Genomic DNA, 576716 nt, shown 5'->3' with positions numbered 1-576716 from the left:
CATTAAATCATAAAAGGCCAAGTCTACATATTGGAAGAGATGTGTCTAGACAGGTGCACTTCCCATGGAATTTGTAGCTGAGAATATGGACTATGATATTGAGTAATCATACTTTGTTTGTTATGTTTCATAAACATTGACGTCACGGCCCCCATTCCACCTCCACGCCAGCAGGGGGGGTGGATGCAACCTCACACAGTTGTTTAAGGATGAAGAGTTCTTCCACTGTGCCAGGACAAAATATTAATTGTTCCTCTTGATTCTGAGATTTGACAATTCTCCTCTGAAGAGCCCTTGCATAGGGATTACCAGAGAGGCTGAGAAGCAGGGACATCACGTACTTACTGGACACATACTGGACTAAAACACTTGCGTCTTGCATTTTGACTTTGACTCTTAGACATATCCAGAGTTGGAGTCCTCCACAGGTGACATGCCAAGACATGAAGTCATAAGACCCACATTCATGAAGGAAGAGCTTCATAAAATCAAAAGTATATGTGGATGACAGTCAGTAATGTGTATTATTCATGTTGATACATTATTGGTGATTTTATTGACAGCACTACAAAAGGGAAAACATACAGTGGTTCATTTAAATCCACATCAAAAAGGTATTTTTTTTTGTATTATAAAAGTATTCTGAATACACAAAAGAACAAGCACTATTTTAGAACTGCTGCTCGTGCTGAGCGTCAGGGAGGCTGTCTGTATGGGACTTTATTTTCAATATTGTAAAACCAGGAGAACCTTAGCTTTTTCAGATAAATTCCAAGCATTTTTTTATGCATCTTGAAGAGATGGGAGGATCCTGATGACTGACTGCTCTCACTTGAGCGTAGTGGCCTATCGGCTAAGGATGCGCCTCCATAATCTGAAGGTTGCCGGTTCGAATCCCAATCCACCATGGTGCCACTGAGGTGCCACTGAGCAAAGCACCGTCCCCACACACTGCTCCCCGGGCACCTGTCATGGCTGCCAACTGCTCACCATGGGTGATGGTTAAGAGCAGAGGACACATTTTGTTGAGCTGCAGTGTATCACAATGACAATCACTTTCTTTTTTTTCAATTTTTTTCATTTCATTCCTCATTCTGGATTTAAACCAATGCCTGTCATTAAGTAAAATGTGCAAAGATCTATTTATTTAAATACATCCTAAGAACGTCTTTATACTTACACTACCAAACAAGCCCCACATTTATTGTAGTGGCCAATTTTGCATTCAGGGTTGAATCTTCACTACCTTTTGTAGCATGTTGCCCAACCCTGCATACAGACAGATAAAGCACACCCTACTGCAGGTAATAAATATACCCGAGGTAAACACAGAAAGGAATTTTCTAAAACTGCTTATGCCACTGCTTCAGGCATGTTTGATTCATTGGAATGGTACAATTCTGGGCAATATTTCTAGTATCATATTTGCAGATCTGCAAGTTGAATCATTTTAGATGGAGTGAAACTTCTGCAGCGTGCGGGAACAAACGCCAGAGAACTGGGTCCCCCATGATGAAGAGCCGCTCTCGTCCCTGGTGGCGTTCCCCCAAGAGACGCATCATCCCGCTGATAGCATCCCTACTACTCACCTCAGACAAATGACAGGAGGCAACCAAAGGTCCATCTGAAGGCCGTCACAATGCTTTCACTCATCTTCAGCATGTGTTTATTTTAAAACGGCCTCCTCCCAGTTCAGTCGAAGTCTACCTTCTCGTCTATTCTCCGTGCCGCATGGTCCTCATGACTCACCCGTCTTCATTTCAGATTCATCTGCTGCGTTCTGCACTTTACCTTCCTGGCTAATTGTATACCTCCCCGCCGAGCATGTGAAGGGCGTTTTTACGGTGGGCTTTTGCGGCAGAAAAATTAAGTTGTTTTCTATCAGAGGAGCCACCTGCGCATTGTTTCATAATTAATAAGCTAATAAAGTTTCTGAAAGAAAAGGAGACAACAGCATCCCCCTAACCGAATGTGTACGATTCCACATAACCGCACTACATCACAGGCTTTCAAAAATAATTGTTGCTCGCACCCAGAGGACTTTCTCCTCTTCTGCAGTTTCTGAAGCAAAGTCGGCAAACAAGTCAGGTATGAAACGGCGAAAGGAGATTTGTTGAAACGTGCGACTGCCGCTTCACATCCAGCAAAGCATGAAATGAAACACAAATCACGCTGGCCCCTAAACCTGGTCTCCCTGGCTCCTGTTGTCCCAATAATAGCCTTGGATTGGAGCATATACATATGTGTGTGTGTTTGAGGGGAGGAAAATTGCTAACCAGGGTGAGAGGTTCCAAATCAACAATTATACAACGACTTTTGTGCTCGACGCCATATTTGGAACTGAAATTGAATCAGAATGGGAGAAGCTCAATGCTCCCATTGAGACACCCTGCCTTCCTGATGAATGTCTGCCTTGGTCTGTGCATTATCCTTTTTGCAGTGTTCCATACAAATAAAACAAAGCCGCCCCCATTGTTCCATATAGATTCTGTCACGGTACGCGTCTGAGACTCGGAAGGCTTCTGAAAATGTGATTTTGTAATCTGTCTGGGGACATTTGTCCGAATGAAAAAGCTTAATGTAAAATAGATGCATCTCCCGTGATTTGTTAAAGCAAAGAGCTTCGCAAAGGCCTCAAGCCAAGATCACTGCAGCTACCGAGTTTCCATTCAGCCAATCTGGCTTGTGGAATAAACATAGGTTGCATGAGAGAGGCCTATGTAAATGCAGACAGACAAATCTAGTCCAAAAATGTGTGTGCCGGGTGATCCGAAGGCAATTTCACGTGGACAAATGAAATATCGATTCGAGTCACAGAGGCTCAGGCTGTTCTTACTCTTTACTCAATACCAGCGGCAGGTCTTTTCTTGCCCCAGATAAACCAGCTTATGCATTAACATGTGTCACGAACTTCAGATGTCTCAACAGTTAAGAAATGTGTGGTGATTAGTTGTGCCAGTGAAAAAAACAGCACATCAGCATATATATATATATATATATATATATATGTGTGTGTGTGTGTGTGTGTGTGTGTATGTGTGTGTATATATATATATATATGTATATACACACACACACACACACACACACACACACACACACACACACACACACACACACACACACACATATATATATATATATATATATATATATATATATATATATATATATATATATATATATATATGAGAGATGAGAGAGAGACACAGAGACACAGACTACCAGTCCAAATTTTTGAACTACATGGCAGTTATGATTTTTTTTTTTTTTGCAGGAGAAAGCGAAGTATGTTTGATGAATCTGCTTTTTCATGGTCATCCCTTTTTACCTTTTCTTTCTTCACTACTGTCCTCATCAAAAGCCGCTTCATATAAGATGTTCATTGACATGAGGTAATGATAAGAAAGTGCTCAGCATAAACCTTCAGGACTGTTGGAAGCCATCCCTGTTTTCTGGTAGAGGTGGTGGAGAGAAGCCAGTAAGCCTTTGTTACCTTTCTTTTGGTGTTTATTACTTACAGTTTAACATTTTATGGTCATGTTGGTGCATTCTAAAATAATGGCAACAACACAATTTTCTAAAGATATTTAATTGTTATTATTTTTATATTGAGAGTCTGGCTCTGAATACACATAAATATAAATGTCATGGACACCGCCCAACCTCCCGGTTGACTTCCCAATATTATCTTTTCCTGCATCTGACTCTCTCCGCCCAAATCTAAGCCTGAACCATCATGGTGTCATGAATGCACTCCTTTTTGCTGCAGCGCTCAGAGCATCCACCTTGCACGGCTTCCCCCACTGCCGACAAATCATCTCATCCCCCACAGCCACACACCCTGCTCTCCCCTGTACGTCCTACCTGCAATGAACCCAGACCCAGCTCTGCATGCCTGTCTCTGACTGTGCACTCCCACTCTCCTGATCATTTTTATTTTTCTGCGCTAGAAAATAGCACCTAAAAAATGTATTACAATGTCTCATTACTACAATGACATTAAAGTTAAAAAAAGAATGTGATTAATTAAAGTTAAAGAAAAAAGAAAATGTCTTTACTGAATTTATTACTGAATGTTATGCTCAACAATGTGATTAATCGTGATTATTCAGTCACTTATGTGATTAAAAAATTGCCCAACCCTATTTATTATATAACCTCAGGTATGTTATTTCATAGCCCTGTGTCTTTTGTGTTTTTCTATAATATTTAAAAAATGCAAATTCATTAGCACTTTAAAAGCTGTGACTAAGACCTTGTGGTGCTGTTGGTTGTAGGTTGATAAATTAGTCCAGGGCATGGCTACAAATCAGTAGGTGAGTAAGATCGGGCGAACAAGGCCAGAGGTGAGGCGTTTTGACAGAATACTCCACAGACGTGGGAATAGTGTGGGAAGAGTGTGGGAATAGTGACAGCAGAATAAATGCATTGTCACGACTTACATCAAGTTGCATCACCACTTATCGACTGGCTTAAGTGACATTTCAGGTAAACCGGATCCAAGCCTTATTTAGAGACTGGAAGTAGATATTATCATTCATGTTCTCCTCTTGTAAAATAGCTGAAATATCGCCTATGCTGCTATGGCCTGCCCTGTCAATATGGTGCTAATACTTTTTGTTCCAGTGTGAAATACCCCCTCCCCCAAAAGGAGGAAACAATGTATCTGTTACATCAATATTGAAAAAGGAATAAAAATAATCAAAGGATTTACTGAATTTATTGTCCAGTCTATCTACAAGCTGTATATCTCAAACTATACTGTCCTTTCGTACAATAAAGTAATGGTGGTCACATCACAGGAATCAATATCTGAACAAGTAGAAATCACCAGTACCCTAACAGGCCAACTGGGAAGCTAAACTCATAAAAAAAATGACTGATCAATACACACCTAACAGTGATCAATATTCTGTTTAAGCATCCATGAGGAAACATAGTTTTGAACCCCTTGCAAATATTAAGGCCTGGACAGCAAACAATATCTATGTGCTGGATCAAAGATGCCTCTATTGCTTAAGTTCATTCTTCTAAAGTCTCCTGGAGCAGATGTTTCATATGCTCTATGTGTGCAGTATGTGGCAGTGAGTCATTAGCATAAAAAATAATAAAACATGTTATAGCACTATGTAGTTATTAAAGTTCAGATCGTGCAAAACAAATGACAGGTTCAGTTGCCTGATTTTGTTTGGAATGATAGACAGCAATTAGACAGCAACTTTTCCCGGTGCCAAAAAGAGTGATGCAATGTTTTTTATGCAATGAGCCAAATTAGGCACAAATGAGCTACCTGGAAAAGAGTAACCTCGATATCTCCAACACAATTTATTAGGCAGCTCAGTATTTGTTAATAGCAGAAAATGAAAAATGTCTCATCATAGGAATCAGGCCAGGCTGGTCACCATTATACTTTTTTCACCAGTGTCCTTCTTACACTACAAGGAACCTGTTAACTTGTTTTTTTTTAGCTTTTCAAGTTCAACATTTAGGAATCGGCTTTGGGAAAGAGGGAGTGGAGACTGGAAAGGGAAGGTTCACACACTTGGGGAACACTCCGCACACGACCACATCTGTAAAGACACCTCGACTGTTAACACATAACTGTGACCCTGAGTCACACTGACTCAGGCCATGACACATGACTGGGACCAAACTTGCTGGCCAGACCGTACCACACGGCAGGAATTCAGCACCCAGACAAGACAGAGTCACACTGACTCGCACCAATGCTCCTAACCTGCTGGTGAGGATCACACCAGCACTCCCCAAGGCCACACGGAGGGAATTCCTGAGGAAGCCCACGGCCGGCCCAGCAGACAGCCACGGTCAACCTCAAAAAAAGAGAGACCACAAGTTGTACACGTGTACTGTAAATTGAGCCCAAATGTGTGGTTGTGAATCAATTTGTGAATTGACTCATAATGACATGGTTTTTAGTAAATTTCTAATTATTTTAATAATAATTTTCTTATAGAAATGCATGGACAAAAAGAGCATCCCCAAAGGTTGTCAAATTAGAGCAAGTCTGATCGTTATCAGTGTAGGTTCTCTAGATTTTAATGCAGCTATTCAACATACTCAGGAGAAATGCTTTTTGGGAATTTTATTGTATACAAGTTCTAAGACTATTACAAATTACATGAAAGACCTTAATCAGATCATGAGGTACAATCTTAAGGAGCAGGTTATGATGTTAATAATACAGTTCGGCCTGACAAGTACCACGGGGGCAGTTTTATGCAACAAACAGTCAAAGCAAATATACTATGCACGATCCATCACGTGTTCTCTGTCTGATGGACGATTACATCCCGGCTAATGCAGCTTTGCGGGGTAGTGGTGGCCTAGTGGTTAAGGAATCAGCCCTGTAATCAGAAGGTTCGAATCCCGATCCGCCAAGGTGCCACTGAGGTGCCACTGAGCAAAGCACCGTCCCCACACACTGCTCCCTGGGCACCTGTCATGGGTGACCACTGCTCACTCAGGGTGATGGGTTAAATGCAGAGGGCAAATTTCACTGTGTGCACCGTGTGCTGTGCTGCTGTGTATCACAAGTGACAATCACTTCACTTCACTTACTTACACATTAAGACATAGAAGGCTTCTACTTTATTGATGATAAGGCTTGCTTTTGTTGATCAGCTGTGCTGCTGGTCTCTGAAGGTTGAAGTTGTACCCTTGGTTCTGGTTTTGCTGCTTGATTACATTTACATTTACAGCATTTAATAGACTCCCTTATCCAGAGTGACTTACAATCAGTATTTACAGGAGCAACTTAGGGTTAAGTGTCTTGCTACAATGGTAGTAAGTGGGATTTTAACCTGGGTGTTCTGGTTCAAAGGCGAGTGTGTTAACAACTAGGCCTGTTTCTTCTTCTTTTGCCTTTCGTCTAGCTGTTCTTCTGTTCTGCCGTGCTCTGTTGTGTAAAATCTTTTTTGATTCCTTGAAGTTGGTAATGGGATGCCAACTCTATCTCCAGAGGGACCACACCGCAGGTTGAGGCCTTAGCCAATGGCTGTAGTAGGGTGTCAGGCTGCAGGGAGGACCGACATTGCTTCTCCCCTCCTGACCATTTGACCGGAGATGAGTTCATTTTGATCCTTATAATAGGAAATTGATATAAGACTTATCCACTACACTCTAACTATTCACTCAGGTTATAAATTGGTGGTTAAAGAGACACCAACAAGTATATGCATATTCATCCATACCATGGGGTACCACATTCCTGTAAATAACTAGGAAACCTGAAATTAACTAGGTATGTCCTTTGAACATGGTACATGGGAAATTAAAGTCTATTGTCCCACCAAGTGATATGAGTCCAGAGATTTTAGATGCCCCAGGTAGAATTAAATAAAAAAAAATTCTGTGTTCTGCAGAAGTTTTGGCAGGAAGCCTGCGTAACCTCTGCCCCAGTCTTCTGGTTAAAGCGGTGTCTTGGACTTTATGGCCCGATTGTCCTCAACTTAGATCAACAGCGATTGCTCTCCAAGTTTTGTGATGCTCTATGTTTTTTCTTTCCTTTGATCTGAAAGGGGCTCTGTAATCCTTAGAGTGGCCCTGGTCTGGTATTTGTTTAATGGAATCTGCCATCTTCATCTCTGTTTCCCCTGCACACACACATACACACACTGTGATAGTGACCATATATCAAGACCGAAACGGAACACTGGTCGCACTTATCCAGAGCAACTTACAATCAGTTGTTACAGGGACAGTCCCCCCCTGGAGCAACTTAGGGTTAAGTGTCTTGCTCAGGGACACAATGTAAGCGGGATTTGAACCTGGGTCTTCTGGTTCATAGGCGAGTGTGTTACCCACTAGGCTACTACCACCCCATAACTGACGTATTTAATACAACACAAAGCCACATTGTGGTCGATGGAGGAAATACAGGTGTTTGGTATCCTGGAACAAACGCTTCTGAATACTGTTGTTGCTTAAAAATTATTTGAAGAGACCAATTAACTGTAAATGATGTATAACCTGCCAGGCCAGTTTTTCTTCTTTTTTTTTTTAAGATTCACTATCCTCCATTGTTCCCTTCTGAATGTCGGTTTGAAGATGACTTGGAGAGAGTAAAGTGGTGGAAAACTACGTGCCAGGTACCAAAAGAATGTAGAGTAGTTACCTCATATTGACTCCCCAGCAACAGTCTCTAGATCTTCTTGAGGTGCAAACACATTATCCAGGAGATAAAATGTCTGTCAGTAGGACAAGCCTAGAATACAACTGCTGTAGTTGTATCTTGATGATGGGCCTTAACCAGCCCATTCTCCACTTCCTTCTAAAGTTCAAGTTCAAGATTCAAGATGATCAGCAAAAAATCTTATATCTTCTCATAAAAAACAGTTTGAGAAACCTTGCTGAGGACCTTCATCTCAGCCACTAGCATATATAAAGATCGGGTTATTTGATTACTATCCAGTGTTCTTGACCATGTGTAAGAACGGGCAAGTAAACAGAACAATCTTCTCTGCCCTTTGTCCATTTACAATTCCACTGCAATTTGCAATGTTGCTTACTTGTAAAAATGGCCCTTTTCATGCTGTGCTCTACACAGTGACAAGTGCAGATTGGAACAACACTCCTTTAACCACTGTGATCCCAAGAAGAACCTGAGATACTTGACTTCCTTCACTTAATTTCTCCTCAATTGAAGAGAGTATTTATTTGTATAGCTGAGGCACTAATTCAGAATAAATGACATGAACTTACATGACACAAGTGGAATTTGAACATGTCATTTTGTACACAAGACAAAAAACTTTTTTAACTATAGTTTTAAACTTGGAGCTGTAATCTTCACAAAACAAGACAGATTTGTCAAATTCACTCCTGAGGTCATGATATATTGTCTCCAGCTCCCCATTATAGACACTCATCTCCTTGGCTGTGCCATGGAAATCGTACAAAGGAGAGTCGACACTGAACAGAGTGAATACCAACCGGAACCAAGTACACAGGCCTAATGAATTCAAGCATATGGGCCGAGCCACAACCATGGACTGCAGAGTGGATTAGCATAAAGCCAAGCACTCCCACTCGACAGTGCCACGGATAAGAACTGGTCCAATATTCCACAGCACGGAAAAAATCTGTGTTGAGGGTCAGCTATTGAAATTTAATTTGAGCTGCCAAGGTCTATAACATTTGTTATGATAAAAAAAATGTATCCATCTTACAATGGAAACAAAATATTTAAATGCATGAAAATAAATTCAAAAACAACAATCAGTTAATTTTTGCCAATGTTAACGAGACTAGCTGTCTCTTCTCTCTGCACTGAGGGTGGCTGCATAGAAAGACAACACACACATCTGATGTGTCTCTAGAAAAAGAACCGAAATGGTGTAATACAGAAATAATCAATCATCTCTGCAGTGTTGATTTTCTGTAAAGGCATATACACAAATGGCATATGACTCCTCACTCGTTTGGGGTCCAGAAGAGTAATACCACCAAATTATGCATTTAATTTGTAAAAACACATTTAATTTCAATTTCGAAACTTCCCATTGTCCTCTAATCAACGATTTCCTGTTTCATGGTAAAATGTTTCTTTTTCAATTTAGAAATTGTAAGGCTATGAAACTGTGTATAGCGCTTTAAATATTTTCTTCTATGTCCTACATGTCTGTCCCTGAAAAGAACACATTAAACATACATATGTAATACACACTGAGCGCAGTACCCATGTACCAGTATCATAAAGTACACACTCTCATGACAAGGTGAGAAGTGTGTGGCTAGATTTTGAAAAGAAAAAAGGAAAAACATAAAATACAAAACAAAGAATACATCATGGTGGATTTTGCCAGGTGAAATTGTTCTGGCATGTGTCAATGTTTGGTTGAAGGCCGGCATCTGATGGCAGCAGACAGAAAACGTCCCCAGCAGCTCTTTGCAGCACCATGTTGAATTGAGCTGTTTGCTAAAAGTGCACCAAGAGAGCAGAATGGAAAGTGGGTGGACAGTATTGTTCATGATGTTCTTCATCATCCTCTTCTCTCTTGTTGCCTCCAGGGTGTCTGGAGTCCTGTGATGAATTGGCCTTCCCATTGAGTTTTGCAGCATTCCTCCGAACTATTTTTCAGCTACATTTTATAAAACGTATTACTAAATGGTAGTCACTACTTTTGTTAATATTCTTTTTTAAAAGGTCATAAACACTAATATTGTTACAGTGTGTAATCTAAAATATATATTAGACAACATTAAAATTACAGTAGCCTAGTGGGTACCACACTCACAGAAAACCCCAATGACACAGATTCAAATCTCACTTACTACCATTGTGTCCCTGAGCAAGACACTTAACCCTGAGTGTCTCCAGGGGGGACTGTCCCGGTAACTACTGATTGTAAGTCACTCTGGATAAGGCCGTCTGGTAAATTAGACAAATACTGAGCTATATAAAAAAGCTGATATAATATTGACCCAATAGACTAGCATGCCTTTTACTCTGTAAATGTCAATGTTTTATGCTGTTTTATTTATTACTGGATTTATTTTGTGACTTTAAAAAATATATATTTAGAAGATCCTTAAACATAAAAAAAACAGTGTCGCTATCATGCATACCATGCATAACATCATGCATAAATGTGTTTCAAGCTTTGACCACACATACAGTGGCTTCCTGTGCCCTGCTGCATTCTTTCTTATTTTCATTCTTAATAAAAAAAGATCCCTCATGAAGAGCACCCCCAACAAGACATGTTTGCATTATAAATTTTGTCCATATTTAGCATGCATTTGACATATCATTGTCCATTTAAACTTAGTTTTTGTCAGTCGACCAACCACTGTCCATTCAATATTTTTTTCTGACAACAGTTTTTTTCTGCTCAGATGATGGTACATCATTCCAGGTTTTAATATTGTAAATAATTTAACAGAGTTTCAGTCATTTCAGCAATCAATTTCAAGAGCTTATTGCAGAACAATAACGTTCTGAAAAGCAGTGAAATTTTTTCAATGGTTATATACTGTATCTTCCTATATGGCTGTTTAAGAAATGAGAAAGGTACATAATTCACTGCCAGATTTTACCTATAAATCAGCACAGCAATTACTCATTACATGTTTTTAGCAGGGCAATGTACTTTGCTTGAAAGATTTATTGAAGATTATTGGCAACATTGGCAACATATGTAAATATTTCATATGAGCATAATATGTCATTCAATGTTAGTGGCGTGTTAGTGGATCAGTGTTAGTTTTACCGTTTAACTGGTTTGTTATTTATTATTAAATAATTCTGAACAACTACAAATGTCAACATAACCTTTTTGATATCCATTTACTATTCAATTCACCTCAAGAGGCAAGTCAGCATATCATCTGTCCTGCCCTCAGACTCACCAGAAAGGTGAAGTAAACTACCTATCAGTCATTTTGAATGTACCCTGCCTTGGTTAGTAACCGGTAGTCAGTGAATGCAGTGATTGCTCTCCATCATGCTCCGCTGAGGTCTCCTCCTTTACTCCGGTCACCACTTCATCTTCCCTGTTTCTGACTAGGTTGAGTTGAACAAAATAGCCCAAAAATGCCTACCAGTTCCGCAAGACTGTGTGGAAAACACAGACACAAATGCAGTTAAATTAAAAGCTGCCAGAAGTACCAGTTATGCACCGGTTTTATATACTATTTGGTCTTTTACTGATGCCTAAAGGCGATATGTTTCTTTAATAAATGTAATCAATTGCTTAGAAGGACTGAGATTTTTATTGGAAGTCTGGAGGCAAAAGAAGTGTTAAGATGGGTTTCTACATTTCATTTTTTTCAATATACCAGGCTATTTTGGACAGACTATAAATTTGTGCCTTTTAAATTTTGATTAATAGCATGCTAGAATATTCAGACAGGAAATATGGCAGTCCTATTCGAAGCCTTGTTCTTTCACCATATTTTTGCTCAGTGTGCTTACTATTACATGAAATAGCCAAGGTCAATGAGCAATGTGACCTAAAATCACCTCAGGGTGGCACCCCAGTTTTCATTATGCAGTTGTGAGACTGAATTTCTATAGAGGTCATTTGTCACGATGGCAAATAACCTGCAATTTTTTCAAGTCCGTCGAGGTACCATGCATCACCAAGCGTGAGCGGTCATCGTGAGACCTCTCACTATGAGACCAGTCCCCTGTGAGGCAACTGCAACCACAAGTTTGACCTTTTACATCCTGCTTTCTGAGGCGAGGAGGTAATATGGGCAAACCAGAGTCCATCTGTCTTAGAGGATGAATCTGGGCCTGCTCTTTGGAGGTTCAGCTCATCATGGAGCACATCTGTGACAAAGTTTTTTTGAACTCATTCTGTCGATGCACAAATGTACCTGAGTTTACCCTGCATTTAACTCTATAGATTGCAGCCTTGTCAGTATTATTACCAGTTAATATTTGTTTGATAATGTCTTGTAAAATTACTAAGATTACTACATTAGTCTTCTCAAAGTTGGACTAACATGCCCAGATAATGGAATTGGCACTCAAGCTACTAGTGAAAATGTGTCCAATTCACTGTTATTCCATATAAAAATTTCTGCTGCTGTGCTGTCAATTATCTGCTTAGAATAAACTAGAGCAATTAAATATGCTAGGGGAGGTCCCCAATGCTTTTTTTCATACTATCTCCTCCTCCCCGGTTCTTACTGTACGGTTCTCCAACATCTGCCATACATCACCTTCAGATGTGTCTTAAGTGGGTCAGCCTCCACCTCCCTGTTTGCCACAAAGGTGGTTGGATCGACACATTCATCATTGTGTTCAACTCCCAGTCTCCACACACAATTACCTTCCCTACAACGGCATGGCCACAAACATTTTCTCTCTGCCCTTCCATATCTTGCAGAAAAAAAATCACAATTGAGAAGTCTTCCCTGGCACAGTTTCACGGCCAATATAAATATTCTGTGCAGATGAATAGCTGAGTCTGAAACCTATCCTGCAAAATACCCTTGCTTGATGGCAAGAAACCTAGATCCTTTGAGATGGGGAATGGTGATAAAAGCAATGGGAGTGGATATTGCAATTTTGTGAGAGATTCTTCTCTGAACGAGATTAAAGCATTAACGTTAAAGTAAATTCTAATGAAAGAGTCACCGCAGAGCTGGTTCATCTGTCTGGCCAATTTAGTGTGGAAAGAAAAATCAATAAGGAATGAATGGAGACAAGTTCCACACAGTTCCTTTGAGAGGTTTTGAGGAAAAGCCTCTGCTTGGGGACTGGGACTGTAGAATGCACAGAGGGAGTTCAGTAGTCTTGCTTCCATCACAGAGTGACTCTGAACATGTAAGGAATTTGATGACATGCTGTAGCCGCAATAAAACATTACTGCAGTTTTTATACTACCCCTCAGTGACCATGATTGTCCTGAAAGTCTTACAATAATAAATAGCTTTAAAAAGTTAATTTCTGAAACCAAATGTCATGGAGTGTGTTCATTTTATGTCAAGTCGAAATGTGATTTTGAAATTACTGAAAGGTTTAAATTTGAGATGTTTAATTGTTTCATTGTGCTTAGGGTGACCAGACGACCCACTTTGCACTGCAATGTAATGCAACCCACTTTGGCTCACATACCTGTTTTGCATTTTCATTAGTCATTTGTTTTATGAAGTATGAAGGAGGTTGTGTTGTGTTCAGATGTATGGCACTTACAGAGACCTTGCAGAGAGTGCTTGAGTAACTGAACTGATCTGAAATGAAATGTACTAAGAAAAACAGGCTCTATGCCTCCGGGGACCTGTGGTGTTATTTCTCAAACACTGAGTGAGTGCATTTTGACCTCATAATAAAATCGCTCAGTTGTGACCTTTGCGTAAGACCTCTAGCAAATGACCTTAAGTCAATGTTAACATTTCTCAATCTAGACACAACTTTCTTTTTTATTTTTTCCCCCTCTCCCATCTTGAATTATGCGTGGGACATTGACAGCAGGGCCGGACACATTTTTTCAAATCTGACACTTTCTGCCAGGCTCCATCAACTGGTTGACAGATTATCACAACGTGTCTCAGATGATTTAATCCCTGAGAGCATGTTGAAATGTCTGTCAGCAGGCCTGTTTCCCCAACCGACAAGTAGGTAAAGCACCATCCAAACAATATCAATATAAAAAACTTTATTTGGTGTCAGCTTGATGTAGTGCTGGAAAAATACAGGTAAAAAACTGTATTTTGGCCATGTTGAGAAGGATGGGACATGGTCGTCCCAACCATGTACACTAAGCAGGGAATAATCAAAGATCCCAAACAGAAAGTTGACCCATGAAACCAACTATGTCTATTGTATTGCATATTTTAACTGATAAAAGGTTAAGATAGAATGCAATGTTTGTGCCTTTATTTGTGCTACCAATGAAACGCCTGTCCACAAACTACTGCAAGCACGTAGAAAGTTAGCAATACATACCGATTCATATTGAAATATCTTTTTTTTTTTTTAGATGCATGGGTTCAGGTTTTGTCAAAGTAATTTTGATATACATAAATTAATGTGAACACTAAATAGCAATAACTAGAGCCAGGCCTGGTTCAGGTTTGGTTCAGTGTGGGTCCCTTTTTTCCCAGTTCAATTTTTTTTTTCTGTTTAAATGTGAGTACAAACCTGCCCAAGTGGTTAGAATTACAAATGCTAATACGATTAGGGAGCTTATTTCTTTAACATATCTGATGTAATTATATCTGATGCAGTGAAGGGAAAATGGCTCTTTGGTTTGTAATTGGCTTTAAAAATAAAGAATACTAATTAGCTTTAGTCCCTTATAATACAACAAAACAGTTCAGTAGGGGCTGAGACAGTTTGGCTAAATCTACTCATCCTGTGTTCCTTCAGGTGATGGCTGCACGGCAGGGGGTCCCTGGCAATGCTTTTTAAACAGACCACTGCCAGGCTCTGACAGTAGGCGCACTCACACAGAGGCAGGCACTCAAACAGTATTTTCAGAGGTAAATCTCCTTAAAAAGGTAGTAAAAGGAATGCCCTGCTGGGAGAAGAAGAGGTTATCAAGTCTGGCCTTTGTTTTAAATTTGTCCACGTTTTCAGCAAACACAACCCTCACAGAGAATTGTCTTCATCAAAAATCTCTTGCTGTGAATGCCTAGGAAGAGAAATCTAACATTTAATCCCAGTGTCTCAATTGGATGGCTGCAATTAGTACCACAGAGTTTAAATGATTAATCGAAAGTTAATAATTCAAACAGTTCTTTTATTAACATTATTCTAGTTTATTTGAAGATGGTACACTTGGGAATGTGGTGATTAATAGCCCTGGCTGGAAGAGATGAGGTGTACTTGATATGGAGACTCGCCTCCAAATTCAACAACATGGTGGAATGTCCTCAACAGAATGGAGGGTTGGTGGATGAAAAAGGGAAAGTGTTTTTTTTTTGTCATTGTGATAATCAAAATGTGTCCTCTGCATTTAACCGATCACAACACTTGGTGAACAGTGGGCAGCGATGCAAGGCGCCAAGGGAGCAGCTCCTTGCTCAAGTGGACCTCAGTGGAATCTTGGCAGTTTGGGATTTGAACTTGCAAATCTTCGGTAACAAAATCCACTTCTTTAGTCATCACTGCCCCCTAAGTGCTCCTAATTCCTTGAACTCTCCTGTACACAATGAAAATGGTCATGGAGTATCAGGCATTGCCTTCAGTTAGAACATTACTTGTCCACTTTAATTATATACAGAAGAGATAGGGAACCAACCAAACACATTCATTTTATATAAGGCTCACATAAAGGTTGACATTGAGATTCATTGTTCCTCTGATATCAAACTGATGAGATTCAATGGACCTGAACTGATTTTCAACCTTCCCAAATTCTCCCACACCACCCCTCTGCTACGTTCCCCCCACTGGCTCCCAATAGCTGCACACATCAGATTCAAAATACTGATGCTGGCCTACAAAGCCAAACATGGAGTAGCACCATCCTACCTCACAGCCCTTATTACACCTCACACTGCACCTCGTATACTCCGAGCCTCCAGAACTGCTCGCCTGGTCCCTCCATCTCTGAAGGTAAAAGGAAGACACTCATTTACACTCTTCTCTGTCTTGGCCCCTCGGTGGTGGAATGAACTACCCCTTGAGGTCAGAACAGACCTTCCTCTTTAGAGAATATTTAGATCAACTTGTAACCTGTTTATTGTCTGTCTTATGTGTAGAAACTACAACATAGTGAATGTTGTATTCATAGTTGGGGGTCCTAGTGAACTTCATTGATGGTAACATGGAAGCACGTTGTAAGTCGCTCTGGATAATGGCGTCTGCCAAATGCCTTAAATGTAAAGTGTAAATTTAGTCCTTCTCCTCTCTTATTCATTTCTGGAAATCTAGAAGACATAAATTCTGTGACATGGTCAAACATGAACATTTACTTAGACTTTTTGCTCAGGATGCCAAAGTGGACTTGTCCACCTTCTCATTTTACATTTTCATTGATAAATTATCCAAATATGTGTATTCAAAAACATTCATTTCTGATTTAGCCCAAAATCACCCCCTTTCTGAACACAAGGTAAGGCCACGGGTCGTAGTAGCCTAGTGGGTAACACACTCGCCTGTGAACCAGAAGCCCCGGGTTCAAATCTCACTTACTACCATTGTGTCCCTGAGCAAGACACTTAACCCTAAATTGCTCCAGGGGGACTGTCCCTGTAAATACTGATTGTAAGTCACTCTGATAAATGCTCTAAATGTAAATGTAAATGTAAGACAGAAAAGCTCCAATGTAGAAAAATGGAAGAAACCTTTGGAAAGTCTGTGTCAGAAAAGGACCCCCTTCTAGGACAGAGTAACCATGCAATAGGTGTCCAGCAGGATTGGTATTAAATAGTCCAATATGTGTCTGAGTATCATTGGTGTTAAACAGTCCAACCATGGTTTTGACCATGTTTGTCCATGTTTAATGCACTGGAATAAGAATCTTTTCCTCCAAGTATCTCTAGATGTGGTTGGCTTCTATGTCTAACAGTCTGATTTAGCATTTAACTAATTTTTACTATTTCTAGTTCTAGCTTCCAAGTGTCTGAAATCACAACCACATCAGAAGGAATGTGTCATGATGTGTCATGGTCCTGTCACGCCAACATACTACCACCAGCCCACCAGAGGGAGCAAGATCAGCCAAGGAGACAGTGACAGTCCCCCCTGGAGCAACTTAGGGTTAAGTGTCTTGCTCAGGGACACAATGGTAGTAAGCGGGATTTGAACCTGGGTCTTCCGATTCACTGGCGAGTGTGCTACCCACTAGGCTACTACCACCCTACCAACCTTTTGCAACGATGCCCCACCTTCCTCCCAGCCGTCTTCCTGTTCTCCTCTGCCCTAGTCCATCCCAGCCTCATCACCTCGCCTCCTTCCCCGCTGCTTCCCACAGAGCCAGAGTTCCCCTCCCGCGTGCTGCGGTGCGTCCTCTGCCCCACTCCCGTTACCACTCACCTTCTGCCTCCCCCCCCTCAGGCCAAGCGCCTCCGGCATCCTCCCCAGCTCCTCCAGAGACCACTCCCTGTGCGACAACTTGTTCCGCCGTTCCAAGCATGTCTGTGAGTGCGTCCCCGAACTCGCACACATGACAGGTTGAGTTTCTGATGGTGGAAATGGACCTCATGTCTGCTTCATCTTAAGGCTGACCTTGGTCTAGACAGCAAAATCTGTGCTAAGACATCTAGGCTAAGGTAATCTGACAATGGTGATGATTATTGGCAGAGCGAGGTGAGATCAGCAAAAAAACGGAGGGTTTTATTTATTCTGCTACAAACAGTGAGCAATGAGGAACAGTGGTTGCACTAGCAAGTAAGGAAACAACCCCGTAATCGGAAGGTTGCCAGTTCGAACCCCAACCTGCCACTGAGCACTGTAGTGTCCCCACACACTGCTCCCTGATTGCCTTTCATGTCTGTCCACTGCTCCCTCAGGGGATGGGTTAAATGCAGAGACCACATTTCACTGTGTCCGCTGAGTGCTGTGCTGTGTGTCACATGTGACAATTAATCACGTTCCTTTTCAATAAAGAATTGGCCACTGCATTTTGATTGACCAATTGTTAATCCTATTTAAAGATTAATAAAAGCATGATTACTAGCATTTCATATTACAAAGTCCTAGATTTCCCTCCCAGTAACACCCAAAAAGGATATAAATGATTTGCACATAAAATAATGAATAATTTTGTTCCTGAATCCCTTAATTTTCATGCAAAGTTTATGAAATACCACTCTCTAATGTTCATTCCCCATAAAAATGCAGAAAGACATGTGTAAAGAACATTTTGTATAACACAGACCTCAGCTCCATGATTAATCAAAATCATTTTTAGCTACATGCATCAAACAGCCTATTAAACTGGCAATGATATTAAAGCATAGGTCAATGGAGATTCATGCAATGGAGACAGCCTTAATAAATATGTGCCGTGGTGTTAAAATAAGCTACATATTATTTTAGTAGGCCAGTTAGTAGTATTTCCCACCAAAGTGTGTACAGTAGTTAATTCAATAGACCATAATTCATAAAAACAGTTTGTGAGAAACTGTCAAGCATTCACATCATCTATACTGGGGGTTGGCATCCTTCAACCCTCAAAAAGCCAAAAAAGAAAGCACTGGTAGCCGCAAATACTTTTGCCATGTTAAATGAAGATGACACTGCATGTATATTTTTTTCTTTTATGCTATGTATAAAAGAACTAGGTTAGCGTGTTGCTTGAGAAATTTTATTTATCCAAAGAAAATAGTTGCGGGTAGGGAGGACGGGCGTTCACAAAGACTGCACGTTTGTAGATGGGTTGCGTTCTTTTATGCCGTAATTTTACTAGCACGAATACTTGTGTAGAAGCCGATGATGTCACGAATGTTTAATTACCCAGATGAGATTAAAAACCCAGCTGGACATGTTCAGTGAAAAGAAGTGATCTGGTCACCCTAACTGGCAGTTGTTGGCCTAGCAGGCAAGGAAGCTGACCCATGATTGGAAGGTTGTTGGTTCGAATCCCAAACTGCCAACTGTCACTGAGGTGCCACTGACCAAAGTACCGTCCCCACACACTGCTCCCCGGGCACCGTGTGCTGTGCTGTGTTTCACAATGAGAATCACTTTACTTTCACTCTGCAAACTCTACACAACTTATTATCAACTTAAAGTCAACACGTGCAAATCATTAAACACCAAATATTGCAAAGAGCTGTCTCTTTACCCTAAAAGGAGTCAAATTTTGAACTGTAATTGAACAAACATATTAAAAGCTCTGGTTGCATCCAACCCGCTCATTTCCTTTTCTTTCTAAGTTTAGCAAGGCTTTCTCCGAAGTGAAGGCTGATAAGCAACACAGCCCTCTCTAAAAGTGAACGCAAATATTAACACTGTAATGTCTGATATGTCTGCATCTGGTGCTGGCCCGGTCTTGTCTGATCATTTTAAAAGTCAATGTGGCCCCCTGAGCTTAAAAGTTTGCCCATTTATCTTATATTATACAGTCGACATAGTCTGTGATTATTTTTTTATTTTTTTGCAGCTCTTATCTTGTACTGTCCACTTCCTGCCGTGACAATGTACATTTCTGTCATGTCCACGAGCTGACAGGGGGAAGGAAGAGCAAAGACGGGATATTCTGGGAATGGGATTTTATTAATCACAAAACAAAATAGACACGAGGGCCGAAGACACAGGAAAAAAAAAAAATCCCGCAGGCATGTGGTTTGGCATGATTGCCAGAACTAAAAACATCTCCTGATCTAAATTCTAAATTTCTTTTGAATGTCTGCAGCTCTAGGACAGAGTAACCATCAGGATTGGTATTAAATAGTCCAATATGTGTCTGAGTATCGTTAGTGTTAAACAGTCCAACCATGGTTTTGATAACAGTCAAATCCATTAATAAATGTAGATTTTTTTGATATTCAAGAATATAATATTACCGTTGATGTGAAAACTGCATCAACCCCAATCCTAGAAAAAAGTGAACGTATATCAATCTTTACGTCATGTGCGGTGTGGTCTGGAGTTGACGGGGTGTACTCTCCTGTCTCCAGGAGGTTCGATAGAGTTTCTCTGGCATGGTGAATTGTGTTTTCTCAGCCGTATTAATTTTGATTCATTCCTTGGGTTTGCTGTCTCTTCCCTCTACCCTCTACTCAGGAGTTCCCAAAAAGGCAGCTAAGCTCTGGCATAATGACCCCCCTAGGGAGATGGGGATCTGTCCATAATGCCTGGGTGTTTGCTGTAATAAGGGTGCGCCATTTCACGGACAACAGTGAAAACTCTTGACACTTTGCTGTGCCGCTGTCGTCTCCCTACGAAGCCCCAGTGGCAGTGCAGCACTGGTGGCTGGATTCAGATGAAGAGACATCATTATGTGCAATCTTGCTCCATCAGGGCACCTCCATAGTGGATTTCTAACGTAGAACAGCCTAGCAGTCTGCACCATCACCATTCTTCACCTCAAACAGCATAGCAGAGTCTGAATACCGAGAACAGTTTAGACAATGCTCCATTTTTAATATAAGTAAACCCATCCATTTTCATACATGACAAATAGCCCAATGGCTTTATAGTTATCCATTACATTCACCAATAAGAACAGCCCACTTGCCCTTTACAAGTATTAAAAATGATATTATGTATAAAATATGTAGAGCCTTGCTGAGACCTTTTGTCCATTTGCTGGCTGTTTTCATTATTGCAAAATAGCTGCAGTTGTCCAATTTCAATCGAGCTCTTTTCCAGATTTACAAAATCTGTGTGCATTTTGGTAATGCTAAAAATACAGAAAAAATTCAGTCATGATCAGGAATAAATCTGCTGAAATAAACACACACAAATAATAAAACACATTGTTAGCTGTCATGTGACAGCTGAGAACGTGGAACTGAGTGATTCTAACTGCTGATAGTCAGCATTGACACCGTATTCAGTGCTGAGTCATTGGAGCTCAATGCTGAAACGACAAGGCAGCTCTCAAACCATTTAGACTCACAGTAGGATTTCTCCTCCTCTGGCCCTGCCTTACTTGTCCCCTGACCTTCTTAAATGAACGTCAACACCAGTGGCATGCCTGTATATTTCACACACTGCTGATAATCTGACGATGAGCAGTTTAGACCAGTCAAAGACAGGGAAGACAGGAAACTGTACTAGAGCAGTCTGCAGAGGTCAAAAGCATTTACTGTTAGTCTCTAAGGTGGGACTGAGAACAAAACTGATGATACAGTAAGTATTTAATATTCTTTACGTTTCTGATTAGCAGGCAAAATTAATCTCTGTAACAAAATCCATAGACATGACATCCAAACTGTTCTAGCTGCATGTCTTAGCTGAACCAATTAATACCTCTATCACATAAATCTATTAGAGTCAGCCTTGATAAGTCTGTAATTCTAGTGCACCGCTGGTCTCTGTGCACTTCTGTCTTGATTAAAAATAAACCTCACAAAGTCATTAGAATTATGTTCCCCTGTCATCTATTTTTCAAATCCAAGTGACATCCTGGCAGATTGGTATACGTTTTTCTGAGTTCTGTTAATAGAATCTTGTAGGGATAAGGTTATTACTGTAGAACAACATTGAGATCGACTGTTGGCTCATCATGATCTGAATTACAGCTTAATTTCTTTATGAAATTGAAGATGACAGGACTTAAATTAACTTTTTTTTTCTTTTTTTACACATCGGCACACCAGAATACCAATCCTTGACTAGTCTTGATTTTGATATGTGAAATAATGGTGTCAGTGTACAATTACAGTGGCTCTGAAATGATGCATAACTAATGTGTAGTACAAGCTAGAACAATACAGGAACTCAAAATCCCGTAATAAATTGTAGAACGCAGGAATATTAATTTCGTGTAAACAAAATACTTACTCTCCTCTAACATGTCATATTGAAAGCCTGCCAATTTCCAAGCCGATACTAATTATAAATCTGGTTCATGTGAACTCTGACAATGTGACACCCTGTTCACAATCAGAGGTCTTATCCCCTTGTCAAAAAAAAGAGATACAGGAACTTTGAATGCTTTAATTAAATCCATCGTTTTGTCTGTGCTTGCCTGACGGACACATGAGATTTAATGAGGTCAGGAACACGGCCCTTCATTTGTGCGGTTTGCTCCGTATCTCAATAGAAAATCTCACAGACTTCCAATTATTTCAAATTCCATCTTATTTCTGCTTTGTGGTGATGCCTTTGGCCCGGTTCTAACTTCTTAATTGTTTTGTGAATTCTACAATTCTATGGAAAAAATCTGACCAATCTTTCATTAAAGCGCTAATTAAGCGGTTCCTGTGAATGTGGGTAACCATTGGGTACAAGGAACCTGCACAGAGCATCAGTGCATGATGCCAATGTTGTATATTGTTAATGTAGTAAGCTTTCGGTGTGCATGGGGACCAACTTTTCATTTTCACCCACAAATCACAGTTAAATTTTTCTTTTAGTAGTTTAGATAAATGAAGATAAGTGTACACCAATGAAGGGACATTTTTTTGCACCACACGTATAACCCAGAGGCCTATTTTCAGAGTGCTTTATAATAGCACGTAACACAAGACTGGAGTGCTTCTTGTAGACGAAATATCTACCCACCCAGCCCTTTTAGTTTGAGTCATTTTTTTCAGTGACCCAGAAGAAAAAATAATATTTGTCATTATAAAGTACAATGGGACGAGCCTTATACAATCGTTGGCAGCTCTCCTTCACCCTGCTTAACACATTCTAGTGTATTTAAACATGCTCTCATTAGTATGGGGCAGTGATGGCCAAGCTTCAACTCGTAACCGAAGAGTTGCACGCTAAAATCCCAAAACACCAAGGTGCCACTGAGGTCGCCTTGAGCAAAGCACCGTCCCCACACACTGCTCCCCAGGTGCCTTTCATGGCTTGGGTGATTGGTAAAATGCAGAGGACACATTTTGATGTGTGCATAACTATGTCAATCACTTCACTTTCAGTATATATTTGAAAAAAATTTCCAACAGTTATCCAAAAATATAAATAATGAAACACAAATCTACTGTATAAGTATTCAACAGACTTAACATAATTCCATATGAATGGAGTTCCTCAAGCAATATTATGTGAAAACTTCAAGACCAATCTGGCAACCCTGAGTGCAAAGTCCTGTTTTATCCCTTCCTGCTCCATTTTTTTTTTGCAAATAATTCGACTTATTCACAGTGCAGTCAGATTTTGGGACGATTAACAAAACGAAACATGAAACTAAAACAGACAATTAATTTTTATTTTGTAATGTAAAATTGTCCAGTCACAGCTTTTTTATTGTTATCAACGTAGCATTTGACATTTTGCAGCCTAATATCATCTAATGTAATCTAAAATTACGTGTGTAGTGATAAAAATCCACCTGAACCCATAATCATATAATTGCATTCCATGTGCAAAAGTCTAACCGCAGGCATGCAGTACTCTAACGTTCCCCTGGAAACTGGAGCACATGGATAAAAACCACACAGCCACGAGGGGAACATCGGCACTTCACTCTGTGAGAACCCTGGCCAGGACTGTTTATTTGTTGACCTATTGTCTAATACATTGCAAACTGCTGATATCCTTAAAGCTGAAACTTGTATTGTTCGACAGATCCCTGCTCCCAGAGTGTCTGCCCTGGTGTTCTCCTCTTGGTCCGCACAATAAAAGAGAACAGGATCATGAATATGCACGAGCAAGGGGAGAGCAGACACCCCAGGCCTAATAAAAGGAATCATTAAGCCGCACTAATTAAATTCTCCTATCTTCGTCCCTATTGTGAGGAAGCTGCTGGAGTCCTGATCAAGGCTCCTGGCCACAAGGCTCAGCAACAGCCATCTATTTAGAAAGCATTACATTTGAAAAATATCTCACCTTAAAAAATACTGAGTCTAAAATTCTTTCTGTAGTGTGAGCCTCGTTTGTGGGACTGAATGACTTGATTTAAATGCATTGAATATTGAAGTACGCCCCTGTTTATGCCGGGTGTGAAGGTAATCCTTAATCCTCCATAATGGCCCCGGGAAATCCAGCATCCTGCCTACACTGATTAATTGATAAATTAGACCAACAGCCTCCACGTTGGGAAAAGGAGTGTGTGTGTGTGTGTGTGTGTGTGTCGACAGCGACTACGTAAACAGTTTTATGGTCGGCGGTGGCAATGTAAACACTGTGTAGAGTGGAATTTTACCTATCATCACTCAAGAACAACGTACGGCCTGAGCCATGAACATAGGTTTTAGCTGGAAATCAACAGTTTTTTTTTCTTTCTTTTGCCGAGCATGCATAATGTTGGAAAATATATGTAAGTTATCATGCAATTACCTTTTATTTCCTTTTTGACATTTATATCTCACATGTATTAAACTGTATTATTCTTTTTAATATGCGCACTATATTTAATCATTAGTCTCTTGGATGAGAAACTGGTGGGCTAAAGGTTGTTTGCAGAACAGAATGACCGCGACTTGATAAGAGGAGGCCTGCAGCCGCAGCGAAGCAAGAAAACAAGAAGACCTGGCGATGGAGCGTCTACCAAGAGACAACCCTACATGCAAATTATAAGCTTATATGGTGTGATCCTGTGATGAATGTACCGCCCTTTATTAAATAAAAAGAGAGGAAGCGGAAGAGACGGCAGAGCTTTTGGAGGCATGGTCGTCTCTGATCGCTCTCCTTGCAAGTAAAAAGAGCTCAACTGCTTCGTGTCATATCTCTCTGGTTTATAAGTGTTGGATAAGACGGATAACTTTAACACATAATTATTAAACCCTCTACATTCATACCTACGATTTAATGAGCCCATAACTATGGTTTATGACATGGATACACAGACAAATGTTGTGATGCAATATACACTACCAGTCAAAAGTTTGGACACACTTCTCATTTATTGGTCCTGCATTTTTACATCATAGAACAAAAATGAAGACACACGAGAGGTTCTGTAATAAACAATAAAAAAGCAAGCAAGACAAACGGTTGAACATTGTGGTCTCTCCAAAGCACACTTCATCTTCACCGGCTAAAAAATATTAAATATGTTTCTTTAGTTGGATTCTTCAAAATCTTAGTCTCCATAACAACCACCGAGTTGGTGTGTCCAAACTGGTTGTGTTGGTGCTGCGAGCACCTAGGCATCACAAATATGTTTCTCTCTATTTGATTTTGTTATGTAATTGTGTAATTATATTGAAAACCACACATTGGGTGTGTCATTATATCTAAATTTGGTGATCTTTTGTTAAACCTAAAGAGGCCTCTTTAAAAAAAAATCCTCTTAATGCCGGAATGCTGAGCAGACTTCATGGCACATAAAAAAGATTCACCAGGTCTCAGAGGATTTTGAACAGGGAACAGCCAGGAACAACTTATTAAAAAAACTACACCTAAAATCAAAACAAAAAAAACAAAGATCTTTCAACACTCGCATCACATCACTAGTTCTTTATAACCAACTTTAAAGTCCTGCTTCTGATCTATAAAGCAATAAATTGTTTAGCTCAGGAACAAAATTCTGGTATGCAGATACTATGCTACCCAGTGCTGTATACATAAACCTTTATAAACACTCCATACGCAAGCCTTTGTTAAAAACTATTTCAAATTACATTGCCTTTGACATTTTACTTTTTGCGTTACCTAAACTTTAATACAAAATAAATAAATTAAATAAAATCATATTTACCTGCAATGCTTTCACATGGGCAGTTGAAGGTATGGCGTATGGCCACGTGCTCAGTACATTACAAAACGAACCTCCCATTACGCACTACATTCCTCTTCTGTGAGCCGGTCTTAGAGAACTAGATTTTGAGTAATACCCGCACAGGCTGTACCAGATCCATCAGTGTAATTGGTCGTTACGGGGGGAAGGGTGGGCATTATTGCTCTCTCTGCTGTAAAGGTAACTCAAAGACCACTCAGTAAAATTTTGGCATCTATGACTCCTGCTTCAGCTTCACGGTTTAAAGAGATGTGGAGAAAAATGTCTGTGGGTGGAGAATTTCACTCCCGCACACATACCCCGGTTTTAGCCGGAGGGAAGCAGACAAACTGGAGCTGTTTATACCCCACTTTTGCCAGTTTGTCATCATAGTTTCCAGTATCCTTGCTTGGGTGGGTATGAGTCTGTCATCACTGTATCTCACATTTTACAGATATTATAACTGCTTTTATTATAAAACTTCTATGGAAGCTACTCTGAGTTTAGAGTTGATGCTGTTCATGTTTTCATGAAATCTTTTTTTTTTCATTAAAAGCATTTATTTTAATAATATATCTTGTTCAAGATATGTTATAAAGCTTTTTGCCAAATATTTTGCTCTTTACCATTCAATGCAGAGAACTGTTCATGCTTCTCATCATAGAGAAATAGAGATTCTCTGTATTGTGCTTAGATAAACTAATTGTACAGTTGTAATTATGTATAGATAAAGATAACACTCAACAAAGTACACCTGTGGCATCCCAGAAGTACCAAATTCTCATGTCGCTTGTCAGATGCCCTTCTGCCTGCTGATGTCTCCATCTCCATTAATGAGAGCCTGCCAGAGAATGTGCACCTACGTAACCGGGCACAATCAATCCGGAGCACAGCGACGAGATGGGGGGGGTTTCCGGCACCGCGGACAGAAACTCGTTTATCAGCAGCAGATTACAGATGGCGTCCATCGAAGCAAAAATCCTGCCGACTTGGTCGGCCGGCTGTCACAATGCTAATCACGATCAGCATGTGTTTTCTGTGCCACAAAATGGATTTTCGATCCTTCACGGCCCAAGGAGCTGATCAAACTCATATGACACACAACATTACACACATTACGGAGGACACACAACATCACACACGTTAAACACATTCCTTTAAGGATAAACTGTCCATAGCTTGTGCACTTGAGACTACACCACTGCTTAGTCCTGCCTTTCAACCTTTTCAGAGTCCTTTAAAGTGGATGGTGACAAAGGCTGGCAATACCTCTGGCTTTTAACCATGAAGGCTTTCTCTTCAGGTGGTGGAGATGAAAGGGAATGGCTGTTGTGTGGATGAGGTATGGGAAAAAAATTAGACGAGTGAGTGAGAAACTCCTGGCCTCCCATCAAAATTCTGTGGCAGTTCTGTCTGAGCCATAGCTGCCATCTTTAGGTCTCATCCCACGTATTAGCCTGGCTGTCATGGCAATCACTTTACTGTTTGGTCAGGCCTCTCCATCAGCACCTCATTACCTGCCGTCAATGTTTGTACGGCCCTGACGGCCTTGGCAGGTAATGAAAGAATGCACAGTCCTTTTTTCCCCCCCTCCTTTTCACTGAAAGACCAGGAATTTCTAATGAGGAACTGAGACAAGAGTAATGAGATGAAAATCAGGTTCATTTTGGCCCTGGTCTATATTTTCTGTCATTTTGAACCATTTCTAGCTTCTGATTGTCTGAGTTGGATCTCTATGCACAACACTAAAGAGCAGGACATTTTTAAACATTTTTTATATAACCGAAGTGGAGTGTTAAAATTGATTCTGGACCAAGATGTAGATTACTGTCTTGCTAATGACCCTTCCTCCCCAACATCACCATGTGTCATGGACTGACATTTTGGGGTGCTACTGTGGACTGTGTTACCTTAATTCCAATACAAGTGAGTGCACCTGCTGTTATCTGTGTAAAACTAACCTGTATGTATCCTATCTTTGTTTATTTTGAATTATGAATAACTTATGAGCATTGTTTTACAAAAATAAAGGTAGCGTTGATCCATTGCTGATCATTACCTGCACAGCAAATACTAATAATAGCAGTCTAGTTGGTGCCATACTTCAGTGCAAATTAGGGCATGCTAATTACCATCACCATAATTGTGTGGGTTCATTGTGAACTACAGATTTGGAAAGGTATTGCATCTGTTGAGTTAAAGCTCATTAGCATTTAAGAGGCAGATAATGAGGCAAGAACACTGATTGGAATCTATAGCATAAGCACTGGTCCTTGCAGGTCCATTCTGGTCATTTTGACTGCTTGGCCCCAGTTGGTTCAACACACCTTTGTAAAAATGGTTGAGGCATAACATTAAAAAAACTTACAGGTGATATACATACATAAGGATTTCAGGGACTTTCGCAATGGTCAAATTGTAATGACTAGGTGGGTGGTAATAGCATCTCCAAAACTGTAGCACTTGTGGGATGTATCAGGTCTGCAGTGGTCAGGACCTACCAAAAGTTGTCCAGTAAAGGAAATCAAGTCAAAACAATGATAGGGTCATGGGCATCCAAGGCAAATTGATGTCACGAGTTGTGCCCTGGGGAAAACACAGCTAGAAGATACACATCAGTGAAAGGCACACATCAGCAGAGAAAGTGCACTGCATTGGGTAATGTTCTGCATTCAGATATGTCACTTTGACTCATATCACCTACCTTTACATTGTTGCTGATCAAACTCACCATTTCACAAAAACTGCATTCTATTATGCCAACATTCTTCAGTCTGATCCATGAAAACACCCTCTTACAACTTACAGGATCGCTTAGTCCAACTAATGCTGTAAAATGTAAATGTAACTCAGTGTAGTGGCTGCTGGAGAAATATAAAAGGTCTGATGACATGATCATTCATCCTCCTAGCCTGTCTATGGTCCTAGAGATGGAATTTGGAATATGACGTTGTGCAGCAAAAAGAAACCTACCCTTCCTCATGCTTTGCCCAGAAAACTGTCACGATCCGGTCCGAAATGGGGTTACTCCGGTTACAGTTTCATTGTAGTCATGTGAAATGTTCCCTAATCGTTCTCACCTGTGTTAATTGTATAAAGCTGCCCTGTTCGTTTCTGTTCGCTGTCAGGTCTTTAATGTTATGTTCTGTGTTCACTAATGTCAATGTCTCGGATGTCTCCCCTGTCCTGTGATTCACCATTAAACCCCTGTTTCGTGATGTCAGGTGATAGCGTCCTTCCTTCTCGTCACTCTTCGTCCTGCTCTCCGTGCACCCGCCGCGTCATGCCCGCATGGACGTGACAAAAACTTCACCAAACTTGGCAAGCTAGCCCCACTCTCACCCTCCACCTCGCCCCGCCTCTCTCCTCCGCATTACCATTTTAAAGCTACAGAAAGCGAAATGGTGCGTCCTGGGGAAACCTCATTGCGAGACTGGCTCAGAGTGGCTGTAATTCTGCACCAAGGCTGAATTTTAGAAAGAGACTTCGGATACAGTATTAGGGGACCACTAAGACCTATATAAAAGCTTGCAAAATCAGACCCTTTAAAGATCGTTTTACTTTCTATAATTTTTAATATGCTGGCAGAGAATAGCACAATGGCTAAATTCCATTTACTTACAATCAGGTCCATAAACATTGACATAAATCAACATTTTTAGGCTCTGCTCTGCCAGACCTGACAGAGGTGTGAAAATTAGCCCTGAAAGTCAAAACCCTATAGTTTTTGTATGTAATTGGAATCTTACTGATGATTACATCAGGTTTTTGTGAAGAGGAAAAACAAAACAGGTTAATGGTCAAGTTGAACTGCTACTACTGAAATAAATGGCACCATAGAGAAGCACAAAAAAATTAAATGTTCGACTTGATATGTATGTAAGTGAATGCAAAGAGAAAGAATGGATAACAGTTGCCGGTCATGAACATGGAACTCCCTGCGGAAATTCTTGGAATTTTTGTAGAAAATTCATTTAGTGGACGGCACGATGGACCACTGCGGTCTGTCACGATGCACTCCCCAAAGACCAAGATCCTCTCCACTCCACCGCCACAACATTATTCTCTTATCTGCAGAGCCCGTTCCCATTTTCAAGCTGCATGGCTCTCCATCAATTCTCACTGACAGGGAGCAAGAATAGGAACAATGGAGAAAAAAAAGACTTTCGGATTTATTGGAACTCAGACTCATATTCATTTTCATTTTTGATCGCTCAACAATGGCCATTAAGGCCACAGTGTGACCTGGGTACATCTTTCAACTGGGCTCATACAGAAGTTTGGACAACTTGAAGCCTCTTCATCATTGTTGGAGGCACTGAACAAAGACATATACACATTTCCATTCTCAGAAAATGCAATGAAAAGAAATGTCAGTGAATAGTTTATAATATCACATCTATGCTGCAGTTATATTCATAATTTACATTTACATTTATGGCATTTGGCAGACGTCCTTATCCAGAGCGACTTACCAGGTGCTTTTAAGTTACCAAGTCACCAGTCATCAGTTCCGGTTCATTAGGACCCCCCACTAGGAATCCAATCTTTTTATTCACTCATTTACATTTACATAATTTATGGCATTTGGCAGACGCCCTTATCCAGAGCGACTTACAACATGCTTTCAAGTTACCATCGATGTAGATGATCATATTGCCTTAAAGCAAAGGACAAACAACCCAGACAGGGTTTACAAAGTCATCCCATTGGTCCAAAGGGTATCTAAGGCAGAAGCACAATAATGAGTCCCTGAGATGTCTTTATCCAGACTGTCGGCACTTACGAACCCAAACTTTGGGGCAGCAGAACTGGAGCAGAGACACTGAGATGGGGGGGAAATCCACCGTGCCTTATTAGTGTGTCTCTTTAGTGGGCCAAGAATCGATTACTGATCCTCATCGTAGCTCCTACAGACACAAACCATCGCTCAGGGGTTTCACCGCGGGTATTTTAAAAGCATAGCCTCATCCCTTCTCACAAGCTCTCGAAGAATCATGAGGCTGCTTAGTGAGAAACTTTCAATGCCAGAGGTGGACGCAGTGTAGTAAACCTCCCAACGTTGCATAGGAGAAGACTCTCACCCGATAAGACCTGGTCACTTCAGACACTCTCTTCAAATTGGCACTAAGAACAGTGGTGTTTAGTCAAAGGCATTCTCAGGATTTACATTAAGAAATGGATTAAACAAGAAAGAACACAATCTTTAATCATGTTTGTGCATGTGTGACATTAACTATTTTCATCAGGATAACAATGTAAGTACAAAAGATTTTTGTTCATCTGATGCCTTAGACCCACCTCTAGTGAACAAGCGCCACACTTCGACAGCAGATCTATTTTTAGAGCTTTGAAATTTGGGGAATTTTATCCCAAAAGGCTTTGTGTCTTATTACCTTATTTTCACTGCATCTGTCCTAGTTCAACAATTGTACAAAATATAAATATATTTTATATCATCAGCAAATATGCTTTTTGCTTTTTCCATGCCTGTAATTTGCATTTTTTTTGGATCAAATGTATCCAAAGTCACACACAAACCTTTGATCAACACAAAGTGAAAGTTTCATCCAGAAACTTTTCATCCATTTCAGAATCCCTCTTTTACATTTCACCAACCCATTTTCAAGATACAACAATAATAACACAACATCATACATACAGTAATAAAACCCATAATCCAATTTCCAATCTTTTGAACAACTGGGCCCAGGTGTCACCAATAAACTTATGGACGGTCCTTTAGACCAACAGATGTAGGATGTTTGTGTGCATCACATGGGTCTGTGTGTCTGGCCATGTTTAAATTCATTTATTAAAAACATGATGTTGAGCTCTCATCCTTCACTCAGCATGTGCACCTACGTAACCGGGCACAATCAATCCGGAGCACAGCGACCATAATCTATACTCTATAATCTATGTAAGTGACAATGTATTTTTAAAGTGCCATGCTGAGATACAAAAAGCTTTGCAAAAATGCCCCCTCCAACAAAACACAAAAGTGTCAAGAGAAAGTAACAACAACAACAGAATAATAAAAAAAGGTCAATGACATGAAGCTGTAATAGGTTTGCTGTATGTGCCAATAACTGGACTGAAATTGTTTGAGTCTTTTTTTGATTCCAGTAAATGTGACCAAATCCAACTGTACCTTTCCAGTTAACTTCAGTAACACACCCACACACACATAAAAGCAAAGCTAATGCTCTACACTTTGGCAAAATTGACAATGAAAGTGTGGTGGGTGCAAGTGCATGTTGTCTTTTGATCCCAACGCTGCTGAAAATGTAAAAAACTGAGATTTGTTCAAAGCGTTTCCTTTGAACTTCGAACCAAACTGCCAAAAGTAAAAACATTGAAGTTAAAAGTACAGTTTAATGCATTATTCACATGAACATATTCTTCAAGTCACTGGGGAATCTGCCTAAAAGAATATAGTCCTTAATCAAGTAAAGGTACATCTCCATTAACCTTTGATGGAAACACAGTTCTCCCAAAAGAAAGAAGTTGTTAGCACGACTGGGAGAGTTCACTTGGATAGATTTTTGCCTGTGCATACATGCATTTCTTATTTTCCTGTGTTATACTTCATGAATTTATTGTACATATCATAAAAGGAACACCTTTTTAAAAAAGAATTTGCACAAATATAAAAAACAAGAAAGAAACGTGATCTTTAATGATTTTTGCGACTGTGATGTATTGATCCAACCAGATTGATAGTCTGCTTGAAAGCTGTCAATTATCAGGCTCCTCCCACTTTAAACATTATTAAGATTGTGTTCTGGATGAAAAATAATTACAAAAAGAGTAGTAAGTAATTAGGACACCAATAACTACCAAGCGGTTCTTTCTTGTGGATCTATTTATGTAAATGTTGCCAACATCTTACTCTAGCAAACAAGTCCCACCCCCAGCAAAGTGTGTTTTTTTCCCAGGTGTATTTCTTCTGTGAGATCATTCCACCTACTTGAGCTTCTCAGAAACAACATGCTGCTGTGTATTTGTAACTGGATTCAATTTCCTCTTCTTTTTACTAAGTCATAGGAACTGTGTTAGCACATAAGTAATGGGTAGATGGGGAACGATGGTCTCTGGTCTCTTAAGGCCAAAGGATAATGAGATTATGATGAGGAATCGGGGAATCAGATGGACGTCCTGACGCTTTAATTCTCTTTCCTTATTTCCCATGAGTCTTGAATGAGTTACTCCGCTACCTAAACTTCAGTGTTGCCGCTTAATGTGTTTTAGTTCAAGCCTGCAGTCGGGCATAAAATGAATGATGTCACAGGAGGTAAATCTGGGATGGCGGCCAGTAAAACCAGGCCAGTGGAGCTTCTGCCTGATAAACCTGTCAGATGAATGTTGAAATTCAGCTGCTGGTTTATTAAGACGGGCCAAGTCCTCTTCTGGAGCCATGGCAGCTTGATGAGGGATTTAAAACCATGAGGCTGTTACTGCATATGACATCCGTGGAATCAAAACATCAAGGTAGGTAAGGAGTGTGTGTGTGTGTGTGTGTGTGTGTGTGCAAGACCCCAATTTCACTGTTTAACTGTTTACAAGGCACTCTATGATCATGAACATGTATTTGTATTTTTCGGATCACCTGTACATTTCTTACATTTGCAGCTTTACATATGGATGCCTGCATTGGGATCCATCACACGTTCTGTGCTGCAGCCTGATTTACATATAAAGGAATTTCCTATCAAAGCCGAGTGCCGAGATGTGGAGGGCAGTGAGTGATTGGTGAGCTCTGTAGATGTTCCCTCTTTAATGTAGAGCTCTGTGTGCTTGTTTAATGCAGAGCACTCTCTATTTCACTCTTGGTCTCTCTCACAGAAATGTTGGGGGCGTTCTGGAGACTCGATTGCACCTGAAACCAGTCTGGCATGGCCAGATAGTGCATCATCACTACCATGGAAAAAAAAAAGAAATCTTAAAAACACAGGACCCTGTTTCAGTGATGCATGATGTAAATTGGAAAGTGCAAATAACATTTATGGTCACGTCCAAGTCCATTTTTGCAATGTTGATAGTGAAAAAACAGGCAAATAGGGAAATGGTTATCCTGACTCTCTAAACTCTTTTATACAGGTGATTTTTGGGTGTAACATCAGAAGGCACATCACATCCTTTTTAAAAGGCAGCCGCATTGCTATGAAATTAGGTAGGTTTCCAGAGGAAGAAATGGATCTGTTCCGTGAATACCACTGTTCCACCTAAATAAATTAACCATTCAGGGATTTTTGATTAATAATTAAAGAAATATTAACATAACTATGCTCTGGTAGTCACAAGAGAGGACTAGTGAGATCAATCAATTATCAATTAGAAAATAATCAAACCTAGAATGAGTGTGGTGGATCTGTGAAACAAGGAGTACCCTCTTCCATTAGGATGTAGAGAACTCCATACATCAGAGATACCATAATTCGATAAAAAGGAATGAATAAATGAAGCAGATTTACTAATTGTCATAGGGTTAGTAGAAGATCGGTCTAGCACAGGATCCAGCCAACAGTTAAGATCTCCGCCAAGTATGAGAGAGTATGAACTCATATCAGGTAGTGAAGAGAAAACACGCTAAAAAAACTCTGCTTTTAAACAATTAAGCCTAGTTTACTTGACTCCATGTGCACAGGGGAAGGACGTGTAGAAGCATGACATTTTCAGAATAAATTATGTTTAACAAATACAAGGAAATAAGCCTGTAGGTGTGTTCTGTTCTGTCAGGAAAACAATGAACGTCCATGTTAATGTTGCAGCGTCTAGGTGCTGTATGCTTGCTTTTAATGACTCCTGATCACTCGTGCTTAAATGTTCACCGCTGGGAGTGATCTGGACTCATTCATCAGGTGCTTCCACAACCGCTGAGTAAGCCCAGTGGCCCCTGGGTGTCACACTAGTCCTCAAAATGGGAACATTCACCACAAACCAAATGCTTATTGGTTTTATTTATTCTTAATTTCTGTGCGCTTAATCTTTCTTACATTTAAATCTAAGGATGTTAGTGAAAGAGCTACACAACAAGCACACAACATAATGTGTCCTCTGCTTTAAACCCCTCAGCAGTGAGCAGCCATGAAAGACTCCCGGGGAGCAGCATGTGGGGACGGTACCTTGCTCAAAGGTACATCAGTGGGTAACAAATCAGCTTCCTTAACCGCTAGGCCACCATTCATAATTTAGCAGACAAATATAAAAACTGTGGCTCAGAGTTTGTTGGCAGGTCATTGCAAACTTTCTCAGTCATTAGGCCTTATAACAATAGCACAAGCACATTTCTTTTGTGTAGCGTGGTATAACGATACCATGCTAGACTTTATATTTTGTGACATTTTCTGAAGCAGTCACTCCTCAACCATCAGGACCTATTCAAACAATGCCAAGTTTTTGCCCTGTAATTTGGGGGTTATAATAATTTTCTTTCAAATTGATCTATTAAACACTTGAAAAGGGCTTTTTTATTTCTTGCTTTTGGAAGTAAACTTACTACTTCACAGCATTTTTTTAGATTAGATTAAGCATTATTGTCATTACACGTCACAGGTATAATGCAGTAAAATGCAGTTATTTCAAAAGATAAAATAAATGTATACATATTGCTATTCTTATCCTTTTGTTCATATCCAATTAATATTATTAAAAGTTTTAAACATGATGATGTACTAGACACAGAAATGTGTTTGTGGAGAATTTTTTTTCCCCAAAACCCCTGCCTTCATTTCTTAGACCCCCAGATGTCCCCAAATGCCATATTGAGAAGAACTGCTATTTCTCATAATCTGATAACTAATACATTTCTCATATTACCGTAAATCTTTTAGTTAATTTAGCTTCATTTTGTTCTTATTAAAGTAAATTTTTTTACTCATGCTGTTTAGTCATGCTGCAACAACATGGGGTTTTTCACTCATGTTGGACTTGACCAGATTTTAGTTTATTGATGTTACATATTTGCATATAATTTTGTCATTTAGTCCCTATGTTTGAATTTTATTTCAGTATGCTAAATCTTTGGGTAAGAAGGACATTGCACCACAACAATAAAACACACATTATGCACAGGGAATAATTTAGGGATACAAGGCACAATCCAGCAGGCCACCTGGAAAATGGCCAAACTGCTTAAAGGACCTACCTGGCTCACTGCACAGAAGGCCAAACACACATTACTCTCCTCATTGAGGGAGCACTCACCTATGAAAACAATGTGTCGTCTCATGATTGCCTCCAATATCCATGACCTTCAGAAGCGAGGAGTATTGTACTCTTCTAAAAAAGATGAAGAAATTATTCACTAACCTCTGCATAACGAGCGATTCTTGTGTGGAAAGTCTGATTGGATTATGAATGGAAAAGTCAAGGAATGGACAAAGAAAATCTTTTCTGTTCTACATGCAAAGGCCCCTATATGATAAGGAACATAAAGAATCAGGAAAGAAAGGAATCCGAAAGACCATTTTCATGGAAATCCAACTATTTTTCTCGTGAGAACAAATAAAAAATGAAAACAAAAAATCTGGCCAAATTTTTACTTTCTTTAGATCGACATCGGAATATATTACATAAATTGTTTGTTTTTATTTGAAGCATAGAAAATTCTGTTTCCTGTGAAATTGTTCCCAGGCTTGTGCAAGCGTTCATGCCAAAATGGTGCTGTTCAGACAGGAATTTTGCAGTCATGAGGTGCACATGTGACACATCAGTTGAACATGAGACATGCATGACAGCCATGATGCATACACATATGCATCGTAAACAGCAAGTGCGTTCCAGGCTTACAGCTCTTTCCAAACAAAGCTAGGAAACACAAAGAGCAATTGAAGCATGTGGAGCACAATAGTATTTGCAAATAAAGGCACATATTATTATGTGCACCTAAGTCAGTTGCTCATCTGCACACACAAACATACACAAATGCCCCCACACATTACTGTGTAGCCTCTTTTTCTCCTTGAGAATGAGAGGCTCAGTTCCTGGATTCACCCTGCAGTATAGAGATTAGGCAGAGAACAGGCATCAAAGCCATCAATGACTCCAAAGTGGGGGGTCTGTTATTGCTACCAGTCTTTAGTGGTGGGGTTATGGCATTCTGCCTCTGTGTCCTCTGCTGTTGGCCACCCGCTGAATCTGTCATGTCCTGAAGGGGATTATGTTCTGTCAAGTTCAGATCCTAGAGAGCCCCTGTTGCTGGAAGCCACCATAAACAGTCTTTTTGGACATGTGTTTGGCTTCAAAATAGGTTTTCATCTAGGTTTTAGTGACAGTTATCTTTACAACAATAACATTATTATTATTATTGGTTAAATTCTCCTAATCTTGTCAAATTTTCACGAGTTTGAAAACCAGACACACTAGGATGTCATAATTAGCATTTGATTGGAAATGAACAGACAGATGGAGGGTTTTGAACTTTTTCCAGAGGCAATTTCAAAGATGAAAGACATCTGACGATATCCTCAACAGATGTTGAGGCATGTCTTTTCTTTTGAAATGGCTATACACCGTTTGGACTGACCAGTGGAAAGAGACTATTATATTAATAATAGTGTCATGCCATGGTCTGGATCAATGCTGAGTTTCAATTGGACAGAATGGAATTCACAGGTAGTACCAGTCAGGTTTAATCAATGTATTGAATTAATATTCTGCCATAAGACAGCGAGCTAATCTATGTATGTAACCGTAGCAACAGGTTTCTTTTCCCTCATGGAATATGTGTGATTTATAGACCAAATGTAAAAATGAAAAATATGCAGCTATGATTAGTTAAAATGATGATTGAAATATGTCTAGATATTTATTGAATCATCTCTTCTTTATTCTAATATACATTTAATACAGTGCAGTTGATAATGCTTTATGGTTAGTTACAAACAGATAAAGCTTGATTGCTTAATGATTTAGCACTACTATAACAGTTTGTAGTTCTAGTTAAACACTGATTCAATTTTGATGGTGAGATGGCCATAATGCATTATGTATAAGTTTCAAGTCGCACAAGATGAAAAATTGTATGTTTAGTATGTATTATAATGTATCACACAAAGGTAAAATTATGAGAAAAAGATACAAAAATAGTCAGTGGGCTGGTAGTAGCCTAGTGGGTAACAGAAGACCCAGGTTCGAATCCCACTTACTACCATTGTGTCCCAGAGCAAGACACTTAACCCTAAGTTGCTCCAGGGGGGACTGTCCCTGTAACTACTGATTGTAAGTCGCTCTGGACTGATAAATGCTGTAAATGTAAATGTCAGTACATTTTTGTGATAGATGCAAATATAATGGGTTTACAGATATACACCAAACAGTAAATTGAAATGAATTGAGCATACCTTTCAGCTCCTGTGAGAATCTGAAACAGTGTGAGCAAAGTTAACTCTTCTTCAGATTAATCAAAAATATTATGAAAGTGAAGTGATTGATATTGTAAAGAACAGCAAAAACAGCACATGGTGCACACCAGGAAATGTGTCCTCAGCTTTTAACCATCACCCTTGGTGAGCAGTGGGCAGCCATGACAGGCGCCCGGGGAGCAGTGTGTGGGGACCACGCTCACTGGCACCTCAGTGGCACCTTGGCGGCTAAGAATTCTGATTACATATGAGCTACTTTACCCGCTAGACCACCACTGCCCCAATTATGGTGTTACTTTCATAATAATGTAACTTTAGCATCTTAACTGTGCACCCTTTATTTCCATCTAAATGCCATTGTAATATGCATTAAAAATACAGAAAAAGTGAGGACACAGGCAAGAAAAGTAAAGTCAAATAATTGTTATTGACTCAAACCCTCAAACTCAAATGTTTTATGTCATGCTGAATTACAGACAGAACTGATAAACCTTCTGTTTAGAAATATACAGCAAAAGCTGAGGCATCAAAATAATTTAACCCAGCATAACTCCCATTAGCAACTGGTTCATTGGGGAACAAATATGATTCATTCAATAAATAAAAACATTGCTCAGCAGAGCCTTCTGGGCCAGTTTTATATTTTGCACTACAGAGTGTATTACCTGAATAAGATACAACCAAGCAAAGCAAAATCAGATACTGCAGCACACTGGGATGCCAGTGAGGTTAAATAAAAATAAATTACCACTTGGATGTCGCTGCAGCAGGATATAACTATGATCATATATGTAATTTTAGGGTGGTAATGAGTTTTCAAAAAATATCCAAGAGCCACTCCAATGCCATTTAGTAGTCACTTGAAGAACCGCAATGGATAAAAAAAAAAATAAAATAAAATAATGCTTGGAATCACGCATTCTCAATTTCCCTGTAGCCAGTTCTTCCTTTTATTTTAATTACACCAGCAAAATTTGTGCCGGAGCCTCCCTGAGCTACTGTATATGTAAATCAAAAATAAAACATGCTTCTTCTGCTTGTGGTAACTTTCACACATTAGGGTGTTATCTGTAGTTGCTCATTCAGTTCCGTTGGTCTTACACTGCTGTCCATTCTGAAGCTTCAAGCTCACTTCTATGGCTCTGTAAAAAAAATAATAATTTACACCCACCATTAATTTGCAATGATTTCCAATTCAAATGATCCTCTATCTAATGGGAATGCATGGATGTAATCCTCCATGCACCACATGTGCACCATTAAAGCAGTTGTTTAATATTTCTCAAATCACTCAGCTTCATACCAATTGGCGACATGTTGTAGGAAAATTGATAAAAAGGAATTTATGGTTTGGCTCCCATTTGTCCCATTAATACTAATGGGTCACTGAGAATCTATATAGATCTACAGAGTGATCACCTTTTGTCAGTGCTGATTGTGCATGAAGTGGTGTCTTCCAGGATGAAGGGTTTGTAAATGTATACACTTGGGGCTTCATGATAATGTTTAAAGCGGTTTGTGGCCAAGTGGTGTCCATATCACCAGTATAGGGCATAAACTGAAGAGGACTGGTGGCTTGTAGTGACTCAATACCATAGTAAGGCATAGCTCATGCTTATAACATCCCTGCACGTCCATAGAAGGTCCAGCGTGCCAGGTGCATCCAAAGAGGTCGCTTTGATCCTGCTCTCCACCTCCATTGATAGTTTCAGCAGCTCCACACCCATTCTCATCATTAGAGGAAATGGACATCATTAAAACGCTCCCAGAGGCCACTACCATTAACTGGGAGCAACGGTCCATCTGCTTTGATTTGTAAGTCCACGTCCATTTTGACAGCTGTTAACAATGATATTTGCCATTCATAACAGACACAGCCCCGCAAACACAGGTCATTTGTTTATGAGAAGAGCAACATTCCTGTGATTAAATTTTTTTTCAGGTACAGTTCAATTTTAATGCAATAATTAATGCAAATTACATTATTCTTATTTCTTTATGTAAATTGAAGGCTTTCTGTGATACCACATGCAAGCCTTTTCCCTGGCAATTTATATTCCAAGCTTTAGAATGCCTTAAATGTATATAAATATTGTCGTTACTGAAAGTAAAAAAAAAAATAAAGAGAAACGAGAAATTTGAGGGACACAAATTTTTACATTAATGAGGGACAAAAAGCTTTTTGTTAATTTTCAAATGTAAATGCCAGATCAAATCCCCGCTGATCGTGGATGTGCCTGTTACGCTGAGGTAAATGGAGTTAAATCCCCTTCCAAAATCCAACTTAATTCCGCTGCATAATCAATACACAGCAAAGGGCTTCTGCACAAATTCTCGGCTCTGTTCTGTTAATCTCCTAAAGCGCATTTAAGCATTGCACGTGCAAATGCTCCTCATTTCCGTCATCTAGACGGAATAAGTAACAAACTTGCAGATCGGAATGATTTAGTTGCAATTATTGTGGTTATTTGTAAAATCCCGAAGATCAGATGGGTGGCAAAACCAAATCCCCCTGACAGTGGATGTCGGGAACAAAGCTGGCTGAAGATAATGACACTGTAATTTCAGTTAGCAGAGTTTCCAATATATAAATATGAAGAATTCTTCTCTTTCACTCAGTGCTGACCTTGATCTCAGTTTTGGACCCTCTCCTCCTCCATTTTGAGCTATTTAGAGGTGTGCCTTCCTTTCCATTAGTCAGATTTGCGGCAACATTTCTTAATATCTAACTAAAATAAGACGTTGAAATGTAAAATAAGAGGCTGGAATTTTGATAACATACAGTTTTGCTTACATGTCACTCTTTTTTCATTTTGGATTGTGAAACTTTCAGTTTTGCGCCTCGCTTTTTTACTACTGGCCTTTCAGTCACTCTGCCCAACTAATAAAGGACTCTCATGAACATGCAACATATGTATTCATGTTTAGTGTCCTTTTAACTAGTATTGTCATTGGGCAGTGGTGGACTAGCAGCTAAGGAAGCAGCCCTGTAGTCAGAAGGTTGCAGGTTCGAATCCCGATCCGCCAAGGTGCCACTAAGGTGCACCGTCCCCACACACTGCTCTGTCATGGCGCCTGTCATGGCTGTCATGATGATTAAATGCAGAGGTCACATTTAGTCGTGTCACCATGTGCTGTTCTGCAGTGTTTCACAATGACAATCACTTCACTTTAGCCTCCCCGAGCCACCAGAGCGCACCTCCACAACTCAGCTCGGCTGAAACTCACGAAAAAGACAGCAGTCGGAACAAAATGTCGATTCAACAAAGTAAACATTACGATCTGATTCGTTGATTTAGTATCATGTCTGCAGCCAGCTACTCTTCAACCTTGACCAAGCCTTAAGCCAACCACCTTTATTTATTGACTACTCTTTTGGATTTGCCACTCTGCCTTCATTTACCTCTGATCTTACAGGCTTCTTCTTCCGGCCCCGACCAAGATTCCTGCACACTCTCTGATGTTCTATCCATTTTACATTTACATTTAAGGCATTTGGCAGACATCCTTATCCAGAGTGACTTACATTTACATTTACAGCATTTATCAGATGCCCTTATCCAGAGCGACTTACAATCAGAAGTTCCAGCCATTCCCCCTGGAGTTACAGGGACAGTCCCTCTGGAGCAATGGTTGTAAGCGGGACTTGAACCTGGGTCTTCTGGTTCATAGGCAAGTGTGTTACCCCTAGGCTGCTACCACCTCCACCCCTGAGTGGACCCACGCCCTCCAACTTTTACAGACGATTCATCCGGGGTTTCAGACAAGTGGCCCAACCCCTCACATCCCTGGTGTGGGGTAAGCCCACTCGTCTGCTGTAATCTGTCCTCACCGAAGCGCATTCAATGAACTTACATGATACTTCAACTCAGCTCTTTTCCTGCTGTACCCTAATCCAGAGCTCCCTTTCGTGGTGGACGTCGATGCCTCTGTCCGGGGGGCTGCATACCTCTGCCGATAATAAGATACACCCCTGTACACTCCAGATGACTGGATAAGGCGGAAAGGATTATGAAGTTGGCAACCGTGAACTGCTAGCAATTTAACTCACTGGCAATTGCTGCCCACAGAAAAGTCCTTTACTGGGGACGCCCTTGCCGGCCATCCCAGTCACCAGCGGACCAAGGAGCTCATACAACGCGTCTTCTGGCAACCAGGCCTTCCAAGAGATGTCACCAAGTACGTGGCTGTAGGGAGCTCGGTTAGGGTGATGAACCGGTCCACAAGTACGAGTATCGTGGTCTTGCCTTCAGAGGGGAGGTAGTTCGGTGACTAAATTGAGGGAGACGTGAAACCATGACATGAAACCGGCGCAGTTGGGGTAGAGGGAGCTGGAAACTTTGTGGAACCTTGAGGTCGCTGCCTGTCTGCCTTATTGGGACTGAAATTTGCCTTCCATCACTCATACCCCGGGCACCCAAAATGGCACTGGAAGTGATTTCTTTGAATCTCCTAGAAGTCAATAGAACTTAAGTACTTGCAAGGACAACGTAGAATCTAGTGTGCATGCCTTTGAATAGTCAGACAAAACTGTAGATCCAAGAGGAAACGACATTGTGCGGTCCCTCTTTCATGACATTTTTTTTTAATATTACATTCAGTCCAGTATGATAATAGACATTCTACCTGGACTGAATGTATTTAGTTGATACACTCATAGGGGTGAGGATGAGGACAATCAGGCAGGTTTCTCCAGGTTAGAGTGCTCTCTACAGGGTGCTAGAGGAGTTTAACTCAATTTCCTCCATGCACTGAGAATATTAGCATACCTGTATAAAATGACTGCTTCATGGGTAAATGCCTCTGCAAACCAATTCAATTTAATGCAACCATCCCCCCACACTAACGATAAGTGACCTTGACCATTGACCAGCAAAATCAGTGAAATTTGAAGAAATACCGTAAAACGTGTTCATAATATGAAGTGGACTGTTTCCAATCTGACACTAGCTGTTACGAAAATTATGAAATATCCATTGACTTGTTGAGGAAGCCTTTATTCTTGTATAAGGAGACAGGATTGGTTAAAGAGGAACAGGCGGTCTGTCCATTTTATACAGTGGATATTAGAAGGCAGTATTAGTACAGAGAGAGTTTCAGCATTTCTTTAAGGTATTAGCGTTTGTCGATAAATAGTATCTGCAAAAGACCTTCAGCGTCGCCAGTCTAATGATACAGTGCTGAAATCTTTTTTTAAGTTCAGACTGAGCCAGATACGATTAATTTGACACTCATATATGAAAAGACGGTTAAACATCATTATATGCTGGTTAGTTGGATATGGAATATAATGAGTAAAGGACAACAGTAAATTGGAAAAAAAAAAAACAGTAAATGGATATAAATAAATAAAGGAAAATATAAAATGAAAATGGTGTGTAATTATTTAAGGTTTCAACCTTTTGAAACGTGAGGATCCTGGTCACACCATCCTTCCCTTTGTACACAAGGAGGGGCCTTATGTCCCACAGCAGACTATCAGACAAGTTCCAAGCTTTGCATGCAGCAGTGCTCTTAGCTCCAAAAAAGGCACCAAGTTTCAGTATACTTAAAAATGTTCTGTTTGCTTTTGATTATTCATGTGTACGTTTTGTTCTAAATTTAAAGAAATTCCCTCAAGGTGTCCTCAAGAACAATATTTTGCTGGAAACGCAACATTGGCTGAAAGTAGCGCTAGTGTAATATCCTGCTGATCGATACAGCCTGCACCAGTTTTCTTTCAGTGTTTTAGAAAGTGGTGTGGTGAACATGAGACCTTGTTTCTTGTTTTGCCCCGCTGCTCTTGTACCAATCTCACTCAGCTCCTCCACAGCCTGTATCTGGTATTGTGCAAGGGCCCTCATCCAACTCCCCGGGCTTTTTAAAGATGCTGAGGTGAGCATGTGATTGAGAAGGTGAGATTCACAGTTTCGCCTCCACTCCGCTGCCCTTTGGCCACTTCAGTGCCTGTTGACCTCAGGGGCATGAATAACATGCAGGCCACTGGAGCACCATGTGTAAATGCACATTGAACCATATCTCACATGCATGACAGTGAGTTTTTATTCCTTAAAACATCTCCAGCTTCGCTGTGCTTTTTACTCTTACAACTTTCATAAAAAAGATTTTAGGGTTTTTAGGGAGTACAGTTACAAACTCCACTTTCCACCGGAGGGACACTACTTACTGCAGCAGGCTGCAAGTTGGCTTTCTGTATTCTTGTGTACTGGAGATTTGCCAGGACTCTCCAAAAAAATTGGGCACTCTCTTTTGGAGTCTCTAAACTCAAATCCCTGCTTGTGGACACATCAAAATACTTCTCTTTAAGAAAAAGAGAGGAATTCAGCCTGATTACTTTTATTCTGAGTCTTTTCAGCCTGGCAGTCGTGTGACCCGAGAAAACTGCAGCCTTACAAAAAAAGTGCAAATCCCTGAGTGTGCCACCATCACCATCTTTATCACAAAGAAAATATTTTTTTCCCCTGTGTGTCAGGATGTCTCTTTGCTGTGTGTGGACGATTGAAAAGTGTTTATATTATGGGCCCTCGGCACTTTACCTCATATGACCTTTCTAAAAATCACACTCGAAGAGTCTTTGGAGCGCTTTATTAGTTTATATTGAAGAAAGAAGGAAAAGGTGTGTTTTGGCGTGACGGGGGAGAAAGTCAGTGTCTTCTTTCCCCCATCAGGAGAAGGACGTGAGACACCTGTGTAACCTCCCTCTAAACACTGGTGTAATCCATAATTAGTTACCTCCAGGCCCAGTCCTGCCCGTTCACTTAGATTCCGAGGCACTGCGGATCTGCTCCTGCAAACTATTCACGGTGCCTCAGTGTCCATCTCTATCTCCCCTAGAGACAAACCAAAGGCACTATATCACATTCGAGAAGCCTTTACAGCGGCACGCATTGAATTTGGCCTACGGTTCCAAACCAGCTTTCTATTCTACTGCCGTTGACTGTTTCTCAAGTTAGGTCTGGGAGCATGAGATCTGGTCTGAGAAGGAGGAGGTCGGAATGTTGACGTTCAAAATCCAGAACTGCCATGGTGCCACTGAGGCGCCACTGAGCAAAGCACCGTCCCCACACACTGCTCCCCGGGCGCCTGTCATGGCTGACCCACTGCTCACCAAAGGTGGATGGGTCAAATCTAGACGATTTGTCACATTGAAATTAAAGTGTTTCTAAAAATACTGTAAATGTAATTTGCAACAATTTTGTTTAACAGTATGCCACTGACACTTTTTTTTTGAGACTTGAAAGATGACAAGATGAAAGATGAAAGATTGATACTTTAGAGTCCTCCGTCGTTATAGAGCTAAAGGGACAACAAGATTGAACTTACTATATCCAGATAAAACAATTTTTTTTTAACAATTTATTCATTTTTTTTTAGATTTATACATATCCACAGATCTATTACAAGAAATGGGGGCTGGTCTCTCCCAACAAATAGATTTCCTACAAGCAAATGTCTACACATGGGAAAATATTTTCAATAGGAGAACAATAGGATAGAAGTATTTTTTTTAATACACATAAATGTCATTGTTTCATGAAAAAGGGATTCTACATTCTACAGTAAACAGTTTTGGTAAATCAATAATTGATCACTGTTTGGCCTGTGGCTTTTTGTTACATTAACAAAACTGCTTAGAAAAACAGTGGTTCTGTTTTACCAGGTTAGTACTAGTGCACAGTACTGTATATGTAATTTAACAACTGATTTATTAATTTATGTAGTTGTAGATTGTTTAGTAGATTGTTTTTTAGTAAATTGTTCTTCTGATCATCACAATTCAAGATGGAATGGTGACCCAGCCTTCACCAGGAGACCTGGGTCAGGTGTCTTCCTGCAGCATAGTTCTTGGCCTGTGCCATGTTCTCTGCACTGCCTGTCTTCTTTAATGTCTTGCAGCACATGCAGGGCAGAGGCCACATCAAAATTTTAACCCATAACCTCATGTGGGGGGATCTAGATCACCAGTGGGATTGAACTCTTTCTTCTGGTGAGTCCTGCCGAATCTCTGCTGTGAAGGACATGACAGAAGAGTGCGTCCTGTTCTGCCCACATTACAGAATGAACCTGCCGAGGCCACAGTTGGTGTGGCTGGCAGAATATCTGTGTGGTTTGTTACTGAGGGATGGGCTGTCACCTCCTGCATTCAGGCGGTCAGTGATGTTTTTTGTTCAGTTGTGTGTTTGCTGCATGCCCTTCTGTATTATTGAACATTTCTTCCCACTCGGATATTAACTCAATGACAATACATTGAAATGAGCAATGTATTTCAACATATTTTATGTAATGTAGTGTGAGGGACTGGTTCTCTCTCTCCACAATTCAGGCCGGAGTTTCCCCTTTTTTCCCATAATCATCTTGATTGTGTGCAGTTGTTCTGGCATGTGTAAATGTTTGCATTTTGTGCTTTGTCCTTGTCATGTCCTTAACTTGTATAGCTTAACTGGTATAATTCTGATGCATACTTGTGTCCTTTGTGATAAGCCCCTGTTTGTGAAAGGGGACAAAATCAGCAAGAGCTATTAAGATGTCTAGATGAATCTGGTTACAAGATGATCCTGCTGTAAGGTGACAGATGATGCAGCAGTATAAAACAAACATTGCATTTGGCATACACTTTTACACAAAGTGACTTACAAAAGGAACAACAATCAATATAAGGGCTATGACACGAACATAAGAGTTAATCATAAAGAGTTTATCGTGTCAGATTACTGTTAGAGGAGGTGCTCTCTGAACAGATGGCTGTTCATCTATTTCCATTACTGATGTTGTTCCAGGACCAACATCAACACAATGATATCTGATATGGCAACTTCCTCATCTAAAAGTAAGTTGCAACAGAATCGTGATTCAGAATTGATGTTCCTTCACTGAATCAAGGTCCAGTTCCAGGCATGACATTACAATACAAAAGAAGATTCAGTTCAACTGCTTTGTCTATATTGTCTATAACTTCACAGCCTCACTCTATGTTAAAGTCACTCTATGTTAAAGACATAATAGTCTTTTACCTTTCATGGAAGATAATTAAAAATTGGGTAAATATTCCTGCACTCACAATAAAAGAGATTCATGGGTGAAGACTAAAAATTAGTAGAAGTAAATGGAAGTGCATGTTTAATGGTAGATGATAATGGTAAAGTGTTCTTCAATGTCAAAGTGAACTTTATTTTCATCTCAGCATATAAAAAAATAAAGTGTGATACAATGGTGAAAGCTCTGGATACATACAAATGACCAGAAAAGATTTAATTTTGATGATAATTATAAGAAAGTCACATAAGACTTATGCACTACACTCTCGCTATTAATTCATTCCACATTTACTCAGATTACAAATTAGTGGTTACAGAGACACCAAACAGTACATGCATATTCTGTATCATGGCATACCACATTCCTGTAAATAACAAGAAAACCTGTAACTAACTAGATATGTCCTTTGAACATGGTTCATGGTAAAAAATTAAGTCTATTGTCCCACAAGTGATATTACTTCAGGAGTTTCAGATACTCCAGGAGAATGAAAAAAAAGATTTTTTATAACGCACAAGAGTGCATTATAATCCTTAGAGTGGTGATTTACATTTACATTTACAGCATTTATCAGACGCCCTTATCCAGAGCGACTTACAATCAGTAGTTCAGTAGATACAGTCTCCCTGGAGCAACTCAGGGTTAAGTGTCTTGCTCAGGGACACAATGGTAGTAAGTGGGATTCGAACCCGGGTCTTCTGGTTCATAGGCGAGTGTGTTACCCACTAGGCTACTACCACATCTTGCCAAGGTTTGGTGTGGCACTATCTTTAGAGAGATGTTAGTGTAATGAATAATAATAATAACTAGAAGCCAAAATTCCAGGGGAAATTTTGATGGGTCTGTCCGGGCATTGGTCACAGCTGCGGGCATGGAATTTGTAAAATGGGAATTCTTTAATGTGGTACTGCCTTCGGACTGACCACTCCGTTGTTTCTTTACGTTTGACGGTCTTCGCGTGGCGGTCTTTAACGTAAGACATGTTCTTTTTTATGGGTCTGTCCAGGCATTGGTCACAGCTGCGGGCATGGGATTTGTAAAATGGGGCTTCTTTACTGTGGTACTGCAGTATCACTTCAAAGAAGTTTTATTTTACAAATCCGTTGTTTCTTTACGTTTGACGGTCTTCGCATGGCGGTCTTTAACGTAAGACATGTTCTTTTTTATGGGTCTGTCCAGGCATTGGTCACAGCTGCGGGCATGGGATTTGTAAAATGGGGCTTCTTTACTGTGGTACTGCAGTATCACTTCAAAGAAGTTTTATTTTACAAATCCGTTGTTTCTTTACGTTTGACGGTCTTCGCGTGGCGGTCTTTAACGTAAGACATGTTCTTTTTTATGGGTCTGTCCAGGCATTGGTCACAGCTGCGGGCATGGGATTTGTAAAATGGGGCTTCTTTACTGTGGTACTGCAGTATCACTTCAAAGAAGTTTTATTTTACAAATCCGTTGTTTCTTTACGTTTGACGGTCTTCGCGTGGCGGTCTTTAACGTAAGACATGTTCTTTTTTGCCATTCATAGCACAATAATAAATGGTCTGTCTTCCTGACAGACCCAATAAATGAATAGTAATAATTAACAAGAAAACCAAAATTTTGAAATGCCTGTGCGGTCGCAGCAGTGGGCGTGGCCTCTAGAGCTGGTGTCAGCTGTAAAAGCAGGCAGTTTAACTAAAGAAGCCGATGGAACAGGAGGTCATGCTAACGCTAGCATGCTAACATCAAAAATGCTAACAGGGCATGGCCAAGACGCATCACGTGAAATTTGGTGAAGTTTGGAGCATGTCAAAAAAATTGCATCTTAGCATGCTAACGTCAAAAATACTAACAGGGCGTGGCCAATATGTGATTACGTAAAATTTGATGATGTTTAGAGCATGTTGAAATATTAGCATTTTAGCATGTTAATGCTAGCATGATAACATCAAAAATGTTAACAGGGCATGGCCAAGACGCGTCACATTAAATTTGATGTTAATAAAAAAGCATGTTAGCTAAAGTGTAATAGGACCAGGTGTTCCTTTTAAAGTGGCCGTTCCTAATAAAGTGGCCGAAAGACCGGAAGTTCTTAATAAAGTGGCTGAACTCGAGTGGTGTTTTGTTATTGGACTAATGTGTATTGTGAGGAGTTAGTTGGGAGATAACTGCATGCATCTACGGTTACCCTAAAGATGGATTTGTTCCAGTTGGGTGAGCACTCCGTCTACTCCTTCTACATTTACAGCATTTATCAGACGCCCTTATCCAGAGCGACTTACAATCAGTAGTTACAGGGACAGTCTCCCTGGAGCAATTTAGGGTTAAGTGTCTTGCTCAGGGACACAATGGTAGTAAGTGGGATTCGAACCCGGGTCTTCTGGTTCATAGACGAGTGTGTTACCCACTAGGCTACTACCACCCTTCTGACACCCAACGCTACTTTTATGTATCTGGTAAAAGACAATTTATACTTGACTAATTAGTCACAAGTTATGTTAAATAATGTTGTTGTACAGGAATGGAATTGTCAAAACTCCAGGGAGACTGTCCCTGTAACTACTGATTGTAAGTTGCTCTGGATAAGGGCGTCTGATAAATGCTGTAAATGTAAATGTGAATGCAAGTGCTGTTAATCTTCAGAGAGGACGAAGACACAAAAGTAAATGGAAATGGTTAAAGAATCGGGAATCAAGAATCGAGAACCGGGTAATTTCTGACCAGTCATGAAATAGTGGGCGGGGCTGGACATAAGCAGGACTGGCCATGGGCGAGGCTAGCCATCTTGCATCCTGCAAAGTTGGGAGTTTACCATTAGTAGGCAAATGTAATGGGTGGGTCGGACAGTGGGTGTGGTTGGCCATCTGGTAACCAGTAGAGAGAATCTTCTTGACCATGAAGCCACTGAAAGAGCATTGATGTTCTTAAAATTCTTACATCTGTCAAGGAATTCTTTAGTAATAAAAGAATCTTTGACACGGTATATTTATACAGAATATTTCTCTTAACTGTATATCAACTGTTTGATGAATTCAACAGTGAAGAAGTTTTCTAAAGGCTCATCCAAAGCAAACAGAGGTGAATGGATGGATGATAGAAATACTAATGACAACCAAAGAGTCCAGATAATGAGAGACCACCACATGGATGAAAGGAGTTGGAGATATTCAGGAAATGCCAAGCTGTGGAGAGACCTTCTATATCCCAAGCGAGCGGAAGAGAGCAGACACTTCTCAGAAATGCATTCAAGGCTGGGGAACTGTAGTCTCCCATATGATAGATACAGGGAGCGCAGAGAATTTCGGTTCAGTCGTTATAGGGATAACTGGAGAATAGGGCCCTCCTGGACTGGAAAGAGAAGACACTGGCAAGACCTGCATTCCTGGAAGGAAAGAAGTAGTGTCCCTCATAACAGATACAGGGAGAGCAGTGAAAAATGTCACAGTTGTCATTTGTATAACCATAGAATAGGACCATATCAGACTGAAGAGAGAAGTCAATTATCACGCCAAGATCTGCAAACACACACGGACAGAAGAAGTCTCGTACATGAAGAATGCATGGGATTAGACAAAAAAGGCAATAACGACTCACGCACCAATGACAACACTGTCGATTTTAACAACGATTGGGAAAGTCAAGATTATGATGTCAGACTTTTAGAACCCGTACCTCAAGAAGATAACAACATTGGAGATAATCTCAGTGATAGCGTTCTGGATCCTGATTCTACAGAACAAGTGCTCTGAACATCACCAAACTTCTTGAGACGCATTGTATTAAAAAAATTAAACATTCAAATTAAACAAATCTTGAATTTTGACCAATTTCGCAGATTTCAGCCTCTCATCTAGGCCACGCCGAGACTTACGAGCTGACATATGGGACAAGTGGATGCCGCCAACAAGGATTTGGAAAACCGGAAAAAATGGGAAAAAGGCAAAAAACGGACATGTGTTACATTCAAGGTTGCCACGCTAAGACCCTGAAACACACAGAAACAACAATGCCCGGTCCTTCGGCCACTTTTTTAGGAACACCTGGTCATATTAAATTTTAGCTAACATGCTAATTTTTGAACACGGTCCAAACGTCACCAAATTTAATGTGACGTGTCTTGGCCACGCCCTTGTAGCATTGTTAATGTTAGCATGCTAGCATTAGAATTTTAACATGCAAATTTATCAACATGCTCCAAACATCACCAAATTTAATGTGACGTGTCTTCGCCACGCCCTGTTATCATTTTTGATGTTAGCATGCTAACATTAGCATGTTAACATGCTAATTTTTCAACTTGCTTCAAACGTCACCAAATTTAAAGTGACACATCCTGACCATGCCCTGTTAACATTGTTGATGTTAGCATGCTAGCATTAACATGTTAACATGCAAATTTTTCAACATAATCCAAATGTCACCAAATTTAATGTGATGGGTCTTGACCACGCCCAGTTAGCAGTGTTGATGTTAGCATGCTAAAAACATTAGCATTTTAACATGCTCCAAACGTCACTAAATTTATATTAACTTGTAAACTTCTTACTGTCTACAGAATCTACAACAAGAGTGAACAAAAAGATTGTATTCATAGTTGAAGGTCCTAATGAACTAGAACTGATCACTTAATCGATTGTAACTTCCGCTTCCTGTTTCCGGTGCTGCACTGTTTGGCGCGAGCCTGTATTACGTCCAAGGACTTCCTGAACCACCTCAGAATTAATCGCCAAAAAACGTAAGTTATGGCTCCTTCGCTAATTCCGTGTGCAGTGTGTGAGATGTACAGCTTGACGAACTCTGTAAGTAGTGAGGATTTCACCTGTGGGAAGTGTAGGAGACTAGTGGAAATGACGGAGAGAATAGCCGAGCTAGAGGAGCGCATCCGAAATTTGTATTTAATTAGGGAAACAGAAGTCTTAATTGACTCTTTTCTAGTCCCGGACGCGCACCAGCCCAGTCAGCCGGTGAGTGTGTCTACCCCGGCGCCGGTACCAGTAGCGCCCTCCGGACAGCAGGGCAGTTGGGTGACGGCTTGGCGTAAATCACGCAAGCGACCTTCCGTGGCGACCCGCCAAGCTCCCCCACCACCTGGGCACCACACACCGGTTCGCGTTCAGAACCGCTTCTCCCCCCTCAGCGAGGCATCCGCTGGGTCCTACAGTCCACCGGCTCTAGTCATTGGCGACTCTATAGTTGGAAACGTGAGGATACCGGCACCAGCGAATAAAACCCTGTGCTTTCCTGGAGCCAGAGCGCCCGACATCCGCGCAAATTTAAAATCGCTGGCAAAAAATAACCGCAGGTACTCCAGTATAGCGATTCACGTCGGCGCTAACGACGTCCGGCTACGCCAGTCGGAAATAACTAAAGATAATTTAATAGAGATGCTTGAACTGGCTAAAACGATGTCGGATACAGTAATCTGCTCTGGCCCATTACCGCAGTTTCGGCGTAGCGACGAGACCTGTAGCTGCTCCTCGACATAAATCGCTGGTTGTCGGAGTGGTGTCCAAAAAATAAAGTGGGCTTTATTAATAACTGGCCAACATTTAGGGGGAAGCCTGGTCTTTTTGGGCGAGACGGCATCCACCCCAACTGGGCGGGTGCCACTCAGTTGTCTAAAAAATTGGCTCATAGTCTTAGAACCAAAAAACAAAACTGACTCGCCAGAGCCGAGACCAGGCAGCAGACAGACCGGCTAAACCGAGTGTCTGCCATTTGCGTAGAGTCGCCACCCAGAGTGTACAATATTGACACTGTGTCTGTACCTCGCTCTATTAAAACAAGAGATTCTACAAGAAACATTAATAAAACTCATAAATATGCTGACACTGTGTCTGTTCCACGGGCTGGGCGGGGTGTCTGTTTCGGGAACTTACTACTCGTTACTATCACTCCTTCTGAACCTACCACCAGCACCCCCAACATAAGAATAGGATTATTAAATGTTAGATCCCTTACACCTAAAACGCTCATTGTCAATGAAATGATTACAGATCAGGGGTTCGATGTACTGTGCCTGACCGAAACTTGGTTTAATCAAAATGAATTTGTAGCATTGAACGAGTCTAGTCCTCCTGGATACAGCTATGTACACCAACCTCGCTTAACTGGAAGAGGAGGTGGCGTCGCAGTAATTTATAAGGATAACCTCGGTATTACTCATAAACCCGGACAAGGATTTAACTCTTTTGAGATTCTACATACCAATATAACTCATGTAGTCTCACAAAATAAAAATCCTAAATTCATTCCATTGATTATTATTTATAGACCCCCTGGATCTTATTCTGAGTTTCTTAGTGAATTTACAGATTTTGTCTCCAACTTAGTTGTATCTGTGGATAAAGCCCTAATTGTCGGCAACTTTAACATCCACTGTGATAAATTAGAAGACTCACTAAGAACCGCATTCCTGTCTTTATTAGACTCAGTTGGAGTTAACCAACATGTAACAGGACCTACTCACGAAGGTGGTCACACACTCGATCTTGTGTTGACCTTCGGTTTAAATATAGAAGATATAGTTACTCTTCCGCAATCTGAAATGGTCTCAGATCATTTCCTCATCGCTTTTAAAATATGTCTCAGACACAACAAACTCAATCCCCCTCGTTATATAGACAAACGGACAATTACATCAAGTACGGCACAGAGGTTTATTAATACCTTACCAGATTTATCAACGCTGATAAACTCACCGTCAGACCCCGCTGAACTTGACCAAGCGACCAAATTTCTAGAATTAACACTGCGTAGTACGTTAGATATAGTCGCTCCCCTCAAAAGGAAGATAGTAAGAGATAGAAACTTAATTCCTTGGTATAATGATCACACGCGTTCGCTTAAGAAGACAGCCCGGAAATTAGAACGCAAATGGCGTCAAAGTAAATTAAACATATTCCGAATAGCTTGGAAGGAGAGCCTACTTAACTATAAGAAGGCTCTTAGCGCGGCTCGATCAACGTATCTGTCCTCGTTAATAGACAAAAACAAAAATAATCCCGGATTCCTGTTTAAAACTATAGCCAAACTAACCAGGAATAAGACAGAAATGGATGCGACCACTCAATATAATCATAGTAGCGATGATTTTATGAATTTCTTTAATACGAAAATTGTCGCAAATAGAGAGAAGATTAAAAGCACAACAAATAGCTCCGCCGATATTTCCATGGAAAATAATCTTCTAGTAGACCACCGATTAGAACGATTCAACCCTATTAAAGAGCATGAATTAATCAAATTAATCTCATCATCAAATCAATGTACTTGCGCTTTGGATCCGATTCCAACAAGGCTCCTTAAGCAAATAGCACCCAATGTTATAAATTCTATTCTCAAAATTGTTAACTCGTCGCTTAGCACCGGCCACGTACCAAGTTCGTTCAAGGTAGCAGTCATTAGACCCCTGACTAAAAAGCCGGATCTTGATCGCAGTCAGCTTTCAAATTATAGGCCGATATCCAACCTTCCGTTCATATCAAAAATCTTAGAAAAAGTTGTAGCCCAGCAGCTGAGCACATACCTAGACTGTAACAATATCCACGAAGTATATCAATCAGGATTTAGACCTCATCATAGCACTGAGACAGCGCTGGTTAAAGTGGTTAATGACCTGCTGTTGGCATCTCGCTGCTTGTCCTGCTTGATCTGAGTGCAGCGTTTGACACTATTGATCACACTTGCCAGGTTAGAGAATGTTATCGGGATTAAGGGAACAGCCCTTGAATGGTTCAGATCATATTTGACCAACCGATATCAGTTTGTGGACATCAATGGTGTTTCGTCTTCACATAGTAAAGTACAGTTTGGTGTTCCACAAGGTTCTGTCCTAGGTCCGTTACTTTTTTCTCTATACATGTTACCTTTAGGCGACGTCATCCGTAAACACGGTATTAGCTTTCATTGCTACGCTGACGACACACAGCTGTATCTGTCAGCAATGCCAGACCAGAGGCAGCAGCTCATTAGCCCATTAGCACGCTAACAATAGCATATTGAAAATGTCCCAAAAGGCAACAAATTTGACGTGACACATCAGTGGCCCTGCCCCGTTATCATTGTTCACATCACCGTTAGAGTGTTAAAATGCAAATATTTGAACATGTCCCAAAAGTTGCCAAATTTGACGTGACGCATTGGGGCCCCCGGCCCCGTTATGACTGTTGATTTTAACATAAGTAGGCTAACATGTACATTTTTCAACATTTAAAAATTTTTCATAAGGGCCTCGTCCCATTAGCATTGTTGAAGTTAGCATTTGCATTGAACCTTTTTCTTTGCTTTGAAGAATGTCTTCAAGAAAGGGCAGACTCAGCTTTTCCATCTCAGGTTGTTCAGTGTGTGTAGGAAAATGTTGACCATGTTCTACCATCTGTAGTAGAGAGTGTGGTGTTCTTTGCAGTCGTGTTTTTGGGCAGTTCTGACAAAGGCTCTCAGATATCTGACATAGGTGTCTGAGAGGAGAATGCTAAAATGCTTCTCAGTGTCATGGACAACCCTTTATCACCCCGTGCGTTCCTGATTGACCATCAGAGTACAAAAGACTCATCGCCTCTAAATGTAGAACTGAGCGCCACAAGAAGTCTTTCTTACCCGTGGCAATGAGACTATACAACTCTTCCCCATTCTGTAGATGATCTTCTTGGCACATCACAATGTAACTTTATCCAATCAATTATCTAATTAATGTCACTTTATGATACCTGTCACAGTTGTTTATTTTGTAGTATTACTACTGTTCTGTATATTATCTTATATATTCACGTCATTTGCAAGTGTGTCACCATTATGAAAATTGCAGAACCATGAGTCCTGTGTGTGCATGAGAAATCCAGAAGTTGCTGCCGTAGGTTTATAAAGATCTCTTAACTGAGGACAAAGTAAATTGCAACAACAAAGGGAAAATGACATTACTTTACCAAGCAGCCAAGTGTGATTGGATGACCTTCAGCTGTAGAATAGCATGACTGTCAGGATTGACTGCAGCTGGGCTCAACACCGGTGGCCAATCCTGACGCCGCATAAATGCCGAAGATTTCCGCCCCTTCGGAATCTCCGGCATTTTTGTGAACTCGGTCATGAACTTGACCTCAGTGAGTGACTGTGTTTATGTTTTGAGTTCTGGCAATCGCCACACGCCTGCGGGTTTGTTCGTGTTCTTTACTTAAGTTAAACTGTTTTCGGCCACCAAGCCATTGTTTATTTGTTTATTTATTGTTTATTTTATAATAAAAACCCGTTCCCAGCATGTCACACCTCTGCGCTTCCTTCCCCCTTCAGTCCGTAGTCGTGACAATGACATATTTTCCATGCACTCATTTAGACATAGGGTATGTTTGGGAATATCACATTCACTAGTTTCTCAGTCCAAAGGCTTGAATTAAATTATGCAACAATTATGCTGACACCCCCATATATACATGTTAACATGAGCATGAAAAAACTCACAACTATAGCTAATTCAGAGTCACATGGTGAGCACGCCTTTGGGCAGTGAGAGGAATCTGAGAAAAAAAAACTCTTGTTGGCCTTGTTTATAATAATGCTTATAATTTATAGTTTCCAAGTCATTACCTGGACCTCTTCCTGCCACCGCCATGAATGTTTGACCTTGATTGTGTTCAGTGTTCATCTCCCTTGTTTTGCCTTCACTGATAACCCTAACTGTCTTAATCTTTGTTTACATGTATATGAGCCTTGCCTTGTGTGTTTCTGTATTAGCATCATTAATGAATAAATCTGTTGTCTGTTGATCATTCCCTCTGATGGGCTGTACCGAACAAAATGCATGCCATTATGGGGACTCTAACTCTAAGGGGATCGTGCAATGTGTGTGGAAACTACATTGCTCTAATTACAAATCGATAGCGCTTCTCCTATTGATACGCATGTACTGCAAAAGAATCAAAATGACATTAATCAATGAAGTATTATTAGAATGTCATGCATTTGGGTGGGGAAGCTGGACGCTCATGGAGGTGACCATGACAGTTGTGGTCATATACTGTTTTTGTGGAAAAATGTGGTCCCACATGCAGCATTATACACAATAAAAATTAATCAAATGAATTTCTTCCTTCCTCACAATATTCATTGAAGGACTTTTTTTAATCAGCTGCAGGTATTTGTTTACAAGCCTGCTGGAAGGATCACAGAGCAGGCCAACTAGTTTCAGCAAGCTCTAAAGAGCTGTGAATGCAGGGTGCATGCACAATGTCGCCCGTCTGAAGACCAGCCAAGGCGTGTGATTGCTTTGTGCGTTAATCATGTGCAACAGGAGAATCGCAGCGTAATTGTCCTGCTGTCAGCGCACATGAAGTTCAACGTTTTGTACATGGACAAAGTCATTTCAAAGCAATGTTTCAGCTTCAGAATGGAAGAAAACAAAAAATGCTTCATCTGTTTACACTATTTATTGATTCACCATCAGGATATCTAAATGTTCTTATTAAAAAAATTGCATCATATACAAAACCAATTCACCCACACTTACTGGACATCCCCACTCTGCATTATACTGTTGTGCCCTTGGTTTGTGGAAGTGTGGGGGAGTCGTTGTCATGCACTTGGAGGCTAATTCAAATTATTTTCAGTATGTGAGTTGCTGTCTGTTTCTAACTATGATTATTGAGCTCAGTTTCTTCATTCAATCATTCATTTACTCATTTATGCATTAAATGCTGCATTCAGCTTATAGTTTCTTTGATCTGTACCCAGACATACAGTAGCATATTGTATTTTTGTTTTCATTTTTGTTAAATGCTTCTTTTGTCAAATAAAGTAGCCTTGGTTATTGTTATGTTTGGGAGGGAAAATGTAATGAAACCTGGAATGTGTTATTAGGACTCCATTTTTTTTTCTTACAGAAGAGAATGCATGATTTCACATCACTATGGAGTCAGGTCTCTGTGGTGTCATGCTCTCTAATGAAAAACTGCACCTCATTAGTCTCAAGGGCTTCTCGGGCCTTTTGTTGTGAGAAGGCACAGCATAAAAAAAGGCTCTCTCTGCAATGAAAGGTCATCCTGGCCAGCACCAGAGAGAACAAAAAAAACAAGCTTCCATTCAAACCATTCAGGGTTGTTGTTTTTGCTTGTTTTTCTGTTCTCTGACATGCTGTCAGTGTCTCTGGATGTTCTCTGTTTTGCCCACTATATCTACATGGTTGCCACCTATGTTTAGAAACCCATTATGACATTATGATAGCCTTTCCCTGACTGCTCGGCATTCACAGATTTTAAAAGCTGATGTTGCCTCCTTATCGGGAAAACATGATGTCTTGTTAGTCCATTAGAACAACAATGAAGATGGAGAAGCCACCCGTAATTACCATCACAGGGCACTCAGCCTTCCGAAAAGAAGTGGTCTTCCTTCCAGTGTCCTCTACCCTCGGTATTGACAGGCATTGAACATTGGCCATTGAAGTCAAATGATGTTCTAGGTTTCAGGGACCAGTAAAATATACCAAAACTTGATACATTTTTATTCTGGTAGAATATGGTGTTGCTAAGTTATAGACTATAAAGTGAAAGTGAAATGATTGTCACACGTGATACACAGTGCACACAGTGAAATTTGTCCTCTGCATTTAACCCATCACCCTGAGTGAGCAGGGCAGCCATGACAGGCGCCCGGGGAGCAGTGTGTGGGGACGGTGCTTTGCTCAGTGGCACCTCAGTGGTACCTTGGCAGATCTGGATTCGAACCAGCAACCTTCTGATTACGGGGCCGCTTCCTTAACCACTAGGCCACCACTGCCAGTGGTCAGATAAATGGTATCTGACCAATTTCATGCTTGCAGAAAACATTATGATGGTTACACCCAATAACCTACATGGTAAATGTTACAGTTGTCCTGTTTTTCTGCAACATTTTTTGCATTTAATCAAACAAACACTTAATACATTTGGATTGTCCGTTTTTACATATTTGTAGTTTTTTCAGCAATCAGGGTGAACATTTAAACCAGCAAACTTTTATTTTGTAGGTGCGCAACATGCTGACAACATATTTGACCAGGTCTAGCAACGAGGTCCACAAGACCTCTGTAGGTCTGGCATTTGGAACCAAGTCATTTAAGGTGGTAGACTGGGTCTCCATGGATGTGAACTAGATTTTTCTCAAGAACTGACTGACGTTTCTACAAGAAGTGACTTCATTTGCTGCTGAAATATCCACCCCTTGACAGATACTATTCTAAGAATGTTCTTCACTTCATCTGTCAGTGCTTTTCATGTTGTGGCTGATCAGCTTATATTCATGCACATTTTCAACTAAAAGACATGCATTATTTGTGGAGAACATTGAAAGAGCTTCCTGGCCACCATTATTCAATGTTTAGCATTATTTTGCCATATATTCACATCATTATCATTATCCTTTTTGGATAAAAAAAAAACACATTTAATTAAGTCCTCAAGTCAGTCTCCTCACATGTATTGGCACTTTGGACTTGATTGTCAGCAAAGTCCACAGATGTTCAATGAGACCTGCAACACATTAAACACATTGTTATATGGCCACTGCAAGAATTACAGTGTTCTGTGCACGGTTAGCAGACAGACTTGCACCTTAATCCCACACACAGTGGATTGTTATGCATGAGATTAATGCTGGTTAACCAGCTGTCCTTTCTTAGAAGTAGGGCAGTGGTGGCCTAGTGGTTAAGGAAGCGACCCCATAATCAGAAGGTTGCTGGTTCGAATCCAGATCTGCCAAGGTACCACTGAGGTGCCACTGAGCAAAGCACCGTCCCCACACACTGCTCCCCGGGCGCCTGTCATGGCTGCCCACTGCTCACTCAGGGTGATGGGTTAAATGCAGAGGACAAATTTCACTGTGTGCACTGTGTGCTGTGCTGCTGTGTATCACTTCACTTTCACTTTACCAGTAACACCCATCAAGACAGATTTTGGAAATGTGCTTATCCAGTGGTGGTCTAGCTTCACAATTTAACATTTTTGACTGTTTTTCAATTCATCTGTCAAGGATTTTCGTGTTGTGGCTGATCATATAATGTTCATGCACATTTTCAACTAAATGGCATTTTTATCATATGAAAAAACATAATTTGCAATGTTTAGCCAAGGGTTGTATGTATGTATGTATGTATACATACGTGTGTGTGTGTGTGTGTGTGTGTGTGTGTGTATATATATATAAAATTATAATTATTATTATTTTGATTTTTTTTCAACCTTATGTTGATTCAAAGCAATCAACAAGACCAGTGCCATCACATTTCACTATTGCTTAGACCTGCTGGTATCTTCTCCTTTTATTGCACTCTTACTGTCTGACAATCAACTGGTGGAAATGAAAACTGTCTCACCTTTTGCAAGAACCACCATCCTAGAGTCTCAGCTCTGTGAGTCACTGTTCTTTCCAGCAGTAACTCTCAACCTGCGGTGCTAGATGGAAATGCATAAATCAAACAGGAAAGCTCATTTAACCTTGACTAGTGAGAAGTGTGGCTCACTCTAAGCCACACTAATCCTCAGCCTCAGCGGCTGTTTTGCGGAGAGGTGCAGACATCCTCTAACTGGGTTTAGTCGGACCCTCCAGAGGCCAGCAAAAACCTTGGCCTGCTGCCTGCTAATCAGAGGAAGGACCACCCTCCCGATTGACCACCATGTAAAGAGCCCTGCATGCTTAACAGTCATTAACAGCAGTGGGTCAGACTCTTGTCATTGTCGTCACGGTCAGATGCTGCATTAATAAGCTATAGAACGTGTCTGCCATGTCTTCTATTCAGCTTTAATGACAAAAGCAGTATTGATGTGTTTTTTTTTGTTTGTCCACTGAAGAGAGGACATCTTTTAGAAAACACACTGAGCAGGGTGCAAAAGGGATTTTCTCTCCTTCTTAGAAATTGGAGGCTCTGGGTGGAGCCATTGAGAGGTGGTGCAAAATCTAAGCTGAAAGAAAAGCAACAGTTTTCCATTTAAATGTTTTAAGACCTCACACAGTCAGTCCAAACTATACCTTAATAGTATTCCACACTGAACCGGTCTTAGAACTCTCCTGAGAAGAGTTCTTCTGTGAGAGGGGCATATGGTGCGATGAAAGAGTCAGTGTGGAGGAAGGTGAATGTTTTACTGAATGCGTTCGACTTGGAGCATGCGTTCGAGCGCGTGGGTATATAGGGATTCTTGGCAAGACCGCAGTGAATCTCTGCCAAGGATCCCTGCCCTTTTCTGCGAGGCTTTAGCAGTGCATTTGATGGACTAATAAATTGGTTTAATTGGCACCATTAAAGCAGAGATAAGACCACCGCAGTATTTAAAATGCAAGGATCACCAAAAATACACGTAATACCTGCATCTTGCTGTCAGGTTCTCCGCAAAAACACTGACAGGAGGTCAAAGGAGAAGGTTATAATTTAAGCACCTGATGAACTCACTGGGAAGTGGTCAACTAGTCAAAGTATAGCCTTATAGAGATCTATATCCAGTCATACCAAGTCATAATGCCTTTTATAAAAGTACCCCGAAGTATTGACACAAAGAAGTCAATAGTGTAAGTCACCTCTCCAAAATCTTTGCGGGTTATTGCAAAAATGTATGGAGAGAGGCATTTACTTCACTGGATGTGAAAAGGCCTTTGACCAAGTAGATTGGTGTAAGAAGAATGCCAGGGAAACAGACTTGGGTTGGAGAGAAACACTTTGAAGGCCATAGATGACATTAATTCATTTTGTTTGAGTGAAGAAAACATAAAATTACCTTTGTTTGACTACTTCTTATTAAAGAGTTGCGGGTAAGGAAACAGATCGGTAATGTCCTCACACACTGCTCCCAGGGCGCCTGTCATGGCTGCCCACTGCTCACTAAGGGTGAAGGTTAAAAGCAGAGGACACATTTCGCTGTGTCACCATGTGCTGTGCTGCAGTGTTTCACAATGACACTTCACATTATGGGATTGATGGGTGGGCATGAGTCAGAAGTAAGAAGTTTAACTAGACTGTAAGAAAGTAGAACACTAATCATGTTTCACTTAACCCTCAAAGGGGTAAGAACATTTTTTGACAGAACACCACTGAATAATCTTATTTATAATTGTTTTCTCTGGATTTTGAAAACATTGCTTTTACAATTTTGAAGCATATAAAGCTACCTTCATTAATTGAACATATAGGGAACAGTGGTGCCAGTGGTGGCCTAGTTGCTAAAGAAGCAGACTTGTAACTGGAGGGTTGCGGTTCAAATCCTGAAGTGCACCTGAGCGAGGTACTGTCCCCACACACTGCTCCCCGGGCACCTTTCATGGCTGCCCACTTCTCACAAGAGGATGGGTTAAATGCAGAGGACACATTTCCTTCTGTGCACTGTGTGCTGTGATTCACAATGACAATCACTTCACTTTATTAAAAAAAATATATATATATATATTTTTGATACATCATTGATAGACTGGAATGAATTTTATGGCCAATATTTCTTACATGACAGATATATTTCAGATGTGTACAGTACATTTTACTTGATTGAAACATTCTGTGATTCTCTGAAAATGTAGCTTTTTAAACTTAAAGTGACTTTGCTTCTTCAGTTCTTCACACAAATCATGACCGTATTGCAATAAACAGAATCAACGGTACTGTTACAACCAGTAGTCGAAATAAAGAAAATAAATTAATGTTGCCCTGTTCTTTTTTATATTAAGACCCATTTATACAAATATGTGCGTAATGTGCGTCTCTGATTGCTCTCCTTGCAAGTAAAACGGACTCAAATGCTTCGTGTCTTTCTTCTCCAGTTACTTAATAAGTGTTAGAACGACGTATAACTCTGACACTAGTTTTAAGAAATCCTTGTTCGTGGTGCCACCTGGATGGATGGCAAATGCTAAGGCGTTTTTTTTTTCCCATTTTAATTGTTCTGAATTCCATGTTTACCTTTTAAACACATTCAAACACATTTTTCCAAAAACAAATGCAATATGAAAAATCAGATTTAATCACTGTTCAACAAAATGCTTGGGCATTAACTTTTGTAATTTACATTGCATGTAAATAATTTGTGCACTTCATGCAAAGAACTGTTTCACAATTTTATACATTCTTCCTTTTGTAAAATAAAAGTAACAATTTTAAATAAAAAAAAAAGGATTCCGTTTCAGAATGGCTGATAACGATTAGTTCAATCAACGCGAGTTTCTTTAACCCCAAGTTAAGTGCGCAGCAGAATACATAAAGCCCTGATTAGTGGAGCACAGATTACGCGAGTCACCATGGAGACGGAGGGAAAGAAGGCGCGGTCAGTGTATTTCACATCACTTGAGGTAGAAATTATAATGGCAGCATATGCCAATTACAAACACATTTTGCCAAAAAAAAAAAAATAAATAGCTGACAGTCAATGCATGAGTATCAATTTAAGAATTTCTACCAATTCAACATTGATATTATATAATATATATAATATAAAATGAATAATATAATATCTGTGCTGGACACGTATTCAGCATCATTAATATTATATAGAAAGCTCCCATTTGTGCTACGCAAAAAAACTGTACAGAATTGAGAGCATGTCTGCGATGCGTCACATGAGCAACTTATGTGCTGAGTATGAACCGATCGGGCAAGTGGTCCAGATTCGACGCTGACAGCCTCTTCGCCATTGCTGACTACGAGTTTACATGGCATTGAGGTGCGAATGCCAATTGTATGCAATTTATTAAAAGATTATTTGCGATTCCCACTCCTAAACTAAACTAACAAATTAGGCATGAATACAAAATGAAACATCTGGAATTGCTTTCTAACATGATGACTGCACTGCGAAGGAAATAAAGGCTGTAGGTGTTCCACCGCACATCTCCTTGATTGCTCACTATATAATCAATAATGCCGATTGTCTTGTCAGATCTGTGGATGTCTGTACAACAAGGACAGGATGAAGAAGCGCTGGAGAACAAACTGTGCTATACAGACATCTATTTTTATCTCACCCCCCATTATAACACCATGCATCATTAATGTGTGGTCATTATGAACAGTGAAAGTGAAGTGATTGCCCTTGTGAAAACACTGCAGCACAGCACACAACAAAATGTGTCCTTTGCATTTAACCATCACCCATAGAGAGCAGTGGGCAGCCATGAAAGGCACCCGGTGAGCAGTGTGAACAGTGCTTTGCTCAGTGGCATCTTCATGGCCTGGGATTCGAACCGGCAACCTTTCAATTACATGTCCGCTGCCTTACCTGCTAGGCCACCACCGCCCCAAGCAGTGGGCAGCCATGACAGGCGCCCCGTGAGCAGTGTGTGGGGACGGTGCTTTGCTCAGTGGCTCCTCAGTGGTACCTTGGCGATTCGGGATTCGTACCAGCAACCTTCTGATTACGGGGCCACTTCCTTAACCGCTAGGCCACCACCATAATGTAAGCATAATTAAATAGCCTTGAACAACACACATTCCGGTTTTCACAATAATGCAGGAATACGGATAATACTGGTTTGCTCATTTCAAGCTAGCAAGAATATTTCATTATGACCTTCACAGTGTCTATGCAGTGTGAGTGTGTGTGTGCATGGGTGTGTTTACCGCCTGTCTTCCTTGTTTCTGGGAATGAAAAAAAGAAGAAGAAATTGCTGCTTGGTAATTAGCACCCACTTGCCTTTTGAATTCATTTCCACAAACCCAAGCTGTTCGTGTGAAATGCTACCGAGCATGGTGGCGTGGTGCTTTAACAGAAACACGAAACAAAGCTATTTCTCCATTCTGCTCTTTTACTTTCGTTCGGCCTAAAGTATATTTTCATTTGCCAGCTTTGTCAATGAAACCAAAGGCAATTTTAATAATATTTGTATTCCAGCATACCTGTGTTAACAGCAGCATGGAGGAAGGACAAAATATGTTTCCAAAAGGCAGAGCAAGCGCCCGTACATTTTTTATTTAGCGCTGTTCCTGTTTAATAGGACCATATTTCTCATGCCTACAATACTAGAGTACAGATGCACAGCATACTTAAAGCTGACAGCAAAGGACAGGCAGAAGTAGCTCGGTGAAATGTACACCATGCTGCATTCGTTCCATGTGCTCTGGACCGCTTTGGGTTCATGGGCCAGTGTGGCATTCATAAAAGTTTGGGAACAAAATTTAATTCACAAAACAGAGCATTTGACTTGAGTGCCAGAATGCTCCAGGGACAAAGGGCTAGACCAAAAATACATTTTTGTTCATATTTAATAGCGCCTGGCTCTGGCACAAACATGGACTTTGCTGAAACGGGAGTGCCCTTGAGAAAAGTCACCGAGGGCATACTGGTATAAATACACACATATAAAAAAAAAATGTAGAGATACATGGAGCTGCACACAGAAATGCTTCTGCAGTGCAGCTGAAAAGGGTTATAAGTGCAATGGACGCTCTAATCGTCGCAATTAAAATAAATGTATGCCGTTAACACCGCTGCATTTGGTTTACTTGCTGTATGCAGTCTAACCTATGACAAGGACGTGCAATTCGACCCAGCCAGAGACTTAACTGTGAACATGCGACTGTTGAGGCTCGAACACGTGTGCGGGGTTTGCATGGTGCAACTACGGCTGGACTTTTTTTTTTTTTTTTTTTTTTTTTCAGGTGCGACCCAATGCACACCAAGTGACCATGCGGTTTAAAATATGCACTAAAGCAAGCTGTACTCTTAATTAATGATTCTTAATGGTACGTTTTTGCTAATATTATTGCATACACATGACCAATGTTGCAGCAGCTAAAATACATGTGAGAAGATATGAAATCAATAAATATTAGCTATCGAGCCACATTTTTTTGGAAAAAGAGCTCAGGGAGATGCAGCCACATCCATCTGCTGTCATGGTTTAGACATATTGTTCACCAAGATCGTTTCCTGTTAACGTGTTGTTTTTATTCAGCACGCCTTCAACAACCTAGATGTTTAATTGAGGAGATAGGATGGAGGGCACATTACAGTGTGGACTCAGTGCAGCTTTAGAAGGACATGGGCACCTCCATGTGGCCAAACGTGCACACTCCTCCATGCGTTCATTACACCCCGGTTCGATGGAACACAGTAGTGATTTTCCATTAGATTCTGCCCTGAAGCAGTGCAAGGGGAAACGAAAAAGAAAGGGGGTCAGGGCAGCAGATCAGTTCATGTGTTCAGCAGTATAGTTAGCATTCCCCACCTCAGGGGGTAAATTTCAAGCGGTTCTGACTTTCAGAATGAAACATATTTTATTAGTCTGATCTGCAGGGCTATTTGGTTCCTTTGTTTCCCTCCCCATTGAACGGCCCCAATACAGTCCATCATGCCTTGTAGAAGGTACAAACCCACTGCAATAAAACTGCTCAACACGCCCTAAATCGCATGGTGCATTGAACATTTAGCCATCGGTTAGTTAGTTAATAAGTTTGTTAGTTAGTTCTGTCCATATGACAATAAAGCTTTGAACTTTAAACTTTAAACTTAATTTGTTTTTTTTGTTTTTTTTAATTGAGGAAATCTGCACGTCCATGTGCAAAGCAAAAGCCAGCAGCTTTTCTTGTTGCCGTTGTGTCTACACTAATCTTGCTTTATGATTTTATTATGTCTCCGAACCCTGAATAGGAAAGAGCTGTGAAGTATCACCATTACTCATGTACAAGTGCCTGTGGCCTAATTGAAGTCAGCGAGCAATTAGCAGCCCGATATTAGTCAGCGATGTGTTTCTTCCATATTTGGTTCATTGGACAGGTCTTACTAATCATAATAACATTAGAGATGCTGTGATCCGTGCAGATAGAGAGTGGACAGACACTGTCTGCACATCTTGCTGTTGTAAAGATGGAAATGAAGAGGGGTTGGTTGTGTGAAATTTCATTTCATTCCATTGATTGGAGGGTGTGTAAGTCCCGTGAGCAGTGTAAGGCTCTGTACCGTTGTGTACTGCGGTGCTATTGAAGGGGAGCCACAAGCTCTCGGCCAATAGACTGGGCCAATTAAAACATATTGACAACATAAATGATTTACTAACCCTCTGCACTGTGCCATTCAGAATGCTCTTTTGCCCGCAGCTATTGTTCACATTTCCAGGTAATTATGCCCAAATACGCATCAAAGACGTATCAAGTAATTGTTATGTTTTAAATTGTATTCATTTGGCAAAAAAATAAATGAATGTATGTAATTGTGATAAATATTTGATGTCTTTTTTTGTACCTCCCTTATGTTGTCAACTTTGGGTTTGTGCTAAAACATTATTAATTCATGGAGCTAAAACAGGCTTAAGCATGGGGAAAAAAGTGATCTCATTGAATGGGACACAGTTCTTTTCATGATCGTCTTTCTCACAGCAATTACAGGAGCCCTTAGTGGCTCATGTACAACTTACTACATCATTATTATGCTTTTTCCTTCACAGATAACAGCTTTTCCAGCTATTCTTCTATATTTATTTCATGTCAGGGTTTCCTTTGGAATATATATTTGAATAGAAAACTTCAGATTTTCTGCTTAGCTTTGCACTTGCTGCAAGTGTCTGTGAAAAAACTTCTTAGAATGTTTGTGTAAAGTGTTGAGGCAGTAATGGTTCACCCATACCAAATTATCAAAAAGTTATCATTAAGGACCATGACTCACTGCATTATAAAAAATGCATGAAATGTGAAGAAAAAGACGTATAATAACAAGCTCCATGTGAGCCCTAATTGGTGTTCCATATGTCTCCAATTACCTCAATATATAAGTCCATTTATTTCCTCCCATGCTTGTTGCTCATCTATGGTTCATGTAACTACTGATTGTAAGTCGCTCTGGCTAAAGGGCATCTGATAAATGATAAATGCTGTAAATGTTCTGTGTGCTGTTCCACTTTACGTTCAGACTCGCCTGAGAGAGCTACTTTAGTTGTTTTTTGTTGGCTATCGTGCCTAAAAATCACAAATTCCACAATGCCATTCCACAAATGCTAAAAAGGTTTGCGCCCATATGTAATTTTTAAATTGATCATGGATTAACCACTGTGATGTGAGGGTAATTTTATGTTGCTGGTATTCTGCTTTAACCATTTTAGATTTGTGAGTGAAAGTTGCATGTGTGAATATGCATCCTCTTGTCTTTTATCCAAGAGACTAATTAAAAATTTTAAAAGCATATTGTAAACTAAGGAATGTTCATATCAAAATATTCTCCCATTAAAGTAGAGCCTCGTTCTCAGCCCACCACTGGTCAAGGTTAAAGCTACAATGGCACATTATCCACATCACAAATGGCTGAAGCAAAGAGCTGTAAAAAAAAGTTTGTTATAAATTACTCTTCGTCATTAAAACACCAGCCAAGCCTCTCTGTTTCAAAAGGCAATTTACAATGGTTTTGCTAATGTAACAGCCAGAGCACTTAATACTGTCACTCATGGAGTAGGTCAAGGATGGATCAGTGGCCAGCCTATGTTGCTGGAAAGTGTCCTAATAATTATGTTCACAACAGGTCAAGATGGCCATCTGATTGATCATACAGGGGATTTATTCTCAGAAACATTAATATTCCAGAATATTAATACATTGCTCAAAAAATGTTAATACACTGCTCAAAATTCCAGATATTAATTAATTAAATATTCGTATTAAATACTTTGTTCTTTATGTAGCTGAATGTGCTGACGAAAAACAAATCTCACAAAAATCAACCCACGTAGGTCTGGATTTGGAGTCATAGTCAAAATTAAAGTGGAAAAACACTCTACAGACTGATCCAACTTTAATGTAATGTCCTTAAAACAAGCCAAAATGAGGCTCAGTAGTGTGTGTGGCCTCAACGTGGCTGTTTGACCTCTACAACGCCTGGGCATGCTCCTGATGAGGTGGCCTCTAGGAGGGATCTCCTGCCAGACCTGGACTCCTAGAGTCCTGGACAGTCTGTGGTGCAACGTGGTGTTGGTGGATGGAGCGAGACATGATGTCCCAGATGTGCTCAACTGAATTCAGGTCTGGGGAACGGGCAGGCCGGTCCATAACATCAATGCCTTCGTCTCGCAGGAACTGCTGACTCGCTCCAGCCATATGAGGTCCAGCATTGTCTTGCATTAGGAGAAAGTGGAGTTTGGAGTGTGACTGTTTGAGGTTGTGGACAGGTGTCTTTTATACTGATAATGAGTTCAAACAGGTTCCATTAATACATGTAATGAGTGCAAGACAGAGGAGCCTTTTACAGAACAAGTTATAGGTCTGTGAGAGTCAGACATCTTGGTTGTTTGTTAGTGACCAAATACTAATTTTCCACCATAATTTGCAAATAAATTCTTAAAAAATTAGAGGATGTGATTTTCTGGATTTTTTTTTCTCATTTTGTCTCTCATAGTTGAGGTATACCTATGATGAAAATAACAGGCCTCTCTCATCTTTTTAAGTGGGAGAACATGCACAATTGGTGGCTTTTTTTTTTTACTTTTTTGTCCCACTGTATGTATGTATCTATGTATGTATGTATGTATGTATGTATGTAAACTACAAAATATATATATATATATATTTGCTGTGTTCTTTTAATATGTATTAATGTTATTCACTCTTGACCTGATATACTTAAATTATTATTTTTTTGGTTCTGCATTCATACTAATTACATGGAGAGGTTTTGACTACGCTACTGAACTCCTTCTCTACATCCACTAGATGGAGAGCTATGCCATTGAAGGGCGGAAGACAACAAGTTCAGACAGCGAGAGCTTTCTGTTCCTTCCTGAGGCAAGGCGATATTGAGATATCAGCCATGGATCTGATGACTGCTTTCGCTATAGTTCTTTTCTCTACATTATCCCAGCCGCTACTTTCAGGTGAGGTGAATTCACTTAAAATGTGTCTTCTTTGTAAAGCAACATGTATTCTGACAGGAAGTTGAGTTTAGGAAATTGTGTTCAAGCTTTGAGGAAGTACAACAGCTTGCAACGGCTTCTTGTTTAATGGATGTGGGAGAGAAATAAGAATAAGAGGGAAGTAAATATTTCAACCGGTTTGCATTATCCGCACGGACGTGTATTAATTACCTCCATTTCAGACATATTACCTGTGTACGGCTTACGAGGTGGTACCATCACATTCACTGCAAAGGCACCAAATTCAAGAGTTACTTCAGTCGTATGGAAATGGAACAAGGACAAAGTGGCTGAATGTGAAATACCAGAGGATGAGACAACGTTCTTTAGCAAATTTAAGAACAGAACAAGTCTGGACAAGACAACATGGTCTCTGACGATGTCAGACCTGGAGCCCACCCTGGAGGGAAAATACTCAGTTGAAATTAACTCCAAGGACGCAACAGAGTATTTTATGCTCAACGTTCTTGGTGAGTTGGTTTTACTGATTTGGATGTGTCTCTGTGTGTGTTTAGAATCTGCTTGTACATACAAACAAACTGGCATGATCTAACATCCTGTTACTGTTTGCGGAATAACCAGACTTACCCTTGAAAGTACCGTGGTTATTTAAGGGTGAACAGTGACACATTTTTTGTTCTGTTTTTTTTTTTTTTTTTTTTTTTTCTTACTTTTGTATTGTTTTTTTTTTTTTATGGAAGCATAATGTATAAAGAACACCAATTTTGCTCAGTTATTTTTTATTAACAAGATATCACAATCCTGCTACATATAACCAACATGTTATACTGCTACATATAATCTAATCTTATCTCTACTGATTGTACGTCGCTCTGGATAAGGGAATCTGATAAATGCCGTAAATGTAAATTAGTCTGGTGAAAGCATGGTCATGTGAACAAGTGTAATGATTTTGATGACCTTGAAAAGGACCCAAATGTGATGATTAAACAGCTGGGTAATGGCATCTCTGAAAAATACAGGTCTTAGGAGAGGTACCTGATCTACAGTGGTCTGGCCTCTATTGTCTCACCCAATAGAAAAGTTACTGTAATTAAAATGACTACTTTTACTACAGTAAAGTTGTAAATACTATGTGTTAAAGTTCAGGAAATGTTCTATTATGACAAAAAAGTAATGCTACTAATAATTGTCTGTTCATTTGATGAGATTTAAACAAACTGCAAAAAATTGTTTAAAAGGTGCAATGTGTAAGTATACATTTACAACAATAATAACAAATATAATTAGAATGAGAATCTGATAAGTGTCAGAATGCACATAGTGTGTGGGGCTGCATAGATGTAGACCAGTCAGAGTGTCGTATGTGTGACATGAACATGCATCGTGTCCTATTTAATTCAAATTCGATTCAGATCTGTTTCATTTATCCATGTGGCAGCCGTACAGTACAAGCCATATTCATTGACTGCTCTTTTGGCCTGTATGGAACAACACATAACAGATTACGTAGTAAACATAATCTCATGAAGTTACTTATGATAATGATTATAGTGTGCTTTGCAGTCAGGAAGATACAGAGAGTAAATTATGAAGGTTAGGATTCATGAAACATGCTGATTGAAGTGAAGTGTGAAGTAATTGTCATTGTGATACACAGCAGCACAGCACACTGTGCACACAGTGAAACTTGTCCTCTGCATTTAACCCATCACCCTGAGGGAGCAGTGAGTAGCCATGACAGTGTGTGGGGACGGTGCAGTGTGTGGGGATGGTGCTTTTCTCAGTGGCACCTCAGTGGCACCTTGGCAGATCGGGATTCGAACCGGCAACCTTCTGATTACAGGGCTGCTTCCTTAACCGCTAGGCCACCACTGCCCTTGCTATATTAAATTCTTTAAAGAAGCCTTCGTCATAGTCTTCATTGCTTCCATAGGGACTGTCTATAGACAATGATATTCATAAAGTATTTGGATATGTATACAAATTATGAGGAAGCCCAGTAATCCAAAATCTTCTTTTCTGCAGATCCTGTTTCTCAGCCCCAAATTACCTCCGAATGTAACTCTACTAGCTGCACCTTGACCTGTACGGGTGAGAAAAGTGAGACCACTAAGAGTTTGTGGATGGATAACAAAGGAAACCAGAGTGACAATGCTGTCTGGAGGGTAGAGAAGAGCGCAGCTCTGGACGTGATCTACACGTGTAACTTCAGCAATCCAGCCAGCTGGAAAAGCCACTCCATCGCGGAGAGAGAGCTGTTCACAAGGCCATTAGGTAAGTTCCAGGCCTAGGAATGCTCTTTTTTCAGGACAGAGGATGACACACACGTTAAAAGTCTGTACATTTCATATATACGTGTCCTTTTTTTCATTAAACACTGTCTGCAAAACAATCATCTGCTTTAAAGTAATAATTATTTTTCAAATGATGCATTAGTAGATATGGATTAAGTAGTTTATTAGCACATTCAATTTAAATGACCTAAATAAATGTCATAACTGACTGTTAACATAATTTAATTGTCTTTGAAGAGATAAACTTCAGTCAATATATATATATGTATAGTGTATAATACATATGTATAATGTATAAAGTGTGTGTGTGTGTGTGTGTGTGTGTGTGTGTGTGTGTGTGTGTGTGTGTGTGTGTGTGTGTGTGTGTGTGTGTGTGTGTATATATATATATATATATATATATATATATATATATATATATATTCTTCTGTGCCCTGATATAAGTTCACTTTCATTGCAGCATTTATTATAGCTTCTATTGTTGCAGTAATTGCACTTCTTTTTGTTGGAGTTGGACTGATGTGCTACTTTAAGAAGAAAAAAAGTAAGTCTCAATTATGTTATTTAAATATATTTTAATTAACTGGTACATATAAAAATGTAATGTGTGATAACACAGCATATAGCATTTAAACCCCTGCATGACTTGGCCATTGATAAACAACTGGAGCTGGTGTCGGTGGTCAAACACCTTATGCATGTTAAGAAATATTTGTTTGCCTGTTGTAGAAGGAACCTGGGCTCCAAAGACAGATAATGAAACAGAGAACCCAGGCAGCAGAGGTAGGAACAGCTACTAAATATATAAAAAGTTTTATATGTGGTAAATAAATTACAGTGCTGCTTATGACTATTTGAACAGGTATCATGTACATTCAAGCTAGCACAGAGGACACGACAAAGGTTGCAAATGTACTGAAAGACATTAACGGTATGACATGCAACATTCATATATATATATTTTTTTAATTATTTAAAATGCTGTAAATGTAATGTAAATGTTGCTATGAAACGGAAGACCCTTGACTCCTTAGATCTCTCAATGATTATCTCTGGGATGTGCTGGAAAAGCAAGTTTGATTCATTGAGACCCTGCCTCATCAACTGCTGACATAAAAGATCAGTCTTAGTACACAATATTATGTAGGTGGTTTTAATGTTGTGGCTTATTAGTGTATATGCAGCAAGTAACAGGAAACTGTTAAACATTTAACACAAGCATTGTAAATATTCTTGGGGTTTATGTATTTCATGCATCATGTGACTCATGACTGTGTTTGTGTGTGTAGGTTCACAAGTGAATGAACCATTGCACAAACCTTCTTTGGATTCTGCAAATGGCTAACTGTCTACAGGGCACTGAACACACAGACTTGATGGTGGGATTTCTTGGTATTTCATGTCTTGTATTGCATGGAACATCTGGAACCAAATTGTGTGTCTTTCAGAAGTTGGATGTAATGTAATGTAATGTTTTTTTTTTTAAAGAACAGAACGAAAAAGAAGAGCCCTTTTGTGTATATGACAACTGGCCTTGCACTCTGTACATTTATTATTTGGGTAAATTGTTAAAATAATTCTTGTACAACAGTGAAGGGCACTCCCTCATCCCCCCAAATAATTATAACAATTCATTTTATTAATTTTATGAATATTATGAATTGTAATCATTGTACAGCTTTCAGTGTTTATTTAAAATTCACTCAGGTTTGCTAACGTAAGGCCCACCAGGTGGCGCCAAATGTTTAAGTCTTCTTGACTGCATGTATGTCACTTTGTTTTGGCCATAGTGCATAATTTATTTGATTTATTATTAAACTTCTCCACATCACATTTACCCTCAGTTATGACAGCTAATAAAAAACGAACAGTAGTTCAGAAAGAATCACAATGAATAGCATGAAAGATTCAAAATAAAACTTGTAGGCAGATGGATGATAATATTTGAACAGATTCAAAATAAAGTGCCAAGTGCTGTATAGACATCAGAAAGTGTAACAAATTGTCATGAACCTGACTTTGTGGGACTTTTGTGTTTGTCTAATGCTACCCTGATTACCTGATTATCTGGGTTTATGTATATAAATGTACCCTTGTGTGTCATGTCCGCATCTGTTAATTTAAGTTTTACACCACGCTGACTCTGTTTCTGTATGTTGATTTATTTGAGTTAAATAAATCCCCTGTTTGTTAGTCGTGCGTTTCCATCCTTACGTGCCCTGCACCAATTCCTGACACAAATATATTTGTTTTTTAAGTGTTAGAACCAATTAACAGTAATTTAATTTAATGTTTTACATTTGGATTTAAAGTGATTTACAGGGAGAATCAGTCTAAACAATCCCTTATTTGGACTGTCCATCACTCTCCTTGTGTAACTGTCCTGCTGAAGGGGGAAGAGGTGCTCATTGTGGCCACTGTGGTCACAGGCAGTACAGTTCCCACATTAGGAGGTCCTGCTGCCCATTAGGATGCTCACCACGGCTGAGGAATAAAAGGTCCTCCACCAGATGGTGGATTTGAGTGTGTGCTGTGTAGGTAGGGTCCATGTGAGGCCATCATTGAAAGTGAAGTGATTGTCAATGTGAAGTACAGCAAGCACAGTACATAGGCTGGTAGTAGCCTAGTGGGTAAAACACTCGCCTATTAACCAGAAGACCCAGGTTCAAACCCCACTTACTACAATTGTGTCCCTGAGCAAGACACTTAACCCTAAGTTGCTCCAGTAACATCTGATTGTAAGTACTGATAGTAAATACCATAAGTAACTACTGATTGTAAGTCGCTCTGGACGCTCTAGCATATGATAAATGCTGCAAATATAAATGTAAATGGTGCACACAACAAATGCAAATGGGTTAATGGAAGTCCTCTACATTTAACCCATCACCCTTGGTGAGCAGTGGGCAGCCATGAAAGGCACCCAGGGAGCAGTGTGTGGGGACGGTGTTTTGCTCACTGGCACCTTGGCGGATCAAAACCGGCAACCTCCCAATTGTGGGTCTGTTTTTTTATGCGTTAGGCCACCACTGCCCCCATCAGAGATATTGATGGCAAGGTAATTGATCCCCAGCAGGATGCAGCCACCGTTCTTTTTTACACAGCCATCTCCATAGTTTTGCAGAATTTTGTCTTAGGTCACTTGTGCCCCACCTGTCATGACTATGCCATGAAGTGAAAGTGAAAGTGAAGTGATGGTGATACACAATACAGCACACGATGACTCAACAAAATGTGTCCTCTGCTTTTAACCATCACCCAGGCGCCCAGGGAGCAGTGTGTGGGGACGGTGCTTTGCTCAGTGGCACCTCTGTGGCACCTTGGCGGATCAGGATTCGAACCGGCAACCTTCTGATTATGAGGCCGCTACCTTTTCCAGAGGAGTGAAGAGTGGGATCCACTAGCCTGACTGCTGCTGCTTCTAAACATGTCTTGTATTATTAGTACTGTGAAATAACATTTCATATTTATTATTTACTGTGACACTATATACAGATATAGTTTCTTTTTCTTTATGTTTAAGCAGGTACAGTGTTTGTTTTCTATCATCGTTTCATTGTCACTTTCAAACAATGTGAGAGAATCTAGTATATCATAGTATTCAATAATCAAGTGAAATGTACTTGACTAAATTATATTCACAAAAGAAACAAATATTAATTGTAGCGCAGAACGGAATAATTGCGCAATTTATTACAATTAATTGTAATTGTAATACAGAACGGACATTAGATCTCTTAACCAGGGTGGAGGCTTTTGGTCTTTCCAATGTAACACGTGCATTTGCAAGGAATTGAAGAGACAAAAAGCAGTATTAAAAAAAGAGGAGTGATAAATTGGAAATTAAGAGGCTAATGGTTTATCAAGGGCTTTAGAGAGAGTGTTATACAAGGAGGACCCAAAAGAGCAAAGTTTTGGGCAAGAAAAAAACTGATGAAATCAGATGAGTAAGGCAGAAATAAGTGATTGTTGCAGATTGTTATCAGTGACAGAGGAACTGTCACAACCATGCTGGTATGACGAGGCAGGTGAACAGACGTGATGACTAGGAGGTTACGAGAAGATGAAGAAGAAGGATGCAATCGCATTACATCACGAAACCGGGGTTTAATTTGTGAAGCACAGGACAGGCGAGACATCCGAGACGCTGGTGAACATGGAACATAACATCAAAGACCTGATGGCGAACAGAAACGAACAGGGCAGCTTTATACATTTGACACAGGGGAAAAAGAATAGGGAACATTACACATGACAAACGTAAAACTCTCTTTTGGACCAGATCATGACAGAAACCAATTTAAAGTGGTATCTAAATTGCTTTCAGATCACAAGGGTAGAAAGGACTAGAAGACTTCAGGTAGGTTGAGAAAGGTAATAGTTTAAGGTGGTACATGCCAAGTGTGGGTTTCTTTTAATATAATCATACCAGCAGTAAAATAGGGAATTGGGAATTGCAAGGTTTCAGCTTTCCTTTGTTCTTTGTAGGATAAATAGTTTAATTTGTGGGATCCTCCCCTCCCAAATACATTGGGAGATAACCTTGTCCATTAAAAAAAAATGTATTGGAAGAAGTATAAGTAAACGTTAAAAGTTATTAGGATTCATTATGTATGAATATTTCAAAGGAGGGAAACGAGTATAACAGACCATCTCTGTAAATCTGATTTAATCTCCCTGGGGAGCTTTAGCATATTATCTTTGAACAGATTAGAAAGGCTATATGATAAATGTACCAAATAACTGGGTTAGAAATATAAAGTAAAAGGACATCAGCATGAAGTGAAACTATGTTTAGAGTATTTTTCTTTAAATGATGGTGAATTCTTAAAGGCCATAGAAAGTGGTTCTATTGCAAGAACTCCAGCCTTCCCAGCATATAGAAAGAACACAGATATGCAGCATCTGCAGCATATCTTTGGTCATTGTATGTGAGGCATAAAGTGCTTCATTTGTTCGTTCCTCTCCACATCTGAGATAAACATCTCAGGAAGCTTTGCAGGAGCTATTGTGCACAACAATGACAGTATTCCTGTAGTGGAATTCCTTGGCTTGGCTTTGGTTTCAACAAGGTTGAAGACCCTTCTCCATCATCAACAGGTGCTTCAGGTTCATTAGCATCCCGACTTATCACCACATTGCTTGTATGATGAAGTTTTCTCCTTTCCCCAATTGGTTGGTAATAGATGAGCCCCAGGATGCAGGAAAAGATCATCTTGTCTTGGTCATTGCTCCAGGGCTTTTTCTAGGACAGCGGTCACTAAAGCCTCAGTCTTTTAGGTGAAAAGACTCTTTGGACGCTAGCTTTGTAAGTGCCTGCTCTTTCCTCCGGGTTATATCCCTCTGTCATCCTGGGATGAAGAAAAGTCCATTACTTTTACCTGACTGTCTCCTTCTGCTGTCTCTGGAGTTGTCAAAACTTCTTTTTGAATTAAGTGTTATAATTTCTCTGGCCCAGATGACCTTGACATTAATGTTTCCAATATGCAATAACTTGCCCCATCTGTTGGCATGTTGGGCTGCTGCACAGCCTCTCCAGGTCTTTCACGTCTGACATAGGAAGGTCCAACTGCAGGAATGAGCATTGCAGCCTTTGTTCCACAGTGTGCTTACTTAAACACGCTATTCACACTATGTAGGAAATGGTTGAGGACATGTTAAACCACGTCCAAGGTTGTGAACATTGGTCTGTTTTTGACAAGAGACACTGCTGAGGATAAACCTGGTGGTGATGAACCTACAGGGACGGCTTATGAAGATCAGATTACAGCTTCATTAGAACACCGGTTTATTTTCACTGTGGGTTTTTATGTAGTGTGTTGCTCATATAGGGTGTTAGTTCCTTTTACTTTTTTTACTTTTTATTTTGAGTTCTGTTTTGTTTGTCTGTGCTCATCTGGTCCCTGTATACTTAAGTGCAGTTTATTTGCCTACAGTTCCCCAATTATTGCATTATTGTATATTGTTTTTTGGCTTAGTCTTTCATAGTAGATTTAAAATGTTAATAATTGGGATGCACCTTTTGGTATGATATTGAATTCAGGATGAGAAAGCAATTCAGAACTACTAGAATTTTTTAATACATTAACAGAAAATAGAAAGATTACGATACTTACGATACTAATGGACTTGTTACATAGATATAATTTTTGCACTTTGTATGTCACATCCGTGCAAGCAAGGTCTGGAAGGTCTGGTTTGTCCATTGTATTTTTTGTGAACCTTCATACAGGCTCGAGCTCTTCGCTTGGTGTTGTCGAGACACACCCAGTACCAAGCCAGATCTGGGTATTTGCCTATATTTTTCCCATATTTATTGAAATAATGCTACAGCGAACTGCAAGGCCATTTTTTGGAGCAGTGTACATTAGTGGAATTTACTGCCATTCGATCATTTAACAGTTTATGTTAAATAATGCATTTAACATAAATTGCATTTTTGTGCGAGCTACAGCTTGTGAGATTGCTTTTCTCTTGAGACCAGTTTACAAGTGGTTTGTTTCCATTCAGGATGACCTTTAACCCTCAGCTGTTCTGCAGGGACACTCATGCTGGGATGTGCACTTTCATCTTTCACTGGCCCCAAGTGTGAGAAATGTAGGATGTAGGACATGTTTCAGGGCATTTTTCAATTTTATCATTGTATCATCAAGAATGCACGAGTCCCACAAAAACAGTCTGTCTGGTCTGACTGGTGTCGCATACCTAGAGCCACTCTATGGTTCTTCACTGGGGCTCAGCAGGATGTTCAGAAAAACCAGGCAGTAATCACAACGGCATCAGAAAGCATATACCGGTGAGCTGGCAGAGTCAAGTTTGCCCGTTTGTATGTTGCTGAGTAAATATTTGTGTGATTGACATTTTCTGCGCTCATCTGGGATCGACAAACTCTTTCCTTGCTGTCTACGCAATAACGTAAAGGTAATGAAATTGCATTCTGCATATTCTGTTATAGAATATATACTTAATATATATCAGGTTTCATCCACGCCATGTCTACCATCCTACGGTTTTAAGGTCTGGCCAAACAAGCTTCACAAATGAAACAAAGCAAGAAAAAGCTAAAGAACTTTTAGTAACATGTGGTTTCAATTGACCTTTAACTTTCCCCTCTTCAAATCTGCCAACAAGCCAGGAACCTCTGAGGAACCTTTCCCTCTATGCACATCCAGAACATATATATATATATATATTTTAATGCCGTGAACAAGATTGATGGCCACTAGAGGGCTGTCCATGAATACACATGCATGCAGTTCCAATGATGTTTTTGTTATTATGACCATTTGCATTTGCAAGGTCATTTCTAAGGAATCGCTATTTCACCATAAATGTCACATAAATGTGAGCTGTCTAACATCTAAGTATCTCCCCTCCTTGTTTTATTACCTTAAGCTGAACTTGCACAGCAAAGAAGTGCTTAGTTTAGTGACTTGTAAACACTCAGCTGATCCCCTAAAACTACACAATCTACATTTCGAAAACCACTGTGAGGACATGTCCTCTTTACTAATGAGGTTTAATAAACAAATGATTATATGCAATTGATTTAAGATGGAAAGATTGGCCTAGCAATACAAAAAACTGTAAGTACAGTAACAATATTCACTCCACCTTGCTGTCTATGAAAACTATGCATTCTACAAATTGTGTGTGCACAGTGGACCTGTGTGAAGTATATCAGGATATACAGTATAGTCTATACAGTACATCAACTGCAGCTGCAGTTTGCAGATGCATGTTTTGCAGCCAGGAAAAGGAAAGTGAATCTCATTTATGATGCGGCTGAAGGCACAAGCTCTCAGTTGTCAGCTGCTGTTCACAGCGTATTGTATGACATTATACATTTTGGACGCAGTGAAAATGCAGATCAAGAGTCCCCCTGCAAGAAATCAGCCTGCGGTTAGAAAATATCATACGCTAGATACCAACCACAGAACATTTCAAACCCTTAAAAGCATGAAAAAATATATATATATATATTATACTGTAATGTTATGCCTGTGCAAACAGCATCAGTGACATCAGATGCATTTTGTTGCTGTGGGTGACAGGTACTGAGAAATCCTCTCCAGTTACAATCATACGTCATTGGCTGTCACACTTGTGGGTGTGTTTATTTTCCTCATTCTTGACATGAGACGGAAGCTCTCTGTCGAATCTTGGATCAATAAGCTGCTGTCCAGAATGTATGTGAAGAGCTCAGCCCTTCTCTTTCTGTTAATATCTTCATCTTTCCCGGGTGAGAGTTTTTTGATTTTCTTTTACCGTGACATCCTTGATTTGTTTCGCATGTGGTTCATTTCCTCAAACAAATAAACTGTTTGAGGCGCTCCAGTCTGCGAACAGGTTTTAAGGATCAGTGATGCAGTCTGGGTAGAGTCTCTTTAGAACAGAGGTGTGTCCCCGCACAGGTGGCGTACTTCTCCATTATAAAGGGTTGTTAGTGGTATTAGGTTAGCAAACTGTGTGCAAATACTGCAGCTTTTGTGAATTTTAATGTTTGTGTGGATATATTTTACCTATTAATCTTATTGCAATTGCGAAAATTGGCTTGATTTCTGTGAAAAACATTTGAACACAAAACATTTTCAGTGACTTGTGAAATTGGAAGTGAAGTAATTGTGATACACTGCAGCACAGCACACGGTGACACAACGAAAGGAGTCCTCTGCTTTTAACCATCACCCTTGGTGAGCAGTGGGCAGCCATGACAGGCGCCCGGGGAGCAGTGTGTGGGGACGGTGCTTTGCTCAGTGGCGCCTTGGCGGCAACCTTCCAGTCACTGGTCTGGTTCCTTACCCGCTAGGCCACCACTGCCCCGCTGTTAAGCTAGCAAACCAATGATCCGAAGGTTTGTTGTTTATTAACAAATATATTTCGATGCATTGTTTTTACTTGTGGCATGACTAAAAAACACAAAAGGGAAATAAAAGAGCGCAAAGTGTGTCAACTGACCACATTTTCCTCAAATGTAAATGTTAATGTTCCTCATCTCCAGATTATGAAAGTTGTTCTGTGACTTTAGTATTCTGTGATATTAGTATGCGTTAACACTTTTTGCTTGACTACACATTCATGCAATAGTGAAAAGTGAAAGTGAAGTGATTCACAGGCGCCCGGGGAGCAGTGTGTGGGGATGGTGCTTTGCTCAGTGGAACCTCAGTGGTACCTTGGCGGATTGGGAATCGAACCGGCAACCTTCTGATTAAGGAGATCTTTAACTGCTCGGCCACCACTGCCCCCGCTAGGCCACCACGGCACTGTAGAAGGCATTATAATGAGCAATTAAAATATCACATAAACTGTATTATGTCACTTAATACAAATTATTCTGTATTTTAGCTGAAATAGTAAAAAATGTCCTGAAAGGCGAATCCGTCACATTTACTGGAGTGTCTTATGTGGGAAATATCACATCCATGTTATGGAAATGGGAAACAAGCAAGGTTGCAGAGTGGGAAAAAGAAGACACAGAACCAACTTACTATCGGAAATTTACGAATCGTTCAAGCCTGGACATGAAAACATGGACCCTGACCCTCCAAAACCTGGAATCAGAATTTAATGGTCTTTATTCACTTGAAATAGACCAGGAAACAAGGAAGACTTTTCAACTGACTGTATATGGTTAGTATTTTTCCCCTCTTTTTAAAGACAATCATTTTAGATAAATACAGTAACATACGGTTTAATCATTACAGGATCACACATTAAACCACATCTAAGCACAATTCAAAAGACATAAATATTTATATAAATGTAATATAACTAAACTATATACAAAATACCAACAACCACATAACTGACAAAACTGTATGATAATGTGTAATATTGTGAACAAATAGCAGATATAATAGCAATAGTGTGTGATAGTTATAATTGTATGATTCAATTACATTACAGAATAATTCATTGTCACTTTCTGTATCCAGAATCTGTTTCCAAACCAAACATTGACAAAAAGTGTGACTCGGTCAACTGCACCTTGACTTGTAAGGGTGTGCAAAGTGACAACATTTCGTATTCGTGGAAGGACAATAAAGGGAATCGTTTGTCTGGGAATGTCTGGAGAGTAACTAAGAGCACAGATTTGGATGTGGTCTACACCTGCAATGTCAGCAATCCAGTAAGCTGGAACAACAGCTCCATCACAGAGAGAGAGATGTTCCCATCAGATTCACATTCAGGTTAGAGAGCAAAAAAAAAGTAGAAACATTCTGAATCTGAATTCTGTGTAAACCTGTCATAACATTGAATGCATATTGACAATAAATCAGTATAATGCAGCTTTAATATAACTAATATAAGTGTTGCACTTTTTGCACTTGTTGCAGTAGCAGTTGTAGTTGGAGCTACAAGTGCAGTATTTGTAGTTGCAGTTGCAGTTGCAGTTGCAGTCATCTATTTCCGGAACAGACAACATGGTATGTTTTGACTCTTCTTTCACTTTCACAAAGAAATCTGGAATTTCAATGGGACGTACTAACAAAAAACTTCCTAATTTCCTAACTATGCTGATGGTCAGAGCAGTATTTCAACCCTGATCTTATTATTCCTTAAAAGTACATTGGATCCGACCAGTTCCTCCAGCACTTCCCACATAATTATATCTCTGTTTATGTGTAAACGTTTGTACATCCAATTGAAATGTATGATTTTTTAAATAATTCACATTTACCTGCTTTGTTACAAAATAGATTTGTGCAACTGGTTTGAAATCCCCCTCAGCATTTCACATTTCTTTCTTCCATTCTTTTTTTTAAGTCATACATTCCTGTATCTGCTCATGTGCTTAGGAGTTTTATCATGATGGGGCAGTGGTGGCATAGCCGGTAAGGTAGCGGACCCCTTATTGGGAAGGTTGCTAATCCCCAAACCACCAAGTTGCCACTGAGCAAAGCACCGTCCCCACACACTGCTCCCGGGCACCTGTCATGGCTGCTCACCAAGGGTGATGGTTAAAAGCAGAGGACACGTTTCATTGTGTCACCATGTGCTGTGCTGTGTATCACAATGACAATCACTTTCACTGATGAGAGGTCCATCTTGAATTCAACTGCAACATTCAAACACATCCTCATATTGTCATTTGAAAACATTCATTCAGTTAATGAAAATAATAACAATCATTCATATCATCATTAGTTAAACCCACCGTGGTGGAGTGCAATCCAGTAGTGACTGTTTTTGAAATTATATTTGTTTTCTTAATTTTTTTTTCTTATATTAAAATGTGTGATGTTATGTTGCCAGGGTCATGTCGGAATCAGCAGCAGCAAAACCAATCAGATGCAGCAGCAAATCAGCAACAAGGCATTCAACTACTCAATACCCAGCCTGGTAAATTAATTACAGATCATCCGTATCATCATCATTAGTTAAACCACAACCGCGATGGAGTGCAATCCAGTAGTGACTGTTTTTGAAATTATATTTGTTTTCTTAATTTTTTTTTTATATTAAAATGTGTGATGTTATGTTGCCAGGGTCATGTCAGAATCAACAGCAGCAAAACCAATCAGATGCAGCAGCAAATCAGCAACCAGTATTTCCACTACTCGATCCCCAGCCTGGTAAATTAATTACAGATATGAATTCTTTGTTAAAACATAATCACACATAATTCTGCAGAACATCCTTAATGAAACGACCAAGTTAGCACTGAAACTACAAAAAACGATTTATATCATGTTTGTCTACATTCTCTAATGATTGCTGGCAGCAGCACAGTGGGTAACAGGTTTCTGAAGCAGAAAACCACAAAGTTACGGGTTTAAATCCCACTTACTACCATTCTGCCCATGAGCAAGACACTTAACCAGGGGGACTGTTCTACTGACAGTAAGTTGCTATGGAAACGCCTGGCATCTGATAAATGCCGTAAATTTAAATGTTATGCCATGCAATCATTTACTGAAGTTTGTTTCATGCTATTGTGGATAAATTCCACTGAATATATGATTTTACTAAGTCCACTGGATTTTTACAAACTGTTCAATTGGTGAGCTTATGTGCGTGTGAACATGGAAGTATTTGACTGCGTGCATAGGTGTTTTATGACTAACGCCAGCCCCCATACTGCTCCAGATTTCTCTAAGAGTGGTCACTCTGCTACCACACCACACAACAATCCAGAAGGGAATGAAGGTCATTACAGTTGTAGAACGTTGGCAGCATCCAGAACTCTGACCCTTTTTCTAGAGTTCCTCATTATTATTTTGTTACCAGTTTACCACCCAGATATAACAATCCCAGTAAAATATTTGTTTTGTTTTTGTGTAACCATGATGAACCATATAAAAACCTGTAGACACTGGACTGTGCATTGACAGGAAATGCTGCTGACTGAAAACCTGGTGATGAAGGCGTTGGGAATTCTGAGGATGAGCAAATGTGATGCAGCAATCATTCTGCAGGTGCTTCAAGGTGCTTTCATGACATTTGTCCTTGTACAGACATTAATAACTCATAATGAAGTCTTTTGTTACAGAGCTAATCTCCTATTGATTTCTGAAAATGTTTAACTATATAGAGAAATAGTTCCATATTATTTAAAGGTGCAGTATGTGCAGTATGTTATGTCCAGTGGTGAGTTTGCCGGGTGCTACCAGCGTCTTCACCCGATAAAACATAATGCGTAATACATACCTTATAGTTCAAGTCTACAATGAGGTGCTGTTTTGTGTTGTGCCTTTATTCTCAACGTCTCCTTTTTTCCGGTTTCTGCGAACCCCCTATTCAGCATGAGACATATTCAACACAATCTTATCATGCTCTAATGAAAACATTCTTATCAATTCAATACTCTGCTCATAGATTTATATAGCAATATTAGACGTATCACAAATTGGGGGTTACAACACATGGTGCTTTCAACAAATATCTTTAGAATGTATTATTGCACAGTTTAGGCTGTTTACGTCTGCAGATAGATGTGATGTGATATGTTCATCAGATGTGTTCATCAGATTTTTGCATAAAATGAAGTTGTGTCTATACCACAGAGGAACTGAAATATGAAGTAACATGAAGGATTTTAGTACATCTTATGTTCTGCTCCACACATAAGAAGTCTAACCATGGTAGGACACCCACCCACAGATCACTTGGGGGAGCTGTTGGTGTGTTAATGACTACAGGAACATAAAGGGTATCTGGGCAATATAAAAACATGGGAGTGAAATGAAAGTGAAAAATAATGTTATTAACACAGTAGTATTTTGGGTGTACTATGACATATATGAACTTGTCAATTGCATTCCACATGGTTATTTTCCATAGTCCCATGGCCATATTTTGGGGGACTCAAAGTTCTCATTTAGTCCAAAACGGACTATGTTATAGAAATACGATTTTTGCACCTTGTACAGTAACTGTTTGTCATTTGATTTACTGTTTTGAGAGCTCCTTAATATATGAAGTGCAAATATTTGAAATAAACTATAATTGTGTGAGTTATGCAAATCTGTCTATCTAACCTGGCCATTATGACAGAATAGCTTCTTAACACAGGATTAAATGCAATATTTTTAACAAATTATAACAAATTAGAAATATTTTTCCATTTATGTAATTTTCCTTTTTAAAATCCACTACCCATAATAAAAAATTATAACAACATATCAGGCCAAGAACTAAATACACATTTTTAAGCCTAGCAGTTAAGGAAGCAGACAAATTACCTTGAGCATGGAACCTTCCTCACACGCTGCTATCCAGGTACCTTTTATGGCTGCCCACTCCTCACTATGTTCTTGGATAGGCTGCTGCATTCTGTCATGACTACAGGATGATTTATTATAAAATGAAACAAAACAGGCACGATGGTCAAAAAGGAAACGCAACAAAGAACAGGCTGTGGCCCCATCTGCACCAAGCCGTGACAACTGCTATTTTCTGATTGGCTGTTGTCTATGCCCTTTTTTTGTGTGCAGAATTTCTGTGCGGTAAATGCTAATAATTAAATAATAAAAACGTTAATAAGCATTTGAACTTGTTGAAATGTGTGTGTCTCACACTCAATGCGTGAGACTTGAGAGCCCTGCATTTGCATGCTCTCCCCATGTTGGCTTGGGTCGTTAGCCAACCAAGGGGGGGGCGCACACACACAAACACACCATCCACTCACAAACTCCTGCACAGGAGGAAACACTCCTGTGTTTCCTGCGATGGTCTCTGGCAGCCATAACCCTGAGTAAAACTAAACAGAAAGTAAGTGAATGTGTAAGAGTTAGTGTGATCTACGTTTCATACAGTCGACATTCCAACATTTGGACAGATCTGCCCAAGTGCAATGGCCAAGCCACCTTTTTGTCATGGTAAATCCCCTGCTGGGTAAGTATTACGATCAAAGTATAAACTGTGTTGGCAATGTGACCATAGATTCAGATACTCACTGAAGAAACAGCATCCACCGAGTGCAAGCATGCAGTCTAAGCATCCTGTACATTTGCCTTGCATGAGTTTCATACGATGGAAGTGGATTCTCCCATCACTAGTTTGCATGGGCTAAAACAGTCATTTGCATTGTTATTGTAATTATGATGGAATAGTATGCCTCCAACTACTGATTGTAAGTCACCCTGGATAAAACGTCTGACAAATGCCACAAATGTAAATGTTTTTTAGACCAACTCTGGAAGAAAACATTTTATACATTGTGTGTAATACTTGCAATACTGACCATTGGTTAATGTGGGGTGTATTGCAGGCCCTGTATAGTAAGTAATTAAGTAAGCCAGCAAACAAGTATATGATCGTATACCACATTTCACAGATAAATAGTCAGAAAATGCCAAATGGCCTGCTCGTCATGTAATAATGAGGATTTGAAGACTGGGAGCCAGTAAACACAAGCGTCTAGCACACTGGATGAGTGATCGTGCAGCAACATCTTGGATTTAGTGCAGAGAGGACAAACTATTTTGAGTGGTTGCCTTTCAGTAATCCTTGTAACATTAAATAAAAATGTCTCCTGTTCGGTGCATTAATTGAGGAAACAGATTATGCTACATCAAGCACAATTAGCATTATAACATGGGTCAGTGGCAATTTCAAATTGAAATCTGATCCCGTGTGGTAGTCACAACGCAATGCAAGCCAACCAGCATAACCAGCTCAGGCAAGGCCAAGGTGCAGCTTGAAAGTTTGATTTGAATGTGTCTCGGAGCAGAATGACCTCCAAACAAATGAAACAGTTCCAATGGAACTTAAAGAGCAGTTGTATTCGCATCAGAAGAAACCATTATGTTTTACAGTATATATATGCAGATATGTATTAAAATTAGATTTCAAGGTTCTCACCATTTTGTCTTTGCGAACCTTTGACAAACTTCATACAGAACAAAGTCATTCTGTATTGGGAACATATAGACACAGACACTGGCTTTGGTTTTCAAATTTGTCGTCATAGATGAGTCGACTCTTGCCAGAGGTCTGCACTCTCAGAGTGCTCTTCAAATACTATTCATTACCCTGACAACCCCTCCTCCTCTTCTTTTGATAAATTATTCCCCAATTACAGACCGTCCACCCCCTTGCTCAGACTGTGTTCTCTGTACGGTATTTGTTGATGGAGCTCTTCGTTAATTGCTGCATTTCCACTTTCTAATTCGGATCTGTCAATTATTCATGGAAATCAGCCTCTGTCTGCCTGGCGGCCGGGTTTAATATCCACGATGCTGGAGCGCACGGGGTGTTCACCTTATGATGTGAGTGTGTGTGCGTGGCTGCATGTACTGGGAGCAGGTGTGTGTGTGTGTGTGTGTGTGTTTGTATGCATTTGACTGAGGAAAGGGGAAGAGGAAGAAATGAGGAAAATGTCACCTCTGCATAGGATCTGGCTGAACAGAGTTTAGGCTCCAGGGCGTTTTCTCTAAATATAACCTGCCCTGATCTGTGCACCATCAGAGAGCCTGAAACAGAACAGCTTCGGCGACACACACATCCCTCCATTCTGCTTTTATTCTAACCTACATTGACTAGTAATATTTCCATCTGAGAACGCTCCCTTGCATCTCCACACCTGACATCTTCCCTATTTCCGAGCTCTGGGTTCCAGTATTGGGTTCCGGGGTTTTGTGTTACAATAGAAGCTATATAAGGTCTGAATTACTCTGATCCAGATGCAATGTTTTGCATGAAAAGATCTGTCATGACGGGTTTTCTGATCCTTCATCCAAGATCATCAGAATCTTTTTTTTTTTTATATTATTTAATTAGTTTATAAGCATTTTACAGCTTATAAACCTTATTTTTTACTAAAAACTATTGATCACCTAGAAAAGACCTAGAAAACTAAATATGAACATACATATGAACATAATTATTTATCTATCTATTTATTAAACAGTACAGATATTGAACAGCTCATTAACATAGTGGTTTTAATCAGCTTCAAATTATCAAAGATGTTTAATAGGACGTGCTGTACAAGATGCATGTAGGCAGAAGAGCACTTCAATTTTCAGAGAATTAATTGCCTTCAGTATGTGTGGAGTACAGGGATATTGCATAAACATAAAGCTTGTACTTGAAAGTCAATCCAAATCTGCACAGTTGTTTTGTTCAATTCCTTTTCATCTCAAAAAGGTTCTCAATGATCCTTTAGTCTCTTCACTGGATTAGTGTTTACCATCTGTCACGCTGGCTGGACAGGGCGAGGAAGAAGGACGCATGCACACAACATCACCAAACAACGACCCAATGGCGAACAGACACAAACAGGGCATCTTTATACAGGCAGACACAGGTGAAAACAATCAGGAAGCATAACACAGGACAAACATGAAACTCCAGTCTGAGTAGCCCTTTCCAGACTGGATCCTGACACCATCCTATTACCCCTGTGTCCAGGTATAAATATCATATCAAGCATAAAACATTAAACAACCAGCAGGTTTATTAGCATGAGAAGAAACCATAACATTTTAGAGTATACATACGTACAGGGAGTGCAGAATTATTAGGCAAATGTGTATTTTGTCCACATCATCCTCTTCATGCATGTTGTCTTACTCCAAGCTGTATAGGCTCGAAAGCCTACTACCAATTAAGCATATTAGGTGATGTGCATCTCTGTAATGAGAAGGGGTGTGGTCCAATGACATCAACACCCTATATCAGGTGTGCATAATTATTAGGCAACTTCCTTTCCTTTGGCAAAATGGGTCAAAAGAAGGACTTGACAGGCTCAGAAAAGTCAAAAATAGTGAGATATCTTGCAGAGGGATGCAGCACTCTTAAAATTGCAAAGCTTCTGAAGCGTGATCATCGAACAATCAAGCATTTCATTCAAAATAGTCAACAGGGTCGCATGAAGCGTGTGGAAAAACCAAGGCGCAAAATAACTGCCCATGAACTGAGAAAAGTCAAGCGTGCAGCTGCCAAGATGCCACTTGCCACCAGTTTGGCCATATTTCAGAGCTGCAACATCACTGGAGTGCCCAAAAGCACAAGGTGTGCAATACTCAGAGACATGGCCAAGGTAAGAAAGGCTGAAAGACGACCACCACTGAACAAGACACACAAGCTGAAACGTCAAGACTGGGCCAAGAAATATCTCAAGACTGATTTTTCTAAGGTTTTATGGACTGATGAAATGAGAGTGAGTCTTGATGGGCCAGATGGATGGGCCTGTGGCAGGATTGGTAAAGGGCAGAGAGCTCCAGTCCGACTCAGACGCCAGCAAGGTGGAGGTGGAGTACTGGTTTGGGCTGGTATCATCAAAGATGAGCTTGTGGGGCTTTTTCAGGTTGAGGATGGAGTCAAGCTCAACTCCCAGTCCTGCTGCCAGTTTCTGGAAGACACCTTCTTCAAGCAGTGGTACAGGAAGTCTGCATCCTTCAAGAAAAACATGATTTTCATGCAGGACAATGCTCCATCACACGCGTCCAAGTACTCCACAGCGTGGCTGGCAAGAAAGGGTATAAAAGAAGAAAAACTAATGACATGGCCTCCTTGTTCACCTTTTTAAGTTGCCTAATAATTATGCACAGTAATAGTCACCTGCACACACAGATATCCCCCTAAAATAGCTAAAAATAAAAACAAACTAAAAACTACTTCCAAAAACATTCAGCTTTGATATTAATGAGTTTTTGGGTTCATTGAGAACATGGTTGTTGTTCAATAATAAAAATATTCCTCAAAAATACAACTTGCCTTATAATTCTGCACTCCCTGTATTACATGTGTATACATATGTATTATCTGTCAACCCAGGCCACCCAACTACTGGTTCAGTCCTTAGTAATCTCAAGACTGGATTACTGCAACTTCCTTCTAGGTGGTCTACCACTATGTACCATCCGACCGCTACAACTAATACAAAATGCAGCAGCACGACTGATCTTCAACCTTCCCAAATTCTCCCACACCACCCCTCTGCTACGCTCCCTCCACTGGCTCCCAGTAGCTGCACGCATCAGGTTCAAAATACTGATGCTGGCCTACAAAGCCAAACATGGAGTAGCACCATCCTACCTCACAGCCCTTATTACACCTCGCACTGCACCTCGTATACTCCGAGCCTCCAGTACTGCTCGCCTGGTCCCACCATCGCTAAAGGTAAAAGGAAAACATTCATCTAGACTCTTCTCCATCTTGGCCCCTCGGTGGTGGAATCACCAGCTCTGTCACTGAGCACCTTCAAACGACAGCTCAAGACCTTCCTCTTTAAAGAATATTTAGATTAAATTGTAACTTTCTTATTGTCGAACTTGTGTACAGAATCTACAACAGAGTGAATAAAAAGATTGTATTCATAGTTGGGGTCCTAGTGAACCAGAATTGATCTCTTCATCGATGGTAACTTGAAAGCACGTTGTAAGTCGCTCTGGATAAGGGCGTCTGCCAAATGCCGTAAATGTAAATGTAAATGTATTAAGATTACATTTATAGGTTCTCACCATTATGTCTTAGCAAACCTTTGACAAACTTCATTCAGAATAAAGAATATTGATTTGAGAACAGGCAAAAGATTTATTTATTGTACTTAGTTTCAAATCACACTATTGCACATGTATGTCTTGCATAAACTGACCAAACCTAATAGGAATCTGGAACCTAATAGGAACCTAATAAGTTTCACCTCTCCCATGCACTTCCCACCTTACTTCTGGAAAAAAGGTTTCAGATTAATCAGAAACAACACTGCCAGACAACCTACAGAAGTAAAGCCAGAATCTCTTCACCACCACCAGCCTGACCTCAGCATGAATGGATTGTGAGTGTGTGAGCATTATAAAAACATACAAAATACATTGCAGACAGCAGATATGGCATGGAATTGTGTCTGTAAACTGCATAATCTCTGTCTGTGTGTGGCTGAGTAAAATACATGTTGCCTGCCCCTCTGTTTATGGTGGAAGTGCACTTTACCACCTCCTCTGATTTTCATTCTCAGAGACTCCACAGGCTTGGGGTGAGTCTGTAATAAACGTTGGCACTCTGTGTGTGGCCCACCACATCTGGAGAAGATCCCAGCTTCTTCTGTTTTAAAAGAAAAATGTTTTTACCCCAAAGCCCGTAAATATGTTTCTAAACATAATAGAAAATATATTCTGGTAAATCCCATTCAGAGGTGTAATTTTTGTTGTTTGCAATATGTAAATCTGTGTTTTTTTTATATGGTAATATTCATATTCATTATTAACATTATTTTAATGTCTGTAGAGTCAATGGAGTAACTGGGCTAAAATGCATTGTACCCAGCCAGAAACATACGAATGCAGGACAATGCTGCCCCAATTAGGAATATTGTTTGGAAATGTGTATTTTGGGTAATACGCTTCTCAAGTTACAGAGGAACCCACTTACAAATTCAAAACGCCAGAATGAACAATTGTTTGATGGTTCACGCTTATTACATTTCAAGGGTTTTATTTTTTTTATTTGCATTTTGGACAATTTGGCAACACAACCCTGTAAAGGAAAACAATAGTTTTGCTTTATTGCAACTTTTACTCCCTCCAGGTAATACACGACACCGCGGTTCATGACACCACCGTCAAACTGTCATTACATAAATGTACAGAATGATCAATGTAAATATAACAAATAAACATTTAAACTAAAATTGACAAATGCACAATAAAACAGAAACACAGTTAAACGTACCTCGCTGGCTGCGCGTAACCGTGAGGGAATAAATTTGCTTTAGAAACAAAACTTAACACGAAACACTTCCAACTTCTTCTTTCTCTTCTTTACAGCTTACTTTCACCTTTAAACAACTTATTTATGCCTTCTTTAATTTACGGCATCTTCTAGCTTCTTAACCCTTTTTTTGCGTCACTTAAATGTGACTGTGTGCAACACGGAATGTAACTTGGTTCCTACCCATAAACGAAACAATGTTTATAAAATGAAGAAAATAAGTAAACACAATAAATTAAACAACTTGACATAATTTACATTTATGGCAGTTAAAGCAACTGCTGAATTACAAGTGCTGTGTCTGTATTCCACCACTACTGGCAGGGATTTAGAGTGAACTGAACTGAGACCACCTCCCAGCTCATTTTAAAGGGCTCGAGTTTGCGTGGCGTATAAACTACTGAATTCTCTTTAAACGATGGAATGGGGTGAAAACACCCTTGTGTGAACCACGCATATTTGCAATGTAAACACAAATGTACAGTAGTGCAGAGCTACGTATAAATAAATCTGAATAGAGTTGGAAAATGTATATATTTTTTCCAGTTTAATAAGCATTTGGAGAGAGAAGGTCAGGTTTGCTCAACAACCCCTTCCTTGAACATTTTATTTGTCCCGAGCTGTGCTTCATTCCTGTCACGAAGGAAGTCCCGACTCTGAGCTTCTCTCTGCATCTAACAAGGAGCCCATTCTCTCACAGATGGATGCTGCTTTGGCCAAGTCACATTTAGCCATGAACAATGCGAGCACCTTGGAAAAAGGACATGGCACTTTCGGCTGCTTTAATAATGGGCTTTTCTACATTGGGACTCTGAAGATCCCTGAAGCACAATGATAATTATAATAATAATAATAATATCAATAAAATTAATAATGCATCGTGGCTGATAATTTAAACTAAATTATTAGCAGGAAGGTTTTCATTTCACTTTAAATGTGCTTCAAAAGGAAGTTTGGCAGCACATGCTTCCACGATCTAACCCCACACTTGAGGACCCTTTTCCCATCCCCTGAATAAAGTAATGAATCTTGCAGTACACAATGCTGCCTGCCATGAATGGGCTCCTGGCATGAATGAATGAGTAACAAGTGAAAAGAAAGAGAGAGAAAAAAACTCAGCAAAATATGCTTCAGACTACCTCAAGTTCACACAAAGTATTTCCTCAATGGAAATTTGAAATAGTTCCAGAGAGCCCGGCTGTATCCATGCCTACATGCTTTTTCCCAGGCCTCTGCCCTTTGCTTTCTTTTTCCCTTCGTCCTGTGTGTTCTCGATGTCCTGACGCCACTGTGACATCGCTGAATTACCACACTGCACACTTTTCACTGGAAATGTGTAGCAGGAAAAAGTGCTAACAAAATCTAGCCCAATTCAGTCAATGAAACTGTTCAACCCATTCTCACATGGGGGTTATTTCGGAGGTGCTGGTTAAGATGTAGAAGGTTAATCCATCTGCATGTTTAGTATAGTAGCAGACATGGTGTCAGGATTGGCCACAGCTGATGTTGCCAGGTGTAGCCAATCAGGACTGCTTTTAAATAGCCAGTGATTTCCGCACCTCCGCAGCGCCGACATTTTGGTGAACTCTTTCGTGAAGTTGATGTGAACTGAACCTGGCAACTTTGTGTAGTCTTTGAGTTCTGGCAAAAATAAATCCCTTTCCCAGAATGTCCCGACAGCTCCCCCGTCGTGACACATGGTCCCAATATGACATAGGCATGTGACAGGAAGCGGATGCAGAACTGTCACGTGCCTGTCACGGTTCCCTTCCATTTTAAATTTAATAAAAACATCTTCATAGGCTAGAAATGCTGGCAAGCCACCAAAAAGTGCTATGTGGCAAATTGGTTCCTCCTCTCCAAGACACAGATAATTAGCAGGTAGACACTTTTCTATTTGAGCACTTCTGTAAACCTTAGACATGCTTTAAAAACACAAAAGGAAAAACGGCCCAGACATGTCATTCCTGTAGACACGCCTGATCTTGTCCCATGTGATTTACCATGTACATTTATGAGAATGTTTTTCAGAGCTGTATGTGGTTTAAGCTGATAGAATTGCTTAGCTTTTCTAGCCATCTATATGGTTCACCGAAACATATTAAAGAGACAGTTTATGCAATATGCATTACTTGTGTGTATGTTTTTATGATTTTGTACGTAATCTTTACATTATAGTAGCATAACACCGTAACAACACAGAACAGCAGTCATCTTAAGGGGTCTGAGCTGAACGTTTATTTAAAGAACACTGTTAAAAAATACTTATATAAAATCTGCCCATGAACAAACACTTCCAAAATCTCAGGTGTGTGTTTCAAGCATTCTCTACATAATTCTTTTTTACAGAGGTTAAAGGTCAGAGCATGAGCACTACAACACAAGCAAAGAAAAACATCTGAAGTGTTTGAGAAGATGTCCTAGTAATACGTCTCCCTCTCCACCCAACCTGAAGGAAAGGAAGTAAAAACATTTTACAAAACTCATAGGATACTCATAGGATCATATGCACAATGATTTCTGGTCTTTCTATTATCTGGGGTTAGGGATAAAAAAATGCATGGTAAGTACACAGTGGCACATAGTAAAACATCTGATTTTACCTCCTGGGTTACGCCTGAGGATAAGTTTTCTAATTTCATCATAGACAAAGATGAGGAGAGAGTACGGGAAAGCACAGAACCACCAGGTAGGTCTATTGAAACAAGAAGAACACCAGTTAAAATGTCAGATGATCAGAGTTTTCTATCATTTTCTACTTACTTAAGTGGGTACATCCTCAGAGCAATGTCCATCCCCGGACAGTAAGAAAGGAAGGCAGCGAGAGCTGTTTCTTCAAACAGCCCAAAGATTAGGATCTTATTCCTGAAACAAATACACAAACAATTATTTGTCGCCCAACATTTGAAAAGTATATATTTTTTTTTTACCAAAATGTTTCTACTCACTTCATTCCCTGCTGGAACACAGAGTTCCTCCTGGTCTTGCAGATAATCAAGTCAGCCCACTGTACAACCACAATGCTGGTGAAGAAGGCTGTGTGGCAGGTGAATTCAACAATCTTCCTCTGCTCATACGTCTAGGAATGAAACACAGAATCAATCAAAAGAATCGATCAATTTTTCATTTTTTTTCTTGTACCCTAGATTTTCTGGTGGTAAAACCCACCCACTGCTGTCCATAACTGTCTTCAAGATCATTCACGTGTTTATCATCCCATAAAACACGTATGCCAAGTAGTGTTGCGGGGAGAAAGCCGTTCTCTGCCAAGATGACGAAGTACGCGAAGAATCCTGCCAGAGCCTGAATCATACCTGGTGAAAGATGCACGGGCAGGAAAAGAAACTCAAAATCATTCATAAGCGGATACAAATGGTAAAACAAGAGAAAAGCTCAGTATATTCCACAATGCCCAACCAAATGAATTCTGCATAGTTCCTGCATGAAGTTTCTACAAACATGTACAGATGGTCATTCTGTATTGGGGATCAAAATGTACTTTATTCTGCACCACTCACCAATCTGGCCGTAGGCTATGCTGATAAGCCTTTCATTCACCAATTTATCTGTCTTAGGGTTTCTGGGCTGTCGCTTCATGATGTCACTCTCAGCAGCTTCATAGGCTAGAGAGATGGCAGGAACCTTCAGAAGAAAGGCAGAAGCATTTATTGCTACCAGTATATCTCGCATATGAAGTGATACTTATAGAATGACGCCTCACCATATCAGTGCCCAGATCAATGCAGAGGATGGTAACAGTTCCCAAGGGCAGAGGAATATTAGCAATGATGAAGAGAAGGAAGGGTGTGATCTCTGGAATGTTACTGGTCAGGGTATAGGCAATGGACTTCTTCAGGTTGTCAAAGATCAGTCGACCTGGTTCAGGCAAGTACAGAAGATACAATGCATACCATCCAAAAATTCTCACACCTTAACAATTTGGCCATTTCCTTACCTTCTTCCACTCCGGTCACAATGGAAGCGAAGTTGTCGTCCAGCAGGATCATATCAGCGGCCTGCTTGGAAACGTCAGATCCTGCTATGCCCATAGCAACCCCAATATCAGCCTTCTTCAGAGCTGGAGAATCATTTACACCATCTCCAGTCACCGCAACAATGGCACCCTGTAGGCCAGAACACGAGAAAATCCATTGTATAAACATACCCATTCAGAGTAAGGTTACCTCCAGGCACCAGCGGAAACAACCCCTGCCCAAGGATTCGGTCCACACCCACACACCAGGGCTAGTTTAGCTACAATATTTCACCTAACCTGTATGGCTTGAATGAAAGGTTCTTGCTGAAAGAATGTGAAGAATTTGCCTGAAAATCCAGAGAATTTCCAACTGTGATGTGGTACCTGTCGTTGGCAACCTTCCACAATGATGAGTTTCTGCTGGGGAGATGTCCTGGCAAACACAATCTCAGTGTGGTACTTAAGGATGTCATCTAGTTGCTCTGGGTTCAGGTCCTTCAGATCTCCACCATGGACAACACAGGCCTTGGCATCTCTGGGGGTTGCATGAGTCAGCCTTTTAATTTTCTGTTTCAGATAGCCATTTGAATTAATATTTAATGCCTTCATCCAAGATACCTAGGGTTGACTTCATTAATAGGAATGTTGAGGCGAGCAGCAATATCTTCCACAGTTTCATTCCCTTCAGAAATGATGCCCACACCCTTGGCAATGGCCTTTGCCGTGATGGGATGATCACCAGTGACCATGATAACCTAAGCAATGAAACAGAATGTTTACATAAATCTCCAGGCTAACAATTTTCAAAGAATATAGACCTTGATCCCTACCTTGATCCCAGCACTCCTACATTTTCCAACAGCATCGGGCACAGCAGCACGTGGTGGGTCAATCATAGACATAAGCCCAACAAAGCACAGCTCCTCAGTGGGAAAGTTAACATCATCAGTGTCAAACTGGAAACCATCAGGGAACTGTTCACTCGGCAGGTTGTAATGGCAGAAACCTGGAAAATGAATGAAATGTTGAAGCGTTTAGGCTAATGACACATTACGTTTGGGGTCAGTTCTAAACTGCTTCCAGCCACAGTCCTGTCTTGTACTTGATAGTTTGAAATCAACGTCAGTTACTCATCAGTTCATGAGTATTACCCAATACTCGTTCTCCAAGGCCTCCCAACTCCAGGTAGGCATTCTGGAAGGCATCTCTCAGGTCATCATCTAGTGGCTGCTCTTTGCCATGCATCAAAATAGTGGAGCAGCGGTCCAGGATCCTCTCTGGGGCTCCTTTCATCACCAGAAGGTATGCCGACTCTGAACCACCATTCAAGTTCTTATGGACAGAAACCTAGAACATAGCAGTTGCATCATTATTTGTAGCTTTTCACTAGATACTGACATGGAAACTTGCAAGTTTTCAAGTTTCAAATATACAAAAAAATGTTGCAATGAACTTTAATTAAAGTGGTTGTACCTGATACTTGTTAGTAGAGTTGAAAGGGATTTCTGCAGCTTTGTTATACTTCTCTCTCATTTCTTTTACAGATCCACAGCAGAGCTCGATGCATTTCAGCAGGGCGGATTCAGAAGCATCGCCAGCAACATCCCTCTGGGAAAAAATAAACCGGTGTCTATTGTCACTCTTTTCGCAAGATTACGAATGTACACATGACACATGGGACGGCTTCAGAGAACAAACTAACTTTGAGGATGGGGATGTCTGATTGTTCTGCAAGGAAGACTGCTCTGTTGCAGAGGCCGGCGACGCGAGCCAGGGAGGCCCATGTAGCTGAGCTACGGTCAAAGCTAGTTCCACTCTGGTTCTCGGTAGTGTCAGCCTCATGAATCTGGTTGTCAAACCACATGTGGGCCACAGTCATGCGGTTCTGGGTTAAAGTGCCGGTCTTATCGGAGCAGATGGTAGAGGTGGAACCAAGAGTCTCCACAGCTTCCAAATTCTTCACCAGGCAGTTCTTCTTAGCCATGCGCTTAGCAGTCAGAGTAAGACACACCTAAAAGTGGTAAAGCAAATGAGAATAGTCAATAGAATTTAGAAGAATTTAATAGAACCTATAGATTTGCCCATATTTATCAATTTACCACTCACAGTGACAGTAGCAAGCAGACCCTCAGGCACATTTGCAACAATAATGCCAATTAGGAAGATGACAGCCTCGAGCCAACTGTAGCCCAAGATGAGGGAGAGGATGAAGAAGGAGAGTCCAAGGAAGACGGCCACACCAGTGATGATGTGGATAAAGTGCTCAATTTCAATGGATATCGGGGTGCGGCCAACCTCCAGGCCAGAAGCCAAGGTAGCAATGCGGCCCATTACAGTGCGGTCTCCAGTGCTGATGACGATACCCCTGGCAGTTCCTGTGGAGGACAAGGCAAAGATTTTGAAGAAGAACTGACCATCCTTGATCTTTGTGATACTAGAAATTTTGGATTTGAATATGTGGTGTAGTTGGATTTGATGATGTACCTTCAACACAGTTAGTTGAGAAAAAGGCAATGTTCCTTGTTTCCAGAGGATTGTCATTGGAATAGTCTGGGGAGCGTGTCTGGGGCTCAGATTCACCAGTCAGAGATGAGTTATCAACCTGAAATTGCATCAATTTTTAGAGCAAGATGTACGCCCTACAAAAAGGATTAGCTGGTTGTTTTTTTTTGCGAGAACCCACTTTGCAGCTGTGAGCAGAAATAATGCGAACATCAGCAGGGATCCGGTCTCCTCCTTTCACCTCCACTAGATCTCCAACCACTACATCTTCAGCATTTATGTGCTTCTTCTCTCCATCACGTACAACCAAAGCTTGCTGGAAAACAAGAGTTTTATAAAGCCTTATATAAGTGGAATGACTTGTAGAAACATTACAAGTTGAGGTTAAAGTTGAAGTTGATTTTTATTGTAATTTCAGCTATATACGTGTTAGACGGTACATAGTGACATGAAATAACGTTTCTCCGGAACCTGGTGCTACATGTAACATTTGAACGATTAGACAAAGTAACATACTGACACAAAGTGGAAATGTGCGAAACCGACAAACTGGGCTGCATAAGCTGCAAACAGGGGACACAGGCAGTGCAAGAGTAACATTTAGCAAAAAAACATGCAGACAATGAGACAGACAGCGCGAAACGGGTGAAATGAATAATAAATAAATAACCCACCTGAGGTACTAAATTCTTGAATGAGTCCATGATTTTGGAGCTCTTGGACTCTTGATAGTACGAGAAGCAGCCAGTAATGATGACTACAGCCGATAGCACAACTCCCAGGTACAGCTGCAAAGCACAGAAAACCAAATACATTATAAGGAACGTAAATGGCAAATAACGAATAAAACATCCTTTTTCAGGACACTGACATTATCGTTAGCAGGTTCATCCTCCATAGCGGCCTGAATGCCGTACGCCAGAAAGCAGAGCACGGCACCAGTCCACAGCAGCATGGAAAAGCCTCCAAACATCTGCTTACAGAACTTTACCCACTCGGGAGTGGTAGGGGGAGGGGTCAGGGCATTGGGACCATCACGGGCAAGGATCTCTTGGGCACGGCAGCTTGTCAATCCCTTGAGAAATGCAGAGAGGCAGAGAGCGATGTTATTAATAAGAAATGAGCATGGGAAGCTGCCTAGTATGGGCACAACATGTTTTGATGGTTTTATTGCTTTATGAATTTTTCTGTTTACTTTGCTTAGGTCTGTGCCATATTTACGGTGAAGCTCATCCAGGGACAGCTTGTGGTCATCCTACAAGAAAATACCCCCAAACTTTGGTTAAACAAAGACCTCCACAATTTTGCTTCTATTCACAGCAATAAAACAGATAAGGATTAAGAACAAATACAGTGGCATGCAACGTTTGCCTGTAACTATGAATAGTTATGTAAGCAGAAGATGAACTGATCACCAAAAAAACAGAAAATTGTATGCAGAATGAATGACTGACTGCAGACATACCAAATCCACTTCCTTTTTCAGTTCATCCATGTCCTTCTCCTTCTTTTTGTTCTTCTTCTTTTTCCCACCTTGCTCTGACGTCGCCGCCAGCTCATACTGGTCACGTGCATCCTACAAAACAGAGGTGAACCTTATTGCTTTTTTGTGTGGAAAAGATGCAATTACAGGAAACTGACACTAACTAGCAATTGTAATATGCAAATATACTAAAAAAAACCTTTAGAAAAAGTGTTTGAAATCCTGGTTTTCTGTTTTATTCCATTTCACCTCTGATACAGGTTATACAACAACTGAATATCAGAATACAGGTTTACATGTATAATGTAGCTCACATGTCTAGCATTAATTAAATTCAATAATTACAGTAAATTAGCAATTTACATTTGACACCATGTTGATGCCAGGATTTGCATGAAATGATTTTGTTATTCACACCAATAAACACAATAAACCTGTAATTACATCTGAAATCAGATACGAAAGGGTGGATACAGTGTCTTATACAGTGTCATGCCCTCATAATGACAAAAGATCCCAATCGGAATAGGCATTGTCACCAGGTGACACCGTATATGTCTCCAAATTGTGTATGTGCCGAATCAATGTTATTCCCTCCCACTGTTCCAGCCACAGAATGATACACGTGCCTCATCCAGAACACACTGTCCCCCACATTAACACATCACTCATGCTGTCACTTCTGTACAACAAAGAGATGCAACAGAATACATTAAAGCCTGAACCCCGCCAGTGGTCTTTAAACACCTGTGCCTGGAGCATTTGTGCCAAAGCCTCGAAAACAAGCAGAAAGATGATGTGGGCCAGCAGCTAGAGAGCCAATAAAGGAGACTGTGTTCATCTTTTATTCATCTGATTGGCTGCTTCAGGCCATTGGACTTACTAGGGAAAAGGCCTGTATTTCTTTTTCTCAGTTTCATGTGTGCTTGTAAAAAGGAGATCGGAGAGTATGGCTGGTCCAACGTGTAAGAAAAGGTCTGGCATTTCATGGCAGCAAAAACCATATGTTTCAATAGTCAAATGATTAAAATGTAACTAGTGAAGGAATCTAAAATATATAGGAAACAGCACACAAAAATTGAAGTAGTGTGTAACCTTTACAGTTATAGCATTTAGCAGATAGCTAGACTTAAATTGGTAACTGCTGAGACTACCATACCATCACAAGCCCTATTAAAGTGCAAAGAACCATACAACAGAAGTACAGTAAGGTCAGTATACTATTGTGTGCAAATTTATCAATGACACATCATAAATAATTGTTTATCAGTTATTAGGTTAACTTAAGCTTTACACTGATAATCCAATCAGAACTTTAAAAGAGTGTGTGTAAAACCTCCTGGACGTGTGAAAGTGAATCTCGGTGTGTTCTAAAAAAGAAACCGACTGAATTTGCTCACTCAAGCACATTATGTGTCTCGAGAACACTGCGCTGTTGCCATGGGTGATGAAAACGTGCCTAGAGACATGTTCCTCCCACTTTCCTTCTGTTTAAAGAAAAAAAAAACTTGCAGATTTCTATGCATGTCACATCATGAGCTGGGAGGTGCCTAGATCTAATCACTAGTAATAACTTTGCAGAAGCCATGCATCTGGCATGAAGAAAAGACTTATCCCAGGGTCAAAGGTCATTTGTTTCAACAAAATACTTTTTTTTTTCTTTTCAAGGTTGGGTAGTACACATACCCTCATCACCTGGGCTAGGCAGCTAGTGTAGTTTGCTAGAGATTGGAACTATGCAGATGGGTAAGTGACTAATGCACAATGAGTGAGTGGAAAGAATGTTAAGTCTGTGAAAAGAAAAAAAGGAGGCCTCTGCCTTGAATATCCCCCCTGGGGCCTGAGTTGCATGTGTGTGTGTGTGTGTTTGTGTGTGTTTCAGTGTGAGTGAGTGAGTCCAAAAAAGAGCTGTACATAACAGAAATATTAAAATATTACATTGCATTCATTGCATTGCATCTTTTAAAACACAAACCTTTTAATTAACCTTTAATACATAATCTGGCTGGCTGACTCGTAATATTGAATGTTTATTTTTTCACAGAGTAAAATCAAACTGAATTGCTCAACAAGCTTCGCTTCAGAACTTTACACATAATGAAGGAAATAATAATTATGTCAGTTTTGGTTACAGGTCTTCAAAATAGAGAAACTTATGGTCAACAGTGAGCTACACTAGTTTCAGTGTTTAGGTTTGTTCCATTATATAAAAAAAAAAAAAGCAAAGACGATGTTAACACGGAGGAAATAATAAAAAAAAGAACTATTTTTCCTAAATGGACTTACTCCGACCCCCATGCTGCGCTGAGTTGCCGAGGTTCCGTGTCCGTCCCCGACCACCGAACACCCCGCTCAGCCGGTGGGAAACTCTTCTTATTTATTCTAAGCGGCGGGCCCGGTGACGTCACGCCCGGTGGGCGTGGCCTGCAGAGCTACTAATCACCTCGGCGCGATTGACCAGCGAACTTTGACGACGTTTTAGCGGTAATCCATTCACTTCAAAGTGTTTTTAATCAACATGTTTGCTAGACTAGTGCAGATAGCTGAGGGGCGGAGTTGACATCTTCATTCCTTTATAGATTAATCTATGCAAGGAGTGGAGTTGCTATAGGCGTACAAATGTTCTCACTCACGCAAAAAAAAAAAAAAAACATCTCAAATGAGCTTTATTTTATTTATTACACCCGAGCACCTGAGCGCAGCGTGGCGCCACCTGGTGGAAAGAAATTACGACCAGGAATGAACTCCACTACTAACAGATACCTGTAAACACACATTTTATTTTGTTAAGTTCAAGGTCTCATTTTGCAATGAACAGGTGAGACGGTCCACTGTATAACTCAATTGTTGATTTCAGTGGAAGTGGACTATTACCAGAAAAAGAATGTGGATATTTTAATATTATTGATGTTCCACTGATAATGTAGCTTTTATGTCTTTTGGAATGAAAAGCCTGGATGTGGTTATTAAAATAGCCAAATCAATTGCTAAGTTAGTTGCTAAGATTTTGGGTGGAATGGACAAGTAAAGTAACCATCTGTAATTGGTCTCAAACATGCTGCCCGGACTCTTCAAGTGTATGGTGCTCCCCAAAGGCGAACCACGTGAAAAAAGGTGTCAGAGATCAGCGTGAGACAAATGAGACTGATTCAAGGTTCAAGATTCAATTCGTCGTGTACGTAGTTCTACCAGAATAACACAATGCATGTCACGATGCATTTGCATGTGACAAATAAAATCTTGAATGCCCTTCTACACAAGCATATATTCATCATTACACTGCAGTTGTGTGCATCATCATAAAATGCCTCAGATATGATTGTGCCCATATTAAGAAAGTTCTTCATTGGCTAAATTCCAGCCTATATCTAGGGGGAAAAAGCTACAGAAGTTGATCTCATCGTGACTCAGTTTCCCTTTCTCCACATCCCCAGACGTCCAGGCCTGGTCGATTTCTTGCAGCCTTTCATTGTGAAACCGAGAGACCTCCGGCATGCTGTTGCCAGCTGCCTCAGATAACACTGCGTCTTTACACAAACAAAGCCAGGGTTGGATCGCAGGTCAGGGACCATTATCTTTACGAGTGTTCTTGACGGACAGACCATTTCATTCTGAGTGTGTTAGAAAGGCCATCATGCAGTGACCATCTATAGCCTTTGTTTCCTGACACAGAAAAGTAATTCCGTGTCTGCTGGATCTTCAAGTAAGAGGGCAACACAAAGCACTGGGATTGGATGGTCCTGGAACCACGAAAGCCAAAAGTGAACAAAACAGGAAAATCAATTGTTCTCATACTGTGCTTCTACTAGCAATTTATTTGGAAAATGTATTTCTGTTTTCTTGATTAAAATGTTAATTCAATCAAAGTGATTGAGATGTTTGACCTTTCTTCGTAAAACTCAAAGTAATATTATACCACAGTTTTTTTCTACCTGTGTTCAACCTAGTGAATTTCATTTAATCTCTCTGTATATATACTAATTGAATCCCTTTGAGTGATAAACCGACCCTTCTTGAAATCCAATTATGGTCAAATTTAATGCACAGCTTGATATACATGTACAAATATAATACACAGACATATGGGTCTGATTTATTGTTTCATTTTTTACAAAAGCAAAGGTGTTGGAAGAGTCCACAATGAAACTTTTTGATGAATTTTAGTGAATATGTCAGATGATATTGTGAAAGAGAAATATATCTTTAATGTTTAATATATTATAGATGTTACTCGATATTACCTCTCCAACACACTCTGTAATCATCTTTAGTGTTTTATCCACTCTGAGATCATTTCTGACACCCAAAGAGGCACAAGACCTAATTTATTTTGCCACTTTACATTTTTACACACATTATGCACATTTTAGACCCTACATAGGAGTCTTCTGCTCCATGACTAAAGTCATGTACATTTGACAGTAATTATCATTCGATACTGACTGAAATCCATATGGCAATCCACATCTTTTCATGATTGTTTGGGTTTCATCTCTTCATTCTTCCTTAGAGGAGGTCTTTCATACAGGAGCTGCCTCCAACTAAGTGAAAAGGCGCAGGCTTTCTCACATTGACACAATTATAGTCTCAGCAGGATGTGGCACAAAAGTGTTTCCTTTCATGGCCAAAAGAGAGAGTTGCAGCTGAGTAAAGGCATCAATGCTGAATGCTGTCAGTCATTAAGGTTTATACCTTTTGTTTTTCTCATTTTTTCCCTGCAATACATCTTTAATCTATGTTGAGCCATTCAAATCTTAAAGGGACAGACGAGACAGGAGCCTGGCCCTCCTTACCGATAAATATCATTGCCAGTCCCTCGGCTTGCGTAAGCTGGGATCTGGCACCCACTACAAAGAGCCACTGTTTCTGTCGGCTCGGTGAAAGTGAATGTGGCAGCTCCAAGCTTTATTCATGCAGACATGCACTGAATATTGATGCATATGCTTAAATATGTTAGTGTGTTTCTGTGTGTTACTGTCATTGTGCCATTTGAATGTTTGGGAAGCCAAGGTATTCTGCATCTTTAACAACCATAAATAATGTCACAAAGTACAGTAAAGACAATAAAGACAGAATTAGTGCATACCTGCAAGAGTTATATGAAGCATATCATGCATATTTCATCATTGTTATACTTGCCAAATCTGAGAGAGATCACAAAACACACACATGCTCCTCCCACCACACACTAGACCCTGAGGTTGTCTCTTTCCGACACGGAAAATAAAAGCAAAATGGGGAATAGCAGCGTACATCCCCATGGGAAAGCGTTGACTGAGCGCAAGGATGAGGCCCTCAGGGTCAGTCGAGACCTCAGGGATCAGCGCACCAGCGCAACGCAGACGAACCTCGGCTTGATGTCTCTGAGCTTGGCTTAAAGCATTTCATTGAGACAGAGGGATAAAGACTAGGAGATTTAAGCAGGGCATAAAATGTATATTAAAATAGTGTTACATAACATAAAGAAATGTGTTATTAGCCATTAAGCCAAATTAAAAATTTATTTGTAAAATGTATGAAAAGAAGGTGTATTCGCAACTCTTTGGGAACACTGTGGGAGTGTGAACTGAAGCCACACCCCTTTCCCCACTGTCAATTATAAGAATAAGATGAGAAATTAAGATTGCTAGGGCTGATATAGATATACATGTTTGAACTTCCAGAGCCAGAATTTGATTAAGAACCATAGGACTATTACCTACCTGCTGAAGAAATATATTATTTCCTTACCTTTTCAATGATGGATTGATGCAGAAGAAACACATAGAGTGCAAGGTGTGTGTCTAACGTACAGCCGATGACCCTGAGAACGTTGATGGATGTATGCAATGCTATCATGGCCGTTGTTCCACCTCCAGGCCCACAGGAGGCAGCGTGGATGCCCACGGGGACAGTCAACCGGAAGCAGACGAGACCGGATCGGCATCAAGAATAAACATCTGGAGACCACCTTGCTTGGCACACACTCATCGTTGTTTATCCTCGTTGCTGCCAACCCTTTGAACCTTGACTGATCCTGCTTCATACCTCACCTGTTTCTTCTCCTGGATTTGCCCCTGATCCGGCATCGGTGGATCTGCCAACCCATGTCGTCTGATACTAACACGCCATGAACTAATGCCATGGCAATCATGAACTCGGCTGCTTAAGTCTGCAGTGTTTTCTCACCGAGCGGTCTCATGAAGTGTGCCACGCCCTCGCTGCCTACCTGCGCCACGTCCTGCTGCTCCTGCTGCCTCACATCCACGTTCCGTTATGTTTGCATGTGCGCCCTCTGGTCCTGGCCATGCCAAGTGCTAGTGGAAAGATATTTTAAATAAAATTACAAGACTACAACAGCACTAGCTAGAGGGCTACAGAGAAGGCCCGGTCACTCCAGGTTCGGTGCTTTGTCCTGACAGATGGATGTAGAAGGCTGGCATTGTCAGATCAGAGGTTGAGAAAGATAGGAGGGGGCCTGGTAATGGAGGTGAGGAGGAATTTTGAACTGTGTGAACTTGTGTGAAACACGCATTTTGATCACAAATATAAAAAAATCTATTCACAATATTAAACGTTTAGGTTCTGCATGTAAATAATAATGATTTTGGAAACCAGATTAATATCAGTTTCTCAATTTTTGAGGGGTTCAGTGTACGTTATCACTCTGAAAAAATACGGTTTTGACAACCATTGAAGAGACGAAAAGTGTTTCCTCTTTCTACCTTGAGCCATTACTAAATCTCGAGGAAATAAAAATGGCACACAAATTGTACTTCTCACTTCTGGACTGTTGAAATTATCTAGTGAAGAGTCATTACAGCTTTGATTTTATAACATTTTAGGTCGAGTAAAAACACGGTGGTTTTTGAATTTTTTTTGCATGGTAAAATATGTTCTAGCTTTTATCCTCTATGGTCATATAATAATATATTTTCAATACACATTTGTTTCAACATTTTAAAGTACCATTATTATAGGTACCCATAGAATTACATGGACAATTACACTCCAGGTAACAAATTGTAATACCATGTAATATCATTGTAATATCAAGTATTGTGCTTATCATGTATACATATACAAGGCCTTGTGAAATAAAGCCTGGTCTCACTATCAAATAATGAATTATTAATATAAAGATCCAATATTCTTCATCTAAAATATTTACGATGTGATGTATTTTAAAGACTCGACTACTTTCATTACATTTATGAGCCTGTTTACTGGGGACCATTGCATTCCTAAAACAAAGACAAAATGCTGCTGCACGGTTCTCATTCATACAATCACATTTCTGCAATTTTAGCATTTCTTTTCATTGATTCAGAACCGGTTACCTGTTGAATACATTCACTGTGAGAATTTCACTATTCACTGTTTTGAGAATTATAACTCTAACCATGTGGCCCAAGAATGAATCCGGAAAATTTGAAGAACTTGTGCTAGAGAGAAATGTGTAATCCTGTTGATCTAGACAGGCAGGCTCTTTTCCCACTCAACTGAAAGTCTAAGAGCACCATCTGGTGTAATCAAGGATCACTCACTCACTTTCTACTTCATTCTAAGCAGGGTTGAAGTTATCAGAGCTCATCCTGGGACACTGGACACAGAGTGGGATCAACGGGCCACCTAGTGGCAAATCAAAGTACATTTATTATGATCAAACAATCAACCACTATATAGTATTATGTCTGTGATTTGATAAGATTTGATAATACATTATGACTACTAATTGTTTTCTGTCTGTCTGTCTGTCTGTCTGTCTGTCTGTCTGTCTATCTATCTATCTATCTATCTATCTGTGCACTGTGTGCTGTGCTGTGTATCACTTCACTTCACTTTAAAAAGATAGATATCTAGATAGAGTGGGTGAGTGAGTGTGTGAATTTTCTCATAATCATTGTCAATAATTCACACCATATCATTTTCAACATTTCATGCAGATTTATTTGAAGTCTATATAGCTGCTCGTTCGATAAATTAACAGTAGATAAAAGTTGCATACTACTAGCAAACCAATATCCTCTAAGCTTCATTCTATAATGTAGGAAATACATAAAGGGGAAAACAGATCAAGAATAATTTGGTATAATATTGTATGGAAATACGTATGAAACCAAAAACAAATACAACAAATGAGCAAATTCTTTTGTCTTGATACTGTTACTTCAACAGTGAAACCACATTCACATATAATAATGTCCAAGTTTATTTTATATATGTGAGTGCATATGTGTGTCAATTTGTGAGTATGTGTGTGTCTGGTTCCATGTGGTCACATACACATAAGGTATAGTATAGAAGAGCAAATTCTAGTGAATGTATGTTCCTGGGTTGTCCAGGAACTCTGAGATCTTTTTGGCTAGGTCGTCTAGCTCGTTGGTGTTGGCGTACTTAAGCAGGTTGTAGGAACGAACAAAGTAGTGGCGCAGGTAGCGTTGGCTGGCACATTTATGGAGCTTCCTGACCAGACGCAGCACACTGTCCCTCAGACTCCTCCAGTCGCTGATGCTGGGATACTTCTCACATATCCAGAACAGCAGTGTCTGCAACAAGGAAAGTGTATTATCATCATCTGTCATAACAATTCAATTCTGTAATTTCTGAATATTTATTGAAAATTGACTTGAAAATGAAAAAATTTGACAGAAATAAAGTGAAGTGATTGTCACATGATTGGCACAGAAATGTACATATATTTGGCAGGGCATTGTGCAACGGACGTTCAGATGAATCGTAGATCAAACCTATTTATGTTGAAAATTACGACACAGTTCCTATCCTGTGGCAGGTACCTGTAAATGAAAGGCGGTGATGACAGGTTTGCTACCAGGGCACCACAAATCTTCCTTCAGCTGCCGCACGATTCTGTAACACTTCCTGCGACAGCCACCATCTTCATCTATGCTTCCTAGCAGTACCTGCTCTGCACGCGAAAATGACAGCAGCCAGTGGTAGTTGGATGTAGCCATGAGGTTAAACCCAAATGACTGCTGGGACAGGGCACATAAAGACAGCGAGATTTATGGCCATCAAGTGCAAAACAAATTAACATTTCACAAACTAAAAATAACATTTCATATAGCAAATTTACAACGTGCGAAACAAATTTACAAAAACGAGAATCACTTTTACCAGTCAGTGCAACACTTTTACAAACAGCCAGCGCAAGGGTAGTTACTGTAGACTGGAACTGCGGGTTTCGCATGGTGAAGCATGACCAGATGATTTAATAAAATCACTTAAACACCCTGACCTTGACACAGCGACCACGTTCAGCAGAAGGCCATTTTTGGAGGAGGCGGGGCCAGCGAGCTTTCTTGGTCCAGCAGTTCATCAGCTCCACTGTTGGCACCAGCTCCACCTGAACCTGCGTTTCCGATGTCTCTACAGCAACACGAACTACGGACCCCACTGAATCCTGAATGGTGACTTTGTCTGGTATGTGTGTAGAAAAGACATGAATTAAAAAATAAGGGGAAGGGGAAATAAAAATGAATGCCTCTAGTGGCACATTGAAAAATAAAACACCAAATTGACATAAACTGACAGATTGGCTTGGTCATGCTTGGTCATGTAATTCATCAAAGCAGAACCCATACATGGGATTTAACAGTGATGTGCTGTGGATCGATGATGTGGATCATGTAATCACAATGATGGGTAACAACCAAGCTGAGTCAAATAGGTTTTTTAATTTTTATTAAATTGTTCCCACCCATTATATAGATCTTAAATTGCCACTGATCTCCGTAATTAATGATGTAACAGCCGGAAGTCCTATTGTTCTATTCACACTTTTCCATTCATGCATTTTGTGTTTCCTTATGACACGAATATATGTTCACTGGGCCAGGGTTCACAGAGAATGAGACATGGATTTTCACCGGATTACCAGTCCAGGTTTTTATTTGTCAATACTGGAACGTTTTTTTGCAGGATGGGATGGCTGACTTCATGCCAAACCCCCCAACCTGGTTGCTGTCTTTTGTCTGCCCTCCACTCTAGAAACCTGACCATCATGGTTGAACCTACTGAGGGTACGAACCCTCACCAATATTCCCATCAGAGTCACAGGGCAACACAAGCAAACCCACCAAGACAAGGTTGCAGCAAGGTAGGTAGCAGCTGTATTGGATGCAAAGCACGGAGAACCTCAAAACACAAAATGCACAGGTTGCAAACATTCATCAACACCTGGCTAAGAAGGATACTAAACATCTTATGGAAAGACAAAGTGAACAATGTGGACCTGTGGAAAAAACAAATCAAGACCCATATTTGGATTGGCCACACCCTCATCTCAGGAACATGCAGAAATGTCAGAGATTGAGCAAACTGGGCAGATCTCGAGCAAAAAGCCATAGACAGAGAGAAGTAGAGGATATTCACCAACAGCCTATGCACCCAAGAGGATCAAAGGGCTTGATTCAATGAATGAATGAGTCTCAATGTTGACCGCTTTGAGAATCTTTGGGGTGTGCTGGAGATTTGAACAGCATGTGCCCTGACTGCCATCCAAAAGAGCCTGGTTTTTCAGCCACCACACCATTCCCGGATTGGCTTTATTGACAAGAGTGTTTCTTTGGATCATGTTTGAAATGAGCATTTTGCATAAGAGGAGAGGTTAATGGATACTGCTTATATATATATTTATTTTTTCATTGTATAACTTGAACTCTCACCAGACAGCCTGCAGGTCTTAATAGCAGCTTCCAGCTGTTCCTTGAAGACGTTCACCACCTTTGCAGGTACGATGTCCCCCTCCATTGCCACACAGTTGTCGTGCCACTCCTGCGCAGGGCTCAGGAAACTCTCCAGCTCCAGCCACTGGTGCAACTTCTCCGGGTCCCGGACTGGAGACAGCAGTCGGGAGCCAGTGATGGTGTAGTACCGCCATTGCCTAGTGTGAAGCTCCTTGTATCCCATCAACCCCCGCAATGGCACAGCGATCAGAATCAGCGTGGGTGTCAAGACCTGTCAGCCAGAGGATAGTCAGAGAACCAGTCAGTGGCTTTTATCAATATTCTGTTCATATATGCTTCATGAAGTCATGACGCCCAACTCAATACGCTCATTAAACATATCAGCATAAAAGGCAGTGCCGCATCTACCTGGATTGCAGGGTTGAACGTAGACCTTCCCTTCAGTAGAGCCGACCATTTAGACAGTAAAGCTGGCTGATCCTGAATAAAGAATCATCTCATTTTCAGCATTCTCAGCGCTGGCAACGCTTTGTTAGAAAATATGATTTCAGGGGGTTTTCTTTACTTTCAAGTGTTCGTTGTTAACACCGGAATGGGCAATGGACTGAAAATGGGCATCCTTGGTGCTGACCTCAGTAGTCAGGTCTTTAACAATCTTCTGCACCTCTTCAACAGTTTTAGACACCTTTCTATGTCTAAGATCCACCTAGTCAGTCAACAAGTTAGGATAACTTTTTCAATCAGTCACAGAGCTGAATGAAGCATGCAGCATACAGGACAAAGACAAAAAACAAAGCAACATTCTAACATTAACAATGATAATACGCAATGAAAACTATACATAAATGTATACAACAATGTTTTTGCCTCGCTAAACCATCTACACTGCCTGTGAAATCTCTATTACCTGATTCAGCAAAAAGTTCTCCAGCTCCTCGTCGGTAAAGTCTGTCATCTCACCGCTCATTATGCCGTCAAGAAATCCAACTAGAACCGAGCTTTTGCGCCCAATGCTCTTTTGTGCTCTTCCATGTGACACAGATTGAACTGAGGAAAAAGCCTTTCCCCACCAGACCATTGATTCGGCAGCATTGATTTTAGATGATGAAAAGCTCCCATGATCCTCTGGGAATAAAATGTTTACTTGTAAAGCTAAAAAGCCAGAATGGTCCCAGCACTACAAATTCAACTTTCTTTTCAATGAAATGAAAAGATTATTTAACAGACATTTATTATACTATATTATCAGGGACAAAAGGGGTTTAAGTTCAAAACAGAAAATTAAACTATAACTTTATGTAACATTATCATAAAAATGTTGATTACAGGTGGGACAACACATATTCCAAATGAACATCTTGAGAAAATAGTTAATTTTGTTCATCTGTCTAAAACGGCATTAAGAGGAGCAGTGTGACCTCATTACAATTGACAATGCTCCAGTCACCTCCCATGACAGGATGCAAAGCATGTGGTATTGATACAGAGGAAAAAAATCTCCATTAACACACATTAACATGCTGCTGTCAATAACGAGTGGTTTTGTACAAATTTAAACTCATTACATCAAGTGTCAAGACGATAATCAATAATAATTTATCTATTTGGTTAAAGACTCTGTTTAAATAACTCTTAAATATATACTTTTTAAAACAATTAACAAGTTGCAACATTAATTACATGCTTAATTTGGGTTGTGAGACCAGCTCCAGTCTAATAGCTCAAAAAAGCTGAATTCTGCCACCCGTCAAATACACAGCTGCATTTAAGTCAAAATAATATTAAAATATTGACATTTCAGATATGAATGAGCTTTGACCATTTGAACGACGTTATACGCATGTTTAAGCGAAACAGTAATAAAACTACATATCCCAGCGTGCACTGCGGTCCATCCGAAATAATAACAATGGCCGCGGCTGTAGGACGAATGCAAACCATGCTCGCAAGAATATTTGGCAGACACTTTTGGCAATGGAATAACTTATAATTTTTTTATAAGGTTTGTTTGGCGCCTTTGACTATGCTTAAAAAAAGAAAAATAAAGCTGTCACGATCTTTAGTCACATAACTTTAGCTAATGCTACCCCAGTTAGCTAGCACTGCAGTTAGATAATGTGAGTGACCTTTTCACTCTGTGAGTGACCAAATGGTAAAGATGCTGCTAAATCTATTTACGATATAATTATATATTAAAAATGACCAAATGTAATTTTTCAATGTTTATAATTTTTCATGTATATATCAATGTCAGTGCCTAGTAATATTTCTTTAGTGAAGCTTGAAGCTCTAGATCAAATGTTCTTGCTATGATATAACATGCTGTGTGAAATGTGCATGTGCATTTGTGTCGGGCAGGTTTTTGGCAGCGGTGATGGGGACAAGCATGTTGGTCTCCCCTGGGACACCATGGCTACTCAGGGTGCATCTCCGCCGAGCCGTTCTGCCGCTGCACTGCTCAGCCGCCCTCCGTGCTCTCAGCCACGGCCCCCGCATGAGCCACGGCCTTAAGGAGAGCTACCGCCTGCTACAGCTTCCCGGCGATGGAGAGAGTAGCCAGGCTGAGGTGCGAGAGGCCTACCTGCGCATGGCGAAGTTGTACCACCCTGACTCCGGAGCGCCCACCGCAGACGCCGTGTTCTTCTCGCGTGTTGAGGAGGCGTACAGGGCAGTGTTGGCCCATCTGGCCAGGCAGAAATCAGCTTCAAGGTACACTGGCACAACCGAAGAAGAGGAGGATGACAAGTCAAAAGGCCTCGCCCCACAGCACAGGCACTACCTCAGCTTCGAGGGGGTGGGCTCCGGTACACCTAGCCAGCGTGAACGACAGTACCGGCAGATCCGCATAGACCGGGCCACGGACCAGGTTCTGGAGTACCGGCGTAAGGGAATGGAGCAGGCCGCGGCTGAGGAACAGGCGATGGTGGAGCGGGATACGCGGCGGCGCAGTCAGAGGATCAAGATCACCCAGGCGGTGGAGCGGCTGGTGGAGGACCTCATCCAAGAATCCATGGCCAAAGGTGACTTCCGCAATCTCAGCGGCTCCGGCAAACCCCTCAACAAGTTCGACCACAACCCTTACGCCGACCCCATGACCCACAACCTCAACCGCATCCTCATCGACAACGGTTACCAGCCCGAGTGGATTGTGGCTCAGAAGGACATCCGCGAGAAGCTTGTCAAACTGCGGAGCAGCCTTCTGGAGGCTCGGTGGAGGTTGGGAGACACCATGAGGCCGAGGGAGCAGGCGAAGTGGCAGGAACACTGTGAGGCCTTTGCTGTCGAACTGGCCAAACTGAATAAGAAAGTGGACACGTTCAACCTGATCGTGCCTCTGCTCAGCAGACAGATGGTTCATTTCAGCCCGCAGAGGGAGGTGGAGCGAGCTTTAAAGGCGGATAAAGAGCGGAGGGAGGAGAGGAGAAGAGAGATGGAGCAGATGGATATGGGAAAGGAGAAACAGGTACCTACCAGACAAGGGCTGTTTGCGTGGATGCAGAACCTACTAAAGTTGACGTAGACTCTCAGCCATTTTGCACTGATTCTGATTTCTAAGTTGGATTCTGGTATGTTTGCTCTGCGACTACATTTGCAGGCACATCTTACTGAAACAAACAAAAAAACTAAATTATATCTGTAATATAATTGTAACATTGTCATAAAAATGTTGATTACAGGTGGGACAGAACATATTCAAAATTAACGTCTTGAGAAAATACTTCATCTGTCTAAAACGGCATTAAGAGGAGCAGTGTGACCTCATTACAATTGACAATGCTCCAGTCACCTCCCATGACAGGATGCAAAGCATGAAGTATTGATAAAAAAAATTCTCCATTAACACATTAACATGCTGCTGTCAATAATGAGTGGTTTTGTACAAATTTAAACTCATTACATCAAAAAGTGTCAAGACGAAAATCAATAATAATTTATTTATTCGGTTAAAGACTCTTATATATACTTTCTAAAAAAATAAACGAGTTGCAACATGCTTAATTACATGCTTAATTTGGGTTCTGAGACCAGCTCCGGTCTCAGGAGAGAAAAAAGAAGGAGGTGACACAGGTACCTACCAGACAAGGGCTGTTTGCGTGGATGCAGAACCTACTAAAGTTGATGTAGACTCTCAGCCATTTTGCACAAAACCAAAAAAAATTAAGTTGGATTCTGGTTTGTTTGCCTGCAGATTGTTATTTAGTTGAAATCACAGCGTAAACTGAATGGACATGAGGAGTGAATGATGGGTGCATTTTTGAGCCTTGAGATTTGTGTGCTCTGCGACTACATTTGCAGACACTTCTTAGTGAAACAAACAAAAATCCCCTCTCTTTCAAAGTAATATATTTCAACAGCACTTTAGAAGTATCTAAAACAAATGTAACTGGCTGGTTTCGTAAGGTCAGTGTAATTGAATGGATATGAAAGTCAATTTCATAAAAAATAAAATAATAAATAAATAACCAAATGTATTCACTTTATCGGTTGCAGCAATTTTTGGAAATAAATGGGGCCCAAACCCTAATGGTTTGAGCCTCTAATGCTAAATAATGCGTTACTACAGTCTGTACAACCTGTTTTTTGTAAAAACATTTTGAAAACTGTGTTTTGCAGTGCTTTCTAACTCCTGCCAGTCGTGTATACTATGTGTATTACTGAAGGACTCCACTAGGGGACACATGAGGTCAACTCAAGTGTAACGGTCACTCTTTTCCTTATTTTTGGTACTGCCCGTGTTCTAATCTGCCAAAATTGCACTGGTCTCTTGCCAGATGTTTGGTTGCACGATTGTGACATTGTTTCGCGTCACAATCCTATACTGTCCCTGTCATCCTTTTACCACACATGGGTGTATTGTGTGTATCTCTCGGTATCTCCAGAATGTAATTAAATGAATTACTCAGAAGTCTTATTTTTGTCCATATTAGTTGTAACCAGTACTTACATGGTTATATCAATTATAGACATGGTCTTTTATTAAGTGAATACATTTTCCATTGATTGACCACCACACATGTGCACACACAATGTACTGAATTAAATGTGAACGAGACTAACCAATACAAGTATTTATGTTTTTACATTTTGGTTTTATGCTTTATAGCTTTAATTTGCTATAACTTGCATTTGGCTAATTCAGCAAAACAATCTTTTGGTCTTGTAGTCCTGATTCAGCCTCATTCTGGGAGACAAACCGTAGGGTTGCTGATGACCAGTGGGTCCTTTCTGGCCAGACCCTGATTTTGGCCCGTTGTGATGACCACTGATCGAGGTGTCAATATGCTGTCCCAGTCCTGTGCGATGTACTGGTGGTACGGGTCCTGGGAGTTCTCCAGCTTCTTGGAACGAATGTAGCTCATCATGATTCCAAAGGTGAAGAAGCTGAAAAGCCCGACCACCAGGAAGATGTAGATCATGCCCTGACCCTCACCCTTGACCTGGTTCTGAACCAGAGGTAGGGTTAGGGCAGCGTGGCTGGTGGTGTGCGTCAGCTGCACTGCCGGTCCAGCCGGTGCCAGTGTCCCATTCAGGTACTGCTGGAGCCAGGAGACAAGCAGAGAGTGCAAGTCTGTGCTGTTGTGAAGGAGCATTGCACTGCATCCACCTCGGGCTAATGTCAAAATGTCAAAAGATTATGGTCATTTAGATATTTTCTTGTTTTGTCCATCAAATTGATCATTTATGGCACTTTTCAGGCGACCTTATCCAGAGCCATTTACAATCAGTAGTTACAAGGACAGTCCCCCTGGAGACACTCAAGATTAATTGTCTTGCTCAGGGACACAATGATAGTAAGTGGGGGTGTGATCCTGTGAATTTGTGGTCTTCTGGCTCTTAGGTTAGTCCTTTACCCAATGGACTACTACCACCCACCAGGCCAGACATTATTCATGGCTTTGGTAGCTGGAAATTGCTGTTAATGATGGAAGATTTGCGTAGAGCGGACCATTATCAGCAACTATCAGTTGTGGGTTCTACTGGAATGATACTGTGTTCACTAATGATACTGTGTCATTTTAAAAGATCCATTGAATATTGAAAAACATTTTTTCATTGATCTTAGTAGAGCTGAAAACTGTTGCACTGATTAAAGAAGCAATCAAACTGGCTTTTCTACATATGGGTTTAACTATGAGAAATCATTATTGCTCATTTTTCCAATCAATATTTTCTTTTATGGAAAAATAGGTTAGGGTAAAAATTACCCTAGATTTTAAAAGTAGCAAATCACTGGAACGATCCTCAGTCCACACAGAAGAGCAGTTTTTCTGGTCTAGCTGGAAGGAAGCAGATAGGAAATATTGATTACCTTTAAATGGTGGGATTAAGTAACGGCGACCAACGTGGAGCAACGACTGTTTCTCACCACTGTTCTGTGGCCTCTTCCACAGATTATTACTCTTTATAAAGAGGGCGTATACTGTAGATCCAACCCCTGTATGCCGATATCTACATATCATGAACATGAGGGTCTACTGCTCAGATCCAATCACTCCCACTCCTCGAGTTCTCCTGGATGTCAACAGCTTTAATTAGTTTAGGAGGAGTCAAGGTCGTGTCCATGAAAAAACTGAGGATTGCTTTTCATGGATGGGGTAACGAGAGGCTCTAGCAATATATTGAACATGCAAATGTTATCATCAGGAAATGTTGTCTTCATCATGCAATTGTATTACTTGAAAAATAATAAAGGTGTTTTAGTTTTTTTTTTTTTTTTTGTTTGCGGATCAAATTAGACATGTGCTGAAAGACGAATGGACTACCAGGCTATCGTACCAAGGAATCAGCGTGCGGCGGTTAATTTTGATCCAACAGCATACCTGTATGACCTTGTATCTACACAGTGAACAATGAGGCTCATTGAAAAAAAGCAACTTGCCCTGGATTCAATTTCAAGGCAGCATCACAAATCACCTTGAAACGTCCTTGGATATGAATCACTCTTCCATTTCTCCTTTTGGGGAGTGAGCGCTTAGTCATGCTTTGAAATGACTGCAGACATGGACAAGTATGTGTGATTAGCCTGAGACGTCACCAAGGAGTGCGCAAGGGAACAAAGGACTTTCCTGTCATTTAAACAGTTTATTTTTATATGCTTCATGAATGAGTTGCCGTACATACAAACTCATGAGTGGGTCTTTAATAAAAAAAAAACAAAAAAAAAAGTTGAGCCTTTGAACAAAGACAAAAGACCAACATTAAAGACAGTACAAAAGTACAAACATGCAATATACCGCAGATTCGAATTTGGGCAAAGCCTCCGGTACCCATGTAACAGCACAAAGTGGCTTTACTAAGAGCACAGGGACAATGACATGATGCTTTCGACAGGAATGCTCATGAGGAATGTCTGGCATAATAACAATAATAAAAGCCAAATTATGAAAGCTTACAGGCCCACCGAACCTGACGCTTGATAAACCAACACAGGACTGATCGGTGTGGTTAACCCTGACACAGTGATGGGCCTTAACCAAATGTCTATGACTAATAAGGCTGAACAGTCTGTAAGCACTATTTGGTGCAAAATTATAATTAAAAATAACGCTAATAATATTAAAAATAGTAATTATTATTATGAACGAGCAAACCAAAAGAATTCTTAACATACACACAGCTCTGGAAAAAAAAGAGACCACAGAAACTTCATCAATAAATGAATATCTGTCTGTATAAAATATACATGTTGATATTCTACTAATCACACTTGAATCAAAATTCCATATAGAAGATGACAGCTGTTAAAACAGAACATAAGAATACACTACTGTTGCCATAACGCAAAAAGACTACCTAAAAATGATTAACTTATTAAATTAATAACAAAAATCTTAAATTTCCCATCAAGCAGATGGGATCATCCAGATCAGTTCATCCTTTTGATGGTGTGTCATGGTTTGAATCTAACTAGAGCAATACAGCATCATTTTTTATTTGACCAACTTTCAATAAACTCAATAAAAAAAAACAAACAAAAAAATGGAGCAATGTAAAGTAACTATAGATACCACACCCATTAGTTGGGACAACATGCTCCCATCTGAGAAAGAAAAATACTACTTCTTAAAAAAAAAAAAAAAAAAAAAACTAAATAAATGAAATATGAATCCACAACAGTATGTATATTCTCCACACTCACTGAAGATAAACGCTTCGGAACTCATGTATTCCATTACTGTGGAGAAAATGACCCCCCTCTACCAACAGGTACATGCAATGAATCCCCTCCCCCCTCCCGACTGTGAGATGGTGGAGATGTGTGCCTCTCTCACCACACAGGGCTGGGCTCTAACCCAAGGCTCTCCCTTTGTGGTGTGGAGGACCAACTGCACGCCATGGCAGCCCTGTGGCCCCGTGGTGGTAAAGCAGAGAGATCAGTGCGATGGGACTGGTCGCCACGCTCACTGCATGACAGTGGAGGTGTACTCTGGCCGGCGAGTCTGGATTATTTTCGGACGAGGGCGCCTGGCCCCCTCCACTTCCTCCTCAGGTCCAGAGCTGTCCTGATCGCTTTCACAAACGTGCACGACCACACTAGGGGTAGTGGGTGTTCCTGTATGAAGCTCATATTTCTCTCCTAGGACATAAGTACAAAAATATATATCAAAAAACAAAATGAATTTACAAAAATGATTCTGCATTGTTTTCCATTGAGTATCTATAGCTCTATGTAGCTTTATACTGTGTGCGTTAAGAACATTCCAGCCCTGAGTACAGGACTACTGGATATTTATGGGCGGTTGACCCTTTGTACCCAGCAGGGCCCCGACCCTGCAAAATACCATCAACACTTCTGTGAGAGTGGATGAGCTACGGTCTGTCTGGGATGGCAGCGTAGGTTCATTGTGGGTGTTTCTAATAAACTGGCCAGTAAGTGATGGATCGCTCTAATTGCTATTTTTAAATGAGACGCAGGGTGCATGGCTGAGCGTCACACACCTGGGCCAAGTTTGGCGATGGCACACAGCAGGTCGTAGTTGATGACCGGCGTCGCATCCTGGCGCTGCTCCCACCCGACGGGTGGTGAGGGTGGAGGGGAGAGGAGGAACTGCTTATCAGGCTTGGGAGGCTCCAGTCGAGGGCTGCCTATGTGAACAGACTAGAGGTGTAGAGTAGAAAAAGGAGGAGGAAAAATGGATGTTAATATCAGAAAATATCAGTCATTAAACACAAAAAAACAAAACCAAAAAAACAGATAATTCTATTCTAAGCTGTTGTGTAATGGAGGTTATGTGACCTGCAGAGTCATCCTTCTCCTCAGTATCAGCCCCGTTCTTGCATCAAATCCATACCTGGGCAAAGTACAGGCGCAGCTCCTTGCCATTGAATTCGCTCTTATGGAGTCTCGCTCTGGCTTCGGCTGCAGCCAGTGCATCGCTGAAGTTGATTCTGACGCGTCGGAAGCTTTTGAAGAACTGGAACGTCGCCTCTCTGTCATACGAACGAAAGAGCTCCTCGAAGCTCGCCTAGAGAATCCACAAGACAAAAGAAAATCGATCAAAGAGCAAAGGGGATCAATAAATAGTGGGTGGGTTGTGTTACACAAGACGTCTCGAGGGATGTTTTTAGCCTATGACAAATTGACAGCCTGTGGATGGTGCTGTCTTAGAGAGCACTGACGCACACAATGCTAATCTAGTGCCAAGAATAAAAATGACTGTGTCTGATCGTACTCTCCAGCAGACACCAGTTTCCAAGGCAACAGGGTGGCTCAGCAAGAAGAGGCAAGGGGAACCACACATGGATACAGACGGCTCTGTACAAAAGACAAAGGTGTGTGTGTGTGTGTGTTGGCTGGTTGCAGCATGGCTTTTTGATGTGTGTAAGCGTATATGGAGTCGTACGTCAGCACCCACGTCACCATTACGCTGGGTGACAAAGGCAGAGCCCAAAATGTGATGAGGGTGTTGCGCTCATTGGATACGTCTTTTTTTTTTTTATCCCCAAAAAACGTCACCTCTGAATCAGAATCAGAGCCACGGTGTAATCGTCCCAGATCCAGTCAGCCAAACTGAACCAAGCAAAGCTTAAAAAAAAAAAAAAAAAAGAGCAGTCCCCGTCTGACTGGCTGCACTACGCAAAGCCAAATACCTTCCCGTTTCTGAACAAATCTTTTTGTCGGAAATGCAACCGAGGGGAAAACCCGCGCAATTAGCATGCATCACCCATTCAAGCCCCGGACCTGACCTAATGACTCCCACATCACAGCCGGCCGCCCTTACCCGAGCCTCGGGCCTGTTAAACATGTCCGGGTCCTCCACGGAGGCGATCAGACAGAAGCGGTTGCACTTCATCGTTTTCAGGTGCATGATGGCAGAGTTGCCGTAGCGCAGGCCAGTTCTCTTCAGGACTTGGGAGGAGAGAGAAGACAAAGGGCAGGTGGGACGGTAGACGGGTGTGCGTGTTGCCTTCCCCAGGGTGAGCGCCAATGGAGCACGTCTCTTCAAGGAAAAACGAAATGGACTCGACCCTCCGCTTCCTGTGGTTCGTGTTTCTTGGGTTCCTCTTCAGTTCTCAGAACACGGCTCGTCGATCAAATCCTGACGTTTGTCGGGAAAAAAAATAAAAACGAAACGATGCGAGGATCCCTGTTAAGTCTCAAGCAGGTGCATCTGCCTCACTGCCTGCAGGAACGTTCTGGAAGGCGGCGGTATTTCTCCGCTGCAGCAGAGCGGACGTCTTCAAGTCTCTCTGGCGGCTGGTGAGCCAGCCTCCCCGCTTTATACAAGACCCTCCCACGGCTCCACGGCAACAGGCTTGGCCCAATTAGGAGGGGCCCTGGGCCGGCACACACAACACAGACCACGCCTCCTTTTTTCCTCCAAGACCGGAGTCCATGCTGACTAATCATACACACATTCTCTGACAAACGCACGCCCAGAGAGAGAGAGAGAGAGAGAGAGAAGTGGAAAATGTGACACGTATGGCTCTGGTCTACGGCTTGTTCCAGTTCTGCCAGTCGTGCTCCACGCTGACACATTATTTCTCTACCTGTGCAGTCATACAACTCTGATCCGTCAGCCCTTTTACATTAGTTGCTCCCTCTCTCTCTCTCTCTCTCTCTCTCTCCTCCCTCCCCCTGGCCTGGATGGAAAATCTAAATCAGCTGAACTGAGCTGGAAGCCAGCTGTGTTATCAAGAGCTCCCTGCAGCATACTTTCCATGAGTGTTAATTCCCTCCTTCATCTCTGTCCCTCTATCGTTCACAGCTTTTATCTCTCGCTCTCTCTCTCTCGCTCTCTCTCTCTTTCTCTGTCTGTCTCTCTCTCGACCAGTTTCAGCTGCAGAGTGTGTGCGCCTCTCATGCCCAAGCGAGGCTTTTCTCTATTCAGGTACCAGACGTCAGTCTTATTTTTACTCGGCGTGACGTCTCTCGCGCCCGGCTCCTCTCTCCCTCAGTCTATCTTCCCTCGCTCGCCCCTGCACTGCGGTCAGAGCAGACACTTCATTTATCAGCAGAGTGAGCCCAATCATGTCATGGCCCTTGAGAAGCTCTTTCTGTACATGGATGGGTGTGTGTGTGTGTGTGGCAAACACTGAGAGAGCTGGAAGCAGGTGTTTCATGAGGGAGTGGAAAAACTGAAATATGAAACCAAAATAAAGCCAGGGGAAAGAATGCTGTATGGAAAGTGCATCATGAAAAGTTGGATGTCACTTAAGATCAAAACACAAGTACGACACACACAGATCCTGCAAACATGACGAATGCTCGCCCACTCACCTGCTGATTTTTATATATATATATATATATAGAGCTACTGGCTCAAAAACAAGGAAAGAATGAGAAAGCTAAGTTTTGTCCTAGTCATATCACGGGGTTCAAAGCAACTATAAGCATTTAGAAATGACTGGAATTTGTCGTTGTCAATTTCAACTTGCACATTGTTCATTTTCCCATTAATTTGGATGCCAAAGGACTTTCAAGAATGCTTTTTGGGTGTAGTAAAGTGAGACATGCTTCACTTATCATTTAGTCAAAGGTCTAACCATGGTCAAGACTACAGAGTAGTGAGGTGAAGGCCTTAAATTACTCCTTGTCATCAGTCACTATACTCCTTTCAGACTCCACAACTCAATCCCCCAACTGTCCAAAAGTAAGCAACATCCCATACATCAGTTACTATAAGTTGCTAAAGGACCACAGTAAACGTGGCGTATGAAACGCCACAACAGTTTGCACAAGCATGGACTGAGGATATGGAAGATTAGTTTTCCAAAGAAAACCTTGACAAATGATCCTGCCACATTTATTCGGCAAGAGAAGAAACCATCCTTAAACACAAAAAACGCCAGCCCAACCATCAAGCATATGTATGTAAATCTCTATATTCTTTTTTAATGCTTGGAAACAAAAAAAAAAATGCTTGTTGAGCACGATGATCAAGAGAGCCATTTCGAATCACAGTTCCTGCTAAATGAAGTAAAGTTTTGTTCTGTCCACGCCTCAACCCCATTGAGAGAAGTTGGCCAAGATGAGAGTTCAAATTACACAGCTCACAAGTGTCTGAGAGAATTCTGCCACAGATTAGTGTTCCAGACTCCCAGAAGAGAGTTACAGGAACCTGACAGGCTATGTGAATAACATTGAGTGTCCTGTTACAGTGGCACCTGTCAAGGGCTGATATGAGCCGAATCAGGTGTGGTGGAACAGGGGCAAAAAAAAGTGACTCCGGCACTCCAGGTCAGGAGTGATTTGCTGAGAGCACCATTGTTACGGACGGGGTATTTGTTCAGAAATTAGTTTACACCAATGTCAGAACAATACCTATTTTTCTGGACCAATCATGTAGTTGAAATCTATTTGAAAGACAACAATACAAAGCTCCAATCTCAATGTTCAAAACACGTAATAAAGCTGTAATACTGGATACTGCGCTGACCAACTCTACTCTGTTAATTACAGCGTGGCTTAGTGCATCTTATGATGCAGATCAAATTTTCATTATGAAAATGTGATCAATACTGCCCAACGTGCACTTGCACCGACATAGATCGGCACAGATCTTAGTACAACTGAGCATCTGAGGGGTGGTGTGCTCAAAATACATGACTTGGTGCCAAGATACCAGTAGTGCAGCCCATGGCTCAATGTGGCAGGCCTGGTTTAACGGCAAACAAAGCCCTACTCCATACTGATCTCTATTGATCATAATGGTATGGGTAACTGATGTGATGTTGATCCAGAAGACCTCAAAGTCAAAGGTTCAAACCGCACTTTGTTCCATTGTGTCCCTGAGCAAGACACTTAAGCCCTAGTTGCTCATGGAGGACTGTCCCTGTAAATATTGATTGTACTCTGGATAAGACAGTCTGATAAGTGCCATATATGTAAATGTAACAGAGTCATACACACGGCACAGTCCAACTTGTAACTTTCTGTTTTGGGCAACATTCATCTCAGTTCTGACGTCTGAACTGCATAGAACGCATCACTGCTTTGTAAAAATGCACTGCTATTAAAATGCTCATAATAGCCACCGTGTGTTTTATATTGTTTTTATTCCGATATCAATATTTTATCAGTACAGTTCTATTCCAGTACCTAAACAAAGTAGTCAGACACATAACTTGGGGGGGGGGGGGGAGTAGAGCTCTGAATGGAGAGCACACATCACAGGACTTTTAAGCCACTGGAACAGGTGACTGGAAATCTGACACCCAGCTTTGTCACTTTGTCTCATAAAAAATACCATTACAGCCTTGGGAGGTGACTGAACTATGAGCCGTCACACTTGCACTTCATCATCCTCCTGCAAGATAACCAAGCTTTGGATGCCAAGTAACAAGAGTGGATGGTGCAGAAGGGAAAAAAATAGCCATCATTAAAAATAACCTTCTTTTAAAGCAGGGGATGTTCAGATGCTTTTTATAGAGGAACACTTAGTCTAAATGCCAATTCGCACCGGCAGTCATGCACTTACTATTAATGTGTTAATTTTGTTATTATTATTATATTAAAAGGGACAAATCAAACGCAGACAATGCAGTCCCTCGGGACTGTGGTCCGAGGATAACCGGCTATTACTGGCTGGTATTAAGCATGTCGACTGTATTGACGAACCGATTCCACGGCCACACAGGTCAAGGGCATATCCAGCATTAGCAGCAGAAAAAAAAGCAGCACTCGCCAACGGAATAAGCAGCTGCAGCACAGGTACCAGCTTGCCTGGTTCAATCCAACATGAGAGAAACACAAAGTGAACGTCAAAAGTGATAACGGGCTCTTTCACTGCACAACAGGCCAGTTCCTCTTGCCGATTCGCTTTCCTGTTTAGCACCCCCGCCCCAAAACATCCAGCGGTGCATGATATTAATCCGTCCTATATGACTTGGATATCTGATAAGTAATAAAGTCGTTACACTTTCCGTCCTAATGATCTTTTTTTTTTTTTCCTCTATGAAAAAGCAAACCACCACACGCTCTCTATTTAGAAAAAAAAAAATCCCCTCAGTTTCCACCTCACATGACCCTAATCTCAAACAGAGCGATTTTGGCCAATTCGTCCTCATAATCAGATGCCTGTGATTAAGATCATCTGCATCACGTTGGGCCGGCAGCTCACTGTGACACAAAACTGTGGCAGCGGTGGAAATATTGGCTTGTGGAAAGAATGGGCCCTTCCCGGTTCCAATGGGAGATGTGCACGGGTCTATTCCAGCGGAGCGCTGGCGGGCCGGGCTGCACGGGCCGATCACAGCTGAAAGGCCGGCGTTTTTTTTTTTTTTTTTTTTAAATCAGGTCAGAGCTTCAGAGAGAGAGAGACAAACAAATCCAAACAGAAAAAAAAATTCTTACCCAACAGGCCCTGCTTTGGTGCTGTTCTGTACTCTACTTTTGCCTTTGTCCCATGGCAAGGCTGTATATTAAATGCACGGACCAGTCAAATAAAACATGAACAAATGCATCCGCCAAAGCAGGGAAAAAACCTTTCATGGAGTTATGATTAGACATAAGCCTGCTAATGATATAATAATCTGAGCATAACATTGGCCAATTACACAAACTAAATAATTATTTAAATAAGTATGTGTATGAACAGAAATGTGTCTGTTTAAAATACATTTGCTCATATTCTTTAATACATCCCTGTTCATATAACAAAATTGAAAGTAAACAACCACATGCGGATTTTGTGAAAATATGGAGTGGACATCTTGCATAAACATCTGAGGGGGGGCTCCCTGCTCCCAGTAGCTGCACGCATCAGATTCAAAATACTGATGCTGGCCTACAAAGCCAAACATGGAGTAGCACCATCCTACCTCACAGCCCTTATTACACCTCGCACTGCACCTCGTATTCTCCGAGCCTCCAGTACTGCTCGCCTGGTCGCCTCCATCGCTAAAGGTAAAAGGAAAACATTCATCTAGACTCTTCTCCGTCTTGGCCCCTCAGTGGTGGAATGAACGTGTAACTTTCTTATTGTCGAACTTGTGTACAGAATCTACAACAGAGTGAATAAAAAGATTGTATTCATAGTTGGGGTCCTAGTGAACAGGAATTGATCTCTTCATCGGTGGTAACTTGAAAGCACGTTGTAAGTCGCTCTGGATAAGGGCATCTGCCAAATGCCGTAAATGTAAATGGGCGTGGCTGCCGTGCAGGGAGCACTCACATGGCAACCAATTGCTCCTCGCTCGCACCAACATAGCAACGCATTTGCATTTGGAAAAGATGCATAAATAGATATAATTGGATGGTGCTTGCACAGCGCTTGAAAAGTTTAACATTTAAAAATGATGGGCCCAAAATTCAGTTTTCAACACAAGAAATAATCACAATAACTTACAAAATGAATGTGTTATATAATCGACTGAAAGCAGTATAGCAAGACAGTTCCCATACTTGCCCCACCCTAGTAAGGACACTCAAGCTTTTTGAGCATTATTATAGATATGTGTGCGTGTGAGACAGCAACGGTCACCAGCTTGTTCCCACAAACTATGAAATACTAGCCTCCATTATGAGTGAAAAGATAAAAAGAGTAAAACAATCCGTCACCCAAAAGACTCATTGTTCCCTTCACTAGTCAGACTTCCTGGGTATTCTGAGCCCATACACCACACCCCATTCACTATTGTACAAAATTCCATGAGCGCCTGAAATTACAGCACATCACACAATCACTTCACTTAATCTAATGGGAAAAGTGTTAAGGAACAGCTGAGAAAACCACACCCACTGTGCAGTTCATGATGAATGACCAGGCAAAGAAATTAGGAGCAAAAAAAAATAATTTTTTTAAAAATGACAAAAGGAGCAAAGACACTGGTCAGAGACACCATTGCAACAACAAAAAGACATAGTCACACAGCTGTGTTGTGAAAGCGAGTGGAAAATGCTGCCTCACACAGGTGTCTGTCCACCAACAGCGGGTGGATCGGGATGAACATCCCCAGAGCCAAAGATCGCTTTTAATTACAGTCAACTGGGCTTCCATTTCTACATAGTGTATAGAAATATTACACACTAAACACACACACACACATATTAAAAGAGCATTTTCTCATTTTTCTGACAATTTCAGTCCCCCAGAGCAACGTAGGGTCAGGTTTATTGATCAGGGCTGTGATGGTTTAGTAAAGATTTGGATGACAGCTGAGTTTGTTGACCTCTGGGCCACAACCAGAACAAAGGGATATTTTAGTAGTGCATAACGCGGACAGCCATTCCAACCCCTATGACTTCTGTGGCTGTCTGGGCAGAGGTGAGATGACAAATGGAAATAGTTTTAAATTCCTGTAGTCACGTGCAAACATGCTGGTCAAGAACTTTCCACTTTCCTTTTCTCACTGGAAAGAGAGTGAACACGGCGCCAGATATTAGTCATCGCCACAGCGCCATTCAAACTTTTAGACCTGTACAGCCTTTCAGTGTTGTTAATGTCAGCACACATGTTCACAACAGCATGCCCGCAGGCAGTGTCGTGCAGGAGCCGTGTTCACCGAACACGTTCATATTTGTCATGCAAATGATCAATGCGGACGGAGTCGCATACTCCCGCTCAGGTATTTACACATTTTTCCACATGCCGTGTCTCCATAGATACAACCCAGTGTGCCAGTGCCAGTCCCGGGTCCTGATAATTTGCCCGTTCTGTTCTGCAATATCCAGAACGGGCCAGACATTAAGATCAAACAAGAATGGATTTAGTTAAATGCTTTGACTATTTTATGAACGAATAAAGTGTACACGCATACTAACGGAACAAATGAATGAGAATTTTTTTTTTTATTATACATTTCAATTGCAAAGAATATTGTGCACTATCATGCCATAAGGCATTCTCATTAGCGCATACGGTATTGTGCTAGCAGCAGTGACATTGAAAATATTGTATATAAAAAAAGAGGTTGTAAATACGACAGTTGACCCTTCAATGTTTGACTGGTGCTGCTAACTGTGCAAGAAGAGAATCATGAGTCATTTAGTAGCAAAGGAAGCGATCTGTCCAATCTGAGGAAGAAAGTAGCCGGTCGAAAAAGTGCTAATACAAGAAGATTCGAATAAACCGCTTCCGAATAAAATCACCCCACCTAATGCAACAAAACCTGAAAGTGGCTAATGCTGAAGCTTTCGGCTGACAGACTAAATAAGAGGAGCATGGCTGGCTGTAGTCCCGCAGACATCCCACCTTTCCTGGGAGTTTCAGATGCCTCCCACTTATACACAATTTCCCAAAAATGCATCCTCAGGAGATGTCGTTGTCGTGCAACCAAACACATTTTTGTTAACACAGCACAAGGGTAAGTGTAAAATAATGGCAAATTGATCAGGAAGAAAATAATATTGAAGAACATTAATTTATTAATTGCAGTACATGCAATGCAATTAATGTATTGTTTATAAAATTACACAGTGTAGACATGCTATCTATCCTCTACTTACAAAAAAAAAAAAAAAAAACATGCATCACATTTTCACAACAGTTTTTGGTGGCTGTGGAAAATTCCAATCTGTGCTTGCGTTTCTGATCTGGAAATGCTGGTAGCTGAATTGTGCCATAGACATTTTCATAGATATGCCATAGCAAACACAGTGCATCTGGAAAGTATTCACAGTATTCCACATTTTGTTATGTTACAGCCTTATTCCAAAACTCTACACACAACATGAAAAAAAAAAAGATTACTTGTCAGATGTATTAAAAATAAAAATAATTTTTACAGCCACAAGTCTTGAGTGCCACAAGCTTGGCGCACGTTTCCTTGGCCAGTTTGGACCATTCCTCCTTGCAGCACCTCTCAAGCTCAATCAGGTTGGATGGGAAGCATTGGTGCACAGACATTTTAAGATCTCTCCAGAGATGTTCAATCAGAATAAAGCCTGGGTTCTAGCTGGGCCACTCAAGGACATTGACAAAGTTGTCCTGAATCTACTCCTTTGATATCTTGGCTATGTGCTTATTAGCCTAATTTGTGTGGAGATGGTTGTCCTTCTAAAAGGTTCTCCTCTGTCCACAAAGGAACTCTGACAGAGTATCCATCAGGTTCTTGGTCCCCTACCTCACTAAGGTCCTTCTCCCCTGATCGCTTAGCTTAGGAGGCCGGCCAGCTCTGGGAAGAGTCCTGGTGGTTTTGAAATTCTTCCACTTATGGATGTTGGAGGCCACTGTGCTCATCGGGACCTTCAAAGCAGCAAAGTTTTTTTTTCTGTAACCTTCTCCAGATTTGTGGTTGGATTCATGCTTGGTTTGTGTTCTAACATGAACTGTCAACTGTGGGACCTTTTATAGACAGGTGTGTGCCTTTCATGTGCAATGAACTGTTGTTTTCAACAGATGGACTCCAATTAAGCTGCAGAAACATCACAAGGATGATCAGAGGAAACAGGATGCACCTGAGATTTTTTTTATATAAATTTTACAAAACCTCAAGAAAGGCTTTTTTTTTTTTTTTTTTTTTAAACGTTGTCATTATGGGGTGTGGAGTGTAAAATTCTGTGGAAAAAAAACGTATTAATTACATTTTGGAATATGACTAACATAACCTAATGTGGAAAAAGTTACGTGCAGTGAATACTTTCCAGATGCACTGTAGCATATAAAAATGTTGGTGAAATTTAGTTATGCATAAATGTTTGTTTTGAGGAATATTTATCAATTATACCTGTGAATATTATGAAAAATTCACTTTGTGAGATTATTTAACATTAATACGAGTTCCCCTGGCCTGTCTATGGTCCTGCTGTGGCTAGAAATGGCGATATGTATAAAGCGTGCTTTGGCGTTTCTGATTAGCTGTTCAGAGAGCGGCAGCCATCTCCACGTTAGTATAGTGGTGAGTATCCCGCCTTTCACGCGGGAGGCCGGGGTTCTGCCCTGATGGGAAGGCGATGCTCTGGTGTTTTTCTTGGGGCAGTGGTGGCCTAGCGGTTAAGGAAGCGGCCCTGTAATCAGAAGGTTGCCGGTTCGAATCCCGATCCGCCAAGGTGCCACTGAGCAAAGCACCGTCCCCACACACTGCTCCCCGGGCGCCAGTCATGGCTGCCCACAGCTCACCAAGGGTGATGGTTAAAAGCAGAGGAGACATTTTGTTGTGTCACCGTGTGCTGTGCTGTGTATCACAATGACAATCACTTCACTTTCAACTCAGACATTCGGATCTGGAATTTCAGCTCAGACATTCTGGATCTGAAAGAAACTTCATATACAGTATCAGGGGACCTTTAATATATATGAGATCCTTTCAGCGGCCTATAATGAATACATCTCAGTTCTCTCGGGCCCACTGGAAGTCACCTGTCCTGTCATTTTGCGGCACAACAAATCCCTCTACTTTACTTTAAGATCCAGGAATGTTCCAGATGCTTGTAAAATGTCTCTCGCATTTTTTTCGAGTTCCTCTTTTTCTTTTTTTCCTCCCCTAACTGAAGGAAAAAGTAATCTGCCCTGCTGACTTAGCAGGTCCAGCCACCATGTAGCACTTTCCACATGACCTCTCTTAAGATTTTTTCCATAATGGGTAACCAAAGATATGCATCTCTGACCTCAGGAAAGAGGTTAGAACAGATGACAAGTGGATCTTGCTGCAAACGACATCAAAACAAACCTTATTTTATTAAACAGTGAAAGGCAAAAATCTCAGTTAAACAGTCTTCACAACAACAGCCTGTGAAAAGCCTGTGATCTGTCAAAAGACAGGTGACAAAAATTCCCTCCACTGTTTTCCTTTAGCCAAGCAAGAGTCATCACCATCCTACCTCAGAGCTCTCCTCACCCCTCGCTCTGCACCTCGATCTCTCCAATCCTCCAACACTGCTCCACTGGTACCACCATCTAGAGTCACTAAAGATCTTAAAACGCAAGATAAAACCCCTCCTTTTCAGAAAATACTTAGATCAAGATGGACTGGGTGGTAGTAGCCTAGTGGGTAACACACTCGCCTGTGAACCAGAAGACCCAGGTTCAAATCCCATGTACTACCATTGTGTCCCTGAGCAAGACACTTAACCTAAGTTGCTCCAGGGGGGGACTGTCCCTGTAACTACTGATTGTAAGTCTCTCTGGAAAAGGGCGTCTGGTAAATGCTGTAAATGTAAATGGACTCTCACGTATACAATCCACTTTTTAATTTTCATTTCACTTTGCATAAACAATATTGAATATTATTATTTTGACTAAAATGATTATGAGGTATCTATTTTTTTTCATGATCATGAAAGGAAAAAGTTTTGCCAGATTGTTGAATAAGAAAATGTGTCAGAAAAGTGATAAAATAGTGATCACTGGTGGTTTATTTTTTGTAATTGAGGATTTAACCAGCAACAAGGGATTTCAGCTCAAAATGCAATTTCTCATTAGTTCAACCTCGGCTACAGATGCTCCTTTCAAAACTCAAATAACCTCAAACCCGGAGTTGAAAAAGGTTAAGAGGACACTAGATGAAGAAAATCTACACCTAAACTAATGATTCAGTCTGTGTCATGATTAAAATTCCTAAAAATACCACAACCCTTCAAACACTGAGCTGTCATCCATGTACAGATATTTTCAGCGTCTCCGATGTATTATTGATGCATTTCTCAGTTTTCCACAGCCTAACGCGTCAAACAAAGCTGAACAAGTGGTCCTTTCCATCCAATTTTTTTTTGGTGACATTTTACTGATGATATCACCATGACAACTGACACCTTACTGTCCCTACCAATGGGCATCTAGGCTTTTTATCATTGCATATACAGCATTTATCAGACGCCCTTATTCAGAGCAACTTACAAATCAGTAGTTACAGGGACAGTCCCCCACCCAGAGCAATTTAGGATTAAGTGTCTTTCTCAGGGACACAATGGTAGTAAGTGGGATTTGAACTCGGGTTGGTTTTATAGAAAAATATATCACGTTAAAGAAGAAAGCATAAGTACAGTTTTCCTGTCACAGCCGTCCAGCTAGTTTACAATGGGCCTGCATTTGATCTGAATAAACCATTATACTTTCAATTAGTTATTTCAGCAGTGTCAATTTCTAAGAAAGCACGGAAGTGGATTCAACAGTTTGGCAGCATGAAGAGACGTTTTTCGTTACTGGTGTGATGCTTAATCTCCTTCGCGACGTGACGGTCCCCGCTCGACATTAATACACGGTTATATACCTAGGGGGCCGCGTTCTGGTGTAAACTCACTTTGATGCTCCGACAGACGAAGACCTCCCCGGCCACCCTGCATGCGACCACCGCGTCGGGCAGGTCTGTGAAGCGCACGCCCACCGCGGCCTCTCCTCCGCCGCCCTCCGGCTGCTGCATCGCGGACGGTTTAAGCTGAAGCGAAAGTCGGATCTGAAGACGCGAAAGGTGCTGCTGTTCGGTGTCAGGAAGCCAAACACATTTCACGTTCCGTCAGCCTACAGAACACCCACGCAGATAACCACAAGACGCCGGTCGAGATGGGCACCCGCTACAGATGGTCGTCCGCATGTTGTGGACGCATATTTGTATATTTTGCTCGGCTGTTCCATAAATATCATCAAATGGCAGACCAGAAAACGCAACTGTTACAGAGTTACTTCTTCTCTGCTAGTAGGAGTCTCAGTAGAAATTCATACCTGCGCCACCTGGCGGTCAGGAGTTAGTACGCCAGGAAACGCTTAACATTGACTCTGTTAATTTTACGAGGGGCTGTTTCATTATTAATTTTTGGCGCGGCTGCTTTTTAATTTCAGAACTACATCCCACAGTCTGGTGACATCGTCACGTTTCAATTATTCACGCAACTTTCATTGAATGCTGTGTGTGCAGACGCGGCCATGCTGCCCTCTCCTGGTAGATTCTGATAACGCACTGCCGGAGCAGGTATCAGGTATCTGGCAGCAAATTCACATTTTGTCCTTAAAGTTGATGTGTTCGAAGGAGGAAGAAATGTGCAAGTCTATGGAATCCTGGTGGCTACATATCAGCATCACAGCATCTCCACACAGGCATTGCAAACAAATAGTCTTTGGTAAAGCTCATGGAGGCTCTGGTGTGAAGAGCACATGCCGACCTATGGACCCCGGGGCATTGGACGAGTGTGATGGTGAATCTTTTTTTTTTTCTTTTATATCACGCCTGGCCAGGTGTGTGAGTCTCTGAAGAGCTATGAAAAGAAGGCGAGAAACTCTCGACATTCATGTGGGTGTTACCTTGACTCATAATAGGATAATGGGTTGTGGAACATTCTGAAGTGTCGACTTGGCCTCTTAATTTCCCCAGATCTCAATCCACTCGAGCATCTGTGGAATGCGGGAATCTGGGGAAAAAAACAAGTCTAGTGATCGCTTCACAACTTACAGTAAGCACTTGCTGCTGATAACTTTGGTGCCGGAAACCACAATGCACCTTCAGAGTCTGTGTAAAGCCCAAGCCTCAATGGGCCAAGGACCTGTCTCTTTAAGGTTGACTTTGTGGGAGGAGTTGAAGCCTACCAGCTCCACCTACCATCTGCCTATTGGTCAGCTCCACCTATATAAAGAGACTTCGGATGGTGTTCTGGAGGTCCCCAGGGTCTGCTAGGCCCTTACTCTTTTGGAAGGTCCCCAGGCTCCACAGAGCTCTGCATTCGTGTGTCTTGTTGCTATGTGTGATAGACCCTTTGTTGTTAGCCTGTGTTAGCCAGTTAGCTTTATGTGAGCTTTTTGTAAACTTTTGTGCGTGTTTGAGTTATCCCCGCTGGTTAGCTGTGCTGAGTCCGCTGTTATATTGTACCTGTTAGCTCACTGTAATTAAATGAACTGTTTGTATGCTTTGTTTGGTTGTGTGTGTAACAGGGGACGTCCTCCTCTCCACACCCGTTTCTTAGACCCCTAGACCTAGGAATGTGACACTGCTGAGTACATTTATAGTGGCCTTAATGAAAAAAAGTGTCTAAAAAGAATTGTGCAGATGATTCACCAAAACCAAAATAAATGTAAAAGGTTTCTGTGAAACTAATTAAAGGTTTATCATCTTCCCAACAGTAACTCTGACTGTTCAGGGGAAAAAAAAAGTGTAAAACGTACAAATAATAAAATACACACAATTTATAACGTGGCAGTGGTGGCCTAGCGGGCAAGGAAGCAGACACGTAGTCAGAAGGTCGTCGGCAAGATGCACCGTCCCCACACACTGGTCCCTGGGGCGCCTGTCGCGGCTGCCCACTGAACACCAAATGTGACTGGTTGAAAGCAGAGGACACATTTCCTTGTGTCACCGTGTGCTGTTCTGCAGTGACTCACTTCACTTTCACTTTTTAGACTTTAATAATGTTATTTCATGTTGGTATCTAGAGATGCTAGATACCAACAAGAATTGGGAGTTGGTCTCTCCCAACTCTGCAGACTAATGAATGATCTACAAAGAAAAAGTAAAGGTTTTTGCCAGTGTGCTACACAGCAGAGCGTACAGTGACAAGACGAAATGTGTCGTCTGCATTTAATCCATCACCCTTGGTCCACGCTCTTACCCGCTAGGCCACCACTGCCCCCAGGAAAAAAAGAATATAGATAAGAGTAACTTTCTATATACACACAATGTCGTTGTTTAATAAAAATATTAATGTTCTGCAATAAATGGTTAAGGTTTGAGTTGAGATCTGCAAACCATTTAGTGTTTTTTTTTTTTTTTTTTTTGTGTCCTGTGGGTCACTGAGGTCATTCCAATCAGGAGGTTTACTCACTTGTAGTAACCTTTACCTCCATCTGTTCCTCCAGCTATACATACCCCACCTACATACGTGTATTTATACTTCATTATATTATTACTGCATAGATCCTTTAGCACAAGTGATACACGTTCGAATACTATAAACTGGCTTATATCCTCAAGCTCAGATGCAAAATCAGAGCATGCAAGGATCTCCTCCCCAGTAAAAGCCCATCTCCACATGCCTCCATTGGTTGTCCCAGGAAACCTCCTGGTACTGCAGGCATGGCAACCAGCATCACCTGGCAGCTGCGTTGCACAGGTAGGGGAGCTTGTTGTTACGCGGGCGAACACAGGCAGTGTGACGCCGCTCTTCTCGGCTGTGTGTGCGTGTGGAACTTTTTAATCACGGACAAATCATTTCGTATTGTGAATTTTACCATTAAACCTGTGAGATGAGCCGCTGGGCGCAGCTGCTGAGGTGGCACCGCACACAGAAAGAGGACGAGAGCAGAGAGGCGAAGACAGAAGCAGCAGAAGAAAAGAAGGCAAAAGAGCAAAAGCCAAAAATTAAGTAAGTGGTCAATGTTTAATGTAGTTTGAGGACACAAAGCAAGTTATTTAAGCCAAAATGTCTCAATTATCCGGTACGAATGCAGAGTTTTTCATGCTTTGTGGAATATGGAAGTAAATGTGGCCAAAAACTTTACAATGTGTGTTATAATAAGCTCAGTAACTTATTCCTCTGATGAATTTGCATTTTATTCTCTCTCTCTCGCTCTCAGCTGGAGAGAATGGGTGATAGACCCATCTGGGGACTTTTATTATGGGTGGCTGCAGTTTATGACGCTCCCAATCTCCTACAACTGGGTCATTATCATCTGCAGGTGGGTGAGCCGGGCAGCCGGGCAGTGACGTCACAACCATGACAGATTTTCTGATTTATCCAAGCGATATTAAAATATAATATTGTCTCACCTCAACCTTTTCTTGTAGAACGTCCTTATATTAATTATAATGCCTGTAGAAAGTGACAAACAGGTCTCTACAGCTCTGTTATTCCCTTGTTCTATCATCTATCCCTTGTTAATCATTATTATTTGTGTTTTTCACGTTTTGTCCTTTCCTGAATAATTTCAGTCACTGTTGGTAAAGAAAAAAAAAACAGTTTTTGCATAGTACTATAATTTTATGAAAGCTTGGCTTGATTCGCTTTTTGCTGGCAGGTCATGTTTCTATGACATTGAGGAAAATTTCCTAGCAGTGTGGCTCACTCTGGATTACATCTCGGATCTGGTGTACGTGGCTGACACCGTGGTCAGGTTTCGCACAGGTTGGTGAGCATACAACCATCAGTATTATCTTAAGGATTAACTAATTGATCATTTTTCACTAGTAAATCCATTTTCCAGTTCGGGCCTCCACACCTGCGAAAGGTTTCAACACTCATACAGAATGTTCGGCCAATTTTTAAAAAAATTTTCATACTGAATACAACCGATTCATAATCAAGGGCAAATCATAAATGCTGAAACAGACCCATAATCTGAAGGTTGTCGATTTGAATCCTAAAATGCCAAGGTACCACTGAGCAAAGTATCGTCCCCACACACTGCTCCCCAGGCGCTTGTCATGGCTGCCCACTGCTCACCAAGAGTGATGGGTTAAATGCAGAGGACACATTCCTTTGTGTTACCATGTGCTGTGCTGCAGTGTTTCACAATGTCAATCATTTCACTTTCACAGAAGAATTCTAATGTTCTGAAATATTTTATGGACTGCCATTTTTGACAATGTGTCATTGCTCATGAAGACATACAGTACAGGCCAAAAGTTTGGACACACCTTCTCATTCAATGTGTTTTCTTTATTTTCATGACCATTTACTTTGGTAGATTCTCACTGAAGGCTTCAAAACTATGAATGAACACATGTGGAGTTATGTACTTAACAAAAAGTGGAGACCTGACCTCCACAGTCACCAGACCTGAACCCAATCGAGATGGTTTGGGGTGAGCTGGACCACAGAGTGAAGGCAAAGGGGCCAACAAGTGCTAAACACCTCTGGGAACTCCTTCAAGACTGTTGGAGAACCATTTCAGGTGACGACCTCTTGAAGCTCATCGAGAGAATGTCAAGAGTGTGCAAAGCAGGAATCAGAGCAAAGGGCGGCTATTTTGAAGAAACTAGAATATAAAACATGTTTTCAGTTATTTCACCTTTTTTTTGTTAAGTACATAACTCCACATAGTTATGTACTTAACAAAAAATTCAAAGTTTTGATGCCTTCAGTGAGAATCTACCAATGTAAATGGTCATGAAAATAAAGAAAACACATTGAATGAGAAGGTGTCAATAAATAATTCATTTTAGCATGTTATTGTTTTTAAATGAACAACTTACAAGACCTATTATTTTGTGAATCCAAAAAGCAAAAATATACGCTGTTCAAAACAAGGGTATAAAACAAAGTGTTCAAAACAAAAAAAAGACATCCTAGATCTGAATGAATGAAATATTCTTATTATTATTATGTGTGTCCAAACGTTTGGCCTGTACTGTATATATATATAAAAAAAACAAAGTTGTTCAAATGTCTAAATAACGTGAAGCACATGACATCAACCCTCCACGTATAATCAGATGTTCTTTAATCCAGCCCAGTGTATAGTGTGTGTGCACATGTGTTGGACTGCAGGGTTCCTGGAGCAGGGCATCCTGGTGTGCGACCTGGCCCGCCTGAAGAAGCGCTACCTGCGCTCCTCTCGTTTCCCGTGGGATGTGGCCTCCCTGCTGCCCACCGACCTGCTGTACCTGCACCTGGGCGTCCACAGCCCGCTGGTCCGGATCAACCGGCTGCTGCGCACCCCGCGCCTGTCCGAGGCCCTGGAGCGCACGGAGACGCGGACGTCCTACCCCAACGTCTTCCGCATCGCCAAGCTCATGCTCTACATCTTCCTGCTCATCCACTGGAACGGCTGCATCTACTTCGCCCTGTCCAACTACCTCGGCTTCGGCATCGACGCCTGGGTCTACCCCAACGTGTCGGACCCCGACTTCGGCTCCACGCGCCGCCAGTACTTCTACTGCTTCTGGTTCTCGTCGCTGATCCTGACCACGATCGGCGACACGCCGGAGCCGGCGCTGGTGGAGGAGTACCTGTTCATGGTCGCAGACATGCTCATCGCCGTGCTGGTCTTCGCCTCCGTGGTGGGGAACGTGGGCAACGTCATCACCAACCTGCAGAGCCGCGACGACGTCTTCTTCCCCAACCACGAGCTGGTGAAGAGCTACCTGCGCAGCCGGCGCATCAGCAAAGACCTCCGCAAGCGAGTGGACAGCTGGTACCAGCATCTGCACATCAACAAGTGCGTCTTTTCCACAGCTGCATGTTGAAGTGTGGTACCAGCAACGTGGCGTTGCTCAGAAAATGTGCTTCAATAACACATCATATCATATACTGTGCATTTTTATCGTGTGTTGTTTAACTTGTAACTACTGAACGGAATTGCGGTCGACAAGGCTACTGAAGCACTGCATTATGGGATCTGTAGTTTGTGTCTCATCAAGGCTTCCTATTGCCGGGCCATAATATTAGATTATTAATATATTATGTTAAATTATCATGGCCCGCGCCCATGAACTAGAGCCATAGATATAGAATTACTAGAGGCCACATTCGCTTTGTTCGCAACGTTGCCAAATAGCTCGACAATTATTATTTGGTCATTATTTCATCACAATGATTTAATGAGCCTGAAATTCTTGAATACTTGAAATTCTTGAATACTTGAAGTTAAATTGATCATCTGAGATAATCTAGTTACTTCAATAAATAATTCATTTTAGCATGTTATTGTTTTGTTTTTTAAATGAACAACTTACAAGACCTATAATTTTTTTAATCTAAAAAGCAAAAATATACACTGTTCAAAAAAATAAACAAAAAAAGACATCCTAGATCTATATCTTATTCTTATTAAATACTTAGTTTTTTACATAGTTGAATGTGCTGACAACAAAACCACACAAAAATGATAAATGTAAATCAAATGTATCAACCCGTGGAGGTCTGGATTTGGAGTCTCCCTCAAAATTAAAGTGGAAAAACACACTACATGCTGATCCAACTTTGATGTAATGTCCTTAAAACAAGTCAAAATGAGGCTCAGTAGTGTGTATGACCTCTCTTCAACGCCTGGGCATGCTCCTGATGAGGTGGTGGATGGTCTCCAACCAGCTCCTGGACAGTCTGTTGTGCAACATGGGGTTGGTGGATGGAGCAAGACATGATGCCCCAGATTTGCTCAATTGGATTCGTGTCTGAAGAACGGGCAGGCCAGTCCATAGCTTCAATGCCTCATCTTGTAGGAACTGCTGACACACTCCAGCAACATGAGGTCTAGTATTGTCATTAGAAGGAACCCAGGGCCAACCGCACCAGCATATGGTCTCACAAGGGGTCTGAGGATCTCATTTCGGTACCTAATAGCAGTCAGCGTACCTCTGAGGAGCAGTGGTTAGGGTTGAATCCCGAACTGCCAAGGTTCCACTGAGCAAAGTACCATCCCCACACACTTCACCCACCAAGAGCTCACCAAGAGTTAAAAGCAGTGGACACATTTTGTTGTGTTCACCATGTGCTGTGCTGTGTTTCACAATGACAGCCACTTCACTTTTCACTTTACATGGCTGTGCGGCCCCCTAAAGAAATGCCACCCCACACCATTACACACCCACTGCCAAACCGTTCATGCTGGAGAATGTTGCAGGCAGCAGAACGTTCTCCATGGCATCTCCAGATTCTGTCACATCTGTCACATGTGTTCAGTGTGAATCTGCTTTCATCTGAGAAAGAAGACCAAATTCCAAAATGGTGTTGAATGGTGTTGGGCTGTAAACACAACCCCGGCCTGTGGACGTTGGTGCCACCTGCATGGAGTCTGTTTCTGAGCATTTGAGCAGACAAATGCACATGCTGGAGGTCATTTTGCAGGGCTCTGGCAGTGCTCCTCCTGTTCCTCCTTGTACAAAGGCGAAGGTAGTGGTCCTGCGGCTGGGTTGTCGCCCTCCTACGACCTTCTCCACGTCTTCTGATGTACTGGCCAGAGCCTCCATGCTCTAGATACTACGCTGGCAGACACAACAAACGTTCTTGCCACAGCTCACATTGATGTGCGTCCTTTATTTCTTTGAGCAGTGTATATATTGGGTATTGGTTTCATTAACACGTAGATGAGAGTATACATAGTGACAATGTTTTATATTTTATAAAAAAATGTTTTTGATATAGTCACAGGCATTTTGGACCCAGTGAATTTGATTTTTGTTTAATAATTCTAAAATCATCAATAATTTGTTCAGAGCTTTCATTTGACATGTATATCTCCCCAATTTATGCCCAAAATGTCACGTACACCATAAATTTGATATGATTATAAAACTTTATCTTAATTATAATTTTGAGTGTTGAGGTATCTGAAGTACGTCAGTATTCTTTTAAAAGACTGTAAAATTGGCTGCATTTCACACCAAATTAAGAATAAAAGCCTCAACTTAATTGATAGCTGCGATATTTTACAGGAGTTGCTCTCTTTGTTTTTACAGGAAGATCACACGTGAAAATGAGATCCTGCAACTTCTGCCTGACACTCTGCGTACCGAGATCGCCGTGAGCGTGCACCTCCCCATCCTGTCAAAGGTCACCATCTTCCAGAACTGTGAGACTAGCCTGCTGGAGGAGCTGGTGGTAAAACTCACGCCGCAGGTAGCAGTCCGGTGTGTTACAGAATGCTCTCGTATCACCTCATGATGGCGAATGCCTTTTTATTCACAGATTTGTCAAAGAGTGACTCTTAGTTGACGGGTTATTTAAACCAAAGTGCATTTTAAAGTGAAAGTGATACACAGCACAGCACACGGTGCACTGGACAAAATGTGTCCTCTACATTTTACCGTCACCATTAGTGAGCAGGAGGCGGTCATGAAAGGTGCCCGGTGAGCAGTGTGTGGGGATGGTGCTTTGGCAGTTTGGGATTTGTACCTGCACCAGGCCACCACTGCCCCTTTTGAGTTACAGCATAGGTTTTCATTGCTCCTGCTTCCTCAGTTCTGCTCATTTTACTGTTACAAATGAGTTCTAAAGTCACATATGTGGCAGCTTTTAATATAGCGCTCTCTGCAGCAACACACCCAAAATTGTTGCATTTATTTGCCATGGCAATAACTGTCATAGCTTTAAAAGATTCCTGGGGTTAAATGCCGGCTGTTTTTTTTTTTCCGCTCAAGTGATCCAGTGGACGAGTCTGGGTTTGGTGGATGAAGGGTACTTACCTGACTGCATTGCGCCAAATGTAAAGTTTAATTTTATGCTCCCAACTTTGTGGGTTGAGTTTGGGAACGACGCTTTCCTGTTCCAACATGACTGCACACCAGAGCACCAACCAAGGTCTATGAAGACCTGGACAAGCACAAAGCCCTGACCTCAACTAGAGGTCTGAACCTTCTCTGGTCTCACGATTCGATTAAATTACGATTATCAATGAATCACAATGCATTCTTTAAAATTTTCTACATTACTTCACTTGATGTTTTGATTTTGCCACAATAAGCACCTGATAAATGCCTGGCTCAGATGTCCATTGTGTCAGGTGAGCGCAGACAGAACGGCGACCTTTTTTTCTGCTTATTGGAGCAAATCTAAACCTGCTTTCAGAACAGTGGAGAGTTGATACGTCCCTTGATATGCGTGGTTTTTAAATTCCCCGGTAAGATGACAATGTCATGTTGCGGCTCTGTTGCGGCTCTCTTAGCTCACCGCTAAATGCCAATACTTAAGGCACGTTTTATTTTGTTATCACTTCATTTAAATCTTCATATCTTTGTTAGCCAGTATTGAAATAATAATTCTAGTGAAGTAATAGCTCAAAGGGATTAGTTTACATTTAGTCTCCTCGATTTCAATTTCACACACACATTTCAGTGTAAGAGACACAGGTTCCCACAGGCTCTGCGGTCACCTGTGCCTCCATTCCCTGTGCTCCTTCAGGTGTACAGTCCCGGCGAGTACGTGTGCAGGAAGGGGGACGTGGGGCACGAGATGTACATCATTAAGGATGGGAAGTTGGCCGTGGTGGCCGATGACGGGGTCACGCAGTTTGCGGTACTGGGGGAGGGCACCTTTTTCGGCGAGATCAGCATCCTCAATATCAAAGGTAACGGATTTGCAGCTGCTATCAGCTAGCAGATGCCATTTTGGGGACATGTTGCCATGTTAATGTACAGTATAATGTCACCTGGGCTTCCAGCTTGAAACACATGTAGGACTCCTGAGTCTCTCTTCCTTGTAGAAGGAAGTCTAAAAAATCCCTTTTATTACAGGGAACAAATCTGGCAATCGCAGAACGGCCAACATCCGCAGCATAGGTCACTCTGACCTCTTCAGTCTCTCCAAAGAGGACCTGATGCACACCCTGTCAGAGTTCCCCGCTGCCAAGCAGCTTCTGGAGGAGAAGGGCCGTCAGATTCTGACCAAGATGGGCATGCTGGAGGAGAATCTCGGCGAGGGGGAGAATGAGGTGAAGGTGGAAGTTCGGATGCAGCAGCTGGAGGAAAACCTGGAGGCTCAGCAGACCAAGCTGGCCCGGCTGATCGCCGAGCTCGAGTCCACCGCCCGCAAGATGGAGGCCAGGGTGGATCAGCTGGAGCTGCAGACTGAGGGCTGGGAGGGCATCGTGGCGGAGGGGGGGGAGGAGGAGGAGGCGGTTGAGCGGGGTGGAGGTGTGGGAAGAAGGGGGGAGAGGGAAGGAGGGGATGGGGAGGGCGAGGTGGAGGGGGAGAGAGGAGAGGGAGACGGGGCTGATGGCGTGGAGAGCAAGAAAGAGAGAGAGGTGAAGCACGGATTGAAACAAGTGACAGAGGTGGATGAATCAGACAGAGAGGAGAGCAAAATAGGACAAGAGGAGGATGTAGATGAAGATGGAGCTGAAAGAGAAGAACAGTAATCAGGGTTCAAAATGTACAGAGAAGGTTCTGTAGTGAAATTAAAACTAAAATATTAATTTTCAAAGATTTACTTAGCACGGATAAACACTTGCTTTAACATGATCTACTACGTGAGGATCTGTATCAATTTATTTTCAAAATGATGTACTTAAAATGTGAAACAAATAATCAAATCATGTATTATTTATTATAATTTAACCATATTTTATTTCCACATTTCAGCATTGTTTATTTGTGTAATTTATTCTAAAATATTATAAATTAAGATATCATCAACATAATAATACGCTATTCCAATTTTCAATATTTTTATATATTGTATTAATAACATTTCTTTTTCTTTTTTGTAACCAGGAAGACCTGCACTAACACGGCCTGACCACTAGGTGGTAGCAAATATTAATTTATATCGCCGCTTCAATCTTCTGGTGATTTTATTCCTCTAAACATTATTCCTCTAAAACTGCAGCAATGGACTTTAAATGTACGAGACATGTTTCATCGCTCTTGTGATATTTGACGTTCCTTGAGAAATGTAAGTGAGAAATGTGAGTGGCACAGATGGTGACCCGTGAATGGCTGCCAGGAGGGACACAGTGACTCGGTGGAACAGGGGCCACTGGAAGACAAAGCCTGAACAGATTTCACTGATTTTTAATCAGTCTTGTGGCCTTCCTCTTTCTGTGTTAACCCTCTGCTTCTGTGAGCATGTCTCCGCTGGGACGCTAACACCTGTTTAGTGTGTGGGATTATTTAATTATGATGAATATGGATGAATAAAGATTATTTATACATAAAAACATTGCATTTATGTGATTCAAAGATTATAATGAACGTTACTTGCTGGATGTAAGTGGGTGCTACAGAGACCTAATTACTGAATAGTATCTTTTGGATTTTTTTTTTTTTTTTTTTAATTTTAGGGATATTTTTTAAAACTGATCATATTCTCTATTTTAATTGAAGATTTGTAATTTATTGTAAGTGGATTTAGCTGATAAGTAAAGTACTTGCTAAATGTAATTATTTCTATTTTTTCTTTTAATGTAGACATGGTATGCCAGGAAAAAACACATGAGTGCTAAATTTGATGATGCAGAGTCATGTAAAACATCTTAAAACAGAAGTGAATGAAACTGAAGTGATTGTCATTGTGAAACACTGTGGGGACGGTGCTTCGCTCAGTGGCACCTCAGTAGTACCTTGGCAGATGGGGATTCGAACCGTCAACCTTCTGATTACGGGGCCGCTTCCTTAACCGCAAGGCCACCACTTGCTGTCAACGCTCAAGTTTGTACTGCTATTTACGTGTCCCTGTAACCTACAGCGTCTGTTTACCATAGTCGGTAACTTGCACAATTTGTCATGATATTGTAACAAATTGTTGTATTAAAAATTTTTCAGTCAGAAGATTCTCTACAGATTCTCGGCCTGTATGAAACACAAATGTTCATGGCAGAAAAGTGCAGAACAGCTTGCCATGTGACCGGTCAGAGTGGCCAAGCTGACCCGAAAAGGCTAAGGCTCCTGCCACTTACCCAAATACTGCTGCTTACCACGTACTCCACTTTGTGGTCACTTCATGCGTTCCTTCATGGCTGTGACCTCTTCCAGCAAAATATTTATTATGGGGGCAAAACCGTGCAGCACACAGGATTGTGTTGTGACATCAGCACTACCGACCCCTTCTGAGACCTTTTCCAGATCACCATCGCCAGCCTACTGAGTCAAGCCACGCCCCCTCGTCTTCTGTTTCACTTGAGCACGGCAACATAAAAGGACTTCCTGTTTGTCACCTTGTCATTTGTTCTTGACCCTGTTTAGTCTCTGCTCCCGAGATTTGCCAAAGAGAGCAAACAGCCTGTTCTGTCTGAATCACAATCTAGTCAGAGTCTTGTGTCCAGTTAGAAATCCCGTTCTCTGTCTACGTCTGTTTGACCAGCAGTACTCATCTCTCCGTGGCTGGCGAGCGTAGGGTTACCTGATCGTCTCCAATGACGTTCCTTGCTTGTCTTTCCCCGTCCCCTTCTCCAACGCACCCTACTACAAAGTACTACCCCTTACGTGTTGTGAGTCCTTTTGCTTTACGTGTGTCCAGTTTCGGGTTTTCAGTTTTGATTGTCTCTTGTTCTGTGCCGCGATATGAGCCACGTGCTGCCAGACTGAGTGGAGCTTTGTATTTCATGTTTTGTCAAAAATGTGAGATATGTTTTTTTTTTTTTTTTTTACATTTACAGCATTTGGCAGTTGCTATTTATTTATCTATTTTTAAAATCGAATATTGAAAATGTACTTAAGAACTCCTTAGTCCAAATATTTTCTAAACAGGAAGGTCTTTAGTTTGCTTTTGAGGATCTTTAGTGACTCAGCTGTTCGGACATCTAGTGGAAGTTCATTTCACCACCTAGGAGCCAGTGCCTTCCTCATTGTAGAATCAGATGCACTTTTTCTGTTCCAAAGTATGGAAGGTAAAATCTATTTGATCAAACTAAATGGGAACTAAGTTGCAGGTCACGAATGACCATGGTGCCCCTTTCCTTCAAACCAGAGATGCTGATCTTTATTTTATTTGATTCTCAGTTCTTGCTAAATTCTTTACACAGATGCACCTCCACTGTCAAGTATTTTGTTTTCTACCTCACTGATTCTAACCAGAAATATATTACGTATATTAAATGCCAATAAAGACATTAAATATTAACTCGCAAACAGCAGTGCAACTTTTTGGAAAATACTCATTTTTTATTTGACCTTCAGTTCACAAAATATTAATTTTGAACAGTTGACCCCTCAGCCCTTTCAGACTGGCTTTTCATGTATTTTTACCATGAATAATTAAGAGGCAATGGCTGAGGTGCTGATTCCTGCAGTGTTTAAAGATTTTAAAGTGAGGAGCATCAAGTACATCTAGTCAGTCTCAGAGGATGAGACATTTTCAAACATAGTGTATTGGCAAAACAGGACTTTGCTTAGGAATTAGTTAGATTGAACACCAACAATTATTAAGTAAATAAAAACAGAAGCCTAATCTGATACTAAATTGACTCCTGAATGGGACTAATTTAATGAAATTAAATTAAAGGCATCTTGTTAACATATGTAATGCAACCAGTGATCAGGTTCATATGGGTGTGTGAGTAGACACATCTGAAAGCACATCTGAAAGCTCTTCTTCATTATTCAGTAAAATATTATTATGTAGTAACTGCAAAGGGGCAGAAACAGGTAATAATAACATTTCCTTCAAGAATGACTATGTACTGTAATTACAGGCCCTCAAACTTGCAAAATTTAGCCATGAATGTGAATTTATTTTATGGTTTTGGGTTTAGGTGAATAAACACATCAAAACACTTTCACAATCCTAGAGAAATGTAACTGCAGCATGGACGTTAAGCATGTGTAACACCAGAAGAAAAAAGATTGGAAGAGAACTTCGTCCATTCCGAAAAAAAATCTGTATTATGACCCTATACAACACGTTAACACTCCTAGAGCTCTGTTGGTAGAACCGGATTCCCATTCCTTGCATATCTATTAACCACACTGAATGAAAAAAGGCATCAATAGTGATGCTTCCTGAAGTGTTTAGGGGTTAACCGGTCTTAAAGCCTGGAATAAAGTTTGCTTGATCTTATCCTGTATAGGACTGTTTGACCAGAAGACATTTATGTCTCGGTGGTACTTTATCCACATCGAATAACTCCTAAGGCAGATATGAACTAAAGCAGCCACTGGCCAGCTGACCCTTCACAGTTGACCCTGTGCTGAAGCTGTTTTATTAAGATCTTTCGGAATATAGAACATTATCCATTGCACGAGGCAGCAGCTCCTGATGAATGCATCCCAGATGCATCCCAAATAACCCTGTCAGTAGATGTTTGTGCAGTTACATAAATTATATAGATCTTGCTTGTAATTGGAACATATTCCTGCTTTATTGTTTCGGGTGTTTCAGCACCTAGATCCAGATGTTCCGTGCTCCCAGCAAGCAGCTTGGAATTAAATCAGCAAATCAAGGTCTGAGGGAGAATAATGACGGCAATAGCGTCAGGCACACAATTGCATAATCGTCATGGCATTGCGCTTCACTTAAGATCAGAGACATGAGGCAACTTTACACAATTGCAACATTTACCCAGTTTCATTTACCAATCCACCGCGCTAAAATATGCAGTATAGTCTGGCGCTTCAGGTGGGGCTGCAGATTTTCAGACAGCTTTATGCAAATGCAATGCTCAAGGTGGAATGAAGCAGAACTGTGCAATTGCTGATGAACTTTTTCTAACAAGGAAAATGTGTGTGAAATGTGTGTGTGTGTGTTCAATATTCTAGGTCCACACAAGGGAAAAAAATGTGTATAATTTGAGGAGTCCACAATGAAAGTGAAGGGATTATCACTGTAATGGGATGTGAACCCATCACCCTTAGTGAGCAGTGGGCAGCCATGAAAGGCATCTGGGGAGCAGTGTGTGGGGACAGTGCTTTGCTCTGGTTCAGGATTTGAACCTGCAACTTTCCAATTACGGGCACTTACCTGCTAGGCCAACCACTTCCCTGAAACGATTCTAAAATTTGAAGCTACAGAATGTTGCTTTGAAAGACATGTAAAGTTTAAAAGTAAGGTTAGGTATTACAAAGAGACATTTACATTTATAGAACTTGCTTTACATTACTAGAATTTTTTTTGATGGGCCACCTCAAAGCTGTGTTTGCGCATGTGTGTGTGAATAGACCTGCAATAGACCTGGAAACTCTTATTACATTGAAATAGATACACACATAAAATACATATGCTCAGTATTGATTCTAATATTGATAATCATAGGTCCACACAAAATCATGTGTGCAGAGTGTGTGTGTGTGTGTGTGTGTGTGTGTGTGTTTGTTATGTTTTCATAAATATGGAAATAGTTGAGGTAGATTACTGTCCTCCCCAAAGGCAGTGGATGGTGCTGAGCTCCTTATTGATTCATTCCCGGTCTGTCAGTCATTCTCCGTCTTCACAAACATCAATTTCTAGCATATAATTTTACAGCAACAATCAGGGATCCAAAATGAGTTGGAACGGCACAAAGGAGAACAGATGGCACCTAATTGCCACGCGTCGGGAACAAGGGGGTCCGTTTTTACCGGCCCCACAGGACAGGGAGCTTCGGAAATGCAGGTGTGGTTTGTTTGATGAGAATATGGCCCAAGAAACAGGCCTGAGGCGCCGGCAAATGCATCCCTGGGCCCAGAACACTGGAGAGGGCTCCTCCAAACCATGATAACCGTAACCTCATTACCAAAAATGGGAGGCACTTTGAACATTTTAATCACGTCAAACGGCTACTCTCAAAATCCCCGCGTCCCCCCCAATCCACGCCCATCCCACCTGGGAACGTGGAGCCCTGCTCATCTGCCACGTGATTGATGAACGAAATATTCATCCGTGCTCAACTGGAAATTTTCTGGAAATGTTGTGAATTAAATAACAAGAATTCGGCTCAAATGGAGCAGGTGCCTTGAATCACCGAAATGAATTTATCCTTCCCTCCTTCCACACAGAAATGTGCAATATGTGGTGTAACATCATTTATAAACATGCAATATAACCTGTACCCAAACAGATGGGCTTTCACACCACAGGAGCCACACAAGGGGAAACAGAGAAACATTCCAACTTGGGAATATTGGTCTGAACTTCCAACACTGATAAGATAACGCTGCTGTTGGAGGTGTGATTAAGAAAAAGAATGTAATTAGAAAAAGTTAAATGATGAAAATATACAAATGTTATAAAATGCTGTCATCACAGCAGACACCGAAGAGGTTTTTTTATTTTTAGGTACCCAAATGTTTGTTCTGTTCTCATTCCATAGTTTTGAGTCCTCAGTCTTGAAGGCTAAGTGTGAAAAAACTCAATTGGTAGAATACAAATGTGTATTTATATGGTTGCTGTTGATACATTGTCATTTAAGGTGGAATTTTTACCACATTTTTCCTTGTTGTGTGATTAAGAAATAGCATTTTAAATGGTCCACACAATTTTATCTGATGGAAAACACTTCACTAATCCATCATCGCACTGTGATGTGCATCGAATCGATACTTGTAAAAATGAAAGAGCGATGTGTTGGGAACCCAATTTTGGAAACCGGAAAGCCTTAACCTGAACTGATGCTAATTATGTGATCCTGCACTTTAAAATAATCAATATATTTTATGAGGAAAATACTCATCAATACTCAAAAATCCAATACCGCTACAATTTTGCAATGTGGTGAACTACACAGGTCTGACATGGCTTGAGAACAGCATCCACAGTAGTTTAGCCTTGAGGAGGCTCTGTGTGTCCTGGTTATTGGATGTGAGATGCACTTCACTTTTGCACTTTTCGTTGCAACTCAAGGTCGTAGCTCCATGTACAGTTTTACTTTGCATTTTGGCAGTGATAAACGAAGCACAATGTGCATGATTTAAAGTCCAAAAAATTGATATATAGGTCTCTCACTATAAATTCAGATTCCCAAAAAAGATTCCAAAATTTTCAAAACTTGTTGGTAATTTTGGGCTGCCTTTGGAAACCAAGGTTCAGTAAGATGAAGAGCTCGAGAAAAATGGGTCTGCTACAGGCTGAAGTTTATCAAAGTATATATGAGAATAAGATGCAGCGCTGCAGATAATTGGCCAATAAGAGACCTTAACATCCTCCTCCTACGTTGCATCCAGTGTGGTCATCAAACTTCCTGGCCGGCGGTAGATGATGAGCAATCTATCCTGTACGTTGCTGAGAGGAATATGCAGATCTCTTGCTCAGGTGGGTCTCATTTGGAGCTTAAGATTGGCAATTTAAAATGGAATGTTGTGGAAATGCCGTGAGGAATGCGCCGGAAATAGGATATGGCGTGAATTCTAAACGAGCCTTGCCGAAAGCCGAGGCGCTGTGTAATACTGCTCGCTCTTGTATCAAACTAATAAATTACTGCCCATCTCTCCGATAACCGGGAAAGAAAGAGTATGATTTAGCCAGCAGCTGTGACCCAGGGTTACCTAGCAACAGGTCGTGCCCAGGAAAAAAATGGAAAAGAAAAGAAACAGGTATGGAGCACCTCATGGCGGTCTCAGGGAAAGATGGAAGTTTAGATTTGTCATATACACACACGCACACACACACACACACACACACAATATCTCTCTCTCTCTCTCTCTCTCTCTCTCTCTCTACATATATATATATATATATATATATATATATAGAGAGAGAGAGAGAGAGAGAGAAATAAAAAAACAAATCCATTTATATTTATGTTATCATATGTAATAAAACTTAACATTAAAAATATTGAAATAATGGCAAAATAATGAACTGTTTTCCACTGTGTGTGAGTGTATCAGGGATACATTTGTCTTCATATGAACAACATATATGATGGTTTTTTTTGTGTGTGTGTGTGTGTGTGTGTGTGTGTGTGTGCCCGCGCGCGTTGCTGAGAGATTAAATGAAAGAAAGGGAGTGGGATAGAGATGGTCTCAGATGGATATGTCAGAGAACGGCTAGCGCTGATATTACCATCGTTAAATTGATTCAGTGCCCCTCTAGAGGGCCAGATTTACAGGGCCCGGCACTCAGGCCCGGCTCTGAGCTTCAGACAGCCCAGTAAAAGAGCTCCTTCAGTGGGGAAGGTCAGGCAGCAGCCCGGGGCATTACAGAAAACAAGCTTTTCAACCATCCAGAAGGAGCTATGCATGATACGCTTCTGATCATAAAATACTATATTTAAAAAAAATGAAGTTTGCTGTTTATTCAGTAAATTTATCAGTTCAGTCAACTAAATTGGATGCATTAAATCAAGTCCATATAGTTGATGGATTACAAAACAGCTCTCCCCACAGCATGTATACATTGCAAAACTCACAAAATGAAAAGTGTGTTGAACCTTGAGTCCAAAAAAAAAATGTGTGTTAATCTACATAAGGGCCTCACAAATCATGGTTTGTGTGTGTGTGTGTGTGTGTGTGTGTGTGTACTGTATGTGCATGTGAGCAATTTCAATTTACAGATTCATACACAAGTATCCTTGTGACGACAAGGCCACACATCCACGTGCCCCCCCCCCCTCTCTATGTCCCCACCTTCCCTCTCTTAGAAGCAGGCCTGCTATTGGATGAAGTGATGTCCACTCAAACGGATATGGTGGAGATACAGCGTGCTTGTGTTTTGTTCTGAAATGCATGCAGTGTGTGCCTCTGGGCATTCCACACACTGCATGCCTTTCTGTACATACATTTGGACATAGGCTCACACACACACACACACACACACACACAGACACACACGCACACACACACACACACACACACACACATACAGCAATATATGTTCATGTGCAATACTTAACTAATTGTATTTAGTTATTCTTTTATAAACACTCTGTTAGACACTCTATGCATGAGCTTAGCAGTGTTTATGTGTGTGTGTTTGTGTGTGAGTGTGCGCGCGCATGTGATCGTGTCTGTGTGTGTAGGTTTCTCTACTCAACCCACATGAATCATTTGTGAACTTGCTCCTTTGGTTAATTAATCTCAAAGGGGAGCCAATTAAGATCAGGGAGATTCAGAGCTTTCGTGCCCAGACATGCAGGGCCTGAGCCTACTCCCTCACAGACACACACACACTCACAGTTTTCTGTGCTGTCACTTGGTGTGTTTGTACAGTGTGGGACTGCGTATGTCTGTCCCATGCGGTTCTAAGGGCGTGTCTCCCCTACCAACCACCCTGCAATTTCTCCCATCAAGACATCACCCCTAACGCCCCCCACCTCGTGCCCCCCATGCTTGAGTAATCTTTTATTAATACCAACAAGTCTCTCTGTGCTTGCATCTGTGTGTGTGTGTGTCGATGCGTACATGTGTGTTCACGCGCGTGAGTGCGTTAGCCTCCATCAGTGATGCTAACGGGCAGATTAAAAAGGCATTTACCCCAACAAGCCTCCTGACAGTTTTTGCGCTTGATCCAGCTGTAATTACGCTTGAGGAAAATCGTCAGACAGAATCCACACCTGGTCTCTGTTCTCCACATTACACACCCAATCACATCGTTCGCATATTTAATGTTGTATTAACGCTCGTATAATTACTGCTGATTTGCATTACTTCATGCTATGTAGGTGTATACATTTGTTCTTTTTGGGAAGATCGGTGTGAGAGTGTGTGTGTGCATGTTCTGTGTGTGTACATGTCTTTATATTTTGTCCAAATATATATGTCCAAAACATTTGATTAGATTATTGCTGTACATAGTTCAGGGACCAACAGTGTAGTTTGCATGTAGGCAGAAATAGTAGGAAATACTAAAATACTAGGTAAAGAGGCAATAGTGTGTGTGTATCATACACACACAAATATATAGTACATTACTGTATTTACTTTTACACTGGATATACACTAATAAGGGGTTAATGTCACAGGTGAAAGAGTTAATTAATAGCCATGATTAATTTATAGATGAGTGAGAAGGACATTAATAGAAGTGAGAAGTGCTAGAAGTGCTAAATGATAAGAATCGTAAGCAGATGGGGGTGGGGGAACAGAATATGTGGCAGGTACTGGCAAGAGTGTAATAATTTTAATAGATATGGGAAATGAATGGGTGCTAACTGCATGCCTTCAGGTCTTGAAAAATCTTGTTAGATAGAGGTGCATAGACCTTTATAATGAAGACGTTGCATATAGATATACTAGAAGAAAACAAAGGCAGTAAAGGCAAAACCCAGGCATGAGGCTTTAAACCAGCCAGAGCAGGGTAGCAGGGTGATTGACAAAATGTCTACAAGTTCATCCTCTGGGTGTCAGAAATAATTACACAGAAATACTGACATGGGAGCAGCAGGTTCCTCATCTCCAAGACACAGATAACTACTAAGCCAAAAAAAGTGCTTTTTTATCCATTCATTTCTACAAATCCAAAGTTCATTTTGCAACTGGATGAGCCAGATTTGCTTTTGACCAGTGACGTTGAGTTTAGATCCTTGTGATTGATACCTTAATTGGTTGTGTGTGTGTGTGTGTAATGAATGTCTTTCATTTTCTTTGATTTTACAAATCTCTTGTAGGGTCTAAATATATTGTTTGCACATCTTGACTTTTAATATTAGAATGTTGACTTAACTCTAAATGTGAGATTTAACTTATCAGGATCTCCCTGGGCTGTAAGTCTCTCTCTCTCTCTCTCTCTCTCTCTCTTGCGCTCTCTCCTTCTCTCTCTGTCTTAACAGTGCCATTCCACCCATGACTTTGCACCCAGTTATTTCCCAATTTACACCTTACTTCTGCAGGACACACACACACAGACACACACACAGACACTGCAGGTGCGGCCTTGCATTCTCAAATCCTCACAGGAAGATGCACACACACACACACACACGCAAAACAAACTCACCCATACTGTTAGCAGACTCACGTATTATTTACGATCACACAAGCACACTGAAAGCGTTCAGGAGGTGTGAAGCCCACCCCTTGTGCACCCTCCCTTCTCCTTGGGAGGAGTAAGCGGAGGTTGCTCATGGTGCCGTGCCTGTTTGAAATGCTGTGCGAGGTGAGTTAATTGAAGCGGATGGACTTTTTAATAAAGTGTGCCGAAGAGGCAGCTGATAAACAGTCACACTGAAATCACGGGGGAAATCCTGTCCTTTCACTTTTCCACCCTCTCTTTCTCTCTACGGCTTGCGCCTCTCTCTCTCTCTCGGTTTTAATTACAGAACACAGGGTGTTCTAATTCCAACATCCATGCTTGGCGATATGCACGAGTCATTTGTCCATGTAGGTTGGACTAGATGGACATTTGGATGATACGTTTAGTTCTCAGACACCCATCCTCTCAGTACAAAAACAGCCTACAGACACAATGTCACTGGAGCACATATGGAATAAAAATGCTAATTGCAAATCCTACCCACAAGTAATATAACGCACAGGTTCCCTGTCAGTTGCCCTCCGTCAGGCAGAGGAGACGCTCCGTGGATGAAGATCAACAGTGAGACGTCATTTTCTAACTGATTGATCTGATGATAGGCCATATGCCCGTGTAAGTTCTCATTAATCTTTTACAAGCGTGTGTGTGTGTGTGTGTGTGAGAGAGAGAGAGAGAGAGAGAGAGAGAGAGAGAAAGAAGGGTAATACAGTGGTGCATGGTAAGCCGTAAAGAACATAGGGCAGAGCAAAAAACTGATTCGCAGGACAGAGAGATTGAGAGGCAGAAAGGGGGAACATAAACTCATTTCAGACACGATCTGTCACCACAAGGCTTGTCACTCTTCATTAGGGGCTGGTCACGGTGTTGTGGGGGGGTGTTACCCTCAGGGGAAAGGGGGGGGGGGGGGCAAGGAGCCCAGAGATGTTTGGGGTGGATGAGAAAAGAGAGGCAGGGAAAGAAAGAGAGAGGAGAAGGACGGAGCGAGAGAAGAGGGATGGGATGGTGAGGTTAAGCGTGGCAGCTGTGGAAGTCCCCAGGCCAAACACCAGCTCCCTATCACACTCACAATGTCTGTCCACTCCAGTCCTGTCACAATGAGACACACACACTATATGACACCTCCCACACACAAACACACACGCTTACACACAAAATGCAAAAATAAACGCCTTAAAGCAGACAGCCTTACACTCTCAGTACACATAAGAAATAAGACTGAAGATCTCATACACACACCCATGCATGTTGGGGGGATGAATATCACGGGGGTGACTCTTTGTCCGTGCATGTCTGTGTACTCTGGTGCGGGTTATGAGTATGATTTCTGACAGCAGAGTCCAGCACTGACAGTTCGGCGCCATGTGTTTCCATCCTCAGGAGCGGCCCAGACCAGCGCCTCCATAAATGCGAGCGGCAGGATGAATAAATCAGCAGGATCCACTGTTAAAACAGCTGAAATGGATCAACAGCGCAAAAACTTAGAATAATTCGGCATCGCATTTATTTTTATTATTATTCTTACTTTTCAATCCAGTCTCTTCGGCTCCTGGCCTGTGGTGTGGTACCTCGTCAAGGGCAGAGCCAACTCATCATCCCAATCATTTCACAACAAACACTCAAGCATGAAGCAGAATACTGACAGCGCCAAAAGAAATGGAACCTGTGCTGCTGGCGCTTTCTGTATCACAGATGTTCTGATGATTTTTTTCTTTCTTACACAATCAATATATTTAGTGCTCCATTGACATTTTGCAGGAAAAATATATTAGACATGCATTGGGAAATTGTTTTTTTGCATTGGCTCACACATCCACTAGACCAGGGAACTGTAGATATTGAACACATCCTATCGTATGTCAGACCTTTGCCCAGTATGCCTGGGATTGTTTCATGCATCAATTATTCAGAGACATATAGTTCAGTGGTTGTTGGAATACTGTAAATTAACAGTCTTCCACATAACAAACAAGTGCAATTGTTTGACAAGCATACTTTACATTTGTGGTATGTGCTGTTCTGGTGTCATCTTGTTAAACCTGCCTACAGGTCTACAAGTCTATTGTGAAGGAGAAAATTAGGAAAAATTGAAATATCAACAATTTGCATTTGATTAAAGTTATGACTGAAACCAATGTTATGAAAATGTTAGTTATCAGTAGGGTATGAGTGAGATGGTAATACTGATTAGTGACAGCAGGCTGCCATATGATGTCGCCAACTGGAACAACAACTGGTACTGACGATGCTTGTAACAAGTTCTTGTTTTGAACCAGATGTAAACACTTTAGGAACATCCAGTTTGGTGATTTAAAAATGGGATTAAAACATTCAATTTTGTCCCTCAATAACATGGTAAGGTTTTGTCCCACAGTAACCTCTGGTAAGGTTAATATAGCACTCCAAAACAATAGGTCTTAAGTAATGAGTGATTTCTTCTCCTACCAAACCCATAACAAAGCACAAAAAATGTTGTCAAAAGCACATTTAACATTATTTTATTTGTATTATTATTATTTGCAGAAGTATTGGTAAATGGGATTTCTACCATTCACCCAACGTCCTGCAATAACATTCCCCAGATGTTCCCGCAATGTACCTGCAATGTCTGCGGAACATTCAAGACATCCCAAACCATGGTGTGAAATTATTACAATTGCTAATTTTGGGTGGCATTGAATGGTTCAGAATGGTTCAATAGTTCAGTTCAAAAGTGCTTACTGGAATGACTTCAAATTTAACTTTGACAAAGTACAATTTATCCGCATATTATACAGTTTGTCCTGTATAGGTCAGTGTGAGTATTATGCTACAACAGGTACCTGAAACTGTCTTTCACATCCCCAGATATCAAATCTGTCCAGGACCAACAGAATAGACATATATCAGCCAGATGTTTCATTTGTGGTAAGTACATCATTTCAACATTATTTCAAACACAGAATTTGGTGATAAAGGGCAGTTTAGTGGCAGCCATTTTAGATCAACAGTTTGCTTTTGCTAGCAACATTAGCAGGTCGCATTGCTATCAGTGTGTAATAATCTTGGTAATTAATAATCTTAATTCTTAATTTTGGTCTCTTTGGTTGTGTATGATTTTTGTACAACCGATGCTGATATGGGTTTGTTCATGTGTTACATTTGTGTAAATGTGAGTGTGTATGATGGAGGTGTGCTGTGTTCAAGCTGTGCAGTTCGAAGTTTATGAAAAACAGCAATACAATTTTTTGCTACTGCCTCCCCCTTAAAAAGGGAATGGAATACATAAATCTTGTCTTAGTTAAATAGTGAGCCCCATCTGGAATTTAAAGCTGCATTATTATACTCCTGGGTATGAACAGCTCGCTGCTTTTGACTTTGCTAGAGTTGGTGGTGGAGGCTGAGAGACTTGGGACTTCCAGGTCCAGCACCTTTAGCATCTGCGTGCACCAAAGCCTGCATGAACTCATCAGGATACTGAGGGAGGTGGCATGCTGGGTGGAAGAGAATGAAACATTTTTGCTTCTTTTTTTTCCCTTAACCTCACTCCTCCTCATCCACTCCTCTGTCAAGTCCATCCCTCCTCTCTCTCCTCCACCCTGTTATTGGTCTGGTTACTATGACAACAGGGTTGATCGATTCAATGCCATCTGATTCCAAAACCGCAGAAAAAAAAATCATGACAGCAGATGGTTTCCAGGCTGCAAGGTCTTTTTCTGTGGAGAGAAAGAAAGAAAAAAGGAACAGAGAAAGAAGGAACCTGGTTCAATTAGACAGTACCAGTTGAGGTATGCATTGAGCTTAGGTGCATTCAAATCTTTTCAGACACTGTGATCTCATTTGAAGGTTAAAAACTTTAAACTTTGGTTTGTATAGAAGTTTTCTTTTCCATACAACTTTCTTTACAAATAGTTCCAGAGCAGTATGTAAGCCTGTATAGTCTTTTGTGCATCATTTTCTACACACACACACATACACACATGTCATTGTGTCTCTTCCCATTGGAGTGCCTGCATCAGCAAGTGAGAATTGGCTCAGCCAATTGGGGTGCATTTCCTGTTTTCTACAGCCATTTTAAATGTGAAATGAAAAATGGAGAATGGAGCTTTTGAAATCCAATTTTGAGTTGGTTCATTCATATCATAACAGTTTTTAGTGTATTTAGAGTATAAGACTATAACTTAATTCATGTGGTCTCTGCAGGTGCTACTTTGGGGTATTATTTAGATTTTTGAGCATTGATATTTCAGCATTGGATACACATTAAGGTCAGAGTTCGAGTTAAGAGTACAGTTGCCATAAGTGTGAACCAATGCATTGATCAAACAACCAAATGTCACCTGATTCCACACATAAATTAGTTCACATATCCTTGTGCTCACAGAAAGAGCATAAACAGTTTTATAATATCTACAAATATTAGAGTAAACAATAACATTGTGTGCAGTGTTTACAACCAGAAAAACATTTTGATGCTGATTGTATACATGAAACACATCTGAATAAAATGTTTGACATATATAATGTTGCTAACATCCTAAGACACATGAATGCATAATTTCATTGCAGCAGATTTTGGGGTATTATGAACAACTATCAAATCACTTGGCTGTGATTGTTTTTGATATTTAAACATCTAATAACTGCATGAAGCAAAATTTTGACTATGCTTACTGGTATAAATACAGGTGGTATAAATAATACAAAGACCTAGCAGACTTGCCCTGGCTGCTAGATTGGTGTGTGTGCAATGTGATTTAATGTGGCTGTGTACACTTTGTGTATTTAATGAGTAAGTTGTTCCGTGTCACGTTATGTTGTATGTGTGTTCCTTTGGAAGTGTTCATATGAACTGTGTTTGTACAGATTTGTGTTTGTGTGATTTTTCAGATCAAATTTAGAAACTCTATAGTATCTAACCTCTTGGTTTGTGCGCTTTCACTCCATACAGGTAAATGTTCCCAACATTTGTATTATTTTCTCCTATAAAGGATCAGTTGTGTGCATCTTCTGTAAGAAACACAGGGGCAGACAGAGGGAGTTAATGAGTGTGAGAGGGGAAGAAAGGATTGAGACAGGCCAGAAGTTGGATGAGTGAAAATGAAAGGAGGCGAGTGAATGAAGAGAGATGGAGGAAAGGGCCGAGGGGAAGCTTGTTAGAGGGGAAAACAGATGGCCTTAAACCACACAGGAGCACCCATGGGAGAGTGAGAGGCCAGAGACCACATCTATACCTAAAGAGAATGGGGGCAGGGAGTACATTAAATTTGTGTACGCGTGCGGCCGCGAGTGTGTGTCTGCGCATGTGTGTGTAGCATTATTTCTCCTTCTTTTTTTTAACATGCCTTATGGTGACCAGTGTCTCGGGATGAATGGCCAACGCTCGGCGCATTCACTGCAAAGCGCTGTCACAGTCTCTCAGTCTGGCTCGTGCACTGTGGCACGCGCTAACGAAACACACACAGATGACAAAGGGGAGGTGGAAATGAAAAATTTGGGGTTCCATCCCGTTACATTATGCAGCAGATGGTGTCCAGGCAAAGCCAGACTGGGGCAATCCCTGGAGAGAGAGAGGGAGCGAGAGAGAGGGAGAGAGAGATTGGATTCATTATAAATAAAATTGCAGCATGAATAAAACTAAGGAAACATCAAATGCAGAAAAGTGTTCTTTTTCTTTTTTTTTTGTCTAATGCATTTGGATGCTGAAAAATAATTGAATCTGAGCTGTTTAAATTTACTTTCTGACCCATCTATTGGGGATCAGCACAGCTAAACTGTTACCAAAATGTAATTAAATTCCATTAGCATGTTCATCAAGCAGCTGAGATTAAAAAAAAAAAGAATGTTAATTATTAATATGTTTTAAAGTGATCTTGCTAAGGCCATCATGAATAAGCCAACAGGCTGGGTGAAGATGTAAAAATAAGCATCTAAACATCATCTGAATATTTGCTAAATGTAGTAACATCTTGGTGACTGCGGGTTATTGTTTCCCATCACACAGAAACATAAAGAGGTTTAAACCCTTCGCCCCCATTTTCTCGCTGAGTTATTTACACATCAGCCTCTGTTTATGAAATGGTGCACTTCCATATACACGCACACACACACCCACCCACACCACACACACAGAAACAGAAAATGTGCCCACACACACACATGCACACTCACCCTCCAGTCCAACTATGGCCCCTGGAGTCCCACCCAGGTGCAGCGCTGGCCTCAGGCCTGCCTGGCACCCCTTCCTCTGCCGCCACCCCCCCCCCCCCACACACACACACTCTTCATCACCCCCCCCCCGCTCCAGCCGGCCCCTGGCCCCCGGCCCCTTGCTCAGCTGGGGCCCACCTGAGCACCGCAATGAGCAGAAGGATGTGTGTGTGTGTGTGTGTGTGTGTGTGTGTGTGTGGGGGGGGGGGGGGTATGACCCTGGCCAACCCTGGAAACGAGACACACACGGATACACCCTCGCCCCAATCATATTCACATACACACGTGCACACACATCGCTGGGAGTCCTAGCTATCTCTTATCCACTGTGTGTCACATCTGTTTCAGTCAGTCAATCCGTCTGTCTCCCCTGCTTTGCTCTCCGTCACATCTCTTCATCGTCCCTCCTCGCAGTTCCCGTGTGAGGCTCTGCAATGCTCCGCCGCCCCGTAATCACACTTACAGTACTCTGGTTTGCAGTTACACCGAGGATGTGTGATGCTAACGATGATGGTTATGTTTTCCAGTCCTGATTACTGAACTGTCCATTAACCCTGTGAATATTCGTGCGTGTGTGTGTGTGTGTGTGTAAGTGTGTGTGTATGAATGCCTTTGTCAATGTGTCACGGGTATGTCTCAATCATGAGAAACTGACTAAAATCTGTGGGTGGGAACCCATAGGCAGGGCTGCGGCGTCTTTTCTTGACAGTCATGTCTGGATGACGACCCATCTCCAGCAGGACCTACCCTCAGGCTCGAGTTGCACCCGGCCCGGGGCCCCGTAGTCGGTGAGAGTCCTCCCAACACCAGCCTCGAAACTAGTGTCCCCGTGGCAGGCTGTCCCACCCTCAACACCAGGGACCCTGAAGGGCTTGTCCACCCCCTGCCTGTCAGCCGCGCAGCCCGGACAAAGACCCCAGAGGACTGTCCAACCCCCTGCCTGACTGCGGTGCCACGCAGACAAAGGGAACAGATGCCTGCTAACATCCAATCCCCAGAGAGGCAGAGGGAGAAAGCGGCGAGTCAACAATCAACTCGCCGCCTCATTTTCTCTCCTCCTTTTAATGTCATTAACTTGGCACGGACAAATTAAGCGGTGATGATCCAAATTGCACCAAAAGAACAGTTTAGATACATATTTAAGAATGGAGTTCAAAGCAAGGCTCTCCATTAGCTGACCAGTAAAAAAAAAAAAAGACATATTACATGTGTAATGATTACAGTATTAATAATGATACTACAACAATACTACAGCAGTAATAATTGCTTAAAGATATAATCTTATATAATCTAATATGTAATAAAAGAAACTTGTACATTCATCCATGGGAACATGGGCATGTGCACTGGGACATGTTAACCCCCCTCAGGGCACAGGACCATCCTTTGTGTGTTTTAGTTTTCTAGTCCAGGCACACTACACTCACACACACACTACTCTTTTTCTGCATGCTTTCACTTATCCCCTTTTTTTTTTAGACACGTGGGATGAATGCACTTTGATAAAGGGCATCGTATCTGCCATATGTGTTGTTTTTCCCAATAGTGACCTTAAGGAATACTGAGTACAGGAATATGTGTGTGTAAGAGCAGGGCTTCCTGCTGGTCCTAAAATAAATCGGATCAAACAATGAGTTTTACAGTTGTCGCCAGCATGCGTCTCGAGGCATCTTGATAATGTGATGAGGGGAAGGAGGATATTAAAGAAAAGTCATGCCTGATATCATCATTAGCATTTCAGCCAACAGATTATAGTATGTTGCCAGACGTCACTGTATTCTACTGCCGGTAAACACAAAGCAGGTATACATGTCAACAGCATTGATCTGGGCTAATTGTTGAATGGGGGTCACGTTGAGAGCCGTTTTCTTAGTTTCTGGCCTTTCGAGCAGATTGCCAGCCTCTCATTGATTCTGTAGGACAAGAGCATTAACTCAGCGGAAAGGACCCCCGATTTCGCCCGCCTGGTACAATCAATAGAGGCGATCTTTTCAGTCACATGTACACCCCCTATACACACACTGACCACAGACCACATGCATCCACACACACCTTTGCTGAGCAGCATTAGAGTGGTTTATGATCATTCGATCAATGTTTTTTACTGTGACAGTTCAGTTTGATCTAAAATAAAATAAAAGTGTGTCTGGACAATTGTGGAAGTGTGTGTGTGTGTGTGTGTGCCCATGTACTACAACCAGCTGTCCACAGTAATTGCAGGCAGGCACACAGAGGACTTCTGGACCCTTGGTCTCTTGTCGGGGGGGTGGTGGTGATGGTGGTGTGATGGGGGGGCTTATCACTTTCCCTCTCTGCTCTTTAGAGCAATTAGTGTGTCCCTCTGTCACCCTCAGTCACACGTGTCACAAAACAAAGAGCTCCTTCACGGACACACACAGTCCATACACACACATATGAAACACACACACGGCGATCACACAGAAATAAACTACCTGACTGGTGTAGAAATGTGAAAGAAAGCACATCCATACACACACACACACACACACACACTGCCCTTCACACACCATGCTGCGTGGTTGGATGGCTGCTAGCTGTGGCTAGTCACCCACTGTGCCCTTCATCACTTTTACCAGCTCATTAGGACCCGAGGATATGAAAGCTTGCCACCCTGGCCTCGCCGTGCCCACTCTGTTCCCCTCTGCCAGGCCCCAGAGCCTCCGCGGTGCCACTGGCAGGAGTCTGGGTGGGTGATGCAGGCAGGGAGCGAGTGGACCGCACACTGCAGATTGTCCCCCTAAGATCTGCAAAGAGCAGCGGCGGTGGCACCAGCGTACTTTACTGACTCTCTCACCAGAATTCCTGGTGGTTTCTCAACACAAAGCAAGCAGCCTGCAAACGGATGCACAACCTCTCATTTCCGTACACAACACCCACATTCAATTACAAATCATCATGGAATCATACGTTTCCACATTTACCTGGATTTGTGTAGGTCATACAAAGAGGTTAAAGTGGCCTTTTTTTCATTAAGTCATCATCTGATACTTCTTGCTTGATTGTTTTTGTTTATTTACTTTTTTGCAAATGTATTTGTTTGTTTTCTTATGCACGGCAATTCCCAGGCGGCTCCGCTCCCACGCCTTGGCTCTGGCTGAGAGGAATTCCCTTTAGTCTGAGCCTTGCCTCCACCCGTCTGTCCGTCCACCCATCCGTCCTTCCATTCATTGCTCCATCTTGGCTGACCAGCTGGAGATCCCTTCACAGCTCCCCTCTCTCTCTCTCTCTCTCTCTCTCTCTCAGCATCACTCCAGGGGCTTAATTCCATCAGTATGGCCTCTTCTCCCACCATTCTCCCATTCTCCAGGCCACAGTATTCCCAGAGCAATGCCAAAATGTGAACAAGTGCACTGAAAGAGGGATGGGGGGTGGGGGGCTACATCTGTGCCATATGCTACATTCTCACTTATGGCTGCGTGCATGTCTGTGTCTGAGTCTGTGTGTGTGTGTGTGTGTGTGTGTGTGTGTGTGTGTGTCAGATGTTTTGGATGGTTCTTTTGGTTCATTTTTACAACACACATTCATTTTGGTACACGCTTTCAGACCCAGATACTCTCTCCTCTCTTCACTGTCTAGAAATAGAAAATCCGTATTTTATATTTTTTCAAATGATGTCAAGCTGCTTTATGTTTCGGTTGAATGAGAAAAAGGACGCACGAATAGTCTTATCTTTTGATATACAATGTTCACGTGACACAGGCTTTGGGGTTGGGGTCGACCGGGTTTATGCCCTATTCACATTTGAAAAGAAAAAGTTAGCATTTTTAACAATCTTTCTGAACGTTCCAACAAACGTTTCAGTTGTAACAATGAATTTAGTAAAAGAGGCAAAAAAACAGGGGACAGGTATGACGGTGGTCTTTGGGCAGCTTAACTGTCGCACATCTCTCTTAAAAAAGCTGCTGTTCCAGACTGGGAGGGACGGGAAGTGTGTGCCACGTTCCGTGATAAAGGACACTTGTCTCATCAGCCTCTTTGGTCACAGCATGAGCCAAAAAAGTTTCCCCTTCAGGACCTCAATCACCGCGAGCGTGCATATGGAGAAGTGTTACCTCACGCTCTCCTCGGAGCTCGTCTGATTTATTCAGATGATGCCGGGCTCCAGTGAAACTGCTGGACACACGAGTTTGTTGCAGCGACTTGGTAATATCTCACCTTACAGAAACCACGACGACGCGGTGTCTCGTTTCCCAAATTAATGCTCCTTCTGAATCCGTCTTTTTTCTATCTCTCTCACTCTCTCTCTCTCTCTTTCTCTCTTTCTCACACACACACACACACACACACACACACACATACACTGTTAGCAGGCATGCTGTCCATTAAAGTGAAAGTGATGGTAGGCACCCTGGTTTAACAGGAGGTGTGGGGATGGAGCTGACATTTTCTCTTGTTTTACTGCAACACACACTCTCCTTCCTTATGGGGGATGGAGGCAAGAGTGTGTCTTCCTGTCTATTGAGACACCTGTAAATCACTTCTGTCAAATTTCTCAAATCTCTCTCTCTCTCTCTCTCTCTCTCTCTCTCTCTCTATGTGTATACACACACACACACACACACACACACACACACACATATATATATATATATATATATAGAGAGAGAGAGAGAGAGAGTTTATTTTATTTCTCCTCCCTGAAAAAGACATGTCTTCCTTTATTTTCTTTTAGACGGTGATGCCCAGGTGAGTCTTTCCATCCATCCATCCATCCATCCATCCCTCCATTCATTGGTCCATCTTTCCTCTGGCGGCTCTGGCTGGTCGGAGTCTTGGGTCGAACACACCCGCCCGTCTGTCGATATGTCTGTCCACTCTGTCAAAGACTCATTCCTGAGTCCCAAAGCTGTCAAAGGGTTAATGATGTGAACTATGTGAAGTCGTGCACTACAACAGTTCTGGCTCTACGTAGACATTAGTGTAGAAATACTGTAATCATTAATACGCAGAAGGCAGAAATGACTAGTTGTCACGATGGCTGGACATGGTGAGGAAAAAGGACGCATACGCGCGACGTCACGAAACGGGGGTTCAATACATTGTGGACAAGGGAAACATCACCAAACAATGACCTGACTGCGAACAGACACGAACAGGGCAGCTTTATACAAACATACAGCGGTGAAAACAATCATCCAACATAACACAGGACCAACACGAAACTCTGGACCCGGAGCGGCCCCTGCCGGACCGGATCATGACACTAGTCTTGTTACATATGACTTTATTTTACTGACTACAAGTCTATGAAACTGTTTTCTACAACAGGTGCAAATGAACGGGATGAGCAGTCGTAAGAGACGACTTATTCACCGCTGCAGTTCGGCCTCCTCAGCTAGCAGCTGATGACTGTGTTATGCCAGGTCAAAAGGGCATTAAATAGATAAGTCCATAACTGAGTCAAAACTCTGCAGAGCAGTGTTCTGCTTTTGATCCCCAGCATCTGATCGACAGATTTCCTCGAAGCAGAATTATTTCGCGTTCCGCCAGTTCACCGGGGCGCGTTTATTGACAGAATCTCTGTATTGATCGAGATCCTGATCTTCTTTTCACAGCTCCATGTAACTGACACATGTTGGACTGAACTCAACGCTTGTAGAAAACTATAAAAAGGGAAATATGCCATTTTGCTGCAAACCGCACGAGTAATGGACTGGGTCAGGCCATCACATTTGAACTGACAACGAATAGTGTACAGCTTACACGGCATTTACACGGCAACATTCATTTTTCCAAAATTAAGGCAACCACTTATAAATGAAAAAGAAATCTTATGAACTTTCATTCTACCATCTAATTTGTAACCGCAAGTCAAGCATTCTGCTAAAATAACAGCTGCAATGTGTGTAGTCGTAGGTCGTTCATCTACCATCGTACCCCGCTAGTCTGTCGGGAATTAAGACGTGGGGCTGGTCTAGTGATAGATATCTGGGACCCGCCTCAGAGTAATCGTAGAAGAATCGGCGTGCGTGGCCGGTTCCAGGAGTGGACTGGGCATCAGAGGCGAGGAGGTCAAAGCGAAAGGTGTTCGGCGCGACACGGGACCAATCAGAGTACGGCTTGCAGCAAACGAGAGTGGATCCTGCGTATGAGTTCGCGTCTGCGCTTTTGTTTGTGCCACCATTGCATACCCCCCCCCTTGTCCGTGGCGTGGAGCTTTTCCAGGACGGTCCTCTTCAGCCTTTTCTGTGGCCGTGTGGCTCAATGCGCTATCCAGGCTAAAATCGTATTTTGGGTTGGGTGAACGTCGTGCTTTACGCAGCTGAAAGGTCCAACCATGGCCCGGCTGAGACTTTAGCAGACCTGCGCTTTATCAATGCATGGGCCGGACACCTACTGAAGGGGTCCTAGGATTTTGATGCAGTTCATGACATATTGCATTTTAAGAGGATATCTAGAGTTTCTCGAAGGAAACAGCACAACAGTTCACGTTTCTTCAGTCTGAGCCAAACTCACCTTTGATATTTGTTGCCAAACGGGAGAAAAACAACTCATCTAACCATATAATCCAGTCCCACAGAGAGCACCAACAGTAGACGCTTCAGCAAGGCCTGAGCTGATGCCGAGCCTCTGAGGTTCTCCAGCTGTGTTCTTCCAGGCTGATGCCGTCACTTTTTAAACCTCTATATTTGCCACCTTGATCGTAGACAAACTCTTTTTTTAACCACTTTACAGATTCTCTACCACATCTCTTACGAATTTGACCGCTCTGCGCACTTGGAAACGTCACGGCTGACCCCTGAACCGGTGAACAAAGGAGGAGTATAGAGATAATTCATCTTCTCGAAGTGCCAATGATCATGTCAGATTTTCTTTTTTTATTATTATTCTGGGAGTCTCCTTCAATATTCTAGAGAAATTGAACATTAGAATGGAATGAAAGGAAAAGAACATGTGCAAGGATTAACGTCAAAAAACATCCTGCTTTACTGTAGTAGCAATGTGTTTTATTACATCATAACAACAACAATAACAGTAATAATTATGCTAATAATATTTCAGAATAGCCCGAGTCTGGCCCGTGGTGCCCAGTGTCCGACTGATCGTCACCTCTCCACTCCACTGACTGGACAGCAGCATGCACCACAACCTGGGAGACGCGGAAAGTGGGAAGGAGGGAGGGATGGATGGAGGGAGGGAGGGAGGGAGGGAGGGAGGGGAAAGGGAGGGGAGGGACGGAGGTGGGCAGGGTTGGGAGGAAAAGACAGACAATGCCCGCCGTCCTCTCCGTCACACCGGGAAGGCTTTATTAGGGGCTCGCGGAAGTCTCGTCCGTCCAAACCTCGGCGGGAGCGGACGGGAACGCGTGATGTCGACGTGATGATCGGCGCATCGGTTCGACGCGCAGCGGCTCTGTTCGGACGGCGGGTCTCCGGGGCGCACGCGTGATACCGGCAGACCGGAGAAGGAAGGAGGGAATCCGCGCACTTTCCCCTCTAGCCGATCTGTCCATTGTTTCCGAGGTGGGGGGGTCAAGAGGCGTCACTTCAGACAAGATCTTTATCTTTTTCATCCCCCCTCTCCTCGCGGATGGGTCATCTAGGGACGGATGCGTAACGGTCCACGTTGACCACGTTGCGTCCCGCTGCGAGAAGAGAAATCCGAAATCGGGGCCTGTAGAGTAAAGCGTGCGAAGATGAGGATGAGGATGAGGATGGTGATGCTCTAGTGACAGAAATCAGAGGCGCTGCGTTCGCTGAAAGAGTTGGCGGCGAAGAGGAACTCCTCCACTTACCGCGGTGAGTTTCTTCACACCCCGACATTTCCACTCGATACTCGCGTCACAACGCGTTCTGAAATGAATATCGGAGTGCTAATCCTAAGTGAAATCTCGATTGATGTCACGTGGAGAGTGCGCTTCGGTCTTGCGCGACAGATGGTGGACTGGAACCCCCCAAAAAATACCAAAAAAATGTCCAAAAAAAAAAAAAAAGCCACTAATTTGCTCCGTGTGAAAGTTTTCGTTGTAAAAAGGGGGACGGGCTCTGGGTTTTAATAGAACTTTACAGGCGTTAATAAAGTTGTGAATCTGAAATGAGCTGCACTTGTCCTTTACGCCCAAACGCCCATTCATAATTAATATTCTCCTCTAAATAATTCACAGTTCACATTTTGACGGATTGATTTGTTGGGCAAGAATTGTCACAGGACGCGGAGGCTTCTGGCGATGTCGCGTAATTAAAGTCTTAATTGGGGACGATTGTTCGATGATGCCTATTTTGATGAGCAGTTTGGTGCTGGGATGGAAGACGAGAAGAAATATTGCCGTGTTATGTTTTTTACGCACAGTGAAAGGGTGCAATATATATATATATATATATTTTTTTTTTTTTTGCTCTCGGGCGAGATTCTATTTTTTTTAGTGTGTGTGTTCAAATGAATGAAATTTAACACTAAATAGAATGGATTTTAAATACGTATCTTTTTTTTCTCTAGATCCCCCACATCCCGTCTCCGGTCCAGATCCCCGAAACAGGACCGAAAATGATGCTGAGCCCAGACCAAGCTGACCCGGACCTGCCCTGGGGACAGCCCGACCCCGAAACCGTCCTCAACGTCATCAAGGTAGAGTGCGCGGCCGACGCGCCGCTGGGCGGCGACGCCAAGACGCGCTCCGCCGCCCCGCCCGCCCTGACGCGCGAGGAGAAGCGGAGGAGGCGGCGCGCCACCGCCAAGTACCGGTCCGCGCACGCCACCCGGGAGCGCATCCGGGTCGAGGCGTTCAACGTGGCGTTCGCCGAGCTGCGCAAGCTCCTGCCCACCCTCCCGCCCGACAAGAAGCTGTCCAAGATCGAGATCCTGCGCCTGGCAATCTGCTACATCTCCTACCTGAACCACGTTCTGGACGTGTAGGTCCGTCTCAGCAGACAGGGGGACCGAGAAGAAACCTGGTCTGCTAGTGTGAATAATAATAAGACTGACGATGATCATTAATACGACAACAACTACGACAAAAACAGCGGATCTGCGAGGAAGAGTGGGATGCAATAACGCCAGCGTCACGTGCCTGAAGATGAAGATGTTCTCCAGCAGCCCTCACAGAACCAGAAAAAAAAAAAAAAAGTCCATTCAAGTGCCACCTCTTACTGAATGATGACCTTAATAGCGCTTTTCATTTATCTGGACGACGAATAGAAATATCATTTAAAAAAAAAAAGGAATAATTTACGTTCATGTTTTAGTGACGTGTCATTTGAATCTGTCAAGTGTTTACACGTAGCCTACGAACATTTCTATTTATTAATGTATTCCTCTTATTTATATTTTAGACTGTGGTGTGGAACAAAAGGAAGTGGTGTCGCTCTTCAATTGCACTTTTCTGTCATGATTTTTTACTGATTTATTTATTTACTTATTTATTTTTTCCCTCAAACGCAGGCTTAACTATTGAAGTTGTGAAGGCGAACAGTTTTGTTCTTGTGAATATTTTATGTTGCTATCCATGAAGAGAAAAAAAAAAAAAAAAAAAAACGAGAAGCACTTCTGCTGTCTGTGGGCCACTTTTGTCTCCTGTGTGTTGAGAAATGGTACCTTGACGAATCCGTGGCCTGCGATTGAAATTGAACGTGGAATATGATCACATGTGGACGCGTTGTTGGTTTTATTAATTCATCGTTTTTTAATTTTCTGTCATTTTGAACGGAACGCAATAAATTACAAAAAAAAAAAAAAAAAAAAAAAAAAAAAACATCTACCAGTTCAGAAAGGCTCTAGGGTTCCAAGAGACACCAACTCTGCTGCGACCAAAAATAATTTCCAAGTAGTAAATTATTTTTTATTGCCATGTGAATACTAGAAATGGTTTATTTATTTACGTGTCTGCTGTGAAGTAATTTTATATAGAGACGGAACAAAAAAAAAAAAAGGTAAAACGTCACATCTGCTATCCAAAGATCTCCTGTTATTTCAGGGTTTTTGTTGTGTCCTTTTGTAGTGTATTAGTTACTACAAACGTGGTTTGTAACAAACGCAGTTTTTTTTCATATCCTACTGGTCCATTGTACAAAAAAGGAATAATAAATATATAAAAATGAACACGAGCCTTGTGGTGTATTCAGTAATGATCGATGCTATTTAGTGAATGAACGGGGTGACTGTCGGTGACCGGTCCGGTCCGGTCCGGTCCGGTCCGGTCCGCTCCGTGCATTAAGGCGCCCTTCTCCCCGGTGGCGTGGCAGGTGCTCCTCCGGACGAGCCAAGACATCCAAATTACGGCCAGTCTGGTCCGTCCCGTGGGAGAGAGAGACAGAGAGAGAGAGAAAGAGAGAGAGAGAGGCTACAAGTGATGGCGTCGGTTTTCTTGTAGATGTCGTGAGTAATAATAATACGTTTGAAAAAGGCCAGTCGTTGCTTGCTGACCGTTAAAATAATAATTTCCTTATAATCAATAATGATCTAATAATGATCAGAGGATCTTAATGCCATGTAACGCGAGTGTCCAGCTATTCGTCTGCATTCACATATGATACGACTCGGAGCAACAAGTTAGTGGCATGTACTGCAATATTCATGCCTGCATATGTGTGTGCGTGTCTCTCTCTCTCTCTCTCTCTCTCTCTCTCTCTATATATATATATATATATATACACACACACACACACACACACACACACACACACACACACACACACACACACACAGGCATTAATATTGCAATTCAGAGAAGAGCATACAGGGCAGAGAATCAGATATGTTAATACAAGGAGACTGATATATATACCATCCTGGTGCCAGTCAAAAGTAAAAAACATATAAAATTCGATTACCCCCCCCCCACACACACACAAAAAAAAAGGAAAACAAACGCATAATACACAACATTATGTGACAGAATATTTGGTTTTATGCTTGTAATACAATGTTTATTTTACAAATTTATGTTTTTTAAATTTTTTTGCAAACCAATTTTAAATTGTGCTTTGTGTATTAATTGCAAACATTTATTACTTTATATATATCTCTCTCATCGTCTCTGATTGAGAGCTACATGCACTGGCCTGCGCGGCCTGTTGAGCCTGCACCCATCAAACCCCTGAGCAAAATGACGATAACCATATCAGCACTCCAGTCCAGCACATGACAGAAGGCCAGTGATGATGCTCTGAGCTCTGCTCCTTCCCGGTTCCACCTTCCTCAGGCCCTTCCGTACTGAAATCTACACTGAACATCACTGATCCGCCCCATTAATGGATTTTGCAAATCAATGCATTTCTATTTCAATGATTAAAAACATATCAGAAAATATTGTGTTGCAAATGCAACAAAACCGTGGTTCAGCTATAAGATGCAAGCAATTTCTTAAATGTCGCAAGCCCACCTATGTCCAACATTGATCAAATATTGATTTGCCTAAACCCTTTGTTTCAAAGTTTTCTCATTTTGATGAAACAGTGAGCGACTCTGTTCTTCTATCTGCAGACTTTTTTCCTGGTAGGAGTTCATTCATTCGTTTACAGAGTTCCTACATATCAACACTTTTATTAATCATTATTATTTGCGTGTTTTGTAGTCCCTTGCTGGGAAAAAAAAAACAAAAAACTTTAATTAGCTTCACTGGAACTTCTTCCCAGTATTTACAGAAATAATTGGCAACAGCAAGCTTGGACGCGACGATTCAGTGGTGACTGAAAAAAAAAAAAAAGTGAACAGATTCATCACGAATCCAGAAAAAAAAAAAGCCAGAAGCTGAGGTTGCGGTGGCGATGAAGACGATCTTCGCTGCTGAACAGAAGGCTTATGTGTGTCAGTGTGTGAGAAAGGGCCATATTGCCCGTGTGTGTTGTCAGGATTATGTAATGGCGCAGGGCCCTTGTGAGAGACCATATGTCAGCCTGTCTGTCGGGCAGCCAGGCATATTCTATTAGCGGCTCAGGTATCGACTTCAGGTCGTAATCCTTCTTTCGGTTTCTGTTATTCTTTTTCTCCTATTGTTTCATTCGCCAGACCAAACACACGGCAAAAAACGCAGCCATATGTTCTTTTTTTTCTTTCTTTCTTTCTTTCTTTTTTTTCGTCCCTCTTTCCTTTCTTCATTATTGGAATTAAAGCGCTTTTTAAAGTGCCCCCATCCACTTCCCCTCTCTGTTCCTCCTCCTGCGGGCTCCTGCCTCCGCCCTTTCAGCCCCGGTGAAGTGGCCGCTATTCGCGGCGAGCCTCGGCGCGACACAATAGGCGGGGATCCATGTGTTGAAATGCCGCCGCAGGAGCGGGGCGCATTATTCCCGCCCACTTCACCAGCAGGGTCCCCGGGCCCGAGCCGGCCTTGCGGCCCCTTTGTCCGCGGACAGATGGGAGCGGGCCGAGGAGGGACGGCGGACAGGAGGAGGAGGACGGCGGCCTGTTCTAATTAACCGGCGCACAGAGAGCGACACGCTCCGCACAATGCGGCCCGCGCGCGCCGCCGCCGCTCCGGACATCTGCGCGCGCGCGCGCGCGTGCCACGCGACGCGACGCGACGCGTCCGGACGGCGCGGCTGGTCACGCGACGCAACAATCAATACCCACCGGAGCATTTGAAACGCGTATTTGAGGGAAAAGAAAATAACTATTTAAAAACTGAAACACCATACAAGATTAAGCCGTTCTGTTGGTTGGGAAATGCAAGATTGACCTGCCTTACTTGCCCCCACGCGTGTAATTTGTGCACGTCTTACATCTACGCGGTTTAATGAGGTTTAACAGTAGTTATTTATGCCCGGTCCGGTCTGCGCATGCGCACTGAAAACTCCACAGCGGGCAGAGAGCTGAAGTGTGGCGGCCATCAAGCATTTCGTCACAGTACACTGAACGGCCACACTCATCTCAGGTGCAACAAAGCCGGCAAAGACGACAGTGTTTTTGGCGCTAGTGCACGCATGAGCAGAATGGATCCTGCAATGGATCCTCAGTTCACGCAGACGGTGCGCATCGGGTACTGACACCTCGGACCTCGGGAAGAGACACGTATTTCCTGAGGGTCAGGAAGCGCATTCCATCCAAAAGGAGCCTGCGGGAACATTCGAGTTTCCTCATTTCCTGGTTAATTTGATTCCATAAATACTATCACTTGGCAGACGATGTCTGTTGCATCTTCTTTTATTTCTAGGGGCTTAAGAGGTACCAATAAGAAAATGTGACTATTTTTATTTTGTAAGAGTGAGAAAGCTGATTTTATTTTAACAATTTTGTTAAACTAATTCAGTGCTAGGCCATGGAAAATTCTGGGTTAACCAATAGGGGCATACATTGATCGTTTTTTTTCATGTTTCATCTGGATCATGCTTGGGGACTTTCAATTCTGTGACATGTGACATCTAGACGGGGCGAGGCTGGTCATGGTCTGATGTGCATGGCGAAGATCATTACAGTGTTTTTTTGTCAGCATTTATGGCTTTAATCACCTACTTATTTACACATTAAGAATCTTGCACTTTACTTTATGCAGCAGCTGACGTAATGATGAGGCGGTTTATGACGAAGTGCTGGATAAATGTCCTGCTAGAACCCAGCAAAGCTCTTAGAACCTTTTCTGTGGCTCCTGCGACCTGCTAGACCCTTACCAACACTGTTGGTTTAGATTTCTGGTGAGTTTCTTTCTCCTGTGATGTACCTAATTTCTGATTCCTGTATATTAGCCGGCCCTCTCAAATAGATTTTTTACCTTCTGGGACTATCCTCTGTAACCAAAGACAGCGACGTTCATTGGATGATGGTATTAAATCTATAGTTGAACATGTCATGTTGGATAGATTCAATAGGAGTTTTTTCACATTTAAAATCACAAAAATTGTGATTTATTTTTGGGAAGGCATTCAACAAAAACAACAATTAATTAATTAAAACTATCAATTAATTTTGTTAAAGTGAAAGTGTTTGTCAAAGCACCCGTCCTCTGCATTGAACCCGCCACTCAAGCAGCCATGGACAGCACCTGGGGAGCGGTGTGTGGGGATGGTACCTTGCTCATGGGCACTTCAGTGGACCGATTCAAACCCGCGACCTTCTGGCTGCCACTGCAGCCACGGAGAGTTAATATGTACTGCAACAAGGCCTCTCCTGCTGACAGTGCCAAGGTCGATGACGTGTCATTTAGAGACTGACGGGGGTTCGGAAATGGATGGAAGGGGGACTTACATTTACATCTAAGGCATTTGGCAGACACCCTTATCCAGAGAGACTTACAATCAGTAGTTACAGGGACAGTCCCCCTGGAGCAACTCAGGGTTAAGTGTCTTGCTCAGGGACACAATGGTAGTAAGTGGGATTCGAACCCGGGTCTTCTGGTTCACGAGTGTGTTACCCACTAGGCTACTACCACCCAGCCACTGCCGCTTCAGCCACTGCCACTTCCACCAAGAAGCCAGGCGATGTATGCAATGTAGGAGACAGGATTTTGTTTTGCATTCTGATTTGCATTCGTACTTCTTATCAGTAGTTACAGGAACCTGCCACCCACGAAACATACATTGATTGTCATCAGGATGCACAGCACAGCACACGGTGACACAGCAAAATTAGTCCCCTGTTTTAACCATCACCCTTGGTGAGCAGTGTGTGGGGACGGCGCTGTGCTCAGTGGCACCTTGGCGGATCGGGATTCGAACCGGCAACCTTCTGATTACGGGGCCGCTTCCTTGACCGCTAGGCCACCACCGACCAAAATATAGTCGAATCCACCAAAAAACGAGACGCAGTTACGCCGCATTAGAGGCCGAAAAGGGCGCGCATATGGGAGGGGGCGGTGGCCCGGCGCTGTTTCCCCTCGGGTCCGCGCCCCGCGCGCTCAATGGGGACCATCTGCGCGCGGATCCGATTAAACAAACACAAGACGTCGCCGCGTCGGCGACAAGAGCGCGACGCACGCTTGGCCTCTGTAGTAAAACCTTATACATGACCAATTATGAATAATAGGTTTATTATGACACAGACCGACTGTCCACAAGACCCGCCACTTTCCTCAGTCCAGCAAAAAAAAAAAAAAAAAAAACTTTATTGGCATTTGCGTTTAAGACCGTGCCTATAATAAATATTTACTTTCTATCACATGTCTGGCTAGCTAAATTAGTGGTTATCGGTTTTACACCAGAAGCGAATAGCGGGTAAAATATGGTGGGAGGAAATGCAACTGGACACCTTGACCAGCTGAGGGCGCAACAGACCCACTTATTGATCCATGAATAAGACTAAGAATGACATGATCCTTTATTAGTCCCTCAAGTGGGTACATTGCCACGGCAGAAACTGGACAGCTCGGGATAACAAATGACTACTATTATTTCAAATCAAGACGTTTTTAAGCCCTTTTATTGATCCGTACAGTTTTGTATCTGGTGAATAAAGCTACACCTGAGCTACATCACACCCCGTGAAAGTGATCAGATGTTTTCAGTGCTTCTCGTGGGTAAAAAGAGGCGTATTTTTGCGGCTGAAGTGTTGCTCTGTTCCCTCGTCAGGCCGTAGGTGCTGCGGACCTGTAACATGTCCTGCCTGGTGGTAGTAGCCTAGTGGGTAACACACTCGCCTCTGAACCAGGAGACCCGGGTTCGAATCCCACTTACTTCCATTGTGTCCCTGAGCAAGACACTTAACCCTGAGTTGCTCCAGGGGGACTGTCCCTGTAACTACTGATTGTAAATCGCTCTGGATAAGGGCGTCTGGTAAATGCTGTAAAATGGTGGAAGGTGCTGCCCAAGCCTCGCTCAAACCACGAATCGATATCCCAGGGTAGTGTTGCTCAGAATGAGGTTCTGAATGAGAAATGCGGAAAAACGCACCTGTGGCCTGTGGATTTATATGATTAAGAATGAATAGATAATCCAAAATAAACATCTAATCACTGAGAGGCATAATAAGGAAAATTAGAATTAGGTGCAATTGAAAGTGTAATTCTGACCACCACCAGTCACTCATGTAGATGGAATTAAAGCTATGAGATATATATCATATATGAGAGTGAAGAACCTCATTAGCCAAGCATACTAATTTGTAAGCTCGGTTTTAAGGTGTGAGGGTGCGCTCGGGTGGACACGCCCTCAGCGTCCTCAGGCCGGAGAATGTATGGTCTGAAATGTATTAAGCCTGACTCAGGTTTTCACGAATGAATAAAAAGAGGCAACAACCTGGGAGAGTTGACAGACTTCAGGCAGACTTCGTCCCACACTTTGTCTTGCGTGCACACACCCAGCACACACACACTCGGCATGCGTCGGCTTTACGAGGTAGAAGAACAGGTTAATTTCTCCAGGCCAATGAGTCAGAGGCTGACACATGAAAAGGTGTGTGTGTGTGTGTGTGTTCATATGTGTGAAATGGGGAAGAATGTAGAATTTGAGACGTCACCGTACTACCACTTTATCATTTCTAAACAAAAGGAACAGTTAGCAAACGCGTATAGCTCAAACGGGATTATGTTCGCACTGAGACGTAAGAAATTCCTCATCACATCTCACAGTACAAGTGGCGGCCGCCGCCTCGCTCGGCTTGAACCCCCCGCCGAGTTTTCCCTGTGGAACCTGCGCTACCAGACTGACCTCCTTCTCGTGGGGGCAGTGGGGCGAGCAGGAGGCCTGAATTAAACGCCAGCGTTACCGTCCGCCCATCCCGGTTTAATTAACTCGGGCCGTGGGGGCGGGAATTCGGCCTGCTTACCGACAACGTGCCTGAGGCGGGTTTTCGTAATGGCCGGGAGTCCCATACGTTTTCCCAAAACCAACATTTTATGTACCCCCCCCCCACAGTGCTTTTTGTGATGTGAGGAAAAAAAAAAAAAAACTTTATTGTGACTTATAACCTGTCCAATTGAGGGGGCACAATAAACCTGTTTCACCCGCTTTTCAAACCCGCTGCCTGTGCCTTACGCTACATTTTCAAAATCATCAGTAGCCATCAGCCAGTTTGTTGACGCTGCCAGGATTCATCAAGAGAACGACCAAACTCAAAATCTTAAAACAGTCCAGGTGCACCCCACCAATTTGTACGTGTCATGGAGTACATTTACGGCATTTATCGGACGTCCTTATCCAGAGAGACTTACAATCAGTAGTTACAGGGACAGTCCCCCTTCTGGAGCAACTTAAGGTTAAGTGTCCTGCTCAGGGACACGATGGTAGTAAGTGGGGTTCGTACCTGGCTCTTCTGGTTCATAGGCTACTACCACCCGCTAAAGTAAAAACAGGGCAGAGCAGCTAGATAAACAGCAAGATCACATTACATCAATAAATAATAGACTTTTTTTGGGGGGTTTTGGTTGAAATGTAGGACTTGCGCCACGATTAATTAAGCGGTTTTCATCGTCGTGAGATCCCGTTCGCCTCCGCCCTCTGCCGCCCCCTAGCGGCCCGCCACGCCGCACTCGCACACGGCCGCCCCCTCCCGCCGCTCCTCCGGTGAGTAAGCGCCGTTCTCCTGCAGCCGACGCTGCCATGTCTGAGCGGGGCGGCTGGCGGGCGTCCCTGTGACGGAGGACATGGTGCCCTCGTAGCCAGAGGTGAGTTGCCGCTGGACCGAACGCCGCGGCCGGGGATTAAACCGCGTCGGGCCACGGCCCCGGCGGGGAGAGGAAAGTTGCGCCGGCGCTGCAACTCCGTCGCGCGGCTCTGCGTCGCCTCTCGGGAAGGGGGGCACGCCGGCGTCGCGGCGTAACAGTTGTCGCCCGTCCGTCCGCGCCCGGGTAAAGGGCGACGGAGGCGGCCGGCGCCCCGCGGGCTTCCCGCGCCTCTGGCCCGGAGGCTGTGCGCGCAAAACCGGCTGCGTCGCCGAAACCTGCCGCTGGCAGGAACCGGACACCGTCACTACGGCCGGGCACCACGTGAGCGCCTCTGTCGTGCTTCATTTCACGTGTTAATAAACGCGTCGCGGCCATGCTGCGGCTGGCGATGTGACGGGAAATCCTGGCCGGGGCTCGGTGTCATTAGACCGGGAAGGGCCCGAAGGAGCGTTGGGTGTTTCCGCGGTTGGTGGCGGAGGAGGAGGACAGGTTGGACTGCGGGGAAGAAGGGGAAGGAGCGCTCGGCTTGGGTGGAGCCCGCTCCCTGGCACGGCGTTTAGAAGGTAATTATGGACGTAAATCACGCAGCGGGCTCGTTTAGGACCGCCCTCGCACTTAGTTACTATAGTAACAGTTCTAGACGGTACTGTACTGTACTGTACTCTACTTTACTGTGTTGGGCGGTAATTGAAGGTAATGTTCGTTTGAAACTGTGATGCACTGATGCTTATACATGCATACTGTGTGTGTGTGTGTGTGTCTGTGTGCGTGTGTGTGTGGTACAGATATTAAACTAGGACCTGACTTGTAGTACCTGTGAATAAATGGTTACGCGGGTCACGGTTCGGCAGAAGCGTCCAGGCTCGTTACGGACAGCCGCTTTTCTTTTTTTCCTGAAAGTATTTTAAAAAGGTGCCGTCGTTAAAGTTGGAAACGAAGGGGGGCTACTTAAACTCTAATAATAACACGCCGCTGTTGAATTATCAGGAACTATTTATGGGTAGTAATAGTTTACAACTATGTTACTACTCTCCGTAGAAAAAAATGAGTTGACTCCCCATGATCTCCTCTTGTGCTCCATTGTTAGATGCTGGCACTCTTCGTATTTATTCATTCGAAATGATTGAATTGTATCATATTTAACTGGGTACTATGATTTAGCAGGACGCATTCGTCTATTAAATAAGTTCATTAATCACACTGAGTTAGTTTAAACAAAAAGCAGAAAACTAGCAAACAAAACGTTTGCAACAAATGCTGAGGTGACTTCGTCCTGGTTTAGAAGACTTTTCTTAGTCTAAATGTGTGTGTGTGTGTGTGTGTGTGTGTTTACTCTATCCGGCCCAGAAGCAGTCAGCTGACCGTACGTGACATCACTGTGACTTTGTCCATTGGGGGAGCGGGCAGTTTCCTCGGCCGCCAGACCTACATTAGAGAGCGCAGAGGAAGGAAGGAGGAAGGGAGGACATTATAACAAAGAGACGCGTCCAAACCGTCACAAAGACCGAAATTACACCAGTGACGAGAACACATTTGAAATAATAATACAACTTTACGTTTACATCCATTATGACTTTAGTGCTTTTTCATTCAGGATCAGCAGACAGGTCATTTGGGAAGCATTTTACCTAAAGATTATTACAGAGTAATTACACAACTTGAAGGAAGTCAATAAAGCACAGAAGATGATTTGATTGGGCATCCATGTCCTGGAGCTCAGAAATTCCGTACTTTTAACCTGCCTTGTGGTCAACCCTGACGTTGAAATGGCTGGGTGGTGTAGGCCACATCGCAGAGCGGGTGTGTGTTTGATGGGCAACGCTGCGTTTTTGTCTGTGAAGCGCATGTGCCGTCAAAGCCGCAGTAAAGCCCGTCTGAGAGGAACTCTCTATGAATAATGCATCTTCGGGTTTTTTATTTTATTTCCCTCCCCTCAGCTCTGGTGCGGTAACGTATGCCAACGGGGCCTATCTCCGTTTTTCAGGGAAATGCATCATGCTGGAAAGTGTTTTGTGAAAAATATGCCATTATCACGTCATGCGCTGCTGCTTCTCTTTTACTTTGCCTCACACATATCCGTCCGTGCACAGAGTCAGCATGGGACAAGAGGACAGGTCCCCCGTCCGCCTGTCGAGCCCATTGGCCCACTCGTCCTCACCGTTTAATTAAGGAGTCAAACGTGAATTGGTATTCCAGTGTCATGCCTGAGAGTAAAGGCACGATAGTGGAGTTTTAATATATGTCAGTCGAGGTTGAAAAGGCCAGCGTGTCCAAGCAGTGATGGAACGACCCTCCTTTTTTCTTTTATGGTGGAGCTGGGTTTATATGTTTTATTTTCCTTTGTCCAACCTACATTGGAAAATGGCGGTTTGACCCAAAATGGTGGAAGTGCAATAAATCAGTCAAGGAAACACGCTGCCTTGGGTTCGCCTATGCAAACCGACGGTTTGCTAAGGCTTCTCATTCCGGCCTTTTACATAGAGCGCCGAGGCCGGAGAAACGAACGCAGCTTTCCCTTCCCGTCAGGTCCGCCTGCCCCACTGTGCACAGTAACGCTGCAGCCAATAGAATTAATGCGCTGAAGCGGGCAGTGTTGGGTCTTCCCCCGCGAAACACACCAAGCTGGAACGGAGGAAGCTGACATTATCAGCCATCTACAACACCACACTATCGTCTTAACAGGAGACATCGCTGCAGCCGCCTCTCTTCTGCCCCCCCAACGCCCCGGGGGGGGGTCACCAGCTCTGGAGTCTCTCGCTCACCGACTGTCTCCAGCCGACCCAGCATGGAGACCCAGTTCAACATCGATATACCGTTCAGCCATAATCTTTAACCGCGCTCATATATAAACGGAGGTTAAAATGGGAGGAGCCAATGGCGATGACCTGAAGCCAGTCTTCAGATGAAAAACGCAGCGCTCGCACGAACAATCTGCGTTTTTTTGGTTGTTACCTCCATTCCGCAGACATTCGCTTTCCTCCCTTTTGACTCGCGAACACAGTCACACAGGGACGATATGCATGTTGGTTCGTGCGGCGCATTTTTTGCGAGTGGGAGCGCACAAACATGATCTGTATTCACGCGTCCCCACTGCAGGCGATACTTAACGTTGGCTTTTCACAGAAGTGCTTTTCTGCCAAGATATGCGAACAGCTTAAGAGACTCGGTTTGTGTCCGGACAGTTTCAGGCCGAGAACCACATCTCGCGGCCACTTTTCTGACAATTGACCCCCCACGCCCGGTCACTCGGGTTTGGCCGCGCTAATCCCGTTAATCTGGGCGGTGCTGCGATGTGTTGCGATTAGAATCCAGAACATTCGTTTTCTTCCAGGACATGGAAATATGCACCGCGTTTTTAAAATGTCCAGCTTCCAGTCGGCCAGATCGCGTTCACCTGAATCCAGGTGTCCTGTGCAGCCCTGGACCCAAGCCCGTTTGCCTTTTTGTGAGGTGTTGCCAGTTTTTCTCCCTGCATATTATTCAGCTTTTCTTTTTTCCTTGGCCAGCTTCCCGTTTTGTACTTGCTTTACTGCGTTGGGGGGCGGGGTGCATTCGCACCAAAACCAGCACATTTTAGGGATTTCATCAGCCCTGTTTTCTTTAATGTCAAACAGACAGCGATTGTTATAGGCAGTGCTTGGTTAATTATGCCCTAAATGGAATTGTGTGAAGAGAGACCAATATAAAATGCATTCAGGCCGTATTATGACAGTAATTGGAAGCAAGAGTTAATATAAACATTTTCATAATCAGCCATTTCCACATAAGATTAAAGGGTCATCAGTATCGATGGAAACCTTTGAAAGGCTGTGATATCCTCAGTTTGCTTGTGTTAGATTTGAGTATTTACGCGACTGTGTTTATACGGGGTGAGCAGATGGGGTTGTCCAGTGGACTTATCCACCCCTGAACCAGCAGAGCTCCTTCGGCACTGAAAGGCCCTGATCTGTGAGGGGCCATGTGGTGGAAAGGCCCTGAGATTAGTGCCATTGTCTCTCTCTCTGTGTGTGTGTGTGTGTGTGTGTGGCCTGCACCCAGCTACCAGGCTCTAATACACATACAGATCAGGACACGGATGTTAACCAGACATAGAATAGAACTGAACAGATTCTCTCCGTTTCCTGACATGTGTAGATGCACACACATCAGGAAACAGACACAAACTGAGGGGAGTGTTATCCAAGGGCCCCAAAAGGCTCTAAATTCACCTACATTCTTTCCTAAAATCAATCCAAAAAGACACACACAAAGGGTTGATTAGATTGGTAATGTGCATGAACAAAAATATATAACCTGCCAGGTTCAGCCTTGTATTTATATATAACATAAGCGAGCAGTCATGATATGACACATGGAAAGTGAACAAATCTTCTCACATCACCAGTTTTGGATTAAATACAGTTTGCCATGTGCCCAGGTATACTTGTGGCCGCTCAGGGATATTTGGGAATATGCCCATTACATTCATCTGTGCAAACATTCCCATTCCACTCCACCCTCCGCCCATAGTCTGTTGATTCTGCGTTCCGTGGACGCTCACCTTTCTGATCCAAGCCTGATCATTTTTATGACATCGGGGAGCCTTGATGGTATCATTAGCATGAGGGAGGGGGTAAAAAGTACAGCATGAAAGCAAAATGAAAATGCACTGCTTAGAGTGTCTGGTCAATGGAGAATGGACATGTGAATGGAAACTGTCTAATAATAATAACGGAGTAACTGTGATTCTTTTTCATTGATCTTGTGTCCCTCTATGTCCCTGTCCTTTCTTTCACGTGCATCCTGCCCGTCATTCTCCTGAGTTGCTTGTTCTTTGTGCGCGTGTCCTGTCCGGGTTAATGAATAGCTTGTGAACACTGCGGCATTCCACAGCATTGACGCTATCCCGTGGCACGGCGGCGATAGCGCGGATAATGGGAACAGATATGGGTCCCTCTGAATGGCCCGCTGTTCCGACGTTGCTGCGCTGGTGGGTCCGTCTGTCGGGGGGGGGACGGAGGCTACGGGCGGCTCAGCTGCTCAAATCGCCAGCATCTGCTCGACAGAGGTTATCTGCAGTCCTTGTGCAGATTTTCCCGGGGCTAAAAATAGGCGTCCCGGTGTCACAATCACCCATTTTTCTGTCAGTGCGAGGATCACAGCCGTCAGGGTCATGTTGGTAAGTTTGAGTGTTGTGTTGCTTCTGTGCAGTTTGCGTTTTAGCAACAGCGGTGAGACTGTTCTTTTCCACTCAGCCACGGGCGAATGGCCGCGCTCATTGTATGGCTTCTTAATGTCTTGAGGTGCCAGTTCTTTTTATTTCCTGTTCTGTGAGAAATGGTGGATTTCAATCGAAGATATCTTTGTCCTTGTCTGTGGAAATCATTGTATTATTATTATTATTATTATGAATGCATCTGCACACGAAATGATGCTTTTGAAGATAACATCATGTTAATATTAGAATATCAGGTGAAATTTCATGGCTGAATATGGGGTCATTACATTTATAGATGGGTTAGATTTAAAAGATAAATCCAAAATATGAAAAAACAACAAAAATATTTACACACCACTACTGTGTGAAACAATCCAATGTTTTTAGAATGTTTTTAGAATTTTATAACTCAATACCAGCTCTGGCATTGTACGTGCATACTCTCCCCATGTTGGCGCGTTCCTCCAGGTTCTCCGGTTTCCTCGCGCCATCCAAGTGCATGGACACTAGGTGATTCTAAATTGGCAATAGATCTGAGTGTGTGAGTGCATGGTGAGTGAGTACCTTTATCAAACACCTGTAGGTTCATGATGGCATTGTTTCAGTTGTGGAGAAGCAAGATATATAAGGATATAAGGGTGGTAGTAGCCTAGTGGGTGGTAGTAGCCTAGTGGTTAAGACACTTGCCTGTGAACCAGAAGTCCCAGGTTCAAATCCCACTTACTACCTGAGCAAGACACTTAACCCTAAGTTGCTCCAGGGAAACTGTCCCTGTAACTACTGATTGTAAGTCGCTCTGGATAAGGGCGTCTGATAAATGCTGTAAATGTAAATGTAAAGATATTACGCTAGGACTACTTGCCAGTTAGCCATGTGCAGGTGACTGTAGTTGCAAGTTGGTGATAATGGCAAAATAAAAAACTGATCACGATGTACTTTCTCATATTGAACGGACCGAGGTATAATCAGAAGGTTGCTGTTTGAATTCCGAATGGTAGGAGGGTGAAGAGTGCATGCGAGGGGTGCATAGAGTCCTTCACAATGCTGGTGGCTTTCCTGATACAGTGTGTGTTAAATGTCCTGTTATGGAGGGAAGAGAGGGGCAGTAATCAGAAGGTTGCCCGTTCGAATCCCGGTGTGCCAAGACGCCACAGAGGTGCCACTGAGCAAAGCACCGTCCCCACACACTGCTCCCCGGGCGCCTGTCATGGCTGCCCACTGCTCATCAAGGGTGATGGTTAAAAGCAGAGGACACATTTCGTTGTGTCACCGTGTGCTGTCTGCAGTGTTTCACAATGACAATCACTTCACTTTCACTTTCATATGTGTGAAATTCCCCAAACATCTGGGAGACTCTGGATTTCTGGCAACTACGTGTCTCTATATTAAAATTATATAAGGGCACACACAATATCTGCTAATCTCTGCCATTTTATCGCTCGTGAAAAATGCTGACCATCGAGATGATTTTTTTTTCACAATCTTCGATCAAGCATGTATAATCTCTCAGCCTATGCCAAGTCGACCCTCAGTTCTGTGTCAGATTGATTGCTGGCCTTGGTTCCCGTTCTAACCTCCTATCAGTCATCATGACCAGGCAGTGAGTGAGTGGAACAATGAACGCAGCGTTGATCACCTCTCATTCCTCCACTGTGTGATACATGATACTGTGTGAACGGGCAACTGCTGCTTTTGTTCCGCCTTGAAGGCGCACACACGTCGATTTGCTCATTGTGTGCAGTATACACTATAGACAGTCATTCTTCTGTCACCACCTTTCTGGTATTTGTGATACATCCACAGCCGGGTGATGTGGATTATTTTATCAAATTGAAGCAAGGAAATCATAAAGAAGAAGCATCTGAAGGACCGGGCAACAGAATGTCCGAGAGGACCATGGGGACACAGTTCGTGTGAAGACTAGATGGTCTGGTCGAGCCCACAGAGGAGCTGCTGGTCATTATAAAAGGCTACTGAGGATGGGGTCTGTGCAGAGTTTCATGCGGTTTTCATGTCAGAGCCAAAGAGAATTCCCGTCGTGTCGTTCTCTGGAGCTGTTATCAGTGCAGGGCTTTGGTATGTTAACCGCCTAAGTGAGCTCCCCCTGTTCTCGAGTTGAATAATCACCGGAGAGGTTTCTGGAAATGCCGGGGAGTGTGCGGATCCCTGCCATCCTCCGAGAAAACACTTCACAGCTTCCGAAACTCGCCTCGCTCTGTTGTTCCGCTCTCATTGTTCGGCTTCAGCCTCTTGTCTGTGTTCTTTGGAAGATTAGCCACTTCGGACCGCAGGGAGAGAAGAGCTGATTTGATTGGAGCCACAGGAAATGCAGCGCAGCTAATGAACCCGCAGCATGTGGGTGGGTTGTTGCTGTGCGGCATATTTATTTGTGCTGGTCGGGTTTAAGCTACATGCTTTGGGCAAAATGCACTGTAAAAGAGAAAACGTGCTGGAGAGCTAACAGATTAGGAACATTTCAGTCATAAGTGAAATCAGATATGACCCTTGAAAATAATACAGCATGATGCCGTATTCAGTAATGTGTCACATTGAGATTGATGGGATTTTTGAGCTTTCCGTTCATCACCATTTACTTTCAATGTGGTCTAGAACACAAGCAATGAGCTGCCAACTCCTACCTATTTATTGGAATTATTATGTATGTTATGTTATTTTTTAATAAGTCTTACACGTTTATTATTCACACACTCCTGATCGAGTTGCATGTTTAAGTCTTATAGATGCATGGAAAACAGATTAATTATTCTGTAAGAAAATGCCAGGACCTCTCTGTTATTGAAATACGTAAACCATTCACTCAGGAGCAAATTAAGCAAATTAATCCACCACCATAGTTACTTGCAGTTCGGAATACGGAATGTACGGCAATAACTTAACCAAGTAGGTATTGCAGAATCTTCACTTCAATGTAGGGCTGCACGATTTGGGGAAAAAGACATATTGCAATTATTGAGGTCAATATTGCGATATGCGATTGCTATATGATAAAGGGCACTTGCTTGTATATCAATGAAGAGTCGCATAAAATTACTAATAGTGAAATGTTTAATTTCAAAGTGAAACATGCAAACTACTTATAACAACTTGAAATGCCCAGTGCTTTCAAAATGCACTATTCTACAAAATTAAATAATCACAGAAAAGTCTTTACTTTAAAAAACATTACTGTCGAACGACAAACCTTGGTAAGGCTAAACAACTGTTTTGATTATATTTGGCCATTATAAAATCCCGTATTATAGTTCTTACGTTTAACCAAAACGTTGTTTGGAGGCTGACTTGAACAAAGGGATGCATAGCTTTGCTAGCTTAGCCTAGCTTAGCTAGTTAAACTGAGGTGAATTTCTTTAGGAATACTTCAAAGTTTGAAAAAAGTTAACTAAACAGCTAAGAACAGTCTAAATAGTTAATGCCTACGTTTAGCCAAAACGTTGTTTGGAGGCTGACTTGAACACAGGAATGCATAGCTTCGCTAGCTTAGCCTAGCTTAGCTAAGGTTAAGACTTATTAAACGGGAATTTATAATGACCAAATATATTCAAAACAATTGTCCAGCCTTACCTATGAAATGTAATCCCCCGGGAGCTGGTTTGGAGCATACAGTGGTTTGTACAGCCCCAAGCAGCACAAGATTGAGGCATTTTTATGTCTCTCCATAGACATGTATATGCTTCACTGCACAGCACAGCCTATCGCAATATGGTGGCGACGTTGACGTACGTGTACCCATATGTCTATGTGAGTCACGAATCGGAGGTCTCCATTGAACCGAATCGAAAGTCATGGGACCAAACACGTTACATTTAGCTTTTTGCGTTCATGTAATCGCACAGACTGACATCGCGATTACGATTGCGATTAGATTAATTGTGCAGCACTACTTCAATGAATGATCTGAGGTTCTGACTGATTCAACACTTCAAATTGAATAGTTCCCTGTGTTTCATATATTTGTTGCTGGTGGGCATGTATGCTGTTCAGACATGACGCATAAAATTTACACTAAAAATGTAGCATGTGTGCTTTAGCAAGACTTACTGAATTGTGCAGTTTTACACCATTTACACCATTGTGCTGTTGTACACCATTCGATTTCTAGATTTACTTTGGATCAGATGTCAGTGTAAATATCTGCAGCACTTTGGGAGTTTCTTGCATTTTAATTTCTAGACTTCCCATACTGATATTTAAACCTGTACTGTACAATGCAAATGAATGAGGCAGTGACATTTTAAACAAAGCGATCAGCTTACTTGAAGACACATTATTTGAAAATGTTTTTATAATAAATGTCATGTTTATTTTGTTTATTTGTAATGGTCTTTCAGGTTCTAAAATCTGAATAGCCTGGAGCATCATTTTGTGTGTTTGTGTGTGTGTGTGTGTGTGCTTGGAGTTCCAGGGAGCGAGACGTCTCTTGTTCTGCATCAATGGCGACTTGACAAAACAAAGTCAGAGCGACTGTATTCCATTGTTCCATCGATTCTCCTGACTCACAGCTCTGCCAGGTTTAGTTTTATATGTTGTGGGGGAATAATTAGTAATGAAAATGAAACAAATATTAGCTTTCGGTTTTCTGCATGATGTGCTACAGCAGCCACGCTTTATTCAGTCCTAACCGCAGGGAACATTATAGAAGACCAGTTGTTTTGGAAGATCAGACCCAGACATCTGGCATGAGAGTGTGGTCCTTGTCAGTCACTTGTTCATTTTTTTTCTGTACTTACTGTTCACTCGCTGTCATGGTAACCAGATAACCAACGTAATTCACGTGCCCTGTTATTACCCTGACTTGCAGTGTAATTCAGGACTGTCCATAAACTGTCACCAACAATTACACACTCATTCACATTTGCCGTTCAGTGGCCTTTTGTCAGCAGCATGCATCCTCTGGCCATTGGTGGAACATGTGACTCAGATCCACTGCACGCCTGCGTGTGTGTGTGTGCACAGTGTGTGTTTCTCGGATGAGTGCACCCTTCAGGTGTAATGGCTGTGAAAGGCTTAGTTTTGAAAGCTAAAGAGAAATCCCCATGGGGTAAAACTCCATCCCGCTCTACTTAGCACCACGTCAGGCCGGGCCCGACCCATAATAAGCCTGTTTTAATCCCTAAAACCGTACTGAGGCATCTGAAGAACCCTTCAATGCATTTGCATCTTGTGTTGTGTCACTGTGGTGATCACAGTGGTGGATGGCTGAAGGAGTCAGAAGGGGGTGAAGGGGACAGGGTGGCGGGCACCGTCATATATGATGTGGGACACCGAATCAGTAGGAGCTTGGCCTGGTTTTATTAATTTTGACTCCTGCAGTGAGGCTTCATGACTGCTTTAGCTCATCTTCCAGAGAAGACTTAGAACTGTCACATCCACTACAACAGGAAAAATATACAGATCAGGGGCACTGCTCCCTGGGCGCCTTTCAGGGCTGCCCATTGCTCACCAAGGGTGATGGGTTGAATGCAGAGGACACATTTTGTTGTGTGCACCATGTGCTGTGTTATGCTGTGAATTCACTTCAGGGCTGAACGATATATCGAAATCGAACCAATAATAAATGAATAAATGATTTTGCAATCCCAGACTCAGCTCCATCGGTTAATGTCAGGGTTGCTGCGGGAAGACGCACGCGCTGGACATGCTGGGTTGGCCAGAGACAGTCAGTGAGTGAGAGACGGGAGCTGCAGCGACGCCACGGTGGGGAGAACAGGACCGGGCGTCGTTATAATCATTATATGAAAATCATGCCTGCCTTTTTGCAAATTAATAATTCAAAGAGAAATTCATTCAATAACACGCCAATCACCGATACAGACCAGTGCTGATCCTAGTACCAAAGTAGGAACTTGTAACACTGTTTACCGAGTTTATCTTGTCTTGTTTTTTTTTTTTTTTTTTTTTTTTTTTTTTACCCCTTTATTTTATGCATACATGTTTTTTCATTCATGAAAAATGAATCATTATAAATCAACATATGAATCATCATATCATTATAAAGGGGTGTGTTACATTGAGTTATGCTAATATGTGTAATTGAGCCTAGTCACATGACCTCAGGCCTCTCCACACTATCAGTGTAACAACATCTGAACCAAAACACAAGTTCATCATCATAATGTAAAATCAAGTTCACTCCTGTCTGCAGTGTACTTCATTGATCAGAAAATATGTAGTTGTTTATTGTGCTATGAATAGATTTATTTGTATATGAATGGTTTTCTTCAGCATTCATTTTGTGCGAGTGTGTGTGTAGCTGTGTGTCCTCAGGTTGTTGCAGTACGTAGGTGAGGATGAGCTGCCATGGCGTCTGGCAGATATGTCACGTTGTTAGTCACCACCGTAGTTTCTGACTCATCACAGCGCTTGACCTCTTGCCTCTCTGCAGCGAGCTGCTGCGTCCTGTTCAAACAGAAATTTCCACACGTCCCCTTAATCTGGCCGGACAGGAAACCCCTGAGCCCGACTTTTGTGTGGTGGTGTGTGGGATGGTTGCAGGTTAGCGCACCGTAACGCTCTTTAACCCCCACAACTGCTGTATTTGTCCAGAATTTAGTGCTTCTCTTTCAAGCCACTTGAAAGCCAAACCCTCTGGTTAGTCCAGCTACACCCAGATACATTAGATGCATATCTCCACCCGCTTTTGGATCACATTACAGCGATCCACAAATTCCTAGACTTCTTGACCACCGCAGACTGGGGGTGTTGAGGCAAAAGTTGTTTGATTTATACCTGCAGTTTACGCCCCTCAGTCTTGTGCATGTTCAGTATTTTTTTTTCGTGGAGGAAGTCATGAGGGCTGAGATGTCAGTTTATAAAATTTGATTTACTTTAATGCTCTCCTTTTTCTCTGCATTCCATTCTCATTTTGAACACTTCTGAGTATCTGAGTTTGTGTGTGTGTGTGTGTGTGTGTGTGTGTTTAAACCCACAGGAATGTGTGTCTCCTTCATTGATAAGCATCTGAGGCAGTGGGCCAGAGGGTCCTTGAGAATCTCAGGATAAGGGGAGGATAGCTTCAACATGCCTGAAATACGACTGAACGCAGTAAAATCCCAGCTTTGTTGGGAGGTTTCTGGTTAATGACCCAAGACGAGCGCTTTGAGTTTTACAAACTGTGCAGAATATTCACAGTTCTGCCGTAAAGGAAGACCTCTCCCCTCTGAAATGCAATGAAAGCTCCTGGGAATTGTGTGGTCATTCTGAATTCTAATCAAATATCTGTGTCAGTGCGGCGCTGGAGAGAGGCCATGGCTATTCCCGCTCCCATCCCCCCAGCTGCCAAACTGGGATTTGCTGTTGTCATCTCTGGTACTGATGAAGCGGGACATCTGGATACAACAAACATCTGTCCTGATTCAGGGAAGCATCTTTGAATGGGAATCAAAAACACTGCATGTGTGTGCTGAGGGTGTAAAAAAGGAGGCTTTTATGGCTTGTTATATATGTATCTACAGATGGAATTGCTTATATATGATGATAACTGTAATCAGTGGCAGCAAACATGCTTAACCTATATTTGCTTTTTGAAATAAAAACAGAAAGGACATCTATTGTTTAGATATGATACCTCAGTCATTACTATGAATAGTAATTAAAAAAAAAGTTTTTTTTATTAGTGAACAAAGTGCATTAACACAAGGCCATAAACAAATGACAAGCTAATTTTTCTTGCAGTACTGAGGTTACAGAGGTTAAATTGAGGGTGAGTATGTGTGTGTGTGTGTGTGTGTGTGTATGCATGTATGCATAAGCACTTCTCAGAGCCCCTGCAGGGCACATTGTTTATCAGACAGTGCTCTCACTGTAGGCCCATCCATGACCCGGCAACAAATGAGTCAAGATGGGGCATCATAAAACAATGTCTCTTTTCTTTACTTTCCCGACACATTCATCTGGCCTTTTAAAATGTCAAAATGTCACGCTTGGATAGTGGGACGGTCCGATGAAGCAGCAACATTGAGCGTGAGGTCAGATGCAGCAGCTGCAGCATTTTCCGCTCTTTAGTAGATGCTGTACAAAAAAACTTTACAGCTTTGGTAAAGTTCCAGAGACCACAGCAACATTTTAAATGTTGCATTTTAAACCGCTAGGCAGTGGTGGAAGCGGCCCTGTAATCAGAAGGTTGCCTCCAGGGTGCCACTGAGGTTCCACTGAGCAAAGCACCATCCCCACACACTGCTCCCTGGGTGCCTGTCATGGCTGCCCACTGCTCACCATGGGTGATGGTTTAAAAGCAGAGGACACATTTCGTTGTGTCACTGTGTGCTGTGCTGCAGTGTATCATATTGACAATCACTTCACTTTCACTTGTTAGTTTATGGGTATGTGAATGATGTTTTATAAGAATGGCAGCTATTAACATTTTCCCAAACAGAATATTGTTGTAGAATATAACATTTGGTCACTGTTTATGGAATGAAACCAGTCATGAAATCATCAAATCACTATTCCTAGCAGACTGCCCAGCTCATTACCCTGCACGGAGAGATTCATCAGATTTCCACATCATCATTATAAAGGATATGGAGTGGGAGAATTAGATGCATTCATTTACCCTGCAGTCCATCATAATGCCACTTAAGGGAATTGTAATAAGTAAAAAAATCTATTTTACAAGTAGCTCAGAAGAACTTTTCATGATTCCAATGTGCAGCCTAACACAGAGAACGTCATGTGGTTTCCAAATATTGACTTCATATTGTCATCATATTTACACTTTAGATTAGGTTGATTTGGAGTCTAGTTACACTTAAGTAAAGTCTCCATGGAGGTATTTTCTACAGATGGACTCTTCCAGTGCACCGAGAGGCCAGATGAACCTACTCAGAAACAGTGGATTTGCATAATTATTTGTACTCGCTGCAAATGTCTGCCATTAATGAGCTCTAGTGGCCAGGGAGATCTTTAATACTTATTCTGATATTTGCATAATCCCTGTCTGGGATGTGATATGCAGAGTCACTGCACCAATGTCAGGACAGGTTCGGGCCAGTGGAAAGCAGGGAAGAAACTGTGAGTGAAAGTGAATTAAGAAAATTAGAGGAGGCGACATCTGCTTCGACTTTGAGGTGGGAGTGAAGGACTCGGTTTTTGGAGCTGCCAGCTGCTCTCTACTTCAGCCAAACAGAAAGCTGAACTTGAACCGCACTTATATTGATACTGGATCTGTATTGGTGCTTAGAACATCTTGTGTCTGATCTTGAGTGGGCCTGGCTGTGTGTTCGACATCTGGTTTAATTCACAGCTCAGGCAACAATAACCGAGGGGGCGGGACTTTCCCTCGAAAAAGGATCTGACTGTAATTGAACTAGAAGCAACTCAACTGGGCTTGAAGATACTCAGGCAGTGGGAGGACCTGTTGACCACCATGTTGTCTCGGATTATCAGGCTGCAGCCTGTAACCTCTGACAGGTGGCACAATGTTCCAATAGCACTGTCTGTGATTTCAGGACTAGAATGCAAATCCTCTTACAGGTGCATGTGTGTGTGTGTTTAATAAAAAGGTTCTGATTTCCATCCTCTTGACCCAAAATGTCATACATACAGTGACTTGTGACAATTCTTTAGAATGTCAAAAGTCTCAACTCAGTGATTTTTATTTGGGTATTCTGGATAAACTCAACAAACTCAAATCATTCCCCCCATCAACCCTAGGTCATGACAAAACGTGCAAATCTGACTGCACATGAAATTACAAAAAGACCCATAATGACTCTAATGTGTTTTTGTTTGTTTGTTTATTGGACATGGCACAATCTTAAAATCTTATTTCACATTGCATAATATAATGTTAAAATTAACATACTAAAATTATAACTCTTGACTATTATGTAGTTTATTTGTAGTTTAAACATTGAAATTATTCAACTTGCCATTTATAAAAAAATAAAAATTAAAAATAAGTCATACATTTACATTTACAGCATTTATCAGACGCCCTTATCCAGAGAGACTTACAATCAGTAGTTACAGGGACAGTCCCCCACTTGAGCAACTTAGGTTTAAATGTCTTGCTCAGTGGTAGTAAGTGGGATTTGAACCTGGGTCTTCTGGTTCATAGACAAGTGTGTTACCCAGTAGGCTACTACCACCCTTGAAGTTAAATGAATTTAGCGTTTGATCTACTGTGCTTTATGTTAGGAGAAAGATTTTTGGTTATGAGAGGAAGAAGGTGAAAGGGCATCGACTCCAGACAGTGGACAGGGTTGTTAATGCTGATCTGATTCAGAATAATAAAAGTGCGATTTTTAATGTCTGACCGACCATCTTATGCCAGAGTTCAGCACCCAGACATGCTGAGGAAGGTGGTTGTCACTTCAGGTCGTAAAGGATCGTGGCCAAGATTGTGCAGAGATGGTCCTCTCCAGTTTCATAGGTCCTTAGTTCAGTTGACATTTATGAGTGGTGATGGATGGCCACACCTTCTGTAGTTCCTCTGAGTTCTTGTCATGTCCACATGTTAAACAGAGGACCAGGAGTGTAGATGCAGTGTGTGTGGTGGTAGCGTAGTGTACTGGTAGTAGCTTTGAGGGTAACACACTCGCCTGTGAACCCTTTTTTTCCATTAAAGATACAATATTTTTAAGATACAATCTGTGAAGATCAGTGGTAAATTTTTCAGAAATCTCCAGACTAAATGACAAGTTACCGCCTCTCCACTGGGAATTGCCTCCTGCTGAACTCCTCTCCGAGAATTGCTGCCGTGCAAGGAATGCCCTGTGGGAGTGTTAACGCCATTCGATTTGACTCAATTTGCTCTATTGATCTGCTGTTGGTTCAGCAATTCTGCGTGTGCACAGTGTTTACCTGAATAATTGATTCTGGGTCTGCACAATTCTTGGACTAAATTTGAGTTTTATTTAAATTAAAGATTCCCAATTTTGACTCAAAACTCCAGCTTACAGACATGCTGCATTGTAGTCAAGCTAAACCGAAATATTTTTATTGGGATTTTTGCATGGAATTGCAAAAGACCAGGAAGGAAATGTTCAAGAGTTAAATGCAAATGTCTTTGTGCAGATAACAACTTACAATGATGCTATTGTATTACATAACCTAACCAAACATAACACGTTTTTTGAAATAATAAAAAAAAACACCCATGTCACTGCCAGCAATTTTATGGATAGAAAATCAGCCAAACTATCAAGCACTTTGACTCTGTGCCATCATGTACTTGCAAGGATTTTAGATTTTATTCACAAATGGAGCCCATATTTTAAAAAAAATGCTATTTAATTGTTGGAGTGAATACCATATTCAAGTTTCAGACAAGATATTAAGTCTGCCAACCAATGAGCATGAGTGGGTGAAGAATTATCCCTCCATTTGATCTAAATGGCACGTCAAGCAAGAAGGGAAGCAAAATTTGTTCTCTATTTTTTAACAAATTTCTTTAGGATTGATCTGACCTAAACATGTGTATGGTTTGAACTACACAAAAAACACAAAAAACACATGCAAAGAATAAAGTAATAATTTTATTTTTCCAATGCAGGTGGATGTCTTCATTGTGAAGCCTGCTTGGTCACCGTCACCATAGAATCCAGACATCTTCTGAGTGAGCTCTGCCTCCTGTCAGATAAGACCGCCCACAAACGCCCTCAGCGTCTGTCTAGCCCAAAGCCTTGCAAGCTGTACCCGGCCCTTGGCCAATTACGTGGCCAGGACGCTGTCAACATGGACACGGAGTCCACCTACTCAGAGTATTCCCATTACTCCCGGGGGTCCCGGGGGTCCCACCGACACAGGTAAGAGTTTCTTCCCTTTTTCTGTATGTTCATTCACGAAATGTAGTCTTGTGAGAGTTACAAACAGATCCTGTGATGAAATTCTTTTGGATTCCCTCTTTTTTGGGCGGCCATTCGTGAAAAAACTTCTCGTAGATTATTTTCCTCATAGTGGAAGGATTTATTTTCACATAATTTGGAGATCTTTTTATATCCCTTTCCAGGCATCCATAAATCTTTTCAAAAAACCGTCTGAAGAACATTCTTCATGGCGTGATGACACAGGGCTGTTAATGGATAAAATATCATTACCACAACATGAGCCAGTTAAATATCATGAAAATAGTGAAACTATTAACATTATTACCAAGTATCTGCAATGTTTTTATGCTGCTCGTTTTACACATAACAGTAGATTAGCTGTAAAGGAGTTCCTTAATAATGATAATAATAACAAGGTTATTGTGAAGAATTATCATTAGAATATGATGGTTTCTTTAAGCCATCATTTGCTGATGGAAGCCAGTCCAATCTTCTCATGGCTATTGAAAGGCTCACTTTTTTCTTAAACCGCTGGCTTTCCGCCCCTCCTTCTTTCACTGGGCTGTTCTGTGGTTTCATTATGCTGTCATTAACACGATTATCCGGGCAGACAGAAGAGACGAGGCTCAGGAAAGGAAAGACGGAAGGGAAGAGAGGAGACTGGTGATGAAGGGTGACGGGCCCTGCGCCTGTCATCGCTGCTCCCATTCTCTTTTTTTACTCCAAGCTATCCAAGCTTTTGTTCAATTCTGTACATTTGAATTGCTGGGGTGTGAGCCATCCTGGGAGTTTTACAGTTTTGGTAGTGATGCAGGTGAAGAAAATGTATTTGGGACAATGAATCAATAAGGCATTGAATCGATAAATTGTTGTGCTTCCACTTGTGTTATTTTATTCATAGATATATATTGAAGTGCTGTTGTCTTAGAAACACTTTTTGCTATACAGTAGTAATGATAAAACACTTATAGAACATGCTATTTTGCATTGTTTTTGCCGCTGTGCTGAAATTTATAGTGTATTGCTGAATCTGCATTATCATCGTATTGTATGATGGGTCACTCATATGTTCCCTCCCCTATTCTTGTGAGGTTTGTGGTATAAGTGTCCCCTGGACCTGATTTACAGTCCCTGTCAATGTTGTACAGCTGTTTATTCCATCAGTGCACTTTAAATATGACCCGCCATCACATTTCAGTCTCCTACACACACACAAACACACACACACACACATCTGCCCCCTCTGTCTACCTCCTACCACACACCCAACACCCCCCACCCCTTTTTTTTTTTTTTTTTTTTTTTTCATGCCGATGATAGGTATGGATGTGGATGGTTGGATAGATGGATGGATGGAGTAAAAGGGGCTATGGAAGGGTGTGCTGGGACGGGATGGGTACTATCACTGTGCGTTAATACTTTAAGAGCCCACCCCTTACTGCTGCAGTAAGCGGGTTTTTAACACTGATCAGATCAGAGACCGCTAATGAAACAGGGTAACAGATATTGTTTTCATTCTCTCACTCTCTCTTTCTCTCTTTCTCTCTCTCTCACACACACACACACACACACACACACACACACACACATAGATGCTGGTGAAATTAAAAAAGGAGAGGCTATTCTGGGCCATGGTCGAGCTTGGCTGCAGAGTAAGGGAGGTGGCTGTAGAGAGAGACGAGAGTCATTAGTCTAGTGATTTACTCTGACCATAGGTGCCATGAAATGCCTGCAAAGCCACCATCTCAGATGGAATTTATGGTTCACACACACATACACACAGTGTCGCTTCTTTCTCCCTGCTGGCTTTACCTTCCTTTGTTTCCTTTATTCAAGCCCTTCATATGAACTTAATGTGTGAAACATCACAAATGATGCTGAAAATGGAATAAGGAGGAGGGACAAGTACAATATCAGTGATATAGCAACCACTATGCATTTGTTCCCTTGCGCACACAACAACGACACAAGCCCAAACATGTCAGAGAGTGAAAGCAAGATTTCAACCTCACATGATCTTAGAAGCATGTTTCTACTGCCAATCCTTCACACTCATAAGTTCATAAATGTATGTTATATTCTATTTTGCTCAAAGATTTCAGGTCCATAGCTGGTATGGGTCAGGTCAACATGACTTTAGGATCAGACAAAATCCCTTTACTTTTGAGTAATAAATTGGGAATTTTTACATCCCAATATATAAGGAATCTCAAAGGATCCATAACATAAATCATTCATAAATACGTTGTCTTTAGATATGAGAGGCAGCTAAACTAATGGGTGTCATCATCAGGATCTGTCAGATAATCCATTTCAGTGGGACATTGAGCTCCTCCATGCTGCTTCATATTTTTTCTTCTGGATTGACTGACACCAGCTGTGTCCCATTAACATTGGTGACATATGCAGGATGATTATAGGACATTGACCAATCAGCGATCAGAAAATGAAATCCAGATATTTTCAAATGAAAGTGGTTGTTCACAAATCCAGTCATAGCTCAAAGAGTCAGATTATCAAATCATCCTAGTCGTAATCCCAATTCTTTTCCTCAGACATCACCAGAGCTCCATTTACCTTCAAAAATTGTAGTTTAGTTACTAATCTAACGGAGAAGGTTACAGAATTGGAAGAACACATTTGGACTCCATGCTATGCTTGCAAAGGCTGAATGCTATGAATGCATCAAATGCCTTAGAAACCCATTTCTAACCTTAAAAAGTTTTTTTGAACACAAACGACATATTGCAAACTTTTCAGTCTGGCTTTAAACAAGTATAGTATAGAAACTGCCCTACTGAACATACTAAATTACGTTTTCCTATCATCTGACCAGGACCTCATCATTGTGCTAGTTATCTTAGACCTTAGTACATCTCTTGGCATCAAAACATCATTTTAAATTGGTTAGAAAAACTAGTTGGAATACGGGGCTCCATATCCTGGTTCAAATCATACTTGTCAGATTAATTTCATTTTGTTGGACTAAGCACAGACTGCGCCGCAAAAAAAAGAGTGAAATATGGAGTTCCACAGGGTTCAGTAGCGGGTTAATATTATTAATTTGTAGGCATGGAGTAAATTTTCACTTTTATGCAGACAACACCCAAGTGTACATCTCTGTCAAGCCGGATGAAGTTCACCATCTCTCTAAGATGGAAAATTGAATAAAGGACTTCAGAGACAGGATGACCCACAACTTTCTTATGCTCAAGAAAGATAAAACTAAAGCTTTGGTGATTGGTCTTAAAGGGTCTCTACAGGGATTATCAGAATATAGATTGGAGTGTGCTGGCTTCTCAGGGCTATTTGAGTGTCATTCAAAATATTTCCAGGATGGTGTACCTCAATGAATATTGGTTCCTCTCAAGGTTTCTTCCTTTTTCAGGGAGTATTACTGTCACCTTTGGCTGCTCTCTAGGGAACTTGAGTGCTGTTCTAATGTGAGTCGCTTTGTGCCAATGTACATTGTGTACAACTAAAATTTGATTTATCTTACTGGATACTCCACCAGTGAGGAAGAAAGAAGTATATTGAGTAACTCAGTAGTATCTCAGTGCACTTTTGAGTTCCTTTTTGCTAAGGCAATAATGGACTGGTAAATTCATTTCTGGACTATGAATTAATTAAATAGATTAAATAAAGCATGGCTGGGTGTTGAAAGGGGTTAAATTTGAGTGCTGTTTTATTAATTAGGATGAGTGGATGAAAATGCAGTATGCCCTGTGGTTGGGTTTAGAGTGTGGTATAGGGTCAGCATAAAAATAAAAAATCACCAAACACAGAAAGGTCTGAGAACATTTATCAGACTCCCTTATCCAGAGCGACTTACAATCAGTAGTTACAGGGACAGTCCCCCTGGAGCAAGTGTCTTGCTTCTTTTTTTTTATTCTTCTTTAGCTCTTATCAGGAAACTGGGCATCAGGTACCAGCCCACCATGAAGTACAAACACCATTCACTGACGCATATTGCCAATTCAGAGTTAACAGTCCACCTAGTGTGCAACCAGACAACCCGGCAAACACAGGGAATGCATACAAACTCCACACACAAAGCCAGGACCAAGATTTGAACAAATGACTTTGTGAGGCCAAAGTGTTGCCCCCTAACAGTTAAAACTAAAGTTTTAAAAATGAGGACAAATGTAATCCACTGATGTATAAACCCATACTGCCCAGAAGGAGGAGCAGGAATATTTAGATATGAAAAAAAATAGGGCTGCACGATTTGGGGAAAAAAGACATATTGCAATTATTGAGATCAATATTGCGATAGCGATATGATAAAGGGCACTTGCTTGTGTATCAATGAAAAGTCGCATACAAATTACTAATAGTGAAATGTTTTAATTTCAAAGTGAAACATACAAACTACTTATAACAACTTCAAATGCCCAGTGCTTTCAAAATACAATATTCTACAAAATTAAATAATCACAAAAAACTCTTTACATTACTGTCGAACGACAAACCCTGGTAAGGTTAAACAACTGTTTTGATTATATTTGGCCATTATAAAATCTCGTATTATAGTTCTTACGTTTAACCAAAACGTTGTTTGGAGGCTGACTTGAACACAGTGATGCATAGCTTTGCTAGCTTAGCTAAGGTTAAGATTTGTAAACTGAGGTGAATTTATTTAGGAAACCTTCAAAGTTTGAGAAAAGTTAACTAAACAGCTAAGAACAGTCTAAATAGTTAATGCCTACATTTAGCCAAAACGTTGTTTGGAGGTTGACTTGAACACAGGAATGCATAGCTTCGCTAGCTTAGCCTAGCTTAGCTAAGGTTAAGACTTATAAAACGGGATTTTATAATCGCCAAATATATTCAAAACAATTGTCCAGCCTTACCTATGAAATATAATCCCCGGGATCTGGTTTGGAGTGTACAGCAGTTTGTACAGCCCCAAGCAGCACAAGAGTGAGGCATTTTTATGCGCTTCTCTCCATAGACATGTATATGCTTCACGCCACAGCAGAACCTGTCACAATATGGTGGCGACGTTGACGTACGATGCAGCTCGTCATGCAACGTCTAAGTCATGTGACCAAACACGTCACATTTGACTGAAGTAAGACTTCAGTCAGCTCGCAAACTTTGAGAGAATGAGTGATATGTTGCCGATTCAATCCATGTACTATGTACTAATCCATGTATCATTTAAATCGCAGTTTTTTGCGTTCATGTAATCGCACAGACTGACATCGCGATTACGATTGCGATTGGATTAATTGTGCAGCACTAAAAAAAAATGTACGAAACATAAGTTAGTGTCTGTCTAGCTGGCTGAGTTTTGTTAAAGCCACACCCTAAAATCCCCTAAAATCCTGATCCCCCTGAAATGTATGTCTGTCTCTGTCTGCAACATAATTTTATGTTTTATTGGAGTAGGTGGGAGAAAGCGGCTGAGGTGTTTGACCAGATGAAATGCTTTATTCTCTGTTGCTCAAGCTCTTTTTAGTTAGCTTTGCCAGGTCCAGTATATGGAAAATTCTGATCCAGCTTGTGTGCGTATGTGTGTGTGTGTGTGTGTGTGTGTGTGTGTGTGTGTGTGTGCGCATGCTGGTTTCGTGGTCATGTGCCAAATCTGCTACTGAATGTTGATCTTGGATCCATTTTTGGATGCTATCTTATTATAACCATAACTTATAACTATTGACGTTACATGTTTTCTTTGGCTCATGGTGTAAGTGTGTCTTGTTCTGTGTTTGGTCTGTGTCAGATGCTCTGTTTGTAAATCTTCATGAGGACCACGTCTGCGAAAAAAAAAAAAGTAGGACATTTTGTAAATATTGTGCATATTGCATACTTTTACATTTTAAAAATTACAGATTAAAATAATTTATTTTGGTTGCGTTCAGGGTTACTTGTAGCGTGAAGTTTAATACATGTTATGTTAAGATCTGGAAACAAACCTCTGCATGTCACATCCTGTACCACCATTTTTCTTTAGTCAGGCTCAGTTAAGTAGTGTGTCTTTGTGTGTCTTTTTTTTCACACAACTTCCAGACTCACCTCATATCAATACTTTGACATGGCAGCCTACCATTGGTCCAGCCTGGGCCCCACCCACACCAATCTGGAAATTATTTATTGAGCCCCCATTGTGTACTGAGCTTCCTGCTCTTGGTGTGTTGCTTTGTCTGGACAGGCCACACACATTCCTCCTCTGTGTCTCTCACAGGTCATGGGAATCACAAAAGGACATTATGGCATAAAAGTATTTTAAATCATTTTAAGCATCTAAACTATTTCCCATGGTATAATAAAAGCCCACTTCAGTTTCTTTGTAGGGACTCTGTGACTGTACAACCCCATTCCCAATCATACTGAAAGACATTTATTTATCACAGTCAATGAAAGTCAATAAAAATAATGATCAGCCTACTCTTTTCTACACAGTTTGAATACCCATACTGCTTTAGTTTTAAAGCCATTGCTTCACTGTTAATAACAAGGAAACAAGGCATAGTTACTTTTACTTTTATGGCATTTATCAGATGCCCCGTTATCTAGTGTTGTAGTTTTCAAGACCGGTCTTCTCAAGTTCTCGAGACCAGTCATCTCAATTTCAAAATAAAATTTTTTATTTGTCATGTACACAGTCATACACGATATGATATGCAGTGAAATGCTTGTGCGACTGCTGTTGACCTCAATATTACAAATATTACAAATATGCAAATATAAATAAATATTACAAATGTATGTTTTTAAACATCAATGATCAGATGCCCCCTTATCTAGTGTTGTAGTTCTCAAGACCGGTCTTTTTTTGGGTCTCAATCTCGTCTTGGTCCCGATGCTATTGGGTCTCGGTCTTATCATTGTCTCGTACATAGTGGGGCAGCTGGGATTCACCAGGCATCTGGAGAGAAAGCATCATGAAGATGATGCTAGCTGTGTGTTTCTTGTCTTCAAACTATGAGGAAGAATATCGTGTATGCATGCATAGAACATTTGTTTGTTCAAGGGGAAATTTTTATTTTTTGCCCGCAGCAAGATCACTACTACAGAGCACATTAAATACCATGAAATCCAAAAAAAAAATTATCCTGTGAGCACAAGTTTCTGTACCACAGTCTGTGAGAACATGTTTAGGACAGTTACTTAATATTTTTAAAGCATCTATAAAATAGCCCTCAATAACTCTTGGGTCAATGCTTGTTTTGTCGATTCTAGCCATAGTCTGTTTTTGGTCTTGATCTCGGTCTTGACCAGCCATGGTCTAGGTCTTGCCTTAGTGTGTCTAGATATCGGTCTCAGCCTTGGTCTTGTACTCTCGGCACCAGTCATCACCTTGGTCTTGGTTTAGGTGGTCTTGACTACAACACTACCCTTGGGGGCAGTGGTGGCCTAATCAGAAGGTTGCTGGTTCGAATCCCAATCCGCCATGGTGCCACTGAGGTGCCACTGAGCAAAGCACCGTCCCCACACACTGCTCCCCGGGTGCCCGTCATGGCTGCCCACTGCTCACTCAGGGTGATGGGTTAAATGCAGAGGACAAATTTCACTGTGTGCATCGTGTGCTGTGCTGCTATGTATCACATGTGACAATCACTTCACTTTCACTTTCACTTATCCAGAGTGACTTATTAGTAGTTACAGGGATAGTCCCCCAGGAGATACTCAGGGTTAAGTGTCTTGCTCAGGGACACAATGGTAGTAAATGGGGTTTGAACCTGTGACTTTGTGGTCTTGTGGTGCACAGGTCAGTGTGTTAACCACTAGGATACTATCACTATGCATAATGGGTTAGAAACAGCTGGTATGCTGGAGCTGAAGAGAAAATGTCAAAAAAAGGTTTGTACCCTGTAGGTAATGTCTCATTAATGGCCTGGGAATAATATGCCATATCTGGTTTCAGGTGGTTCTAACTTCGTAGAAAGCTGGTAAACACAGTAACGTATGGACATAAATATTTGTCATTTAACTTATTGTCTATTTATTTGACAGTTCAGTGACTTGGGTTGGCTTTTGTCATTCACAAGGGACAGTTTTCATTTTTTGAGGATAATATATAGCATAACCCACAGCTGTGTCCTGTACCTTCTTCAAATCTCTGCTGGAACCTATTCTGCTCAGAAAACAGTAGCCATATCACTGCACTCATAAAATAAGACTATCTTACTCGTTAATCTCGGTCTATTGATTTACCGTCATTTATTGCATCACAGGTGAGTCCCACTGAAGCGTGTGTTTTTTTTTTCTTAATGTAGGTACAACACTTTCATTTATCCCCCACCCCCCCTGAGCCGGAGCTTATGTGGATTGGGTTCTTGGAATGAGAACACACAGTCTCTGTCCTGGACTGACTCCAGAACCCTGACTTCAGTTCCACACAATCCCATAATTCGAGCCATTGTTCCTGCTCAGCCAGTCAGCAGGCCGGCTACTTGGGCAACACTTCGATCGACGTTATCTCCAGGCTTTTTGGCAGGGAGAGGGAGCCTATATTACAGAGGAAGTGGCGCATCCCAAGGGGCCGGGCCAGGCGATGAGAGCTCTTTATTGGTAATCTTGTAGTGGTTGGCCTGGAGGGGGGAGGGGGTGGTTGCCTAGGAACAAATACCAGATAGGAAACGGTATGTGTTGTGACCTTTCACCTCTGGTGTGCGGGGTGCCTTTTACACAGGGAACAACACATAAATAAGTACAGCAGAAAATACAGAACTGTCATATTACTGTCAACCCTAACAGAACCGTCAGCTTCCTTTTTCTTCTTTTTGCCCAAAGGCTCTTGGGAAAATCCTCATTGAACAGAAATCTAATTTGTTCCAGTCTGGGAGCGGCATTATATCCACCCTACAGACTGGTAATGAGGCGCAGATACAGTAATATGAGAACAGAGATCTCGTGCTTTGTGATAATGAGGATAATGTTTTAATGAACGATGATTATTACTGCAGCTGTGCTGTACAGCTTCAGAAGATACAAAAAGTCAGCTTTGGGTTGGAATATTTTTTTATGTTATTTAGATGGAACCTCATTCAGGGTCCATGGATTGAAAGACAATGAAAATTAAAATGTTTGTTTTTTTATGGTTAAAGACGGGATAAAATCATATTCACCCATTCTAGAATATGAATAATACTCCACAAAAGCTGTTCTGCTCTTAATAACATTAATAAATTATAAATATTGCGTTGGTTGTAATGAATTTATATTCTACCAGGGTAAATCCTTTCATGTGTGTGGTCTCTCCACCCTACTTGCTTCTCCACGTCTCCAGCAACAAAGAAGTAGAATCCAGCCCACCCACCCTCTACACCATCCGGTGGATTTATAGACAATTAAAAAACAACCTTATTGTTCATTCTTCGGTATTGTTCTAACTTCATTTGAAGTCCAAATATATAAATTAACTAATATATTTACTATTTATGAATTATGAATATAATAGACTAAAGCTTGCTGCAGACTAAAAGCTTGCTATAATACTGTTGGTGTGGGAGAGAGACTCCTGCCGCAGAGGTACGCTGCCCTTATCTGGTGAAAGCGTCAGTGGAGACGAATGGGGTGACGTCATATGCCGCCAAAATGAATCGAGGGTTAAAAAATGTTTTATCTTTTAAAGTGCAGAGCAAGCACCAGCCAATCAAAGACATTTATGCTAATTTCCCAAACATGAACACATTGGCCAGTCAATGAGGTTTATTGGGGGTTAAGCGACTATGTTGATGCAAGCAAGTTAAACACCTTATTTTTTTTGCACACATTAAATGCAGATATTAACATTTTAATAGCATTACTATACAGCAAATGGCCTTTACCGTAACCTTTGGACATCATTCCTACTGACAGACAGGCTTCAGACAGGATAATGACATGTTAAATTCAGCTCACAACCTGTTATGGCTGCCACTTGTGTCATACCAGATCAGTAATGTCTCTCCTTTTTATTTTGGTGGCCGGTGCCTGCTCTAGCCCGTCATCCGCGGTCAATTTCAGTCCACAGGGCTGCAGCTGGCTGGATATTTTTGGGAGGCAGACCGCCCCGTCCTGTCAGTGCTACTGGGCCTGATCCAGTCATACCAACACAATGCCAACACCCCACATACACCACTGTGTCAGGATTGAACATTAATGAACGGGGACTTTGGGCTGCAGATGCTGTTTGTAGTAACGTGTAGCATGCTTTAAGTACGGATTTAAAACAAATTCTTTTTAATCCTTTCTTTTTTTGTTTTTACATTGCCATTGCAGTGGTCTTATTTCTCATCCAATTGTGAAGTAGTATTCTGGATGGCATTAGGTTATAAAGGGTCTGACAATCCAAGGGAAGAAGCAGTAGTTGCGGAATATACAAATCCAATACAGTAATGGCAACAAATGACTTGCCAATAATATTACATCATTTAAATTGTTTTTTTTCCTATTTCTGATGATGTTCATCCAGCAAAAGTTTTGAATCCTTGCAGTTGACCAATTATTGTACACAACAAAGTGACCAGAGATCACATTTACTTCCTGCTAAGCAGCTGTAGTGCTACTGTAGCATTATGGTGTACTTCGTCTGTCTGCCCATTGAGAAGTGCATATTTCCCAGTATAATGACCGCATATGGCCATCTTATCCAATGTAAACCTGTCTGTATGGCGCAGCTGGAGGGGCGTCGCGGGATGAGAATCTGGCGTGAGGAGTGATTTAGTGTTTGTCTGTGTTTTGTCCACTCTGTTTTTCTTGTTCTGTGTTCAGCTGGCCATGCATTTGCTTTAGGGAAAAAGAAAATGAAAAGGGACGGCAGACAGAGAGGGAGGGAGATGGAGAGGGTGAGTGAGGCAGAGGTATTAAATGAAGAGAGAGAGGGAGGGAGAGATAGTGAGCGAGTGATGATGGGGATTAGGCTCGCCACAGTTGACTCCCTATAACCCAGTTTACTGCAGCTGGCTGGTCTGAAGCAGGAGCGGGAGAGAGGGGGCAGGCGGGGGAAAGAGCGCAGGATGAGCAAGAGGGAGCTGCGCAGCACCGGCGTTCTGCTTGCACGACCAGGCTTCGACCTGTGTGTGCTATCGCCATGGCGACAGACTCACCCTCACCGCCATCGCTGTGTGTGTCTCTGTCTTTCAGCGAGCGCAGCCGCGAACGCCACAGCAAGACGCGCAGCAAGGACAGCAGCAGTCGCTCGGAGAAGGCCGTCACCATCAACGCACCGCCAGCGGAGCCGCTGCTAGGAGACCAGTCCACCATACAGGGGGAGGAAACCCAGGTAAGGAGGCTCACCCTCTCTCTCTCTCTCTCTCTGCCATTTGTCAATACGTCTTAGTAGACAAATATCAACAGAAATTAACATATATTAAACATAGTGTGGTATGCACCATGTGTGAAAATGGTGCTGTAGAGGAAAATTATATTGTACAGAGCAGTGTATGCGTATCTGATGAAGCAAGAATTCATATGGCGTATCACATGGTTCTTGTCAGATATAAATGGCAAATACATGATGACATGAGGAGAATAATTGCACCATTTACCTTCAAGACTGTGCAGCCAAGGGCCATTATTAAGATTATTATATAATCATACCAACATGCCATTTATTAGTCTATATAAGGTTATGTATATTATTCATAACGGAATAGTGCAATACAAATATAAAATAATTGCATAAAAACACTGTATCATGCTAAAACTGCCCTGTTTGATATACATGACCTTAGAGCATAATGTATATGCACACACACTCCAAAGAATGGATGTAGTGTATGTGTGCTCTCATATCATAATGAGGACTGTGCGTATTTGTGTGTGACCATGTATACAGTACCCAGACTCCTCTGGCGGGCAAACTGTGAGAGTCTAAAAGGCAATTAGGTGTCATAAAGGTCAGAAGGTTGTGCATTTCAGATGCACACACTTACACATACACACTGTACTAATGAGCATATGGACTTGAGTTGACTAATGTGCCGCCGTGGAATCCACTTACTGCTGGGGTTGAATCCAGATCAGTGGATTAGCTCTCTGCTTGATATAATGCAGACAAAAATGAAATCCTGTGAATTTGTGGTTTATTTTGCCACATGTATTTCTTTCAGTAGCTTTCCAATGTTTAAATATATCAACACACCAGGACTTCACTTAATTTTAATACCAAATCATCCATAGGTGTACAGGAAACCGCAATGCCAGTGTAAGTCACCTAGATGTAGCAACGAGAGGCAAAGTAAAGGGGAAGTGGCAAGGAACCAAACTAAACTTGAGGTGATGCTATTTAGACGACTACCAGCAGTAATGCAGGGTACTGTTGACTGAAACATGAGTTCCTTCTTTGTTAAATGGAACGTGTACCCACAAATAAGATACATGGAATATGAGTGGAGCGTTTGTGCTTAGTGCTGCTTCACTGCGAGCGTACTATAGTCTACTGCAGTTTTGTAATCAACTTTTTGAGACTTCCTGAGCTCATTGTTCTGAAGCTGCCTGTCCAGTGCTTTGTGGCTTGGAAGGTTTGTTTCATGATGAGGTTGTTTTAACAGAGTGGGAAAGTACAGAGAACAGTTTGGAAGGAGTGGTGGAACATTGGTACATAGAGTGAGAAAGTGAGAAATGAAGAAAAAAAGAGAGAAACAGAGGCAACGCTGCCCTGGGCCCTGTCTTTTCAGGCTCACTGACCTAGTTGGCTTCCTATCGAAAAGATAACACTAACAGTGTGTGTGTGTGTGTGTGTTTGTCTTCCCAGTAGCACTTAGCAAACAATGCAGTTGACCTCACACACACACATACACACAGTACAGTAAGAACAACATCCCTTTCCCCCTCTCATTCCTGTACTCCTGTACATTCCTGTACAACAGAATAATTCAGGAGCGATGGATTTGAATAATTAACAAAATGAATAATTAATGAAAACAGTGATAAATATTTACCCTCGCATGCCCGGAGGGCATAGCAGAACCAACCCGAATAATCTGCAGACACTGATCTGGTGTCGTGCTGCATCATGTTCACCGTCAGTCTGAAACAGACCTCCAACCCATCGCCCAGCTGAGAGAGGATCCCCCTTTAAGGACACTCACCCGATGTAAAGTGCACTTACTTCAAATGCATCCTAAGCATTGTCGAGTGATGGCAAGGAGGAGGGAGCATTGTGAAGTGCACTATGGGTAATTGAAAGGCCTGTCTGGGAGGGCAGTGATGGACAGCATACAGCAGGGAATAGAAGTAGCAAGTGTTTGATGTGGTATTGTCACCACTGTGGGACCCACGAAGCTGATCCCATTCCCACCGAAGGCCTTTATACCATTTATCACACAGTGTCATGGCCCAGAAGGGAAACAAACAAACAAAAATGATACCGAGTGACAAGCTTAGCTGAGCAAGAGAGCTGTAATCTGCTGTACTTTGAGGATGGGCGGCTCACCACACACAAAATATACACACACACATATGTTACATTACACTACACACACTTAGCCAGTCTGCCTGCCAGATGTATTTTATATGCTGAATTAAGTACATAAACTAATGCATGGGCACATGAAAATGAACTGAAATAATAAACATAATCAAAGAGTCTTAGAAGTGATTGCCCGCTGCTCACTAAGGTTAAATGGGTTAAATGCAGAGGACACATTTCACTGTGTGCACCATGTGCTGTGCTACAGTGTTTCAAAATGACAATCACTTCACTTTCATTAAACGACAGTATTTAATTAGAGCACAGAGTGTATCACCTTAGTGTATCACTAGATGGAATCCAGGTACCAAGGGTACTAAAGTTTGAGAACCAAGGGTCTATTTCACCAGTGAGGTGGCATCATGTTGTATTCAATATAGATCAGAAGTTTGATGACAGCACTCCGATTTACATTATTATCAACCTCAATATGTTTATTTTTGTTTTTTCTTTTAAAAATCCTACATCTTTCATGTTCTAGTTATCAGAGAGCTAAATTAAAGTAGAGAAAAAGTGGAAAGTGAAGTGATGTCATTATGATACACTGCAGCACAGCACACAGTGACACAACAAAATTTGTCCTCTGCTTTTAACCATAACCTTTGGTGAGCAGTGGGCAGCCATGACAGGCACCCGGGGAGCAGTGTGTGGGGACGGTGCTTTACTCGGTGGCACCTCAGTGGCACCATGGTGGATCGGGATTCAAACTGGCAACCTTCTGATTACGGGGGCACTTCCTTAACTGCTAGGCCACCACTGCCCCAGAATTTATGTATATGCTGTTTGTTGTACACAGACATAAAAGTCATGGGTTTGAGACCTTTCCTGCGCTACAGATTAGAACATTTCTTTAATGCCAAGTGTTATCTTCCATGTGGAAATATGATCACACTGATATTGTCAGCAGTGAGAGGCAGCTGGAAACAAGGTAAACACATCCTAAAAAATATGAGTTCATTAAGTACAGTATGGAGCTACGTGAGTTTGGTGTCACTCTCCCACAGGAAGTCCTATACCGAACTACACTTGTGTGTTCAGAGGAACCGGTTGTGATACTGAAAGTGAAGACCTCTAACATGAAGGTGCCGTGTTTGGTGGATGATTGATCCGATGTGATGAAATTTGATGAGGACAGCGTGTTTCTCTGCCGAGGGTGAGGAATGTGTTTAAAACGCGGGATTATGAGTCTCAAATTCCTGATGAGTGTCACTTGACTGCACTCTAGAACCCATCAGTGAGAAAAATGCGTATTACTCACTGTACAGCATGTTTCTTACACATGCATACACACTTCACAGATATTTGTTTGTCACACCCATACCTGGTAGATGCTCCAGAATGCACACAGAAAATTAAATGCAGAGGACACGTTTTGTTGTATGCACCTTGTGCATGCTTTGTATTGCAAAACAATTGCTTTCACTTCAATACATGTCACACACTCAACACAAATGTACACAAATGTGTCTTCCACACATAAATCATAAATATTTTTGGAAATAATGAATTATCAGTGAAATTTAGGTTGTTCCCATTTCCCAGTTCTTCCCATAAGAACACACACCCACTGTCAGTCTGTCAAATGTGTACAGAAACACGAACATTATCTCACACTGACACAGAACTTAAAAGCGCATACACACACACACACCACTGGTATCGTTTGCCAGTTGGACACATTCCTCTTCAGTCTCTGGTTACACTGGAGCAGATTCCATTACCGCCGCAGCCCAGTCGCACACAGGAGCTGACAGCCAGCAGTCTGGGGTTGTGTAGCAGACACAGCCAACGCTGCTTCAGGGGTTTTACTGTCAGCTTACATACACACACACACACACACACACACACACACACACACAGACACATGTCTGTTGCAGGCTTATTTGTTTGTTTTCACACTCGAGGTTGCTGGAAATGGTGTTAAGGTCAGATGAGGGCACTTTTTTGCCAGTTCAGTCAAGAACAGAGGTGTATTAAAGAGCCATGATTGACAGGAAGCTGTACACCCCCACCATCCTCATCTTCGTCTCATTCAGGCATGCTGGGAGCTGCACCCTGCATGCTGTATCAGTCAGCTGTGATGTTCGAGCTGTTGTGGGAAAAAAAGTTTTGTTAGTTTGAGTATTTTTAAGAGCACTTTACACCTTTAATTATTCACATGTTAAGATTAATTAATAAGTTCTTAGCATCATTTGAAGGCAGAAGGAAATGAATGGAGGTTGCATGATGTTTTATTAATTGGGTATCCTGTGTGATGCACTGAAGTGCATCTCCTGGTTTCTTTTTGCTCTGAAAGTCAGTGTGTGTACAGAATGCATTCTTTACAGTAGGATAGGGTCACAGGTCCCCACCTCCCCACACACACACACGCACATATTTTGAGATTGATGAAGGTGATGAAGGTTATGTGTGTGGCATGAGAGGGGTGTGGTGGAGAGTGTTGAGTGGCAGCTTCTCCATTTCTCACTGAATCGTGGTTCCCGGGGGTAAAGCGTGAATACAGACAATCATACCTGTGAGGGAGAGATCTGATAGGTCTGAGGGTAAAAAGAAAGAAAGAAATGATGGATGGAAAAAGAGAGGAAGTGTGTAGACCTGTGTGTTATGTGTGAAATGTGCTTCATGCTTGATGTGGTCCGTGGTGACAGGTTAGTCACTACACATCTTTTCATCATGCGCACGCTTTCTTCTGCACTGCCGGACTCAGCGATCCACTGCTGAATGTACTTGTTATTTCTATTATAACATGATTAAAATAGTCAACAGAGTCCCCATATTTTTTTTTTTCCCCATATATTTCCTCTTAGTCAAATAGCTGCTTGTGAAAAACAGACTGACATGTTACATGTTAACATTCTGTTCATGCTGTGCTATTATGCCTTGTGCACCAAATATACCAGAGATGCATGATGGTAGAAGTATTCTTTGTGCTGCATCTACATGGATATTTTTTATTTTTAGGAACATTACTGAGCAATATACTAAGCATGGGGGCTGTTTTCTAGTGTAAAGTGAAAGTCTTTACGATTTACATAAATATATACAACGAAGAGAAATATGTTCATGAAGTTTTGGTTGACTAGACATTATGTCCACATGGAAATGTTTTTCTCTGAAACCATAAAATTCCTGTCCAATCTGGCCTTGCATTCACACAGAGACAGCGTTTCAGGGGCCCCAGGTTCCAGAGTGAATTTTTCTTCTCCACGTCTCCGTGTGGACGGCAGAGCAGCTTGTGAAAACGCTGACGTATTAGTGTGACGTAACTCACAACGTTAAACCAGCCCCAGTAAAGTAAATGTGTAGTAAAGCTGCTTTTAGACCGAACGTGACATGCACTGCGCTAACCATAAGGTCTGTGATTCATCGGGAAAAAAAATGCGTTCTACGAATTGTGTTCGTCATGCTTCACTTGCCGCCGGGCGTAGTGCAAAAGTAGGTGTGAACTTTGAGTGTAGTTGTTCTTGCAAGCCATAGAAAATAATGAGTTTCAGATCAAAGCAAAGCACCTGCCGTGTTCAGTCTGAAAGCAGCTTTATTGTGTCCCCAACGTATCAGCCCAACCTCCAACCTGACATATGACCCCGAACTCATCACGCATACAGCAATGGTGGGTAACACGTTCACGGTTGTGCTGCAGCAGCCTTTACTGTGCAACTACAAGAACTCCTCTCTAATGAACAGGCCAGGCAGTTTAACACATTGCGGTAGAGAACTAGATGCGAAACTAGATGCGAGAGCGCTGAGTTGCAGCGCCACTTACAGGCGTGGAGGGGATTAAAACAGCGCCCGGGACGTTCTCGGCATGGACATTTCGGATAACATAAAATTTCCGATAATGTTATCCTGTGGACATAGGTTTTTTAGAAACTGAAAGCCCGGTTTAGAGAAAAACGCTATCGGGTGGACGCAGTGACGGCACGCAGTATACGATATATTACATGATGTACCAGGTGTTTGTTTTACATTTACCAAAATTGACTTTTTGAGTATTGGAAATTGGAAGCGCCAAAATATTTAAAATTTTCATTGCTTGCATCTCATCTTCATTGCATCTCAGCCTGCAACAAATAATAAAACTTACCTTATCTTATCTTATCTTATCTTTTCTTATCTTACTTTCACATGCTCATAGCATCTTGTGAAGAGAATTGTGAAAGGGGTCACATGGGTAAGAGCAACTAACGGCAGGATACCAGTGACTATATCTGTACTGAAGGCTCCTGCTGTGCAAAAGATGATTTGTTGCTATTTTTTGAGGAAATTTTATTTCAACTCAGCACGTGGTAGCATGTAATGACAACCCATAATATGCGGTAGACCCTTCTGCTCAGCAGGATTTACTTTCTGAGCAGACAAGTGTAAAAGACTGAGCAATTCAAATTTCCATACCTCACACACACACACACACACTGAGAAAAAGCAACGCATGCACTGAGTGAGTGAAGGGATTATATCTGATTAATGTTGAGGTAATCTGGGGGATTGGGGCACTTAATGTAATTGAAAAGGTGTTTCATACACACACACACACATACACACCGTTAAGCGTTGTGTCTGAAACTGAGTGGCCATCACTGATCTCTCTCTGTCTGTCTCTGTTTTGGCATTACTGAATTAGAGGAAGAGGGTGTAGACCAGAGAACTTTCACCCTCATTTGCCAACTGTTCTTCCTGCTTTTCAAGTGAGTGTATGTGTGTATGTGGAGTTTGGACTGGCACTGTGCTGATGAGGGGAAGCTTGCTGCTTGCAGAGTGAGAGGTTAAAAATAATCCTGGGTTCATTCTACTCGTCCCCACCCCTTTCAGTGTGTGTGTGTGTGTGTGTGTGTGTGTGTGTATGTGGTACTGAACATGAATAAAAATTCAATTTCGGCAGATGTATTAAACTATGTGCATGTCCTGTAATTTTTTTTCTCTTTTTGCATTAGGAAACACACAAACATTGTTCATTGCTTTCCTTTTATTTCTTCCTGCACTTAAAGCAGGTTTGTCTTTCTGTGTGTGTGTGTGTGTGTGTGTGTGTGTGAGAGAGAGAGAGAGAGAGAGAGAGAGAGAGAGAGAGAGAGAGAGAGTCATGGGTCACCTGGTGTGTAATGGCTCAGAGGGAAATGCACAGATGGGAAGTGTATTTTTTTTTTATGAAGTGAGTGGTATGGTGAATGCAGAAAAGAATAAGCTATAGAAATGGTAATGAACAGAGTGGTGTGGTTTTGTGTGTGTGTGTGTGTGTGTGTGTGTGTGTGTGTGTGAGAGAGAGAGAGAGAGAGAGAGAGAGAGATCATTGCCCTTCTGCCTTAGTAGTCCATTGTATCTGGTCACAACATTCCATCTCTCATTATTGGTCTGAAAAACCTGATTTTCTACTCTTAGGTCAAAGTATCACAGAGGTTACGTAAAGTGTGTGTGTGTGTGTGTGTGTGTGTGTGTGTGTGTGTGTGTGTGTGTGTGTGTGTAATAGAGAGGGCCAGTGTGATTGTCTGTGTTAAAAAGGATCGGAAAGTGCCCTTTTCCATGGCTCCAGCCCGTTTGATTGGGATGGATGGTCTTTTGTCGGTTCAGACTCTCTATTGTTGAACCCAGACTGGGCTTCCTGTCTCAGTCTCACAGAGGTCTCTATCGGGACCTGGTCGCCATGCCGATTCGGCAAGCTAGACAACTCATTCAAAGTGTTCCTTCTCACTTAACTTGCCTCAGTGGCCTGTCAGGCGTTTCACATCTGATTGTGCTCCGGCCTCGAGGCAGACAATAAATATTTCAATTATTTCCCCTCGTCCCATTTAAATAACAGTCAGGGCCTGACACACACTGCTCCGCCGTGTCTTTTTGGATTAGTCTTTTTTAAAATGTTGCTGACACCCAGGAATATGTGCAGTATTAACTACGGATTGATTTTTGTGGGTGCAATTTATACTTATCTTTTAGTCCGTATAAATCTTCAATATAAACATCTGAAGATGAAGCACAATGGCAAGTAGGTCGTATAAATATCCAGCATGTTTATTTCATTGTTCATTTATTCATTCACTATTAAGTTTGAAACAAACAGCGTACAACTTCACACTTCTAAGCCTCTTCATGCTTTATCGTCATTGTGGTGAAATGACCCAGTTTTTAGTTTCTTTTTTTACTGTGTGACACTTCGGCGTTCTGCTTCTTCCCGTCTCTATCTGTTCATTTGTTGAACGAAGGCACAAAGCCCTACGTAAACTGTTCCACAGACAGCGGAACCCTGGGAGCTGAGACCTCTTCAGACCCAGCGCATCAAGTATCCAGTGTTCAGTTGCTGGAAAATGCCCTAAAAATGTCTGGTCTTATTCCACACTCTCAGCATTAAATACAATATCACAGTAAATGTCAAATGTCAAAGCAATAAAGATTTTTGTTTGGAAAAATGTCATTCACCAAGTCACCATGTCACTGCTGAATGACATTGCTTAGGAACAGCTGGATCTGAGATTAATTTTTCCTGTAATTTTGACAGCATTAAAAAATACAAAGAGGTAAACTCTGTCATTGTCTCTTTATTATTTTCTGAATTGCTATATTTTGAATTTACATAACTGTCCATTATAACGGTTTATTATGCAAAAACACATGTTTGGGCAACATTACTGTATTCAAATGAATGGGAGGAAAGCAGGGAAATAAACAATGAGACGCATTTCTTTTTATTCATTAGTGAAGTGAAAGTGAAGCACTGCACACGGTGACACAACGAAATGTGTCCTCTGCTTTTAACCATCACCCTTGGTGAGCAGTGGGCAGCCATGACAGGCGCCCGGGGAGCAGTGTGTGGGGACGGTGCTTCGCTCAGTGGCACCTCAGCAGCACCTTGGCGGCTCAGGATGCGAACTGGCAACCTTCTGATTACGGGGCCGCTTCCTTAACCACTAGGTCACCACTGACCCCCTAGGCCACCACTGACCCCTTTACCAAACGAATATCCCGAATGGAACTCATATTCTTTATATCTCTTTTCACTTCATCCCATCTCATTATTTGTTGCTTTTGTTGGTGTGCCTGAGTGGTGCAACACTCACTGCTGCCCTTTTGGCTGATACTGATTCATCCCTGGCTGTTATTGCCGTGGTTATCGTTGCTTTATGGCATTACTCAGGAATTGGAAAGTGAGACTGATCCCCCATTTCCTCTCTAGATGAAAAGCCCAGAAGCCCGAGTGCAAACACCATTATCATCCTGACACCAAGCAGCAGCGAGGTCTAATCACAAAGAGAAAGCAAACAAATAAATAGCGGAATGAATAGGAGAGGGAAGACGGGGGAATTCTAATCCAGTCCCTGTCCCTCTCTCTGTATTCATGAGGACATCACGCCTGTCACTGCCATGCTGATATAGCCTTGGTCTGCTCCAGTGTCTCCCCGTTTCGGGTTTATTGGTATGAAAATGCATGCATGAGCTGCTGAGGTGGCTTTCAGGTGCTTATTATCCATGTCTGAGGACGTTTATCCCCATGTCAGGGTCAGGAAAGAGTCGTCCGTGAGGAAAATCGGCAGCTCAGGTGGAAACAGGATGCTTCACGGATGCATTTAAATGTCATTCATCTTCAATGCCCCTCTCTGTCTATCTCTGTCATTCCTTCCCTTGCCTCATGGTCAGTCATTGATATAATGCAATCTGTATCTGCTGTGTTGTGCTTTTGGTGACCTAAAATGGGATTAATACCTGAAATTGAATATGTGTAGGAATAATGGTGATAAGGACTTGGTAAAAGAAATTTAAGTAGAAATTTCATCCTCTGTCTACAGGATGATAACTGGGGTGAGACGACCACGGCCGTCACAGGCACATCAGAGCACAGCCTGTCACAGGAGGACATCGTCCGCATCACTAAGGACCTGGAGGACAGCGTGGGTCTGGGCTGCCGTCGGTACCTGGCCCTGAGCGTGGGCATCGTCCTGGGCCTGCTGGTCTTCATCACCCCTCTGGCCTTCCTGGTGTTGCCACACCTGCTGTGGCCGGAACGGGTGAAGCCATGTGGCACGGCCTGTGAAGGCCTCTTCATCTCAGTGGCGTTTAAACTGCTTATCCTGCTGCTGGCCACATGGGCTCTGTTCCTGCGGCCGTCACGGGCATCCATGCCTCGCATCTTTGTCTTCAGGGCCCTACTGGCACTGCTGGTTCTGTTGCTGGTCGTCTCCTATTGGCTCTTCTATGGCGTGCGCATCCTTGACTCACAGGTGTGTGTGTGTGTGTGTGTGTGTGTCTGTTTGTGTTAAAAAATAAATAATTTGACTATGGCATATTATTGCAAACTAATACATCTGAAATGTATATATATGTAATTATTGTGTTTTGTCCATATACTATGCGAAATGGGAAGTGTTGCAGGGCATTATGATTAATATCTACCATTGATACAGAGTGCAACACTAATATCTGACAAATGTCAGTAAACACAGAATCAAATAGTCCACACCCACAGGCATATATGTTGGCTTTGTAAATCTCCCCCTGACATTTTAGGAGATTTCTCCTGTGTATCCAGGCCATAAGATGCACAGTGGTTGGTCTGAGGTGTGTTTCATTTCTGTACATTGACTGTGTGTGTTTGGTTTTTGTATGTTTAACAGGATGAGAACTATCAGGGAATCGTACAGTATGCGGTGTCGTTGGTGGACGCGTTGCTCTTCATTCACTACCTGGCTATCGTGCTGCTGGAGCTGCGGCAGCTGCAGCCCTGCTTCTCCATCTGCGTCTTGCGCTCCACTGATGGAGAGATACGCCACTACAACCTGGGACATCTCAGGTAAGATGGCAGTTTATTAAATGATCAGTTTTGAAATGGATGGATGTAAATTCCTTTGGGGAGAATTGAAGTTAATGGAAAACTGAGCTACTGAGGTGAGTGTGGATCAGATTGCAGAGTCTCTTTAGAGATCTGAGCAAATATACTAATACAATGCTTTAAGCGATTTGTTTTTGAAGCATTGATATGTTAACTTTAGCCAACATATAAATCAGAACCATATATACGATGCTTTCCAATTTTTTCACATAATAAAGTTTAAAATAATTGCTTTCAGAGACCACAAGGGGCACCATAAAATCTTGAGACCTTGTTTACAAAGTTACTTTGCTTAAATACTGGTTTGCGGTTCTCAAGCATTCAGCTCCATCTAGTGATGCTTCCTTATTTGATGCTGTAGTACTCATAAACATTTGTAGCTTAGATAATAGATATCAGTTGATTTATAGCTATCTGATATTAATGATGATATTTACAAATTGACCAAGTCTCCGTAGGCTCAACAAAAATTATGCAAGTTATTATCATTTGAACATGAGATTCCCTGACTGTTCCATGTCCTGCAAAGAACATTTGTGGTTATGGGGTTCTGTAGTGAAGGGGCTTTGGTGGTCTGGATGCCTGGAAAATTGGTGGCAAGGCTGAAACACACAGTCTTAGACAAACCTTGTTAAAACCCCCTGTCGCATTCAATTAAGGCTAACAATGACAGGTAAAAACAGCACAGGTTTTTATTTTGTGTATTCCTATGTGTATTTACCAGGTTCTTACAGAGTCCAAGTTGAGACATTAACTAATTGCTTGCACTACCAATCAAAAGTTTGGACGCACCTAATTTGATGCGGTTATGGAGACTAAGAATATAATGCAAGAAACATACTTAGTATTTTTGTAGCAGGAGAAAGTGAAGTATGTTTGATGAATCTTGTTTTTTCAGAGTTGCTTTTTTATATTTTCATGGCTACTTTGTTCACTATTGTCATCATCAAAAGCCACTTCATGTGACATCCCAGCTGCCATAACAGCAAACGCGCCATGCTTTGGAGAGACTCAAACATTCAACTTTTTGCCTGGTTTGCTGTATTTTTGTATTATTTTGCTTATTTTTTGCTTATTTCATTATTTATTATTTCATATTCCTGTCTTCAGTTTTGTTTCACAATGTAAAATTGCAATACCCATACATGAGTATTTTTTTTTGACTGGTAATGTACAACATGTTATAGTAGGTGGTAGCATTAACCCAGTTGTTTAGTGTTTTAGATCAAAAGTGTGCTGTTTGTTTGGAGTAGTGAATTACAAGGTCATCTACAGCACCTTTTAAGGAACAGTACTTCTCTGTGACCCTGATGGATATTGGAAGCACAAGGTCTGCAGAAACACAGATGCCATCGTCTGCAATTAAGTTACTGCCACTTAACAAATTAGCCAGCCTGCTTGAGCCTGAGTGGGTTATTATTGGAACAATCCAAATGTCTGGACACAGGCAATGTTCTGGAAAAAGATGAGACGAATGGAATCACATGCCTCTCTTTTAACTCAGATATAAGCTACTTAGTTGGAACCTTTAAGGTTATTTCTAGAACATCCAGGAGCAGGTTTCATTTTGTCACTGCTCCGTAATATGCTGGCACCTGCTTTATTCTAATGAGATATTGTAATATTCTAATCTCTCATTTTTTTTATTGTGTGGGAAACAAAAACAGACTAAAAACAGTGAACTGAAACCCCTTTTTAATGCTGGCTGTCCTTAATTAGAACTGGCAGGAACAGGAGGGATCACTTTAGCAGTAATCACCAGGGCAACACCCACAGGACAAAACCACAAACAGTCCAGAATGTAAAAACCTGTGACTATGGTGCTCTAGTTCATAGGCAAGATTTTTTTTATTTACTAGGCCAGTGGCTCCCAATTTTTTTCTTTCCTGAAGTCCGCCCTGCCTGGACAAGCCAGGACATCCCCCACCCCCAAGCCCAATTCCTTCCTGAGTCTGAATTCTACCATATTAAACAGAGTTTTGATTATCCTATTGGGTGTGTAATTGAGATTTTATATATTATATTTTATATGGTATATTTTGTGGACTTCAGGTTGAGAGTCACTGCACTAGGCTACTACCATCCCTATGCCACTTGGCCCAATGGCGTCTGTTGTCTTAATCTGAGCAGGAATCGTTCTCAGTTTGTTACAGTGCGGATCAGCCATGTCATCTGTTAACCCTTCTTCCCTCCCGCCCCCCCGGCAGTATTCAGAGGGCGGCCATTGCCATTCTGGAGCATTACTACAAGGATTTCCCCGTTCACAACCCAGCACTCCTCACCGCAGCCAAGTCCCGGGCAGCAAAGCACCTGGCTGGCCTCAAGGTCTACAATGTGGATGGTAAGTTCATCGGCGAGTGGTCGCCCACGCCACCAGGGCCCACCTCTACGAAGGGTGCCAGACTGGAGGTCAAACACGGGGCACTACAGTGCTCTCTGTCTTCTGCTAATTGGCTAATGAAAAGTGACGTGCACTGTTGTAAATGTCCACGTTGTCATGGTAATGCCGACAAGTGTTAAGCAGGGACTGCTGATCTTTTCCATATAACTGTTTTATGTTGTTTTCTTTTGGCTTATTATTTGAGAGGGTTTGCATGAACTATAAGCAGGAACACACACACAATATTAACACACACAGGCACTACACAGCAAAGGAGCTTTTTAAAGAGGCTGAAAAACCTTCAAACTTCTTAACATGTAAAACATGAAACGTGGATCACATTTCATTCTCTTACCACATGAAGCAAACCAAACCTCCATTGGGACTGGTTGGAAAATGAATGCAGTTGACGCCATCGTCTTCTCCATTAAAAGTCCATTTAAAAGTCTGGTAAATGTTGGTCAGACATCCCCAGTACAGAAAAGGCATGCGTGTTATATAACATGTTTAAATAGTGTGCAAATTAACAAAGTAAGCGCATTGGTGTTAGTTGTGATTATGAATAAAAAATTCGACAGTAGATTTTCATGGATTAAAACTCAAAAGTCAAATGAGGGCAGAACACATAAACTGCAGACTCACCCATATTTTGACATTGCTCCACCCAAAGCACTCATCTAAATTTATGACCAACAAAGTGCTGTATATGCGGGTTCTGAAAAATGAAAAATGAAGAAGCTAAAAATCAAAGTAGACTTTAATCATAAATCACTTCATTATTGTAATGTTTCTAAATCACTCCTGTCTGATCAAATCTGCCTTCGGTCTCTCTCTTGGTTTTTTGTGCTCAACATTGATACTGGATAAGAGAGGTGCAATGGTACTCTTTAAAAATGTTTACTGCTTTGTCCTGCTTGGTCCAATATGCCCTTATGGACCTCTGGATTTTGTTTCTGCAACTCATTTGTACTGAAATTTTACTGTCTGGAAACGTAGCTTTTTAACTTCAAAGAAATGTGTTATATTATTCAGTACAACAGTGTGATTGACTGTGAAATGTAGTTTTTGCTGATAAGCAAATTTTGGGAGAAAAAAAACATTTGCACCCCTACTGGATACCAGTGTATCAGTGATGCATCACCACACAGGTTTTCAAATCAACCCCTAGGATCTGCAAAAAATGTTCACTTTACCCTAAGAACAGTTCAAGTTTGGGCAGTGATTCCGAGACACGGGGGCAGTGGTGGCCTAGCGGTTAAGGAAGCGGCCCCGTAATCAGAAGGTTGCCGGTTCGAATCCTGACCTGCCAAGGTGCCACTGAGGTGCCACTGAGCAAAGCACCGTCCCCACACACTGCTCCCCGGGCGCCTGTCATGGCTGCCCATTGCTCACTAAGGGTGATGGCTTCAATGCAGAGGACAAATTTCACTGTGCACACCATGTGCTGTGCTGCTGTGTATCACATGTGACAATCACTCACTTTATTTATTATTTACACGATCGCCTCAACAGTAGCTAAAAAGAATTCCCATGGCTATGCCTTTGAATTCACCTGTTTTATTTACTTTGAAAAGCTGCTAATTTCCAATGCCGCTACAGCATCAATCTTCTGTAGGCATTTGATCTATACACCTCTGTTGTGTCAATCTTTCTTCCTCACTGTCTAACAATGTCCTGCTGGGCTTTTCTCATCCAGCCTTCAGAGCTAAAGTGAAGGCGTACCTTTCGGACAGTAAGTACAGGCTGCAGTGCGGCCAGTCACTCGGATACTCACTGATTTGCTGGTGTCTCACCCTTCTACCTGAGCATGGCCATCACGCACAATCCTACACAGTACTGAGAGCTACAAACTCTGCCACCACAGCATGTCACGCCGGACAAGCTCAAGCTTGAGCGCGTCTTCTGTCAGATGCTGCAATTTACTGTGATAAGTCCTTATCATGTATGATCATGTATCATGTATGAAATACATGATGTGGAGTGGTAGTAGCCCTGAGTGTCTCCAGTGGGACTGTCCCTGTAACTACTGACTGTAAGTCGCTCTGGATAAGGCTTCAGTCAGATAACAATTAGCGATGCAACATGATTAGTTGAATTGAATACAATAATACAAGGACCCCGAGTTGGGTGTTTTTAATATTTTTTTAATTAAACATGATTTTACATTCCATTTCAGGGTTGTGATGCCTTTCATCTAGTTGATAGCCTGTTAGAATCATATAAAAGGACATAATAGTGTTATTTTCAAAATTAGTCCCCCAGGGTTCTATAGCAGGCTGGGGATGTGGGAAACCAGACATATCAAATATTTGTTTTACAGGGCAAAACTGGATACTAACCTCTGACTGTGGTTATAATACTGGATAAATTACGGTGCAAGCAGAAGATATTGCCCTGAGTCAAACTGCACCATAAATCAGCATGAACACAGCATGTTTCACAACCATAGGCAGACCAACATGCAGACAGATAGTCAGATTCTCCTATTCAATATCCTATGATTTCTGAACAGCAAAAAGTCTCTGTTTCGGTGTAGATGAAGTGTAGTTTCTGTGTTGCCTGAGGATCACATGGTCACATGGTGTACAGTCTGTAGCTGCACACTCTGTCCCTCCCCAACACCCAACACACCCCACCACGTCACCTCAGCACTTGGACTGTTCAGCACTGGCCTGTCTGCTGTGATGTGTGGCCGTTCTCTGGGTGTGTAGGTTCAGTTCAGCACCCTGAAGGACCGCAGCCCTGCTGGCATTCCGACTAAATCCTGCAGTCAGTGCTGCCTGGCCTCCAGCCTCAGAGAGAGACTCTCTGCTTCCCGTAATAAAGATCCAGATGAAAAGCTCCCTCTCTCCCTCTTGTCTGGAGGCCAGACATATGCTTCGTAAACGCCGGCACTCACACACGTTTTATTGCAGTTGTTGCATCCTCTTTAATTCACAGGCGTCACTCAATTATTTTTATTTCTCTGTTATTTTTACTTCTATTCTGGATATAAATTCAAGATTAAAAAAAAAAAAAAATCATATTTAAGATGAAATGAACATAATTCAATTCTAGTGAATTTTATATAAATTTATTTGCCTTTACTCTTCGTTTGATTCTATTTAGCATCAGTTCACTGCACTGATCTTCTATACTGGCATTCATTCTGAACAAGTTACGCTACACCACGAATAAATTATTCAGCACGTCTGAGATGAATATGCACAACGCGGTTATTCAGCCTGCAAACTCCCTCCGGCCATTGCGCAAACATGAGGCTAATATGCATCATCGCATATTAATATCACCATTGCTTATGTGCATAGAGATGAGTTTTTGAAACAGCAGTTTTTGAAGTCACCAATGATGGATATTGAAGCGGGCATTGCCTGGCGCCACTGGAGGGGCAGGTACCCAAACTGTAGTGAAAAGACAGTTGTAAAAGATTATTATTATCATTGTTGTTCTTAATGTTGTTTTAAATGTATGGTTATTATGTTACATTTATTGCTATTCATTACTATATTTTTATACATTTTTTCCTTTTTTTTCCCCCACACATATTCTTTCATATTCGCTCACACTTAAAACTTTCCAGACAATGGAACAGACCCTAACACAGGATGACCTCACCATACTGCTGACCATGCTGAGGTTGGGGTGGGCAGGGAGAGGATCTGGTAAAGGGAGTGGGTGTGGTCAGACCAAAGCAAACACAACCAGTTTTCCATTTCTGTTAACAGACTGAAACCTCAGATGGTCTTTGTGTTTTTTTTTTTGGAAACAACAATAGACTGTCCAGAACAGTTAGTGCACACGTAATTGTTGTTCACTCCTAAATCACTTGTCATTGTCAGGTCCAGGAAATAACGCTACAGCGGGCCAGTCTCGGGCCATGATCGCCGCTGCTGCTCGGCGAAGAGACACCAGTCACAATGAGCTTTACTACGAAGAAGCTGACCATGAGAGGCGGGTCCGGAAACGCAAGGCCAGGTATTGGAAAATACTCAAGATGGGGTTGTATATATGACCAATTGTAGATATTGTAGATAACAGGAGTAAAATTCTGTGCCACGGTTCACTCAACTTGTATGTCTGTTTGGGGCAGGACTAAGCAGAGGTTTTAATCTGTCCTCCAGACTAGTGGTGGCAGTAGAGGAGGCGTTCACGCATGTGCGGCGCATGCAGGAGGAGGAGCTGAAGAAGCCTCCTGGGGAGGTGATGGATCCGAGGGAGGCGGCCCAAGCCATCTTTCCCTCCATGGCACGAGCCTTACAGAAATACCTGCGTACCACCAGACAGCAGCACCTTCACAGCATGGAGAGCATTCAGAAGCACCTGGCCTTCTGCATTACCAACAACATGAGTCCGAAGGTGAGAGGTTCCTCGTAAATATCATTTATGGAACGTAAATATCATTATGGAAGCTTTAAATCATGTAAGTTCAGTTGCTGAACGCAGGCAAGACATTTCCAATCCATTATTTAAAATAACACAAGTACTAAGAATAATTAAAATGCACATGAGGTCTTTTTACACTGGGAAATACTGATACTTGTGTATATGAGATGACAGGATGATTATACCGCAGTTTACTCTATGATATTTATTCGTAGCTGTCTTTTAGCGCCGACTGGTCATGTGACAAAATGCAACGTCAGAACTAATTGTGGTATGATAAAATATTGCATTTCAGTTTTTATTGTGAATACATATTACATTTTTAGATTTTGAACTCTGATAGATGCCTGGAGGGAAACCTTTATGCTTGAATTATTGAAATTGCAAAGGCTTATCAGGGTTATCTAAGGAAGCTTCACAAGACTGAGCTGCCTGATGGGGAACAAGTAAATACAATTTCAGGCTATTGAAGTAGGTTATTGCCCCTTGTGGTCTCCAAAAGCTATTATTCCAGACTTTATTCAACTAACAGCAGACTGAATGGTCATTTGAAACACTGTTGTAGAACAAATCATGTGAGCTAATCTGAAAACAATGATAACTTAAAAATGTATGTGTGCTCTTTCATTTTCAGGCATTTTTGGAAAGTTATCTGACTGCGGGCCCGACGCTGCAGTATGGTCGTGAACGCTGGATGGCAGGCCAGTGGACACTGGTTAGCGAGGCGTCGGTGACCAGCAATCTGAGAGATGGCACAGTGTTCACTCTCAAGTGCATCGACTTCAGTTTGGTCATCACAGCCAAGAGCATCCCTTACATCAAACTGTCGGAGGAGTTCATCGACCCCAAGTCTCACAAGTTTGTCCTACGGCTGCAGTCAGAGACCTCCGTGTAGGAACACTGGATTTTATACATTTTCTTATATTATTTTTGTGTTTATTTTTGCCGTTTTTTAACTTTTTTATGTTTTTTTTTTTTCAGAACAATTTTCCTACACACAATTTTATATAATATATAAATATATCTATAAATATGTATTAAAAAGTCATTTTGAATACATTTTCTGCGGTTAGGTTTAGATTGAAAAGAGTGTGTTTTGGACGTTAATATAAAAATCATAAAGAATCTGAAGTGTAGCTGTATCTGTGTGTGTGAGTGTGTGCACAAGTGTGAGGAGACCCTTGTAAGCAAAAACAATAAATAGCAATTTACAGGTTGCATGGAAACAGGAAGTCATTAGTGGAGCAGTGGTCTTTTTTTTATTTTTTTTTTATATATATATCTAAATATATATATATATCCATATTGTTTTTTTATGGTGTGCTCATCCTGTGGTCTAACACTTTTCTCTTGTGTATGTCCACTCTTTCCTCTGTCGCTGTTTCTGCTTATGACACAAAGGCCTAGGATCCTCTAATGGGCTTCAAATGGCTGGGTGTCTAGCTACCTCGGTGCCCCTTCTCCTGCCCCGTGGTTCCCATAGCAACAGAGATGCATTCTGCCTTTTTCGACCAACATGACTTTCAAACTACCTGTGCTCACCTGATTCAGGATTTCTCTGTCGTTTTTAAAGCAGAAAAAAAGACATTTTGTATTTTCTACTCACTGATGATGTACATATCTGTGTTTGTATTTATCTAAATTATGCTTAATATACAAACACATTGTCTATGTCTGTCTGTGTATATACATATGAAATATTGTCTACTCCTTGCCTATCTGGATGTCATTGATATTGGGTGATTTTTCCCCTCTTCTCATGTAAAGCTCTTGAAGTCAGGATCTGTAGAAAAGGGATGTTATATTTCCTGGGTAAATGCATTCCCTTGTAGGATAATCATTTGAAAATCCAATTCAATGCAGTTCACTCCATTACAGTGCACTTATGTATATTTATTTGGAAAATGCAGTTATTTACACTGTAAAGTACATGTTATACCACAGTAAGGTCATGGGTTTATGGTGGGAGGAGACCATTATGCTGAGCCCAGTGTTTTTGGATGTAGACAGTAATTTGTAATGACTACACTGTTATTCATGATATGGACTTCTGCTAATTAGAGATGCATGATAAAACAGCCAATGGATGTTAATATTTGTGTTTTTTCTTATTGGCTCCTTCATTTGACCCTTAAAATCAGAAATTATCCAGACAATACTGGTGATCCATGTCCAACGTTACCAGAATATTTATACTGGTACACCACTAATATTTATATATATACTGTGTATCTATGGTGTGACTTGTCAGTGTCTTTATCCTCTGCATATTGACCAAACACTGAATGCATGTTGCATAACTTAACTTTAGTCATTTTGACTTTAGAGCATATCTGCAGTCATTTTTGCTCTCATTCTGGGACGCTTTTTTACACATTTTATATAATTAGCCTGCGCAAGATTTAGGTCATGTGTTTTAATGTGTCATTTAAGTTTCCAGGAATAATGAGAATTTTGACCCACACACTATCTTAGCCATTGGGAGTATTTGTGTTACTGGCTGTCTCTGGTATAAGGAGGGATCACTGTGTATGGTTTTCTGATTTCTAAGTGGCAGAAAGACTCCATCATCTGAGGGTCTGGCCAAAGATGACAATTTGTTAAAGGGAGGCGAATGGATAGGTTTATTTATTGTGTTTAATGACCTGTTATTGTGTGTTTGTGTGTCTGAAAGTGAAAGGTCTGCTTTTAAAATCAGCTACTCTGCACCTATGAATCTGGCTGAGTGGACAATCATGACATATCTGTAGTTACTAAAAAATCAGTTGACACATTTTTTCAAAATGTTGATAATAAACCAACGTTAAAAATATAAATGACACCAGCAAAAATATGATGCTGCGTGAACTTTCATGCAAAACACAAATGTGACCACTTTCAGAAGTATTTTGTTTTCACAATTATAATTCCAGTTGTTTTACTGGTTATTTTCTTTATTAGAATTATTTTGAGAATATGTGGATCCACTAGCCCACGTTGAGGTTACAAAACATGAACCCAAACGCCACCTTCTGGTTGTGTTGGGAGTTTATCCTCCTAGTCAACACGATCAGAGGACAGCAGTAATCAGACAACTGAATGTTCAGAATAGGTTCTGTAAGCAAAAGGTTCTAAAGCTTGTGGCAATTGTCATGTTTCTTACAATGATTTTCCCCTTTGATATATATATTTTTTATGATAACAGTTTTAATTGTCCAGTATCTATCTCTTTCACATGGTGGAAATGTGCTTACACATGCGTCAGTTTGTGGGAGTTGTATGTATGAATGTATGTAATGCCAATCCTGATCACATTGATCATCCCACCTTCAACAGCCACCAGGCCGAGTTTTTTCCACTGTGTGTTTACGCGACTTTCACTAATGGTTGAGATGTTTTCAGGCTGCAACCTTGCATTTGTACAAAATAAATATTTGTATGAGCATTTTTAAACCCTTTATTTGTGTACATTTTTGACAAAAAATGTGTGTGTGCCTTAATGTATTGTATACTGTTGGGAAAAAATTTCTTCGGAAGAGTTGCTGTTTCAATGGAAAATTGGTTTACAATTGAATTCTGGAAGCGCACACTTACAAGAGCACACTGAAACCAAACTAGAAATCTAAAGAACACATTTTCCCTATTTGTCTTGACCTTGCAGAGGTGTGTGTGTGTGTGTGTGTGTGTGTGTGTGTGTGTGTGAGAGAGAGAGAGAGAGAGAAAGACGGACATTGTAAGACTGTGTTTGTGACAGAATGATTTGTGTTGAAGTTATAGGTCTGTCTGGTCAATTAGCAGTTAAGTACCTGGCGATCCATCATATATGACACAATCTGTCCATCTCCAGCCCACAATCCTTCCAGCCCACTCTGACAGCTTCAGGTATAATATATAGTGCGGTGCTTTCAGACTGTACTCACCTTGCTACACTGTTCCACGTTTCATTGTTATATGAATCTGTGATGCCACTCATCAACAACTATAAAATTCAATTGATGCACCCACACTAATAAGATATCATCTTAAAACATGTGACACACTTGACTTGTGCATGGCTGAGATGATGTGATAAATGAATTGAGCTGTGAGTGTATGAGAGATTCCTGAACGGATGTGCCTCCAAGGAGACAATACGCCATAAAGACCAAGTATGCAGGCCATTCTACACAAGCGAAGGTCTCTGCAAGAAGAGGTGTGTTAAGTGGCAACGCTACTCATTTGCTTCATTGCAAAGCACAGGGATGATAGCACCATTCTGTTTAGAATATGCTATTCTCTCCATTTCCTTTACATTTTACAGCATTTATCAGACGCCCTTATCCAGAGCGACTTACAGTCAGTAGTTACAGGGACAGTCCCCCCTGGAGCAACTCAGGGTTAAGTGTCTTGCTCAGGGACACAATGGTAGTAAGTGGGATTTGAACCCGGGTCTTCTGGTTCATAGGCGAGTGTGTTACCCACTAGGCTACTACCACCCTGTGGCACCTTTAAAACTATTAGGGTAGAGAGACAAGGTACAGAAGATGCACAGGAGTCGGTCAAAACAATGAAAAGAAAAAGTTGACTGGACCCCCTTCATTCCATTTAAATAGAGACGCATCCTCCTTCCAAAAGACAATTTGCCAAATCACACTGTTGAGATGTGAAGATCAGTTTAATTCTTACCCAAATAGACAAACAGTATGAACCAGAAATATGAAAAATCTCTCTGAATCAGTGCATGCTCTCTCACTCACTGCATTCATTTGGGTGTGCACCAGAACAAGACTGAAAATATAGGTCAGCCTATGGAAATATAGGACTTACATGTCTGACCATTGTCTTAATCATTTTATAAATGTTTAAACAAAGGCACTGGCAGTTAAGCCTAGTCTAACTGTCATATAAAAAGGATTCTACATGCCATTGCAAACGAATAAGGCAAAGATAACACACATTTACTTCACACTCACAGGCACACACAGGGGCAAACCTCAGTGATGTAATCCTTTAAGCTCCCATTTTGGAGCTGTGTGTAATTCTGCAGGCATTGTACTGTGTAATGTATGTGCACAATAGAACTCAGGAGAATGTGGGTGTAATGTAATGCTCATAAAAAACATTAATCACTGTGGGAAAAAAGCTGCATATCTAACACTTGCCACATGGCATAATTCTCTGACTTTATTAACATTGCTTTAGATGCAGAGGTCACATTTTGTTTAACATTGTGCTGTCACAAAATGTTGTGTTTCAGTGAGTGTATTTATTCTATTTGAGTTTAGCTGCAGGCCAGTCAGAGTGACCATCCCGACCCTTGTTCATCACTAAAACAGAACCGGTCCATGAGCAACGGTAGCAACATCAGAACTGGTCCATGAGTGACCTGGGCACATTTTCTTTCACATAACCTGTGTGTCATTTACCGGTGGAAGAGACAGCATCAGGAAACACCAGCATGCTGGTTTGTTCTGTTAGGGGGTCTTTAGTCCTGCATTCAATGTTACTTTGTCAGACCCCATACACCCCTCCATTTTTATTTTGTTCCTACAATAACCATTTTGAGTCTATGCCTAGGCTGAAACCTGCATTTTACTGAGTATGTTAATGTATTCAGAAACCTTTTAACCTTTTTATTGTATTATATTTCTCCAGACTGGCTCATTTTATTTCAAAATCAGTTCCATTACACTTGATTATTTTATTATTGTACTTTACAAAATGTACAGTTTAATCATCATCATCATCATCATCATCATCATCATCATTGTCTTCATCGTCGTCGTCATCGTCGTCGTCATCATCGTCATCATCATCATCATCATCATCATCATCGTCATCATCATCATCATCGTCATCCTCTGTGTTTACTTTTCCAGAAAGCACATCCTCAATCCAGTCCTCCAGCTCTTCGGCGGAGGGCAGATCTTCATCATCGTCCATCTCCAGCCACACACTGTCCGCCTGCAAAAAAGGTCAACAGTTAAATCCCCAGCAAAGTATGTTTACCCATCATGCAACAGCAGTCACATAGACTCACATCAGTCACATTGACCACACCAATCTGGGGTCTGAACAGGTCCACTTTAAAAGTTTTCTCCCAGTAAGGAATCATCTGTGAAAAAAGACAAAAAAAGAATGTTTCATGCATGATACATATTAGTAAAACATAAGATTGCATTTATTCCATATTCAATGGGTTACTGTAGTAACAAACCCTCTTTCCTAAATGTTTCCTCACCAGAGGGAAATCGTCAGGGTCGATCCACACAATGCTGAGATCAGGGTTTTCAGTGTTATCTCTCGCTACTTCCTTCAGGATCTCCAGGAACTCATAACCATCTGTAGACCACAGCCCAAAAGACCACTGATGATGGTTTTTCATTTAGCTATATTTATCATTTTATCTTGTTCAACCAATAGTGGCCCCTTTTTAGCTGATCTTCTGCTCACCTGGATCCTCTTCTTCAGCAAAGGCAACAATGTGAACTCCATCCATGTCATCCTCCTGGGTCAGGAATAAGTGTTTGTATATTTGCAGATACCACACCTTAATGTCATTTAGATGTATACATCTGGAAACTAAACTGCTAAAAAAATAAAGGGAACACTTGAATGTAACACAATGTACACAATGTGATCACACGTCTGTGAAATAAAACTGTCCACTTAGGAAACAACACTGACAATCAATTTCACATGCTGTTGTGCAAATGGAATAGACAACAGGTGGAAATTATAGGCAATTAGCAAGACGTCCCCAATAAAGGCGTGGTTCTGAAGGTGACCACATGTCACTTCTCACTTCCTATGCTTTATGGCTGATTTTCTGGTTGCTTTTGAATGCTGGTGGTACTTTCACTCTAGTGGTAGCATGAGTCTACAACCCACACAAGTGGCTTAGGTAGTGCAGCTCATCCAGGATGGCACATCAATGCCAGCTGTGGCAATGCGCAGTGCCCAGAGCATGCAGGTGCTACCAGGAGACAGGCAAGTACATCAGGATCTGTGGAGGAGGACGTAGAACAGCAACAACCCAGCAGCAGGACCTCCGCCTTTGTGCAAGGAGAAACAGGAGGATCGCTGCCAGATCCCTGCAAGATAACCTCCAGCAGGCCACAAATGTGCATGCTCAAATGTGTCAGCTCAAACGGCCAGAAACAGGCCCCATGAGGTTGGTATGAGGGCCCAACGTCCACAAGTTGGGGTCGTGCTTACAGCCCAATACTGGCATTTGCCAGAGAACCACCAAGATTGGCAAATTCGCCACTGCCACTCTGTGCTCTTCACAGATAAATGTAGGTTCATACTGAGTACATGTGACAGACGTAAAGAATCTGAATCCATTTGAGCACATCTGGGACATCATGTTTCATGCCATCCACCAATGTTACATTGCACCCCATCAGGAGCATGTTCAGGTGTTGTTGGGAGGTCATACAGGCACGTGGAGGACACACACACAATTGACCTCATTTCCACTTGTTTTAAGGACATTACATCAAAGTTGGATCAGCCTGAGGTGTGTTTTTCCACTTTAATTTTGAATGTGACTTCAAATACAGACCTCCATGTGTTGAAAGTATTTAATAAGAATATTTCATTCGTTCAGATCTAGGGTGTCTTATTTTCGTGTACCCTTTATTTTTTTAGCATTGTATATTTGAGCTCTTCCCAGTATTTCATGTGAATGATAGATTCAGCAGAAAATGCAATGTCAATGCCACCATTAACCCCCTTTTTTTAACCGCCATCTGTTTTTTAAAACTCTTACCCATGTCTCAAACATGTCCTTGGCCCGCAGTTTTCTGAGTGTTGGCCTGAAATGCAACATTTAGGATCTGTCACTGTATGAAAGAGCCAATTAAACTGTCTCATGAAGATTTGTTTTACTGTATTACCGTCTGTGTTCAGTGATGAAAGACACGAGTTCCTCCTCAGAGTTAGGCCTGTCAGGAATGGTAATGGGCTCTTCCATGAAGGGCTCATAAAAGTCGACTTCGTTCATCTTCAGAGTGAGCTCTTTGGCAACCTAAGGCACCACGAGGGTCTGATTTATTCAAGAGAACATTGCTTTACAGCATGCAGGCCTGTTAGTCTGTTGGATACATGCAAAATTCTGATAGATAGAATGTAACTCACTGCTTTGTCAAAAGTGGCAAAAAATTTGATGTAAGGCTGGAACTGCTCTGCGGCCTCCTGGAAAGCAAGATAGTCTGAGGAGAAGAGATGAGAGTTCGCTTTTTGGGTGTTTACTATAGGGCAACATTGTGAACTTAAAATATTAAAATATTAATATGAAAATATTAATTTTGTACATGAAAATAATGTTTTGACATTTTTTCCTAGCCCATTGCTACTCTACATGCTAAAAGTTTTGGACTTGTTTGCTATTGTAAAGCCAAAGCAGTCCTCAGGATTTACATAAAGAGATAAATCAAAAAAGAACCACTTGATACTTGAATCTATAAGCAAAGGCTAACTGCACGTTTTGTTGTGTGATTATTTGTCACCAAGAAAACGATCTCATAGAATTTTTTTAAATGTGATGGAAGGGGGCCGCTGGGCTCACACAGCAAGTGCTCATTCACCTGATTAAGGAGTCCTTATCACTCCAAGCCATTTAAGCACCCAGATGGTGCTGCAGCATTAATGTGGAGAGACATTGTTGTGGTTTCCTCCTGACGCCCAGTCACATGTCTTCAGGTCAGTTTATGTTTATTTCTGTTCAGTTTTTGGCCATCAAGCCCGTTTTGCTTTCTCCTAAGAAATATCCCTTTTTCGTATGATGAGCTTCTACGCCTCTTTCATATCCAACCCTGAACCTTGACAAAACAGCTAATGTGCCTGCTAGACTGTAGGCAGACAGAGATTAACCAGTGACCCCACACTGATAGTGTTAGGTGGGGTGTAGCACTGGAACAGAGGCCATCACAGGCTTTTCAGTGTTTTTGAAATTAACAAAAAAAGACATATCTTTGCCAGACCTTTTGTCATTTCAAATTTACTTTAATACTCTCTCTTTGACAATGGTCAGATATGCACGAGAGACACACAGAAACTCTCTCACAAACACAGACACACAAAGATGCTCACGTTCAGATTCCTGGCTTTTAAAGTAGCCAATGAGACGGATGTCCTCCTCCATGCGGTCAAATGCCCGCAGTTCCAGAGCGTTACCAATCATCTCCACAGGGTCCTCCAACAGCTGAGTTAGAGATGAGTTAGAAATGAGAAAATGAAATATAGTTTTATATATATAAACATAAATAAAGAAAATTGGTCGAGTGAAATCTGTGGCAGCTTACATCTAGCAGGAATTCCACCATAATCTCTGCAGAGAGAAGTCCGTCAAACTCAATAACGTTGTCATTTTTAAAAACATACACACTCCCCTCTTCAGTAAGACCTGTACTCGAGACAAAAACATAGGACAGACATTGATTATAATATAAGCATATATTAGAGCATATTTAAGTAATTTTTTACCATGAAACAACGTCACCTTGTATTACATATACAGTGGGTACGGAAAGTATTCAGACCCCCTTAAATTTTTCTTTGTTATATTGCAGCCATTTGCTAAAATAATTTATGTTCATTTTTTTCCTCATTAATGTACACACAGCACCCCATATGACAGAAAAACACTGACGTTTTGACGTTTTTGCAGGTTTATTCGTTTTAGAAAAACTAAAATATCACCTGATCGTAAGTATTCAGACCCTTTGCTGTGACACTCATATATTTAACTCAGGCACTGTCCATTTCTTCTGATCATCCTTGAGATGGTTCTACACCTTCATTGTAGTCCAGCTGTGTTGGATTATACTGACTGGACTTGATTATGAAAGCCACGCCCCTGTCTATATAAGACCTTACAGCTCACAATGCATGTCAGAGCAAATGAGAATCATGAGGTCAAAGGAACTGCCTGAAGAGTTCATAGACAGAATTGTGGCAAGGCACAGATCTGGCCACAAAAAAAAGATTCTGCTGCACTTAAGGTTCCTAAGAGCACAGTGGCCTCCATAATCCTTAAATGGAAGACTTTTGGGACGACCACAACACTTGCTAGAGCTGGCCGTTTGGCCAAACTGAGCTATTGGGGGAGAAGAGCCTTGGTGAGATGTAAAGAAGAGCCTAAAGATCACTGTTGAAGAAAGTTGTAGAAAGTTAACCCTCACTGCAGCCCTCCAGCAGTCTGGGCTTCCCCTACGGAAGCCTCTCCTCAGTGTAAGACACATGAAAACCTGCATGGAGTTTGCTAAAATCACCTGAAGATGGTGAGAAATAAGATTCTCTGTTCTGATGAGACCAAGATAGAACTTTTTGGCCTTAATTCTAAGCGGTATGTGTGGAAGCACTTCTCATTACCAATACAGTCCCAACAGTAAAGCTGTAGGGGTGTTTTGAAGTGGCAGGGTCAAGACCACTGGGTGGAATCAAGGGAAAGATGAATGCGGCCAAGTACAGGGATATCCTGAACAAAAACCTTCTCCATGGTGCTCAGGACCTCAGGCTGGGCCGACGCTGAATCTATTACTGTTCTTGAATGGCCAAGTCAGAGCTCTGACTTAAACCCAACTGATCACTGAAGAGACCTAAAAATGTCTGTCCACCAACGTTTACCATCCAACCTGCCAGAGCTGGAGAGGATCTGCAAGGAGGAATGGCAAAGGTTCCCCAAATCCAGGTGTGAAAACTTGTTGTATCTTTCCCCAAAAGACTCATGGCTGTATTAGATCAAACGGGTGTTGCTACCTAATACTGAGCAAAGGGTCTGAATACTTAGGACCATGTGATATTTCAGTTTTTCTTTGTTAATAAATCTGCAAAAATGTCAACAATTCTGTGTTTTTCTGTCAATATGGGGTGCTGTGTGTACATTACTGAGGAAACATGAACTTAAATGATTTTAGCAAACGGCTGCAGTATAACAAAGAGTGAAAAATTTATAAGGGTCTGAATACTTTCTGTACTTTCTGGATTAGGCTACATGGTATATACATTTTATTACACTGTGCTTTATGCATGTAAAATGACATAATAAAAAAAGAATGTGCTAATTATTTCTTAGGGAAAAAAAAAGAAACACTATCGTCTTCAAGTGAGCTTACCAAGTTTCTTAGCAACTTTGACATCTTTTTGCGAATCGACCATTCCAAAGCCGATGTCCTTTTCCTCCAAGACCTGGGCAGACAGCTGCATTGACAGGACCCAAAAAAAACCTTCAGCTGAATGTTTTTATATATTTTATTATTATTATATATTTTCTATTATTTCTATTATTAACTCACATAATTGTATCACACAAGAGTTTAAACATAATTATAATTTGTCAGTCCCTGAAAAAAGTCTTATCGCTTGTGTACAAATTGACCTCAAGTGCTGCTGAAATATATTTCTAATCAAGATTCTTTTACAAGAAACGGCTAATTTTATTCCCAACAGATTTAATATTGTTTCAGTGCAAAACGAAACTGTCAAAAAGTATTCTAATATTATAAGCTTGGTAAAGCCCATTGAGTCCATTTTTGCAAAGACATAAGTGTTGTCCCCTTGTCATATGGGCTTCACCTGTTACTAATAATGGATGAATTAGGTCTCAGGTGTGTATAAAAAGACCCCCAGTACACTAGACCTTCACAAGTTTCACCCTGAGTCTAAGGTGTTTATTATCAAGAGGCTGAAGACCAGATCCACTGCTGATGTGCCAGACACCTTCAATGTGTCTCAGTGTTTTGAAGATTTGAAGAGACTGGAGACGTTTTTGACAAGCCCAGGTCAGGAAACATCAATAGTCTGCAATACCAAGAAATCTTAGCTACCTTATATATTCCCAACCATAAAAGAGGCCAAATTCTGCAGCAGGATGGTGCTCCATCACACTTCCATCTCCAAATCAAAGTTCCTCAAGGCAAAAAAGATCAAGATGCTCCAGGATTAGCCAGCCCAGTCACCAGACATGAACATCGTTGAGCATGTGTGGGGTAGGATGAAAGATGAAACATGGAAGACGAAACCAAAGAACATTGATGAACTCTGGGACTCATGCAAGACTGCTTTCTTTCCTATTCCTGATGACTTCATCAATAAATTGTATGAATCCTTGCCAAACTGCATGGATTCAGTCCTTCAAGCTCCTGGAAGTCATACAGGATATTAAATTTAGATCTCACAGCACCACTACTTAATTTGCTGACATATTTTTGTATTTGCAGTAAATTTGTTTGATTTCTGTATAGGCGACAAAACTTTTGTCCTGCCAAAATTTGACCTTTCTGTCTTTATTAAATGCTAAATCTTTTTTCAGTAAAAATAATTCATTTCAATGCATTAAACATAATTTGGTAGGGTTTTAGCTTTTCGTATGAGCTATTTCTAACACCAATTGATTAATTAAAAGTCAGGTTGATAGCAGGTGTTTCTACAAAATAGATTTCTACAAGACATTTTGCCGCAATGAGGTGACATGGTACATAAGTAATGGTAGTATTTGTTTATTCCTGCAGTGACATCATGTGCACTCCTTTCAATGTTCTCATCCATTATTTAGGACCTTAGAACAATAAGCTCCATTCTTAGTATTCCTGTGAGGAGCGGTCTGTACTTCACCTCATTACTGGCAGTCACCATGCATGCATTAGCCACTCAACTGCAGCGCCCACATTTTCGGCACTGGGCGAATGGACATTTAAAGACACATCCTGCTATGGGGCCGTCGAGTACGGTGTTTTTATGCATCTGTCTTTGTATGTGAGTATGTGACATTCGCTGAAGCCAAAGCACGATGAACAATCCAATCGCTATACAGTGAATGACAGTGTTTTTTTCCTTAATTCCTGACAATGAAAATTCATGCTATGAATTGACAGAGGGGATTGTTATGCTGACAGGAAGAGGAACATCTACATTACATTAAGCAGATCAGGGCGAGAGGCAGGCGGAGGAGGGCTGACCATGAATTACAATCAGCGGTGGCACTGATTTGATCACGCATCAGCAGGCGACAAAGTCCCGAACAAAACTGAGACAGTTATGTAATCGACTCAGAAGTGATTGGCATTTAAAAATACTGCCAATAAGCATTTGGTGCTCACTGTGGGCACGTGGCGTGGCCTGAAGAATCTCAAACTCACAGTCAAAAGTTAACTAAGAACAAAGGTGCCCTCAGTGTGCCTGACTGGAATGCAAATTCAGGCTATTCATTCATAATGGTGTCCAGTGTTTGAACAATCAGGGATAAAACATCTGAGTAGGGTATCACACATTACACTGCACAAATGATAAGAAAGCAGAACTGCCGGAAAAGGCCACATGGTCGTGAGTGCCAGTGGGGAAAATCACAAACAATATTGTGCTGTAGACTTTATAATAACAACGTACTTGGGGCAGATGCCAGCAAAACATGCAAGTGACTAGCGTTCCCTGATTAGTAACACACATTCTGCCCTTGAAGTACAATACAAGGCCGGTGCTGTGTGTCTGTGTGAACGGGCTAGGCAACATGCGCTACCCATGAATTAAAATAAAGTAAATTGGGCTTGACAGGAGACAGGAACATTACACCATTGCTGACCTTGGCAACAGCCCACACTTGTTGTAACTCTCCTACACATGCGTGCCTCTCTCTGCATATGTGTCTCAATTACACAGTAAACTGGGACCTGAGAGGTATGGGTATATCTCAGGGTATATCAGGGTGTAAATTTGTCTCTCATAAATGAAATATATCATGTAAATTATGCATGACATATGATTTCCACTATTTAGTGGAACCCTGACCTGCTCTACATAAAATTTGTTGCATATTTTATGCATCATGAATTGCACATGACAGATGACAAAGACCAGTGTCCTTCTTCTCTTCAAGTCGGCCACTTGGCGCTACTGTCCATCGTCACCCGGCTTTCTCTACATTTAGTTCCAGGCTACTGTTACAGTAAGAGGTTGGTGTGACGATGATGCAGCTTGACCTTTCTTCCTTCCCTTCTTTTCCCTGCTCTTGTAGGTGCTTACCCCGAAATCAATTCAATGTACCCCCAATTTTCTTTAGAAAGGGTTTGGCCTTACAGGTCCTCCCCCCACCTCCCCCTGTCCACCTCCTCCTGCGATGTCCTACCTCCAGCACCAGTTCGGTCATCTGAAACTGTTTCTGCTGGTCCTTGCCGGCAGGTGAAGGAGGGTGGTAGAGCAGGCACAGCATGTCATGTTTCTTCAGGGCTTTCTTATAGTTCTTCTCATTAATGTCCAGGACGCGGTCCTTTCCATCGTAGCGGGGGAACTCCAGACCCTTCTTAGCCAGAGAGAGGTGAGCCAGAGCCAGGCAGCAAAGCAGCAGGATCAGCCACGGTGTCTTCATCCTCACCCTCCCACTAAAGTAAAAAAAAAAAAAAAAACACGTTCAACTGCTCACACACACTAATCACACAGCCAGGGTGTCGATCTCTGGCCAGCGATCTAGGTGGACAAAAAAAAAAACTCAGTCACAGGGCAACTAGTTCCCCCCCGTCAGCACAGCGCTTGACCTTTCCTCTGTTCCTTCTGTCCCAGATTCCAGGCCTTGCGTTGGGACCCGAATGTGCACAGCTCTCTTCTCTCCAGAGCGGACAAAGAGAAAGACACGTCCAGGAGTTGGCTGTTGGGATGGGGGAGAGGTGACCGCCAGGCTGGTTACCTTACATAGCAACGGCCCGCTCTCACCCCCAAGCCTTTTTTAGGAGCCCAGTTGTTTGGAGGCTAAAAATACTGGGTCTCTGAAGAACAGGACAGATAACAAATGGTACAGAATCGCTGTGCTGCATGATAATGAGTTTCTGTAGGCGGGAAAAATAAAACACTGAGGCTGTAGTTGCCTGGTAAATTGATAATAGAAAACGAGACAAAAAATCATGGTCTACTATACACATACAATATAAACATAGAAGCAGCATGTGTGAGAGCTTTGGCAATCATATTAAACTCGTTTAAAATCATACAACAACATAAAAGAATCTTCAAAATACATAAATCTACCAAGCAGTTCATTTATTTATGTAAATACTAAAGAGGCCTTTGCCCTTATGCCAGCAAACAAGCACCATGCTCAACACGTTGCACTTGGAACCAGTTTGGAAATAGTGCCCAATAATTTTTACAGCATTTACAGCATTTATCAGACGGCCTTATCCAGAGAGACTTACAATCAGTACTTACAGGGACAGTCCCCCTGGAGCAACTTAGGGTTAAGTGTCTTGCTCAGGGACACAATGGTAGTAAGTGAGATTTAAACCTGGGCTCATAGGCAAGTGTGTTACCCACTAGGCTACTACCACCATGTCCACAACATGTCCAATCATTTTTTCTCGTGAAAGTGGGATAATATTCTTGTACAGAGGAATCGCTGCACCACTTTGCATGAGCTGTTATCTGGAAAAATGTAGAGAAAAAGTGAATATACTATATATACTACTTCATGGGCTATTTTGAACACGCAACTCTCTACATACCACATTCAGAACAGAAATTGAACACAAAAAAATACAAAAACTACTTGATTTTAAAATTAATGCACGACTGAGCTAACATTGGATGTATTTTTCATAATGGTGCACTAATAAGCTTCTTAATATGAATGTGTAAGAAGAGGAGGTGGACTGATATTTGAAATGACTCCTTACCCTGACATGTGACATTTGACCTTTAGGCCTTAAGAATGGACAGCTGCAGCTATGCGTTAATGTGTCACCATTTGCAACAGTCAGACTGAGTTTACGTTATTTGCTGCTCTTTAAAAAATGATTTAGCATTTTAAGTCCTCACCACTGTCAATATCTCAATTCAGACCAGGACTGAAAACGATTGATGATAAAAAGTCTGTCTCTGCAACTTCACAAATAAACAAATAAAAAAATCACTTCTTGATTGATTCTTATAAAATGTTACTAATGTTATTAAGACAAAAACAAATTGTTTGACTTGATTATTTGCAAAGCTGCAAAGACAGCTTCACAAACCCATGATCTTAACGTAACATTACCTTGTTCACCCTGATAACCTGCATTCTTTACCGGGTCTTGAGGGGCATGTAGTTGGAGATTAAATGTCTTGTGAAGACCACTGATACTCCATGTGGAAAATGAGAGTTAGGAGTGTAGAGAACGGAGGGAAATGAAGGAGGAGATAAATGTTCTGATAGACCCATAGTGTGAATTACACTGTGGCTTTTGGGTGAGACCCAGTTTCCGATGTGCACCAGGACTTCGCAAGTCACACTAACACACACACATACATAGGTGCCTAGCTGTATGGTCAAACTTGGCTACTAAAAAAAAATAATGCCATTTTGGACAAATTGCATGCATGAGAGCCATCAATCATCATGCGCCTCCCATTTATTAAATGTTTGTCCTAAAGATTTTGTCCTGGTAAATGGTACAGCAAACTTCTCTTCTTCAATATACAGAATACAGTTCCCAAGCAGTTGCTTTGTTTCAATTTATTTATATAAATCCTATGTTACCCCATTGACCTTGACTTGACATTGACTTGAATACAAGTACCAGTTTGAAAATAGTGCCCAATATGACAAATTATGTTTCTGAGTATACTGGGATTGAGATCCTGTTTTCTTGGTATACGCCTGATCAGCATGTCTAAAGACATATCTCCTATTGTTTATCTCCTCCATACCTCAATGGCATCATAGACTGAATCATTACTCCTGCTATAGTTACATGAATGTAAAAAGTTTGGTGGTATGGGTTATAAATACATGGATACTCAATATGGGGCATTTCATCCAACAACTCAATGAAAGGAAATAACATAAACGTACTGGGATACTGGAAGGCACCCTCCTCAATAAGCTCCTCAATGAGCTCCAAAGCCATTCTGTGGTTATCATGAGAAAAGAATGATAATGACAAAAAGAGTGAAAGTGAAAAGAGAACAGCCTAAATCGTCTGAACATTGAACATGTGTGCTATTTTGTCAATACTACCAACACAGGACTTCTCTACCATGACATCATCTCAGCTCAGAAATGGTGAATAGCTGCATCAGACTCAACACAGTAATGTGATAATGTTGATCCATTGTGTGACAGAGCTGTTCAAATTCGACCTGGGAATGAGTGAGGGGCATCAGCGCCTGGTGTTTTCTTCATTTTTTATTTGAATGTTTTAAATAACAATTGCATAATGGACTACAGAGTGTGTTAGGTTCCTGAACCCATTTCTGAGCATTTAAAGATTTCTTAAGGATATTCTTATTTTCATGTCATAATATACTATTGTATCTAGTGCAATTATTTGAATATGGTTTAAAATGTAATTTGTCATGGAAATCTTTCATACATACTAATAAATGGTTTTAAAATGGAATATATTATTTTGTTTTAATATGGAATAAATGAAGCTTTTTTTTTTATTAAAATAAAAATGTGCTAAAAACTTGCTAAATGGCTAAAAATCCAAGAGTTATTATTTAAAGAATTTCATTTTTCACTCAACCCAAATAAACATTCATTATTATAATGGTCCTTATTATAATGATATAATTTATAATGTTCATGAATTTGTGTGATTGGGGGGGTGGTCAGCTGATTGCTCATAATCCATTGCAGGTAAGTAAATGTAAAAAACCTGTCCTAAGACTTTATTTTCTGTAGAAAATGCTACTTAAAGCATTTACTCTTTACATGTCTCTGAAGCAACATTTAGTTATGAATCACTGTGTATATCACATGTGTGTTCATAATAGACAGACTCCAGTCTATCAGCTTCATTTATCTTTCACACAAACTCAGTTACTTGTTATTTTTACATTCTATGTCATGTTACTAAATGCAATCATTCAGATCAACTTTTTTTGCATATGTAAAAAAAAAAGTTTTTATTATAAAGTAAATATTTCAATGAAACATTTTTTTTTACTGTTTACTGACTTTACTGTTAAGTAGCAAAGAAAAAGGAGATAAATGAAAAGTGCTTTTCATTAGGCCAGATGGGGCTACTGGACCATGCTCAACTCCTATCTTGTCCAAAAGAAGATAATCTTTGGTCCTAGGATGTGCAGTGCCTGGAGAGCTCCCTCCCCCTCCAGGATTCAGTTCCAGTACTAATCTGACACACCTGATACTGGGACACCGCTGGTCACAGCCCAGGGCCAGAAGGTCCACAAAAGCTCAGGTGCCAGTGAAACTGGACCAGGACGCTCCCCACCTACTCAGTGTTTGGGTCTGAAGCTGCCAGTCAGGCAGCACAAGCCATAACCCTCACAGGCTCGGGGACCATTATCTTACTTCCTTTGAAGTTAGGCGTAGATCAAAGGTAAAAAAAATGTAAAATGTTGCTCCGTAACTGATCCAGAGATAAGTGATAAGAGGTAATATGTTTGTTTCAGTCCAGCCATTTCAAAGCACACATTTATCTGCTGCGATTTCCTCTTTGGCACCGCAGCGGGTTTCAGCACCTTGACAGCTGCCGTATCAGATAGCAAACTGCAGTTAAACACTTGCGCTTTCACTTGAGAAAGTTGCACGTCAGTGTGTCACTCTGGGCATTAATGCCATAATGTACTGAGAGGAAAGTCTATTCAAATACTCATAAGCAGTCCAGAAATTTCAGGTTTTAGTAGCGAGAAGAATTCTCTCTGTGAAGAATTCAGAGACTGTGTGCATGTGCTTAGACAAACAAAAGCAAATGTGGAATTATACATTTGATCTTACATTTGTAGTCACATACTGTAAACCCCACGCAGGTAATTCCTCCAAGGCATAATATTACAGAACAAAGACCCCAGTCTGCATTACTTCAGATAGTGTTTACTTAAAATATTTCCAATAGGGCTGCAGTTGTCATTGGTGATTAAAAAAAATGATTATGAATTATTACATTTACTGTAAAATTTACTTCACAATATCGGTATAAATCCAAATATTCCAAAACTCTAAAATATGGTGAGATAATAATGACCACATTTTGATAATTGTTTTTACAATCCATTTTTTATTATATAACATGTACTGATATGTTATACCAACAGTGAACTCATAATTTGGGGAAATTTAATTAAAAATGCTTATTAGATGAACTATTAAAATTGCACTGCGAGAAAACACATCCATACTTACCTTTTTCATAATAATAGGTAAGTTCTTCAAATAAATATCACCAAGTTGAAGGTTTTAAGGTGCAATTAAAGAAGCGTGACTCTGCTGCCCTTTACTGGCTGATGCAGGAACTGCAACTTGCTTGATGCAAATAGGAATGGGTTGATTCTGTAAGATTTAGTGTAGTGTATTTTGGCAGAGCAGATGATTATTTAGACTAAATCTTCTAAATGTATCAAAAGGTAACAAATATGTTTCATTTTAATAATTATTAAAATAGTCAGCAGATTAGTCTTGGTTACACTTGCCTTCATGAAAAGTGAATATTGGATATTAGAACAGAGTGAAGGGACGATGCACCGACGTGCTCAGCAATCAAGTGTGTGTGTGACTGTTAAAAGGAAACATGACAATGTCAGAGCTGCACCATGACACTTTGTCACACAGTGTCTCACACACGCTAGCACTTTATCAATCTCTGTCTGCTCATGCGTGCCTGTGCCCCTAAATGCCCCCATATACCGAAGACCAGCTGCACCCTCTCTCTGTTTTGCCCAGCAGCAGAGAGGGACCCATGTGCATTGCAGGAAACCCACTTTAGGGCTATAAGGCAGGGACAGTGTCCAGAGCAGCAGCTGCATTTCTATTTTTACTGCTCTCATTATTCCCCCTACCCAGCCTCCAACTGCTTTTCTATTCTTCTACCAGTTTCACCCCCATGGTGGTACCACATAAAATCTGCGGATTAATGCCAGTGACCCTATAATTGTCCCCTGTAGACAGTAACGTGATAACGGTTACCCCACCACTCCTATATTTACAGTCTCTCCATCTGGTGCATGTTGGTTGTTCAGCAGGCTTCATGTGTGTGTGTGTGTGTGTGTGTTGCAACATGAAAAAAAATCATATTCTGTAATGCTTATTTCACTGTCAAAATGATTTTCTGGTTCTGGTCTCACAGGTCTGCACCAGCTCTCCTGTTTGTGCCCTGGTTCTAGTCCAAGCTGTTCCATTTCGCTTCCCACATGTATCTGTTACCATAGCAATAACCTTTGGCACACCTGAGGCCAAAATTTGATACAATCTCTCAGATTCAGACTCTTTGCCTCTTTGCCAAGGACACCTGGACAGATACACACAGCAGGGCAAAGAAGGCAACTAATCTAATCCCACAGCGCCCAGACGTCCCGATTAATAACGGAATGTTTTCAGCGTGTGTGTGTGTGTGTGTGTGTGTGTGTGCTTTGCGGCTGGTCTTCTGTCTAAACTGTCAGTGGGCCTCAACAGTCAATTTGCTCAAATAAATAAGTGTATGGGTGTGTGTGTGTGTGTGTGTGTGTGTGCGTGTGTGTGTGTGTGTGTGTGCGTGTGCGTGTGCTAGTGTGGAATAGAGAGAAGCAGACAGGCAGAGAGTCTGGTAATGGCTAAAGAGCACAACCAAGAGGATACTTGGAAAAAAGTCCTTGTTCCTCTGGCACCATATTCCTTCTGCCTTAATTGTTATATAGTTAGTGTAAAAGGTTTTATGCACAATTATGGTGAATAAAATGTATCATGCGAATCTTCGATTAACTGTAGTTGCAAGCATACATTTAGACAGCTGGAAGTGGCTTTGCAGAGTTGCCTTATATGCACACTATTAAAACCTCTAGTGGCACTCTAATGACTTCATGAATAAATAATACGGCTGTCCAAATTAATATGCTAATTGCTGAAATTAATTTACAAATATTTAAGGCAGATAAATTAAGGGCATTAACACAGCTGTGTGGGTCTGACCTATGACACAAATGCAAAGTGCATCCTAGCAAGACACAATCAATACTTTTAATTTCATGGACGATTGAGATGTAAAAAAAAAATTTTTGTGTGTATTTACAGTAATTTCAAATGGAGACCCATGGCTGTAGAGGATCAAACAAAGTGGGCAACAAGCTTGCAGTGTGTCCGCAATGCGTGTCTGGAATCTTTTGCCATGCAGAGAGAGGAAATCAGGTGCAATCAGATGACAATACATTTATTAACTAATATTCCTGAAATTCTGTTTAAACTGCATAGTCACTGAACATATTCCAAAATAATGATGTAGGGTTCAAGTATAACAAAATTATGGTGACACTGACAACAGATTTGCTTTTTTTTTTCCGAGCAGGAGATGTGTAGAGCTTTAGAAGAGCTGGGGTGAGCTGGGGTGGGAGATGACAAGGCTCTGGATGTGGAGCTGGTTCTGAAGTCCAGAGCTCCATGTGCCCTCGATGTAATTGTGGTAGGGGTCGTCAGAGTGCTCTCTCCGCTTGGATTTCACGGTGCTCACCAGAATTGCCACAATGATGAACGCAAACATCCCGATCATGACAGCCAGGTACCAGACAACATTCTGGAAGTTCTCCTCAGCCAGACGGGCATTCAGTTTCTGCTGCGCATCTGTAGAGTTGCTGGTCCAGCTGTTCAGATAGTCATTCAGTGCACGGGTAAGGGTGTCCTCCAGGTGGACCGTCAAATTCGACCAATCAGAAACCATGGTCAGCTGAGGTTGCACACACGTATCAGTAACAGGACTAAAGCCTTTTTCATTAATAGATAACAAGAAACATGGATCTAATTTTCACATAGAATTAATAAAAATGAAATAACTAAATTAACACGAACCCGAAGTTTCAGGTTTGTCAGTGTTCGGCTTTGTGTAAGGAAGCACCAATTGATGGCTCTGTCTGATTTTGAACATTTAAGCAATTTTTCAGTGGCTTTCTCTAGGTTTTGGGTTTAATATAGGTTCTGTACAAGCCTACGTGAAGCGTACATGTTAAATGCCTAAACACATTTTATTATATATACATTTATGTCATAGTGATTTCAGGTTTTATTCATTAATGTAACCAAAATTAAACTAATTTTAACATCATTGCAATTCTCTAATGGAGGAAAAGGCAAATAATCACAATTTTACATTTTCCAAATTGAAAGATACCAGTTTAATCAAGTCCGTGTCCTTTAACTGTCATTGCTTACATGATTATTTGCAACTTAAGGTTAGTTCTATATATGATAGTAATATTTAGTGTAAATCACATATAAAGATAATATCTTAGTTTACTGAAAATGTTTTGTTGTTTTTAACTTACGCATTCAGTTCTGCTTTGTTCCAAAGGAAATGGCAGAGAGGGAAAAAAGCAGCAAGTCCTCAGAACACTGTAGCTCTGAGTTATCAAAGACAAATGTTCCTGTGTGTTAATGTGCATGTATTTGTTCTTGTGGGTTTGGTATGTGTGTGTGTGCCTCCCACCTACTTCTGATGTGCTTGTACCAAAGACTACTCTCAAGGGCATGAGGGTTTTTCTCTGTTAAACAGAGTCTTCAGTGCCATCTAAAGAACTTGACGGCTGGTCCTGAAATTTCTGCTCCTCATCCACACACATACACAAACACATACAATCATGGTGAAAAAAAATTCCTGTTGTTCTAATGTCTGGTCTTTGCAGGCATATGTTGGAATGCATTATTATAATACATTATTATAAACGCATCTCATATCATAGCTGGTGAAGAACAGATTGTTGTTATATTTATATGTTTGTTTGTTCACCCACTTAAAAACAGCATTTTCTTTTTTAAGCATTGGAGATGAATACTTCAGGATAAACATCACTGGTAGGCCGTATGGTGCTATTTCACTTACACCCAGATCTGTTCGTTTCTATAATTTCTCTGAAGTGCCAAATGCCCTGGGATTTGTCCTTGTGCGTTGATTATGTTTATTTTAATAATATAATATAATCCTTAGATTTATTTTGCCATAAACGGGTGCTGCACTGCAAACGTCTGAAAGCCGCCACTAGATGGCAGAATAACTCTTTTAAATATCAGTATTTCTTCGTATACGTATCTGCCAAAAGAGTTGATCCTCTGATCAAATAAAGTTTTTGTTGCCATGATTACTGCAATTTTACACTTGGTCTATGCAGTCTGAAAAGGTCTTTACTGTCATTTCTCTGTATTTTGCATGTTGAGTGGCTGAGGTCACGTGTGAACAGGAGGGGAGGGGAGTGGCCGCTGGGAGGAGTGGCAGGACAGAGAAAGAGGCTGGAATTTTCCACTGGTGTACAATATTTAGCAGAGCCAGTCAAATACTGGTGAAGCCAGAGCAGAGCATTCAGTGAGGTGCCTGAGGAGGAAACACTTCAGGATGAACATAAAAAAAAAAAAAAAAAAAAAAGATGTAAGATCAGCAACAACAAAGGAGAAAACTAATTAGGTTGCAGTTTATAAATATGTATAGAAAATACTAATATAAAAAGCTTTGAATAAGGGGTCTACAATTCACAATGCACTTTGATTAAATTCCAATTTGCTCACTACCACCCAGGGTGGTAGTAGCCTAGTGGGTAAACACACTTGCCTATGACCCAAAGACCCAGGTTCAAATCCCGCTTACTACCATTGTGTCCCTGAGCAAGACTGTCCCTGTAACTACTGGTTGTAAGTCACTCTGGAAAAAAGCATCTGATAAATGCCATAAATGTAAACCTCCTGTTAACAACCTGCTATTGTGAGCTTGGACTGTGAATAAATCTTTTCTTTGTTGTATGAAGACGTATTTGAGAAGAAACAACAACGCCACTTCGAGATCCCCAAAAACCACATGTTTTCATTATGTCTTAATTCTTGACTTCACCCTCTATCACATCCAAACAGAGTGTGAGTGTGGGCCATTTGAATGAGACAGAAGAAGCTGGCATTCAGCCACTAACTGTCAGCAAATGATGTCCTTTTTCTTCATGTTGACTGAAGAAAACAGAAGGAAGAAGCTGTATGACAGTCAGCAGGCTTCCTCCTGGGCCTCAGGGCAAAAGAAGAAAAAGAAGAAGGAAAAACAATGTCATTTAATGTCAGTTTGTATGTGTGAGGCTCATAGATCACTAGTCATAACACAAGAAAGTATCCTCTCGACTACATTTAAGAGCATTAAGCATTAACAATAATAATATCTATGTGCTTATAGGAAATAACTAAATATTTTAATACTATATACATAGTAATGGGGAAAAAATAAAACAGTAATCATGTCATTAACTGCTTAATCCACACTAGGGTCATGGGTGGTGGAGCCCAACCCAAGTCAGGTCACGCACACACCATTCACACACACACACGCACACATATTCATACAGGTTCTCCTCACAGTGCCACCACGCGAACCGATGTAATATAATTCTGTAATATAATATAATTCTAAGCATCAAAGCGAATAAACACTGGCAGCAATGGCTCACAGCAAACATGGTAATTGAGATCTTTTACAAACACTCTGATCCTTTCTTGTCACAGTGTTACACACATACAATACCAGGATACTATTATAGGATTATGTTTCTGCAGCATCCATGTGCCGAACGACACCTACTTGTAATGTACACAACTGTTAATTACCAGTGGCAAAAGGGGCATTCATGTTAAGCTTCATGTACGGTTTAAGAGACCTTAAGGCACTTTCCTTGGCGACTTGCAGTTGCTAGAAATGCTCAAAGCTATTAGTCACTCAAGTTACCTTTTCCAGACTAACGTGTTTCGACATCTGAGTTCCAGGGATGTCTTTGATCAGTGCCATTAATTCCAATGTATGTAAAGGTTAGACATTACATACAAATTACAAAGGATTTTAAAAGTCATTTTAAAGGTCATTTGCCCATCAGGTGGCACAAATGAGTAGCAGGTCCTAATCGCCCATAGGTTCTTTGGTTTTAGAAGCATATGTTGGGGAGTGCACACACTGCATTGTCATTCTTTCCATTTGTGTCTTGTGTTGCCAGACCATGCTTCTTTTCAATTAAAGATGTCTCCTTTACCCAATATGGCTTGACACAAAACAAGCTGTATATCCTTAAACTGTGATGTGTTTCTTCTAGATTATAATGTATACGTCTGTAACAGGGTTGACTAAATGCTAAAACATTTAATTGTATAGACGATTATAGTATATGTAATAACACAGCCTGCCATACAATCTCTAATAACAATATTAGTTCTTGGCTTTGGTTAAAAATGTGTAATTTGGTTTTGCGCCAAAGGTTTGAAGGGAAACATTAAAATGGCACCAATACGGGGAGAGCATGCAAACGCCACACATAGAAATCAAACTCACAATATTGGAGGTGTGATGCCTCATCACTATCTCAATTCCTACTTCCACTGATTAGTCATATAGAAGAGAACCGACATTTAGAAGTAGTGTTGTAAAGTATGATAACCTTTACTCAGTATGAACTCACAGTGTAAATCACATCACAATATTTGGTAATAAAACCAAAAATACCACTACGCAATTTCATGCAGCCTTACCACACCCTATGTTTGTACATGTGTGCCTACACAGGCAGTATTCACATCTTTAAATCAGATCAAACAAAGGCCGAGAATGGAAAAGTTTAAATGGCCTAGTGTATCCTCCTATCAGCCAGTGGATTAACCAGAATCAAAAATAGATTATTGTTTCACTGCGTAAGACCAACCCAGTTCTCTGACCCACACATGAAATATTTGGTTCAGACAAATTAAAATACTTGTGCAACTGGGACCAATATTTGAAATTGACAAAGAAGAATGTTAAACATTGCCAAGCCCTAAGCGGGAGTGGCCACATTTACTAACTGTAGTAAAACTGATTCTGTACAGTCCCTTTGCCTCTATGTATGCACCGGTCTGTGTGTGTGTTGCATTAAAAAAATACACAACAACATCATAAAAGAGGAGGCTCTGGGAATCATCCTAAAGAGATTCAGCTCCCAACTCAGTGCAACCTGCAGATGTCCCTTTGGGAGTGTGTAGGTATGCGGGTGGATGTGCATGTGTATGTGTGCTGCATCCAGGTCTGTCACCTGGGTCACAACACAGCTGTGTCTGATGGATGGTATTGTTGTGAACTTGGGTTTACAACCAGTTCAGAGAAAATTACAGTACAGACATGCCACACCACCCGGTGGAAACTTTTCACAGGCAGTTAACACTAAGGCCAAGCTGCTAATCGGCCCACACCCCTTGTATAATTCCCACACGCACCTTTAATGTCGCTATTTCAGGCTATTTTATTCATAAGATGAAATAAATGCAATCTACATGACATGCTGTTGCAATGATCTCATGAAAGAAAGAGAGTCACACTCATGCTCTGTACATATTATTCATTCCTTTGATTTTTTTTATTTGTAATTTTTATTACATTGAACTCTCTGCTCTCATACATAGTTCTGATTTAAAGTTTAATTCATGATTAAGCAGCACAATTTTTGGTCTCTTTTGTTGTCGTTGTTGTTTGTTTATTTACAGTCCTGGTAGTTCAGATCAGGTCATACCGACAGATAGAATCATAGAGCGGTTTGGCGCGACGAGCGGGAGGGAGGGGCAAGAGGGAGGGACAAGAGGCAGAAAAAGCTGGTGAAAGAGGATGGAATTTTCCACTGACAGGATGCCTAGCAAAGCCAAACTAATATCGGCAAGGCCAACAACATAACAGGCCGTCTTCCCGTGGGCAAATAAACACTTCCCTCATTAAATCTGTCTGTGAGTAATGATGGTGACCTTGATATTACTTTCATTTCTTTCATAGCATTGAACAATTGACAGTCATGAAACCCTGGCTATAGGGTAAAGTGAGTAGGTAAAACTGTAACGTGATGGAGGGCTGCACCAGATCCGCGTTGCATTTGTACACTTTTGGGCAAATTTGTGCATTGAAGGTACCAGGGAGCAGGCAAACGTGCTGAAATGAACCTGCTCAGTCAGGTGTTAATTATTTGACTAAAGGGGCATTTTAGTACATATCACATGGCCTGTCCTGAGGGCAACACACTGAAGTTTAAGAATGTGAAGGTGCACAGCAAAGGGCAGATTATGCAAATGAATGGACAGTGGCATGGCGAAGAGCATGAAGGGTTACGTAAACAATTTTACATGCACCCTGCTATGGGAATGAAAACATGGCAAGGCATTCCTATTGTAATAATATTATGCATATACTGTATATATATATACTGTGCACTTGTGTGAGCGAATGCATGCAGTGATGTGGCATTTAAATTATGCCATAGTTGGCCTATTTAGGCAAAACACCTAGAATAGGTTTAATTTTAATGCAATAATAATGGCACAGGGACATATTGGAGCCTTGAGAGAAGGCATCAGAGTTATTCCACTCATCTACAGACCTATTGCACTTGCCTTGTCGGCTCTCATCTTTTCAGATTCCTGGAGGCAGACTCCCATTAACAGACATCCCGTCTATCCCACCTTACAGCATCCAGAATTCATTCAGTGTCCACAAAGGCAAACTCCAATAGAAAAGGATGGAGCTGGAGAATTTTTAATATTGGCCCATTTTCTAATGCGTGGTCACTCTTACTTTATTTACTGGTATTGGACACAGAGATAAGGCTGCAACAAAAAGAATTAAATTAAATGTCCTTTGTCCTTTAAGGCAGCTAGTCTTAAACAGTGTTTCATGGTATTTTCCAGCACTTTTTCACATGCAGCATTGTACGCTGCCCAGTCCCCAAGGCAGCAAAGCAAACCCAAAACACCGTGCTTCACAGATAGTATGTAGCATCCGCGAGCTGACGGGGGAAGGACAGAAGTGGGACATACCAGGAAACAGGATTTATTTAACACAAACCAAACAGGCACGAGGGCCGAAAACAGTGGAAACAAAGGGGAGAACAAAAATGAACCTGCAGGCGTGTGCCGATTGCCAGGAACTGAAAACAGACATAAGGTAAGTAACAGGGTCCACATAAAATGTCGCCGCGTTGTTCTTCTGCCAAACAAGTCCTTGTAACAAGGCTGCTGTCAGGCAGATTGGCACCAGGTGCGTCTCCAGCCGCACCCAGTCGTGACATAGTATGAGGTTCTTCTTCTGTAAAAACTGTATTTGATCTGCTCTGAGTTCTAATCTAAGATAAAGCTAAGATCTTTGGTTATATATTCATGCTTTAGTTTTCATGAATGCACTTAATATTTCCTGAGATCACCTTAGATAGGCCTGGTTACTACTTGGACGTGACACCACCTGGGAATACCAAAAGTTGTAACCTTTAACTAATAATGAATTTATTTACGTTTTTTAACCTAAGAAGTGCTGGTGCCACCACTTGATAATGGTTAGTATTTGGATGTGAGACTGCCTGGGAGTACTAGGTGCTGTAAGCTTTACTTTAACTTAATTGATGATATGTGTTGTACAATCATTGCACCCCAGAAACGAAAGCAGTCAAATACATTTTTATGATATTCATGGCCACAGTAAGTGTGTGTTAATGTCAGACCACAGCTGTGTATGGAACAATTTATTTCAAATAATGTAGTCATCTCAAATGTCAACTCTCACAAGAACTCGTTAATTCCTACATAACGGCACCTAGTCTGGAAATACATGATATGAATTATACGGATTTGAAGATTCAGCTTTTTGAATGAGCATATATTTTCATAGACACAGCTTTAAAGACATTTTGTGACTCCTAGGAGCTCAGGGGACAATCAGTGGCATGGAAGGGACCACCTGCAGCTGCCTCTCATTAGGAGTGGGTGAATGTAACACATTTTGGTACATTTTGGTTTGTTCCTTTTTTGTTGCTCCTGCCTGTAATGGTGCGTGTGTTATTAAATCACATTCTTTTTCACCATGTTGCGCATTTGCGTTTACACATTTTGCTTGTTCAGATATGTGGAATGTATTTGTCTCTCACATGACTGTATGAAGGCATCATGCAGCATTAACTGGCAGATCTATTGATTCCAGTTTAACCCTACTTTCATGCTGCATTGACTCATATCACACCGATTGTCCCAAAATAATCCTGTTAATCCTCTTCCCACTGTCTCTGAAGCAGTAAATATTCATGGTCTTTACCGTAGAATAAATTCATTATGTGAGGAATTCTGGACACACTGGATGATGGCCATGTATGGAATCCATGGAACAAGTGGAGCTGTGACTACACAACGCTTGATGACATATTTGGTCACGTTAGTGTAGTGTAGCGTAAAGCAGTGTGTATAGGACTGGTGGTAATAACAACATAGTTATTGGTGTTGTCTTCAGTGGTATGAAAATCTATGTGACACATTTACATTCTTCCATAACAGACCAATGGCCTACACTTAATGGGTTCATGGAAAATATCAGAGTGTAATGTATAATTTCTTATCTGTACACAGTTGTTCAGAAGCGTAGACGTCCCCCTGAACTACCACAGTACCTTCACATTTTGTTGTGTGCACTGTGTGCTGTGTTTCACAATGACAATCACTTCATTTTCACTTTTCACCTGTGTGGAAAAGGTCAGCAGTCGGTAATGAAGAGATCAGATCAGGAATGGCTTAGAACGACTCACTCGACCCGAAAGGACCGTATGTATCAGGGCCCAGTTTCTTGGCCGTGGAGGGTATGGGGAGCCCCCTGATGAAATCTCAGACGCTGTCTCCTGGATGGTAGAGGAGGGAAGGACACTGGTGTCAGACTGCCTGTCATTTCATGTGTTCAGTAGTGAGGACAAGTTCCTAGGTGTGTGAGATGTGGCAAATGTGCTGGTTCACCACCAGAATCGGTTCTTCAGCAGTGTGGGTTGGGAACAGTTGATGACCCATGGAGACCTTAAAGGGGGAGAGGCATGTGCCTCTTTTGTTGTGGGCCAGTTCAGCCAGGAATAGGTGCTTTGTCCAGGTGGAGGGACTATCCGAGCATTAGCAATGGACGTATTTTTGCGAGGTGGTCACTCTTCTTCGTGAATCTTAATTTCCACGTGTAGATGAAGATGTAGATGTAGTTAGTTAAATTACATTTCATGGTGCTTTCTTTCCAGATGCCTGGTGAATGTAGACGTTGTCCCAGCCCCCATTGTCCCAGCTCGAGACATTGGTCTCGAGAACTACTTTTAGGGGTGGTGATAGCCTAGTGGGTAACACACTCGCCTATGAACCAGAAGACCCCAGGTTCAAATCCCACTTACAACCATTGTGTCCCTGAGCAAGACACTTAACTCTAAATTGCTCCAGGGGCGACTGTCCCTGTAAATACTGATTGTAAATCGCTGTGGATAAGGGCGTCTGATAAATACTGTAAATGTAAACTACAACACTAATTGTATGTTGGCTTAGAGGTGGTAATTGAAAAGTGGGTAGATAAAGTCTTAATTTAAATTACTTACAGTTCTATATGCATTATGCACCGCAACATAAAGTTCACCAGTATTTGTCAGCATGGCAATATAACCAGATTTCACCATGACTAAAGCAGCTGGAACCAAGTTTTCTTTTACATTGCCCCTGAAAATTCTCATTGGTCTTTCTTTGATCCATGGTCAGGTTTCCATTGCTCACATGTTGGTGCTTTACATGGTGTTCAGGGGTCAGCAACCACTCCACAGAGCACCATATTCCTTCAATATACTTCAATAAATGACAGTCCTTCTGCTGCTTAATAACAGGTACTATTATAAACAGAAGATAAGTGTTATTCACGTCACTTGCCTGAGGTTAGGAAATATGTAGCCAACTGTTGGTGCATCAGTTGTAAACATTTCTTTTCATGGCATTTTCTCATGTCTCACTCCATTCATACGCTCGCACAGAGGTCGCCATGGCAACTCCAGAGGCTCAGTCTCAGTACCAGGGTGTGAATGGTTAGCATGAGGCACGAGGACCACCAGGATCTTGGTAAATTTCCATTCCACAGACCATGGGGGTTGGGTCACATTTTGCCATTACTGCTCTTGTTATTGTCCATTTTGTTCTTGGGGTTAGACAGCGCTGCCATTGTTCTGAGCCACCATGGAGACAGCAGCTTTGTCACAGACTATAGTTCTGACAGGCTGACACAGAGCCCCTGTAAAACACACAAGGACTCTTGCACAACCTACCAATATATTTACAAATTCCCCTGTGCTTGTGGCAAGGAGAAAGAAATATCTTTTCACACATCAGCAAGTTTCCGCTGGGGCACAGAGTGTGAAACTACCGGTGCGAATGATTCACCATCTTTCCTTCAGGTGCGACACTTTGACTTCTAAATACCCCCCTCTGTGGCCATAATGTAACAAGACAGAGTCAGCTGACAAGACAATCTGACCTTGCCAAAGCTCCTGCTTTTAATTCAACAAATGATTAATTATACATGATTTCATTTCTGTTGTCCAAATGTATTTAACTATTTTTGCATTGCCCTCTATCAAATAGTGCTAAAGCTGACATATGCACATTTCATTCACGAATGCTGTCCGGTGCCTATCATATTGCATAACCCCCCCCCCAGTCTCTTGTACCTATATACGGTGTATGTAGTGTTTTTTTTATCTTGTTTTCTTGCATATTTGTGGTCTTGCCAGTTAATTTCAATGTCCAAGTGTACAATGACAATAAAAATTCTTGAATGTAGCATAACAAATCTAGGGAGCTATACTCTTTACTTCCTCACTAAATCTCTCATTAGGTCATTGGCAGTCTAACAACAGTCAGAAAAAAATCTGTCCTATCAATTTGTAAAGTAACCCTGTGTAAAAAAAAAGGATAAGCAAAGATAAACAAAGAGCTGACAGATTGGTCCCCCAGTCATTTGGAGACGCTAACCCAGTGGTTGTGGTAGTAGCCTGGTAGGAAATAAACTTATGAACCAGAAGACCACAAATTCCCAGGTTCAAACCCCACTTACTACCATTGTGTCCCTGAGCAAGACACTTAACCCTGAGTGTGTCCAGGGGGACTCTGTCCCTGTAACTACTGATTGTAAGTTTCTCTAGATAAGGGCATCTGGTAAATGATGTAAATGTTGTAGATGGCTATTTGGAGTCAGCAGATGGGGGAACTTTGGTGAACACTTTCAGGTTTTTTCAATAGAGTATAAATTCCCAAATGTCAAAATTACTTGCACACTACACCTGCAAGGGTAAAAAATCAGAGCAAAAATTCACAAGGACAGTCTTTCAGCCATAACAATGGACAAATATTGGCTTACAGGGCCAGTATTTTTCCACAGGATACCTTCATGTGCAACATTCAGCAAGACAACTACAGAGAAAGACAGCACTGCACCGGTTTACATTAGCCAAAGCGCTATGTTAAGAAAACAGATAAAACCAGAATATCACACCATTCCAAAAATGTCCCGACACTTTTCTAGATGAGGTGTTTGTGTTTTGGCACCATCAAAACTTGAATCATTCTGAGCTCTGATTGGTGGCTTGTGTTACTGATGAGAAGTCCTAGAAACCCAATTTAAATCTCTACTGTAAAAAAAAAACAAACAGTGTGATGGCATTGGAGCGTAGGATATTATTGTGTGGCCAAGGCATAGTAGTGATACAACTACTCTGCTTTTCTCTGTTGCCAGTGCAGGTCTCAATAGCAGTGTGCACAGTTTAATTTGGTAGAAGTATCATATGTACATAATGTTGCAATAAATTATGGTTATAAAAACATGAATATTTCTGAATCATTTGTGAATTGGCACAGTTTCCCAGAAATATCACTGTGTTATTTCTTATGAAAAAAGTTGTCAATGCCACTGGGGAGATTGGATAAGATATTGATGCAGAAGAAGGCTTCATGAGAAGTCAGCTGAAGATGACAAAAGGTTCACAACAATGCAGATGCTGTATCCATCCATTTTAAATAGAATACAATAAGAGGACAAACAGGCAGCACTCTATCCTGAGAACCTCATGCAGCTTCTTCTTCAATAAAAGCATATGTTGTACAATTTACCAATTGAACAATTTCCAATTAACCCTTCGACCTCACTTCAATACGACTATGCAAAGCATATTAAGTTGAACATTATGTGCATTGCGTGGCACCTAAATTGCAGGTTTGTGTCCAGCAAAGCTACTGCATAGATTTTGAATAATGCAAAAAAAAAAAAGCAAGGAGCTGAGCGGGTGGGGATGAGTGAGGCAGGAGCCAAGTTTCAATTCAGTGATGAAAAATAATTGAAAATCCATACACAGAGAAGGCATGATACTTCCTCATTCATGAGTCCACAAGCAGCCAGTAGTGGAAAACTACTAAGCCAAACTAGAGCACTTGAGAGAACAACACTGAGTGGGTGTATGTCAGAAATGGCATCAGAACATGAGACGTAATTTTCCAGCCTTGTGATGAACAGTGGCTTAGCTGGCCACAGAAAGCTTCTTCATCTGAAGGACATGGACATGATGGACATGGACAGCAGCCAGTGATTAAAAGCCTTACTTATGTGTGAGTACACACATGTATCAACATGTGACATAAACAAACCATAAAACTCCAAAATGGCAAAAGCTGAAAGAATTATATGACAGTTTTAAAACTATAAATGTCGCACAGTAGTAAAAAAAAACTACCTTAATTCCCTGTATCTGCAGAAAATAAATTTATTACAATTCATATTGGTGTTATTATTATCTGCAACCTAGAACATTATTTTCAATTATTTTTGGTCAACAGAGTTTAAAATGAGATGAGCCAGATTACTGACAGTTGTCACTTTTAAGACCACGCCTCTCAATATGTCACATGCACAAACATAATTAAATATTGCTTGTGTATTTATTTATGTAAATCCTGTGGGAGCACTTGACCTTTCATTACTGAACAAATCCCTCACTTAGCACTTCACTCAAATATTTGACTCAACAGGGAGTCCCACAACAGAACACTGAACCTGAGCTAACCAAGCATCATTAAAGTGAAAGTGACTCCTCCAACATCTAATAATGCACATTTTTTAACATTATTGTGGGTACATTTTTGGAAAAGGTAATCATCAGTGTCTACCTCACAAGCTTACAGCTTCTATAATTCAGCTATAATTGAGTTACTTTATGTGTGTTTATATATGTATATTTAATTTATAAACTGGTCTGTGTACAGTATTCATTTGAACACCAATAATCTTCAAATAGATAAAGAAAATCTCTTTTTTTTCTGAATACCTGGCTTATGGTGTTTTAGCCAGTTTGATAAAAAAAAATACTACTACTTATAATAATACACAGAAGCAAGTGTTATTATTTTTATTGCATCGTCTTCTTGTACAGACAAATAAACAGGTAGAAAAATATGTCATTTTCTGGAATTCATTCATATACCATAAATATAAAACCTTCAACCAAACAGACCCACGAACAGAACACTCCAGTTTACATGGGCTTGTTTGCCTACTGGTTAGAACAGGAAGCTGAGAGCCCAATATATATATATATATATATATATATATGCAGACATGTGACTAATACAAGCACTTTGTCAAGCCTACATCTAAAAAAAACTTCTCTAATAAATGTAAATAAATAAAGTAACCACACCTTTTCAGAAAGGCCATTAGATAAATATATTTAATGACAATCACCGGCTCTTACAAAATAATTTAAAAAGACTTCTGCTTCAAAAACAGTGCATTTAATAGTACAGGCAGTGGAACCAGCCTGTCTGGGCTCCTTAATGTAGAAAAAAAGTTTGCACAGCAATGGCAATGAAACATCCCAACCTCAGATGATCCATTTTGGTATGTTTGAATATTCACACAACTATATTAGACAGGTTATTAAACAGGCCTTCTTTTTCCTGTTGTAATGAAATACGATGTCATCTGCAAGTAGTGCCTAAAATTGTGAATTTTATTTCTTTCATGGAGAAAGTACTCAGATTTGCCTCTAACTGAGACATTGGATATCAAGTTTCTGATACTTAATGTTTTACTTTTTTATTTCACAAAAGATTTTTGATATGTATGTGCTGCCAAAGTATGGCATGTTTGCTTTTTTAACCCATTGTGCCCCTCTTTCAGCATGTTCTCCTGCTTTATGAAAAGGCTTTTTGTTGGCTTCTTGGTCACAGTCTTAATGCCTGCAATGTAAGTAGAAAGTGCTTGAAAATATAACATTACAATACTGATCTATGACTAGACAGCATTACAGACACCCCCCAAAAAAGAAATCCCCCAAAAAAATACATATATGTATTGCAAAAAGCCTAGAAAATTTGCACAAAAATACTCAGTGACTTGCTAATGACAGTAAAGCCCCAATGTAATGCATAACCACCACCTTAACATCAAAATGAAAAGGCCAAAACAGAAAACCGGATTATAGTTTACAGAGATGGACCTCTTGGTCATTCAAGACAAAACAGAGGAGTGCATTCAATGAATAAGACAAGTTTTAACACAAACACTTTTCTGGGAAAAAATATAATGTAACAATATAAATTCTACAGAACCCTATATGATCATCAACATAAAGAGCTTAAGGAATAACAAAGAATAAGAATGCGTATAATTTTGTACACAGTTCCTCTTTCAACAAAAGAAAGTCACTTCAGGATTCATACTGTATGTGCTCTCAAAGTCCCTTAGAGAAAGCTACAAACACACTGTAAATATTACAGACTTGTAATAGCTTGTAATAACAAAACTATGAATACATATGTGCTGTGGTCAAAGAAGTCCTGACATCCAATAGCAGCACATTTATAAAGAGAAATAAACGAACATGAAAACCCCCACAGAGCACACTAAGACGAGGCCCGTGTTGAGTAGGGCTTTGGTTTTGGGAGATTCATAGAGCATTTCCATGATAACTTCAGTCTCTTCTTCTGCCACCTTTGGCTGAGCTCCTGCTTCCTGATCCTTGCAACCACAAATCCACTCAAATACACGACCACACAAACCTGCTCCTCTGCTATGACTTCTCTCTTTACTCGGGATGTCTGAGCGGCCATTCCAATAAGAATCCACAGGTGGGTTTGGTTCAGAGCTCGGAGTCACAGGATCATTGGGTGGCATGAGCAGCTTGATGTCGGCCCCATCGAGGAGCTTCTCTTTCTGCATGTCTGGAGGCAACTCCTTGTGAACATTAGCATTGCCATTGCAATGGACCGGGCTCTTGTTAAGCTCACAGCCCTCCTCGCGATCTCTGACAGGCAAACCTTCAACTTTGGGAAGTCCCCAGACTGTGGTATTGTGAACTTTTTCTTTACATGGAGGAGGAGTGCATAGGCTGACACCCATGGCTACCAGTCCTGAGATCCAAAACAGCCCAGCTGCCACATACATGTAGTGAACATGTGTAATAAATGCTGGGCGGTCATCTGGCTGATCACAGCGTGGTTCGCGGTAGATAAAACCAATGATTAAGCGCATGGTACCCAGGAAAAAGCCTGTCATACCACCCCAGAAGGCACCAGTCTCATTGCAACGTTTTGAGAACACGCCTAAGAGGAATAAGGCAGCAATGGGTGGCGTGAGATAGCCCGCCATTTCCTGGATGTACAGGTACATCTGACCCCCTTGCATCTCGATAATCACAGGAACCCAAGCAATGCTCACGGCCACCATGAGAACCACAAACAGGCGTCCGACCACCACAAGTTCCCGTGAAGTCGAACACTTGCGTACCAGCTTGTAGATATCCAAGGTAAAGATGGTGCTCGCACTGTTAAAAATGGAATCCAGATCACTCATGAGAGCAGCAATCATGACCGCCATCATCAGTCCCCTCAGGCCTACTGGCATCACGTTCATCACTAGACGGGGATAGGCAATATTTGAGCAGCCTGCCTGACTACCACACACCTCCATGCAGTGCTCTGGACTGATGCACACAAGTTCATTTGGGAACAGGATTCGGGAGATCATTCCAGGAATTACAATGATGAACATTGGAAGGATCTTGAGAAATCCTGCCATGAGGGTTGATCCTTTGGCATGGGCAATGTTTTTTGCAGCAAGCACTCTCTGGACGATTACTTGGTCAGCACACCAGTACCAGATTGATGCAGGGGTCTGTCCCAGTAGGAAACCTGGCCAGGGAATGTCTTCGTCCAGGGGACCCCGAAGAATCTTGAGAGAATTCGGTTTTGGATTGATCCGGCAACTGTTGGTATAGGTGAAGTTGTTACTTGCCAGGATAGCCGTGACATTCGGAACCGCCAGCATATACTTTTCACGCACCCCATCCAGGCCACCAACCTTCACCAGGCTAATAATTGTCAGACTCAATGCACCGCCAATCATCAGAATGGCCTGGAGCGTGTCCGTATAAATAACAGCCACCAGGCCACCTGTAACAGTAAGCAATGCAGTCATGCCAATAAGAATGATGATTGACAGGTACAAGTTCCACCCCAAGGACTCCTGTATGAACAATGCTCCGGCGTACAAGTCCACGGACAGTTTGGTGAAGATGTAAAGCAAAAGTGAGAGTGCGGCAAAGTACACCTTCAGCCTCTTGCCCCCGTAACGCTTGGAGAGGTAATCTGGCATCGTGTACACTCCCGAGTGGATGTAGACCGGAATGAAGACCCATCCCAATAGCTGCAAGAGCAGGAGAGCATTAAACTCCCACGCACCCACAGCAAATCCGCTGGCAGCTCCAGATCCCGCCAGGCCAATGAAGTGCTCACTGCCAATGTTGCTAACAAACAGTGATGCGCCGATGACTGCCCAGTTCATGGAACGTCCTGCAAGGAAGTAGCCACTTACGGTACTCCGATTGGCCTTCCACATGGCAAACAAGCCAATGCCAAGAACCAAGATGAAGTACAGTGCTACAACAGCAATGTCCACGGACTCCATAGATGGACCCATCTTTAAAAAAAATGTAATGTTATCCCAGATTTAACTGGATATGCAGTCAATTAAAATGGTTCAGAATAAAAATTTAAATATCCTTTGTTGTTGTCGTCTCCTTGATACGTCAATGCAGGTGATGTCCTTTCGGCAGATATCAAGATCTGTGGCAAAGTAATCCACTGGTATTTTGAAGATGCACAGTGGATTTTTGTGGAAGAATGTATCACTTGAGAAGACTAGGGTACAATGTATGTTCCTGAAAGATAGTAAAAGGGAAAAAAGATTTTTTTTTCTTTAAAAAGCCATATATTTATTAAACAGGGGCAAATATACAGAACTTAATATGGTAACGTGGTAAAATTTTATTTGTTTAAATATTTCCACGATTATATGGGAGTTGTACTAAGCAAAAAAAGCAATAAAGCTGTCCACACTAGAACAGAACTCTTTAAATCATTATTTATTCTTTTAGCAATTTTTCTATTTACACTTTATAATTTTTTTCATGGAAGAACAGAGACACTTTTAAAAGAGTTTGAATGGTATTGAATGGTAACGTATACACACTAACAGAGTGGTTTGGCCAACATTTATTGCCTGCCATGCATGTATGAGGAACTGTTCGAAACTGAGGTTCCTTCACTTTGGCTTATTTTCAAGAACAGAACATAATACATTCACACACATTTCAGCTAAAATATGAACTTTGTGTACTGTGAGTCGGTAGCTCAAACAATTCAACCAACCACTTCACCACCCCCCAACATCCAGGGTTCCAATTTTAAAACGTTACTACTCCACTAGCCCATAATCTTGTAAACAACTACAATAAGATAATCATGTAATATTAAAACGTTACTACTCCACCAGCCCTTATTCTTGTAAACAACTACAATAATAATCATGTAATATTAAAACGTTACTACTCCACCAGCCCTTAATCTAGTAAACTACAATAACATCATGTAATATTAAAACGTTATTACTCCACCAGCCCTTAACCTAGTAAACTACAATAACATCATGTAATATTAAAACGTTATTACTCCACCAGCCCTTAACCTAGTAAACTACAATAACATCATGTAATATTAAAACGTTACTACTCCACCAGCCCTTATTCTTGTAAACAACTACAATAATAATCATGTAATATTAAAACGTTACTACTCCACCAGCCCTTAATCTAGTAAACTACAATAACATCATGTAATATTAAAATGTTATTACTCCACCAGCCCTTAACCTAGTAAACTACAATAACATCATGTAATATTAAAACGTTACTACTCCACCAGCCCTTAATCTAGTAAACTACAATAACATCATGTAATATTAAAACGTTACTACTCCACCAGCCCTTAATCTAGTAAACTACAATAACATCATGTAATATTAAAACGTTCTTACTCCACCAGCCCTTAACCTAGTAAACTACAATAACATCATGTAATATTGAAACGTTACTACTCCACCAGCCCTTAATCTAGTAAACTACAATAACATCATGTAATATTAAAACGTTACTACTCCACCAGCCCTTAATCTAGTAAACTACAATAATAATCATGTAATATTAAAACGTTACTACTCCACCAGCCCTTAATGTAGTAAACTACAATAACATCATGTAATATTAAAACGTTATTAAACTACAATACGTTATGTAAACTACAATAAAACATCCACGTTTCCCAATGACAAGAAGACGGGGAAACGCTGCAGTTTCCAGCAGTCAAATAAAATGCAAACATTTGTCCCGCATCTAACCCATGCAGTGCCGCTCAGGGTCAAGTCTCTCTAACCCGGTGGCGTTCTACTGGGACCCGGCGAACGTTCTAGAAAGGCCCGTGGAAAACTACCGCCGCCGCCTATTAAAACCTGCCCGTAATCCCACGAGTTACATGACGGAGGCGACATTAAAGTTGCGATTCTAGGTGGTCGCGAGTAGAAGATGGGAGTAAAGGAAGAGACGGGAAAATAAAAGGCGGAAAGTTGCGGGGGTTGGGCTGCGACGCGACGCGGATGAATGGGGCTCCGACGCAGTTTAACCATGTGGCATGAAACTCGACTGCGGATAACCAAAAAGGGAAATTATCTTTAATATAACAGTTATCCTTAAAAATTAAAAAAAAACTGCAGGGATGCTAAATTACGATACTCACCATAGGCAAGCATGCAGGTTAGCTATGAGCTACAACACGTAGCAGGGCGCGTTCGCGCTGCTTCGTCGTCAAAGCGTGGACGGCCGTCTCCTTTACTCACGCCGAGCTGTGATAAAATAAACTCGCGAATGCGGGAGGGCCGCGCCGACTGTGCGTGGCTGTAACCTTTGCATTCTTCGTGGCCAGCTTTTTATAGACACCGCGTCGACTCGCCGTGAACACGCCCAGCAAGAAAAGTGACTCGTGAACACGCCCATCGTCAGATCCTCCGCGGCGCCCGGAAGGCACTGCGGTACCGGCCAATTCTCAAATAATACCTAACCTGACGTTTGTTAGTGTTTTTTTTTAACCTTTCCCCTATTTTATTATCACACATGCTTTTTTCCCCTATATTTAATAGTTAATTTAATTTACCAATGTCCGTTAATATGTTATTTTTTATTATGATTCCTTTGCTTTCTTTATATTCTTCTACACGTAATCCGTGCGTGTTTGTAAGGCATTGCGTCTACTCAATTTGAGTTTTATAACGTGCGAGAAACGTCTCTTTCCTTCTAATTAAGTCAGAGCAACGGATTAATCCTCTTTAATTTTGCGCTAATGCAGAACAGCCTGGAATTTTACAACTTCTGTCTATCAAGTACGTTGCAGTTCTCTGCATCTCTGCCAGAAACACGCAGTGAAAAGCTTAACGTTTTAAACCCTGGCGCACGCTTAGTGTGAGCATGTTTTCAAGCTCACCCAGACAGAATGTTTTTTCCAAAATATCCCCCGATCTGCCACCCACATCCACGAACTGATACTAAACAGGAGAAGCCAGGGTCCGGACCGGTCCTGAAAGTCCTGCTCTGAGGGTGGTGAGATTATGCAGATGAAACATTGAGAAGTGACATCATGGACACATCAGACACTGTGTTTCTCTCAGCGAACCATCTTCATGTGATCAATAATATCTCAACTACATGACAGAAAGCGTCCTGTGGCCTGAATCTCCAGGGTCTCTTAAGTAAAACGAAGGCTTCGGTGTTGACTCATGTAAATGAGGCCACTTGGCGGGTGGCTGCCTGGGGCTTAACAGTTGCACCTACAGGGAGTTTTTAAATGAGGCATAGCAAATAAATAGTCTGAAACGGACTTGGTAGATTTCCATGCAGTGCAAGTAATGTCGTCTCTTTTCAAGGATACATACAGTTTGGTTGCTTCCACGGATATAATGAGACATTGTGCCATAGCAAAACACAAGCAGCACAGAACAAGATGCTGTAACATAAAGCAAACAGCATAGAAGTGAAGTGATTGTTTTGTCATTGTGATACAATGCAGAGCACAACACACTGTGACACAACGAAATGTGTCCTCTGCTTTTAAGCATCACCCTTGGTGAGCAGTGGGCAGCCATGACAGGCACCCGGGAAGCAGTGTGTGGACAGTGCTTTGCTCAAGGTCACCTTACAGGGCCGCTTCCTTATTAACTAAGCCACCACTGCCACTTAGGGTAAATTTACTGAACTTTTTGTGGTGTTGTGCTTGCCATTAAATATTTTTGAAATGTTTTGGCATGCACACTGTTTATTTGGCAACAATGAATAGTGAATGAATGGCAACAATGAGTGCAATGAATTAGTGTGAAAGGTACAGCTTATTTGTTAATAGCTAAACTTGCTGAACTAGTCTATCTGGTATCCAAAGCAATCGAATACAAAAGCTTTAAAATTAAAATTTAACTGAGATATGTAGCACGTGATTCTTGGTTGAGACATTCATTTAGGCAACAATGGCAACAATGATTTTTGGAGGAGGTACAATTAAATAAATTATTTAATGCTTTAATGCTCATGCTTTAATTGCTTCATTAATTGTAAAAAAAAACATAATACATTGTTAAAAGGCATCTACTCCACTCACTCAAATCCCATCGTTCAATGTGAATGTCCACGTAAACTTAGAAATCCTCTTTAAAAAATAGTAACTACAAGTAATAACTACTGTAATTAATAACTACATCTCCCAGGTGCCCATGCGGCTACGTAGACGTATTAATTGTGCGACCATCGCGCATGCGCAAGTGTTTTGACCTACACAGTCGCAGGAGAAAATGGCAGCGGCAGGTCTGGGACAGCAGGTATGACATTCGGAAATATTTTCTGGTTTTCGCTGTAAAATGTCGTGATACGCCCTTGTGTCTGACGTTAAGTCTTTTCTCGCTTTGAGAGACTCTTTCAGTCCTCATAATTGTGTGTATTTTGATCAGAAATTGCGCTACGAGACCGCGTTCGTCTCAGCTACTTATTGACGGTGCGCTGAACGGCCCCTTGAATTAGTTCAGAACAAGACATGCAATGGAAGTTCGAACCACTTTAGTTGCGTAACCGTAGATATTCCGTAGGTAACAGCGTTTACTTGACGCTGGGATCTGTGAGTATCTGAAATGGCCGAAGCGCGACCTGGAGTACATTTTCAGCTGTGCTACATGCCGGTTGAAGGTTTATTTTTGTATTTCTGTAATTCCTGGTCTCATCTTGCGGTTTATTCACTCAATCCCGAGTGGTGTGGTGTGTGTGGTTTATTTTATATATAATATTTGCTCTTTCTTGTCCCTTAGGTGCGCCAGCTCAGCACATCGGTCATCCGACCAGTAGCGAAGTTGGTTAAGGTAAGTTATTCTAAGTTACACTGTTAATTCCCCCCACAGAAACTAAATCAGAATGATTAGTTTTGACTACTAAAACAAATGGATCTTTGTTGGTTCATGTGTAGGTCGGTGATGGCAAGTTGCATGTCTGGAAAAATTCTCTCACGTTCTAGCTTAACTGTTCTTAGTTGCCGCACGCACGTCACCCAACACCATCTTTATCTGTGCTTAACACTTTCCCGGTTGTCTGTCCGCAGCCGCCTATCCAGGTGTACGGCGTGGAAGGTCGATATGCTACTGCGTTGTTTTCTGCAGCCAGCAAGCAGAAGAAGCTGGACCAGGTGGAGCAAGAGCTGGGGCGTGTGGCTGTGAGTTCTTCTTTTAATTTTCTAACATCAACCTCCTGCCTTTTGTTGGAAACCGACACGTTTCTCGTTCCCCACAGCGCCTGATTAAAGACCCCAAATTGTCTGGCGTTGTGATGAACCCCCATGTCAAGCGCAACATCAAGCAGAAGACCTTCACTGATGCCCTCACCAAGGAAAAGCTCTCCCCCATTACCATCAACCTCATCAGTAAGTTGAGCAATGCAATGGCATGTTATTAGCTTGTTCGTTTAATAAATTATCTATCTATTATTGTTGTTATGGTCATGCTGACTTTTTTTTTTTTTGGTGTACAATGGACTGCTTCTCACTGAAAGTATCTAGTTTATATTTACACTGTCACCTTACTGCATCTGTTGTGCTGATTTGTTTGGCTGGGTAGGATTTTTTTTGCTCTTATATAGGTTGAAGTGGTCCCATAATGCTGTATCTGAAGTCTTTTTCTGAAAAATTAGCCGTGGTGCAGAATTGCAGCAACTTTTATCCAGTCCCACAATGAGATTTACCCAGGACGCATAGTTTTGGTGTCTGTAGCTCTAAATTGTAATGAGGAGGAGAGCGGCCTATAGAAGTTGAGGGGGCATTTGCTGAAATTACGTCATCAACACCATTTATAAACCACAATATTTGGTGCAGACAGGAAGTCGTGTCAGTGTTTTCCCAGAAAAAAAAATTAACTTAACTAAAAAATACATCTGTGCTCATTTTTACATCCAATCATAGAGAAACTGCAATGCTTCATTTTAGAATTCAGTTTAAAACCTTTTGCTAATTTTTAAGGCCATAAATGGACAGGCCTTACATAACAGGTCTTTCATACTTTTTCAGCCAACTCCTAGATTCTTGAGCTCTTGAGACCTCCACATCCCCTGATCTCGCCTTGAGCAGAAGGGTAACAGACCCTTCGCAATTGCAGCCTGTGGAACCAGCTACCTCTTGACATTCAATTTTTCCCCTAACATCTTTGCTTTTAAATACAGGCTTAAAACTCATCTGTTCGCTTTAGCTTTTCCAGACCTTTAAAGTTTTTACTCTTCATATATTTTAATGTTGTTTTCTTCAGACGTTCAGATTTAAAAGGTTTTTTTTTTTTTTTTTATTCAGCCTTCCCATATTTTACAATTTTATAGCTTTTACTCTCCAACTACATTTACATTTACAGCATTTACCTGACGCCCTTATCCAGAGCGACTTACAATTAGTAGTTACAGGGATAATCCCCCGCCTGGGGTCACTTAGGGTTAAGTGACCTTGATGAGCGATCTTACCAAGTGACTTGGAAAGGATCCACCTCTACCTCATGTAGACTCTCCACTGGTGTCCCTCAAGGCTCGGTGCTAGGTCCTCTCCTTTTCTCCCTCTACACGAGAACACTTGGTGAGGTCATTTCCTCACATGGTTTATCCTACCACTGCTATGCTGACGACACACAACTCCTCTTCTCCTTTCCTCCCTCTGATCTTCATGCTGCTTCCAAAATCTCTGCATGTCTAACAGACATCTCGTCTTGGATGACAGCCCATCACCTCCAACTCAATCCCACCAAAACGGAACTAATATTCATTCCAGCAGATTCTTCACCACATCAGGATCTTGCTATTTACCCAGACAACTTGCAGCTCTCTCCTTCTACAACAGCCCGCAACCTTGGCGTAACAATAGACAACCAACTCTCCTTCTCAACTCACATCAGCAATCTTTCCCGCTCATGTAGATTCCTTCTCTACAATATCAAACGAATCCGCCCTTACCTGTCAACCCAGGCCACCCAACTACTGGTTCAGTCCTTAGTAATCTCACGACTGGACTACTGTAACTCCCTTCTAGGTGGTCTACCACTATGTACCATCCGACCTCTACAACTACTACAAAATGCAGCAGCACGACTGATCTTCAACCTTCCCAAATTCTCCCACACCACCCCTCTGCTACGTTCCCTCCACTGGCTCCCAGTAGCTGCACGCATCAGGTTCAAAATACTGATGCTGGCCTACAAAGCCAAACATGGAGCAGCACCATCCTACCTCACAGCCCTTATTACACCTCGCACTGCACCTCGTAAACTCCGAGCCTCCAGTACTGCTCGCCTGGTCCCTCCATCTCTGAAGGTAAAAGGAAAACATTCATCTAGACTCTTCTCTGTCTTGGCCCCTCGGTGGTGGAATGAACTTCCCCTCGAGGTCAGAACAGCTCAGTCACTGAGCACCTTCAAACGACAGCTCAAGACCTTCCTCTTTAAAGAATATTTAGATTAAATTGTGTTGTCGAACTTTGTTGTTGAACTTTGTGTACAGAATCTACAACAGAGTGAATTAAGTAGATGTATTCATAGTTGGGGTCCTAGTGAAGCAGAACTGATGACTTCATCGATGGTAACTTGAAAGCACGTTGTAAGTCGCTCTGGATAAGGGCGTCTGCCAAATGCCATAAATGTAAATGTAAAGTGTCTTGCTCAGGGACACAATGGTAGTAAGCGGGATTTGAACCTGGGTCTTCTGGTTCATAGACGAGTGTGTTACCCACTAGGCTACTACCACCCTGGTAGTATATTACTATATTACTTTATACTTCTTGTGCGGTGGACCTGCGGTTAAACGACTCCAGAAATAAAGTAGACTTGATTGTGTTAACTTGCTGTTCTCTTCCGGTTAGATGTTCTGGCGGAAAATGGCCGCTTGACCCTGACCCCTGATGTCATCACCGCTTTTAGCAAGATGATGAGCGCTCATCGTGGAGAGGTTACCTGCACGGTCACCACTGCACAGGTATGTTTGCTTTCTCTGTCTTGTTTTTGTTTTTTTGTCACAAATTATTCTGTTAATGTTTACTTGCGATCTTCAGAAAGCTCCTCACCGTGATTTTTGGTTGACTGTGTCACAAAAGCTAAGGTGGTAAAGTTAAAGAACTTGTACTCCTCTTGGTGGAATTCCCAGGACTTCTTATTTCAGAATATCCACAGTCTATGAAGGTCAGCAAGTGATGCAGCCAGGTCTCTTGGTTTTGGGTTGGTTGTGTGTTATCAGGGTGAAATTCATTTTTTCATTTACAGCATTTATCAGACGCCCTTATCCAGAGCGACTTACAATCAGTAGTTACAGGGACAGTCCCCCCCTGGAGCAACGTAGGGTTAAGTGTCTTGCTCAGGGACACAATGGTAGTAAGTGGGATTTGATCCTGGGTCTTCTGGTTCATAGACAAATGTGTTACCCACTAGGCTAATACCACCCTACGTCAATGAGACGTGACAGAACAGCCCTCTAGATGCTGCTGTAAATATGTCCTGGTCAATAGGTCCCGTTTAGGGAATCCTTGTTTTAAATTATTTTGGTCTGAGAGCAGTATTGATTACTGATTAGTAGCACCATGCTCCTTTTTCACTGTGCAGTAGAGGCGTGAAAAAAAAAAAAAAGTCACTGGTATCTCGATTCGATTACGATGCCTTTGTGTTGATGTCACATGGTCACATGATGTTTTCAAATACAAGACAGACTAGCCTGCTTTTATTCTGTTGGTCGTACAAAAATACGTCACGGCACGCTGCATTCAAAGTTACAGAAATTAAGAAAAAACTTCAACTTTGATCGCGGTGCATGCGTAAGTCCACTAAGTGGCGGGCCGCGCAGCACAAAACTCTTACTCGGACTGGCGCTGTGCTCAGATCAGGACACCACGGTCACCACCGGCACCACTTTTTAACAAGAATTTTTATGTTGGCGTCAGAAAATCACCAAACCACGTCATCATCATGTAATCGATTATTTTCTGCACCGCGTCGATGCAGAATAGTCAACATCTGCATTGCGAAGCATCGACTATACGACTAATTTCAACACCCCTACTGTGCTGGCACCACAGCTTTCACATCCCAAGTCACCTCACTTGCACTGCCTGCTCCTTATGACCTGGCTGCATCTTGTTTTGGTGCCAGTTCCGAGTCATTTTGGGAAGTTTTTACTCTGGTCGCTCACACGCATCTAGTCCTTTTCATCTGTAGTGTGTACTGTACTGTGCAGCTTATACAGAGCAGAGGAATACGCACCAATTTCTCACACGTTCTATCTTGCTCTGATGTTAGATTTGTTGGGTTTATGAGTGTGTGTGTTTTTTATTTTTTATTTTATTTTAGCCTCTAGATGAAGCGAATCTGTCAGAACTGAAGGTTGCTCTGAATGGTTTCTTAGCAAAGGGAGAAACCATCAAGCTCGAAACTAAGGTAGGCATATTTTTTATGTGCATTAATCATAAATCATATGTGCTGCATACTTAAACAACATGGAAGAAGGATTTATGGTGTGACCAGGTTATGTCTCCTCTTCTTCACCTTAGTCTGACCCGGCAATCCTTGGTGGCATGATAGTCAGCATTGGGGACAAATATGCGGACATGTCCACAAAGACCAAGATTCAGAAGCTGACCAAGCTCATCAGGGACACCTAAGTCCTATGGACTCATCAGAACCCGAGCAGAAGAAGAATTGCTATGTGTCCCTCAGCTGTCAAGCTGTTACTGTCATCTTCATAATAAATATTCTTTAACATGTGGAAAACTGTACATGCTTGTTTACTGCCGTTGTTTAGTATACAATTTTATAATCACATTACACAAGTACATAAATCATCTCTTCAATGTGGAGGTTCTCGTTTATTTCTGACTTAACCAAGCGATGTACAGCATTGGATAAATGTCAGTGGGGTACCATGCGCCTGCCCACATAAAATGTTTTTATAGTAAAAGTACAGATCCTCTCTCTGAACGTCCAATTGAGTTAAACAAAAAACTTGTAATTATCAAAAGTAAAAAGATTTGCACAAGGTCAAACCCAGCAGCAGGAACGGCATTTCAGAACGGGCAAGGTTTTGGTTCCGGAATTATTTCTAGGCTAGTTTCATGGATACATGTTCACATACAAATAAGACATTAGTCTCCGGAATGTATTGAAGGAACCATATAGCTGAATGTAGATAATTTACCAGAGATGAATGCGCCAAAAAAGCTTAAACCAATGCCAGCCCTGAAGGACACGCCATTCCATAACACCTGTTTTTTTAAAAGGGTGTTTATAAAATCAATCATGGTTTGGATTAGCACTTTCATTAATAATTATAAAGACAAGCTGCTCAGAAAAGCTCTTCATTTACATTTTGATTAGATGTCAGACGGAGTCTACCGACCCATCGTTCCCTTGTCTTTCTGTCCAGCAGATGGCGCCACGCATCGAGAAATTAAATTGCTGCGCTTAAAAATGACACTCAGGTGGCGCTCTTTTCCCAACCCATTTGTAGAAATGTTGTAATAATGTGAATTTAGGAACTTCGTGTCAGCTACGAAGGATCTGTTGCACCACGCCAGCTGGGCTTATAAAGCGTGCTATGTTTAAACATTTTTTTACAACTAACTATAGTCTTAGGCACAGAAACTATTTATGTACTGATTTTTACTCAGATTAAATGGTGTAGATTACAGCCAATCGTAACACCAGGAGTAATCAGTTAACTGTATTCACCCTGATATATTAGATGGTCTAAAAGCCACAATATAGTTCTCCCATTGTCATAAAATTGAACGATGTATTCCTCTATTACTATATAGGGAGGGTTACGGGTGCCAAAATTACATAGATACATTAGTCAATCATTAAACAAAACGTAATTTAATACTTTAAGTTGAAAATTAAAACATAATATGACATGGATTTGATGAACAGGAAATAAAAACATCAATTAAATAAAATGAGTCAAGTTTCACATTATATTTAATTTGGGGAAAGTCTCCAATTATTTACTTCAACTCCACAAGGGTTCTGAATTGAGACAGTCAAGAGTAAAGAGGTATTTGAGATACAGCCTGTCGACTCTCGGCCTGTCGCAGTAAGCTTTGAAAATAGTGACACCACACGAGAGTAAATATTGAGCTTTCAGATAAAATGTAAAAATTTACTTGTTTTTATGAAATAAACGTACCTTATGTCGTTGTGTAATATAACGACACCCATGTACTTCAATTAACGAGAGCTCCTAATAAAAGTTTTATTGGTATGTACTGAATAATAAAATAAAATATCTGACGCTAGCACAAGCTAATTTCGAGTCCATAGAATATATATTAATATGAGAAAAAAATTATATAGTGTCGCGCAAATAAAAACATTTAACCAAAATGCAGCGTCCAGGCATACCACGTGACTTGAAATAACATCGTCGTTGTTCTTCTCTCGTCTTTAAAGACCGTCTTCACGGTCAATACCGTATGTGTATGAAGAATTTACATACATCCACAAAACAATGTCAGTGCATAATTAATAATCCATCTTTACCACAGGAGCACACCAATAAAAAAAAAAAGACTAACCGGCAGCTGGTAACATGCCCAGGCTAATCCGGCTAACACGTGCTCCCAAAAGTAATTTAAAACAATGTATGACTACCAATATAACAGAGCACATATAGTTACTTTTACTACAAATTAAACTAAACCTTCTATTTAAATTTGAACCGATAGAAAAGAGTAAAACGTGCTCCGAGCCTCGCCTCCGTCCAGCAAAACAAAAGCCAGGTGTTCTGTCATTTCATCCTACTTATCGAAACGTCCCACCATAGGCAATTTGCGCATGCGCACACCTATAAATGCACGCTGCCATCGCGCGGTTTTTAAAGTTTAGTTGGAGTGCTTGAAGGGAAACACGGTAAGCACAGCACCAAACACTTATGACACGCCATCAGAACACACCTGGGGTTTCTGGACAATAACGTGTCATAATTAATATTCGGGGTAGGACAATCTGATTGGTGTTTCTGAGCTATCGCAACATACTACTTGGGTTTTATGGACCGTATAACAGTATAATTGTTATATATAAGCACGTTGCACGTCGCAATTGTCCAGCTAGCTGGAACAGTCGCTATAAAAATGATTCGGTAGGAAATTCTGACAAGGTAGGACAATCCGACAAAACACATGTCTTGTGACGTAATATCCGCCCCAGAGGACGTTCCCATGGAATGACCTTAGATTAAACATTTACAAACCCAACATATTTTGTCCGAATTAAAAATGCACAACCACACATTTACACGAAAATAAAAACGCAAAAATGAAGTTTCTCCCCTGTTACACGCAGAGTGAAACTTGCCAACGTGCGTCTGGAACAAGCGCGCCGGAAAAATGGCGAAGCGAGTGGCGGTGGTGCTGGCCGGCTGCGGCGTCTTCGACGGCAGCGAGATCCACGAGGCGTCTGCGGTCCTTGTGCACCTGAGTCGCCAGGGAGCGAGTGTGAGTGTCGCCGTGCAGCTAGAAAAAAAAAAAACCCGCGTGGTTCACAGCCAGCATCGTCCTGTTTTCCGGAACAGGTGGCTCTTGCGTAGTTTAGGGCTGGTGACTTTGAATTCGAACTGTAGTGCATTTGTGTAGTTTATTTGCTGTCCTAGTCTTCGTTTACGCGGCTTAAAACACAATTTTAGTTTAAAAGAAAAAAAATATATATATATTTTGGACCTCTAGCCTCTAGTGACTTGTAGGCGCCAGAACATTTTTTAAAAATCGAAACTTTTGAATGCAAATTTTCCAGAATTTCCCTCTGGATCAGTAGTGAAAGTGAAGTGACCGTCCAAGCAACGAAATGTGACAGCATTTAACCCATCGCCTTAGGGAGCAGTGTGTGGGGACGACACTTTGATCAGTAGCACGTTGGCGGTTCGGGGATTCAAACCTACAACCTTGAAGTTATGGGTCCACTCCCTTACCCGCTAGGACGCCACTGCCCCACCCAAAAGTTCTCTCAATCTTCTCTGCGATCTTATTCTGCAGGTGAAAGTGTTTGCTCCTGACATCGACCAGATGCATGTGGTGGACCATCTGAAGGGTGCGCCTACAGAGGAGAAGAGGAACGTGTTGGTGGAGAGTGCTAGACTGGCGCGAGGTGACATTCAGGACCTGTCGCAGCTTAATGTGAAAGATCTAGACGCTGTTATCTTCCCAGGTAGGAGTAAGTTACGTGAGCAGAGCAGTTTCTGATGTGTAGGAGCGTGTAATGGATATTTTATCACCAGGTGGGTTTGGAGCCGCTAAGAACCTGTGCAGCTGGGCAGTGGAAGGGAAGGATTGCAGTGTGAATGAGCAAGTCCAGACGGTTCTAAAGGCTTTCCATGCAGAGCACAAACCCATCGGCCTCTGCTGCATCTCCCCTGTCCTGGCAGCCAAAGTCTTCCCTGGTTGCGAGGTGACCGTGGGTCACGAGAACGATGAAAGGTTTGTGGGAACTCTGGCTGCTGATATGTATTTATTTGTAGCAGTCATATTCTTCCTTTGCACGGCTTAAAGCACACTTCCCCATAACTTTGTTAATATTCCAATCATCCTGTAACTGGGGCAGTGGTGGCCTAGCGGTTAAGGAAGTGGCTCCGAAATCAGAAGGTTGCAGGTTCAAATCCCAATCCACCAAGGTGCCACTGAGGTGCCACTGAGCAAAGCACAGTCACCACACACTGCTCCCTGGGCGCCTGTCATAGCTTCCCACTGCTCACTTAGGGTGATTGCTTAAATGCAGAGGACAAATTTCAATGTGTGCTGTGCTGTTGTGTATCACAATGACAATCACTTATGTTAATTTACGAATAGTGAGATGTAAAGCATGTATGTTTTATTAGGTGCCCAGATGTTCCCGGTACCGCAGCAGCCATTACTGAACTGGGCTGCAAGCACGTCTGCAAGACGGTCAGTGAATCGCATGTCGACGAGAAGAATAAGATCGTCTCCACTAGTGCTTTTATGTGTAAAGCACCTCTCCATGAGATCTTTGATGGCATCGGCACAATGGTGCAGGATGTGCTGAAACTTGCCTGAAGAATGCATATGAAGAGATTTAAAGAAATAAATCTTTTACACTGATGTATTTTGACACCGAATGACCATGTTCTACAGAAACTGAATAACTTTTTTCAGTTTTTGGTTTGGATCTCCAAATAAAATAAAGCTCTTTCATTCCTGGACGTACATATATTTTTTTTTTTTTTTTTTTTTTTTTTTTCTTTCTTCTCCCCCCTCCTCTCATCAAACGGTGTTACTTTTATCACATTTTCCTTTAGCAATTTTTCAAGTGAAAACTGAGTGAATTAAATAATTTATTATTTCAACATATATTTTAATTTCACAATTAGAAATGTAAGGAATTGAATTTAAGACAATTTAATTAACCTTTTAATAATTGCACCTAAGAGAGTGATAAGCACTAATTAATAGAGAATTTCAATCCAGCTCTGAAAGGCTGAAGTCCAGAGGGCGTGTTTGATGCTTGTTCATTTGCAGGTATGAACCCAGAATGGTGCAGTCTTCTGTTGCATCTAAACGGTCTATAGTATGAACTATGCCCTCGATGCCCTCTGGGGTGAGAACGTTTGAGGCATTGGACTGAAACTTCTTGACCAGGTCCTCATGACTTAAAGGCTTCCTCCAGTGACCGTAAAACGTGTCACAGCGAGCGCCGTACTTCCCCCCTTGGGCTGTTTCCACGATTACCTCACCGTACATCCTGTCAAAGCTGGCGTGGTTGTCCTGCGGGTGTTCCACATGGACTTTTGACAGGAGATCCTTCAGGGTGGACCTGTTCATCTGACCACTGCTAAAAGAGTCTATGGAGACGTGGCCATCCAGCAGTGCTGTGCAGCAGTTGAACTGGAAGGAATGTCTGGCCTGGTGCTCCGTACCGGGGAAGGGGCAGTTGACGTATTTGGACGGGGGCACCTTCACCGTGATTCTGCTGACCTGGCTGAGGTAAGAGTTGCTGTCCAGAAGTTTTCTCCTCACAGCCGAGGCTGCTTCAGCTACCCAGTGCATTCCCAAGTGAGCTGGGAACCGCTTCACAGCCACATCCTGATCTTCCAGGACCCAGCTGTAGTGACCCGATGGTGAAACATCAGCCAGCTCTTTGGGGGAATAATCACCGTAGAAGATCCCGAATCCCGACTCCAAGTCCAGGATCTCTTTGTTCCCTTCCAGGCCAAGAGAGGCAAGTTGTGAAGCTTCCAGTCCTCTTCTAGCGGCATTGCCTGCGTGGAGGGGTTTGGTTTGGGTTGCAGCGTTTGCCATCGGAGCCCCAGCAGATGAAGCTGCTACAGCCAGGGCAGCAGCACACTGAGCAGGCGAGAGACCCAGAAGCTTCGCCGTGGCAGCTGCACTTCCCATTACGCCGACCACTGCAGGGGGGTGGAACCTACAGCATGCAGGAGGATCATTTACGATGACTGTATAGTTTCTAAACTCCCCCACAGGGTTTTCACCGGCTTGAGGTGCATGTCGCGGGTCTTACCGTTTCGGAATGTCCAAGGCCTCCTTGGAGAAACGCATGATGCGCCCTTGCACCTCAATGCCCACGCTGAAGGCCAGCAGCAGTTCCTCTCCTGTGGGTCTCACAGGCAGTGTGTCCGCCAGAGCCAGCAGAGCGGGCAGGACTGCGCCCGAAGGATGGGTTGCAGGATGCCACGTGTCATCAAAGTCCATGGAGTGAACCTGACAGAGACATGGGGGAGACTTATTGTGCGATGCTGCTGGCCAATCACACGAGGTTATTCCTCCTTATACAAAATATGTTTCCAGATATTTAAGGGCATGTTTCTTCTGAAAGGTTGCATTTAAATTTGAAATTTTGTAGATTTTTAAAAAAGAAACAACCTAAACTGGTTGCCAAGGTTACACTACCTGTCAAATGTTTGGACACACTCATTTATTGGTCTTCAATTTTTCACATTATAAAAAAACTGAAGGCACAGGACTATGAAATAACATATGTGAAGTTATGTAATAAACCCAACAATTGAGTCTCTCCAAAACAGGGAGCTTTTGCTGTGATGGCAGAATTTTTTGGCTTCTTTTTTGGCTTTCTTGGCTTCTCTCCAATTTAGGCAGGCCGTGAAGGTTTACGCTGAATTTTATTAATCATTCACTCATTCAACTTTTGATTATGATAATAGTGAACAAAGCAGCCACGTAAGTAAAACTAAAAAGGCGACTGAGAAAACAGATTCATCAAACATACTTCACTATCTCATGCAAAAAAAAATAAAAAAAAATATATATATATATGTTTAAATATGTTTCTTGCATTGGATTCTTCAAAACGGCTCCGTCTTAGTCTCCATAACCACCACAGACTTGGTGCGTCCAGACTTTTGACTGGTGGTGTATATATATTTATATTATATATATATATTATGTAAATAATAATATTAATATATATTAACTAAATTAGTCTTACTGCAACTCCGTTGACAAAGGCGGCATACTGAGGGGGGAGCATGACACCTGGTCGTCCCCAAACCCTGCTGTTTTCCTGAGCTGAGTATCTCTGTTAAAAATATAAATATCACTTATTTATTTCAGAACAGACGGCTTCAATCAGAAGTATGTAGACAAAATAAAAGAACGCATCGGTGTCAAACCTGGCTGTACTGTAGAAGTTTGTTGAACACCTGTGTCCTGGTCCCCAGTAAACCCACTCCCAGGGTGTCTAACATCATTCTCTTGGTCCTCCTGACCACGGCATCTGTCAGGTGAGCAGATCTGAGAGAGCAGATCGCAGCGCCGAAACTACCCGTGACACTCTGTGAAAAGGGCCAATATGCATTACCATAACATGATTGGTAGTAGTCTAGCGGGTAACACACTCGCCTATGAACCAGAAGACCCAGGTTCAAATCACACTTGCTATCATTGTGCCCCTGAGCAAGACACTTAACCCTAAGTTGCTCCAGGGGGGACTGTCCCTGTAACTACTGATTGTAAGTCGCTCTGGATAAGGGCGTCTGATAAATGCTGTAAATGACTGCAGTAAACATGTACTAAACAAATTGTAATAACCACACCAGTAACAACAATACTATCACTACTAATAGGAATTTTTGTCATCAAATATGTATAACATATTTAACAGTACCTTGGACAGCATTGTGATTCTGCTGGTTGTATACAGTCTGCCACTCTAGACCATGTCTCTCCTTTTATGTGCAAAAAAATTGCTTGGTAAACATGGTAAACTTTCCAGAGTTATCAAGTCGACCCAGACATGGAAGTGACTCAAAGCCGCTGCTTTCACAATGGGAAAGTTTTACCAATTTCAAGTGTTATGTAACGCCACATTTCTTGCTCCATTCAGCTATAAAGTTCAGCCATGCTCTTTACTGAATTTCATCAATTTAGAATTTTGTTTAGGATTTAGCAGTGAAACTGAAACATCTGGCATAGAAACTATTTCACAATCAGAATGTTGGCAGTTTATTAGATGTTTAATTTCTATTGTTGTCATTGTTTTAATAACCACCTTTAGAAAAGCAGTTTTTTATGGATCCAGTCTATTGTATTGTACTGTACAGGCGTGTGTACACTTTTTCTATTCATTGTGATGAGATGGCTATGGAGAGCTTATGTTCATTACTGTGCTGTGTGTGTATACAGACCAAGAGAATAATTGACCCATTCTGGAGATGAGACACTTGTGCTGTTCAGTTAAAAAAAAAAAATGGACAAACATTTCATTTTAAGGAACCTCTTTCTTCATTGCATTTAAGAAACACCCCATGGTCCAGAGAGCTACATCACGCAACGTATGAAGCCACTTGATACTGGACTGGGAATGTGGACTGCGATGTACCCGCAAGCAAATAAAAATGCGCTTCTACTTACCATAGCGGGAGCTCAGGCACCAGAGGTACTCAGCACGTTTGTGTACACCAGCGTAGGCAATGAGAGCAAGTTCAACAAAGTTCTTGAGAAGTGGTTTGCCTAAGAAAAATTAAGCTGAGAGCTTAAAAACGGTCATTAAAAGCTAAACCGTGCCAGCGAGGATGATGTGTGAAACCGAACTTCCAATTTCTGGAGCTGTGACATATAAACCCTGCATCATGCAAAAACATTCAAAAGGTCTCCGATTCCTCATTATGTAAGAGATGTGGTACATGTTGGCACCAAACCAGTGGCAGGCTTAAGGCAAAGTCTGCAGTAAGTTCTAAGGACAGAACCACTAGGGAAACATACAGGAAGTGGACAGGTCCATATTGTAGAGGGATTCCTATTTCTTAGGCACAGCAGGATCCGAAGACATTGAGCAAAATGAGACTGAACAACTAAGTGAGAATAAAGTGGAGAAGGACGTTGTGATACTGTATATAAATGCCATTGTCACTCCTCTCAACCTGGACAATGGGGCTAAGTTAGTCAGTGAGTGAAACATTAGAAGCACGGCCCAACTTAGACCATTTACATTTACGGACGCCATTATCCAGAGTGACTTACAATCAGTAGTTACAGGGACAGTCCCCCTGAGGACACTTAGGGTCCTGCTCAGGGACACCATGGTAGTAAGTGGGGTTTTAACCTTCTGGGTTAAAGGAAAAGGTCATCATCTCCAGATGGACGTGACAAGGTGACTAAGCATCTGAAAATTTGTTTCTAGTAAGACGGTGATGCCATTTCACAAACATTAATGATCAGAGCAAAGTAGAGTCTGTAGATGATTGGTATTCGGACTACTTCACCTTTCACCTTCAAGATACAGCTAAATGGTGATGCACAGCTAATTGTACATGAACCTAGGTGGCTTCCAGCACCCAAAAGAGACAGTTTGGCCTGAATGAAACCTCTGGGAGCTACTCAAGAGACCTGAGGAGCCCACTGAACCGCTGAATTCTATGGTGCCAGTACATTCCTCCAAACATAAAGCGGGAACATTACTGCTTTGCAGATCTTCCAAATTCAATACATTGGATGTTTTCTTGGTTTCCGCCGCTATCTGTGTGGATTTTGTGTCGGTAACACTTCACCGGCAAAGACACGGCATTCCTCACACTGTTCATTGTGGCAACTGTATTATATTAGTACTGTATTATAGCTGCAAGTAGTTTCCAGAGTTCGATTTTAAACGTGTGACTTCCAGCCCCTTGCAGGCTCTGTCAAATGGTAAAGCAGAGAAAGGGGTGCACACAGTCAGACAGCTGCTCAAGAAAACACACGACAGCGGCTCAGACCCATATCTAGCCCTGCTGAGTGTTCAAGGTTCCCCACTGGACCATGGCAGGTCTCCAGCTGAGCTTCTGACGGAACGTCAGCTGCTGAACACACTTCCCTTCAGCACATAATGAAAGAACGCTGTAAAGCAGAAGCAAGTGTGTCTACAAGAGAGGCAAAAAGCAAGTTATGATGAACTGACCAGAAGCGTAGTGCCATTGACAAGACATGACACCTGGAACAAGAAAGCCACTATTCTGGAGGAAAAACATCTAAGATCTTACATCGTCATGACAGAGGATGGACAGATCCTGAGGAGGAACAGAAGGAACAGGAACGGGAACATTCAAATGAAAATCCAACTGCAGATTTAAATAAGGCTCCTGGATGTAAGCACCCGACACATTGAACCTGTCACGCAAACCTGTGATGCAAAGAAGGCCAGAGAGGAATATTGTTCAGTATTAAATGTGATTATTGGGGGCTGGGAAAAATGCTCTGTGATGCACACACACACACTCACTCATTATGTGTTAGTCCTGTGAGTCAGGGTTGTGGCTGCCAGAGTCCACTCACACCTACGGTCAATTTAGTCACCAGTCCACCTAGTGTGAATGCCATTGGACGGAGGGAGAAAAACTGAGAACCTGGGGGAAACCCGTGCCAACATGGGGAGAGCATGAAAACTCCGCCCAGGCAGGATTCAAACTCACAACCTTGGAGGTGTGAGGCAATTTGCTCTGTGATAGTGTTGTTTCAAGGTGAATGTTGATCCAATAGAAACCTAACAGAAAGATGGATGTGATGATAGAAACGAAACTTCACAAAGCCTGTAGATGGCATAGAGAGCAATTGTTCAACATAACCCTGTGTATGCAGACCAAGATCACATAACAATCAATATTTCACTTTTCTATGGCTTTTAAAAGAGATCCCTGTTGAAAAAGGAAGACAGCATAATGCTAGTAGATGATTCTAGCTTGGCTTATGTTCATTGTTCATTGTATACTTGCAATATTGAGGTCTATAGCAGTCGCTAAAGCATTTCACTGCATATCATACCGTTTATGACTGTGTATGTGACAAATTTAGTTAACCTTAGCTAGTTTAACTACTGGTCGAAGATAAGATAAGATAAGATAAACCTTTATTAGTCCCACAAGTGGGAAATTGCACTTGTCACGGCAGAAGGTGGACAGAAGCAGAAGGTAATATAAGCAAAAATAGAGGTAATAGCATCACAAAAAAATAACATAAATATGTATCTGTATATATGTACAAATTTACAATTTAAACAGTTAACAATTTAACAGAATGTGCCAAAGTGTGTGTGTTTGTCTGTGTTTGTGTGATCAGCTGTTTGGTCTTTGTTATAGAGTCTGACAGCGGTTGGAAGAAAAGACCTTCTGAACCTCTCCTTCCCACATTGTGGATGCAGTAGCCTGCCACTGAAGGAACTGCTCAGTGCTGTCAGAGTTTCCTGCATGGGGTGGGAGATGTTGTCCAACAGGGATGACAGCTTAGCCACCATTCTCCTGTCACTCACCACCTCCACTGGGTCCAGAGGGCATCCTAGAACAGAGCTGGCCCTCCGGATCAGCCTGTTCAGCCTCTTCCTGTCCCCAGCGGAGATGCTGCTACCCCAGCAGACCACACCGTGAAAGATGGCTGATGCCACTACAGAGTCATAAAAAGTCTTTAGGAGTGGTCCCTGTACTCCAAAAGACCTGAGCCTCCGCAGCAGGTACAGCCTGCTCTGCCCTTTTTTATAAAGTGCATTTGTGTTGTGAGTCCAGTCCAGTTTATTGTTCAGGTGAACCCCAAGGTACTTGTAGCTCTCCACTGCCTCAATGGCCATACCCTGGATGTCCAGTGGTTGCAGTGGAGGATGTTTGTGCCTGCGGAAGTCTACCACCAGCTCTTTGGTTTTTCCAGTATTGATCTGGAGGTAGTTCTGCTGGCACCAGTCCACAAAGTCCACAAGTCCACAAAGATGGTCATGCAGGTTTTTTTTCTCTGGAGTTGCGACAGAGAGATGTATTTAAACAAACACAAAAAATAGACAAAGGTGCATTTTTAAAAAGAAAATGTGATTTTGAAGTTTATTGTAGTAAAAGGGATAACTGGGTTCCCGGATTTGGCCGCTAGATGTCACTCTTGTCAACTCAGCGTCGCTCTCATCAGCACCTGTGCGCCATCAGTCCAGAAGTCCACAAATAAAAATAAAAAAAAACATTAAGACTAAATAAGAAAACATAATGAAATATTGAAAATCACCAAAACGCAATATTATATCATTTACAAACATTGACACGTTAATTTAGTTACAGCTGTACATTTGCGCTTTTATGTAAAAATGTCATTCTTTTTGTAGTGTTGCATTTTAATACATTTTTTTTAATCCACCAATAATCACAGCAGCCACGCAGAAGCAATGGGTGGTTTTTATCAGGTCGTCCCGCAAAGGGTTAACAAGTGCCACTCACATCAGCTGTCTGCACAACTTCCCACGCCTCTTCTCCACGCACCATATTTAAAGAAAATCCCGCAAGCCGGCGCTCCCGTTCCGGAGCACCGTCGACAGAGCATCGCCAAACCCCCGTGCGCAACGCGCCATGGCTCTGGCGGACACGGAACCGGGGGTCTCCAACGGCGCGGGGTCCGCGTCCCCGTTCTCCGAGATCGTCGAGCTGAACGTGGGCGGCCAGGTGTACGTGACCCGCCACACGACGCTGATCGCCGTGCCGGACTCGCTCCTCTGGACCATGTTCAGCAAGAAGAGCCCCGCGGAGTTGGCCCGCGACAGCAAAGGGCGCTACTTCCTGGACCGGGACGGCTTTCTGTTCCGCTACATTCTAGACTACCTGCGGGACCTGAACCTCGTGCTCCCCGAATACTTCCCCGAGAAGAACCGGCTCCAGAGGGAGGCGGACTTCTTCCAGCTGCGCGACCTGTCGCGGCGCCTGAGCCCCAAGATGAGCGCGGAGAACTCCATCAACGAGGAGATCTGCCAGAGCGACCCGGAGGAGGCTGCGCTCCAGCCCGGCGCGGGGGGCGCCCTGCCCGGCGCCCTGTCCGCCTACTCCCCGTCCTCGGACTCCAAGAAATCCGGCTACATCACCATCGGGTACCGCGGCTCGTACACGATCGGCCGCGACATCCAGACCGACGCCAAGTTCCGGCGGGTGGCGAGGATCACGGTGTGCGGCAAAACGTCGCTCGCCAAGGAGGTGTTCGGGGACACGCTGAACGAAAGCCGGGACCCCGACAGGCCCCCGGAGCGCTACACGTCGCGCTACTACCTGAAGTACAATTTCCTGGAGCAGGCGTTCGACAAGCTGACCGAGTTCGGCTTCCACATGGTGGCGTGCAGCTCCACGGGCACGTGCTCGTACTCCAGCAGCGACCCCACGGAGGACAAGATCTGGACGAGTTACACGGAGTACGTCTTCTGTCGGGAGTGACGCGCGCGTCCGTCCGACCCAAACGTTCACGCAACCTTCAAACAACCACTTTTAACTCGTAGACAAAAAAAAGAAAAAGAAAAGAAATCGAATTCATCCTTAAACGGGCCGAGTAATTACATCGTGTCCACTAGAGAAGGAGATTATTATTATTATTTGCCCGGCCGTATGTAAATATGATGAATATTGAAAACATCCAGCTGTGTAGTTATGGAATTATGTATGGGCGGCAGTGGGGGATTCCTCTTCCTGCATGTTAATTAAGGCGTTAATTAAGGTGATAATGAGGAGAGGGCCGGTGTTTAGACAGCATGTATTTTTATTTAGGTTCGTCTAGGTCACCCGGGCAGATGTTACACGTTGTACTTGCTGTTTTTGGATTAACAATTGTAATAAATCTCTGACGTTCTATTGCATGTCTGTGGTGTAAGGCCAGTTACTGTGTCATTAAAAAAAATAATAATCTTCACATTTTTTTACCCTGTGATGCCAAAAAAAAAAAACAGTGCAAAATGAAGGTCACGGGGGTCATGACAACATTTAACAAGGCATGTCTAAAAAAAACACATAAAAATAAACCATGTTTACACTATACCTACACATGAAATGAAAGGCAAATGGCCATATTTCTGAAAAAGAAGCAGCTGGTGATTCGTCCTAATGCTCGTGACCTGCCCGTCGTACAGAAGCCGCAGATCCATCAGGACTGGAACGTCCGAGTCGGGGCCTTTCAGCTCATAATTCCGTTCCCACCAACAATTAATGAAACGGGCGTAGAAACATCACAATGCTGTCTGCTTTGTAACCCAGATTCGGGCCTGTGATGTTTCTATGCAAATAGCGCAGCTGTGCTCAAAAATGATGATGTCATTATCACTTCAAGTGTAAATAATCAAAGGATGCCGGCTGCCAGTGTGGGAACGAAAACTGAGGAGTAATGTTCATACGTTCACTAGAAGTTTGGAACAAATTCACATTTTGAGACATCAGCATTTAATAAGAGCAGGGAACATTCTTGTGGTGATTTTTTTTATTAATTATTAATTAAAAAAAAGAGTTAAGAACCCCATTCCCTCGTTCACAGAGACGTATAATTAGATCAGGAGGTCACTTTGACCTAAAGATGACTGTTTCATGTTTATCAGATGTGAACTGCAGCTTCAGGAGAGATTCAAGATTTTCTCCTGTGAGGTGTTTATGCCAGTTTCAGTCATTTCTACAGTTAGCCTCAGTTACTTTCATCTGTTTTTAAAGTTAGGTTTCATCTAAGGTTAGGTTTTCCTCCAAACTACATGGGATGGGATCAAAGCTGCACCAGGGCCCATTAGCACATCAAGAACAGAGACTCCGTACAGACTACGCTGGGGTAGCTTGATTATTCTAATTATATTCTGAGACAAAAATACATTTCCAACTTGGAATCCTAGTAGAATAGCAGGGTGCTGAGTGATTGCTTTAAATAGGAGGAATGTTGAACAAAATCAAAACAACAGATATTCTACAAACATTTCAGATAAGGGTTGGTGAATGTAGACCTAGCCAGGATAAGATCTTCAATGAATGTGGAAAAAATAAATGTGCTCGGGCCCACATTTTACTTCTTAAATACCTTTTACCTTTCGTAATAGTTATATAACAGATCAGTGCCACAGTTGGAAGAAAGGGAAAATGTCAGTAATCCCGCAGACTCTATATGCATTCATCATGTCTGGCGCGCAGAAAGACGTATAATAATGTGGAGGTTGCAGCACCCTGTGACTTTTCATTTGAATAACTTCTCTACATTCTTAGGGATGCTGCTAATTACTTTATCCGTGGAAAGGCATTCACTGCTTTATTAAGCAAAGTGATGGGATTGCGTCACTTTGCTTATTATATTATATGTATATTCAAAAACACACATTAACATAGAATAAGTAAAATAAGTGACTGGAACCGTCCCTAGTGCGCTTCCAAGGCATGCAGTTAGGTGCATCGCATCAATACGTAACAGGCTTATATGCTCAGGGTTGAGCAGACAATTATTTCAAAAACAAATATTGATTACCAATAAGAGCTACTATAGGAAAAGCTATGATCATTATTTAAGCAGACAACATTTTCCAAAATTAACCTTTAAAAATACCAACATTTCACTTTCTTGCTTTTGCATTGTGTATCCCACTACTGCAGAATTCATTTAAACATGAAATCACTTAGTGAAAGTGAAGTGATTCTCATTGTGATACACAGCACAGCACACAGTGACACAACGAAATGCGTTCTCTGCTTTTAACCATCACCCTTGGTGAGCAGTGTGTGGGGACGGTAAATGGCTCAGTGGCGGATCGGGATTCGAACCGGCAACCGTGTGATTACGGGTGGCCTAGCTTTTAATCATGGATTTGTTTTTTGCATTTCTGTTTTTGTTTGTGTGTGTCTGGAAAGTTGCTCTCCCAAATGCTGCCAGTGTGTCTCCAGCTGCACCCAGTCGGGACAATTGTACCGTATACGTATTTCTTGATTTGATTGCTCAATTCTAACTCTGTTGCAATTTGATTGGCTGTTTTGCGCTTCACATTTTATTAATTCAGTTTTAATCTGGCTCTATGAGTTTGGTTCATGTTTTTTTTTTATGTTTCTTTTTTTATGTTCCGTCCATGTTTCCTGTTTATTCAATTGGGCGATCATAAAAAACGTTAAATGTTAGTGTTACAGACCGAAGTGCCTGTTGTCGGTTTTAATGAGAAATAATGGTCGTCTGCAGGTTGTGCTGTGACCGTGTGGACCGGTATTTCTCATTGCCGTCGTGGGTTTCGTCCTGTTCTATATATTGCTTCCACCTACAGATACGCACAGGAGTGTAGGTGGCTCGACAGACTGGCATGTCGTCATTTTTCTTTGTCCCTCCGCTGACTCGGACAGACTGCAGGCCACCTGAATCAGGTTAAGGTGCTGCTATGAGTTAATTAAATTCCATTCAACATTTTATTTTATTTTTACGTTTGTTATATAGTTGTGCATTCGGCCCGACATTTAAAGCAGTACTGCACGTGTCTGTCCATAAATGTTAATCTAAGTGATTAATTCGGGCATGGCACCCTTTTCATTCAAACGATTAGAATTCAAAAGGGACGAGTGTCTTTCACAATTTAGCGAACTGAAAAGAATGTTTGTAGAGCCATTATGGGAGACATGAATTCCTCGCGTTGCGCATTTCATCACAATATCATTCAACCACTATTTCTGTTGACTACATTGTAATCAACTTGAGCCGTGGTGGCCTGTCAGGGCAGTGGTGGCGCAGCGGTTAAGGAAATCAGAAGGTTGCCGGTTCAAATCCCGATCCGCCAAAGTGCCACTGAGCTCCCTGGGCGCCTGTCATGGCTGCCCACTGCTCACTAAGGGTGATGGGATAAAAGCAGAGGACACATTTTGTTGTGTCACCGTATGCTGTATGCTTTAACTTAACATATTATATTTGTTCTTTACACACTCATTCCTTTATAGAATGTTAATTACTGAATGTAATACCTTCATTTAGAATTTTGGAGCTTTGGCAAGTGTGGAATCAGAGTTAAACACTTCTGTGAGAAGAATACCAAACCAGCGAATAAAGATTCTATCATTAAATTGAAAGCAGTGAGAAAATTTATTTTTTAGAATTCAACTCCAAAAAAGAAACGTAATTCATTTCGAAGCTGTGTAGGTATGCGTGATATCATGGCATCTAATCCACTTTTTGCTCGGCTTGAGTGTCAGGCTGCGGCGTACAGATGGAGCATGTCATCTTTAATCAGCTCTCCTGACAATGCACGCTCTGATGAAATTGAAAAGAAACATGAGTTATGCATGTCCATCTTAAGACCAAAGCCTCTCCTAATGCAATCGTCCCAGAGGTGTGTGAGAACAGTGGGACTTATCTTATGAATAATTTCCTCAGGTTGGATGAGCCGATCGACAGGCAACTCAGTCTGTGATATCTTCTCTTTCCCGTGCATTTGTGGGTGTGATCTGCATTCATCTTTCGTTGGTTGCCTTGGAGCCTCCACAAAGTACAAGAGTAAACATTGGAGGACAAGTGAGACACACTTAGACCAAATCGCCCAGCAGATGGTTCCCTCTTATTAATGCGAAAGGAGCTATTCTTTGTCTTTGTGCTCCCTTGGGGACACCTTGGCATGGCTGGTTACCACGCTACCACTGCTCAAAAGAAGAACCCCTACAAGTATTTTTCACTGCACTGGGAACACATTCCACTTTAAGGGACTCACATCATCCCACTAGAATATTAAGAAAGATGAGAAATGTGTTTTTCAGTTTTCATTTATCTTCTTGTGGTATTTGCCTCAGTGTCTTGAATCATCTGTTGGAAGGTTTTGCTGTGGACAGATGTTCATTTCCACAACATCCGTATTATTTACAGGTTAGAGGCTCACTAGATAATTAGGTCAAGGCAATTTTCCATTTGGAAGGAAAGCTGTTTATGTATTTATGTAACATCCCACACTTTTTACTGTTTACTGACAACTGAGTGCAATTGAGTACATGAGGGTGGACTAAATGATAAAGAAATATAAAGAAATATGACACATTGTTCTCCTTTATAGTGCCCTCAAAGTCTAGTTTCACAAACCTGAAAACCTAAAATACTCCCACTATTTTTTAAATGTGCATTTCATATAAATACCTTTGGCACCAACATTCTAAATGTCGCCATGGAAATTGTTGGATAGTCATAGTAGGTTTTTTGGCATTTTTTTACTTGGATGTCAAAATGGAGAGGAAAAAAATCTTCTTTTTACCTCAGGCAAAGCTTAGGTCTGCTTATTCAGGCACTTGACAGCCAAATTGTTAAGGTGGTGGCCTACAAAACAAGTACATAGGAATGTGAGTACACATTATCCTCCAGCAGCAGGGCAATGTAAAGTGCCACAATATGGGGATCTGTACCTTATGATGAGTTCTAGGAGCATTACGGGGTCAAATACTTGAATATACATTCTTATGCTATAGCATTGACTAGATTATTGAGTTTTCAGACCTCAAACTCCGCTCTCCCCTAAACTAAAAGATTTGTGCTGTCACTAACAGTAGATTGATTAACGGTTCAGTAATAATGTGTGCTGATTGAAAGCCCATGAGATCAATATAATGCAATATTTGCAGGAGAATTGATAAAATCTCACCAAAAGTCCTGAATAAATTTAGACCTAAAGTCAATATTGACATTTTACCCATAATGAGAGAAATTCAGAGTGATCTGCATTAAAGAAGGAGTACAGGCTTGTATAACATGTATCTTATTGCTTCATCAGCATTTTTTTAGGATACATGTTAGATTCTGGATCGAATTAGAATTAGAATTGCTTGAATAAATAAATTACTGTCAATGCAATACAAACATACATTGTTAACTACACAGCTAGTTTATGTTTGAATTATATCTTATCCTGCCCAGTAGCATGAGAAACACGACAAAGCTTCTACTGTGCATTCACCAGAACATGTGGCCAGCATAACCTTGCAAATGCTAATCTTGTAATAGTAGAAAGGAAAAGGTTGCACAGGCACCTGGGGCCAGGAAATCAACAGCCATCATTTATCATTAGTAATGGGAACACGTTTAGCCTATTGGGGAACCATCTCATGCAACCTGAGCAAATCTAGGAGGTATCTGGAAGAAAACAAAACAAAAAAGTGAATACATGTTGGAGATGGAGATGCGTGTTGTGCTGACCTACACATCTGAATCTGGAGAATTTTCTTTATAATTTTATTTTACTTCAAAATTTGTATGGTTGATGGTGATTTTTGATTACTTTATTTGGCTTTGTCTTTGCATGCAACCTGCTTTAATCACATTAATATGTCAGATGAACATGTTCCCCAGTTGGCTTGCTTTTCATACTAAAGATTGATTTAATTGTCAAACCTTTTGCGAATGCAGAGATGCAGTGCAGACACAGGGATCAATATGTTCCTTTTGACTGACATTGGCACTCAGCCCATTGGTTCAATAAAGGCCATTTTCTTTGCAATTATCCCTTTCAGCAATGTGTCTGATAATACTGTGCATCCCCCGCCCCCCCTGCTCGCAATTTAGCTGGTGCTGTGGTGGCCAGTCCTATTCAGTGCTTCTCAGGAAGCGATTGGAAGCCAGTAAAGATCACATGCATTAATCATCTGAGGGAACAAAGGAAAGCTCTGCATCCTGACAACCAACTGGGATAAACAGCGGTATAATTCAATATCAGAGAGAAATGCAGAGGCTAGACCCATTATAGTGATAAACTATTCATGTTTTATTCCTCAGTTAAACTGAACCACAAAGTTGTATGTATTAATATACACATTGTTTTGGCTTTGGGGCAAATTGAAAATGTTTAGCATGTTTTTTTGCATATGTTGCACGGACACTGGAGCCATAAAATCTCAGATTATTCAGGAAAGCATCACTTACCTAACGGCTCCAGAAAGGATCTATTCAAAACACATTTAAACTCAAACACATTTGGGGCATTTTTCACGCTCTGATAAGGATGGTACAATATGGCATGCCAAGCAAGCTCTGGCTGGAACAAGACGTGATATAATTACATAAGATGATATAATTGCTGTGATTTGATCACTGTGCGAAAGAATTATAAATTATTCTGCACTTGTTAATTTGCACTACCATAAAAATGTATGCTGAAGAGGCTCTATAAAATGATGTTCATCTTTAAAAAAAAAGCTTTAGGGCAGAGCTTTGAACTGAAGGTTTTGAACACAGTTAGAAGGTGGCTCACTACCAGGGCACACTGGTTAAGTGCATGCAGTTGTTTGCAAAAGAAAATTCTTGTTGTAAATGCATCCTCATTAAAGGTGTGAGGAAATGAAAGAGTTGCTGCAAAGGACTCATGGCTATAGCCCTGCAATGGATTTTTTTTTTGTTCTGCACTTGAAGCGATCTGACCTGGAGGTACATCATACTTCTGAGAACCAGCTCTGAACTGCTTGTTACCCTTTCTGGAGAACAATATGTGCACTGAAAGCAGCCTGTGATAATACATAAATAGCATAAAAGCAGCATTCATACTAGAATATAAGAACATGTGAATTGAATTCTATTCAATTCTAAGTCTATTAATACAATGAACATCTGTAATGAATGTACATGAAGTTCACCAGTCAGACGTTTATTGGAAATGGGAAAAATGTATGTCTCAGTGTATCATATCAAAGTGTTCACATCATTAGATTAGGCCATTTGACAAGGGTGATAATTGTGGTCCTTGTTGTGTTATTTTTCTTAAAGCAATGCCATATGACAATATCACATGCAGATTTGGTTTAACCCTTCCTAAAACAGGCTAACATTTTTAAACCCGTATTTAATTGTACATTATTTCCATGCCGTTAGTACATAACTCACATCTAGATGTCCCACCCCTTCCTTTGTTTAGATGCAGCGGTGAAAACTATCTATAGTTATATCATATTTCATGTACTTATATCATAATTCATGTAAGTCAAAGGAAAATTTTAAATTATACGTAAAGCAGTCAGGATCCTTTTGTTTATTTTTTTAGGGCCAGTTGATAAAAAAGTACATATTTTTAATTGCATTAATCATTCAGATTTATTTCTTAAAACTAAAGCTTGCTATAATTCAAATATCAAACTAGTACAGAGGTAAGTGTGGTAAAGAGACTCAGATGAGATGACTAGTTAGCTGTCCTTTTTTTTATTTCTGGCTAAAGATGCATCCACTCACTGTGCCTTTTTCTCTGGTGTTTGACATACTGTTTTACCATATCATGTTTAATCTTTATTTGTACCCCCTTGTAAATTGCTTGTGTTCCCTTAGTTTTCTTGATTCTTGTTTTCTTTGTAGATTTTCGGTTCTGCGGTGTCAGCGTATATCTATTTTTGAGTATTTTCCCATTGGATTCCAGATTGAATTTTTATCAGCTTCTACAAAAATCTAATTCCTTCAACCACAGACTTGCAGATGTTCTCCAGTAGCATGTCTTTGAGAGATTTTAAAATGACACATAATTTTTTAACTATGATGCACCTGCATTAAGAGAAGAATAATTACTTGTAAATATTAAACATGTATTGCAGCAGGTTCTTGATTGCTCGTATTTAATCTAATCTCCTGGTAAACTCTACTGATTGACATGTCGAAAATAAAATCTCTCTTTATTTGCCTATGATGGTTTCATCCTGATACCGTTTCCAATTGCGCACAATATTGGCAAATGAACTTAATCCAGCATTAGCCATTAAGATGGGATCTTAGAGTTTAATGAAATGTTCTCCTTGGGGTGAAATCAATGTGATGTTTTTTACAAAATGCAATATGTTCAAAGGGCAATATGTTCAGGTATGGAGGCAGGAAAATGATCAATTGGGTTCCATTTACCATCCCCCACAGATTATTCCTTGGTAACACATGTTAAAGGAAATTATCAACATGAATGTATATAATGCACATAAATGCATAATAGTGTGAACCCTATAGGTGTGATGCATTTTAGTGCAAAACATTGAGTAGATAGTTAAGTTATAAACAAAATGTGAAGTAAAAATACTTTTTTATGTTCTGTAAAGCAAACATGTCTGTATTATTTAGTGAGGTTTTCTTTTTTCAGAATCTATGACAAAGCATGCTGCACACTAATAACCGATGCCAGCAGATCACTGATGTGAGAAATATGATGAATTAACTAAGGCTGAATTAAGGAGATGGATTTAATTGGACAAATACTGCCTCTAAATGTGGAAAAGCAAGCAGGGGCTTTGCAAAAATGAGCTTTCCTTTCTCATTAAACTCCACAGCCTAGTTAACTGTTTGACTTGAGCCTAATTTGCAAAAATTGTGTGTTGACACAGTACCCAGATCAGACTATCACAAGCCAATAAAGTAGGTTGTGTTATTTTTTAATGACTGAATATGTCAATCAGAAGAACTAACCAGGAGAAACGAGTCAAAGCCAAAACATCAAATTGCAATTAGAACACAGAATTCAATTCATTGATCCCATCTTCAACAACTGAATGAGTGCAAGGAACAGAAAGCTGTGCAAAATGGTGGCGCAGTTCCTATCTGACAGCGGATTGACAAGAGGTTCAATCGGGAGACAAATAATGAGCACTCACCCAAAACAAACAAGAACTCAAATGGGGCAAAGCAGCAGGCCTGGCCTGCATCCCGCCAGGGACCCTGCCTCTGTTTCAGACAGAGCTCAGATCCCCCCGGAGCTGCAGTCAAGTATGAAGGAGACAGCAGCTGGCGTATCACACACACTGGTGAGTTTCATAGGGAAATTCTGAAAAGCTTGTTAACCCTCCATCATGTGTTTTTTTCCTGAAATATCACTGAGCTGAAGTTGGAAATGGACAGTATACTGAATCTGAGTTATGTCTATTTATTGGTGTATTATGGCTTCATTTTTTTTATTCTGTTTTGTCATCACGCAATTCAATTCATTAATTTTTTTGGTAAAATCACAGCCCAATTGTGATTAAAAAATGTGAATGTGACTGAAGGTTAACGCTCAGACAGAACAGCTGATGACCTCGCAGTCCAGATGGACTGTTGGACAAAAGGCCATTGTGCCTTATGGGCTGAAATAAGATCCACATCGAATGTGCCATCGCATGTGGAGATTTTAGCCCTGGGAACACAGTCAAGAGGTAGGTGACGTGGCAACGGTGACTCACACTCCTGCCTCTTTTAAATGTGGTGACACGCAGTACACCAAGAATATTGTTTTCAGCAGTCTGATTAAATCGAATTTATGACTGCACCCATCACTCAATGCTGCAAGCAGAGCATCCTTTTTTTCACTGACTTGATCACTGTGTTGAAACAGGTTGAGAGTGGGCCAGGGCTGTTATTTCTCATCTTTTCACAACACAGAATCATCAGACATATCCTAAAAAAACTTAAGGCTTATGGGGCTATCAGGCTATGTTAAGTAAATTACTAGATTTACCTAGTAAATTGTATATTTACATACAGTAAAGATTCTGAATGAAAGTGTATGAATAAGTAAGTGTTATTTTTAAATCACTGATCATTAACACAGTGTAGTTTCTAAGATGCTGTTTTCATGCTGGCAAAATGTAGGCTAAATATGCGTGTTTATGTCTTTGGGCAAACAGGCTGGATTACGTTCTAGATTTGTTGTTGGAATATTTGATTAGGAAAATAGTAATTAGTCACTTAATGAGTCATAAAGAGCCATACTGCAGGGAAAATCTGATCTTGCTGCTTCTTCTGATAACACAACATAGCCTCATCAAGACTAGATACAGAACTTACGGAGTACGGAGTAAAGTGCTATTAGAATGTGGTCAGTATCATGCTAACATTTAATCCCCTAGGCTGTTTAAAAATAGCTCTCTCACAGCTTTGAGTCTGTCAGGATGACTTGCCGTAGTTCACACCAAACTCATGCCAAAAACATTCTCCACCTCCCCATCTCTACCCGCCTCACACATCTCTGGAATCTTCTGTGATAGCCCATTTTTCTCAGAATTCAAGTGCCTCTACTGTCTCATTAAACAGCTCCCGTGTTCCTTCTGCTGTCTGGTACCTCGCACGCCACTGATCATTTTCTACAATGATCAGTCACAACAACAGGAGCACTGACGGTTGCAGTAAATAACATTTATCATCTTGTTACTATGGCACCTGTCATGATTAGGCAGCAAGTGAACTGCAAGTTTTGTCCACCACCATAATGTACATGATCATCAGAGCTGGATGAAGATGAATCACCTCAGCTTTTGGATCACATGGATGACCAAAAGTGCATGTCCATTGCTCATGTAGAAGGCATGTTGTTAGATGCTCCTCTGGGAAACCTGTCATCCAGTATTCATAAGGGACTGTAATAGTATACATACAGCCCATCATTCTTTGGCTTGAGGAACATTACAAATCCAAGTGCAGGCTACAAATTCTTCTGAAAAAACAAGTTCTTGTGAAGTTCTTGACTCAAACAATGCTATAAAATTATGAAGGTAGTTTAATGTTACGGCCAATAGCCTACTGTCCAACTGGGACCATTATCAATTCAATGTACTTTCTAGTTTAATAACAGAACAGCTGATATAATACAATAAAAGTCATTAATGGGGCTTTTCCTCTGGTCACGTGGACTCTTCATGCACACCTCATGCATGTAAGTACAAGCCAGCTGGACTGAGTGCAATTCACACCATCAGTCATACTCTGCATTCTGCACACAGGCCTTTGCTCCAGTTAAAGCATCACCTTGCTGCTCCAGACGTCTATCCTCTGTCTCTTATGACTTTCTACGCGTCTCTCAGATACGACCACCTGAATAAAACTGCAACACACGTCAGCTTTCTCAGCACAGCAGTACACACCTTTGCTGCATTCCAGCCCTTATTTTCCCTAACCCCTAAATGTACTCTAAATTAGACAGTAATGAGAAGTAGTCTCTCTGGTGAACTTCATCTGACCCCCTTCTATCAAGATGCCTTCAGGGCACTTCTGGGTAATTTGGGTTTATGAACGGACTAGTATGGTTATTCCTCTTTGAAAACCACTGCCGGCTCCAATGGTAACGGCGGGCTGCCACCTTTATTTTGCCCTGCTCTGATATTTCCTAAACCTTCCATCATTGTTCGTTCAGCTAAAACAAATGAAAGATAAATGAAATTTGATATTATATATGTACACAAAAAAGGAGCTGAGCAAAGTAACGTCGCCGCACACTGCTCTTTTCATGGCTGCCCACTGCTCAATGCGATGGGTTAAAAACCAGAGGACACGTTTCATTGTGCAGTGTTTCACCGGGACAATCACTTCACTTTCACAAGAGAACACAGGTCATTTGATTTCCAAAATGCCAAGTGCTCAGTACTATTGTGGGAGTCAACAGTTTTAATTTAAGATAATTCACGTTCTGTATGTAGGTATTTGGAGGACTCAACACTGATGATCTATTACTGGTGTTTGCTATTTTTCGGTTTTAATATAGAAGCTATACAGAAGCCTGCTCACCCTGTTGGCATTTCGTCATTCCCAGCATTGAAACGTCAGTCCCATTGGCCCGATGTGAAATGAAGGGCAGTTTCAGATGTGTCCTTTCTTTGAAGGCCCCTTCTGATAACATTCTAATTAACTGTCACAGAACGTTATGCGTAGTGACAGCCGTGAACATTCGGAGCCACAACCTCAGCTGAGGTGCGCCGGGCTCTAAACTCTGCCAAGGTAAAGAGATGACAGCCTCGCTTCCTCTGTAAACATGAGTGTTGCGCTGTGGACAACTTCTCTAAAAGGCCACGGTGCTGTGTGCTCATCGCTCGCTGGGACTTCTCAGACATAAACAAGCCTTGGCAGGCACAGTGTGTGTTTAGAGTTCAACATTGTGGAAGAAGCTGTCAGCACGCTAGATATCTTTCAAGTTTCATGATGAATATGATCTTCATGTTTTTAAACCTGGCAGGATTACACTAATTGTCTGCAGTTATTAACTCCCACGGGCACAAATGTTAGATTTAATGTCACACACATTAAGTAAACATATTCTGCTGTGCGTCACATTGCCATGAAAACCACCTGAACAGCGCCACAGACGAATTTGTACAGGCCTGCAGAACGTCTCCTTGTAAGTGATGGTATAATAACCTCTGAAGAATATCTGTGTCCTCCAGCTGGGGACCAAATTGCTTTTGCATTCATGAGCCATTCCACATTTTCCCACGCTAGGTCAAATGAGAGTAGAGCTCATTAAAACAGAGGTGATAGTGTGGCTATGAATGAGCCAGCAGAGGAGCAGAGCAGATTGAAATATCTGAGCCTCACCGTCTTGGGACCTGTGAGATGTTCAGAATCAGGTCCGGCTTTTTAATTCTCTGATTCTAGTTGGAAAAAGGGCAAAGCATTGTGGTTAAAAGAGAACGTGTGGACACTTAGTGTTTGATTCTCACACCTGTATGAATAATTCCCTTGGTTGAGATGGGTTTCCTGCTCAGGGGCGGCTGCATCCTTTGAAAGCACTGCTGCCTCCGACAATGATGGTGGGCTGCCCACCAGCTACGCATAAACTACACGGCAGGCATCATGGCCTTTTAAGAAGAAATTACCTTTCAGCACACAGAGGATTGGGGGTCTGCATTTCAACGCCTCCCATTCTTTGAGTGACAAATAATGACGTGGTGAACAAGGCACAGTCGAGCATGAAATGAAACGCAACGTAATTGCTGCCATTTGCCACAAGTTATTTGAGAATTAACATGCCTCATGCTGCTGTCACAGATTAAATGTCTGTTTTTATTGCAAAATGGTTTTCTAGAATTTTTATTTTTAACAGTGATTAACGTTTTCTTTTGTTCAGAATGCCGATACTGATCTGGCCCTCAAGCATAGAGCTGTCAGTCACTTCAGCCAGAATTAAGATCCACGCATTCAGCAGAAGATAGCATTGTAACGATTGAGACACGTCCCCTTATCGCCAGGAAAACACTATGCTGTGTTATTTAACAGTCAAAGAAAAGAAATAACAGCAATTTCTGACGTGTAACATGAAGACACTTCAGGGTTAAGAGGTCATTCATCAACAGACGCAACAATGTTTTCGAATGTTATCGAAAAAATGACCATAGGAGTCCAATGTCAGTCAGTAGGGAGTTGAACAGCATTGTTGTCTTCACCTCCCCACTCAACACCAATGATTAGATAAGAAACCAAAAACCTGAAATTAAGCAGGATAATGAGTGCCCAGGATTTACCGAGACCTACTAATACAGTCAGCAATAAAGTCATGGTTTAATTGTAGACCATAAGGACCATACAAAAAAGAAATTTTTAGTTGGACCAAAATAAAACCTAAAATTAGTATTAATCAGAGATAATGACTATTTTCATATAAAAGAGTGGCCTGCTTTCCGAACCTATGAAATGGTCGGCCTCCTTCTGCAGCCTTAGCCCCTCCACCACAACATCTGAAAGGGGAGATAAACCTTCCCCACCTCAATACACAACACATTTACCAGGAACCAGTACACCATGGCAACAAGACTCGGGTGACATCAGTGACGCCGACTAAATTTAGAGTCGATACAGATAGCAGGTGTAAGTTGGTGGAAATTATGGGGGATCTTTTTTTTTTTTTTCATAAAGCCCTAGGGAGAGGAAGTGTGTGTGTTGTTGTATTGATTGGAACAAAAGCCACAGATGTCAAAATAATGCTCATTTAAAAACTTATTTCACATTTTATTAACTGAAATTAACTCAAACATCTTCAATTTGTGTGTAAACTGCCCTTTCGGTTTAGCATGTATTATGATATTCTACACTGAATAAATATGAAAGAAGTCATGAACCCCAATTGAACTATAAAATTATTCAGAATCATGGCACATTTCAATAGGGTGAAAGAAACACATAGAAAACACATATCTTATCAATGCTTAAATAAAGCTTTATGATAAACATATAATATTCCTAGTAGTAAAACTGAAACTCTATGTAATAAGATTGTATTTGTGGAAAGAAAAACTGTGCAGCATAATATTAATCATTAATAATGAAAAATAGGATCTGAGCGTTTAGTGCAATACTGCCCCCTAAGGGCAGCACTATGTTACCGATTGGTTCATGCACTGTGTTAATTAGTAGAAACAACCACTGAATTCTACTTGGTGCACATGAACATGCTTTCAGTGATGTATGTATTGTAAATTGCACTGTGAGAGTATTTAGATGGATTTAGAGCTTGTTACATTTTTTCCACTTCCAACACATAAACTGTACTGTGAACACTGCTCATTACTAGAGCTTCGGAAGACTGCTTTAATATAAAATATGTGAAATGTACTCAAATTGAGGTCATGCTATTGGCCCAACTTCCAGAAACAGAAATGAAAGAATGGTTACATAAGCTTAAAGTGTTTCCTTTCCGATTAGTCTGAGGGTATCGTTTCTTTAAGATGATGTTCTTCATGCCCATCATGTCCCTATTCACACCTCGGTGTGCGGTCTGGTAAGCTAGCTGCTTATGAGTCACCTAGGCTTCAATCTTTAAGCAGAGCATAAATCTTGAATATTCAAGCTCCTCAAATTAAGTCACCCTGCAGGGAGCAATTAGATGTATACAACACAACAGTCTTCTCATTATTGTGGTGAAAATGGCAACATGCGAGCATTAGGAGAAAAATTAAGCACAGTCTAATCAAATGAAACAAATACAAACTAATAAAACCTACGTGACTCACTTTGATGGAATAAAGTACAGAATGTTCATATTCAGGTACCTACATATTTCACTTAATTCAGTGAAATCAGGTTAAAAAACCTGCAAAATTTCATTTAATATTTTGAAAAAAAAAAATCACAAATGTTCTCCTTAGAAACCTTTATTGCTTAATTGCTATAAATGAACTCCACCAAAGAGCAAGTAAATAAACACATGAGTGGCTCCAACCATAATCCAATAGTCTTAAATATATTTAGTGTGTATTTTTTTTCTAATCACCCCATCACAAAAAAGGCACGGTGATATTGTAGAACAAAGAAATAGTTGAGACAAAACATTGTACAAAAAAGAGAGAGAACTGCAAGACACCAGACAGGCAGACAGGAACAATAAAATAAAAAAGAAAAGAAATAAACAATAAAACATTAAGTATTTAGTATAACATTGAGTATTATTCTATTAACACATTTACATCATGTCTAAAATTCTACTCTTTTACCAACAATCATTCAATCATTCATTCATTAACATAACGAACAGAATGAAATAAAACCTTAATATTTTAAGGTTTAATCTAACCCGCAGGACCATGCATATCCCTTTATACACAGAATTGTTTAATACTTTCACATGAACATATTGCCAATGTCAGTATCACCTTTATGCATTGAAAGGGGAAAGAAAAGCTCACTGAAAAAAAATAAATCAAGGCTGGCAAAATGGCGAAATCTGTCACCAAAACTTGCACCACACAAACAGTCTGAAGTTTTCAAGGTTCTTTGGCCAATGCAGTCTCCTCCTCAATTAGCTCTAAGGCGGGAAGGTCACATGGAGGTGGGCTGCCCACCTAAAGAGACGAAATGAAAGGAACAGCAAATGTCTATGCAGAAAGCGAGAAAACATCTGAAGAATTTCATTATTATTATTTCACTCACTTTTGAATCGCACGTAGCAAGTGTTGCAGTAGAGCTGCTGGTTTCGTATTCTGACTTCGGCCCCAGCCTCTGATCCACCAAGGTCCGACTTGCAGTCAATGCACTGCAGAGCAATACAGGCATTCGGTGAGCAGGATTCAACAGCCATCAGAACAGACTTACCTTCCCATGAGTGGAATCAGACAAGGACAATACAGGACACACCAAAATACACATTTTGTTTTACAAGAGGATGAGGAAGTCGAGAAGAGGTTGGACAAGCAAAATAAAACACACACTTACAGTTAGTATGGCAGAAAAACTGTGAATGATTTAGTACAAGTACACAAGATGCTGAAGTGCAGGAGAAGACATATTTGGAAAAAAGCAAAGAGGGGGAGAATCAATTTGGCACTTTGGCAATTGATAAAAGTTGCAGACATAGAAACCATAGAGACAAAAGCCCACAATGTTCTGAATTTACTGACCATCTGGCCTGGAATTAAAATTTTATTTTATTTGTTTATTATTTCAATGACCAAATTAAATGATTAGATAATAGTGATATGATTAAGATAACATTATAAGATAAATCATTATATTAAGACAATAATATATTTAAAAGGTGATTTTAAAAATATTTTTTCACAAATACAGAACTGGTGTAGATTTCACTATTTCTCTCCAGTGAAACTTGACTGGAACTACTTTTTTCTTTTATGCAGATTGAATGCAAGTATTAACCCAGAATATGTGTATCTATTACAACTGCCATTTTAATCATGTATATACTAAAATTGGCATAAACTATTAGCTAAAACATATGAATTTAGTTATAAAGAGAAAATAAATTTAAGGGCTGAAATGGTGGGTTTGTTTCCCATAATGAATGAATTTCCCACCATCTTGGCACCAGTGATTAGGGTTATTCTTAAAGCAAGACATGCTGTTCCAGGTTAGCCGGTGCGGAAGAGCCGGATGAGAAGTCCTCCGTCTGAGCTCTCACCTTAAAACAAGTCAAATGATAACAGAGTCCCAGCGACTCGATGACCATGGCTGCTCCTTTGCCCAGCGGGGTATCACAGAATGTACAGATTTTCTTGCCACTGACTGCCCTAGATTATAGAACGCACACATGGTTGAGGAGCTGAGGCATGTCAACAAGCAGTGGGTAATGATGGCTGCTCGGACCTTGTAGACATGGTGCATGGCAACAGAACGAGATGCTAACACAAGAACAGAGAAGTTGGACCTATTTGCTTGACTGACAGTTTACCTATTGCGCTGCTGTTGGGAAGGTGCGCTAGGCTGCGTCCTGGAGTCTGGCAGATGGTTGGTGGTGGAGGAGCTAGATGGAGACCACGACTGCCTCAGTGAATTCATGGACTGGGAAGTGGGTAGGGTGACGGAGACTGGCCGCTGGCTCCCACCATACGAGGTGCTGCCAGACAGGGTGGAATATGGTCGGCTGTAGTCGGGGATGGAGGAGGTGCTGCCTGGTGTCCATGACGTCCTCCAGGAAGAACGTGGCATGTCAAGGTTATCCAGAGACTCCCCTCTGCAAGCAAAGAGGTCAGATCAGCATTATTAGTGTTTGGCACATTATTTTAAATCATTAATACACATTACACATTACATAAATAATTAATTATAGTTACTAGTTACTTTATAAAAGTTGCATAGTTACTAGTTGCATTATAAAAGTAGCTAGTTACCAAGGAAAGTAACTTAAAATGTTGAAATGTGTTTAAAAAATGTGGATTGCATGGCTGTCTCCTCCTTCGTTAGTTGAGCTGCTATGAACTACCTCGTTCTCGAGTGATGATGAGAGGAGCTTCATCAGATTTTAATTGCTTGTTACCGACCCCACGTGGATAAAGACAGTTCCAGGGCCTAATGTACATTTAACATATACAATCCTACCATTAATTTCAACAATATGCCAATGCCTTAGCCAATTATCATCATGAATGCGGTTGTCTCACCCCTCACCAAAAAAAAGAAAAATCTTTGCTGTTCCCATGAATGTTATTGTAACGGAGTTGTAACAGTAATTGCTTAATTTCCTGCTACTGAAAAATTATTTTCTTTTCAGTAACACCCTTATTTTTATGCCGTTAATCCCATAAATGATTAGAAGATACCAATTTGTACCTTCATATTAGAAAAGCAGCCTTACCGTCTCATGGATCCCGTCAGTGTGATGGGCTCCTTGGCGGCAGCGGTTTCACGTTGCCGGATCCAGCTGCTGTCTGTCAGCAGCTGCGTTTTCTTCTTCATCTCTTGAAGGATCTGCTGCCGCTCAAGCTCAGCCTGAGAATGTGACTGGTTCTTCTTCTGAGTATCATCACTCCAGGAGCCCTCACTCAGACCACTACTCACCACTGGACGAGAGAGAAGGATACACACACTCAGCACATAAATACAAATGTCAATGATAGGGCGTGTTGCATATAAAATACTGTATTATCCAATCCGGAGATGCATAAAATTAGGAGAGGTCATGGACAAATTAACAGTAATTTAAACAAACACAAAAAACAAATACAAAGATTAACAAACTGCAATGATTGATATCGATTAGATACTGCTTGATATTGATATAATACACAATGTACATGAAACATGCAAAATAATTATGTACAGATAACATGCAGAAATTACAGATTTAACATTGTGTGAATAATTACACAATAATTGCAGGCTGATTGGTGTAATGGTGATTTAACAGAAATTAAATTTGGGTGATTACATATGCCCCGTAAAGCATGGGCAGTAAAGACGTTCACTGAAGCCGACTGACTGGATTGCTCGACAGGAACGGCCTCAGACTGTGGCCCACCTCTCTCTGGGTTTCTGTATCTCATGGCATTTAGTATTTGTCTCCTGTCTGCCTCCAGTTCAACGGCAGCCTGCTGCCTCCGAACCTGAGTATTCTTCTTTCTCTTCAACTCTTCCTCCAGGAAATACTGAACCATCCCCCCCTGTCTGCCGTACAGGCCTGAACACAGTCATACACACAACGCCTGACACTGGTTACACAAAAAAAAAAAAAAAACCCTCTAGGGGCAAAATAAAACCCTTAAAGGGAATTATGCTTGCACACACCCAGGTAAGTACCCCCTCCTTCGGTCTGACATTTTCTGAATCTTTTTTTCATTTCCTGAGTGTGTCACCCAGGTCACTTAGCCCGATTTAACAAGGTGCACTTCTCACGCCCACAGCATCTCATTCCTGTGAAATGCTCATTAGTTCTTCCAATAGAAAAGGTGAAATATGTACTAACCTTTGGGCTCAGGCTTTTCGGCTTCATCAAGCGCAGGGGTGGATTTGGACTTTGCCCTGCAAATGATTTTTTTTTTTTTAGAATTGATTTCAAGTGAAGTCATTCATAAAGATCTTCATAACAGCTTGGCTATGAAATCAGATGAGGACAAGCGGCTTCAAATGAATTGTGGTGACTAAGCGCGGTGCTGCTCAGTGCAAGCCGGACCCGCTTAGATGCCACTTAATGCACGGTTGCCATACTGACCTGTGCGAGAAGGACAGCTGGGAGTAAACAGGGGTGTAGCTGAAAGAGTCCACCTCACTGTGAACCCTCCTACAAACAGCCACATGGAAAACAGCACACAACGGGGTGGACAGACAAGCCAATCAGGAGGTTATTGCATGGATCACACACAGCGCCAAGCTTGTTAATGTCATCAATAAGGGTTAAATTGCGGTGATTCTGATTGAAGTGAAGTAGAGCTGGGCTATATAGAACCAAAATATATTTTAACATAGTGCAAATATATGCTATAAATCAATATCAAGATGTAATCCAGTCATGTAAGATGTCATAATAACTTTCATAAAACATGATCAAAACAATAGAATAGCTGCCTTTGTAGCTATTGTAGTTTTTTCAATTTGGTAATAGAGAAGCAGATCCTAACTATGTGAGGATGTAGCTCAGTAGTAGAGCGCATGCTTCACATCCCTGACTACACTTTAGTTTAGCAGTCTCTTCCTGGGGCAGTGGTGGCCTAGCGGTTAAGGAAGCAGCCCCATAATAAGAAGGTTGCCGGTTCAAATTGGATCCGCCAAGGTGCTACTGAGCAAAGCACCGTGCCCACACACTGCTCCCCAGGTGCCTGCCATGGCTGCCCACTGCTCACCAAGGGTGATCCTTAAAAGCAGAGGACATATTTCGTTGTGTGCACTGTGTGGTGTGCTGCAGTGTATCACAATCACTTCACTTTCATATATTAAGAACCCTATTTTACTTCTCTTTAAAAACCTAAAAACTCAATCCGGGATCGGTTATTGACTGTTACCTAGCAACCGTAATAGTAAAGTGTTTTGAGGCAATGCAACCTTCCTTTCGTTCACACAGTTCGACTAAAAACAACCCAGTTGCACAATGCTTGTTTCTACTAACCAGCATTTGAACGTAGGGCAGTTGCACAGTTATCCTAAAGTAATTGGTGTGAGGGAGTGGGGTTTCACAGGGAATATACGCCATGGAGTGGATGAAACATTTAAAAAAACATTCTATTTGGATAGAATGCAACATCAAATTGCTGGTATTAAGAAGATTGTCTCAGCCTTTATCTTTTTTGACAATATACTACTATTTCCGTGTATGGTGGTATATAGCCCAGCCCCAAAGTGATGGTTGACAAATACTGGCAATGAACACAGATGGAAAAAGTACTAAAACACTGCATGGAAAATTTCAGGAATGTTCCAGTCATACTGCACCCCAGAACAATGCTTGATTAGGTCTCTTTTAAAAGACTTCACTCCATTACATAATACACTGAATGGAATAACATTGTGTAGCAAACCCTCATGTGATGCAACAGAATCAAACACTACACCTGGACTGTGCCAGCCCACATGACTCTCTTGGCCTCTGAAATGCTCTGGAATAAACATGTGACCCACAATCACCTAACTGCTTCATGTCCTATTATTCCCGTTAATTTATTTTGATTTCCACTACTTCCTTTTTCCATCAGTGAACAAATGTGTGACTTATTAAAACGACTGTTAGTTTAAAAAGTAGAAATTGCACAGGATCGTCCTCTAACCATTGATCCTGCTGCTGGAGTCTGTCCCGCTCTTCCTGGCGCCTAAGCTCTTCCTCCTTTTCTCTCTCTAATCTACGTCTCTCTTCCTCTTCCTCCTTTTGTTTCTGCAGTCGACGGGCCTCTTCTTCTTTTCTCCTCTTCTCCTCCTGTAGATGCTGCTCATCCTCCCTCTTCCTCCTCTCTTTATCCAGACGCTGCTGCTCCTCCTTCATTCTCTTCTCCTCCTCCTGCTGCCGGCGTTGCTCCGTCTCTTTACGCCTCCTTTCCTCGTTCTCCTGCTCCTGCTGATCCCAAAATGGTGTGGGAGAAAGCGGAGAGAGGGGACTAATGCTGCGACTGTCCAGCTCCAGAGTTTTCTGTTCCTGCTTGTTATTATGTGGGAGGTGTGTGAAGTGCGAAGGGAACAGAATTAGCTTGTTCTATCAACATTCTCATTTCCTCAGACAAATACAAATGACATGACCTCACCTCTTCATGATATGGGCTCCCCTCTTTCATTGCTTCCTGCTGTGCCTTCTGCCATTCAGCATCCAGTTTTTCCTGGTCACGTTTGTACTTCTCCTGGTAACAGGAATTATAATTAGAAAAAGTGTCCAATACCATGTAGAAATGCAGTAAATGCACAAATGTCAAATGCAGAAAGTTCTGCATTTGAACAGTTCTGCTGAGGTTAATTGCTTGGGTACCTGACTATGGATATTAATGGGACTCTTCATTCTTTAAGTACATATATGATATATTGTGCTTAATGTACCCTGGAAGGGTTTTAATAAGCTCCACTGTCAGATTGATGTGTTGTGTGTGTGTGCTGATACCTGCAGTAGACGTTCCTGTTCCTTCTGCCATTTTTCCTGGCGCCGGCGCTCCTCCTCTGGGTCCCATGACCAGCGGTTGGAAGAAGTGCTAAGAGAAGGAACCTGTAGCTGAACAGAGAACATATTTTTTTAGAATTGTACAGAATGACTGAGATTAATAATGACACACATAAGGCCATATAAGTGGTTGTCTAGTTGGTGGTCTGAGGTACCCTTGAACACACTGCTCCCGGGTGCCTTTCATGGCTGACCGCTTTTCACAAAGGGCGATGGGTTAAATAAAAAGGACATTTCATTGTGTGCACCATGTGCTCTGCTTGCTATGTATCGCAATGACACAGAGAATTAAGTGAAGTGAAAGTGAAGTAATTGTTATTGTGATACACTGCACAACACAACGAAATGTGCAGAACACAACAAAATGTGTCCTCTGCTTTTAATGCATCCCCCTTGGTGAGCAGTGGGCAGCCATGACAGGTGCCCAGGGAGCAGTGTTTCTCAGTGGCAACTCAGTGGCACCTTGGCAGGCTGGGATTCGAACCAGCAACCTTCTGAGCAACCTTAATCGCTAGGCACCAGTGCCCCAATTACTTAAAAATACACTAAATCAATTGCTGAATAATGAAAAAATGCAAACGTAAACCCATAACTATGTAGACCCATAATATCAACCCCCAAGTCAGTGATAGCAGTATGTTTTCTGATTCCCTCATTCAGCACAACATCTCTTAACAGCATATATAAAATACACTGGGGTGAACATTTGAAAGCATACTGGTCTAATATGTAAAACTACTACTTACATCTGATATAGCTGATTCAGAGCCACCTGAAATGGGTAAATGTTAAACTTATATTCAGTAAAAACAGACAGTAACAGAACATTTAATATAATGTCTAAATTGATCTAGAAAATTATAAAAATCAGCTTGACATGCATACATTAGCATGTTGCATTTTAACACAGTGTATTATATTTTCATTACATGTCATAATCTCATGCAAAAGCCAAAATGTGCATATAAAAAAAATAAAGCCAAACCCCAGAACACATCACCAAACGCATTTGGGCTCATGCAGTAAAATCAAATCAAGGAGAGCTATGCCAACACAGCATGCAATGAAGGAACACTGTGTGCAACCAGGTTACCATACCAACATACCACGCAGAATGTGATATAACACTAGCCATACCATTATCACCACCACAATAACCATAATCAGAAACATAATCAGTGTTCATTTGTATATTTTTTTAATTTGTCAAGTAACAAGTAATGAACAAGTAAATTTTTTTATTTAAATAATAAAAGAAGTATCATGGATTGTAATGATTGTAATGTCATGGTGGTATGCAGACATGGTGTCAGACATGCTGTCCAGTAAAGCCCCTACAGCTACACCACTCAATTTGTCCACATTTTAAACCTCTGTTAATCCTGGGGATGTTATTTTCCCCTCAAAATTAAAGTGGAGGCATCTTACATTCTTAGTCAAGACAAAAAAATTGATACCAGTAGATGGTGCCAAATACTGTATTTTTAACATTTATGGCATTTAGCAAATAAAGTAAAAAAAGAGAGGGAGGGGGGGTCTAATCCTATATACAGGCAAATATGGTACTGCACAATGAACTGTACACAATGAACAAATACTGCCAAAAAGGCTACTTAAGACAGCATGTCATTGGCTGAGTTGGACGTGAGCACTGCACACTCAACTCTGATTACCACAGAGGTAGACCAATGAACTGACTGAACTGCGCGAGCAGCCTGCAGGGAGAGCACAGGGGTTATAGCATGTTCCTGCTGACAGGGGGGGAGGTTGTTTGGGGGCGGTGGTGAAGAGAAGGCCTAGCACCCTGCTACAGAGACCCAAAAATATGCCCTGCATAATTGCCTTCATCTTTTACCTTGTTCAAAAAACTCTGATCTCCTTTTTAAGTTTTTCAGAGAAATGGGCTCTGAGTCTACATGAGGAATAAAGACATTAGGAGAGAAGCAGAGTGTGAGAGAGAAAACACAGCTCACCCAAATCTTAATACTCAATATAATGCATATCAATAAAATACACAGTTCTGTTAGTTAAACATACAATATTCGAACATGAGTAAAGTTCTCAAAAATGCTCTGAAACCTACACAAAATGTCAAGCAGAACACATGCTGATAAAAATAACGGCCAATTATGCAAAAGCGTGTCATTACCTTTGTTCCTCATGGGCACCAGCTCATCAGAGAAACCCCCATTCAACCCATTAGATCCCTGGTTCTACAAAAGGAAAGACCAAAGCAGGTAATGCAAACAGACACAACAGTTTCATTCTCCTTTTATTGTTCAGGTGATTTTGTCGGTATGGGAAACTCACTCTGATATTCCTGTTGCTGACATCCAGGGTTTTTATTGTGGTTTCCGAAGACGAGTTGGAGTTTGCAACCGTGTTGGTGCTGAAGCAGGAGTCAGGGCCACCTAAGGGATCCACACTGGTCAGATTGATGGTCTTATGGCTTTTGAATGGAAGGGAAGGTAGGTCTCTGCCCCAGTCTGATTGGCGCATTGGTGGTGTCATGGATTCAACCATTTAAAAAAACAAAACATCATCTTGATGACATCTTGGGCACTTGGCGCGAAGGCTGTTATTTCATGGGGTTAGGCTATAGGGTAGTGGGGACAACAGACAGACCACCTTCCACTGCCATGCAATCTACACACAAGTGCAAGCCCCCCAGCATTACCAACAAACTGATACGTAATACACTGATACGTAATCAGCACGAAAGTTTAATTCTGATGCTGTTACTGTTAGATATGTGCGATTAGCATTGTGTGGTATAAGTCTGCTGGTAAGTATACTGAATGCTCGGACAATATGTTTGACATCAGCGCCCCAGTTAATGCAGCACATGGATAATAACATGGATCAAGACAACAGGATGACACCAAAGGAGGTTTGGCAGACAGGCAATTAATTTTTCAAGAGTGCATAAGTGAAAAAGGAGGGGTACGTAAAACAGAATAAAAATAGCAACTGGTACACAGAATAACCAGAATATTTTCATGGTGAAAAGCATCAGAAATTATATGTAGCATATATTATAAATACAAAAGGTATCAAATTTTATGCTGAGGATATACCATGCTTTAGCACCATGAGAATACCATCCCTACACAGTAGATGAAAGTCCACCGAAAAAAAAGGTTAATACATAAAATTCATAAACATCAAGTATAATTCTGTCACAAAAGTTTATATTTTTATTTATGGAACACTATAAAATAAATGTATCAACTGTATATAAAAACCACATTATCTCCTATGTGACAATACTAGAATACTGTGAAGCTGCTCTACAGGTGGCAGCTTCTTCAGGTGCAACACAGTAGCTCCATAATGGCCGCCCTGCTGTGTGACCGCAGTCACTTACTGTTCTTGCCGTGTCTGCGGATGTCCATAACCAGGTTGCCCTGTTTCTGTGCCTCCTCCAAGCAGCGCTTCCACTGTTCATAGCTCATGTCTGCCACCCTGTGCCCATTCACTGACAAAATCTCATCACCCACCTGCAGGTGGCACAACTCTGCTGAGCTTCCTGTAGCATACACACACACACACACACACACACACACACACACACACACACACACACACACACAGTGTCCATTTTACATTTACATGCTGACTACAGGTCCTTCATTATCATGGGGAATCATCTGGGCATCTGTTTTAAAGCATCAGAGCCAATGAGTGCAAGTTCAGCTGACGAGAGGCTTGCCAGCAATGACCTAGAAAGATTCTGGCCTAAATAAAACAAGTGCTGCAAAGCGGTGTCCCTCTATCGCAATACTCATGAAATTACATGAACATTTATAGTCATTTTACAAACTGCAGATCAATCAAGTACGGGATCTAGGTAGCTACAATTACAAACCTATTTAGCTGATGCATTGGTGCAGCACATTCTAACAGGAGTATGGATGCACAAAATCCATTGCATAAAAAATAAATAATTGTTACCAGGCTGAATGACATTGACATGTGCCCCTGTGGAATCCCAATTCGCCTGGAAGCCGAAATCATAACCTCTGTTTGGCTTCTGGTTCAAGATCATTCTCATGTCACTGTAGCTCTCCTGAAAGAGAAAAGGACAAGAAAGCAATCAGACAGGATGCAACAGTGTCAGGATGCAAGGTCAAATGAAGGACTAATCCCATGCAGTACTGCCGATGGTTAAAATTGAATGATTTTATTGAATGATCCAGATTATCGCTGCTTTCATTCTGATTGGCGAACTGGTGAATCTGACATTTGTGAACACATTCAATATGCTACGTCTTACATACAGCACCATAACAATATTTGCCTTCATATCTTCATATCTTCAAGTCTTCATCCTACACTTCACCCATAAACTGTTGCAGGGGGTCTCTGTGTTTTTTAATAGCTAACCTGTGCTTTATCACCCACAGGGCTGGGAGTGGTCACAGCTTTGGGTTGAGGTGACACTCGGGCTAGTGGGACGGGTGATGGGCCTGCGTCTACTGTTTGGCCAACTGCAGCAGTCTCCTCCTCATCCTCATCGTCTCTGTCCTCATTGCTGCTTTGCACAGAACTGGTCTGGGAGCGAGCCTCGTCCTCTGTCATGAACGGGGCATAGCGACTGGGCTCCGCAGGCTTCCTGGAGCTTTCTGCCTCTCCATTGAAGCGCTTGGTGTATGATTCATCCATCTGCAGGCAGCAAAAGAGCCATGTGAGTCACATCACAGCTGCTGAAGAATCCTGGGGCTTTCCAGGGTGTGCATTTGTATATGAGAATTGTGTGAAATGCTTCACTTTTCAGCTCTTAAATAAAAATACATTTTTAACAAATGCGCCATTTGCTTGTAATAAAAAAGAACGCTATGTTCCAGATTCTGTACAACATGTGCTTTGAAATATGGGACCTAAAAAACACAAGCACTTCAAGATCAGTGAACATGAATCCGCCTGATTCATAATTCATATGAGTTGTAAAGAGTTTAGGAAGTGCTTGATCTTATTGTTTCTTAACACATTAGCTGTCGAAACCTTCTAGGTAACACAACAGTAGCAGAAGATAAAGAAACCAAAACACTTACAGTGAAGGCCCTGGGCAGGGAGGCTATACGGTTGGACTGAACGCCGAAAGGCCGAGGTGCAACCACGGAGGTGATGCGAGCGGAATCTGATCTCTGGTAGCTCCTGGGGAGGTAGGAAGAAACCTGAGTCCCGCTGGGCTTTGTGTCCACCGTGCCTGCTTTGAAAAAAGAACCGGAGTAGGGCTCTGGTGCCTGTGTGCTGATGGGCTGAAGGGGTTCGGGGACAATTTTGCCAGTGCTGGTGTTCTCCTTTGGCTTAGAGGTGTTGCTCTGTCCCACAATGTTGGTCTGCTTGCTGGGGGTGTTGAAACTGTGTCTGCTGGTGGGTCCACTGTTGCAGTTCGCCTCATCCTGACTGGTTCTGCTTCCGGTGGAGGAGCTGGTGCTGGTTTCTGTGTTTGGACTGGTTTGATCTGTTGTTGGAAAGGACTTACAATCTGGTGCCAGGTAGTCCTCATCTCTCTTAAGTGGTACAAAGGAAAAATCGGGTTTGTCAAGGTCGGTGTACAGGCTATCAATCGTATGGCTGCGTGGAGGAATCCTCCTAAGTCTGGGCACTGGTTCATCAAAGACGTCCTCATCTGTGGACTGGTTGCGGCTGATGCCCTGCTCACGCATCTCTCTGCAGACAGAACGTGAGAGGGTGGGTGTTGGATTACACTTTTACACCATCAACAGGGCACTGGCACCGTTGAAAAGAGGCATTGACTACACACTCTATCGTCTCTCGAGCACAACCACTGATCAGTGGTGCAATATATGGGTTGCCATGTCAACCTGCCTGAAGTGTCCCAGTGAACAGAACCGATGCAGGTAATCAGCATCAATAATTGGCACAAACAGGCGACTAATAGAAATGCAAGACTGATAATTTTATCCTTCGACATGTCAGAGAGGACCATCATAATAAATAGAATATATTACTGTAATGGCCTGAATATGAGACATTTTTTTCTCAAAATATGTCTGGAAAAAATGCTGGTAGATGGTTTTAGATGGGCCAATATGGCATATTAACTATAACAAACATTTAACCTAGCCATAAAAACATAACCTCAGTTATCAAAAGCAGACCTTTTTCATTCTTTTCTTCACATTTCCAGTGATGACCACACACACACACACACACACACACAACCTTCAGAGGGTTCTGTAATCAGCTCTACCTTTCCTCCTGCATCTCTTTAAAGGTTTTGGATTTCCTGGGGCTGCCACTGCTGGTGAGGAGCTCAATCTGCTCTCGCTCCTCTTTCTTCTTCACAATGTCAGAGTTCACACTCCTCCGCCGGTTCTTCCACTTGGTGAGGTCCTGCAGTGGTAAAAAACAACGAGAGCTCACCTACCAGACCCTGCACTCTTCCTCTCACTCTCTGGCACACAGACAGGTGGAAAGCGGAGAACGCAATGGGCAGAGAACTAATAAATGTAGGGGAGAATGAGGGAGAGGGAGAGGGAGGGAGGAAAGAGGGAGGACTACATTCGAAAGGAAGGTGTCCTAGTTGTGTTCTTGGCTCCACCCGGCCCAGTTCCCCTGTGCATTTGGGGCCCGTATGTGACCTAAATGTTGCTTTAGAAGCCCCTGAAAACTTTCAGCGCCTTTTGAACATTCCCAAGCATTTGGCAGATGCTAATTCATGTAAATATCAATGATTAAAACATTAAACACCTAATCTCCTCTGTAATCAAGGAGGATGCTTTTTGTCTGATGCACCTGCAGAACAAGAAAGCAGTTCATTTCATTCACACAGACAGGAGCAGATGTGCTCAGTTTGGATTCAATTACCTTGTATCCCTGTATCATATGGCAAAAAGCAAGCGGCAATTTTATATATATATCTCTCATTGACTCCATATGTACATACATTTGCAAAGCCATATTGTAATTATTATAGACCACAAAATACTGCATTATTGTATAATGTTTGAAAATGAGCCAATGGCGTTATATATCTCTACCTACAGGGAGTGCAGAATTATTAGGCAAGTTGTATTTTTGTGGAATAATTTTATTATTGAACAACAACCATGTTCTCAATGAACCCAAAAACTCATTAATATCAAAGCTGAATGTTTTTGGAAGTAGTTTTTAGTTTGTTTTTATTTTTAGCTATTTTAGGGGGATATCTGTGTGTGCAGGTGACTATTACTGTGCATAATTATTAGGCAACTTAACAAAAAACAAATATATACCCATTTCAATTATTTATTTTTACCAGTGAAACCAATATAACATCTCCACATTCACAAATATACATTTCTGACATTCAAAAACAAAACAAAAACAAATCAGCGACCAATATAGCCACCTTTCTTTGCAAGGACACTCAAAAGCCTGCCATCTGTCAGTGTTTTGATCTGTTCACCATCAACATTGTGTGCAGCAGCAACCACAGCCTCCCAGACACTGTTCAGAGAGGTGTACTGTTTTCCATCCTTGTAAATCTCACATTTGATGATGGACCACAGGTTCTCAATGGGGTTCAGATCAGGTGAACAAGGAGGCCATGTCATTAGTTTTTCTTCTTTTATACCCTTTCTTGCCAGCCACACTGTGGAGTACTTGGACGCGTGTGATGGAGCATTGTCCTGCATGAAAATCATGTTTTTCTTGAAGGATGCAGACTTCTTCCTTTACCACTGCTTGAAGGTGTCTTCCAGAAACTGGCAGTAGGACTGGGAGTTGAGCTTGACTCCATCCTCAACCCGAAAAGGCCCCACAAGCTCATCTTTCATGATACCAGCCCAAACCAGTACTCCACCTCCACCTTGCGGACTGGAGCTCTCTGCCCTTTACCAATCCAGCCACGGGCCCATCCATCTGGCCCATCAAGACTCACTCTCATTTCATCAGTCCATAAAACCTTAGAAAAATCAGTCTTGAGATATTTCTTGGCCCAGTCTTGACGTTTCAGCTTGTGTGTCTTGTTCGGTGGTGGTCGTCTTTCAGCCTTTCTTACCTTGGCCATGTCTCTGAGTATTGCACACCTTGTGCTTTCGGGCACTCCAGTGATGTTGCAGCTCTAAAATATGGCCAAACTGGTGTCAAGTGGCATCTTGGCAGCTGCACGCTTGACTTTTCTCAGTTCATGGGCATTTATTTTGCGCCTTGGTTTTTCCACACGCTTCTTGCAACCCTGTTGACTATTTTGAATGAAATGCTTGATTGTTCGATGATCACGCTTCAGAAGCTTTGCAATTTTAAGAGTGCTGCATCCCTCTGCAAGATATCTCACTATTTTTTACTTTTTTACTGAGCCTGTCAAGTCCTTCTTTTGACCCATTTTGCCAAAGGAAAGGAAGTTGCCTAATAATTATGCACACCTGATATAGGGTGTTGATGTCATTAGACCACACCCCTTCTCATTACAGAGATGCACATCACCTAATATGCTTAATTGGTAGTAGGCTTCGAGCCTATACAGCTTGGAGTAAGACAACATGCATGAAGAGGATGATGTGGACAAAATACTCATTTGCCTAATAATTCTGCACTCCCTGTAGATATAATTTGCATGATAGCTGGTCACTCTTCTAGGATATTAACAACTCTGGCTTATGATGATCAAATCAAACATCTGTAATTTCAAAATACAGTTTCTGAATCTAGGATATCTGGCAAGACCCCCATGTTACCCCAGCAATGAAATACTCACATCCTGCCACTTGTCTTCACTCTCCTTGATCATAGTGCGCATCTTCTGCAGGTCCTCAAAACGCACCTGTTGCATCATAGTGGGTGTTTCATCTGTCAGGATGTCGCTCAATGATTTACTCCTGAGAAATGTCATAAGTAGTCAAGGTTAAATACACCAAGGGTGCAGAAAACGTCTCAAATGACAATATGGGACCATATTATCATATTGGAACCATGATGTCAAGGTATACATGAATGCACAACACTCACAATTCATCCCAGAGGATAGACTAAACACAAGATTAGATCAGAGATTAGAGTTAGTGTAACAAACTCTGCCATGGTACACATCAGCGTGCAAAAAAAAAAAAACTTTGGAGGATCACTGCAATAACACCACTCACCTATAAAAATGGACAACCTCTGGTAAAAATGCACAGAGCAAGTGCGCAGGCAGCTTTGAATGCTCACTCTGATACATACACACAAACCCACACGGTGTGGTGATAAAATGTCTGGGTTGATAACCCAGCACCGTTTGCACATTTCTTCAATTCATTATGTTCTGCTGTGAAAAGCTCTGCACTACAGCGAAGCGAAGCAATGCTAAGGTCAGCATGTAGTGGGCAGTGTGTGAGTGCGCAACACATCAACAACAAAAGCAGGGGTGGAGGTGGTTGGGGTGGGGGGTGGCTAGGGGGGCAAACGAGTCAACAAGCAAACAGATTCCTGACCAGACGTCAACTCACCCATCGCTATCAGAGCTCCGCTGCAACAGTCTAGGGTACACCAAAGAAAACCAAACACAAACCAAACACCTAGTCACATTTGGGCAGATTATCCACTGTGGGGCATCAGTGTAGCACAGGCAAAGAACATGACCACACTGGTCCACATCAGAGTTTTAAGTAACACCCAGGCATTGCTCCAAAAATCAAAGGGTGAGAACATGTCCCAGATCATGTCCAGTCGGCCTAGTGTTAGCTGTAGAAAAAAAATTATGTGGTCTAAAGGTAGAATGATGTCACTGGAAAGTGCCAAGTGTGGCGTAAAATGCTAATAAAAATCTCACTGCCAGGCCCAAAGCAAATAATGTCAAAAGCACCCACTTCGCTTGTGCTGGGAAGAAAGTGTGTTTGTGTATTCAGATGTCACCATGGGTACACAATCATACAACCGTGTGGAATTTCGGGCAGAGGCGGATCACCTCTTCGTACATGCATGTGTCTCACTGTTAAGCTATTTGTAGATATTACCACAGCTTTCTATTCTCCATGCTCCCGTCCCCTCAGTTCGGTGTGAACCCACCGGAGTGAAAGGAGCACAAAGTCACCTGTCTTGAGCTCTGTGGGGGCACGGCTGAGGTTTCGTATAATCAAAGAGATCCATGACAAGTGCAGTACATAGCAGCAGTCAGTCATTTTCCTTTTATTCAGCAAAAAAGTACAATGCAACTCACACACAAAATAAAAATTGAGGCTCAAGGAGGAAAAGAAGAGCAAACTCTTTTGTGTCTGAAATTACTGTATTCATGCGTTTTGCCAAATGTCATGTAGCAGCTGTCATGCTTTGTTTCATCAAATAAAGTAGTGCAAACACAAATTTATGAGGAGGAAAAAGTCAGAAATAATTATACTACATATATCCAGCACAAAAGACAACCTAAGACTGTGAGAAAATGTAAAATAATCTTAAGACTTTGGTTGAGCTGCACAAATCAGAAAGTAATTTGTAAATGCTTTATACAAACTCTTAAATCTGTAGCACTGAATCAATGTGGCGCTCAGGATTTTTGGGGTGGGCCACTGCCTAACATGAACCCAACCAGAGGACTTTAAATGCCAGATCACATTGGCCTCAGTCATTCTCCTGTTCTATTGCCTGATGCATTATGTTAGAGATTGCAAACCGGCTATGCCTTTGTACTGCAATTGCATCCTTAAATGCCAGAATTTACAGAACTGTTCACGAACTGTTAACTGATAGTTACTAATACTGTTGCTAAGTTGCAAAAACACTTATGAAAGGTTTGTGGTTTGAACACCTTCAAAAGATAAGTCTGCAGCGATTCTGAACAGAGAATTGAGCTCATTGTTTTCATGATTTATAAAACTATGCTGTGGCTGGATGGTTAAGAACACAATTTTGTACTGCTTTACACACACTTTACAAGTTCCTCCTTCCAACTCAGTCATTACACCATGTGAGGAAAAGAAAATTGTCACAACATTCTTTGAGGAAGAAATTGACTCAAATCTCCAACCATGTCATTCATATGCCATGCAGTGAAAACTCCAGCCTTATTTGCATATCTGTACACACACACACACACACACACACACACACACACACACACACACACACACACACACACACACACACACAGAACGAGCGAGAGGACTGAGTTCACGTCGGCATGCTCTAAAAGCCTAACCTCTCCACCATCAGCCTCTTCTTGTATCTCAGTTGACTGGCCTCTCTGATGGTCTGCCACTTAGCAATGTCCTCTTCGCTGACCAATGACGGCACAGTGGGACCTCTGCTAAGGGTGCTCTGTTTTGACCCAGAGTGGGATCCTGAGGCCTGGAGGTGTGCTGCTCCAAGCTTCCTGCACAGCATGTTATCAGAGGCACAATGCTGCACAGGCTCATTTCCTGCTTCCTGGGTGGGAGGGCATGGGGTGCACAGCAGCCTGGACTGTAGTTTGTCTGGCAGCTCCCAGGGTGTGGGGACAGGGATAGCGTTGTAAATGTCAGGGGCTCCGGAAAGGGGACGCTGGTCTTGTTGGAGGTTGGCCTTGCGGTAGACCAGGTCATCCTTCTCTATGTCAGGGTATTCCTTGCTGCCACGCTGAATGACAATAGTGATTTGGGGCTCAGAGCGGTGCCAGGGGGCCGAGTACTCTCTATAATCCAACTTCTGCAGGTCTACGGTGGAATGGAAAGCATTCGTACGGCGTGCGAACATATCGTCGTTCTCCAGGTCAGGTAGAACGTCGGCAGCATCATCATACGGGTCATGGGGACGGCCAAAGAGGCGGTGCTTCTCGCACTTAAAGAGTTTGGGCCCCGAGGACGGGTCAGGCCGGGGAAAGGCATCCGGGGCGCAGACTAATAAGGGCGCTGCGCCGGGCTGTGGGAGAGTGTGTGGCTGTGTGCGAGGAGGACTGCAGGTAAGCAAGGGGAAAGAAGAGCAGAGAAGGATTGTAAGGGCATGCAGGTGAATCAGAGAGACACAGAACAGGAGATGAAGCAGTAAACAACGGGGGAAAAAAACTCAAACATCACTCTTTAGTCCATCCCAATCCCTTAGCCTATCCTAATACGATATTGGGATATTGTATTAGTTAAAAGTGGATCATTATCAGTCATTTTCATCAGCAATGCATGTTAGGGGATGTTAGTTCGGCTGGAACAAAGTTTAGTTTCAGAGGAGAGAGCTGCTGTCGAGTCCCAGCTCTACTGCGTGCTGGGCTGTGGTAAGGACCTTTGGGCCGCAGAAGGAGTAGGCGGGTGTTGGCGAACGCGGGCGGTGGCAGACGGAAAGTACGCAGGTGAGGGAGACGTAAGCCAGGGATTGACGTTGCGGGCTGAGTCGTTGTTGTTGGAGCCTGCCTTCTTACAGCTACTGCCACAGAAGGTGGGTTGCAGAAGGGAGGAAGGCAGCGGAGAGACCAGGAGGAAGAAAAGAGAGAATAAGAGGGGTCAGAAAACAGAAACCATGAAGATGGGAGAAAAATTAAATCCCGCTGCTAACACAAAAGACAGGACTCCAGACTAACTGTTCCACTGGTAAAACTGGTGCTACTAGCTTTCTCATTTGGTCACAATGAATTGTTGTTTCAAAAATAAATGCCATGGAAAGCTGTAACTTGCCAAGACTGACAATGACTTGAGACTTTATATTTGATATATATTTTAATCTGAATTTTTTATTGAAGCCAGTAATATGTATATGAAAGAAGCAGTCTCAGTTGAACAAACTGAAATTAGTTGCAGTCTGGAGCCCCGATGAAGTAAGAATGTGACATAAGAACTGAATGCATAACCACAAGTTGGAGTGTAATAGACAGTAGGAGAATTATAGGTATAGCTTGTGGTGAACAAGGTGTTATTTGCTAAATAAATGGCTGTTTCAGTCAGGCTATCCTATATTTACAGAGTGCTATAGAGTGAGGAACGTTTTGTGGCTTGTCTGTGCTAAACAGACCTGAAGCCTTGGATCTTGCGATACCAAGGCCGGCGTTGGGATCCAAGTTTGATCTTCTGCACATGTGCCTCTTCCTCCGGAGTCCAGTACTTGGGCAGGAACTTGTCATAGGCCATATTAGTGGGCTGCAGAGCCATGCCCACCTTGCGTGTATACAGATCGTCCTGGACGGGATCAGCATAGCCCACCTCATCATCGTCATCCTCCGAGTCGTCATAGAATAAGACCTCAGCTGAGGCGGGTCTCCTGGAAGCAGGCTCCACAAGGGCCCGTTCGGGAGACTGCGGCGCACTGCTGCTCAAGAGACAGCCAATCAAATGAGTGCCACGGCCTTGTCAACCACATCAAATCACTAACCATAGTAAATAGTATCCTGCTGTTCATGCTCAAGCACAAAAAGGCAAACCAAATGGACCAAAGCAAACTGCATTTCCCAAACAATGAAAAAAATGCAATAAACTTTACCATTCCAGTATCCACAATGAACCAAATGAAAAAAAACACTCAGGCAAACAAATAAAGGAAAATTGGAAAAAATGTTAGCGGTAGCATGTGAGTTAGAGTTTGGTATGAACCATGATGGGAGACTCTCCACAGCAACAGAAAGGCAAACAGAAGCTTTCGGCCCAGCAGGTCGCTGACCTGAGATATCTCAGGGTCTGCCGCTGTATGTTAGGTGCTGTGACCTGTGACCAGGTGGCGCGTGGGGCAGTTGTGGCCTCCAGCGGGCTCATGGGCACGGCAAAGTTGGTCGGTGGAACAGGGGAGGGACTGTGGAACCTGCGGCTGGCCAGGTCATCCAGCACCAGGTCAGGGTCTGGTCTCTCGGTTTCCGAGTCGCTGCCGCTCTCGTAATCGCATGCCCACTGCAGGTGCACGTCCGTGAGGGAATTCTGCGAATACCGCCCACTGCTGGGAGAGGGGGTGACTTCTAATCTGTTGTTGCTAAGATCGGTAGTCAGAAATGCATAACATTCACAGAAAGCAAGAAGGGATGGGTGACTCACTCTTGGGCATGTCACACAGCTCTGACTTCAGAATTCAAAAAGAGCGGAACTAGCATGACAGTGAGTACGGAGCCTTAGTTTCCTTCCAGTGAGAAAGAAACTAATCCACCTAGAAGCAAGCTATGAATAATGGCATCCAATGACTTGGATGACCAATGATATGGTTACATACAGTGAAACTTTTCACTAAAGAAGAGTTAAAATACCCATAATCACGACAGTTCTGACAGTTATGTAGGACTGCATTACCTGGAGAAGGTGCTGGCCTGTTCTGTTCTGACATCATCTTGGCGCTCGGCGCGCTTCTTTCTCAGCGGAGCTGGTATGTACCCCGCCTGCTTGTCTTTGCTGGGAAGAAACTGGTTGAACTGGGCCGTGGCCTTGGGCGTGATTACGAGAGACCGACGATAGCTGATGTCTTTGCTGTCCGTCATCTTGATGCCAAAATCGGCTTCTAAATCACTCTCAAAGCCTAAGTGAAAAAGTGCATTACAGAAGTGATTTTTTTATCCAAAAAGAAGAACATATAAACACTGTAAAGTGAACAGCAACAGATTGACAGAGGGATAGGAAATAGTCTAAATTGCAGTGCGGTGTAATGCTCCCAGGAATGTCTCACTGTGGTGGTCACACTGTGAGATGGCCTGTGGACAATTCACAAGTCGCTTTCTGTTTTTTACTTCTCCATTAAATTTGAGCCACTGGGGCTCCGTTTGAACCAGCATCAGAAGATTTCAAATGAATTTGATTGCGCTGTTAAAACACACAATAAGGCATTCTGTATATTTTTATACAGGGCGTATTATGTTGTGCTCATGGTGCTGGTTCTCAGGGTATATACTGTATGACAGCAATGCTGAGTGGATCAATGAAACCACTGTTAGCAGGAGCAGACAGAGAGGCACATTAATTGCCTTCACTGGTGTCATCAGTGAACAGTTTAATTGTCAGTCCACTAGGGGGCACAACACATTCGTTTTGAACATTGAAGACCTTTCGTGACATTACAGAAACTCATGATTTTGAAGTACATTATGGTATACAATGTATACAGGTTATACAAAAAATAGCAGAATTCTTAAAGTGAGTTTTTCCATACTTGTACGAAGTGTGGAAAAAGTAAATAAAGAATTGTTAACTCACCTTCGCTACTGCCTTTAAGTGTGTTTTCTGAAGATGTGCTGTGAGACCTGGACCCCACCGAGTCTAGGCTGTCCAGCGAGTCCTCTCTCCTGTGTCGCGTAGCCGTGCAAACGTTTTCTCTGTCTGTGTACCAGCCGTCGGCAAAGCCACTGTCTCTTATGCTGCCCCTAAGAGATGCAGACAACTCTAACGCCTGCGGGGAACATAGAGCGTGTGTGTTAGATGGACACCGTGCAGACGGAGGCATACTGGACTCACACACTCAGCTCCTCTGCACAAATCTCACACACCCACAAAGGACAAATTCCAGTAAAACACGAGTTGTCATCTGATATCTTGTCAAAAATATATGCACGGGACTAGATTTTTTGGGAATATTTTTGAGGTGCTATATGAGACATAGAACATTGAAAAATTCTGTGAATATCAGAAGTCACTAGTTCACCAGTCAGAATTATTGAATCTATCTGCATGTTTGGTTTTGTAGTGGGCGTGGTCTAGAGATGACTACAACAGAGATTGTGTTTGTGATGTCTGCAGACGGCCCCATGAACAATTGATGGGAAACTGAGAAGCAAGAGAGGAGATGGGACTTTGTGATGTAGTGACAGGATGGGGTTTACACTCACCCCACGCCCTCAGTCTACACTAGACTATAAAGGACCAGAAGCCTACTGGTTTGTCACAGGTGAATAAATACTGGTTTGTGTTTTCAACCACAAACCAGACTGAAATACGGAGACCAATTGTGATAAAAATACTCATATGAATGAAGGGCTTATGACTTATTCTTAATGACCTGTGGTTGTCTGAGGTCACATAAAGCATAATTCAAATACCAGAGAGGATTGACATGCCAAGTTTGCTAATTTTACAAAGGATTATACACCTAACCTGTATACAGAGATAAAGCAGAAATGTTAATATGCTGCGCGGTTTAACCATTATTGTGATGCTACTTACTTCAGTAAGTGTTACACCCAATAATCCTTCAAAAGCCCTTGGGCTTAGGTATGGTCCATCATATACAGGGTCGATCTGTGCTTTTTTACCAAGCCAGAAGAGGGTTATTAAAACCTGCAAGAAAAAAAAAATAGATCTATGATTCAAACTTGCAAAAATACAAGCTAGTGAAATGTCGGTTTGTGTCTGATTTATGTCCTCCAGTTGCAAAGCTTGAGGCAAGTAAATGTTAGTCTTGTCATTCTTTTCGTCTATGGTACCTTAGCAAAATAGGATTTCAATTTTGATTATTTGCACATGAATTAATTAGGTGAGAGCTACTTTAGAAAAACATTTGATAATGATTTCTTTGCGGTCCTGTACCAGCTTAAAGTCTCCAGTATAGGTATACAAATGCACCATTGAAAAATGTGACAAAATCGAAATTCATTTTCAAGGCTAAATCTCCACAATACTATCCGCTTGGTCCTACATTAGTTCTGCTGTTTGGGGTTAAATGATATGTCTTTGGTAAAAAGAAATTACCTTCTAACTCATCCAACTTTAAACAATGTATACCTTATCAGTCACTTCACAACAACTTCCCTTGTTCCTGGGAGACCCCCCGGACTGAATGTTTCCATTCCAACTCTTGCTTAATTTCAATCAGGTGACCGCAAGCAACCTAGTCATGCATGCAGCAGATTGGAAGTGCTGAAGGTTGGAATGAAAGAAATGCTGGGTGGTGGGGGTAGGGGGTTTCACATGAACCTCTATAGTGCACAGGTAGTGCTCAGTTAAAAAAAAAACAGGTCTGCCTATCAAACCACAGCTCAGACACAAATATTAAGCAGCACAGGTACTTACATTTTTCAGTCTCCTGTTAGTCTCTTGGCGCCTGGAAGAGAGCAGAGGTGTGAGCTGTTAATCTCTCACTGTCTGCGAAAAGCACAATAAAAGAATGGTGGGCATGTTTGCATCCTGTCGTTACCCACTGAAAGAGCTAGAAAGTGAGCGTGCGCTCTCCCCACCGCCAGGCCCTGAGCACAAAAGGACCACGCTCTAGATGCAGCATGGTCCCATTCTGCTAAACACACACATAAACACAAAAACGCCACTGCCCGGCCTGTCTCAACTTCCTCTGGTCAAAACCCCCCCCCAAAAAACCTACTCATATCAACATCGAAACCGGGATCAGTATATACAGTCCAAAGTGAGGAATGTTGTATCAGTATTTCCATTGGTTCCTGTAGAGCAGTTGAATCTAAAGGCATCTTGCCCAGATGTCCAGTTTTGGAATTTGAACTGTGAGCAAGTTGTGGTGACATTAGCAGCAAGGTCCTCTAATTTACAGCTTCTCATAAATAATATCAGTGCAGAGCAAAGATCGAAGGTAAAAATGAACTTGGTGCCTCATGTTGTTGCTATAAAAAGATCACATTCATAAGACCTCGTGACTTTGCCATAGTCCTCTGACATTCAGACAGCCTCCTGTAATTTTTGTAGTTACTACCAACATCAAAAGTATTCCAATATAATAAACAATGCAAACGGTTATGTGTTTCACATTAATTTCACACTAATGCAACAGCTCTAACAATTGTGATTAAAAAAGTGTATAAAGTTTGATGACTCAGAACAGTACTCCACACTGCACACTCCTCCAGTCAGTAGTAATACAATAATGGCCCTCGCCTTGCCCCCTGTACAGTTCTGTTGGCCCACAGCATTCCAGAGGGTTTCTTGGAATACCTGCTGGGAATGCATAAACATCCAGATCTGATTTTAAAAGAAGAGAAAACCAATACACCTATCACCATTCTGACAGAGATTAATATCCACCTTTATCACAAAAGTAGTGTTCACTAGCCCAGGCCATGTAGCTTTATGAACGCATGAGATGTTTTGTAAAACTTCCCTATTGTCTGGTCTGGAGGTCATGTTTATGGTACAACTGGAGTAATTTACAAGTCTCTCTATCTTCATAAAAGGCAGAATGAAGAGACCCTGGGCCTGTCAATAGGAACAAAAGAAACCACTCCATCAGCAGCTGAAAACATTTAAAGTTCAAAGATTTCTGACAAACATTACAGAGAAATGCCACTCACAGTGCGAGAATGTGTGGGTATGGCAGCTCTGCTCTGTTTGGGTTTTCCAGTTACATAACGCCACAAAAATGAATAAAAAATTTTAACAGGCCACAAAATACTACAAAAAGACAGATTTGTGACTAGATATCTAAGTGTTTTAAAAATAATAAAACGTTTTAGAGACTTGTTAAAAGCCATTCATTTACCACACTGTAAATCCAATGTTCCCATAATTTTCTTTCAGTTGTGATATTACATTTTCAAAGCCATATTTTATTATTTAAGACTGGTCTACAGCTGACCAGGAGAACAACATTGACAGCATTCCAATGTGGAAGGTGTCACCCATGGGGACAGGTCTCAACATAAAACATCTGTGCCTCACCCTGAAAAAAATTCACTCAAATATTATATATTCATTCTCAAATATATTATCGTTTCTAAAATTATTTTGTTCTGCATTATTCTGAAACCCACATTTAATATTCTTCCATAAAAGTATTATGCTTGCTGCCTGTCAAATATGATCACTAAGGTATTAATAATCACCAGTGTTGGAAAAAAGATGGTTTAGGACCCAATGGTTTTGGCTTGTAAAAGAGCATGGATGACTACTGGTTTACAGACTTTTATTCCAAACGTAGCACAGCACAAGCTGCTTTATAAAGGTTTACACAACACACCCAGTTACAGCAAATGTTGCAATACTGCCATTTGATTTTCTCAGTGCCAGTTTCTGGGTACACAAGATCCTCTCTCTTGGCCATGTTTTAAAGTGGCACACCCATTTGTGGTATCCAAGTTATATGCATCCCAATTAAACCATGCAACCATGCCAAGCCCTGTTAGAGTATGTGATGGAGAACACGCATAATGGTAGGTTACGTTCATTGGTTGAGTAACAAGTCAACACCTTCAGGTGACAATGGCCTGAGTAACTCACAGCACATTTTCACAATAGTAAAAATGTGTAGGGTGTGCTTGAAGGACATACCTAAGAAATTGTTCTTAAAAAGCAATTCAGTAAAAATGACTTGACCTGTGTGCACCTCAAATTGAGACCAAAACCGTGCTAACTCAAGAGGTCTTCACACAACATCTGACGAGGGCAGGAAAATTCTGGATTCGTTCAGGCCCGAAATCGGAAAATAGGAAATCATCACTGATTCCCAGGGACTGCAGTCATGCTTATCTTTCACCCCAGCAGCCAATCAAAAAAAAAAAAAAGGTGAGGTTGGCATTTCATACTGGCAGTTTTGTCATGGGCCCCAAATTAAGCCCTTGAGTAGCCAAATTTGGAACAGGTCTTTTACTGGCCATGTGCTGTAATCATCTTTAACAAGAGAGCTGGTGTAAAAATGCATCAATCGCCTGCTGTACTACTACACCCCAAGAAAAAACAAGGGGATTTGTTTCCTCTGTAAATGCTTCTGGGCATCATGGGATGAACTACAATGTCTGACCAAGAATGACAAAACAAAACAAAACCATTGCACATCTTTGCATTGCATTGCAGGTCTGACACCTTTAGGTCTTCAACGTTCTAAGAGATAACTAATTAGTGGGGTCAAAGACAAGGTGCTTAAGAGATTTACATTTAAATTTATGGAATTATCCAACACAGCCACTGGAGACACATGTGACTATGTGTTTCTTGGTGCCGGTCCCAATCTCGGGTAAATGGGGAGGGTTGCAACAGGAAGGGCATCCGCCATAACACTTTTGCCAAGTCTTTGTGTGGACAACCAGACTGGTTGGTCCGCTGTGGCAACCCTTATACAGAGTGACTTGAAATCAGAAGTTACAGGGACAGTCTCCCTGGAGCTAATATGGGTTAAGTGTCTTGCACAGGAACACAATGATAGTAAGTGGTGTTTGAAAGTACCACCCATATGATATGATCTGGTGCACAAGCAACTTGTTACAGACTCAAACACGAGAGCTGAATAGGTCCATAACAGTAACTGTGACATAGTTATTCCAGTAAATCTTAAAATGTCAGCTAATCTAGCAGTTTTCTGGGAAACAGGTCACACTTGTGAGCCCATGCATTGCATAAAGTTAGGTAATTGGCTAAATGTAGCATGCATGAATAAGCCTTAAATCTCCCTTAGATAGGTCTTACAACCACATACCTCTGGTCAGATCCGATATAGTTACACATGCCAAATCTCCATGTCCTCCATTATCAGCACATTATTTAACTTCTCAAGACTCAAATCCACATGAAAGTTTGTCTATGCACTTATGCTGAAATAACACAGGGCAGACAAATGTCATCGGTTCACCTTGTCATCGGTCAATATCAGCCACATCCTCCTACTTCACTCTGAAAGAATGCAGCAACAGATAAGTGCTTTTATCAGTGATTTACTATGCAATATGGCAGTATGAACAGGATTATAGAACCAGAACAATGGAAAGAGTGCAAAGGTCATGAAGCTCTGCATTCCTTTTATTGTCACTATGACGACTAACAATGAGACAAAGGTGAGGTGCCTACCACATAATTATCACAGTCTCAAAAATGTTCTAAATCAATAACGCGACCAAACAAATAATTAAGAAACAAGTCAAACGCTGTTTTTCTTTTCAAGCTCCAGAACAGTCTTTCAATAACAACATGGTATTTATTGTACTGCACCGCAGAGTTAACAACAAAAAAAGAGCACACCTACAGCAGTGTACGTTTACTGGAACTAACTTGTCCCTTTAGGTATATCATAACCTGATGTCTCACATAAAGTCATATAGGATATAGCCACACAAATAGCCCTACTATCCCAGCAGTACGGGATAGCATACCAGCAACCCATACGGTTGCTGACCAGAGGAAGTTTCCCATACTTTTAACTTGGTTCATTTGAAAGTATCCACCTGTCACTGCTCAGGGGGCCGGCCTTTGAATTTTTTGCTAGGGGCTTTGAGCACTGGATCCCATTCACTGAGTGGTAATGTACTTTCTGAAATAACACTGATTGGAATTTACATTAATATGACATCAAAATAAAAAATTATCCTGTAGAAAACCCCGCAAGAGACAGGCACTACAGGTAATAATAATAAATAAATACATAAATTATCTTAATAATAAAACATTTAGGCAATAATAATATAATCCTATTCAAAAGCAAACTAAAAAATAAAGTGAAGTGATTGTCACTTGTGATACACAGCAGCACAGCACACAATGCACAGAGTGAAATTTGTCCTCTGTATTTAACCCATCCCCCTTGATTGAGCAGTGGGCAGCCATGACAGGCGTCCGGGGAGCAGTGTGTGGGGACGGTGCTTTGCTCAGTGGCACCTTGGCAGACCAGGATTCAAACCGGCAACCTTCTGATTACGAGGCCACTTCCTTAACCGCTAGGCCACCACTGCCCCACGCTAGACCATATACATATAGGTTGGGATTGAACTCACAACCAATACTATTACTTCTGTCATTACTACTACTTGTACTACTACTACTACTAATGTCATCAATAATACAGGACAAAATAAAGGTCAATAACAACAGACAAAGGCCCATTATTTCAGTACAGGACAAAACCTCATTTTAATACTTGAGAAAATCCTCTCTTACAAACTATTGTAATGTATTAGTAGCTGCTGTTTGTTTACATGCAAAACCGCAAAGCTGGTGCTGGACCGTTGTTAAAAGCGAGGTTCATATGACAACAGAGCAATGCAGAGTGATGTCGCTGGTCTCTGGGGTCTGGTACTCAGCTGTCCTCTCAAAGCCTATTTGTAGACCGAGCTCCGTCCATGTATGCAAAATGTCCAACCCCAGCTCCCGACTCAAATTTTATGTAAAGCAGTCGGTGCGAAGAGCGTGTTTACGTAATTCAATATGCAGCAAGGCTATACGTACATGTGCATATACATATACATACATGATGCTCCTTTTAACCCTGTATCAAATTAGCTTTCGTCCCCTTTCTATATTTAGAATTAATAAAGTCACATCTAGCCCCAGTGAACATGAGCCCTCTGGAGAATGCCAGAGATGCACACTCACTCACACACAGTCTGATAACAGAGCAACCTTGCGCCTACAGGGATGGTGCAGGTCCTGTTTGATCAGAGCTTCTCGGCCGTTGCTAGGGACGGGTAGGGTGTGGCATGCTGCCATGAAGAGAAGCTGGCTTTTGTTAAAGATCAGCTCACAGACGAGCCTCCGACTGAGGCTGTCGCTCTGGATGCAGAACAGAATTACGGCCTGAAAGCTGCAGGCGAGAAACAGACAGTAGTCGTACGAGGGAGAGTCCTGAACACACCTTAAATCAAACGATCCAAGTTCACACGGAGGTTAGGCGATAACACTTCATGAAAGCTGTGCACGGTGACTGCCATTACGAGAGCGTCGTCAGCTAATTGAACAAGTCGGGACTAATTGCGATCTACTCCAGTGATCCTTAAAGACACACCTGTGAGAAACGTGAACAGGTTGTTCAACATGCCGTGTCCGTCTCGCCCAGTGTTCAGGTTGAGAGTACGGCAAGAACGCAGATGAAACTGAAATGCTCCCATATCCCCTAGTACGTAATATCTACACATACAACTGAATGTGTGGATATTACAACTGAAGCTCAAATATCACCCACGAGCGTGCCAAACCATGCCAGGGTTTCACTGCACCTGCAGACAGGGATTTACTTCCTGCCCTCTCTGTTTGCTTTGGATCGGCAGCTGTTTTAAGATATTACAAACCCTATTGTCCATACAATTAAACACAAAATAAAGATTAACTTTTTCATGCAGACATGTGGACCACGCAAGAGTTAATAGTCTCAGGGTTAAAATTAAACTAGGGCTCGGTTGTCACGCTCTTATTTTAGACTTTGTTTGTCGAGCAAGGAGAAATGCCTACAATTATATAATGGCCTAAAAGGCATATGAAACAAAGAGAATGATTTCTGCTTTAAAACATGTCTGTTAATGTCCAGGTAAACAGAAAAAAACTTACTTGACAATTACTCGTGTGGATAGGTCCTGAAGATCTCCGGGGTGAAAGAGCTGAGCCTCTTTAAGTCCAAGCTTGGCGCAGGCCTTTAAAAAGACGTTGACATTGTCCTGTGGATAGGGAAGATATGCCTGCTATTTAGTGACGGACGGTCATCATACAAAACAGCTCTTTGGAAACCGCAGTCCAGACTGAACATCCAAAGTTCAGCTCTCCAGCGAGAAGTCAGGGGTGGGGGGGGGCGGATGGCACAGCGTGTGCGCTGTTTGTGTTGCAAATAAGGAGTGACAACACTGGGGCTGTGAGAGGACAGCGAGGATTTGACTCCACCAGCTCTACCTGTCAGACTACCTGGTTGGCTGCCTGGCCAGAGGGGCGGGGACACAGCTGCCAGGACTGACGTCAGAGATCCTTCAAACAGTCACACTCACTCCCTCTTACACACACACACACACACACACACACACACGCTGGTCTCACACCCAGAAACTGTCATCCACCCTCACTGCACACTACATGTGGAATGCATGGGGAGGTGGATTATTTTGGAGACGTGCCGTTGTTGCCATGGAACAGTGGTTGAGTGACTGAAACAATTTTCCCCCTCCAGGTGTAGCCAGGGACATTTATGTGCAACTATGAAGGGAACAGGTATCCCAAAACTGCTCTGTGAAAATGAATATTTATCATTTTTTTTCTTTTTACGACATCTGCAAATGATATTGAGCCTGCACAGACCAACACTTTCCCACCTCAGCACATGGTTTTAACATGCCTTCAAATAATCATTTGCTACTCTTGATCTATTTTTAAACATGCTTATTAGTAGATGGCAATGAGGAGCGGACCTCTCTCTATTCCACCCGTTTTCCCTTCCATTGCTTCACCCTGCTGGGACTGTTCAGTTCTGGTGTACTGTGTTAAACATTGATTAAAGTCTTATATTTCTTCCACAGGCACACAGATTCTGATACTGGATATACGTCTTGGCCTGTAAACTATAACTTAGTGCATAGAAATGTGCTCCTCTGTACTTTAAAACTTTACTGCAAAATCAATACACATTATCATTCGTTATCAGCTTTTCACTCTTCAGTCATTCCATTGGATGGTACACAAACCCCTTCCGAAAAAAGGCAAATGAAAACACAACAGAATGTTTATGGCCAAAATAATATAATTTAGGAACAACTCAACTGAGTGGGATCATTTTTTTACAATGAAGTGCAAGCCAAACAATGGGGTTCATCGTGTTTGTTCACTTTTGTGGGATGTAATTAAACAATGTGTTTCCCCTGAGTTCATTTTCCAGAGCCATCTGCTGTAAATCTGCCTTACTTTTTATTTATCCAGCCCTGACTGCTACATGGGAACGTTTGCAATTAAGACACTCCAGAGGGCGTAAAGGCCTGAGCCAAGACTATATTTGCTACTTTCAAAATTAATACTTAGGCACAAAGCATGCAGAGATAATGACGCGGGAGGAATTTCATGCTGACTCTGTAGATGGCAAACATAATCCTGTCCGAAACCGTGTAGCCATCTGCGTTTTTTTTTTTTTTTCATAATTCTTAGACAGGGTCATCGGCCAGGAATTTTGAAAGACACAAGTTTTCTTTACCAGATAGACTGTACAACTATGAACTGTGGAGAACTGACCAGAAATAGACCATAGCCATAGCCTCCACTCAATGCTGGAGGGCCCTTGATAAAGTTTTACTTCAGCTTTTAAACAAAAAGATCACTTAGCGTGCAGTATGACCTTCACCAGGGGTCAGCAACCCGCGGCCCAGGAGCAACATGCGGCTCTGTGTTTTTTATTGTAGTTACAAGTTTTGAAGATCATTAGGATCTTTTTGTCACTCAAAATATGTCACAAATGCCCTATATGCATATTTGCCCACCACCCCGCCTGGCCACTCCCACCAGAACTGTTAATTTTGTTTGTTCAATTAGAGCAGCCTTTCAAAATCTGACACCTCTTGGGGTGAAACAGTTGTTTACAATTTTTAGTGTTTAATGATTTGCATTTGTTGAGTATAAATTGATAAGTGAGTTGTGTAGAGTTACAATAGCACCACTAAATTAGGGTGACCAGGCCTCTTCTTTTCCCTGAACACATTTTAGACTTTTCTGGGTGATTAAATACTCGTCACATAATCAGCTTCTACACACATTTTCATGCTAGTAAAAAAAAGGTTATCTGACAGCATCCACCCAACCCTACACAATTTCTTTTGCATAAATTCAATTTCACAATCAACACCCTAGCTTGTTTTGTTATACACAGCATACAAGTAAAAATAATATATGCAGTGTTTCTTTACATGTCAAAAATAATTTGTGGTTCCCAGTGCTTTCTCTTTTGTGTTGAGTGATAAAGGTTCCTGACCCCTGACCTAGACCTAGAAGGTCATGTCAGAAAAGTAAAGAAGAAATGAGGACTCACATTATAGCCCTATCATGTACCTCTAAGTATTACATATGCACCTAAATAGAAATACAGTACAGCAGTTAAATGCTTAAAGTGCTTTAGGGATTTCAAAAAGTTAGATATGGTTCTTGAATGCTCAATTATAGCCTGTTTACTGAGGGTTGGGCCAATGACGATTCATCCCTGGCAACTTCTTCAGACCAAGCCCATCAGTGCACATGCTTCATGTGGCCAGTCTGCCGACCACACAAGTGCTGGCTTCCTCTCCAAGTTGTTTAAATGAGGAGCAGCGTCCCAGAGAAATATAAGAGAAAACCACAGCTCTGGGATTCAATGGAACATGGGAGCATTCTGCTGCTGAAAATGGGGAAAATTGACTGACTGGGGCCAAAAGCTTTGACCAAATTGGATCAATCCTAAGCCAAAGTCTCTATTCCCCTAAACTAGAGATTTCTGTTTTTTTCCTTTCCCCTTTTCATAACAGGACTCCAATAGTTTCCATTGAGTCAAATACATTAGTCTTGCTGCCCTTAATGGTTTGCAACATAATATTTCTGTGATAATTAAAAAAGTTTTCAAAGACTCCCATTTTGGAAGAATTATTGTGGTCTTAAACTAGGTCTAAAATGCAGAACACGATTGGTTGGTTTGTGTACTGCAATTTAACGCTCTGTTTATGGACAGAGTACAGTATCTGATTTACCTGCATGACAGAAATATAGTCTGCAATAGAGAGTGTTTCCGTTTTGGTGTTTCCCTTAGCACATTGAAGCGTGGTCCACAGGCCTTCTGGCACATTCCGGCACATTCAACAGGACGTTTAAATCAAGCATGTCTCGGGTTTTCATCCAGAAGGAAATGCCAGTGTAATTCTGTTGAACAAGTAGATGCTTATCCTGAAACAGCTCTGTAAAACTCTGTGAAAACTGTTCTAAACGGCTAATGGGCACCAAATTGCTTTACTTTTGTTTTACTTTCTGCGACAAAACACACCGAGACTATGTGGGAAATACGCAGCCTGAATCAAACCCAAAGGCCATTTCTCTGCCCCCCGAAAACAGCTGAGTGCAATTAAACACGCAGTTTGTGGGAGTGCATAATGGTCTGAGCTTAATCATTACAGACCCTTTTGGAGTTCTTCATGCTCAGCCTCAGCCCTGGACATCAACATTCACACCAGTTAGGGACCACAAGACTATGATTTTGGGTAAAAAAAAAAAAAAAAAAAAAAGTGTTGTTAATGCAATAAAGTAAAGGCTACAGTTTTCAGAAAAGCCCATGAAAACAAAGACACTTACCAGGCCTGCGATAGGTGTGGAAAGTCTGTTCACCCTCTTGATAATGCCTGGCTTTATCCCGTTGATCAGACTGCAGTGGGAAAAGGAGCTAATGAGCGTGTGTGGCTGTGCTGGAAGTGAATGCATATGGTTGTAATGTGCTTCTGCGGCGGGTTTATGGCAGTCTTTAAAGCTTTGGTTTACATAATCCTCAAATGCCCCCAACATATCGGAAAAAAACTCCCTAAAATGTGCTCAGCTACCTTGGCAAGGGTGACTGCTTTCCAAATGGCCCTGCAGTAAGCCTTACTCTCCGGGGGCATTACGGGGCAGCGGTGTATAATTTTCAGCTCGCGTAAATCTGTACCTGTGAAGTGGGTGTGGGTAGTGAGTGATAGAGTTCTCACTTCACTACTTCACCCAACTCAACATGACAGGAGAAGAAGCAGACACAATCACCTCCTTAAGAGCCAGACTCCTACTCTAGATGATCATTAACGCAAGCCAGCACCTACCAGTGACAGAATTTTATAACACGGTGATCAACTGAGCTTGGCCTGGGCAAAAGATAACAACTAAATGCATGTAGAAGTTATACATGCATAACAGATATAATGAGTAGTTATGGAATTTCATTCAATTGTGTGAAACAGACAGAATATTTTTTAAATATTCGAATTGGTAATAATAAACACGCTGGATATGTCCTAACCCTTTATTATTATTTGATTCTGACATGGTCCTGAGAATGAGGAAGATGGTTGTTATAAAAGCATCATTACACTCAAACACCTCTGCAAGGTACAGATAACTTGCGGTCCTCTCTTGATTGTATCTGTAAATACTGACAAGGGTCTCTGACTCTTTAAACACTATGAAAATCTGGTTTTATTATTATTTTTTTATTTGAATGAGGTCAGTAGACATCTTTACATACACTACAGCAGGCACATTTCATAACTGCTAATGAAACAGTGCACAGTCTCATGTTTCGTCTCTATTTTAGTCATTATTCTGTCTATTCCAGGTCATTTGAGAAGCCCTGCTGGGACCTGCGGAGGCTCTGTGTCCTTGCAGTTGAGAACACCGTTTTTCCAGCAGGCCATAAGGATCGGGTCAGGGGAGCGAATGAATCTCTCTTAGTAGGAATGGAGGGGTGGTGGGTGGGATGACAGGAGGCCAATAAGCCTCAGCGATGGCCAGGGCAAGTGAAGGCTGCTGAGTCACAGGACTGACATCAGCCCGTCCATCCAATGGTGCCGCCCACATAAGAAAAAAAAAAACCTCCTGAATGCCCCACCAGCACGAGCCATTCAAGTGTGAGTTTAAAAATGAGCTGTCGGCTTGAAAAGCCCTTAGGTAGCATTACCGGTCACACCCAGAGCATCCAAAGCAAACTACTCTTGTGTGCTGCTGGAAAGGCCGGACTCAGTGGTCAGCAGCTGTATGTAAGTTTAAATATGAATAATAATAAACACAACATAAAAGAACTCATTCTACATGGTCTCTTAAGTTGTTCAGCATTTAAACCATTAAACTATGATACTAACGTTATATTCACAACATTAATATAGGTGGCAAAATGCACCACAGCCAACTCATTTGTCAAGAGTGCAAGAAGGGTATAACTAGCTAACACATAATTACATTATGATTTTAAAGAGAGGAATAGTTGTGATAAGTCATCATGCAGGAGTAAAAATAAAGGGTGCACTTACTCGCACAATAGAACTCCATCCTCCAGTGCTACTCGGAAGTCACCGCTCGCAAATCTTTTCTTAGTGACCGCCTGGGAAGGGGGGGCAGAGGAAAAGCAATGAAACTGTACGGTGGGCAGAAGGAAAACTCGGCGCTGTTCTTCCTCCTAAAAGGCTAACGGCGTGTTTGTGAGGCTCAGCAGGGGCCGTGGAGGAGGATCCCGGGTTTGTCTCGCTTTGCCTCCGGTTCCACAGTAAACACGGCTGTAGCCCGGCAGCCAAACCGCGGAGAACAAGAGCATCTGAGGGGAAAGTCGCAAATGTCTCACACACACACGCACACACACACACTGAGCAACTACATTCATGTTATCCCAATGATCTCAACCCATCACTGCAGCATTTATAGAAAAGGCATGGCATTAATGCTTACCACAACACTAATCGCCACGGTAATGCAACATCTATAATCACCTACACTAAAAAAACGCACACTGGCAAGCATGTCTAAAGGACACATCAAAAAGTTTAATGGGAAAAACACACTGCGTGATCAAACTGGTCCAGATTTACGATGCGTCAGTATAATGGGGCAGGGCCAACAGCCTGGGTACAAACCTCATCACGGACAATCTAAATAAGAACTAGTTCTTCCCTTCATTTCACCAGTACTTTTCATGGCTTGCCAGGCCTTGTGCAATACTGGGTGGAAACAGGTAGAACTTGCTGCGCTGGAATCAGCTATTGGTATCTGAAGGCGCGAATGAGGCTGGAATCGGCGGTTCTTTTTTAAGGTGGAGCTTCAAAGGACGCTGCCTGGATCAGAGGTAGAGAGGGTACGGGAAAAATGACGGGGAGGTGGCACGCAAGGTCTTTTCGTTTTACATCCAGATACGCTGCTAATTACAAAGAGGATCACAGCCTTGGCCTTTGACTCGGGATGCCAATAATCACAGTTACATTTAATCTCTTAGGCACGAACCTAATTTCCCCGGGTTAAGCAAGCCTCACATTTAACAAGTGAACTAATCGGAAACTTGTAGCGGGTTAAACTTGAAAATTGTTAAACAACATGACCATATATCGCTCATGCAAAATAAGCTGTCATACCATAAGGTTCATAGAGCTCACTGGTGAGGGACTCGAATGAAATCCTGACCCCTGCTGTTTGCCTAACAGTACTAGTGTTATTGTTTGAAATCTAAAAAAATATGTCTAGAATATGTCTATGTGATCATTTATTAGCAACACACTTGAATAAAACCAAATTTTAATTTTAAACATCTAAATAATGTCCAAACAAGCACATTTTGTGCATTTACTAAAACATTCAAGATAATTAAACCAAACGAAATGCCTGTGATAAAATCGCTTTTTCCCCTCTCTACAAGGCAGCAGCATCATTTTTTACATTTTTAGAAAACGCCTGCATTCTTTCAATGGAACTGCCGAAGTGGATCTCCACTAATCCTCTAAACATTATTCACACAACAAAGGACCAGAAATACTTATTGCACAAATGATGATCTATTGGTACATTTTAGTACAATAAACTAGAAACCTACATATGAAGATACATACAGTAACAGTTTTGCACTAATCCGTAATACTGTGGAGGTGTTGTTTTGTACCAGTGGCCTCTAGCGTGTTTCCCAGTAACACAACAGCACATGGCCACCCCAGCAAACAATTGTTAATTCATGCAAGAGCAGCGAGGCATCACCACATTTTTAGTTGTTTGGACATGTGGAATGCTGTGAATCCACATGAACTGTAACAGGGCAAAGGAAAGAGGAAAGTTAAAAAAATGTTACAAATTTAGGATAATTCATAAATAAAAATTGTGCATGTGACATAAATGCTAATAAAACATGGCAACGTCTGACTCTTGCTATGGTAAAATATGTGCAGGTAATTATTCAGGATAAGTGTCTTTAGGCTACATTGCAAAACTCAAATTGATACAGGCATGAATGTTGAAAACATTGCAACAGTTTATCAATTTACTGTACGGCAAATATATTACATACACTCAAGCACTTTTTAACTAAAACACATGAACACATTAATGGAACATCTTTAAACACTAAATATATGAGTGCAACTGATCGAACCACATAAAGAAATGAAAAAATATTATGTATTCGAGCAAACTGCAACAAACACAAGCAAATAGTGTAAATTTATGCATCAGGTCACCCTAAATTGCTTGGTAATGTCCTAGTCCTTAATCTTTGTCAAAAATAAGTTATATACTAAATTTCTCACTATCAGTGACACACAATCAATTTTGTTTCTTTGATGAAAACATTTTAAATGAAGCATTACAAAACTCACTCAAAGGAGCTCCTCACGGAGAGCCGATACCATCGCGAGCGCCGGCTTCCTCTAACTAATTACAAAGAAGCCTGGAATTATTTCACCAGCCATTCCACTGATAAAATCATGGAAGGGAAAAACAATGGGTCACTTGAAAAACAATGGGCAGCCCTTCCCCAACGCGATGACAACCGCTGCTTGAAGGCCACATTGTGAGCAGAAACCCATAAACGCGGGTCACAGACTAAACACAGTTCACAGGCAACGTGCTGCAGTATAAATCACGATTATATAACGCCTCGAGGACATCTGTTTTTCAAAAGTAAAAAAAAAAAAACTAAAGCATCTGACTGACCATGACCTCCCATAACTTGAGTTATTTGCATTCCTTGTTTATGGCGTTTAACCGCAGAGACGCCAACAGTCTCAGCGTGAATTTAACAGTGGCGAAGGGACTTACAGTAAAGGGCACAACAGTAAAACCCCCCCTCTCCCCATGGAGGGTGTGTTCTCTTGAGAAACTCTGCGCCACTCAACAAGTGCTCAAAAAAGGTTAATTATTCGGAGAAGCGGCCAATGACACGACACCTACCTTCCTTTGTAAGAAAGAGGGCGATCAGCACCAGGCCGCCCCCTTGATCTCAGCCGGCCCGCCACCCGTCACAATGAGCCAGTGTGCAGCCGGCGTGAGACGCTGATGTCACAGAGAAAGCATTCAGATTCCCCCCCTCACCAAATCAGACCAATATTTGTTTAGCTACGGCTGGGGCAAGAATTCACAAGGTTTAAACTGAGAACTAGACAGGAAGTCAGTAGACCTGGACAACATGATTCCTAGTTTTAAATCACTGACCTCACAACTTTGTACTCATTTGTACTAAGAATCTTTGCAGTAAGTGGGTTCACACGGACATCACTGTAGATCGACAGATTCTTCGACAGATTTAGTCCCCTTTCAGCACCAGTTCGCTGTAAATGTCATGTGCACATTGGTGCTTTTTAGTAGCTTTAGCCATGAGCAGGAAAAAAAGAACATTGCCAGCAAGGAAATCATGTGATGAAGCACAATGTTCTGTGGCTGAGCTGCAAGGGATCAACATTTCAGGTTCAAAAGAAAGTTCAAGTTGCCCAAGACAAGCCGCAAAATTACACGTTGTATTAAGTCAAGTGGTGTTTATTTTATAATTTACATTCTGCAATAAAATAACATTGGCTCTGGGACTGTTAGGGTACGGTGAATTATGAAAGAGATTCTCTATATTATTGAATTTTACTTATTGTTTATGTAATTTATAGTATTGTACTTCAAAATTTACATACTTCTTTATTTCTTTAATGATCATCTGCCCCCCCCATTATCTAAACGTTTGTCCAAGATTAAACTAAAGGTGTTGGAGGTTTTTATTTATTTTTTGCGCCACCCTAATAATGACTAATGACTTACTGTGTATACAGTACAGTAACGTGTACTATTACGCAACAGATATTGCACGACAAGACACATGGGGACACGGTAAGTACATCTGAATAAAGTGCAGGAGTAATGCACATATTTTTTTACATTGTATTTTTAATAGTACCTTTTGATTTCAAATGTACTATAAAAAAGTAAAACAGTACATTGATTTATTATGCTTCTATAATCCTATTATCATAGTTTTTAAAGGACCTGTCTCTGGGAGCTGCAATAATGCAAATTATTATAATTTATATAATAAGATATGAAACAGTAGAACAGTTATATCTCCATAAAATAACTCCTTTGTAAAAATAGATATATAAGAGATACAGGATACAGCTGCAAGAGAGTGCAATAAGGTTTCAACCTCACCCTTTAATTTTATATTTTGTATCATATTTTGTATTATATTTGTATATTAGTAGTAGCCTAGTGGGTAACACACTCACCTATGAACCAGAAGACCCAGGTTCAAATCCCACTTACTACCATTGTGTCCCTGAGCAAGACACTTAACCCTGAGTGTCTCCAGGGGGGGACTGTCCCTGTAACTACTGATCGTAAGTCGCTCTGGATAAGGGCGTCTGATAAATGCTGTAAATGTAAATGTAAGATACCTCTCCGGCTCTGCACCTAATTTCGTTGTTCTTGTTACAATGGCAATAAAGATATTCTTATTCTGGTTCTAATGTCGTGCAGTAAAAAGTAAGATATTTGAAAGTAACATTTGTGGTGTCGTTTAAAGTGAAAGGTCTCCGCTAAATGGAAAAAATAAAAACACTTGACATTTACCCACCCTCGGCAGGACTATGAGCAAAACGCCCTCAACTGTGCTTTTAAAAGTAATAAAACTTAAATATATATAGTTTTTATTCTGTCACGTATTTCCAATAAGGTGGTAAAACAGCGTGAGAGGGTGACATTTCCAAAGTAACTCACTTTTTGTCTTTTCCCACGGTCATACACAGTTTTGCATACAGGGTTTACCTCGATCCAACGCTGGGCTTCTGACAAGGCTGAGCTCCCCTCCATATCCTCCGCCCTCAGACGAAAGGAGTGGAGCAACATCGCTAATATTGCTAATATCGGCAATATCGGCAATGGCGCCGTGTTGGTTGCACCTGTCGCGGCGCGGGTAGAGTAACTCGGCCCGACCCCTCCCCTCTCACCACGCCGATACGAGGCCGTACGGACGGCAAGGCCGCGTACGAGAGGAGACCCTCACGCTTCTGACGAAACGGGCGTCGGTGCGCCCCCTAGCGGGCAAGTGACGCAGCTGGGGGAAGCGTATTAAATCATAACGATGGGTGTACGAAAGATCTTGTACAGTACAGGCCAAAAGTTTGGAGACACCTTCTCATCCAATGACCATTTACGTTGGTAGATTCTCACTGAAGGCATCAACATGTGGAGTTATGTACTTAACAAAAAAGGTGAAATAACTGAAAACATGTTTTGTATTCTAGTTTCTTTGCTCTGATTACTGCTTCGCACACTCTAGGTATTCTCTCGATGAGCTTCAAGGGGTCGTCTCCTGAAATGGTTTTCCAACAGTCTTGAAGGAGTTCTCAGAGGTGTTTAGCACTTGTTGGTCCAGCTCACCCCAAACCATCTCGATTGGTTTCAGGTCCGGTGACTGTGGAGGCCAGGTCTCCACTTTTTATTAAGTACATAACTTAAGTACATAACTTATGTAAGTGGTCATGAAAATAAAGAAAACATATTGAATGAGAAGGTGTGTCCAAACTTTTGGCCTTTACTGTATGTTTTAATAAGACCACGTCACTGCTAATTTTCTTTTAAGAAAAACAATGTTTTCACCACAGGCAGACAAAACAATTTTAAAGTATCCAATTAATGCAGGAATGGGTATTCTGGGAGGCTGACCTAATGGCACTTTGTATGAACTGTAACATTTTATGTAAGTGAAAAAATATAGAGAGAATTATTTAGAAACACCACTTTATTTATGTTTTAATTTAGAAGCAATTAAGCAACAAATGCAATGCAAAAAAAATCTCGCAATCATGTTACCGCACAATCATGTTATTGACCTTGTCAACACAACACTCTTGAAAAGCATATAATAACAATGCACGAGAACCCAACATGTTATTCATAATAAGCTTGCTGGTCATCACCATAAACACAGTAACACTATATCTTAAAAAAGTGAAAAACCATATATTGGAAAATAAAAAGCCCACACTTTTTTTTTTTTTACATTTCCCCACAATTTCAATGTTTCTGATGACAATTTGCAATCGTTTCTTTCTCAGTCACAGCCTATTGTGTTCATCAAAAATGCAAACATTTTAATTAATATATTCAGCACTTGAGAATAATTGGCAGTATCATTTCATGATGTTTGGTTGGGTCAGTGAAATGCGCAGGTTTTTATGCTTTGGAGAGTGCCACAACAGTAAAGCGTAGTTCTTGAGGGTCACGTGCCATGAACTTCTTGCAGACCTCGGCAGAGTCCTATAAAAATTAACAAAAACTTTAGGAAAAGTGTGAAGAAGTGTTTGCCCCCTGATTTCTTACTTGTTAGTCCCATTTAGTTCATTTTAAAATTAAATATTAGTCAAAGACATCACAAATAAACACCAAATGTGCTTAAGTGAATGATTTTAGTATTAAAAGAGAAGAAACATCCAAATGTACATGGCCTTGTCATGGCCATTACTTTCACACCACTGTATATTCATTATCAATTACGCCTGTGCACATCCTCTTACAGCCACTACAGAGACCAATCACTTCACATTGAAATATCCTTGTTCCTCACCTTTGTTAACATATAGAAAAGTTATGTTTTACCTCGAGGAACGTGTCCTGTGTTGTTTTTCCATGAGCTATTGGGAAAGGCTTACGTCCATCTGCAATTGAGAAGTCATTACTAAAAGTGAACAAAACATCCAGTCTACATATTACATATTAATGCTACCACACACATTGTATAATATATTCATTTGGATACACCACTCACAACTTTTTCTAACGTATATAACTTTAAACTAGACTGCCATGCAACATCAGCACTGTTACGTCCCAAGGTCATGTGATGTCTGTGTTCTCTGTCTTGTTTGTGTTTTCCTTTTTGTAGGAGGAGCCTGTAATTACGGAACTCCTCCCATACCTAACGCCGATTTGAGCTGCCATCAGAGTGAGGCTGTTAAAGATGGCGTGAGTCTGCTGAGAAGGGGGAAGGAAAAGGGGAAATACGCCAGACAGATGCCCTGTTCACAGTTATCGTCTACCCTTCGTGGCCTGACTCCTTTGTTGTCTTTGTGTCAAGGCTTGAATTGTGTTTCCTCCGAGTTACTAAAACAAATTGGTTAAAAAGGTATGTGGCGTTTCCCTCCCTATTTCTTGATTGTTTACGTTCCTGACCTAGACCAGGACATAACACGCACATTGTAATGTTCTGGATCGACGGAAAGAAGCTGTAGTAGTTTTTAATTTCACTAGGTCGAGATGTCAAAATGTAATGTTACGACGACTTCAAAAAAAAAAAAAAAAAAAAAAAAAAAAAAAACTGAACCAAACCTGAAAAATTCTTACTTACCCAATTCATATAGATGTCCTCCAACTTTCACAAATGCTATAAAATGCAAATCTACCTTTTCATCTAAACTTGGGGCCTACAGAAAAAAGTAAAAAATGGACACAATTAATAAAAAATAAAATAAAATTAAGAGTACAATATCAAGCTGGTTGCTAAACTTACTACACAACATCTCATCAGGACACTAGATGAAAACATAAGTAGTAGGAGAAAAAGAAAAATGTGGAAAATGTGAAGGGCTAAGAATACAGCAGGTCTTGTGGTGCGTTCCTGGTGTTCAGTGCTCCTGGTAGTCTAAAGACTTAGTTTACCTGAAGAAGACATGATGCAAGCCATGTAGGCACAAGCAAGTTGAGGCAGTGTGTATGTCCTATGAAATCTTGTGTGGTCAGTGAAAGTGGTCTCGTTTTGCAGAATAATGCTTAGTGCAACACTGCAGAAATGTTCAGGAATAGTTTGAGGAGCATGACAAGGTCCTCCAAATTCCCCAGATCTCAATCTGATCGAGCAACTGTCAGATGTAAGCCTGATCCATCTATCGCATCAAAGCATACAGGGCTTACAGAAAGTTCTGTTAGCATACCATGTACCACAGGACACCTTAAGAGATCTTGTTTTGGTAGTGAAACATTTGTATTTTTAGAATACAAATGTACTACAATTCAAACGTAAATGCCACAGATATGATTGATTTGCATGCAATAAAGATCACAACATAGCACAGTGTGCTATTAACATTTATTTACAATATAATGTATAAAAGCATTAACAATAAGCTAATCAAAAAGAATGAGAGTCAGTGTTACAATATTCAGTTCAATAAATAAAAGTTGCTTTACCTCAGTCTGACCCTCCTGTGCACTTGATTCATGTGTCACACGGATGCTCTGTAACAAACATAGTGAGAATAGTTTTGGGGAAAAGGTTTTATGTGTAGAAACTCATCTGTTACAGTATAGTATATAAAATCATTTACTCCATCAACCCATTTATTTAGTACCTCATCTTTCTCAAGGAAAGTTGCCTTTTCTTCGGGGTTTAGCTTGGAGGATTCCACTAAAAATTTCTTAAGAGGTGAATCTGGCTCTGATGACATTAGAAGAAAAATCACACACACACACACACACACACACACACACACACACACACACACACACACACACACACACACATAAAATAAAAAATTATAATAAGTATTATAATAATAATAATATTCCTAATTAAGTTACGGTGGCCTCCTGGTTGACCATGATACACAACAATGCATCAGTGACATGCTGTATATGATTTTTTATCATTTGGAAACATATGGATTATTACTCGTGTCCTACTTGTAAAATGTGTCCCATTGACAAAAGATTTCAGAGTATAGCTTGTAGCACTAAAAACAGTTGTAGCTCTGAGGAAGAAACACACACCAAATTCAAGATGATCTTGGTTGTTTGCAACTGCGTGAATCAACCCGATTGTCCCACATGCGTTGCCGATAGTTTGCTTCATGAAGTACACATCTGCGGAAACTTCTTGTCCTTGGCTCTTTATTTTTGCCTCCTCTTCCAGTCTAAAGGATTCATACTGAACAAGGCAAATACAAACAAGTGTAACATGGTGCAGGTAAATGCAATGGCAGCACCTAAACTTATGTAAATTTCTTTTCAACCAAATTACAAAACATTTCTATAATTCTGTTTGTCTTTGTCAGATGTTGAGTGTAGATAAATGAGATATTATTCACCTATATACGACTGCAGCATTAGGCTGTGACAAAAAAATTGAGAAGCATTTTCTGAAGCCACCGTATAAGGCACTACCGAACCCATTACACTGCAGAGTTGTACAGTAGACATTACTCATGTGATACCTTTTCGGTGACAGGGAAGAGGAGCAGAACGGCGCAGACGGGTCTGGGGACCATGCATAAGAGTTCTGCGTCCAGGCCATACACGTCCCCAAACTGCCACGTAGGTAGCAAGCCCAACTGTCGCAGGAACTTGGTAGCAACCGCAGTTCAACATTACAAACACACATTTACTCAGCAAGATAAGTAGGCAAAGCTCGAAGAAACTAAAGTCCTTGATCCTCAGTGGTTGAACCAACTAACACATTTGCATTTATCAGACGCCCTTATCCAGAGTGACTTACAATCAGTAGTTACAGGGACAGTCCCCACCGGAGACAGTCTTGCTCAGGGACACAATGGCAGTAACCTGCGACCACAGGCTACTACCATGGCAGTCCCTCTCTTTAAGTTCAAGTTACAAAAAAAAATGTAAAAAAAATCACTTTGATGGTGTTTAAGATGATATGTGACTAACCTGATGGCCTCTGATGTACAGCAGTTTTTGATTTACGTCCAGCTACACATGTATGGAGATCAGATACGAACTACAAAGCACTGATTTACGTCGTTCTAAACAAAAGCGTCTGCTAAATGCCATAAAACTGTAAACTAAAGAACGAGCAAATAAATAACACAGAACCGACTCAAACACTAATCGCACATACACTCTCACATATGTGACTGCATATGAAAAGAAAATCACTGTTTCACATCGGAAATCAGTTTAAAATGAAGAACAACTCACCTGGTTCATTACCTGAAACAAGAAAGAACACAACACATGTTTCATCAGCCAACTGTGGTCTCGGCAAATTAAGACACGAAATTGGCTTTCTTGTCCCTTCAGGCTACGTGCTAACGACAACAGAGGCAAAATACAAATGTGCTAGCAGCGGCGCTTCATTCAAAAGCATTTAAAAAACACTGTGTAGGAACAAGACAACTTCACATACGTCAGGATTCGCCTCTAGTGGCAACCAACGCTGGCCGTCCATGTTTTTACACACGCGATCTAAACAGTTCGACAGAGAGAGAGAGTTGGAAAAGAAGAGGCTGCTTTGGTTAACTTGAAGTGCCGCTTCACCAGCTTGACAGCTGACACCGCCGCTTCCGCTTACGAACGCGGACGAGTCCATTAACGTGGAGAAAGGGGGGCGAGGGATTAATCAGCGTAACGTTAAATGCACGTCAAAACCTGAGAGATGAGACGTGTCTCATACAAATGAGCGTGCTGATTTATTCCATTAAACTCCCCGACACTTAGAAAAATGATTTATGCAAGTAAAACGAATACTTCATTTTTAATATGGTTCATCCCATACTGGTTCACGCCCATCCTCACAGCGAACATACTAATAATTCAATATTAAATTATAAATAAATTCCTGCTGTTTTTAAGTAACAATTATTTCATAATCTTATATTTTATTTAATAAAAACACTTATGTACTTATTCAGAAAAGTTTTTTTTAAATGTACACAAAACTAAAATGTAAATACATACATTTGCATCTGCCACATTTGATAGGACATTAAAATGTAATATACAATTGACACCTGTGACTTGTGATCTTCTGGTTCATAGGTGAGCGTGTTTTCCTCTAAGCGACTACTGACATATGTTTGCATTTACCATTTTCTTGCATATTTCCACAATAGAATACATTTACATTTTACATTTACAGCATTTATCAAACGCCCTTATCCAGAGCGACTTACAATCCGTAGATACAGGGACAGTCCCCCCTGAAACATCTTAGGGTTAAGTGTCTTGCTCAGGGACACAATGGTAGTAAGTGAGATTTGAACCTGGGTATTCTGGTTCATAGGCGAGTGTGTTTCCCACTTGGCTTCTACCACCCCCTATACGTATTGTACCATATTCCTATGTTTTACTTAATGATCAACATATTTTATATTGTCTTATCACTTATACAAGTATTTGTCTGCTTGTGATGAGAATAAAGCTAATGCTAGATTTGAAATTTTCATGGATATTTCTACACTAAGATACGTGACATTTCTTTCTGAAATCTTAATGTAAGTCCATTAGATCTTTCATAAGTTCACTCTCAAGATTTACAAGGGCTTCAACCAGAACTTCTGCAGCTCGAGTAGTCTTGGTGCTGTTTAGAATTTTTCTCATCCTGTCTTGTGACGTTCTCTCAGCTTGCACATTTTCTGCCATTTCTTCATTAAAATTGTGTTGTATTAGGTAATCCAAGATTGGTTCTACATTTGTCACACAATTAATTAAGGCACTACGATGGGTTTTCAGAAATCCAAGGTTATCTGTAAAATGTAATAAATTATATTATTAAACATAAAATATAGTAATTAATGCACTCTGCTACTATTGCATGAAATGTACATATCTAGGTTAGACCGGTAGCTTAAGTGTAGCTTTACTTGTCAAGCTAAAATAACATATGAATATTCCTCTTTATGATTACAAAAAAACTACAAAGCACTGATGATAATTTGCTCTCTACTAGCATGTCATTAAAAATGACAAGTCTGGCACCTTATCTAGGAAGCAAAAAGGATCACCCCTCCATTTATCCCTGAAAATACGCAATCAAAAGACCAACCTGCGATATCTGGGAATAAAGACTTTTTCACAGCTCCTGCAACAAAGAGGACGCAGTACAGTTAAAAAATAATTATGTGATGTGATGTGAACGATATGTGATAAGGATCAGACCTTGTTTCACCTGAGCCTGTCTTTTGTGCTGTGTTTGAACATTGGAAAAAGATAAATTTATGTCCTTGTTCACTGTAGTGTTGCGTATGACTGGAGCCACGTAGTTGCTGTCGATTATGGAACATTTCCCCACTGTCTTGTGAAACTTTGAGGGTGGTCCACTTTCAGCCCCTAGGCATAGCCATACACATGAGATAAAAAAAAATAACAAAAAGGTGACACAAAACGTCATTCACAACTGCTAACTACTTATAGTTCTCGCTTACAATTTATTATGCACTACAAAACATCTACAGCAGTATATTATCTTATTATTTTTTTAAGTGTCAAACTGATCCTAGTTGGAATAAACAGTATGGACTTTCTTACCCCTTGAAGAGTCGATGTTCACATCCATTCTGATAGAATCCGTGGTCGCGTCAGTAATTACAGGTCTAAAAACATTGCTTCCACTCGCATAAATATCACAGCCAGGCACTGAGAACAAACACATCATTGCCTGGTTATAAATTATGACAGGCCTTCCCAGTGTTTTTCACACCCATAGATATTTGTTGATGTGTTCGTCAGAGGTCCTACCTTGTGCTGCCGAGGTGAATGCATTGTTAAACTCTGGGAAGTCCCTCAGCACATTTAAGAAGCTCATGCAGTCCTTTTCTTCTTTGCCCAGTATGACGTTTAGGAGTTCAGTCATCCTGTCTTCTCCCTTTTTTGCATTTATGCATTTGCCTTCCCGGATTGTTATGAGGTCCTCAGTTTTATTAATGAGATCCTCACACTTGTTTGCCAATTGCTCAGAAATGGTCGCTTTACATGATCTCAGGAAGTCTGTGGCTGGTTTGGAAAATGGAATCAAGAGAATATGTTCATAGGGTGACAAAAATGGTAACTAGAAAATAAGAACTAAGTTAACATATATATATACATATATATATATGTGTGTGTGTGTGTGTATATATATATATATATATATATATATATATATAAAAACCCCTGACCTGGTTTAACGGTGGTTATCCACTCTTTGAGAGGTGGAAAAGTCTCCACGACTTCGTCTCTCTTGAGCATTTCAAAGAACCGGACGCAGGCGTCGTGCTGTTTCGCCACCACCCTGTCCAAGATCTCAGCAACGAGACCGGACCCCGTGAACGCCTTCAGGTCGGTGTATTCCAGCCGCGTTACGATCCCGCTCTGGTCCACGTGTTGAAGGATCAACTCCGAATTCCAACTCAGCCATTCGATCAAATCTACTTTCTTGCTTCTGATGACGATGTCCATTTCGCGGAGCGACTACTTAAAGCGAAAGTGAAACGAAAATATGAAAGAGATTAAATTGTGACTTTTAGGTTATAAAAAAGCACAATATCTAAACAGTTCACGCAGAACCTTTACATTTACTGCCTGTGATCTGAGAAATGTTGCTTCCTTATTAAAATATTATTCCGATTCAAAAACCGCGTTGAAAAGGGGGGAGCCAGGACGGGGCGGAGCCAACCGAAGCATGTTCGCGTATATAGCGCCCCCTAGGCCAAATACCAAGAAGTGGTCATTTCTAGCCTGCAATTCATTTGACACTACAAAACATTCACAACATTATATATAGTACAAGCCAAAAGTTTGGACACACCTTCTCATTCAATGTGTTTTCTTTATTTTCATGACCATTTACGTTGGTAGATTCTCACTGAAGGCATGAAAACTATGAATGAACACATATGGAGTTATGTACTTAATGAAAAGTGGAGACCTGGCCTCCACAGTCACCGGACCTGAACCCAATCGAGATGGTTTGGGGTGAGCTGGACCGCAGAGTGAAGGCAAAGGGGCCAACAAGTGCTAAACACCTCTGGGAACTCCTTCAAGACTGTTGGAGAACCACAACCTCTTGAAGCTCATCGAGAGAATGCCAAGAGTGTGCAAAGCAGTAGCCAGAGCAAAGGGCGGCTATTTTGAAGAAAATAGAATATAAAACATGCCCTCAGTGAGAATCGACCAATGTAAATGGTCATGAAAATAAAGAAAACACCTTGTCCAAACTTTTGGCCTGTACTGTATATACTGGGTTTATTAATTGTGAGTTCAATCAAGTGAATAAAAAATAAATGCCTCCTCTGCTACATACTATAAAGCTACACTGTAAACGATACTATAAAGGCTATAGTCTTTATAATGAACCTGCATAGCCAGCTTGAAAACAACCCTGGTCCCGGGGTGCACCAGTTCCTCACAACTGATTCAGCTCAAGAACTGGGTAGTAACTGGCATTAAGTTTGAGGACTGGGGCTGGAGACACCTGCATTAACATGTAGTGACGGGTTGTAGTTGCTACGACATGTTTGACTATTACTTCATTAACATTATAAATGAAAGAATCGATGAAGGGCAGTTTCATTTAACATGGTGAAGTCACACTTGCATATGGTGGTAAAGGGTCAGTAGGGGGCGCATTTCACCTCAGAGGCTCAGTTCTGTCACAAAGGCTACAGTCAGTGCAGCTATTCTCTTCCTTATCAGAATCCTTTCTGTGTGCTTAAATACATCCTTGGTTGTTGGGTGCTGGCATAGCATGCGGTCGGTCCGTTCTCCCATCGTGATTTGGATACTGAGCATGTTTTTTCCTCCCACTCACTGAACGACCTGCACAGCAGCCACACATCTTGTCCAGTGAGTGGTGGTGTTGTTGCCATGACAACAAGCCCCGGAGTACAGAACGCTGTCAGGGTTGGGTATCAATAGGGTTTGAGGAGGAGGGAGCATGAAATTTAGATCAGCAGATTTTCCTCGGCTGTCACTAATTTGTTAGCAATTTCTGTGTTTTATGTTGGAAGCAGCATTTAAAGAAGGAAAAAACTAACATGCACTGTATGATTATTCCTAATAACCTGTGTTTTTTTTTTAGCATTGGAAAACACCTGTTCTGTATGTGGATCCACGCACAGGGATGCAATAAATAATATCTCCAAAAGAGGGCAGCGTGCTGTGCAGATGCATCAATGAAATGTTTTGCTTCAATGTACAAATAAGACATTAGACTATTTCTACAATTCAGTACTTTGTATTATGCATATCGTGTACAAAGCATTGGGAGTTGACTGTAATTAGGCTGTAAAGCTATTATGTTCTGGACTGATATTAGATTGATTAGATGGATCTGGATCCGCACATGCCCATTTTTCCTGGTGATGTAAAACTCTAAGAGAGCTATCTTTAACACATGAATCAAAGCATGTCCCTCACTTCGTTCATTGCACGGCTCTGTGTCATAAACACTGGAGCCTCTCATTGGCCACAACTACTGAAGGAAGGGAGAGGGTGGAGCTGAAGCATTGGGGCTGTCCAAAAAATGTGACCTATCACGGTGCAGCTGTCGCTTCAAGGCTTAGTGGGACTCGGCTGTCACTGTCCCTGGGGGAACTGGCTTGCGGGAAGGAGCTGACATGAGTGCGAGAGCTTAACTCTTAGGCAAAGGGGGAAAAGTCTGTGTCCTGTAGGCGTGTCAGAACCAGACACCAGCAGAGTTGGAAAGACCACATCCAGAGTTTGACGTTGGCCAAGGAACAACCACCATTCTTCTCTCAGTCCTCTTAAGACCTGGATGATTTGGACGCAAGGGTGAAAAGCAGAGGCCACCCTTTCCAAACGGCACTACTGGAAGCTGCTAATGCAACTTGATCCTGTGGGACTTGCTCTAAAAATATCACCAGACAAGGGTACATGCGTATTTATCTGCTAAATTGGTTACATATTTTGCCTTTCTGATTGGATCTTCCAAGGATGAGAAAAGCATATTCCGTAACTTTTTGGTACAACCAGCCGAGAGGTAATCCCTGTATTTTTTGACAATTCAGAGACAATTCAAAGCCTTGTGACACATCAAAACTAGATGCATTTCCTTAAACAGATATCAGTATATATGATGCTTGAAGACATTTTTTGAAAACATGTATTGCACCTAATGAATGTACTGAATATGCAATGGTAACACGTGTCTCTGATCAGCTGTGGACAATCCAAAGACAGAGGACAGTCAGAAAAAGAGCCTGGTTTCAAAGCAACAGTTGATCACATTCAAGTCTGCAACAGGAAGAGGACAAGTCATTTATAAGCATGAGGAAAGCTGAAGTGCAAATGACCCTGAAAAAGGGGGCAGATGATGGAGCTTATGGAGGGGCACCTCCAAGCCCTCGAATCCCATCAAAACGGGCTAAGGTAAACCCTGACCAAGTAGTACCAGACCCAGGAACCACTTTGTATCCTACTCCAACGCCTCCATTGTTTATCCGTAAAATGAGGAACGCTGCGGTGGGCACTGGGTGTGACATTCGTCTGAAGGTGGCTGTGGCAGGTGACCCACAACCATCCCTTTACTGGTACCACAATGATGACCTTCTTAACATGGATAACCAGGAATATGGAGGCCTTTGGATCAGGGACTGTAAGCCAAGTGATGCTGGCCTGTACACCTGCATTGCCAATAATTACCTGGGAGAAGCGAGGACCAGTGCTGTCCTTGCTGTTTTGGACCTAGGAGAAGGTAACCATTAATGAAATAGCCAAGAATTCTCAATTATGTTTAGTATGCATGTTATCAATGGGCAGCATCTAATTGAATACTATCTTGGGGAATTGGGGAAGGTTTGAATGATTTTTAAACAAGGGTCAGAGGTCACTTGTAGACTTTAAATATTACCATAAGGACTACTTTGTCATTGCAGACCTCATTGTCAGTACCTTTGTGATTACTGTAATAGAGCATGGTAATTGTTCTCTATAGCGCTCACAGGGAAAAGGTCAATGGCTATCGTTATCGGTTTAATACTCCAAAGTGCTGAAGACACAGTGAAAATGAGATAATTGTCTTAATGAGCAGCTCATCCCTCAGATCTGCCTTTCAAAATGGTGGACCATTAGGTAGAAAAGTAAGATGGAGTACCCGTATCCTCTTTGGCCACTTCAGATAGGTCATGTTCCATGACCAGCATCCCCCGAAGGCTTGAGTGGTAGCAAGAGTTGGCAGAGAATGATAGAGGCAGCTGGGGACCATAACCAACCAGCACACTGGTTTAAATTAGAGCTGTGAAATACTGCTGTAGTGAATGGGCCACTGTAGATGTGACTTCAGTGGCCCAGTGATCGATACTTTTAAGGTTCTCAACACAGAAAAATACCAGGCAATAATAACAGGCAGCCTTGTCCCTTTTCTAATGAAAGAGTAGAATGAAATGGCAATATTCAAAGCGAGCTTGAAAGCATGTTGGTTTTCACAGGGTTGCTTTCATTTAATACCATTGTGTAAACGTAAGGTCCCACCAGACCTTATTATTAATCAGACTAGGGCCAGTGGATTTATGGTTTTCCCTGATGATATTTTAATTTCAAAAGACCATATTTGTTTTATTTCCAACTATTGACTCAGAGGTTTCTTTTACTGTCTCACCTTCAGAAATATTTGATATTTTTGCTGCATTTAATGCATTCGAAGGACAGATCAGTGTTCATAACTGGTGATCAGTTTTTATAAAAAAATTACTTTTAGACACAGAGGGTGCTAAAACCTTGTGTTCGGCCTTGTTTCATTAGGTGCTCTCTGTAACAGAGTCAGTAAGAGGTTAGAGTAGATCATGAGTGCAAGCCCCTGTAAACATGCTAAAATCTTTTCATGGCCCAGTCTCGCCATTCCTGCGGAATATCAGCAACTCTCTTTGGTGTGCTGGGCTACACCTGCCCTGTCAATCAGCAGCCTTGCCTTTACCCTCACCCTCTCTCATCCGTCTCCCCCTTACTGACTGTCTCTCTCCCCGCTCCTGGTTATTTATACCAAGGAATGTGCTAGGCTTCAGATTTTTGTAATGTTAATAGGCCACCGTGTGTCTTGTTACACACGAATACATCACATCTATTTATAGACAGCCTGCCTAATGGGATGAGTTTTATCAAACTGGACAGATATGGGTTTTATTTATTTTGGCATTTTATAATTCGAGTTGGACAGCAGTCAGTGGAGCCTTATTGTTTGCTCACATTATATGTGTATGGTTATTTCATTCATAAATGCACCCAATCTTGTCAAAGCATCTCTCACAAATAGTCCTGATTTCCAATTTTTTTTAACATTCACAAAACTAGCTGCAGAATAAAGTCTATAGTTCAAATGATGATGAATGACTAATAAAATAAGTCAAAGGCATGTTTATAATATGCTAGTAGGACCAGCACGTTCCTTAAATAGTTGCAGAAAATGGAGTACTGTGGCTTGTGGCGCTGCCCACACACTGAGCCACAAAGCCCTCAAAGACAACTTCTTCTTTTATGTGTGTGAGCCATCAATCCCCTCCACACAGGTCAAACAAGCCCACACATTGCTACGGATATTAGAAGGCTCCTTACAGATACCACTAAATAAACCTCAGCAGCTTTGAAAATAATACTATTTTTGTTAATTTTGTTCTATTTTTCATCAGTACATTTGCTTGCATGCCACCACACTTGCTAACCTGTCATTCCTCCAAAATGTTTTTCATTTATTACCTGCAAACATAGATGCAGGTTGGCTGCTGATTTGACAATGCCCTCCATCGTCACAGCCGGCAGCCACAAATTGAATTTTGCCCATTCACTGGTAAAATGATCAGACAGAATAGAAGTGATGGAAGGTGGGCACACACATACACACAAACCCACACTCTCACACACCATCCGCATCTGTGAAAGACTCTTTTCCATTTCTTCTCGATTGGGTAATCTTTCATAATAATCCTTCTCAGTCAATATCTCCTTAACGCCTTGCTGGTGTGCTTTATTACACAAACAGGCTCACGAGTCAGTAATACCTAAATTCCATTATATTTCTACAACCCATATAAGCAAGTCAGAGCTGATCCTTCTGCATCTTTATCAGAAATGTCAACAATTTAACAGCTGTATTAAAAAGAATTGACTGTAAACCATCTAGAGTGGTTCTGATACCACAAACACCTATTCCTGTTCAGTCAAAGTTAATCTTAAAGAAACTGTTAAATGGTTAAAATCTGACATATAGAGTGTTCATGATTGTGCTTGGTCCATAAACAAAAACAAAAAAGTCATGATGTCCAGCACAGTGAAAATAAGACCTTCATCTTTTCATCTATATTGCATTTGGAAATGCAGTTACAGTTACTGTAGCATTACTTCAAGGGGGAATGTGTGGTGCTCTTGAGGTTGTGTTATAGAGCCCCAGAAATAGACAGCTTGACTCACCAACATTCAAGCAAGAGAGTAGGAGAGAGGGCCTTGAGGGTATCACAGCATTGACTGAGTCAGGCGTACTGAAGCATAACTAACCCTCAGTTTCTTTTGTGAAATGTGTTAAAGAAATAACCATTTAAACCAAAAACATATCTTGAGTGAGATGTAATGAGAGTGTCCTGGTGGAACGTTATTGCCCAAGTTTATCTGTTCACTTAGACAAGGATATTATTATAAAATATATATTCTGACCATCTGTGGATATAAAGTGTGAACCATGCAAAGCCTGTCAGATGTTTAAACTGGCAAAGCAGTCTGTGATAAAATGCCACAATGGTTGTAAAATACAAGGAACAGAGAGTTACTGCCTTCAAAGTGTCCTTGCTGTGCTTTCACTTTGAACAACCATATATTCTGAAAGAAGGTCCTGACATTTGTGAAATCCTAGTGGTATTATATTGTCTCCACTTCATAATGATGATGTACTCCAGATGTTACAAAATTCATTTGGTGCTTATCGATTTGTTAGCTACCAGTTGTAAATGAGCTAAACCAAACTGTTTAAAAAGATACACAGCAACAAACAACATCTGTATAAATCACAGTAAATAATGAATATTAAACGATATTTAACAACACACAGACATGTTCAACTGCTCCAACAATGTGTCTGTGAGTACGTGTTTATGCGCTTGTGTGAGCCCTTATGTGTAGCCCTAAGTGCACACCTGTTTGTGTAAATGCATCCGTGATCACAATGTTTCTCCATTTGAGTGGTTAATAGTCCCGCCCACCCCAGGAAATGAAGCCAACGTTTAGGAGGCCCAGGCCATAGACATAGAGATGCCCACTTGGCATGGGAGTCCTAAGAGGGCCACTTCCGGAACAATTGCGGCCCCCATCTAGAAAAGGGCAGCAAAAAACCCTTATTGGGGAAGGGGGCAACCAGCAGCCACAATACAGCAGCCCCACAGGGCTGTGATGGCAGACCAAGTAATGGGCTCAGCAACCCAGAGATCCAAGTGCCCCCCACCCCCTGCCCGGGACACAACAGAGCAAGGAGGGCCAGGACCCGCCAGCCGACCCCAGACGCTGAGAACTACCAACACACCAATGGTCAGGGGCATCATACACCGGCAGGGAGTGTTGAGTTGGGGAAGCCTGAGATGTGAGGTGGAGTCCTGGACCCGACCTGGCGCATAGATAAACACATGCCTACGTTCCCACCTTCAAACACACATATGCAGATATTCACACATTCACCCAACATGAAGACACAAAAGTAAATGCTGTATACACATTCACACTCTATACTTACTCTAATCCCCCATATCCAGGGACCACCCCCACCGGTCCCCGCAGTATCAAGGAAGCCAACCAGCCCAGACCCCAACTAGGTGGACAGGTTGTCCTCTCAGCCCCAAGCCCCAGGTGGTGAACAGAGAGCGAGGGTGTGAGAAGACCCCATGCCTCCCCTCGCCCGCTCAAATGTGGTGTGGTGTGTTGTTCTAAAAATGCTTTTAAAACAAGTGAGGGGTATGGAGCTGACAACCCTTTGTGGCAGAGAATGTCAATGCAGTCATCTATTTATGCAGCCATAAGTGGTTTAAGACCAGGATCAGGCAGACAACAGGTGTATTCCCTCCATAGATCACTACAGCAGTCATGCGGCTATTCCTAATTCAAAAAGTGGGGTATGAATAGTTTTCACTGTTTAATATAGCTGCTTCATGAAATTCATGGACTTTTGCCATATAGACATGTAATAAATGAAAAGAACAGTTACAAAAGTCAGGCCAACAACAACCCTGACTGCTGCCTAAACCTTTCTTCTCTGAACCTAATCTTGATTGAGAAGATGTCAGCCATGAGATTAGCCTTATTTTTTATTCATGAAAGCCAAGGCCAATTTTGACTGATGCAGAAGCGGGGCGCTTCTCTCGCTGAAGACTTGGTTAGAACACAATAAACCCAGCCAGATGAGATATTAGTCACAACATTGAAATACTGAAGCAATTGTATTCTTTTGGGAAATGTTTCCAGCAGCCATGAATTGCTCTACCGAGTTGGGGCAGTCGGAAGTGTATCAAGCTGTGCTGTAGTCAGGGCAAGGTTGGCTGACTTGAAATGCATATTTGATCAATGCAGTATGATGATGATGTAGCCTCTCTCTCTCTATATATATATATATAAAATATTATGTATGCTATTTATTTGCTATTATTACAATTACCATATACTATTTATATACTTGGTAGGTAGTAATTGCTTATTGGGACCAGTTTAAAGGTCATTGCATTTCAAAATGATAAACACAGATAAAAATGAATCCTAAATTAATCTGAGGAACTATCGTGACAACATTTTTAGCCTGCATTGTCATCACTAATTGTAGGGCATAGTTTCCATGGTCTGTAGGGCATAGCACAAGTGCTGTATGCATGTACCCATGATGCCACGCTGTTAGTGCAGATGGATCAAGCAGTTGGTGTTTTGTCGGTGGCGTTTCGCTGTGCAGTGCTCCGACTCTGTGGGATTTCCCCCTCGGAGCTGCAGTTGCTGCTGCCGTTCATTGTGCATAAACAGGCCGCCCAGTACAGCTCTGGAAGTCACACGTTCAACTGGACCGTGGAGTCATGTGCTACAGATGACTCCTAATTTAAGACGACGTGAGAAGCATGAACCTCTTTCAGAGGTTCTCCTTTCGCACTCTCTTCTTGCACAGCGTGCAAACATGCAGCACTGATTTTATTTACTGCAGCCTCAAGTGCATAGTTTCAAATTTTTGAAAAGAAATTGTTCTGAAGCCCTATCCTTGTGGTAGAACTTTTTGTGTGCACTTTTGATCTTGGACATCTGGAGCATTAAGTTTGCTTTGAACAAGTCTCTCTTTAATAGTGTTTGGTGGCAAACCAATTTAGGTTGGCCATAGCCAATTTTTGAGTAAAGGAGTATTACTGCCTTTCTGCTTTTGATGCTTTTATTATGCGAAAATGCTATTTCGGTTTTCCACACAACACATTGCAGAAGAAAACCACAATGCTGTATACAATTTTTATTGTATTACATAACTAAGGTGAAAGGCCCTGGTGGTGCAAGCCAAATTCATCTGCTTGTGCATCATTTGTCCCAGGTGAAATTCATCATGATTTGTTTCAAACTACAAACGCTAGAGACATGTTGAAGCCCCAGTAATGACACACATTGGTTGCTTGTAGATAAGAAGCACATGCTGCCCTGTGTTTGCTTAAACTGGCTCCTAAACCTGCTCCTTTAGGTATTATAATATTAATATAATAATAATATTGTTTGTTGTTTCACAATTTTCAATTTTGGACACTGAGGACACCGTTACTCATTTTAGTATGCAGCAATAAATGCAAAATGTATTGTCTTTGGTGAATGCAGGGCACACACTTCATTGGTACATAAACTGAATAATAGCCAAGTTGACACTGATCTGACCTTCTTGTGTCTTCTGACTGCATGATGGCATGCATCACAGTGGGTTAAATTAAACCACTGCATCAGCTCTGATTTTGGTTCTCATTTACTGGTTGATATAAGTACCTCATTGCTCAGATAAGTACTTTTTTAATGCTTAAAGTTAATGCAAATGAGCCAATGGGCCAAATTTACTTGAAATGTGATGCACAGATACAAGTATCTGTAGATGAAGCAACTATGTCCCTGCCATAAGGCACTTTCAATAAAACTGCTGCACCTGACCTTTATGGGAAGTAAAGCTCTAGCTGGAAGAAAAGAGCATATGCAGTGGGTGCATTTCGTTATTAGAGCACAGTTTTCCACAGTTTTCTATAACAAGGGTCGGCAATCCACGGCTCTGGAAATTTTGCTTAATATATGCATCACAAATGCCCCGCCTGGCCAACACCAGTATGTTAGAGTAGCATTTCAAAATCTGATGCCTTTGGGGTAAGTAAACAGTTGTTCTCAATATGTAGGGTTGAATTTTTTGTTTATGTTCATTTAAGTTTATAAGGAAGTTGTGAGTTATTGTTAGCATACGCTGCTAAGTTTTGGTTACCAGGCCTCCTCTTTTCCCCAAAAATGTCAATTTAAAAAAAAAAAAAACTTGTCTGGGTGATTAAACATTCATCACACAATAATATATGCAGTGTAAAAATATGTAATAATTTAAAAAAAATATTTGCGGCTTTTGTAGAAAATGGGTCCTAATGGCTCTTTGAGTGTTAAATGTTGCCGTGCTCGTTTTAGGATGCTCTCTTTCTGAGTGATCAACATGGTTTATGTTAATTATACTACAATCAAATACACAAGTGTTTTGCAAATGTGATGGTTTTGGTGAAAGCCATTCTTTGCCAGGAATGCAGTGCAAGATGACCACTTTATGATCCCTCAATCCACTAATGTGGGGGATTGGGGTATAAGGGCTCATTTTTTAGTGAAGAGATGGATGGTACATTTGGAAAATAAATTACTAAATACATTTAAGAATGACAGTGTTAGAAGTCAGTGTGAGTTAATGGGAGAGATGAAAATATAGAGCTCTTGAGCTAAAAGTTATATACGTATAGTAGGGGGAGTAAAGGTAGGTGGGGATTAAGTTCTGATATGTTCTACTACACATTTTACTATATTTGGCTAAATGTGGCCATATTTGTAATTCCATGCAAAAAATTCCATTGACTCATATGCATTCAGAAGCATTCAGAAGAAGTCCATGATTTCTGATTGCATCAGACTATCCTCTACAAGTGTGTGAGTGTGTCGGCACATAATTACCCCGACGGCATCAAAAAACTTTAAAATGTAAAAGCGTTTTGATGACTTAAAGAAATAGGAATGACTGAGAGCATTTCTCTCATGACTGAAGACAGATCTGTCTTCCCTAATGGACATCTTTTCCCAGACGCCATTTCATTCTCGCAATTTACCCCACACTTATTCCATTAAATGTAGCTCTGCACAGCCAGACGGGATGAGGCAAGATTCTCCCCTTTCACAGACTGTATTAGGAGCTAAAGTGATTACTGGATCTCAGTGTTTCTTAAAGATCAACTATTCTAGGATTATTCTATGAAATGTTTATGCATCGTCAACATGCTTACGACTGCTATCTGTTTCCATTGTCCAAAAGCAAATTGTGCTTCATCACATTTGTGACATAGGGGTTTTTCCCTTCATAGATTCACTCCCTCCTGACACTTAAACCTGACATCAGCCAAATTGTCATGCTTTCCAAAAAGGCAGTCGACTGAAATGTGCCCAGTGTGAGACGAAAGGGGTTCTTGCTGGGCGTAATGCTACCAATGCTCTCAATGCCATTTTGGGACAGGGGTGTCTTTAATAACCAATGGGCTGCATACAACTCATTCGTATCAACAATATTAGTGCTTACAGAATGTATGTGTCCATTTTACTCACAACTAAGCATTGGCCAGAGATTTATGTCCCTTGGCCCTGTTAAAAGGAGTCATTTGGATTATTACTGTGCACTAGCAGCAACGCTGTGATTGCTGCACTTTGCATTCGAGGGCTCCCCCGAGAACAGATGGGAAGCCCTGCTGATCAGACGCCGTTCCAGCCCAGGTTTCCATGCAAACGGCCACACTGTGGCTTAATCACTGCGGCTGCTAATTCTGCAATGACACCATGCCATTGTGTGTGTATTACACATTAATATCGGGATGCATTATTTCCATGCCTGTGGGGCAGTCGGATCTGACAGGGGAGCAATTACTGACTTTTTGAATAGAAAGGTCTGAAAAGTGGGTTCTGCACTGAGAAATGACACATCTGCATACCAAACCCCGGCCAAATCCAATTCATTGTCAGGTTTTTGTCTCGCCTTTTGTCATCAAGAATGAATACAATAGACAACAGCTCGACAATTGACAGTGAACCTTCTATGAGAACAGAGTTTTACTCCAACAGAAAGGCATCTTGCTAGTATTTCACAAGACCAATTGACCACAAGACGCACTAGGTAGACCACATTTGATGTACACAAGCCTACAGTATTCTGAGGCCGCTGCTTAGACAGATAGAGCTGAGTGTTGTGATTTGGTCTTTGGCGGATCGATGGAAGCCTGCTAGGCAAGTGCTGTTCCAGCTGCTGGTTTATTGATTGTTGTCTGTCAAAAAAAGGAAGACGGAGAGAGAAAGAGAACGATAGAGACAGAGAGAGAGAGAGACCCCATAGGTTAGGCGGGAATGTCAGTAGAAGGAATTATGTTGTGACTGTTAGACACTGAAGCGGAATTTATCAGTTTAATCTGTGATTTAGTTGTTATCACAGTAATTGTCTACTCAATGCAACACCTAACGCCAGTCAACACAATATTAAAATCAATTTTGAGGTCACCAACCCTTGCCAACCAAATGCCAATCAGAGGCAAATCGGCGTCTCGTTGCCAGCTGCAACTAGGTATGTATCAAGTCAAGTCCCTGATGAGCTGAAGCCAATGAGAGCAGGAAGCAGGGTGAGCTTCAGAAGAGACAATACGTTGCTTGACCACTATTCAGTATGAAAAGCAAGAAGGTCTGTAAAGGTGCTGTATAAATAAAGTTGGAAGGATTTTTTACCTTTGCTGGAAACATGTATTGTGTGATTTGTTTGGATCTGCACCGGCAATTATTTCCTTGAGCGCTGGCCTGATTCTGAGCACAGGAACGCTCGGTGGTGCAGCGAGAGAGAAAGCACACAACAAGCGAATAATTAGAGGAGACTGAGGGCGTGGCAGGCCATCAAAATGAGTGGTCAGACATTTCGGCTGAATGCAGCTTCTGCCCCCTCACCTCTCCTTCGTCCCCCTTTTGTTCTGCCTCTGTGAGCTGCCGTCCTTATAATGAGACCAATTTGGCCGTGAAAAATGGACACAGGTTTCAAAGATGTCAGACCCGAGGCAACTATAGATCCCTTTATTTGTACTTTCATTTTTTATATGTGCTAAATTGTGTTCAGTGCTGGCAACATCAAAGTTTCAGTGCTTGCAATTAAACTTGAAACCTTAAAATAAAAATACATTATTTCATTTTTAAAGTCAAAAAAGAGATAAAGTGCATTTTGTAGCTGGCCACTGTATTGGCGGCTGATTGCTAGCACTGTGAGCATATGCGGTCGCTGTTGTTTTTCAGTCTATTTTACAATAAAGGTAAAAACAACAAGTTAAATTGCCATCAGTTGTTGTGTTACAATATGTTACACAAATGCTTTAATTAAAAACATTTTTTGAACCTTATGAATTGGGTTGACCACAGAGATAGGGGTGGGGAACTGATGCTGTATTTGAATGTGCAAATGTGGCTGATTGCTATTAACAAAAAAAACAAACAAACAAAATAGGCAAAGGCTGACGTCAGGAGCATTGATCCTAGATGTATAATGGCTGGGCTCCACGTAACGAGGCTCCATCGTTCTAGCTGCATTCAGAGACAAAGTGAGAGCGAGCGAGCGAGCGAGCAAAGGAGAGAGAGAGAGCGAGAGGGAGAGAAGGATGGAGGAAGGGGGCACACAACAGACCGCCTGAAGAAGGATTTGCCAACCAGCACCCCCCCCCCAATGTAGTTCTCAGGAGAGCTGACTCATTCCATCTCTTTCGGTACTCGTTCTCTCTTCCGGACAAGACGTGTTGGGGGGGAGGAGACGCATTTTTTTCCCCCCATCTCTTTCTCTCTCACTCTCTCTTTCCTCAATTCCGGGATGGACGCTGGCTGCTATTGTCTGCTCAGGCTTCTGCTGAGGTGACGCTCCTGCGCTCTGATTGGGCTTTTCCTGTCTGCCTGCTGCACCCCAGCTCTTGGCATCTGCGGGGTTTTTTTTTGGTGTTGTTATTGTTCACGTGGGACTGCAGGTCAGGGGCAGAAATGTGTGCCACCTGCTGAATCCGTGTCAGTTCCGGCTCTTCTGGATTCAGTCTTCTGGATTCTTCTGGATTCTTCTGGATTCAGTCGCGATGGGAGTGAAGTTCACCCAAAGTGCCCTGGTGTTTCTTTGAAGCTGCTTTTTAAAGGAGAATCACTGGACCCCTCCTTGTCATCTTTGACCAAACATCCCATGAAGACGAAGAACATTCTAAAAGAACTTGTGATTTTTCACTGGCTAGTCCTTTCCGAATGTGTTAAGATGGTAGATCTGGTCCTGGATAAGGTATCAGGTCAGCCAGTGTGTTAGTGAACTCCTTATCTCGCTGCAAACATCACCTCTGTCTCTTACCTACCTGACAAAAGACCAGCAGTGTTCCGAGCGATGAAGAAAATCTGGTCAAAGAAGCAGATTCAGGTCAGTGTGTCACCTGCGCCTTTCAGATTCACCTCTCATTTTGTGCTACTCTTTATATTTAATTTGAACTCAGACTGGTTTGAAATACCAATGCTGTGTATTTTGTCAAGTATTATGCGGTTTTTGATGGGTTTGTGAGAGCCGATCTTTACTGATGTGCCCCACCCTTATCCTGTAACGAAAATACAGAGAGAAAGAAAGAAGAGAACGAGCGAGAGAAGCTTTATTTGAGTTGTTTGCTTTTTTAAAATGATACTCAAGGCTTATTCATTCTGGAAATGACAGGTCTTTTTTTCTTGGCTCCTAGCATTTGGAAGCCACTGGTACTGAGATGATGAAGACAAAAGAGAGAATCCCTGGGGGTGTGATTTCTCACATTCTCTAATTCCGGGGATAAATCACTCGGGTGTCAGTTCAGTGCATGGGTAACAAACGGACACTGTCGGATATTGTCCTTTCATCTGTGGCGGAGGAGAATTGAAGCATATGGTAAAGCAGTGTGCAGGAACGGCAATATTTGCCGCGTGCAATAAAGCAAAAATGCTTGTAGCAGCAAGCAAAACAATTGCCCAGTATTGCCAGTTCAGAGAGTTAGAAGACAATTTATTTTGATCTCTGAAGCGATTAATGGTTTTACATTTAAGATTAAATGATAACTATAATTATTAATGTTTCCTATTGGTTTGAAAGCCTACCCTATGCATTGATTATTAATTAAGCAATCAATCGGTCAATTAATCAATGAGATTGGGCCGCATTTGTACCAGTTCAACGCGTGACATTTGTCTGGGGTTTCGACCCTCTGCTTGAGGAAAGGGGGGTTGTGTGAAGATGAAAGTATTTGTGAGGGAGATGGGGGGATGGGTGAATGGGAGATAATTGGATGTTCGTCTGGAGAGGCAGACTGGCAGGTGAGAAGGCCAGAAACGTTGCATAGAGATCAGCTGTGTTGTTACACAAGGATCAGGCCAAATTGCAACCAGAGCAAACATTGGTTTTGGAATTTCACTTTTAATATACAATTCGTATATTATTTTGTCCAGTGTGTTAGTCTCCCAATTTTGTATTACCTTGAAAGCCCAAATGCTAAATCCCTTTATATCAAAGCCTCAATTTAAAAAAAAAAAGAATGGTCTGAATATCTAGGTCAATGGCAAACAAGCAAGCTTTGTTAACGGGGTTCTTGTTCCCCTTGTGAGGGGAGAGTGAGGTCAGCTGTGTCTGTGGATGATGGGGTGGTATTGAAACACATGTGGTCCTCTTGTGTTTGATAAATTGGAATGAAAGTGTCAGGTCACCAGAGTAGGTGGTGGCACCCAGATTAGATAGTGTCAGAACGTGCTCAGTAGACACGTTGTCTATGGAAACAGACAGTGATTTACTGGCAGGATGACTGGAAACCAGGATGGTTTGTCAATATGAGTCTTTTTGTGTACCGGTGCAGGCATCTTTTTCTTTTTATATGGACACAAAAGACAACATTTTATAATCAGGCTAATGGGGTGTCTATGTTATCACTTTTCTTATTAGCTCATTATGAGGTTTTGATTAATCACACAGATATATAATAATGATCTCTTTACTGAAAATGCTCAAAATAAAATTAATTTACATACAAATAATAAATGCATTAATTTGTGTGTTTTCCCAAAAGGACAGGGATGTTTTTTACATAATTAGAACTACATAATTAATCAAAACTAATGTATTAGAATCAGTCATAAAATGTTGAGGCGTAATAAAAGATTTTTTAAAAATCCACGAGGACAATATTTACTTTGGTCTGGGCCTTTACTTGGTTGTTTAGCCCTCATCTTCACAGCACAGATGGCTGCCTGAAGCTTCCTCCTTGGTGGCTTGCTTAGTGTGCGAAGAGTACAGGAGTCTGTCAACACTTGGCAGGTCACTGCGAATCAGTGTCATTTTAGAAAAAGTAACAGGAGCTCAGCGGCTTGTTGCTCGTGACCCCAGGCCTCAGAATGTCCTGGGACAGCAGAACATTTGTGAGCACCCTGATCCTTTGATGGTTCACTCTGAAAAGCTGGCAGTGAAGTTGGCTTGTTAGAATCATTCAGACATTTCCAAAAACACGATACCCCAGTTAGTTATTTAGTGTTCTTCAAATCTAGATTGTGTCTGGATGAGATTATATTAATTTTCGATTCTTGTACTGTAGGTGCCTGCTTTCATTCTAGAATGCCAACTCATATGATTTCAATTTACTGGGTAGTTTATTAAATATATTTAGATATTATTAGACATAAAAGTATGTCCCAGTTGTCTATGATTAGCATTAGAATAATCTGCCATTGTGGATATATTTAGGTGCATTGTGCAAAACATTTTTGCATTAATTATGTCTTTGTAATACATTGCAGAGTTGTAACTTTAGTTAAGTTACTATGCTAACAAGAGAGTACTGGTCAGGCAAACATGCGTTTTCTTAGATGGGATAGACATTGCAGCATTCTGGTGCTATACTGCCCCCTAGTTAATGGAGTAAAAATGTGCAAGCTGGTGAAATTGTACACATTGCTCCTTTAATGCTAGTGCCTTTAACAATGTGAAAAAGACAATGGCATATTTAATTTAGTAATTGCTCACTTGTTGAAAGACATTTTTAAAAAGCATCATAATCATAATGGGTAGAAAATGGAGAAAACGCATAGTTTGAAGTCTTCAGTTTTTTTTCCAGAACATAATGGCTACCTTAAAAATCTCACTTTATACCTCACTGTCTTCCCAAAATCTATCTCTCACATCCTTCTTCTTGTTAACCCTAAGGCAAGTGCTCATCAAAGTGGGTCAGGGACTGGCAGAAATTACCTCAAATGGCCCCACAACCTCAAAGCATTTTCTGGAAGTTTTTGTCTTTAGCCATAGATATTTCAGAAATATCAGAGTTGTGTATGGGGTTGTTTGGTATAAAAACTAAATAATTATTAATTGCCAACTCTACAATAGGACCAGATGTGGGCAATTCATGAAGGACTACTATGTGTACCCTATTGGTTGCCAGACAAGGCATTCAACTAGCATTCAAATTGTGATATATTTTTGTGATATATTTTTTTTAACTATGTTGTGATGCCTTAATGAAGAATTGCATGCAGCTACAGTCCCTAGTTTTCTCTTGAGCTACTTGCCTACATGTTAGTGTCTGTAAGAACATTTTCACTATTCTCACTGTCTTCAGTTTAACATGCATGTTTAAAATGACCTCTGCTCTGCCATATAACCCGTGTGGTAAAATGATTCTTTTCTCGTTGCAGAAAACTGGGCATTCTAACCGAACATTTGGCCGGTTTACCCATGGTGTGTTGGGTTCTATAGATCTCACAGTTTTACAAATTAATTTCTAAACTTTTTGTTGGCCATAATGTTACTTTAAGATTAAGGATGCATTTTTTTAACTAATGAGTTTGAAACACAGGATTATTTGTCCCACATTGTTACAAAGCCCCAGATTTTGCAAAAGATTTTATTGAACAGGAAAGCAAACCTCTATTGCACTAACAACTGGAACCGTTAAAGGTAGTCTGAGGCAAGAGCAATTAACACTAACACTATATTTTTCATCCCAAAGGAGTATTCACTGCAGCAGATTTTTTTGCACTCAACCAGAGGTTGCAACAATTACAAGCTAAAATAGGTTGATTGCACATCATCTATACAGTTAAAACAGAAGTGGTATACACTTGTGCATCCTTAATCTTTTTTTGTGAGCCTAACATTTCCTGTTTGTAGCAACATAATGATCTTTTTTTTTAAAATCTGTTTCATCCTTTTAATTTACTTGATTATGTTGCTTTCCTTTTTCTTGTCTTGTTGTCCTTGTTATTGTGCATGTAGCCCTTTAGTTGATCAGCTTTTGAATAAATGACTTTGTGCAATCTGGTCTATACAATTTATTCAGATCACTGTAGTCACATTGTAATCAGATAAAGCTGAACATATTTAATACAATCAAAATGGCATTTTGATTTTAAATGGAGAAAATGTAGATAGGTTTGAACACTGTTTAGTACATTTGGGAATCTGAAAGGGGATATTATTTAATGTAAAACACATGATCTGCATTATCTTGCCAATTGGATGGATACCGAATTCTGGATATCAGAATTCAATCCAGAGTCACATCATCTGGTACTTGCAATGAAAATTGCCTGGCACTTCACAATGCTTAACCATTTTGTGTGCCTGGTAAATAGATGAAAATGAGCAGATTTAAAATTCCAGTAAAGACGCAGATGGCAAGAAAAGCATATGGCACGTGAATCTTGCTTCCTAACTCAATGCCGATCCACTCTGCTGTTTTTGTTTTTGTCTACTCAGCAGTGTTGCATCAATGGCTGGGGGCGTATAACTGATAGAAGGGGGGGTCGTTTCTATAGTAACGGTGCTTTCCTGTTTGCTTCTCCCCGCTGCCACTATGGAAGTGAAGTTTTCCGCTCCTGCAGGAAACAAAGCTATGGTAACGGTTCTTCTGTTCTTTGGTCTGACTTTATTTTTTATTTTTCCCACTCCAATACTCCTACCCTATCTCTGTACAAAGAGAATATTCATATTTCAGGATCCATGCCAATTTATTTTTTGTCTGAAATATTATTGCATGAAGATTTTTTTTTTCCAGTTGTTACTCACCCCCTCATTCCTACTGGTTCACTCGCAGACAAACTAATCCATCCATCCATTGTGGGTAACTTGGGTGTTTTTAACTCCCCCTCCCCAGACTCAGAAACTACAGAGGACGAGGCAGTTGAGCCCCAGATACCCTTGGAGACTAAAGACCAGGATTCACAAAGAGTGCCCACAGGTAAAACATCATTGCATTTTCTGTGCATATTCATATATATTTTCAGAGATTGGATTGTTGTTACTGCTATTACATCAAAAAGGTATACATCGATCAGGCGTGGACAGAACATCACAACATGTATGGCAATGTATATATGAATGTGTGTGTGTGTGTGTGAAAGTGAAATGATCGTCATTGTGATATACAGCACAACTGGTGCACACGGTGCACACAACGAAATGTGTCCACTGCTTTTAGCCCATCAGCAGTGGGCAGCTATGAAAGGCGCCCGGGAGCAGTGTGTGGGGACGGTGCTTTGCTCAGTGGCACCTTGGCTGATCGGGATTCGAACCGGCAACCTTCACATTACAGGACTGCTTCCTTAACCTCGAGGCCACCACTGCCTGTTCACACTGTGTGTGTGTATACATATACAGTATACACACACATACACACACATATATCCTATATATACATAGGATCTGGGAGAAATATTGATTAGCCATAAGGTTATGACCACTCATTGTTGCACATGGGGTACATTGACATTCATACCCATATTTCAGCTCTTTTAAACACTCTGAGAAGCATTTAAACTATTTTATTACATCGTGCTTCTGGTCATTGTCTCACACAATCTCACATATTTGGAAATGTGGGATTAATCTCTTCAGAGACACTTCTTGTTATCAGATGAGCTAATTAAACGAAAGCTATTGTCAATTCCCCATGAGAATGAGTGGGAGTGGATTTGGGACATAATTTTGCGATTGATTCCAAACTCAAATTCTCAAACAAACATGAAGATCTGAGATCAAAATGGTTAATATAAAACTAACAACAATGGTACATGCATATTATGTATTAATAGTCAAGCAGTATGGCATTAGTTTTTTCTGTTATTACAATGGCAAGAAGTGATAAATCAGTCATAAAAATGTATTGCAAGGTAGAACTGAAAGAATAAGTATCAGGGGTCACTTCACATTGGTTGTGATGTGTATTACTTCAACTTTACCTGATGTTTTTCCCTTAGTTTCTTAGTCACAGCAGCCTAAGTGAATCAAATTGGTTGTAAATTACCTGCCTCCCACTGAGAACTGTCTGCTGTCTAGACTAAATGTCACAGCTTTTTCCTTTCATTCCCTGCGGTCAGCTCAGTTCACATAGGTAAAGTTTCTTCCAGCTCACTCCTAAATTGCCTTTACAGTGCACCAATCCTGCTTTCTGGTGGTGCCATGTAGAAAACTGTGTTGGTACCCAGTTTCAAGTTTCTCAATATTGCATAAATGTGTATAATTTGCAGGTGACAGGAGAATGGATGCTGGTCCAGATGCAGCAGGTCACCTTGCATCACGAACAGACAGCTGGACTGGGAGTGAGAACACAGTGGTAGAGAAGGAGGCTCTGGCTCTGGGTTCCAGAGCACCAGGGCAGCTGGACCTCTCCAAGTCGGCCAGGCAAGCGAACAGCCGGGACCCAACGGGCACCCAGATCAGGCACCTAGGGGTCGAGCCTCTGATTCGAGCATCCCGCGCCAATGTGTCTCGTCCAGTGTGGGGGTCCGAGGAAAGTGTGTCTTTAGCTAGTGATTACTACGGTAGCACATTCAGTCTCTATAGAGGAAGGACTTTTTCTATACCCCTGTAAGTAAACACTCCCAGTAGACGCAGCAGCCACAAAAAAGAAAAAAATAGATAAAGAAACACAGAAACAACCACCCCCACCCCAATAAAAAACAGGCCAAAACCACAACACATGCAAATCAATTACTGGAGACCCTTCTTATATCATGGCTAAACAGAGGATGTGGTAATTTGAGTACGATCCAGTCAGCACAGAATTCACACAATACCTGTAAAACCGATTTTTGGATTTGGGTGTGGACCTTCTTTAGAATTACTAAAGCAAAAAAAAAAGAAAAGAAATGTTAATTCAATAAAATGCTTGTGCAATAATATGTAAAAGTACTCTGTCCACGGCAGCATTCTTTTTAGCCCATGTTTAAGCTGGGGTCCATGGTACACATGACCACTTAAATATTTTCAGTGCCTATCTCTTCCTAAAATCCCAAACATATATAATCTAACATATACATCACACTTTTTTGTCATTTACAAAGGAAATGTTTCAGTTCCTTATAGATGTGCACAAAAAATGCACATTATTCTGTTCTTGTTACTTGTATTTTCTTTTATCTCATTCCACTTATCAGTTGCTCTCCATTGACAATTTGACTATGTCCATTGACATTGATTATGTTGTATTTACACACGTGATCAGACTAGGGCTAACATATCATTCGTCTGACATTCGGTGAGGGTTTTGATATCGTCCATCATCTAGATATGTAATCGTACCCTTGTTTGATAACGGTCAGATGCTCAGCGTCATGCTTTTTGTGCATATTTGAAATGTTCCAGTTTTTGACAGAGGCGTTGTGATATCAGTGTTGCACTGTGAAGTGAAGCAGCAGAGAGATACATTTTCTTGTAGCTTTTTGATGATTGACTTAGGTCTCAAACAGGAAAAGAAATGAAACATAGTTATATATGTAATTGTGTAGTTGTCTATGGGTATTGTTTGCCTGATTATGCCTGAGGTTGATCAAACGAGGATGAGAAAATTTAAAGCAACTGCAGCATGTTTTATCCAAGACTGCAAGTCTCAAGGAATGAATCGTGTTTACCAGCAGTCCTTTATTCAGCTCTGAAAAGCATTTGCAGTGTAATGTAGTGCAACTTACTATTAGTGAAATATATTATTTTTATCCTGACCCTTAATTCCACCTGAATTATTTTGTCAGCCGTTTCCATTCAGTTCATACTTTCCTTTGATCCCCCATTGTCCATGCACAAATTATTTTCATTTTTTGCCCACATATCAATGAATGCATAAACAAATGAGTAAAAAAATTTTTATGTGTCTGGGTGGTCACTTTTAGACACATTTTTGCATATCATTGTGTGTGAGGTACCATCGACCCCTTTGGGTTTTCCCTTGTGCATGCTAAGTTTTTTTTGTTGTTGTTTTGTTTTTAGCATGCTCCCACTGCTGCATGAATTTTGCTCTGGAAAATATTCCATATTAAATGTCCAAGTTGTTAAATATTGCTGTAGAACACTATAAACCTAAATTATGTTAATGTAGAAAATTCAAATAAACACTGAGGAAAAACATCACCGTATCATGTGGAATTACATGAAGGAGATTTGTATTATTAAACATTTACTGACATACAGAGAAATATTACAAATTGATATAAAATTAATCAACACCATTTCAGCACATAATTGAATAAATTGAACATAAAAAAATAAGTTTAAATTCCATCTTTAAATTGATGGTTCTTTATCTTTCATGCCCACTGATAATTTATTTAAAAAATCAATGTTTTAGAATAAAGCCAGGCATCAGAACTTTTAAAAATACTCTATGGCTTGCTAATATATTTTTTTTCACATAACTAATTTATACAATTTTATATTATTAACCTTCCGCATGTTTACACCGTCTGCATGTCTTTTGCACTGCTTGCATATTATTCATATTACACTGTATATTGAATACAAGTCTAGACATTTAGACTAGGAAGGAGAGTGACTATTATGTACTTACCTACTTGGAACATGCACCATAATCTGAAATGCTTCAGATCACAAAAGTTCTCAAAGCACAGTTGATATTTAGCTTACAACACAACAGTCACCTTGGTGATGGCTTTCAAATTGTTACGTGCTTGTTTCAAGGGTACATTGGCAATTCATCCTTCCTAGTCATGGCAAGTGTCTTTTGACTTGTAGATATCCAGTGGTATATTTTGGTCTAGTCCAGTTATTTTGGAAGGAATAGGCTGGTAGGCATCGTACATCACACTTAATTTAAACTATTATCAATTATCACCACACACACACACAGAATCCAGTCGTAATAACTGCATCCATATCAACCAGTCAAAAATCGCTTTTTATTTCTTTTTGTTCACCACTATATTTGATTACTCAAAGAACACGAGCACACAAAACCACTTGGCTGTTAACCTAAAACCAACTTATGTAAACAACATACAGAATAATCAAGTGCACATCAGGTCAAATAACAAAAAGTAGCTGCCATGCAAATCATTCCTTGACTCAGTACACGCCAACATATCAGTTGCTCATTTGAAAAAAAGAAAAGAAAAGCACAACCCCACAGAAGCACTCAAAACATCCATATTATAAGTCCTGAGCCACTGAAAGCCTCTTTGGCTCGTTGTCCTCTTCCAAACAGCTGGGCTCCTCCCTGTATTTAATCCGACTATGCTAACAGAGCATTTCCGTTAATCGCCTTCTTTCAGGAGCCAATCTGAAGATGTTTTGAGGGACTCTCCCCCCCAAGTTCTCCCTCCCCCTTCCCCAAAAATTGGCCGTTCTACAGCCTCCCCCATGCTCAGCCGATCTGGTTCAGCCCCTGCTACACCTCTCGCCCCACGCAAGAAAGTTGTTGTACCAACTGAATACCAAGACACAGTCCCAGGAGAATTTGAGGAGAAGCTAAAACAGCCCAAATCCTCAGGCATGTCTCAGAGTAGTACCCAGGAATCCCGCCCTCAGACTCCCATTAGTGAGTATTCCCGTAAGGATCTGACACCCCGTCCATCACCTAAACTCACCCGGGCTAGCTCAAAGATCTTTGAAAAAGTGAGGGTCTTTGAAGAACGCAGAAGAAGTATCGACAATCCTGAGGGCTCAATCTCTGGACGCTCATGGGCTGGATTCAATCGAGCCCCATCCATTGAATCAGACGAAGGAGGAAGTCATCTGGGGATATCCCGAGAGAGCTCCAGGGAGGATCTGCGTGAGGCTTTGAAGGCTGACGCAGCCCAGAGAAGGTCCGTGTTCAGACAAAGGGCTGCGTCCTTAGAAGACAAGCCACGTTACTCCCAGAAAGTTCAAGACATCGAAAACAAGTTTGCAGAGGAACTGCAAAGGATCAAGAAACTTGTTGGCAAGCCTCACATGAAGAAGTCCTTTTCTACAGAACAGCTAACCCACAGAAGCAGACAACCCTTCAGGAAACTGGAGCCAATCCCTCCTCAGGTACTTCAGAAACTGCAAGACAGAGAGCGTGCCCAACAGTCACAGGAACACAGAGAAAAAGAACGATCCCCTCCTAAAGCTCCACAGACCATACAGAGCCAGTCAGCTCTCACTCAACCTAATCCACTGGAAACAAAGAAATCTCCAGTGACAAGTATAACTGTAAGTCGGCTTGGGGAAGAAGTGACATCCCCAGAGGCAATGTCCCCTTTAGAATTACCTGGACAATACTCAGCAAGACACAGACAAAATGCTAGTCCAGTGAGGGAAACGTTGCGGAGATCACCTGTAGAAATCACTCATGTCATTGAAGATCGGCCACGCTCTCCACGCCAAATTAGAGGGGATTCACCATCCCGAAATGTTTTAGAAATGACCCTTCGCAAGGTGGAACCAAGACCTTCAAGTCCTCTAGTACACAGAGCACACTGTGTGCAAGAAGTTTCCAACAAGCCAGAAAAGGAGGAATCTCTCCACAGGAAGACTCCCGTAGAGATAATGTTGAGAAAATTAGAACGAAGACCTGAAAGTCCACTTGCGCAGAGAGAGCCAACAGTTTTCCAAGCCCAACCAGCCCAACCACCACAAAAGCCTTCAAGAGTTTCCCTATCCTCTATGGAAGAAGAGAAGATGGACATAGACGTGACTCCTTTGCCTCCAGCTCAGAAGCTAACAATACCCACAATCATTGTGGAGGAAGAACCCATGGAGGTAGTTCCTCCAGTGAACGACAAGCCAAAGAAAATTATCCCAGCCAAAGAAACTCAGCGGACCAGAGGGAAAGGCAGACGCACCAGGCCTATGTCTCCTGAACTGGGTACGAAAGAAATTCTGTTGAATTATTTACATGTCCATCTGTGAACTAATAACAGAATATGTGACTCACACAATAGACTCCATCAGACAAGAATTTTGATTCAGCCTACCAGTTGATGAGTCCCTACAAATGGTTGGTTGAAACAAAATCCTTGTTTGGTTTTTTACTCTCTGACCCCGATTTGTCCACCTGCGGCCTCAGTTTTTATGCATGTGTATCTTTTTTGCACTTGCAGAATCCTCAGATGACTCCTACGTTTCCGCAGGTGAAGATCCCATGGAGGCACCAGTTTTTGAGTTTCCCCTTCAGGACACTATTGCTTCTGCTGGATCTGAAGTGCTACTGAAATGTATAATAGCAGGCACCCCTCTACCTGAAGGCAAGTCTATACTTTCCCAAACCCATATGTCGATGTTATTAGCTGTCAAGCACACAGTTCCTTTCTTCATTGAGCTCATTTCATGTAACGCAAATGTAACATGGTACCTTCTGCAATGTATATATTCAAATTGATATTTGCTCCGTTGTGTTCTTTGCTTTAGTGACCTGGAAAAAAGACAACTCAGAAGTACAAAACAGCCTGATTAATCTGATTAAAGTGGAGGGAGAGAGACACTCACTGCTAATAAAATGGACGAAACCAAGCGACTCTGGCACCTACACTGTCACTGCCACCAATCAAGTCGGCGCAGCCTCCTGTAGCGCAACCCTCTTTGTCAAATCGGGTGAGTAGTGCCTTCCGTGATGAAATGCAGTACCTCCTTAAGTACCACCTACAGTTCTTAACGAGTGCCATGACAATTAGTTAATGCTAAATGCTATTAATCCTAAATAGGTTTTAAAGACTTTTTGACTCCATCCTGCAGCTAAGCATTTATATCAATAAATATTACAGACAAATAAATACACTGGAAAATATTCTTATCTGGGCCACCTGGGGAATGTCACCATTAATTCTGTCACCTTTTTGAAGGTTTTGAAAATTCTTTATGAGTTGGCTTACAATGCAATACTTTGTACCTTTACTAGAGTATATTTATGAAAAAAAACTTTAGTCTTTGCTACATTGGGCAACCCTTGACTCATTACTTTTTGAAAGTATTTATATGCTTTAATTTTGCCAGTAGATCTAAGGTTTCAAAAAAGGTAGCAAAAAAAATTACATGACACCATTTCATCAATCGGACACAACCATGCCATCACATGACCACACACAAACCATGGCAGCAGAGTGGCACTAACTCATCATAGCACAGACACGGAATAGGAAATGACAGATACGACTGTCACCATACGGTTTTTCAAATTGATCCTCTTAGTGTTTCTAAACATTCTGGTAAATGGTGCCATAAGCTAGGTAGACCACAACACATTGAAGCATTATTCTGTATCTAATTGATCAATGCTAACACATATAATTGGCATATATACAATAGTTTGTATACTTAGATTTAGTTTAGTATTGATTACTAAAAATTGTACTTTAAAAGTATTATTATTATTTGGAAATAAATTTTTTTTGTATGTTTTTTTTTTTTTTTGGCTACTCTTGTAGCGGATTTTCTCACCTGCCGAGAAGCCTTAAAAATAAAATGCCAGATTGATGTTTAAGGTGACATATGGCCATCTATATCAGCTTCTAGGCAGCACACCTTGTATTTTGTTGTGAAGCTGAGGAAAACAGATTTGCTGTGATCTCAGAAACAAAAGACAAGCATGGCAGAGAGCTTTATTTAAGTGGGATCAAAGGATGAATCACTTTATCAGCCTGAGTGTGGGCTGTGGCCAGATTGTGTGTGTCATACTCACTATTCTCAACCTTGTTTTGTTTGCTTCATATTGACAATACAGCAGGAAAACTGCACAAAATAAATTGAACATCATTACATATTTTATGGAGCAATATGTTTTACATAACACTTGTTCTGAGCTTACCAGTAATTGCAGCCGCCTTTTATTTTCAATTTCATCTTCTGTGTACCTCCTGTTTCTCCCTCCCTCCCTCCCTCCTCCGCCTCTCTCTCTACCACTGCACAGTATTCCAGCAGTGCCTCCTTGCTGATAGTTACCATAGCAACCCAGGGGCTAAATTGAACTTATAAATTGTTAAAGGCGTACCGGCCTCCTGATGAATTTCACCATTGAGAAAGCGTTAGTTGGGCAGAAGCTGGTACCTATGTTTAACCATGATTTCTGTGTTTCTGTCAAAGAATTGAAACGTTAATAAATGGATAAAGTTTGTGTGTTTTGTGCATGTGTGTGAGTATGTCACCATCCAGTGCTGCTAATTGCATTTCCATAGTGCTCAAGCTAAACAAGCTGTAGCAGCAATTTTCATAGTTTGTCATTAAGGGTAGGGCAACACTGGTATGGAAAAGTACCAGACCTTAATTAATTAATTGTGCCAGGGACATTCCTCTCCATTGCATTAAATATGCATGGCCTTTCACTGGAACAAAAACAGTCAAAAGTTAGAGACTGGATTATTGAGTGAAATTATAGAATGCATTCAATTTCTGTCTTTTAAAAGTCATTTGAAAGCAGTATCAGGACATTGGAGTTGCAGAACAATTTGTTGCATTTTTTGTAAAAGTGAAAAGTTTATATACTTGCCATAAAATATTCATAGAGCTCTTTGTTCCCAGAAACTGATCATGTCCTGTTCTATTTCCGTTATATGAAAATTATGCAAAACACCTGTTTTACGAGGTTAGTGTTTTTGTTTCAGATGTGAATACACACTATTTGTTTTAGGGAATTATCACACATTCTTAAGAAATATAAAATGTAAATGTACATTTAGGACATTACATAAATGCATGCATTGCCAATATGGTTATTGTTAAGGGAAAAGAATTGGCTTGTGTTGAAATTAGTATAAATTGCAGTCGACTTCAAAGGATCAGATCCTAGGCTCAAAGCAATAAAGGTGAAAAAAAATAAAGCTTTATAAATAGTATGGTTGCCAAGAGGAACAACTAACTACACCTAAAAGGCGGTGTTTCTACTGTATGTCTGAGTGTTTGCTCAAATGCCTCCGAGAGAGGCAAAGAAAGGCATGCAGAGAGTGACAGAGAGCGATAAGATGGAAGGGAGGGATGAAGGCGAGGGGGAACAGAAGGGTTACAGGAGAGAGATCCAGCACCAGTGGTGTACCAGTTCAGCTATAGGTGCACCTGTTGAAGGTTTTCACTAATGTAATGGAGTTGGGTGAGTAATTTTCTGGGAGCGTGCGTTGCTGTTGGTTTAGCTAGACTGTTATTTATTCCTTATGTTTTTTATTCAATGTTTTATTCAAAGTAGAGCTGACAAGATTTTGTGTTTTAATATGGTATATATCTATTTCGTGGTTCATACATTTTTAATAATAGAAAATGCTAATTGTTCTATCTATACATGTATGTATTAAAACCTATTTATTAGCAACCTTCTTTGACCGTATAGTTATTTTGCTATCATTGAAAACCTCTGATACATGTGCCGCATGTATGGCTGAAGTTCAGCAGCTTGTGCAATGTGATACACAGAGCCAACACAGGACCACTCTGGGAACCTCGGCGTGCCAATGGACGTCAGCAGTCCCATCACATCTGATGAGGAGTACCTCAGTCCCCTGGAAGAGGCCATGGACTTTGCTGGATCACCTTTCAGAGGTCCAGAGCCTAGGAGGATTGTTGACACTCGGTTCAAAGAGCCGCCCTCTTTTCAGGTTTAAAAAAATTCTTAATCAAGTGCTATGTTTTTGATCATCTCATTTCAGTTGAGTTTCTTTCACTTTCTTATTGGAACAGGCTACTCTTAGTGACCAGATAATCATGGAGGGCCAAGAGGTGACAATGTCTGTTCGAATGAGTGGGCAGCCAAAACCTATGTTGTACTGGTGAGAAGTTTTTTTCCCGACATAGTACTCATTCCAGAAATGGCAGAAGATTAGAAAGTACAGAAAATTGAATTTAATTTTCCTCATGTTTATAAGAAATTCCATATCTGCTTCTCTCTGCATAATGTGCCTTTTAGGCACCTGCGGTAAAGCCAGTGTAAATATCTTGTATAAAATATTATATGTAGGCATTATATGTATTATGTAAGCATTATATGTTTTACACGTATGTTGCATGAATATTTGTTGAGAGTAAATAGAAGTTAAATACTGAAGAATACTTTCCCTGTCTGCAGGCTCAGAGACAGAGTCACCGTAAAAACAGGCGCCAGGCATATTGTGCGTGAAACAGAGGATGGAAACTTTGAGATGATCATCAAGTCTGCACAAATGTCTGATGCTGGGGTCTATACCTGCAAGATCATTAATGAATATGGGACAAAGCAATGTGAGGCCAGATTAGAGGTCAAAGGTAATGCTTTACCATGGTACACCACTCATACACTGTAATTAATTTAAATAAGGTCTAAATCCTGAGCATACAGAATAATGATCATTTCTGACACAGGAATGATATGTTCAGCAATTTGTTGCATGTGAAGCTACAAATCAGTCTAATTGTTTTTGTGTATTACAATTGTATTTGTGTAATTTTGTAAGTATTTTTATTTAGACATTTATTGGTGTGATAAAGCATATTTTGATGACTTTAAGCATGATCAATTTGAAGTAAAATAAGCTTCAGTGAAATGGTATGAACCTAAAAATAAACTCATCATGTCCATCAGTATGGAAGCAGAGTTCCCAATTTATTAGCAGCCACGATGCCCCACATTCATCATTGTCTTTTATTTTTCAGGATTTGTGAGGATTTCAGCTCTGTTTTTTATCTTGTCTGTTCCAGTACCCCCAGTGGAACCTGGACTGGCCATCATCAAGCCTGTGAAGGACATGGTGGTGCAAGCTGGTGAATCAGCTCTGTTCGAGTGCCAGGTGAGTGGTCCACAGGACGTGGATGTGGACTGGCTGTCGGATGGGAAGTTAATCCAGCCCGCGCTGCTCAACTGCAAGATGCATTACGATGGGAAGAGGTGTCGGCTCCTTCTCAACTCTGTACATGAGGATGACAGCGGTACTTACACCTGTAAACTGAGCACTGCTAAAGGTGAGGCACTTTTTTTGCATGTCAGAAGTGTCATTTGAAAGCAAAAACTTTCTGAGTCCATTTAAATTTACACTTGAAAGCACCCTAACTTAGGTCAATCGTGAAATATGTTTTAGAGGAACTGACCTCCAGTGCCAAACTCAAAGTCATTCCATCTGTGGAGCCTCTCTTCACTCGAAAGCTGGATGTGCTGGAAGTGATTGAGGGGCGAAATGCTCGTTTTGACTGCAAGGTCAGTGGCACACCTCCACCCAAGGTGACATGGAGCCATTTTGGTAAGTAACAAACCCCCATGGGTCGCATTTCAGGTAGAAAGTAGTCACACTGTTTGAATGAGAGCTGGCATTGTATTTTCTTCCTGCCCCCAGACCATCCTCTGATGGAGAGTGAAGATATTCACATTTTGAAAGAAGGAGGCCGTCACTCCTTAGTTATTTCTCATGTATGCAACGAAGATGAGGGTTTCTACATGGTGGTAGCCCAAAATATGCACGGCGAGGCAGAGTGCTCAGCTGAACTTTATGTGCAAGAGCCTCGTCCTGCTATCTCCTCACAAATGTAAGTGCTTCAATGCTCTTAACTGTCTTCAGCACTGCTCAATGATAAGACAAGTCACAATTGCGACATGCAATCATGAGTGCAATCACTGCTACCTTTTCACAAATTTGACCAATAAGCACTGTCTCTTGAATTTCAATAACCATAGCAGCCCACCAGGCATAACCACAATTACTGATTAGTGATTGTGGTTAAAGATCTTGCATCAACTTTCAATTCCCACTTTTCAAGCTCATTTACATAAACCACACTCTTTACTCCAATTTTCTGCCAAAACTCCTGTTAGGCATAGCGCATGTGAATAAAAATTAAGTTAATGCATACCACTGTACATAGCACCATTTTGAGAATTGGCTAGACACCATCAGGCAGTCATGTGACTGTTTTGTTTTCACTGAAACAAGTTGCCTTTGTTTTAAACAAATGAGACAAAGGCAGCAATTTTTTTAATTTCTTAAAAAACATGGCAACACGTATTAAGAAATGTTGGTGTAAAATCAGTTATTTTAGGCTGCAGCTATCCCCAAACAGAATACTGATGGCAGACAAGAAGTTAGATTTTTTCTTTTAACCTCCTTCAGGGCTAAACTTGAGAAGATGCCTTCAATTCCAGAGGAGCCAGAGGTCCCAGAGAATGAAATGGAACGCTTCACCATGCCAGACTTTGTCAAGCCACTGTATGATATGGACGTAATCGAGGGGCGAGAAGCCATTCTCAAGTGCAAAGTGGCTGGTCTGCCGTACCCGACCATTGCCTGGTTCCACAACGGGAAGAGAATCGACAGCACCGAGGACAGGAAGATGACTCAATGTTAGTAAAATCTTCCCCTTGGACCCTGTGGGCTTTAATGGTGTTTGTGCAGTAAAGGTGCGGCGCTGTAAGTGTCAGGCAGCCTCTGTGGAATTGAAAGTGTCAGTGAGGGGATGTAACAGTGCGTTATTCATGCTCCACCTGTGTTCGGCCTTCACCCACATGGCCCACTCTCCTGTTTCGCTCACAGTCAGAGACATCCACAGTCTTGTTATCCGTTCTGTCTGCCACGCTCATGGTGGGGTCTACAAGAGCGTCATCTCCAACAAGGTGGGGAAGGCCACCTGCTACTCCCATCTATATGTGACAGGTGAGAGGAAATTTATAATGTCACATTATGCCCTAAAATGGTACTTAACCGGCCAATGTAATGGAAATTTGTGTGAACTTAATGGTCTTCATGAGCTTTTCATAAGTGATAAGAAGCAGGGTAATGGAAATACTAGGTCTGATAATAAATACAATAAAAAAAACACTGGCTCTGTCACATTCAAAGGAGAACAGAGAGGAAAAACAGACTCCGGGGAATTTTTGGGAACAAATAAATCCACCACTCTTTGAGAGGGGTCCCGTATGAGTCTGTATGGATTGTCTCTGTGCTATATGACACTAATGTCCACTTTGTCTAACTCCCAGGTCCTATGACTTTATGAGTTCAGTGGATTATAGCAAAAACACATAGGTCATGGTTAAGCATGGCCCTTGGTTAAGCATGGTCCTGTATGGTACAAAGATAGACAGACATTTACACAAGCACAAACCAGACTTGGGGAAAACATTATCTGTCAGGACTCCTTCGGAATTCATATTGGAGAACTGCTCTGTGGATCTCCGAACACGTGGGTTTAAATAACGGGGCGGATGAGACATAAGCGACCATACCTGATTGAACACATTAAACAAATTAAAGCTATGGTTTACTTTTTTCAGTGTAGTTGTACTCTTACAATATTTTTGTTTCTTTTTTCTTGTCCAGATGTTCTCCCAGATCCACCCAACGCAGCTCCAGTGATAGAATCAATCACTGGCAAGACCATCACCTTGAGATGGAATAAACCTAAGAGGCTTGACCCTTCAATTGGTATGTTTATATTACCATAAGTAATTGGAATGATACCACAATTTTTCTAGAATTTGTTGAAAACAGACAGAATGCCCCTTCATTTGGTTGACACAGCATTGATGGAGTCAGGACCCTATCATAGAAGAGAGACCCTGACAGAGAGAAACATTTATGTGTATGTAAGGTATCTAATCAAGACATTCATCAAAAGAAAGAAAGAAAGGATTTTATTTATTTCGAATTGTTAGAAGTTCTACGACATTACTCGGTATACCTAGAGTATCTGACCTCCACTGTGTTTAAAAAAATGAAGAAACATTCCAGTATCAATGGACATACTTTTCAGCAGGTTTGTCGAAAATCGAAGCTTAAAGAGATTTACTGCTTTGTGGGGTAACCTAAGCTGTAAAACCTTGATCTAATGTGCTCCCCTGAATGTTAAAATAACAGTAATTTACAGGGACATTAACATTGTAGGTGAACATGATTGTAAAACACTGTAATTTCAGACCCCAGTTCACTGATGTACGCCATCCAGCAACAAGCACTGGGTTCCATCCAGTGGACTATCATAGCGTCCTGTTTAAAGGAGACGTCCTACACAATAACATCCCTTTCCAAAGGAGTTCGCTATGCCTTCAGGATCCTATCAATCACCAACAAAGCCTTCAGCAAGCCTTCTCCAGCCACAGACCCAGTACAGCTTCTAGACAGAGGTGTGAACCCACAACAAATACACCAGAGTATGCTGGGCTTGCTGGGGTTTTTTTTCACCCATCTCTCTGCCTGCAGGACCCTATCTCAAAGAAGCCCCGGTCATCACTGACAAGCCAGACATTGTCTACATGGTAGAAAACCAATCAGTCAGTATCACCATCACACTTAATCACGTCAACGCTTCAGTGACCTGGAAAAGGCAAGTTCCTGAATCTCAAAAATGTTTCTGGCCCATTTCATCATTCTATAATGGTCTTATGAGTCACTCGTCTAGGGACCAAGTAGAAATAGTCCATCATAGACCATAGTGTGTCTGGCTGGTATTTGCTTAAAAAATAATCTGTGTTGTGTTGTGCCTTCAGGAAAGGCGTGACCCTTCCAAATAAGCCTGGCGTGTATGAGATGAGCATGCCTGATGATGACCAGCACAACATGAAGATAGTAAAGGCGAAGAATATTGATGTAGGTCAGCTGCTGTGTGTGGCAGGCAACCAGTATGGCAGTGACTCCTGCAATCTTACCCTGGACTTGGCAGGTGAAGTCATGTGACCTTTATTTGTTTCTAAAATTAGCTTTTGAAAAATTGTGCCTTTGCTAATGACTGTCATCTGCCTTAGCTAACTAATGATACTTACAATACTTACAATAACATTTTGAAAACAAATAAATATATATTACTGCAGGGCTATTTGTTAAGAAAATTCTTTAAAAATAACTGTAAAGATGCAGTTATTGCTGACACAATACTGTATATGGCTTCTATAGCACCTCCGACATTTGAGACCATTATGGAAGACTTGGATGTCACTGTAGGGGAGACTCCTCGCTTTGCTGTGATTGTTGAAGGAAAGCCTGTGCCAGATATCCTTTGGTATAAGGTAGGCTCTATCTATCTATCTATCTATCTATCTATCTATCTATCTATCTATCTATCTATCTATCTATCTATCTATCTATCTATCTATCTATCTATCTATCTGTCTGTCTGTCTGTCTGTCTGTCTGTCTGTCTGTCTGTCTGTCTGTCTGTCTGTCTGTCTGTCTGTCTGTCTGTCTGTCTGTCTGTCGTACAATTTTGGTTCAGTTAGATATGGATATTTTATTGATTTTATGGATATTTAGGTTTTGGACTTTGGACTCGTATCTTGTGTCTTGAAATGGCAATGTGCATGCCTCATAAGCCACTGCCACTGCCTTTGGGCTGTGACTTTGATTTGACCACTTGTAGATCCTTTCCAGCTCATGCCCACACAAATGATGTAATTCCTGTGCAGGATTTTAGTGTTGGAAAAGGGTGTCTGCCTCCAGACAGCATGCTCATTGTTTTGCTTGTGGGTGGGTTTCAGAATGACACTCTGCTGTCAGAGAGCAGCCACTTTACTTTTGTGTATGATGACAACGAGTGCTCTCTGGTGGTCCTCAACACACGGCCTGAAGACTGTGGGGTTTATACCTGCACAGCTAAGAACCTGGCTGGTGCAGTGTCCTGCAAAGCTGAACTCTCTGTCCACACAGGTGAGGACATATTTCTACCCCTTTTGAATATGTCCATAAGTATTTAGCAATAGTTTCTTCTCCTTATAGTTTGAAGGAATGATAAATAGACACATTTGGATTTGGTTTGGATATGTAAATAAATCATAAGCCTTCAAATCTAAGGGATTTTGGATCAACATCTTTAACATCATGACGGAATACATTTCGGAAGAATCCACTGAGTTTAGAATAGACGTAGTGTATGAGGAGTGTTTGCTAATGTCACATCAATAATGTCTTATTAGTTATATGTATGTGGAGAAGCCGCTTTTGAATGTCATAATTTCTGGCACCCTGATGATGAACTGTACCTGCCCAAAGTAGTAGCATTACCTGCCCAAAGTAGCACAATCAGTGGTGCCACATTTTCTTTATCCACAGTTTTACAAAAAATCAGTAAAACACAGAAAATTCTCTGATAAATATTTAAGTGTTGTGACCACTTTTTATCCTTCAAAAAAGAATTGTGTTCCATGTTAACAATTCTCAACAAGGAAATATTCTGATATCTCAAGGTTTAAACTGTCCAATCTGGCAACACTGCATTTTATCCACATCCTCTACCATACCAAAACATGTTGATATATTTTTCCACAATGCTGATTGACAACTAATCAGGTTTATATACACACCCAATGCTCTAGATCTTATATCTATCAGCTTCTGGTAGATCATGAAGACCAAATTCCTTTATGCCATTTTATGATGTTTTTTGTCACCATAAGGACCATTACTAATCTTAGTACACTTTGCACTGCTTTTATGTAAAGCATGGTTGATTCTGCCTAGTGTTAATCTGAAAATGGATTATATATACACAGATGATGGCAATCAATAATTTGTCATAATAACCAGCAAATCAAATAGGACACACAGGCAAGGCAGAAGTTTAGGCTGTTCATTTGTGTGAAATGGCTTTGTATGATTAGCTTGTGATTGTTCTCCCTCCCCGGTGAATGTGACCCTGCAGCCAAAGAGGAGGGGGATGTCCCCATGGAGGACGAGGAGTCTATCCTGAGAAAGATGCGCAGGCTGACTGATTACTATGACGTACACAAGGAGATTGGGAGGTGAGTCATCAAGACCATCCTCCTGGTGAGATTGGACCATTTAGTTAAAATGAGTGATGATTTTGGGGGGGGGAAAGTTACAGACTTTGTAAATTAATCATGCAAATTATAGCATTGATTCACTGAGCCAGTTTATATAAAGTGAAGGGTGTTTGCATTTTATGATGATGGTTTATTATTTTTCATATCAAGATGCAGTCCTGTGCCAGCCGCTTGCCCACAACTTTGAATACTGTATTGCAGAACTGTTTCTAATTTAGTTTTTAGTAGAAACTCCTTTGCGAGTGCTTTAGCTCATCTTTGACATTAACGCATCCATTGAACATGATCAAATGAACATTGATCATTTTTAAAAATCCAAATGCCTAAGTAAGGATAGATAATGATATGCTACAAATGCCACCTTGGCAGAGGGACACCAACCCTGCAATTTGTCAGAAAAAAAGACAACATATTCTACACTTGGACGGGTCTTCTACAGAGCAGTCCTGTTTATCCGTATCTCTGCTTTGCTCATTTTGTCAGGCGCACACACAAACACACCATGATCATGCACTGTAATTATAATGCATCCACTTTGCTGCCAATTCCCCAGCCTTCTGCTGCTGCTGCTAAGCCAGGCTCTGAAACAGAGCGGTGGGCCGACCCACTGACTCATACAACAGCGGCTGTGCCAGAACCTGCAAGCACATTTTCAGTCCTGCTCAGATTGTCTTTACACCAGTATTAAATTATATTCTAGATATATTCTAAGATAATGCATAATACAGACCGTAAAAAAATATGTCAAGTTGGCTTTTCTTCACAATGGCTGTCCTCCGTAAAGAAAGTGTACTCTTTTCTTTCAGGGGAGCCTTTTCATATGTGAAGCGAGTCACGCAGAAGGCAGTGAAAACGGAGTACGCTGCGAAATTCATCTCTGCTCATGCCAAACGGAAGGCCTTGGCTCTCAGGGAGATTAACCTGTTGTCTCAGCTGGACCATGAGAGGATCATGTACTTCCACGATGCCTTTGAGAAGAAGAACGGCATCATCATCATCACAGAATTGTATCTTTTGCATGTGAATTGCTCAGTTGCTGTTGTTTCTGGGTGTAAAGCCATACCTTTCTAAATGAATCTGGCTGTGGGCGGTGAAGAGCTGCAGCAGCTGCCTGTGATATCTAATACCTATCTCACACCTGGCCCTGTCAGATGTCTGGAATCAGCCAGCAAGCGCGGTTTTGCTTTCCCCTGTGGCTATGCTGTCAGAGCTACTTAGGGAACATGCTCTTCCAAATAACATCTCCAGTTGGCCTAGAGGATTGGGATAGTTAAACACACACACACACACACACACACACTGACCTGGATCCAAAATATACAAATGTATAGCTCTGCTTGTAGCAGTCATTCTGAACTGTGCCCTTGACAAAGTTGTGAAGATGCCATGAGGAGCTTCTGGAAAGGATGGCCAAAAAATCCACAGTGACTGAGTCAGATGTAAGTTCTCTTTCTCTGACAGAAATCAATGATGAAGACTAACGATGAATTATGAATATGGTATTAACAGGAATATTTTCTATGATTCCTCCTCTATAGATCCGTTCCAGCATGAGACAGTTGCTAGAGGGTATTGGCTACCTTCATGATCACAGCATTTTACATCTGGATATCAAGGTAAAATCCTCTATTCTCTCTCTTCTCTTATATATCCTGAGATGACATTTGAACTCTCTCATGCAAACTACAAGTAAGGACATCAGTGATTGATTATATTGATTATTACTCTTTTATTCAAGCCTGACAACATCCTGATGGCAGACTCTACCAGTGACCAAATCCGCATATGTGATTTTGGCAATGCGGTTAAAATCATGCCTGATGAAGCACAGTACTGCAAATATGGCACTCCAGAATTTGTTGCTCCAGAGATAGTTAACCAGACACCTGTCTCCAAGGCAACAGACATCTGGTAAAGCACCTGGTCCCCTGCAATACAATGTCTCGAATATATTTATTTTCTTGAAGTGACTTTCATTTGAATGGTGTGACATGTAATTACTGATGTGTTATTCCCTCTGTTCTTCCAGGCCAATTGGAGTGATATCATATCTGTGGTAAGTCATTTTTAATGTTTAGGATTAGGCAAACAAGTAGTTATGTCTCTCTCTCTCTCTCTCTCTCTCTCTCTCTATATATATATATATATATATATATATATGAAAACATTTCATAAAGTATTTTGAGCAGGAATTACACTTTGTTTGCCTTTTTCCTTGTGATGTAATGTTGAAATTTTAATAACAGCTTTCTCTTTATATAACTCTCTTTCAGTCTGACTGGTGTGTCACCTTTTGCGGGGGAGAATGACCGCAGCACTGTACTCAACATCAGGAACTATAATGTTGCTTTTGAGGAAAGTATGTTTGCTGATCTTTGTCATGAAGCCAAAGGATTTGTCATCAAATTACTGGTGGCTGATAGACTGTGAGTACAAGTCAGTGAGCAGGCTCTGTAAATGCATGTTTTTGAGATAGACTTTCTTAATGGTAATCTCAAATTTTAGGAGACCTGATGCAATTGAATGCCTTCGTCATCCATGGTTTAAGGTAAATTCAAATACAATATGCATGCTTCTATTTCTGAACAGAGCTGATGCAGCGGGATGCAGGTTATGCAGTGAAGGAATAGGCAACATTAACAGCCTAGTCATTCATCTATCCGGCTAGAAGTACAGAAAATTACATTTATCTAAACATTTTGGAAATAAAATAGACTAACATTGTCAATGCTGATGGAATGAACAGTCACAGGGGATGTCTATTTAAATCACTTTAGGGTTATTTAGTGATGTGTGCTATGCATGCATTTTAATTACCTCATTATATTGTGGCTGTATTATAATTGTTTTTACTTTTAGATTCTAAACAAAGGAAAATCCATCAGCACTGAATTCCTAAAAAAAGTTTTATCCAGAAGAAAATGGCAGGTGAGTCATTAAATGCATATGTTTCTGATGCACATACTATTTCTTGAAATTAAGCATATCAATGGTCTGTTTAATTGTATTCTATGCCTTGTCTTTTCAGCGGTCCCTTATCAGCTATAAATCCAAAATGGTGATGAGATCCATACCCGAGTTGCTGAATGATTCTTCAAGTCACATCTCCATTGCAGTGCCAAGACACATGAAAGAGGGCTCCCCTCCACCTTCCTCTTCATCTGACTCTGATGAAGACATTGATGAACTGCCCTTTATACCAATGCCTCTAAACATGGATTTTTCTGCATCAAGAATGTCTTTGACTGATATCACAGGGGAGGATGAAGCAATGAGCAGAGCTAATGGCACTACTGAAAGTTCTAGATCGGCTGGACATGGGCAAGAGCCAATGGAGTGTGATCCGACAGAGAAGCTCAAGGAGGGGGAAGAAATGGCAAGCAAGGGGCGGGCAAAGAAAAGAACACAGGAAAATGAGAAGGGGTCTTCAGATGAGGACCCATCAGAGTTACCTCAAAGAGTAGAGCATGCCAAGAGGCCCCTGCGCAGAGGCTCAAGCATGGACTCAGATAAGTCTGAGGGACCTAGTCGTAGAAGAGGTGAGCTGCGTAGAGGAAGCTCTGCTGACAGCGCCCTGCTCCTTCACATTACTCCTGAAGAGGGAGCAGGTGACGAAGGCACTGATGATGGTAGAAGAATCATCAAGAAGGCAGTGTCAATGGAGCTTCCTCGGAGGAGCACAAGTCCAGGAGCTGGTAAATTGGGCCAAGAGGACTATGCCCTCAAACTGGAACTCATGAGACAGAGGCTTCTCAGAGGTGGCTCTGTAGACAATAAGATGAGTGGCCTGCGAGGCCCTCTACTGGAGACACTGGGCATGGGCGATGAGAAGCGTTTTGGTCGAGCACCACGATTAGGTGTTCCTCCACTTACTAGGGCTGCGTCTAGTGAATCTCCAAGGGATGACATCCCCAAAACCAAGGTTCTTCGTAAGAGTGCTTCTTTCAGTCAGGGAGACACAGAGCCAATGCCCCTCCACAGGCGTTTAGGAGCCCCTCTTGAAATTCCACTGGCCCAGATTGAAGAACGGAGGCTACAAGAGGCTGTGTCCATGTCTGCACTTGCTGAGCCGCCCAAGCAGACTTCTCGTCCTGTTACTCCAAAACTGACAACACCAGATGAGAAGAAGCAGGATGCCACAGCCAAAAAAGGAGATGATGTATCAGAGGAGAAAGAAAGTAAAGTTGCTGACATAGATATTAAGGTGGTGTGTCCAGAGAGTAAGGATGATCAGGAATCTGCTGAAACTGGTGTCTTAGAGAAGGATAGAAGCATGGAAGGCATTGCTAAGGAACATCAAAATTTGGTCCCAAGTACCCTCACCCCTACTGTAGTTTCTAGGAATGTGGTAGAAGAAAAAATTGAGGAAGAAGATGAAGTCAAAAAGGAAGAAGAAGATATGATAATGTACAATGTTGAGACAGATGAGAAAATGGAAAAAGTTATAGCTCCTCTGAAATCTCCGGACACCCTTATAACCACCAGCTCTGCCATGGCACCTGCACCCATAACAGCCACCTCGGTTGTTTCCACCTATGTAAACCCTTCTCCTGCTGCCCGAGTTGTACTTCCAGATGGAAGGACCTCAGCTTACGCTAGCATAATGCAGACTATTATGGTTCCATCAGTCCAGTCAGTCAGTACAACGACTGCTGCACCAGCACCTACAGCTGCCTCGGCCCCCATGTATGCACCCACAGCAGCACCAAGTCCTCTACCAATTCCAACAGTCACCCTTACACCAACCAAAACCGATAGCCTACAGTCGAAAGAGCACCCTGCAGTGTTTTCTAGGGTTGCTTCCACAGAATATCCACCCAAAGAACCAAGTCCACCAAAGGCTTCCCCTCGTACCTCTCCAATGAGGGAGTCGGTGCCTGCTAGCAACTTAAAGGATATTGCATCTGAAGAAGTCTTTGAGGCTCGCTTTAAGAAGCGTGAATCCTCGCTAACTCGGGGCTTGAAACTTCTTTCTTGGCAGAAAGAGGAGAAGCCTGTGGCAGTTGCTTCGGAAGAGGTGGAAGAGGTCTACCGACCTGGACACACAGGTTCACCTCTAGAGTTTGTTCAAAGAAGACTAGAGGAGAAGTCAAAGTCAGTGCAGGATCTACGTGAGGCACAAAAGGACCAGGGCTTCATGAGGAGACTTTCATTGCGGCTGAGGAGGACACCTTCTGAGGAGAGGACAGATGAGAAATCAAAGGAGGATGAAACTCCACGGCGTCGTCTTTCCTGGGCATTGGGCCGCAGAGGTTCTCAGGATAAGAAGGAGGTTGAAATGATAAGACTGGATGGAGGAGCAGATATAGGTGAACCAGAATCTAGTAAGAAGTCTGAAGAGTCACCTGTTCTGGCCATGCGAAAGAAGATAGGGTCCACAGTGGCTGGAATATCTATGAGAATCCGTAGCTACTCAGAAGAAAGGAGGGAGGAGAAGAAGGCAAAGGAGGAAGAGGCTAAGGAGACTAAAAGGACACCTTTGTTCTCCATGTTGCGGCGTTCCACCTCTGAGGGTGGGGGTCTAAGAAGGAACAATGTCCCGCAGAATCAGCTGGCTTCTCAGTCGGCCGCTGGGGCTTCCACGGAGTCTTTGGAATCCATGTCCAGCATCCAGTCAGAAACAGCAAGCAAGAGTATGAACTTATTTTCCTTTTTTTATGTCCGAGAATTGTTTAAGCAGGAACCCCTTTTTGTCTTGTCTCAGCCTCATCTGTTATTTGTTCGTCAGGTATGGAAAGTGACCGAAGATCACGCTGGGACAGATGGGGCCTTACTAGAGGCCGGAGGGACAAAACAGCATCCCAGCCTGACATCCCCACTGCCATTGCCAGAGAGAATGGTTCATTGAGGTCTCACCAGTATTCACGCCTTGCCTCAGGTGCGCTCAGCTAATGTGATTTTCCGCACCAGCAAAAACTGTCTGTAAAATCTGTAATGAAAGGCATGACCCTCACCAAGTGATTTGATCAAATAGGCGTCACATCTTTAGTGCAGTGGATTGTCAAACTAGTCCCTCCTCATCGTTAAAAGAGGCTTTTTATTTCACTTAGATTTTCCTCCAGTATTCCACATTAAACTGAGGGACCATGTCCTTTTGGAAGGAGACCCTGTAACCCTCAGCTGCCTCCCAGCAGGCAGTCCACATCCGCACATCCAGTGGACCAAAGGTGAGTGTCTTCCTTTGATGACTTCTTCCGTAGACAAATTAATTAGAAATTTGTAGACGTAAGCCAATAATTAAAACATTGATGTTTGATCTATTGTAAGACACTATATATTGTAGTTGTAAAAAAAAAACAACATCTAATATTCATTTATATGATTAAGTTAATGCCATATTTAGCATGAATAAGCACTGTATCTAAGATGCAAGTCCCAAGGCTTTATTGTGTGCTTTATTTGGTTAAATGTCACCTCAGAGTCAAATTGTGCTGGGTATATTGCCAAACCCAGTTCCACATGCCATGCTGAAGCTTTGAAGCTTCTCAAAAGATTACAAATAGCACTTCAACACAAAAATATGTAAAGAATTTGTGCACTAACAGAAAGGGGCTCTCGGTTTCTGCTTCCTCAGATAAGAAGCCTCTTGAGATTGATGCGAGGATGAACATGATCTCCTGCCCTGATGGGAGACAGCTGCTTATGATCATGAAAACCACCAAAAGAGATGCAGGGGTTTACGAATGTGTTGCTACCAACCCCCTGGCCACTGTCACCAGTTCATGCACCATCTCCCTCGCCCGTAAGCGTACTACATCTGATCAAAGCGACTGGGGCTGGCATTACTTCTCTGCATCAAGTTGTGGGTGGGGCGGGGCTGTCAGGACAGATGCGTGGGACAGCTAATTTACTGCTCGCCAAGGCATACAGTTTGACAGTAAATTATGTATCAGCAAGCACCAGTTAAGATCTATGACAAGGAGGTTCTATTGTATTACCATATCATCATGTGTGTGTGTGTGTGTGTGTGTGTGTGTGTGCTTATACCATACCATACCATGTACCATACCGCATCATCATTTGATGTACACGTTAACTATAATACGAATAGCAAGTATTTACTGAGGATACCCATCTAGCATATTAGTGATGGCTATTGTCAGCAGTTTTATTATGTATCAAAATACTCTATATGCATTCAATGTTTTTAGGCCTTCCAAATCGTCCTGGAACACCTGAGGTTCCACAGAAATACAGGAACACTGCTCTGGTGGTGTGGAGGCCCTCAGACACCCTGGCCCCGTGTACCTACTCACTGGAGCGGAGGACAGAGGGTTAGCATTCGTCCGTTTTTGTAAATACATGTTTTTGTAAATACATGCACTATTTTCTATTTGTTCCTTATTTAATTATCTTGTTCCTCTACGGACATACGATAGTGCCCATTTTTTGATGTGTTGGGTGGTTGTCAGATGACACCTTTCCAGGCATTTCTTTGGATAATAAGGCTCAGGCTCTGGCACTCTCACTGTGATTACTAGATCTGCAGATGTCCAAAGGCAGCTTATTTCCTCTAGGGCTGCTGTGAATTGATGTGTTTTTCCCAATTGTCTAAGGCTGGCCAATGCAAATATGCCTACAAAAATGAAACAGAAGGCCAAAATCATGAACTGATTTACTGCAGGGGGGCTAAATATAATAAGATATTAATTTTAACTAGAAGCCAAAATTCCGGGGGAAATTTTGATGGGTCTGTCCGGGCATTGGTCACAGCTGCGGGCATGGAATTTGTAAAATGGGTCTTCTTTACTGTGGTACTGCAGTATCACTTCAAAGAAGTTTTATTTTACAAATCCGTTGTTTCTTTACGTTTGACGGTCTTCGCGTGGCGGTCTTTAACGTTCTTTAATGTTCTTTTTTGCCATTCTCAGCACAATAATAAATGGTCTGTCTTCCTGACAGACCCAATTATAAACAATTTGTTGTGTCTTTGATGTAGCTATTTACAATGTTCTTAGTAGATCTGAAAACAGTTGGACTGATTAAAGAAGCAATAAAACTGGCCTTTACAAAATGTTGTTTCTACTACATCATTATGTAGTGCCATTATATTGTATATTTTAGCATTATCACTATATTTATATATGTGCAATTTATATATGCATATAACATACATTATACACCATATAATCCACTACAGAGTATATTGGTTGTTTGCCTCTATCATTTGATTTTCTGCAAGATTTGATCTTGTACTGCATGGGACGACATTTCCATAAAATATGGTTTGTAGAATTATGCGTTAACTCACGCATCCATGTTCTGGTCTTTTCACAGGCGAGAGCAACTGGCTTATGGTGGCCACTGGCATAGCTGACTGTTATTGCAATGTCACAGACCTGCCAGCTGGTGGCAATTTCAGGTTTAGAGTAGCCTGTGTGAACAAGGCCGGCCAAGGTCCCTACAGCAACCTGTCAGATATAGTGAATCTGGACACAGCAGGTATGTAGTATACTTCATCTTCCTTTTTACTTATTTGTTATTTGACACAGTTTAATTTCTTTATTTATTTTTCATAGCCCCTCCAAAAACCACAGGAGCCGCTGTGGTGAAGACGCTTCCTCCAGCTACAGTGGTCACCTCTTCAATGACTGTGCCACTGAAGCCTGCCGCCACCAAGCCTGCTGGTCCACCTCCTGTCACCACAGCTCCAGCACAGTCAAGCAAACCCACTCTTTCTGCTCCTGCGCCTGCTGTTTCAGCCCAGGCCGCTGTCCCAGCACCAGTACCTGCTCATTCGGCACTCTCGCACCGCTCTGTCTCTGAGATGCCGCCGCCTGCTCCTGGCACGCCCACCACAGCCAAAGCCAAGACCACCCTCAACATTACAATGGCCAAACCAACCCCCAGTGCTCCTCAGACTCAAGTGCCATCTGTCACCAAGTCTTCTCCACCTGTAATCCTCCCCAAACCACAGAGCCCCATCAATGTTGTTTCCCCCATGGCAAAGAGTCGATCGGTCTCCCCGCCTCCGCTTCTGTCACCTCCACCGGCCATTGGCAAGCCCATTTCCTCTGTGCCCATGTACATCCCGTCCACGACTACTGGTGCTCAAGTCACCTCTACCACTCCTTCCCCTGCCCTCGCACCACCTGTAGTGCTGGTCACCAGCCTGAGTCCTGTTGGAGAAGGCACTGCTACACCTTGCCACATGACACCCAGTGGTCAGGTGACACTATCGGGGCGTGCCACACCCTCAGGTCGTCAGACTCCAACAGGAAAGCCTGGCGAGTCTACTTTACGTCAGGGGGTGCCTCAGAAACCATACACCTTCATGGACGAGAAGGCCAGGTGAATGTGCATTTTATCTGTAATAAGGGATTAAAAACGACTGTTCCCCTGTTCTTGCTAAATATTTATGGGTCAGCGCGTTATAGAAGAACAGTCATTTTATAACATTATTAACTAGGCACCTAGTTTTCAAGCATGCAGCAGAAACAGATGAATCAAGGATGTTTATCCAAGATTCAAGATTCAAGATTGGTTTATTGTCAGTAGTCACCTGACCACGTTGTAAGTCGCTCTGGATAGTCTGCCAAATGCCTTAAATGTAATGTAAATGTAGTACAACAGTATATGCAGTATACCGTGTATTGAAATAATGTTTCACACAGACCCCCCCAGAGTGCAATCATAAAAGAGAAATATATGTATATGGAAAATATATATGTACATCGAAAAATAGATATGTATATATATATGGTCATATTAACATATCAGTAAACTTATTTAAACTTGGTTCTATATCAGACATGAATATTGATCTGTATATTGATTTTCTGCACTGAACTTTTGTGCTATTCTATTATTTTGCATGTAATATTAGGAGACCTATCATTCCAATGCAAATCCCAATACCAGGTTATTTCTAACCTGTTTTGTAGTGAAGGGGAAGTGATTATCATTGTGATATCATTGTGATCAAAAACTTTTGTTTTTACAACAGAGGACGATTCGGTGTTATTAGAGAGTGCCGTGAAAATGCCACTGGAAATCTCTTCATGGCCAAAATCGTGCCATATGAGCCAGAGAATAAGCAGACGGTGCTTCAGGAGTACGACATCCTGAAGTCCCTCCACCATGACAAGATTATGGCCTTGCATGAAGCCTACGTCACCCCGCGCTACCTGGTGCTTATCGCTGAGTTCTGTGCGGGAAAGGAGATTTTGTACAGCCTCACTGACAGGTAGTGTTCATAGTTTCTCACATAATCAATAAAACCAAAGAAGACACCCATCAAATATATTGAACGGCCCTATTTTCACATCACAGGTTCCGATACTCTGAAGATGATGTGGTGGGCTACGTCGTTCAAATACTGCAAGGCCTAGATTATCTTCACAATCGACGAATCCTTCACTTAGATCTCAAAACTGACAACATCATAGTAACTTACATGAATGTGGTGAAGATCATAGACTTTGGCAGTGCTCAGACCTTCAACCCCTTATTCCTTAAGCAATTCAGCCCTCCCATCGGCACTATGGAGTACATGTGTAAGTTGCCTTGACTGTATGCATTGTCTGTGCTGCTCTTAATCCACCATGAAATGTGGAGAAATTTGGATCCACTTGTTTAAATCTGTTCTGCTCCTGGCACTGTGATGTGTAATGTGTGTCTTTAAACCCTTGCTGCTTGCTGGAAGCTCCTGAGATGTTGAAAGGGGATGTGGTGGGCCCTCCGGCTGACATCTGGAGTGTGGGCGTTTTGACCTACATCATGTGAGCACCACCTCCTCTCTTCTGATGGATTACAGTACAGATTCCCCATGGTGTAGTAACCATGTGCTCCCCTGCCAATTGTCTTGATGTTAATAAATAATCTAATTTAGCAGAAATTTTCAACATACACTTTATTTTGATGCACAGTTGATCAATTGAATATCTCCATATTTGTTTTATAACCCTGAACTTTGATTCAGGCTCAGCGGAAGGTCACCTTTCACAGAGAATGACCCAGCTGAAACCGAGGCCAGGATCCAGGCTGCAAAGTTCGACCTCAGCAAGCTCTATCAGAATGTCTCTCAAAGTGCCTCTCTGTTCCTCAAGAAGATCCTGTGCAGCTACCCTTGGTGAATGTTTTTTTTTTTATTTCTATTTGCTGCCTGCCCACTATAAAGCCATCAGCTCATTTTTGTCGTGATTGTCACGTATTACAACACTGATGCAACATCTGGAACCAACATTTAAGTAATCATGGAAGAAGTAAGGAATTGAACTGCCTGTTTTTGGGTGGTAGTAGCCCAGTGGGTAACACACTCGCCTATGGACCAGAAGACCCAGGTTCAAATTCCACTTACTTCCATTGTGTCCCTGAGCAAGACACTTTACCCTAAGTTGCTCCAGGGGGGGACTGTCCCTGTAACTACTGATTATAAGTCGCTCTGGATAAGGACGTCTGATAAATTCTGGAAATGTAAATGTAAACGTTTTTCTTCTTGACTTTATGGCTGAGTTAGTTAATACTGCCCCCTCGTGGTCTCTAAAAGCAACAGAAACCCAAAGGCATGTCTCCAGTTAACATTTTGGATGATTTTAATAAATAAGTGCCTACAGAATATATATATATTAAGCAACATGCCAGTTTATATATTTATATGACATGACATGTAAAAGATGTCTTTCATTATTCATGCATTGTTTTCTCGTGCAGGGCTCGGCCTTCCATTAAGGACTGCTTCAACAATTCCTGGCTGCAGGACGCATACCTGATGAGACTGCGAAGGCAGACTCTCACTTTCACCACTAACCGTCTCAAGGAGTTCCTGGGCCAGCAGCAGCTCCACAGGGCTGAGGTGGCCACAAAGCACAAAGTTCTCCTGCGCTCCTACCAGAGCACCCCACAGACCCCGACCTCTCCCACAAGTCCAGCCTCTCCCAGCACACCTGTCACCTCAGTTGGCCAGTGACCCCAGTCGGAGCTTCAGAGTGGGATGGACACTGCTTGAGGAGGCCACTCCAGGAGGGCCTGGCAGAACTGGGAAGGGGCTGGCTTTGTATATGAACATTTTGATCCAGCTTTTCCTCACGCCAGCACAGGGATGTCCGTTCTTGGCCGAAGCCTGGACTCCCGCACAGGACAATTACACTAGAAATGTCATGCATTTGCCTCTCTCAGCTGTGGCCAGCATGCTAAGTGGTTCAGTATTCTTGTCACTCGTCACGCCCTCTTCTTAAACTCACATTTCAGCTGAGCTTTACTAACTGTCCGCTGGTCTGTATCTCATTCCTGAGGACCCATAGTGGTATAGCACAGCAATGGTATTTTCACAAGAGGTTCATTTATTAACACTTATGCGAATGCCATAACTTTGCAAAAAAAAATGTTAATTAAATGTGCACATTTGTGGGGTGTTCCTAAACTGAAAAAGGTCTTGGAATTTGTGAAAGAATATGATGTATATCTTTTTTTTTCTGCTGCTGTCTATGACCTTAGTAACACGTTTTTTGCTACTGGTAGTTGTGATTATCAGTATATCAATATCATCTTTACATAACATAACATAAAGCAACTTTTGAATAGACAGAAGACATTTTTTTTAGCATTTTCTTTTTTCTTTGTCATAAACAAGTATTATTATATTGAGTAAGAATGAATACATTAACCAATGAAATATTAAATGAAAAACAAATGGATAATGTAGGGTAAGAAAGTGAAAGGATGTTTGAGAAGACATGTTTTGACTACCAAAGTTACTGTAGAATCTAAAGATAATGAAAGAAAAACTATATTTTATATTGTTATTGGTTTTGCCACTATCTGTTTTCTTCTAGAGTTTACATTTTAGATACTATCAAAGTCATTCTGGACTAAATCCTGATAAATGCACTGAATTCATTTCATAAACACAGAGAGGTACAATTCATGAGTGATGGACCTTTATTTCCAAACTCATGTTGTCATTTATACAAATCTACAGGACTTCGTAACAGTTTTAGAGACTATGATCATCACTCAGAGGGAGGGAAGTGTCTGTATTCAACACTAATTAATGCCAATATTGTGTGGTCAGTAACAATGTTGACCTCGGTAATCTGCACACTCACTATATGCGGCAAGTGACTTGAGAGCAGATTAAATGTTCATGTTCACTTCTGATGCCCAGCTGTCATTTGATTTTATCTCTTAGTTTATTTTGCATTTTAATGACATCAGCTGTCAAATTACAAGTCTTTTTCAATACATGTTCATAAAGTATTTTTAGTCATATTGCAAAGTGTATTGAAACTGTTTTTTCTGTTGTATGCTTGCAGAGTTTCCTTAACTTCAGAAGTGCATTTGAAATATTACAAAATATTAAATATTAAGAAATATTAACCCTATCCCATTTATACTTTAAACAGCCTTGACAGATTTGTTAGAGGTTTTGCAGAATTGCCTGTGCTTATAAGTAAAGAGTGGAATTCTTGAAATTGTTTGTAATAAATATGTTGTGGGCCTATAGTTCCACTCAGATTTTTAAATGTAAAAAAAAAAAAAGTTTTATTTTCAATGTAGTTTTATTTTTTTAAAGTGAATCATTGCGGTCAAACTGATCAAACTGATATATTGGTTGTTTGTAGGTGATTGCCTATGTGTTAGAGCCCTAGACATTTACACGGCCCCCAGTCTTGCTTTGTGGGACTACAAATAAACTTTCATCACCGTTATTTATAATATATACACTGATCAGCATTAAGCTACCATTATATGCATAACACTGACTATTAACATTAATTTAAGGAGCACTGGTACTATTGCCATAGGACCCCTGAACCATGCTAGGATCAAGTATTTTCAAGTCAGTTTAGAGAATAGGGGACAAAACTGATTAGAGACCCAATTCAAGGGATCTAATGCATCCACTGAACTGCCAATGAATCCCCATTTACTAATTTTGAAAAAAAAAGAGTGGGCTCTATGTGTTCATATACAATTCCCTGGAATGCAATTTGTTTTAGGAAAAAAATGTTAATGTGGTGTATTGATTTTTTTTTTCTTCTTTTTTAATTTTTAATTTTTAATTTATTGACTTATAGAGCAAAGTCATAAAGTCCTACTAAATCAGATGTGAATTTGGCTAGTGAGACATGGTGAAAACCTAAATAATAAAGTTAAATATATATCTTAGTCAAATATATATAAAGGAAATATGACTCAAACTCGCAGTGAGTTGTGAATATAGTTTTTGTATTATTTATTATTTTGTGCGTGTTCTCATGTTTTTCTCATCATGCTGAGCAACCCTTTAATGTGAATCTGAATAATGCTGTTATGGAATGCAAGTTCTTGCACTAAAACAGTGACTGTTTTACAGTAGTATGAAGTGTGTGTATATGTTGAAGACGTTTCTTTAAAATAAAGTCCACTCTTATGTATTCTAGTAAGATATTCTAGTTTCCTTTATGCTGATTTACTGTAGAGATCATGAAGACGGTGTTCTCTTTTTGATTACAACACAGCTTTTTGAAAACATTTACTCATTACTCATTATTAACTCATTTTTCTTAATTGATACTTTGATTCTCAATAATGCTTCATTGTGAAAATATTTTTTCTATATTTTGCCCCTTGTGAAGTCTTTTAAGCCGTTCCATGGCTTCACTTGGGTGTTTAAAGGTCTCGACCTTCCAGCAATGAGGAAAAATAAACTGGGAAATATTCGGGTAAAATTCCAAAAATAGCTGATGCAGCCGGGGCTAGCGCAACATCTGCTGCATTCCTGGTGACGTCCACCTGTGCATTGGAGGTCATCTGGGAGCACTCGCGTTTCACCCACTAAACTCTTAACGGCCAGTGCCACGCCCGCCATTACTGCCCCCTGGCTGCCCTCAGGGGTATTTGATGGACAGGCTATATATGGCCCGACTCCATACGCTCAGCAGCATTTGGGGCCCATCTTTTATCAGCGTAGCCACACCTTAGCAGTTCAAGATGGAGGCCCAAAGATGGATAGACGCAGTCTGGGTATCTGCAGTACTACCCCATTGAAGTTCGCTCCCAGCGGACCACCGTTTATAAAGCGGGGATCAGAGCGATGGGCATCGTCAGCCTTGGACTTTCGGGGTGAGCTGACGTCTCAGGGCTCCGTCAGAGGTGAGTTCAGTTCAGCCTAGTTCCTCACGTTGTGATCCACAGCCCTTTAATGTGCTGATACTGATCTAAAAAGGGCACCGTATCATCAAGTCTGATATTAAAGACTTTGGAGCAATACTGTGACTAGCATTTCTTTTGTAGATGTACATGTTATTATAAATTGGATTTTGCAAATGTATATAAATGTAATAAACTACAAAATAATTATGAAGTATAGCAGTGTGTGGTTTGTGACACTTAAAAACGTTTGATTCACACTCCAGATGTCCAAAGTGAAAGCTTCACCCCCTCCTGGGTGCACGTTGAACATCAGTGATCCTCAAGTTCAAGAAGCCGCTATTCGTATCCAGGCATCGTACCGGGGACACAGGTAAGGCTGTTCGGGTGCAGCTCACGCAGGAATGAATTGTGTCGGGATCTGCTTTTTACTTTTCCCGTTTTGTGGCCATTGTTGTGGGCATTGCGATCTTGCAGATCACGCAAGGAGCTTCGGGAAAAGGGACCTCCAAAGATCCTGCAGGAGCTGAAGGACGTGGTTCTGGTGGAGGGAAGTGCTGCCAAGCTGGAGTGCAGGGTCAGCGCTTTCCCTGACCCCTTCATTGTTTGGTCGAAAGATGGGAAAGAGCTCAAAGACGGGCCCAAGTACCGATATGTCTTTGAGGACCCTGATGTGGTGGCACTGGTGGTACGTGACGGGGTCCTGGGTGACCTGGGTAAATATACTGTCACCATTAAAAACCCCTTTGGCGTGACATCAGGGTCTGCTTGTATTATAGTGGAAGGTGAGCAGAACCGTCCGCTTTTCAGCCAGTAATATTTCTGCCCCACCACGAACAGGCAATTTAAACCCCATGCCCTTTTTGCAGTCCCAGCCAAGGTGACCAAAGGTCCACCCAGTGTAAAGGTCAAGAAAGGGTCGACGGTGACCCTAAAGGCAGATATTAGTGGCGAGCCGCCCCCTGATGTTGGCTGGCTGAAGGATGGGGAAGACATCGATGAAGATGACAGGTAAATATATGTAATAGAAGTGATGTACTGATTATTCCGTCAGAATGCTGTATTTTTAAAATGTGTGTAAAACAGCTGTGCTGTATCATCACTTTGCTTTTGGCTAAAATAATAATAATAATAATAAATATATATATATATATATACACACACACACACATATATATATATATATATATTTTTTTTTTTTTCTGTGATGACTTGGTAAAGGGTTTTCGATGGTATGGGAACATATGATTTAAATGATTTAGGGTGTTTTCTAAAATGACTCGCATACTTTTAAGTAAGTGTAGTTAAAACGCCGCCTTGTCTCTGAATACCGAGACTTGACATATACACCGTGGATATTGTGCATCTAGCGTCTTACTCTGGTTACTCTGCTTCTCAGGGTGTTTTTTGACATCGGAGACACCAACACCATCCTGACAATCAAGAATGCCCAGCGATCAGACGCCGGGAAGTACGAAGTCTTCGTAGAAAACAGTCTGGGCACTGACCAGTCCTTCGCCCGCGTGGACGTCCTGTGAGGGCCCGTTCTCGCCAGCATCTCATCCGTCTGCGATTGCTTGCAAATTTCTCAAGCCCACGTACCTCATACCTGTCACTGTCCTGGCTATTAATACAGTTATTTTGTTGGTAAAATACATTTCATCCTTCTTTATGTCGAGCCTTTGCAAAGATGAGCATGTATGAGCAGGAAATCAACATTACTTATTAAAAGTGCGTCCTGCGATGTACATGAACACACAATCTCATTGTTATTCAAATGTGCGTATTTATGGACAGTGTCGTGTGAATTCTCGCAACCAAGCGCAATCACGGCCATGCGCTTTGCTAATGGTTGCAGAACGATTACGTGAATCCAAGTAAGGAAATAAAGGAATGGAGCGCTTGAAGAAGGCCTGGCTGTAACCGTACATCCCATAAAAGAAGAGAAAGGCCCCTGCTTCTTGCTGCCAGGTTACGTAACCCCCGCTTTTGCATATGTCAATCAGTTATGTAACCGGTGCATGTTTTGACGGTTACAGCTGGTAGGTGACTGTAACACGTGACAAAATGACATTTCCGCCGTCCCGTGGAAGGACGACATTCCCACGGCGACCCTCGTGCGCTTCGATCGGGCGTGGCGAACAGCAGGCCCACGGACGCCGGTCCGGGGCGACGTGGGGACACGTTTCCGCGTTTAAAAGGCGGCGCGACGCGAAGTTTTCAACTTTTTAAAGGCGGACCCCCCCCCCCCCACCACCACCACCACCCCCCCCCCCCCCCCACCACCACCACCCCCCCCCGCGCGGCCGGTGTCAAGGCTCCCCGCGGTGGGAGGTCCGTCCCCGCGAAAACTGCGCAGGGAGGCCGAGTTTCAGTCGACGTCGCGACGCCGAATCTGTCTGAAATAAAAAAAATAAATAAATACTCAAACGAACGAACTTTTGAGAGTTGCGGCTGTAAAAAAAAAAAAAAAAAAGAAAAAAAGGAAAAAGAAGGGAGATCTTTTCAACTTTGTTTGCGCGCCGGACTTTGCAGAATTTAAAGGGGCAACGCGCGGCGCGGCGAGGCCGGGCGAGGCGGCGGGGACCCCGATTCCTGCGCGACTCCTGCGCGTCCGTGACCGCGTTGTTCGTCGTGCATACGACGTGCGACTTGTAAATTGCCATCGCACGTACGGCGTAAAATCACGGACGTTTTTAATAGCACGCGTTGCGTGTACCTTCCGTGGGACCCACCTGGCTCTACAGCGTCACATTTAGTGCTAATTTATCTGAACTGTTATTAAAACTGTAATAAACCAGGAACTCGTTTATTTACGCGCCCTTCGGTAAAAAAGAAACACTTTTACAAAAAAAAAGTTTATCTAGGAACCATTCCATTTTAGTTCTGTTTAAATTTCTTCAGGTATGGCTCCACTATGCATTGTATAGTAAAGGTTTTCACTAGTGACCCCCTAACCACCACCCAATCACCCCCATCAAAAGCCTTTTTTTTTTTTTTTTTAGACAGATGAATGGAGCGATAGACTCTTGGTCTGCGGAAGCCGCCAAGACGTTATTGCTGCGGGACGTATCTTGTTCCTGTCTCAAGTGAAGCCTATTAAACAAAGTTGGAGGAGATGTGCCAGGGCCATCTATACAACCACATGATGCCGTTAAACCGCTCATTGCTGACCCACTTCTCCCGGCCCAGGTTTTATAGCATTGGCGCACCTAAATTCTAAATGTAGTCAGGTCAGATTTTAGGTCAGTAGGTCTGGCCTACTAGAGTCATCATCTGGCCCGGACGCGGCCAGGCCTCCACTCTACTTTTATGGTCCCCTGCTGCTCTTGTCAACACGTTCCAATGCAGGGTGGCTATTATAACATTCAGAAGAGTCCGTATTAAAAAGGTTTCCCATTCAATGTGTTTTCTTTATTTTCATGACTATTTGGTGGTAGTAGCCTAGTGGGTAACACACTCGCCTATGAACCAGAAGACCCGGGTTCGAATCCCACTTACTGCCATTGTGTCCCTGGGCAAGACACTTAACCCTAAGTTGCTCCAGGGAGACTGTCCCTGTAATACTGATTGTAAGTCGCTCTGGATAAGGGCGTCTGATAAATGCTGTAAATGTAAATGTAAATGTAAATTTACATTGGTGGATTCTCACTGAAGGCATCAAAACTATGAATGAACTATGAGTTATGTACTTAACAAAAAGCGGAGACCTGGTCTCCACAGTCACCGGACTGGAACCCAATCGAGATGGTTTGGGGTGAGCTGGACCCCAACAAGTGCTAAACACCTCTGGGAACTCCTTCAAGACTGTTGGAAAACCATTTCAGGAGACGACCTCTTGAAGCTCATCGAGAGAATGCCAAGAGTGTGCAAAGCAGTAATCAGAGCAAAGAAACTAGAATATAAAACATGTTTTCAGTTATTTCACCTTTTTTTTGTTAAGTACATAACTCCACATGTGTTCATTCATAGTTTTGATGCCTTCAATGAGAACCTACCAACGCAAATGGTCATGAAAATAAAGAAAACTCATTGAATGAAAAGGTGGTAGTAGCCTAGTGGGTAACACACTCGCCTGTGAACCAGAAGACCCGGGTTCAAACCCCACTTACTACCATTGTGTCCCTGAGCAAGACACTTAACCTTAAGTTGCTCCAGGGGGGGACTGTCCCCCGTAAATACTGATTGTAAGTCGCTCTGGAAAAGGGCGTCTGATAAATGCACGTTGTGTCTAACCCTAACTTTTGGCCCGTGCTGTACATTCACAGCATTTACCATCAGCAGTTACAGGGACACTCGGGGGGGGGGTCAAACGTCTTGCTCAGGGACACAAAGTTGGGGTGTTAGCAGCTAAACAGCAATACAAGCAGAAGGAGCGCCCTCTGAAATAAAAGGCCCATTGGACGTGGCCGCTTTAAGAGGCGCGGGCGCCACGAAACCGACCCAGCCGTGCCATGTTTGGTGTTGAAGTTGAGCGCGGAGCCGAACTCCATGTTGTAACTAAGTTGTCAACAAGAAACTCCCCCCGTTTTTCTTTTCTTTTCTTTTCTTTTCTCACTCTCTTTTATTTTTTTTTTTTTTTAAAAAACTCATTTCTCTTTTCTTCGTCTCTTATTTACGCATTTGGCGTAGCCGGGCGGGACGCGTTTTCATTGTGCACAAATGCATTTTGCGGTTCCGGCGGTACGGGCGGCGGAGCTTTAGTTGAGCGACACTTTTGCTGAAGTTTAAAACAAACAAGGGGGGGGGGGGGAAGAAAAAAGTAGACCGGCGAAGTATTTAAAGAGAACAGGTTATTTCGGATCGTGCGGGCTTTACGGATGTCATGGACCACCCGTCTTCGTCAATAATCACGCAAGTGAGCCGCGACGAAGAGGCGAACGCCGCTTTGCAAGAAAAGGGTAAGTTTTTGAGTGTTTTTTTTTTTTTTTTTTTTTAACTTGTCCTTTTTCGGAGCCCACGTGTCAGACTTAACAACAAAAAAAGATAAAAAAAAATACAGCCCCCGCGGCCGCAACTTCACCCCGGCCGTCGCTTTATAAAGTTGTAATAATGCGCGGCGATCGGAAGAGACGCGCTGACAGTCGCCTGTATATCGGCCCGACAGAATCGGAAAGTAAAACGTGTAAAAAAGGGACCGTCTCTCACGGCGCTCACCCCGGCCCGATATTTCACGTAAAATACACATAAAACACGCGTAAATCTACCAACAAAGTTACCGCCGCCGTTGCGAGTTTTTTTTTTTTCTTCTCTTTTTTTTTTTTCCCGCGGGTAAAAGTGAAGGAGGAACGTGACGTCAGACGTTTCCCGCCAATCGGTCGACACCCACCGCGGAGACGTTTATTAAAAAAAGATAATAAAAGTAATAGAAGTAAAAATGGCTCCGTCTTTCTCCTCCACACGACTCCTAAAAAGCTGAAACGACGCTGAAATAAAACCGCAGTGGTTGGTTGTAGCCTAGTGGGTAACACACTCGCCTGTGAACCAGAAGACCCGGGTTCGAATCCCACTTACTACCATTGTGTCCCTGAGCAAGACACTTAACCCTGAGTGTCTCCAGGGGGGGGACTGTCCCTGTAAATACTGATTGTAAGTCGCTCTGGATAAGGGCGTCTGATAAATGCTGTAAATGTAAATGGCAGCCGCGGTGCTGAGGAGAAGCAGTTCGGTTTGGCGGAAGGTTGTTTTTGTGTTACTTCTACGCCTGCTAAGTTCTTTTATGTATAAGATATTGGAATTTACCTCACACTTTACCTCACACTAGTCCAGAGCTCCTTATAATCGACAGTTGAACCTGTAAAGCAGTCAACACTGGTTCTCCTCCAGGCCTAACAGCCTGTACATTTAATAAAGGGCCTCTGGTAAATGCCAAAAATGTAAATGTGGTGAGTGTGTTACATGCTAACACACACACACACACACAGTGAAAGTGTAGTGATTGTCATTGTGATACACAGCACAGCACACGGTGACACAACGAAATGTGTCCTCTGCTTTTAACCGTCACCCTTGGTGAGCAGTGGGCAGCCATGACCGGCGCCCGGGGGGCAGCGCGTGGGGACGGCTCGGTGGCACCATGGCAGTTTCGGGATTCGAACCGGCAACCTTCCTATTACGGGTCCGCTTCCTTAGTCGCTAGGCCACCACTGCCCGCTTACCCGCTAGGCTACTAGCGCCTTTATTAAAATGACACACTATCAGGCCTGGGAGAGAACCGGCGTTCCCCACTTTACTGGGACCGTTGATCGTCAGTCGGCCTGGACGAGGGTGAGGCGAAGCGCCAGGTTAAATCCCACCTTTCCCCCGGGGCCGCCGTGGGAGCCGCAGTGTGTGTGTGTGTGTGTGTGTGTGTGTGTGTGTGAATGTGCTACATGCCCATGACTCCGTTTTAAAAGCTGTTTCTCTGTCAGGGACGGGACTTGTTCATACCCAGGTTGGTATGATTTGCTCACGCCGCCTCTGACTTGCGCTTTTGCTCGAAAAGATGGAGCGTGATGGCATCCAGTGGGCGTGTTGCAACGCTTGTTTTTTTTTTTTTTTTTGAGACTAACACCATTTCTACATTGTGCCGTTCCACATGTTTGTTGCCACACGCTTGCACGTCAGGTTTGTCTTGTTGCCATTGCAGTTTCTTTTAAAACTTCACACTTCTCACATCGTAAAAAAACAAAAAAAAATCCCTTTCAACAGATTGATATTTTTCAATTTTCTTTTTTAAGTTGCAGCATAACACGTTGCAGAAGCCGATCGGCAGAAAGTGCAAAGTGCGCCACGTGACCTCGTATTAAGGATGAAGCTGCGCCGCTGCCAGACCACGCACTGCATTTTGTGTCCATTAAACGGACTTCCTTGATCAGATTAAGGCCGCTGTCGGGTTTCTCCAGCCTGTTGTCGGGCCAGCAGGTGCACGGCCTCCGCGGCGAGTAAATGCACGCTGGACCGGCCCTTGGTGGCGACACCCATTTTGACGATGAAGATTTTGTTGTGCGTTGCATGTGCTCGTTGTTCTGTGCAAGAAAGGTTAACGCTAATGCACTTTGACCGTAGTGCAACAGCCACCTCAGACCTCCAGTTTGAATTAGTTAATGAGCAAATTTATTAAGAGCATTCCTGGCCATATTTTTTATCCAAACCACACTTGTAATATGCGTGTCTTGACATTTAGAATGATTATATTATCTTATCTCTCATCTCGCTCACACACTCGCACACACACAAAAATGCTGATATTCTGTACGCCTGAATCTAGCCTGTCGATGTACATGTCAGGACACGCTTTGGCTTTTCCTGAACGTAAATCACGGATGCGTTGGTGTTGATCACCGCGTCTGTCCAGCCCTGGCCGTTTGACTGCTCTGTCTCCAGAACTCGCTACAGAACCTTTAGAAAAGCATGGAGGAATGTGTGAGATCACTATCAGATCAGCGCCCTTTCCCCACCCGGCCTCTTGCTCGTCGTAAGAGGTTCCCAATTATATGTAATGTATTCGAAATGGCGAATTTTTTGCCGTTTATATGGAATATGTGTACCAGAGTCATGTGCAGTAGGGTGGTAGTAGCCTAGTGGTTCAAATCCCACGTACTACCATTGTGTCCCTGAGCAAGACACTTAACCCTAAGTTGCTCCGGGGAAGGGGTGGGGGGGTCCCTGTCACTACTGATTGTCTGGATAAGGGCGTCTGTAAAATGCTGTAAATGTAAATGTGCAGGTACACAGGCTCAGATCCACGGTGCACACGTAGTGTAAATATGAAAGGACATTGACAACTATAAGCAATATCCCATTGCAGTTTGACTGAAATTATTACAGAGATGGATTACTAACTCTAGACTAACGTTTTGCACTGATTGCACTTTTTTTTTCTTACAAAAGACGAACCAAATTTTCTGCAGCATCAAATTTAACAGCAGTTTTACAGCTTCACTTTTATTTCTTTAAATCGTGCATATATACATAATTGACTTATAAATGCTTAACCAACAATCTGGTTAACATAAAATTCTTTATTCTTTATAGGAGAATTCTACCCGAAAGGCAGCTTACTTAAAATGTGTTGTTACTTAGGGTGTGTCACTGAGCTGAAATTAAAACAAAATAAATTAAATCTAAATTTAAAGTGTTTTAAGGGCTTGAACTTGATTATCATCTCGGCCTGATGATCTGTTTGCTGCTGCCGGTTGCTGAAAGGGAACACTTAGCCATTTATTTAATTTACTTGGCCTTGGCCTAACGCGGTGAATGCGTGGTCAGGTGATGTGTTTCGATCAGCGCGAAAATGGAGGGACTAATGTTTTGGTCACACTAGGGTTGTCAAAAAAAAAAAAAAAAATCTCATATATTAATCAATACTAAAATTTTGTATCGATTTCGATACCAATTAAGACTGATATCAATGCTTAAATTCCAGTTCTGCATTTGCCGGTTCAGGGAAACACGGGCAGACTACAACAATTTTCAACAGGCATTGCAGCAGGCAGCCCCTCATGCTCAGGTCGGGTCGAGCTTGCGCGGTAAAGGATCTGATAGCAAACACGAACTTCTGCTCTGTCCTTTCCTAAATACTTATTTTTAAATACAATGGTAATTTGATTTGCAAGCCACTGTCATCATGTGATTAAGTTTTATTATTGCGGGAGAGATGCGAAAATGCTGAGGAAGCGAAACAAGAGTATAGCGCTCGTAGCACGTGCAAAGAAAGCCGGGCTTTTAAAAAGCCGTAATTGTCAGCTTTAAGAACATCTAAAAATATATTTTATTTATTTAAAAATTATATTATTGTTTTTTTTCCTCCCCCTGTGGTAGTGAAAATAGTGCAGAGTATCAAGTACCATCCAGTGACAAGACTAGGTTGCACTGGTAAAACTTTGACCATGAAAAACGACGTTAAACGCTACGCAAAGCATGTTGGTACAGTCGTGTTGGCCGACATCCGCCACCGGGTTCAGGTCTTTTAAAAAAAGCTGTACTTTTTGGGCTTAGGCCTGACATTTTAAGTTCTGATTAAAGCTCTAATCCGTGGCTACGCCCTCTCTGCCTATCTGACGGGTCCAGGCTACTCACCTCTCTCTCTGTCTGACTGCAGCACGTGAACATTCAAGCATACAGGAATTTATTTGGACCATGGCCAATCAGAGGCAGGCCCCGCCCTTCACAATCTCTGATTGGTTCAGAATATGATGTGGGCTTTCAGAGTGGAAGAAAAAAAAAACTTCATTCAAAGGTCGCACCATTGAGAAATTAGGTTGCACTCTAAGTTCCTTATGTGCCATGTGCATTCTCATGTTTATGAATTTTCTGTTGAATTATTATAAATGGACATTTTGCCCTGCAGACTATTATTGTAGTATAGGATTATTATTATATTTGCCCTGCATCCCTGTTATGAAAAAAAAAAAAAAAAAAAAAAAAAAATATATATATATATATATATATATATATATATATATATATATATATATATATATATATATATATATATATATATATAAAAATGTGATTTCCTCAGAACGCGCCGTTTCGGTGTGTGCAGCTTTAAATGCCAATGAGGAGGAGAGAGGCGGGACAAGGAAGAGAGCGGCGTATAGAAGTTGAGGGGGCGTTCACGGAAATGACATCATCAACCTTTCCTGTTTGGCGCAAGCAGGAAGTCGCGCCTGCGTTTTTCCAGGACAAAATTAAATGAACCCATCGGTTCTTTTTGTGCTCATTTAAGTCCAGTCACACAGCAACTGCAACGCTTCGCACGTTTGGCGGAATAATTTTTTTAGGGGAGGGGAGGGAAATTCTTTGGGCAGAACAAGCATGAAAAAGGGGAGGTAACCTTTCCCTGTATGAGGACATAAGGGGACAAATTCCAGATCTGACCGTCTGAGCTGCCACTCTCTGAAAGCTAAAGCACGCTTTATACATATCACCATTTCTAGCCACTGGAGGACCATAGACAAGCTAGGGAAACTCGCATTAATGTTAAATAATCTCACAAAGTGAAATTTTATCGTTATTCCTCCTAGTTTTTGTCCTATTTTTCAGCAACAACTAGTCAGGACTGAACATACTTGAGCAGCATGTTTTTGTAACTGTGCAACCTGAAAGGCCTTAACCCGGACACCACGGGCATGACTGACACGTTCAATTGCTGGAATCCCTTTCTCTTCGTCTGGCATCGTGGATTATCTCGGCACGCCATTCCCAGACCCGTCCCGCTCTACCTGCTTTGTTGTGTGAAACGTGATCTTCTGGTGGCTCGGCAGAGCGCGGCAGGGAGAGAGAGAGAGAGAGAGAGAGAGAGAGCTCTGATCCGCCTGCCTTCCATTAGCTTCTCATGGACTCTTACTTCACTTCCTCACACTTCCTGTTCCTATTTTGGTTTGGCCGGGCACCGTTTGTCTCTTGAGGGTGACGGGCCTAAGAGATGGCGGCATTCCAGAGAGCGGGAACGAAGCGAGGCCCCCTGAGTGCTTCCCTTGTTCACAGAGTTTTATGCAAGCAGCAAAGCTTTCTTTTCACAGCTAGGGACATTCTCTGGCATTCTCATGGGATCTTTTTTTTTTTTTTTTGTCCCAAGACATAAAAAAAGGCCCAAGACATAAAAAAAAAAAAAAAACCTGTGCCACATACCTAAGCACAGGGACACCAGTTTAGCTATACCTTTTTTTATTATTGATTCTATAATACTTCATTAATACTGCATTATTACTGGTTATTACTGAAAAAGAATTATTTGCGAGTTAGTTCGAATTTGTGCACAAAATGTGTGTTCTGCTACTGCAGTGCTTTTTGGTTTTGTTTTGTTTTTTTTATTCTTGCAGTTGTGCCCCTGTAATGAGTGCAAACTGTTTGTCCTATATCCAGGGAAACCTGGCACGGCTTCCGCCGCATTGCCACCAAACCTGCTGTCCTTCTCACTCTGTGGCCGGTGTGAAACAAGTTGTCGGATTGTAGCCTGGAGGATTGCATGTCCACGCTGTAAAGTCAGATGTTGATAGGCGTCTGTCCTCCGAGACTGGTGTAGGAGCACAGGCCCATCCCGAAAAGAGTTCCAGATCAACTACTTTTAACTCCGGCTTGGATCTTGCTGACTCGGGCAGGGTGCCGCCGGCTGTAGTGAAAGCCGCGACATAGTTATCGGCGTTCCAGTGCACCGGAATATGGGCTGCGAGAAGCAGAATAGGTCATAGGTCATTTTCTTGGGTGTCAGAATTTGGCCAACCACAGATGACATTTTTACGAACGGCCTGTACGTACTTTTAGCTTTTTTTTTTTTTTTTTTTTTTGTCTTTTGCAAATGCTGGATGTACGTTTAAAATAAAGACTTCTTTTGTCCCAGCCAGGGGACAGCTGAGCTTTGTTTTCCTTCTCCGTTTATGGCCTGATGGCCTGGAGTGGCTGGTCTATATATACTGAGGATCCCATCATTAACCTCTGTCAACAGCTGCGCGCTGCTCTATTTAAAACTCTCTGATGTGTAATATCAGAACACGCCGTGCGTATGGCTGCATGATGTTTCTTGACGCCCCTCACCTCACCTGACATTTCCTTCACTCGTCCGTGAGTAATTCACTCGTACCCTGGCTTGTACACACGCTCTTAATTGCTGCACCATTGGTCAACAGAAAAAAGTGTTTTTCTTCGTCCTCCTCCTCGCTCTACTCAATGTTATATTAACATTCCTTTATATCAAGAAAGTCTGAATATTATTTATTTCTATGCATGTTTATTCAAATGTTTAATGTGTATTTTCAGAGAGGTATTTGTTTCTATATGCACATTAAAATGTTCCTTTTGGAGACAATTTCTCGTTTAAATAGTGTGAACACAAAACAGCGAAACAGCAACAAAAAAAGCAACGTGAGCTGGGAATATGCACGTGTCGGGCAAATGAACTTAGCAGAAGTTGGATTTTGACTGGCAGCCTAATGATTCACGATGACAGGCCGTCCTCCATCCCGATGGTTGCCCAATGTGCCAAAAGATTTTTGTCTTACAAAGGCATCCTCTCAACACCCTCATTCGCTCAAGCAGCACTTCATGGGCAGTGCATCTCTCAGAGCTTTACATAAGCCATGAATCACAAGGATCTCTTTGATATGCCATTTAATGTCCCAAATTAAGCTAAACGTGTACAAGTGTTGGTATAATAGTCACATTTTCAACTACTCTACATTCTACATCAGATGAAAGTTGAGTGCACTTGAAAGCATCCCTGAGTTGTTGTGTGGACGTGGCAAGTGTGTTTTGTGCCTGCTGCTGTGCCAGTTATTTTATTATGCTGAAAATACTGAACAAGCCTGATTGTAAGACATTTTAAGACATTTCATTTTTTTTTACGTTTTTTTGGGGGTTCTGAAAGAGGGATGTTTTCCTTCAATTTGTGGTCTTGACAAAGAATCTAAATCTCAGTAGATGGCATCAAATGTGATATTTTGTAACATACGTTTGAATTTGTCTTGGGGGAAAATATTGGCTTATATTCGGGCTAGCATGGTACTTATTCTTTGCAGATAACTGCTTTGATAACTACTAATGGCCTAATATGGTTATGTTGTAGTGATATATGACCTCTTAGTAACTGAAACACTGTGTTGGTCAGCAGTCTTGTGACCTACAGCTGTCTGGTCAAGTGTCACTTAATGTCATTTTTTTAAATTAATTTATTTTTTACACATTTTTTTTTGCTTGCTCTCAGGTACCCCAACACGTGCTGCATCCACATCAAAGAAGCCCCGCAACCGGGGTATATTCCACAGCCTTTTCTGCTGCCTCTGCCATGAGGAAAACGACCAAGTGCCTGTCAACAACAATGCCCCGCTCTTGGTGGAAGAAAACGGAACAGTCACAAAAGTAAGATGACTCAATCGTCGGTCACTTGGCACCAGTGCTTGAGGCGGTTTTGTCACAGAATACCGTTGAGCTGTAGTGGCATTTCACAACAAAATAGTCAGATTAGCTGAGTTCTCTGTTGCCCCTATCTATCTTCATCACCCCTCACTTCCTCGCTACTGGCCAGCATGTGGTTAAGACCCTCTATGTCAGGCAGGAAATCAAAACCTCAGATGTTTTTCTGTTTATTCAGAGCGCTACAGGCATATTACGCTACACCAGTGCGCTTACCTCATGATGTATTCATGTCAAATATGCCTGGAAAGAGATTTTTTTGCAACATAGAATATTACACGATTTTTTTATGTGTATTTTGGGATTAGAATGCTCCCATTGAATGCATTCTAGAGAGACAACATGGCTCTTAGCAACTATGAGCAGATCAGGTGGTCAAGACAGTTTCAGGTGTCAGTTTCAGATTTATGCCTTACTTCAGCTTTTTATAGTGATTTGATATTCCAGGAGTTATTTGTCACGTCCCTGAAGCCCCAAAATAAATTGGTAGGTATTCTGAAGAGGGGCTGGCTACTAGGCTCAGTGTGGATGACCCTCCTGTCATGTCAACGTGTGCAGTCCTGCTGGTGTCTCAGGCAGGCTGTCGGCTCAGTGAAACACCCCAGCCCCCTCTCCAGATAGATCTGTCTGAAGCTCGCAAACCTTGCAGACATTGGCGACTTTCTGGAGGGACCAGTCATCTAAAAGAACATCTTGATTCTTCTGATTTCTGCCACGCCAAGGACTTGGAATCTCCTCTTTTACATACCACGTTTGTGCAAACTGTGGTCCTGGAAGAAAGCATGCCAGCAGAAAATTATGCAGATCAGTCCAAGCAAGGGGAGCAAGGAGAGCTCAGAAGTACTTGGGAATCTTTTGATCATGCTTCAGATTCTTGTATGAATTCTGTGGAAAGAAGGAACTCAGAGGACCTTGCAGAAAACCATAAGCTCCAAGAACAAACCATTCATCTGGAACTGTGCTACCAAGTGAATGGAGAAAAACCTGAACATGTGCTAGCAGAGTTGAGTGAAGAAAGCAGTGAGCCCTGCATCACTTCTGAACACAGTGAGTCTTCCGAATTAAGCCAACGTGATCTTTCTGAGAACTTAACGTTGTCCATACCTTCTGATATGTCCACCCTCCTAAGTCCTAATTCATCGACAGAACAGTGTGTATTAACTGAAGATGTTCAGACCTCAGACCTTGATAATTCTCAGCAAATGTGTGCTATTGATCTCGGCACAGAGGGCAGCGAGTCCACGGAGCAACTCAAGCCCCCAGAACATCTTGAACCTCCGGAATATAATGAGCTGAGGGGACCTCATACCAAACATCCAGACATATGTGAAGAGCACGAGTGTCTCCACGAGGTCTCCCTTCAATGTGAACAGCTCAATTTCTGTGAAGATTCCTTGGAAGATCCTGCGCAGCAGTCCTGCGGCCAAGTTTCTGAGGACGCGTGCGAATGCGATTATCAACTTAGCACAGGAAGCTGCCCGCCCTCTGAACACAGCATGGCATCAGAAAACCAAATGTCACATGTGCAAAATGACACCACAGCAGACAAATCGATGGATGACTTTGAAGTTTGTGAAGGAAACGAGCCATTTGAAGTAGGTGATCGCGAGGAGCAGTGCGTTCCCGGTGAAGATCTGGTCCGGTCGTCTGCGCGACCACAGCAAAGTGAGCGTTCGGGCGAAGATTCGGAATGCAGCCTTGTTGCAGACTCTCAGCCCTCCGAAGGCTTTGCCGAACATTGTGAGCCCTCAGAACAATGCAAGCCATGTCAACACTTGGCCTGCAGCTATGCTGAGTGCCGCTGCCCGTCCAAAATAAACACGCTGCCTGAAGGAAGCCAACCTGTGCAGAGCAGTCCGAAGCCTGAACAAAGGGCCGAGCAGGACATTCTATTTTGTGGCTCGATGGACATATTTGAGACACTCTGGCTGTCTCAGTTCCTAATTCAGAAGAAGCCAGAGAGCTTACAGGCATTAGAAGAACTCGATTGCTGTGCTCACTGTGAGCTTCCTGTTGCTTCTCCTGGAAAGGTGGATGGGAATGAGCAAATGGAGTGTTGTGAACACTTTGTCAAAGAAGAACAAGATGCTTCTGAACTGTATGGTCCTGGCCTTCAAAACAGTGAGCTCTCTGATTGTTGTAGCTCTTGTAAATCAGATGGTGTTTCCGAAGAAGGTTCAACTGGTTGTGAAGATCCGTGTGAGCAGAGTGGCGTATGCAAGATTGATCAAGAATGCGACGTGCATGAAGCCTGTGTTGAAGAATACTCTGATGGTTCTTTGGAATCTTTTTTGGATCCAAATATCTTCCTTGAGATCAATGTTGAAGAAATTATTTCAGATATTAGCACATTGTATGAACCCATAGAAGGTGATTCGCTGGATTCATCCAGTGAAGAGGATTACCTTACCTGTAATGACAGGATGCAATATGGGTCCGAAACTGAAGAATCGTTTAAATCCTGCTCTGATGAAGCAGAATCAGATGAAAACTGTTCTGATGAATCTGATGTTGAAAAAGCCAACCCTTTTAAGTCTGAGGAGACTGATGCTTTTGTTCATCTTTCCATGCAGAAGATGTCTCTAATGTCAGCTTATGACAAGATTGAAACATGTCACTTCAATGTGGAAGAGCATGTGAGCTCTCAAGACGATTCATGTGAACATATGACTGCATATGAGATAGATCAATATTTTAAGTCGGGAAACATAGAAACAGGAGTCTTTGGATGTGAAGGCTATGAATCCAGTTTTGAAGAAGAGCTTGAAGGTTCGTGTCCCGAGGTAGAGGTCAGTCACCCCAGCTGTGAAGATGACACTAGTGCACCACATATAGATGCTGAGGATCCTGAAGCCTGCACAGGGACAGGTGATGTTTATGGACTAGGCTTAGACAAGGATAGGGTTGCTGAGGATGAAGCATCCACATCTTTTTGGACAACGGAGCATTTGGATAAATGTTCTGATAGAAAGATCATTTCTGAGAGTGGAAGTCCAAAGTCCTCTGTGGAACAATGCAGTTGCTCTGCAGAGAATGCCTGTGCCCAAAGTGCCTGTCTGCTGGATATTATATGTGGTCCGTTGATTGATGTAGGGCCTTGTGAAAGAGGAGAAGCCTGTGCTGAAGCTGAAAAAGAAACCAATGAAACATGGCCTGTGGAAAAAGGAAGCTCAGATGTATGCTCAGATGAATCTCATTCAGAGGAAAGTGAACAAAAGGATTTGGACGTGGTTCTGTCTTCTCAAACGGGCTTTCAAAGTGCAGATGGAGACATCTTCACAGAAGCTGATGAGCCAGACGAAACAAATGATCAAAGCAGGCCCCATATACCCTATGGTATAGAGGTAGACGTTAATGATGGAAACGAAGCGTTTGACGCTTCTGAGCTTTCCCAAGATCAGATAGAGGAGTTGGAGGACTACGCTAACGTCTACACCAAACCCTGTCAACCAGAAGGTTCATCTCAGCTTATTGAATTAAGCAGACCTGAGCATCTGTCAGCAGACGCAATGATATACGAGGAATCCATTGAAAACTGTGCCGAACAAAACGTGGAGAACAATGAGTGCGGCACAACTCATGAATTCTTTAAGATCGCCGATGAAAGACACAACAGTGAGGCGAGCGACGCCTCTGAATACGAGTCCGATGACGAGGAGCTCCCTGAAACGTGCCAGTGTGATTTTTGTCTCCCATCTATTGAGCAGGTAGTCTAATATATAGTCATAGTCATAGCTAATAACTTGATTTATGTTTTGGATCACTGTTGGATTTTTTTTTGCAAGCGTCCACTAAGAAATTAGCATTTTTCCTCAGCAAAAGAAAGCGCTCTGCTTCCGTGCCATATGGCTTTTGTTATATAAGTGTGAAGCTTTCAAATATATGATCTACGGTCTCCACCCTGATTTTATCATGAACTCTGGGATAAACACTTCTCCCTGTTTTCAGTTGCCTATTCCCTATTCTGCAGACGCGTTTCCTTAGTTTCAGTTTTGGACTCCTGCCCTGTGGTCACTTTTATTTAATACATTTTTTTTTTTGTTGAGCATGCGTTGGCCCACCCCTGTGTCATCCCACCCTCAGAGCTCTCCAGCCACATGATCTGACACTGCCTGTGGAGCACAAGAACTAAAAGAGCTTTTGTATGCCCCCTTATGGGCGCTCTCCTCAACAGCCTAGTTTTCAGCCTCGTCCTTAAATCCAAATCAGCATCGATTCCAGTGACATATTTGCAGTAGAAACACTGATAATGCGATAAAGTTCTTTTTTTTTATATATATACAATTATTTTTGTCCCCTGTAATATTCTGGTCAAGAAAGACCTTGGTTTGCGTCATATACAGAGCGGGTGGATGAAGCTGGCTTGAATTGTATTTTGTATTTCTGTCATTGCAGGTCCCAGCTAAGCCGCTGCTTGCTCAGGTTAAGTCTAAAGATGCAGGGAAGATCTGTGTAGTAATCGATCTCGACGAAACACTAGTCCACAGTTCATTCAAGGTAGGCGTGAGCGATGAGCTCCTCTTCCCTGCAAAGTGGTTTATCGTGCCTGCATTTTATAAGTTGAGACCTTTGTATGTTTTTGCAGACTCTCGTACAAATACTTCTTAAGACATTTTTACATTTAATGTAAGACATTTCATTCATTTCTACTCTGGCCAACTAGGCATTTTAAATATAACATAACCATTTATTAAACATAACCATTTATAATTTTTCTAGCTTTTTAACTTAAAACTTTTATTCAGCGAAATTAAATAGAATTTCCAAAACCCGATATCAATTACTAGTGTACTGGCACAATAAGATGGATTCCAAAACGTCTTATAGTGATGGTTACAGATTTGGACAGGGTCTGAATGAATGTCGAGTTTTCATTCTTTTGCAATCAAAGATTTGCTACACTTACAGTATTTTTAAAATTTACAATATTTCATGATTCATTGAGGCATAACGCATCCATTGCAATATGTATTGTATTGTCTGTGTCTTGCCAGTACATGACCGTAATAATGTGCTGAATTTTCTTCTAGTGTGTAAAACAGCTTTCTGCACAACTTTAGTGTTGGTATTTGCCAGCGAATGCCTGAAATGTATACGTCAAACATGGTTTGCAATGTAGTTTTATGGTTTCGCCAGTGTTCATAGTGAATGTAGGTCAGGGTGTGCTTTCCTCTCTGAAGGAGCAACATGTGATTTTACTGGATTGTTGTTCATGCATTGACCTACAAATGTGTTGGAACCAAATGTGACCCTGGTGTAAAAGTGACCTTTCTCAAATTGATGTACATGAAACCATAGCCTGAACATTTGCTGTAAGCATGCGGTTAACATCTCATTATTTCTGCTTTCAACAGCCGGTGAACAATGCAGATTTTATCATTCCAGTGGAAATTGATGGAACGGTTCACCAGGTAAGCAAAACGAGTTTTGGGAGCAGCTGTCTATTGCCATGTTCTGAGGTTCTGGACTGCCTGTCTGTGGCCCCCCCACTGTGCCATTCATTGAAGTGGGAGCACTTTCAGACACTTATTTCCTTCTGTTTACCTTCTGCTTCTCCCATGGGTGCACTACCTGACAGAGACATGGCCTTCACTCTTGACGGGTATGAGCAGCAGGTGGCTATTTCCATGCCCTGACGAAACAGGGAAACGCTGTCTGGCTTCTGAGAACTTGCTGCCCATCAATCTCACTCAAAGCACATCTTCCCCTTTCTGGCCTTGGCACGGCACTCTGATTAGACTTTTAAGGGCATCTATGGCCTTAGCTGGGGGCGGATGGAAGACTGAAGACGTCTTACAAAACATGGCTTAGGCCTGGTTCAAGTAATCCAGGATAGGCTGATAAAGTCGGGAAAGCCTATTCGGGATGACTTGGTTCAGGAGTACGGCCAGCGGCATCGTAAAGCTGTGAAAGTCAAGAGCGTAAATTTAAAATTTATGTTGTGTCTAAAAACAGGACATAGTTTTACCCCCATGTGAACCGGTTCACCCCCTTATGGAGGTTCACCATATTTCACATGTGAAATAGTGTAAAATATATATATTATTATTTATATTTTTTAAATGTTCATATATATATGTGTGTGTGTGTGTGTGTGTGTGTATATATATATATATATAAATTAATTAATTTTATTTTTCTCATCCAACTAGGTCTATGTGTTGAAGAGGCCCCATGTGGACGAGTTCCTTAAACGGATGGGTGAATTGTTTGAATGTGTGCTTTTCACTGCCAGCTTAGCCAAGGTGAGTGCAGCAAACCACGGCCTTTAACAGTGTGTAACTTCTCTTTAACGCTCGAGTAGGCCGTCAGGCTCTGATGCACCTGTTTCTTGCTGCATCTTCACACCACATCATGATTTCACGCAAGGCGCAGCCAACAATGCTCGCCGTTAGCCCTGCTGTCCTACTTTCGGTCGCCTTGCTTGAACCTTATCTGTCCCCTGTGTCTTTCTCTTATGACAGTACGCAGATCCTGTGTCGGACTTGTTGGATAAGTGGGGTGCCTTCCGCAGTCGGCTTTTTCGAGAATCGTGTGTGTTCCACCGCGGAAACTATGTCAAGGACCTAAGCCGCTTGGGCAGGGACCTGAACAAGGTCATCATCGTGGACAATTCTCCTGCATCATATATCTTCCACCCGGACAATGCTGTATGTCACCTGCTTATTTACATTGATTTGAAACATCATCTAAAGGATCTTTTGCCATTTTCCCATTTGCATATGCATTATGCATGTTCCTGCATCTCAATTGTATATGCCTTCATGCTACTGGGCCAAATGCCCTTAAATACAACTATATAATGCTATTTTAAAGTGATTCTTTTTCACAATAGTCGCCATATTATGAAATATCTGTTTAAATAATGAGGTTCTACATGGTATTGACTTTTATCATGCTTTATTTATAACAAGTTGGAACTACGTGTTAGGCACTCATAACATTTCAACAGCTCTTATCTTACAGTAGCCTTTTTACCTGGGTATTATGGACATAATGGACCATCTAATGTACTGTCTAAGTGGGTATTCCCACTTACTACCATTGTGTCCGTGAGCAAGACATTTACCCTGTACACATGTCTGAATTAGTAAATCATCACATGGTAGGGATCGTTTTAACAAGGCCATGTGTAAATAAAGATACAGTTTTGTAATAGGTACCAGTATGAAAGTGCATATCACAATAGAGGTTTTATCAACATTTAGGCCATTAATATGTTTAATAGTAGACTGTTTTTTTTCCAGGTACCCGTAGCCTCTTGGTTTGACGACATGTCCGACACAGAGCTGCTCGATCTCATCCCCTTCTTCGAGAGACTGAGTAAAGTGGATGATGTGTATGCTGTCCTGAAACAGCACAGGACTACAAGCTAGCGTGGTCAGAGGGGCAGCGTTCAGCATGGGGCCAGGGAGAGGCTAATGGGCACGTCTGCCACATTGCCCCCCCCACCGGAAGGATCAGCTACTGTTTTCGGTCCGCGCCACCTACCCAGAATTCCATTCACAGGACATTAGGCTGATAGACAACAGCTGGAAGGTCCTTGGCTTTGTTGAGCAATGGAACTGTGCAGGACTTGCTTTATAATGAAAAAAAATCAGTGTATTGATCATTTTAACACTTGAATATGTGTTCTTCCTGGTTTTGCATCGATTTTTGAAGAGGGAAATTTGGGAGAAGGAGATGGAAGCTCGTGCAAGGGAACTGTGGGGAAATGGTCATGCATTTTGCTGTTTAATGAGTGAATGAGAACGTCTTGAGGCCTGGACTTAATCTTTCCCGATTCCCTTTTTGAAATAGGTTTACTTTCACATGAAAAGTATGGACAGATCACTTTGTGGCAATCGTGTCAAATTCTGTGTTGTCTTTCTTTTTTTCTTTTTTTTTTCAGTCTGCCAAAATTAAATTGAAATTAGATTTTTTTTAAATATATATATAGTTTAGTCATAGTTTATTTCTTTTTACTCAAAAAGTTGATAAAACCTTTTATCACTGCCACAATCATTTCATTATATACAATTTAGCCACGAAATCTGACGTAAAAGATTTTCTTTCATTCGCCCTGTATTAATATCTGAAATTCCAGCGGTTTTATGTTCTATGATAATAAAAAAAACATCACATTGTCAGTCATTAAATGCTTAAAGCTGCCACTGACTTGGCAAGTAAGAGTCACTGTCACACCGTAGCTGGATTGATAACTAGAGAGAAGGACAGGTTGGGGGCCTAGTTGTATGTTTCTGTGTGGTGTTGACTGGAGGATATTTTAAGCCCCTTAGGACTCTATAGATGTACTTCTGTTTTTGAAATATGATGCAACTGCAAGTGGCAATGCAAATGTGATGCAATCCCGTTTGGTGTTAGGATGGAAGCACATCATGTTTTTTTTTTTTTTGTGGTTTTAAAAGTTTTTAATGATGCCTATTTTTGTTTTTATCTTTAATCAAATTTGTGCTAAAAAGCAGTGCCTTAATTCTCTACCATATTGCCTGTGTTAACAAAAGTGCTAAGATATGATGGTGATAGTAATAATATTCACAGTACTGTGCCATGGGAAACATTTTGTTATCCATAAAGCCTTCTGCAGCAGGCCACATCTTTTCAGCACACACAATATTTCAAGTAGCACTGAATGTAATACGCCTTTGAATAATTTCAACAGTTAATGCCTTGCAGTAGTCCATTCTCTGTGACACTTAAATGGTACTTATCAGGTACAAGGCAATTTTTTTGGAGTCTTCCAAGTTGATCCCACCAACCTATTTGGACATTTAAAAGAGGCTGTGTGTACTCGGATGGACAGCGGATCAGGTTTGAGCTTTAAACTGTCATTGGAAAGATCACTCATTCACAAGTTTTGTTATACATCAACCACCCAGCTTTCTTTGACACTTAATATAATGTTCTGAATCTTCATATATTCTGAGCCTTAATAAATATTTCACCAAAATCCCACAAGGCTACACTCCAGAACACTCTACGTCCCATTACTGATAAATCAGGCAGTATTATTAAACAAGTGAAGAATGAATTTTTGGATTTCTTATAAATGACATACACTGAAATCAGTGCATACTGCTCTACAGATATGATTTAGCGTGGGGGTTCTTCAAATCAGGGTCTCTGACCCCCCCAACCCCTCAACACCCTTTTTCACATTTGTTCCTCTCTTCCATGGACGAGATACTGTTATGCAATGCCTGCATTGAAGAGGCCTTTGATAATCAGTCCATGCAATCACTACTCTTCGGCAGCTTCCCATTGGCAGATTCAAGAATTTTCTCTTAACACCCACCCCTACCTGACTATACTTATACACATCTGTAAATATCATTTATCTGCCATGTTGCCATCCTCCTTCTGTATTGTACTAAATACATGCATGAGTATATATTTGTTAATGCACACAGGTAGAAAATTTGGCATTAATTTCTCTCTCTCTTTGTAATTTGGGAACACTGAGTTTAAATTAAGTCGACTGTAACCTAAATGTTGAAACTTATTTTGATTGTTAAAATGTGTTTTACTGTATAAAATTAGATCCTGAATGAAACTGAAATGAGCAAGACCGTGCATTTCTTCTGGTGAGACACACATAAGAGCAGACCGAAGATGAGTTCATATAAAGCTTATTTTATTGACAGGAAAACAAGGAATAATGCATGGATACTAATGAAACCCAGTAATGTATAGTGCTTCTGCATATGAAAACAAATGCATTACAGCAGATATGCATTTTCTTGAATGAGATTATATATATATTTATTAGCAACAATCCTAAAGTAACCCTTTTGGCCCTGTGTATTTACATGATTGAAACTAGAGTTCCCTTACTTCACCATTCTCTTGATTCACCTTCAACCACACAATACACATTTAAACATGTTTATACAAAGGAGAAAAAAAATAATAAAATATACAAGAATAAAATTATATTGCTTGTTGAAATGTGATGGCAGGAAAATAGTTTCCTGGCTCTTACATCCAATTTGTCTTTCACATCCACATGGAAACACTGTTTTTGGATCATTTAAAGTTAAGCACAAAAGTATGATGAGCTGCAAAAAGTATGATGAGCTATGATGATACCTAATTAGTCTCTCTTGGATAGTTGCATTTAATATGCATAATGAGATGTGAAGTGTTATAAGCGTGTGTTATACACAGATTCAAGTTATCATGGTTTTAATAAATGTTCAGTTTTACACACAGTTTATTCAGTCCGAGCAGTGCCACATCCTCCTTGAAGAACCCATGTCTTGGAGTGTCCCTCAAAGAGAACCTGCAACAGAGGTTACAAAAACTATATAAGATATGTATCATTTTTTAAGCTGGTGACCTCCGCTGTAATTTGGGGTAGCATTTTAATAACTGCCCATAACTGCAGGTGTCAGGGTGGTAGTAGCCTAGTGGGTAAAACACTCGCCTAAGAACCAGAAGACCCAGGTTCAAATCCCGCTTACTACTATTGTGTCCCTGAGCAAGACACTTAACCCTAAGTTGCTCCAGGGGGACTGTCCCTGTAACTACTGATTGTAAGTTGCTCTGGATAAGGGCGTCTGATAAATGCTGTAAATGTAAATGTCCAAATTCATCTGCACTGGGGACACAGGTTTATTGGTCCCAAGACCGGGTAAATGGTGTGGGTTGTGTCATCAAAGGCGTCCAATGTGACATTTTTGCCATGTCGATTGTGTCCACCCTTAACAGGAGAAGCCCGAGCAAGAAGAATATAGTAGGATGATTCCAGTTGAAAGTAGACATCAGAGTCTTCGCTCTGGTCATCGAGTGAGATGTGAGTGTTTGCAGTGAGGCACATCTCAACATTTTGAACTGTGCAAGTCCATGCAATATGTTAATTAACTCAAGGTAAGAGTCAGTGTCCACGTAATTATGGCAGCAACGTCGTTTAATGGAGTCCTGATCCATCCCAGCTGATCAGGACTCCATGAAACCCAAGAAGCAGCACCCAGATGTTGCGGCTACATTGACCTGGACACTGAACCTCACCTTTGTTTGTTTCAGTTTCTGACAATCGGCACACGCCTTCAGGTTATTTTCAGTTGTTCCTCTTATTTTCTGTTCCTTTCAGCCCTCGTGCCAGTTTTAAGTTTCATTAAATCCCTTTTTTGTTTGTTAATATGCTTCGCTTCTGTACCTTCTTTCCCCATGAGCCTGGAGTCGTGAGAGATTTCTATCATATCTGTCTAATAGATTGAATGCAACACATAATGCCATGTGTTGTCTTAGATTTGCAATTACATGTATGTATGTTTTAGGGGCCGAAACCCGATCCGCTCCCCGAGCGCCTGTCATGGCTGCCCACTGCTCACCAAGGGAGAGGGCACGTTTCGTTGTGTCACCATGTGATGTGCTGCTTATCACAATCACTTTCACTTATTATCCAGAGTGACTTTCATATATGCTATAAAGGTACTTGCAGGTGAAATTTCATATACACTACATGTCGTTGTTCTCATTTGTGCTTGTTATTTTTACTTTCAAATCCTAAAACGCACCTTTCTTCTAAATTTCTCATTTGTTAATGACCTAATATGACAAGTTTGTTTTCATCCCAGTGCTCTGGACCTCTCACCAGGTCCATTTTTTTAAGTGTTTTTTTTTTTTTAAAGTACCATGACACGGCCCATAACATTTTTTAAAAGAAAAATCTCATTTGCTCTGGACAACTACTGCTTTAATGCTGCTTACTTTTAACACAAAGCTTGGCACTGCTCTTGGCCTTTCCAGAAGTGAACTGAACAACGCCGTTCATGTCTTCTGACGTCTGTCTGAGGGTCAGCCTGTGGACCTTGCCCATCTTTTCCAAAAGGACCCGAGATCCAGGCTGCAGGGTTTCACCGTTTAGTGTCCATACTGGAGCTTTAAGCACTGGCACGGTCACCTCACATTCAAAGCATGCTTCTTCAGGAGACACCACCTCTACATCCTGAAGATCACGAACCATCAGCAGAGACTGGGCTGTGTGCAGACATTAAAAAAAAAAGATTTATAAATATGATAGAGAAAGATAAAAAAAAGAGAGAAAGATAAAAAAAATGTTGTGTGGAAATTATTTTGAAACAATCGAGTCTGCCACCAGAGGGCAGTAAAGTCTACTTATTTAAGATAAATTTAAGAATGACCAGAAGTTGAATGTTTTATTGATAACCTTTTGGGCGTAAATTACATTTTGGGCAAAACTGAAAAATATCAAATGAAAGCTCTTCTTAATAATTTTAATAAGTTATTTAACATAAAACAAATGACCTAACAATGAACACACAGTAGCAGTTGGTGGCATTTTATTGTGACGTGACATTTAAAAATCTTTATATAAGTATTAATATTATATATGTGTATGCTGTCATCCGTGTATTTTTAAATGTCAAATCAACACAATGTTAGGCCAAAATATGTTCATTTTTTCTTTGTGCTCTCTTGTAAAGTTCCAGAAAAACTACTCACCCCCTCAGCACAGATAACCATACCTTCTACTGTCAGCTTAGCTGAAGACGTGTAATCTCCGACCTGGACACTGTAAGTGCCCTCATCTTCCAGGTTGACCTGCTGGATGACTAGTTTACGATAGCATCCTTCGCTGCAGATCTCAAAGCGCTCAGAAGGCAGGATCACGTTGCTGCCCTTGTACCAGCGGATGCTGCACCTTGGGTTTGACACGCTACAGTCCAGTAGGACTCGGCTCTTCTCCAGCGCAGTCTTGTCCTGGAGGGGGTTCACTATGCTGACCGGAAGCTCTGACGGCACAAAAAAATGTTGGCGTAAGAGAAAGAATAATTCAACATGTGATTCTAATGACATTTTCAATCAATTCCCAGAAAACCTGAAAAATGCATTAATATCTGAAAACTCAATAATCATCTACATTTACTATACTGCTTTTCCAAATTAATTTGCTAAATTATGCATGATATTTCAATTTTTGGCAGGGTAAATGGGATCTTCCCAAAAGCTTAAATAGTTGCCCAAATTTGCCACCGTAACATGTTACCTTCTACTTCCAGATAGGCAATAGACTCTGTATTTTTGGCGACAAACTTGATCTCCCCACCGTCCTCTCCTTTTACATTGCACATCAATAGAAAGTGCTTGGACCCTGCGTAGAAAGCAGGCCATGGTTAGAGGCTCATCAACATTTGTGATGGTTTGGAAAAGAAAATATATATGGCTGACGACCTTCTTGGCGAATCTTGATTGTGCTCGTGGGTTTGATTCTTTCGCCATTTTTGAACCACTCCCCGGGAACACTTTCGAGGGAGAGCTCACACATGAACACAGCATTTTCATCCTCCTGAACTTCCAGATCTTCCAAGGGCTGGAGCACTTCCACCTCTGGCTCTGGCAAAAAAATCAAAAGCAAAAAACAGAAGAGTTTCCTTGTCAAATAATTGCAATCTCACTGGTGCATTTATATAATATGACCGCAAGGTGGCAGTATGGTACTCTGCAGATTTAGATCAATGCTTCTCACTTAAACTCTTGTGTACACTGAAGATGCTGTGGACAGTCATAGAATTTTAGGGATCGTGACTTAAAAGCATGTTAAAACAGTACCATAGACATCGACGGAGCATGCTGTGCTGGTCTCTCCAGCGCTGCACGTGTAAATGCCAGTGTCCTCCATTTCACACTTGAGGATCTGGAGCAGACGTTTTCTTCCCATGGAGTATATTCGATGATTCTTATCAGGTTTCAGTTCAACTCCATTCTTCAGTTAAGAAGGAGATAATTTAAATTATATTAATTTTGGTAAATGTATCCCCTAATATAGTCCAATAAAAAATCGTACCTTCATCCACTTAACCTCAACATTATGGCGTGATAATTCACATTCAACAGTTGCCCCGCTGCCCTCTGGAAATCGCACATCCTCCAGCTTTTTCATAATGCTCACTGGTGTCTCTACATAAACAGAGTATAACATGGGCAAGAAGATGAAACATCTCCAAAATGACATGAAGCGTTGGATGTTCTGAGGCCTTACTATACACAGAGCGTGACATATGCCTCCATGGCCGCTCACATCGACCTTATTTTATTATCCGGGCATAGACTTTTATATAGTGGCAGTGTTGCTGCAGCAGTATTTATATCATTATCATCCTCAACGACAGACCCCTGAGTCCAAGGGATAAGGGCCACTGAGTGATTCTGCATAGAAAAGATTATCTTACACTACAGACTTGTGCTTGTGAATATTTGAAAAGTTTCAGTAGCCTTAATCTGATCACATGACGGCTGTATTTTATATATATATATCGGTAACGTGAAACACAGCAGAGGCGGTGGCAGAGACTTCTGCCCATTCCATTGTTCTTCCATCAGTGTCAGACATTTGATCTGCTCCGATGATGGATCGCTGCTCTTTTATCCCTCAGGGCTGGTTATTTCCAATGCGCTTGTTACCATTAGCTGTGTCTCGTGGAAGCATGAGGAGCAATCAGCCGCCATGTCTTTCTGCAGCCACGCTCAGTTTGGCTGCTGTATTATTTGCACTGTAATGGTTTATTGCAAGATGTTTGAACATGCACACATGCATATTAATGGAATATGGCAGCAATATGGCCGTTATTTGTAATATTTATGTGAGAGTTCCCTGCCAAATATTCCCTTATTTGCCTGCAGCAAAGCTAGTTGTACTGCCTGTAATCCTTAGGTCGCTGGTTCAATTCCGGCTCGAAGCAAGCTAAATGGCGTCGATTTTGTAATTAGCAAATTCATATTAACCGTGTGCTGCCTAAATTTTAATTACCTTTAACAGTGAGCCTTGCGGACGTCCGCGCGCTCTCGGCTGAGAACACGTAGGTGCCTGAGTCCTCCAGGCTGAGGTTACTGATTGTGAGACTGTGCACCCGACCTTTCACGCTCAGACGCCAATGGTTGTTGTTTCTGAGACGGACGCCGTCCTTCAGCCACGCGGCCTCGACATTGTTGTGGGACAGCTCCACTTCAAACGAGGCCGTCTCGCGCTCAAAGGTCTGGCCGTCACTCAGCCCTTTCCTTATTTTTATTTTCCGAGCTGCAGGAAGGAAAAGAGAAATAATAACGGCATAAGAGCTCTGGAAATCTAGCACAGATGCATGACTTTCGCTTATTTCATGCATGCCTGTGTAGCTGTGAGGCCAGACAGTGGCGACCGGGAACGCCAACATTTTTGTTGCACTCTATTCCGATACAGACAGGCATTCCCCATGGAAAAAGGGATTTATTTTCAAGCTGATGACACCACCCTAGATTATGAATGCCAGTGCATATATTTAGCTGCAATGAAAAGAGATCCAAATTCATAAGAGATGCCAACAGCAGTCAAAGACCTGCTCTCAGCTGAAGCGTATCTTAATTATGTGCACACGTTACAGTAAAGGTCTATGATTAGCCTTTTAGATTTTTCACGTCAGAAAAATCCCAAACGAAAATCTCATAAATTATATACTAAAAGTGCAACAGCCGGGCTCCCAAACCCTCGTCCCATAACGGCTACACATTCACAGGCAAGCAAAGGGAATTAAGAGGTCACTCAACAAGGACCTCCCTCTAGCTTTCAATCCGGGTCTCATTTGACATTCCTAATTAAATTATCATGGCTCCTCTGCTCTTGTGTCAATATAGAAATCTGCTCCCTGGGAATCAGTAGGCTGTGTGTCAGTCACCTGTTCCTGGACGTCAAGCCAGGGAACAAGCATCACTGAAATAGCCAGCCATCGCTCATATTACCCCAACTCAGTTATTTCAATTTTTCAAAAAAAAAAAAGTAAATAGTCACATGCAGTGTTTTAATTTTTGCAATAAAAAAATGACAATGACATATGTGCAACTCACGTTCCACGCAGAGCTTGGCCTGTGTGCGGTCATGGAGCGTTTCGCAGCTGTATGTCCCGCGATCGGACAGAGCGAGCCTGTGGATTGTGAGGCTACGTGTTGCGCCGCGCTGCTTCAGGGTGAACTTGGGCCCAGGCTTTATGACCATCCCCTGTCTCATCCACTGCACCTCGCCAGAATCCGAACTTAATTTCACTTCCAGCGTGGCCTCTCCAAACTCCTCTGCCTCCACAGTCTCCATTCCCTTAATAAAGACTACCTGCGCCTCTGAAAACGTACATTTGAAAATATCAAGTTTGCTTGGATGAACACTGCCAATAACAAACCAAAGTCAAAAGCAGTGGTTGTGCTTAATGGCGTACTGTGAGGAATTTTTACAATAGTGCGTGGCCCTGCACTGTGTTGCGGTGCCATTTGTTTCTGTCAGTTACCGCTGGAATTTTTAACAGGAGAAGCTGCTAAGCACACGCCATCACAGGCACCTTTTCAACAATTCAAGTGTGCCCGAAGAGGCCATAATTTATCACAAATATGATGACATGGCATTAAAGAGCTGTTCAGGCTCTCAAAGAACACATTGGTGTGGTCATTTTCACCACTGAAAAGAGGACCGGGGACATGATGTTATGGTTTGATATTAACAAGTTCACACAAGACCTTAATTACAAAAGTACCACATGAATACAGGGTGGGCCATTTATATGGATACACCTTAATAAAATGGGAATGGTTGGTGATATTAACGTCCTGTTTGTGGCACATTAGTATATGTGAGGGGGCAAACTTTTCAAGATGGGTGGTTTTTCAAGATCCAACTTTTTTTTTCAAGATCCAACTTTTGTTTTTTCAATAGGAAGAGGGTCATGTGACACATCAAATTTATTGGTAATTTCACAAGAAAAACAATAGTGTGCTTGGTTTTAACGTAACTTTATTGAGTTATTATATACGCGTTATTTACAAGTTTCTGACCACTTATAAAATGTGTTCAATGTCACCAACCATCCCCATTTCTTTAAGGTGTATCCATGACCGATCCTGTATTTTAAATAATAACTGTTTCTTTCAGATATTGCTAAGTCAAATAATACTCTTTTTGCAGCGATTACAGCTTGGCTGACCTTGGGTTTCCTAGAAGTCAATTTAAAGGACAAAACAATAATAGACTAATATGACAGTACCTAAAATGATACATTAGAATACATACATAAAAAGAATAAAATGCACATTTGATTGTTTTTGGAAATACGATTAAATAATGAATATTCCATGCCCAACTATAACGCAGAGTGCCATGAAAATGTAAAAAAAAAAAAAAAAGATCCACGATTATACAAGAAAAAAATCTATTGGATGGCCAGTAGCCAATCAAATGAGGTAAAAACTAAAAACAAATAAGTGTGAAATAAAATGTTACTACTCGTGCACATGAAATATTAACAGTATTAAATTCTATACAAATTAGCATGATGCTTAAAACTGAGTTTGACTTTTCATATTTTAATTTACAAATGTACTATCCTACCCAATTCGGGTGGGATGAAACACCTGTGTATTCATATTAGTCTAAAAAGCAAGACTTCATCTGTGTAGAGAGAGATATGAAAAAGCAATGTGACTGTACCTTGCACATGAAGATTGGCTTTGGATATCAGACCCTCTGCTTCAGCCGTCACTTTGGCGCTGTCTGTGACCTGACAGTTATGAATGTGGAGCATGTGGCAGAGGCCAGTGCTGGAGATGTTGAACTTCTGGTCAGGCGCAACCAGTTTGCCATTGATACACCAATCAAGCTTTGCGTCCTCTGGTGATACCACGCATTTGAACGTGGCATCTTCTCCTTCCATGACTGTCACGTTGTGGAGCTCTGCAACAAATTCCACAACACGTGGTGCTGGGGACGAGGTGAAAACCATTAGCTATTTCTCTCTAAGTTCAAGTCAAGTGCATTTAAATGGCATTTCAAACACAACCCTGAATCTCTCACTTACTTTGCACTTCGACTGTGGCATACGTTCTTTCGTCTTTTGATTCGCATGCGTACACTCCTGCATCCTCTGCTGTGACATTGTGTATCGTGAGGCTTCTCTCACACCCATTTGCCCTAATGATGTAATGACGGCTGGGAGTGACTTCCTTGTCGTCTTTGAGCCACTGCACATCTCCTTTTGGTTTTTGAAGCTCGCATAGCAGTAAAAGGTCGCTGTCCTTGAGGGCTACTGCATTTTTCAGGGGCTTTGAGAATTTCACTTTCATCGCTGGTTGAAAAATATTTCAACAAACAAATTCATTATTCTTTCCACCTCCTAAATTCTGAAGTCGAATAAAATCTTTTTTTCACCTACCTTTGACAAGAACTAGAAAATGCATTTCATCGTTTTTTGCATCGCATGTGTATTTTCCAGAATCTGACTCTTTCAGAGCTTCAATGGTGAGGTAATGTGATTTCCCCTCACTTCTCTTCCTGTAACGATTGCCAATTATTTCTTCTTTGTCCTTTAACCAACGCACACAAGCGTTTTCCCGATTCACCTTAGCACAAAGTGTAACACTCTCATCTTCATAGGCCACGGCTTTGGACCCTTCTTCTTTGTCATTGAACTTCACGGGTGCCTCTAAAAAAAAAAACATGGGTCAAATTATATGGCAGAATATAATCACACATCCATCCTTTCTAGATGTTTTTAATCTGTCTTTACCTTGGACAGTTACCAAAATTAGCATTTTGTCCTCAGTGGCATTGCACACATATTCCCCAGAGTCTGAAAGTTCGAGGCCAGATAAGACAAGCTTCCTCACTGTTCCTTGACTTTCTATATGTGTTCGAGAGTTGGCACGCAGTAATTGGCCATTGCGGTACCACGCCACGGGGGCGTTAGACCGAGACACCTCACACTCCAAAATCAGGTCGTCTCCTGCTACCAGGCTATGGTGCTCTGGCTTTTCAGCATTTCCTAGAATGGTCACTGGAGGCTCTAAACAACGAAACAACAGCCTGTTTACTGTTTGGTGAGTTAATATAGCATGTAGACACTGCAGACCACAACGCTGGTTGATAGGTTTGTTAATGACGTCACGCAAAAATGTGCAAACTTGCTCACACCCACTCTGTGCCAGCTGTGTAACTATTTGGTGAAAATACCATGGACATAATTCACGTGTGAAATGCTGGGAGGTTCCGTCCCGCTGCCACTGTCTCAGCTGTTCATATTACCAGGGGAACTAATGTGACAGGGTTTTAAAATCACTTACCTTCTACAATAACACAGAATTTAATGGTGTCATCCTTCGCATCACAAACGTATTCCCCAGCATCCGGCGCCTCAGCATTAAGGATGATGAGTGATCGAAACTGTCCGTCCGATTCACAGGAGATGCGCTCATTCTCCACCAGCCACTCATCATTTTTGTACCATTCAACGGTGCCATTAGGTCTCGAGAGCTCACATTTTAATACGATGTCTTCTGGCACTACAAAGTGCTTGTTGGTGACAGTATCAGATGTTCTGAGGATTTTAAGTGGTGGCTCTTAAAAAAAAAAAAAAAAAAAACAATTAACTCAGAGCTCAGTAAAGCGAAACCAGAAGATCACTTCAGATAATGCCAGGTACCTGAGATCTTGACCTGGAAATCCATTACATCATCTCTGGCGTCACAAATATATTGCCCCGTGTCCTCCAATGAACTTGAGTGTATTGTTAGCTGGCGAACAAGACCATCCTCAGTAATGGTGATATTAGCACTTTCCTCGATCTCCTCCCCGTTCTTCCTCCAGCATACTTCAGCGTTTGCTCTTGACACCTCACAGTCAAGCACCACAGTTTCACCAACACTGGCTTCTACGCCACTGGCCATTTTTCTAGGCCGTATGAACCTCACAGGGGGTTCTGTTAAACATAGAATCATGCATAGGATCAATGCATGCTTCAACGATTTAATGGGTTCAAGTAAATCGGCTCTGAATGCAATACATAGAATTGTGTATTTATATATTTTGTTGTACTGTTTTGGCCCAAATATGAATTTCTTACTTTGGTCCACAAAAAACTGTTTTCGAAAAATTTGTCAAGGTACCTGCGATATTTACGAAGAAAGTGACCGATTCGTCCATGGTGTCACACACATACTCGGCCGAATCTTTCACGTCTGTCTCAGGAATTATTAGCCTCCGATAGATGCCATCAACCTCCAGAAGGAGACGATCATTTTCTTCAACCTCAAGCCCATCACGATACCAGCGCACAACTGCGTTCGCTCTTGAGAGCTCACAACTCAGCACCATCCGCTCGGATGTTTGCTGGCAGAGCTCCATTTGGGACTGACTTGGAGACATGATCCGCACAGGAGGTTCTAGAGGAGAACATGAACCATTTTTTATTGTGAACAGTAAGTTCGTTTGGGGCACATAATGTTTATATTACAGCTGAAATCATGTATACCTGTCACATTCAGGTGGAAGAATCTGGAATCAACTGCAGTGTCACATACATACTCCCCTGAGTCCTCCGTGGCACTTTTAAGAATCTTAAGTCTCCTATATGGACCTTCTAGCTTAAGCTTGATATTCTCACTTTCTTGTAACTTCTGCCCATCTTTGTACCAGTTCACAGAACCATTTGGACGGGAAAGTTCACAGCTCAGGACTATTTCTTCAGGGACATACCGATCTAGATGCACATCCTCTTTGGGGTAGACAATCATCGCCGGAGGCTCTGTTGAAGAATATGTCAGGCAAATCAACATGTTTTATCTCTACATGCATTAAAATGAGCTGTAAGGAATCTTTATCCATACCTCTGACATTGACTTTGAACATCAGGGCACTATCTCCTGCACGGCACGTGTATATTCCAGAGTCTGACAGCTGTGATGACTTGATTTTCACAGTGTGCACTGTATTTTCCATCTGGATTGCAGTATTCTCGTTTGGTTGTAGCTCAACTCCATCCTTGTACCACTGTGCAAGCACATCAGCTCTTGATAGCTCACATGACAACAGAAGAGTATCATGTTCCACTACATTTTTGTGGAGATCTTCTTCAGGGATATGGAGAAATGTGACTGGTGGGGCTGCAAAGGAGATGAATTGTGTTAGTGTGTACTTTGTGTACTTGTTATATTCACAGAGGTTTGGCTTGCTGAACACATTGGACATGGCTTGCATGGGTTAAGCATGCTTTAAGTGCTGACGATGATTGCTTGGGAAGCTCTGGAGGGATCTGTCAAAGTAGAAGAAGCAAAAACAAAAGTGATAAATTTATTAATCAAAGCCGATGTGAGAACATAGTGCAATTAAGTCAGGAAGACAAGTGGTCACATAGCATGCATAGCTCCTCAACTGGTATCCTCTGACATTAAGCTGAAAGCGTAAAGCTGTCTAAGAAATGACATCTACAGATGCCAACAAAGAGTCAATTCTTTTGATGAGCATTGCACAGCTTCATGAAAAGGTGGCCCTATATTAGGAGAATGGTTAAGTAGCTAAAAGAAGCTGAATGAATCTCTCCCAAAGCTTTCATCCAATGGAAAAAAAATCATTAGGCTAGAAAATAGTTGTTAGTAAAATGACAATAGTGTCATTTTTGGTGAAGTTTTGTATGTCACCTTTTATATCCACATAAAATTCGCTGATATCATCAGCTGTTTTACAAGTGTAAAGGCCCGAATGGGAAAACTCTGCCGACTGGATAATCAATGTCCGCGTGGTGCCCTCTGATTGGGTGTATATTCCAGATTGTGGAAGTAGCTGAAATCCGTCCTTGTACCACCAGACCGAGGCAGTGGGCTCTGAGATCTCACATTGGAGAACAATGGGGCAGCCTGCTCCAACGAACTTGCTCTTCTCAACTTCTGGAACTGCTGCGAACCTCAGCGGTGGAGCTACAGGTGTTTTCATTCATTCAAAGAAATGATTCAATAACCAAATTAAAGACAAAGTGACTTTTCCAGTTCTTTATGTTTTTAAGAAAAAAAGCATTTGCAAGAATTATAATGCTTTGTTTCCCCCCCAAATATTGTAAACTACATGTTACATGTTAGAGTTGATTCCTGTAAAGGTTTGTTACATGAATTCTGGGTTTATGGGAAACGGCTACATTTTTATTTTCTAAGCCGGCATGATGATAATCACGTATGGAAGTTACTGTGCACAAGAAATTGTGTGTTCACCGAGATCAGTTTTCAAGAAGATTTTTTTGAATGGGTTCTGGTAATGTAAGTGAACGTGGAAGGAGGTTTTCAAACTCTTTAAAACTGATTTGGAATTCCAGAATGTGGTTACATGTTAAATGTTTAATACTGACAGAAAGCATTTAGTGGATGAAGCATTGTTTAACACAAGGTGTTAGTGGTTTTGAGGGAGAAAATGCGCTCAAAATCACCTGCAACATCCACCTTGAATTCTATGTGATCATCCACAGTCTCACAGCTGTACACTCCGGAGTGACTTAGCTCTGCTGACTGGATCGTAAGTGCCCTGATGGTGCCATTGGTTTGGAAGTCAAATCCGCCCTGTTGGAGGAGTTGCACTCCATCCTTGAACCAGGAAACGGGGGCACCTGGGTTTGAGACCTCGCATTGTAGTACAATGGGGCATCTTGCTTCAACAAACTTGTTCTTCGCAACATCTGGAAGCACTGAAAATCTCACAGGGGCTGCTATGGGTTTTAGGGAAATTTAGAAAAGTTTTACTTTATTAAATTATAAAAATTTTGGTCAACTTAGTAAAGCTAATCAGCTGAAGCAGGTCACATGTTTTACATTTTAGACCAAATGCTATGGATTGAGGGGTTGAGGGAGGGGGTCAAGTGGAAAGAAATCTTGTTATGTTATTTCTTCTACTCAATATGGCCCAATTAAAATGTTAATACTGGCACCATCATAAAGAAAAATCACCTCTGATGTCCACCTTGAATGTTATGGCATCATCAGCAGCTGCACACACATATTGTCCAGAATCAGCAACAGCTGCTGAACTATTAACCAGGATTCTCTCCTTTCCTTTACTTTGAATGTCAAGTTTGTTTTTTTGAAACAGTTGTTTTCCATTCCTATACCAACAGACTTGGGCACTGGGGTCTGAGATTTCGCACTTCAGAATGATTTGCTGGCCTACTGTGTAGTACTTGTTCCTTTCCACTTCTGGAAGTGGTGTAAACCGTGGGCATGGAGCTATAGTAGGATGCAGTAGTGATGCATGAAAAGAAAAAAATACAATTTAAAAACAGAAAAAAATGCAAAAGAAGACAAATACGAATGCAAACAGAACTATCACCTTTGATATCCACTTTGAAATGGATGGCATCATCTGCTGTCTTGCAGTTGTATATCCCAGCATGGGACAACTCAGCAGCGCATATAGATAGTTTTCTTGTGGCTCCCTCAGACTGGACCTTAATTCCACCTTGAGGTTTCAACGGCACTCCATCTTTGCACCAGGAGACATCAGTCGTTGGATCTGAGATCTCACACTTAAGCTCTACAGGTCCACCTACTTCTACGCAAGGGTTTCTTTCATCTTCGGGCACAGTGGAGAATTTCACCGGCGGAGCTATGGATATCGTTGAATGACACGATTAACGCAATCTTTGGATGTACAGCCTACTCAGCAGGACTGCTCTTTAACAAGAAAATTACTTCTGCTGCTTCCATGTACCTTATACATCATATATTTTAATAGAAGACATGATATATAAATAAACATTAAACAACATTTGCATATGTAACAACCCTGATTGGGATAGTTTGAAACTAAAATGTTATCCCAGGATCAATGAGCGCAAGATTCAAAGATACATCTGCAACATGGAACACACAAACAGGACAATAGAATGGACAATAGACTTGATGGAGTGAGGTATAAATGATTGTAGTAGAGTAGAGTAGAGTATTGTAAACATCAAGTTGAAAGGAAATGTACCTTGTAGTCATGTTAGTGGGATGAAAGTTTATTTTTCATAAGAAATGTGCTGGGATTAAGAGCTTTATAGCACAAGGTTAGGGTACTAGATGCAGTTTCCATGCAAATAGGTTTACTCTTAATATTAGACTATAATAGCAATCTAGAATGATGTTCCAAGATGAAGAAACCCCTAATGACTGTCTGGATGTAATTTAGTAAGAGTTTTTTTATTTTTTGAGTTCAGTGAATTCATTATTCAAGTGGTTAGTGTTGTTTGATGGTTTTTACTGACATCATTTTGTAATCACCTTTTAGATCCCCTGCGACCTTGAGGGCATTGTCCTTTGTCTCATAAGCAAATTCTCCGCTGTGTGACAGCCCTGCTGATTGGACAAGAGTTCTCAAAGTGCCCTCTGATAGGATGATATTGCCACTTTTTGGGTGGAGCCTCGCTCCGTCTTTGTAACAGACCTCTTTTGCTGGATCTGATCTTTCACACTGGAGTACAGCAAGGCTACCTGCTTCAGTGGATTTGTGCTTCTCTGCTTCTGGAATTGTTGAAAATTTTGGTGGAGGTGGAGCTGAGGGGTTTAATTCAACATTTCAGTACAGGTGAGTACGGTCTTCTGAAATGCTTTTATGAAGTTTAAAACTATTTTTAATAATGCCTTCAAGCATTCAGGGCTTTTACAGCCCTCTACTTTAAATTATAGATTTGTGTTAAAGATTAAATATGTTTTGATTCAAAGACGTCTGAATGGCCTGAAAATTGCTATACTGTATTTTAATTACTATGTTTATTTATATATCAAAACAATCATCATATTATGTAAACTAGTTTTAAATCACCTTTGACATCCACCTTAAATATAATGACATCATCTTCAGAATTGCAGCTGTACACCCCTGAGTGAAATAGGTCTGCTGATGGAACAACCAGACTCCTACTTGAATCCTCTGATTGGATACTTAATCCATTTTGTGGTAGGAGTGGTAAACCATCCTTGTACCAACAGACAGGAGCACTGGGGTTTGAGATTTCACACTGTAGTTCAAATGGGCATCCAGCTTCAATGGACTTTTCCCTCTTAATCACAGGGAGGGCCGAACATTTCACTTGTGAGGCTACAAGTGTTCAATCATTTGGAAAAGACTCACATTAGCAATAGGGTATAATTTAAAACTGCTGATGTTTTTAAGAGCAACAAAGCATAAGAGCCAAGGCTGAAGGTTAGTTGCTTTATGGCAAAAAAATGTATTTTAGATCATACAAAAAGCCTTGAGTCACCTTTTTGATCCTCATGCCACTGCACTGAATGCTCTTCAGTCTCACATCTGCACACATCTGCAGGGGATGCAGAAGATGGTTTGACAACTAGTTTCTCCATGGGGCCGTCTGACTGAGAGTATATTCCACGTGGATGTAGAAGAAGCTCTCCCTCTTGGTATATGCTGACCTCAGCGGAAGAGTCTATGGTTTTATGATGTTGGACTTTGGAACTGTATGCTTCAATGGATTTGTTGTTCTCCACTTCACAGGGTGCAGTGGGATCCATCGATGGAGCTAGGATGTTTTAGATTGTATAAAGACAGATTTGTATTACTATCAGCGTCTCTGAAATTGCATTGCGTGATTGGAGCAATGAGAGTAAATGGCAGTAAAAAATTAATAGTGTAGATACAATTATAATCTAATTATGCCAGATGGAATAAATGGTGCTTATTATCTCTAATGGTCTTGAAGGAACTGCAGAACTTGTGTATTAGTATTGTGGATGAAGCTTATTTTTTTATTTAATTGATAAAATATTAAGACCACCTAACTTCAGTTCATTTTCAGTAGGCCATTATTTTGTTTAAAATAAATTCAAAAGCAGCTAAATGAAGAATGAGTTAGAGTTGTTAGATGGGGAAAAGGGCAAAAAATTAAAAATAAAACATTGGAAATTCAATTGTTACTGCTTTACATCAATATATACACTGCTCAAAAATTAAGGGAACACAAAAATAAGACATCCTAGATCTGAATTCATTAAAAATTCTTATTAAATGCTTTGTTCTTTACATAGTTGAATGTGCTGACAATCACACAGGCCTCCACGTGCCTGTATGACCTCCCTACAATTCCTAGGCATGCTCCTGTTGAGGTGGCGGATGGTCTCCTGAGAGATCTCCACCTAGACCTGGACAAAAGCATCCCTCAACTGTACTCCTAGTGAGGTGAGTGTCATTGTGAAACACAGCACACAGTGATTTTAACCCATCACTCTTTGTGAGCAGTGGGCAGACATGACAGGAGCCCGGGGTGCAGTGTGTACCTCAGTGGCACCTTGGCGGTTCGGGATTCGAACCAGCAACCTTCTGAATACAAGTCTATTTCCTTACTTGCTAGGCCACCACTGCCCTCCAAATGCCAAACATGCTGCACAGTTGTGGGCTGTAAGCACAACCCCCACCTGTGGACGTCTGGCCCTCATACCACCCTCATGGAGTCTGTTTCTGACCATTTGAGCAGACACATGCACATTTGTGGCCTGCTGGAGGTCATTTTGCAGGGCTATGGCAGGGCTCCTGTTTGTATAAAGGCAGAGGTAGCGGTCCTGCTGTTGGGTTGTTCCCTCTTATGGCCTCCTCCACGTCTCCTGATGTACTGGCCTGTCTCGTGCTAGCACCTCCATGCTCTGGACAGTACGTTGACAGACACAGCAAAACTTCTGGCCACAGCTCGCATTGATGTGCCATCCTGGATGAGCTGCACTTCCTGAGCCACTTGTGTGGGTGGTCTTGCTAATTGCCTAAAATTTCCACCTGTTGTATATTCCATTTGCACAACAGCAAGTGAAATTGATTGTCAATCAGTGTTACTTCCTAAGTGAACAGATTGATTTCACAGAAGTGTGATTGACTTGGAGTTATATTGTGATGTTTAAGTGTTCCCTTTATTTTTTTTAGCAGTGTATATATATATAAAAAATTTTGCACAAGCTAACTATTTAAATCACCTTTGACATCCACCTTAATAGTTATGGCCTCATCACCAACATCATTATCCTTTTCAAAGCCTCTCAAGAGACAAAGGTCTTCTGATTGGACTCTTTGTGTCTCAATCAAAGTTTGTTGCTGGGGTGCTCCATCTCTGTGCTCATTGAGTTGTGCAATAGGCTCCGAGATTCCACACTGAATTTTACTGGTGCATCTTTCTTCAACAGATTGGTTCTCTGCAATTTCTTGAACAGCTCTGACACTCACAGGCCCAGCTGCAGGTGCTTTGATGTATACAAAGAAAGATTTTCAGTGTTTCTGATTGATCTAATCCACTTCTTAAGAATATATATTAAAGAACAGAGTTGCAAGAGTAGCGACCACATAATATGCTGGTCTGACAAAACGTTTTTAACATTTATACTTTTACCAAGAAAGTCATTCCCTCACACATTCATTCTATCATAAACCCAAGAAGTAATATGCTAAAGAATCTTGCCATTGCTGGAGTAAGAAAATGTGTCTCAAGTAAGGGTGAATTGCCTGCAGTGCACACAAGCCTGGATGAATTCATGGCATGACCCAGTTAAGAATGAAGATATACATATACACAGACTTGACACAAATGTTAGTTTGAAGGATGGTGTGGTTCCGTAGACCACTGGGATTTGTGATAACAGGACAAAATGGCAGCAAATTAGTTTCTGTCTTTTATCCTAAGGAATGATAACCAAGATGCAAAGTTTAAAGGAACAACATTTCCAAGAAAGAGCCACGGTGACATAAAACATCTCCACAGTTAGTGACAAAATGGCACTGGGTTAAGGATACTTGGGGTGAAATAGCATTGTGTCACCTTTCTTATCCACAGTGCTCTGGACAGAGTCACCAGATATCTCACTGTACACATCAGAGTGAAAGGGCTCTGCTGTTTGAACAAAGCCACAGAAAAAAAACAATAAGCTGGCAATCGCCCCCATTATGGCAATGCTCCTTATTGGGAATAGAACAGGAAACAGTAGTGACACACACCAGCTTTTGATGTTTTATTTGGGACGGCATCATTTGTTCTACTGCTGGTGCGGATTCCATGCTGGGAGAGCCCAGTCGATTGGACGTTTACTTTCCTTACACCGCCCTCAGATGGAACCTGAGTTCCACCTTGAGTTACCAGCTCTGTCCCAGTTTTATGACTGCAGACTTGAGCAGCAGGACCTGAGACCTCACAAAGTTCTGCAGTTGGGATGCCAGGTTCAATGCCCTCAATCTTCTCAACTTCAGAAACAGCCTCATATTCCATAGGCAAAGCTACAGATGATCATGAATCATTAGATGTAAGCGTATTTAAGCACACATCAGAACAATATGTGAACGCACTAGCAACTAGGAACAAGAAATATCCAGCAATAACCAGGGCACATATATATTCACTAGAGTGTATCCAGAAACTACTTGTGACCAGCCTATTAAGAGCACATACATTGTTAGTTGCAACTTCAAATCTAGATGTGTTAAATTGGCTACCAGCAAATACTAAAAAATCACCTTGTTCTTGTATATTTAATTGGACGACATCAGCCTCGTTCATATAGTCGTGCACTCCAGAACTGTAGGGCTGTGTCGATGGGACACTCAGGGTCCTCCTGGTAGCCTCCGCATTGACATGACGTTCCGATTTTGAGATGAGCTCTGCTTCATCCTTGTACCAGCACACCATGGCAGTGGGGTCTGAGATCTCACAAGGTACGTCAGTCTGGCAGTTTCCTTCAATGATGTCCTTCGTAATCTCTTGTAAGGCTGAGAACCTCATTGGTTGAGCTGAGGATGATTCATGGCATAATTGTAGAATATACAGTAGCGACATGTAAGGCTGTGTTAGGACCGTATATTGTTTCCCAAGACTGAAAAACCTGTGATGTCTCAGACTGTTTGCCCAAAAAAAGCAAATTAAGTAAAGTTTCGCAAAAACGAATAAATATGTGTATTCAAGTGGCCGCATTTTGTGACATAAATGACATATTCGTCAAAGCACCATTCATTGTAACCAAGACAACACAAAAAGCTCCTGTTGTTAGTTGCAGCCTAGTTTGCCAAACTGCACAGTGTTACTGTTATGTTCTGTTAAAACAGTTATGAACTTTCAATAAAAAGTCACAAATCACCTTTGATTTCCACAGTGAACTGGACAGAGTCGTCCATCGTCTTACAGACGTACACGCCTGAGTGACAGGGCTGGGCTGAATGGACTATAAGTCTCCTCAACGCACAATCAGGCTGAAAATCCAGTCCAGCCTCTGGAATGAGCACTTCTCCGTCCTTGTACCAGCAAACCTCCGCAGAAGGGTCTGTGACCTCGCATTGCAGTTGAAAAGATTGCCCCTCTTTGAGGTATTTGTTCTTCTCGTCTTCGGGGACCGCAGAAAACCTAACCGGCTTAGCTACAGGTTTTGGATTGTGACAAAATTGTAAAGAATCAAGCATGGTTACAAATATTGAAACTCATAACATGTAGTCAGCTGAAAGAAATGACAATGAACTAAGCAACAACAAGTGAATCAAGTGAAGACATAATCATCGTTACATTTTTAAGGAGCACTGTGGTCCTTACAGACCACGCAGACAAAGCAATAATTGTTAGTGGCGTTAAAGAGAAGCCATGACATTTTACCGCAAAACCGGAAAAAGACGGTATCACCTCTTACGTCCACATGAAACTCGATGGCATCGTCCATTGTTGAACAACCGTAAATGCCTGAGCGAGACACCCTCATGTTGCTATCTGACTCAAACACAACTCCAGATTTTGAAACAAGCTGCGCTTCGTCCTTGTGCCAGGTGACCTTGGCTGCAGGGTCTGAAACCTCACACCGCAGCACAACAGGGCAGCCTGCTTCAATGCTCTTTCTTCGCTCAGAGTCAGGGACACCTGAGAACCTTACTGGATGAGCTACAGATATTGTAAGTTTTCGTTTTTAGTTCTTGCTCACAGGAACATCTTTTTGTATCATGTATGAAATGGTTTATTTGGCTAAATTTAGAAATGACTTAAGGTTCCTATATTTTAAATGTGCAACATTCAAGCCCACAATAGTTAGTTGCTTTGCCGTACATTGTGGTTAATTTTGAGCTGATAGAAAAAGTTTAATTCACCTTTGACGTCGACTTTGAAATGAACAGCGTCACCCTTTGTCTTGCAGCTGTATATCCCTGAATGACAAAACTCAGCTGACTGAACAACCAGGGTCCTCTGAGTGCCATTGGACTGGAAGTCCATGTCACTCTGTTGAAGGATCTTTGTTCCATCTTTATACCAGAAGACCTGGGCAGCTGAATCTGAGAGCTCACATTGCAGTTCAAATGGGCAGCCTGCTTCAATGGACTTGCTTTTTTCCGTCTCTGGTAGCACTGAGAATCTGACGGGTGGAGCTAAGGGTATTTGTATTGTCATGGATCAGATGCCATCTCCAGGGAATTTGCTCTATCCAATAGGTTTGCTCAATTTTACATTATGTGGTTGCAATATAATGGAACACTTCTGAGAAGTGTCACGAGGCAGGTGTCATGATGGAACACTTACCTTCGACTTCCACATTGAATCGGATGACATCATCAATGGCATCACAGCTGTACACGCCAGAATGAGAGAAATCGGCTGACTGTATGACGATCCTCCTCATGGTTCCCTCCGACTGGATGTGAAGACCTTCAACTGTGTGTAATTCTACTCCGTTCTTGTACCAGTGAACTGGGGCTTCAGGATTGGACAGCTCACAGTAGAGGACTATTGGATTGCCGACTTCGACAAACTTGTTTCTGTCCATTTCCGACAGGGGTGTAAATTTTACTAAGGGAGCTAAAAGAGAAATGCAACTTGTTATCGTCTGATGCTAAAATATGATTCATAAATATGCATAACGGACTAAGAATACCTTGAATGTACAGGGCGGCTGAATCCCTAATTCCATACGCAATGAAGGTTATTTCAGCCCCATTGTCTGTGTCTCGTACGCCTCGTATACGCAGGGACTGGTGTGTACGTGTACGCCGCATGGAGAAGCGATCCTCCTCTTGGAGCTGATTGCCATTTAAAAACCAAGTGCCTATGACTGAAGCGGACAGTTCGATGGAAAACAAGGCATCTTGGCCCTCTGGTACCAGGGCATCCTGTAGAGGTGTTTGGATCCTTGCCACTGGAACTATATAGAATTACATTGTGACCAACTTAATGTTTTGTTTTGAAGATTCAAAGAATGTCTGAATTGCAAGTAATTCTTCGTCACTTACCCAGATGGACTGACCGAGGGAACTCAACATTGTCACTCCTCCCATACTTGTTGACACTGCATATGCGGAATCGGTAGTCTGCCTCGCATGGTACACTGTCTCCAAGAATCTCCACTGAAGTCGCTGAGTCGGTGGTTAGGCATTGCAGCCACTCCTGAGAGCCAACCTCTTGTCGTTCAAGGACGTATCCCGAAGGTGGGTTCTTACGGGAGTCTGGAGCGGGAATCCAGGAGAGAAGGGCGGCATTGGCACGCTCTGTGTTAATCTGAACTCCCACTGGACAGCTGGGTGGGCAGTGTCTGGCTCCTAAAAATTGGAAATAAAGTTAGATACTGGCCAACAGAGCACACTAGACACTTGTGTCGGTTGTGAAGATTTCATATCTGAACAAACCTTTCACCCTAAGTTGAGATGAAGTTTTTGATCGACCAACATAAAAGGTCACCAGACCGGAATCTTGGGGTGTGGTGTTGACAAAGACCAAAATGTGAGTTTTGCCAAATGACTTAAGAATGGTTTGATGAGTCTCCCGCAGCTCAGTGCCATCTTTGTACCAGTGAATTTCCATTTCTTCTTCCTCAACCTCTACACAGAACGCCGCATTCTCACCTTCCAAAACATCTACTTTTCTCGGAAGCTTTCTTACAATTGTACCTGCAGACAACATACAAAATGTGTAAAATGATTGTAGTCCACTGTCATAACTAGCACATGTGAAGACATGGACTCTAAGGGCAAGCAGAGGACGGACTAAAAACATTAACAACATTTACCTTTGACAGCCACCTCTGCAATGCTCCTCCCTCCATCAGCCATTTCGCAGAGATATATCCCATCATCATCGACTCCAATGTCACGAATTGTGAGCCTACGCTTTGTCCCCCACTCCTCCATCCCATATTTGGCCCCTGGCTGTAGGCGTCTGTCCTCCAAGTACCATGTGATTGGAATGGAGTCTTCTGGCACTTCACACTCCAGAACTGCCAGGTCTCGTTCCCAGACTTGTAGATCATTGAGTGGCTGTTTAAATCTCACAGGGGGTTCTATTGGTAATAATAAAAAGGGTACAAATTGAATTTAAGGTGCACGTTTTCATCTTAAGAATGCATAAAAAGTTTTTAAAAATATATATTTGTAGAATTTATATTATTGCCATTTACATCATGCAACTGTGTCTTAAATAGCAAATGTCAGTAAAGCAAACAAGATAAATGGAATCAAAATAGACACGAGGCATCAATAACCCAAGCCATGGAAAGACCATTAACACATGGAGGTGTTGGATAGTGAATTCCATGAGGCCTTCGAGTTGAAAAATACCACAAGAGTTTCCCTGGCATTTAGTGACTAAATGGCTTGACTGCATTCTCTCTCTGGTTATGAAATAAATCGTTTGTAATCGACACCACCAGACAGTACCAGACAGTTGTAAATGTACGAGTCTGAACCACATATAGTGCTCTGGATTTATTTTGCCAACTAAATCATAGCCAACTCTGTTCAGCATAATTGAATTGATTGCTCTTACTAAAACAATTCAGAGTGTCTCTGTAAGTAAAATGTTTTGTCTTACTGAGTACTGATTTGAAAGCTTGCATAATTTAATATAAAAGTCTTCCGAAGTTGTTTCCTCGTTTCATTACAATATTGCATGCAAGTGTTTGCTGGTTCTTTGGACCAAGTAATGTGATCCTATCTTCTGTAATTTCTATCACATCTGTTGCCCCCAGACCTTTCAGAACCTAAGTGACTTTCCAGGCATAGGACCGAATGGAATCTACTTTATGTCAATAAAGCCTGTCATGTTCAGACCATTTTAAAAAACCCCAGTGTGCATATCATACTATTTAAACATCTCATTAGTGTTCTACAAAATTATTGATTGGAATGCCTTACACAACATTCAGCGAAATAATCAGAAACAACACTTGCATGGAATCCTTATGGACAAAATGAATTTAAAATGTATTATTTAAATGTTCTTTTACATTTCATGTATAAGGAGATGCATGGTTGTATCTTAAATGCATGAAAACAACATAGATGAACATTTATGTTCAAATTAAAAACATCTAGCATGCTGCATGAATTTTATATGCAGATATGCATAAAGCTTTCCCAAGTTTGAAAATGGTGTGTACATCACAGAAATGGCTTTAAACGTATGAAAAATGGGTTCACAGTGCATCCTCCCTTAACACTCCAGTTTCTGCACAGTCACTTGTTGAATAGTTGAATGCAGGGTTATTTGTATGTATTTGGGTTTTGAACATGTCCCACATATTTATTTTTTTGCACATGCCCAACTACTAAGTAACTGATTCAGTAGACTGCAATAATTTAAGACAAAATCCATTACACAACTCTTAAGTAAACTCATTGCATTATTATTTAGCACTACACAAACAGCAGCATATGATGTTCATACCTTTCACTGAAAGATGGACTGCACTCAGGGTTTGTCCAGCAGTATTTGATGCAGCACAGACATATACACCATTGTCCTGTTGTTTACAGTAGAGAACTTTCAGTGTGAAGTAACCTTCCCGATCCTCATATAGAAGATACCGTCTCCCCGACATTATCAGCCTCCCATCTTTTCTCCATATTATCTCTGGTTTGGGTTTCCCTGTGACGAAACAACGGAACTTGGCATGTTTGCCTTCAGTCACAGCGAACATTTTAACTTTGGCTGAATTAGGCTGCGGGTCCTCCTTAAGTCGTGTTGCAACCTGTCTTCTCTGTTTTCCCTGATTGGATTTCCAGTGGCCGTTGGTGTAGCCATTTCGATTTCCCTCATCCTCGTGACCTGGGCCCGCATCGACAAGCAGCACAGCCCCTGCCAGGCTTTCCCCAAACTCATTTCTGGCCTTGCATGTGTATACTCCCCCATCAGGTGCGCGTGTCTTGAAGATCTTAAGCTGATACCACCCTCCATCCTGGTATCCTACGCTGAAATGTGTGCTCTCAAAGATCTCATTCAGCTTTCTGCCATCTTTTTCCCAAACCACCTCTGGCCGTGGGTTGCCCCACAGCTTGCAGGAGAAGACGGCATCTTCACCACGGCCCACGCGAGTGGACAGCGGCTTGATTAGGAACCTGGGCTTGTTCTCTTCACGCAGCTCCATTTCCTGCGCTTCTCCCTCGACTTTCAACGTCGCGGCCGCATATGTTTCTCCGATGCAGTTCTTAGCTTTACAAATATACTGACCACTGTCCTCTGTGGTCACACCAGTAATGATAAGGTTGTAAATGTTCCCATCCTCAAACACACGATACCTGCCCCCTGGGTGGACCTTTTCATTGTTTCGTTCCCATATGACAGCTGGTCGAGGGTCCCCGCTGATTTGGCATTTCAAGACGGCGTCTGTGCCTGTCTGCACCCCTACAGCACGTGGGTAGGCCAGAAAGCGAGGTGCGCCACCAAACACATCCATCTCAGCTTGCAGTCCAGCCTCCTACTGACAAGCAGTATTTGCTGATCTAAAGACGCTTGGATATCCACCTCTGTGCTGAACAGGATCCTAAAAAAGGAATAAAAAGAAATGTCACCGCTTCGTCTGATTATTATCATTGCCTCTGCATAAATCTTGTGTACCAGAACATGCCAGTCATTGATCAAAGCAGGAACAAACATGACTTTTTATAAACATTATAAAGGTGTACACATAAATTTCTCATTAAGGCATGTGTTAAAACATCAAAAATAGTGTAACCCAACAGCATCCTATAAACTTTATAGGAAATGTGATCTGATGTTCAGTAAGGGTAGCGCTAGTTCTACTGCTGTGAGTAAAATCTGACCTGAGGGTGCTCCTTGGCATGGCCCGTTTCTATTTCACCAGAGCACGTACTCCCCAGAACTTTCTAAGATATTTGCCCAATGTGTGAGAGGAGCCCAGGCCAGCAGAGTCGAGGCAAACAGCCCTTAGTCCTGTTGCGACAGCACCCACAACACATATCCAGTACAGCTGGTGCTGTATTTCAATGGGAAAGAACTTAATATAGTCTGCCCTAAATTAAGAGCTGCGAGGAGCATGTGTCAGGTATCACAAAGCACACCCTGCAACACGTGTGCTCATACAAACACAGGTCTACACCCGGGAGACCTCACAGTCAAAATATTCTGAGCCTTTATCACACCCCTCTTGGCAAGCCCATTCAAGAATTCAGATTCTAAATGTCATTGTCAAAATTAGTTTTGTTTGTCATTAGTAATGGGGAAAAAATCTACGCACTGCCCAGTTACTGCATTCTCCTTAAATACGGTGAGTGCCAGTTCATCGGCCGATGACACCATGTTGATTTTTTTATTAATTTGTTTATTTGCTTTTTTTATTCAGATTTTAATGGTGGTCCTCACACGTTTGACCAGGCTGTTTTCTGAATGTGCTTACCAGGAGACCATCAGTCAGCCAAGATTGCCCACCTTTTGGTGACTACAGATACAATTATCACCTCAAGGAAGATAATCCTGGATCCAAGCACCATTAAAACCATGAATTATGGTTCTCCCGGTGTCTATCATCCAGGCATATCATGGTATCACACACGTATCAGGTTTGTTATGTTTGTTATGTAAGGATACTACGTAAGCCACATATTCTGCATTTGTACATTAATACATAAATTGAGCCATATTTAAAATAATACTAGTAATTTTTTCAAAGTTTTAAGTTAAATCACCTGAATGTCTTGGTTATTTCAGTATGCAGCAGTGGTCTTTTAAACCCCCCCAACAGGGGTTTTAGAAGAGATTAACCTCGTGTTCACATTTCTGATTTAATTGGAATGACCTCTGCCCCCAGTGAAGTTGCTCTCTGAACCCCTCACATGACCTACCTCTTCTCAGTCCTTAGGGGTGATTGTCAGCATGCATTCCGTATGTGCTCCTGCCACCGAAGCCACTTGTATGTCACTTCCTGTAGTAATCCTTTGATACTCTGGAAAAGCAATCCTATTTTTCAATCCACAATGTCCAGTAATTCCATCTTGCCACACAAGTGCAAAAAGTGTTTCCAGACCAGCCCTCTGTGCACTCCTTGACAGTTCCACCGTCTCTGTGGCGTTCAGTCCTGAGACACCCTGAGTGTCATTGTTCATGGAAGACCGTTAAATGCTTTTGCAGCTGCTGCTGTCCCCTAAAAATACCGCCAGGCCCGATGACAGCAGAGAAGATAAGTCCGGGCCTTCCATTCACTTGCTCACAGGCGCTAAAGATAGACTGGATGGCTTGTATAGGGTAGATTGCCTAGTTTACTTGAGCCCTTGCTATAAAATCTAAGGAGAAGGACATCAGCCCTCTATCCCCCAAGAGGCCTCAAACATCAGTCACACAAGACTCAAAAGTTTCCTTGTATTTTTTGACTGAACAAGTTCAGAGAGTCAGTTTCCTGCTTGGTTTATTCAATGCATTTTCTGTCAACAGAAACATTAGCATCCGAGACCGGCACTGACCTGTTCAAATCCCTGCTAAGATTTATTGATATTAGTTGTCCATTTGAATTAATTGGATTTAGTTAAAGCGATGTGACACACTTCACAGGAGCACAGTGAAATGTGTCCTCTGCATTGAACCCATGTCCTGAGGGTGCAGTGGGCAGCCATGACAGGCGCCCAGGGAGCAGGTTGTGGTGACGTGCCTTTGCTCACTTGGCAGTTAGGGATTCGAACCGGCAACCATCTAATTCCTTACCCGCTAGGCCGACCGCTGCCCCTGTTTAATGAATAAGGTAAAGCTGTTTGTTTTTGATTGTCTCTGTTTGATGTTCCGAACAGGAGAAACTACAGAAGTTGTAGAGATGGTGCACAGGAAGGTGGGGGCACGGTGCACGTGTGATGTGGTTTATGAATGTGTGAGACTGCGCTCGGGGTGCAGTGACCCTCAGCTGTTTAGAGGCTCACGTCTCTCAGTCTCGCGCTCCCTCCTCTGATTTCAGCCATTGGAAGTAATCCGAGCTCATCCTTAACTCCGAAGCGAACGTCCTGGCAGAGGAGTGTTTTGCCCGAGCCGCTTCGCGAAAGCTACAGGGATTAGCAGTACTCGTTCTGTAACTTCTACATCCCCCCCAGCTGCTAAAGAATACATTAGCAGGTACAGCCCTGTACGATGACATGCACTTTGATTTAGGAGTGCACACCAAGTACATACACAAAGTCAACATCCAGTAACTGTTAATGATTCTGATTATTCCTTGTAGCTGAACTGTTGTGTTCACTGCCAGAAATACCTGGGCGATACAAGCTATTTGGTTGCACTGACCTACTGGAAATATATAGGAATAACACCCAATAACAATACAATATGAAATCCTTTATATCATGAAATCCCATTATATACTAAGGAATGTCTTAGTATATAAAATAATGCTTGTTTAGATTATAGGCATTTTGATTGTGTAAAAGAGATAAAACTGTCTGCACAAAGCTAAAACCACTCCAATCTGATGTTACCTGGCAGAAAGAGGCATGGCACAATAGAGGTTAAAAGTCTAATTTATTAACACCAGTAGATTACTATTGCAGTTACACGTAAATACTGTATGTTAAAAGGTACCAATGTTACAAAATAAAGCAAATAAAAGAAAGAAGAAAGGCATAGAGAAAGATAGAGAATAGCCAGGAGCCAAACTACAGAGAGGTCGCCTGGTCCAGGAGAAACAGGGAGGCAAAGGCCCAGAAAGGCCCAGTTCCCGATGGAGAGGAAAAAGAAGTGCCCAGAGTCCTCAAGAGAATATTCGTTTATACATTTGACTCCCAGAAAGTTGCCACATACCAATCAGAATTGGTTGTTTCCGCCCTGTCATTTGCCGGCCCTTGGCGTCTCCGGCTCGGGGGGTGTCGCAGCCCGACAAAGACACAAGTGGGGGACCCCAACCAAATGACTGGCCTTTCACGCCTCTTGCTCGGGGGGAGGCTGCTTCACAATGATATGGAGAACACAGAGGTGATGAACCTCTACGCAAGACAAAAGTGCAGAATGTCATGGACTTACAATTGGATGGACAAAATCCAACTATTGGATTGTTAAAAACGCTAACTGAAGCTGAAGTTAACATTAAAAGGAAAAACTGTGGTGTAATCTCAATAATACAGTTATTATTGCTAGACTACAGTGCTTAAGTACAATTTACTGTAAAGTTTGTTAAAATAAAGGCATCCATCGCATGATTAGCCACATGTACAAATGTATTTTCTGCAAGACTCTGCAAGTGATGTAATCTAAGGTTAAATTTAATCTATGAATAGACTGCATTCATTTCCAGCGATGGAGGTTTTTAAAGACTCCATGCAGAAAATAAATCCTGCTCATATAAACTTTGTTAACGCCAACAGTTATTGAGAACTAGTCATATAGCCTGGTCCTCCTGTGGACACGAGTGCTGGCCTCCCTCTACTGGCAGAATTTGCCGGTGAGTCAGTAGATGTCATTAGGCTTGCCGGGGTTTTGGGTTTCCTTGATAATTTACAGAGAAAACTGTGTGTAAAAAAAAAGAGACATTTTGCGTCTCAACACAATCTAAATTGTAATATCATGGGCAGTCACAGTAACACTCTCTGGAATGTAGAGATCCAGTCCTATAATATTGGTCACTATATTACTTGTCACTACTAGTCTAATCACTACTATTATTAGGGGTAATAGTAGTGACCTTGTGTACATATTTAGTGAGATGATCCATTTTATTGCGTATGTTGGTAGGCATGTGGTGTTTGTGACCCTTATTACACTAAATGTTTTGCGTAGTCGTTCAAATACATTTGGGGGTTTACAAGGATGACCCTGTTCTGTGCTTGTTTACTCGTGAAAAAAAAAATGGTCATGCAGCAATCTGGCGCAAGGGATTGGCAGCACCAAAAGTGTCATCACCACTGTGTACAAGTGACATCCAAGCTTGGCTGCATTCCTCCTGCAGCCCTATCCAAATGCCTTCCAGACCAGGGGACAGCATCTGCAGTGCCAAAAGCAACCTCTTTTGTGTCCTTAAAATATAGTGAGCTTAAGATGTTTGTGTCCAGGCAATGGAAAGATACTGAGCCACTGATCGTTGACAAGTTCGAAAGTGCGTAACACATCGAGTCACAATGTTTAACGGAGTGGGGTGTGTCCAAATGTACTTAACAGGGAACAACGCTCCGTGCCCGAGAAAAAAACCCACAGACCGTTGAAAATGATGATTAAATACTGTAGAAAAGGCCACCAAAGCTAAGCAATGCCTCCTGGAGTCTTCCAGTGATTTATAGCAGTAATTATATTTGAAAGGATAACAACCGTGACAGTCTGTTCTATTACAATTTTACCAAAATGTCCTTTAATGAAATGCATGCTACTCTGGTTTCTCCGACCTGTAATGCAGTTTTATATATGTTCTGTGCGCAGATTAGCGGTTATGAGTGCATAATGAATGCTCTTGTGTATGAACAGTTCGTACGCTGAAATGAGCTGACAAAAGGCAATTTCTACCAGCAATTGCCCAAAGGAACAAATACTTTCCCTTCTACGTGAAGGGGCTTGACAGCAAATGAAAAAAGGATTCAGGAAGAATTAACAAGGGTCGTCAGGGCAGCAAAACCTTACACAAACATAAAATGTGACAAATTGCTGAAAGTTGTTAAACTGAACTGCTGAAATTTCTGGCAGGTTTAGATTGTCAATATGAATACTTATTTAATTTGCGTAAAAATGCAAGATTATGCCTGAATGTGTGCTGATAATAGTATAGTGCTTGAACATTTATGCAGATACAACATTATGGTGATATAACAGACAGATGTGTTCTATTATTAAATGCTAACACATCTGCTAAATTGCAAAATATTTAAATCATATACTGTATTGAAACATTATATTGAAAAAAAATATTATATAAACCTGGCACAACTCCTTGTTTCCTCCCTGCTCACCTTCAGCTTCCCCACAGTCACAGGGTGGTGAGCTTTTTTTCTGATCTGCGCTCACAGAAATGCAGTGAGGTCAGGCTGTCAGCTTATATCATCACCTTAGTAAATCAAACACAGCTACAACAACAAAAAAAATGTTATAGCACTCTAAATCTCGACAGTGCTGAAAGAAGCCGGCTTATCTCCTCCACATCGCCGCTGTTGTGGTAGCTGCTTTTCAATGTTTGTAACTATACTTGTACTTAATATTTACCACGTTTATGTTTTTTTTTTTTTTTTTTCAAAATCGTCATTTGAAATGAGAAACTACGAAGATCACAGTGGACTGCATTTTTATGGACAAACCTTTGTGTCTTTCTGACATTGCTCATGAAATTGCCTGCGGTTAATGTGTTGTTACTAACACTGTCCACAGTGGGGCGATAGAGGTGCATTTTTACTTCACTTGTGTGTTGGAGAGTACAGGCTTATTATCAATGAAGAATAAAAACTATAAATGTGCAGCACTATCTGCTTTCAATGTAAAAGCTAATTATATGTGTTTGTGTGATATCAAGTTTGACCGTTGATGTTCCTAAAAAGATATAATCTTTTCTTTCTGATGACAGAAAGCCCAACTGTTTAAATAGTTCAAGTTAACATAATCAGGGGTTTATACAATTGCACAACATTGTTTTATTCAGATTGAAGTAGTACAGCCTTGAAGAACCTGCACCTGAAGAAATGTTCTTGTCTGAGACAAACATTGCATTCAGGCAAGAAGGCTTTCCAAAAATGTGGTCATCAGCAACGTGTTGACCAGCACTGACCCTTTGACCTGAACCTGAAATTATGTTCGCATGTTCTGACACAAGTGACATTTTGAGAGAAAGAAAAACTGTGGAAAGAAACGCAGTGGAGAACAGGCCCAAACATGGTCAAACTTGCATCTCCTCACTCGCCTGGTGCAGGTGCAGAGCACGGCACGTGGAAAGGAGGTGCAAATTTTCATTCCTCCAGGCTGCCCTATACAACATGATGCCCCACCTCAAGATTTAAGAGCAACAAACTCATACGGAATTCATATTTTGCTCATTAAGCTTTAATGAGCTTCAAAAAAGCTGTCTTCATGCTCACTGAAGAGGGCAAATGAGGTTGCATACAGTGCTGCTCAACCAACTTGCTCTTTGAGATAATGAATTTTATCGATGAGAGGATCGTGAAAAATTCTGTTCATGGGTCGAATCTGAAGCTGACTGCACATGCTAGTTCATTATCAGGAACCTCTATAAGGATGAGATTTGATTCACAGGAATTAATGGAATTCTTTTGTAGTGATAACAATCAACATAGTGCAGATGTAATGGATGGATGGTGACCAAGTTGCCCTTATGACCTTTTGTTTGTTGATGGTATTTATGACCTGCAAGTTTGTAACCTTAGGGAGCTCAATGCATAACTTAAGGTCATGCACTTTCATGTATAGCAGCATCACCTCCACTGCTTTACATGCTTGGAAAAAATTAAATTAAATCTATGTTTTGCCCTTTATTCGAATTCTGAATATTACCAATTTTGGTAACTTTATTAGTGAATTTTTTTACCCAGCCACTGCGGACCCACGGGACAGTGAATTTCTTGGTGCTGGTCCCAAGCCAGAGTAATTGGGGAGGGTTGTGTCATGAAGTGAAAGTGAAGTAATTGTCATTCTGCACACAACACAATGTGTCCTCTGCTTTTCAACCCATCACCCTCACGTATGCAGCGGGCAGCCATGACAGGCTTTGGGATTTGAACCTGAAACCTTCTGATTACGAGTCCACTACCTTACCAGACCTGCTTGTCTGCTGTGGCGACCCGTATTGTATGCAGCTGATGGAAGAAGAAAATGAAAAATAAAATTAATTCAACAAATTTCACAAATTAATTCTACAATTTACTGTAAATTGTAAGATTAACTTGTGAGCAGGCTGTGCTGGTGCAGCTTCCCTGAGCACACTTGTCTGGAGTCTCTTTTGCTGCAGGTCCTAAAACATGCCCTGGAATTCCCTGAAGGGTGTGGGAAATCGTGACAATCAGGCAAACTGCAGTTGTGCCAGACCCGACAATGTGTTACCTGCATGCCAGGTGAGCTGTGTTTCTTGCAAAACTGTCTCTGGGTCGGCCAGAAAACACCGTACAATAGACACCGGCAGTCTGCATTTAGCTCGAGGGCAGAGTGAGCGTGCATTAGTGGCATCGGGTAAATCGCAGTCTGTGTTTTCACACTAAAACTAATTCCTACCACAATACCATGTGTGAACTTTGCAGATGTGCTCTGAGGGGTTGTGAAAGGGTTCCAGCACTCGTTTATTACCTGTGGCAGGAATAATAGGTACACTGACTGGGTTACACATGCCATAATTTATGACATCTCACCGTGAAATTTATAGTACAAAATATGTTAAGTATTATTGCAACTTTCAACGCCTTTTCGGGGTAGAATCAGATCTGGTCGCTGAATCCAGATCCAGTCCTGACGTTCAGTTTTCCCAGGAAGATATTCTGATTGATTCTAATTGGACACTGACACGTCATACATGCGCCCGGCCCTAAAAGACCAAGACTTGTGGTCTAGATAATGATCTAGATGAAGTGATGACTGATGGCAGATGAATCAATTGTGTCATTAACCTGTGCCAAGGGGCAATTATATGTTTACAATTCTCACATATTACATTACAAGGTTCTCCACTTCCTTTGGATTGATGATGGTGCCAATGGTATGTAAAACAGACTGTATGCTTCTGTGGGATTTGGCAAAGATTAATGTGTGTCAGATCAGCAATTTTTATTGCTTCTCTGTAAGCAGGCACATTATGCCTTTACCAGATGCATAAGGGTTTTGCATATCATGAGAAACAGTGAAGGGTAAGGCATTCATGAGTAATGAAGCAGAAGATTTTTGGAAGCATAATAAAACCTAATTCCCGAGAATTCTGATCATTATAATGGAAAACAAAAGCATGCATTCAAAAGTGTATATTTGCATGGCTTGTCTGCCCCATTGACACTGGAATGCGAAGCACTGCCCGAGCTGTAGACGTGTCGAAACAGCAGCCTCAGGGTTTCACACGTTATGAACGGAGCGGAGCTGGGAGACACTCATTCTCCCTCTGAGGCCAGAAAAGTCCCCCCTCCTCCCTCCCGTGTGATCACTAAGAGGCTACACCTAGAAGTATGTTCAAAATGAATGGGCAGGGGACAGGGACGCTGTGTTTACATCTGGAGCTGTCTAGAATAGTCCATACCAAGGCCTTTGAAGAGGCAGCCCATCCTGTGGGTGTCTGACTCCTTTCCTCTGACATACGTGAGCCATAATTATATTGTCTAAACATATGGAAAGAGATGGTGACTATGGAAACATACCCTATCTCTAACTGTATTCACATAACAAAATTATGAAAACACATCTCTGACTGCTCATGGTATGTGTACTAGCGTTCAAAAGTTTAGTGTCAAATTAGAAATGACAAATTTAAAATAATGATGTAGTCAAATACACGCATATTGATGCACCTGATACTGTACTAGTGTGAACTGTTTTCAGCTCTACTTAAATAATGGGAATAATTGAAAAGAATCGATTTTTTAAATAATGAATGATGCTTTTAGAGTGACAGACTTCAGTCATTGGATCCAGGTTAATTGTTGCTGATAAAATTCCTCCATTCATGCCGATATTCCATCGTTAACAGACATTTCCAGGTACCAGAGTCCTTTACAACATGAACAATGTCTGGAGTTTTGACAGATTTCATGTTTTTTGTTAAACCAAGCATTGTTTTCCATCCACAAAAGGACATTTCTAAATAACCCTGAACTTTTGAACGATAGTGTACATTTGATATTTTTTTATGCAGATCAATCATGTCAAAATCTAGAATTTAAATTGCATTTCTTGATTGGTTTAATAACCAGGCACCCATTTCAATTGATTAATCCATGTAGTTACCACTTTAATAAAATGTAATTGCTGAGATAACAGGAACTGTCTATGGTCCTGATTGCTGCGGTTAGAACTGATCCGCATTTACATAGACTTACAAATTAATTATCAGTATATCGATTCAAAATTCTCCAGTGATCCGTTGCCCAGATGTTAACACATTTGTAAATAATATAATTGATTGTGATAAAAAAAAACAAAAAAAAAAACACATAAAAGTATTGATCTTGGCATTCAGCTCTGAATATTAACACTGGGCTTGAGGCAAGGTTTGAATTCAAATGTCAAATATGTTCCCAAGACTGTCATTGTATCCATAAACATGGGCATGCATGACATAAAGATTGTTTGAGCTGCTGTGACAAACAGATCGAAATGAGGCAGAACTCATAAACATGTGATGTAATAAGTTTTTGAAATGTGTTTAGAATCATTTTTTTTTTTTTACCGGGAGTGCAAAAAGCACTCAGACGAACGGTTTGTATTCGCTGCTCTAGGTGAAGGGATGGATGGTAAAACCGGCCCGTGGCGCCAGGGTCGGGGTCACCGCGCCGGACGCTAGGACCCCGCGGAAGAGTCGGCGGCGCCGGGCGCGCAGCCCCGTCTCTCTCATCCCCGAGGAGCCCGAAAGCCCATTCCCTCCCATCAGCTGTTCACCTCACGTCCATGCGGCCTCTCCTTTCCTCCCCGCGCCACCCGAGAGCGACGTCGAGATGAACAAGAGGTGGCGGTTCGCAAAGTATCAAGTTATTTAAAAAAAAAAAACGAAACTAAACTAAACCTTTAAAGGTGTGCCTCCTCGTTACAGGTGTTTGTCGTGGCCGGAGCCATTACTTTTCTGCGTCCTGCTCGCTTCGGCGCCGGCAGCGTCGCAGTATCCAGGTAAGTCCGTTCAAGTACATTTATTATGGGCGCTACTTGCTCACGGTTGCTGTGGAGCGGTCACTCATTAACTATTAACTCTTCCGCACTCGTTTCATTATTTATGTCGCAGTGGTCGGGATTTATTGGTGTGATTGCGGTGCGTGGAGAGAGAGAGGACATTAATGTGATGCTCAACATGACGCGCAGGAGGATATCGTAGGGTATCTGATCACTAATTGGGAGCTGTAAGAAGTGCCACATGAGTAAATGAGTATTTTGGCCTTTGGATGATTATTTGTACTTTCCCCCCCCACCCACCCACGACCAGAGAAGCACCTGGAAAAGCACTTTCTCCCTGAATCGTGTCCAACTTCTGCCTTATTTATTCTGGCCGTGTTTTGCCTCCCTCCGTTCATGTGCAGATGCATGTGAATAAAACCAGAAAACCATCTTCCCTACGTCCCCTTTCCCTTTGGAAATGATTAATTGGGGCGTGGGCATTCCACTTTTGAGTCTCAGCAATTTAATCGTCTAAAAGAATTACGTCATCTAGCCTTTACTCCTTACACAGTCTGGAAAAAAGGGAATCACCCTTTTGAGGTGATTCATATAAGCATAATCATTTTAGTCCTTTATATATTGTATCTATACATGGTATAAATGGTGTGTGTGTGTGTGTGTGTGTGTGTGTGTGTGTGTGTGTGTGTGTGTGTATATATATATATATATATATATATATGTGTGTTTTAACCTCATTGCTTGACAGTACCTTGAGTGTTTATTTTATTGTTGTTGCTTGTGTTGCACGTGTCTGTAACTGTAATTGCAGATGTATGCATTTTGCCACAGTATAAATGGCAAGAGGAGATTCAGCCGATGCCTTTAAAATGGGAATGTGACCTGCAACATTGGGGCTTTTTGTGGTCAAATCACACACATACATTCCTCAAGCGTCTTCCCTCATGCTCACTGCCCAGCGGTGTTAGGAAAGCAAGTTTCAGAATTATTTGGTGTGAATTATTTAACCCCGAATGACTTACCTCCGATAGGATTGAACTTAATTTTGCAGAGGCTCTGTAGTCCGGCTGTTCAGCTGCCATATAGATGGCTGAAACTGGACCCAGACATAAATATTTGATTGATTGTGAGTAGGTCAGCCATCTTCATCCTCTGATGACAACTATCGCCACAAGTGACGTGACAACTTTTAGGACAATATTCTGAGTAAAAATAGGTTGGTGTGCCCCTGAGCCATATTTTTTGTTTTCAGAAGTAAGTTTGGAGCGTGTCGAGTGTCTTGGGTGTGGTGTGGCGCAGTAGGGATGATTAATTGTTTTTTTTCTCTCTGTGGCTGTGTCGAATGTCACAGACTTTTCGTTCTCGTTCACTCAGAAACATCTGTCTGGCACCGGTGTTGATCTGTGATGCGTTTAAAAATGAATAAATCACAGGACCCCCCTAAGTTCATTTTGGAGACCTTCGCCGGGGCTCTGGACCATAGTGATGCTTGCTATGCATTTCGGGCCAATGCGCTGTTGAAGCCATTGGGGTGTGAAGGCCCTTTTTTCTCCGCCCGCCTCAGGGAGGATTCCCTATTGTCATGCGACCAGCTCCCCCTCCTCGTGTGGTCCTCCCCTGCGGCTGCCGAGCACACGGGAGCGAAAAAGCAGTAAGAGAACACCCTGCTGGCTCATTTAATCACCGAATGAGGTGCTGCGTTAAAATAAATAGTAATAAAAAATCACAGCTGACCAGGCAAGTTTGGTCAATGCAAAAATATGTCCAGAAGTCTTTGCTCTAAGGTCTAGACAATTAACAGGACAATTAACCATTGTGTAGTTTTTGGTGCATATTTATAATTTCAATCATCTTAATAAGAAACTGGACACTGTACATTGATGCTGCAAACGTGGATGCTCAAGGGTGTGTTTTTTGCTTGAAAACTGAAAACGTTTTGCACCTCATCACTTTGGATGAATAAACGTTTTGTGCATTTGATTCAATTTTAAGGTGCCGCACATCATATAAACTCTTAGTGTCATTTTATTAAATAAGTGGTACAATATGGCACGTTGCACATGCTTTAGACAGATTTGAAGTTGCATTGTTGCCATGCCCTTCTAGACTTCAGATTCAGAAAAAGTGATAAGGCCTGAAGTGCACAAGTAGGCTCTGGTTTAAATGTGAAGACATATTTCAGTGTTGGTTTTGTGTATTTAAGTGCAGAAGCTTGGGGGTGGGGATTAAACTTGATGAGACTTGATGCTTAACCCTCAAGTGCAGTGCATTTAATACAATTTTGCCTGAATGTCTGAACTTGTTTTAACTAAGGACTGTGCACAGCCAAAACTGCCAGAACAACGACATCAAAGACATCACACACCCGAAAAAAAAAAAAAAGGAATAAAAGTTTCAATCCATTCATTTCCTTTTCATCCGTCCCCTCGTGTGGTATGGCATGACCTTTTATCTCTGACGGTGCCAGTTCTGTCTAGTCAGTGAGTGGGGCCATGCACAAAGCCCCGCTCTGGCTCAGCAGTTCCTGTGGTGTCAGTAATCCACAGATTTTCCAGTCAATAAACAGATTCACTGGTGGCTAAACTTCCGAAGAGCCCAGGCAGAGTTCAGTGGGAGGCCCGTTAGCATCCGAAGGAAGTGCTGATGCTGGACAGTAACTGTACTTTTTGCCACAACAAGAGTCTTATGTCTGTACATCTACACTTCATTCACTCCAGAATAAGAAAGAAACCTCTAGACTATTCTCTTTTTGTAATAATGCTTTTTCATTTGCCGTGGTGTTGGATCTTCACTGCTCTCCAGGTTTGGCAAAGCATGCTGCGATATTGTCACTGTTGACGTTAGTGCTCACACATGCCTCTTCTCAGGAATGGCAATGTCATCTGGCAAACTGGAAGCATCTCCAAGCTCTTTCCTGTTTATTCTCTGCAGTTTTGTGTCTCTTCTCTTAATATTCCATGGAATAGGGATTTTGAGATTTACATTTAAAAGTTAAAAGTACATTGTGTGCTTCATGGTTGCTCTGGTTTCTAAATTTGACCTATCTGACTGTTGTCCCCCAAAAGTTCCAGCCCACACCAACAGTTGCTCAATTTATAGTAAACATGTGTTTAGAGCATATATTTTATGTAAGATCCCATAATGTTTTATATAAGATGTAAGCCGCTTATATAATTAGCCTAGAGACAAATCCCTTTAAAAATCCAATATGCTGTTGAATGAAGTGGTCGGACTGTGGTCAACTGGATCCCTGGTACGGCTCAGATTCGTCTCAGGGTTTTGGTTTGAGGTGAAAGGAAGTACTCCAGGCTGGGCTCCAAGCATAACTGTCAGCCCAATGGAGATTGGATGCTCTACAGAGGAAGGCGCAGGATCACGCTCTACCATGGAAAAAGGATCAGGCGTGAAATTTGAGCTTAAAACTTTCAAATTACATACATCACGTCAAACAAGGAATAGGAAGCAACCAGTAGATGTGTTCTTAACAGCTTGAGATCAAAGGCTACAGACCTATCAAAGCTGGTCCCTGAAAAAAACCAATGCTGTTAAAACAGGCTTGGCATGCAGTGACAGAAAATGTTTGTCTAGATGTCTTATTATAATTTTTTTTTTTCATTCTACACCAACAGAGGCTGCATTCACGAGGGGTGGCACTTAGCGGGTGTCTTCTCTTGGTGCCAAAAGTATTAAAAGATTATGAGATCTGGGTGGCAGGGAACATTGGTGGTATAACATTTCATTCATTTTGTAAGCCCAGGTTGGAGTGACGCCCCTAAAGCCTTTGACCATCGTTTAAATCCACAATACAAACAAATTCATTGGTGCACAAGCCAGTATTTACATTTTTAAACTAAAAAGAACTTAAATACTGTACAGACCATAAAAAGAAGTGTCATCAGTGTCATGTAATTTGTCCTCTGTACGTTGTTATGACCACCTAAAATGCAAAAGTAGTATAGATAGTACATTGTTCACTTTTTTCAGGCTTATTAGCGGCAATGTTCTCATATTGCATTTCCACTAGGAAAGGATACAATGGAAACATTATAGGTTGTGATGACAGCTGTTGTTTGTGTTTGTGTATGTTCCCCCCTGGCTCGCACAAGCACAAAGGTGGTGAGAAGCGGTGCTGTGGTTCAACGCCAGCAAACCCGCAAAGAAAACTGTAATTACCCACCTTGCTGCATGAAAGGTGGATTTGTAATGGGCACTGTGGAGCAGACCCAGCCATCGCGGTCACTGATGGCACACTGAGCGCCCTCTCACTCTCCCATGGGTTCCTGCGTGCAACCCTCACTTAGGTGTCTTGTATTTTGCTTTAGTCTTAGCATTTTACAAATAACAGGCTTAGATTTTTTTTGAGGGGGGGGGGGGGGGGGGGGCACCACACCCATAATGTTTTTACCTGAAGACGAGCAATGGACACAAGCGTCACTCCTAAACTGGAGTTGCAGTATCTTATATAAACAGTATGAAGGAATATTAATGTTTTGTCTTTCTCTTACACGTAAATTTTGTCACAATGTTGGGTTAATTGCACTTTTGGAAGGATACTAGTATAAGTATAAGATAAGATGCTCAGTGAAGGAGCAGTGGTGGCCTAGCCGGTAAGGATGCGGACTCGTAACCAAAGGCTTGTGGATTCAGCCCGCTTAGGGTGTCCATGCCAGGCCTGGCCTGACACTGCCAACAGCAGGCACCAGAACGTGAGATCTGGAGTATTAAACACGCGCATGAACAGCCTTGCTCTTTATGTGACTTTATTTATGGCCATGTTATTTGCAATACTGGAACCCCTTGATGCAGTAAAATTGTGTTACAGTGGTTTGGATATGATAGGACCATGGGATATATCGGATGTCTATGTGAACTGTATGGGAGGTCCTTCCTGCAGGATGGGAGTTTGCATCCTACAAGTCAAGTGTTTTCCGAAGAGTCATTCTTAAGAGCTTTGCTGTTTACATACAGACAAAGCTTTTCAAGTGGCATAAACATGTCTTCCTATTTTTATCACAGATTAATCAATATCATAAATGACTGAGTGGATGTCATTTTGTAAAACCTTAAGGCATTTAATATGTAAATATAACTTTTATGTGGTTATGACAGATATTTTAAGGCTCCTTGTTGAGCTTTTTATGATTCAGGTCACTTCCTTGTTCAGCACTCAGTCACCCTGAAGGGCGTGCTCCACTGAAATGTGGATGAATGGGGGTTTCCATGGCCACCAGGTGTAGGCTTGTCGGGCAGTGGTTCTTGGCCTCCATGACAGAAATGTGATCTTCGTACCTGCTGTCTCATCCCCACCCTCCGGCCTAGTAAGTGTTTACATCAGTCCCGCTGTGTGCAAAGTGGAATGAAACCGGATATGGCCGGCCAAGAAACAGACACCATTTCCTTTCTCCTTGTGAATGAAATTTGGGAAAATTGGAACACTGGAAGGCATAAGACCAAGTGGACTAGGGCAATTCTGCAGTATTCATGATGCGCTATTAGTATTTTGAGAAGACACTACTAGAAGTTCTGAACCTCTCCGTGTGGTTAAACCTCAGTTTCTTCACCCAGATCATTGAATTTTTCCTGTCTGCCTTTTTTGTCTTCGCAGGCGGCATAGACACTTCTCTTCTTTCAGTGCCTTACAAATCTCACACCACAGGGGTGTGAAAGACATTTCTCCCCTGGGCAGGAGAGATTAACATCAAGTACACCAGGGTCAGGACAAAAAAACGGATTTGCTGTGTCCTTTAGTATACTCGAGACCTCTAGAGGGTCCTGGGAATGGGCCTGAACTTGGGAAAGGGGTATCGCTTGTGGATTGCCGTTGACGGCCAGTGTAATGCAGAGCGTCGTTCTACTCCCCTTGTGTTCAGATGGGTGCAGGCGCTGTCACCCAGTCCAGAAACCTGCCCTATTTATGCTCCTTTAACAGAACGTTATGTGAACTGAGGAGCCCTTTATGGACTCTCGGACGTTGCTCCCCTAAAGTAGTCCTTTTGTTTGATTCCTGTCATGAAGGTTCTTATTGTTGCATTCCTGTGTCCGTTTCCTTTTGTCCTCAACCTTTTGGAAGTTCGCTAGATCGTGGTTAGATTGTGACTCATGTGTGGTTAATTTCCCAGATGTGGTTTTGGCCTGTACTTTCTTCCCTCCCTTGGCAAGGATGGGGGTATCTGGATTGATTAACAGGGCGTCAACAAGGGTTAAGCAGAAGGTGTATTGTATGCATTTCTGTAACAGGGTGTCAGGATCAGCAGCAGTTTATTGAACAGTTGACAGTGGTTTATTTGTTCCTGCAATTTATGCATAGGCATGAACATAAGCAAATATAAGCCTTCTTAGAGGCTGCTTAGTGTCTTTTTCGTGATGTGGGACCTGAGACAATGAAGGAAGCCTTCTATTCATTTCCCTTATTCAAGCCAGGTGGCACAGTGCCACGTATTGAGATGCGTAAAGAGGACGAAGGGACTTTAGCCAACTGCGGGGTCGTTAAAACATTTAGAGAGCACTGAAAGATTTGCAGATCTGTTCTTCAGTCGAGCAGTGCCTGAGTTACCCATGCATCAGGGGCTGGAGGCATTTAAGCTCGGGCATGTCCAAGGCGGCAGCCGTCATTATGGGATTGTTGGCTGAAGCTCTTCTGTGAGCTCTTCTGTTTTGGAACAAATGATCGAATGAAGAGGTTGTGATTTGTGGTAGTTTCGGCATTTTCTCTTGTGTCTCAGACAGATCTATAGACACTCAGAATTTGTACAAAGCATAACAAATTCGGATTGTGATTTGAGTTGGCAGCTCCTATTGTGGATATAGTGTTACGGACAATTAACTTTGGCTTATGGCTATTATAGCAAAATTGCCCCAAGATATTTTGATGGGGCTTTGACTGTGCCAGTGGTCCCGTATCTTTGTTGAACCACCAACCACAAGTGCCAGCCATATGCTTTCATGTGTACTCTCCCTGATAGGGTTACGCCATCTTGGCACTGCTGCTCAGCTTCTACTGGAATATCTTAGCAGCGAAGAAGGGGCCAAGGGACTTCAAGGTTCACCTTGTCTTGTTGCTAAAGGAAAATCTCTTGTTAGGGTGTCTGCTACGTGTTAAAAAGCAACAGGGGAATCCCTTTCAATTGTCATTTTTTTTACTGGTGGAAAGGTTTAGGAGAAAGTACAAAACTTACATACTGAAAAGAAACTGTGGAAAAAGCTAGCAATGCATTTTCATGACAAATTCACCATGCATCATACATCACAGCAACGTGTTTCTTTATTGGTTACAGCTCTAGACAATGAACTATTAGTGACAAAAGTGCAACTCTATTGTTTAGTTACAGTTTTATTAAATATACATTGAGTACATTTGTAATGGATTCAAATTTGTGTCAAGGTATACTTACACGGGTGTGTCTGGAGTAGCCTGTTCGTCTCCCGGGGTGCCATCACCACATGTCTCACTTTGACTTCTAACATTCCTTTGCCTGGGATTTTTGTCTTTAATCAAAGAAGGCAGGAGGTCCAGGAGGTCCTCTGTTGACTTTTACTGAGAAACAATGAAGCAGGCACTCTCCTTTCAGTGTAGGTCTTGCTAATTGAGGGACTAACATTGTCTAGCTGAAGAAAGACCTCTTTGTCGGCCGGAATGGTCCCAGTGAATCCCAGGCCCTGTTGTGTAGCTACAGGCCAAACGTCATCTGTAGCTGTTAGTTTACTTCCTTCTTAAGGGGGATTTAAGAGCATGGGTTTCTATGTTTTTTTTTTCTTGGCACACTTGCTTTAAATGGTATCGCAATCTCAGAATGTAGCCATTTTCAACAGCTGGCAACACTGAGTACAATTCTCCCGTCAGTATTTCTCAAAAATCAGAGAAAAGGTCACAGTCCGCCGACTAATCCTCGAGTGTTAGATTTCTTTGACAGTCAGTAACCAAGCAACAGGGATTAACTCCGAAGAAAGGACTGGCTTTCTAGGTGCCCTGGAATTGGATGCCAGCTCTGAATCACATGTTTAATTTTGTTCAATTGTGCTTTTCTTTGCCCCTTGAGGTAGATCTTGAGGTAGATCTGGACGAGCATCAGAATGCCCACATGTCCATTCGCACATTGGAAATGAAGGGCCATGGACGGCAGCACCATTAGTTATGATGGACTGGAATTTGCTTTAGGTTTTCGGGAGAGAGAAGCACCTGCACAGGCATGTGCAGATGCCATGAAAATGTCAGTTTGTTTAAATACAGTCGTCCTGTGTAAGCATACCCGCTATATATCATGCCTCGTTTTCCAAACGTATCCTGCGGAAAGAAGGGTGCCATTTTTCTTGGTTAAGAAGAGGGATCTTTATTTGAGTGTGGCCCGAGTCCCTCTCCTTCCTAAGTAGAGGGACACAGTATGAGCTTTAGAAAAGGTGGCTCTAATCTGCATGCATAATTAGAAGATCTGAAAATTACAGGCAGAGACCTAAATGCCAGGCTGTGTGTGAATTTGCACCTCGTGTCCTTTCAAATGGTCCCCTGGTTGTAAACTTTTTCAATATCCTAATTATACCTAAATGAAAGAAGTGTCAGAAGTTTTTTTTTTATCGGGCAAGAAGATTTAATGAACTGTAAAGCTTGAAAAGCCTTCTATCTTTGGCCTTTAATAAAGAATTTTAAAAAGTATATGATTGTTCTCTTAATGTTCTATTGCTGTTCCTGGAGGATAGGAAGTAACAGGGGACATTGTGGAAAATATCCTAATTTTGTTTGAATGTTGGTAACAAAATTGGAGTTAAGGAATGTTGGACTATTTGTTATCCGGCCACAAAGTATTTATTCATGTTGGTCCCATGAGGAGCAATTGCATTGTTGAAAAGTTTTAGGGGGCCAACAAGTCTAACCCCATAAGAGCCCAGACACATTTCTTCTTGAAAATGATGGGGGACAAAGTTAACTAAACCGCCCATTTGCATTTTCCTTTTTGTGACAAAGATGTCACATTGGATTTTCTGTATTTTAAGGCTAAAGGGTCAATGTGAATATATCCAAATATATCAATTTAGTCATGGAAGGAGGTCACAACAGGTTAAAGTTAATATAGGAGATGCTTTTTAAATGTGTGCAAAATTTCATATACTAACAATGAACATTTACTCATTCACTCATTCATTCATCAATTGCTTATTTCTAACTAGGGCCACAGCTGCCAGAGTCCATTGGGTGCAGGGCGGAGACTCACACAGGATGGGATGTCAGCCCTCTGCAGGGCGCGTACACACACACACACACACACCATTCTCTCACACAATCACACATATGGACAATTTTGAGTCACCAGTTCACCGAATGTGCATGACCTTGAGCGTGGGAAGAAATGGGAGAACCCGGGGGAAACCTACACCCAAACGGGGAGAGCAAGCAAACTCCAAAAATAAACACAATAAACCATCCAATCTCACAGCACTTTTTAAAATGATGTCATGGGAACACCAGATCATACATTTTCACATGACTGCACCATGGAGCTTGGGGACTGAGGGACTTGTTAAATTTTTTTGTTTGTGACACCTGTGTCACCAAGGATTCCCCTCAAATCCTCAAAACACAAACTCCACATACTGATTTATCTGTGGTTCCTGCTAAGATTGTCAGTGTGCGATAATACAAATTTCAAACGAAAGCATTGGGCCATTTTTCATAAACGTCGATTACTGCCTTTTCAGTATTGACACACGTGCAGATAACCAAATTCCTCCCTTCATCTGTCAGATACATTCCTTATAGAATATATAGTCACACCCGCTCTTTTGCCCAATGCCGCGCCAAACCAAACACCAGTGTTTACCCTTCGCTTCATTCTACGGAGCGTGCACACAGCAGGAGGATGATTGCTGAAATAACATTAAATAACATGGCTCTTATAGATCTGTTATTACTACAAACAATGAAACACTGTTTCTCTCTCTCTCCGTCTCTCGCTTTTTTTTTCTTCTTTTTTTTTTTTGCATTTTCTGAATGCCGACCTGCTGCCATTGCTCCATTAACACCCATTCCCTGAAATAAAATCCGTCCCTCTCCCTGCTGGAGGGGTCCCGTGACCTCATTGCTGACTGGCCTCACCTTGTCAGGTGGCAGGGATTAAGGGCGTAATTAGTACACCCCTCTGAAAGTGACAATGACCGGGTCTGTTCCCACTGGTATCTGCTTAGAGGATCAGGGGATAGGCTCTGCTCTCGAAAGCATGGATTTTCTTTTACGGCCTTGGTAAAAATTTGCGGCACATATTTGCCGTTTTGTGCAAAAGTGTCGACTTGTTTTTCCTTCTCATAAATCTTGTTGTTTGCATGGCTCACTTTGCTTGAAAGTTTTGGAAAAAGAATGTCATTGAACTTACTGGGAACTTCATACGACATGAGAGAATATGCTTGTAATATAACGTTGTAATGCTTGTAATATAAGTTGTAGTATAACAACAACAATGGTACTATGTCAATTGCTTTAAGAATGTCTTTACTTGGACACATGACAGTGTGGATGTGATTTATTATTGCCTGATCCCATAAAATTGTTTGCAGGATTCATTTGCATAATCTGCATAATTTGCACACAGAGGGATTCTTTTCAAAGAGACCCAAAAGTTATTTTCCCCACTTAAAATGTCCACATCGTCTGAGCGCCTTTGTGTGCCTCTGTCCTGGAGAGTTTCTGTTTGAACAGAAGTGGTGAAGGGTCTTTGCCTGAAGTGGGTCAAGTGTGAGAGTGAATTATGTATCGCTCCTATTTAAACCTCTGCTTTTAAAGAGCATTGACCTTGCAAACCTATATTTTCTACGACTCTCTTTTAAGTTAAGAGCCTGCGGTGACCTTCTAAAGACCCACCTTGGAATGTCAAAGAAATTCAAGTTACTTATTCCTGTCTAGATAAATTATTGCCTTTTTTTAATGCTTTTGCTGCATTGAAACCCTGATGACATGCTTTATGATTGCATGCGAATCTCAGTTTATCTTTTTAACTTCTGTATTTGTTAGATCAATTTGTGCATTTTTGGTTAAGATTTTTTTGATTTACAGGAACAGGCATGCATGTTTTTAGCAATTTTGGGCCTGTAAGGGGCAATCATTTGACCTAAACTGGGATACCATAAGGTCATGCTATCACCAAAACAGGTCTGCACTTGCTGAGAGTTTGAAAAATGTTTGCCACTTCCTCTGGGGAAAAAAAGATGCATTTGTTTGCAGTGCCATTGGGCCTGGCTGTCAGGGTAAACCTGGAGTGCATAGCTAATAATCTGATTTGATGTGGTTTTTGACAAGATAGCATCAACGATTACAATGGAGAAGCTTTTCTTGGGATCCTGTGCAAAATTCACAGCCCGAGGGAAGCCGAACAATGACATCTTCTCCTCCCGGCCCGCCCTCCGTAAACTTTGCCTGAGGCAGTCGCTGTCCAAGGAGTAGTGGCCTTTGGCCGCCTTCCAGACATTTTATACATCACTGGCAAATCACCGTGAGGTGAAAAAGTACAAATCATTCAACAAATCATTCTTTAATCAACTCAGCGCAGGCCTGTTGGTGAGCAGCTTTGCAGAGCCAGTTTTAGGGCCGGGGACAAAGGACTTTGGATATTTACTCGTCAGCCAGCGGGGGTGGAGGACCAGAGACCCCCTAGACGGGAGCCTACAAGTGCACTCAGCCCTCCCAGCCCCAACTGAGGTATTCGGCCACATTCCTCAGTCACGTTCCGGTTGCCAGCCTCCCTACTTCAGCAAGGCTATTCAGTTTCAGAATGACACTTAATACTTCTGATCTGAATAACACCAGGGACACCTACTAAAGTTACTCGTTTAGCATTGGCAGAACTCCAGACAGTGTTATTGATGGAAACATGGAGACTTTGTAACTATTATTATTATTATTTGTAATTTTGTTATCAGGAAGTTTTAGAATGTTTCATTAGAAAGATTCATTAGTTCTCCAATCAGAATTCTATAACTGATAATATATAACATGGGGTATTACCAGCAAGGAAAATAAATGGGAATGCAGTAGGAGGGAGGAAGAAGCATGACCTTGTCCTCCCTGTTGTCAAATCAAGCATTTACATTTGATGTTTCTGGAAATTTGGATGTACTGGCTACATATTAAGGTATACAATTTTTATTTGAATATTTGTTTCATCTCAGGAAGAGTAAATACTTATATTTCCACAGCTTTTCTTTTTTTATTATTATTTATTTTATGATGAAAGTGACAAATATCTTGTGTGACGTATCGACAGCAGGGTGTTTTAGTTATACAGAATGAGGAATTAGGGTGTGTGTGAGCTGACAGTCATTTTCATCTTCTGGGTGACAAAAAAATTGACATTCAAACAAAATGGGCTGAGCAGGTTGTTAGTTACTTTTCTCCAAGATACAGATAACAGTCAAGCAATAATTTCTTGCTGTTCTGTAACAGTGCTACGTCTGTAGGAATAGTGGTGGACGAAGTACACAAACTATGTGCTTGAGTAAAATTACCGGACCCGTAATCAGAAGGTTGCCTGTTCGAATCCTAATCCGCCACGGTGCCTCTGAGGTGCCACTGAGCAAAGCACCGTCCCCACACACTGCTCCCTGGGCACCTGTCATGGCTTCTCACTGCTCACTAAGGGTGATGGTTAAAAGCAGAAGACACATTTCGTTGTTTCACAATGTGCTGTTCTGTGTATCACAATGACAATCACTTCACTTTTACTTACCCAGATTTATTGTGGTTCTAATGTGTAATTTTTATTTTCTGGTTACTTCATTTTAGGTAAATTTTTGACATAAATTTTTAGTGGAATACCATTAATAACCACTGATAACTATTGAAATGATCATATATGTACTTTTATTGATGAGAAGCCCTTATCCAGAACAACTTACAATCAGTAGTGACAAGGACAGTCACCCTGGAGACACTCAGGGTGTCAGGCTCAAGTGTCTTGCTCAGGGACTGTGGCTTCAGACAACCTTTATATTTTTGGAAGCTGAATCTGTGAAAATTTTAGTACTGAGTACTAGTACTGAGTGTGAGTTACTGAGTTACTGATAATGAGATCTATATTGACCTTTTAATGCAGCACACGTAATATATGCGCCTCAATGAAACTCCAGCATTTGTGTGTTTTGCACATCGAAATGAAAAAAATATGCCATGATACGGAGATTTTGAAAACTAACTGATCTGTCCGTATGTTTGGTTTGGTGGAGCTGGGTACAAGTGCAACTCCATTCCGACTGTGGATGATAATAGATTTGATTTACCCACATGAAAAGTTAAAATCATGTTGATCTTTTTATCGCTTTTATTGTTAGCACTTTTATCATGTTTTTCGCTGAAAAACATACAGTGTTGCCAGACCTCTGAACAATCAATAAATCCAAAAATCCTATAATGTACGATAATTTTATGGCTATTTTATGGCCATTAGCACAACAGGGCACAGATCTCTGTTTTCATCTGGCTGTGCAGACATACTTGGGGCAATTCTCTGGAAAATTAAACCATAATCTAAGTACAATTTTGTAATATTTGCACTTTTACTTGTCCTAGTATTTAAGATTTTCAGTTATCAGACGCTTTTATTCAGGTTCATAGGTGAGTGTCTTACCAACTAGGCTACTACCACCTGTCAGATGATGGATACTCAGATAATGTGGAACATCATTTATTTTCAACGTATTTAAGACATTTGAAACTTTACGTCTGACATTTTTTACTAAATTCAATGAAATTCAAAGCAAATTGTTATCATTCAAAGTTCAGTTTTTATATGTTATAAGTGCATAAGGCTTAATTAAAAAAAAAAAATCATACAATGCTACATAGTTAAACAACATATGTTAAAATTAACAGTTATATGTGTAACTTTTACACCAGTTACCATGTTGTCTCATGCATTATATCGTTTGCATCACACCATTTTGGTTATTTTAGTTGCATACATTGGTATTGCATAGACATTATTTGGACAGTTTTGGCACCATTATACGTTGAAATATTTGGTGTAAAAGTTTTAACAAGTGAGATTTTTAAGTGTCCTGTGCATCACATGGCAAGTTTTCAAACTGCTTGTATTGCTTTTGTCATAACTCTATATTAAACTACCCAGTAGTAAAGGTATGACAAGTACTACATACATGTCACTCTTGTTCTGATAAATGCCATAAATGTTGTTCATAGTTCTGACCGTTGGTTATGAGGATAAAGTAACTTGGCTTGTTTAATCAATGTACGAAGTAACACATAAGTGTCAAACCCTTGACTCACCTGGCCTACAATTTCATCCGGTCCGGAAGATTATTTAATTTAGATTAATTTCCATTCAAATTAAATCATATCTCAACCTGCTTTCTTTGGATTAGATGGTGAATTCATGTAAGAAGAAATAGTTTGGCATGCACAAAAGGCATTTGAAAAATGGAAGAGTCCTTCTTGTTTTCTACAACTTTGAAAAAATCTCTCAAATAAAGCCATGGATGTTCTGGATTATAGTAGGTCAATAGCCATGTGCTATAATTCCATTGGTAAACTTATCCGTTGTATCCTTTTGGGGTGTCGTGGGAGAGTTGGGAGATACTCGTTGTGAGCTACCTATGCATATCCATACACAACTGCATTGTTAACGTTTGTGCTGATATACTTGTGTATGTACTGTTCGTCGTAATCTGTATTATGAACTCCTTACCATCAGCAGTCAGTGTCGAGGCCACAAACCAAATAAACGAATGAATACCTGCAGGTCTCGCAACACTGCCCCTATAAAATTACACAGGAATTGCATCCGTGTCTGTATACGTTAATTTTTGAGTACATGCACAAAAAAATGATGCAAAGAACATAGGATACAGACCGCGGCTGTACGTACGTACATACGTACACATCATCAAGTATATGTCTTCCTTTAGGTTTGATCTGACAGGTCAGAGGTTTGATTTTTAAACATAAAAAAGGTTGATTTTGAAAAAGTAGTTACATAAGAGTTACATTACAAACGAATTGGCTCAGCATAATTCGATAGGAATATACAAGGAATATACAAGACCTTCCTCTTTAAAGAATATTTAGATTAAATAGTAATTTTCTTGTTGTCGAACTTTGTGTACAGAATCTACAACAGAGTGAATAAAATTGATGTATTCATAGTTGGGGTCCTAGTGAACCGGAATTGATCTCTTCATCGATGGTAACTTGAAAGCACGTTGTAAGTCGCTCTGGATAAGGGCGTCTGCCAAATGCCGTAAATGTAAATGTAAATGTAAATGTACAAGTTATGAATGGGCAGCAACAGGCCTTTGATCTCCACAGAAATATTCCCAGGGTCTGCAGAGGGTAACTGCATATTTGTTGAGTGCTATTAAATAATTTGGTAATTGCTAGGGCCATGATGTCGGGTCAAGGCTGCCGGTTATGTGATGAAGTTGAGTTACTGAAGGGAAGAGGAGGGCAGGTCTCTAACATGCGACCTAATTTCTCAATGGTGCGACTCAGCCATTTGGCGGGGGGAGTGTCTGTAAACTCCCGAACAGACAAGTAGATCCTTTAAAAGCGTTGCTTTCTTTGCGCGTGCTAGGCAGACTAGGCTAAGAGCAAAAAGAAATGTGCAAGGAAATGAGTGGGTTTAAAACTACTGCCAGAGGCTAGTTTCACCTCCTCTCTCGTGATAATTAAAACGCATCACCTGACGGCGGTGGTCGAGAATTGCAAATCAAATAATTAAAAATGTCACGTTTTACAAGCAGCGTTCTCGTTTGCTGACTGATCATTTACCGCGCGAGTTTGACCTGACCCAAAATTTACAGCTCTAGTTTAGACCTGACAGTTAGACAGAGCGGATGTGGCTACGGATTTGAGCTTTAATCGGTTAGATCCAAGCCCTACAAGTACAGCTTTTTTAAACCAAAACCCGACATTTATTGTGGCGGTTGTAGCCGGCCAACATGACTGTACAACCATGACGTTACGAGTCATTTATACATTTCCCACCACCTCAGCATCCATTTTCGTGCTAAACAAAATGAATCACCTTATTTAGCATGTGAGCCCGAGCCTGAGTAAAATTATGAAACTGAACGATTAAAATGCACAATGCATCTATAAAACACATTACATGCAGCAATAAATGTACTGGCCCGGTGATCCCTCTCTCAGCAACAGGGAGCAGTAAACAGATCATCAAGGTCCTTAAACCACTCGCACTTTTAGATTTTCTTTTTATTTCATTTATATTGTTTTAATTTCAGCTCAGTGAAGCACTTTAAGCACGAACACATTTTCAGTACGTTACCTTTGCTTCAAATAAAGAACTTTATGTTAACCAGATTGTCATTTAGTAATTTACAAGTTAAAATTGCCTACGTGCACAACAATTTAAAAACAAGAAAAAAACTAAAAACCAGTGCAACCAGTGGAAAAAGTTAGTCTAGAACCCTGCGGAGGATAGACACAAAGCAGCTGCTTTTTCAAACGTAATTTTTACTAAGTAGCCTAGTGGGAAAAACACTCACCTATGAACTAAAAGACCACAAAGTAACAGGTTTAAACCCCATTTACTATCATTGTGTCCCTGAGCGAGACACTTAACCCTGAGTGTCTCCTGGGGGACTGTCCCTGTAACTACTGATCGTATGTCGCGCTAGATAAGGGTGTCTGAAAAATGCCATGAAAATACATTTAAATGAGAAACAATCCATTCATTTTAAATTGCTTTCAAAGAAAGTCTGAGTGAGAGGATCATGCCTGAATATGTGTGATCAAAAAAATATGCTGCCTTTGTTTAAATGTTGGTTCTTATGAGGAGAAAGGATTCCCGGGAAGCAATAAGCAGGGCAATCTGTGTTTAGTCTAGCAAAATACTTCTATGCTGGCAGCATTTGTTCTGTTCTCTTGTTCCAGCTTGGACATAATAATGGCAAATAATGGCCTTTTTGGTACGCTTAGCACCAGCAGTCCCAATTATTGCAATGTTTCACCACAGCAAGATCAAAAGTGGCACAGACGTCCTGCTTACGTACGTGTATTTTCCAGACCCTTTTGTGTCCTAATTAAATTAAGTCTTTGAATGTCCATGTTACAAATTGTCTCTTGTCCTGCCTGTTTCTGTTGTTTTTGTTTTATTTATTCCCTGATGAATAGCCTATTGTCAAATGAGAAGAAAAAAAATTAGGGCAACTCACACTCACCCCCTTTTATATTTGCCAATTTTTTTTTTTTCTCTAGACTGATGGAGTTAAAATTTTTGGAGCCTGATTTCAGTCTTTGCTCACGTAGAACAGGTCCCTTTTTCTGCCCTGATTCATCTCTGCTCCCCTCCGCTGGTTTTAAATAGCCTCCAACGTGGCGGCTGCAGTCCTGGCAGAGGTCGGGCTGAAAGGCCAGTGCCTGCTCCGTGGATTCTGTCAGGTCTCCAGGGTGAAGCCCAGACGCTGTCAGGAATGCAGCTCATCAGACAATAGGGCTCACCTCAGCATCACAGTGGAAAGGACTCGGCAGGTGAGAAGGGTTCAGATAGTCTGCTGTCCTGTTTGTAAAAGGCCCTTGTACAGCTCAGAAGGCAAAAATATTAAAAATTAACAGCTGTTCAATGATTCAGAAAATGTATAAAAAGTCAATGATGGAGCCTGTTTATGGAGTTTTTCTCTGAGAAAAATGAAACCAGCTCTAACCCCTGGCCATCTCTCTTATTCTAAAAGAGAATATTAAAACATGCAGGTCAAAATACAAGAAACAGGTATCCTGTTTCTATATAACCGTCATAATTCATTGACTGCGTGCCAGAATGGTTCATTCGTACATTATGGTCATGAAATTGGAAGTAATGATTTTGCCTGATTGTTGGATTTGCCTTGAGGGAACCAGCCATTTTTTCAAAGCGTGCTTTCCAATTTTTAGCATGTCTGAAAAAGCTAGCACATGCATTACAGATACAAGAATTCCATCCTCTCTCCACTCTCTAAACCCCTATATGTAAGCCAGAGTTGAAAGGAGGCTGGAACTTATCCCAACAATCCATCCTGCCCGTCCATGACAAGGTGCACAAAGGGCCATACACCGGAGTGACCAGGAAACACTCGTGATCCCAGGAAGAACAGGAATTGTTGCGTATTTTACTCAACTGATGGCTGTAAAAAGAGACGAGTTTTCTCTCTGCCAAGATGATTTTTTTTTTTTCAAAAGTTCCAAATGTTTGACCAAGGTTAATCCTCAGCCGTAAAATAAAAAAATAAGTTATACAAGCAAACCCTATTCTGAATTTGTCAGAAAAAAAGGGTCCATTCATGTGCGGACATTGGATGTGCCACTGGGGTAATGCATGGCCCGCGTTTCTCGAGAGAGGTCTTTTGTTCCAGCAGGATAATTAAGTTGGAATGTATTCCCTCCAGGGGGGGGGGGCAGCGAGGACTGGAGGAGGCGAGTGCGAGAGGCAAAAGAGGAAAGTGTCAAGGGGTCCTGCCTCTTCTAAGGCTCCAGCAGATTCGATTCAGTCTACGTAACGTGTATCACAGATGGCTGTCCAGATCTGGAATATTCTTGGACCCTTACTTGCCATGGCTGTAGGTTTTCCCATTTTGCTTTTTTTTTGGCTCAATCTGGAATTTTTTGCGGTTGGCCTTTCTCTTCTGCTAAGTGACTCATCAGAATACCACTGTTTCACATCACCACACTCATTCGGCCCAATTTCATATGCTCTGGTATTTTAACACCCACCAGTGCTTTCATTGTTTATAGGGCTATGCTAATAGGGTTCCAGCGGACATTAAAAGACATTTCATCCCTTATGCCCTTCTAAGGTCCTCAAAAAGACAGCGGTCAAGCTCCCAGATCTGGGAAAATGCATTCGAGAATCTTTTTTTCAGGACGAAGCAGGATGAAGGGAATGGCTTGTTTTTCAGGCCCCTGCAGTCTGACTCGAGGAAAGTGACTCACTGCGTGGGATGACGGACAGCTGAACCACGGGGTCAGGTGACACTAGGACGGGTCAGCCATCTTGACTCATCCCTGGCCGCTGCAGTTGGTCAAAGGTCTAATAGAAGAATCATCTCTAAATTTACATTAATATACTATACTGATCATGTGATGGTGCCCAATTTTTTTTATCCAGCCCACCCGTGCCACAGTCTGTGTTGTTTGATCTTTTTGTTCTCACAGCATATGCGGCCTTTATAAACTTAAATAAAACACAAGAGAGTTTACTGGATGGTTATAGCATTTGTGTAACTCTGTTGAACCCAAATGGCCAGTTCATTTGTAAATAAGGAAATGCAACAGCATTTATTGCTTTCAGCATTTTTACAACTTTGGAAAAACCACTGGCATAATGAAAACTCAAACTAGCAGGCAGTGGGGGACTGGCGCTTAAGGAGGTTCTCTTGAGGGAGTTACCGTCCCCAAACACTGCTACAATATGGTGATGGGTTAAATGCAGAGGACACATTCCGTTGCATTCACTGTGTGGTGTGTTGTGTGTATCACAATGCATGAAAACAATCAATTAAAAAAATTATATATATTTCTGAAAATGTCAATTTTGAGTAGACAGGTTGAATCGACGGCTACTGAAAGAGGGCACCAAAGGGCAGCAAAGACCACGGGAGATTATGGCCAATGGCTTTCTAAATCACTATTTTCATTTGTGACTGCAGCCACATACCTCAGGTAAAAATAAAACTGCATGAAGTAGCCAGCGCAGCAGTAGCAGGTTCAAGTCAAAAGGTCAGCCAGAATATGATTCGAAACTCTTTATCACTTGGGAGGGCAATTGAGCCATTGGAAATTACTTCCTTTGATTTGCAGGGGTACAGAAGAATGAACCCAAGTACTTTTCTTGTTAAGACCCAGGTAGCTGTCTCATTTTGGGATTAAGTTGGACAAAGTGTCACCTGTTATGACCAACTACTTGCATTTTGCATTCATAATTTTGCCACAAAACAGATGCCGTACATACATCACCTTACCAAAACACACACACATACACACATTATTAGTCATTTGGATGGCTAGACATAATAGTATTAGTGTTATCTTCTAATCCAGCCCCATGCAAATAGATAAACAAGTAAGTATACATGTCTCTGTATTTGTTGGGTTGATACGGCATGCAAGAAACAAAGTGACATGTAGACACGAGCAAGGAGCTGGAGTTCCCCGCATGTCTCGAGGGAACGTCTGATCTAAAAAAGACGCTGCAGTGATAAACCCTTTCCCGAGCATTAGTCACGGTCTTCATGTTTGTATCCACAGGCACTGATTTTTTGGCAACCGTCGTCTGCTGTTATTTCTAATAGCTTTTTAGCAAATAAAACACAACGCGCCTTTTTGAATTATGTTTGTGCTTGTTTATGCACTGTTGCTTTTTGGCTGTATATTCCTATTTTATTGCATACAGTATATTTTGAAAGCTATTTAATCACCATTCGTCTCAAGGGGCCAGGCCAGACAGCCGATCTAATGAGTCATGGAAAATTGTACAGGTGATGAAACAAGTTCGATCGTGCAGAAATGATGCTACCAGCTATATGCCGGAATCAGAAATATTTTTTTTTGTAAAGTCATGTCCTGACACATAAGCTTTTTTTCTGCTTTTTGCTCGTTCCCGAAAACAAATGATTTCTTCAGACAGTGGTCAAACAGTTATGTGTGCAGAAGTATGAGGGCAGCGCTCGCTCAGCACTGCAACGTGGTCGACCAAGTGAAGCCCGTAAAACCAAATTTAACAGGCGTTTAAAAGGACTTATTAGTGCTGCACAATGGAGCGCGCAAACATCAAAGGTGGGACTGTCTCCATGTTGCACGGTGCGCACGTTCAGACTGCCTTTCTGTGACCTGCCATGTGGGACCCACATAGGTGGCACCCAAACTATCCTAACGAAGGTCAAAGCAATCATGGCTATTGTCACCCAAATGACAAAGTTGTGCGATTGCGTTGACAGAGGTGCAGTGGCATGGACGAAGTTAAAAAAAAAATTATTCTAAGAGAAACTGAATAGAAAGCCATGGTGTGAAAGAGGAATCTTCTATTCTGTGGCCACTGGATTCTGCGGATGTGGGGGTTGGTGTCTGTTATCAGTAATAAACGCTCCATACAGCCATAGAAAAGTAACATTTTTATTGATTTTATAGTTCTTGCCTTATCCAGTGTGCAGTTTATTAATGGGAAAGGACTGTGGGGAATTTTGAATAATTTCCAGGTGCTCGGGATGAAGCAGAGCTAAGAATGTACCAAATAATGTTGATTTAAAAAAAAAATTATTGATCATATGAATGTGCAATATGAATTATTATAAATGCTCAATGTTTGTGACAATATAATTGATTTATTGTCTATCAGGTAAATGGTTTGGCCCACAGCAATAAAGTCGGGCCCAAGTTTTTATACAAGAGATGTGAGTTGATCAGAGGTTTTAGAGAGGTTGACTTGTGGTTTATTACTTCTATTAAAACTGTATTTATTGAAAAAAAAAATTGGAATATGATTTATTAAACAGCTCAGCTGTTCTATATCTGTATAATTATAATAAAAAAGAGCATCTATGTTACAGTAAGAAAATACAAATGTAAGTAGAATTGGTGATGGGCTCAAACGGATTATATTGATTATATCCCCCAGTGTCAGTCCTAATTCCAAAGAGACTTCTGCTTCTGCTTTTTCACCGAGTTGTTGTTTTTAGGAGAAGTTCCAGGGGTTGTCTTATGTATGCCCCTTGGCTGAAAAGAACACGAAAACGACAACGGATTTCTTGGAAACGAATTCCTTGTGTACACAGCAATTTTCCCTTGGAGACACACACATTGTCAGCGCTGATCCGCAATCAAAATAAGTGACGAGGACGTGGAGGATGTGGTCACGTCAGTGTTTAAGATCCGCTCTCTGGCCAAGATCTCCCCATCCAGTCAATAATCCGTGACATCCACACCTGCTCTTCCCGATGTCCCTGCCTCTGTGGCGGGGTGCGGCTGATAAAAGGGCCGACAGCTTTGTTGGGATTGCGCTGTGAATGAAGGCTTGTCTTTTAGACGCTTCCTTCGTGCTCGTATCTCACGTCTCAAACCCCACCCCACCCCACCCCCACCCCCCCCCCTCAATTTTAACAGATGTCAAGTCTAGTGAACCTCAAGAATTTTACACAAAAGATGTGTTATGGCCCCTGATTCTTGTCTATATTTCAGATGTGGGGGTCCTTCCAGAATTAGCCTAGCTTAGCAGTCTCTCTTGTTTTGGAGACACTGACCCCGACAGGACCCTATCTTTTTTCATACTGTCACTTTTTTTGACAACCCCCCCCAAACCCTAACCCAATACCCCCCCTCACCACCCCCCGTTATGCTGCACCACTGTGCACAGTTCAAAGCTGCCCTGTCCCTGTCCTCAGAGCAGCAAGTCTTTAAAGACCCCAGTCCCAACAAACAGATGTTGTCTGCAGCGTCCCCCTGCCCCCTGCCCTCTTTTCAACAGAGACTTAAAAGAAGGGAAAGGTCCTCTTTCAGGGGGCAGATTGATGGGGGTTTTAAAGACGGGGTTCCGCTGCAGTGGCAGGTGTTTGTGTCTGTGCAGAGGTTTTGTGTGGCTTTTGTTTTCCATTTGGGGACAATGCAGAGGCCACCACATGGCCACAGAGGAATGTCTGACTTTCGCTGCAGCAGTTAATAATGTCTTCTTTCCCAGAGTGAAGCAGATATGTGTGTGTGTGTGTGTGTGTGTGTGTGTGCACTGACCCTCCACAGACTAGCCTTAAATTTAGACTTTTTTGCACAAATTTCAGCATCTTGTCACGTTTGCATGACTCATAGCGGTGGTAAGAACCCACCGAGACCTTTGGATTCCGTCTGCCACTCCCATTCGCTGACAAGCCCACGTCTGGATACCAGGTGGGGTGAGTCAGAGGTCTCTGCAGCAGGTAAATAATTACCCCAGCTTAGAGTCTCAGTCCCAGCACTGATCTGACAGGGGCAAGACGGGGCTAATTCCTGTTTAAGTGGTCCCACATCCAGTTCCCCTGCTCTGTCTGTGAGAACCCGCACACACACACACACACACCCGTAAGTCCTGCTAATGATAGCGGCTGGCCTAATGAGGTCAATGTGACAGTAGCGCAGCTGCAGATGTCTCCCTCTGCTGGTGACATGTGGGACAACCCACAGAGGCGGCTGGCACAGGAGTTTGTGGATTAATCTGGAGTCACTTTCCACACCCTGAAGGATAATGTGTTTCACTTGGTGATTACTGCAGTGGAATTTGGAATTATTCTTTTTGAGTTCACTCTTTTCTCTCTGGAATAAACTGCAACTTGGGTGGTGATTTGTGTGTGTGAATAATGCTTTGCATTTCATAATGCATTTACATACAAATCTCACACAAAAAATAATATTTTATTATTTTATTCTCTTTCTGTGCAGGATTAAATACAAATACCTGTCACAATAGGTTTGTCATCTGAAATATAAGCAATCATGTGCATCATTTTAATCATTGTTGAATACATTTAGTAAACCTTGAGCATTGTCAAAGTCCAAGTGTACATTATCTTAAACAAATTCAGATTTTTTATAATAATTGTGGCCTATAATTTGCAATTTGTAGCAGTCGCATGGTCCATATTTATTAAATCCTGTTCAGTCACATTCAGAATAAAGTGGTGGCCTAACGGGTAAGGAAGCGGACCTGTAGTCAGAAGGTTGCCGGTTCGAATCCTGAACCACCAAGGGGGCCACTGAGCAAAGCACCACCCCCACACACTGCTCCCCCGGATGCCTTTCAACTGCCCAATCACTTCACTATCTAATGCTTTAAAAAAGTTAATAGCGTCGTAAATGCAGTGATAAATATTTATCATACAAACACTTTTATAGGACATACTGTCCAGCTCTAGTGATAGCAATCTGGCAGCAGGTGTGATTGTTATGACCTGGGGTCCTGTCATATATATGAATAGTGAATAATGTGGAGCTGAGCTTATCCAGTCTCCCATCTCAGGTGGTGCCTTTTAGAAGTGATGTCACCTTGACTGTCTGATGAGTGACGCAGTGGTGCGTACGTGATGCTCTCGGGCCCAACTGCACACATCACACGTTCATATGCTGACAAGTGTTTATCAGCTAGCATGTCTGTATGTGTACATGTGTGTGTGTGTGTTTGAGCAGGTGTGTCTTTGTTGGCTCTCTGCATTCTGTCTGTGTGTTTGCTCTCATTTCCTGTGACCGGAAGGCTTGATCTCAATCTTACGCTTTTCCAGAGTAGAAATAAAACATATCTGAGTCAGCATCTAAATGTGTAAAGGTTTTTTTTTTCTTTTTACATATCATCATGATATATGTAAATTAATTTAAAAAGATCATGTAAATGTCTATTACAGTCCTAATTTTTTCATCCAGTTAGAACCTTTGTGTTTAGAAGATTCCTTTCAGCATTTTTATTGCCATTTTAATAATACAGGCATTTAAAGAATCCAGGAAATACTCTATTCTAAATGTAATTTGTTGATTCAGTAGTAAACTGGATCAAATTACTGAGTCTGCAGACTTTCAGCTGTACACCAGAGGGCGCCACTGTCCTGTTTTCTGAACGTTGCAGCACCAAGAAACGTGTCTTTCACCATGTTAATTAATTCAGTTAATCAATTAATTCAATAGCACAAATTCAAACACTTTCTGTATTCCATAGAAAGCACAGTAGAAAAAGGTTTATGAAATTAACATAAATATGTAAAAAGTTAACAATAATTAAAACATATTAGGAATGATTTGAAATGATGATGTCAAATGCCTCATAATGGCGATATGCATTCTGCCATTATATAAATATATATACACACACACACACACACACACACACATATACATACATATACATATACAAATTCATTAATTTATTTTAAATGGCCATGATTTTGTGCTGCTTAAAGGAATGTTTCGCTTCTCCTGAGTAATGATGTGGACCCTCTGACTTTATCCAGGGCTGTCTGCACAGGATATGTGTTTATCTAGGGGAAAAGGAGCGTCCTGAAAGACGTTTGTCAGAAAAAGGCCCACAACACCCCCACCTCGGGCCGATGAGCCATAACACATCTCAGTTGCAGTCCTCAGTCTTTTCATTTTTGTCTGACAGCGACAGACGCTTGCGCTCCCCCTGATGTCTCAGCGAAGGGCCCCCAAAATGACCACAGAGGAGAAACCAAGCCCCTGAGCTGCCATTTACAACGGCACTTGCCTAGACATGTCATGCCAGAAATGTGTCGGCATCAGGGTGGGATAAGGAGGTACTGATGTTGGAAACCTCAACCTTCTTTTCATTTACAATTTATAAAAATGTGATATGGGCTTTAATTATTCACTAATATTTGTTTGGTAGTGTATTATATGCACTTAATTACCTTTTAGAAACTGCACTGGGGCGTGTTGCCAGTTGCCTAAAGTAATTTGCTGTTACTCTCAAGCAGCATAAAGAATGAGCTATTTATACATAATGATTTATTGGCATTACATTTCATGACCTTAGTGGCATTTCTAGCAAATGAAAGGAGACTTTTCAGCATCAAAGGCCATCTCCATTTTCTGTTGATGGAGTGTTTTAAGTCTTAAATGTTTAGTATTTTCTGAGCTGGATGGAAAGGATGTGGCCTAAATCTGTCATCAGCACCCAATCAGACGGAGATTAGAAGCGTTTTTAGAACCACATGAGATATGTATTACCTGGACCACCATCTCCAGTCTCGAGTTCCTCCCTCGCTGAATGCATCACTGTATACCTCCCGTCAATCCCCTTCCCCCCTGCCCAGGACTGTCCGCTTAGCATCTCAATGCTCTGCCTCCGCTTCCAGATTCCTCTGCTTAACAGAGGGAAGAGGAGCGAGACAAAAGCCACCAGGGTTCATCATCTGAATCCCCTCGTCACTGTCATCGGCCCTTTGAAGCCGGGCCTCTTTATGGGTGTCCTGTGTTTCGGCAGACACGCCACCCCAGTCTTCTCTTCTCACTCCACGTACACACACACACACACACACACATGCTGAGGGAAGAATAGGAACTTCAAGGTGGGCAGTGTTTGTCACTGATTTTATCTGAGGCTGAGTGTTTATGTTTATCTGTCGTCTGTGGGCCAACTCAGGGAGGGCGGTTTGGATTTTGCAGGCTGTCTGTCACTGGCCGTGGAGCTGCAGGGCTTTGTGGGATATGATTACGTCCTGCGGTACATGACTTGAGCACTTTGGGCTTGTTTGCTCAGCACGAACCAAGGTTTACAGGGGAATCTGAGGATGTTACAAAGCACTATCTTTAACATGAGTGAAGACCCTGCCAAAAGGCAGAGAAACGATCACCACAGAACCCTGAACACAGAAAGATGGTGTTGCCAACATTAGTTATTATATTCGTCTCGCTTTTTAACTGGCCAGGTGAAATCCTGGTTGATAGCATCGTAGCGAATGCTGGTGCATGCTTGGAATCATGCTGTGTGGTAAACGAGTCAGAGGATGACAAATTGGAAGGGGCTGATTTATTTCTTCAGCTTAAAAACCAATTAAGATCCCTCTGATGGCAGCTTTGGTGCTTTTAATTACGAGATCATTTGTCTTTTCGTTTAACGTTACACTGCATGCAGACTGATGACTGATCTGATCTTTTTGAGTTGTTACATTTAAAGCTGGCTTTTGTCTTTTTTTTTTTTTTTTTTACAATAAAAATGGGTAAATATGAATAGATTCGGTAATGTATTAGCACGTTACCCTTTAACCCTTAACCCTTTTTGCATGACCCCAATAAAGTGCCTGATGAAATGTAAGTATTCCCAGGCCTCTGTGTGCAGGGGGGTGGGCAGCAGTACGTCATGCAGTGATCTCTCAGGACCAATCGTTCTGTTTACAATGGAAACAGGGATAGGCCGCAGAGACCCATTCATTCCGGGGGTGAGTGGGGTCAAAGGTGAAATAAATATATTATACAAAACTCCCCATGGCGTCAGCAACACTGGACGTGCAACAGAATACACCAGCAACCTCCTGATGAGACATTTAAATCATTTCTGATTGGTTTGTTGTCAGTTGTTGTGCATGGACGTGTTTATACAGTTTCGGTGTTTGTACACTTCCTTCAAATCACTTTCAGAAAGTAATATGAGGCCAGCGAAACCCTTCAGAGGAAATTACGCGTAGCGAACTTCTCAGATTTAAGTTAATTGCATGGCCCCACAAGCTAAAACGGGCCGTGATGAAGGAGCTTTTCGGCCTTTGTGTGTTCCCTTAGGTATGTAAACATGATATGTGTGCATTAAAGGGAGTTCACTTGTTAGAAGTTGTTCAAAGTTCACTTGTTAGAAGTTATGACCCGAGGCCTTGGTGGGTGAGGGGGTGACCCGAATGTGTTTTGGATTTCTCGCCACAATATTGACATGTATCCAGAAGACAGCTTTTTGCTGAGGTCGTATTATATTAATATCACATGATGAAACGGGTATGTGTTGAAGAAGTCAAGATGGAGAGATGAAACTCATCCAAAATTAAAGTCTACCACCTCTGGCTACTCAGCGTTCCTGTGCCTTCCTGAAAAACCATCGGTTGGTGTGAAGGAACTTTGCAGAACTGTGGAGAGCAGAAACAGGATACAGTGCGCTGCTGAAAGTTGGACTTAATTACAAGACTCTTGCGAAGCCTCTCTGATGTGTAAATAAAGAATTTTGGCATGGCCTTTCATTTGCTTTACGGCACATCACCCTCAGTTGGAAATACATGGCCCATCAGTTATTAGGATGTTTCGAGTGTCACATGACCAGAGTGTCCATCAACATTTTGCCAGATGTTTACTTCACATGCTTGTAATGCAATGTAATTGCTAGTTGTAAACGGAAATATCATGCCTTTGCACCCTGTGATTTCCTGTCATTTTAACTGGCCTTCGGTGGATGTTAAGTGACATGAAAGTGAAAATGTGGGGTTTCCACACATTACGTTACCTATTGGGCCAAAGAAAGCTGGCATCTTTAGGCGATGTCTTATCAGGGACAACCAAAATCCCCATGCTTCCTGATTTGGGAAGCAGCTTGGCACAAAGCAGAGCATGAAAGAAGGTTTATCTTTAACACCCAGCCATAAATCCGAACCTCGACAAACACAAACTTGTCTATTAATTACAGTGTCGGACAGAAAGTAGATAAAAAGCAACATGGTTCGATTCTTCAGGCATTCTGAACTGTTTGAACTCCATTCATTTTGTAGAACTTTTTTTTTTCCTTGAATGGATTCTGTGAGTCAGAACGTTCTGGCACCTGAAGTGACAGGAGCAGTGAGGATGCCCCAGAGTTGAGATGAGGCCAGGGAACTCCCCGCAGGAGGAAGCAGAAGGCAGAATGTGCCTTCCTTAAACAGTCAAATGAGTGTAGACTTTACCAGTGGTAGCCAACAGTAAGGAAACAGACCCAAAGGTGCCAGTTCGAATCCTGAACCGCCAAGATACCACTGAGGTTCCACTGAGCAAACTTCCGTCTGCACACACTGCTCTCTGGGCGCCTGTCATGGCTGCCCACTGCTCACTAAAGCCAGAAATATACTTGCTGTGAGCTACGTATCGCTGTGTGATACTTGAGTCTGTACTGTGCTTTGTAATCTGTAATGTGTACTCCTTACCACCAGGAGTCAGTGTCGAGGCCACAAACCAAATAAATGAATGAATACCTGTATCTTAAAATCGGCATCTGTTGAGTGCAGATCTCGCAACACTGCTCCTATAAAATTGTGCAGGCATTGCATCCATATATGTATATGTTCCGTTGATTTTTGAGTATGTGTACAAAACTAACACAAAGAACCCCAGGATACGGATAGCAGTATGTAGTTAACAGTAAGTAGATTTCTGCCTTACTGGTGATGGGGTTAAATTCAGAAGACACATTTCGTTGTGCGCACCGTAGGCTGTGCTGCATTGTTTCACAATGACAATAGTGTCACTTTTCACAGTTCAATCGTGTCGGGATGTGAAAGAGGGGTCCGGGGTCTGGGTGCAAGTTGGGGGTGCACTTTTGGAAGTAATTTTTTTATTGTTTTTAATTTCTCTGGCCCGATATTACACAATTCTCACTGACCAGTTGTGAAAATAACAATGTACAACATTTTAATAGGAAACTTGATTTAAACTTAACATGAAAAAAATGCTTTGCACTAGTGACTGTTGTAGAAAAGCAGATTGCATATAGATTTTATTTGAATAAACATATAGCAGTTTTGATTTTGGGTCAGGCTGATGGAAGTGATGTTGAGTCTGTATCTTCATCTCACAGAAATGAGCTGGACTTTTGATATATAATTTTGCCAGTTGCACTTTAAGACAAAACAAATCACAGTAAAGACAGTACATAGTGACCAGTTTCTCCTGGAAGTCTTTTTATGACCGTATATTTTAATTTTAGCACTGCGGTACATCTTCTGATGTTGACATTCAGTGCTTTCTAATGTTTTCCACAAATTTTTGGCTCAGATTCAGGCTGAGGAGAAGGTCTCCAAGGTTATACTCAAGACAGGGTAAGGCCATGCATCCAGAACAGCGACTGCTAAATCCATCTGCTGAGGTAGAACTCTAGTTTTATGTTCATTCTCCTAGCTTCTGTATTTCAGGTGAGGAATATTTCACAAATATTCAGTATTACCATATTTGCATACATGGTAAGAACATTTTTGTCTGACAGATGCTATAGGAATTTTAATTACTCTTTGAATTATTTGGGTAGTTTTATATTTGATAGCATGCGCTGCAATTTGATTTTTTGAATAAACTAACCCAAAGTGCATTTTCCCATATATAATGTTATCCTGCCACACATTTGTTTCATCATCAAATGATTGTGCTTTGAAATGGCTTTTCCTGTGTCTAATCTCACAATAAGGTAGGTGGCCTAATGCTGAGGACATATCAGGATTGTGAAACATAATTGGGGCTGATGGCACATTCGCCGATGCATGGCTGTCAACAAAAAGAATGCATACATGCCATTCGCGACCGAAACATCACTAGTCGAGAAAGGTTTTTCCTTTAAAGCGCCCCTCTGTTAACACACCACACAGGTCCGGACCTTTCATCATAATCACCAGGGCTCAGCTCCTATTAGCGCATGCAGAGGGTCTGTCACCATAGCCTACGTGGACCTGTCTGTACCAGTCTGAACAAGTGAGCCCCTGGATTACTCTGTAACCACACACTGCATGGGGGTGGGTTTTGGTGGAAAAGTAATTTTTAAGGCAGACAAAGATAAATGTCGACTTGGGGAGTATAGGTATGTGCTGAAAGGGAGCGTGATTAAACGGTGAGCTGACGGGCATCCACATTTCCCTCTCAAAGTACAGTCTGTGGTGATAACATTGTGCAGTATTATTTAGTATTTATTAAATTGTAGTTAATATTTAGTTAATTTAGTAAGCATTCAAAACATTTTTGCTTATTGTATGCATGGCTACAAATTTGAGAGCAGCTGAGCTAGAAAATCCCTGAAATTGTGGTGGGCCCTGGGAGTCACATTGAGGGGATTCAAAGTAAAAGTCCTCACATGTTATGTTAGGAGCCACATACAAAGAGCACCTCAGGAATTTCTGTGAGTGTGACGAAACATGCTAACATTTCATTGAGTCGTTTGAAAGGGGCTTTGTTAACAATGGGAAAGCTTGTAGCCATTTTTTGGTAAGATTATCTCTCAGAGGAGACGCTCTTTCTCTGCTGTGACTAAAAGAGGAGGAGGGGCCGAGGGGAAGGAAAGGTCTTGAGGATGGCCAATGAGGAGCAGACCCCCCTCGCTGTGCCTGCACAGCCGTCCTCCTCTCAGCTTTCCCTCGCCTGCTTCGAGGAGCTGCGTGTGGTGCCTGGTGAGTTACTGAGCCGGCCCAGAGGCTGAAGGGCGGTAGTTTGAGTGAGCAGTGCAACCCTGGCTGAGGGCAGAAAGCACCATGTCTAACCTTGGGGTCTGGCTGGGCTTCGCCTTGTGCCTGTGTGTGGGACGTTCCGAGGCTTGGTTATGGTGGAGTGCGAGTCCGACTGAAACACCACTGAACACCGCAGGGCCAACTTTTGGACCTAGGACTGAGAGCCCAGCAGAGGAGAGCGCAATCACCATCACTCCCAGGCAGCCTGAGGAGACAACCATTTCTTTACAGGGTATAGGATCAGGATCTGGTCACGAGGCACCCTCAGGTGAGGAAACCGAGCCTGAATCTAGGTCTCGGCCGCGATTTGGATCTGCTTTGGGACCTACGTTTGGGCCTGCAGATGGATCTGGCTACGAATTCTCGCTATGGGAAAGCCAGGAGGGCAGGGTAATACCCTCTGATTTTACTACTTTAATGGAGGAAAGTGGCAGCGGGCACTCAGAAATGCCCCAGCCGAGGTCAGACTTCACCAGATCGGACCATTTAAATGAAGATTTTGATGAAGATTTATATAGAACTGATGCTAATACTCTGTCAAACCAAAGCCTTAATATTTCTTCTGAGAGGGACCTTATCAATAGCACTAGCCCATACAACTCTAGTTCTAATTTGCATGCCGGTTTTGTTAACCTGACACAGTATTCAGTAGAATACTCCGTCCCCAGCGACATACTAACCGCAGAAAGAGAACTAGTTCCCATGCAGATCGTGCCACCTACAGTGGAATCTCAGCAATGCTTGCTAATTGATACCAACTTGCCCTTCTGCTCCGAAATGGGAGGGGCCAGTTTTGCGGTGCCCAATTTTCTCAATCACACTAGCCTGGAGGAGGTTCAGATGGTCCTGTCCCAGTGGGCTTGGCTCTTGAGGTCACGCTGCCACCATAGCCTGGAGTGGTTTTTCTGTCTGCTGCTGGCGCCCCGGTGCGGCCCACCAGGGCTGCCGCCTCAGGTGCCCTGCCGCAGCTTTTGCGAGGTGCTGGTGGACAGCTGCTGGACACGTCTTGATGGGGGCCGCCTCCCCGTGGAGTGCCAGTCTCTGCCCGAGGACAAGAAGGACGGGTATCGGTGCTTGTCAGTTAATAACCAGAAAGGTAAACACAGGTTGGAATGCACCTTCTGATTGGGATGCATTTTTAACCGGTGCCACCTGTTTTCTCTCCCTCTGTGTTTATAAATGTGTCCCCCACCTGTTGTAGGCGTTTGCTCAGTTTTGTGTGGTCCTGGACAGATGTAGACTCGGTGCATGGCATTGTGTTTTATGGGGGGGGTATTAGATGCATGCATGTCTTTGTTTGTATCTGCCTTTAACCTTATCGTCAGACCCTTGAAGTTCCACATATGCATGGACTGCTTGTGTAAGTGTATTTTGTGCTCATGTCACACGTTACTAACAGCAACTTGTCTTTAAAGTGTTTAATCTAATATCAATCATTCACATTCTGCACATTGCACACAGATAAAGCATGTATATATAGTGGACCTGTTTTTTTTCTTTCTTATTAAACAAAAAGGGATTGTCAAGGATTATATTGAATAGTTGTACAGCTGGAGCTCCAATAATGCTTAAAATAGTCATTTGCTAAGAGATTTTCAAGTGTGCTGTGAGATGCACTTGTAAAATCATATTGTATGTGTCGTGCTATGAAGTGTATTTGTTTAAGACTGCTTCATTATAAGGCATGGTGTATGATCTGCATGAACATGTTCAAGCTTTACAAATAGTGGTTGAAAATACGCATGGGGTTGATAGTTCCGATTGTTGCATGCAAAGTTTTGTGGGTCCCATTTCACCCATTTTTAGTGGACCATTTTATAAAACAGTTAGGGTCAGGCAGTAATTGCACAGGAACATTGTCAAGCTGTGTGCATCTTGAGAAGTCCAGCTGGCATGCTGGACATGTGTCAGTGTGTTTCAATGCAGGCAAATTGATTGGTTTGCATGTCGGGCGTTGGATGTCTTGGATATCAGTGTAGGTCATTTCTTTTTCTTTTTCTTTTTTTGATAATGGAATGAGTGGTTGCTGTTTACATTTTTTTGGCATTTATGGAAATGTGCATTGGCTTTGGTAATGATCTTTCAAGAGTAAAACTGACTTACTGAATACAGCTTAACCCGTAAAAAACTATTTCACCTTCGATTCATTAAATATTTTAACAACTGCTATTTTAAGCAACCTAGTTGAATATTGATAAGAAGCGATCAAATACAAATTTTCAGAAATAATCTTCAGAATTCTAAACTTTAAATGACAGTGTGACTTCATGACAGAAACACATAATTGCAGGGAAATGCATAAACTCACTGCTTGGCTGACATTGACCAAATTGGATCTGAATTGGTTATGTCATTGCCATTGTTTCTTGTTTCATCTACTGTGTTCTGCCACCTGCCAGAGTAGCTGATGGAATCTGCCATCACTCTCTGCACATCGGCTTGCACTGATAAAGTAGAGTGACTCAGAGACACAGATTCAAGTACCCATCTGAAAATAACCGCGTTTAACTCGCTTTGAACACTAATAGGCCGTGTCGGGTTATCTCCCCCCAATTTAGACTGTGGCGTGCTTTAATCATGCAGAAAGTATTCTCTTTTTCGCATGAATGACAATGTTCATACACCACAGCCTCCTGCCTTGAATGTAGAGGGTCATGTTATCGCTGAAACCTTTATTTACCTTGAGTCATGGTGGAATACAGGTAATGTTTTACAACCTCGGAAACTGTCTTCATTGTTAATTAACTGGGACGGCTTAACCCTTCATACTCACGTCACTTAAACCTTTAGACCCTCTGACCTCTTGTTCTCTTTCTCATTGCCTTTCCCATTGTTAGGAATGTGACACCCATATTCCTCTTCGTGGTCAACCTATCCTCCGATGGCCTCCTGCAGTCCATCATTCCAGTGCAGCGTGTGTCCGAGGGGGCTGTTCATCCATGAACACCCCTGAAGGCCACCCAGTGAAGTGATAGCGATTGAAGCGGCGTGGAAGAAACTTTCAACGGCTGCTTTTAATTTCGAGGCAGGAATTTGGGAGGATGTTCTTCTGAGGCCTTGACACACTTTGTTTCAGCTCTGAAATGTTCAGGAAAGGTTCGTGTGTGTGTCAGGAAATATCTGGCCGTGGGAAGATTGCACCGATTGTGCTTTCCGAGATGGCGGGCGAGTCAGAGGGCTTGGGGCCAGCAACAGGCAACAAGGGGGACTTATGAGTGCAACTAGACAGCAGATAGGAAGCCAGATGACCTCAGGCAAAGGTCAGGGAAGACTCCACAGCTCGCCAACATTATGGCAAAGATGACTAGTCTTCAAAATAGATGAAACACCTCAAAGAATTCCTATTGAGTGGTTAGAAAGGCTCTTTTGTGCACTTTCCTTAACATTTTAAGTCATGTTACTGCGGCCATTATGTGTTTGGAAGCCACGGTCTGGGTTCTTTTATGGTGTGCTTCACTTTATGAAGTGTTTGGCAGCACACAATAGACCTTGCTGGCTCAAAGCCTAACTGGACCTGCCAAAGAAAATGTTTCTTAGGGGGCCCAAATTAAGCATTTATATACTTATTATTTCTTACCATGCTCAGCTTCAAATGACAACCATGTGTGCCTTTCCTAACAAAAGGAGGGTAGGGGGGACATGGGATCTGTACATGTGGTCTGGGTTTGAGAAGGTATGGCTGTCACAGTGTCCAATCATTTGAATCTGGATTTGCCTTGCCAGTGAACAAAGATTTCAAAACTCGAACCCCTGTAATCGTAAAGTATACCAGAACTTTCCCTTGAGGCTGTCCTCTGTTTGGCCTGTTTTCAGTTAGAAAATTAATGCGTTCCGGTGAATCCCTGGAGTGGTGAGGATTTAATTGACACAGTCTCTGAGGTTTACGTGCATGCCCAGTTTTGGGGTCTGAAAAAAAAACGTTGTGAGATGTAGGATTTTGATGTCATGATTCAGATTTAAATATAGAGGTAATTTTCATTTGGGGAATTTTTAAATCACTCGGTAGCATCTTATAAAACAAGCAAAACAGTCCCTTCAAGTTTACTGGTAAAATGTTTTGGATCAGCTGGTACATCATCAATCATTAGATCCTGTACGTTCTGATATTTTTTCTTTTGTCAGGACGTGTCTGAACATACATTGTTACAGAGTGAGAACAGAATGCGACGGGCGTCCGGAGGCCTGAGGTGATGTGTCGGTTGGTGACTGAGCATTGCCACCGGGTCTGAAGTCCTCCATGATAATTTGGAGCCTCCAGATGTTGCACATTGCTGCACTGCCTGGAGATAAAGGCTTCATCCACAAATTCCCAGCTGTCGTTTCTGTTAGCCTCCCACTTCTGAGGCCCCCCGAGTGCGTGTTGCGGGGGGCTGAGGATAATGTACACTCAAGATGCCGCTGCACTGCAGCTTGATAAGTTACACATCAGGGTCTTCAGATGTGATCTTCGGGTGTTTCAAGACGCCGCAGCAGGCGATGGGAAACGGGGGGGAGACATGACTTTTACACTCACAGTCTGAGAATAAAAAACAAGAACAAACCAGGGGCTATAAACCCTGACTGCCTATTCACAGGCAGCCCTTTCCCTCGCCTCAGCGGCTCTACTGAGCCATTTAGCTGTCAGAGGTTAACAACAGAAAGAGAAAGCCTCTTGGCTGAACAGAGGTTCTAATTTAAGTGCTAATTTTTAACCTCTAATTTCTAAACTTCTATAGCTAAATGGATCAGTTGGTCACATTCACAAAGTCTTTAAACACAACACCGCATTTTTGGTTGAATTTGAGTTTGTTGAGTAATATCACTTGTATGACTTGTATTTAAAATGTTAACAAAGGGTTGTATAGTGGCTTCAGTTCATTAATTTTCAATAGAAAACATATTTATTGTTGCTTTAAAGCATTTTAACTGCACTATAAACATTTAGCCACAAGTTGCTGGAACAATGGAACAATGTCTGATAGGATTATTTGGCTCAAAATCATGAGTTTTATGCCAATTCTTGCTTCTAATAATTTAACTACTTTAGGGATAGCACTTTAATTCATAAATTGAGATTGAAATGGACCAGAACAGCCTGTGTATTATATGGTTTTAATACACATGCAAGTCGAACCTTCGCTATAGTGCCTGTTCAAACGTCTGTTTCTGCAAAACTGGAAACAGGAGCACATTCATGGATTTGTGTAATATGTGGGTTATGCTATAAATGATGGGTTATACTGGATGACTGTAAACCCAATGGGCAGATCAGCATGATATCAGGGTAAAAACATGAGTTTTAGCAGGCTGGCAGACCTCTGTAACAAATCAGATGAAAGGTTATTAAAAGAGCGATAGCAATCAAGAGTGACTTTTCAGAGATGGAGAAAAGCTAAGAGAGAAGCCATGCTCTGAACTGATAACGAGCCCCTCATTCCCTCTCATTACCACCTCTCAGTTTTAACATGCCGGGGAAGCCATTATCCTCCCACAGCTTCCACAGTCTGCCTGTACTGGATTATAAAACACGTTAAATAGGCAATTGGAGAAGCTGCCATATACCCTATAGATAGCATAATAAACATTGGTCACCATTAATACCAGCATGCTGGTCGACTCGGTCACTGTTTTTTTTTCCAGCAGACCCTTGTCTGGGTGTGACAGCATGCACAGCACCCTGGAGAGTGCTCGTCTGACAATGTCCAATTCCTGACCAACATCTGGACTTTGCCGTTCAAGTTTACTACTTCCCCTAAAAAAATCATTCAGGGGCTTAAGATCCCTCTGGTGAAAACTCCGAAGTCTGTATATCCCACCCTGTGGTCTGTGGACTTGGGCTTTTGACCACAACCTTGCTGTGGTCACCTTGGCGATCTGTTACTGGCTGTTTTTGTTTTGTTTTTCCTCTTGTACCAATTAGGTTTTTTTTTTTTTTTTTTCAAAAAAAGCCTACGCAGATCTTAATAGAGCTTTCTTTTGGAAATCTAATTTTCAGATTCATTATCAGAAGGCCGTTTATGGGGAGCTTTTATGAGACACAAATTGTCCCAGTCCACTGGAGCCGAAAATCGAAAAGCTTGAGAAGTGAAAGTGAAGTGATTGTCATTGTGAAACACTGCAGCACAGCAAAACGTGCCCAATGATTTTTACCGTCACCCTTAGTGAGCAGTGGGGAGCCATGACAGGCTCCCGGGGAGCAGTGTGTGTTTTGTGTTTCGAACTGGCAACCTTCTGATTTCGGTTCAATTTCCTTACCTACTAGGCCACCACTACCCCACTTATGCTTTTTAAATGCCTGGACCCGTCAGATAGACAGAGTGGATGCAGCCATGGTTAGGGCTGTGGATGCCTGTCAACATAACTGTACAAAAAGCAGAAAACATATCCGGTTGAGATGATAATCATGTTCAAGCGCCTAAAACAGTTGCACTTTTAATTTAGATTTGCTTTTTATTTAATTTAGTTTTAGTATGAGCTCAGTGAAGCACCTTAAGCACCAACATATTCTCAGTAAGTTACCTTTCCTGTAGATTTATGCTTCAAATAAAGAACTTTATGTTAACCAGATTGTTGGTTAACCATTTACAAGTCTAACAAAAGAAAACAAAAGTTAACCTGAAAAATTGCATTGAGTCCAATGAAAAAATGTTTGCAAAAAAAAACATTGCAAAAAGTTGGTTATGAAACCTTTTGCAATTACATATGATAATCTGATGTGATATCCAATACATTGGTGCTTATAATGTGATAACTACTGACCTTCTTTTCAGTTTGTTAACTGAAATAATGAGGTGTAATTATTAGAGGTGTGAACCGTCACTGGTCTCACTATTTGCCTTGATTATAACGATGCATCCCATAAATTTCGAATACAATAGTTAAGTCTTGTTCACCCATGTGTACACAGAAAACTTTCTGCATTCAGTCCGTGCTCACCTGACGCCACAAACAGCAGAAAAATGCCTGGTTCAGATATCCAAGGCATCGGGTGAGGGCAGACTGAACGCAAACCAGCACTACATTTTAACGAGAATTTTTATGCCGCCATCAGAAAATCAGCAAGCAGCGTCATTATGATATTGATATGTATCAATGCAGAATCGTCCACGCCTGCATCGCAATGTATCAATTATACGATTATACAATTATACGATACAATATAACAATGTGTGTGTGTGTGTGTGTGTGTGTGTGTATATATATATATATATATACACACATATGCTGCCAACAACAAGCAATGTTGACAGTCAAAACACACCTCTAGCATATTAAAATGATGCGGTTGAATTTCAGTTCTTCACACACTGTATGTTCACTGGCTGGTCTTGACGCATTGCATGATGGTTTGTCTTTTTAACTTCAGTCGGTGCTGTGAAAAGTCATCACGCATTACTATGTCACATTTCTAGAATATTATCAAGGATTAATGGATAATATAAAATACAAAAATGTATGAAAAGCATGTAAATGATCTTTTCCATGAAGAACTTTTCAGTTCTTGCAGTCATCAATACTATATAATATGTAATTCTAGTGAATATGATATATAAATCAATTTTATATGTTTATTCAGGGTAAATGAATTAAGTTGTGCTATTTGGTCGGAGTTTTGTAGTCTGTGTGACCCTTTCTGTTTATGTAAGAACTCCACCCCCTGTAGTGTCACTGCAGACAGTTTATTTTCTTTCGGTCTAGGGATCACAAGATGTCCATGAGTGCCGGCCTACATGGGCAGCCTCGTGTGTTTTTACTTGCAGCAAAAGCACCATCTGTAAATCCTGATGATGAACTGTTGGAAGGGTACCACAGGGCCTTGAACCCTGGGCTTTGGGGGGGAAAAAAGAAGAAAAAAATAAGAGGCTGTGCTCATTAGGCACCTGGAACCATTTCAAAACTCTTAATTTTTGTGTACGAAGGAGGACATTCTGCAGTGGTTAAGATCCCTGCTGTTTTTTTTTTTTTTTTTTATATATATATATATATATATATCATTATTATATATCTCATTTACTCATTTTGTGCACTAAAGAATGATACCAAAAATTGAAGTGAGAAACATGTTGTGGAAACTTTTTGGGTGCGTTTTTGGCAAAACAGACACTCAGCCCTCTGTCCACGCGGTTATTTCTGAATCCCTCTAAATTACATGCTGACCCTGCACGGTCACCCTGGTGACAGCAGCAGGATCCCGCCTGTACAGCTGCAGATCCTGAGTTGCGCCAGCGCATTTCCCCAGACCGACTTAATCTGTATCAGCAGGCTGGGTGATGGATGCGATGCCATTCTGTGACAACTGATTGCGGCAGTCTAAAGAGGCTGAAGTGCACGATTTATTATCCCAGAAGTATCTTAAAGCTGTTGGGGGGGTGTGGCATTTCTCATTTTGTCAAGATTGATTATTGTAAACTGATGTTAATGAGTAATGTTGGGTCTAAGATGAATTAGTTCCCATGTGTATAGCAGCACACAGGTCACACTGCTGGAAAGTTTACAAAAAAGCAAACAATTAGTGTTAATGCTTGCAATTAATCTGGAAGTCTTAATGCAAGACCCTCCCATAATTCCAGTGCGTAGTCTTAATTCAAAAATTAAAAGTTTAATTTATACACAATAAATTAAACCTTTAAGTACATTTACAGACTCACTTATCCCGAGCGACTTACAATCATTTGTTTCTGGGACAGTCCCCCTGGAGACACTCAGGGACACAATGGTAGTAACCTGTGACTTTGTGGTCTTTTGGTTCATAGGTGAGTGTGAGTGTTACCCACTAGAGTACGACCACCGCTATGAAAGTAGGCATAGAGGTGTAATGATATAGCCTGATATTAATACGTAGCACTGTCTGTTTGTGAAGTATTTCTGCATCTAAATAGCAATTTGTCCATATAATGGGCCCTTCACTTTGGCTTGTGAAATTTGCACACAAACGTGTATAGTTGTTTCACCTTTTCACTTTACACAAACTTACATGTTTCTTCTTGTCAAAATTATCCTATAACCAGGTCTTGTTGTGCCCCCTAACTCCCCATTGTTTTCCTTTCAATTTGTGACCTCTGATCTAACTTGTGTCCTATCCTGTTCCTTCACAGAAGAAAATGGAGTTTCATTACAGCAGCTGATTGGAGATCCTCCACCTGAAGAAATCACCTTAGTCTACAGCCCTGATAGCAGCCTCGCCTATGAGTTTGGGCCTGACTCTAACACCGGCCAGCTGGCCCTGGCTCACCTTCCCAACCCCTTCTACCGCGACTTCTCCCTGATTTTCAACCTGAAGCCCACCTCCAGTAAGGCCGGCACCATCTTTTCCATCACAGACCAGGCACAGCAGATCATGTACGTAGGTGTGAAGCTGTCGGCGGCGGTGGACGGGAAGCAGAGGATCATCTTGTACTACACGGAGCCCGACTCACAGAGCTCATACGAGGCGGCCAGCTTCACTGTCCCCTCCCTGCTCGACACCTGGACCCGCTTCGCCATCAGCGTGCTGGATGACCAGGTCACGCTCTACCTCAACTGTGACTCTGACCCGCAGGCCATGAGATTTGAGCGCTCGCCAGACGAGATGGAGCTGGAGAAAGAGGCCGGCATCTTTGTTGCTCAGGCGGGAGGTGCAGATCCTGACAAATTCCTGGTACGTCTTACACACACTGTGTGTAGTCAGCTGAAAAGGGACAGTAATTTGGTTCATCTGAGCAAGTTTAAGGAATCTTACAAAGGCCACACAATGTCAACTGGCGTCAGGAGCCAATCTCTCTGGCTGTCAGAGGGGGGCAATTAGTGGCTGCCAGCTCTTGTAAATCCAGCAAGTGGCCCCTCTACCCACTCTGATCATGCAGACAGCTGCCCTCTGACCCACTGGAGGTATAAAATTGGCAAAAATAAAAGATGCCCTTATTTTTTTGCTGAATCAAGTGGTGCTTCATAATAAGTCACAAAGCCTTTTTAACCATCTAGCCATTTGTGTTTATTTATATGCTTTTTAATTGTATTAATGTTGGTAAGTATGTTTACCACTGATGTTAAGTACTGATTAATGATTAGCTATTATTTATTTTGTTAAAAATAATACAAGTAAAAATATTAAGTGAATGTTATTTAAACATGATAGTAGAGGTTGTTGATGCTTATCAGTTCACTATAAACAGTGTTTCATATTTTATTCAAGGACTGAGATAACTAAGAAATGTACTTCGAACAATAATATTACAATATTACATTTATGTGGTATTGCATAGCAATACTGAAATTCCCCTTTTATTTCTGTCTTTTTTGTGATGTTTTATTTTCCTGAAACTAAAGACAGGAGTCTGAAAAAAAGTTTTATGGTCTCACTTTTCTCATGCTAGCCACACCATTGCTTTTATAAACCTCTTCAGTGCCATAGTGATAGGGTTTGTCCTGCAAGAATGCAAGAAGGGATGGGCAAACAAAAGATGTGCAGAACAGGAGGGCTGGGAATAGTTTATTGCACGCATTCTGTAAGACGTTTTCTTCTTAACCACCCAGAACCCATGGTAGTAGTGTCCTTACACCCAATCATGAAAAAGTTATTACCATAACAGTTGTAATGGTCCATTATATTGTACCTTAATAATGGCAATTGCTTTTTGCTTAAAGTAACTGATAAGTAAGAGACACTGAAAATGTGAACCTCATTCTTCTATATTGAATAAAAGTGTGGAGTTTTGGCATCATGGCAGAAAAGTAATAATAAATGTGTGCTGTGGTCAGTGCATGATATTTTTAAAACGTGAATGCTGCTACTGTTTTGCTGGTAACTGATAAATCTTCAGAGTCAAAACCCATGACGCTGTACCAACATCACAGAACTGACTTTGAAGTGTCAGACATCTGAAGAAAGAAAATTACCTCACAAAGATTGTCTATATCTGACTAGGTCCAGGCTAAGACATAAAGACTATTCAGATGTCCTTGGAATGATGCAATGTCCCCAGCACTCAACTGTGTCTATATGTTTGTTGCAGGGTGTCATTGGGGAACTAAGGGTTGTGGGAAACCCCCGGGCTGCGGAACGTCTCTGTGAGGAGGATGAAGATGATTCAGATGCTGTGAGTAATGTCCACCTCCTCTCACAAGCAGGGTCAGATTTGTCTTCCTCTTTTCAAATAAAACAATGGCAGATGGCACTAGAATCAGTAAGAAAATTACAGTTTTTACACTTGTCAATTTTCAGATGTAAGAACTGGTGCCAGTAACAATTCATTTCTGTCTGACATTCATAGTGGGAAGATAAGCCCAGGTCAAAGGTCGTTTTACAATTTGACCCCATGGCTAGGTTCGCGTAGAATTCTGAGCATGTATAGAGCTTTAAAGAATGCCAAACCCTCCAGTCAGGTCATCGGTTAGGTAAGCTACATGGTATCAGGAAAAGAGATCTACACCAGCAGCAGCCCCTCTGGCATGTGCTGATCATTCAGCGTTAAAAGGTGACTCACTGTGAATGTCTGAGTGTGCGGCAAGGTGTGGTACCGACTCCCGGCCCCGGTCTCTCATTCCCTCTCACTTTCTCCACAGACATCTGGTGACTTTGGAAGCGGCTACGAAGAGAGAAGACTTTCGGCTCCGGTACTTTGTCCATGTAGATCAGTGGCAGCACTGAATCCTCTATTAATTGAGTCCGTCTACACGTTTACGGAATTTTGAATTCCGTCGAACGGTAAAAATTTGCAGGGCCTCAGTGCCTTTGTTTGTGCACGTCGGCACAATTACAGTAGTGTGGGAAACCAGGTGTTTCTTTGGGGTCGCTGTTTTGTTATTCCGCCTGGTTTCTGAGGCTCAGAATGCCTGGAAGGGGACTCGGGGCCACTCTTTACATGGCTTGTTTGAAAATCAGTAGGCCCATGATCGACCTGTCCCTGCCTGCTTTTAAGGAGGGCTTGTAATGGAGGGGCTCACCTTCCGCTGACAAGTATTTATTAACGCTACGTAAGGCTCTTAAAACATATTTTTAACAGCTGGCACCCGGCTTTTGGCTGGCGAGGCCCGTCGATTTCACACCAAGCCCTTGCACTGTAGCAGATCCTACAGACAAACTGCAAGTTTGGACAAGAAAGGGAAAGACAAAATGCTGCAGCATCGGCATTTTCCAGACATACTCTAAGACAAAGTTTCCAGTGCCCAAAGAGAGGTATTAATGTAAGATTGATTGAGATTTTCCTACCCTGGAACTCAAAAGGTTTGATGCAATTTTTGGTGAAAACATAGCCTAGAGAGAGAGAGAGAGACTCAAAACAGCATGTAAATGCATAAAATCTAATCTTTGGAGAAAAAGGTAAAATTCGTAGCTCATGACAGCGGAGTAAACATATTGCTAACCTTGTTACGGTTCCCTGCTGTACTCTGTAGTTACGGGACGTGACGATATGGCATGTGAGCGCTCAAGAGAGACGTTGTCTGTGAGTCATAAGCCCCCTTTTAGGTAAAATCACCATGGCTGGATAGCAAATGCTCATTCCCACTCAGTCTTGTATCACAGTAAAAGCAGGGATCTTGCATGCCTGCCTGACTACATTTAATTTAATGACTAGCTGTGAAATCATACGAATAATGTAGAATTCACATCAGCTTTGAAAGATAGTAGTAATATGGTACAAGCCATGTGTCACGACTACGGACTTACGAGGGAAGGAAGCGCAGAGGTTTGACATTCTGGGAAGGGGGTTTTATTAATACAAACAATAAAGAAATACAAATAAACAGCGGCGCGGTGGCCGAAAACAGTTTAACGTAAATAAAGAACTTAAACAAACCCGTAGGCGTGTGGCGATTGCCAGAACTGAAATTACGAAAACCTACGCGGTTACAATATCAAGTTCACGAAAATGCCAGCGACCCCGAACGGGCGAAAACTTCCGGCATTTATGGGGCGTCAGGATTGCATTCCGGTGTGGAGCCCAGCTGCAGGCAATCCTGACAGAGCCCCCCCTCCAAGGGCTACGTCCTCGGAGCCCCAACAGTACCATCAGTGGAGGCGGCGGGGCGGACGGCGGCAACCACAGGGCTCCTGCCCTGCTGTATCCTCCCCTTGGAGGACCCGGTCCTTCGGGCTGGCTCCCCGGCGTGGTCAGGCGTGGCGGCCCCGGTCCCTCGGGCTGGCTCCCCGGCGTGGTCAGGCGTGGCGGCCCCGGTCCCTCGGGCTGGCTCCCCGGCGTGGTCAGGCGTGGCGGCCCCGGTCCCTCGGGCTGCTCCCCGGCGTGGTCAGGCGTGGCGGCCCCGGTCCCTCGGGCTGGCTCCCCGGCGTGGTCAGGCGTGGCGGCCCCGGTCCCTCGGGCTGGCTCCCCGGCGTGGTCAGGCGTCCCTCGGGCTGGCTCCCCGGCGTGGTCAGCGTGGCGGCCCCGGTCCCTCGGCTGCTCCCCGGCGTGTCACGTGGCGGCCCGTCCTCTCTGGCTCCCCCCCCTCTGTCTGCTTTCTCCCGTCCTCTTCTGTCTCCCCTCTTTCATCGTTCTTCCCCTGTTCCCTCTTTCTTCTCCCCTTCTTTTCCTTCTTTTCTTCCCCTTCCCCTCTTCCTTTCCCCTTCTTTCCGTCTTCTTCCCCTGACCCTCGGCCTGCTCCCCGGCGTGGTCCCTTGGCGGCCCCGGACCCTCGGCCTGGCTCCCCGGCGTGGTCCCGCTTGGCGGCCCCGGACCCTCGGCCTGGCTCCCCGGCGTGGTCCCGCTTGGCGGCCCCGGACCCTCGGCCTGGCTCCCCGGCGTGGTCCCGCTTGGCGGCCCCGGACCCTCGGCCTGGCTCCCCGGCGTGGTCCCGCATGGCGGCCCCGGACCCTCGGCCTGGCTCCCCGGCGTGGTCCCGCATGGCGGCCCCGGACCCTCGGCCTGGCTCCCCGGCGTGGTCCCGCATGGCGGCCCCGGACTCCCGTACCTGCACACAATAATCAGGGCCGATCCATCTGGGTACGTGTGGGCCCTGTCTCCACATGTCCCCTCTGACACGTCTTGTGTCACCCCCTGCACCGCGCAGGGAGATTGTCCCAGAGCCTCTGGCGACTGTTCCAGGCACCCCAGGCTGGTGCCTTCTGGGACTATGCAGCCCCTCTCGCTGCACGGCCCTGGTGCCAAGGGGGGGGCATTGCCAGACCATCCGGCTAGCCCCTTCTGCGTCCGTTGGGACAAGCAGGCCCTCTTCCTGCCTGTCCCAGCTGGGTCCTCATGCCTACCCGGGGGCTCTATGGCGCTCCACCCCTCTGGAGGCAGACGCAGGCCCATGCCTGGCCCGCCCTCCTCACTGGCTACCGGAGGACCCAGCTCCATCGCTTCCCCACCTCCCCTCCCCTCAGGAGGAGTCCCCAACCCGAACTGCACCCCCCCAAAAAATTCTTTGGGGGAGCACCCCCCCCGGCTGGACTTAGGGGTACCTTGGGGCTTGTCCACCTCGCCTTGGACCAGCACATTCGGGTCAGGAACCTCCTCCCTGGGGTTCGGCTCCGCGGCTGGGTCGCCATCTGGTGGACACAAAGAGGGGAAGTGGGGGCGACATACGGACACATATGCCACACAGACACACACAGACAGAGACAGACAGAAGAGAGGGTCGTCTGGCTCCCTCTCTGGGCTCTCCGGGACCTCCTCAGGGGGCACAGCCAGGATCTCGGGAGGAGCGACCTTCTCGTCGCCCACCAGTGCTGGGTCTTCTTGCCCCGGATCCTGACTGGCACTGGATGTGGTGGAGGGGCAGAGTTCGATCCCTGGCTCAGGCCGATCAAACTCCGCCCTCAGTCTCTGTTGGAAGTCCCGAAAACTCCTGTCTGTCTCTCCCTGCTGCCAGAGGGTTGTGCTCCAGCCCCATGCTGATCCAGTCAGACACTTGAGGATGGTAGTGATCTCGTCTGTGTCTGCTGCCCCACTGAAGGGTCCCGGGACAATTGGGCTGTCCCACACGGGGCTGGGCACGTCGCTGGAGATGGTGGTAGGTGTGTGGTGTGGAGGGGGGTGGACGTCTTCTCCAGCAGGTGTGGACGCTGGTGCTGCGCTGCCATTTTGCTGGGGAACGTCCGGGCAGAGGGAAGGCGGGTCGGCGACTGGAGCAGGAATGGAGGATTCCCTGCGAGGCAGTCCCGGCAGCGCAGTTGCTGGCTGGCGACCTCCCGTCGCCCTCTTCCACCAGCTTTCCTCACACTGCTGGGAGGGACGTGGGTCTCCACGGACCTCGTGACGATCCTGGATGGGCGCGATGGGCGGAGCCATCCCGGCACCGACTGCCCAAACGGCGTCATCCTGGTCGTCGTCCGTGTCAACCTCGTACCCCCGGAAGTCACATGGGTCATCACGGACGCCGCGATGATCTCGGACGCGCACGCTGGGCGGAGCCATCCCGGCACCGACCGCCCACCGAAAATCCACGTCATCATCGCTTTCGTCATCCGTGTCCTCCCACCGGTGACTCCAAGGGTCGTCCACCCTGCGGACATCCTGGACCCATGGCGCGATAAGCTCCCATGGGCAGTACTCTGGCCATTCGGGCTGGAGGCTGCCCACCTCCTCGCTGGAGGAACGCCGCCGTTGTTGTTGCCGCTTCTCACCCCCCTGGAAGTGACGTGGGTCCCCACGGACCTTGCGACGATCGCAGACTGGCGCGATGGGCGGAGCCCAACTCTCGTCTCCCGTGCTCTCGTCGTCGTCCGTGTCGTCCCAGTCCACGGGGAGCCTGGCCAGCAGAGCGCAGAGTTCTTGGCTCGACATGGCGAAGATTGTGGGGGTCGCATCTTCTGCGCTCGCTGCCCACGTCACTTCCTCGCTGCTGCCGACGCCAACGTCCTCGCTCCGCCCACTCACCCGCCGACGTTGTCGCTTCCGGGTTTCGCGGAGTTTCCCGGGGGTGACGTCATCACGCGGCGCCGCGTACCACGGCTTCTCGGGGAGAAAACGCTCGACCAGAACGGGCGGCGCGTCTCTCCCCTGGCGTCCGCGTTCGCCGCGCCCGGCTGCGTCCTTCGCGGCGTTTCTTCTCCTCTGCTTTCTACCTCTGCGCTTTTGGGTGGGTCGCTGGCATTCTGTCACGACTACGGACTTACGAGGGAAGGAAGCGCAGAGGTTTGACATTCTGGGAAGGGGGTTTTATTAATACAAACAATAAAGAAATACAAATAAACAGCGGCGCGGTGGCCGAAAACAGTTTAACGTAAATAAAGAACTTAAACAAACCCGTAGGCGTGTGGCGATTGCCAGAACTGAAATTACGAAAACCTACGCGGTTACAATATCAAGTTCACGAAAATGCCAGCGACCCCGAACGGGCGAAAACTTCCGGCATTTATGGGGCGTCAGGATTGCATTCCGGTGTGGAGCCCAGCTGCAGGCAATCCTGACACCATGTCACCTTTGGGCGCAAGGTGTTTTATTTCAGGATCATTCCAATCACATTTTACCGCGAAACAGATTCAGAACATTAGCTGTAATGATACTAGGTAAGCAGGGAATAGGGCATTCCCAAAAATATATATAATATATGTATTACAGTGCCACATTTTAACAGAACCCCTCAAATAACAATAGTGACTATGTTTGCATACAAAGGAACCAGGTTAATTTTTCAACAACAAGGAATTCCTCCTGTCAGGCCCTCCTTTTTCTCACTCGGTCCGCTTAACAAAAGTTGTTTTATCATCTGTTAAGAATGAGCTGAGAATGTCACCGCTGTCCAGCTCTGAAAGGTTTTTGTGCTATAAATGGTCTCTGTCCTATTCAGCTTCCAAAGCAGTGGCAATGGTTACTAGCCAAAGCAGTGGCTACTACCCAGTGAACCCCACCTCTCCACCACCCCTGGCCTTATTTTGGTGCCCTTCCCTACCTCACAGTTCCTATCTTTACACCTGGAATCCAGAGCAGGTCACATTGTCTCCTGACAAAATGCACCCTGTCAGCATTTTGGGGTGCTGGGAGAAGGAATTGGCCTGCAGGTAGACCCTATTGTCTCAGCATGAAACCCGAGGAAGCAGCATGAAACATGCTGTTTGAGTGGGATGCTTTGCAGGCTTTTTCTTTCAAGTGACTGTTGACTGTGTCAGCATGCTTTTGCTTCATTTTGGGTAACACACAAAAAAAAAAAAAAAACAAGCAGAGAGCTAATTGCTTTCTGCCTTTCTAAAAATCTCCCACTGTTAGTTCTCTGCGTGTAAGAATGCATGAAATAGTTCATTTTCTGTACATGTTTATGTTCACCAGCCACAGAAACGTGCACGGAAATACGGCCCTAAGGAGATTAATAAAGTTTGACTGAAATTGCTCAATAAAAGCCATATGCAGAAACAATCTCTATGAGTTAAGCTTACCTAAACAGTGAAATGCAGGTCCCGAATCCTGAATGGTAACGGCCCTTTATTCTGTTAGTCTGTGCTCAAGCATGTATATAATCCATAATAACATATTTTTTTTCTGCAGACATCACCTCCAAAGATAAATCCAATTCCAGAGCCACCAGTAACCCGGAAGCCAGGTAAGTCCTATAATCAGACCCGACTGCAAGATTATGATTGTCTTGAATGATTTAAATCAAACCCAACATGGTGGGAAAAAATAGTCTGCCATGTTGCTTTAATTATTGTAAATGAGCTTGATCATTTTGTAAAACAAGACATTGTTTCTTGCCTCAGGCATCTGGTTTCAGTGCTGTGCCAGGTTGTCTGGGGTGTTTTTTGCGTAATTCCAGGTCCATCTTTGATCCTTCTTTTCAGACAGTTTTACTCATTGAGCTCAACATGTCAGGGCTGATTACCAACATTTAAAGATTAACGTTAAAGAATGCTGTGTAGATTCATCATGGTATTTGTTGCTACTGATCATAAAGCAGATTTATTGTTTAGTAGTTTGTTTGAATTGTTTTATTTGGTTGGGTTAACCTAACAATGACAACTGACAGGACATCAGTGTATGTATGAATTTACAATGACATAATCTTTAGTGTATATTAAGCCTTAGTTGTCCCACTGATGAATTTTGATTAACCTAATGAAGTAATAATATTCAAAAGAACCTGTTAAAATTTGTATACAGTGAAAGCCCACTAAGAGTTAATTGACACAGTCGCTTGTTGTGTGGTGCCCTCTAGTGGTGGTGAGTGGCGCCTGCCTTATTATTACTGTTGCATGTGTACTAAAAGGACATGACAACAATAATACCTTAATAACACATTATTTATTGGTTTGTTTTAGTTATTCCTGCACATTCATCAAAGGACACTAAAACTGTATCACAAGGTTGGGAGCATTTTTCATTTATTATTCTATCTTTACTGAAATATTGAATGAAATTAAGATTTTTTAAAGTTTATGTGTGGAAGTTAGGTCATAAGCTTAGAGAGTATAAATGGGAAACTGTGCAATTTTAATCTTTAGGTTTTAAGTCTTATGTATAATACAGAAACAAAGTAATTCTATTCTTAGATATATTCTAATCTGCCTTAACATTATGACATGTGAATTGAATAACTTTAAGAATCTTATTAAAATGCCACCTGGCATTGGTAAAGATAGAGAGCAATTTGAGCGACTTCAAAAAGGGCCGAATTGTGATGCATCTCCAAAACTGCAGCTACTGTGGGATGTTCACGGTCTGCAGTGGTCAAGTCCTACCAAAAGGGAACAGAATGGGCATCAGAGCTTCAGAACTAGACCACAGAGCAATGGAAGAAGGGGTCCAGGTCTACTGAATCAGATTTTTTGGTACATAATGCAACACCAGGATGCCAAGCCGGCAGAGGCAGTGTAATGTTTTGAGAAATGTTGTTCTGGAAAAGTTGATTTCCAGAAAAGTTGATTAAAATTGGTTTGTGCTAGATTAACAGTCAGATCAGGACAAAAATGATCTGCTGCTGATGTCTTTTGAAATCCATGCCCCCATGAACCATGGCTCTTTTGGCTGCTACTTAATATTAGGTGTCAGGATGGTATGGCTGATTGGTGTATAATAAGAACGATTGAAATACATACTTGATATTACTAAATGCAGATTAATACCGGGCGATTTTGCAGTTGTTGACTGGTGGTATCTTTAGTTTTAGGTGGTGGCGGACAAAAAGGAGATAAGGGCGACATGGGCCCTAAAGGAGACAGAGGTCCCATAGGACCTAAAGGAGACACTGGGTCTAGTTTAGGATCCCATGGAGGTGCAGGAGGTGGAAAGGTACATTGTTTTTAAATTAAGCTTAGTGGAGATAAATAAGTAATATTAATGAAAATGAATGTTTTGTGATTTGAAATCTTTCAGGGTGAACCAGGAGAAAAAGGAATGAAGGTATGTTAAATATTTTTACATTTCCATCTGTTAGTTATTTTGTGTTATTAATATATTGCTCTATCATACACAAAGTGCAAAGCAGTTCCGAGTGCATCCGAGCAGCAATCTTCCCATTCAACTCCTACATTGTTCAGACCCAGGGCGTGGCAGTCTGAACAATGCTTTATAGATAAATAGCTTTAATTATTCATGTTTGTAAAGAGAAAAAGTTTCTAAAGAAACAACGGTGGACCTCTAATTAACCCCTGCAGCACTGCACACATTATGAATGATTGATGCAAATGTTTTCCAGGTTTGATGACACAAAAGCAGCAATGTGTTCTTATGGTTAAATTGATACTCTTGGCTGCTGGATTGAGAGCTAGTAGCATTAAGATATTTCCATAGTGATCCGCCATTTATACAACCCTTAAGCAGTGCTGATGAAGGTTTAAAACTGGTGTAAAACATTGAATTTGTGTTTTATTTGTGTTAACTGTTACATCTCAACAGGGCAGTGCAGGCTTTGGTTATCCTGGTTCTAAAGGTGACATTGGCCCACCCGGGCCACCAGGGCCACCTGGTCCCCCAGGACCTGAATCCGAGTTTGTGGAACGTGGGGATGGGTCATTGGTGCAGAGGGTGCCAGGACCTCGAGGACCACCAGGACCACAAGGGTCCCCAGGACCAGCTGGTCCTGCTGGAACAGATGGAGAGCCAGTCAGTAGTAGCAGTACATTGACTCACTTTGCCTAAAGGTTTTAATAAAGATCAGCCTAGTAAAGGCATTCAGAAAGCTGAAGTTAAGACAAGAAGTCAAAATCATAATAACTTAAGCTGTAACAAATCTCTTTATAGTATATTTCTGGGATAAATGCTTAAAAAAGTTCCCAAATGTAATGCAGGCATGAATACAAGGTAACAAGATGATTGCAGTAATAATTCAGAATCTCTCAATTACGTGTTGAATAATAACAAATAATTGCAATAGAGATGCAAATGTGTTTATTTTTTATTTTTTATTTGAATCTGAAAAAAATCTGTTCCGGTCAAATACCAAAACAAAAAAAAGAAAAGATGATCATAAAATACTGAATTAATTCCATTATGTTCTAAGTTTATTATTTTCCTTTCATTTCTTTTATAGGGTGATCCAGGTGAAGATGGGAAATCTGTAAGTTCTTTGACTCCATGCATGTAATGCTTAATGCATTTAGACTGCTAATTGTCTTGTTGCCTGACCTTTTCTCTCTGATGCTTTCTCAGGGACCTGCTGGCCCCCGTGGATTTCCTGGAACCCCAGGAGACCCTGGACTTAAAGGAGAGAAGGCATGTTTAGCGTCGAACTAATGGTGGAGATTTTTTGGAGATCTTTGGCATTCAGATCTGGTAACAGTTACTCTTGGTCACTCTTTTAGGGTGGACGTGGTGAAGGTCAACCAGGTCCACGTGGGCCACCAGGGCTTCCTGGACCACCAGGCCCATCTCGCTCTGACAGACCAGTGAGTTTTCTTTCCTATCAGTTGAGTAATATTATTTTAGGAAGGTCACTGAACCCACTGAAATTATGAAGTGTCATTTATCTCTTTGCATTACACAATTTGATTCAGAGGACTGCAATGCAGATTTGTTTTTTGTATTTTTTATTTTTTAAGTTATTGTAATGATTCATAATGAATTTACGTCCAATATATCATCTTATTTCCACATATTTATTTACACTCTTGAAAAACAACTCAAAATCACACACCAATACACATCTAGGGCTCAGCTTTGGGACAGGGGTAGTGGAAACAGGGACACTCTCACACGGGGACACTCCACACCACACCATCACCTGGAAAACAAACATAAGGCCAAAAACATTTAAGATGGGGAGTTGCTCCCCCCAAGACAATGCCTTTGATTTAGAAACTCTATAAACACAACAAGAACGGCTGAGCGCAAGTTGTGTCTCCCTTTGTGCTTTTTGGTTCAGTTCAATACCAGAACCTGGAGCACTGGGCTGCAGGTGCAGGCACTCAAGGGGGCGTGGCCTGCACTCAGTGCTCCGGGTAATCTTGTTAGGTGTGCAGAGCCGCAGCAGGATCTGCCATGACACTTGGTAGTAAAGTTATTATGTGCCCTCAGAACCAGTTGACGTTGGCATTTCTTTGTCAGTTCAAGAAATGATTGTGATATAGTGGTATAGATATGTCACAATCTGATGAACTCTCTTTCTTTAAGCCACTGATTCTAATCCCATGAAAGCTATTTTAAATTGTGTTCTCTTACAGCTAGCAACAAGGATAGGTGAATTTGCAATGCAAACAATACAACTTAAAATGGTGAAAAAATGGCTAAAAAAACCCTGTAAATCTGTAGATAAATATTGAAAATCTGCAATATTTCTAGACATTCTGCCACTGATTTGAGATGCATCTGAGGATTCTAACTTCGTGCACCCCAGGTTATAACTCAGACATAAGCATAGTCCTGAATGCAGAGTCCTGAATGCAGAGTCCTGAAGCAGAGTCCTCAAGCAGAGTTCTGAATGAAAGAATTTTGTATAGATTAGTGGTCAGTGAGGATGGATGGATTTGACCTTGGTTCTTGACAATTAATTGGTTTTTATTGCAGACATTTGTGGATATGGAAGGGTCTGGGTTTCCAGATATGGAGAGTTTTCGAGTAAGTACCACACAAAGTAAACAATTTGTAACCAATGTCATTTATTAATAACATTTCAAAAAAGCTCTAAAGTAGATAAAAGAAGCTAAAAATCACCACATTTGCTATTTTCTATATTTATCTCAAAATAAGAATTGATGTTTGGTTTTGGCTTTTTATGATGACACAGATTATGTATACAAGTTCTGTCAAGCATGTGGAAGGTATAATGATAAATTACTTCAATAATAGACTCTTACGTTGATTCAGTTAACGGAACATTCCACTTAATTATTCAATTAATTCTAGAATCGACACGAGGGCCAGAACTGAAGATCCTTGATAAGGCTTTACTATGATGATGACAAAACAAACCTTAATGATTTATTTATCATCCAACCTCCTCCTTCCCTCGGGTGCTTCCTTTATGGGTCACCACAGCGCATCAGCCAGTCTGGCTGTCCGCACAAATGACCTGGCAAAATTTTTATGCCGGATGCCCTTCCTTACGCAACCCTCCCCATTTACCCAGGCTTGGGACCAACACCAAGAAATACACTGTCACATGCATCCCCAGTCATCATCCAGCACGTTCTGGTTATTCAGATTGATACGATTAACTATGTTCCAGATTTTGCATGAGGCATTGATGCACATTTTCATCATTTGACCAGGGTTTGCCTGGCCTACCTGGTCCACCAGGTCCACCAGGTCCTCCAGGTATTTCCAGTGCTGTAGCCTCTGGTTCTTCTTCTGTCATCCAAGGTCCTCCTGGACCAGATGGGGTTCCTGGTAAACAGGTAACTTTAACTTTAACTTTAAGTTTTATAAAATTTACAGGCTTATATAAATAAAAATATTTGCTTTGTAGGGCTCTCCTGGCCTGTCAGGTACACCAGGAATTCCTGGACCTCCAGGTCCAAGAGGAGAAAAGGTGTGAAATGTAAATTAGTATATGTTTAAGGCATAGGCACCATTGTAGGGTGTTTGCAACAGTAAAACATTGAATGTGTTATTCTCATGTTACTTTCTCCACAGGGTGATCATGGTGAGTTGGGCCTACCTGGAGCGGTGGGAGAAAAGGTTAGTTTGTGATTGTGGCAAGACTGTTATAATATATACTACTCATTAAAGGGAACACTTAAACGACACAATGTTACTCCAATTTCACATGCTGTTGTGCAAATGGAATAAACAACAGGTGGAAATTATAGGCAATTAGCAAGACATCCCCAATAAAGGCGTGGTTCTGCAGTTGGTGACCACACTCCACTTCTCACTTCCTATGCTTTCTGGCTGATGTTTTGGTCACTTTTGAATGCTGGCTCCATCTCATTCTACCACTAGCATGTGAAAACAACAGCATGTGAAATTGGAGTTACATTGTGTCATTTAAAAGTCACACAAGTGGCTCAGGTAGTGCAGCTCATCCAGGATGGCACATCAATGCGAGCTGTGGCAAGAAGGTTAGCTGTGTCTGTCAGCGTAGTGTCCAGAACATGGAGGCTCTACCAGGAGGCAGGCCAGTACATCAGGAGACATGGAGGAGGCCGTAGGAGGGCAGCAGCAGGGCCGTGCAAGGAAGAACAGGAGAACTGCCAGAGTCCTCAAAATGACCTCCAGCAGGCCACAAATGTGCATGTGTCTGCACAAACGGTCAGAAAAAGACTCCACAAGAGCGGTATGAGGGCCTGACGTCCACAGGTGGGGGTTTCACTTACAAGACTGGCAAATTTGCCCCTGGCACCCTGTGTTCTTCACAGATGAAAGAAGGTTCACACTGAGAACATGTGACCGTCATAACAGAGCCTGGAGACGCCGTGGAGAATGTTATGCTGCCTGCAACATCCTCCGGCATGCTAGACCTCATGTGGCTGGAGTGTTTTAGCAGTTCCTGCAAGACATTAATGTTATGGACTGGCCCGCCCGTTCCCCAGACCTGAATCCAATTGAGCACATCTGGGACATCATGTCTCGCTCCATCCACCAGCGCAATGTTGCACTACAGACTGTCCAGGAGTTGGTGGATTCTTTAGTCCTTTAGTCTGTAAGGAGAACCCTCAGGAGACCATCCGCCACCTCATCAGGAGCATGTCCAGGCAATGTAGGGAGGTCATACAGGCATGTGGAGGCCACACACACTACTGAGCCTCATTTGGACTTGTTTTAAGGACATTACATTAAAGTCAGCCTGTAGTGTGTTTAATTTAGAGTGTACTAAAATGTATATAACGGTAATAAATACTATATATAAATTCAGCGCAATTTATGTATTTATCATAACACCAATAGGGTGCCCAAGGACACCCTGGTCCTCAGGGTCGTCCAGGAGAATCTGGACTGGCTGGGCTTCCTGGACCTATGGGACCTGTAGGACCTCCAGGCCCACCAGGACCTCCTGGGCCAGGATACCATGTTGGCTTTGTAAGTGTTTTCCTATAAATGCAATTTGTTAATCATTGTATAATCATGCTGAGGAGAAAAACTTCATTTCCTCTTTTCTTTGAATAGGACGATATGGAGGCTTCTGGTGGGGGCCTGTACCATGGAGGACATGGGACAGATGGCCGGCAGGTTGGTGTCCTTGGTTTAACATCCAACTGATTTGGAACTGCTTTTCATGTGTATGTGATTCTCTAATTTTTTTTTATAGAGAATAACTGGAAATGCTGGTCTAAGAGTAAGAGTAATTTAATTCCTATTGTCTATAATCCATTATTCCTCATATATTCAGATTAATTCATGATAGACATGTCAATACATTCACAGGGATTGCCTGGACTTCCTGGTATTCCTGGTCCAAAAGGCAGCGAAGGACCTCAAGGCAAAGATGGTAGACCAGGATTAGATGGGTTCCCTGGACCTCAGGTAACTCAGAACTTTGTCTTCATAACTATACTGGTCATTTCTAAAGGTCTGAGGTAAGAAAAAAAAAACATTTATCTAAAAATTACTTGTTCGTTTGCAGGGACCAAAGGGTGACAGAGGAGAAAAAGGCGAAAGGGTATGGATGTTCACTGGACTGATAGCAGAACCAGTTATGGTTTTAAATTTGGTTCTCTATATTGAGATCTGATGACATTATCTAATCATGATGTGCATTTATCATGTTGTGCATCTTTTTGTTGTTTCCTGCTAGGGAGATCCTGGCCGGGATGGGACCAGTCTCCCAGGTCCACCAGGTCCTCCTGGTCAACCAGGCCAGATCATCTACCAATCCCCAGTAAGTAAGATGCCATACTATTTAGTCCGTTTAGTCAGTGACATGAAGCAAGATAGCACTTGATGTGAACAGTTGATGTGACATTGGCAAACATGCTAATACCACACATAGTGACAATATATTTCACTACCTATAGTGACAATATATTTCACCATTGCGTAATGGTCATTTACTTCAATAATTTCCTTTGCAGCGTGATGGATATTTTGGTGAAACTCAGGTAGGTTGATTGCATTATCTTTTGCCTGACTGTGTCTAGTGTCTTGATGGGTTGAGAGCTTGTTTGACTTCCTACTGTGCCCCTCTGATGATTATAAACCTTTTGGCTGAAATTGTGTGATGATTGGCCAACTTATGCCCACCAATGTTTCATACCTATGATTTATCACCAAAGGCAGATTGTTTTTATTATTATTATTTTATACGATGCAGTAGCTGCAGAAACAGGCAGGATAGATACGAGATATATTTGTATGACACCCATTTACAAACACATTTAATGTTTCTTTGGGGGTGGACATGGCTTTCTAGCTCAACCAGGATTTCTAGTATGTAAAGAAGTTATTATTTACTGCATATGGTTTGATATTTTTTGATTTTCCACAGCAATGTGCACATTGTATTCAAATGTGTAAATACTTGCTTTTGGTCTCAAAAGGGCGCTATGGGACCTAAGGGTGACAGAGGAGACCAAGGCTATCCAGGCATCTCTGTGAAGGTTGGACACAATCTGCTTTTAATCAAATGGCATTTTCTTCACACATTGTCACGACGGCGAGAGAGGGATTTATTAATAAACACAAATAAAACAGTGAAACAAAAATGGGGAACAACATAAACTAGCCCGCAGGTGTGTGGCAGTTGCCAGAACTCAAAAGGTTGCCAGGTAAAGAACGAAGGTCAAGTTCATGGCAGAGTTCATTCAACTGAGTCCACTAAAATGTCGCCGCTGCAGAAGGGGCGGAGTCACAGACTTTTAACAGCTGTCAGAATTGGCTTCAGCTGTAGCGATCACTTGGAGCCAATCCTGACACACAAGCTTTTCTTTTTAGGGTGAAAAAGGAGAACCTGGCTTGATCATCGGGCCTGATGGAAGTCCCCTCTACCTTGGTGGACTGACAGGCCATAAGGTACGCCCAAGTTCTTGCAATGTATGTAAGTCCTCATGGTTTTTTTAATAACATTGTATTCTTGTCCGCAGGGTGAAAGGGGACCTCCTGGACCGATTGGACCCACTGTAAGTTTAAAACTGTACATTTTTTTGCAGTGTTGGTAAGTGACATAAGTGACATAACCCTGAATCTCATTTTCAGGGACCCTATGGTACTCCCGGTCTTAAGGGTGAAATTGGGATGCCTGGCAGACCAGTAAGTGTTATTCCAAGCAAAACTTAAAAATGCAACAAGATTCATGGATTCATCTAAATATCGTGCTAAACTCTATGTGAAGGGGCGTCCAGGAGTAAATGGCTATAAAGGTGAAAAAGGAGAAACATCTGCAGCCTATTCTGTGAGTATCATGCTGCTGTGCTTTCTGATGGTAGCGTCAAAGTAGATTTCTCCAAAACAAAAAAACAACTTCATTTTTTAGGGTCCTCCTGGACCACCAGGACCACCTGGGCCTCCAGGACCCTCAGTGTCCTTAGACAGGTTCGGTGTAAGTACTAATGCTAATTGAGCTACTTATAAATAAATATTCTTGAGCCAATGTTCACAACTTTTTATTACTTTCAGCGATATGATGATACTGGAAGGATTACAGGTAATTTTTTTTATTCATTTTAAAGTCTAAATTTCAACAGCACAGTTATAAGTTTAAACATCATTGGGAATGAAACTGTGACCTGACTTTTATAATTAATGTGAACTGTGTCAGCTTACTAGCATAGGACATCTAGGAGATAAGCAAGCATAGGCCTTAAAGGATCTAGGGACAAAGCCAACTATTTACAGTGATATGTTATTCTCTGGGTACCTTTTTTCTTCTTCAGTGGGTGTTTGAAGTATACAACCATAATTTCAGCCAGAATTGATACAAACTAAAGTCAGTTCATACTAGCTTGAATTTACACATTATATATAGTTATATTACATATATGTTTGTAATCAACAAGTGGTGGCCTAGTGAGCAAAATACCGTCCCCACACACTGCGCCACAGGCGCCTTTCATGGCTGCCCACTGGCCCCTCAGGGGATGGGTTAAAAGCACATTTCACTGTGTGCACTGGGTGCTATGCTGTGGTGTGTCACATGTGACAACTAATCACTTTAACTTGTTCTTCCAAAATGGCTGGCTAAAATATGTAATCAGCCAGAAGCCTCTCAAGAAAAAAAGATAAATTCTCCATAAATCATGTGGGAAATGTCTTGTGGACTGATGAGACAACGTTTTAATCCTGTAGTTGTTATTTTAAAAAATGTCAGCATCCTGTGACAGGGCTCTAGACAAACTTTTTGGACTGGTACCCCTACTGCAAAAGTTAGGTGCACCAAATTTTAGACGCCATTGCATTCAACAACGCAATTTTACTCATTCAATTTATCTTCTTTTTAAATTGCTGTCCATATAGGCAATATTTACTTTTACTTTATTACATATGGTCTGTTTTTTTATTTGAAGCACAATTCTAGAAGAAAGGTAACCTACTGAAAATGTGTTTGTGCTTAAAGTGAGCTGAATCATGTCACTGAGCTGAAATTAAAACAAGATAAATAAAAAGAAAATTGAAAAGTGCAAGGACCTTAAGGACCTTTAACTTGTTAGCTGATGATCTGTTTCCTGCTGCCTGTTGCTTAAAGGGAGAAAGGACACAGGACCAGTACATCTATCGCTGCCTGTAATGTGCTTTATAGCTGCATTGTGTTTTTTCTATCATTTTACTCAGGCTTGTGTGGTAAATTCACGTCAGGTGATATATTTCGATTAGCACTAAAATGGAAGCTGAAGCGGTGAAATGGAGGCTAGCTTCTGGCAAATACAAAAGCAAAGTCTGAGGTGTGGGAGACAACTTGACGTTAAAAAAATGATGTTAAAAATGTATAAAAGGCTTTTAACGCCTGCGAAGCATGTTGGTACTGTTGCCAAAATATTGTCTGGTTTGAGCTGTACTTGTCGGGCTCGGGTCTAACATTTTAAGTCCTGATTAAAGCTCTAATCCGTAGCTACATCCACTCTGTATATCTGACGGGTCCAGGCTACTCACCTCTCTCTCTGTCTGACTGCAGCACACACGCTTTCAAACATGCAGGAATATCTGGACCATGCCAATCAGAGGCTGGCCCCGCCCTTCATGATCTCTAATTAGGTTACAACATGATATGTTTCTAATATGCATTTGTTTAATTGAATGGGTTGAATACTTCACCGTTCAGTCCAAAACATTCAGCATATTGTTGTCTTTCTTAATCTATCTGTCCATCTACCCATCAATCCGAGCAATTTCCACTCTCTACACCAGTGTTTTTCAGCTCATGATGGACATTTTGTTCTCTGTTTAAATTTAATTTAGTGTGCAAATGTTTTGTCAATATTCTTTTGTCCATAATGCTGTGCACAACACTGACCTAGAAATTATGCGAACAAAGCTTTATTCATAAATACCATGTAATCACTGTTTACGCTTCATTCTTCATTGCAGCTATGAAAGGGGAGAAAGGTGACCATGGAGCCCCAGGCCTTCCTGGACCACAAGGTACCCATCTCAAAACAGCACCAGATCGCTATCTGCTCCGTGTCATGGTTCATTCTCAGCAAATGCTTCAGATATTATAATAAGTTTCATTTTCTGGAGGTGTGCTTGTCTATTGTTATGCTGGTCACTTGAGACCTTACTTTGAGAGTGGCTAATATTGTGATTGATATCATTTGTCCTTATTTACCTTCTTTTACCAGTAAGCTAGTAATGACAAATGACTACTGCCTCTTGAAAACGTTACGAATCGACTGGCTTAAAGAAAGATGAAAACTAGTCTGCTAAAAAAAAAAAAAGACAGAATGTGCTGGTAAATGTAGATCTATGTCTCTGCATTTCTGTTGATTTAGTTCCGGTAAGATGATGTTTTTTTGTGGCAATTTCTTTTCTAGGCACCGGCTCAAACTTTGACATTTATGCTTTAAAGGTAAGCAGTTTACTTTATTGCAGTTCATATTTTCATGGTATTCAGTGTGGATGAAGCAGATAATTCTCTTCATAGAATGAACTGAAGGGAGAGAGAGGAGAAGTGGGATTGAAGGGCGAAAAGGGAGAGCCTGGTGGAGGATATTATGACCCCCGCTTTGGTGGTGCTCAAGGCGCTCCTGGACAACCAGGACTTCCGGTAGGAATCGCTACAAGATTTTGGTGCAAGTTTCCTTGTTTCCTTGTTAGCTTGACATAATTTGTGTTTGTGTTTATGTAGGGCCCTAAAGGTGATTCAGTCAGAGGTCCACCTGGTCCTCAGGGTCCACCAGGGCCGCCAGGAGCTGGTTATGATGGTCGGCAAGGAAACCCAGGTCCACCTGGTCCTCCTGGTCCTCCTGGTCCCCAAGGATCTCCTTCCTTGCCTGGAGCCTACAGACCAACACATTGTAAGATTTGTACTTTACCGGTAGCACTTTGAGAAATTGTAAGCATCTTCCAAGATATTAGAAATTGTCTGCCTGGTTTGTCTAGACAGTCTCGACCTGCACTATATTGTGGGTCGGTGCGCAATGTCCACAGTGTCCTTCGCAATCTCGTCTCTCTGTGTATGCTCTTTGTGCATATGGTGAGATGACTATAAAGTTGACTTTGACTTTTCTAGCCATCAGTGTTCCTGGACCACCTGGGCCTCCTGGACCTGCTGGAACTCCTGGGCTCTCTACTGCTGTAAGTGATTTTTGTTCCCCGGACATACATTCTAGGATCCACTCACTCTGCCGTAGTTGTTTAATTTAGCCAGTAGAATGTTTGTATTTACTTGGTGTTTTTGTTCATATGGTATAATTATTTTGTTTGACAGGTGACAGTTCTGCGATCATATGATATGATCTCGACTGCACGGAGATACTCAGAAGGGACACTCATCTTTGTTGTGGACAGAAATGATCTTTATGTCAGAGCTCGCGATGGCGTCCGCCAAGTTTTGGTAGTGCTTCTCATGCAGATGTTATTGATGGTAATCTGTTTAATATATTGAGGTTTATCTAAATGTGATTGTCTTCTTTTTTCAGTTGGGAGAATATCTTCCCTTCTACAGAGATCTGGTAAGTTTATGGTCTAAAAAGCTGGTGCATAATCCTCCATTTATCAATCTGAAACGTGAAACCCTTGAAATGAAGTGTTTGTCATGGAAGGACTATTGCGGCACACCGTTGGCGATGGGGGAAAGCCCAGGGGGCTGCGCTGTAAGAGTGAGGGCACTTCCTTTGGCATGGATAGTGGGGAGAGGCACCAGGGGTGACGATCGCTGGGCATCGTGTTGCGACGGCAGACAGTGAAAAGACAGACAGTGACTGTACCGTGGTTGAGGGACGTTGCATGGGGGCGTTTGGTTTTGGATGAACAAAAGAGCCGCCAGTCTTTTATACCAAAATAAACAGTGGCCTCATCTACTTCCAGGTCGGCGTCCTTGTGGCACGGGAATCGTGACAGTTCTTTTATTATTTATTATTATCTCCGATGCCAAATGAACCAAATTTAAAATAAACAAGAGACATGTATAGTACATGCCAAACGTTTGGACACACCTTCTCATTCAACGTGTTTACATGGAGTTATGTACTTAACAAAAAGGTGAAATAACTGAAAACATGTTTTATATTCTAGTTTCTTCAAAATAGCCGACCTTTGCTCTGATTACTGCTTTGCACACTCTTGGCATCCTCTCGATGAGATTCAAGAGGTCGTCACCAGAAATGGTTCTCCAACAGTCTTGAAGGAGTTCCCAGAGATGTTTAGCACTTGTTGGCCCCTTTGCCTTCACTCTGTGGTCCAGCTCACCCCAAACCATCTCCACTGGGTTCAGGTCCGGTGACTGTGGAGGCCAGGTCTCCACTTTTTGTTAAGTACATAACTCCACATGTGTTCATTCATGGTTTTGATGCCTTCAGTGAGAATCTACCAACGTAAATGGTCATGAAAATAAAGAAAACACATTGAATGAGAAGGTGTGTCCAAACTTTTGGCCTGTACTATACGTATATATTTCACACAGATATTTTTCCTGGTTTAGCTTCTATTAGTGTTGAATTACACAAATGATTTTTATACCATTCTGTGGAATTTACCATAACCATCAAACATGTGCATAGGGCTTGTGAAATATTAATGGCAAATATATATCTGGAAAAGCGGTTTTTTTTTATGTCACATTACAACATTGTCTCTGAATGGAAAGACCTTAAATATTAAAAAAATGTCTCTTCTTGCAGGATAATGAGGTTGCAGCTGTCCAACCACCCCCTGTTATACACTATCCAGTAGATAATGCCGGGGCCGAGCACTTCTCTCACGGGAGCACCATCACTCACCCAATAGAGCCTCCTCCCCATCAAACGGTTCAGGTCCCCCAGCCACCAGAGGGCCACAGCCCAATCAATGATCCCCGCTACGCGACCCATCCTGATACAAGATACCCTGATCAGCCAGATCCGAGATATCCCTCACAAACCGACAGCAGATACAGTGCTGTGCAGCCTGAGAGCAGATACCCCAACTTTCCATCACGGCGGCCGGCGGTGCTTGACAACCATCCTGCTGGCCACACCCACACATCAGGCCCTGGGGTGAGCAAACGTTTGACATATTGCATGCCAGTCAGATGTCCAGGTGAAAGCAGTGCCCCTGTTTTTAACTGTACGTGTTCTCTTTCTCCACGCAGCTACATTTGATAGCCCTGAATGCCCCACAGATGGGTAACATGCGAGGCATTCGGGGTGCAGACTTCCTCTGCTTTCAGCAAGCCCGTGCTGTGGGGCTGAAAGGCACCTTCCGGGCGTTCCTGTCCTCTAAACTGCAGGACCTGTACAGTATTGTGCGAAAGTCTGACAGGGAGAGCCTTCCCATTGTAAACTTCAAGGTATACAAATGTTCATAGATTTCCTTAAAAAAAAAAAGGCAGATTTTTAAGAAATTATGACTGATTTTGACTGATTGGATGTGTTTTACCATTCAGGATCAGGTGCTGTTCAGCAGCTGGGATTCCCTTTTCTCTGAATCCCACGGTAAAATGAAGGACCATGTTACCATATACTCCTTTGATGGCAGAGACATCCTCAGGGACAGTGCATGGTGAGTTGCTGGTATAGACAGGGCTGCATGATATATTGGAGTCGAATCTCTGATCAATAGGAAAATGTAATTATTACTCTGGTTCTGTGGAATTACAGGCAATAATTACCACTCATAATGTGGTGTCCTATTTTTGGTTTTATGTGAACACAGTGATGCATGAGACAACTGAAATAATGACTAATTTTCTTCATTCAGATTCAGAAAGCAAATCTTTAGTAGAAACTTTAAAAGCCCTGAAAATTCCTTTTTGCAGAGATCAAATACCAAAGACTAGATTTTTGGTAACCTTGTAATAAGAACGTGGAGGTGATAGTATTCAGATTTTAATCAGGCTCAAACATTGTTATCATTAACCATTGATAACAATAATTTAGCATGAATGAGCTAATTAAACATGGGCTATAGTGTTTGCATTATTCGTTATTTTTCCTTTGTTGGCCAAAGCAAGTAATAATGTTATCATTATCAGGCCAAGAGTTGTATATTCTGACTATTTTTATTAAAAGCTTTGAAACTCTTATATAAGCTCTTGATGTAAGAAATGAAAAATTTTCCTTCCTTCTTCAGGCCGGAGAAGATGATCTGGCACGGTTCAAGTCAGAAAGGTCACCGCCAGACTGACAACTACTGTGAGACGTGGAGAACGGGTGATCGGGCCGTCACGGGCTTGGCCTCATCTCTGCAGTCCGGTCACCTTCTTCAGCAGACCTCCAGCAGTTGCACCAACTCATATATAGTGCTGTGTATCGAGAACAGCTACATCTCACCGTCCAAAAAATAATGCATTCCATGTATTGGCAATCGAGAAAATCGTACAAAACTGTCCCAGCAGGCCCACTCATATTAAAATACGTCAATTTAAAAAATGCACACGCTTCAAAAAGGGTCTGCATAGGCAGTTTCTCCCCTCCATAATGCCAAAGAGACAGTTTTAATGAAAAGGCGTTAAGTAAAGGTGTTTGCTCTGTTTTTGGGGCATTGGCACATATATTCTGAGAGGGTTAAATGAGAGACGAGAAGCTGCAGTGAGTGTGGAAACGTGTTTCATTGTATTCATGTTAATTTTTGTATATGAAATGTTCAAATGTAATTTTTTTTTTCCTTTTCTTTTATTGCCGTTACTTTTTGAAAATGTCTTAATTGGTGTAATTCTACCAATTTCAGCTCCACATGTTTGTGTAACTCTTCCACAGTTTTTATTACTGTATTGGCTTGAATGTAAGACTTTTTTTTTTTTGTTGGTTTTAATGTGCTGTCATCTTACATTTGGGGTCTAGACAAAAACAACCTCAATACCATTAGATGGAAGTGTTTTACTTAGTCTTATTTGGGGTGGTGCTTAATTTAGGCCAATACAGTAATTCTGTTTTCTGTCAAAGATTTCTCTTTTCAGTCAATGGGAAATTAAGGGGCTTAAAAATTAAACCTTTAAAAAAAATAATAACTTTTTTAAAAAATAATAAATATTTATTTTAAAATGAAGTTTTAGATATATTACTTTTTTTTCTTAGTGAGCACTTTTTTCTCAGAATTAGGGAGATTAATGAACCTGCATTGTCTTCACACTTGATTCTGGAAATTTGTGACTCCTGAAAAAAAGGAGCTCAAAAAGACTCCCCCTCCAAAAATAAATTAATTAAAAGTTAAAATGTACGTACCGTTAAAACGTACGCTACCGTTAAAATCAAATTGATTCATGTTGATTTAAAAAAAAATCTGATTGAAGTCATGCCAGTTCAGTATAACTCACCTTTTCTAGCTGGGATTTTGGACATATGTTTGATGGGTCAAGCTACCTGTAACACAGACTGCTCTTCACTTTTATTTTATTTTATTTTATTGAATTTAGAGCTGGTGTGTACAGTACTTGGTGCTACTCATTTTGAAGCTGTGGGAAAGATTTCACTGATGTATTTTATGAATACACTTTATTGTTCCCTCATGTTTTTTTTTTTATTATTTTTATACTAACTCCGCTGTAGTGCTACTGATGTGTTCAGAATGAACTAGGTGACCCTGTGGAACAATACTCTATTTTGTAACCAGTATGTGCTGTACCATTTCTGTGAGGCACTGAATAAATGAATTTTGTCATTTACGACTACTGCTACTTATGAAATTAGATTTTTTTTTTTCAGGCAGCCTTACAGCATGAGCATATTTTAGAAGATGTTAGACATATATGCTTCCATACAGGTTTTTTTTAAATCAGACCATCCAGACAAATTATTGTGCTCTGTTTAAAAAAAAGTGAATAAATATTATTATTTGTGAAGTCATTGTGATACACAGCACAGCAGAGAGTGCACACAACGTAATGTTGGTCACCCTTGGTGTGCAGAGGGCAACCATGAAAGGCGCCTGGGGAGCAGTGTGTTACATTGCTCAGTGACACCTTGGAGGCAACCTTCTTATTACTGGTCCGTTTCCTTATCCACTAAGCCACCACTGTATATGGCATAAGAATAGATATGCCATATATATTCATAAATGTCCCTTCAAGGACCTTTCTAGTGAGCTTCATTTGTGCTTTAGAATCACAAATGTAAACCACTTCAGTTGCCTTCTCTGCTAAGAATTGCTGATTTTTGAGTGTTGGGCTGCAAAATTGTATCATTTTTTAAAAACATTTTTAAATACACAATAATTAGTGTAATGTTAGTGTAGTGTAATGTTTTAGTCAAGGGATGAGCTTAACATAAAACTGATGTATCCACGTTCTTTGGATTATATAATGTACCCTTTAAGGTCGGCATTGCAATCCTTTCTCAATGGACGTGGCTCTGTCTTACTGTCCACCTTGTGTGGTTTTATGACCCGCTCAATAGGATTTAGTTGTGCAGCCTTGAGTGGACCCAGCCCCCCCTCCGAAAGCTTGGTCGCAAATCAGACTCTGGTGACAAGGCGGATGCTCAAGACACGAGAGCAGTCCTGGTCCCAGTGAGATCCTGAATTCGGCAAATGAAATGATTTGAAGGGTGTTTAGCTGCACAACAAGTCTAATTCAAGCTGCGATTGTGACGCTGTTGGTTAATATCGTATGAATAGGTTTTAAAAAGATACATAGCAAATTGTAATTCGCTGATGTTCTGATTAAACGATGTTTGATGTTCAAATCAAGTGCCCTGTCACGTTTTTAGCGAGTCTCCTCCCTCTCCCGTCGCTTCCTTAAGAAAGCAGTTTGCAGCTCTCCTGGCTCTTTCTCAGAATATAATTTGCTGAGTGATGTAGTATCCACATAAGTCTCTCTGACGGAGGAGCCAAAGGATCTGCAGCTGGCTGCTTTCTCAAGCGCTGCCATGGTGAAGCTATATTTAGGAGCTAATAAGTAATAACTAAGCACATCCAAGCGGCCCAGAGATGGTAATGATACGACAGCGGGACAAGATGTTGGGTTTAATTGCATTTGGGGTGGAAGTCAGGCCTCTGCTCAGATATGCTGTGTTTATATTGTCTCAGTGAGTCACCAGCGTCCAAAGCCATTGTGAAGGTAGAGAATTAACTGGAGATGGAGTCCACCTCCACAGCGTTTATAATTTACTGCTCCCAAAGGCCTGTGAGCATCGCACAATGCCACGTTCACTCGGTGATTTATGAATGTCACCTTCACTAAAAATATGATTTACACCATGTGTCTTCACAAGGAAAACAGATCCTTTAATTTACTACTTTATTTATCATTAATAAAGTAAAATATGTATTAAAAAATAGGTAAAACTGTACATATTATACATATTATGGCACTGTATTATTAGCGTCAGTCTTCATCAATTGAATCTAATGATCTGTCACTGGGTGAAATCAACACTACAAAGTTGCCCTTAGAAATGTGTCTATATATCAAATTTATTGATATAGAACATTTATATAGTGCAATTTGTACTGCCCAAAGTGCTTTACCTGAATCACAAGAACCACACAATATAAATACAAGGAAAAATACATTATCGCAAACTAGGTGTATACACCATGTTTACAGTATAGTCAAGAAATCTTGATTTTGACACCCGACTAAAGAGCCCCCCTCGACCCCCCGGCCCTCCACCAACCCCAAACCCCTCCCTAAAACCCCCCTCTCTGCAAGCCTTGACATTTAAAACATCACTGAGACTCACTTTAATATTTTATGAGAGTTTCACTGCAATCTTGTTACACTGCTGTAGGTCACCTCAGAATTACAAAAACAAAGGCAAAAACTAAAAATAATAAAAATGCATCTTGCTGGAGGCCTTTTGTTTAAGGCCTGAAGGCCCGTTAAATGTTCAATTAAAGTCCTCAAAACATATAATTAGAAAGAAAAGTCTTTTTAATAAAATGCAGAAGTTATTATTTTAATGGTTACGTCAGGTACTTAAAATACATATGAAACTTTTTTTTTTATGTGTTTAATTACATTTTTTTTTAATTTTGCTTTCTTTTTCAATCTGCTTCTTCTATTTGCCCGTCCGCTCCTGTAAAGTGCATTTCCTCCACATGCGCTCTGCTTAACCCAGGTTGGGAGTTACCTAGGAGGCTCACAGCTCTCACCACACCACCATCACTGCCGTCGAATACATATCTAATGTGACATCTCCTTCCCGTCCTCATGAATTTTTGATGGACCCCTGTACCAACCAGCTCACAGGAAAAAGGGGCCTTTGTATTGCGTGTTGACCATACGCTAAAAGCAGGCCATTATTGCCTTTGAATCCCCCCCCCCATTTCTCTCGTCATACAAGCGCCGTCTGTTTGGGATGCAGTGCAGGCTGGGAAATGCCCCATATGTTGGCTGCCAAGGCGAGGGTGTCAGATTCAGCAGAAGGCGAACTCTGAGCCGGTCCCCAGCAGCCTGCTGAGTCACAACATGAGCTTCCAGGCCGCTCCATGCAAACTGAACCATGTAATAATTCACCCTGGTATTGATGGTCCGATCGATTGAATGCTGTGTGGAATTAACTGAGGAGGGTTGTTTAGTGGGACGCGTCTTCCTCTCAAGCGCGCTCAAGAGCCCTGACTTGGCAGAAGCCACTGCGATGTGGCTTTTTTTTTTTCTAGGAAGACGACCCACTGCTTTATGCAAGCATCCCTGCAAGTTTAAATTGGAAAAAAGGGATTTCAGTGGGACATCATTGCCTTTTCCCTGCTGTAGACCCCTGTCCCATGCAGAGTGAAGAGATATGTGTGACGTGGCTTCCATTTTTCATCCTGACAGTTTGCCATTGATCATTCTTCAAGCTGAGAACTTGACAGGCCATCGATCTGCATATTATTTTTTTTAAGCCAAATACATCTTCAGTCTGTTGTAGTCTAGTGTACAAACCATTTTGTCCCAACCGAGTATTGCATTGCATGTGTCTCAAAATGTTATTGAACCCTTATTATACCTTTATCATCATTTTTGCCTCTGTAAACTGACTCTGGACCCTGGTAAAGCGGTGTTGTGCGGTACTATGTTATTGTGCTGGGTTGAGTGCCTCAGAATCGAATTACTCTAATGTCTGTTCCAGTCTTAAATCAGGCGCACTGGCTGACTACGCCGGTCTGTCTGTCCTTCAGCGAGGGAAGCTCCGCGCTGCTCCCTGAGTAATTATTCCGAATGGATATGAGCAATTGCACTTATTGGCTGGGGCATGGTGCCGGCTGCCCGGGCTCTGATTCGCCCTCAGTGATACAGTTTGGCTGAGCGCGATTGGCTCAGGGGAGGGAGAGGGAGGGGCGCTCCCCCCCACCCCACCCCACCCCCTTTCCTCCCTCTGTTGGAGAGTGTGTGGCTGTCGGGACTCTTTCTCTCCCATCATTTGACTGCAGGTATCGGTGTCTGCCTCTGAGCGCGTGTGTTCGTGCGCGCGTGCGTGTGTGTGTGTGTGTGTCTGTGTGTGTATCCACACGCCGGAGAGATAAAGAGAGAGAGAGGAAAGGGAACAGCGTTTCATCTCCCCCCTCTAGCCTCCCCATCTCCCTGCTCCCTGTCACTCCGTCCTTCCTCCCTCCCGGACCACCCGTCACCTGCTGGAGCAACCTGGACCCTCCACCCACCGCCCCTTTGACTCTCCTCACTTCACCGTCCCACCTTGTCAACTGAGCAGGTAAGACACGGGCAGATTTGTTTCTTTTTGCTCCTGAAATTGTTCCAGAGATGCTGGCGGCTATGTCCCCTCTTTTCCATAATCTCTCTCCTTTGCATATTTTCTCTCTCTCTCTCTCTCTCTCTCTCTCTCTTTGTCTTTCAACTTCTCCCTGCAGCAGTTCCTGCGAGAGGCAGGCATGTTGAGAAAGTGTGTGTGTGTGTGTGTGTGTGTGTGTAGGGATTAGAACCTGTGAGGTCAGTGTTTCCTCCCAGAACCAAGAAATCAGGGCTGATTATGACTTCCTCCTCACTGTGTTCTCACTTGAAATCCCCCCCACCACTTTAAGCAATCTCATACCCCAACGTCTGAGAGCTTAAACAAAATGAATCAAGCTGATGCGGTGCAAAAATAAATCACCACGTGCTGCGCTCAGCAGCCTCCGGACTGCACTTCAGTTTCTTGCCTATGGACACTTTCTAACATTCAATATTGTTTACAGCAGGTGAAGGGGTGGGTCAAGAATTTATAGAATAAATTCTTGTCATCAGCATGCGCTCCTCCTTCCGGTGTTGAGTGTGCAGGAGTGCTGAATGGGGGAGGAAAGAAAAAAAAAACACCAAACCTCATGACATTGCACAAACGGTAATTACCTTACAACCTAATGACCGGCCTGATTGAATCAAGCAAGGTTAGAACTCTGCATTTCAAACGTGAACGGGGGTTTGAAACGCAATGAAACTTCCCCAAAACCCCCCTACCCCATCCTGTTGTAATATTTCGCTGGCAGACCAAAGTGACTGGATGTCAGTGTGGCCAGTTGTGAAGGCCTGAGCGAGTTAATACGCTCTCTGGGTGTCCCGCCCTTTTGGGATTCACAGGTGTGGGCCTAGTGGGACTGTCTATTTTTACTTTTCCTGTTTCCACTTGCTGTGTAAAGGCTTTTGGATGAGTGTGGCTGTTTTTGTTTGAGGGCTTTATATTAATATAATATAATATAATATAATATAATATAATGTAATATAATATAATAAGATGATCATTTAGATTTACAGCATTTATCAGTCGCTCATATATACACAATCAGTAGTTACAGGGACAGTCCCCCCCTGAAGCAACTCAGGGTTAAATGTCTTGCTCAGGGTCACAATGGTAGTAATTGGAGTTTGGACCCATGAATTTGTGGTCTTCTGGTTTATAGGCGAGTGTGTTGCCCTCTAGGCTACTGCCACCCCTGGTCATGTGACTGTGTTACAAGGTGGAATGATGTTTAAATACATGCGTCAGTGTGATGCAAAATGGCAGGTTGCACTGGTGTTGTTTGCCTTTCTTGAATAAATGCGCTGGTAATCTGTTTGCATGTTTGGCTTGGTAGTGGGCGTGGTCCCAAGATTAGAGCAGAGAACAATGAAATTATGGAGAGAAACAGAGGAGGAAGGATGGTGACAGGACTTTGTGCTACATCTGGGCTTGTGAAGTATTGACAAGGGAGGATAAAATATGTCCAGAATGACGTAGCAGGTTGCAAGAGTACTGTCTATCATCACTGCGGGCTCCTCCCATTTGAATTTTTGTTCATAAAAACATAATCGAAGTCCATATTCCGGGTGTCATAAATAATTACAGGGTACTTAGTTCCTCCTCTGCATGGCAGATAAAACTGGCAAGCAGTCCTTTCTTATTCTGTATAAATCTGTATATGTCTGTAAAAACTGAAGACGTATGACCTCCCCATGCGCTTTGTATTATCTAGCCCTTCACCGCTCTATAGAAATGAAAAATTACCACTCAAATACAGTGCTGCTTAACATCTCATGGAGAACGGAGGAGTTTTGTTGTCGACATCCAGTATCATCCCATGCAAAGCGGAGCAATTAGTATCATTTCCTTTCCATTATCGCTTACCCTGGTACTTCCTTTACACACACTCACTCTGTCCAAATCTGTCCAAACGCGGCAGTTGTGTTTTTTTTTTAATCGGTTTCTCTCAGTTAGGCCACATTTTCCGGATCTGAATTTGACACGGGCGACAGCTAGATGAATAATATTGCATTATATGACTGTCAGCACTTCATCATGACGGGATTGCGCTGGGAAATGGGTTTCATGGCGCTGCTGAGAGAGCGAGAGCGCGCGAGAGAGAGACATGTTACCGCTTATTCTTTGCTCATAGAAAAATTCACTACAGGTGAGGCGGGACATTATTCATTTTGCAGCTGCTGACAAGCCAAACACAACCCACCCCCTCACCCCACCGACAATAACCAGTAACCAGGAGCTGACGGTGAGACATGCGCCATTCACGATACTCGTGCCACCGAGATGTCGTCGGCGTGACAGTAAAATTCTGTGGGGATGAGATGTTTTCATCCCGGATTGTCAAGAGGTGCAGCAGTGAATTAGAAATTCCAACTTCTTCCTTGCAAAAAAAAAAAAATGCAGATTAGTGACTGTAACTTGAAGGAAGTTGTTTTTTAAAAAAAAAAAAAAAAACCAGCTGCCGCTTTTGTGCTTTCTCCAGTGCTTTTTTCTGCACTCTCAGATCTCACGCCGTCCCGGCTTCCGACTTGCCTTTTCGGCGACGCAGCAATAAGAAAGGCCCATGACATTCCCGCCGCACTGCCTGCTCTGCACTTGCCAGGAAACCACTGAGCCGCTGTGAGCAGCTACCGGCGCGGGACAACGCCGCGTTTACTGGGCCTCGAGTGCTGCTGGAGCCCCTTCCCACGTCCTTCTTGCCTGGCCGGATTGGCCGTCCATGTTGTGACGTTGCCGTAACTCACGCCACGGTGCAAAGTGTTGCCGGCGGGGCTGAAATTGAGCCCTGTTGCAGTTGAGGCGGCCCGGGAATTATGGCCCATGAAACCTGCGGCCCTTTGTCTCAGCGCGAAACCCACTCTGCAGTGTAATTTAACCCGCCGATGGGCCGTGAGATCAATCAGGCCCCGAGGAGCCGGGGAGGGGGGAAGCAGAGCACGAGTACACCTCCCTTTTTTTTTCTAAATCTCTGTGTGCAAGGTGGGTCCGGTTAGTGGGTCGCTGGGCCCCGGATCTGGTCCTGGGACATCCCAGTGACGGAGGTCCGCTCCAGTTGACCTTTGTGCCACATTTTAAGTGCATATGAGAGCATAAATATTTGACGTGTGCACAGATGGACATCTGCCAGGAGGAGACACTAAAACCCGTCTTATGGACTTCGCTTGGCAGTTGCTCTGGTTCGCGGTGCTTTCGCTTGATTAAAAGCGAGCGGGGAGTTTGTCGTGAGCGGTAGGTGCAAGCGCTGGGCTGACAGCTTAACTGCTGATTATTCAAACCTCTTAGGCTAAGCCAGAGTGCCTTCTCTGTCTCTCTCTCTCTTTCTCTCTCTCCCTCTCATTTCAGTGTATCTCCATTTTCATTGAGAAGGAAGAAATGGCAGCGGCTGCTCCGCCACTCAGCTCCAGGATCAGTGCTCGCCATGACTCCGTGCAGCGGAGAAGCTTTATTTAGACATAATCCGCAAGAAATGTCACAACTCCTGAGTGCCTTGGTCAGGCTCTTCCTTCTCCTCGACTCCTACCTCGAGGGGGGGGGGGGTGTCGGCGAATCACGTGGTGCAACAGGGGGAAGCAATGGGACCTTATGCCACCCATGCAGTACAAGACTTGGAAAAGATCTGGAAGATCTTCTGACTTGTAGACCAGTCACAGACTGCGGGTCTGACTGGGACACTTTTTTTACAAGGCTGAGCTGTTGTACTGCATTCGTCAGTTGTTCTGAGTCCTGATTGGTTAGTTCCAGAACTCATTGGTATTGAGCTTTAAACAGCTCAAATGGCTGCAAAGCAAATTAAATTGCATGACACTTTATTCTAAATAAATTCTTTTCACCCCACTGACCAGTCAGAGGTGAGATGTGTAAAGTGTAAACTGTAAAGTGATCCGAGCCTCTGAGCGGCGTGTGGTCTGAATTCAGACGTGCCGTAAAGCACGTGGCATCCTATTTGAGACCTTCCACGGTCTCGAACAGACTGCTTCCTCTCGTTGTTGGTTCCGCCATCGGTTCCCTCCGGCTCCTTGGCAGAGCCTCAGACACCGCTGCGGTGCGGCTATACCAACGGGCAGATTGTCCTCAGTGGGGTGGGCGGAAAGGGAAAGGTGTGATGCACTGCTGAAAGTCCTCCTTGGCTATTGTTAGCAGCGTGTCGGACGCGATCTGAAACGAAGACACCAGGACGCAGGCCGCTCGGCCGCTCGGCCTTCGTGCAAATGTTAAAGCGGGTCTTCCTCGCGCCCCCTTTTTTTCTGCAATAAATCTGCTTGCCTGACACACTTTTTTTTTTTCTCTTCACCCGAGCTGTTTGTGTTCACTTCCCGAAGCATCTGCACAGCTAAGTCAGCAGTACCTCCGCAATGTGCGTGAGCAGATGGAGAGAAGAAGCGTGGCAGTAGCACGGGCTCTCCGCCGGTGGATGCGTGTGTCTGCGGTCTGAGGCGGCAGATTAGGCGCAGTGAACAACCAAGGAAACCAGGCTCAAAATCACATTTTTTTGGGAATTTCAAAAATCAGATGGGGGGGGGGGGGGGGTCTAAACAATTTTGTTAAAGTGAAAATAAATGCATTAGCGCACGTGGGCAGTCCGACGCCCTCTGCGGTTTAAAGTAATTAACGGCTGCTGCTCGATTCTGACATTTTGAACGGAGCGTCGCGAAAAAAATAAATAGATAAATGAGAGAGAGAGAGAGACTCAATCAGCTTCCTGCAGGCAAATCTGAGTCGCAGATTACTTAGCCCGACTTGATCTCTCCCACAAGTTTCGGGAGTCTGATCCACGCGCTAATTCCGCTCCATCATCTTCTCCGAGTGGGGCGCAGACCGTGACACCGTGACACCATCCATCGTTTCCCTTAAACCTCAGCGTTGTAGGCAAAATAGACGATACCGCTTTCTATTCTTCTCCAGCCTTAAAAAAAGATGTCGGGGTTGGTAAGGTCGAGATTCAAATCTGGGGACGTCTCTTTCGAATTTTCCAAAAGAGCCTTTTACAGGATTAAGACTTTAAGGACTCAAAATCATCAAAGTCTTTGGATGTCACTCCTTTGTGTGGAGGGAACGCTTCCCTACTGGAGGTATGGAGGCGTCAAGCGTTTCGCTAAACGCCACCGCGTATCTCATTCCCTCGTTTAGAAGGCTAATTCCCGCAATTTCTTCTTCATGCTGAAGTATTAACCTGTGCATTCAAATTAGCATTATAAGCTCTGAGGTGGCACAACGTAAAGGAGTTGAAAGGAGTCATTAGCTATCTCAGCAAGTTACGAACCGCCATCTGTTTAGCTGTCTCTTAACAGTGGACTCTGAGCAGATTACACCACTGGTCATCAATCTTCAGGAAACCTTAATAAGTATGTTATCCATGTCTGGAACTGTATTCTAAATGCTTTTAAACGTGGAGCTCGTGGAGCATGTTTGCTAACGTCGTATCACATTTTCACAGTTGGCCTTTGATAATGTCAGATAAGACTAAAAACAATACAGTTGTGAAGTTAGGCCCTTGACTCCTTAATGGTAACTAGCAAGGCCCTTTTCTCGGTCTGGTGTGTTTTAGTTCCAAGATGGTGGTTTTGAAGGTGGTTTGTGTAACTGAGGAACTGAGTAAAGAAGAAACCGCTCTGGTTTTGACATTTTTGTTTTGTGTGTTTGTGGGTGTGTGGGGCTAACAAATGGGTATTCAACTAAATAATACAAACATAAAAAAAAAACATTTGTTCACGGTTATTCAAAGTACGTAATATCTCTGTCGTAGTGCCACCTGGCGCTAGAGGCCGCCACTGCACACTGGACATTATGAAAGGGAAGATTTATTATGCGGTGTGGGAATTTCAGTACTGTGCTTTATTCAGAACCTTCACTCATTCACTTTATAGTACATTATGCAGGAAATAAACCAAAAGTTAAATTTGGTTTGTCTTTGCTTGGTCTTGTTGTATAAGTGTGTTGACCATATCATGCACGGATTCATTGTTAATGTAACAAAACATATTTTGCTCATTTGTTGCTATATCAGCATTAAATGGCTAGCCCAAATCAATGAAAAGTTTGTTCATTATTAAAACCTAATGTCATTTGTGTTGCTGTTTACTGTGTCAACTGTAAATGAGTCGATCCAATTTTTTCCTTCAAATGTCATTAAGCATTTTCAGTAATGTTGCTTCACATCAATATTCTCAGTGCCTCTTTGCCTGTGTTCTGATCCTCTGCCACACACCCTTGGAGCCTGCACCTGTATCTGCTGATCCCCATGGGCTTTGAGGACTCTCCTCTAACCCCTATGCTTTGCCTTACCTCATGTCTATATAGACCCAGTGCAGTTGCTGTACCTGAATGATCTGTTTATGTATTTATTTTGTCTGGAAATGCATTTTGCTGATGAACATACATCCGGAAAGTATTCACAATGCATCACCTTTTCCACATTTCATTATGTTACAGCCTTATTCCAAAATGTATTAAATACAAATACAATACTCATAATTCTACACCGAACACCCAATAATGACAAGGTGCAGACATTTTACTTGAGGTTTTGGCAAATTTATTAAAAACAAAAAGATGAGAAAGCACATGTACAACCTTTGCTGTGAAGTTGTTTTTTTAAAGTTCAAAATTTAGCTCAGGTGCGTCCTGTTTTCTCTGATCCTCCTTGAGATGTTTCTGCAGCTTAATTGGAGTTTTCCACCTGTGGAGGAAACAGTTGATTGGACATGATTTGGATAGGCTCTGTCTGTAGAAGGTCCCACAGTTGACAGTTCATGTCAGAGCATAAACCAAGCAAGTCAAAGGAATTGTCTGTAGACCTCCAAGACAGGATTGTCTCCAGGCACAAATCTGGGGAAGGTTACAGTAAAAAGGTCCCAATGAGCACAGTGGCCTCTATCATCCATGAGTGGAAGACATTCAAAGCCACCAGGACTCTTCAAAGAACTGGACGGCATCCTAAACTAATCTAATGAGGGAGAAGAGCCTTAGTCAGGGAGGTGACCAAGAACCCAATGGTCACTCTGTCAGAGCTCCAGAGGTATTCTGTAGACAGAGGAGAAATTTGTAGAAGGACAACCATCCACCAATAAGGCCACACAGAAACCACTCCTTAGTCAAAAGGCACGACACCCTGCCTGAAGTTTGCCAAAAGGCACCTGAAAGACTTTTGCTCACCTTGAGAACAAAATTCTGTTGTCTGATCAAAGATGATGCCAGGCATCACGTTTGGAGAAAACCTGGAAATCAACCACCGCTCATCACCAGGCCAATACCATCCCTACAGTAAAGCATGGTGGTGTCAACATCATGCTGTGGGGATGTTTCTCAGCTGCAGGAACTGAGAGACTAGTCAGAATAGAAGGAAATGTGACTGCAGCAATGTCCTGGATGAAAACCTCCTCCAGAGCACTTGAACTCAGACTGGGGTAATGGTTCGTCTTTCAGCAGGACAGCGACCCTAAGCCCATAGCCAAGATATCAAAGGAGTGGCTTCAGGACAACTCTGTGAACGTTCTTGAGTGGCCCGGCCAGAGCCCAAACTTGAATCTGATTAAACATCTCTGGAGAGATCCTAAAATGTATGTGCACCAATGCTTCCCATCCAACCTGATGGAGCTTGAGAGGTGCTGTAAAGAGGAATGGGCCAACCTGGCCAAGTTTGTGGCATCATATTCAAAAAGACTTGAGGCTGTAATTGCTGCCAAAGGTGCATCGACAAAGTATTTAGGAAAACTGTGAGTCCTTCTTGTATAAAGGGTGCAGATTGTAACGCTGTTATAATTCGTTCTCCTGACATGTAATATATATTTTACACAGTTCCTTTTTATGAACATGATTTATTATAGCACGAGGAACAGGCCACAAATAATAAACAGAGGAGTGTCTGCTGATATCTCAAGGCCTTTCATTGTTCTTCGCATGTGAGGTATTATCAATGTTCCTACTTCCTAATTTACATGGAAATGACAGGCAAAAAAACATATACTGTACATTACAGTAGACATTTCTGTGGAAAAATACAAGGACTACTATGTAAAATCGAAATACAAAAAAAATTATAATAATACATTTTCTCTTTCTTCTCCGTGAATTGACTTTGTTTTGTCCAGTGATTTACATATCGGAGTGCCAGAAGACTCCTTGATTTACCATAGATTTTCTCATCTGTCCAGTTCAGAGTATGAAGATCATAGTTATTAGCAGTGTTATCTTCACTCTACCTTATCCTTGTTTTGCATTGTTCACACAGGGTCAAGACTTATAATTGCTTAAATACAATTTGGATTGATATGGCAGATAAATACATATCTCCAAATCAAATGTCCTTTTTCACAAATAAACATAATTGAGCAGTTATCTGGTGACACTTTATCCATATACTTTTTTAAACTGTGATTCAATAAATGTAACAAGCCCAGTTAAATATTTTTTTAATGATAGACCATGCCTTAATAAGAGTTGACTAAATGATCAGCTTGTGTATTAAAATATGAAAGAACCTGTACAGCTTGTTCAGCCAGTAAATCCTGTAGACAGTGATGTATTATACACTTTATAAATGAATTTGTGGTACAAATATCTAACATAACTGTCAGCCAAATTTTTTTTGTTTTTCGTTTTTTTACATCATGACAGTATCACTGACTGTATAAATACTTCAGCATTTTGGGCTCCCTACACAAGATCTAGCCACCTAATTCATTTATTAGATGGCCTTATCCAGAGCGACTTACAATTAGTAGTTACAGAGACAATCCCGCTTGCAGCAACTCAGGGTTAAGACCACAGTGACTTTGTGGTCTTCTGGTTCATAGGAGAGCTTCTTACCCACCAGGCTACTACCACCCTACTATTACTACGCTGGAAAAAGTAAACCGCAGCTGTTGTTTGTTTGATGTGTTTTTCTCATTACACTAATTAAAAAATACTAGTTTGCTCTTTTAAGCTAATCTGTCTAATTTATGCTTATGAGTAAAACATTTTGTTTTTTTCTTTGTTTCTCGGGAACATTTTCAGCACAGCGTGACTCGAGTAAAAACGAAAGTTCCCTAATATTAACTGGCATATTATAGCTCACAGTGTCATCTTGTCAAGTCGACCTTCAAAGTCCGAAGTAAGTCCACATACTGGACCTAACTCATGTTAATTGCCATAAATGGCAAATACCTGTATATTTTGAGCAGTTCAGATGTACCAAAAGTTACATTTTCTGGACGCAGTGGCGATTGTGATTTGTAGTAAAACGTTGCTAGTTGGTGTGTAATCCAATAAAACGAATATGATGTGTCTGCCATGTTGGTTTTAAATACACTCTAAGTGAATCGCTGACATTGAGCCTTACATTGCTAAAGTGTTGTTATTACATTCACGCATACATAAGGAGACTTTAACACAATGTTTCTACATCATATGTTCATGACGTTATGCTATACTATATACTATTGTGGTGTGGCCTGCAGTAAAACAGTATTATTATTAAATTATTTCACCATTATTATTATCATTATGCTTTAGTGTCGTATTAGCGAGCATTTACAGAAACATATGGAATATTCTGTCTGCTTTGATAGATAAATAAGGTTGAGTAATGTTGGTGCTAGAAGCTCTCCTTTGAGAGTTGCTTTGTTAGTTCTTTGCTATCATCATACTGCAAAACTAATTAAAATTAAATTTCTAAATCTATTAAAAATAGATAAGCCTGCCACTTCTGGGCCAGGACTAAATAATGCTTTCTGGAGTCTGTCCTCCAGAGTATAGAGCTCCAGGGCACCATACAGAGGTTACAGAAGAAAAAAAATAAATTAAACGCTGAAAGTGTACATTCAGTTTATAACAAAATGCTATTTTACTACGGGCTTGTGCATCGCGTGACAGTTATACGGAGAGACTCAGGATGGTTAGGTGGATGGATGGACGGTGGAACAGACAGGTCTGGTGTCCACATTATATTTCGCTATTTCCCCACATTTTTACATAGACATCAAGGGGGGGGGGCTGCAGCACCCGGGCCGAAGGACTTAACTCCAGGAGCATAAAGATGTCCGAGCTTCATAGATCATTGGCGTGCAGCGCAGAAGCCGGTTGTGTGCAAGCGCAGAGGTGCTGGAGGCCGACAAGGTCGAACAAAGGTGCTTATGAAAGGCCATTCGCATGCAATTAAATCCAAGGGCATGTATAAACGTCGTATTGTCTGTGTGCCGGTGGAAGATGGGTGGGATTCTCAGCAGGTTGTGGGGATGAGCCCTAATACAGCAGGCTATTGTGCATTTGTGATAATGAGTAGCAGTGCTGTAAACAAGGGCGTTCGAGTTAACCACATTATTAACCAGACTATTGACCTTTATCTGTCGTCCTCCAGCCTCCTGTTTATGATGGGGCTTTCTGCCTTAAATAGATGCGCTTACCAGGACATAAATCAAGCACAATAATGTTGGGAATATTAATGCGGTGCATAGCGATTTATCTACTGCTCGCAAATAAATGTTATGACAAGGGTGAGGTCTGTCTGAACCTATTAAAGGTACTCTAATTAAAGGCATGAAGTTATATACTTCAGTCATACACCAGGATCTCTCAGGACAGTCAGGATCTTTATGACCCAAAGTCATTTTTCAAATAATTAATATAATGTTTTGTGAGTAATAGGGGGTTTGTTGATCAGTAATTGCTACATTACACATTTATAAAGTCCATAATAGCTAATTAGGGAAAAAAGCTAAACTCAGTTTTATGTAATATGTTAAGTTTTAGATGTTTATCCGCTGTTTTTCACATAACCTTGAGCGACTCTGCAAAAATGTACAGATATAATTCATCTATATTCATCTATGTTAAGTTATGGAAATATTTTCTTCATATAATAATATCTACTTCACTCACATCTTTGTGTATGGCAAAATATAGATTTGCGCTGTAAAAGGTGCTGCATCCTTATTTTGCACTTCACAAGCACCCCAGACCTGGAATAAGGCCGTAATAGGCCCGTCTGTGGGTTCTTTTGTAGGAGAGTGACAACCCCAGAGGTCTGCAAGGTTCCTTTTTTTCCTGTTCTGCTCACTTTTTGCTTACCACCTCCTGGCCTTTTCTTTGTGTGGCTGATATCACTGTGCTCTGTTGGCTCTCTGCGTTGTGTCCCAGTCTGCTGAAACTGCAACTGCAGCTTTCAAAGCAGGATTTTTCCACACGTTAGTAACACACTTAGCAGCAAAAACTTTGTGCAAGCATTCACCAATACCCTCATCTACCCTATTTGTTAAAGTACTGTCTATGAAGTTGTGTGTGGAATTAAAACTGTGGCAGACACTGGTTACGTGTTGAATCGTGTGGAAATGCATGATAACATGGTTTCAAAACCCCAGAAATGCACAAAAAGAGCTGCTAATGTGGAACCTTTCTAATACAGCGTCTTTAACGACGTGCTTAAACAGTTAAACCGTTCATGTCTTAATACTACAAATTGACTGCAGTCCTGATTATTGTGGTTTATGGACAATATGATAATATGATAACATTTTTTGGAAGAAAAATCTGAGGCGATGAAATGATAGAGCCGTATTATGTGCCGGAATAATATCTTCCAAAAAACACAATGCATCTGATAACTTACAGTTGAATTTCAGATTATTACACTTCACTTTGTGTGTAAATGGTGGCAACGGACAGTAGCAAAAAAAAAAGAAGAAAATGTCTACTGGCATCCCTGGATTGGTCTTGTGTTTTGCAGCTATTTATTATTAATCCTCATAATATAAATAGTTTAAATGGTATTCATTTTTCCAAAAATTCTAAATGGCAAAATATTGAAGAGACTTGTAGCAGAAAATGGCACGTCTTGGTCTTAAAATATGCCACACTGTGTTTTTTCTTGTTTGCCTCATTGTCCAATGTTTTTAAAAAATGAACCTCATGCAGTGAAATCTAGGATTTTAGTAGGATTTAACTAGAGAGCCAGGGATCTTGCCATAGTCTAACGTATGTTTGCTCTTCAATCAGAGCAGACAGGCCCATGGCCAAGGGGTCAATTGATAATCTGTGAAGGTGAGGATATGAAGGAGGGAAATACCAGCAAAAGCAATAGAGCAGTATTAGCTTTTAGCTTTCATAAAAAATGCATGTCGTCTGATTTATGTGCCGAAACGCTGCCGAATTTCATATAGTCTTTGGGATGCCCTGGAGTGTGTCTGTGTTAGAACAGAGGTTCAAAACGGGTTTCCTGGTGTCAGGCACACCCTCGCTGTACCTGGATCTGGGCAGGACTGTGCTATGTTAAGGTTTTTCATAGATCTGTCAGTTTTTTAAAGATATTTATTAGTGTGGATATGGTTTTGTAATGCAGCTACAATGCTAAATGAATTTAGGTACTTCAGATTTGTTGCTCAACACTCTGGATTTACAGTAGAATAAGCAGAGATAAGACCCAGGAGCAGGCTGAAAAGATTTCTCTGTGATCTTGCGGCATATTTTAGCTTCACTTCTCTGTGTCACTCTGGCTTTAGAAAGCCTCTGTTTGACAGATTGGTTCTGGGTGACAGTATGATTGCGGCCATAAAGTTGTCGTTTGTTTCTGTGGCAGTGATCGTAAAAGGCCAGTAGGGGGCGATGCTTCCTAGTTCAGTTTCTGCGCGGCCAGAGTTTGGAGGACAAATGTCTGGATGTAATGAATTCAATTCCGTTTTTAATTAATTTTGTTCATGTGCTTACCCTTATTTTTCACAGTGTTGTCAGTGGAGGACTGACCTTGTATTAAATTCACAGAAACAAAATTTATAAAAGTGTATGTATGATGTGTAGTTACATATTTAATTTAATTTGATTTCATTAAATTAGGAAAATCAATGTCATAAGATTTTAGTGGTCACTCAGAATTTTTTATTACTGTTCATTTTGCAAAGATATGATCATGTCATTTGTTTTGCTGCAATTGATTAATTGTAGCATTTTTATATGCACAGAGACGTAAAGCAGTATTTAAATGCGTTGGTGACGCTAATGCTTTATGGTGTAATATTTTCATGTATTTGGCCTCTTCTGATGTTCCCTTTTTAAGAACACATAATTCACCATTAGAGGGAGCCGTCATTGTAAAAATAAGGCTTAGTCTACATGTTGGCTTTATACACAAACAAAAAAGAAAATGTCTGTTTCTGTCCCCTTTTTTTCAGCCTGTTTCTCAGAGGATAATCTCCAAAAGCACTTGGATCTGGAATCTAGTCCCTAATCCCACAGAAAACAATGTAAGGAATTAATCTGTACTTTGATTCTAAATTCAAGGAAAGTATTTATTAATTTGTGTGTGTCGCAAATAATATCAGACAATATGATTATTTCTTTCCACACACGGATGTGATTGCTGTAATTTAATGTCATTGCTAATATTTAATATGTATTCTTGTGCCATTTTACAGAGAGAATCTACATTTAATTTGAAAACGGGAGCTGAGTAAGAGTCGTCTGTAAAGGAAGCAGTGAGGTAGCAACAGCCTGACAAGTATGCCTGCCATTCCCTCACAATATTCATATGAAATGATATTTGGTCACATGCTCACCATCTGCTACTCTACTATGTCTTGGTCAAGGTGGAACTGCCCTGGACAGACGGAACCCTCCGCAGTCTTCTGGAAGTGTGGCAGCGTTTGGTCACATGACCTGGAAGCGAAAACCCAAGAGACTTTTGGGACACCTCGTTGGTGAGGAGCTCAGCACAATGTATGCAACGTTCACCTCCCCTCGTCACACTTACGCAGCGGCGCAGATGTAACGTCGGCGTTTTTTTAAAGCCTCTCCTCTCCGCGTCCTGGACTCGCCTTTAATGAGAGAAATCAGCAAAGCATGTGATGAGCGAGTCGGTGCACATATGGCGCACGTATTTTTGCCCATGCTCTTGGGGCAAGCCCCATCCCGGCTGCAGGGGAGGCCGTGACGTGGACGAGGTGCAACGTATGGCATCCACGCCTCAGTGGCAGCTCCTGCCTCTTTGACCTTTTTTTTTTTTAAAACATACACACGTTTCGCTTTTTCCTTCTTTCTTTCCTTTTGTAACCCTCGCTTCAGAATGGGCCGGTTACCAACCTGGGAAGAAGTCTAAAGGCTGATGAACTGATCCCGCGGTAGAACAGCTGTGCTCTTCCCCTCTCACTTCCCTCCGCCCACCGTCTCCATTTATGCCCTGAGCGCCTCACCTCAGGTGAGTCCCTGCCTCCGTCCCGCCCCTCGGTACCAGTTCCCACGACCGTGTGACCTCTCACAGGCTGTAGATATAAGAATAAACTTTGAATAATGATTCTTAAAAAAGCAAACTAATGAAACAACACATCAGAAGGTTGCCGAGGTGCCACAGAGGTGCCACTGAGCAAAGCACCGTCCCCACACACTGCTCACCAAGGGTGATGGTTAAAAGCACAGGACACATTTCACTGGGTGCATTGAGTGCTGTGGTGTGGTGTGTCACATGTGACAACTAATCAATGTCACTTTATTAGGTTCTGTCCTCACATAGTAGCCGCGATTAGTGGCGTGAAGCCAGCGACAAGAACAGTTGTTTAATATGTTAATTCATTAAGCTTCTTTACAACGCGTTCATTTATTTCTTTATTGCTGTGGTTTATTTCTGTGATCTGGACATTGTTGCCTGCTTGTTTCCCATTACTTTGCCTCTTACGGCCTGGACCGCAGACACCTCTGAGGTGCATCTCATGGGAGCTTTTGTCCTTTGTCATCGCAACTAGTTTTGCCACATTGGCAGCTTTTGCTCAAGGGCGATCAGTACAGGAGCTGCAGAATCACGAATAAAAATAACCCTGGTAGATCCTCTAATGCTTACTGCCACACGTTCGGTCGGAGGGGGAAGCCCAGAGCTCGGTTGTGAACCCGTGGCCTGTGTACACATGACCTGTGCACTGGAAGAGAATGCAATGCAGATAGAATATTATGCACAAGTAGCCAGCGAATATCTAGTAAAAGAAATGAAAAAGCCCTTTATTTATTTAGTCTTATATCAGACCTTGAATTAATACACAAACAAACTATTTATGTGTGTGTGTGTGTGTGTTTTGTAGAAGAAGACAGTGAAATATGTTTGATGAAACCGTTTTTTCGGAGTGACCTATTTTTACACATACACCATTTATCAGACGCCTTTATGCACATCGACTTTGTGGCCTTCTGGTTCATAAGCAGGTGTTTTACCCACTGGGCTAATTTTTTAATCCCTCTTTACCTTCATGGCGACTTTGTTCACCATTGTCATTATCACAAACCCCTTCATGAGCTGTAAACGTTCACTCCCTTCCTAGAAGCTCCTCGCTTTGGAGGGACTTAAATGTTTCTGTCTGTTTTGTTTTTTATTACATATCCTCATGTGTGATATTTCAAATTCCTTTGTCTTCAGTTTTGTTCTATAAATATATATATATATTGGGTATTGTATTGAACAAAACTGACGACATATATTTAATGTATTTATTTGTTTATTTATTTATTTTACTTATTATATATAATTAGTGTGTTCATCTCGGTGTAAAAAGCATAACACATCACATGCCGGAGTGCAGGAATTGTTTAAAAATCAACAATAAAAAATGAACAGAAAGAATGAGCAAGGCTTTTACTTGAACATGTTTTTTTATTTATTTATTTTTTTGGGTAGGCACTGTTCTTGACTGAGGTTGAAATTTGCATCATTATTTTACATTAATACATTAAAGCATAAAAGGTCAGTGGCCATTTTTACAGATGTGTGAAAGTGTGTGATTTCAGCTACTCTGGCATTTTTGTGGAGAAGAATGATGATGTCTAAAAGATGAGTTGTTGAGTTGATGAGTTGTTAATTGGAGTTGTTCTTAACAATGCTTGGTTGGCTGATAGACAGGGCAGAGACAAAAAAAAAAAAAACAAGAGAACAGAGAGGAAAGATACAAGGTCATATGGGCCAAATTTGCCTGCATGTTAATGCTAAAAACACACACGTTTTTATGGAAACGCCGTTTACAACGCCGGTTGCTTGACGCCGCCTGGTCTGTGCACGTGCTCAACGCGGTTAAAAGCCGTTCTGTCACCATGTGCTGCAGAGTTTCACCTCTTACCTCTGCATCCCTGCCACATCGACACCGTCTGAGCGGCTGTTTCCTGCAGCAGGCAACATGGCCTCCGAGAAAAGAGCGAGCCTGAGCCGGGAGCGTGTGGACATGTTTGTGCGAGTGTGAGAGCTTGTGGGTGTGTTCACCTGCAACAGTGTGTGCATCTGCAGTGTAGTGTAGGGAACAAGTTCTGACATTCAAACAAATTCAGTTAAATTTTCTGATTGATATTGTTCTTTTATAAATTATTTGTTGTTCTGGCACCACAGGTGGCACTTAAAAGTCTCTATATTTTGCAGACATAAAGTGTTTTTTGTTTTAGTCCATTTTAATTTTAGTTTTTTTATTATTATTATAACAGCTCAAGGAGCACAATGTTTGTGCATTTTCTAAAGAGTTTAGTTCTGTTTTTGAATAAAGGGTTGGAAATGAATGCACATTTTTTAAAATGTGTTTTTATCAGATTCTCAGATTAATGAATCGATTATTTAAATAATCATTAGAAGCAGTCTTATTTTCCTGCAAGGCAGTGCTCTATGAATCACATGTCAATTACTGTTTTAAAAAATGCTTCATTTGTTATACATCAGCTATGGTTTCAACTTTAATCTGTATTGATTAATTGGGGCAGGGCCTATTACACAAAAAATCAGTGTCAGTCAATCTGCACTAATGACATGTAAAAAAGACTATGTTGTGTGAGAGAGACCAGAGTGTAGAAAAAAATCTTTCTCCCTCCACACAAAAGCACTGTATTCAACCACTCCAACTTGATGTTACCTGGCAGAAAGAGGCATGGCACAATAGAGGTTAAAAATGAACAGTTTCTAATTTATTAACACCGGTAAATAATTATTGTAGTTACATGTGAATATTGAATGTAAAAAGGTACCAAGGTTACAGAGAAAACAGAAATAAGAAGAAAGAGTAAAGAGGGAGAAGAGAAAAAGACTCAGAAGCCTTCCGGCTTCCGATAGAAAACCCCTGAGCAAGAAAGCTCAGTCCCTTTTTCCACATGTGAGCAGACCTTTATACCCCTGGCCTACAGGAAGTTGTCACTGACCAATCAGAACCTGTTGTTTCTGATGTCATGCCCCCAGTGCCTCCCATTTGGGGAAGACAAAGAGAGTGGGCGGTCCTGACGGCTGACACTTCACACGTTGCGGTCAGACAAAAGGCATGTAAAACAGAGGTGTTGAATCTTCACGCACAACTATTGACACAGGAATGTCTCAGACAAAAGGCATGTAAAACAGAGGTGCCGAATCTTCACGCACAACCACCGACACAGGAACGTCACACATCTTCTTGTAGACATCTGCTATGCAAGACAAAAGCATGGTCCTGCGACACCCAATCTTACAGGCACAAGTGAAAGTGAAAGTCATTGTGAAACACTGCAGAACAGCACACGGTGACACAACAAAATGTGTCCTCTGCTTTTAACCATTACTCAGTGGTGCCCTTGCGGCTTGTGATTGGAACCAGCAACCATCTGATTACGGGGCTGCTTCCTTTACTGCTAGACCACCACTGCCCCAGCAATGATTAAGTGTGCAGTTAGTCATATTTCATATTTAGATCATTCAGATTGAAAGTATTTTTATTTCCTCAAATGTTGTCATAAAAAATCCAGAATCCAAATGATGAGGAGACCATAAATTGCTTTTGCAATAAACACATAGAGAGGTGAGCTGAACACATTCTGCACTGTAAGGTTTTTTTCTGGAGTGGAATTTAATAATACACAATCCTGCCCTGTATTTTATTTATTCATTTGTACACACTGTCATAGTACATTCCACATTTCCTGTCCAAATAAATAAAACAGAAGTCAAGCCCTGTGCACGGAGATGTACGGGAGTTTTGACAATAAATTTGGAATTGTGAATATATGCAAACGCTAATATCAATTTTATTTTACAAGGTTTTTTTTTTTAGTATTTCTTGATTTGGGGGGAATTTGTGCTGCACAAAAAGAATACAAATAGAAAAAAACTGTTTAGGGTTTTATTATGCTCTGGATCCTGCCAACGAATTTTTTTTTTTTCAGCCTCCCTCTCATTAGATAAATTAGTTTCCTCAATGAGACATGGGCAAAAAAGAAACTTAAATGCAAATCCGTTTTTCCTTTTGTTCATTCTGGACTTTTCCATCATTACTTTCCTCAGAAGCATTATGGTCTATACTGAGCCGGGCCAACCTCATGCATTTTGATCTGTGAAATGTGCGCAACCCCCATCCAACCATCATATGAGTGAAAGTAGTTCCCCCGGTGATCGGCGGTCAGAAATCCGATGTTTGTTTACCGCACAGGAGGACTCGACGTCGTGCTCCAGATAGCTGTAGAATCCTTGGCCGCATGGCTAATGATTCATTAAGCATGCTGTTAAGCATTGATTTGAAGGCGGGATTATGGACGTCGACATGCGCTCATCAATGTAAACCGACCCTCCCCACCCCCACTCTTCCAATGCTCATCTAGAGTTTGAGCTATATATATATATATATATATATATATATACACACACACACACACACACACACACACACACACCCTAACCCTAAAGGATGAACAACATATTGCGAATGCTTTGCACAGCGCCCTTTATGCGACAAATGCCATAGGTGAGAGTGTGACACTTTTTTTTTTTTCATTCCTTCTCATAAACAAACGGACCGTGCAGGGCCAGACGTTGTACGAACCTTGAAAACAGCCTCAGAGGTTAATTGAACACTCCCATGGCAACCGTGGGCTGGATGTATTCCAGGCCTAATATAAATCAGACTGTCCTATTTGCAGATTTTTATTTATTTATATATTTTTTGTGCGAAATCAGCAGTTTTGAGTTTGCGGAAGATAATATTTCTTTTTTTCTTTCTTTCTTTCTTTCTTTCTTTCTTTCTTTCTTTCTTTCTTTCTTTCTTTCTACTTTGCTCTCAGCTGTACAGCTGGTTCCCTGCGCCCCTCTCCTGAGAACCAAGACGGGGAGTATGCATGTAATGTGTCTTGCTAGACAGTTACTCCGCCACTGCGTTAAATAACGGCCTAATTTCCGTTTTGTCTCTTCTCTGTGATCTTTTCCCCCCTCTTCACACTTGCAAATTTGGGGATTATTGTGACCTTCGCAAAGCGCCGGCTCAGCTCAGGGTTGGGCTGGCATTAAGATTCTGCTTTGCATGATTCATACGTGTGACCCAGAATGCAGGCATCAGGGACGATGACTCCAGGGGGCGCTTCAGCACTGATCGTCCTCTGGTTAGCATTTCCTGTGGGGCAGGGGGGGTCCTCAAAAACACAACGATGAAGTGCAAACCCAGGTGTCTTGGTAGATCTCCCTGCACGTTCTGAGGACTGACTGGCCACCCCTCTAAGGGGCCCTTGCCCAAACCGACCTGCAGTGGCTCCGTTCTGCAGCAGATATGTCTTACTGCCCACGAGTTGAGGTGGCAGGCGCCCACCAGAGGCTTTTTGTTAACTCGGCCGTACGGTGTTCCTAGCCGAGACAGTGATGAATGTGGTTCAGGGGTGATGCTGTGTTGCACAGTGCATCTGAATTCCGTTTTTACCTCCTCTAATGGCGCCCAGTGCCCCTCCAAGGTTTTTTTATGAAGGCAAACGTGGCCGCAGATGCAGGCTGTACTTGATCCCTTTTCAAGCATCAACCCAGTTGTTTTGTGGACGGCCATGTGTATTTTCTGCTTTTATTTTTGCCCCAGTCTCCTTCTGGCGAAGTGTCCTGGCCGACCGCCGAACAAACCTAATCTTTCTGGCATCTTACACCCCAAGTTCAGAACCAGGGACTTTCTGGGTGCTGCTGTCAGGAAAGTTTACAAGTTATAGCTGCGCTTTTAGGTTTTATGATATGAAAGTAACAAGTAAGTTAGGCTTGAGTTCAGACGGCGCCGCGGCTGCTGCTGCTGTGCTCGGAGAGACGCAGCCTCTGGGACTCTGGGACAGTCAGAAAAAATATATGTCAGGCTGCAGGAAAGGCATTATGATTTTCATGAATGTAAATCATCATCATTGTCTGATATTGCTCACAGTGCTTTATAGGCTGCTTAGGACATTTTGTCTCGTGCAGTACAAGCGGGGCGGACCACTCTCTTTGGAAAGCCACAAATTCCATATTCAGTTTATTTGTACACAAATCTAACTGATTTAATCTGACATAGATCGTAGCATCAAAATCCAACGCATATACTAAACACATCAACCCGTAAGCCATGTTTTAATAGTAGGTGGTATTTTCAAGTACACCTCTACAGAATAAAGCATCGCAATTTAAGCAAATTACAATACATTTGTGAAATAATAAAACAGCTTTAAAGGCCCCTTGTGTTTATTGTTCTGTGCACTGTTTGGGGTTTTCCAGCAAATTAAAATATGAATTAGCATACAGTGCGTTTGGAAAGGTCAGTGAAATAGATCAGTTCCACGAGTCATTTCACATCCTGCTTAATTTAGCAAACAGGGACGTCATATTGATTGGCACGATATGTGTATAATAATATGTTTGAGGGATTGACGTTTTAAAGCCCATATGCAGGCACCATGACACAGGGTGACGCAGGGTGGTGTAGGCGACAATGCTCTCCCTGTTATGATTGTGTTTTGCACAGAACCATCATGGCCCTTCTTCTTATATATAACACACCCTCAGCATGCATATATATATATATATATATATATATATATATATGTGTGTGTGTGTATACATAAATATGTGTGTGTGTGTGTGTGTGTGTGTGTCTTTAATTCAAGGTCAGAGGTTAATTCATTAGTGAGGTGATGGAGCTGCCCTGAAAATTCCATTTCAGAACGATGCCATTAGCTATCGGTTTTTGCTGCGAGGCAGTCGAACGCATTGACTGTGTGACCAAATGGAGGATCAGGCAAAATTTTCCATTAGTGTGCCAGGGCCGGGTAGGGCAATGAAAAAAAAAAAAAGCTTTTAGGGTCTCACATGAAGCGCTTTCCTTACGCAGTGTTGTAAGCATCAGAATTTTCCACTTACGTCCACGGCACAAGGATACACTTACTTACGCGGCGAAACGCCTAAAGCCTCTGGGGCGATGCATCTTTTCCTGTTTTTTTTCCCCTTAACTCACATGGAGAGAGCCATTCACACTGTGACCTTGGGACTCAGCGTTTCAATGCCACGGCGGCAGCGGTTCACCGTCGACGTTAGCAAAGAGTGGAACGGGGACGCGTGAGCCACAACAATGAGATAAGCCATCTGCTTTCTTTTCCTTTAGTGCTAGAACGAGGAAGGCGTCCCCCGCGGGGCATTACCTCCCTGCTTAGTGGTTACGACTTTCACTCAGTGCTCAGTAATATGGATTCCGGCCTCTGAGAGACCCGAGCGTCAGAAACATTGAGCTGGCCGCCCACCCTCTTGTCACATCCTCACCATGTGGTCAATAATGAGTTTTTTTTTTTTTTTTTTTTTTTTTTTTTTTTTGATTAAGCCCCATGGCGCTTCAGCTCGATTTGGGACACCAGGTTGCAGACAAAGTTAAGCTCATTGATTCAGGAAGGGCTTTACCCGCTCCCAGTCACACTGCCAATCATACTCCTTTACATGAACATAAAACGTCCATAGAGAGCCCCACCCGCCCCCCCAAAAACAACACTGTTTCATCTCCCATTTTATCTTTTAAGAAATCAGGCACTCCTCGCCATTCATTGATTCATTTAGGCCTGACTCACAGAGCCCAGCTTCTCTCCAGGCTTCCTGTCCTTCACAGCCTTCTGGTTCACTTGCCACGTCAAACTGATGCCAGGTTCATGGAGCCGTTACCTCACCCAAACAAGCCACAACGCCCACCCCGTCCTGCCCCACAAACGGGGTGGCCTGGTGACCTTGCTGGGGGGCAATGATTTTGTTTACTTATAGCACCGGGCGCCCGTCGTCCCGTCATTGTGCCCAGTCTCTTCCATCTGTGGTCCTACTGTACTTTCTCCTCTGGATCTTTCCCCTCCGTCTGGTAAGCCTGGGTGCAGCTGACCACCACCTACAGTGTTGCTGTGGAACAGGGTGTAGGCATTTTTGCTCTAGCCCTTCGGAAGATTGCGAGGAGATAATAACAGTGTAGAGGTCTTTGATGCTCTTCTCCATTCTGCATGCAGGAAGCATTTAAAGGCGCATGGCTGCATCTGAAACAGATTGCGTCTGACCTTAATTCTGATTATGCACACATGTACACCCTGCTTTGTTGCCTGATTTAATGTGATGCTAATGCTTCATTTGTGTTGTTAACCCAGAAACAGCTTGCTCAGGAGTAGGTTTCATCAGCTGTTCCATATTTTGCTCTTCAGAACGATTCAGGAGCATTATTTTGACATCTTCTGCCTGTTCTCCGTGTAGCAGCAATGATGGAAGGGGTTGCTTCATTTGACCAGCGATGAAAGTGTCTTGCGCCTCCTCACTGGGCCTCGCTTCTTGTTTCTCTGGGTATTTGACCCGCCTCACTAATTGTAGCATGACATTGCAGTGGTTTAGCCCCAGTGGCTCGTGTTTAATTCCCGTCCGAAGTGGATTAGCCCCGGGGTTTATAATCCCGCTCATGTCTATGGCACTCCCAGTAATTCCAAACACTGCCAGATTAAATGGGCAGCAGAGCCTGGTGACAATCAGACATCATGGCAGCGATCGACATCCCCCACCCCCCAGCCGTCACGATCTGAACACTTTTTATTCCTTCTTCCTCTCTTTCGTTAATATTTGCTTTGTTTGTGACGGAACTCTTTAGGGGTTTGGGGGAGCATTTGTTTCAGATTTGATTTCAGATATCGGTTAACGTCAAGTTGTCACATAAAGGGAATGCAATGTCCAAAGGGCACCGGAGCGGATGCATTGGGAAGACTGTCCTGGATAGGGTATCAACAGCGGCCACAGACGGTCATGGTGACGTGTCGCTCGGGAAAGGTCCAGACGCCCCCCCATCATTGGGTGTTGCTTCTTCTTCGCCCCCAAGGGCTGCATGCAAATCTGCGCGCCACGGCGCTCTTTCCCACCAAATAGATACAACGCACCCCTAAAACAATGTCAAAATCAGCAGTGGAAAATCAAAAAAAAAAAGTATTTAGGGCATTTTCGCCACAACGTATGCCGTGATGGGTCACATGGTACCGCCGCTTCACCCACATGACCAGCAAGAAGGGCCAATCGGCTGTTAGCATTGTGTCTGGGCTGAGTGAAAGGGGAGCGGAGAAATTATTTTCTGGCTGTGGTTTTTAAATTTCGATCCTTCCCTACCCCTGACAGTGGTGGCCATCGGTTCGGATCTGCGCAAAAGGTAAAGCTTTTCTGTAATTGTTAACGAAAATGAAATCTTACCGAGTTGTTTTCATTTTCCACATTATGAATGCTGAAGGATGGGATTGCATGACCTGCTTGCGTATTTCGTTGACATCCAACTTGGACATCGTCCACGGATCTTCGTGAATACTGTCGCCACAGACCATAGACCCATCAGCAACTTAGAATGGTGTTTCCTACACTTATCCAAGATACTATTAAACCATCAAGCATCTAATAGATTTTTCAAAAGTAACATGTAATTAAACTCGATATTTAAAAACTTGAAAGTCCAAATAATATATTTCAGTAATATTCGTGAACTTAAGGATTTCCATGAATTTTTAAGGCACTGTAACATCTACAAATTTGTACTGTGTGGCGTAAAGCTTTGTGAATACGTTCTTAGCCCTAGACGGTATTTTTTTTTTTTTCATGTTAAGGGCAGTGCATCCTGTAGAGGTACGCAGTCCACTGCACCATCATTACGCCAATTACTGTCATGCCGTTATTATCTGTCACAGCCAATCGAATGTTGAAGAAAAGCGCCCAGGCTGAAAGTATTCGCTAACAGACGGAATGCTCTATTCATCGGGCATAAAGCTGCAAATAAGAATTTTTTTTTGCTTTGTAATAACATTAAAGCCAAACATATGTTGCTATCATTTGCTTATTGTGGATGTGCTGCTGTGAAATCTGAGGAACGTGAAAGCCCATGCAACGTTGCATAACGCCGTTTGACTGAGACGTCGTTTACAAGGACATATATTGAGAACGGATCGACAGGCGATTTATAGCGCTGTAGTTACGCGTTCAGTTTCATTTGATGCTGAAGCTAATGATGGAGGCGGTGTCTTCGCTGAGAGGACATGGCGCACATCCCGCGGTCGCCGCTCGCTGCTATCGACGTCTCACCTCCAGTATGGCGATGGCGCCTGCATTGTGGTGTCAGACAATGGCCAGCGGTGCCTCCGATCAGCGTTAGTAGCACCGCGTCGGAAGGGACGGAGGGACGGAGGGCCGTCGAGCGGGAACCGAGGGGTACAGAGGGGCTCTGCGCTTGATCGTAATTTTGGCTGAGATCTCGGCGAGGCCGACTGATCGGGGCTGACAGTTTTAGAGCCCGCTGTCAGGCTGTGTACGCGAGGGCACCCTGCAGACACTTGCGCTGCAACAAAAGGGTCCTCAGGAGCTGTTCACATCTGAGGGTCCACGCCCCTCCTCCCTCGACGCCCACCACCCGACAGCGCCCATGCGCACGCCACACGCCCATGGGCATCTCCTGCTCCGTGGACTGTAGGAAAATACGCTGGATCCGGAATAAAAATGCCGCCATAAAGATGACGCCACCGTCCTTAAGATTCGCGGTCTAGGAATGAGCGGCAGTGCCGCGGCGAAGGTGCGAGACATCGAGAGGTTTTGTTCTCGCTCAAGGTGCCACAGCCTCGCGTCCCCGAGTGGAGGCTTTCCTTCATCAGACGTCAGTGGTGATGACAGCTGTCGTCCTCTGTGGGCAGACATCTGAGTGGGAGGCTGAAATTGCACATGAGACCGAAATACACGCAGAAGGAATTCGAGCGCGAATTTTTGTCACCGTAGATGTAAATGCGAGTCCCACTTTCACACCTCTCCTCATGCAAAGATAAGAAAAACGGGCCTTGTGAGGCAGCGACTGACTCAGTGACTGGCTGCTGCATCGAAGGCATGGATGGATCTGTTAAGATTCAGTATTCGACACGTCTATTACACATTTAGATAAGGTCGTTGGCCGTTTCGGCCAACGATTCACATCGGCTCCACCGCTGCTTGAGAACTGGGGTGGAATTTTCATGCGTGGCCGCTGTTGCTAGGCCAGAGGCAGCCTCCATCAGCATCTTAATTGCCCGCCGTATGCTCTAAACAGCACGGCACCGGTCCGCACCTTCAGCTCATTACAACACATCTGTAGGGCGAGAGCAGATACACCCGGTCCATTATGGTCAGTCCGTTTTTAGAGCCTTTAAAGAAACCTTTGACCAAAGGATCACGTGATCGCGGCACATCTCGCATCTGTTGACTACAGCAATTGGTCGTGTTGATCAGGATTTTTTTTTTTCTTTCAAATTTCACACTAAATAGGTTCATTTGTACATGTGCCCTAAACAAGCATGTTTGCGAGATATATAGCATTCATTTTTATTTGTTATTTTTTTGCCAATGCAACACTAATCATATTCTTGCTAAGAAATTGAGGAACTGAAATTGTTCGTGTAGCCTGGTTACAATGCATGTACTTCTGAAAAAATCATCTCTGACCAGCAACCTAAATTATTTTGCATTTCCTCAACAGTAAATTGTGTTTAAACATTTTTAAATATCAATTGGAAGTGTTCTAAATATATATTAAGTCAAACACACTTTTGAATTTTAAAGGCTGCTCTATATTTTAACGACGGCCGCTTGGATATTCTGCGTGTGCTTGTGGTTTGCTTACTTGGGTTAAAAAAAAAAAACGATTTATACCTGTGCACACTTTCGAGCACTTGAAGTTCCACTTGAAGTCATCATCCAGTTCATCTGATTTTCAACAAAACCATGACTGCAGCAGGCTGAGGCCAGATACGGGTGGGTGGCTCACATTAAACTGTAATAACCACTGGTATTGGCCTGTGAGGATTAAGGCAGACCAGATGACGGGAGATGGACAGATTATATTCTGTGTTTTTTTTTTTTTTTTTTCCTCTTATCTGACGAAAATGTGTCAGGCCGTGATCTTTTTTTGCTCTGAGATTTTTTTTTTTTTTTTCTACTACTACTTTTATGTGGAGGAAAAGTTCAATTTTGCTAGAGCCCCCTCCAACCTACCCCTCATCTCAGAACATTAATGAGAACAGAGACAGGGCTGTAGGCGAGGTGCGTGTTAAGCATGACGGATTTAGGAAAGTATGTTTACTGAATGTCGTCAGAAGATGTAGGATTATTATAATTAGTGGCTGATGTACAGTGTGCAAAAGTCTGGTCAATACTTTTATTGTCTTGTAAATTAATGTCATCCAGTTCAGGGCAGTTTGCATCTTGTTTGTAATGATGACCGATTGGCTTGCCAGCTTGGAACCTTTATAACAAATGGGCCAGTGGAATAATTTTGCTTTACCTTCTGAATTTAACGTGACCATAATTCAGAATCCACTTGTCACTTACCACCCGCCTAGCAAAAAAAGGGAGGAAAATATCTGTCACAGCTCCTGCATTAGGCAATGGCGTGGTGCTCATTCTTCACTGGGTGCATGTCCTGGAGGTGACAGACGGCTGCACTGCCGGGCAAGGTCAGCCTGTGAGATGCAGCGGTCATGAGGACACTCTGCTGTAAGAACCTCCTCGGCCCTCTCACGTGACTCTGCGGAGTGTTTAGCCACAGCATGAGCAACCACAAATTTACACCAGCCCAGAGCATTTCATTTCTGCCTTTAATTAATTACCCAGTTTCATTTCATGTAGTGGTGGAAAGTAATTAGTGATTATTGTATTTGGCATCAGGATTGGCATCTGTCAGATTTTCTATTATGCAAAACTAAATGAAAAGGGCATGGTACGGAAATAATTATTGTGAAAATATTGTGAAAACAGACCTATTGAGGCAAAGCATATTTGGCAGTGTAAGGTGCCTTCTTGCCACTTCCACTAGCCCAATGCTTTGCATTTGTCCATTTTTTTTTGTCCATTTGTGTCTCCGGTTTTTCAACTGAATTGCAGGTTGCGGGTCTGGCTGGATGAGACAGGAGAGGAAAAAAAGGCACATGCCCTCAGGCTGTAATTTGCCCTGAAATCCTGTATGAGCCACAGTGTCTCCAATAAACACTGTCACTTCTCGTTATGCTCCCGCCCTTGATACACTGACAGGACTAGTGATGTGTTTAATACGATAAATCATGGCGCACTATCTGTCCAAGCCCCTCTGCCAAGTCCCCTACAGCTCAAGCCTGGGACAATTTCACTTGAGGATGGACCACCTCCAATTGTTAGCCAGGTTAAGAGACTGCCACATAATGAGTTCTAATGAGGGTAAAATATTTCCCCAAATGCATCCATTGTGCACTGGTCACAAATGATGAATTAATTTCCATTTTTTTGTATTATTTTGAATATTTCTTCAACATGATGACTGTGTGGAGTTCTTGCAGTAAGTTTTTTGGGGGATAATCTTTCTTGCAGTTTCAGATGAATGAACAAAAGTCCCAGTGTCATTTTGATTTATAAACCCATTTGCTGAAACATCTTTAACTGAGACAGTCTGCTAGTCAGAGAGAGAGAGAGAGAGAGAGAGATTGTGTTTATTTTTTGTATAAAAAAGATGAGTATATCTGGCTGGAAATTAAAAGATGATGAGAGATGGTTGACCTTTTATGAATTTATAGTTTTTCATTGGGTTCAGAAATGTAACAAAATTTAAATTATGTAAAATAATGCCATAATTGATACAGGGTTTCCGCGGAAGTTGGATTTTCAAAAATGAAGGCCTTAAATATCATAAAAAATTACTAGTAATTCTTAAATCCAGAGTTAAAGGTCTTAAAAATACTGCACACCCAATACATTTATTTAGTGGTAACCTATAAATAATTTGCCAAATTATTTTATGGTTTTGTGTTTTTGTGTGTGAGATCAGAATTAGCAGAACCACCTATGGAGCTAGATGGCAAACTTCTGCAGTTCTTAGAGCAGGAGTTCTCCTTATAATAAACATTTAATAAAATAAAGAATAATTTCAATAAGCGACGATATATTATGTCGTTTTCTCGAAGTTTACCAACTGACTAAACTGAGAATGGCTGCTCAGTCTCACTTCAGTCACACTTAACCTTTCCTGTCATGTTCCAGACTGGAGTCGGGAAACGCAGGGTAGAGCTGAAAATTCATTTTTATCATTTTAATTTGGTTGAGCTTGCACAGTAAATGAGCAGTCAGCAAACACGAACTTCTGGTCTATTGTACCTATCCTTTCCATATGATTCACTGCTTGTAAAATGTGTTTTGGTGAAAATGTTCTTTGATAAAATGTTCATTTGATTTGCAAATCTTGGCCCGTGTCATCAGGTTATGATGACTGCACATACAACATATATCAAACTCTGGGGCTTACTCCTGTTATTCCATGGCAAGGTGGTGGTAGTAGCCTAGTGGGTAACACACTTGCCTATGAAAAAGAAGACCCAGGTTCAAATCCCGCTAACTACCATTGTGTCCCTGAGCAAGACACTTAACCCTAAGTTGCTCCAGAGGGGGACTGTCCCTGTAACTACTGATTGAAAGTCACTCTGGATAAGGGCGTCTGATAAATTCCGTAAATGTAAATTTAAATGGTGAGCCAAATAAATAGAGAGAATTTATTATTGCCGGGGCTTATTACTTGTCACAGGGTTTCACAAAATGGTGAATTTTCGACTCTTGATCTGTCTCATGTGCTCGCTCAACTCTTGGCACATCATTACAAATGTGCCACAAAAGCAACCAATCACAGACCAGAACAACAGAAAACAGTCAATCACATTTAACTTCTTCTGGTCTGTGATTGGTTGGTTTTGTGGCAAAAACAGCATTTTGTGAGAGAAGAAATGAATAAAATGCACAGAATACATTTGTTTGTTCTGATTATATTTTTGTTCACTCAGAAGACATTTTCTGTGCACAGAATTTCACATTTTGCACCTTTATGGTGACACCCACACTATGGTGGTCACTCACCCAAGAACACTGGCATGATAAGGCATGATAAAGCATGACATTTCCATGTCAGATATTGAGTAATGTATTGATTTTGACAAATCAATTTTATTTATTCATTGTTGAGCTAGTACATTTTTACCACTTTTATGGCCAACGTGTAGACATAAATAATTCTCTGAGGATATGTTAATGTGTAAGTATAACTGAAGAAGTGTTTTACATCTGTTTGCTCTCTTAGTTTTCTCCCAGTTCTTGATAAATATTTGTTGGCAATTTACAGCAATTTTTGGGGGTTTTTAGTGTTTCTATTTTGTCTTATTTGACATAGAATTTATGAAATGTTGACTAAGGGATTTTGCTTCTATTAAACTGATTGAAGGTGGAATGGGTCAAAATAATTTTACAATACATAATATTTATGCTCAAGCAATGAAATAGGAATGTATAATACATTCAAGTGACAATATACTTACTTTATCAAAAAAACAAATACATGAACCTAAGCGCAGGAGGCATCGTCATCTGAAAGCGGAACGAGAGAGAAATATAAAAAAAGAGGGGCCATTTTGAGTATACTGTTTGACCAAGCATAAAGCGTGATTAATTCAGTAGCTTCCATAGAGGAAGGGGCCAGAAGCTCTTTAGTAGAAGGCTTGACCCACTTTCTACTTCACATGCCATGTGAAATACTGCTCTTAATAATGGCCAGGAAGATATCCCATTTGCATTTAATTCACATTCTTAAATATAAGGAGAACAAAAGAATATATTAAAGTAGCAGAAAGTGCCTGCACACTTTTAGAAAGGTAGCCTGTGCTTTGTTGCAATGGTCTAACCAAGGTACGGCTGTGCTCGAATAAAAATTGGGTTCAAAGCAGACATGCCATTTGAGGGAACATTGCACAGAAATGGCCATTGTGCTTGCTTAGACGATTCTCATAATTAGCCCTGCAGTCTTAGTGCTCCGATGTCCACCGCATGCTGTTTACACGCAAGACTGCATTTTCAATGTGCTTTTTTTTAAACCATGCCAACAATGGTCACGTTAAATATATACAGCTGTTATGCTTCATTCCTTCATATAAAAATACAATTGATTTATTAGATTTTGAACTAAAATGGCATATGACTACATAATAGCCTTACAAAAAAATGCTATATATAATCAGTCAAACCTGGTGTTTTCTATGTGTCTCCTAAAATAGACATAAATGAAGGGGCGAAGAGAAGTGACTCACAAGTGCACTCGCGTTGGGTTAAAGCCACCTTTCTTGCCTGAATGCCACCCTGTATTGCAGCTTTGGTGCTTTGGTTGCACTTGGTTGGCACCATGCTGAGTTGCTGGAGTGACACTGGAGTGGAAAAAAGCCATAAACTACTCACATCCTTATACTTTTCTCTCCATTAAAGTAGCAGTGCACTTAGGTGGCGCACATTTTCGCCAGGTCACTGACGACGGAGGGCACCGTTGTATGGATATGGGCCTACCGGAGTTTATTTCTGTCCACTGGCTGTGCTGCCTTGCACCCCTGCATGGCCTTAACCCGGATTAGTGTTTTTATGCAATCTGCGCTCTGCCAAGAGATTGGAGGACAGCTGGCTGTAGATATTATCCGTTCATTTTCCTCTCTCCATTTCCCTTCTGCTCGCACACACACATTCATCCAAATGATTCACATGCACACACACGCACACAATTAATCTTTATCAGACCTGCTCCTCTTACAGTTTCTCCATCTAACTCTTCTCTGAGAAATCTGGAAGCTCTCATTTTGGCTTAAAATTTCCGTTTCAGTCTCTCAATCTCCCTGAGATTGTGGATACTGGCCCAGTTTGACTCTTTAAAACAAAACATTGCTGGTCATGGCAGGATGAGGTACAGTCAGTATGTGCATTTTTACATGTTTTCACATGTCCCTTTCATTAATACATAGATGGTCAGTGTTTGTGGACATCTTGTCAATTCACTGTTAACACAATTGCATGTTACTCTAATGAATTAATCATTTTTAAAGAATCCTAGATAAGAATTTCATGAAGCTGGTAGCAGTTAACTACATGCTTAATGGCTCAGCTAATGATTCTTATTTCATGCCAATCTGAAATGGAACTAATTTTTTTTTAATAAGCAATGTTGAATTGTTTAATATGTTAAATTAAATGTATTCAATGGAACAAGAAATTTGTCCAGAAATGTCACTTGACAAAAAATGACAAAAGCATGCACCTAATCCAATAGATGAAAAAGACGAATGAAGCAGCAATTTGGATACACAGGGGAAATGTGCATTTGTTGGCGAACTCACAAGGTATTACAGCAGAGAGTTTTAAAGCCACGTGTTTTAGTTGCAATGCATTTGCTGTCAAAAGCAATAGGGTCTCAGCGCAGCCATGTGTGAAAAATGATTACGGAAACCTGGGCGTGTTGAGCTCATTTATTCGTTGTAACGTTGCATCATTTTTTTTTTCTTGAGTAGATGTATGCCGATGCTGAATACCATTTTCTCCCGGAACATTGTCTGAAGGACAATCCCATTATTTGTTACAGTTAAAGAAAGAAAGAACTAAAAGTGAGAGAGAATGTTTTTTGAGATGGCAATGTTTTGGTTTTTGGTTTTTGCGAATTTTACAGACCTGCAGGGTGCATTCACTGTGCTGATTTGAATGTGAACAGTGCTCCCTCTTGTGTTCAATTTAGGCACATCTAAATTAATTTATAGGCCCTTCTGAACTCACTTTTAATCATGTTCTTGTTCCGTGCCCATGTATTCTCCAGGTGACTGGTTGGCTGCCATACCATCACTCTCTTCCTGCTCCTGGGGACATTCTGTCACGTGACCACACGCCTCTTCACCACCACTCCCAGCATGGAACCCAACAAAGTGCAGTCAGAGGGCGGCCTGAATGTGACCCTGACCATCCGCCTCCTGATGCACGGGAAGGTAAGGAGTCACGGTCCTAGCACGGTCACCATAACCCACCCTCCCTCACGGCTGATAAGAGACATCAGAGCTAGTGGCCTCTGCTCACCTCAGACAAACCAGATTTATTTGTTGGGAGTATGCTTAAACTGAAACTTAAACAAGTGAATAATCTATGTATTTAAACAATGGATTCATGCTTTTTTCTTTCTTTCTTTCTCATCCAGGAGGTTGGAAGTATCATCGGCAAGGTATGTCAGATATACAGATTCTGTTTTCTTGCTATTTCTTTTCTTTTCTTTTAAGTTTTAGGGTTTTTTTTTCTTTTGTGACATTTTCTTGTCTCATTTGTTAATCTTTTACAGAAAGGGGAAACAGTAAAGAAAATGCGTGAAGAGGTGTGTATGCTACTTTGAGCAACATAAAAATCAATTTGAATATTACTTATCTTTAATTGTCATGTACATATTCTTGACCTGTAATTCAGATACTAAATCTTTGAGTTTTGAATATGTATCACCATTACTTTTCCATTTCCACTTAACACTACACATACAAAATACGATACATGAGTGTTAAAATTGTTGTCCTGCAGAGTGGGGCACGTATCAACATCTCAGAAGGAAACTGTCCGGAGAGGATTGTCACTATCACTGGCCCCACGGATGCCATCTTTAAGGCTTTTGCTATGATTGCCTATAAGTTTGAGGAGGTACGTTTTGTTAATATAAAACAGAATAGAATGAAATGTGAGTAGAAAATTTGAGATACGCCTCCCAGGCCCAGGTCTGTCTTCTCCTGTCAATTCTGCATTCAAAGAATAATAACTATTTTGCATAATAATAACTGCACTGCATTTAAACACACAGGAATTGTGAATATTAACAGTAATCTAAGAAACTCTTGATGTACTATAGTACCACATTAGTTTAATTAGTTTACTTGTTTTGGGGCTAATCACACTAAAATAATTAGAGTCCTTGTGGTTTTCTAGGACATAATCAACTCCATGAGCAACAGCCCAGCAACCAGCAAGCCCCCCGTCACTCTACGTCTTGTTGTCCCTGCCAGCCAGTGCGGCTCCCTCATCGGAAAAGGAGGATCCAAGATCAAAGAGATGAGAGAGGTGCAATATGTGCCGCAAGATATAGACACTTGCGTTCTTTAGGCTGCTTTTGCTCAAGTGAGCCTCTTTTTGTCCAGTCCACAGGGGCACAAGTGCAGGTGGCAGGGGACATGCTGCCCAACTCCACAGAGCGTGCTGTGACAATCTCTGGGACCCCAGAAGCCATCATCCAGTGTGTCAAACAGATATGTGTGGTCATGCTGGAGGTAGGGTATGGTGCACGCTCAGTTGTGCTGCACTGGCAAAAAAAATGACCAAGAAAGCAAGAAACTGCTTTCAAGTGTAACCCCAGACCTGCTCTTTTCGTCTGACCCTCTTCAGACTCTCAGAAGGGCCCAACTCTCTCCTGAATTCAATTGAAAACAAAAATTACATAGCCCACTACTTTCAAACTGGCACTAAGTGCAGCACTACCTTCTAAATGTGGGGCTTAGAAGGTCATGGCAAATAAGTAGACATAACGAGAACCATGAGAACCATCTTTAATGTCATATTAATGGACACAAACTAACCCATTTTAATCTGAGTCCATAAAACATAATTAAATGTTCTGAGTGACAAAAATAATTTCAGTCAAGCAAAAAGGTAGATTTTCTTGTTTTCAAGCTACAAAGAACTACCCAGCTATCTATACCTTACACTAGCAAGCCCCAAGCCCATTCTTAGTGCATGGTGCTGCTTGAAAATGGTGCCCATAAAGTGAAGTGTGGATTGCTTGATGTCTTCCAAGCTCTTGCACACAGTGAAGCCGAAAGTGATGGGACAGAACATTACATTATTGAGTTTTTATGAAATATGACAGTTGGAAGATCTTGTAGGAATTAAATTCTTCACACTACTGGACCACCAACTTTGGTCTCAGTACTTTTCACTAACTTGGTTCTCACCAGTCAAAGCTAAGTAAACTTTGGTGTAAACCATAAGTTTGAAACGAAATGGACAAAGTGAGGTAGGTCTGAAGCACCCTTAGGCTCTACTCACACTCTTGACTTGTCCTATTAGGAACCTATTCATTGTTCTGCATAGGGCCATATAAATCAGTATCGACTTGTCGGCCCCCAAAAACACTGTGCTCCAGTCTTTCACACTCGGGAGTGCATGATTGCTTCCTGGATGCTCACGTCAAGGTGACTTTTTAATTAAGGTTTGGGACATTTCAATGATAGAATTAGAAATTTAGAGATGCTGAGGTCCTATCACACAGAAACACTGATACCCTCTCCACACACTATCTAACCACACTCTCCGCCTCTTCCCTCTTCCCCTTTCCTAGTCCCCACCGAAAGGTGCCACCATTCCCTACCGCCCAAAGCCCGCCTCCACCCCCGTCATTTTTTCAGGTGGCCAGGTAAGAGCCGACCCGCTGGCAGCGTCCGCAGCCAACCTCAGCCTTTTACTGCAGCACCAGCCACTGCCTGTTAGTCCACTCAGGTTTTCTCACCTTCTCACTTGCATGCCACCACCCCAGCCCATCAGGGGAAAGCTTGGGCAGGAGGAGGAGAGGGAGCTTGTTGCACACCACCACTTTGGAGGGTTCAATGCGACTCGGCAAATATGCTTTTCTGCAATTCAAGCTCATGTTTAATAATCCTCTCCCCTCCTTACAAAACAGATACCATATCCTTTTAATAATTCTGTGTTGGCACAAGAGCTGAACACACATTATTTATCCTAGAAGGAATTTTCCAAGGCGTAAAATACGCTCTCCATACTAAACAGGATTACCAGTAAAAGGATATTGTATCAGTCATTTCAGCTCATTCTAACCATTGTAGACTGATGAGCAAAGTGTGTCATTTGAAGTGTGTTTGAGGCATTCGGCAAAAAAATGGTCTTTTCCACATGTATCATTCTTATGTTAATATTTTAAATACAGGACAGTCACAAGAAATTAAGAGAAATGCATCAAACAGAAAAAATAAACAATTAAAGCCTCATAATAATCCTAAACTGAAGAGTATTTGATTATGCATCATACCTTCATCATAAAAATATTTTCTAAAATATTTCTTGTTTTTTTTTTTTCACCAGGCCTACACAATTCAGGGACAATATGCAATTCCACACCCAGATGTGAGTTCCCTGTCCATGTTCTCCATCTGTGAAGGCGTCTCTATTTGCATGTTTTCCTACTTGGATTTATATTAATATTAGCTAATAATATTAATATGACATTTCTGATTTATAAGTTTTTTTTCATCTCTTAATCTGAAATTGCACATGACATTCCAAAATACGACCAGACCTCTTAGGACTTGGCCTGTTGGATATGAAAATGATCGTGGTCATGAACAGAAACAGAATCAGCTTTTTTCTTTTGCTTTTTGATTCTTCACTGTGGGTTTGGCAATATTGTGATCGTGATAATGATGAGGATGCATACGTGTAGTAACCTCTGCATGTCCAGAAGGCCACATCGCCTCCATGTATAACATTTGACATAATCAGTCTTCGTTGTAACAGCGTCCGCAGAGATACCGTGTGTCAGCTGCTGTAATTCAGGTGAGGCAGTGATTGATGCCAAGGGAGGCGTTGCTTGACATTACAATCACTCAAGTGGAGGCTGGACGTCCCCTTCACCCTCATTAAAACTTTCTTTGTGAGGGAGGCAGCAGAGAAACACGGATCCTTGTCCACTATCCCTGATGTCAATAGGGGACACTGCAAAGTTGAATGGATGGAGAAGTGTCTGTCTCTTCAAGGATACGCTAGTCAACACTCATTAGCTTTTTCTTAGTCATTTATGAAAGGTTCCTAGGTATGATTCAGGTGTGTATCTAGGAGTCTGAACCATATTAACATTTACAGCATTTATCCGGCTCCCTTATCCAGAGCGACTTACAATCAGTACTTACAGGGACAGTCCCCCTGGAGCAACTTTGGGTTAAGTGTCTTGCTCAGGGACACAACGGTAGTAATGGGATTTTGAACCTGGGTCTTCTGGTTCATAGGCAAGTGTGTTATCCACTAGGCTACTACCACCCTTGTGTTCTGTTAAAATATTAGATATTTTTTATATTCCTTAATAAACAATATATCGTTTTAAAATTCCAACTGTCATAAAAAAACACTTATCATGTTACCACAAAATGAATAATATAATAGCATTACAGTACTGCAAAATAACTACCTAAATTGCCCAATTTTAGAGATTATAATAGTAACCCTTAAAAAGCTCATTATCTTGATGAAGACAAACAATGGACTGAATTAGAAATAGAAAAATTGGTGAAGTGGTCTTTTGATTTTGTTCCAGTGCTGCATTTGTGTTGTGGACCACTCTCTGCTCAGATCTATGTAAAAATCCCACCAACGCAACACAAACATCCCTACCATGTCAGCAGAGCGGTTTGACATTAAAAAGCGTCCAATGATGTACCGGTGATGCAACAAAAACTATTTAAAAACTATCGACAGTGAACATCCTTCCAATTGGTTCTGTCTCTACTGGAAACGAAAACCATATCAACGTCAGGCCAAGTCCAGTTCCAGTAGTGCTCACTTTCTCTCTCTCTTCACCTCCGTTTCTCTCTCTCTTCGCCCACCACAGTGTGTCACAGCTTATTTTCCTTGTCATCTCTTTATTCTAGTTTAGTTCTTGATTTCTTGGTGTGAACCTGTGTTATAAAAATAACTTCTTAGTTCTGCTGTCCCTCCTACCCCTCAGCAGTTGACCAAGCTCCACCAGTTGGCTATGCAGCAAACCCCCTTTACCCCCCTTGGACAGACCACCCCTGCTTTCCCTGGTACGTACCCACGAGCCCTTTTGAGATTTCCTTCTCTTTGTTTCCTGTAGAAGCACTCTCTTTGTCTCTTTCTCTTGTTCCTTCTTTTTTCCGTGTCACACTTCATGACATGCCCCTGGTGGTTGCTTAACACTTAACTGTGAAAGCTCTTTTTTTTTTCTTTGCTCGTGTGTATTAGTTTTTATTTATTTATTCTTTTGGTTTACAGTTTTTTTTGTGTCTTTTGTTCACCCGGCTACTTGATAGAACCCCTTTGTGAAACCACTTAAACCACTTTTATTGCAGCAGATTAATATAAAATCTACAGTCTGATTACAGAGTTTCGGCATGGGCAGGAAGATTAGTCTATTTGGGTAGTGAGCTCCTTTGTAAACTGTTAACCCTCTGGGTATCAGCTTGGTAATAAATGACAAGCCTAAACCTAGAACCAGTCAATTCCCTGGAATCGTTCAGTAAATCAGCTCCAAACCATCTGTTACTCCTCTAGTGGTTCTTGAAAATAAACCTCCTAACTGAGTGTTGACATGTAAACAGATGGGACCGCATACAGGCATTGAAACGATTCTCTATCAATAAAGAAATATTTACCTGCTAATTGCAGGTAATTGTTAACGTTTTGTCCATGGTACGCTCAACGCTTGAAGGTGTCTGCAGGGAGCACAGGAGTGGTGACCATTCACTGCAACAAACTCAACCGAACACATTTCTGTTCAGTTGACTGGCACATGCTCCACACATGAAAAGTTCAAATTAAGTTCCACAATTCATTTCCACCTCTGCTGACGCTCTCAAGAATTAAGAATTGATCATGGTTAATTTGTTGGTTTGCAGCTCTCCACTATATTTAACTTTACTAGTGAACAGTACACCACTTTTTTTCTGGAGCATTCTCTTTCATTCGGCAATTAGGCTACCTTCAGAAGTCTTCAGGTTACCGCAGCTTGTGCACCGGAGCTGTTTTTCCTGCGACTGCCTGCCGTGGTGGTCCACTGGGAGCAGATGCCACCCTGAGTGTGTTTAAGTGCTATTTATGCTGCTGTCTTCCCCCCTCTTTGCTGCGTGCATTAGGTCTGGATGCCAGTCCCCCGGCCAGTACTCATGAACTCTCCATTCCCAATGATGTGAGTAAGGGCTTATATCAATGACAGAAAAAAAAGATCTTATTTTACAGTCGACTGTGTAATATACACAGTACAGGCCAAAGGTTTGGACACACCTTCTTATTCAATGTGTTTCATTTATTTTCATTATTATTGGTAGATTCTCACTGAAGGCATCAGAACTATGAATGAACACATGTGGAATTATGTACTTAACAAAAAAAGGTGAAATAACTAGTTTCTTCAAAATAGCCGCCCTTTGCTCTGATTACTGCTTTGCACACTCTTGGCATTCTCTCGATGAGCTTCAAGAGGTCGTCACCTGAAATGGTTTTCCAACAGTCTTGAAGGAGTTCCCAGAGGTGTTTAGCACTTGTTGGCCCCTTTGCCTTCACTCTGCGGTCCAGCTCACCCCAAACCATCTCGATCGGGTTCAGTACATAACTCTACAGGTGTTCATTCATAGTTTTGATGCCTTCAGTGAGAATCTACCAACGTAAATGGTCATGAAAATAAAGAAAACGCATTGAATGAGAAGGTGTGTCCAAACTTTTGGTCTGTACTGTAGTCATTATAGAAAACAGATTTTTTATCAAAATATGTCCCTGCATCGTGTACCTAATTATTGTGCCATTTGCTACCTGTCTTGTTTGTTTTTTTTTTGGACACAAAATCTGTATCTGCAGCTACAACACTCCTCAATAGCTTTTCCAAAATGTGTTTGTGCGTCGCATCGTTCTTTTGAGAACTTGTGCAATTTCTTCCCAGCTAATAGGCTGCATAATCGGGCGCCAGGGAACCAAAATCAACGAGATCCGTCAGATGTCTGGAGCGCAGATCAAAATTGCTAATGCCATGGAAGGGTCATCAGAGCGCCAGATTACTATTACAGGAACCCCCGCCAATATCAGCCTTGCCCAGTACCTCATCAACGCAAGGTAACCTGCCGCACACCGTGCCTGGTTCTCACACGGCACGTAGCTTCAGAGTGACAGCAGGGCCACGAAAAGCAACTGCTGATTGAAATCTAGTAATACTTAGAGTAATACTTACTGAAGAAACCATTTCATGCCTTACCAAAAGTCAGTTTAGTACTGTGGTGGTTTCGACCTAATCAGGCCAATTCTCTAGGTATTATGAATGTGGGGTAATTTTTAACCTGTATTGTTCTGTGAACAATATTGACAGTATTGACAATATTGTTTGTGCATTTTCACTGGAGCAAGGCAGCATCCTCAGGGACCATTTTAAGGTTTGTCAATAGAATATGTGGTAATTTGTCTTGACCAAAGAATGGCCTAGTTGGCCTCACCATTCTAAGGATCGATTTGGTATTGTTTGGCCGGTCGTTTTTTGCAATTTAATACAAAAAATGTGCTACTTCTAATGTTTTTCACTCACTTTTTGTTAATAGGAGCCACACAGTTGCTATTTTGTGCTCACAATTTATAGCAAATAAATGGAAAATGTAGCAGTTTGTTGTAGCCAAAGCAGAATAACTTTTAATTCAGAGAATCTTAATAAGTGGGCAGTTTCCACTTCTGAAAGTGAATTTGGATACACCCTGAAGCACATGCTACTACATAGCTCTGGACTGAACAGTTGTGTTGTCTTTTATTTTAAATAAATTTTGTTTAAATTTACTGTAAATCTGGGATTTATTTCCTAGTCCCAGGAATACATATCCAGTTAGAAATATGTAGTCTTTTTATATTGCATTTACAATAACTGATATTCTGCTCTAGTGCTTTTTTTGCTAGTATTTTTAAGGGGGGGTATCTGAGTACATTTTGCAAATTCAATACTTATTTGCATAAACTACTGATTTTTTTCCTTTTTTGGTTACTTTGCATCAGTGTTAATACCACAACCCCCTTCATGGGTTTGTGGTTGAGTGCCATTGAAGTGAATTGAATTTGGTTCACTATTCCCATCTCCAGTAGAAATGCCCTGGGACCTTGTTTGCAAGCTTCACTTCTGAATATCGTAGTAAACCTCAGCTCAGGCAGTTGATTTACAATTTTAAAGTTCTACGTCTGCATTCTCTGCTTTAACCAGAAAAACCCAAACTCCTTTGACCTGAACAGGGTAGTATATATTCTCTGAGGGTGCTCTAATGAAACAGACAGTTGACAGGAGAACACCTGAAGCAGAAAACTCCTGCTTGTGCATTCATCTCACCTCTGCATTTGAAGCATACACAAGGGAATTTCGCTCTGTTTTAGATGGCTCTCTTTTTACCAAAATTTGCCTTTGTTAACAGTACAGTAGGTGATCTGTGTTAGAGAGCAAATGCAAATGGCCAAAACACGGGTCACGGAAGCGGCAGGAAGAATCACTATTTGTATTTCCATACAAGTAAATGAATGCGATGTAACCATTATTTGCCTCACAGCAGCAGAGTTGCAATGGATGCCTGGGAGATATTAATGAACATTGCTTTCCCATGGTTCCACTGGCAGGTTCAGGGACGTGGCAGCCATGTGGAATGACCCCTCATCCATGACTACATCCTGAAGCCCCCAAATGGTCTCATTATCAGAAGCATACAACAGCCGTTTCCTCAGTAACCTAATGTACAATCCTTTAGAATCTACTAGCCCCTCCACCTATTCCTTTAGTGGTCAGCTTCCAGCAGTAGCTTGTCTTGTATAAGTAGGCTATTGCTCAAGAAGGAGAAAAAAATCTATCTATATATATATATATACATATATTGTTTGATTTTGTTCATGTTTCTCTAGTGTTTTATGTATGGTGTTTTGGCATGCTGAATGCTTAGGATCCAAATGTATTACTTTTATTCTCTGATTTTGTTTGCTAGATTAGTTAAATATATGGTTGCTGACTCAGTCTTGTAGTTTCTTGTCAGGAAAGCATAAAATTGTATAAAAACTGTAAAATGTTGAGGAAAAAAAAAAAAGAAAAAAATTCTAATTGCATCTGATTGCTACCAAGCAATGCTGTTGGCCAGGAAACCAGAGTGATGTGATGCCTCCATGTAGGAAGAATGCTGGATCAGATCAAAATGGGTTAGAAATTGTCTTTATTCCAATGAGAGCCTGTGAATAAGTCCATTCATTTTGTTATGGATGCTGAATATATAATATATCTATATTTCAATTCACAAAAAAAATATGTTTGGAAATGTTTTTAATGGTTATAAGGTTTGATTTGGCATTGTTTTTGGGGTGTCGTATTTTGTACTTGAATGCATCTGTTAATCCAAATGCATGACAATTATGCAGAAGATGGACAACTGCAGAGCTTTCAAAACTGTGCAAAAGTGCTTTCAGAATTGTTTTTATTTTTCTCTATTTTTCTATCTCTTTTTTCCCCAACCCTCCACTTACCTCCCTGTCCCCTTGACTGTTCTAGGCTGACGTCTGAGGTCACTGGAATGGGCACTCTCTAATTTCTACCCATCATCCTTCACTGCATCACATGACCCTTGAGCCAATGGCATTGCACCTAGTTTGTTTTATCTCTGTAATCAGCAGTCCTGAATTTTAAGTGATTTATAGTTCATTTAATTCTATAATGTATACATACTTAAAATTTATTGTTGCTTGTCCCATGCTCCCACATGTTATTAACTTCAATACTCCCTACTTACCCTCAATGTTTTTTTTAATTTCAAAGGACACTTTAATTTTTTGTAACTCTAGTACCTTTCATGTCACCGACTGGCGCTCTGCGTTACCAATTTCATTGCCAATTCATTGAATTCATCCACTATTATAAGAAATATACATTATATATTTCACTACATGCTCAGCTCTGTTGACGTCTGAGAAATACAGAAGGAATTATGATTCACTGAATACATTTTGTAGATTAAAGAAACAAACACTGTGAAGCCTGACTCACTGAGTATCGAGTAGCTGAAGCATTTGATGGAATGTTTGCACTGCTCCTGTGCATTTATGCGCGTCTGTCTTCGTGGCATGAGGATCACATTCAGGATACATTATCAGACTCTCTACTGTATTCTGTTCAACTCTGGTCACAAAAAAAAAAAACATAATGCAGGCCACGTGGGATATTTTAAGCGTCAAATCATTCAACTTGTTCAATCTGACTTGTTTAGGTGAGGAACGTAAATATGACCAGACGCAAAATGTGAATACAGATTGAAAGATAATGGAATTTCCCCAGCTCCTTTCTCCCATTCGTTCTCATTGTCCGCATGCTTATGTGCTGCACATACCGCCCCCCCAGTCTCTCCACAAAAACTCAGTTTTGCTTTTCTTGTCCCTCAAACCGGAAAAAATACACTGGAGCCCGCATGCGTTCACACGATAAACACACACAAAAAAAGATTGTTCTCTAATGACAGCTTAATGCACACAGCCTACAATTCGTCAACCATATGTTTTTCTTTTTATTATTATTATTATTATTTATAAACGGCAATATGACTATGTACTTTCTGTTGTCTAGCTTGATTTCTAGATGATTTTGTTTTGTTTGGACTGAACCAAATGTTTTTAGGGCCACAGAATGTTCTTGGGTTCAGGCCGTAATCGTCTAAGGGGTTTTGGAGGACCTACCACACTGGTCTGCCTTCCTCTTTGCTCATGATTGTTTATTTAGTTTTTGACAATTTGTAGATCTTAATTCCTCTTTTTAAAGTTCAATTTCTGTTTGTCTCCTGCCCTCTCAATAACCGCCCTTTTACTAAGTCTGTTACTGTTTAGCAGTGTCAACAGTCAAGTTCTAGCCACTCTTCAGTCTCTCCAACTCTCTGAACAGAAATATTTATGACAATAAGCTATGCAAGCACAATACAAATCGGCCCAAAGCACACAGACATAAGCATCATCCAATTACTGCAGCTAAACTGAAAATACATTTTTAACTCAATTTTCTGATGAATACTGCAGGGTTGTCATTTTTGGATTAAGTTACCTTAATGGCTGCAATTACAATTTTCTTTTCTTTACTTCTGGCAGCTTAATGGATATTTGCATGTTCTAAGCACTTCAGATTTTGTTGATCCAAAGACTGAAAACAAAATGTCATTTCACCTTCAGTAAAACAAAAATTTTGTGTTTCAGTGTCTCCAAAATATCACATTGACTTCACATTGACTAGCTGGAAGGAGGTTTTTGCTATAGTATTTGGAGATGCTCATTATACCCTCTGTCTTGAGTCCCTGTCCCTGTGAGTGATGACCTCTATAGGTCTTGAGTCATATCTCTTCAGAAGTAAGGCAAAAATGCTCCAACTTTGTCTGGTTTTTGGAATTTCGTACACTGTGGACCTTCTGAAGTTTAGATATTTGCGTGGTTTTGAATGTAACTCCTTTCAAAATTGATAGCAGAGGTTTAAGAAATGTACTTTTTTTTGGCTTGCCAACCTACCCCATTCATAAGGCACTGCTGTCATTTTTAAAAGTCTTCGTAGTCTGTCTGTTGGCCACCAGTTATGAAGTGTGACATTTTCTAGTGACATTCACAACATTGGCATTTTTAATGCCTTAGAATTTATAACCCACCCCTGCTGTGTATCTCTCTGCAACCGGATGCCATTGATCTTATGTTAGATCTTTGTGGATGATGCTTATCTCTGCACTATTCCACCAAGGAACAGAGCTTCTGGGAAATTCAGGGCTGTATTTAGAGCCGCTCATAATTGCTTTGATATGAGGTTGAGGCAAATGGCCCTGTAAGTGACCTGCACTGTAAGTGCTTAAGTTCCTAAAAGTTGTCCCTTCATATGACCAATTTACTTAAACTTTATAAACACAAATTTATCCAAATCAGTCTTTAGTTCAACAAAATTGTAAATGTTGATATCCACTATACCAATAATTATTTAACCCTTTTTATCAGTGGACTTGAAGATAGTGTGACAACATTAATTTTTGTACATTTGGTACAATTGTTTTTGTACATTCTCATCTCCACTGATACTTGGTACTGAAAATGAAAGTTGAATGTAATTCTTTCAACACAAGTTATTTATTGTTCTTCTAACGAGCACTGTAGCTGTATTTATTTATTTATTGTATTTAATTTAGTTGTTATTTGATATTTTCAGTCATTGTCTAAAGTTGCGCTAACTATTCCAACTGCTTTCCACAAGTTACAACGGTAATTAAAAACAGTGATTATTTTTCAGTAGTTATTGGTCTGTCCATTAGCTGCATTCAAGGTTCAGCTGCATCAGCCGTAATAACACAAAATTACACAAACAATAAAAACAATAGTGATTTCCCGCAATGGCATTCATAACTTAATTTGTTTACTGTTTCTTCCATGAATTAGAGTTGTCTTCACAGTTTAATAGAGGGACCTTTGGCATCAACGAATTTGCACTGCTTAAAATTCTGAGTGTTAATTTAGATTGTATGTTTATGCAAGACTGTGTCTTGTACTATTTATATGGAATGTTTAATTGTGACAGTAGGTTTAAAATGTGGTGGTGTAGCTATTTATGGGAGGATCAGCCTACAATAATTTAATTTCTTTATAGCCTTGACAGTGATGGAATATTGAAGACATTTGACTGTTTTAGTTGGACATAATTATTATTATTATTAATATATTATTATTATTATAGGAGTATTGTTTGGTTTCATTGTGAAGTAAGACACTGTTGCTAGGATAACAGTTTTTTTAACTTAAATATTTATGATGGCAATAAAATCTTTTTGAACATTATTAAGCCCCCAATGCAGTATGTTGGAGAAACCTGTAATTCATGCTCACATTCTCAAACTGCATTATCAGTTTGGCTTGTCACCTTCATTCATACTCATAACATCGCAACATGCTCTGTTCATTGAGGTCTTTTTATTTTTTTTTGCACATTTACTCTGTTTTTACCATGAACAGACGTCAGGATTTGCGCTACAGCAATTCTTTATATTCAGCATTAGTCCATTGCATCGACTGCATCAATTTTGTTTGCACATGTTGAACTTTTTTCTTTGTACTAGAGCAGCAAAAAAAAAACAAGGGCCCTTTTCCTGTTTGTGTTTATGTAAATGATGCTGTTTGACAATGTTACAAAGAGTTACCATTATTTTACATTGAATATTTCGCTGCTTGCAGGTGTATATTAGATTTAAATTGAGATTAGGTTAACTTTGAAATGTTTTGTAAAAAGGAGAAAAAAATAAAGTTTCTTTTTTTCCCTTGATTCTGTGTAAGTATGTGTGTGTGTGTGTGTGTGTGTGTGAGTGTGTGTGTCTGTTGGCTCCACATGGATCGTCCAGATGGGCCATCATGTTTCACACATTACATATCCAAAGCAGTTTCCAAAACAGTAATTACCTGTAAACTGTCTCACCGTCAAAAGTGCTGAGGTGACAGATAAGTCCCCAAACAAAGTGGAACTGATATTAGGCTAAAGCCCAGGTTTGTGCCTGTGGCCTATATCTGAAATAATGGCCACAACTCGTTTAAATTATCTAGGACAGCGCTAACCCACTGAGAGACATTCCTGGAGAAGGCGTACTCCTGAGGTCGTAATAACCAGCCCCGGCGTACAATAAAATCCAAGTCAAGGTTACACCTGAGCCGTTCCAGACTACAACAAATCACCAGGGAATAGGCGTAACGAGCTATAAAGAATACAGAGTGACCATTTTAAACAGTTTTTATGCTAGGCGTAGAGGAAGGGATGTGTTGCATGAAACAAGGGGTTAAAAAAATCATTATAAAATATCAAAGCATGGCGCACTTGACTTGGTACGACCCTGGACAAACAAATGCCCCAAACTGCTTCAAAACCAGGAAGCACGTCCCAGTCTGAAGGCATGTTTCCAAATTAGCAGCAGCACTCTGGGGGAAGAAAGGTCACCTCTACAGAGTGGCGTCATTGCTCCTAAACAGTTTGTTCACGGTTGGAAATAAGCCCAAATTAAATCACCTCTTGATTCCTGTCCCAGGGTCCCAAAATACATATTGCTGAGTTTCCCTGTTCTCTGGGGACGTGGTGAGGATTTTGTATACTTCTTTTATTTACATTTCACACACCACTGAAGGTCTCTTTTCACCTTCCTGCTGCAAGTTACAATTTTTTTTTATTGCAATAAACTGTACGATGGGTGAAAGTAGGAGCATAATTTCCTATATATTCAAATACTCTGTTCTTCACTCCTGTGGTGTAAAAATAGTGACCCAGTAGAATGTTCGTACATTCCAAGATGTATCTCCAGTGTAGTGCACTACATATCTAACTTTAGATTGCCCAATATTGGCTGAAGAGTCTTCTCATGGAGTTGGACAGGTTTGAGGGTGGTAGGAGTCTAGTGAGTAAGACACTTGCCTATGAATCAGAAGAACCAGAACCCCACTTACTACCATTGTGTCCCTAAGCAAGTCCCTTAACCTCAAGTTGCCCCAGAGGGACTGTAAGTCGTTCTGAATAAGGGTGTAAAAATACAAATGGTAAATGGTCAATTAAAGTTTGATGCCAACCTTTTGAGATTTGAGGAAGTCACAATATTTGGCTCATGTAGCTGGTTATCTGAAAAGTGATTGTACACTGCAGCACAGCACACAGTGACACAACGAAACATGTCCTCTGCTTTTAACCCATCACCCTTGGTGAGCAGCGGGCAGCCTGGGAGCAGTGTGTGGGGATGGTGCTTTGTGGCACCTCAGATTCAAATCTGCAAACTATACCTAACTACTACACCGCTACTCTTTACTTATCCCTAAAATCTCATCAAGTGCAATTCAGGCACTCTAATTGTACACTGTAAAGACATTTCTCAGCCAATAAACCGTACGGACCAATTTCAGCAGCATGCTCGGCCTCATCGTCTCCCTTGAATAATGAGGGGAGCTAATGTTGACTTGTGTTTTACACTGTTGACTTCTGCCCCAAGTCCAGAGCACGCGCACCAGTAATTGTGACAAATCTAAGGGCCTCTCTAATCAGCATCTCACCCATCAAAAGAGATGGATCTGCCTTGTCAGAGGAGCGCTACGCTTGAATTAGGCAGTTGGTTACAGGAGCGGAATTCACTCTTGGCACTTGACACATGTAATTTGTCTATTAGGCACTTGTGAGCTTTGGGGAATTCGTTAAGTCACAGGTGTATAGAGGAAGAAAACGAGGAACCTTGATGAACAATTAGACACTGTTTGTCCACTGGTAATGACCGTTGTGGAGCTCATCCCTCCCTCGCCGCGTCCAATTCTTTTAGCGAAAGTGCTAATGTGTCAAAGCACCACGGACTGCAGTGGCCGGGTGGGTGGGTGGATAGGTGCACCGAATTGAGGGCCTGTGGGGCAATTACGGAGAGAGAGGCCACAGAGACGGGCATAACCGCGCCTAATGTAAACAAATGACAATCATTACAGGCAGTTAGCATTACAGGGATGGCGTGGGACAGCACATCTGGGCCATTAAATAGCCTCCACTTTGATTTACTGGCAGGCATCCATCAGGCTATTTTATCCAACTGAGCGTTATCTAAGATGAATCCAGATCCACCATTTTTATGTCATTCACATCGCTGATGCAGTAAAAATTATTACTTTTACAGAAAACTTAATTTGTAGCATTAATTTGTTAATGAAACTGAACTCTTCAGAAGTGGTGAAATCTGAAGTCTGAATTGATCATCCTCCACTGGGTAGGTTTACTACCCGGGCAAGGTGCAGGTAAGCTATTACCACAGGTCAAGGTTAAAGTGCATTACACTTATTCATTTCGCTGATGCTCTTACTTACTTTCACAAATTACACCAATGTGTTCCTCAAGGGCACAGTGATAGTAGCTGGGTTCATAAGAGGCTTTAGTGGCTTGGCCAGTTGTTTGCTTTTATGCCAACCTGCTTTGAGTAATGAGTACAAAGGAGTCATTCTGACTATGCCTTGAAAACCCCTGAAAATGGTTCTTGGCTGCAGGCATGGCCATCATCCAGAATTTCAGATTTGAACTCCATTACTGTGGTGCACAGCGTTGATGGTACATAGCACCAAAGACACTGGAACAATGGACACCGTAGCTCGACCGCCTTCCTTTCTATACAAGCGAAAGGAAAGTCTTGTTCTGTCAAGGCTGTCAATTTGCAGTGCAAATATCAACCTAGCTAAATAACTGGAATAATTCATTTATAAATGACATGGCAAATTAGATTTCATAGGTCAACTGAAAAAAACGTGGGATGGGTGGAGATAAACATTGAGAGTTGTCAACCATCAAGGGCGTCAGAATATGTCCAGGTATTTTAATAGTTATTTGGCCAGTGACGTTCTACTGCTATGCAGACATCACACAACTTTTTTTTCTCTTTTCCTTCCTCATGTCTGCATTTCATCTTAGCTGGCAGATCATCATTTAAAAGTCAATCCCACCCAAACCAAACTAATGTTCATTGTAGTAGATTCCTTGCGCAATCGACCGAAAAACTCACAGATCTCTCATTCTGTACCCACACGCAGCCTTGGAGTAACTACAGACAATCACCTCTCCTTCTCAATCACCAATCTTTCCCACTCAGATTCTTTCTCTGAGCAAGGAAGCGGACTCGTAATCGAAACACCAAGGTGTCACTGAGGTCGCCTTGAGCGAGGTACCGTCCCCACACACTGCTCCTTGGACGCTTTTCATGGCTGCCCGCTAACGGTGATATAAAGGGTTAAACGCAGAGGACACGTTTCATTGTGTGCTTTGTATTGCAATGACAAAAACACGTTCAGTTTTTCACTTTCAGTATCAGATGGATCCACCCTCCACCCTTATCTATGAACACAGGCCCCACGAGATATTCAATCAGTCCCTAGTAATCTAGACTACTGCCATCTTGCTGCACCGCCAGAACTCTCAATGCAACCAATCAATGACATTCTCCCATACAGGCATGCACAAGACCATGTGCAATTTCTTGGCGAATTTGCAATAAGGGGCAGTGGTGGCCTAGCGGTTAAGGAAGCGGCTCTGTAATCAGAAGGTTGCCGGTTTGAATCCACTGAGGTGCCACTGAGCAAAGCACCGTCCCCACACACTGCTCCCCGGATGCCTGTCATGGCCGCCTACTGCTCACTCAGGGTGAGCTGTGCTGCTGTATCACATGTGACAAAGTAAAACTTTTTACTTTAATAGTTTCACTCATTCTTAGCCCTAACTCTATGACATACTATATATTATGTATTTTATTATATTTATAATGCCCTTGTGTATACACCCCCCAAAGTCTCCTGTACTGTTTCATACTGTTTATATTGTGCTGTTTTATATTGTCCATACTTGTACTCCTGTATTTAGTTTTTATATCTTGCACTGTCAGTTGACACTTTTCTTGCACCTTTGCGGACTCACTAACAAATTTCGTTGTTTAGGCAATTGTACAATGACAGTCTAGCAGGCCTACAATACAGCAGTTCAACTGGTGTTTTACCTTCCCAAATTCTCTCACACAACCCTCCACTGGCTCCCAGTAGCTTCCCATCAGATTCAAAATACTGATTCTGGCCTACAAAGCCAAGCATGGGGTAGTGTCATCATACCTCAGAGCCCTTATTATACCTCACACTGCACCTCACACTCTCTGACCCTCCAGCACTGCTTGCCTGGAGTTTCCACCTTTTAAGGTACGAGGAAGACACTCATCTGGGGCAGTGGTGGCCTAGCGGTTAAGGAAGCAAACCCATAATCAGAATGTTGCCAATCTGCCAAGGTACCACTGAGGTGCCACTGAGAAAAGCATCATCCCCACACACTGCTCTCTGGGGCGCCTGTCATGGCTGCCCACTGCTCACTAATGGTGATGATTAAACGCAGAGGACACATTTTGTTGTGTCACTGTGTGTTGTGCTGTGCATCACAATGACAATCACTTAACTTTCTTGGCCCTTAAGTGGTGGAATTAACTTCCCCTCAAGGTCAGAACAGCACAGTCGCTGGGTATTTTTCAAAAGGCAGCTTAAGACCTTCCTCTTTAGAGAATATTTAGACTAACTTGTAAATCTGATTTATGTAAGTAAAACTAGAACAAAGTTTTCTTTCCCACTTCCACTATATATACATAAACCCACTGTGTGTGTGTGAACTACACACACACACACACACACACACACACAGTGGGTACGGAAAGTACTCAGGCCTCCTTAAAATGTTCACTTTTTGTTATAATGCAGCCATTTGCTAAAATAATTTAAGATAACTTTTTCATCATTAATGTACACACAGCACCCCATATTGAATGGTAATAAAATAATTGTGGCTAAAATAATTTAAGATAATTTTTTCATTATTAATGTACACACAGCACCCCATATTGAATGGAAATCACAGAATTGTGGCAAGGCATTGATCTGGCCAAGGTTACAAAAAATATCTGCTGCATTTAAGGTTCCTAAGAGCACAGTGGTCTCCATAATCCTTAAATAGAAGACGTTTGTGACGACCAGAAACCTTCCTAGAGCTGGCCGTCAGGCCAAACTGAGCTTTCGCGGTAGAAGTGCCTTGGTAAGAGAGGTAAAGAAGGTAAAGAAGAACCCAAAGATCACTGTGGCTGAGCTCCAGAGATGCAGTCGGGAGTTGGGAGAAAGTTGTAGAAAGCCAATCATCACTGCAGTCTGGGCTTTGTGGCAGAGTGGCCCAACGGAAGCCTCTCTTCAGTGCCAGACACATGAAAGCCTGCATTGAGTTTGCTAAAAAAAACTCGAAGGACTCCAAGATGGTGAGAGATAAGATTCTCTGGTCTGATGAGACCAGACCAAGATAGAACTTTTTGGCCTTAATTTGGCATGTGTGGAGAGAACCAGGCACTGCTCATCACCTGTCCAATACAGTCCCAACAGTGAAGCATGGTGGTGGCAGCATCATGCTGTGGGGGTGTTTTGCAGCTGCAGGGACAGAATGACAGGTTGCAATTGAGAGAAAGATGAATGAAGCCAAGTACAGGGATATCCTGGACAGATATCTTCTCCAGAGTGCTCCGGACCTTATACTGGTCTGTGACTGTTCATGAATAGCCAGCCAAAGCCCTGCACATAAACCCAATTGAGCATCTCTGGAGAGACCTAAAAATGGCTGTCCACCAACGTCTACCATCCAACCTGCCAGAACTGGAGAGGATCTGCAAGGAGGAATCCCCAAATCCAAGTGTGAAAACTTGTTGCAGCTTTCCCCAAAAGACTCATGGCTGTATTAGAGCAAAAGGGAGCTTCTACTAAATACTGAGAAGAGGGTCTGAATATGTACGACCATGTGATATTTCTTTTTCTTTTTTTTTTGTCAATAAATCTGCAAAAATATCATCAATTTCTTTCAATATGGGGTGCTGTGTGTACATTAAAGATTTTAGCAAATGGCTGCAACATAACAACATTTAAGGGGGTCTGAATACTTTTTGTAAAGGCTGTTCCAATTGTTTACAATATTGTGCAAGATTGAGAGTGTGTTTTGTTCTCAGTAGTAGTTCAACATTTCAGTAGCTTCTATGAAATTTACCAGATGCCTTCAGGACATCGCAGTTGATTAATGGTCATGCTGGCAGAAAGCCGTTTAGAAATTATGTTGTCTATCACAATACACGCATAAAGACGGTGACTGTCTTTAAAAAACGGAATAGATGAGACAGTGGCAGAATGTTGCTGATCACTGCAAATGAATGATGAATGTGTAGTTAGGCAGCTAAACTGAATTGCAGAACATTTTGCATTTTTTTTCAAATGATACTGATATTCAACAACTCATTGAGAAGAATGGTCTTGTTTAAATGAACTTGAATGCTCATATAGGCACAATGTTTTTCATTGTTTTCACGCTTAGTAATTCCACAGACAACAAGTAATAAAGCCAGACAACAAACGTAGACAGACAGTTTTCCCCGGCAGATTGGGAAAACATTAGAGGCGGGGCAGCTCGAGATTCCTCCTTAATG

At 41.7% G+C, this 576716-nt stretch overlaps 26 protein-coding genes and 3 long non-coding RNA genes across 81 annotated transcripts; 15 read left to right on the top strand and 14 right to left on the bottom strand.

The window, feature by feature from the left end:
- The first annotated feature begins 21096 nt into the window (after positions 1-21096).
- On the top strand, positions 21097-23815 carry LOC114797318 (uncharacterized). Its single transcript, XR_003750842.1, has 3 exons — positions 21097-21223; positions 23419-23516; positions 23615-23815. It is a non-coding gene; the product is annotated as an uncharacterized LOC114797318 (long non-coding RNA).
- Positions 23816-69743: 45928 nt separating this feature from the next.
- On the top strand, positions 69744-75454 carry LOC114797299 (SLAM family member 7-like). Of its 4 annotated transcripts, none has more exons than XM_028992117.1 (8): positions 69744-69871; positions 70093-70380; positions 71900-72148; positions 72629-72712; positions 72898-72951; positions 73031-73099; positions 73458-73547; positions 75431-75454. In XM_028992117.1, the coding sequence occupies exons 1-7, from the start codon at positions 69808-69810 to the stop codon at positions 73511-73513; spliced, it is 864 nt and encodes a 287-aa protein (XP_028847950.1). In that variant the 5' UTR covers positions 69744-69807; the 3' UTR covers positions 73514-73547; positions 75431-75454. The 4 variants fall into 4 exon arrangements, with proteins under 4 accessions (XP_028847950.1, XP_028847948.1, XP_028847949.1 ...); XM_028992115.1 differs by lacking the exon at positions 75431-75454 and adding an exon at positions 73662-74361; XM_028992116.1 differs by lacking the exon at positions 75431-75454 and adding an exon at positions 73657-74361.
- A 4856-nt stretch (positions 75455-80310) lies between these two features.
- LOC114797298 (CD48 antigen-like) lies at positions 80311-85985 on the top strand. 2 transcript variants are annotated; one of them, XM_028992113.1, is made up of 7 exons: positions 80311-80410; positions 81514-81798; positions 82104-82358; positions 82509-82595; positions 83425-83511; positions 83658-83744; positions 84504-85985. In XM_028992113.1, the coding sequence occupies exons 1-7, from the start codon at positions 80356-80358 to the stop codon at positions 84518-84520; spliced, it is 873 nt and encodes a 290-aa protein (XP_028847946.1). In that variant the 5' UTR covers positions 80311-80355; the 3' UTR covers positions 84521-85985. The 2 variants fall into 2 exon arrangements, with proteins under 2 accessions (XP_028847946.1, XP_028847945.1); XM_028992112.1 differs by having other exon boundaries at positions 82506-82595.
- LOC114797301 (uncharacterized) lies at positions 82698-91656 on the bottom strand. 2 transcript variants are annotated; one of them, XR_003750841.1, is made up of 4 exons: positions 91555-91656; positions 85854-85953; positions 84820-84905; positions 82698-83227 (listed from the first exon to the last, which is right to left on the bottom strand). It is a non-coding gene; the product is annotated as an uncharacterized LOC114797301 (long non-coding RNA). The 2 variants fall into 2 exon arrangements; XR_003750840.1 differs by lacking the exon at positions 91555-91656 and having other exon boundaries at positions 85854-85987.
- Positions 91657-94543: 2887 nt separating this feature from the next.
- On the bottom strand, positions 94544-102665 carry atp1a1b (ATPase Na+/K+ transporting subunit alpha 1b). The gene is made up of 22 exons (XM_028991537.1): positions 102576-102665; positions 100272-100382; positions 100002-100061; positions 99678-99881; positions 99481-99594; positions 98988-99122; positions 98789-98906; positions 98411-98679; positions 98007-98315; positions 97778-97912; positions 97456-97651; positions 97135-97310; positions 96923-97059; positions 96689-96839; positions 96284-96452; positions 96050-96204; positions 95847-95970; positions 95497-95642; positions 95277-95407; positions 95092-95193; positions 94932-95023; positions 94544-94777 (listed from the first exon to the last, which is right to left on the bottom strand). Exons 1-22 carry the CDS (start codon positions 102585-102587, stop codon positions 94749-94751), a joined length of 3075 nt encoding a protein of 1024 aa, XP_028847370.1. The 5' UTR covers positions 102588-102665; the 3' UTR covers positions 94544-94748.
- A 5538-nt stretch (positions 102666-108203) lies between these two features.
- mab21l3 (mab-21-like 3) lies at positions 108204-112004 on the bottom strand. 2 transcript variants are annotated; one of them, XM_028991748.1, is made up of 7 exons: positions 111885-112004; positions 111543-111683; positions 111386-111457; positions 110957-111248; positions 109528-109709; positions 109067-109264; positions 108204-108817 (listed from the first exon to the last, which is right to left on the bottom strand). In XM_028991748.1, the coding sequence occupies exons 1-7, from the start codon at positions 111942-111944 to the stop codon at positions 108584-108586; spliced, it is 1179 nt and encodes a 392-aa protein (XP_028847581.1). In that variant the 5' UTR covers positions 111945-112004; the 3' UTR covers positions 108204-108583. The 2 variants fall into 2 exon arrangements, with proteins under 2 accessions (XP_028847581.1, XP_028847582.1); XM_028991749.1 differs by having other exon boundaries at positions 109067-109261.
- Positions 112005-112872: 868 nt separating this feature from the next.
- Positions 112873-115883, top strand: dnajc28 (DnaJ (Hsp40) homolog, subfamily C, member 28). Its single transcript, XM_028991657.1, has 2 exons — positions 112873-112979; positions 113336-115883. Exon 2 carries the CDS (start codon positions 113352-113354, stop codon positions 114495-114497), a length of 1146 nt encoding a protein of 381 aa, XP_028847490.1. The 5' UTR covers positions 112873-112979; positions 113336-113351; the 3' UTR covers positions 114498-115883.
- Positions 115884-116001: 118 nt separating this feature from the next.
- Positions 116002-117337, bottom strand: LOC114797209 (potassium voltage-gated channel subfamily E member 1-like). Its single transcript, XM_028991939.1, has 2 exons — positions 117288-117337; positions 116002-116588 (listed from the first exon to the last, which is right to left on the bottom strand). The coding sequence occupies exon 2, from the start codon at positions 116566-116568 to the stop codon at positions 116155-116157; it is 414 nt and encodes a 137-aa protein (XP_028847772.1). The 5' UTR covers positions 116569-116588; positions 117288-117337; the 3' UTR covers positions 116002-116154.
- Positions 117338-118040: 703 nt separating this feature from the next.
- rcan1a (regulator of calcineurin 1a) lies at positions 118041-132994 on the bottom strand. Of its 2 annotated transcripts, none has more exons than XM_028991327.1 (4): positions 132599-132994; positions 120271-120444; positions 119918-120077; positions 118041-119555 (listed from the first exon to the last, which is right to left on the bottom strand). In XM_028991327.1, exons 1-4 carry the CDS (start codon positions 132716-132718, stop codon positions 119380-119382), a joined length of 630 nt encoding a protein of 209 aa, XP_028847160.1. In that variant the 5' UTR covers positions 132719-132994; the 3' UTR covers positions 118041-119379. The 2 variants fall into 2 exon arrangements, with proteins under 2 accessions (XP_028847160.1, XP_028847161.1); XM_028991328.1 differs by lacking the exon at positions 132599-132994 and adding an exon at positions 121201-126270.
- Positions 132995-135427: 2433 nt separating this feature from the next.
- cnga4 (cyclic nucleotide gated channel subunit alpha 4) lies at positions 135428-143073 on the top strand. Its single transcript, XM_028991343.1, has 7 exons — positions 135428-135644; positions 135856-135957; positions 136297-136403; positions 137769-138438; positions 140678-140837; positions 142119-142284; positions 142451-143073. Exons 1-7 carry the CDS (start codon positions 135526-135528, stop codon positions 143071-143073), a joined length of 1947 nt encoding a protein of 648 aa, XP_028847176.1. The 5' UTR covers positions 135428-135525.
- A 23861-nt stretch (positions 143074-166934) lies between these two features.
- Positions 166935-169431, top strand: nhlh2 (nescient helix loop helix 2). The gene is made up of 2 exons (XM_028991669.1): positions 166935-167482; positions 168180-169431. Exon 2 carries the CDS (start codon positions 168228-168230, stop codon positions 168594-168596), a length of 369 nt encoding a protein of 122 aa, XP_028847502.1. The 5' UTR covers positions 166935-167482; positions 168180-168227; the 3' UTR covers positions 168597-169431.
- A 7634-nt stretch (positions 169432-177065) lies between these two features.
- On the top strand, positions 177066-226599 carry vangl1 (VANGL planar cell polarity protein 1). 3 transcript variants are annotated; one of them, XM_028991941.1, is made up of 10 exons: positions 177066-177207; positions 193920-194172; positions 205267-205405; positions 215365-215796; positions 216190-216365; positions 218612-218745; positions 222624-222759; positions 222906-223140; positions 223802-224058; positions 224569-226599. In XM_028991941.1, exons 2-10 carry the CDS (start codon positions 194102-194104, stop codon positions 224582-224584), a joined length of 1596 nt encoding a protein of 531 aa, XP_028847774.1. In that variant the 5' UTR covers positions 177066-177207; positions 193920-194101; the 3' UTR covers positions 224585-226599. The 3 variants fall into 3 exon arrangements, with proteins under 3 accessions (XP_028847774.1, XP_028847777.1, XP_028847776.1); XM_028991943.1 differs by lacking the exon at positions 177066-177207 and adding an exon at positions 182242-182365; XM_028991944.1 differs by lacking the exon at positions 224569-226599 and having other exon boundaries at positions 223802-224062.
- A 1324-nt stretch (positions 226600-227923) lies between these two features.
- Positions 227924-237814, bottom strand: casq2 (calsequestrin 2). Of its 2 annotated transcripts, none has more exons than XM_028991049.1 (12): positions 237662-237791; positions 237251-237503; positions 234246-234330; positions 232434-232534; positions 232222-232333; positions 231268-231341; positions 231027-231157; positions 230900-230945; positions 229579-229633; positions 229367-229467; positions 229166-229240; positions 227924-229089 (listed from the first exon to the last, which is right to left on the bottom strand). In XM_028991049.1, the coding sequence occupies exons 2-12, from the start codon at positions 237488-237490 to the stop codon at positions 228856-228858; spliced, it is 1254 nt and encodes a 417-aa protein (XP_028846882.1). In that variant the 5' UTR covers positions 237491-237503; positions 237662-237791; the 3' UTR covers positions 227924-228855. The 2 variants fall into 2 exon arrangements, with proteins under 2 accessions (XP_028846882.1, XP_028846881.1); XM_028991048.1 differs by having other exon boundaries at positions 228439-229089; positions 237657-237814.
- A 6338-nt stretch (positions 237815-244152) lies between these two features.
- Positions 244153-263091, bottom strand: LOC114796940 (potassium voltage-gated channel subfamily E member 2-like). 2 transcript variants are annotated; one of them, XM_028991470.1, is made up of 3 exons: positions 262979-263091; positions 245344-247058; positions 244153-244748 (listed from the first exon to the last, which is right to left on the bottom strand). In XM_028991470.1, the coding sequence occupies exons 2-3, from the start codon at positions 245545-245547 to the stop codon at positions 244389-244391; spliced, it is 564 nt and encodes a 187-aa protein (XP_028847303.1). In that variant the 5' UTR covers positions 245548-247058; positions 262979-263091; the 3' UTR covers positions 244153-244388. The 2 variants fall into 2 exon arrangements, with proteins under 2 accessions (XP_028847303.1, XP_028847304.1); XM_028991471.1 differs by having other exon boundaries at positions 244153-247058.
- Positions 257243-263116, bottom strand: slc5a3b (solute carrier family 5 member 3b). Its single transcript, XM_028991469.1, has 2 exons — positions 262979-263116; positions 257243-261069 (listed from the first exon to the last, which is right to left on the bottom strand). The coding sequence occupies exon 2, from the start codon at positions 260826-260828 to the stop codon at positions 258711-258713; it is 2118 nt and encodes a 705-aa protein (XP_028847302.1). The 5' UTR covers positions 260829-261069; positions 262979-263116; the 3' UTR covers positions 257243-258710.
- A 1892-nt stretch (positions 263117-265008) lies between these two features.
- On the top strand, positions 265009-270542 carry atp5po (ATP synthase peripheral stalk subunit OSCP). Its single transcript, XM_028991492.1, has 7 exons — positions 265009-265100; positions 265581-265631; positions 265868-265978; positions 266056-266185; positions 268649-268761; positions 270123-270209; positions 270323-270542. The coding sequence occupies exons 1-7, from the start codon at positions 265074-265076 to the stop codon at positions 270431-270433; spliced, it is 630 nt and encodes a 209-aa protein (XP_028847325.1). The 5' UTR covers positions 265009-265073; the 3' UTR covers positions 270434-270542.
- A 2434-nt stretch (positions 270543-272976) lies between these two features.
- On the top strand, positions 272977-274984 carry LOC114796951 (glutamine amidotransferase-like class 1 domain-containing protein 3A, mitochondrial). The gene is made up of 4 exons (XM_028991494.1): positions 272977-273265; positions 273800-273971; positions 274042-274240; positions 274639-274984. Exons 1-4 carry the CDS (start codon positions 273158-273160, stop codon positions 274832-274834), a joined length of 675 nt encoding a protein of 224 aa, XP_028847327.1. The 5' UTR covers positions 272977-273157; the 3' UTR covers positions 274835-274984.
- A 252-nt stretch (positions 274985-275236) lies between these two features.
- acod1 (aconitate decarboxylase 1) lies at positions 275237-277931 on the bottom strand. Its single transcript, XM_028991342.1, has 5 exons — positions 277920-277931; positions 277426-277587; positions 277242-277331; positions 276297-276496; positions 275237-276200 (listed from the first exon to the last, which is right to left on the bottom strand). The coding sequence occupies exons 1-5, from the start codon at positions 277929-277931 to the stop codon at positions 275237-275239; spliced, it is 1428 nt and encodes a 475-aa protein (XP_028847175.1).
- A 4576-nt stretch (positions 277932-282507) lies between these two features.
- kctd12.1 (potassium channel tetramerisation domain containing 12.1) lies at positions 282508-283865 on the top strand. Its single transcript, XM_028991485.1, has one exon. It carries the CDS (start codon positions 282601-282603, stop codon positions 283447-283449), a length of 849 nt encoding a protein of 282 aa, XP_028847318.1. The 5' UTR covers positions 282508-282600; the 3' UTR covers positions 283450-283865.
- Positions 283866-287417: 3552 nt separating this feature from the next.
- On the bottom strand, positions 287418-296421 carry LOC114796389 (uncharacterized). Its single transcript, XR_003750713.1, has 3 exons — positions 296391-296421; positions 288234-288295; positions 287418-287474 (listed from the first exon to the last, which is right to left on the bottom strand). It is a non-coding gene; the product is annotated as an uncharacterized LOC114796389 (long non-coding RNA).
- A 2378-nt stretch (positions 296422-298799) lies between these two features.
- lmo7a (LIM domain 7a) lies at positions 298800-338970 on the bottom strand. 15 transcript variants are annotated; one of them, XM_028990333.1, is made up of 34 exons: positions 338738-338970; positions 333994-334064; positions 332297-332366; positions 328568-328674; positions 322376-322406; positions 321530-321643; positions 320567-320759; positions 319673-319895; positions 319059-319361; positions 318417-318710; positions 317694-317831; positions 316642-317373; positions 314957-314986; positions 314227-314347; positions 311740-311882; positions 310574-311195; positions 309906-310184; positions 309474-309588; positions 308887-309048; positions 307830-308005; positions 307669-307732; positions 307375-307431; positions 306266-306291; positions 305463-305570; positions 305116-305208; positions 304648-305012; positions 303102-303170; positions 302856-302911; positions 302412-302570; positions 301749-301953; positions 300846-301127; positions 300576-300684; positions 299591-299693; positions 298800-299502 (listed from the first exon to the last, which is right to left on the bottom strand). In XM_028990333.1, exons 1-34 carry the CDS (start codon positions 338816-338818, stop codon positions 299480-299482), a joined length of 5724 nt encoding a protein of 1907 aa, XP_028846166.1. In that variant the 5' UTR covers positions 338819-338970; the 3' UTR covers positions 298800-299479. The 15 variants fall into 15 exon arrangements, with proteins under 15 accessions (XP_028846166.1, XP_028846168.1, XP_028846175.1 ...); XM_028990335.1 differs by having other exon boundaries at positions 305463-305564; XM_028990342.1 differs by having other exon boundaries at positions 307830-307930.
- Positions 338971-339695: 725 nt separating this feature from the next.
- uchl3 (ubiquitin carboxyl-terminal esterase L3 (ubiquitin thiolesterase)) lies at positions 339696-344364 on the bottom strand. The gene is made up of 9 exons (XM_028992155.1): positions 344112-344364; positions 343904-343915; positions 343180-343308; positions 342737-342893; positions 342319-342404; positions 342158-342205; positions 341319-341394; positions 340571-340629; positions 339696-340231 (listed from the first exon to the last, which is right to left on the bottom strand). Exons 1-9 carry the CDS (start codon positions 344292-344294, stop codon positions 340148-340150), a joined length of 834 nt encoding a protein of 277 aa, XP_028847988.1. The 5' UTR covers positions 344295-344364; the 3' UTR covers positions 339696-340147.
- Positions 344365-344563: 199 nt separating this feature from the next.
- Positions 344564-347358, bottom strand: LOC114797316 (uncharacterized). 2 transcript variants are annotated; one of them, XM_028992154.1, is made up of 7 exons: positions 347255-347352; positions 346861-347152; positions 346442-346696; positions 346232-346339; positions 345863-346033; positions 345750-345785; positions 344564-345450 (listed from the first exon to the last, which is right to left on the bottom strand). In XM_028992154.1, the coding sequence occupies exons 2-7, from the start codon at positions 347138-347140 to the stop codon at positions 345194-345196; spliced, it is 1107 nt and encodes a 368-aa protein (XP_028847987.1). In that variant the 5' UTR covers positions 347141-347152; positions 347255-347352; the 3' UTR covers positions 344564-345193. The 2 variants fall into 2 exon arrangements, with proteins under 2 accessions (XP_028847987.1, XP_028847984.1); XM_028992151.1 differs by having other exon boundaries at positions 346861-347358.
- A 1874-nt stretch (positions 347359-349232) lies between these two features.
- spegb (striated muscle enriched protein kinase b) lies at positions 349233-397254 on the top strand. 4 transcript variants are annotated; one of them, XM_028990494.1, is made up of 43 exons: positions 360587-361355; positions 364628-364670; positions 365800-365829; positions 366088-366171; positions 367460-367613; positions 370493-372051; positions 372287-372430; positions 372594-372776; positions 375579-375760; positions 375843-375931; positions 376228-376403; positions 376836-377096; positions 377213-377371; positions 377465-377654; positions 378236-378465; positions 378656-378775; positions 379442-379546; positions 380038-380244; positions 380321-380444; positions 380608-380780; positions 381011-381123; positions 381591-381759; positions 382751-382850; positions 383699-383899; positions 384274-384331; positions 384431-384508; positions 384631-384803; positions 384922-384948; positions 385166-385318; positions 385398-385440; positions 385752-385820; positions 385921-388525; positions 388621-388770; positions 388943-389059; positions 389467-389634; positions 390044-390166; positions 391170-391334; positions 391412-392183; positions 392839-393078; positions 393165-393388; positions 393538-393613; positions 393814-393963; positions 394545-397254. In XM_028990494.1, the coding sequence occupies exons 1-43, from the start codon at positions 361323-361325 to the stop codon at positions 394798-394800; spliced, it is 10476 nt and encodes a 3491-aa protein (XP_028846327.1). In that variant the 5' UTR covers positions 360587-361322; the 3' UTR covers positions 394801-397254. The 4 variants fall into 4 exon arrangements, with proteins under 4 accessions (XP_028846325.1, XP_028846327.1, XP_028846328.1 ...); XM_028990496.1 differs by having other exon boundaries at positions 360588-361355; positions 365795-365829; XM_028990492.1 differs by lacking the exons at positions 360587-361355; positions 364628-364670; positions 365800-365829 and adding exons at positions 349233-349682; positions 349862-350396.
- A 976-nt stretch (positions 397255-398230) lies between these two features.
- Positions 398231-399502, top strand: LOC114797320 (CAVP-target protein-like). Its single transcript, XM_028992156.1, has 4 exons — positions 398231-398337; positions 398442-398749; positions 398834-398975; positions 399364-399502. Exons 1-4 carry the CDS (start codon positions 398231-398233, stop codon positions 399500-399502), a joined length of 696 nt encoding a protein of 231 aa, XP_028847989.1.
- Positions 399503-402457: 2955 nt separating this feature from the next.
- Positions 402458-419828, top strand: ctdsp1 (CTD (carboxy-terminal domain, RNA polymerase II, polypeptide A) small phosphatase 1). Of its 3 annotated transcripts, XM_028990887.1 has the most exons (7): positions 402458-402865; positions 410650-410804; positions 415254-415355; positions 416213-416269; positions 417011-417103; positions 417323-417508; positions 418106-419828. In XM_028990887.1, exons 1-7 carry the CDS (start codon positions 402790-402792, stop codon positions 418232-418234), a joined length of 798 nt encoding a protein of 265 aa, XP_028846720.1. In that variant the 5' UTR covers positions 402458-402789; the 3' UTR covers positions 418235-419828. The 3 variants fall into 3 exon arrangements, with proteins under 3 accessions (XP_028846720.1, XP_028846719.1, XP_028846717.1); XM_028990884.1 differs by lacking the exons at positions 402458-402865; positions 410650-410804 and adding an exon at positions 411334-414565; XM_028990886.1 differs by lacking the exons at positions 402458-402865; positions 410650-410804; positions 417323-417508 and adding an exon at positions 411326-414565 and having other exon boundaries at positions 418139-419828.
- A 643-nt stretch (positions 419829-420471) lies between these two features.
- obsl1b (obscurin like cytoskeletal adaptor 1b) lies at positions 420472-447040 on the bottom strand. Of its 10 annotated transcripts, none has more exons than XM_028990870.1 (38): positions 446707-447040; positions 444293-445388; positions 442638-442907; positions 442258-442518; positions 441865-442170; positions 441510-441776; positions 441158-441433; positions 440731-441006; positions 439743-440018; positions 439126-439398; positions 438613-438888; positions 438437-438508; positions 437601-437864; positions 435887-436162; positions 435448-435723; positions 434907-435179; positions 433972-434247; positions 433593-433868; positions 433079-433354; positions 432303-432578; positions 431493-431768; positions 431138-431410; positions 430773-431048; positions 430310-430585; positions 429951-430226; positions 429398-429673; positions 429044-429313; positions 428690-428956; positions 428323-428592; positions 426699-426965; positions 425632-425898; positions 424669-424781; positions 424434-424587; positions 424056-424217; positions 423871-423975; positions 423350-423616; positions 422571-422840; positions 420472-421140 (listed from the first exon to the last, which is right to left on the bottom strand). In XM_028990870.1, exons 2-38 carry the CDS (start codon positions 445299-445301, stop codon positions 421130-421132), a joined length of 9831 nt encoding a protein of 3276 aa, XP_028846703.1. In that variant the 5' UTR covers positions 445302-445388; positions 446707-447040; the 3' UTR covers positions 420472-421129. The 10 variants fall into 10 exon arrangements, with proteins under 10 accessions (XP_028846703.1, XP_028846704.1, XP_028846707.1 ...); XM_028990871.1 differs by having other exon boundaries at positions 438437-438505; XM_028990874.1 differs by lacking the exon at positions 429398-429673.
- Positions 447041-455312: 8272 nt separating this feature from the next.
- col18a1a (collagen type XVIII alpha 1 chain a) lies at positions 455313-520927 on the top strand. 2 transcript variants are annotated; one of them, XM_028990883.1, is made up of 42 exons: positions 455313-455456; positions 455541-455614; positions 495568-496109; positions 497464-497547; positions 498014-498064; positions 503872-503926; positions 504642-504686; positions 505484-505611; positions 505696-505722; positions 506218-506424; positions 506852-506878; positions 506971-507033; positions 507123-507206; positions 508324-508374; positions 509028-509153; positions 509225-509287; positions 509392-509436; positions 510646-510777; positions 510865-510927; positions 511007-511033; positions 511123-511221; positions 511322-511357; positions 511493-511576; positions 511770-511796; positions 512235-512294; positions 512629-512706; positions 512778-512813; positions 512890-512943; positions 513026-513085; positions 513167-513232; positions 513310-513337; positions 515215-515268; positions 515661-515695; positions 515771-515893; positions 515975-516143; positions 516359-516423; positions 516557-516682; positions 516768-516800; positions 517968-518321; positions 518417-518614; positions 518711-518826; positions 519397-520927. In XM_028990883.1, exons 1-42 carry the CDS (start codon positions 455446-455448, stop codon positions 519608-519610), a joined length of 4020 nt encoding a protein of 1339 aa, XP_028846716.1. In that variant the 5' UTR covers positions 455313-455445; the 3' UTR covers positions 519611-520927. The 2 variants fall into 2 exon arrangements, with proteins under 2 accessions (XP_028846716.1, XP_028846715.1); XM_028990882.1 differs by lacking the exons at positions 455313-455456; positions 455541-455614 and adding an exon at positions 486422-486761.
- Positions 520928-524569: 3642 nt separating this feature from the next.
- Positions 524570-570010, top strand: pcbp3 (poly(rC) binding protein 3). 12 transcript variants are annotated; one of them, XM_028990907.1, is made up of 17 exons: positions 524570-524894; positions 538052-538123; positions 538295-538377; positions 538466-538576; positions 538941-539073; positions 556748-556913; positions 557120-557143; positions 557258-557290; positions 557488-557604; positions 557887-558018; positions 558096-558224; positions 559292-559366; positions 560050-560091; positions 561689-561764; positions 562833-562885; positions 563633-563802; positions 566240-570010. In XM_028990907.1, exons 6-17 carry the CDS (start codon positions 556839-556841, stop codon positions 566274-566276), a joined length of 963 nt encoding a protein of 320 aa, XP_028846740.1. In that variant the 5' UTR covers positions 524570-524894; positions 538052-538123; positions 538295-538377; positions 538466-538576; positions 538941-539073; positions 556748-556838; the 3' UTR covers positions 566277-570010. The 12 variants fall into 12 exon arrangements, with proteins under 12 accessions (XP_028846740.1, XP_028846737.1, XP_028846738.1 ...); XM_028990904.1 differs by having other exon boundaries at positions 565327-570010; XM_028990905.1 differs by having other exon boundaries at positions 561686-561764.
- The last annotated feature ends 6706 nt before the right edge of the window (positions 570011-576716 follow it).

The sequence above is a fragment of the Denticeps clupeoides genome, chromosome 9 (assembly GCF_900700375.1).
Source record: "Denticeps clupeoides chromosome 9, fDenClu1.1, whole genome shotgun sequence".
Taxonomy (NCBI): Eukaryota; Metazoa; Chordata; class Actinopteri; order Clupeiformes; family Denticipitidae; genus Denticeps; species Denticeps clupeoides.
This window is presented reverse-complemented; position numbering and strand designations above follow the sequence as displayed.

What these genes read in the sequence shown, in the direction of transcription:
- spegb (XM_028990492.1), top strand. Translation starts at nt 349,970, where the DNA reads ATGAGGAAAGCTGAAGTGCAAATGACCCTGAAAAAGGGGGCAGATGAT. An exon ending in TATCCAGAAGAAAATGGCAG is followed by an intron (nt 385,821 to 385,920) that starts GTGAGTCATTAA and finishes TTGTCTTTTCAG; the next exon opens with CGGTCCCTTATCAGCTATAA. An exon ending in ACTGGAGCGGAGGACAGAGG is followed by an intron (nt 390,167 to 391,169) that starts GTTAGCATTCGT and finishes GTCTTTTCACAG; the next exon opens with GCGAGAGCAACTGGCTTATG.
- casq2 (XM_028991048.1), bottom strand. Translation starts at nt 237,490, where the DNA reads ATGAAGACACCGTGGCTGATCCTGCTGCTTTGCTGCCTGGCTCTGGCT. An exon ending in TTGCCACTTTTGACAAAGCA is followed by an intron (nt 231,158 to 231,267) that starts GTGAGTTACATT and finishes GTGGTGCCTTAG; the next exon opens with GTTGCCAAAGAGCTCACTCT. An exon ending in TTCATCACTGAACACAGACG is followed by an intron (nt 230,946 to 231,026) that starts GTAATACAGTAA and finishes GTTGCATTTCAG; the next exon opens with GCCAACACTCAGAAAACTGC.
- obsl1b (XM_028990870.1), bottom strand. Translation starts at nt 445,301, where the DNA reads ATGGATGTGTTTGGTGGCGCACCTCGCTTTCTGGCCTACCCACGTGCT. An exon ending in CCCTCGGTCAGTCCATCTGG is followed by an intron (nt 441,777 to 441,864) that starts GTAAGTGACGAA and finishes AATTCTATATAG; the next exon opens with TTCCAGTGGCAAGGATCCAA. An exon ending in ATTCAAGGTGGACATCAGAG is followed by an intron (nt 433,355 to 433,592) that starts GTGATTTTTCTT and finishes TAAAACCCATAG; the next exon opens with CAGCCCCTGTGAGATTTTCA.
- nhlh2 (XM_028991669.1), top strand. Translation starts at nt 168,228, where the DNA reads ATGATGCTGAGCCCAGACCAAGCTGACCCGGACCTGCCCTGGGGACAG.
- LOC114796940 (XM_028991470.1), bottom strand. Translation starts at nt 245,547, where the DNA reads ATGCCCTTGAGAGTAGTCTTTGGTACAAGCACATCAGAAGTAGGTGGG. An exon ending in AACAAAGCAGAACTGAATGC is followed by an intron (nt 244,749 to 245,343) that starts GTAAGTTAAAAA and finishes GTGCAACCTCAG; the next exon opens with CTGACCATGGTTTCTGATTG.
- cnga4 (XM_028991343.1), top strand. Translation starts at nt 135,526, where the DNA reads ATGAGCCGCTGGGCGCAGCTGCTGAGGTGGCACCGCACACAGAAAGAG. An exon ending in TGGGTCATTATCATCTGCAG is followed by an intron (nt 135,958 to 136,296) that starts GTGGGTGAGCCG and finishes TTTTGCTGGCAG; the next exon opens with GTCATGTTTCTATGACATTG. An exon ending in CAGCATCTGCACATCAACAA is followed by an intron (nt 138,439 to 140,677) that starts GTGCGTCTTTTC and finishes TTGTTTTTACAG; the next exon opens with GAAGATCACACGTGAAAATG.
- LOC114797320 (XM_028992156.1), top strand. Translation starts at nt 398,231, where the DNA reads ATGTCCAAAGTGAAAGCTTCACCCCCTCCTGGGTGCACGTTGAACATC. An exon ending in GCATCGTACCGGGGACACAG is followed by an intron (nt 398,338 to 398,441) that starts GTAAGGCTGTTC and finishes GCGATCTTGCAG; the next exon opens with ATCACGCAAGGAGCTTCGGG. An exon ending in TGCTTGTATTATAGTGGAAG is followed by an intron (nt 398,750 to 398,833) that starts GTGAGCAGAACC and finishes CCCTTTTTGCAG; the next exon opens with TCCCAGCCAAGGTGACCAAA.
- uchl3 (XM_028992155.1), bottom strand. Translation starts at nt 344,294, where the DNA reads ATGGACTCGTCCGCGTTCGTAAGCGGAAGCGGCGGTGTCAGCTGTCAA. An exon ending in AGGACATCTATATGAATTGG is followed by an intron (nt 340,630 to 341,318) that starts GTAAGTAAGAAT and finishes TCTCAATTGCAG; the next exon opens with ATGGACGTAAGCCTTTCCCA. An exon ending in CACAGGACACGTTCCTCGAG is followed by an intron (nt 340,232 to 340,570) that starts GTAAAACATAAC and finishes TAATTTTTATAG; the next exon opens with GACTCTGCCGAGGTCTGCAA.
- LOC114796951 (XM_028991494.1), top strand. Translation starts at nt 273,158, where the DNA reads ATGGCGAAGCGAGTGGCGGTGGTGCTGGCCGGCTGCGGCGTCTTCGAC. An exon ending in TGAGTCGCCAGGGAGCGAGT is followed by an intron (nt 273,266 to 273,799) that starts GTGAGTGTCGCC and finishes CTTATTCTGCAG; the next exon opens with GTGAAAGTGTTTGCTCCTGA. An exon ending in AGACGCTGTTATCTTCCCAG is followed by an intron (nt 273,972 to 274,041) that starts GTAGGAGTAAGT and finishes TTTTATCACCAG; the next exon opens with GTGGGTTTGGAGCCGCTAAG.
- dnajc28 (XM_028991657.1), top strand. Translation starts at nt 113,352, where the DNA reads ATGGGGACAAGCATGTTGGTCTCCCCTGGGACACCATGGCTACTCAGG.
- LOC114797299 (XM_028992117.1), top strand. Translation starts at nt 69,808, where the DNA reads ATGGATCTGATGACTGCTTTCGCTATAGTTCTTTTCTCTACATTATCC. An exon ending in ATCCCAGCCGCTACTTTCAG is followed by an intron (nt 69,872 to 70,092) that starts GTGAGGTGAATT and finishes CCTCCATTTCAG; the next exon opens with ACATATTACCTGTGTACGGC. An exon ending in TTTTATGCTCAACGTTCTTG is followed by an intron (nt 70,381 to 71,899) that starts GTGAGTTGGTTT and finishes TCTTTTCTGCAG; the next exon opens with ATCCTGTTTCTCAGCCCCAA.
- ctdsp1 (XM_028990884.1), top strand. Translation starts at nt 411,401, where the DNA reads ATGTCAACGTGTGCAGTCCTGCTGGTGTCTCAGGCAGGCTGTCGGCTC. An exon ending in GTCTCCCATCTATTGAGCAG is followed by an intron (nt 414,566 to 415,253) that starts GTAGTCTAATAT and finishes CTGTCATTGCAG; the next exon opens with GTCCCAGCTAAGCCGCTGCT. An exon ending in TTGATGGAACGGTTCACCAG is followed by an intron (nt 416,270 to 417,010) that starts GTAAGCAAAACG and finishes TCATCCAACTAG; the next exon opens with GTCTATGTGTTGAAGAGGCC.
- mab21l3 (XM_028991748.1), bottom strand. Translation starts at nt 111,944, where the DNA reads ATGAGCGGTGAGATGACAGACTTTACCGACGAGGAGCTGGAGAACTTT. An exon ending in TTAACAACGAACACTTGAAA is followed by an intron (nt 111,458 to 111,542) that starts GTAAAGAAAACC and finishes TTCTTTATTCAG; the next exon opens with GATCAGCCAGCTTTACTGTC. An exon ending in CGTTCAACCCTGCAATCCAG is followed by an intron (nt 111,249 to 111,385) that starts GTAGATGCGGCA and finishes TCTGGCTGACAG; the next exon opens with GTCTTGACACCCACGCTGAT.
- rcan1a (XM_028991327.1), bottom strand. Translation starts at nt 132,718, where the DNA reads ATGCAGCAGCCGGAGGGCGGCGGAGGAGAGGCCGCGGTGGGCGTGCGC. An exon ending in TCGTCTGTCGGAGCATCAAA is followed by an intron (nt 120,445 to 132,598) that starts GTGAGTTTACAC and finishes TGGATTCTCTAG; the next exon opens with GCGAGCTTCGAGGAGCTCTT. An exon ending in TGCGCCTGTACTTTGCCCAG is followed by an intron (nt 120,078 to 120,270) that starts GTATGGATTTGA and finishes CTACACCTCTAG; the next exon opens with TCTGTTCACATAGGCAGCCC.
- LOC114797298 (XM_028992112.1), top strand. Translation starts at nt 80,356, where the DNA reads ATGTATGTGAAGAGCTCAGCCCTTCTCTTTCTGTTAATATCTTCATCT. An exon ending in AATATCTTCATCTTTCCCGG is followed by an intron (nt 80,411 to 81,513) that starts GTGAGAGTTTTT and finishes TCTGTATTTTAG; the next exon opens with CTGAAATAGTAAAAAATGTC. An exon ending in ACTACTCAATACCCAGCCTG is followed by an intron (nt 83,512 to 83,657) that starts GTAAATTAATTA and finishes TTATGTTGCCAG; the next exon opens with GGTCATGTCAGAATCAACAG.
- kctd12.1 (XM_028991485.1), top strand. Translation starts at nt 282,601, where the DNA reads ATGGCTCTGGCGGACACGGAACCGGGGGTCTCCAACGGCGCGGGGTCC.
- pcbp3 (XM_028990897.1), top strand. Translation starts at nt 556,839, where the DNA reads ATGGAACCCAACAAAGTGCAGTCAGAGGGCGGCCTGAATGTGACCCTG. An exon ending in TTGCCTATAAGTTTGAGGAG is followed by an intron (nt 557,605 to 557,886) that starts GTACGTTTTGTT and finishes GTGGTTTTCTAG; the next exon opens with GACATAATCAACTCCATGAG. An exon ending in GACCACCCCTGCTTTCCCTG is followed by an intron (nt 561,765 to 562,832) that starts GTACGTACCCAC and finishes TGCGTGCATTAG; the next exon opens with GTCTGGATGCCAGTCCCCCG.
- LOC114797209 (XM_028991939.1), bottom strand. Translation starts at nt 116,568, where the DNA reads ATGCTCCTTCACAACAGCACAGACTTGCACTCTCTGCTTGTCTCCTGG.
- vangl1 (XM_028991941.1), top strand. Translation starts at nt 194,102, where the DNA reads ATGGACACGGAGTCCACCTACTCAGAGTATTCCCATTACTCCCGGGGG. An exon ending in CGGGGGTCCCACCGACACAG is followed by an intron (nt 194,173 to 205,266) that starts GTAAGAGTTTCT and finishes TCTGTCTTTCAG; the next exon opens with CGAGCGCAGCCGCGAACGCC. An exon ending in CAAGGTCTACAATGTGGATG is followed by an intron (nt 218,746 to 222,623) that starts GTAAGTTCATCG and finishes TGTCATTGTCAG; the next exon opens with GTCCAGGAAATAACGCTACA.
- atp1a1b (XM_028991537.1), bottom strand. An exon ending in ACTCTACTAACAAGTATCAG is followed by an intron (nt 97,652 to 97,777) that starts GTACAACCACTT and finishes GCTATGTTCTAG; the next exon opens with GTTTCTGTCCATAAGAACTT. An exon ending in CCTTGGAGAACGAGTATTGG is followed by an intron (nt 97,311 to 97,455) that starts GTAATACTCATG and finishes TTCATTTTCCAG; the next exon opens with GTTTCTGCCATTACAACCTG.
- atp5po (XM_028991492.1), top strand. Translation starts at nt 265,074, where the DNA reads ATGGCAGCGGCAGGTCTGGGACAGCAG. An exon ending in CGGCAGGTCTGGGACAGCAG is followed by an intron (nt 265,101 to 265,580) that starts GTATGACATTCG and finishes CTTGTCCCTTAG; the next exon opens with GTGCGCCAGCTCAGCACATC. An exon ending in CAGTAGCGAAGTTGGTTAAG is followed by an intron (nt 265,632 to 265,867) that starts GTAAGTTATTCT and finishes GTCTGTCCGCAG; the next exon opens with CCGCCTATCCAGGTGTACGG.
- lmo7a (XM_028990333.1), bottom strand. Translation starts at nt 338,818, where the DNA reads ATGTTGCTCCACTCCTTTCGTCTGAGGGCGGAGGATATGGAGGGGAGC. An exon ending in CTAACAGGAGACTGAAAAAT is followed by an intron (nt 321,644 to 322,375) that starts GTAAGTACCTGT and finishes TTTTTCTTGCAG; the next exon opens with GTTTTAATAACCCTCTTCTG. An exon ending in ACTCCTTCTGCGGCCCAAAG is followed by an intron (nt 317,374 to 317,693) that starts GTCCTTACCACA and finishes GCTTACCTGCAG; the next exon opens with TCCTCCTCGCACACAGCCAC.
- LOC114797316 (XM_028992151.1), bottom strand. Translation starts at nt 347,140, where the DNA reads ATGGACATCGTCATCAGAAGCAAGAAAGTAGATTTGATCGAATGGCTG. An exon ending in ATTCACCTCGGCAGCACAAG is followed by an intron (nt 346,340 to 346,441) that starts GTAGGACCTCTG and finishes GTTTGTTCTCAG; the next exon opens with TGCCTGGCTGTGATATTTAT. An exon ending in ACAGGCTCAGGTGAAACAAG is followed by an intron (nt 345,786 to 345,862) that starts GTCTGATCCTTA and finishes TCTTTGTTGCAG; the next exon opens with GAGCTGTGAAAAAGTCTTTA.
- col18a1a (XM_028990882.1), top strand. Translation starts at nt 486,518, where the DNA reads ATGTCTAACCTTGGGGTCTGGCTGGGCTTCGCCTTGTGCCTGTGTGTG. An exon ending in GATATTTTGGTGAAACTCAG is followed by an intron (nt 511,797 to 512,234) that starts GTAGGTTGATTG and finishes TGGTCTCAAAAG; the next exon opens with GGCGCTATGGGACCTAAGGG. An exon ending in CTGGACCGATTGGACCCACT is followed by an intron (nt 512,814 to 512,889) that starts GTAAGTTTAAAA and finishes TCTCATTTTCAG; the next exon opens with GGACCCTATGGTACTCCCGG.
- slc5a3b (XM_028991469.1), bottom strand. Translation starts at nt 260,828, where the DNA reads ATGGGTCCATCTATGGAGTCCGTGGACATTGCTGTTGTAGCACTGTAC.
- acod1 (XM_028991342.1), bottom strand. An exon ending in CCTTTGTCAACGGAGTTGCA is followed by an intron (nt 276,497 to 277,241) that starts GTAAGACTAATT and finishes TGTCTCTGTCAG; the next exon opens with GTTCACTCCATGGACTTTGA. An exon ending in GCCTTGGACATTCCGAAACG is followed by an intron (nt 276,201 to 276,296) that starts GTAAGACCCGCG and finishes TGCATGCTGTAG; the next exon opens with GTTCCACCCCCCTGCAGTGG.